General features: G+C 37.8%; 1 protein-coding gene, 1 long non-coding RNA gene and 1 other non-coding gene across 6 annotated transcripts; 1 reads left to right on the top strand and 2 right to left on the bottom strand.

Moving 5' to 3' along the window:
• Positions 1–21,105: 21,105 nt before the first annotated feature.
• LOC122118928 lies at positions 21,106–28,491 on the bottom strand. Its single transcript, XR_006149474.1, has 4 exons — positions 28,450–28,491; positions 24,940–25,051; positions 22,364–22,434; positions 21,106–21,222 (listed from the first exon to the last, which is right to left on the bottom strand). It is a non-coding gene; the product is annotated as an uncharacterized LOC122118928 (long non-coding RNA).
• A 93-nt stretch (positions 28,492–28,584) lies between these two features.
• On the top strand, positions 28,585–455,716 carry Bnc2 (basonuclin 2). 4 transcript variants are annotated; one of them, XM_042692903.1, is made up of 9 exons: positions 28,585–28,683; positions 151,331–151,456; positions 160,049–160,249; positions 203,862–203,945; positions 304,377–304,479; positions 335,031–335,266; positions 433,805–435,774; positions 436,235–436,300; positions 452,482–455,716. In XM_042692903.1, exons 1-9 carry the CDS (start codon positions 28,681–28,683, stop codon positions 453,140–453,142), a joined length of 3,450 nt encoding a protein of 1,149 aa, XP_042548837.1. In that variant the 5' UTR covers positions 28,585–28,680; the 3' UTR covers positions 453,143–455,716. The 4 variants fall into 4 exon arrangements, with proteins under 4 accessions (XP_042548837.1, XP_042548840.1, XP_042548838.1 ...); XM_042692906.1 differs by lacking the exons at positions 28,585–28,683; positions 436,235–436,300 and adding exons at positions 97,470–97,516; positions 450,923–450,956 and having other exon boundaries at positions 452,482–452,548; XM_042692904.1 differs by lacking the exons at positions 28,585–28,683; positions 436,235–436,300 and adding an exon at positions 97,470–97,516.
• A 110,327-nt stretch (positions 455,717–566,043) lies between these two features.
• LOC122118996 lies at positions 566,044–566,147 on the bottom strand. The gene has a single exon (XR_006149489.1). It is a non-coding gene; the product is annotated as a U6 spliceosomal RNA (small nuclear RNA).
• Positions 566,148–576,716: the final 10,569 nt, after the last annotated feature.

Here is a 576,716-nt window from a genome sequence, read left to right on the forward strand (position 1 = left end):
GTTATATATTCATTTTTGTGTGCTTATGCATTTATGTATTTATACATTCATATATGTATTTCTTACTTGATGCATTAAAATCTAAGAAGATTATATCTAGTAATTTTGTTGTAATTTTTATTTTTATTGGAGTTATCAAACCTAGGGCTTTTTGCATGACAAGCAATACTCATACCACCGATGACAGGGCCAGCCTTTTAGTTTCTAATTAATGTTTCACTTGCCAATTGGTAGGAGTGTGTATTGTCATCTAAAATGTTTGTTCTTACATTTTCCCAAAACAGACCCTCACTTTCTCTACCTCTTTGTCATAATATTTATATTATCTTCCTTTGTTCTTCTCCTTTGATCACCCCTCTGCAAAAAAAATACTATCTAGTAAAATTGAAGGACAATACTTTATTTTCACTTTGCTAAAACAATTTAATTGGATATCCATTTAAGTTGAGTTGATGTGGCCAGTTTTCTAAGTTCCTACATAAGCAAACAAGCTCAATCAGATTAATTGACCTAGTCAAAAACAACTAAATCAACTGGAGACTTTACCAGTGAAAAGTGGCTAAGTAACTTCTATTAGAGATTGAAGGATACTGGTCCATGTTAACTGAACAAATATTTTCTGTCTTGTTTTCTATGTGTACCTTATAGAAGTTTTCCCCCCAGTGGAACCTGAACCATTTGTAGTGGGTAAGACCACACCTCTATCTGCTCAAATAAACTCTAAATTTTAATGTGCTTAAGTTAATCTAACAATCTATAGATCCTCACTCAGTACAATAACTTTTGCATATAATGGTGCTAAAAATTTTTATAAATTAAAATTAATTATTTTCTGGGCTGAACTGCTAAGAGTCCTTGTTCTTTGAAGTTACAAAATTAATCTTTAATGTTCTTTTACTCTTGCTTAACCAGAGATCATTCTTAAACAAAAGAACTCTGTAAAGACTGAAGATGTAGTTCAGTGGTAGAACACTTGACTACCATGTGTAAATCTCAGAATTCTAACCTGGTCACTGTGAAAGAAAATAATGTTTTTAATAAATACTTAATTTTCTCTCCTTTTTAAAATATGAACTATGAAGGCTCCTTTCTTCCTCTTTCCCTTCTTCCTTTTATTTGTCCTTTTTACATTCTTTGCTTATAACATAAATTGAAAGTTTTTAATCTGGCAGTTATATGGCCTGAAGAACAATAAGAAATCTGGATCAAAGTTTAGAATTTAACAGTTCTAAAAAGGCCATAAATCATATCCTCAATGAGGAAAAGCTTATTGGATATATTTATTTTAGCAAAAAAGATATTTTGAGACTTTATTAAAAAAAAGCTAAGGAATCAAAATTTAAATTAATCATGTCTTAAATCAGTTCTTCAAGGCAGCGATTTTTAGAAGAGAAAATATAGCCCTTCATAATGTGACAGTCACTAAAACTATAAATTTTAGAAAACAGTTTGGGTGAGAGGTGAGTTTTTTGTATATCCTCACCCATATCCCACTGCCAGAGTCCCAAGCTTTAACAAGCAAATCCACCTAAACACTCCAAAGTCCTCAGATTCTAAAGGGGAGCCCCTACTCAGTGATTTCAAATACTCTTTGAGTACCAACTACAAGATGGGCTATGTTCTCAGTGTTAAATATAATAAAAGAAAAAAGCAATTCAATCCAAAAATGAATATATCTTGTTCTTGAGACTAAATTCACCTTAGTGGGGAAATTGGGTTGCCAGATAAAAGCTAGCCCAGTTAAAGGTGACTCTTTGATTCGTGTGCCACCACATTGGCCAGTGTTTAAAACAAAGACTTTTTTTGTTGGTTGTGGGCTTGAACTCTGGGCTTGGGCACTGTCCCTGCGCTCTTCAGCACAAGGCGAGCAAGCTACCTTGAGCCACAGTGCCACTTGTGGTTTTCTAGTGGTTTATTGGAGATAAGAGTCTCACGGACTTTCCTGTCCGGGCTGGCTTTGAACCAAGATCCTCAGATCTCAGCCTCCTGAGTAGCTAGGATTACAGGTGTGAGCCACCAGAGCCCAGCAAACAAAGACTTTTTTTTTTTAAGAATAGTTGAGACTCATATAGAAAAACTAAGAGGAAAACTACAGAGAGTTCCTGCATATTCCCTGCCCCACACATGCTTAGCCTCCTTTCTCTCCACCCATTATGTATCCACATTTCCCCTCAGAGTGGTGGTGCCATAGTTAGAACTCCCATTAACACTCCACTATCAGCTAGAACCCATATTTTGCACTAAATTTCACACTTGGTATTTTACTTCTTTTGGTTTAGGCAAATACATAATAACGTGCATTCTCTCTCCTTCCTTCCTTCCTTCCTTCCTTTCTTCCTGTCTTTCTGTATTGGAATTTGAACCCATAGCCTTGCCCACACTAAGCAACAGCTCTACCACTGAGCTACACCCCCAGCTCCAGCTGCTGACTATTTTCAACACTTCAAAACTCCACATAGAGCTCCCCTATGACCCAGCAATCCCACTTTTGGGCATTTACCCAAATGATCACAAACAAGACCATACTAAAGCTCCCAGCACAACTATGTTTATTGCAGCATTATTTACTATAGCTAAGATACGGAACCAACCCAGATGTGCCTCAGTAGATGAATGGATCAAGAAAATGTGGTATATGTACACATTGGAATTTTATGCCTCTATCAGAAAGAATGACATTGCCCCATTTGTTAGGAAATGGAAAGACTTGGAAAAAATTGTATTAAGTGAAGTAAGCCAGGCCCAAAGAACCATAGGCCCATGGTTTCCCCTATTTGCAATAACCAGTATATGTCTGAGACAAGCAGAAACGGTCAGATAAGTTGATGTTAGGAGAAATGAACCCCAAGATAAGGACTCAAATGGTTTTTCTTTCTAACATATTTATGATTTCTTTGTTGCTTTGTATGTCCCGCCCCCATGGTATAACTCCTGTTTTCACTGTATTTGATGTTGGTATAATTTGGGGAGGGGAAGGGAAAACATTGGTTAAATAGGGATACAGGTGGACCCATTGCAACAATGATGTACAAGATGTCATGTCAAAAAATGAACTTTACAACTTTGGTGTGGGGGGAGCATAGTTAGCAAGATAAATAGAAACCCCATAAGTTGGGAGCTGATCTTCACTAGTACACAAACAAGGGCCTTATATAAAAATATACCTAGAACTCAAAAAATTAACACCCCCCAAAAAATCCCAAAGAAACAACCATACTATTATTAAGTGGGCTAAAGAATTAAAAATAGACTTCTATGGAGAAGAAATAAGAATGGCTAATAGACAAATGAACAAATGTTCAAAATCTGTGGCCACTAAATAAATACAAATCAAAACCACATTGAGATTCCACCTCATCCCAGTTAGAATGACCATTATAAGAAAACAAATAATGACAGATGCCGGAAGGGATATTGTCAAAAGGGAAGCTACTACACTGTTGGTGGGAATGTAAACTGGTTCAACCACTCTGGAAAGCAGTATGGAGGTTCCTCAAAAGACTAAAGCAACCAGCACATGTTCATTGCAGCATTAGTTATCATAGCTAAAACATAGAATTAACCCAGATATCCCTGTGTAGATGAATGGATCAAGAAAATGCAGATATACACAATGGGATTCTATACTTCCATTAGAAAGAATGACATCACCTCATTCGTAAGGAAACGGAAAAGACTTGGAAAAAATCATATTAAGTAACATAAGCCATACTCATGGTTTCCCTCATTTGTAATAATTAGTTTATGTTTAGGATAGTGCTAGCAGAGGTTCACAAAAGCCCAATAGCTATGTACATTTGACCATATAAAAACATGTTAATAGAACTGATCTCCACGATATGGAAACAAGAGGGTTTTTTTTTTTTTTTTTGGTGTGGTTGTTTTGTTTTTGTTTTTAGTGTACTTTTGCAGTTATTTCTTTTGTCTTTTTTTCCCCCTCCGGTTTATTCCCCATGGTCACTGTTTCTGATTTCAGTACTCTTTGTCTTGTATATAAGTTTATATCTGATTTGGGGTAGGAAAGAGGAATCACAGAAACAGTGGGACAAAAGATAAACCAAAGCAACTAGATACTGTGTTGGAAATGAACTTTACAACTTGGGATAGGGAGGAGAAGGAGGGAAGGAAAGTGGGAAAAAAAAAAGGAGGGAGGGTGTAACACTTGGAAAAGAAATGTACTTATTACCTTATTTATGTAACTGCAACCCCTCTGTACATCACCTTTACAATAAAATTAAAATTTAAAAGTTTATTAAGTAGTTATGCTGTTTAAAATTCCATTAAGTAGGCTTATGAATACAATGCATCTTGATAATTTTCCCCTCCCATCCTTACCCTCAAGATACTCAGTTCAATATTAAAAAAAAGATACACAGATCAATTTTTACATAATGTATATTGAATATGTCTGCACTTGATCACCCTTTCTCCCTTTATTTGTGTACTCCCTCCTCAGTGTCCTCCCCCTATAAAATATATTTCCATTTCCAGGTCCTCATTTTGTTAAACAGTGCTTTGGTTCAACAGAAGGGTTTTGTGGGGTGTTTTTTTGTTTATTTTTTTGGTAATTATTTATCTGGTAAGTATTTAAGTGTCAGTTGTGTAAAACAAGTTAGTATCTCTGAAAATTAAAACGAGTGATAGAACGCAAAAACTTAATAGAAGAAATAGAAGCTACAGCTGAGATTTTAAGTAAATAGAGAAGAAAATACACTTCCAGTTAGTTAACATGCATCAGAATGAATATGGTACTTATTTAATTGGTTGAGAATTTTCCTCTTCCTGAGGGACTTGAGAAGCCACACACAAGGTATTTATTATTGAATGTGGTTTGTGTTTGTTAGCATACACATGCATGCATACACATGCATATTCCTGAGGGTTGAACTCAGGGCCTTGTGTCTCCATTTTTTTCATTCACAGTTGGTGTTCTACCACTTAAGCCACTTTCACTTCCAGATTTTTGCTGGCCAATTAGAGATAAATCTCTCTGATTTAACCTCCAGTGTCATATCTCAGCCTCTTGAGTAGTTAGGATTACAAATGTAAGTCACCAGCACCTAGCTGAATATGTTTTTTTAATCCAGATCTCTTTTCTGCTAGTCAACTCTGAAAGCACATGTAAATGGTCCTATACCCTCTTGCTCAAAGCTTCGATCTAGATCCAATCAGGTATGTTCATCTTACTGTCTGGGGTTCCAAAGTTAGCAATGTACATCAAAATATTATCTGGACATAGAATGGAGCGAGACGAAAGTGACTTATGTTCTATATTTCGCAATTTAATGATATTTTCACTTGAATATCTGGAGTGTATTTGCTATTTAACTTTTAAAAGAAGTTTAAAGATTAAAGGACTGAAAAAAAAACCCAAAACACCCTTCCCAAGTCTTAGCATTCAAAATAAGACATGTAAAAACATTGCAGGGAGGGAAGAGTTTTTATAAATTAGAATTTCTTCACTCACTCCCAACTTCTCTCTGCTAAGGTGGCCCTTTCTCTCAACATTTGTTTCTTGAATCTATGTCCAGTGTCTCTCCTTGTCAAGATAGTAGGAGAGGCTGGATATGGTCAAAGATCTTAACCAGGGTTGTAGTTGGAGTAAGGAAGGAGAAGTTTTAAGATATAGGGGGATAGTTAAAAAAATATTATGTAGAAATCTGACTCAGGAGGGTTTAGCCAGTGTTATAGCTCATATTACACAAACACCTGAAGAGGAAGTCAGAGTTTTGACTGAACTCCCGGTGTCTTCACACAGCTGACTTGGAGGGATGTGATGGTTTAGTTCATTCCAGTCTTGCATGATAAAGATGGTCATAAAGGATGACTAGACACAGAGTTTTCTGAGGTCAACTTCACCTGACAGATGGTGGAAGGTTCTTCTAGCCCAAGGGACCCTGCTTACATTCTTCAGATAACCATTTTTGACACACTAATCCAATTTTTTATTATCATTCTGTATTCTTTATTCACATGCCTGTGACTTTACACCTGGAAATTGAGATTTTCTTGGGCTGAATGAGCTAGCTGAGGCTGCAACCCTGAAATGAAGGGAAATCACCTGGAATGGTGACTTTTTTTCATCTCATGCTGTGCTCTATGGAAGTCCTCTGCCTAGACGTATCTTGCAGTGTGTCTAGAATGTAAATGTTTCTTTTTGAGTTTCTGTTTCAATATTGACATACACAATCACATAGGCCTATTGAAACCCTAGTATATGGTTTACCTTAGATTTTGAGCATAAAAAGGAGAAATACTTTGCAATAAACATATGTATATACAGTTTATAATTCAGATTATTATGTTTTCAGTATCACTTTATATTCTGATGGTCAAACACATTAGTGTTCCTTTATTAGATAAATACTCGGTGACATTCCAAATGTCTTCTGATTTGACAGCAAAGTGGGAATGATAACCCACTTGCAACAGTAAAACTAGCATCTATGAAGTTCCTCATCACAGAGATAATTGATTTTATATTGGTATTTTCCAATCTCCTCATTTGTTTAGCTTTTTTTCTTGAACAGCATATTTATTATTATTTTGGATCAGATTTTGTGATCTTGATATTAAGTGAGACAGCTATGTAAACAAGCTGCAAGGCATTATTAGTTTATCAGCAGAAAGAATGTCTGGTCCATTGCCAAGACTCATTGATCTGTTTATTATGACCCTAGCCAGTATAATTTTAGTGGCAATTTAAAAAATTGTCTTAGGGTTTCACTTACAGAAGTCCAGTGGTTCATTTATTAAGCTACATTGGAGGGCTAGTTCGCTGTATAATCTTACCAGAATTATTATGACAGTTGCTATAATCTGCCGCAGCCAGGGAGCAATATTCCAATTATATGTTCTATTGTTTCACTTGTGATATGAGAGCAATACAAATTGTTGATGATAATTATGTTGATTTTCAGCAGTTTGTAAATTAGTACATTTAGAAATATAAATATACTCAAAAGCTAATATGTGTGCTGGGGCTAGTTAACGAGTATTTATTGAATGTCGATGGTGCATGTGGTAGACTGTAATAGGCACAGTGGTAGGGATACCATCGACAATATAAAGCAAACAAGGAACTTACATTGGCATAGGTTGTACTTTGTGCTAGATAAGGGTGACAGTATCTTACTAATCACGTTAGGTTTTTTTCTTCTGACAGCTGACAACCCCAAAACAATGGCATAAAACAATAATTTATTATTTCTCACAAGTCTGTGTGTTGGCTAGGCTGTTATGGGCTGGTTTTATTACTTAGACTCAGTAATGCCAGAGGAGCATCCTTTAGGAGAGTGCCTGGATAAAGGATAGCTATATAGGAATGACAGTTGATGCTGGCTATAGGCTAGGCCCCTTGCTTTTCTTCCAGGTGGCTTCTCATCCTCCAGAAAACTGAACAAGCTCTATGATATGTTCTCAGGGCAGTGATCCAAAAAGGGGAATGAGGAAGCTGCAAGGCCTATTGAGGTCTAGCCCCGGAAATTGCATAACCACATGTCTGCCACATTTTATTAATCAGACTTAACTAAGACTAGGCTGGATTTACAGGGAGGAGAAACAGACAACACTTCTTGAGGAAAGGAACAAGGACACCTGAAAAGGTATATACTTTCTAAGATGGGTTGGGATCAGTACAATATTTAATCATCTACCATGCTTACCTAAAAACTAGTCCTTAGCAGAAACTTTTTGCACTTCAAAATTCCTATTCTATCTAGACCCAGCTCTTGTCATACTTGAAATATATACCTATTTTAATTCAAGTTTGTTTATTTATTTATTTGTCGGTCATGGGGCTTGAACTCTGGGCCTAATAGTGCCCAGGCCCAGAACTCTTCAGCTCAAGGCTAGTGTTCTACCACTTGAGCTACAGCGCCACTTCCGGTTTTCTGGTGGGTTATTGGAGATAAGAGTTTCACGGACTTTCCTGCCCTGGCTGGCTTTGAACCTCCATCCTCAGATCTCAGCCTCCTGAGTAGCTAGGATTACAGGCGTGAGCCACTGGCGCCCAGCTTCAAGTTCCTTTAGTATCAAAGGAATTGTATATATGATTTTTGGTCAAATTGTTTGCATGAGTGTTCTGAAAACAGATCTGCTATTTGACTTAACAATACTAGACTGCTATTAATTACAGCTACTCAAGAGGATGAGATCTGAGGATTGGTTGGAAGCCAGCAGAAGGCTGTTATCTACAATTAACAATCAGAATAACTCTAAGTAGTGTTGTGGCTCAAAGTCAGAGTGCTAGCCTTGAGCAAAAGAGCTCAAGGACAGAGCCTAGGCCCTGAGTTCAAGCTCCTGGTGAGATGGGGTGGGGGGAAGGGAGAACTGCTCGAGGGAAGCCCTGGAAACAAAGGAACTAATTAAATTTTGCATTTCACAGTGTTCATTTGTTTTTAGTTGCTTTTAATTTTTTGAGCCTAAAGGCACAATCTTTTTAAACATTTAGAGAATATATCCTAATAAAAAGTTCTAAGCCTGGTGCTGGTGGCTCACACCTGTAATTCTAATTACTCAGGAGGCTGAGATCTGAGGATCTTGGTTCAAAGCCAGTGAAAGCAGGAAAGTCCGTGAGACTCTTATCTCCAATTAACCACCAGAAAACTAGAAGTGGCACTGTGGCTCAAGAGGTAGAGCACTAGCCTTGAGCAGAAGAGCTCATGGACAGCACCCAGCCCCAGAGTTCAAGTCCCATCACCGACAAAACAAACAAACAAACAAAAAATAACAACAAAAAAACGGGCTTATCTCCAATTAACCACCAAAGAGCCAGAAGTGGAGCTGTGGTTCAAGTGGTAGAGTGCCAGTCTTGAGCATCAAAGCTAAGAGGCAGTACTTATGCCCTGATTTAAGGCCCTAGTACTGGCACGAAATAAAAATAAATAATCTTGTCTAAAATATTATACTATTCTAGGAAATAAGTTGTTACTTGTATGACAATTTAGATGTTTTGTATATAAAATGAATTTATGTTGTTTTCAATATGTGACCACTGCTCCCATTAAAATATTTGGATTTAGTCATTGGTCCTCTGGAAACAAGTCTTTTCAGAATTCCCTGTGTAATTTATTTATGATGTAAATCATTTTTGAAGTTGCTTATTCATTCCCATGATTCCAAACCCAAAAGATACAAAGGAATGAATCAGCCAACATTCTCATGTTCACTTATCTCCCTCTGATAGTGTTAGCAATTTCCTGCATGTTTTTCTAGATATTCTATACTCATATACTGCCAATACCTCATAGACAGCATACTCTACACCGTATTCTTTTTGTTTTATTTTATTGTAAAGACGCTGTACAGAGGGATTACAGTTACACGCGTAAGGCAATGAGTACATTCTTACCCCCTCCCTGTTGTTCTCCCACTATCCCTTCCCCACCTCCTTCACTCCTCCCCCACCTTTGAAGTTGAGAGTTCATTTTCAATATACTGTCCTGTGGGTATCATTGTTGCAATGGATCATCCTGTGTTCTTGTTTCAGCATTTTGTTGTCCCTTCCCCTCACCAAATTAGACAAATGTATATACAGGATGCAGGGTACCAAAATCAAGTACCGTGACAACAGGGGATATACCATAGGAAGAAGAACATACAAAGGAAACAACAACAAAAAAATCATACCAAGTGAAGTAAGCCAGGCCCAAAGAAATATAGGTCCCATGGTTTCCCTCATTTGCAATAATTAGTGTATGTTTAGGATAATTTTATCAGATGAGCAGAAAAATCTCAAAAGCTATGTACATATGACCATATAAGATGATGCTCAGTGAAATGAACCCCAAGATATGGACACAAGAGGTCTGTCTTTGTTGTTGTTTTTTTAATGTCCTACACCATATTCTTCACTTTGTTTTATCCACGAATTTCTTGGTTAGTGCCTTCCTGCCTAGTAGATGGCTGTGTTTTCCATGTTACAGGGTGGACACACATCAAAGTCTGGTTTCTTTTTCTCAAAAAGGGAACCAAGCCTATCTTACTGGTACCACTTCCAAGACCTTCATGACCATACCCACCCAGCTCTAATTATCTCCCAAAGATTCCCATCTCCAAACACTATCCCACTGGCAATCAAGGCTTTAACAATCGAAAGTGGGGATCAGTCTGTGATGAATTGATGAGGCCCTAGCTTCCTGTACTGTCCACATTCATATAAGACTTATTCTTCAATTTATACCCACTCAAGGTAAAGACTGGTAGTCTACTTTGTTTTCTCTTCTTATTTTATTCTGTATGCTCAACTGCAGAACACTTATTGTGGGCAAGGCAGTATTTTCTTTGAGCCAGTAAAAGCATTTAAAAGGCACTCAAATCCTACACACTGTTAGAACTTAACATCCTTCTGTGGAGAGCTAAATAAATAAACAAACATGAATTTCTGGGGTTGCAGGTGTTAACAGGAAGAGAAAGCAGGCCAGGGGGCCAGAAAGAATGTTACGTTGAAGAGCTTAGTTCACAAGCCACCTCTTCTTCTTTTACTTAGAAGAAACTTAAACTCACTTCCTTTCTCCTAATTTTCTGCCCTACAACTTCCTGATGCATACAGCATTGTCTTTAATATTTTGGACATTATTTAAAAGTCTTTAATAATATAAGCTAGTTATGATTTACTGAGTTCTTATTATGTATTATATATCACACTAAACTATTTCCTTGCTTTATGCACAAATTCTTACAACAACCCTATGAGGTAAGTAATATTGTCACCATATTCAGACGAGGAAACTATGCCACAGTGAAGCACAGGAATCTATCCAATAGCATACCACATACCCACACTATTTGAAAGTCATCAAGCTGATCAATTGAACCCCTGTAGTTCAATTTTCCATACATGGACTCTTGATCAATATGTTCAAATTTCCATCAGTTCTCTTTAGTTAGGATAAAATTTGTTGCGTTTTAAAACTGAGTTTGAATTCACATACATAAAACTCACTCCTTTAAAGTGAATAGCCCAGTAGTTTTTAGTATATCACAAAGTTCCTCAACCATTGACTACTTTCTAATTCCATAATATTTTCAGCATTCCTACAAAGAAATCTCATGCCCATGAGAAGTCATTCCCCTTCTCTCCCTGCAACTCCCGACAACTCTTAATCTATTTTCTGTCTCTATGAATTTACTTATTTTGAACATTTCATATAAATAGAAGCATATAAAATATGTGGGGATTTTTTTGTGTTTAGTTTCTATCAGCATGACAATTTTAACATTCCCCTATATGGTAGCATGTATCAGTACCTTGTTCCTTTCTATGGCAAAATAATATTCCATTATATGGTTATAGCACTTTGTATTTATCCATTCACCAGTTGATAAGCATACAGAGTTTTTTTTACCCTTTAGATACTATGACTAATGTTTCTATGAACATTCCTATACAAGCTTTTATGTGGGCAGATGTATTTAATATGCCTAAGAATGGACTTCGCCTTTTGAAAAACTAGTAACACTTTCAAAGTGATCTCACCATTCACCAGCAGTGTGTAAGGTTTCAGATTTCTCCACAGCTTTGCCAACATTTGTTAACAATGTATCTCTCGTGCATAAAAGGTGGTATCTCATGAAATTAATTTTTTTCATTGTGGTAAAACATACATTAAGTTCACTGTCCATGATACAATGATAAGAATTTCATTCACACCATGGTGCTATCATTACCATCTTTCACTCATCCACAGAATTTTCATGTGTGTGTGTGTGTGTGTGTGTGTGTGTGTTGGTAATAGGGCTTAAACTCCTCATGGTTCTGCTTGGCTTTTTCAGTCACAGCTACCACCTGAGCCACTTTGGGCTTTTTTGTTGTTTAATTGGATATAAAAATTTCAAAGTTTTGGCTGCCTGGCCTGTCTCTCCACCAAGATTCTGAAATGTCAGTCTCCTAAGTAGCTTGGATTACGGATATGAGGTATAAAGCTTTGCTCACAGAACTCTTTATCATCAAAAATATAAATTCTGCAATCAAACAACAACTCCCCTTTTTCTTATCTCTCTAACCTCTACAGCAACATTTTACACTTCTCTATGAGTTTATCTTGTATTGGTATCTCTTATGAGTAGAATAATACAGTGTTTGTCCTTTTATGATTAGCTTATTCCACTTAGCATGTCTTCAAGTTTTATTAGTATCACGTTCTATGTGTTTTTAAAATGTACAGTTCCCTGATGACTAACAATGTAAATGCGTTTATTGGCTATTCATACCTCATTATTTTGGAAAAATCTTTATCCAAGTACTTTTCTTGTATCTCATGATCTGAAGGGGCCCCATGTAATTTATATATTCAAGATCAGCCTGAGCAACACGGTAAGGTTCAACTGTGCTTACATCATTATTATTTTTTTACATAATAGTATTTTCTTGTTTTGTTAATTGCCTTTGTTTCATGCTAAAGTGGATTACTAATTTCAATCTGAATTAAAGCAGCCAGCAGAGTTAAGCAAACAAAAACATCCTTTATTTTTTTCATTTTCTTCTGGAAGCTTCCTTTCATTCCCACAGAGATAGGACAGAGCATTAGAATGATGAGTTGTATCTTTTCTTTTTAATGAAATTAGGTGTTACAGTGGCTTCTTCTGCTTTAGTCACCATGCTATTATCTCATAGTACCCATGTAAAAAATTAAAAATAAAACAAACCACAAAAATAAAGTTTAGTAAACTAGGCACCAGTAGCTGAAGTCTATAATCCTAGCTACCCTGAGGGCTGAGATCTGGGAGAACTGCAATACAAATCCTGCTCTGGCAGAAAAGGCCTTGAGTTGATAAAAAGCTAGCCTAAATGCTAAGCTCAAGTGGTAGAACACCATCTGAGCCAACTAAATCAAGGAAGCTTGAGGCTCTGAGTTCAAACCCCAGTATCACATACATACACACACACACACACACACACACACACACACACACACACACACACATACATACATACAATACATAAAACCTCACAGCCAATAAGATCATCTGAAGAGCAGGGTCTTTCACTTAGGAGGTGAGTCACTCTCTTCTGTTTCTCTGCCTTGTAAGGACTCAGTGCTTCTCCATTTTCTTTGCCTGTTCTATGATCTAAGGATTCCGAAAAAAGACTTTCACCAGACACTGAATTCCAAGGGTTTAGCCTTGGTTTCCCAGCCTTCAAAACTGTAAGAAAAAAAATTTCTGTTCTTTATAATTTGCCTAGTCCATCACATTTGGCTATGATAACACAAACAGAATAAGTCTCATCTACAACACTAATTATTCACCTTCTGTATTATCTACAACATGTCTCTAGGTATGCTCTTATTCCATATTTCCTCCTCCCCAACTAAAACAATGAAATATATATATATATATATATATCATTTGAATACAATCTATGAACTAGTAAAGGCTAGGTACCTGCTGTTCATAATAATGGAAAGTCATCTAGTCCTAAAGAAGAAAAATGTTAACTATGATAAACACTAATACAAATAATTTTAGAATTTGTGTATATTTTAATTAGCACAATTCTTAAAAATTGGTAATGGATACAGATGGCCATTGATTCTTCATTCCTCATTGTCCCTTATTTCAATCTACCCTATTTGTTACTGCCTTACTAATTTTCAACACTGTAAATCTGATCATGTCATATCCTAACTCAAGAGCTTCTATAGTTCCCCACTGCTATGCAAAGAAATATAATCTCCTGTTATGTAAAAATTTCAAAAAGTCAGTAAAAAATAAAAATTTATACTGTGGTCCAGAACAAAAATAATTACATAAGCAAACACATTCAAAGAGAAACAAGTTGTTCATAAAAAGTTTCCCTTGGGGCTGGGAAGATGGCTCAGTGGTAGAGCACTTGCCTTGCATGCCTGAGGCCCTGGGTTCGATTCCTCGGCACCACATAAGCAAAAAGAAAAAAGCCGGAGTGGCGCTGTGGCTCAAGTGGTAGAGTGCTAGCCTTGAGCTGAAGAGCTGAGGGACAGTGCCCAGGCCCAGAGTTCAGGCCCCACGACCGGACCCAAAAAAAATAAATAAATAAAATAAAAATAAAAAGTTTCCCTTATTATATACAATCATATTGTTATTATTATTACTTTTTAAGGCAATAATAATAATAGAGTCCAAGGCTTGTGCCTGCTTAGTCAGTGCTCAATCATGGAGAAACACTTCCAGCCAACAACTGCATTGTGATATTTTGAAATAAAAACAAATATATATGGGAGAGGACTCACTGAACTGATTTTCAAAATTTAAGTTTAGAAAACATGATTCGACAGTCTGGCCAAATGTGGCATGGTTTTTCAGGGTTTGGCAAATCCTACTCCAATGAACTAAAGCCTGTTTTCACATTAGAGTTAAAGAATTAAAATTATACATAAAGCAACATAATCTAGCTCACATCTGAAAAAAATTCTCATTCATAAAGTCTGGGAAGAAGCCTAGAAACCTGTTTTTATTAAACCTCCCCAGTTAATTCTGTAGTGCAGCCAGGTTTATACCCAATTGATCTAACCATGAACAACTTATGTTTCCATCAACAAATATTTCTTGCTTCCTGCCCCTTTTCTGTACTTTCATTTTCCTCTACCTGGAATCAGCTTCTCTACCTCTTAGAACCTTTTGGGCCCACTCAAAGTACCACTTGCTACCCTTTCCTCCAATCACAAGAACAGTCTCATTTCCTTGATCTGTTATAAAAAGTCTTTATTTGGGTTTTGTTGATGGTACCTCTCCTACCCCATCCACAATGCTTAACTTCCTAACATACAGTATACAACCACATTTTAATTGACCCTTAGTGAGGAGAATGACTCATTTTAGTTAGGATTTCTTTTTTAACTTTTAAAACTAAGATCTTTCTGTGCAGCCCAGACTAACCTGGAAATGTAGATTCTCCTGCCTGCACCATCATACCTGTCTCTGAAGTTGGCACCTGGTAAACTTTTTTGAAACATAATCTTTCATCCTGGGATCAAGCTAGTTGCAGCTAAGCAACATGAGACTGACATGTTTTTAATATTATTACCGATGTGAGATAGTTTTATGATACCATGTATTCACCTGCCATGGGCATGGAACGTTCATGCATTCTAGCCATTGATTAGCTCTTTCTTAGTATTCTTTTCATCACAGCCCTCCAAAGGAAGAGATCTAAATATTAATACCCAAAATAACCCAAGATTTAAATTCTATCTAGCCTATTTGATGATAGGCTGCCTTAAGAGTTGCTAGTGTCTGTTACCAGAAGTTTCCAGGTCATGTCTATGAGCTTGAAGCAACTCAAATACGGTAAACATTCTGTTCCCATCTTATTTGGCTGCGTGTTCAGTGCACTGTTACAGTATTATGTTTTCCATTTTACATGGGTATAAATTAAAACACAGAGAGGATTTGATTAGCTCAAGATCCAGAGTGACTGGCAGTGATGGGAATAAAGGCTGGCTCTCCAGATTCCTGGCCCAGTTCACTCTCTACCAAACCACAGGTATGTTGCCTTTTTGCTGATGAGGCCACACAGCATTCCTTGGAGGGGATACCCATTAGCTCTGGGAAGATGAAGGCACATGGGAGAAGCTTCCAGAGGGCCATTCAGAGAGGCAGAGTAAAGGCCAGTGATGTCCTGGAAGTTCGAGTGAGCTTTTCTGGATAAGGTTTAGAAAACATGTGGTTAGCAAATACTTAACTGGGTTTGGGGTTATTTATTTTAAATGTGAAGCCACTTCGGGTAATATCTAGTCCTGCATGTCCATCTCTTACTCTGAGTGCAACGCAAACAGAATGATAAGCAAATATAAAGCCTTTAAGCAGACATCATCATTGGAATGGTTAGGAAATACTTTTAGAATGAAACCAGTAACAAATAAATGAAGGTGGTGACCAAACTGCAGAACATGGTATCAGAACTATCAGTAACTGGAAATCTGGCCTCCAGGTATACCATAGAAGAATGAAAATCACCGTGGGTTCGCATTATGCACTTAAGGCTCGAGTGTCACCCAACAGAGTACTTTCTAGATGGTAAATCTGACATCATCTGGAATGACAGGTGTCTGCACATTTCTCAGAACATGTCCCATCATTAAACACATGACTGAACAATGTTTTACTCCACAGTTATCTGACGCCTACAAGTCATCCTGGTCAGTATAGATCATGCCCTATTTTATTACCATTACAGCATTCATTACCATTTGTTAACTCATTCAACTCTGTCTTCCGCACTAGATACCACGTCCAGGAAAAGAAGGGGCCTGTTCTACTTTAGTCAAGTTGTGCGTATGTGTGTGTGTGTGTGTGTGTGTGTGTGTGCGCGCACACGCACACGTGTATACTAGGGTTGGAACTCAGGGCTTTGAACTTACTAGGCAGGCATTCTATCACCTATCACTTCAGTCACATTCTTTTTGCTTTAGTTTATTTTCCAGGTAAGGTCTCACTTTTGGGGATCAAAATCCTCCTATTTATGCCTCCCACCTGAAATCACAAGTGCACACCAAGCTGGGCCTAGGTGGTAGATTGAGACATAGAGGATCTATGGTTCAAATTCGGCCTAGGCAGAAATGTCTGTAAGACTCCATCTCCAATTCAATAGCAAAATGCTGGAGGCATGGCTCAAGTGGTAGAGCATCAACCATGATCAATAAAGCTGAGCTACAGCGTGAGGCCCTGAGTTCAAGTCCTGGTTCAACCTTTGCCCAGGCTGGCCTTGAACTATGGTCCTTCTGATCTCAACCTCTTGATCATCTGTGATTACAGTGTGAGCCGTCAAGTATAACCCTGTCAGGTTTTTGTCGACAGATCTTAGTCTAGCAAGTGCTAAGTGTGTATGTATTGCATAAATTGTCATCAATGATATTACCAAGGAAATGCTTCCTTCAACCCATGGATAGCTTTAAGAAATTGCCTAACAATGATTTTTGGAATGACTTCAACATTAGGTAATACCCTCAAAATGTCCACTGGCTGCATAGTACATGTTAGCCAGGCTTCATAGTTCACTTAGGAAGATGAGCTTAGTGTTTGCATAATCAGTGGGGCAAGCTTCCTATTGGACGGTCTTTTAAATATTGTGTATTAAAGGATGAAGGGCAGGTGTCTGAGGTGTCAAGGAGCAGCTGTACCCTAGCATGAGATGCCTGCTGCCCGCAGCAGAAGAGCTCTGATGAAAAGCAGAGGAAATTACAGTTGTTGGTCCTTGTGGTCACAAGGGCATGTGTTGCATTTGCAAGGTCATCATGGGATAATTCAGGGTGTAGCTTGAACACATTCTGCTGCTGAAAGGGAGATTCTTTTTCTTACCACATCCGACACATGGTTTGCCAGAGGAAGGGCACGAGATCAGCAGCACTGATGAGCTGGCTTGGTGTTTTTAGGCCACATCTCTAGTAAACCATAACTTCTTCTGACTCCTCCAAAAAAGCCAACAGAATTTACTCATTACCAAGTGTGAACAGCAGTCACACAAAGCCTCCAGATTGCTTTTGCCTGCCATGCCAAAAGCCACTTTTCAAAAACAAAAAAAAAAACCAAAAAACAAAAAACAAGCAACCAACCAACCACAAAAAAAAAAATCTTAATAATAACACTGTCAGTACTTACTGCACTAAAACTTTAGGAGGGAAAAGTTTAACCTCTGTCTTAGCAGCAGATGAATGCAAGATTTATTTCTCTAGGTTAAATCTAGAAATTAAAAGAGAATAGGATATCATTATAAAGGCTACATGTAGGGAATCACACAGTGCACTTCCTATGCATAAAGTAGATGAAGAGCCAAACAAATGCTAAGGCCTATTTGCTGGCTGAGGGTGCATATTAATGCTCACTGCTCTACAAGCGCCTTGTGCTTCCCCAACACCTTTGGTGATGAGTCAAAGGGCATAAGACCATATGGCTGACTTGTTTGTTTGCCTGTTAGTGGGCAAATCACTTACATAGGAATTGGTAGCTTGGGTTACAATCTTAGGTTGTCTATTTTCATGCTTTGTGGTCTCTGTTAAATTACTTAATCTCTCTGAGCTCTAATTTCTTCATCTTTAAAGTGGAAACAATTATTTCATGGGGCTAAGAAAATAAAATAATTTAGATTAAATGTTTTGTGAACATCCAGTTAATTTTAGCACTTAGTTTTTGATCCCGCAAAGGTCTAGTAGTTCAAAGTCAGGTAACTGGGATCATCCCTAAGCAAACTGTGTATTACACACAGCTTTTAACCTTTTTATAGCTTGTTTAAAGCCCTAGAGCATTCTTTATCAACCTTATCAAAATGGCTATCAGTGTCATACTTCTTGACTGATAGACTTGTGTAGATTATTTCCTATGATGAGTATTTTTACACTGCTAATGTAACCTGTTTTGTTTTATAATATTACTCTGTTGGCTATAGCCATCTAATCTTCGATAAGGGAGCTAAAACAATAGAATGGAAGACAGACAGCCTCTTCAGTAAACGGTGCTGGCAAAACTGGTTAACTACATGTAGAAAACTAAAGCTAGATCCTTATATATCACCCTGCACCAGAATCAACTCCAAATGGATCAAAGACCTTGAACTCAAAGCAGACACTCTGAAAACATTACAGGATGGAATAGGAGAAACCCTGGGTCTCCTTGGCACAGGCCGAAATTTTCTGAATAAAGACCCGGAAACACAACAAATCAAAGAAAGGCTGGACAAATGGGATTGTATAAGGTTGCAGAGCTTCTGCAGGGCAAATGACATAGCTAGCAAGATCAATAGAAAGCCCACGGACTGGGAGAAGATCTTTACTAGCCATACAACGGACAAGGGTCTCATATCTAAAATATACTTGGAACTCAAAAAATTAAACCACCCAACAACAAATCCTCAAAGAAACAACTGCCCAATAAGTAAGTGGGCGAAAGACTTAAAGAGAAGCTTCTCTGAAGAAGAAAGAAGGATGGCCAATAGACACATGAAGAAATGTTCAACATCCCTAGCCATAAAAGAAATGCAAATCAAAACAACATTGAGATATCACCTCACTCCAGTTAGAACAGCAAAAATCAAGAACTCTAACAACAACAGATGCTGGAGGGGATGTGGACAGAAAGGAACCTTACTTCATTGTTGGTGGGAATGTAAACTTGTTCAACCACTTTGGAAAGCAGTATGGAGGTTCCTCAAAAGACTCCACATAGAGCTCCCCAATGACCCAGCAATCCCACTTTTGGGCATTTACCCAAATGATCACAAACAAGGCCACACTAAAGCTACCAGCACAACTATGTTTATTGCAGCATTATTTACCATAGCTAAGACATGGAACCAACCCAGATGCCCCTCAGTAGATGAATGGATCAAGAAAATGTGGTATATATACACAATGGAATTCTATGCCTCCATCAGAAAGAATGACATTTCCCCATTTGTTAGGAAATGGAAAGGCTTGGAAAAAATTATATTAAGTGAAGTAAGCCAGGCCCAAAGAAACATAGGTCCCATGGTTTCCCTTATTTGCAATATCTAGTATAGGTATGAGTCAAGCGGAAAAAGTCAAATAATGTGATGTTAGGAAAACGAAACCTCAAATATGTATTTTAATGTTTTTGTTTCTTTCATGCATGTGTTTCTAACGCATTTATAATATTATCTCTTTGTTGCTTTGTATGTCCCTCCCCCACAGTGTAACCCCCGCTTTCACTATATTTGATGTCAGTATAACATGTGGAGGAGATGGGGACAAACAAGTCGTTTAAGGATTCAGGTGGACCTGTTGCAACAATGAGAAGTACAAAATGTCATGTCAAAACCAGCTTTACAATGTCGGGGGGGGGGGGGGAGGGGGGGGTATGATTGGGTGGGAGGGAGGGGGGAGGCTGGGAAGGGAGGTGAAGGGTAAACAAAGGAGGAGGCTGCAATGCTTGGTAAGAAATGTATGCATTATCCTGCCCATGTAATTGTAACCCCTCTGTACAGTATGTTCTCAAATAAAATAAAATTAAATTAAAAAAAAAAAATATTACTCTGTTGGGGGACCGGTGGGGCATGACAATCCTGAGGCTTATACTTAGGGACTAGGCAATATTCCTAAGGTTAGCTTTTTTAATACTGTTTTTCAGTTTATTTGCTCAAGGGTTAGGGCTCTACCACTAGCCAAGTTCTACTCCTGTTCTCTGGTGGAAAACTGGAGCTAAAAGTCTCAGAGACTTGCCTGCCCAAGCTGAGCAGGAAACTGATTCTCAGATCTGAGCCTAATTTTTTATTGTAAAGATACTATACAGAGGGTTACAGTTACATGAATAAGAGCATTGTTACCCCCTCCATTGTTTTCCCCCTACCATCCCTTCCCTCCCTACCTTCCTCGAGGTTCTTTTTTTTTAAATTGTGATTAAGTGATTACATAATTTCCCAAATTTCACAGTATTGTGGAATAATGATGCTCATTTAAAGTCACAAGTTCATTCTAACTTTCCTGGAGCAAATTGTCTATCACAGTCTATAACATATAAAGGTGTACACATATACACAGCAGCATGGGAATATTCAGTAGTGGTTCGACCAGATGAGTGGGAGTTCTTTGTTTCTTAAGTCCTGTTAATTTTGTCATGTCACCTAACATTTTGGATTTAGCATCCACTTATCAGGGAGACCATGTACCCTTTGTCTCTTTGCTCTTGGCTTACCTCGCTCAACATGATTCCTTCTAGCTCCATCCACTTCCCTGCTAATGCCATTATTTTGTTATTCTAATGGCTGCATAATATTCCATTGTGTATAGATACCACAATTTTTGGATCCATTCATCTGTGGTGGGGCATCTGGGTTGTTTCCATATTCTAGCTATTGTGAACAGTGCTGCAATAAACATGGAGGTGCACGTGTCCTTGTATATTAGTATCCAGCATCTTAAAGTGTGTGACTTTGGTTGGTAATTTGGAAACAGAAAAAAAAAATTACATTATAGTTCCAGAGAACTATGTAGTATCAGTCCAGGAAATAATAAATATCTTTGTTTATATAAGCAAATTAGAAGGTAGGGTGATTATGGATTTCAGTTACAAGTTAAGGAGAAGGATGAAAATAAGGTCCTAGAATTTAACTTACCGAACTTTCTCAGGGCATAGTCAAACACTTATGTATAGAAAGAGTGTGAAGTAAGTGGTATATAAGGAAAACTTATTTTTTATTTGTAGGACAGAGATGACTTATCCAGACATCATATAGGAGATGAAAAAACACAAAAATGGGATTTTTTGACAGCATTACATCGCAATCAGATAACTCTGAAAAAAAAAAAAAAAAAACCAGGCTGTAATAAAATCCCTTTCTGTTTGATGACTGGACACAACTCTATGACTTAGAAGTAAGTTAGTTCATCACAATACCCAGCAACTGAAATAAAGCAAAGAAGCTTGATATATATATATATATGTAAGTATAATTGAAATAAAAATTTATCATCATCATGAATAACTTTAGAACTGTGATGAGGGGACTTTAATTCCTATAGAAATCTGTTTTTCATATGGAAGTATTTCATACTCAAGAACTAAAGTTTGTTCCCATTAACTTTTACACTGCCTCTTTCTTTGTTTATATGTGTTTTACAGAGACAGTGGAAGTTTAGAAAACGGTAATCGGCATTTTATTATTTTATTTTATTGAGACAGGATCTCATCATATAGACCAGGCTAGTCTGGTCTCAGCATCTCCATTGCTGGGATTTTAAGCTGATGCCATCACACCCAACTTTCATCTTGATTTCTAATAAAGGCCACATATGTCAAATTTTTGTTTTGCATTTTGTGTTGACTTTGGCTGAATTGTTGAGAGTGAATCTGAAACCATTTTAAAGTTGAGCATTGGTATGTGTGTTGTTCCATATAAATTAGTTTTCTTTCTTTCTTTTTTTGTTTTAATCGGTCCTGGGGCTTGAATTCTAGGCCTGGGCACTGTCCCTCAGCTCTTCAGCTCAAGGATAGCACAGTCTACCACTTAAGCCACAACACCACTTCCAGTGGTTTATTGGTGATAAGACTCTCATGGACTTTCTTGACCCTGCTGGCTTTGAACTGTGATCCTCAGATCTCAGCCTCCTGAGTAGCTAGGATTACAGGCGTGAGCCCCTGGTGCCTGGCTTAGTCTTCTTTTTTAATAATGAAAATACTGTCTGCCCTGAGTTTGGATTTGACACTTAAAATAAATTACACTTTTAACTCAGATTTTCCTTATAACGTTTATGTTTCCTTTTCTTTGTATTAAAAAAACAGCCTTAGTAAATATAGTGAGTAGTATATGAATAATAATGAACATTCAGATATTCTATAAGGTTAACAGCACTACACAAAATCTTATGTTTGAAACTGTCACTTTTTGGGTTTCCAAACACAATTTCTAAGGAATACATTGTGCAAATGAACTTACATTTAATTATTCTGCAGAACTGACTCACCAATAGCAGTAAACAGGGACAGGAACACAAATTTATAATGTGGCTACAAATACAAACAAAATTAACTGGTCAGATGATATACTTCTGGAAATGTCACCCTTTAAATTTTAAGATTCCCTGGGTCAGTACTAAGTTCATTCTAACGAGTAATGTCTCCAAGTTGATAAGTTTTCATTCACATAGGAGAATTACAATGATTTCCTCGGTTGGTTGGTTGGTTGGTTGGTTGGTTGATTCCTTCCTTCTTTTGTTTCTTCCTGTACTGAAGCTTGAACACAGGGCCTCCCTCTTTCTCTCTTGGCTTGATTGCACATAGTAGGTGCTCTACCATTTGAGCAAATTCTCTAGCCTAGCATTTTGCTCATTATTTTGGAGATGGAATCTCACAGACTTTTCTTCAGAGGCTGGCTTTTAACTGGGTCCTCTGAATTTTTTTTTTTTGTTAGACATAGGGCTTGAACTCTGGGCCTGGGCGCTGTCCCTCAGCTCTTCAGTTTAAGGCTAGCACTCTACCACTTGAGCCACAGCGACACTTCCGTTTTCTGGTGGTTTATTGTAGATAAGAGTTTCACAGACTTTCCTGCCCAGGCTGTCTTTGAACCCTGATCCTCAGATCTCAGCCTCCTGAGTAGTTAGGATTACAGATGTGAGCCACCAACACCCAGCTATGAACTTTTTGAGTAGAATTAGAATTAGAATTAGAATTACAGGCGTGATTCATTGGTGCCTAATCAGTTTATTTACTGATCTGAACAGATTTTTTCTTAGAACTTTGCAATAAACTAAACTAAATTTCATGGGAAATGACAAAAGTGAATACCTACATGGAAACTAAACACACAGCATTTTCCCCATTTCTAATATTTAGGAAGCTTTAAGCAGCAAGTAATAAAAATGCATGTTCAACATACAGAGATTAATCATATTATGCAAAAGAAATTTTTAGCAGACTAGGATGTAATTCATTAAGTCAGTAACGACCATGAGCTCAGGTTCAGGACTGAGGAAAAAGCCCAGATGTAGGAGCATACACAAGGCCCTGAGTTCAAGCCAGCATAAAAAAAAAGAATAAATAAGTAAATAAACAAATGTTGCTCAGGTGTTTTATACTTTCCCACACCATTATCCCTAGTGTATGGGCTCCTTTGGTTGGAAGACAAATGTACCTGTTTCTGGTACCACATCACTGTATGTTAATATCTAGAACAAAGAAGGGACTGTTTATTTATTGTCAAACCTTTATGTGTAATTATTTTTCATTATCTTGAAATAGTTGTAGAAAAGGGTTTCATTTCAACCTCTCAGTTTATTAGTATATTGCATCTTGATCACTGTTAATTTTAATGAGTAAAATAATCTTTCCCAGAAGTCTCTTCAATGACTTCCTCATCCTTCATTTTCTAAAGTCAAGTAACATGCTCATTCTTAAGCCAATCACAGCAAAAGTGAAAATGGCTACCACAACCAGCAGCATGGGTGAAGGAAGAGTAGCTCTTGTGTAGGCCAGCCATCCACAAACTCTTTGATTTGATGTACCTTAAGATGGTCCTTGTTTTTAAACTAATTGAACAAAATTTTTGAAGATAATAAAGAGATTTTTTATGGGCAATAGATATTAATATTTATTAGAAATTAAATTCTGAAATAAAAAGCTAAGAATCCATTTAAAATAACACTAAACTCACTAGTTGTTAATATTCTGTGGTTGAGAGAATAATAGCCCCTACTAATAATAGTCCACATGCTAATCCTTAAATTAAGGTTGGTGAGGTGGCTAGATTATCTTGGATTATCTAGAGAGTACCAATATAATTACAAGGGCAGTTATAATGCAAAAACAGGAGCAGATAGATGAGTATCACAGTGATGAAGTTTGAGGAAGATGTGTCTGGCTAGTGCAGGTTCAAAGATGTAAAGGGGTGATGAGTCAAATAGTGGCCTGAAGAAATTAGATTTTCTTCAAGGATACAGAAAGGAACAAAAGCCTGAAAATAACCTTGAGTTGAGCTGAGTGAAGCCTGTTTCTGATTTCAGACCTCATTAAAACTAGAATTACAAAATTTTGTGATTTAATCTACTGGTGTGTGTGTGTGTGTGTGTGTGTGTGTGTGTGTGTGTGTGTGTGTGTGTGTGTGTGTGTGTGTGTTGGTTCTGGTTTGCACATGGCTGGAAGTTTCGTGTGTGTGTGTGTGTGTGTGTGTGTGTGTGTGTGTGTGTGTGTGTGTGTGTGTGTGTGTGTTGGTTCTGGTTTGCACATGGCTGGAAGTTTACCACTTCAGCTACCTGGTATTTTTATTGGTTAACTGGAGATAGAGTTTTCTGGGTTTTTCTGTGTGGGCTAAGTTTTGAGCTAAGCAACTCCAGGTCTTAGCCTCCAGGATTCCAGGTATGAGCCACCAGAGTGCAGCTTGAGCCACTAGCTTCTAGCTCTGAGTTTGTAGTAATGTGCCACAGAAGCAAAGAGAAATAAGAAACACACATTTTCAAACTAACAGTAATTGTTTTCCAAAACAAAAAAAAAATAGTGAGAATAGAGGCAAAGACTTACAATTTTGTGGCACCGCTCTTAAATTCTGATGGAGGAAAAGAGAGGTGGATCATCTTGTCTCTAACATTAAGACTGTTGTGATAATCACGTATCACATTTTCTTTGAAAGCAGCTATAAACAGATGAAAGAAAAGAGTGAGTAAAAGCAAATAGCTTCTTGTTATCGCAACAAAAAATACTTTTGACTTCCCAGACTTCTTAAAATGGCTTCGGGGATTCCTGAAATCCCCATCCCACACTTTGAGGATCACTGGTTTACCATATCCTACAAAAGAACAGACTCTTTTTTCTCTCCTTACAGTTCTAGAGCAAACTTGCCTGGTGATACGGTTATCAGATCAATGTAATGTACCATTTTGACATTTCTTCATTAAGTCAAGCAATATTTACAATATTATACTTGGCGCTACACAGGCTGAACAAGTTAGATCCAGTCCTTGCCCTGGTAGAGCTTACATTTTAGTTGAAGAAAAATAATACACATATAAAGTAAAAAAAATTGCACATAATTATAAGGGATACAAAAATATGTAATGGGAGAAAGTGATGAGTATTCTGGATGGTGGGTAAAAAGCTACTTGAGTCTGCTGAAGTGAAATTAGAGCTGATATATGAATAATAAAGAAAACATGAGAGAACATTTCAAGCAAAGGGAAGAGCAGTAGCAAAAAGTAGAAAGGAGGTTGACAAGTTAGAGGAACAAAAGGAAAGTCAATGTGGCTTGACTGTGGTCCACCAGGGAAATGAACAAATTGGAATAGGAGAGTTGAAAGAGTGAGGCCGGTATATATAGATCATTAAGGTCTTGCTGAGCACAAAAAGGACTTAAGCCTTTATTCCAATTGCCATAGAAGCCCACTGGAGGAAGTAAGAGACTAAAATTCTCTTTGTTTTTTTTTTTTCCCCCTGTAAATTCTACCACCTTCTCTAAGGGCTGCTTTTAAACCCAACACATTCTCCATCTTGCTAATGATTGTCCAGAAAAGCAGAGGGATCTCAAATGGACACATCTTGTGGCACATAAATTGTTTGTATGTTAACATCAAAAACAGACAGCTCTGGAACCAATCAGGGGAATGTAAATTGCAGGTTGCTTGATAGAGAGTTAACTTCTACATGTTGGCCAGGGTAGGTGTACAGCCAAATTTGCACTGTGTGAATAAAATTGTTTGGCAGCTGCTGGTCTGTCACTTGTCCAAAGTAGTAAGTGTGTGAATGAATTCATATGGTAATGACTCTGAAATTAGCAACTACCTTTTGTCATCTTTCTATGACACAGGAAAACACACCAAAACTTGGCTTGTTTCTGGACAATTCTTGGGATGCTTCTCAGTTGCTCAGAATGCACATTTGGTCATCATTATCCCTTGTGTAATCAATTTCTACAAACTGCAGGATGATGTTACAGTTATGTTTAGAGAATAAGGGAACATGCTCCACACCTTAATCAAATCATCTAAAGATGAGTCTTCTTAGATAACATGCATTTAAGAAGATGCGGATAGTGGTGGTTAGATACTACTCTATATTTTATGCCACCATGAGAGAAGTAATCTTGTCTTCCACGGGAAACTTGGGAGATGAACCATGTGCCTAAAACTCTAAGGTACTTACTATAATATGGGAGAAATGTTTACTAGACAAGTTGTTCCACAATAAATTGATGCATAGAATCCACAAATACAGAAGTGGCTTGAACCTTGTTTTGAAAGAGTACAAGAATGGAAACAATCAAATATTTGGAGTTGAGTACCCACAACTCCAGGTGTAGTGCCCCCACCCCCGCATTTTTTTTTTTTTAAGGCTGGATCCATGTGAAGGAGCTTAATCACATTTTCAGGCCAGCTGTGGTTACTTTGGGACCTTGTCAGGAATGGCTTCCGAAAGATTTTTTTTCTTTCTTAAAGAATTCATTATTGTGAAAAATTACAGTAAACTTCAGAACAGACTGCATCAAAGAAAATTCTGTAATTCCAAGCCTACCTATTTTCAAAAGAATCTAATTGTGATCTCTGAATGCAATTATGCAGACTCTCTCTCCCTCTACTTGGGGAAGAGAGAAAGGAAGGATGATTTTGTTTCTTCAGTAAGAAGGAGTAATCAAACCTGTTGTTGGGGCCAAGCAAATCTTCGCGATTCTCTTGATTTCTTAGTGCTTAGGGAGTATGCTTGAAACCTGTGCTTTCCTCCCTAAATCAGATGAGCAGAAAAGTTTGCTCTAGCTATGATAAATCTGCACCACGCAGAGATGTTTTTGGCATGCGGTGTGTATTAGGAAGATGATAAAGATTCAGCTCTCCCCTGCACCCCCAATCTCGCAGCCCAGGAGTGGGTTTCGCCTGCGTGTAGGAAATGTCCTTCAGCTGCAGGCGTGTGTGCGCACAGAGCAGAGCCGGGGCAGGGCGACTCGGGTCGGCTGAGTGTCACCCACAGATGTGACCGGTCTTCCCCACCAGAGGCGGCCTCCTCCTTCCTCTCCCCTGCCCAGCTCCAACCCAAGGCCCGCGGCCCAGACCCGGGGGGGGGGGGGGGGGGAAGGGGAAGGAAGCTCTCGCCGCAAGCCGGCGTCTGGCCCGGCACAAATCTCGCCAACACCAGAAACTTTTTTTTAATTCCCCCCACACCACCTCCCCTAGCTGTGCGCAACTTTTGGCCTCTTCTCCCAGCACGCTGTCCCGAGCTTCTGTCCCCTGGGTCTGCTCTCCGCGCCTCCCTAGCGGCACGCGGGGACCCGGGCTGAGAGGGGGCGCAGACGGCGGGCGGCGGGGACGCGCGGAGGAGCCGGGGACCCGGCGGAGAGGGCGCGGCGCGGCGAGGCGCGAGGAACCGGTCGCAGGCGACGAGGACCGGCGGCGAGTGCCCGGGAAGGCAAGCGCCACCGCGGGCGGCTTGCGGGAGTCGGAATAAAGTTCGCGCCCTTTCCCCGGCGCTCCGCAGCCCTAGCCTCCACGTCCTCCCCCCCCCCTTCCTACACCCCCACTTTTTCTTTCTTTCTTTCCTTGACAGCTGGGCGCCGAGCGGCCACCTCCACCTCCACGCCCGCGCGGGGCTCCCCGGGGGGCTCCAAAGTTGTTTTTCTAGCCCCGGAAAGAGCCACACGGACACACAGAAAGGAGGGCGAGAGAAAGAAATAAAACAAACAGCCAGCCCCTAAACTAACAGGCTGTGTTGGTGGGGAGAGTGGTGAAATACACATCCCCTCCCCAGCCCTCCGAGCCCCCGGAAAGCCGGGGACAAACAACAGCCACAACCCCCAGGCGGGCTCCGCCGACGCCGCGCCGGGGACGCAGCCTGGCCGGCGGGACAGACTGGAAGAGAGGGGGTGCAAGAGAAACTTGTGGGGTTGGCACGGCCTCCCCGGCCCCGGCTCTCCTTGAGCAGCACCCCCCACCCCCCCTCCCGGGACAGTCCGTTCCTTTTTTGTTTTTGGCCCGAGGAGGAGCGAGGGGAAGCGCCGGGCCGGGCCGCGGGGAGCGAGCGCGACCCTGGGCGCGGGTGTAAATCAGTCACCTGAGCGCCGAGGGGCCGCGGCGAGGGCGCGCGCGGGCGGGCGGGCGGGCGGGCGGGCGGGCGGGGAGTGGCGGAGGCGGCGAGCGCCGAGCGGCCCGGAGGAAATCGGGAGGGGGGAGGGAAAGAAAGGCCGAGTCTGCGGGAGCCCCGGCGGCCGAGGGGCTGGTCCAGGCGCGGCCGCTAAGAGGAGACCAAGAGGCGGGGGCTGCACTTGACAACCAGCATGCCGAGATGGTAAGAAGTTTCCACCCTCCTTTTCCTTTTCCTTTAAAAAAAAATTCTGGACTTTGGAAGAAATGACCCCGACGCCGGAGCGTCCCCGGGGCCGGCCGGGAGCGGGGGGCGGTGGGGTGGGAATGGAGGGGTGTGTGTGCGGGGGGTGTGGGGGGGTCGTGTCGGCCTCCCCGGGGCCGGCGGCGTGAGGTGGAAGCGGCTTGTGTGTGGGGTCGCTTTGAGGGCGGGCAGGGGAGAGGAAACCCGGTCCAACCTGGTCCCAGCTGTGCTCCCGAAATCCTTCCCTAAACTTGGCCCCAAGTTTCCGAGGCGAGCTCCAGGTGGGAGGGCGCGCGAGTGAGCGAGTGCGTGTGCGAGCGGGGTGGCTCCCGCTCGGCCCTCCGGCCAAGGTGAGGAGCGGAGGCTCTTAGGGAGTTGGGGACCGGCGGGGGAGGGGGAGAGGATGAGGGGTGTGTGTTGGGGGGGGGACGCGGAGGATGAATGGAGCGCTGCTGTGAGGAGCTGGGGGCGCAGAGGAAAAAGCGCTTGGGATCCACGGTAACTTTTATCAACTTGCGAGCGAGTGAGGGACGGGTGGCCGGGCGTGGGGTGCCCAGGGCGCGCCGGGGGTGCCCGTGCCGACCAGCCCGGGGTACGGCCACCGGCCCAGGACACGTTTGGCTCATCCTCCCCCTCCCTTCGTAAAGTGAGGATGGTAAGAAACCTTCCTTCAGGTTTTTTCTTTGCTTTCTTTTTCTTTCTTTCTTTCTTTTTTTCTTTTTGGAAGAATGCGCAAAAACGCAGGGCCAGAGAAGCCACCTTGGCTATGCACGTGTGTGTTATTTCCCAAGTGCGGTTCTAAGACGTGTTGTATTTAACACATTTGATTGGAAGGGGGGGGGGGATCTGGGGCCAGAAGATGGAGCAAAACAAATATTTATTTATTTTTTGATCCAAAACAAAACTACATAAGATCTACAGGGAAAGTAGGGTAAGATTTTTTTTTTCTTTTAAGTTCCCTGTTGGAGGAAATGGGACTGACATTGCGAAGCAGCGAGAAGCCCGCAACAGCCCCTCTCTCTGCGAGCCGCTTCTCTGCAGCGAGGACTCCTGGGGCAGGGAGTCTGCCTGTGATGAGCCTCTCTGTCCATCTGCTCTCGGGGAGTGATTTGTTAGAAAAGGGCCCGACCACTCCCTTTTAGTTACCGTCCACCCCAGCGTGGCTCTTGTTACCTCCTCCCTAAGCATCTTGATCTACATACGGGAAGTATGTAGATAAAATATAAAAGAAAAAGGGTGATAACGGGTTGGTTCCCTCCCTCCTTTCTCTCTTCCCCTAATGTGACATCTCTTGTTGCAGTGATCAAAGTCACAAGTGAGGTGTAGGAGATGCTACTGTCAAAATGCAGGCACAGACACACACGCGCACACACACTCATACACCAATGCGCCCAGGACTGTGGTTACAGTGAACGCTGACAGAAATTAAAGTGGTTTTGAAAACAGCATGCGATTTATGATGGTTCCCATTTACCCCAGAGTCAAGCTGTTGTAAAACTGATGTACAAAAGACATCATACAATAACCTTGGGCGCGTAGGATTCAAGTGGCAGAAAGTGGCCTGTTGCATTTTTTAAAATTGTACTCCATGGACAGTTGTAGTTGTTGGAACCCGTGTTTAAGCAAGGCATTAAAAATATTAAATATGTCCATTGAGAGCTGGAGAGATTTTCATCTGATGGCATTTTACTGAAGAAAATTGTGCAAGCCAGTGTAGGTATTATCTTTCTTCTCTTTTTCCCTTAGCCATTATGAGCGTTTGTCTACACATCTATCCCTGTATATTACTCACTTTCAACAGTGGCAAAGATGATTTGTCATTCACTATTTTGTATTCTGCAGTTTTAAATATTACTGTGCATACATATACATGCTTTAATTGCGGTTTACTTTTGGCATTAGTACTTAGTGTGTCTGATCTGAAGAAGCACTCTAGTAGTGAGACCTTGTACAAGTTAATAGAACTTCCTTTTACCCTTTGGAATCACACACGCAGAAATCCCTTGTGAACCTTTAGAGAGGCTCTGTATTTTATATCATACTTGTAGCTGTTTCATTTAAGCTGTTCAGTCTTAATGAAGTTCTTAGTTGTAGCTACTCATTGTGTTCCCAGAGAGCAGTGTATTTGAAATCCATATTGCTAATCACTTTACCAAAGTATGGGAGTATCTTCACCTCAGGGAAGTAATACTGAGCATGAATGTGAACTTTATTTAGAGGATCTTGTGAGATAGGTCTGAAATGCCACCCACATCCATTGAGAATATTAAGGGGGTTATGTTTGTGTGTAAAATTTTGACTATGAATTGACCCCATGTGATTTTTAAGATAAATATTTAGAGACTATTAATAGCAGTAGTACATTCTTAATACCTGTTGTTTTTTTTTTTCCTCCTACCTGAGATGTAAGTTATCTGTCAGGCAGGGATATGTGATTGCAAAAAGAAGCAGACAAAAGCAGAGCTGACTATTGCTGTATTAAAATGTAAGTGTTACAGTTTGAATTTTCAAGTGAGAGTTTTTGAGTTCAGTGCTTTACATAACATTTTGTCCTAATCTTGCTTGCTGTCAGGGATGTTTCATGGTTGTGCAATTGCTGCAGTCAAGAATGCCAATTTGCATTCCAGGAGTGTCATTTGATTACTTTTATCTGCGCAGCTCCAAGACCGGCCCAGACCTCTCGTTTCATCTTGCCATGTCACGAGTCAATGCTGTGTCGTCTTTTCAAAAATCTGCCTGATTTAGACAAGAAAGAAAAGTACTTTCATGTTGCAGCCGCAGTCCCCTGCTAACTTGTCAGCAGCAGGATATGATTCACTTGGGCCCAGAAGAATGGAATAGAGAGGCGGGTTAGGCCGTTCAATAAAGCCCACGGACAGGTAGTGTGTGACATCCCCAGAGAGCCACAGTTAATGAAGAACAGGTCTGCTTAGTTCTCCACACGCTGACCTGGTGCTGTCCCCACAGTTTTCTCATTTGATCTTTCCCAGCAAATTGATCTTTTCTTGTATTTTTTTTTTTTTTTTTGCCTTCCAAGTTAGTCCTTGTGGGACTGAAATTAGCAGAGCAACTTAAGTTGGATAATACAGCTGTTCAGAAAAGAAGAAATTGGACACTGGCGCAGAAGAAGGATGGGGGTGGGAGGGTAGATGGAGCTATTCTTTTTGTTGTTTCTGGGAATATTTCTTACATGAAGGGAGTCCAAAATAGGTGATGACTTGGAGCCAGTGGTTTCCTTTACTTGTAATTTTAGAGTTAAGGTTCAGCACTGTTTTAAATATCCTGTAAGTATTTGCAAGATGGCCTTAGTAGTGGGTGTGAAGAGTTTGATGTAGTGTTGTCCGTACTCTCACTTATTTGGAGTGATTTGCCAGTGGACTTTGGCTTTTATGGCTATTGTAAGATGGACTAAATATCAATGGCATAATTCAACTATATTATTTATGGTCTTTTAAATAACTACAATACCGAAATAACCAATACTGATTTACAGAAAAGATTAAACAATAAAAAAGTCATTACCAGTGTTGTATATAAATATTACGGTACATGAAAATGTTTTCTGCAGAGTACTACAAGCATCTTTGTTTCACGTAAACTCTGCAGATACACTGTTAAATAGTTTCTCTCTGCAAGATTTTGTGTTTAAATGTAATCTTTTAGAATTCAGACAAATTCGCAGGTTTGGAATGTGGATGTTCACACACTGTTTTTTTTAGATTTAAATTTTATACACTGTGCAAATCTAAGTTAGAAATGTGTATATAGTTTATACAGGTTAGAGTTTCACTACAGAAAATTGTGTACACACAGCTTTAGTTGGAAGCAATTAATAGATTCTTTGCTTGATGCATAAATGAAGAGCAATGCTTTTTTAATTCCTCTGCAGATGGTCTCATTTACCATCTACATCCTGACAAGAAACAGAGTTGAAAACAATATTTCTTGTGGAAGGGGAGGCAGTCGTCTCAAATCTTTCCTTGTTGGATAAGAATTACATACAATCATTGGTTGGTAAACTCCTCTCTAAAGAGCTAGAGGGAGCCTCATGATTTTATTAGATATACTTAAGGCATTATATAAAAAAAGAAAGCACTCTGGCAATCAGAATGCTGCACAAAGTAGCTAATGAATACTGGCTTGGGGTTTAGGACTGTAGGTGCTGTTTCATATATATTTTTAAATTTTCCATTTTTTTTAAAGAAGGACAGAACTTTCAACAAGAACAGTTAATCAGCTAAGCTTTCTAGGATTGCATCTTTTAGGTGATTTGAGGATCAGTGAAACTGCAACCAAATACATTTTAAGTGTTTTGGTTTGCCTAAGTACTGTTTTGTCATTTTGTCACCTGATGAGTGACTTTCATCTTGTGGGAGGGGCATTGCCCACCTTCCAAGTTTCTATTAAAAGTACCTTCTACCCTATCACTGACAGTGGGATATCTCAGTTTAGTTTACAGGGGCTGCCCCCTTCCCATATATGATGATTTTGAAGTCGTTTTATGTTCAGTTGCTATATTCTAGGAAGAATATTTCTCCAAAATATATTTCATGTTATAAGCTTACATAAATGGTGAACATTGATAATGCTATTATATTAGGAATCAATCTAAATTTAAAGTGTAGGACTTAAATGATTTCAAATGTAATATTTGTCATTTAATTTCACATTTGTTTATCAGTCTTTTCACTAAAATTTGTGATATGTTTATATTAAAGAGCCTTTGATCATAATTACTCCTTAATATTTATATACTAGTTTTTAGGAGCATTATTTTGAACAAATTTTTTTATCATTTAAGTAAATAATATAATCCAGTGAGATAAATTGCCCAGATTTGTCTTTTTTAAAAAAAATCTCTTGCACAGTAGCTCTCATTATGTTGCTAGCCAATAAAAGTCTTTATTTGTGGCTTATTAGAACCCTCAGTACACTCAAAAGTTCAGCTATAATTTAATTTGGCTGTTCAAAGAGCCTTCCTTGTTTTAAAACATGTTCTCAGTATTCCTTTGCCATTTGTTGTGAACCTATGTTCTAACTCATCCATATGCATAAAGATGATATTATGCTACACATCAGTTTAAAAGTTTTTGCCATAGCAGAGATGTATTTTTTTTTCTTTTAAGAAAATACATACATAACATTCTTATTTTTTTCTTGTAATTTTCCCTGGACTTCTTGCAGCTTTTTATGATTTAAATTATTTTGCTATAATAATTTAAGTTAATTCCTTGAAGAATACAACCTTCTCTTAAGGTGTAGTGAAAAGGACACTAAAAGAAAAAAATAAGTTCAGTATTGAAGAATTCTAGTTAAGGTCATTTCACAGTTATAAGCCCCCTGGAATTACAGTTTTTCTTGTTCTTTACAAATTGCCAGCATGATAAATTCAGCTTCCTGAGCGTAACTGTTGGGAAGTTTTGCAGAGCAGAAGATGGCTTGAGAATTTTGGTGGTATTTGTAACAAATCACACCCACTAAAGACTAGAACTCTGTCAGGAAGTCTTCCCCAAAGAAGTCAGTGGAACTGCTGAATGAGTCAGAGCATATATGTATTGTACCAGTGGAAATCACATCAAGCCAGCCTTCTAGATATAATATTTAATAGTTGTCAAAATGTACAGTATTGTCTTGGTACAGGAGGTGCAGAGTTCCTTCTTTTTGTGTTTAGTACAAAGATGTAACAACCCACACAAAACATTTTTCTCCTATTATGACCTTACATTTGCCAAAGTGCCCCATGCTGAAATTCCTTTTCAGTATCTTTTTTTTTTTTTCAGTCCAAAGCCAGACATGTACCCAGACACAAAAGCCTCTGTGTATAGCAAGCTGTTTTAAATATTGTGACTCGATGATGTGCTGTCCTTTCTCTGCTTGAGCCAAGGATCTCTGCTCAGTGTCTGTGGATTACCAAGCTCCTTCTTTATTGTACCTCTTGTCAGCTATTCCTATTCATTTAACCTTTCATTAGTGTCTGTGCAGCTTCACTGTCTGGAAAGGCAAGGAAAAACCAAAAGGCCCCACTGTCACAGTTATTAGATTTCTCCGTTACATCCCAGCAACCATAAAGAAGTAAGAGTCGACACTATTGTCGTGCATGCTGCTGTCCTGGGGTGCAGCTCTTCTGTGCATGTCAAGGACATGTGCCACATGTTGATATGCATCCCAGGAATAAATGCACGACACGGGGAATAGGCCGACACTGGCAGTAATGAGCTTTGTAGGAGTTATTGCAAAGACCAACAGTTTGTGAAGGAATTTTGCTTAACAGGCCAAGGAGATAGACAGGGTTGAGGGTTGCCAAGATCTGCCTGTGTGGAGCTTGTCAGTCACATTGTTTTCATCTAAACTTTATTTGAGGGGAAAATTGAATACATTTGACAGGACTGAAAAGTCTTATTTTCTTTTTTAATCTCTTAGGATAAAGGTGATCTTTCTGGTGACTATTTAGTGTATTACAACTTTTTGGTCTATGAATGTTAGTGATTTCTCTTAGTTTTTATATGACTAAGAAACAAGATATTTCATAGGGTTGTATGTGTATTTAAAAATCTGTGCACAAAATAATGTGGCCCATTAGTTTTCTTATAATACTGTGACCTTCTTTCCGACCTCCCTCTAGGAGAGCCATGTATCATCACTTGGTTTTGTGTTAGCATGTGTTTGTTTGTTTTTTAATTTTTAAAATATTTATCCTGTTACCAGGGCTTGAACTCCAAAGTGTGTAGTGTTTTCCGTGGGCTTGCTTGCTCAAAGGCTGATAGCCACTATGTGAGCCATAACTCCAGCCCATCTTTTTGTTGGTTAGGTGGAGATGTGGTCAAGTAGACTTTTCTGCCCAGGCTAGCTTCAAACCACAAACCTCCAGAGAGGAGTAGCGAGGATTACATCAGCTCCACATGCACTGGAACATACTTTTAATTCCAGCACTTGGGAGACTGAGGCTGGGAGATCCTGAGTTTGAGGCCAATCCAGTCTACATAGCATGATTCTTTCTTACATAAAACAAAAAAGTTGAGAACACAGACCAACAGTGAATATTTGCCTTATTGCTGTGGGGTAAAGGAGAAAAGATATGCTCATAGGGTCATTTTTCAGAATGTGGTAACTACTAATATTTGCAGATTTTGGATTGGGCAATATATCAACATCTTAGAAGACTAATTAGAAGTTTTAGGAATCTTCCAAACCATGAAGGTGTGATGGTGCATGCCTGTAATCCCAGATGAATAAGAGATTGAAGCAGGAGATTATGTGTTTGAGGCCAACTGAAGCAACATTTTGGGTCACACCTCAATCTCCAAAGTAAAATTTAAAAAAAAACACCAAAAATTTCTTGAATAGAAAATGTAAATGATAATTCCTCCCTTCTTTTTTTTTTTTTACATAACAGTTTATTTGACCAGGAAAATATTTGTGAACAAGGATGAGTAAAGTATTTTTGTTTGGTCTTAGCCAAGTGCAATGGCTCCTTATTCCTATAATTCTATTTCTTCAGGAGGCTGAGATCTGAGAGTTGCAGTTCTTACACAATGTTTACAGGAAAGTCCCTGAGACTCTTATTCATAATTAATGAGCAAAAAACTAGAAGTAGGGCTGTGGCTCAAGTAGTAGAACGCTAGCCTTGAGTAGTAGAACACTTAAGAGACAGAGCCCAGGCCCTGAGTTCAAGCCCCAGTACTGGCGCACACAATTTGTTTTGTTTTATTAATTAAAATAATTTGTCAGTTCATCATACTCTTTAGAGACTCTCTTTTCTTTCCAAATATATTAATAAAGCCATAAGTGTTAGTATACACCAATAGCACCTTACTAGAGAACCTGGGTTATGAGGGTCCCTTGGGACTAGGAGTTTAGGTAACATAGCAGTACCCTGTGAAAGAGAGACGGGGGAGAGGGACAGGGAGAGGAAGAAATAGACACACAGAGACATATCAGTAGAGATACACACATGTGTGATTAAGTTAATCACATAAAAATCTCTACAAAGTTGTTTGTAATTGTGATTGGACTCTACTTTCCTTAGCCAAGGCTGACTTTTTCTCCCTTTCTTTTCTTTCCTCCTTCCTTCTCTCCCTCTCTCCCTCCTTCCATCCTTCTGTTCTCTTCTTCCTTTCCTTGGTGATGGGCTGGAGAGTGGACCCAGGATCTCACCTATGTTGGACAATTAGTTCCTACCCAAGACTTAACTTTTTCATACTCATAGTTTAAGATTTTTTGGGGGAGAAGCTATCATTGTGTCTTATAAAAGTATTCATGGGCTAAGTTTACTTTAATTCAAGATAGAGAGAGGAGCTATCTTTCACATTTATTTTCCCCCATCCCACACCTAAAAGGCAGGATGTTTCTGTCCTGGTAAGCTAACATTCTGTAATTACTAGTTAAGTACCCAGCTAGCCCATGGCCATGCTCCAGGCTCTTAGCAAGTAGGTAGAAGTACTGTGCAATTGACCAGGATTGTGTAGATGAACAAATTTGCCTTAATCATTTAAGGTAACCTATTACCCTTCTCACAAGAAAGGAAGAGTACTTTAACCTTCCTTCGTCTGCTAGCTCAGTTTCTATCCATTATAACTTGTGTTAAGATAGTAGGGATAGAGGAAAGAGGGACTTGTGAAAATGAAAGTTACAATTTTAACCTCTCAAAACTAGAACAAACTAGACCAGCGCTGTACGGTAATTAAAAAGAAGGGTATGTGTTAGTAGCTACTCTGCTGGTTTCTGTACCTGTTTGTCCCATCAGTATCCCTTGATAGATGTAAACAGCCTAGTACAAGGTGTCCAAGGCAGGACCCATTCTACTGCCCCTGAGGTTGAGAGTCTTAATTCCCTTGTGGGCAAAATAAGTGAGTTTAGTCATTTCTAAGTTTCTTTCCAACTAAGACATTGTACATTTTATCTCATAATACTATATAATCATAGCAGTTAAATATTTTATTATTCATTTTAATGTCTTTATTAACGATAAAATGATAATGGCTTTATTAAAGATGTCTTTGAGTAGAATTCACATATATACTTACTTAAATGCATATTAATAATATTCCGTTTTATTGATTTGTTACTTCCTACTGTATTTTTGACTGTTATGGGTAATGCTCTGAGCATTTATGAACAAGGTTTTGGTTTTTGGATATAATGTCTGTATTGTTTAAAAAATGCCTTTAAATAGTTACACATATATTTGTACCAGAAGTGTAATTGATGGGTCATACAACAAACTCTTTTAACTTTTTGAGGGACTTCCTTATTGTTTTACCAGACAACACCAACCTTGTAGATATCTAACCATAATCTTCCTTTTAGTCTTCCTCATCCTCTGACACTTGTTATTGTCCCTTTTTAAAAAAAACTGATATAGGGTCTCAGTATGTAGTCTACAGTGGCCTGTATCTCACAGTCCTCCTGCTCCTCCCTCGTAGGCCTGAGATTACAGGCCTGTGAAGCACCATGACTGACTGGTCTGTCTTTTTATTTTAACCATTGTAATAGCTATGAAGCAGTGTGGTTTTAGGTTTTAGGTTTTGGGTTTGAGGTTTAATTTTTAGGTTTTAGGTTTTAATTTTCATTTCCCTGATCAGTAGTAACATTAAATACTTTTTTTCCATGTACTTATTGACCATTTGCATATCTCTTTAAAATAGAGAAATACTTTTTTGCCCATTTTTTTCATTTGGGGTTTTTAATAGTTGTACGAGCTCTTAGTAAATTCTGGATATAAATCTTTCATTGCAAGTGTTTTCTCTGATCTTGTGGGTTTTCTTTTTACTTTTTGAATGGTGGCCTTTGAAACACATTTGAAATGTTGATGAAGTCCAGATTGTTTTATTTTTATTTTGTTGTTCTTGCTTTGTGGTATGCTAAGAAACCATTGTTTAACCCACGATCATAAAGCTTTATACCCGCATTTGATTCTAAATGTCTTATAGTTTGAACTCCTGCAAGACAGATTCATGATCTCTGATCCATTTGGGTAGTGCTTATATTTGATGTGAGGTAGGATTTAGATATCTGTTCTGAGTGACATTAGTTGAAAAAAATAGTTCTCCATTTAATTGCCATTTAACTTGTTGAAAGTTAACTGCCTAGTAGGTGTGACAGTTTATTTAAAACCATGGTTTCCCTTTATCTGTATGTCTGTCCTTGCTTTCCATACCACATTGTCTTGACTGCACTAAGATTTGTGATGAAGAAGTTGAGTCTTGCAACATTGTTGCTCTTTTTGAGATTAGTACAATATCATTAAAGTCCATCCATATGATCAGATTTTATTTTTTTATTTTTATTTTTTTTCTTAAGCCAGAATAACATTTCATTGTGCACAGAGACATTTTCTTTATTTGGCTGGAGATGAACCTTTAAGTTACTTTTAGTTATATCTGTTATGAATGATAACTGCTATGAATTTGGGCATAGAAACAAATATACTATCAATGATAGCTTTAGATGAGCAGTCTAAAGTAAGATTGCTGGACCACATGGTGGTCCATTTTTAAATATGTTGAGGAATCTCCATACTGCTGTCCATAATAGCCGCATCATATGTTCCTACCAACAGTTTACAAGCAGTTTTGTATATTCTGGATATTCATGTCTTATCATAAATGAAGTTCACAAAACTTTCTGCCTATTCTGTAAGTTGTTTTCATCCTGTTGATTGATTCCTTTGCTTTTACGATGAGGGAGTTTTCAAATAGGATGTAGCTCCATTTGTCTGTTCTTGCTTTTGTTGCTGTTAGCGGTTTACACTTAAAGCTCAGATTCATCTGATCCTCAAAAGAGTGAGGACTACATTAAGAAAGTACATTCCATTGTTTAGGTTAAGAAAAAACTCTGGTGGTACTCCAGGGGACAAGAAATATGTCATTCAATAGCCAAAAGATGATAGCTACTACTTTCCTGTGAACAACCTGGTTTTACTTTGATGTTTCTTAATTATCATTGGGTTTAAAAGCATTCTAGGTGTTCTGCCTGATAACAGACACACTTCATGCCCTGAAGGGTGGAATTAAGTACCTAGAAATAATTGTTTTTGGTTTTATAAATACCTCAAAAGGAAAGGGAAAAAGAAACATTATTGATAAAATTTGTCTTACTAGACATCTCGTCATAACTAGAAAAACAGCATCATAACTAGAAAAACAGCAACAGAGATGAAACTAAAAATTACTATAGGATCTTCATACCCAAAATATCTGATCCAGTTAAGTTTTAAGATCTGGCATAGTATGTTTGGAAAAACAATAGCTTGTTTTATAATCTACCTGGTGAATTTGTAAAGGAAGTAGAGAATCTTGAGAGCAAGTAAAAGGTAACTTAATATGGAGGCTGTTATGTTGTATCATTTTTGAATTAAAAGGAATATTTGTTCTAGTAAAGTTCTTGCTATTTGTTTATGCTAACAAAGGTATATTTCCATCTAAGAATTTTTTCCTGTTCTACTGTTCTGATAGGCCAGTCATGTCTTAGCTGAATTGTTGGTTTTTGTTCTTCTGTTAGTTACTTGGGACAAAGATTTCATCATTATTTGGCATCAACTATTAGCTACAAGGGTAACTGGTCAAATTTATATTTGGAGAGTATTTTTCTCTTTATAAGTGTTTGTATATGTAAGCAATGATTAGCCAATTTAAGATGCACATCATGACAGAGTTTGAGGATTTACTTCTTTCCCTTTGAATATTTAGGTAGAATTTAAGTTATATAGTTTTTGGTTATATATAAATTTCTCTTTTTTTCTGTGGTAATGGGAAATAATACCAGGTAAGCCACACCTCTACCTCCTATATATATTTATCATTATATTATATATTTATGTCAAATATATAAATGTTATTCAATATAATTATATATGTTGTTCATGTTAGTAAAAAATGTTTCTGAGCCAGGCACTGTGGCTCATGTCTGTAATCCTTACTACCCAAGAGGCTGAGATCTGAGGATCACTGTTCAAAGACAGCTGGAGCAGGAAAGTCCATGAGACTATCTCCTAATTAACCACAAAAACTGAAGTGGATCTGTGGCTCAAATGGTAGATCACTAGGCTTGACACAAAAGCTCAGGGACAGTGCCCAGGCCCAGAGTTGAAGCCCCACAACTGGCAAAGAAAAAAAAGAAAACACATCTATGAGAAACTAGTTTGTTTACACCTTCCACATAGGGTTGGGTTAGAAGGCAGAATTACAATATATATTACAATTACAATACATGCCCAAACCTTTCCCCATATATATGTACACACACACACACACACACACACACACACACACACACACACATATGGCATTAGGCATTAATGTATTTTGATATTGCAATAAGTATTGCTTGGCACTTTTGTAGTATTAGGTTAGTATGGCATAGATGAACAATAGTATGTTGAATGTTGTGTTGGTATTATTACTTTTTTGGAGTTAATAAATTTTTATTTAATCATTTTCACATTTTGTGATTCCTCACTGCCCATCAATGTGAAGTTTAAGATTTCTCTTAAAATCTACGATAGCCTTTTTTGAAAGAAACAATTTAAGCCACACCACTGCTCAGAAGGCTGAGATCTGGGGATTGATTGCTATGTCCAATTCACCAACAAAAAGTTGGAACTCAGGTGGCAAAGCACCAGGTCCAGAGTTCAGTCTCTAGTACTAGCAGTGTGTTAGTATTATTATCAACTTGTATTTCCAGATACCATAAATCTTTAACGATACTTGTTAGGTTTTAATTATTTTTTTTCAGTACAGGAGATTGGGCCTTGTAAACAAGTGCATACCTCTTGAGTCAGGTAGTATGTCCTCCTACCTACAATTCTAGTGTAGTCCTCTGACCTATTCCTCCTCAGTAGCTGGTATTACTGATGTGAACTACCATACCCAGCTAGTTTGTTGAGATGAGGTCTTGGTAACTTTTTTCCATGGCTGGCCTCAAACCATGATCCCACCAATGTCTGCCTTTGGAATATCTGGGATTACAGGCCTGAAACATTACTTCTGGATCCCTAGATTATTCTTTTAGATAGAGCATAGGTAACTTTTTTGCCCTTGTTATTCTCAAACAGTTTTTTATCTTCATTTCCTAAACAGATAGGGTTACAGGTGTGAATTATCATGTCTAGCTCTTTAGTTAGGTTTTGATGTTCATGTTGTATGTTTGTGTAAGTGTACATTTTCCAAAGTATAACACAATTTTCATTAGTTTTTATGACATATAGGATATTATATGTTATAGGTATAATAGATGAAGTAGAAGCAATAACCCTAATATTAAGCAGCACTTGTGATGTTCCTATTGATACTTTCTGTTGTAGCTGGAATGACAGGTACATGTCACTACATCCAGTTTTGTTGTTGTTGTTGAGGTGTGAAATCTTGTGAACTTTTGGACCGATGCTGGCCTGGAACTGGGATCCTCTCACTCTCAGCCTCCTACCTAGCTGGGATGACAGGCCCATATGCCAAAGTGACCAGCAGTGGATTGGGATGCCATCCCTTTCTTCAAACTGCCATCTTCCCAATCTCTCTTTCTCCAGTTGGTATTACAGCTATGAGCCATTGTGCCTGATTCATTATCTTAGTAGAATAACTGTAATCTGAGATCTGACACTGGCCTTCATAGTCCTAGGAACATAATTTTATAAAACATTTTTGAAAGAGACCAGTACTTCAGAGCTTTTTCATTTTGTGAGGATTACAGGTTCACAAATGCACACCTGTGACTGTGCTTCATGATAATGTGTATGTATCTGCTTGTATTACATAGATAGTACATTCTTTCCTTTGTGGTCAAATTTAAGTGGGTGTCAAATTATCGTGGAAATATTGTTCAGTATGAGTTTGGAACCTGAGCCCAGAACATTAGGATGGGGATGGGGGTCTTGAGGCACCTCATCCTATCAGACACCTCAGATGTTTCCAGTGCACACTCCTCTCCAGGACTGTGCTTGGAAGAGCACCAACATTTACCACTCTTCCTTTTTAGTTTTCTGTTTCTCATTCCCCTTTGTGGTTGACAAACTCACAGATATTAGTCTGCTGTCCTGGGAGCTACTTGTTAAGGTGACTTTGGATTATTTTAAGGATGGGATACAGATGATAGTCTCCATTTCACTCACTTTTAAATCTCTTAAAGGATACCTCATGCTATTACTAATATGTAACATGGTTTGTGTGTGAGTAGTAAAAATGGTGGGAGGCCATAGGAAAAATGTTCTGGGGGAGAGAAGGTTGTTCATTGTTTAAGCAAAAAGAAAAACCAGACTTTACCTCTAGTTGTTAAATACTACGTATAGCAAGTTTCCATCGTTCAGTACATTGTAAGACAATATCTTAATATTTGACCCCAGAAATAGGTGGAATAAACTGCTTTAGAAGTCATGGGGCAGGGTGTTGTGAAACCCTTACCTGGTACAATTTGATACACACTAATAATGGAGAATAAAGTGGGATGTTTAATCTGTGCCTGCCTTTTGATGTGACAGACAAGTTTTCAGGGGCATTCGGCTTCTCTTTTTCTCTTTTTAAATATTTTTTATTATCTTTAGTTGTTCAAAGGAGTTGTCATTCAATAAAGCAGTTTATGAAGACAGTGAATCTTGATCAATGTCATCTCTTTCAACCTTCTTATCCACCCCTCCCACTTACCTCACTTTTCTTAATTTTATAGGATATGTATTGAATTATTTTACCATTTAACAAAGCAGTTTATGTATACAGTGCATCTTAATCTTTGTTACCCCTATCAACATTTTTACCCCCCTTTGACCCATCCCATCCCTTATTTTTCTTAATATTGTAGTATACACAAGAATTCTTGACTGTATTCCTCCTCCTTCCCTTCATTTGTCTACTCCTCAGCCTTGGCCTCATGCCTCTCCCTGCTTTAAAGTGTCCATTTCCTGGTACTTAATTTTGTTGGGCTTTGACATAATCTTTCTCAAGAATTATATTATTTGAGCGTTCCATAGAGTTAGTTAATTCATTTGTTATCACTTGCATACAACCCAGTGTATTTACTTACTAATATATGGGCACATTCTAATTACCACAAATGAGGGAAACCATGTAGCCTTTATTCTTCAGAGTCTAGCTTACTTCACTTAATATTTTTCCAAGTCTTCCCATTTCCTTATGAATGGTATATCATTCTTTCTAATGGATGAGTAAAATTCATACACACACACACACATAAATTTCCTTATCTATTCATCCATGGAGGGGCACCTGGACTGATTCCATATCTTGGCTATGGTAAATAGTGCTGCAATGAACATGATTACAACCATGCTCATGTAGCCTTGTTTGTGCTCTATTGGATAAATACTCAGGAGTAGAATTGTAGGGTCATAGGTCAGTTCTATGTTTAGTTTTTTTGAAGACCCTCCATACTGCTTCCCAGAGTAGTTGAACCCAACAGTTTAATACTGTTCCCTTTTGGCCACATCAATATTTATTATTATTAGTTTTCTTGATAATGGTCATTCTAATTGGGGTGAAGTAGAATCTCAGTGTTGTTTGATTTGTATTTCCTTTATGGCCAGAACTGCTGAGCATTTCTTCATGTGTCTGTTGGCCATTTTTACTTCTTTCAAGTGCACTCAGATTTTCTTTGCTATTGTATAGTTAGGGTTAAGACTGGATATTAAAGATTCTTACTAATATTTCACATCAAGTAATGTTCTTATGTAATATATTATTTTGTGATTGCCAGAAAGGTAAAAAAGCCAAAGCTACACTTTAAAGTTGTTGATCCTGTCAACAATTACTTTTAAAATTAGTTAATTTTAATTAATAATTACCTTTTTAACTTTCAAAATTTTGTACCTTATAAAACACTTTACTATCAAGAAAAACTATGCAAAGGTAAATGTATAAAGCATTGAACATACACTTCGCACTAACCAGAAATGTAGACGTTGGTGGAGCCACCATTTCTGTGGTTTATTTTCCTTAGAGCTAGTCTTAACTTCTCATCCACATCCATGTTTGCAGATCACATGTCAGTTTCAGAGTAGTAATAGTACAAGGCCATAATGTGAAAATTATTTAAGCCTACAGACTTCAACTTAACTCCAAAATATTTCATTTGAAGGGTGCCTGAACAGAAAAAGAGGTGATATTAGAGAGAATGAGGAAATTGTACAGAAAATATGAAACTCCAAAAGAACAAAATCAAAAAGGTACATTAAGGGGTTGAGGTGTAGCTCAGTGGTTGATCTGGTTGCTTGACATGCACGAGGACTTAGATTCAATTCCTGTCATGAAAAAAAAGCAAAAACACCCCAATAACAATGGGAAAAATAATAAAATGTGTGTGTGTTTTTTTTAATATGCTTTTCTAACATTTTAGCTTTTCCTGTCTGTTTCTTTTTGTTGTTCATTTACTGTAGAACAAGTCATACCACTCACTTACTACTCTTACTGCCAGGGTTTCACTACTGGCAAATACCACTGGCCTAGTCTTCCATTCTTGCCTCTCTGCTGGTCCATACACCCAAGCTCATCACTTTTTCTAAGCACCATCCCGTGACTATAGTGTGTGTGTGTGTGTGTGTGTGTGTGTGTGTGTGTGTGTGTGTGTGTGTGTGTGTGTGTTGGTACTAAGGCTTGAACTTGGGACCAGGGTACTGTTCCTCACTGAGTGAAGGGTGAATGAATTAGTGTACTTACATATGATTGTCCTTGTGACCCTAAACTGATTATTCTGTTTCTGTTTATGAGGTCTTAGTTATTTCATAGAGGGAAATTCATGGCATCTGTTGCAGTTTTCTGTTTTGCTTATATTTGGCCCACTTGAAACAGTAGGTTCCAAGATAATTTTATATAAAAAGCTTAATTGGTTGATTTAAGTCAACTTTGTTGAAATATAATTCACATACCATATCATCAAATGCTGTGACCAAGTTTTATCATTTTGTAATTACAGCTACAGTTTTGAAGACACAGAGAAATTGAGATGCTATGTGTAGAATTTGGAAGGAAGTCTATTTATGTACTAATTTGTTGTATAATATTTGAAGAACTTAATAAGATATTGGCAGGTTTCATAAACTTGAAAAAACCATTAATTAATATACTAATAAATACAGTAATGAAGCTTGAAGACCACAAGTAAGCAGATACAAGCATTATTATTAATAGTCCACTCGTTCATACAGTTATGGTGATATTCTATAAAGTACTTTTTGGATTTTTTTTCTGTTTAAAATTGGCTTCCAACAATCTCTGTCTAATTCTTTTCAGTCTCTTCATGGTAGCAAATTTTCCATGACATAAATATTGGTTTTTGAATCATGCAAAAGCCTGGTGAACTTGGTGAGTGATAAACCAGAGGTACTCCTGATTAAATATGCAGAAAAAACAAAATAGATTTGACTCTACAAACAGTTACAAATGATGGATTCTAGAAATGTTTTGATCGGTGGTAGTGGTTTTGGAAAAAGTGTAGTGTCCTGAGTGACCACTTTAACATTTGATTTTTTTCCTTCTACTAAGAGATTTAAATCCATAAAAATTAATTTAGCTGTGTAAGAACTGGTGTGAAATTTTATGCACATATAGATTCACACATACACACTCATACACACACATATACACATACATATACACACACACACACACACACACACACACACACACACACACACACACACAAGCAAACCGACATTTTCCCATTGACCAGTTATCATTTTACAGTCTTATAGCCAGCTCCATGTAGTAAGTACCTAACAAATGCTGCTTTAGGGTAGATTTTTGTGGATTCTGGGAAAAATTATCAGTCATAGTCTGGGAAGGTTTCTGAAGGCAAAGGACATCAAGAAAAGTTTTAACCAAAATGACATTAAACTATTTTGTGCAGTTGGGCTAGAAATAAGAGAGGTTGACACGTAACCTATATTATATATTTTCTCACCGTTTAGCAAATCTGTTGGGTAGAGACAAATGCTAGTGACATTAGATAATGAACACTAATGAAGTACAAATTTCTCAAATAACTATTTCTGAGGTAGCCTTATTCTTATTGGTATTTGACAAAAGTTGAAGGAAAAAATAGTTGTTGGTGTGGCATATGAGTTTTATTATTTGTGTTTTAAGAATTTGTATTGGACTGTGGTTATAAGTTGGGGTTCAAAGTGACAATTGCTTTCAGTGATTTCTTGTACATTAAGAAAAGCCCTATTAGTACCATCTTGGTAAAATATATGATGTTGAATTTCATCCTAGTTCATTTTGCAACTTTTTCCCAGAGTATAAAAATTTTACTTTTACATGAAATCTCTGGGTCTTGGAATAATTTTATTGGTAAAAGTGTAAGAAATAAATTTGAAAATTTGATCTGATTTTTTGAAGTCACACCCTTTGTAGAAAGTTTGTATATGGAGCCAGGCGCCAGTGGCTCATGCCTGTAAGCCTAGCTACTCAGGAGGCTAAAATCTGAGGATTGTGGTTCAAAGCCAGCCCGGGCAGGGAGACTCTATCTCCAATTAACCACCAGAAAGCCAGAAGTGACCCAGTGGCTTTACTGGTAGAGCACTAGCTGAAAAGCTGAGGGACAGCACCCAGGCCCAGAGTTCAAGCCCCATGACTGACAAAAAAAAGAAAGAAAGAAAGAAAGAAAGAAAGAAAGAAAGAAAGAAAGAAAGAAATTTTGTATATGGTTTTTGAGTTCAAGAGATTAAAAAGGAGTAAAATACATTTAACTCTAGAAAACTTAATTTTAGATTAACTCCTTCATTCCTCCCAGGGTTCTCAGAAACTTTTGAATTTTCTGACTTGAAAAGTCTTAAAACACCTGTGGTAGGAGTAGGATCAACTTTTCTTATGTTACTTGCAATCTGTGGCATGTTTTCTTTTAGCCAAATCTAAAAGCCTTTACATAGCATGATTCTAAGCTTTCTACAGAATTCTGTGAAAGAAGAGAGGACTCTTAGCAGCTCTGTTATAACTGTGTAGGCTCTACTGGACCAAAACTCTTGGGCATAATTAACAATGTCTTTGGAGGGACCACGTGTGCTGTTTTCATGGACCATTTGGCCTATAAGATAGGATTTGGTTCATAATTCATTGCCATGTGCTGTAACTCCTGTGGGAGTATAAGGTCTAACTGCTTTATGTTGAATAAGTTCTGAATGTTTTATCTTGTTCCAGGGTGGATTATTGTACTGGAGAATGCACTTAATTACAAGCTTTATGTTTCCAACACCCATTCACAATACCTCCTTTTCACTACACTTGATATCATCCTGGAATTTCATTTGTAGATTGAGAACAATATTATAATTTTTTGGAGACAGAGACTTGTTAGATTGGAAATCTTCCTTTTTAGGGTGCCATTTCTTCACCTTAATGTTTTGGATCTTTATATTAAAAAAACAAGTTTTTGGTCTTCACTTTCTCAGAAAAAGAAATTTATATTTCCTAAGATAGTAAGAAAAAAGTCAACCCTTTTGTATATTAGGGTGTGTTAGGATGTCTTTAAGACATAGTTTTATTGTATTTTTTAAATTTTTTATTTTTTTATTGTTATAAAGGTGATGTACTGAAAGGTGTTATTGTTATTTAAGTCAGATAATGAATACATTTCTTTTTGGACAAGTCATCCCTTTCTACTTGTATTTTTATAAGCTAATGTATCATGCATTTCACTTAAGTATTCTGACCGAACCAAGACTTGTCTAAAAGGGAAATGTTTGAAATATTTCTTGTTTCAGTCTTTGGAAATTGAACACAGAAGTTTCTTAGGAAATTTCTATTTTCTTGTGGATATGTGTAATTTGTCTCTTCAGTAGCTGAATGTGCCCCTTATATGAGCTGACTCATACTAATCAACTATTGACATACCTGTTCATTATATTCTAGACTTTCAGATATATTTTGATATTTTTCATCTTTCTGATTTTATCAATGAATAAATTATTCTAATAAACATGCATGAAACAGTAGTTTCATGTTTTAGTGTTTATGTAGTTATAGTTTTGGAGTTCTTTGATATATCCAGATTGAATGTCAGAATTATATTGTCTTATGTATTTTAGTTTTAGGATTTAATATTTTAGTCTTGATTAAAAAATCCCTATGACTAGAACTATCAAAATGTGTTTGGACAGAGTGCAGTTTCTTTGGAAGGTGATTTTATTTTTTAACTAAATGGATTCTATAAAGACAGCTTCCTTTATACATAATGTAGGCTCAATGAGAGTAAGTTCTCCCTGAAAAAATCTTTAAAGAGATGTTTAAACAAATCAAAATATTCACATAAGTTAAAAGAAATATTTTGATGTGGCAAATTTAAAAAAGGACATATACATATACTCTGTAACCCTTCTTTGAATCTTTGGTTTAAGGACTCTGTCATATAATGCCAAAAACTTTGTTCTAAACTCCGTATGTGTTGAAACACGTATGCTTGTCCTAGTGTCATAACTAATTATATCTCTTGTATGCTTACTTCTAGTAATTGGAAAGTAGACCTACCGCAGCATGCATTTTTAGCATTTAGTTTTATCTGAAGGACCTATTATAGAAATCAAGCATCTTGAAACTGTGAACAGATATTAGTATTTAAAATATATCACCTTTAAAATATATCACCTTCTTTATATTTTGCACATAGTGTACTTTCAGAGCAGAAGAGTTGTAGTTGTCCTTCAGAGTGCATGTATTTTAATTTGTAATTTGACATAAATACTGACATTGCAGTTGTGACTGAGATATTTCATCTGTGAATTGGAACTTGTGATGTGATGTAATAGCAAACTTGTATAGGATTGTTTTTACTCAGAGCTTTTCAAAAGACTGGCTAGTAGATCTTCTGGTTCTTTGGTCACTTAATCTTCAGGATTGTTCTTAAAACACTGGAGCTTATTCTGTGAAAACACATTGAGTAGAATTTTTACAGACATTTAGAAATTGTGCCTTGGACATGCTTGTGACTAGGGTAGCAAACAATTTGTTATATGCACCAGCATGTATGAAAATATGTGGTCCTTGTCCATGCGTGCTAAAAGAAAACTTTAGCAGTCTTCAGTCTTGAGCTGCAGCCTTGTGGAAATTAAAGTCTTAGGACTGGGAGCAGTTAATGCTGGTGAAAGATTGTGGTATTTAGCGTTGTACTGTGTTTCATGATTGTGTTCTGGGAACTTAAGAGAGTCTAGTCAGAACTTGGGGAAGAATAGGCCACAGAATTAGTGGCAATTAAATATTATTAAAGTGAGAAACACAATGACATTAATAAATAGGCTTTTGGGGGCTTTGCTTAAAAAAGTAATGAAAAGATACTATTATTGATAATTGTTTAAAATTTAATACTGAAAATCTTGGATTTCTTTTCTTTCATTCTTTTGCTGTAATTAAAACTCTTTAATATTGGTTCAAACATAACTGTACCTTTATAAACTTGATATTGTATTTCCTTTTATTTATTTTTATTAAAAATTTTTCCTTTAAAATGTGCATTGTCTCTGTCATAAGGCAACTCAAGTATACAAAGCATTGAACTTGATTTTTTCATGTTTGGAATCTGGGATTTAGACTTTTGATGCGATTTCTGTCTTTTGAAAGCTGAACTCTGAGTGGTTTCTTTCTAATCTTATGACTTGTTACATTAAAAATTACATATCTCCGGGTGCTGGTGGCTTATGCTTGTAATCCTAGCTACTCAGGAGGCTGAGATCTGAGGATTGCAGTTCAAAGCCAGCCCCAGCAGGAAAGTCCATGAAACTCTTATCTCCAATAAAACGCCAGAAAACTGGAAGTGGCATTGTAGTTCAAGTGGTAGAGTACTAGCCTTGAGCTGAAGAACTCAGGAACAGTGTCCAGGCCCAGAGTTCAAGCCCCACAACCGACCAAAAAAAAAAAAAGTTACATATCAAAGCTGTCTAACTTGAAGACTTGATATTCAAAGCAGGTGTTAAATAATGAAAAAGATCTTTCCTATTTTAAAATGACCATTTCTCTTAGTGGCATTAGTCAAATGGTGCAGGTGTACCTGGTTTTATGAATAAGCCATGGTAGAAATCAGAAATTTGCATCATAAGAGAAAGGGTTATTTCAAAATATGGGGCATTCTGGCAGTACATGACAAAGTTGGCTCCCAGCCTGCTTGATAGGAGCAGCTTCCCACTTGTTAGTAGACTGAAATCTGTAGGTGCAGGAGGTGTTAAGTTTTGTTTGGATTCTAAATCAGGGGGGCTACTACCTCCATGGGATATTTGTAAATCTTAGGAAGTGTTTGTTTTTTTTTTCACAAATGAATGAATTGGGGGAAGTCTGCTATTTAGCAGGTCCATGATACTACCATGTCCAGATTGCTTTACATTCAGCAGTGTGGGTTTGTCTATCAATATGATTGATATGATATGCCTATCAATATGATTACTACTAGGAATCATTGAATAATTACTGAAATACCAAAAAAACAAAAAAGATGCGGTAGTATAAAATTAGGACTCTCTTGTCCCTCAGAACTCCCACCTTACAACACTTTTTTTAAAAGAATCTCTCTCTCTATATGTATTATATATGTGATTGTAACTTAACAAGTGGAATTCTAAACTTCTTAGTTTTGTTAATTGCTTTTCCCTATCATTGATATAGAAAGTATCAAATTTGCATCTGTATGAACAAATTTGGAAGCAGTGGTGCCAGTTTGTAAGAGAGAGTTCCCTCATTAGTTTAGTCTACTCACATTGTACAAGATATAAAAGCACAATATAGGCTCATATGTTAAGGTAAGTAAAGTAAGGCAAAACAGACTTCAATCTTTAAAACATGTGTATTGAGTAATGTTTTGCAGATGAAAGTTTGGGAGGTACATCTTTGGCAATGGGTAGCCATCATGCATGAGTATCTTTTTGTTGACCTTTTATTTTGAAGTATTTTATCGCTTTGACACATTTTATGTTTTCTTTTAAACATTTTCAAATTTTGTATTTTTGATTTCAGAACAGATACAATAAACACTGCAGTGAGGTAAACTAGTTAGGGATCATAAGTGTTTCATTGTTATTTTAAATGACAGATACATACCTTATGATGGACTTAATTAGCTTTTGATGTCTTGATTTGAAATGTGAGGAATATGCTGTTTGGGCAGAATAAATATGTGTTTTGAGGAAATCAGTTGCAATTGCGATTTCTTTGCCATTTTTGCAGATGTTTTAAAATATTTATAGTGTACCAGGAAGCAGCATAAGTAGTATAGGACAGAAAGCATCTGAGTCACAAAGTTCTGAGTTTTAATCTTGTGGGAAATTTGATAAGGTCCAGAATTTTCACTTTTCAGTTTTCAGTGTGATGGTAGTAACTGCCATTGTTTAAGATTGGATCAAGAATCAATTAAGATGTAGCTTGGGTAAGGACCAGTACAGTATCTGAAATGAAATAAACTCAATTAGAATGTCTTTAAGGTTTATTTCTGTGTTTTAAAAAAGGACTTTAGGACTGGGAATGTGGCTCAGTGGTAGAGCGCTTGCCTTGCATGCCTGAGGCCCTGGGTTAGATTCCTCAGCACCACATAAGCAAAAAGAAAAAAGCCGGAAGTGGCGCTGTGGCTCAAGTGGTAGAGTGCTAGCCTTGAGCTGAAGGGCTCAGGGACAGCGTCCAGGCCCAGAGTTCAGGCCCCACGACCGGACCCCCCCCAAAAAAAAAAGAATTTAAAAAAGGACTTTATAATCCTGAGATGCCCACTAACTTATGTCACCTGTTCTTATATGCCAAGAATATGGTTCGTTGAGTTGTTTCTGCTTGCTAAGTAGAGTGTTTAAATGAATTGGAAGAACAACAGAAATACGAATTTTCCTAGTTGTGGCTACAGTGGTGGAACTTGTGGAGTTTCAATTTTTAAAAAGCTGATTTTTTAAAATAGTAAAGTTACTGTGTACAGTTAGAACCGCCTACTGTGTAGAAGCTGCAATGTTTTATGGTATTTAAAAAGTAATAAGGAAATTGCTCAATGGGAGAATATACATGTTTGTGGTAACACTTCTCTGATGAGCAATCTCAGCTCATTTAAAAATAGAACTGAATTAAATGTGATTTAAGTATTCATTTGGTGTCAGATTCATAAACATTATTGCATGTAGTTTTGTGGCTGGAGATAAGCCTAGTAATGCCAGCTTTCTTTAGTCATTTGACCTGGTCATTCTTTTCAGCTTTTGTTATGTCTCATTATCTAAATTCTTTCATCTTAGTGTTTGCCACAAATGTTACTCTTAGAAAAAAACATGACCATTGCAATATTTTTCCATCATGACTTTAAAGATTTATCTTTTTTGTTTCTTTGCCAGTACCAGAGCTTGAGCTCTGCATCTTTCCCTGGGCTTCCACACTCATAGCTGGCACTCTACTACTTGAGCCATACCTCCAGTCCTTTTTTTGTTTTTGCTAGTCTTGGGGGATTTTTTTTGCTCAGGCTGGCTTCAAACCATATCTTCAGATCTTAGCCTCCAAAGTAGGAAGGGTTACAGTCTTGAACCACTGGCTCTTGGCTGAGAATTACTATTATTCTTTTAAAATAATGTGAATACTTCTAAATAGAAACAACATCAAGTTGTAGAATGGACTTTTGAATGACAGCTCATGGTGTAAGAAGGAAATGCCAGGTTCACTGGGCATTCATTGACTGCATAGATACTAAACAACAGTGAGTACTTTTTTGTGCTAGGGACATTGAAATTCCCTAAAAGAAAAATGAAGAGGAGTTTATTTGGCTGCCAAAATGAGGTTTCAAAGAGGATTAATGATTAAAACACAGAAGCTTTGAAGAATGGTAAGAATTAAGGTGTATGTGATAAACATTTCAGATAGGCTTTGTGTGTTGTGGACCAGAAGGCAAAAGTCTGGCTTTTTTCGACCTCAGACTGTCACTGATTAGCTCTTTGTAACTTGTGTAACACTTTCTGTCTGAAGAGTAGACTAACTTAAAGATGGAAAACTTTTCATCTTTCAGGCAGTGTTGATGGATTGGGTAATGGTTACTTGAGAAGGGAATGCATAGACTGCTTTGGGACATTGAGAAAGAGTTCTGGTGAACAGCACAGCAATTTTTATACCTATATTGGTGGTGCATGTATGTTTTCAGGCATGCATCACATCTTTTACTAGTCAATTTATAAATCCTTTCTAATTCAAGTTGTATATTAGAGATTACATTTTTCTTTGCTGTAGAGTCTGGTGAATCTTACCAGCCTTTGTATTTTTGAGAGAAACAGGCTAGATGCTTAACAGAGAGGTATATCTTGGAAGCATATAGGAAGGAACAAGATGGTAACTGGCAGAGCTCAAGGCTCACAGCATGGTGTAAGCAGACTCATGTAAGGTTCCTTTGTAACCTTTAGATCTGTGTGAATCAGACTGGATGAATCCCTTCATCTAATGAACCACAGCTAATTAAATGTTTCTTATTGCTTAATATTTGCTGTAGGGAATTTATTTCTATTCTTGGGTACCATTCAAAATGTAGTCATATATTGGGCCGTGTTTTAGTATCACATGGAAGATAGGTTTGAAAAAGGGTTATGTCATATGCCTTTCACTGTATCAATACCTAATATAACTAGAAGAGCCTTAGTAATTATTGCTAGTTATGATTGTCTCAGCAATGAAAACAAATAAAATTGCTTTCATGTATATATTATACTTACAGACTTTTGGGGAATTATTGCTTAACTTTAAGGAAAAGGATCCTTAAGTTTCCAGATTTAATCTACAGTGTTAGAAAATCCCCATTTTAGTGACTTATATATCAGTGTTTTGTACTAGAAGGACTAACAAAAAGCTAACATGTTAGCGCAACTCTACTGACTAGTGAAATTACTAGCTTTCCTTCATGTGTGTTTCTTAGAAATTATGGGTAGCAACCACATTTTTAATGCATAGTTTAGTACAATAGTCTTTTTGTGTTCAAATTATTTGAATTTGTCTCAGTCACATTAATATTGTCCCATAGTCAAGACTCATTGATATATTAGAATCACAAAGCTTAGCATCATCTTGGTATAGGATATGTATTCCATAAATATTGAATTTATAGTTGAGATACTACTTTACCTAAGAGCAACATTGAACTACCCTGCTGAGGAAGATCAGGTGAAGGGCATATACCTACTTTGAAGTCTTAAGTTGGAGAATCAGAAATAAAGTTGGATTTTCTATCTTTTAATTCATACAGGCAACCATAATATGTTCTGTGGTGATGAGGATTTTTGTTTTGATAGCACTGGGATTTGGAGTCAGGGGTTTATGCTTGCTCACTGTACTACTCGAGCCATGACTCCAATCTTCCTTTTTGCAGGTTAATTATAGATGAAGTTTTGCAGATTTTTCTGGCTTTGTACAGTGATTCTGCAGATCTCAGCCTGTTGGAGCAATTAGGATTGAAGGCATGAGCCTCTAGTGGTGGGATTTATTGGTTATTTTTAATTATCTACACTAAAATAGATAGAGCATAATTGGTTGTTTTTTAATGTCTACATTGAAAAATAGAGCAATTGAGTTTCACTATTCTCAAGCTGACCTGAACTGCCATTTTTCCACTTGTGCATGCTGTGGGTGGAAGATGTTTACCACTGCATCCTGGTTGTGAAAGAGTCTCACAAAATTTTATGCCCAGGCTGACCTCGTAGATTTCTGTCTCTTTGTGTGGTGATTTCTTTGCATTCGTTTGGCTCTAAAAGTCTATCTAGAATCATACTGTCAGAGTTCTGGGCATGAAAAAAATCCCAATTTTGGTTAAAAATATTTAGTAGGTTGACACTTGTGAATAGTGTAAATATAGTATTATGTGGGCCTAGTTTAAGTGGACCAAACCATCTGGTGTTTTAACTCTCCAACTTGTGTAGCCACAAAGGTCTGTAGGGGATCTTGTTAGGGTTTGGCATCTGAATAATCTGGTATCTTCTACTATTGGTGTTTTTACTCTATGAACTGTAAAATAGAGAAAAGTAACAAAAGTAGAAGATTTGTGCCTCTGAGTGTTTTCAATGTTGAGACAGAGGTGATGGTAGTAGAGTACATTGCCTAACCTAAGATCAGGCTACTTAGGCTAGTTGAGGCTCTGATGTTCTGATTCTTCGTCTTTGCAGTGACATAACTAAACTTGTCTTGAACACCTCAAAACTAAGAAGTACAATCTGTTACCTTTTGGGAAGATCAGTGTGATAATCAGTGTGATACTTGTTGAAAGACTACAATTCTGAAGGTTAATTTATCTCTTGCTGCAAGTGTCACTCAATGACCTCTTTTATGCCAAGCATTGCCTTTGGGGCTGCCAAAGGGAAGAAGTCCGTAGTGCCATAAGGACATTCTGAGAGTCTGGTGGAATTACAGCTACTAAGATGATATTTTATAATATTTCAATTTTCACAACTATGAGGAAAAAAGAAAGCAAAATTTGAAAACGTTTTATTACTTGTCTTTACTTAAAAATATTTATTAAGAATTCATCTATTGCTTTGTATGTCCTCCACGGTATAACTCCTGTTTTCACTATATAATTTGGTATAATTTGTGGAGGGGAAGGAAAAAAACAAATTGTTTAAATAGGGATACAGGTGGACCCATTGCAACAATGAGATGTACAAGACGTTATGTTGAAAAATGAATTTTACAACTTTGGCTGGGGAGAGGGGGTGAAATGGGGGGGATGGGAAGGGATGGGAAGGGGACACAAAGGAGGAGACAACAATGCTTGATAAGAAATGTACTCATTTCCTTGCCCATGTAATTGTAATCCTCTGTATGGTATTTTCACAATTAAAAAAAAAAGAATTTATAGCTGGGCACTGGTGGCTCATACCTGTAATCTTGGCTACTCAGGAGCTAGTTAGGATCTGAGGATCATGGTTCAAAGCCAGCCCTGGCAGGAAAGTCAGTGAGACTCTTACCTCCAATAAACGACTAGGAAACCAGAAGTGGTGCTGTGACTCAAGTGGTAGAGCACGCGCCTTGAGCTGAAGTGCCCAGGGACAGTGCCCAAGCCCAGAGTTCAAGCCCCACTACTGACAAAAAAAAAATCTATAATATCTTCCACTTTATACACTAATACAATGGGAGGACATTTATAGTATGTAAAGATTTTTTTTGCAGAGCCCAAATCTTTTTAATGCATATAAGCTGAATAGTTCTTAGACATGTAGTTGTCATTGTTAGCGTGTTATTTTCTTTCTTTTTTCTTTGAAGTTGGCTTTAATAACAGAGTATAAGAAAAATGATTAGACAGATTACTTTCTGGGATTTTTTTTAGTCTTAATTTTAAAAGTGACCACTCAACATTTGACTAACAAAATATCCTTTTTCCTCCTCCTCTCCTCCTTCTCTTCTTGATTCTTCTTCCTCCTCTTCCTTATCTTCTTCTTTATCATCATCATTTTCATCATTATCATCATTATCATTGTCATCATCATCGTCTTCAGCAGCAGCAGCAGCAGCAGAAGAAGAAGCAGAAGCACTGGAGTTTGAATGTATTACCACGTGCTTCCTGTATAGCTGAAATTTTTATTGGTTGAGATGATGGTCTCAAACTTTTTGTCCAGATTAGCCTCAAACTTCAATTCTCATCTAAGCCTCCAAGTAGCTAGAATTGCAGGCTTTTTTTTTAATTCTTGAGGGCTTTGGTGAGGGCTTATTAGTTGTTATGTTCTTGAATTAGTTCTTGAGACATTTTTTTCTGGAAGGAAAAGCTAGGCAAAAGTTGAAGAAAATCAAGGTTAAATGAGAGTTTACTTCATATTGATGGCCATATCATGATTTTTAAAGAATATGTTACTGATGGTCTATTTTACACACACACACACACACACACACACACTCATTTAACTCCAGCAAATAGTACTTGCTAACTATAACTTTTAAATAATAAGGCCTCTATTTCTTTGTGCAGATCAGAAGAAATTGCTTTTGAAAGCAGGGCCATGAGGATACTGTGAACGACCACGTTCTCAGCCCACAAAAGAACGGAAATTATGTAGAGGAGGGAGCCATGCCTTTGGTCCCCTCAAATCCTAATCTGGGAACCATTATCAGGACCATCTTGCTGTGAGGTGCATTTATAACTGAGAGGCAATTTCTAAAACTGCTAAGAACAATCCCTGTAGGGTTTTAGAGATTAAACTCACCACCTTGTGTTATAACCAGATGAAAATAATTATGTACTGCAGCCTGCCGAGTGGAGTGAAATAGCTTTCCAGGGCCAGGATTCATAACTGGGAAGGATGGGTGCTGAGGTCTCCCTACAATTGAAAGCTTTATTCTATTAGGGTAAGTCTCAAAACTGTAAGTCTAGGAAGATAACAATACAATTTCACCACACCAAGTCTTCCTAAACCTCTTCTAATTTAAATGTGGACTTTTGGCAAGAGACTTGAGTCTCATATTTAGATTGTGATACCAGAAATGGCTTACTCATATTAATTTCCTGCTAAGTAGATGGTAGGTAAAAGAATTTTTGTGGCCTGGTGCTAGTGGCTCACACTGTAATCTTAGCAACTCAGGAGGCTGAGATATGAGGATTGCAGTTCAAAGCCAGCTCGGGCAGGAAAGGCCATGAGACTTATCTCCAATTAAGTACCAGCAAGCCAGAAGTGGCACTGTGGCTCAAGTGGTAGAGTGCTAGCCTTGAGCTGAAGAGCTCAGGGACAGCGCCCAGGCCCATAGTTCAAGACCCACGACCAACAACTCAAAAACAAAAAAGAGAATTTTTGTAAGTAAAAATGCAGTGCGGACTTCCTTTCCTTTTCTGTGAATCAAAGATAAGAATACAGTAGATCTTTAGCATCCATGGGGATATGCTTTCAAAGAGACCCCATTTGAGGAAAAGCTGTGAATATTCGGGATGCGGAGTTCAGTGCTGTACTGCTGACACTTGACTCGTTTTTCTTGTACTATTTACTACTTGCCACCTTTCAAAAGATCAAAAATGTTCACTTTATCACTTCAATTAGACACATTCATTTTCCCTTTGCCTTTTGGGCCCCGTAGATTTTCACAATATTAAAAGAAATAACTCAGTAGATCACATCATAATTTAGACACAACTGAAGAGAACATGGAACTGAAGGAAACCTTTTCCACATTGAGTGAGCTGAGCAGTATGTGTGGTGTGCAGGAATTTTTAAAAATGTTTTAGAATTTCTTTTGACTTTTAAAAATGCATTCTTATTTTTGGCCATGCGTGGTCAGAAACCACATGTCATAAATCCATGAAGAAGGCAGCTTACTGAAGTACTTAACTCAGGGTTATAAGAGTGAGGATCAAATGAATTGTTACATGTAGCGTTTACAAACAATGCTTACCAGAGAAATCAAACATTTGGTGATATATTTAAAATCAGTCTGACTGAAGTATCAAACAATTTGACAACACAGAAAAAGCAGGCACTGTTTGCTGATATATGAAGTTGCTGTTACTGACATCTCATCCATATGCATTGTTTTTCCATCTGTGCAGGGCTGTTGATGATACATACTCAGTAATTTAGTTCTTTTGAACAATGGCATGAAGGTTTTGGTAGTAGTGTAATGAAGCCAAAATAAATGAAAGAGATTTACTGACTAGACTGTTTTTTTTTCTAGTTTGGGGTGGTGGTGATAGTGGTCTTAGAGTTTGAACTCAGGGCTTAGCACTTTGCACTTTCTTTGCAACTTGAGCTGCATCCCCAGCCAGGTTATTTTTTTTCTTTATTTTCTTCTTCAGATAGAGGGTTGCTTTTGCCTGGAGCTGGTCTCTGATCAGGGTCTGTGGGCCTGTGCCTCTTATGTTACTGGGATTATATGTATGCAGCACCACTCCCAGCTGGACTTCAATTTTCTTAAGTCACTCAATGGGAATCTGCGAAGACTTCTATCAAGGAACACTAAATTTTGTGCAAGAACAGTAACTAGATACACAAAAACGAGAATTGTAGGATTACCAGTATCTCCTTTGAAACAAAACTGACAGTGGAAATGGGGAGACCTATTCTATGAAGCACTGCCTTTGTTTTTTAAATCCATTCATTTAAAAACTTCTTAAAAATTTTTTGTAAAGATGCTATCCAGGGGGTTACAATTATATGAATAAGGCAATGAGTACATTTTTTTTTTTTTGGGTTGGTTGTGGGGCCTGAAATGGGCCTGGGCACTGTCCCTCAGCTCTTCAGCTCTTCACTCTACCACTTGAGCCACAGCACCACTTCTGGCTTTTTCTGCTTATGAGGTGCTGAGGAATTGAACCCAGGGCCTCATGCATGCTAGGCAAGCAATGAGTGTTTATTTTCTATAGGACAGATATTAACATCTCTGGTGTTTAGTGATAGGGAATTAGTATTATTTTTATTTATTTATTTATTTTTGGTCGGTCCTGGGGCTTGAACTGTGGGCCTGGGCGCTGTCCCTCAGCTCTTCAGCTCAAGGCGAGCGCTCTACCACTTGAGCTACAGCGCCACTTCTGGTTTTCTGGTGGTTTATTGGAGATAGGAGTCTCACGGTCTCTCCTGTCCGGGCTGGCTTTGAACCGCGATCCTCAGATCTCAGCCTCCTGAGTAGCTAGGATTATAGGCGTGAGCCACCAGGGCCTGGCGTGATAGGGAATTAGAATCAAAACAAAACAGAAAGGGCTGGGAAGTTGGCTCAGTGGTAGAGCGCTTGCCTTGCATGCCTGAGGCCCTGGGTTCGATTCCTCAGCACCACATAAGCAAAAAGAAAAAAAAAAGCCGGAAGTGGTGCTGTGGCTCAAGTGGTAGAGCACTAGCCTTGAGCTGAAGAGCTGAGGGACAGCGCTCAGGCCCAGAATTCAGGCCCCACGACCGGCCCCCCCAAAAAAACAAAAACAAAAAGCCTTCTAAAATTCTTTTTTTTTTTTTTTTTTTGTCGGTAGCAGGGTTTTTAACTCTGGGCCTGGGTGCTTCCCTGAGCTCTTCAGCAAAAGGCTAGTGCACTACCACTTGAGCCACAGCACCACTTCCAGTTTTCTGAGTGGCTTATTGGAGATAAGAGTCTCACAGACTTTTCCTGCCTGGGCTGTCTTTGATCCATGATCCTCGGATCTCAGCCTCCTGAGTCGCTAGGATTAGGCCTGGCCTATCTAAAGTTCTTCTACTTTTAGGGAGTTTAGAAACACATGAGGAGAGATATCATTTAGGTGGTAAGGGCAAGTGGTAAAATGGTGATTGTAATAGTTAAGAGTATACACATTGGCCTCCAGACTTGTCTTCTGAATTCTCTAAGGAAAATGCTATTTTTCTACAAAATAATGAAAGCAGGAGAAAATGAGGGAGGGGGCAACACTGTTCAAAAACAAATGAACTCATTACCTTACTTATGTAACTGTAATTCCTCTGTACATCACCTTTATAATTAAAAAAAAAAAAGAGTGGAAAAGAACCAACCCAACAGTAAAAAAGATAAAAGGAATGAATGGGCTGTGAGAATATAGAGTTGTCCAAGTTCAGGCAGCTAGTAAGTACCTGACTTAGTCTAACACAAAGCTTTGTTTTTTTGTTTCTTCATTTTTCTGCAGCTTCCACTCCTTGTAAATAATTTGAGGAAAAGAATAAAGTGGCCACACAGTTTTTAGCAATATTGATTGGTTTTTGAAGTGTTTGTAATAAATGAATATTGGCCCTAACAAGTGAAGATGGAGAGATCTATACATTTATGCCATCAAACTCTTCCTTTGTGTAGTGGAAGTTAAATACTACAAATAGCAATGTTATTTTGCTTTAAAGGATTTTCGAAACTAGTGACAAACTTTGGTGCTTTTTCTTTCTCTTTTTTCTTTTTCTTCCTCCCTCTCTCCCTCCCTCCCCTTCTTTCTCTCCCTCCTTCTCTCTGTCTCTGTCTTTCTGTCTCTCTGTCTGTGTCTCTCTTATTTCTTTTTGGTGGAGTGTTCTACCAACTGAACTATATCCCTAGCTCCAGTCAAACTTCTTTTGAACTTCCCAATTTGCTAAATTGTGTTTTACTCAGAATCTCAAAATACAAGTAATGGATCATCAAATGTAGTTTGTGGGGTCAGGGAAGACTTCTTTGAAAGGCTATTGAGCTGTAAAAGGATGAGGAGAAATCAGTGTTGCTTCAAGGTAATGCACTGGGTATTACAAAAGCAGGTAAGCTCTGAGATGGAAGGGAGCATGGGACGTTGTATGGATTGAAGCCATTGTAGGTGATACAGAGAGAATACAATGAGGTAAGGCTAATAAGCTAGAGTTAGACCATGGATAGGGATGAGCTTGTACCTCTTGTTAAATGGGAGTTGATTGAAAGTTTTAAGCAGGATTTAGACCTTTTAGAGCCAGAGGATATTATCACTTGTCCCATGTACAGTAATAATGATTCCTTATGGTAAGAAGCTAAGCAATCAGCTAATTCTAGCATGTTAGGATCCCATGATGGGCCTGGAGGCACAACAACATTGAACAAAACCATAATGCAAAAGATTGCCCTTTGTGTTTAGTGAAATAAAGATACAGGGACAATAAAGGAATATTGTCAACAGCCATTACTACTCTGAGGCTAATGACTCCAGAGTGATTAGCTTCTTAATCTTAATCTTTATTTCCCACCCCCCCCCCCCCCGCCCCTTTCTTCTTGGCATTTCACTGCTTGGGAGTGAATGAAGTTCAAATTCAGGTGGGTATTTTCTTCACTTTTTAACAGTCTTGGTAAAAGTGCTTATAGAGACAGAATGTTGAAATTGTCCAGGAGAATGTGTTTAGCTTTCTTTGTTAATCTTGGCCCTCTTCTTTTAGGCAGAGAGCTTCTGAGAGAGAATTTATCACCTGATGAATAGATCAGTTGTCATTTTAAAGTTGGGGAGAGAAGTTGTCTGTAGCGAGAGAAGGGTAGATTTGTAGGAAGTGACTCACTGTCAGGAGGGTTTTTATTTGAGTTGTTTAGATACATAGCTGGGAGATGTTGGTCAAGTCAATGAACTTCTATAAGATGGATTTTTTGCTTATATAAAGGAATTCATATTAAAGGACTTTCCTCAGGTTTGATCTGTTCTTTCTCTACATCTTGATCCCCTGTAAATATTGTGTGGAAAATACTTATTTTAGAAATTAATGTGTGTTGTTATGTTTTGTCATGAGAATTTCACAGGCCCCTTGAGAAAATTGTAAAAGCTGGAGTTAAGATTCATTGACTAACTTGTTTTATAGTCAGGATATGAATGGAAGGAAGGCTTCAGGAATTCTTGCCTAAATTGATGACATTATAGTAAACAGATCAAATTGTAAAGCTGTGTTCTTGACAGGGAATCTTTTAGGCCTCTAAAATTGGGCAGAACATAATTTGTTCTGTTTCATGGATTGCCTTTTCTTTGGGATTCTTTGCTGCTTCACGGCTCCTTTTCCCTTGATAGCATGACACATGACAATGACCTAAAAGGACCTTCTGGATTTTATTCTTTCCTTTTGGCATTTAAGTACATGTAATAGCTCCATATTTCACCTTTAAAGACTTCCTTATAGTTTTAATAAAGGATCAGGATGGAGTTCTCATTAATATCATTTCAAATACTATTTTCAAGAGTCCATGTTGTTTTCGTCAATATGTTCAGAAAAATCACATTTTAAATCTAGATTTTGATTTCATTCATCCCTGTAATTTTCTTTTGTTTCTGCTCATGAAGTAGTATCAGGTGAATGACACCTACTTACATAGACACTTAAAATGTACAGCCAGGAAACAGCATTACACGCATTTACTCATAGCCAGCTGGAATTTGAATAGATTAGCTTACTGGTTGTCCTCTTTCTTTTTGTTGTGTTTTCTTAACTATTAAACTTTTTGTTTTTTTGGTTGTTCGTGGGGCTTGAACTCTGGGCTTGGATCCCTCAGCTCTTCAGTTCAAGGTGAGCACTCTACTGCTTGAATCACAATGCCACTTCTGGTTTTCTAGTGGTTTATTAGAGATAACAGTCTCATGGACTTTCCTGCCCCGGCTGGCTGGCTGGCTTTGAACCCTGATCCTCAGATCTCAGCCTCCTGAGTAGCTAGGATTACAGGTGTGAGCCACCGGTGCTTGACTTAACTATTAAACTTTTCTAGCTTCCTTGTTATTATTAATGCTATAGAGAATGATAAAGAACTGCTGGCATACTCTCTAAAGTTTATTAGATGTTGCTTGATGAGTTAACATAGGCAGTAGTCTGCATGTTATAACCATTGCCATTGTTTGTCTTGTGACATAAAATAGAAGCATTATGGAGAATCTGTATGGAGGTTGGTACAGCTTGTGTGATACTGTTTAAGAGAAGTGATGGCTTGAGAAACAGTCCATCAGCAGAACATTGAGTTTTAACAAACACAGTGGACGTAGGCAGAATACATGTATGAAATTTGATTTCAGCCACAAGTTGAGTTTATAAATTGTGAGAATTTCAACCTCCAAATCTGTTCCTAAAACTATCATAATTTTAGAACATATTTCTGACATTAAGGCTAAGTTTCTTTCCTTTCTAATCTTTTGATCTTTAATAGCAAAACAAACAAAAATAGCAACAAAACAAAAATCTCTCAACAAAAATTATTATTCTGAATTTGTTGTAATACCCAGTTTTTTTATTTGCCATTTTCTTTTTTTTAAACAAAAATTAGCTGTATTAGAAATATGAGCTGGATAAGAAATGGCCACACAAATAAATACAAATATATTGGCAGTTTGAATACACAAAAGGGTTTTTTTCTTAATGATTGAAAATGCTCATTGAAGCTCACCATCTTTAGATTTTTGGTGTACTTCATTGTATGAATATGCACATTTACAATTTTGGCTTATAAAAGCTATTAAATATTTGTCTTTTTATTTGGAAATCTTGTCAGCCCTTTTTGAAGTCTTTTAATTTGGTAGGGAAGCTAGATTAGACTGGAATAATAATAAAATATGCTCTACAAATAATTGCAAAAACTCAGATTATTTCTCTTTAAGAGGTTGCCAACAAATTTTATAAATTCGATCTTGGCAATGATTATTTTAGGTTGTCTAACTTGTCAAGAAGTACAGTTTCTCTTACAAGGAAATAACAATGTTTTCATTTTGAGGATGAAACATTTTCCACAACCATGAATCTGTTATTGGCTTCATTCAGCCAGCTGCTAGTGGAATCCAATTTCTAGAAGGCAGTGCTATTCAGTCTGTGTTTCACCCATTTCTTCATATTTTAAGTCTGCTAGCCTCTAAACATCTTGAGGGTCTTCCTTTGCCAGTTTAAATGTGTGAATTACAGGGTAAAGAGTGAATTGAAGATCTTTTTCATTTCCTGCTCTCAAATAATAATTTCTTGTGGTTTACCCCGCTTATCCTCTCTCCCTTTGGTGATCTACTCTAAGATTCCGAGTCACTAAATGAGTTTTACCAAAGGAGAAAGATGGATTTAGATGCTTAGAAATCAAATTATTTCCTAAGTTGGCAGTCACCTTGAATGATAGTACCAGGTGAATGCCGCCTTACCTTTAACTGTGGTAGTATAATTTATTAGTTCTAACAAATGCTAAGCCTAAATGATTTAAAGAACTTTAAATACTAATGTTGTAACTTATAATTGTCCTCCAGAGCAGTTTTGTCCTTTGTTTAGACCATGTTGGAAATCCATTGATATTTTTATTGAAATAAAATTGTACAGATTTTTTAAAAAAGAAAATCTGGAATATATTGCTTGAAAAACATTTGACATAGAGTTTAAATTTCTGCACAAACCTTTGTAGCCTTTTCTCACAAATGTAAGCATTTATGGGAAGATTATACTGAATATTTTTATATATATTCTCCAACACGTGTCTCATGATACAACCTATTGCGACAGAATTAGGCATTAAAATAGGGATTCACAAGTAAGTAGGTGATTTGTGTACTATATAGTGTTGATATGGCATTTCCTGTTTTCTTTAGGGAGGCATTTTTTGTTCTCCTGGGGAAATAAACTTCCCATTTATTTTTCTTAAGTCTTTTTAAACCTGGTTACTTACTTTTTTTTTAAAAAGTAATCACTGCCACTATTTATATGTGTTCTACATACAAACAAAGTACCATTTAGTCTTACGCATTAAAAATTAATTTGATTCAGCATATAGTCAACTGCTACCTACTGTGTGCTAGATGTTTACAGAATTTCTGTTTAGTTTGTGAAACATTAACACTAGGCACAGATATAAATCCTTCTCTTTGCAAACACTCCTGAGAATAGGAAATAAAGTGAAAATGTGTTTTGGCTTATATCATGTTTTCTAGTCGTTTGTATGTATTTCATTAAGAAAATACTTTAAAAAAATATTTTGAGTTAGGGAACCAACCCACTTGCCCAACTTGTGAAAGTCTGTAGAACAACACAACCATCAAAAAAAGACAACATCGATATTGAGAATGTAATCACTCAGTCACCTAATAAAAAGTCTTCAACCTATGCATACTGGGCAAAAAAAAAAAAACCCAAACCAAACAAAAACAAAAACAAAAACCACCCCCAATCATTTGGTACGGGGAGTGTGGGGGCTGGGGCAGCTTGCCCCTGGAGAGAGAATGCTTCAGAAACGTGCTGCCAATAATATTTAAGACAGAAAGCATCCTGAGCCCAGTCCTCTCCTTTCCCCCTTCCTCTCAGCATTCATGTTTTAGTTTGCTCCCAAGTGCTCACAAGTCTGTGCCAGACGGAAATTCGCAGAGGCCGCTCTGGGGAGGGACGCGGGAGGAACAGTGGTGCTCAGTCCTCCGCAGCCTCAGGCCAGGTTCTGGGTCCTCCTGTAGCTAGGGACTGGAAGGGCTCCTGCTGACTTGACCTGGCCCACCCTGGTCCGGGCACACCCAGCCCTCCCCCTCCAGCCCAGAGTCGCTGCGCGGCCATCTAGTCATACGCTGTCCATCAGATGTGTTTACTTTTTTCCTGACAGCCGACACATCTGGAGCACATATTCAGGTTATTCCAGTGCCACTAGACACATTCCACAAGATCATTTCAGCGGTTGTTATGGCGATCTTCCTCCCTCCAGTGATTTTCAAGTTGCATGACAGAAATAGCTGGAGCTAACCAGGGGGACAAAAGTCAACGGGATCAGGAAGGGCTTCTTTCACAGAATGAACTAATTAGTGACCCTGCTTTCTTCACAGGGCAATGAGCATATGGTTTAATAAAGTGAGTCTATGACACTTTTTTTTGCTCTGTAGTCAAAGCTGTCACTGGCTGAAAACTTTCCTGTTTTTACTGGTGGGATGTAGTCTGCTGTCTTTCAACAGAGTTTACTTCACAAGGAGAAAATGTTTGCTCCTGAGAGTTAAAACTTCAGAACTTTTTCTTGGCTTCATACTACCTAACTATAGCAGGTCCTTCAACTTAAAGAGACAGTATTCATTTTATTTACATGTCAGTGGAAGGATTTATGCTTACTCAAAGATAAGAATTCGTCAATTAGATTTTTGTAAATATTAATAGTTCCTGGAAATTCAGAAAAATAGAATTTGTTGCTCATTGTGGGTTTTCTATAAAATGTGATCAATATGTTCTGTTGGATTATAGATTACTCAGGCTATGGCTTTGGTTGGGTGTAATTATAGAATATTTACTATTTGATTAATTAAATGCTAATTTTTAAAAATCATATTTTAAGTAACATGCACACTTTGGGTTATGATTCAGTTTTTCACCCCGAGGCTTAGGTTTTTATATTTTTATAGGTTTTTTTTTTTTTTATAGCTTGAACATATACTTGCTGATGTGGGAATTTAGACTTGAGATTATTTTGTATTAAGAAGTAGAAATACTACTTGACATTTATAATAGATAATTCTAGAAAGTATTAACGTCTTAGATTCTAAATGAAAAATACAAGCATGCCTTAATACAAGTTTTTGTATGAATAGACTTAGAATGTAGAATTAAGCCAAATGAACATCTCCTTAATCATAACTCTGAAGTTTACAGATCAGAGGAGGCCATTTTCTTCATTTTTTGTTAGGGTATTTCCATACGAATTCAGTCTTTAAAAATATGAACTGTATGTTTTTTTCACGTGTCCCTTCAGTGGTATCACAGAATGTTCTTCTAAATGCTTGTGCACATAGTTGTCTTTTAACTCCTTTCCTTTTAATTTTCCTTCTTTTACATGGCTTCTCTTGCACACACACAGCCATTCTAATATATTTTAGATTTACTTTCCAGGCATTAGAGTCACTGTGAATAACAGTGTTTATGTTTTTACCTTTCATTTGAATTGCTCACATGTTGGCTGTGTTACCTTGATTCTGGAAATTGGATGGCAGATGACAAGAAAGTTAGCTGGACACTTTGATTCATGTTGGATACTTTCTTCATTGGTACAGTGTCCTCTTTCCCATCCCTAGCCAAATTCCTGTTGCATAGGTCTTACTGGGGCTGTTAATTAGAATGCTTTGGAGAGTCTGTTCTCAGACAGGGTAGGAGGACACAGAGAGGTCACATAATGAGTTGTGACTTTTAATTCAGGGAGACCTGCTTGTCACGTCTCCTTGTTTCTTCTAGTTACACATTATTAACTGTAGTGCCTTTCAAGGCCTCAATTACTTGGGCGAGTATGTATCATGCAGGGACAGAGCTCAAGTTAGAATGCTGAGAGTGGTTATAAAATTATGCTTCCCTCTCCAGATGTAACTTTGCAGTAATTAAACCTAATGCAATTTAAGTGTTGTAGGCAGTGTTGTGGTAGCTATCTCCAAGTCTAATTGGTAATATCACTTAAATCATAGCACTTACTGCCATTTATCTGAGAACTAGAATAAATCCCCCAAAGTCATATGTCTTAACCCTTGGTTTCTCTGCATCAGATGAAGAGGCTAACTTGTCCCCATCTCAATGTTGTCTGTATTGCACAACATTATTATATAGGTTATGTTTTTTTCTTAATGTGAGTATTGTACCATTTTAATTCAGATATCCTTCCATTAATCTTGAGGTTAGTTTGTTCTCATAATTGGTTACCTATTTTCCTTCTTCAAGATTTCACTTAGAACGTAACTATTGTCCCATTTTGATCACTCTGTTTCCTTTTCTAAATGGATCCTCAAAAATCTATGGTAAAATTTATACCAATAAAAGAGTACTTGTTTACTATGTTTCAGTTGAGTTTTTGCCAAAAGTAAAAAAAAAAATTGAAGGGGTCCAACATATACATGTTCACACACAGGCACGTATATTCTCAAGTCTTAAATTCTCTTATGTTTTTTTTTTTAATGTCTCAGAAGATGGCATCCAGCTTAATTCAGTCAAGAAGCCAGAAGGCCAGAATAGTTTGCTTGCATGTGATAGCTAAATAAATAGTGGATTCAGTATGGTAGTGATAATCTCAACTTATAGGGTTTTCTCAGTTGTGAAATGTTTGTGTTAAGGATGACATTTTTGTTGTTTTTGTTATAGTCTGACAGCTGAGGATGCTTTTAAAACCTTCTAGTCACTTAGAGCAAGCTATATGGCACAGGGTTGGTGGTTCTAAAAGGCAGGTCCTATCCATCACAGAAACAGCAAGTCTCTGGGTTATGGGGGAAGATTGAGGGGTGAGGGAGTAAGGCAGGGAGAAGGGGGAGCTGCTCTGTCCAGTTTACATTTGTCACCAGTGACTAGCTTTTAAAAAATGTATTAGCTGTGCATGGTGGTAAGTAAGATCCAGCTGCAGGGGATTATGGCTCTGAGTGGGTCGGGGAGCTTGGAATGCATTCAGTTCCATCAGGGGATTTGTGTCCCTCGTCATCTGCCTTAACATGGCTACAACAGTAAAGATTAAGAACAGACCAGTGTCACCTGCCCTGAACTTTGAAAAACCCTGGGGCCACCAAATAAAGAGGGGTGGGAGTTTCAAAAGTGTCCCTTTTCTCTGTCTTAAGGTGTTTTTACAAGTGACACAAATGAAATAAAAGGGAATACACACACACACACACACACACACACACACACACACACACACACACTCACTCAAGTGAAAGGCTGTCAGGGGTTGAATTATTTCTACAAATTACTGAATGTGTCATAATCATGATTTCCAATGAGAAACACTTTTCACCTATAACTTTCTGATAATAAATGTTTTTGTGAGGTGGTCTCCAAATCAAAATGCATGTTTAGTAGTTAGAAAGGGACAGTTCCTGAGAGATTCAGCCTTATCCCCTTTTCCTCTGGGAGTGGTGGGGGGGAAACCAGGTTTTGCTTGGTTTGGTTTAGGTGACCCTCCCCTCCCCTGAAGGAAAGTTAAGAGAACACCACAAAGGTTCACTTTTTTCAGGGATTTTGAAATTCAGCATACATGCCAGCGAGCAGTTTAGAGGCAGGAAGTCTTTTCTAGTAGTGCAGTCATGAACTGGTAAACTAGAAGCATCTGTAAAAATTTAGAGGGAATATCAGCTTTCTCAAAGCTCCAGCCCAGTGTAATGAGGTGCAAATGATAGCACTGCATAACCCTTCCCCACCCCAATTGTGGAATGAGATACAGAGACAGAAATACAGACCAGGGTAGGGATTGTGGAACTCTCCTCCACTGAAACATTTCATTTTTTAGATGAAACTGCTTTCAGATGACTAAGGATAACCTCTTAGGGTTGATGCGTGGAGTAAACAAATGATTTTCTGCTCAGCATCTCTAGATACCACTTTTGAAAAGTGGTTGTTTTGGGGCGTATGTGTGTGTGTGTGTGTGTGTGTGTGTGTGAAATGACACACTCATCTGGCTGAGTAAATTAGCATGAGATTTTAGTTTAAAATAAACTTCAGCTGATTTGTATCTTTGGCAAGCACTTTTCTCTACAGAAAAGAAAAAGAAGGGGAGGGGAGGAGAGAAAAAAGATGTGATTTGTTTGAAGAAACACATCTGGGGTGTGATCTGCTATATCTTAACACCAGATGGCAGGTTTAGGCTGACAACTAAACCCATTTTAGCCTGGTCAGACTGTATCTTAATATGTCATTCTCCAGCCCTTACCCATAAACGGGAAGTAGAACAATTATTTGTGCTCAGGGCTAACAGTCATCTTGTATCTGTGGCTTTGGGCTCTCTTTCATGGTCTCTGTGCTGTTTATAGACAAGGCTGGCTTCCCTTGGCAACTCCTAAAACTGCTTCCTGCTATGCTCATACCTTTTCAAAGGTATGTTTTGTAGAGGCAAAGGTGTGGTGCCTTAAGGTGGCTGGTGCTTGTCATGACAGGTATGGCATTAGCTGGGCTGAGCAGTGACTAGAAGTGACAGTGTTGGTTTGAGGTGCCTGGGGGCCTCTCAGTCACCACTCCTGCCTGAACATTGAGAATATGAAAGTGCCTCAGAGCAGAATTGTTCATCAAGGAGTAACAGGCAGAACTGAGACCAAGAGGTAACTGGGACAGGCAAACACATTTGTACCCCTTTATTTTCTTGTAACAGATTTTTACCAGAGTCAGATGAATGAGTAGTCTTTAAATGGGTAGAATGCAAGCAAGCAAGCTATATAAAACGGTACAGAAGTGCCTATAAGTTTCAAGTCTTTTAGTCTTGCCATTAGATTTAGTTTCTTTGTGTATTATAAATAAAATGACCCAATGTTTATTAAAAGCAAAAACCAACTGATAACTACCACCAACAAATTCTTTCAATTAATCACTTTAGGGAAAGGAGACAATAACTTATGTGTTCTCCCTCACTGTTGTTTGATACATTGTCTCCCTGATAATAACAATAGCTTAGAGAGCCTATATTTGTTATTGATTCCCAGAGGACTGTGTCAGAAGTTTCTTATTACTCCTAACCACTGGATTTCTTCGTAGGTTTTCCAGAAATTATTCATGGAGTCTCATTACTGATTAGTGGACATATGTATAATCTATGCAAAGAGCTACAAAATGCATCCATTAATCCATTCTGCAAACTAACATTAATTAGAGTTGTCTGTAGGCATCTTATAAGGTCACAATTTTAATATAATTCGATAGAACATGTTAGAGATTGAAATGAAATTTAAAAGTCATCTTCAAGAGAAGGAAAAGAACCATTGGAGGAAGTCAGTGAATGTTCAGTGAATTTTCCTGAATGACTAAATTATTTGCTTGTTTTAAGTAAAAATTTCATGTGTAATTTTTGTCAGTGCTTTTTTGGTTTTTTTCCTTATTTGTTTTTGAGATGAGGGTCTCTGTATGTTGTTCAAGATGTTCTTAAACTTCCATACTTAAGCAGTTCTGTATGTATAACCATAGTACTATTTTCTATTATCTTAGAAAGCAAATATATTAGGGAAATGACCTAGTAGAATTTAAGAATACTAAGTAAGAGCTTGCTTGTTAGTAAACTATATAATGTGTTTCTTATAAACAAAACAACTCTTTTAAGAAACTGCTCAGTTTCCTAATAATGAAGAAAATTCACTTGACAACTCTGAGTTGAGAGCTGGCAGATTTTAGTCATTGTGTAGAGGAAGACATTACATTGATGAAAAAATCATTTTCAAATTTCATGAAACTACTTGTCAAGTTACAGCAATTTGGGGTGGAACTTTCTGTTTATATTATATTAAATTCATGATCCTGTTTAGGACTTCTGCATTTTTCCTTGGAGATTCTCTCTTTCTCTCTCTCTCTCTCTTTCTCTCCCTCTCTCTAATCCATCTATTTATGCTATGCTTGGGGGAAAAGCTCAGTGGTAGTATACTTAGTATGTTTGAGGGACTGGGTGTAATACCCTGCACCAAAACCAACAAAAATACACCTATTTAAATTTATAGGACAGTAATAATACTAGCATGCTTAGTTTTTAATATTCTGTATAGTTGAACACAGTTTCACCTTGAATATTTCCATTTACTCAATACCATCTTAATCCTTTTTACCTGCCTGTCATATAGTATTTTTTAATTGATGTACATTTGCCTTATTGCATTTCACATGTTCTGGTAAATGACAACAACTTTGGTGGTTTTAAAATGTTCCCTGATTTCAGAAGACAACTTTCAAATAAGCTGCAGGCAGTTTCCCAGTAAGGTCCTGATAAATTGTTACCTTTCTGCCTGTCTTTCCTTTTAATTTTTTCCTTAAAGGATATATAACAGAAAACTACCTGGTTTTCTCTGAATTGCCCTTACTAGCCCTACTTTAAATACTGTTGGGAGTTAAAAAGAAAGAGCTTTTGCATCTAGACTCAGTTGGGTTTGAATAACTGCTACCACTGTGAACAAGTTTCCTAACTTCTGCACCTTTTTTTAAAAACATTTTAAAGTTAGGTTTACTTTATGTTTATCATGATGATAAAATAAGCTAATGGTGGAATATAGCTAGAATAATGACTAGTTAGATGGACGTGTAATATTTGGTAATTGTCATTATTATAATTTCAGTAGGAAGTTGGCATGAAATTGAAGTGGACTATGAATATTGGAGGAGTGGTCAGATTCTGAGTCATAACTTTGTAAAATATGCAATTTGGAAATTATATTCTTAATGCCTCATTGAGTTTGTATCTGAAGTGTAAGTTCCCAGTACATTTTCCTTAGTTTACTTTAGCCACCACAAATACTCTTCTGAGAATTGGAAAGAAGATAGAGGAAAATTACTCTGGTTTAAGTTGAATTTAGTGCATTTTAATACTCTTTTTTTCTCCTTTCCTGATTTTTTTTGGGAAGGGGGGGATGGACAATACTTCAACTCACTGCTGTGTTATTTGCATGGCTTTTTTTCTATCTATATAGTCTATAAATATCTTCTGCCTCCTATTTGGAGTAAAATATTCATAAATCACAGTTGGAAAATTCTACTGGTTATTTAGGCTTCCTCTGATACCATAGTAATACTTGTGTTTTGAGAAGCATGACTTAGTTTTTGGTCAAGCACTCAGCCTATTAGTATGTAGCTAACTTGGAGAAGTTGCCAAATTTTTCTTTAATTGTAGAGCACGTATATATATATGTGTGTGTGTGTGTGTGTGTGGAGAGCACATACATATAAATGTACATATGTATATATATATGGAGAGAAAATATATGTACCATATATATTATATAAATATGATTTTATTCTACTGGAAGCTGACTTTGTAGGAAGAATATAGATGATAAATCAATAAAGGAATAATAAATACCGTGAATAGCTTTAGTGAGATATATTGATTTATTTTCAAATTCATGATAATAGCTACAAACAAACATGAAAATACTCCACAGGTGGTTTTGCTTGTTGGGTTTTGTGTTTGTGTACATGTGTGTTTAGAAATTTAGAACATTTATATAATGTAGTGATAGTGTCAAATGTTTTATAGTGTGACTTACGTTCCCATTTTGAAAGAAGGAAAATAAGAGAAAAAGGTAGATTAAGAAATGGTTTCAGGGGCTGGGAAGGTGGCTCAGTGGTAGAGTGCTTGCTTGCATGCCAGAGGCCATGGGTTCAATTCCTCAGCACCACATAAGCAAAAAGAAAAAAGCTGGAAGTGGCTCTGTGGCTCAAGTGGTAGAGTGCTAGCCTTGAGCTGAAGAGCTGAGGGACAGCGCCCAGGCCCAGAGTTTAGGCCCCATGACCGGACCACCTCCCCCAAAAAAAGAAATGGTTTCAACCACCTTTCCATTCAATAGCCAGTTGTAGAGCTGTAGATATGTGTGTACCTTGCCTTAAGATTTAGGGGTACTTCTTGGTCACAGTGCTATTTTTTTAGATGCCTTACAACTTGTGCAGTTTAGTTTATGTCATATTATAAGACCTTGCAACTCACATTCTCTATTCTTAAATGTAGATGGTTAGACACAGACTGTTGGAGCACCTTAATGTACATTGTACAAAAGAGAGAGGAAGTTTCATTTCAAGAGCATAGCTTCTCTATCATTGCCTGGCATTGGAGAAAAAGAACTTTTTTCCTCTGGTAGGTAAAATGCAAGCATTGCAGCTTACTAAGGCATATTTCTGTAGCCAGCTAGCCTACTTCTACTTCCACAAAAGGATCTAGAATATCAGAGTAAAACTGGTATTTCTGGGGTTTATATGTCCTGCTTTCATGTAATACTCATTTTTATCATTTTTAACTGGAATTATTCTTGGTGCTTGCTGTTTGATTTTGGCTTTATCAATTGAGGACCTCCCCACTAGATTTCTAGCATTTTTCTCCTTTTCCCTTTATGTACTTGACCCATTTTCCTTTAATGTTGAGTAGTTGCTTGCTTCGAAACAGATAGGGTAGATACATAAAATTATCTGTATTTGTGAGAAATATGTCTCCTCCAGGACCACATTAATAGTGACCTCACTGAGCTGAATATACAGACATCATCAATATGGAACAAAATGTGACATCCTCTAAAAGTAATAAGCTTCCCACCAGGAAAGGATCATTTTTTGGGTGTCATTTAATGAGAGTAGAGGCATGGTTAAAAAGCTTGCCTCTATAGAGCTAGATGAACTTAGCATTTGAATCTTAGTTCTTCTAATTTGTCATTGTCATTTTAGGGATTAAAGTGCACACCTCAGACTTGTGGAAATTAATGAAATAACATTTGCAGAGTTCTTAGTATGAATACCCACTGATAGGTAACATGGAGATAATTTTAGCAGTATGTATAACCCTAGAGGGTATTGATTTGTACCACATATCTTACATTAATGATTCTTTTAATGCATACTATAATTAGGGCATCATTTTTGCTGCTATGATGGAGTTCATTAAAAACATTTCCAACTAGTATATTTTAAGTAGAAGTAAATGAACTAGTCTTACTATGAAATCTGTTGTGACTTCTCTATTATTTTCATTTTCCTCTTCCTACTTTTTCCCACTTATTTATTTAAATCAGCATTCAAAAAGTATACACATTTACAGGGTACCATGTGATATTAATACAGATATACAGTATGTAATGTTCAAATCAGAGTAAGTTATTTTTCTTACCTATTTCTTGAACCATAGGCACAGAGGGTTACGTAAATAGTACAAAAATCATTGCCCACTTTTATTGGTCCATGAAATGGAACTTCTTTTGTTACATTTTGGTAAGATTTTTGTTTGATTTTCTGCTGGGGGCAAGTGATTAAGGGGCTTTGTTCTTCTGTTGCTAAAGGTCAGAGGTCAAGAGAAGCCATATAGTATTTTAGGAATGGAAGCAGTATGCAATATCCTCCAACCATTAATTCTTAACCTTTAAAAAACAGTAGCCTTTTTTAGGAGTCCATATTCATTTTCTTTAAAAATTGTGTAACTAGTCTGAATTTCTCTAATGGTAAAGGAGAGAGTAGCCCAGAGAAGTAAAGTTACAGTAGTGATAGTCATCACTTTGTGATCACTTGCTTGAGCTCTTTACTGGTGATTTAAGTTATTATCAAAGTAGATTTACTATTTCTGCAGGTGATTCACTTTGCATTAATTTTGGTCCTTCTCCAGCACCCTCCCCAATCTTCCCTTGTCTGTGACATTTAAGGTTGGTAACAGGCTAACATCACCAATGAATGTGAATCACCTTTGTATTGAAACAGTAAGGCAAGAAAAGTGTCATTGGAATCCTAAAAATGGGTGTTTTTCATATTGCTGTCTTTCTTTTTTTGGTGCTGCTACCAGAGCTTGAACTCAGAACCTTGTGCTTTCTCTTGGCTTTTCTTGCTCACAGCTGGCATTCTATCCTGGAGTTCCAGCCACAGTCTGGCAGTTAGCTGTTTAATTGGAGATGGACTATCACAGACTGCCTGGACTGGTTTTGAACAACAGTCCTTTAGGTCTCAGCCTCTTGAGTAATCAGGATTACAGATATAAGTCACAGGTGTCAGGCCTACTTTTTCTTTATTTTTTTTCTTTTATTTTCTCTTCCTCCTCCTCCTTTTTGGTGCAGTTCCTAGTACTTGAACTCAAGGCTTGGGCATGCTCTCTGAACTTTTGTGCTCAAGCTAATGCTCTACCACTTTGAACCACAGCTCCATTTCTGGCTTTTTGGTAATTAATTGGAGGTAAGGGTCTCATAGACTTTCTGGCTGATCCTCAGATCTCAGCCTCCTGAGTATGTGAACCATTGGCAGTTTGGCTTCTACTTTTTCTTTTGACCTTGCAAAGTAAAACCAAATTAAATTCTGTGATGGCACTAATTACAATATATGCCAAATGCCCCAAGCAACGCTTACCCTACTGTGAGCACTCAATATAAGGCTTGTCAAGTGCACATTGGGTACCTGTCTCATGCAGAAGGAAGAGGGTGTGCCATTTCTCTTTCTTATTTAAAGCACAATAGACTGCAGTCTTGGAAAAAGAGTTCAGGGAATGAGTATTCGCAAAACATCTTGTACTAGGTGTTCTCATCAACATGTCTCAGTTTATCTTCCCATCATCTCTCTAGGTCTGTGCTTCTTTACTCGAGATTTTTTTCAGATGAAGAAATGAAAATTCCCAGTTTCAGTGATTTCTTCTCAGTGTTTGAATTTTAATTGAGATCATTCTGACTTCAATCCTTATACTTTTCTAGACATCCCTAACTTACAAGAAATGGCCATTCTATTGTTTACTTTTTTTCTGCCATTACTTTTTTTTTGTCAGTTGTGGAGCCTGGGCCTGGGCACTGTCCCTCAGCTCTTCAGCTCAAGGCTAGTGCTCTACCACCTGAGCCACAGTGCCACTTCTGGTTTTCTAGTGGTTTATTGGAGAAAAGAGTCTCACGGACTTTCCTGCCCGGCCTGGCTTTGAACCATGATCATCAGATCTCAGCCTCCTGAGGCATGAGCCACCAGTGCCTGGCTGCCATTATGGTTTTTTTTTTTTTTTTTTTGCCAGTTCTGGGGCTTGAACTCAGGGCCTGAGCACTGTCTCTGAGATTCTTTTGCTCAAGGCTAGCACTCTGCTACTTGAGCCACAGCACCACTTCTGGCTTTTTTTTTTTTTTTTTTCTGTTTATATGGTGCTGAGGAATAGAACCTAGGGCTTTGTGCATGCTAGGTAAGCACTCTACCACTAAGCCACATTCCCAGCTCATACTTTTTAATCATTGTTACAATTACCCTACTGCCTTTAGATTTTGTGAAGTTCTCAGATGGAGGCAGTTGTTTCTAAAGAGTTTTGGAGATTATTTTTTTCACAGAGAGAAAAGCATTAATGGTTTAGGTAGTACGGTCTCTCTCTCCTTTTATTTCTTTTAGCACAAGTCCACCCTGGTCTACTTGGGGTATATATGTACGGTTGCCTAAGTAGTAGATGGTTACCTGAAATTCCTTCTAGCTACCTGTGTCAAAGATAGATGTTCAAGTTTGGATCAGGGTGTTCTGCCTGTGTGTATTTTATATCTTAGGTGGTATAGTGATGTAGACTGCAGGAAGATTTCCCTAGATGGGAAGATAGCGCTTACCCACTGTCTTCACTTCTGTCAGTTGCTGGAGAGGATGGCCAGTCATACAAGAGCACTTCCAAACTTTGGGGAGTCCTGGATGGTTAGCAGATGAGATCATTTGATTCTAGTGAAACTTAGCAGCTGCCCTAAATTCACTTTTCCAGAGCACCATACTTTTATTACTAGATTGAATTATAGGATAAGAAAAGTGCTTTGAGCATCTTCAGACCACACATGTAAGACTACACACTTGAGCCTGAGGATTTGGAAAACAGCAAAATAAATAAATAAATAAAATAAAAGGAAAAAAAGCAGCAAACTCAACATGTTATATTGTGTAACAACTTGTGTGTGTATGTATGTGTGTGTATCTTGTTATGTTTGGCCTTGAGATTCATTTGTTTTATGTTTTAAGTGCCATTAATTTCTAATTTTTTTCTTAGTTTAAGCTTGTAATAGCTTAATACTTTTATTTTGGCCTTTTTTCTTCATGCATTTATTTTCCTTTGACTTTTTTTTAACCTGCTCTTACCATTAATTTGGTTAGCTTTTTTTTTTTTTTAATGGAAAGCAGAAGATCTAAGGTTTGCCTACAACAGTCAATTGAATCAAAGGAAGGCTGCTCAGGTTGATATTTAACGGTGTAGGAATAACATATGTGTTCCTGTTCTCTACTGCAGACAATGCACATTTGAACTCCTCTGTATTAAGGTTTATTTCCTTAATCTTGAGGTGGAAATGTGAAGAATACTCAGATTTCCCACATAAATCAGGAAACGGGTATTAATCAGAATAAACACTGGGAAAAAGGAGGTTGTAATGGAAGTGCTTAAGTATTGTTCAAACACTTGGGATAAATGTGTTCTGCCTTACTTGGCCAGAACAATGTCTCAAGCTAGTGATTCGGCTCTACTCCAGCTTTAACCTCTGGCAAAATTTATACAGCTCTGCTACTGTTAGGGTAATTTAAAGGGGAAAAGAGAAATATTAGCTTAAAGTAGCAGTGTTTTTTAATTAAACATGAAAATAATAACGGCAAAACACAAGAAGGCAATGGGGAAATTTTTAGCTTTTTCTTTAAAACATTAAAAATGTAAAACAGAAGGTTATGATTATTTATTAATTCTTTTCCAAACATTTAACTGCTAAAAATGTCAATTTTGAGACTTTCACTTCTGTCTTTGGTCTGATCTATAAGGTATAGAGTTACACTAACTTGAAAATTGTTGCTAATTACTAAGAATTCACTTGATAGGAAGTGAGTTCTTTAAAATAAGCTAGAAATAAAGGCTACCAGTAGTAGTACAAAGCTTGATGTTGGGCAGGGAATGTGGCTTAGTAGTAGAGTGCTTGCCTAGCATGCATGAGGCCCTGGGTTCAATTCCTCAGTACCATATAATCAAAATAATAATATATTTTTTTAATCCTTAAAAAAAGCTTGATGTTGGAAGCACGGAAGTATGAAATTTAGCCTTAAGAAAAGGGGGAAAACCAACCTGCTTACTATGGTTAACCAGAGTACTGGTTAGAGTTTGTAATATCCAATGGTCCTTTTAATGGTTCCATTATTCTATGCATCATCAAATTCTTCACATGCGAAAGGATTTTGCACCTACATAACTTCATATTTAGTGCCTTGACTCAGAAGTGTCTTTCTGACTTTGCATATATCTAATTATTCTTTACTTCTCTCCATTGATCACAATTATGGTTCTAGTTTTCTCAAATGGAATTTGGATTTTTCCGTGCCAGACCTTTGATTACTTCATTACCACATCCAATCTCTGCTTACCTGTTCTTCACTTGCAGCAATTTATAATCTCATCTAGCTTCTCCTTCAACAGAGTGCAGGGCTGTTTTCCTTTCTCTTCGTCTTTTTACATAGAGCCTTTCATCATTGGCCTCTTATGTCTACTTAAATGTTACATCTTTTGTAAATGCCTTGTTAGTTCTTTTAATAGATTGAAACTTTCCCTTCTATATTACCATAATATTTTTTCTTAGTTTATTATAACTTATAGTGTTGTTTTCCATAATAATGGTTTTATGTTCTCTTATTAGACAATATATTCCTTTAGCATGGAATTTGGGATTACTTCTACTAATGATGCAGCTATGTGAAGTATGGGCATATTAATACTTATCATCTATGGTTGGAGGAGCACAGAGTTTATTTAGGCATGAATTTCATTGTCATACACTCAGTAGGCTCCTAATATAATAGCATAGTAGTTTTGCTAGATGGCCAAGCATTTTGGCTTGATACTTACCATCCTATGATTTTTTTGTTTCTCCTTTTATTTGTTTCAGGTTTTCACCTGTAAAATAAGAATAATCACCTGGGAAGTTAGTAGGTTGCACCATAAACCAACTCAAGAGCCACTAAACTCATGTACATTTTTAGTATTTCAAATGTGGCTGATCCAAGCTGAAATATAAGCATAAATGACCAATTATAGAGTTCAGAGATGCAATGTGAAAGAAATGTTAACTAATTCAATCTTTATATTGATTTCATGTTTAATTAATATTTTAGATAAAATATATGAGTATCTTGTCATTTAAACAGATTTTTTAAATTTGGCTAGTAGAAAATTTTAAATTACCCCATGACTGACATTATGTGTCTATTATATAGTACTGTAGTAAATTCTTTTTAAATTTTATTGTAAAGATGCTGTACAAAGGGGTTACAGTTATATAAGTAATGTAATGAGTACATTTCTTTTTCTTTTTGTTTTGGGGGGGGTCCGGTCGTGGGGCCTGAACTCGGCCTGGGCGCTGTCCCTCAGCTCTTCAGCTCAAGGCTAGTGTTCTACCACTTGAGCCACAGCGCCACTTCCGGCTTTTTTCTTTTTGCTTATGTGGTGCTGAGGAATCGAACCCAGGGCCTCATGTATGCAAGGCAAGCACTCTACCACTGAGCCACCTTCCCAGCCCCTACATTTCTTTTCTAGCATTGTTACCCCATCCTTTGTTGTTCTCCCATTATCCCTTTAACTTTTATTAACATATCATTATTACTATATTTGTATTAGTTGTATGGTGGCCAAGCTCTATCCCTTCCCACTTTCTCTTCTTTTTTTTTCTGTCATGGGGTTTGAACTCTGGGCTTGGGCGTGTCCCTGTGCCCTTCAGCTTAAGGCGAGCACTCTACCTCTTGAGCCACAGTGCCTTTTCTGGTTTTCTAGTGGTTTATTGGAGATAAGAGTCTCACGGACTTTCCTGCCTAGGCTGGCTTTGAACCATGATCCTCAGATCTCAGCCTCCTGAGTAGCTAGGATTACAGGCATGAGCCACCAGCACCCAGCCCCACTTTCTCTTTTTTTTATCTTTTAGCTACTTTAGTGATTCTGGGTAAAGAAAATTAGGAAAGAATGGAAAAATGTACGAAGTAAAGCCCTGTTTAAATGTTGGGGGCCAAGAAGGGTACAGTTTCAAGGAAAACTGGACTAGTTGTACCTTAGAGCCAGGTACCTCCAGTTGATGACTTCATCTCCCTGGCTTCTTGGAAATTGAGAATGACCCCTCCATTGTACTTAATGCTTTCCCTTTTAAGGAAAGAACTGGATTTGGTTGTCAAAATCAGATAACCATTTATAGTGAAAATGTATATGTGTGAAATGCACACACACACACACATACACAGCAGTTTTTAAAAAGAGCATTACAACTTTAAAACATTTAAAAATACTTAATTCTAGGTACTGTTCATTCCCAGTACTTCTGCTCTGACATAACCAGATACCAGGATTTTGTTGGTTATAGTTGAAACACTCAAACTTTCTTGTGTATCATTCACTTCAAATAAATTTATAAAAGCCCATCATATGATCTGAAAGTTGGTTTATATGCATTTTATGTTTTAGTGTGATCTTGTCTTTTGACATTGAATGTACTGGTGACTTCAGCTCCTGCTGGCTTATAACTAGACTGATACTCAAAGAGTAATTTAAGAATTTGATTTGGGCAGCCTCTTTTTAGAGGTTGGTCAGCTGAGTATGTGATTATATGTTTAGTGATTTCCTGAGGTCTTCCCCATAATTGTTTTCATAGTAGCTTGCTCCTTCGAAAGGGAATTTAGATTTCAGGGGGTGGAGTTGTGTAAGCTCCAGAGAGATCATCATCTGATGTGTTGGTTTCCTTAGAGATCATAAGGTACAGTGAATAACATTATCTCTCTGAGTGCCTTAGAACTAATAGGAAACAAAAAAGCACTTGCCAATCCCAGTGGACATATGTGGTTTATTTATACTGGTAAGTCTTTGAGACAGTAGAATCTCTATAATGTGGAGGGACCCCCCTAGATATTCTGTGGGTGGGGCAGTTGGCACACTATGATGTTCCCTTGATTCTGTTCCAATAAAAAAATCATGGAACTATTTTTCTTGTTTTAACAATATCTAGCTAGCATTTGTTATTGCCTTTTAGTGGTGTTACCTGTTAATAGGAGGTACAGTGTTAGAAAAGGACATCTCCAGATATAGTTCAGTATGTTTGAGTATGCATGGTAATGTTAAATAACATTATTCCTAACTTCAGCTATTTGAGAGTGATTATGTTTCCAAATATTGATTTATTAAAAGAAGTCATAATAAGTTTCTTTTAAATATGATACCTCTAGGCTTTGAATATTTGAGTTGCAAAATACTGATCACAACTTGGAGGAAAATGCCTATTATACTGGATATTATCTCTTTCTCTCTCTATAAGCTCTAGAATAAAGACATATTTAAATGCCTAAATATGGGTGGAGTGAGACATAAACAGTAAGAGCAAGCATATACGTATGTGTCTTCACTTTAGCCACTGAGTATGTACTATTCTGATTACCCCTTAGAGAGGCAAAAGCTTTTCTCATAGCTGATGCCTGGAGTTATGTCCACCTTCACCTCACTTTGAGTGTCAGGGCAACACACCAAGTAGGAACTGAGAAGCCTGAAACTAGTTGGACCAGAAAACATTGTCCACAGCCCAGTGGTCCGTGTCACCGTTCTCCTGCTTCTAGCATATATTGCATAATCATTAGAGGCAAGACAAGACAAATGCTTTTAGTACACTGTGTCTGGGGATGTTATGGAATCCCAGAGGTTTGTTTCTTGTTGTCATTGTAACAATCTGGATTGTGACAAGGAGATCTTGGAAGCCACCTGAGAGTGTCATGAAAACCACGTTCCTATTACTGTTGTTTCTGCTGGACACTTATTGGATAGGGAATACATTCGATTTATAGATATATAAACAAAAGCAAAAATCTTAAGTGAAAGAACCTACATTCACATATAAGAGTACCTCCCCTTTCACAGTTTAATCAATGCTTTTGAAAGAAGAGCCTTTATTTGTGTTTAGAAAGAATCATTGTAATAGCAATTAGAAGCTTTATATCTCTTAGTCCTTAGAGAAATGCCAAGTTGAGGATTGATTTTTAAGAATCTGAAAATAAAAGTTTTCCAACTTCTGTGATGGTAATTATGTGGGAGGAAAGAGCTCTAAGAATTTTCCCTGTTTTGAAATTATTTTTCTTAAAAAACACCAGGTTATAATTTGGTAGTGTTGTCTCTGAAAATTCTCTTTATAAAACTTATTCTTAACTTCTGAAATTATAGTTCAACATATATTTTAAGTGATTCCAACTAGAATGTTTTAAAAAAATAAATTTTTCTTCATTCTGTGCAGCTGTAGTTTACTTTTCAGGCATGTGAAATTTCTGTTTTATTAAGTCCTGTGAGGAATATGTGTCACATACATTTAAAAAAAAACTATTTAAGATGAAAAATTCCAAAAATGACTTGCCCCTGGTGTGAAGTAAAACAAAAGCCCCAACACATCTCTGCCTGTGGTAATGACATTGAAGTGACAAACTGCAGGCAGGTGAGGTTCATGGAGATGATCCCACACCTGCACTGGGAGGTTGGGGAACAGCTGGGTTTGGAGCTGGCGCCTGGCCTTGCTATCTGTTTGATGCAAGACCAGCTCTCAGGTTGGGGCCTTTACATGTGCACAAAAGACTGAGAATGTTTGAAAATAGACAGATGGACTATGGGTGAATAGTATTCCTTGGTTTTAAGAATCTTGTTCCTGGGAAGGAGAAGGGAAGAAGCCCAAATGAGGTCCCCACAAAGCTCTAATCCCTTCACATCCATCTAGAGCCTTGGGTCACATGCTTAGGAAGCCATAGACTAACCCTGTCTGCCTCAGTTCTAGATGGGTGACTCACCAGATAACAGAGCACAGACCCTGCTGAGCTTAGGGCTCTTCCCCTCCTAGCCCTGCCTGTCCCTCATTCCTTGGCACTAAGCAGCAGAGAGAGTGATCACAGTCCTTTCTACCATAACCCTCAGAGACAACTTCTGATGAAATTCTCGGGTTTACTTGTTATCATACCTCTGAAAGAAAAGAGTCATATGTACTTATGAAGGGAAAGGACATAGATTTCTGTTTGAGAGGTTTCTTTTTCCATCATCTAATCTGACTTAGGGAAGGTTTACAGAAACCAACGGGCCTACCAATGTTTTATTTCTTTGTTACACCAGAGCTATATGCTTACTTACCTGTTCATTTGGGGCTTTTTTTCCCCCTGCTTATTTCCTTGGCAAGTCAAGTGCCTTTTTAAGGGGAGTACCTCCCTACATAAAAATTTCCCAGGGACTTTAAATAGAAATGCTATGCCCCTTGCTTGCCCAAGAGTGGCCACCATGTTTCTATTACACTATACCTAATTTCTTCCTTTGAATCCAGGTTCCCAGAATAGTCAGTCCAAATCAGGCCTTCAAGTAGGGACAAACTAGTTTGAGGGGCTGGGGATGAATGCTTGCCTAGTATGAGTAAGAAGCCCTTGGCTCAGTCTTCAGCACTGGAAAAACACAACAACAAAAACCAACAACAACAAAAAGCAAATAACTAAAAATGAGCCTTTAAACTTGGGGAATATTTCGCATGACAACTCCTGGCTCCGTTAACTCTTTGTTTGACTTAGAAAAATGGTGTAATAGCTATACCGTGTAATAGCTATAGTATATACATATACTTGAATAAGTATTCTAAGGATATGTAATGATTTACTAAAACACAACTGGTTGAAATCCTATAAAATAGCTCTGCAGGTCTGTTAAGTGTACTTTGATCTTTAACTGCTGGCCTGAAGCACCATCAGATGCTTCATCAAATTTGGTCTTTGTCATTCCCTTTAAGGAAGTGAACAAACCCCCTCTGCAGCCCCTATTGAGCCTATGCATAGTAAGGGGAGGAGCTGAAGATAAAGACCCAAGTAAGTAGTGCTGCCACTGTTCTCCTCCACCTTAATTTTCAAGCCCCATCCCAACGGAGAAATGAATACAAGGAAATCATGCTGCCCTGTGGAAGACAGCTTTCAAGCCTGTCTTACAGATTGAACAGTGAACCCTGACAGAGTCAGGGACAATTCATATTATGGCCATCAAAACATCAATTGGAAGAGATAGAGCATCTTTTGTGTGTGTGTGTGACAATCCTGGGCCTTGAACTAAGTGCCTAGGGGCTGTCCTTGAGCTTCAGTGTTCAGAGGTAGTGCTCTACCACTTAAACCACAGCTCCACTTTTGGCTTTTTTCTGGTTATTTGGAGATAAGAGTTTCATGACTTTCCTGCCCAGGCTGACTATGAACTGTGGTCCTCAGCTTCAGCCTCCTAAGTTGCTAGGATTACTGGAGTGAGCCACTGGCACCTAGCTAAGATAATGTATGTTTAGTTGATCAGATTACATTTCTTAGACATACTAATAGAGTAGAAAAACTCAGATTTTAGACTCAAATATACATGACTTTTTAAAAATTGTATGAACTTGAACACATAATAAGCCTTAATTTTACCATCAATAAAATAAATATGGTAGAAATAACCCACATGCACTGCTTCATTGAGTTCTGAGGTACTAAGTACGTGTATATATGTATACATGTAGAAGAGTAAATGACCCTATCTTTTTCAGATGTGAGCAGTTTTTTATGAGGAAGTAGTGAAATATATCCCAACTGCTTAAAGTCTTTCAGGTATTTTACCTGTGTAAAATAGGTGCTTCTTTCCCTTTGGATCTTTTAGGGGAGAATACAGGGTTTCTTTTGATAACTCTTTCCATCTTGGATTTTGTTTTTCAGTATCAGGATTTAAACTCAGTGTCTCATGCTTTCTAGGCTGGTATTCTTGAGACATACCTTCAACCCTACTTTTTGCTAGTTATTTTGGAGTGGAGTGTACACAGAATTTTTCAGGCTGGCCTCCAACCCAGGTCCTTCAAATCTGTCTCCTGAATATATAGGATTACAGGTGTGGAGCCTGGTTTAGAGATGTAGTTGAAGCTAATATCCATATATTATAATGTATTGAATTTTGGTTGTGGAAGCTCCTAAATTATCATGCACTGAGTTGTTAAGAAAGAAATTCATCAGGGTCTCTGAATTAATCTACTGAAAGCTGGTGCTGAAATAGAAGTATGTTTATATATGCTTAGGTAAATAGTAGGATCAAAACTGAGCCAAGAATGTTCTTGTTCTTCCCTCATAAACTAACATCTTTAGATTTTTGTATTGGAAAATTTTTAATAAAAAAAGAATTTCTTGCTGATGTTTTCATATCTACTATAGCCCTAATGTGTTGAAAGATGACAAACTGAAGACTACTCAAAAGGTCAGTAAAGAGGGTTCCAACAAAGGATTTGCTTTTGGTTCTTATCTCATTGTCAACAACCTTTATTCTATCAGGCAGGCCACTACCACAAGCAGCTTGGATGTGATGTAATTGTTCTGACAAAGAGCACATCGGCCTAGACCATTTAAACCTCAACCAGAATAACTGATCCTTTAGAATTTGATATGAACAATGTCTGGTTTCTAAGTAGTCCTATGGGAATCAATGTTATGTTTTGATTCTGAGACTGAGAAAAGGCTTTGGGAGGTGGCAGAGCTGAGCCTCTCCCTATTGTGTGACTGGTGGAAGAAAGGATAGGAGAGACTCTCGGGTTTGAGGAATAGTAAAGTGCACTAGCATCTGTTTTTGAATTAGGAAGGCAAGAGATTTCTTTTTTGTCTTAGTCACCAACTTGGTTGCCTTGGGCAAGTTGCATTGAATGCCTCTGGGCCCCTTGGCTATTAGCAAACCTTACAGTGTTTATTTTGCTGCCCTGAGTTTGGACTTTTATTGCAACTATTCTTATTTTCTTATGTTTTATGAAAGAGAAAATTGAGGATGGAAAGAAAAATAACTTGCCTAAAATCACCCAGCTAAGAAATTAATGGTCTCAGGGCTGGAACTCACATTGGCATGATTCTAACTCCTGACAGCTGTTAGCCCCTGTACCTTTTAATTTGAAGCAAACCTCTCATGGTAATACTGCGGGATTCTGGGCTATGCTGTTTGTCAAATAAATTGTAACTAAAGAAATCAAAAGTATAGTAATGAAAATGATGGCTAATAAGCATTACTTTGTACTCTATTTCTTGTTAATGTATCTAATTCTACCTGTGTAAAACTTTTAAAGATTGAATATCAAAGTATGCCTCAACATTCGCAGCTGTCAAGAAACATTCTGAAACTTTTGTCATTCTAGATAGAGGGGAGTTATTCTTATTTAATACTCATATAGTTAATATATATGGCTTACTTCATTTTTGCTTTATTCTGTGCTACATATTCTTATCCCTATTTTTTCAGAATAAAAGCAAGGAAAGTGGAGCAAGGGAAGTTCACTGTCTTACAGACATATATATAGCTGTTGTTTGGATTTGGCTGTGTTTTTCTTCTGATCCACAGAATAAGATAGTAACATTCTGTTATTGGTAATTATTGGTAATAATTCTGTTAGCAAATTTCCATGCCCATTTCTCACTCCAGAGAAGAATAACAGAGAAACCATGTTAAGCAGAAATATTCTAAGGAGGATGATTTCTCTTTCTCTAATCCCTTCCTCCCTTCCCTTATCCAGGGCCTCAGCACTTGCTAGGCTACATACTCAGTCCCTAAATGGAGTTTTTATATTTTAGATAACAGTAACTTAATGTTAGTCAATTACCTCACTGCTATTCTTTATTCTTAGTTGGCTCAGGTAAATTATATAGAAATATTAAGAATTTTTTTTTTCTGTCTCTTCACCTCCTCTCCCCTCCCCTCCTCTCCCACAAATAGTGTGTTTATAATTTTGTAGGTCTTCCTCTTTAGGGAGTTTCTCCTCTTGGCCTTTCCTACCTCCTCCTCCTCCTCCTCGTTTCCTTTCTTCATTCCACTATATCTTCCTTCTCAATAAAACTTCCATCATCATTAATTATATGCAAAAGAATCAGTGTATATTATAAAACTGGATTTATTTTGTAGACAGAAGTAATATGGTATGTATGTTGCATATATGGTCCAAATTAGGTATCTGTTCTCTTGGTGATGATGAGAAGATGTAGCAGAAGATTTTGATAAAAATTAATAGTTTCTGTCTTATAAAACTCTGTTTTCATGGAAAATGATGGCATCTTGTGTTCTGTAATTTAAAAATAGCTGTGTAGATAAGATTTAATGCTTTTACCATTATTCTGAGAATCCACTCCTGTCATAGAGAGATCTGTGGTCTTGATACAGTCTTTTTAATGTCCCAGAAATGGTCATTTGTCAGGTGGTTTTATATAAGAAGGATACTAAAACTTGAAAACATGTGTATAGGAAGGAAGCATATAATTTTGGCTAATGGAAATCGTTGGTAATAGATAAAGATCACAATATTAGTAAATTCAAGGCAATGTAAGCTGTTTAACATTACTTGGAGTTCACCTACATAAAAAGGGAAAACTATTTCTTACCAAAATTAATTTTATGGCAGATCTACAACACAAAGCCTGGTGAGGTCTAGGCTAAGAAGAGGTTAGGGTTGATTGCTGTCTGGTCAGCATGCAGAGCCAACAATCTAGGAAAGAGTTTCTATTCTTAATTTAATTCATGGATAGTTTCTGGCACTGTTCACTTCCTTGAGATATGCCAAACCTGGTTCTCAGTCTGAATGAAGGGATAATTTTAAAATCATAGAATATGGTTTGAACACTTAGCAAGACTGCTGAGTTTTATGGAGAACTGCAAGGTGGGAGGAAGTTATGTACAAAAGTTATACTAAGAACATTAAATAAGCGGAAATCATACTTTCTAGATAGTTTATATTTTAACCTCATGTTACTAAAGAATTTCCCATTTTTCTCACCACCCTTCCCCATTTCCTCTTCATACGTGCAACTCAGCTTTTCCTGATAAGTAAAAACTTACATTTTTATGGCATAAATTTTCAGGATTACTAGGTGCTGCTAGGAATTGTTAATCACTAAAAATGCTCAAATTCCTTGTTTTTATGTTGTAGGCATACTTTTAAAATAACACTCATTTTCTCTGCGTTTTCCCTATAAGTATTTAAGTATTTTCACATCATCCCTTGTTAAAGCTTTAGCCAAAGCACTTTAAAAAAGATTGGTTTAGTATTATATATATATATATATATATATATATATATATATCAGTATTTTCCCTCTTTAAAATAATTGTGGTTCTTGTCTGAGACTTTCCCCTTAGTTGGATCACACCACTGTTTATTAGCGGTTACTTTTTCTGCTTGATCTGGGAAACATACCCCATTTGTTCTGTTAGCTTTACAAACGATTTAAAGTTCAAGTAAAAATCTACTATTATGAAGTTTGTAATTGGGCATTGGTATAGGTGAAACATATCTTAGTGTACCATTAATAGACTGTTTGCATTCCCACTTGTTCTGAAGATTTTAATTAAATTTTTATTTTTAAGCCATTGAGTTTCTTTGCTTCTTCTCATCCCCTTCCAAAGAAGAAATGAGAAGTGTCATTGTGTTTGTGTGGGTATGTGTATACAGCCTAAGTGACACCTAAGCATACAAATCTATCCCTATTCAATTTCCATGTTACTGCACTTATGAATTCTCTTTAAATGCAAAAACAGCCAGAGAACTCATATATTTGCTTATATTCACATAGAAATTTAATTATGTTCACCTAACCCTTGCAGACCTTTGTACAAAGTTTTGGTAGTTTTGAAGACGGCCTGTGTTCTCTGTCAAAAACTAATATGTCCATGGATTATTTAGTAATGCTCATTTGAAGATTTAAAGAGTTTTATATTGATCTAGTAATGTTGTGTACCAAATAGATCCCCACACCACTTTTAAACCACATCAGATAGCCACCAAGGAATAAAAATCTGTTTTCTGACATGTGAAATAAATCCTTTGCTTGCAAATACTAATATTTAAGAGGCTGTTCTTTCTTTGTATTTTATACTCCCATTTTATATTCCAGTTGCAGTTTAGTAATTGGAGATATACTATAAAAGCAGACTTTCTTCAGGACATGTATAAAATTTTATGACATTGGGAGAAGATAACCTCTGTTTTCATGGGAAATCAATGTTCTTGACCACATACCTCACATGAAGCATTTGTGTACATACGTGCAAGTGAACATCTGATATATGGACATACATAAAATGCGTTAGTTAAGATAATGGAATCTAGATGTGGATTTCATACAGCAGCATAGTAACTGACCATTGGTAAGATGGGTAACATACTATCCTGTGTTTCAATACCTTTGTCTTTAATTTGGGGACAAAAATAGTGCCTGTCTCAAAATGTGACAGTAATTATTTACATATAAAGAACATGTACCCTGTATTTAATCACTGTGCATCAATGTTGAGAGCAAAATTATTTTATGATGCTTTTTTCTTTTTTTAATATATATTTTTATTGTAAATATACTGTACAGAGGGGTTACAATGATGCTTTTTTGATAAAGAATAGCCACTAGGATCCAGACTTTACTTCAAAGATTCACATTTATAGTAGTAGGAGACCACTTTGACATTTCATTCTATTTCATGTACAATTGTTTTCTTCAGTATGGAGGGGGCAGATGTCTGAAAGAGTTAAAAATATTTCCTTGTTTTTCAGGCTTTAATTTAGGCTCATTGTTATACAAAAACTGTTAGCCTGGGTAAAGCTGCACCTTGAGCACTGATGTAAACTGAGTTTTTCAAAGTACATTAAAATTTGCCATAGTCTTCCCTTGACGATTGAGAGATTTGCATCTGGTAGCGATTCACTCAGCCGAATGGAAGATCGCGCTCCTTAGAGTGCTGATAAGCGGACACATGACATTTGCAAAGAGCAGTTTGCCCACTCGAGTGCCAGGGCAAACTCGAGAAAATTCTGTGCTTCCAATTTCATCAGAAACGTAGGGAATATTGCAAATGACACTACCAAATCAACTGTAAATAGATGATAATTTGATTGACATCTGGAAAGCTGTCACCGGCTGAGCAGCCCATAACAGGAACATTTACTGAGTGCAAAGGCAGCTTTCAAGTAAATCACTTTTTGTCCAGTGGGGCCCAGCCAGATTATAATTGCATGTCCTTCCCTTCATTGCAAATTCCCCATTACCGTTACCAGCAGTGTCTCATTTAAAGGAAGGTTGTCTTCCAAATATTCACAGTGTCTTGTGTTAACTCGTCACCTCCCTCCTTGAAGGCTTTCTGTGGGCTAGGTAATCCAGACCTTGCTTCCCTTCATTGTAATAAAACTCATTAACTTTAGTCTCCTTTGTGTAGAAGTATATATTATATATAAATTAACTGCTAGGAAAAATACGGCAAGTAGAAAGTTGGGGCTAAGACATTTCCGGCAAGATTTCAGCACAATCCTCAGAATTGTCTCTACTGTTATTTTTGAATAAACATTTGGCTCTGATGATTTTTGAAATGGCAGTATTTCAAAATTGAACCAGAGAGTGGTGTCTTTCCACTTTGTCAGAAACATCCAAGATACATATCTAGACCTAATGTTAGTTCAGGCCCTTGTGTTCTACAATTCCAAATGCTTAGGAATATAGGAAATGTTCCATAACTAAAACACATAGCCAACCTATAGGTCCAGTAGCAAATAGTTTATGAAATAGTGAACACTTGTGGAGAGAATTAATTATTGTTCATGAGATCATCCAGTCTCTTCTCTATTAAAACCCAGCCAGGCATTTGATATCTGGTTAACAAGTAGTACACAGTTATCTGTCTTTATTCCCAAAGTTCCTGTGTCACTGTTTGGTTAAGAAAATGAAGGGAAAATAGCATACATGCTTGATCTAGTTCTGCTGTACTTCCAGATCTGAAGAGTATCATCTGGCCTCAGTAGAATATGTAGATGTGGAGGGCAGAACCCACCATGATCTCAGTCTTGGAATTTGAAAATAGTGTGTTCTGCAAAAAGCCCTTGGTTCCCTACCTATGGGCTTTAAAATGTCTTGCTAGAAAGGGGGAAAATGTAGTTTTCTCTATTCTAAGTTTTCTCTTTTCTACAAACTTGATGGGATCTGAAGCTTATGTGACTGGAACAAGACCAGTAGGCATTTACCTTGCAGAAAAGGCTTTAGATCTCAGTGTCACATGCAATCAAGAAATCATTTCTGGCTGTACAGTGTAACTGCTTAGTGTAGCCCCAGTGAAAGGGCATGGGAGTAGAGGATCTTGCTAATTGTACTGAGCCTGCCTGCATTGCAAGTGTCAGATGATTTGATAGGACTGACATGCAGCTAAATGGAATAGGAAAAGACTGCAGTGGACTGTTGGTCCATTAGTTTGCCTGGGCATCTTGTTTTACTAAGGAGCCCTCTAATGGTTTCTCGGCAATAATTACTATCTCTCTTCTTCACGGTATTCAAAATGACAGGCACTGGCTGAAGTCGCAGCTAATATATTTGCACTCTAACTGGCCCCAATGCTGTGTCTCCTTGAGTATGTTTGGCTAAGAAATGAATGATGGCTATGTTTTTTTTCTTGGAGAAAATGTCTCTAATGTAGAAGACAGTCATTTTATTTCAGATACTAAGCAGGCGTGTGGTGTAACATGAGTGCTTGTGAAAAAATTTGATGCATTAGCTGTGGACTGCTCATTGCATGTCTCATGTATTAGTAGTTGATGATACTGAAGTAGGGGAAAAACTTTTATGGGCTGTTTTACTTATGTAATGATAACTTCAGTCTTGAGCCAGAACCACAGATGAGGAAGAGTTTATATCGAAATGAACCTCCGCAATGTCTTGAAACTATAGAATAAGAGACTATTCCTTTGTTAAAAAATATATAACTAGGAAGCAGGTTCATTATTTATTTATCTAGCACAGAAGGGGTCTTAGAAGGAAACAGTTTAAATTTTTTGTTGTTGCATTTTCAGTCACTTCCTTGGGAAATGTGGTCGGTTTTGCTTATAGCTATATTTAGTTTTTAAATCATTTGGAACTTCTTTGAAATTGAATGAATGAGCTTTGATTCTTTTGAGAATTTTCAATAAGGTTTATTTACTAAAGTACAACAGTTAAAAGTGATGAGTATCTTAATTATTGAGAGTAGCACCATTATTGTTTTGGTTAACATCTTTGTGGGATTTGAACATCATAAAAAAGCCTTACATGAGAAAATACAGAAGGAAGGACAACAATTATAAAACTAGACAAAGGATAGAAGACATGTTTGGAATTTTGAAGTTTGTTTCCTTCTTTTTATAAGTACATATGTGTGTGGGTCCATCACTACAATCATTTAGGAGACCTATTTTTATAAACTCTTTACAAAAGATGAGAAAACATTAACAGTAACTCCGTTTTAGGGGATTTCCCCCCTTTTGCTTTTAAAACATAGGTGCCTAATAAGAGTAGATGCTTACTTTTTGGTTCTATCAGAAAGAAGAGAAAGAGAACTATCTTAGAACTGTATTTAAAACACATGAAGAAAATGAAAGGTTTTTTTTTTTTTCAAGAAGGAAAAAAAACCTTTTAGGATCTATTTTCTTTGTGCAGGTACCAGATGTTGATGTTGGCAGTGGTTAAGAGGGTCACAGGGCATTTAAAATCACTAGGCTGTGGGGAATAGAATTCCAGGTCTGTTGCACTGAAAATTATTTAAAACTTGTGTTTACTCAGCGGTAAGTAGTACAAAAAGTACCTTTCCTATATGAGCTCCTCTTCTATAAGTACCTTAGAAATACATTATCATTGAAGTTGCTACCAACTATATTTCTGTTCCAGTGACAATTCTTAACATTGCAGAGGTCACTGGTTCCATTTAAGAATCTATTTTTCAATATGAAAAGCAGATCACTCTCCAATTGGCCTTACTTAGGAGCTATCCATTTCAAATTACAGAGGACTGAGGCTGTGCCACTTGGCTGTGTATTTGTGCAGAAAGGACATATATTACCGTACTTAGATAATATTTCCTTTGTATCCTCTAGCAGAGTAATTTTGAGAAGGAAATAGAACCTTTTACTTCCTTCACTCCCTATACCTGGTTTCTTCTCCGGGTGAGCCAAAGTTCCTTTCTCACTGATAGAGTAATTAGGGTTAATAGTTTCGATGTATAAATAGCATAAATAAAATTTCAGAAAGTAAAAATTTCTGGAAAACAAATCAGCTTCTTTCTGACAGTGTACCTCTTTGTGTTCAGTGCAGATTTAGAGGGTGGCCATTATTGCTTTTCCCAAGAATTTTTATGTATTTCTGCTGCATTTAGCGTCAATATTTTACTCAGGAAATTTGAATTAAGTACTTAATTTTGTAAATACAATAGGCTTAATTTCTTCCAGTCTATATTGCCCTTCTTATTACTGCCTGTCACAAGTAATACTTCCTTATCCTGTTTTTTTAAAAAAGGAAGTATTTCAAATAGTCTTATGCATGGATGGGAGGATAAGAAGGGAGATTGAAAGGAAAAAAAGGCTATTAGCATCAGTCTCTGTCTGAAATTATAACTAATTTCTGCGTCTTGATGTTTTATTAGGCTTTTCAGAATAAAGCAAAGTATATGTGTTTTATAGTTGGTTTTGATATGTTTAAGGATCTGGTTCTAATAGACTCTGGAATCTTCGTTCTAATCAGTGAAAAATATACTTGTTGATGCCTGCATAGCCTTGTTTTGATGTGTTGATACAATAGAAGGACTAGGAGATATAGTTGTGTTTGTCGTTAAATAGTACAACAGAAGGTGTATAGCTTGCTATTTATTAAGGGTTATATTGCTTCCTAGGCTAAAATATTGAGTACTGTAGATGATTGTGACACAGCATTTGTATTTTAAATATATCTAAATGAAGTAAAGGTAGGGTAAAAATTTCTTGTAAAAGATTAAGATTGGGTGCAATGGTTCATACCTGTAATTTCAGCTACCGGAGAGACAGATCATGAAATCAACATGATTTGATTCCAGGCAAACTGTAAGTGATATGCCATCTCAACAAACAATTCTGGCATGGTAGGGCACCACTGTAATCTCAGTTACATGGAGGTATAGTTAAGAGACTTTCAGTAGTAGTAGGGTGAAAATACTAGGTCCTGTCTGAAAAATAACTAAAGCAAGGTGAAGGGGTAGGGGTGTGGCTCTGGTGATATTGTCCTTAGTCTGGGAATGATGGAACAAACATACAAATACCATAACATGGAAAATACGTTAAATTTATTTAAAAAATCTTTCAATAATAAATCAACTTTTTGTTTACCATAATATTTTTACTTCATAAGCTTTATTGTTTTATGTTTATTTATTTTGTTTGACAGTACTAGAAATTAAACCTATAGCCCCATGTTTGCTAGTCAGGCGCTCTACCATTTGAGTCGCTCCTTTATCCCCTTTTTACAATTTATTGTCATGTTAGCCTGGACTGCTGTCACCTGCTTGTGCTAGCTTCTGGTATTGCTGGACACAAGCCACTGTGTCCAGCCCATTGTGCTTCCCTGTGAGATAGCAAGTTCCCACAACCTGCCTCGTCCTTGGTTGAGATGGAATCTCTTGAACTTCTGTTTGCCTGGGGTGGCCTTGAAATTTGTACTTCCTGATCTCTGCCTTCCAAATAGGATTATAGGCTTGAGTCACTGCACTTGGCTCATTTTAAGTTTTTGACTGGTAATAACACTTGGCTTAAAGCATAATCACACTGTACAGCTATTCAAAAATATTATTTTCATTTTAAAAATGTTTTATTTCTTTCAAAAGTTTTTGCTAAAAATGAACATGTAAACATACATATTAGCCTAGCCATCTATGGAGTCAAGTTCTTGTTAACACTGTCCTCCACGCTTCCATACCTCACCCACTGGAAGATCTTCAGTAACCCAGGAGAGCTGTCACCTCCTTCTAGCTCCTTCTTGATGGCCTGCTCTTGGCTCTTCTTGGAGAAGTATCCCTCCTTTCAGAAGGATGCAACTGAAGAAAATCTGTGTGTGTATGGTGGTGGGGGGGTTGTTTTGTGTTTTTTTCTTTCTGTTTGTTTTGTGCATTAAAAGATTTGATCCAAGCAGACAACCTTGTGATGTTGGGAGCCATGTTTTTAACATTCTAAGGACTTTTTTTGAGATCTGTAAAAAACAGGTACCAAGTTCTTTTTCTTCTGCAGTTTTCTTTTCTCTTGCCTCTGCAGCTAGTGTTCACTGGATGTTAATTTTTTTTTCAGCTCCATGATAATCTGTAAGTCCATAAGTCAGACGCACAGTGTGTTGTTATATGGCCCAGGCTGGGCCACCTGACATGGGGTTATGGGTCCATGCAGTGAGGGATCCACCACCCATAGAATTTACTGAATGGTAAAGGCAACAGCTGTGTTTCCAGCTTATGTGACATAAAGGACTCACCATTGTTGCCATTACTGCCATGTGATTCTTTACCTTGTACCTGCCATGTATGCATTCTGTGGTCATAACGTTCTTACATTTATATTGCTTGTCAGCGTAACTGGGCAAGGGAAATGGCCTCACAGTGTGGTAGAGAACATCGAGGGGAAACTTGAGGGATCCTTCTGTCATCTCTATGTCATTTAGTGGAAAATTTCTGCCTGTTGTACAGTTTACACTTACCATGGCTTTCTAACTCAGCAAGTTCTTGACACCGTTTTGAGCATTACTTCCGGTTGGGAGTAATTCCTGTATACCATAACATGATACAGTCATTTGGAAAAAATGTCATAGTAGTCTAGTGTTTGGACTCAGGAGACTTCTTTGTCACAATTTAAGTGTCATCATGGGTAGTATTTTAACCTCTGGACTTTGTTATCCCTGTCTGTAAAATGGGGAATGTATTACTTTCCTTTAAGGTAGTTGGGAGAATATAAGGGCATATTTTGTAAAAGAGTATACGTTTCATTTATTGACTAAGGTATTCTTGCCAAACTACCTAAATTAGAATGGAGGTGATTTGGATCAAGTCCCTGAGTTCATTGCCTAGAGCCAAATTACATTTGTCCATTCTACTTGGAAGGAGGGACGTCAAAGATGTATGATTTTAATCTTATTTTTCTAAGAGTCTAACCCCCATAGCTTGCATTAAAAAAACAACTTGAAAATATCATTTTCTGTTCCTAATTACTTGGCAGAAATTTTGAATAGAAGGAGAGAAACTAGTAACAACCAACCTTTCCTTTGCACTTACAGATCAACAAAAGGGATTCTTGGGTCCTAGAGACCAAAGAAAGAATCAGCAGGAATGCCCAGGGTGAATTGATGGATTGCAGAGCCTGGCTGGTAATTACTTTCACTGAGCTGAAACATTAACTTGATACATGGGAGCAGAGCCAGATGAAAATCAGGAATTGGGCCATCCCTCCTCCCCTCCCCCACAAACCATGGTATATCCACACTTTCCTTTTGGAGGCAGTCTTCCCTTTGATGGGATAGCCCTGGTTGCTTTCCTGAGCGTTGGCATCAATTTTCATGCCTCACCTGGGCAAACTAGAATGGTACTTTTAGCTTTGATTGGTGTGGGGATCTATGAGGTAAGCACCCACAGTTTCTGAAGAATTTTCAGCTATGTACCAGATGCTAACAGAATTTTCACATCTTGTGGATTCTACTTTGTAACTGGCATTGTTTTTTGTAGTGCTGGGATTTGAACCCAGGTTCTTAGAGGTGTAAGGCAAATACTGCACCACTGAGCTACCTCCCTAGCCCTCAAGTTTTCTCTTTTGGACTTCTATGGTACTTTTACCAGATATATATCTAGTCTCAAGCTAGGTATGATACATGTATATGAACATGTTATTAGGTATGAAAGTAAATATGTGAGTATATATATATATATATATATATATATATATGAACATATTATTAGGTATATTATTAGTGCCAACAATGGACTGGAACCCAAGCTTACTGAATTCAAGTTGCTCCTTACTTTATGGGGATACTATTTACCTTAAGACACTAAGAAATCCAAAACTGTACAATAAAGATTAGATACAATGTCTGACACTGAGAAAGAATTATTGTCATCATCACCATTTTAGTTTTATTATTCCTAATACACTTCATTAATACACTCACTATATTTAGTAAGGTCATCAAACAGTTCTTCATTATGTGCCATGTACTCTATATAAGGAGATTTGACAGTGTTGGACACTTCTTACTTCCATAAAGTCCCATGAAAGTCATTGATTGAAAGGCAATTAGCAATCCTAATTTTGGATTTTGTCTATTTTTTCCTATGAGTTGATATTTCTTTCTGTTTTTTGGAGGGGAGGGGTCAGTTGTGGGTCTTGAATAGCCTGGGAGCTGTTCCTCAGCTCTTCAGCTCAAGGCAAGCACTCTACCACTTGAGCTACAGTGCCACTTCTGGTTTTCTGGTAGTTTATTGGAGATACGAGTCTCATGGCAGGCTGGGAAGTTGGCTCAGTGGTAGAGTGCTTGTCTTGCATGCATGAGGCCCTGGGTTTGATTCCTCAGCACCACATAAGCAGAAAAAAAAAGCTGGAAGTGGCACTGTGGCTCAAGTGGTAGAGTGCTAGCCTTGAGCTGAAGAGCTGAGGGACAGCGCCCAGGCCCAGAGTTCAGGCCCCACGACTGGACCAAAAAACAAAATAAAAAAGAGTCTCATGGCCTTTCCTGCCTGGGCTGGCTTTGAACTGCTATCCTCAGATCTCAGCCTCCTGAGTAGCTAGGATTACAGGTGTGACCCACCAATGCCCAGCTTGATTATATTTCTTCAATTTAAAGGTTTGTCAAATTTGATTCTATTCATATACATTCTCTTGAAGCATCAGGCATTCCATAGAATTGTGATTTATTGTTAAGTAGTCTCCTGTACTTCCTTTTTTTGTTGGTTGGTTTGCTTTGTTTTCAGGCCTCTACATTGAAGATATATGATATCAATTTTTGGTTGGTCTTGGGCCTTGAACTCTGGGCCTGGGCCCTGTCCCTCAGCTCTTCAGCTCAAGACGAGTGTTCTACCTCTTGAGCCACAGTGCCATTTCTGGTTTTCTGAGTGGTTTATTGGATATAAGAATCTCACAGACTTACCTGCCTAGGCTGGCTTTGAACTGCTATCCTCCGATCTCAGTCTCCTGAGTAGCTAGGATTATAGGCATGAGCCACCGGCACTTGGCTGATATCAAATTTTTAAGGTATCTCAGGCCTTTGAACATGGGGGCTTTATGCTAAAAGTCTACAGTTATAAAATGTACTCAAATGGGAAAATTTAGTGATAGAAGCATATAATATATAGTTGAAATGAACTGGACATAGATTATGTAAAGTATTTAAGAAAGAAGAAAGTGTCAGTGGTGCTTTGGTAGGCAGTGTTAATGCTGCTTGTGTCACTCTGGTTCCGTTCCTGTTTGATGTACTTGCTAACCCTTTGCTAGTGTGGCTTAATAGAAGGAACATGGTCAGATTGTTTTGGGACTTCACCCCATTGTCTTTATTTAAGAGCTTTGGGATTAGATAAATTGTTCCACTGAGCTTTAGTTGTCATAAATTTGGGTGCCTTATCTCCCTTGCAATGTTTCCTGTGTTCAGTAAATGTGAGTTCCTTTTCTCCTGCTAACCTCAACCTTTACCTTCCCACCTCTTTCCCTGCATTTCACAAGGATCAATTCAAGGAACACAGGAACGTGGAAAGTTTTAGTTTTGTGCTAACATTTTCAGTGGTTTGCCTTTTAAATCATCTCTTTACTGTGAAAGTACTGGCTCCTATAAATCTCACACCCTTGGGAACCACACTCATGACAATCATGAAGTGTCTGACTTCAAAGGATGAGAAAACCAGTGAAACCAAAATAGCTATGTTCTCTTTGGAGCAATGTGTGCATGCCTGTCCTTAGGATCCGCCTGGGAATGTGGAGAACAGCATCACCACCTCTCTCTGGCAGTGATGTGGAGGGTGTGGAGAAGACTCTGGGGTTTATAATTGCATGGACGTCTGGCCTTCTCTGAGCATTCTTTCCCCTTCTAGGATTCCTGTAATTGTCATCAGATGGCTCCATATCCAAAATGTTTCCGGTATTACAGTGACTTTGGGAGTCTCTCCCTCTCTCTCTCTTTCTCTCTCTCTCCCTGTGTCTTTCTTTCTCTCTTTCTTTTTCTTTCTCCATCTCTCCCTCCCTCCTTCCCTCCCTCCCTCCCTCCCTCCCTCCTTTCCTTTCTTTCCTTTTCTCTTTCCTTCTTTCCTTCCTTTCCTTTTCTTCCTCCCTCCTTCCCTTCCTTCCTCCCTCCCTGCCTCTCTCCCTCCCTTCCTTCATTTCCCTTCCTCTGTTCTTTCACTTCCTTCATTTCTTGTTTCCTTGAATTAATAGTCATTATTTGCTAGTATAGATGTGTGCCATTTGAGTACCTCCAGAGAATAGAAAAGCCAGTCAAAGGCTGGATGTGGTGGTGCCTTATATCTGGATCTGAGGTTACAAAGGAGCCAGGGGCATGACTTAATTGGTAGAGCACCTGCTTAGCAAGCATGAGGCCCTGACTTCAACTCTAAATACTAGGGAAACAACCAATGAACCAAACCCAATTAATTATGGAATCTCCTTAGTATTTTCTTATCACTTTTCCTTCTTTTTTTGGGAGGGGGGGGTGGATCTGGTCGTGGGGCCTGAACTCTGGGCCTGGGCACTGTCCCTCAGCTCTTCAGCTCAAGGCTAGTGCTCTTCCTTAGTATTTTCTTAAGCCTTCTCATTTTCTTTGCTAAAAGTTCTTTTCCACTGCATTGCTTTAAAGGATCCTCTTTTTCACCCCCCAAAAGATGAAAATGATGATGATAATGATAGCAACACTCTTATTTTTCAACTATAATCAGTCTTTTCATCTAATTATTTCTGGGGCTGATGTAGAGCACTGTATCTTTCTTGGGCTAAAGAAAATGAGAGTTGAGAGTTGGACTGACAAGTGAATGAACTCTGAGATAAATGATTCAGTCTTGAGTGATCCCTGTGTATGGAAGAATAGGGGACATCTGAGATGGATCTAATAATATATAAATGGCAAATTATAGCATTAATTGGCAAAGCAAGTGTTTCAATGTCAAGAACACGCTAAAACCAAAGCATCTAAGTAGCAAAAATTGATGTTTTCAGAATTTGCGATGCATACTTCAATTTAGCTTAAAAATAAAAAACAGTGGTCTTTTTAAAATTCATGCTTTAAAAGGGATCAACCTAATATTTTCAATGTTAGGATGAATTTTGTTTATAAAGTAGAGATATAGAAGGAATGGCCATGTTCTCCAGTAGACTGTGCATTCTGTAACCATTCAGGTATTTGAAGTTTCCTTCATCATAAGCCTGTAACTGAAAGCTCAAACATAGGAAAATGTCTTGTGATGTCCGTGTGTGTGTGTGTGTGTGTGTGTGTGTGTGTGTGTGTGTGTTCCTTTCTATCAGATAAATTGGCCTCTACACTGCTTTACAAAGAAGGAAAATTGCTTAAATGAAAAAGGACAGCTAATTAAAAAAGAAAAATAGAATGATTGACAGGTTTAAACTCCTGTGTCCTTCCCCTTTCCTCTAGTTCCCCCAAAGCAGAGAATAACTCAGGAGGTGAGAGTGAGGTTGGATTAAGATTGCTCAGCCAGATCACGTTGGAAAGTATAAAATTGAAGAGAACTTACACTGTTTCTTCTAATTCCTGCTATTGACTGAGAAATTGTGCTTTTTTTAAAAGCTTGCTTTGATTTACTAGCTTTTACTCACCTAAGTAAGTGAAATAGTTGATTGCCTCCTAGTGTCCCTGTTTGTCTAATGGTAGAGTGTTCTTTTAGCCAGCTCTAGATAGTGATATTAACTGTGGTGCTTTTTAATAAAAAGAAGCCCTTTTATACTTGCCATATAGATTTTTAAAAAATTGAGGTAAATATTTATGCCTACCCTAAAAATATTGTTATCAACCTCCTCTCTGATCAACATTTTTTTAAAATGACTACTGCTTCTCCTTAGCAATGATTGGTCTTATGAATAGGCAGGGTGACTAAGTCCTGTCATTGATAAGAGGAACTCTCCTGGGAGAGGATGGTAAGAGTTTTCCATCTGGAATGAAAAACAAATGATGAAGTATGACTCTGATCCTCAGGGAGACAATGGGCCAGAGTGGCAGCAGATGACATCGGTAGTAAGAAGGGCATCTCAATGGGTGTCATTAGTACCTAGCAAGGGTGCCACCTCTAACTTGCTTCATAATCTGTGAGTCACACAATCCATTGCATATCAGTTAAAAAAATTTTGTTTCAAGACATGAATGACAAGTACCTCTTTTGGGTGGAATAAAAAACTAGAACTGACATTCTTCAAACAGTTGCTTACTGGCTCTCCATCATCTTTTTTTCATTACTGGGTATTGGTAAAAGTTGTGGTGGAGGGGCTGGGAAGGTTGCTCAGTGGTAGAGCGCTTGCCTTGCATGCATGAGGCCCTGGGTTCGATTCCTCAGCACCACATCAGCAGAAAAAGCTGGAAGTGGCGCTGTGGCTCAAATGGTAGAGCACCAGCCTTGAGCTGAAGAGCTGAGGGACAGCACCCAGGCCCAGAGTTCAAGCCCCACAACTGCCAAAAAAAAAATTGTGATGGGGTAAATGTATTCCCATTTTTTTTTTGTTTTTTTTGTTGGGTGGGGCTTGAGCGCTGTCCCTCAGCTCTTCAGCTTAAGGCGAGCGCTCTACTGCTTGAGCCACAGCAGTAAAACACTAGTGTTTTATTGGAGATAAGAGTCTCATGGACTTTCCTGTATGGGCTGGCATTGAACTGCAATCCTCAGAGCTCAGCCTCCTGAGTAGCTAGGATTACAGGCATGAGCCATGGGCGCCCGGCTCGCATTCCCATTTGATTTATCTAAACCTTCCTCCCTCCATCCTTCCCTTCTTCTTTTCCTCCCCCTGTACCAGAACTGGGGCTTGCACTGAGTGAGTACCTCACGTGGCTTCTTTCACTTAAGGCTGGAGCTTACCACTTTAGCTACACTTCCACTGCTTGTTTTTTGGTGATTAATTGGAAATGAGTATCTTTGACATTTTTATTCCCCTTGGACAAACCATGATCTTCAAATCTCAGCCTCCTGAGTAGCTAGGGTTACAGACTTGCACCACTAACGCCTAGCTTGCTTAATTTCTTCTGTTTATAAATTGAGTACTCTTTGCTTGGGAACTTTTGTTTCATATTGCTAGGATTGATAAAGAGAAAGGAGAATATTAAATATTGAGAAATTTTCTGGAAAAATATGGTATTGTTAGAGCATTTATTCACTTTGGACATTTAGTATTCCTTTGGGCTATTAGGTTTTTTTGACTTGGTTGACAGTTCTATCATTATATTAAAGCTGTTTCTTGCCATATACTTTCTGTTTTAGTTAAGAAAACTCACTTTATTTCTTAAGATGAATTATAATTAGGACTATTTGGTGTTGTGGATCTTTTCCCACTTAATACCCCTAATGAGATACAAATGTTCTAAATGTCCTTATGAGCAGATTATATTTAGAGAGGAATCTATTATTTTAGTGAACTAATCCCTTTGCTTTTGTATCATACATCCTTATTAGGCTTTCACGTTCCTGTTCCATATGGAATTCTTCGTGAAATCAGACCTCAGCAAGCAGTGTTATTAACTTTCAGGGTCAATGGTACTGAAAATGTCAATGAAGTTTGTTGGCTCAACATATCTTTGTTTATTTACAGACTCATGATAAATACAAGTCTTTCCCTGTTCTTACAAAGAGAATTTTTTTATTTGTTGGTTGTCTCCTGATAATTAATTTCTGTTTTCTAGAATAAAATAACATATTTATAAGATGATTTCTTTGTTGCTTTGTATGTCCCTCCCCCACAGTATAACCCCTGCTTTCAAAAAAGAAAGAATAAAATAATTGATCTATTTGAACGTTTCCATTCTACTCTTTTGTCTACATTTGCACAGCAAAATGGTTTTTCTAGCTACATTGTTCGTGGATATAGGCTGATTGGTCCTTTTGCTAGAGATACAGGAAAATATTCCAGCAGTACTACTGGTTATGATGTTCAAAAGCCATAGTGAGTTAGATTTGTGCAGCAATCTAGTAGTTTTATATCTTCTGAATGACTGTTTTCTTTCTGAGGAAAACAGATTCTGAAGAACCTGATCTACGGGGTTATTCTCAGAGTTCAAATGTTGGCTTCATGTAACTTACAGCATAAGTATGATGGGTGAGGGGGGCAAAAGGACAGCCTGGAGGAGTTAATTCAGAAAGTGTTAAAAGTAGGAATCATCGAGATAAAATTGTACATGAAGAACATAGGACATTCAATAAGTGAGTATGGAATGTCTAGTGAGACAATGCAGAGAGTCTTTTAAGATTTTTCACTAACATTTTAAACTAAGGCATAATATATGTACAGTAAAATGGATATTTTAAAAAAATTCTTATTGTTATTATTAAAGGTGGCATACAGACGGGTTATAGCTGTGTACGCCAGGTGAAGAGTATATTTCTTTTTGGACAGTGTTGCCTCCTCCCTGGCTATCTCAGTTTTTCCTTCCTATCCACACCCACAAGTTGTATAGCTCATGTTCAACATAGTGTCCAGAGAAAATGCTGCATTACTTCATCTTTGTCCCTCCATTTCTGTGAAAATGGACACTTTTTAACTGTATAGTTTGATGCACATGATGCACATCTAGGTCTTCTAACCACCCCAACCAAGACAAAGAATGTTTATTTCACCCCCTAAAATACCCCCATGCTTCAGAATAACTGACTAGCCCTCCTCTCATGGCACCTGAAACCACGGATACTGTTTCTACCCCCATGCTTTTCTAGTCATATAAATTGAATCCTATGGGACATAACTTTTAAATCTGGCTGTCTCTCATGCAGTATTTTGAGATTTTTCTGTGGTGTTTCAGATAAGAAACAGAGTTTTGTGTATGGTTTTTAAAGAATTATTTGTGTGATTTCACTGGAAGAGGATTTGAGAGGGTTTTATTGTAATTTAGCCAGGTGCTAATGGAACACAGGGAGTAGAATTGTAAAGGGAGGGGCTTGGTTTAAGAATTGTGTAGAAGGTAAACTTACTCTCAACGGAGGTAGGGCATATAAGAGTCACAACAGGTGGGAAGGAGGATGCCGTGCATGCTGGACATGTTGATGCTAAGGGAGTTATCATAAGGTGAAGTCTAGCAGGGTGTGGGGTATATGAAGGAGTTATATTTCTCTCTTATTCTCTGATCTTTGCCTCAATGAGATGAATTGGGCATAGATCTTGCTTAATTAGAGGGTCCCTTTTTCTCTTCATCCTACCCCATCACTATCAAAAATTTTCTCCTCATACTTTGCTTTGGATTTAGGAGTATTATAGATTCAATTTGTGATATTTTCTTCATATAATATTAGCTACCTCAGCTACCTCTATGTCATCAGTGGTTTGCTTGACCCATGCAATTACGTTAGTGTTCAGTAGTCTGAAACAACTACAATCTGGGGGATCCTGGGTCCTCTTTTGTAAAGATCTTGATAATTCTCTTTACCAGGAGGCATTCCATGGAACATTTTTTAATGGTGACCTTGTACATGCTTGCCAAGTACTCCACTATTGAGCCATACCCCTGTTTTTTGAGGGTACAACATTTGAACTAGATTTAATTTTATGGAACAGATGTAGTAGAGAAGGAACACAATATTATCCATATATTGACTATGGTGGCCTCATCTTTTGTGCAAACCTAGTTTGAATAGGGTCCTGAAACTGAATGAGGTGTTACCTTGAATGAAGAATTTTGCAGAAGGGAGATTTTTTTTTCTTCTTTGATATTATCTCTCTGGTCTAGGAGGGGATGCTTTCTGGGAAGTGATACATAGAATAGTTGTTCCTACCAGGAAGAACTCTTCAGAGAAGGGTGATTTACCATGCAAATGTCTGAGTGTAAAAGATTCTGGATAAGAAATAAACTCATGATTATAATTCCAACTAGCATAACATTTTATCCACAGGATAGCTCCATGAGATGTGGAGTTTTATTCTCTTTCTCTATAGGTGTAGGGACACTCAGGCATAGCAAAGTCCAAAGTCAGAAATTACTCCTTACAGACCTGCCTCTAGAGTCCATACTCCTTTGTGTACCCTGTGCATTCTTTAGTGCTTTAGAATATGGGTGCCAGAAGGACTCCAGAAAGTTATATGGTTCCCTGTTCTTCATTTTACAGGGAAGAGGAGTGAAGTCTTGAGAGGATGTTGAGATGCCCTGCTCAAGATCAGAGATGATAATTTAGGTAGCAGTAGTTCCCTAGTGCTCAGGGCTAGAACCATTCTGGGAGTTTTCGTAACTTTGTCTTAGTTGCTTGTAAGTTTTATGTATCAGTGATGTTGCTGAAATAGCCAAAGTGGCAACATCGATATTTTTAATCTTTTCAGTTGGCCTCAGCCTTCTCTCGCCTGGGAATGTAATTTGCTCTCTTTCTGTCCCCTCTTGCCACTTACTATTCTCTAGGAGCCTGGATCGCCATTACTTTCTCTAAGTTGTTCACTTTAATCATCAGTCAATTATTTGCTCTTTCCAGATTCTTCTCAATAGCTTTCAGGGAAGAGAAGCTCCCCAACTAGCTGGTTGGGAGTTGAGTTTAGGGAATGAGAAAGGAGAAGGGCACCATTTCAGGATTGGGGGGTTCATGCACTGCAGATAAAAGACCTTGGAAATCTCTGTAGTTTTGATCCTGTTGACACCCTCATATCCCCTTCTACCTGTCTCCTAGATTCCAACCTGTGCTCAGTCTCCCACATGTACTACAGAATTCATCCTTTTCTCTATAGTTGGGGTTCAGAGATTAGGAAGAAGTTGCAATGAATTTGCCTACCCCAAGCATTCATTCTAATGGAGTCTTGATGATAAGGATAGAAAAGGGAGCTCTGGCCTTTCCAGTTTACAGTTCATATATGTTGTAATTTTAAGAAGCCACTGTTTGGGAAATAAATTAAGTTTTTAAAATATTTGTCAGTCTCTCTTTAAAAATCCTCTGTTGTGTGTAAGTTTATTTTGGTGGAAAGACTGATAAAAGTTTTTTTCTCCCTTTTCTCCCTTCATTCTATAGTGCATCTTTGTAAAATTTAAGTCCGGTTGTAGTTGCTTCTAGCAAGCTAGGAATGAAGTCGAATATTAATACATCATGGTCACCATTCTCTAGTGACTTACTCTTTCTCCACATTTTCTATAATTAAGAATGTCCATCTCAATTTCAGCTCAAAATACCTGAAAAGACTCCTTGTTTAGTTAAGGGAAAGCAAATTTCCCCAGGTAAGTTCCCATATGTTTTCTGTAAAAACTGGCACGCACTTTCTTTGTATTTTACCCCTGTCAAATGAGATCCTTGGAAGAGTAATCAGCCAGTCTAAGCCAGTCAACTCTTGTTGCCTGCATTTTCTTGGGCAATTTTAACTCATTTGGTGCTAGGCAGGAAAGCTTGCTTCTTCCTCCATCACAAGGGAGGGTGTCCCTGATCCTGTGATTACCACTCTTCTTTCAATTTCCTGAGATGGCCTTGAGTCTGCTTATCTGAGTAGGTTCATATGCCCATAGGGAAGTTTCTTTTCAAGGCTCTGAGACGGACAGTGTGTATATTTATTTACTGATTGCTTTTGTAAAGTCTGCATTAGTTGTGACCAGTTATCCCCTCCTCCCTTGCACACCAGCACAGTCCTTTCCTAACCTCAACTTAACATTGTTTTCTCTTCTATTTCCTGGGCCTCAGCTTGTTAAAATGCCTTGTGCCACTGAGCTTATAGTCCTAGTCCTTCAATACTTTTTCTTAAAGAAAATCCCTCATAATGTACAGGTTTAGGCCTTACCAAGTCTCTCAATTTTGCTGGATATTGAACCCCAAGGTCTTACAAAACATTTCAGTCAGGCCTCTAGCACAGTTATATCTCCAGTCCCTGTATCTGCTTTTGAAGAACCTCATTTAGAAATAACGCAACAGGAAACTCTATTTAAGTAAATACCTGACCCACTTTTTTCTTTGTGGCCTAAATCCTTCCACTTGTGTTGTAAGTTTTTGTAATTCTGCTCAACCACTGTCAAGCTGGAGTTGAAGGCCTTGACAGAATTCTTGCCACTGGGGTACATTTGAAAGCTTGGGCAGTCTAGGCTTGCACTGCAATGAAAATATGTGTTCTGATACAAATTAACCTTATCTAGTAGATGGGTTCAGCACAGTAAGGTCAAGGTTCTAGCTCTTTTCCTAAAGTGAATGATATTCATTCATATATATATATATATATATATATATATATATATATACACACACACACATACATAGTGAAAAATATTCTTATATATGGGACATATAAATATGTACATAATTATATATACATATACATATGTGTGTATATATATATCTATATCTATATATCTATATCTATAGATATATAGATATATAGATATATCCCTGTCTCACAGCTCACAGGCATAAGCATTTCTTTTTCCACCCCTTTATTTGGCAAGACCTGTTAATTAGATAGAAGGCTTGGTTATAAGTGAATTTGTATTACTCTTACTCCTTTTCATTTTCATTGCCCTGCTATATGCTTGCTGCAGTAACTGGCCACACCATCTTTAAGGGTTTTTTCCCCCCATGACATTCTACCTGTTGGGATTAAAGGCTTTTAAAAATTACCTCATCCACTGTTAATTTCCAAAATTGTATCCATTGCAGACTCGGTGGTTAGAAGTAACCCCTTACCTGTGTTCTCAAAGCCCTCTTTGAACATAGGACAGCTGGCCTTCCCTCTCTGTCTCTAGTCATATTGTTCTCTAGGTATACCTAATATTTAGAAATCTTTTTTCTTAAGGCATGTATCTCTTTATCCCTTATGAAACAGCCATACATTTATGGTTTATGTAGTGTTCCAAACTAAATTTAAGAATTCTTGCTTGGAAATACTTTTTCTTACTTATTCTTAGAGGAGTAGGTGTCCAAGTACGCTGAGAAAAGAAACACCAAACTAGTTTAAAGATCTTAGGGTAAGTATTCTACTAAACCTACTTATTTACCCAAAGAACAACTCCCTGTCTAAGACTGGCTCTGTGCTCATAGTCTCTAGTTCTAGAACAATGTGGCAGTGTAGTCTCCTGGACTGAAAAGATAGTAATAGGGCTTTCTTCATTATGTGATGCTTCATTCCGTTTGTTGAATCAGATTTTCTTTTTATTCTTTTGACCTAAAGATTTTATTTTTTCCTAGCTTATTGAAAAAAATGAAAATTATGTACCATTCTTCAAAATAGGCAATTTTAATCCTTTAAGTAAATCTTCTAGTGTTTTTATGTATGTATTTTAAAAACACCTATTTGCAAACTGGGCACTAGTGGTTCATGCCTCTAATCATAACTATTTAAGAGGCTGAGATCTGGGGATTAGAGTATGAAAAGTTCCCAAGACTCCATCACCAAAAATGATCTGCAAAGAGCTGGATTCAAATGATAGTGCACCAGCCAAGCAAGCAAACCTAGCCAAATGTGAAGCTCTGAGTTCAAATCTTAGCATTGGCCAAGAAAAATGTAAATAATGTAAGTAAATTCTATAAGTATAAATAAATTTTAAATTTCCATTTGGAAAACATGCCAAGTATGCTTTTTCCTAATTGGGTTGTCATGTAAGATCATAAAGATTGAGGCAATTTAAAGTGAATTTTGGTATTTCATTTGAATTATTTAAAATTTTGAGAGAACATGGAAGGAAGGTGAATAGAGCAGTAATTTAAAAGAAAGAGTGGCTTAATTTGGAAATTAATTTTTAATTTGAGGCTATTGTACAGATATGATAAACAATATGAAGCAGTGCATATTGTTTAAAGCTTTTATTAGATATTCCAAAATCTTAAATCTTAATATTAAAACTATTCTAAATAGTAAAATTATTCCATGAGACAACTTGCGCTTTGGATAAAATTGTAGACTCCTATTCTTGTAGTATGAAGTAAACATAAGATGTGATACAAGCATAAACCATTATGATTTGCATAATTTATCTCTTCAACATAAATATTGTATTTGTAAAACTGCTCTCCTGGGAATCAGATTCTGGTTGTCTTGAGTATTTGTGGGCCTGGAGTAGGTTTTAGGGTTATGTTTGTGTTTGGACTAAATTTGAATGGTAAGTTAAGATTTATGGTAAGCAATGTGTAGAATGTTTTATTTACTTTTTGAAAGCTTATGAATAAAAGAAACATCTGAATTTAATCTTTAGGAACCAACAAAGTTCAGGAAATATGGTATAATTCTGTTTTAATTGTTGCCCTTAATTATACCTTATTTGTGTTTATTTACAAGTTCTGTATTTAAGACATTAGTATATTTAATACTGTTACTGAACATATTTCCACTAGAGTCATATTTTTAAATCCTTGAACTCTAAAAACAGGAGCTACCCAGACCTGCATTTGCTTAAAGTATTTTGAATAATTTCACTCTGATTCTTTTCATTACATGAAACACACACCTCTGCTTTGCTTCACAGTAAATCCTTCTTTTTTTGTGGTTGTTTCTTTTCTTTTTAAATTTTTATTTATTTTTTATTGTGAAAATACTGTATAGAGGGGTTACAATTACATGGGCAAGATAATGAGTACATTTCTTTTTTTTTTTTTATAGCAATGTATTTTTCCTGGGCAAACATAATAGTAAGTGCAACTAATAAAATATGTGAAAAGTGTAGGCACCATATCCATATTTAACTCTTCTGATTCTTCAGTATAGAAGACAGATGCCTCCTGAAAAAAAAATTTTTTTTTTTTTGGTCGGTCATGGGGCTCTGGGCTTGGGTGCTGTCCATCTGGTCTTCAGCTCAAGGTGAGCGCTCTACCTCTTGAACCACAGTGCCACTTCCGGTTTTCTAGTGGTTTATTGAAGATAGAGTCTCACGGACTTTCCTGCTCGGGCTAGCTTTGAACCTCGATCCTCAGATCTCAGCCTCCTGAGTAGCTAGGATTATAAACGTGAGCCATTGGTGCCTCGCTTTTCTTGAAAAATTTATAGTGGGGATATGTAAGGCATCCCTTGGTATGAAGATATCCATCGACTAAATATTCTTTTCTCTATTTTTTTATTTTTTATTGTGAACATACTGTACAGAGGGGTTACAATTACATGGGCAAGATAATGAGTACATGTATTATCAAGCATTGTAGCCTCCTCCTTTGTTTCCCCTTCCCATCCCTTCCCATCCTCCCCCCACCCGCCCACCCAATCCTCCCTGACCCCCTCCCCCCCACCAAAGTTGTAAAGTTCGTTTTGGACATAACGACTTGTACTTCTCATTGTTACAACAGGTCTACCTGTATCCTTATTTAAACGACTTGTTTTTCCCCTTCCCCTCCACAGTCCTTCTAAGATTCTCAGGCATGTTTGGTTTCTGAGGTGGACTATTTACTTATTCATTCAACAATTAATATACAATTTATTTTTTCAAAATATTTGATAGGAACTGGTGACGGAGCTCAGTGGTAGAACACTGAGTTCAATCCCTAGTACTAGAGAAAAAAATCTAGTCCATACAGCAGACCTGTGTTTGATGAGTAGATGGTTCCAAGACTCCGGTTCAGGAAAAAGATTGTTCCAGATGCATAAAGTTCAGTACTAAATTTCAGGTGTTTGATTCAATTTTCTATAATACTACCCAACTTCTATTTAAGACATGTTGCCTTTCAGCAAATTTAGTGCCCACTTTATCTCTTGAGTTAAGCATGTTCACTTATACTTTGCTTTTTTGAGAGTCATATTTTCACAAAATTAAGGGCAGGGAATTCAGATTTCTAACTGGTAATAACAGGGAACTGGTTGAAAGCTTCTCCACATGGACTTTAATGTGGATGGGAAGTTAACCTTTCTTGTATTGGAATTTTTGTTTGGCTTTTTTAAAGCTTTATTCTTATTGTGAATTTTGACCTCTAATAAGGTGTGCTTAACAGTATTTTGTATTAGGAACTAAGATTAATATAGTGATGAATTAACGAGAAACAAGTAACTTACTGTGGATCTGGTAGAAGAGAAAAATATAAAATGAGGCAACTATAGTTCCATGTACTATGATAATGTTACACAACCTTAGGGCCAGTTGTGTCAACTGTGACAGAAGAGATGTCAAAAGACTTCTTGGAGGAATCAACACCTCTGGTTCCATATTCTTTAGAGGTAGCCAGAAGAAGGGTCATGAAGAATGGCTAAGAATGTTCCTGGCATAAGGAACAGTACTGGCAAAGCCCAGAGTAAATGGAGAACTTGGCATATTCGTAGACTACTGTGTTAAAACTTCCGTCAGCTGGAACTGAGATCATTAGAACTCATTCATTTGGGATCAGAAAAAACTGCCTCTGCATTATACTTGATGAAAATATGAGAAATATCAACAAGTATGCTTGATTTTTCTTTACCTCCACTACAGGAATAATTATTTTAGAGAATTTGAGTTTACTATTTTAGATAGCAGTAGGCTCTAAGATACCTGCTTATAAAGCAAAATTGAAAGCAAATACCCATTACATCTAGATAAGTTAAAACCCATAACAGTGTTCAGGTGGCTAGATGAAACCAAACTTCAATGTTGTTAGGTGGTGTTAAAAACAAAATGAGACTGTTATATCTAGTTATTTTTAAAGTGTCATATATCTCTGCAAGCACTTTTTTCAGGGCTTTTTAAAACAAGAACTATATCTCTTATAAGAAATGTTTTTAAATACATGATTAAGTAAACTTTTAGTTAGTGACTTGAAATATATGTGGGTAATAGAGTTCTACAGAGTTAAGATCAAAAGAATTCTGGAAATGTTTTCTTTGGTAAGTATGGTTTTTCCTCAACCCTTTTGTTCATTTGTTTAGATAAGTGTCTTGCTATATTTCCCAGGCAGGCCTTGAACTCCTCAGGAAAGGACTTTTTGCATTTTGTTGGGTTAGCCTCAGACATCATTTTCTTACCTATACATCCTGTATAGCTGGGACTTATAAGTCTTAATTGCCAGTCCTGGCTCTTTATTTGAGATGAATGTATGCATATTTTTCCCCCCAGGACTGGCATTGAACTATAAATCCTTCAACTCTGTTTCCCAAGTAACTGGGATTATAGACATGAGCCACTGCCCACATGCTCAAAAGGAATATTTCTAAGAATGTGATTTGTCCTTAGGGGTATCAGAGTCCTAAATACACTCTTTTGGGGGGGGGGATCTGGTCATGGGGCCTGTACTCTGGGCCTGGGCGCTGTCCCTCAGCTCTTCGGCTCAAGGCTAGCGCTCTACCACTTGAGCCACAGCGCTGCTTCTGGCTTTTTTCTTTTTGCTTATATGGTGCTGAGGAATTGAACCCAGAGCCTCAGGCATGCAAGGCAAGCGCTCTACCACTGAGCCACCTTCCCAGCCCCTAAATACACTCTTGATGATTGACTCCCACCAGACCTCTGCTGTTTTGCTCTCTCTCTTTCCTGTTGTGTAATATTTATTTATGTTTAAAAAGGGAAGTCCATTCTGAAGTTACTTGGGCATCCCTAACTTCAACATTTATCATTTAAAGAATTATATGACAGGGACCCCTTTTAAGAGCTTAATAGAGTGCAAAGAATTTAGGCCTGGAATTCTGGTGGTAACTTAGTTATGAACTCTGGAGTTTTTCATGTACTGATTTTGCTGTTACCCTAGTACTTCTGCCTAGGTGGAATACTCTCCAAGGTCCTCACTAATTGAGAAATTTCTTGCCTTTAAAATAGTTTTTATGCTGGGCACTGGTAGCTCATGCCTATAATCTTAGCTACTCAGGAGTCTGAGATCGAGGATAGCGATTCCAAGCCATGTTGGGGAAGAAAGCCCATATAGTTACTTATCATTAATTACAAAAAAGGCTGCAAGTGGAGCTGTGGCTCAAGTGGATAAAGCATTAACCTTGAGTTTAAGCCTCAGGACCACCAAAAAAAAAAAAGAGTATTTATGGACTGTGTGTGTAGCTCAGTGATCGAATACTTGCTTACTATGCTTGAGGCCCAGGGTTCTATTCAGCACTGAAAAACAAATAAAACTTATGCATAAGCATCTTTATGATTTCTTCACTATGAAAGAAATTGTTCTTTATTTGTAAGACAGTAACTTTTGGTAAATAAGAGAAATATGAAGAAGAAAATAAAAATGTGTTATAACCCCAACACCCGCAGTAGCCATCATAACATTTTTATTTTTATTTTTTGCATTTAATTCTGTATGTGTTTACAGCTGCTTGTGTTGTGGCTTTTGAAATAGAGGTTGGATCATATTGTGTTTTGTCTATCTTCTTTTTCTACTTGCCAGTGGAAATGGTTTTTCAATGACAAATATTGTAGAAATATGAATTTTTTTCTGGCCTCAGAATTCCATTGTGTGCTACTCACAGTGCCATAATTATTTCCACCAATCCTCCTTGAATGTATGCTTAGAATGCTTAAACATTTTAGGCATTATCAATTGTCATGTTCTTGTTGGTGTTATGTGTATATGCCCATGTTTGTGCTGGGTATGGAGCCCAGGGCTGAGTGCATGCTGTGCAGATATTCTGCCATGGAGCTATGCCCCACCACCAAATCCTGCTTGCTTTAACTTTGCAGTCGTGAGTGATTCTGACATGCTTGTACCTCCTGAGTAACAGTTCTCATGAGATAATTTCCTTGAGCTTTAATGGCAGGTCCAGTTCAAACTTGTTTCTCATCCCCTCCTCCAAGTGTTTTGTAATATTACTAATCAAGGGGCAGAGTGTTCCGCTTTGCCCTCTTGCACTTCCTGAGATTGTTTCTGCACAGGTGCTAGTTTCCCAGTCTCATTCCCTCACCTCCATTTCCCTTGGCCACCACTTCACCTGGATATTGTCTGTTATGGTTGTATGCCCCGTACTGCCATCCTATCTGAGCTCTTAATTTTAAATAATCCTTCATGTTGATTAAAGTCTTCTTTCCACTGATCATTATGATTAATTAACTTCATTAATTTGTTTCCATTATGTTTTCCATCACATCTCAAATTTTGAATTAATTGGTTAATTTTATTAACTATTGGAGAGTGCTTATTTTCAAAACAATTAGTGGAAGTGGGTTGTGTAGTACAGTAGTTGGGATATTTCTGAAAGTTATTTTAAATTCAGCACTTAAAAAAAATCTTTTCATGTCTGTTACCCCATTACTGGCCAGTTGATTATATCCTTAAGGACTATTATCCATTTTAAATAGTATGAACTTAAGTAAATCCTGGAATATACTTTAAAGCTGTGGTTATTAAACTTCCCTTTCTATTTTTCTCCCTTTCCTTCAAAATATTTCCCTTCCTTTTTCCTCTTTACTTCCCTGCTCTCTATCTTCATGCTGGGTCTTGAACCTAGGGCTTTGTATGTTCTAGGCAAGTGCTATAGTACTGAGTTACATCCCTTGCCCTTTTGTGTCTTATTTAATTACAGCTTGTCGGGCCCTACTCCCAGACCTCTTGATTCTGTGTATCTCTATTATAGCCTAAGAATTCGCATTTCTTACTAGCTTCTAGGTGTTATTGATCTGTTGGTGATCTTGAGACTAATATCTTGTTTGTATATGAGGTGTTGGCGATTTAATCCAGTGCCTTGGCATGCCATGCAAGCACTCTACCACTGACCTACAACTCAGCTACAAGACCATACTTTCAGAATAACTGTTACAAAGGAACATAGAAAAAACATTTTCTACGTGTTTTGTAATGTGTGTGTGCATACATATATGTTTCTATGTGTGCTTGTGTATCTATCTAGATAGCAAGACAGAGATAGAGGTAGAGGTAGCTATATATTGTTCCTCGTACTGAGGCTTTAACTCAGGGCTTCTTGCTCCCACTCAGCTTTTTTTTTTTTTGCTTATGCTGGCACTCTTCATTTTGCTTGCTAATTGGAGATATACTCTCCGGTACTTAGCTTCCCTGGCTGGCTTTGAATTGTGATCCTCTGCTTCCTGAGTTGCTAAGATTGTAATTGTGGGCCATTGGCTTCTGCTAAAACATAGAAATAATTTTATAACTATATTTAACCTTTATTATCTATACCACTTTTCTCTTTACCGAAGTTTATATGACAGATATGACTGATCATCTATCAGTAGATCTGGCACTTAAAAATAGAAATTCCTTTTGGCAAAATAGAGGAGTGTCACTGGTTACAGTCTGCCAGGGGGAAAATGGCAGAGTCCTGGTTTGCCAGACCCAAGACAAGCTTCCTTAAATTTCTTTTTTTCTTTCTTTCTTTCTTTTTTTCAGTCATGGGGCTTGAACTCTGGGCCTACGCATTGCCCCTCAGCTCTTCAGCTTAAACCTAGCGGTCTACCATTTGAGCCACAGTGCCACTTCTGGTTTTCTGGTGGTTTATTAGAGATTAGAATCTCACAGACTTTCCTGCCCGGACTGGCTTTGAACTGCGATCTTCAGATCTCAGCCTCCTGGTGGTATGAGCCACTAGCACCCAGATAAAATTTCTTATGCTCCAGTTTCTTACAGAAAAACAGTATTTAGCAGTATTACCTGTTTGTATGTATCCCTTCAACTTCTGAATATGTGGGCAGATATTCAGCATGTTTTAAACAGGTCGAAAATTTTATGAATATCTCTATTAAGAAAGCCTTGTATATTTTAATAAACATTTAAAATAGTTTTGACAAATACATTATTTTAAGGCTTAAGCATGATGGGGATTTAAAACTTGGATGAGTAAATAAATGTTGAAACTATAGATAGTACAGATATTATGAGAAGTCAGAGCTGTATTGTAATCATCAAGATGCAAACTCGGCTAGCATATAAAGTTGAGCACAGGAAGAGAATCCAGTTGCCACTCACTGGATGTATTTGGTTCATCAGATCCAGGTTCAGTTCAGTATGCAATTCTCTAGATGTCAATTGGATGTATTTAGCAATAGCAGTAGTAATTAATGGCATACTGGCCATTTGGACTTCTAGGTTTGAAGTTCTTCTGTTTGAAAGTGGGGAAAGTGGAATACAAAGCCTACAGGTGGCTAGCAGTCCAATTATTTGTGTTTGAACAGAAAGGTTATACTCTTACAAAAAGCATAAGAGGAATGATCTTTTGTAGAGAAGTAGTTAGGTGTGTAGGCATGTGAAAGGTGAGATAAAACCAGGCAGCTGCTGATAAGAACATAAGCAGAGTAAGATGAGCCAGAGGTTTCCTCCAGCCATCTCTGACTCTCGTGTTTAGACTTGGTGAAAGGCCATTGACTTAGCAGAGATGTTTCAGTAACTGTAGAGACGTCTCTTCTTTCCAGTGGCTGTCACTGAGTTGTGATTTGAAATATGTTTAGGAAGTCTTTTGAATATTATTATTTGGATTTATTATTATTATTATTATTATTATAGGTGATTGTTGGGTCTGAACATTTTGGGCATCATGATGCTAGGCAGGTACTCTACCACTTGAGCTAAATACCCAGCTTTCTTTTGTCATTATTATTATTGTAGTGTCCCTTGTTCTGGTTTTGATGGATGATATGACATGCATAGCCTTTCGTTGTCAGTAATTGTGAATGAGATCTCAGCAGAATAAGAAAGCCTTACGACATGAAAAACATTTGCCTAAAATGTTCCCATGTGAGCAGTGGGCATAGGTATTTTCTGAGGGGGAGAAAAGGTTTTTTTCTGTTGTTGTTGAGAGTGACAGGCAGGCAGGATGAGCAGATTTTAACCTAAATCCTTTCATTGATATTGGAGAATCATAAGCCTTCATATGACACTGCCACATTGAACTCGCTGTATGAGTCAGAGCTCAGTAGCTTAGTACCAGTGTGTGTGTGTGTGTGTGTGTGTGTGTGTGTGTGTGTGTGTGTGTGTGTGTGTGTTTGTGTGTGTGTGTGTGTGTGTGTGTGTGTGTGTGTATAACAGTGTAAACATTTTATGAACTGCAGTGTCTGATCCATCCGTCTGTCTGGGCAAGAATGTCCCTTGATAGTAAAAAGAACAGCAATCAGGACAGAATTGGTCAATGCGGCATGTCTAATGGTGGGAAGATATTTGAAGGACTCGCTATAGACACAATAGTCTCTCTAAATAGCCTCTTTGCACCCGGAGTCTTATTGCAAACAGGTTCATTAAGGAGAGACATTCTGACACACAGCATCACAGTAATGAAAGTAGCTCTGTTTTTCTAATATTGTATCTTGCCACTTCAGTTATGCTGCTAGTACAAGATTTCCCTTGTGTTGTTGTGTATTTCTCCAGAAAAAGAATCAGTCTTCATAGAATATACAATTATTTTGTACAGGAATGTATAACTCATACCTAAGATCCAGTCTTCCCTGTTTATGTGCACTAGTGCAAAAATAATTGGCAAACACATCTTCCAGACCAAAAGATTCCAGCACCTTCAATTTGTTGGGCTGGAAGATGTTGAATCAGAGTTATAATAAACTTTAAAAAATGTGTAATGTTCAAAATGGATTTGTGATCAATCATAAAAGAAAAAAGTATTAGTAGATTCCCAAGAGGTGTAATCTTTTCTCCCCTAGGGTCTTAGCCAACTCCTTATAGTATCTGTTCAAATAGAGAAAATGCAAAAGGTTTTTAGCCACTAAACTTTACATATAACTACTATATGATGACTTAAGCTATTGGATTTTCTGCCCGTTAATGTACAGCATGAACATTATGAACAAGGAAAAAAAGGTTATATTGGTTTAAAAGTGGATATGGAAAATTTAATGTGCTCAAGTGGGAACAATGGCATATTAAAAAAAACACTCATGACACAGATCTAATAATTCACTTGCCCCTGTAGGAGAAGGGTATCAGCTCTGATACTGGCTCATAGTTTATTTTTATATACACCCTTGGTCCCTGCAGTATAGCCCTGTGTGTGGGTTCCAGAGAAAAGAAAGAAAATAACCTGTAGGGAAATCAGCCTGGAAACCTTTCATTAAATACATTGTACTTCGCATTGTGTCGTTCACAGAATCTTCAAGAAATAAAAGAAAGGAAAAACCTGTTATCAGCCTGCATGTGTGAAATATTATATTTGAATACTATCATTTGTTTTAAGATTAAGGCCGAGGCTTCAGACATATTAGTTATTATTCACTTACATCTGGTAGATAATACAACAGGGATTTAAATTTTCTTTTTCCATTTCTAGTCCCTGCCATCTTCCTACCCCTATTCCCAGTGGCAAAGATATTACTTTAACCTAAAATTGTGCTGGCTAAAATATTTTTAAGCTGGAAATGTTGTCTCTTTACAGTGGACTGGGGTAGTGAGGTTAATAGATCAGTCTTTAAATTCTTGGTGGAGTTTATCTGTCATTTAGCAAAAGACGTATTTCTAGGGAAAATTGAAGGAAGTGTTAAATACATTCTTTCAGAAGAAAAATATCCACGGTAGGAGTGTAACTGCAAATAGTGACACCTTTATCAAGTTGAATGTCCTTTGGAGTGGGCCTTTGTCTTGTCATTATAGTTCCTATATTGCTGTTGGTGGGCTTTTAAAGTCTGTAAACGTCTTCTCTTTTTTGCTGACTATTCATGCAGGATATGCTAGGCAAGCCAACTGTGACACATATTCTGCCTATACATGTAACTGTCTCTTGGACAAAATGAACACACATTTTAAAACTAAACCTTGGGTTGCTGTATAGCAGTATTTAATGAACTTCTGGAGTAGCAGACATTAAGAGTTCAGTCTTGATCTCTCATACCTGGGAGCACATTGTCTTACAGTCTGTTGAAAGATATATTGTTTCTGAAGTAGCTTGTTTTGCAAACCTTGTTTTAAGTATAGAGTTACAAGCCTGTTAATTCACCAAATTGATACCTTTTTCACACCTGTTAGAATCAGTGCCACTTCTTGGCCCACAGCAGATAGATAGAACACATTAAATTACAGATTAAGTCACCTTGTTAAGAGAAAGAAATTAAATGAATTAGGATAAGATCTTGGAAAAGCAGGATGTACTCCTAAATGCAGCACTTCTGAGATGAGCAGCCCCTGGGATATTGGTTATTATGGTCATTATGGGTAAGGTGCTCATTTTGAGGTAGTTGTCTTAGTATTCAAATGGATTATTTTTATTTTGGTTCCTTTCTTGCTTTATGTAACCATCAGTTGTGTGTGTGTGTGTGTGTGTGTGTGTGTGTGTGTGTATGTATGTGTATGCTTGCGTGCTCGTGTGCGCACGCTAGAATGGAGGCTTGAACTCAGGGCCTGGGCACTGTCCCTTAGCTTTTGTGTCCAAGCCTGGCACTCTACTACTTGAGCCACAGTTCTACTTCCAGTTTTTTGGGGTGAGAGGGTGTGGTGGTGGTAAATTGGAAATGAGTCCCATAGAAGTTCCCTGCCTGTACTAGCTTCAGACCACAATCCTCAGATCTTAGCTTCCTGAGTACTAGAATCAGAGTCATGAGCCACCAGCACCAAGTCCATTAGTTGACTCCTTTATAAAGCCACAGACAGCATTGGAGATGTTGATGTATTCAATAGTTACAATTTTTAAAAGCCGGGCGCTGGTGGCTCACGCCTGTAATCCTAGCTATTCAGGAGGCTGAGATCTGAGGATCACGGTTCAAAGCCAGCCCGAGCAAGAGAGACCATGAGACTCCTATCTCCAATAAACCACCAGAAAACCGGAAGTGGCACTGTAGCTCAAGTGGTAGAGCGCTCGCCTTGAGCTGAAGAGCTGAGTGACAGCGCCCAGGCCCAGAGTTCAAGCCCCATGACCAACCAAAAAAAAAACAACAACAAAACAAAACAATTTTTAAAAATACATTTGATTGTCAGTGTTCTTTTTTTAAGTATGCTATTTTCAGAAGGTGGATAAGCTTTGGAGAAAGGTGTTTTAGAACTACTATGTTTGGTACCTAAACTGAAGAATACAGCCAATCCATTTCTGTGTATGCACAGGTGGCCCTGATCTCCAGATCGCATCCACTATCAGCTCTTCAGTATCTTTGGATGATCAGTCTCTCTTCCCCTACACATTTGGACCACATCTTCAGATTAGCACTGGTTAGGTTCTAATGGTTTAGGTGCCTCTACTTTTAAGATGCTTTCTGTTTCTAGCTATGACTGCTGGGCCTAATATTCTTTTGGGGTCAAATAATTCATTGAATGAATCTTTGGGCTGCAAATATAAATCCCCTGCTGCTTCTCCTTCCAGATTCTAAGATAGCGTCTTTTTCCTGTGTTCTCTTGAGGCTTTGCTTATCCCAGAACTTAATTTACAGTATGAATACTCAGTGGGTTGTTCTGTATGTCACAGATTTTCCTCAGGACTATAGGCAAATTTTAATGATGATAAAGCTCCATCTACATTAATTTCCTAAGAGTGGCAGATGTTATCAAGTACTTATTGTATGTTGGGCATTCTGCTATATGTTTTACATGTGTCATAATTTTTTTTTAATTTAATTTTATTTGTGAACATACTGTACAGAGGGGTTACAATTACATGGGCAGGATAATGCGTACATTTCTTATGTGTCATAATTTTATCTTCCCATTAAGGTGATGAATTGGAAGTTAAATTTCTTCTATTCTGTAGATGGAAAACTTGGACTCTGGGAGGGGTAGGTGGTACTGATTTTCAGATTTCAAGCCAGATCTCATCCTGAAGGCTGTATTCCTTACTATTGTTCAACATCATACTCTATAAACTATACTGCCTCAGTAAGTTTCACTCTTTTTTTCTGTGACTTTTATTCTTTTTTTTAACCAGTACTGGGGCTTGAACTCTGGGGCTAGGCACTGTCCCTGAGCTTCTTTTGCTCAAGGGAAGCACTCTACCATACCACTTAAGCCACAGCACCACTTCTGACTTCTTTGACTAGTTTATAGGAGATAAGGGTCTCACAGAGTTTCCTGCCCTGTTGACTTCAAACCACAATCCTCAGATCTCAGCCTCCTAAGTAGTTAGGATTATAGGTGCCCAGCTTGACCTTATTCTTTTTTAAATATATTTTTTATTGTAAAGATATTGTACAGATGGGTTATGCAATGATTAATTTCCAGATTTGGGGCCTGTCACCTGACCCCACCTATTAGCCTTTCTTGGAGAAGTGGCACTTACTCTGTCAGTGAAATATGGGGAGAATGTTTCCTCTTCCTTAACATGATGTAAAAAGTAAGTGAGATAATGTCTCTGAAAGCATGTTACTTACTGGACCTTATACCAAGCTTCATATAAGGCCTTGTGTTATCTTTGCCCTCGTGAAGCTTGAAAACCGGTAGGCATGTCAAGACAACCCAAAGAACAATTACTTAGTTTTGTGTTTCCAGTCTAAACTGTATATAGGTGTTAAGTCCCAGTTAAGTTTGACTTCAGATTTATGTTTCAGCCCTACTAGGCACTGTTTCCCTAAAGTCCTATTGGACATACTTAAAGAAAGCTCTTTACAGCCAGGAATGGTGGCACGTGTTGTAATTTAGATACTTGAGAAGCAGAGATAGAAGGATCATGATTTGAGAACAACCTCGGCAAAGTTAGCTGGAGTCTGTATCTGAAAAGCGAAAGTACAGGGTGCCTGGCTTTCCAAGTGTCTAGAAGTCAGAAACCAGCTACCTTGCCCCCTTGCATTCACTCTTGTCATTGTCTGTATTGTGTCCATGTTTTGTTCACTTTTCTACTCATTCTCTGATTTTTAAACCTAGTTTATATTGAACTCTTCCTTTAGATCTTACCTTGGTTTTCAATACTTTTAACTCTTATACTTCTGTGATAAATTTTCTTCTGAAATACTTATTTGAATACTATTACAATTGTTTATGTAGGAAATTTGTTCTTCAGCTAGACTGAAAATTCTTTGTGGTTCAGGATCTCTAATTCTTTAGTCTTTATCCCAGGCACATATCTGTTTTCAAATATTTAATGAGTTTATATTGAGTTAAATTGATCGTCTTTTCTGGATAAGCTCATTCTCTTTCATGTCTTTGCTTAGCATTTTCATTTATTCTACCTACATGTTCAAGTGGCTTTGCCTATTAAACTAGACACATTTAAAATTAAACACATCTCTTCCACTTTGAATTTCTTTCTTCTTTCCATTTCTTTGGGGAGGGGCTAGTAGGGATTGAACTCAGGGCCTCAAGCTTGCTAGGCATCTGTTACTTGAGCTGTATCTCTAGGCTTTTTTCCTTGTGTATCTTGGGGAGATGGGATCGGGGCTCACCTTGCTAGATTTGCTCCATTGCTGAGGATTATCTAACTGAGAAGATATCCAATAACCTCCCAAGTTTTCAGTTCAGCTAAGATTTGTGGTTCTTGAAGAATGCTTGAGATTTTAATGGAGTAATTACTTCTGATGGAGAGTTCACCATCTACCTTTTTGTGTTGACTTTGGAGGTGCATTCCCTGCCTTCCTCTCTCAGGAATATCTCAGGGGTTGGAATGTCTGGTTCAAAGCAAGAAAATAAACGAACAACATCTCAGAATTTCCTTTGGGAGTAAGGCATATATTGTGCAGAGATGACTAAGTAAGCTGTACAGAATAAATATGAGATAGCCTGATAGTTTTTATTATTCCAAAATAGCTACCTAACTTTTATCTCTTTATAACTGTCACTTAAATTATTAGGCTCTACATTTCCACTTGCCGTCTCTTTTTCCCTACCTGAGTCTACCTTTACTCCCTAGAATAGTCCTCCATGAGTCTTCTGCTCCCACATTAGACTCTGAATGCAAGTAAAGTAAACATCTCAAGCTATATAGCATATCTTACTTATTTCTAGCTAGTTGATGATAGTGAATTCCTAATAGGATTCAGAAGCACAGTGGTAAAAGGAGAAAATATTTAAGAAGTTTTGAGAAATGAACTGATTTATTTTTGTTTTCTTGTGGCCTGGAGAAGCATAGACCAAGGTATGAGTTAATCACTATTTCCAAACACACAAAATAATTTTACATGGAAGGTGGTGCCAGCTGTTAGCCATTTGAGTGAAAATAAACAAAAGGACTTGGGTTGCAGCTGGAGGGATTTTAGTTAGATAGAAATTTTTCATTAAATGGTTCTGTGTGGGAACTGGGTTCTCATCCCAGTAGATTGTTGACTTAGGTCCAGATTGGAGGGCAATGGGGTGCATTTGAAGAATTTAAGCATCCTGAAAATCAGGCTTCATGATTAAAAAGGATATCAGCAGCTGTGAATGCCCTCTGTGCTCAAAGCTGCAGATTGAGGATTCCCCTCATCCCTTCCACCTTCCCCTGAGTTGAAAGAAATTAACCTCAATTAAAGGAAATAGTGATGGATAGCTACAGAGATAAATATGATCTATCACGCAGGAAAAACTACATTAAAAGAACATTAAAGTTGGGACAGAAAGCACTAAAAGTGAAGAAATTTGCAGTTAAGGTTGAAAAGTGATATCGTTTATATTTTTGCTAATCTGTACACCTAACAGGACACATTAAGAAATTAAGAGTGTGCTCTTGTGCTAAGAAGTAAGCTTTTTTGACTTACCACACTAAGTTTAATACTCAGTTTCATTGCCTGGCTTTAATTAAGGCAGCGGTCTCTGAATGATTATAGCCCATGGAAAAAAACCTGTTACTTTCCCTGAATGAGTTTGGTGTTTGTTCTAATGGGATTAGTTATGGAGGAGGGGGCCAGGTGGTGATTTCTATATTTCAATACCTGACATATTTCAAGTCATTTAAACTTATGGGTTTCTTTTGAGGGTCATTTTTCGGGATAGGACACAAAATTTATTTTTTAAATTCCCATTAGAGGTGGATTTTTTGCTGTTCAATGATAGATATAAAATTCCATTTGTATATTTTAAACAAATTATGATTACATTCTAGAGCTCTTACTCAGAATCTAATGTATTCACATTTCGCATTTGTGAAGCCACACTGCAGCACCAAGCACTTGTTCTGGCCACTTTTAAGTTTTACTTAATAGTATTTCTTCACTTTTTGTTTGTTTTGTGTGTATGTGTATGCACTATACCAGGGGCAAAACTCACCCAAAAGATGATTTTGAATGCTGTGCTTTCAATTAGCATATGATTAAATATTTGTGTAGGATAGATCTTCAAAAGCTAGTCCATAGCTTCTTTGTCCTCTATCTCCAAAGAATTGTTATCTCTCCTTAAACCAAGAAGATATTACAATGGAAGATATTAGCTTCTGAAAATCCATGTTGTCAGTGTAGATTTTCCCGAAAACTGCCAGCCTTCCTCCCTCTGTCATCCTTTGCTCCTCCCTTCTTACCTCCCCACAAAATCATTTGTGGTACTCTATATTTCATATGCTTAACTAAGACAGACCTCTGTCCTCCCCTCTATCCTTCCTTTCTTTTTTCCCTTTCTCTGTGTCTTCCTTTCCCTTACATTCCATGTTCTTCTCTTCCTCCCATTCATCTCTATTGGGGAGAATCTTGTCCCTTCATTGGTAATAAGATTTTCTGGGAAAAAGAGACAAAATTCTGAAATCATTGAGCTATGGAAAGCAATAAATTTAGCAAATTCACATACTATAGTCAGCTTTCCATGACTGTTATCAACCTCCAAAATAATCATCTTATAGGAAAGGTTTATTTTGGCTTATATTCACTTGGCCCCTGTTGCTTTAGGCCTATGGCAGCACAGTAGACATTACATAGTGGAATAGACCTGTTGACCTCATAGTAGCCAGAAACAGAAACTGGAAAAGGCCAGGATTCCACTGTTCCTTCAAGAGTACAATCCCAATGACCTATGACCTAACATAAAACCCATATACTAAAGGTTCCATCCCCTTTTGATACCACCACAGGTTGGCTAGTGAGTCTTTCTCACATGAGTGTTTGGGGACATTTCAAATTCAAACTGTAATAGATATCAAATCTTAAAAACTGGCTTTTTAAAAGTCAGAATTGGTTTAAAATACTTTTCAAGGCTATTAAATGCAGATAAATAAAATCCCAGTACACACAACTCCATATCAATTAAAATGTTGCATTTTTTATTTTAAAGGGGGAAAATGAGTTGCAATTATTGTATGAGTTGTCTATTTTTGCTGTGGTTAAGGAGTCTTACAGAAGGACCAATGAAATTGCCCTAAATGATTATTAGCCAGTGCAATTTATGGCATACTACCCTGGGTAATATTAATTTGTGTATATGACAGGATACACACACATACACCATACACCCATAGTCTATAGTCACCAATTTTTACATTGAGTTACTTTCCAGATGAATGAGTTTAGGTTTCCAATTATTTTTTTTTAATTTAGGAAACCAGAGTTGAAGGGGGAAGAGAGAGTGAGGGAGAAAGAGACAATATGAATAAATATAATAAAATGAACTGAAGCTACTATTTTTTGTGGCTACTTTAGTATATTGTACATAGGCTCTGTTTCTTAATACAGAAAATGAAATCGGAATGCCTGTTTGGAGTTTGGAATGTAATATAAATGTCATGCAGTATCATAAATAAGTATGCAAACATGTTTGAAAACACAGTACTGTATGGAAGCAATTACTGGCAGTGACTGAACTACACACCCCTAGAATGGGATGAGGCCAAAAAGTAAAGATTTCTAAACAGAAAGTAGGTGGGAAAGAGCAGTGTTCACTTTTATTAGGGACCATTCCCACTGTTATTTTAATTCTAATCACATATTTGGTAACTCAAATAAGTGATAAAGTGACTTCATGTTAGGGTTACTTCTTCTCCTTTGTTGTAGTCTTCCAGTTGGGGAATGCTTAGATTTTATGGTACAAGGGCACAATAGACACAAATCTAGCATGACTAGTGCTTGTATAGCTCTACAATTTTCAAATGTTGGGCCTTAATTAAAGATGATCTTGTCCTTTGTGACACGGTACTTGAGCATTCTTTCTCTGGGTGTGGCACGTTCATCTTTAACAGATGTACTAGGATGTGGGAAGGTTAAATTTTATCGTGTGGAAGTAACAAGAGTCTGTCACCACTCTCTCCCTACTCACTATTATCCAAAAGAGACTAATGACAGATCCTCTTTTCTGTCCCTTCTGCTCTGTGTTTTGTTTACACAGTGGCTATTATCACAATTTTGTGTTGTGTTATTTGGGATGTATGGATCTTAAAAATGGAGAGTAGCAGATATTTATTTATTTATTTTTGTCGGTCGTGGGGCTTGAAATCTGGGCTTGGGAGCTGTCCCTCAGCTGTCCCTTCAGCTCAAGGCTAGGGCTCTACCACTGAGCCACAGCGCCACTTCCGGTTTTCTGGTGGTTTACTGGAGATAAGAGTTTCAGGGACTTTCCTGCCCAGGCTGGCTTTGAACCACAATCCTCAGACCTCAGCCTCCTGAGTAGCTAGGATTACAGGCTTGACCAGCAGATTTTTATAAAAAGATCAGTTTGTCTTTAGAGATTCTGAGGGATCCTTTTGTCTTTCACTGATAACAAGTTTAAGTGGATCTTTTCTAAAGCCAGTGTCATTCCCATAAGCCCTTCAATGAGAGCGCTTTGGGTTAGACTGTAGATTGAAAGGAGCAGCCATCTAGGCAGCACAGGGACTTCCAGCCTCTTTAGAGTTATCAGAGCATCACTGTATTGACGAGTGAGACTTGGTCAAGTCACTTAACCTTTCTTCCTTGATTTTCTATTATGTAGACTGGAAATGATAATATCTGCCTTTGATCTCATAGGGATGTTTCAATCCATTAGAGTCATTAAAGCACTTTAAGTAAGGTATAAGATGCAAGGCATCTTCATTATTGTTATCATTACAGTGCCATATAAAGAGGCACTTTTTAATCCTAAATAGTTAAGTCTCAAAATATGTTCTGTGGACTTAATGATTTGGCAGGGGACTCTTAGAGGCCAGGTTTTCTATCTCTTGCCTATTGAGGTCAAACTCAGTTCCTTCTTGCAGCTAAAGGTGTACAAAACAAAACAAAAACAAGAACACAAAAATGAAAAGTAGAAAGACAAATGGAATATAGCTGTGGCTTATTTATAGTTCTTTTCCTGGGAGGTGCTGTTCATGTGGTGTCTGGGCGCATGCCTGATTGTTCATTCTTCTCTGTGAAGTACTTACTCAGGGGATTTAGAAGTATAATGTGGGTTTTGATTCATCCCTATCTACAACAAATATATATATATATATATATATATATATATATATATATATCACATATATCACAGGTAAAAATCTCTGAATGTCTTTGGATTATGTTCAAAGGCATTTTGTACAAGCTGATTGTATTTCCTATATCAGCCCCTTTTGGCATTTTGTCTTGAATATTTCTGCCCTCACACCTCATGTAATATTCCCAAAGGCAGTATACATCCACATAGATGTTAGATGGCACCAACTACATTATGTCCATGAAAAGATACATCAGCTTTCTCAAGGTAGAGTTAGTTTCCTGTAATCACAGCTCCTTTTGATCTCACAGGTGTCACTGCTCTCAAGTAACCCACCCTGTCTTTCATGTCAACTTTCTGAAACTGAGGAGGGTGACTTATATTGGTTCTTCTTGAAGAGATTTGCTACTTTCTACATTCATTCTTGTTGATCTTTGATGTTCCAATTATCATGATGAATTTTACTTTGTTACCTTATTTCTGGACTGACTATTCTCATTCACCATCTACATGCTTTGAAAGCTTGTCTAGTTTTGCCAGCTACTTGCAAACTACTAATTCCTTAAGGGGCTTTTGTAGTTAGATAGAATTAAGACATTTCAGGACCATAGTCTAGAATGAAAGATACTTCATTGAAAGTGTCATGCAAGGACACTTACAGAATCAGTTATAAGTACTGAAGAATTAAGAAGCTCTAGATGTGGAACAGTAAAAGCAACTGAAGTTATAATTAATTAATTAATTTTTCTTCAGTAAGGAACCTAAAGTTTTAACAAGTATGTTGCTTTCAAATGGAGTGATTGGTTTTTTTTTGACTCCTCTATTAAAAGCATGAGGTGTATTGTTTTTGTTCATTAAAATCTTAGATTAGGTTATAGTTTTATATTTAAAGATCTTTTTTAAGGGAGAATATAGTTACATGTAATTGAGATTATTTTGGAAAATCAATGACATCTGGTTGCTATAGGTATACCATTAGTTTTTTCAGAATAAAGAGTAAGAATGATGAATTTGCCTCTTAAATTGCACCTGGCCATTGCTACTTCTATACCTGAAGTGTTTGGTCTTATTTTTATATCCACGTGAAAATTCTTAAGGGTTGACTCAAGATTAACCACTTTTTTTCTTTTTCTTGGCAGATTTGCTAGAGCACTATTATCTTTCCCCCATTTCCCTTCCCTTTTTTTTTTTCTCCAAATTCCATTTCAAAGATGTCATTTCTGTTATAATTCAAACGAAATTCTAGGTCACCTTCTCATCTCTGGGTTAGATGTACCCCTTTGAAGGTCACAAAGGACGTAGGATAAGTTAGGAGTTTTTATATATATAGCTAGCTAGATATATATCTATATACTAGCTAGCTATAGATATATAGCTATAGTTTTTATATATAGTTTTATATATATAGCTAGCTAGATATATATCTATATACTAGCTAGTATATAGATATATATCTAGATATATATCTAGCTAGCGATAGATAGATAGATAGATAGATAGATAGATAGATAGATAGATAGATAGATAGATATCTAGCTAGATAGTTAGCTAGATAGTAAAAATGTTGTACAGAGGGGTTACAGTTACATAAGTAGTGTGATGAGTACATTTCTTAGTGAGCATTTTTACTTCCTCCTTTGTTTTCCCCCTACCATCACTTCCCTCCCCACCTCCACAACTCCTCCTCCCACATCCCCCACCTGGACATTGTAAAGTTAGTTTTCAACACAGTGTCTGTACATCTCATTGTCACAGTGGGTCAGCCTGCATCCCCATTTAAGCGTTCTGCAATATCCCTTCCCCTCCCCAAATTACAAAATGCAGAACATTGGCATCAAACCCAGTGAAAACAGGGATTATACCTTGGGGGAAGAACATACAAAAGGAACAAAAGAATCACATAGTGCATTGTAAGTACATTAAAAACACTAGCAAGAAAGAAAAAACCACTGTGTCCCTGTCTTGGGATACATTTTGCTTAATATTATATCATGTGGTCATATGTACATAGCCTTTGACCTTCTCTGCTTATCCTAGACATGTACTAGTCATTGCAAACAAGGGAAACCATGGGACCTATGTTTTTTTGGGCCTGGCTTACTTCACTTAATATAATTTTTTCCAAATCTTTCCATTTCCTAACAAATGAGACAATGTCATTCTTTCTGACGGAGTCATAGAATTCCATTGTGTGTGTGTGTGTGTGTGTGTGTGTGTGTCACATTTTCTTGATCCATTGATCCATTCATCTACTGAGGGGCATCTGGGTTAATTCCATATCTTAGCTATGGTAAATAATGCTGCGATAAACATGGTTGTTCTGGTAGATTAAAATGGTATCTTAGAAATGATCCTTAACATTCCTTGAGCCAGAGCTCCACTTTATGCTTTTTGGTGATTAATTGGAGATAAAAAAAAAAATCACATGGACTTTCCTGCCTGTGTGGCTTCAAACCATGATCCTCAGATCTCAGCCTTCTGTGTCATTAGGATTATAGGCCTTGAGCCTCCAGTGCAAAGATTTACATGGTCTGTTAATACTCTTTTTCTCCTATCTTCCTTTTCTGGAAGTATTATTGTAGGTTTCTGTTACTGTAAAAGTAATATGTTCTCATTGCAAATGAAATTCAGAAAATACTTAACTCAAAAGAGTTTCTGTCTCCAAAAATTGAGCTGTTCTGTGATATTTATGTTACTTCTAGCTTTAAATGTGATTGTAGAATACCTTCACAGATTTAAAATATATAACAATAAAACTGAGTTATATATAAAAGTTGTGGTTAAGAAGGATCATCTCTTGATAGTTTGTTTTTAAGCTAGTATTCCTTTTCTCTTTCTATTTATTGTGAGGGACATTAACACTGATTCATATTGATACTGGTAATTTCCTTTCCAGTGTGAAAACTTATATTCTAAGAAATAAGATTTCAGAGCAAAATCTACTAGGTAGTTTTACTGTCCCTGAAGTCTTAAAAATAACTAAACTTTCCACTAAAGTCTTTTCAAATATCCATACAGGAAACATATAGTGTCTCTGGATAAAACAAGATTCAAATGTGGTCCTTGATTTCTCTGTGGACCAAAACAATCCTTTCATAACAAAATACAGGAATATTAAAAGCAATTAATGTGATATCTTAATTCTGGTTGCTAAGATTTTTGCATTAAAGTCACATCTTCCTTATTATTGAAGTATAAGATTATAGTCAGCTGCTGAGGTGGTAGTGTGTAATCTATTTGCCTACTCTGCTTTTTTATGTGAATTGAGCACTATTGCCACACAGTTAAATGTTAAAACCCAGTTAAGATGAATTAGGTTCCTGAAATTTATCCCTGGTAAAATAAAAACAGACTGCATCAGGAATCTGTTTATAGCAAACAAACTTTGATGATGGAATACTTTTCCCATTACAGTGAAAGATATATAATGCATATTTTTAAATAGGTTTATTTAATGGTGTATCTGTGTCAATAGAACAAATTGATCTTTAAAGATTTTTATTGTGACAGTAAGATACATCATGCTTTAGCTACACACTGGACAATCAGAAGTGCTATTAATTCTCAGTAAGTATGAGAATGCTAACCTGAAAACTGTGTATGCCTTATGTGGTCAGTAGAATAATAGTTCCTCATCATGCTATTTGGTTTGGTTTTTCTTTAGTACTAGAGTTTGAGTGGGTAGCCTTGTGCTTGCTAGGTGTGTACTCTTATCATGTGGACCATGCCTCTAGCCTTGTTTTTTGCTGGATATTTTAGAAGTGGAGTCCATATTGTCCTTTAACTGTGGGCTCTAGAACTCAAACTCCTGAGTAGTTAGAATTACAAGAATGAGCCACTTGGCCAAGTAAAAGTTTTTTAATTATCATTAAGTAGCTGTCCAAAGGCGTTGCCATTTAAGTAAGCAGTTTATGAATAAATACATCCTGATCATCCCTGTGAGCATTCGCACCTATCCCTCCCACACCCATTCCTTTCCTCCCTCCGTTTGACTGCATTTCCCCCCTTCTCCTCTTTATTTGTCTACACTCTTCCCTGAGCTCTACCCTACCTCTTTCAAGTATTTGCTTCCTGGAGTTTATTTTGTTGAACTTTGACTTGCCTATTACACTATTTGAGTTCTCCCTTGAATCTACTATATTTCTGTTACTATATTTGTATCTACTTGCATACCATCCAACCTATTTCCTTATAAGTTTATAAGATAAATGTAGTTTCCACACGTAAGGGAAAATCTGCATTCTTTGTTTCCAGGTTTTCAGAACCTGTGAATGTAAAGTCTTTGAGGGATGTTAGATATGATTAAGATTTTTACTTGACATTGAGGGAGATAATCCCAGGTCCTTGGGTATCCAGCATAATCATATAAATCTTTAAGAGTTAAGAATATTTTCTAGCTATGGTAAGAGAGGTATACATGATTATGGATGAATACTCATACTGCAATGATAGCTTTAAGATAGAGCATATATTCTGCATATCTGAATTTATCTTGTCTTGATTATAGTCATAGCCAAAAATCAGTAGAGATAGAGAATTTGAATCCTTCAGATCATGAGAACCAATAGTTTCATAGTTTCCTATTTAGTTATAATTGCAAAATGATAGGATTCAAGTTATACCATACAGGAGATCTAAGATTACAGAAAAGATACATAATAAAATAGGTAAACTCCCATGGTTTTTAAGTTGCTTCTCTACTTGACTTGGCTAGTACATTGGGACATTTGGCCAGTATTTATTGAATGTCTCTGTACTAGGTACTCAGTATATGGATTCAAAGATCCATTTTATTACAGGGTTTATTAACCCATGGGAGGTAGAAATTAAACAAGTAATTGCAAGTGTCAAGAAAATTGTACAGGGTACTGTTATAGCAATGCATAGTAACATTCTCTAGTCCAGGTAAAGAAACCATTTCTGAAGAACCAAAATGAGGAAAAGGGCTTTGAAATAGAAAAAAACTGAAGTCACTCCTGAGTAGTCAAGTGACAAAGCTGATTAGGCTGGCAGAGACCATGTCTTATAGGGGCCTCATAGGATTTTGGAAACTGGGCTATGGTTTGGAGAATGGACTGAAAGGGAGAAAAAGTTAATAGAACAAACTTAGGTAATTGGCTATTTCAACTGTCAAAAAGTGCTAATTGGTACTGGTATGGCAGCCAGAGGAATGGAAAGTAGATGGACTTAAGAGATACTTAGCAGAAAGAGTTCAAGGATTTAGATTGGTTGTGGGAGGTGGGTATCAAGGGCAGAAAGTTGGTAGGTTATAATAATCCTGACAACAAAAGTAGGCATTCTCATCTGCATGGAGGAAGAAGATAGAATACTATTTATTACTGAGTAGGCACTGAAAGATTTTATATATATGTAAGAGGGTTCAAAAATGAGTTCAGAGCTAGGGACAAAATCTTCTACTCTTTATAAAGAAAATCAGTAGAAAGTACATAAATTTCTCATCACCTTCTCATAAGTCTTATGAGAAATGTTCAAGCTAATACCAGAGTTTACATTATATATATATATGTATATATATATGAATACACACACATATACATATATATATATATATATATATATATATATATATATATATATATATATATATGTTTGCTTTTCTTTATGACCTTGGAGATAACCCTACATTAGGAAAACTGGAGATTGTGCTTAATCCCTAGCGAGATTTTTATCTCTGTTCCAAAGGTTAGAGTAAGGACTAAAATTCACTGTGTCTCCAAGGAAACACTGTTAAGAAAAAAGTGAGGATGAATAAAATGGTCTTTTATAAACGAGAAAATAATTTGTAAGCCCTCAGTAGTGGATGGTACCATTTACTCAGATGGGCTTTTCTGGAGGAGGAGTAAATTTGTGGAGATGCCAGGTTTGAAGTTGACTTGGAGATGCCTGGAATGTGTTTGTAGTATAGAAGAGTGATAGTGACGAAAGATAGAGATGTGGTATCCACCACCATACATTTGGTAGTTGGTAGCCTGGGAATAGACTGGATTGTGTAGGAGGTAGAAAGTGGGATTGGACAAAAGAAGGTTGCATCTTTTTTGTGTAATCATAGTATTAACACTAAATTATCCTAACTGGTTGATCCTGAAGTCATAAAAGTACAACAGTGGCCAAGATTTTCATCCTTTGATATCTTTTTCTGGGTAATGTAGCTGAAAATTTAGGTCATTGACTCTTGTAATCTAGACCATTCCATTTTGTGTTAGTAAGCATATATGCTTAGATGGTTTCTCTCTATGACTTTTTTTCCCTTCATGTTCACTGAATTGCAAATTCTGTTCAGTCTCTTGGGTATGTTCTTGATGGTTGTCCTGCACCAGTGTGTGCTTGATCTTCCCTTTTGGAGACAGTATGTCCTCTCATGCTGTTTTGCTCTCTCTTTTTGAACTTTTGCTTATTTGGAGATATTTTCAGTTGTTTCCACATTTAACTTGTAGATGTTTATCCCTCCCCCCACCCAACAGAGTTAGGTATCCTTTTAATGGCTTATTTATTTGGTCAGGAATATGCGGGGTTTTGAAGCCATAGCACTGAAGCTTTATACTCCCATGAGAGCACGCAGTACATAGAATAGCTTAGTGTGGACTGGAAGTGGAGGTGAAGGTGGAAATATCTTGTTGGGAAGAAATACCCAACTGTGGGGCCCAAATGCCCCTAGGGTAGGTCAGTTTAGGGATAATTTTAGGAGCTGCATATTGAGAAAGGGGTAAATTTTTGTACTTAACAACAAATTGGAAAGCAAAGAGAGAAATGATCCTTCCATTTGTATTTGCAAAGAAATAATTTTAATCCAGACTAAAATCAATACTGTATTTTTCTTTCTGTATATTTAACAGGTTAGTTTGCAGTTTTGTTGGGATGTGGGGAGCTTTCCTGAATTAGCATATTATCCTGTTAAATCCTGCACAGGTTGCAAGAGGCAGAGGTTCTTACTGAAATATACTTTAGCTTACGGAGGTTTGGCAAATAGGAAAACGAGTAGAGATGGTATTCAGAGACATCTTTTCATTTTATGAAGACTAGTGACTGTGAGCTGAGGTATAAATACAAACAAAAGCAGGCAATGATGGGCCTAAGCAGAGGTTTTACCAACTGGCAGTATGAAATATTCGGTAGACTAACAGTTCTAATGGGTTTATCTTAGACAGTTCTTATGTTGTGAAAGTGCCGGTTAATAATTTACCTTTCCCGAGAGGCAGAAGCAGCAATCACACACTGTGAGCAGGCACTCTGGGGTCTGTCACTTTGCCGCTTTGCTGGAACTCATCTTGCTTGCTGGAGCCATGAGTCCTGTTGGTTGCGACAAGAGTACCAAGTGTCTGCACTTTGACAAATGGAAGCTTGGGATAGCAAAATAAGGCTGGGATGTTTGGAGTGATTCACTTCAAGTGGTATCTAAAGTAATGGATTACTGTAGCTTCCCATCTGCTCCACATAAAAAGAATGAATGTAGCTATATATTTGGAAAAGTTTATTTAGAAGCAGGGTGGAGTTTTATATAGACTAGAAGGGGCTAGTAAGGAAATAAATTATTTTAAGGAATATGCAAGAAGCTTTAGAGAAAGGACAACCTAGTCTTTCTGATTGATACCTGGAATGTGGTGGGTTTTTGTTTTTTTTTACTTTTTCAAACTTTTATCTATTTATTTTGTATTGTTACTGTAGAATTGTTACACTGAGGGGTTACAGTTACATGAATAATAATGAGTACAATTCTTTTTTTAATCATGTCTCCCTTTCTCTCTCTCCTAGTTTTTCTCTCCCATCCCCACCTGTAAGATGTACAGTTCATTTTCTACATAGTATCTAGTGAGTGTCACTGTTGTATTTATGTACACTTTGTTCCACCTTTTCTGTGCCCTGCTTCACCCTCCCAAGTACAAACAAATAAGACAAAAAGAAAAGAAAACAAAAACAACAACCAAAACCAAAAGTATCTCTCATTTCTTGTTCTTGGAGTTCGTTTCATAAAATACTATTTTATATGATCTTATGCACATTGCTATTGAGCCTTTGTCAACCACTATGCATATCCTCCTTTGGCCTCAGTGTGTGAATGTCTAGTCCTATATAATTTATCATGTCCCTGTGTGTGTGTGTGTGTGTGTGTGTGTGTGTGTGTGTGTGTGTGTGTGTATTTTTAACATTGTGTGTTTACTTGTAGATTTATAGACACATTATTGTCTAACAAAATATTGGATGCCAGCTATGTGTAAGACTTAAACATTGTGTGATTGTTACTGTCAAAAACCAGAGTGTCTTACCTTTTTGCTATGTACTTTGTCTTGATGCAATAGTGAACACAACTCTGCTGTAGATTTAAGTACTATTTATGTGAGGTTTATTTTCCCGTTTAGCCACTGAATCATATTGTAGTGTTGGCATGGTAAGTTTCATAATTTGTTTTCCTGGGTGAAGAGCTTTTTTCTTCTACTGAATGTTCGGTTCTACACACTTTTTTTGTTAGGCATTATGTCATTACAAAGATTTACAGTTATTTAATAATGATTTATTGTAGTAATTTATTCTGCCAGCTGTGGCACATTTTCAGAGGAATTTGTAAATCAAATTTATATAGAAATTTACCAGGACATGCATTTCAGGATTTAATAAAATATACTCTAAAATCTTTTTGAAGTGGGTAGTTTTATGCTAACACATTTGGGATTAAGCTTTACCTTAACAACCGTTGTTAATGTTCAAACTCTCCCATGTCTTTCCCACAACCACTGCAGAGAAGAGTCTTTGAGATCTATGAAAGTAAAATACAGTTTCTGGTTATCCACTTTGCTTCCATACTATTAGTGTCAAGTTACATTTGACCTGAGATAGTCACATGATACAAAGGTACATGGAAACATCCTGACTTTAGTCTCCGTTCAGGCTATAGATTTTAATCACTACTAAAATATGTATCGAGGATCAAAATCAAGACTACATTTGATAGGTTTGTAATCATTTTGAAGCCCCAAATGTCAGATTTTTCTCCCTGATTCCAGAACTGGTAGATTGTTAACCATGTGGAATACATTTCACTTTGGCTGGCTTGCCCATTTACACACCTCCTGTAATTTCTTTGTTATATACAAACATGGCAAGCTATTGTATTTTCTGTTTCTCTTTTTAAAACAGATTGTTGAGAGCCAGGCACCAGTGGCTCATACCTGTAATCCTAGCTACTCAAGAGACTGAGATCTGAGGATTGTGGTTCAAAGCCAGCCTGGGCAGGAAAGTCTGTTAGACTCTTCTCTACAATAAATCACTAGAAAACCAGAAGTGGTGCTGTGGCTCAAGCAGTAAAGCGCTCTCAACTTGCCCTCAAACATACTCACTTCATTGATCAGTTGTTTTAATGTGGTAAAGACACTCTAAATGTCTCTTGAAGACTGAAGTTTTAGGTACTATTTAGTTGTATTTAAAATAATGCACTTTGAATATAAGATGGAAGAGGCAGTTTTTGAAAATATTACAACCTCTAACTTTTCCTAGTAGTTTGTACTTATCATAGTAAAACAAAATGGAGCAAAACAAAATGCCAAAACAAAGTACATCTGAAATGTAAATTTTCCTCATTCAGCTTTTCTTGTGGCCACAAAAATATATCAAGGTGAACACTTTTTTATATAATTTCATTTTTCTTTCTTTTTCCTTTTTTTCCTGTGGTTTGTAGATCTTGCACTCAGGGTCTGGGTGCTGTCCCTGAACTTTTCTCCTCAAGATTAATGCTCTGCCACTTTGAAAAACTGCTCCACTTCTGATTTTCTGGTGGTTAATTGGAGATCAGAGTCTTATGGACTTTCCAGCCCAGGCTGGCTTTGAACCATGATCCTCAGATCTCAACCTCCTGAGTAGCTAGAATTACAGGCATGAGCCATTAGCACCTGGCTAATTTTATTTCTTAAAAGATATAATGTCTAAAAATATTCTTAGGGGGCTGGGAAGGTGGCTCAGTAGTAGAATGCTTGCCTTGCATGCACGAGGCCCTGGGTTTGATTCCTCAGCAACACATAAGCAAAACACAAAAAAGCCGGAAGTGGCACTGTGGCTCATGTGGTAGAGCGCTAGCCTTGAGCTGAAGAGCTGAGGGACAGCTCTCAGGCCCAGAGTTCAGGCCCCATGACCGGACCAAAAAAAAAATTCTTAGGAACATCACATAACAATTGATCTTGTTTTCAGATGAAAAATACGTCACAATATGCTAATCTTATTAAAATGGAAATAATTTAAAAGTAAAATGATAAAAAAATATGTGTATCATAGTGTTTCATGCTTGTGAATATACCTTGAGCCAGGTGCCAGTGGCTCATGCCTATAATCCTAGCTACTCAGGAGGCTGAGTTTTGAGGATCATGGTTCAAAGCCAGCCCAGGTAGGAATATCCGTTAGACTCTGATCTCCAATTAACCACCAGAAAACAGAAGTGGCACTGTAGCTCAAGTGGTAGAGCACTCTCCTTGAGCTGAAGAACTCAGGGACAGTGCCCCGGCCCAGAATCCAAGCCCCATGACAAAAAAAAAAAAAAAGAAGAAGAATATACCTTGATTGAGTTACATTTCTAGAAGAATTTTTATATGATTTTTATTCTTCATGTACTTAATACTTAATAATTTTTGTTTTGAGAAAACTAAATCAGCAAAGTAAGGTAGGGAGATTTCTTGAAAGGGAACAGAGAGGTACTGGGTGTGTTGGGGTGTATGTGTGTCAAACCCAGAGCCTTGTGCATGCTAGGAAAACACTTCCACTGAGTTATGTCCCCTGTAGACTTCCTTCAAAGGTTTCATTGCTGGTCTCTTCAATGTGGCATCTTGTTTTCCTTGAAAGCATTTGGCACTTTTGTGCTGAAGATGTCATAGAAAGTGGGCTTTATATTTTGCATTTTTTCATCTATTACTCAAGTGCTTATAGTGCACCAAGTATCTTGTCCAAGTTTAAGTGAAATGGAAAGGATATTTTTGAAGTACTTTCACACAGTTGTGGACTTAGTATGAATATTAGCAGTGCTCTAAGTTTTTCTTGTAGGCTTATCTGGAAACTGTCAATGACACCAAATTAGAATTTGAAAATTAAAAGACACATTTCGGGAATAACAAGTATGTTTAATCTAGAGGAGAGACTAGTGGTGAGTGGCTGAGGTAGGCCAGATGAAAAAGAGTTCTGTGCTCAATTAGCAATGCCTTCCTTCACACGGAGGAAGTCAGAGGAAGCACATTTTGTATTTATCTCCCCAATATGGAACCCCCTAAGCTTCTCTAAATATTTATTCCACCTATTTTCATTCAACTAAACTTCCTGTATACTCTTGACTACAAGGTAGCATGCCCAACAAGGTAAGAAACAGTGTGAAATAGACATGAATTTAAGCCTTGAAGAGTATGAGGCCTAATTGAAATGAGGCAGGTAACAGTTGTGGCAAGAATGGTTGTGGTGAAATTTAGAAACACTGAGTTTGGGGTCTAAGTAAGCATTTTCAGTGGCTGAAATATTGGGACTTCTAGTGCTTGTGTGAGAGAGCACTTATATTTAAATATGCCTTGCAGTTTGGAGGGCTATCCATTCCAATTTGACATACATTAAATGATCCCCGTGTCACAGGTACTGGCTATGCATAACATCTCTATATTACAAGGCCAAAGTAGTAGAATCTGTAAAGGAAATGGCTTGATCTGCCTAGAGGTGAATGCTGAGGCTACATGCTATCATGTGAGATGTCAGTCAAAAGTAGTTACAATAAATGATACTTTTTTAAATCTCAGAAAATACTGTTCATGTAGAAATACTATATATATATACATATATATACATATATGTATATATATATGCATGTAGTAATTCTTTTCTTTCAATCTCAGGTTTATTTTATGGGTCATAGTGGTTCATGGCTACAATCTCAGCATTCTGGAGGTTGAGTTCTAGGCTAGCTATCTAGACCTGCATAATGAGACCTAATCTCACACAACTGAAGTTGATTTAGGCATCTGCTCTTAGAGACTCTTACTTAAAAGAGAGTTAAAAAACTCTCCAAATTTTAATTTGTTGTTTCTAATTATATAGTTTAGGCCCTTGGGTTCTATGATGTCCATTTTCTTTAGTGTTTACTATCATTACCAGTGTTTAAATACAGATGTCTTATAAACAGATGCAAGCTCCACAAGTTCCCTTGTTCTTAGATATTATTAATATCCACGTTTCAAGGCCTTTATGCATTCTCTTTCTATGCATTCTTTCTTTTTTTGTTGTTGTGAGATTTTCTCTTTTTTTTTTATTGTGAAAATACCATACAGAGGGGTTACAGTTACATGGTCAAGGTGATGAGTACATTTCTTATCAAGCATTGTTGCCTCCTCCTTTGTTTCCTCTTCCCATCCCTTCCCATTCCCCCCACTGCCCCCCCCCCCCCGCACCCCCGGCTCTGCACCAAAGTTGTAAATTTTGTTTTTCGACATAATGTCTTGTATATCTCATTGTTTCAATGGGTCCACCTTCCCCTCCACAAATTATACCTACATCAAATACAGTGGTAACAGGGGTTATACCATGGGGGAGGGACATACAAAGCAACAAAGAAATATCTTATAAATATGGTAGAAACAATAGCAAGAAAGAAAAACCATTTGAGTCCTTATCCTGGGTTCATTTTGCCTAACATCAACTTAGCTGACCTTTTCTGCTTGACTCAGACATATACCAGTTATTGCAAATAAGGGAAACCATAAGACCTATGTTTCTTTGGACCTGGCTTACTTCACTCAATATAATTTGTTCCTAGTCTTTCCATTTCCCAGTAAATGGGGCAATGTCATTCTTTCTGATGGAGGCATAGAATTCCATTGTGTATATATACCACATTTTCTTGATCCATTCATCTACTGAGAGGCATCTGGGTTGTTCCATATCTTAGCTATGGTAAATAATGTTGCAATAAACATAGTTGTGCTGGTAGCTTTAGTATGGTCTTGTTTGTGATCATTTGGGTAAATGCCCAAAAGTGGGATTGCTGGGTCATAGGGGAGCTCTATGTGGAGTCTTTTGAGGAACCTCCATACCACTTTCCAAAGTGGTTGAACAAGTTTACTCTCCCACCAACAATGCAATAGTGTTCCCTTCTGTCCACATCCCCTCCAGCATCTGTTGTTATTAGAGTTCTTGATTATAGTCATTCTAACTGGGGTGAGGTGGTATCTCAATTTTGTTTTGATTTGCATTTCTTTTATGGTTGGGTTGGTTGAGCATTTCTTCATGTGTCTATTGGCCATCTTCTTTTCTCTTCAGATAAGTTTCTCTTTAAATCTTTAGCCCACTTATTTTTTGGGCAGTTGTTTCTTTGAGGATTTGTTGTTGGGGATTTAATTTTTTGAGTTCCAGGTATATTTTAGGATAAGAGACCCTTATCCGTTGTATGGCTAGCGAAGATCTTCTCCCAATCCGTGGGCTTTCTATTGATCTTGCTAGCTATGTCTTTTGCCATGCAGAAGCTCTGCAATTTCATGCAATCCTATTTGTCCAACCTTGCTTTGATTTGTTGTGTTTCTGGGTCTCTATTAAGAAAATTTCGGCCTGTGCCAAGGAGACGTAGGGTTTCTCCTGTTCCATCCTGTAATGTTTTCAGAGTGTCTGCTTTGACTCCAAGGTCTTTGATCCATTTGGAGTTGATTCTGGTGCAGGGTGATATATAAGGATCTATCTATAGTTTTCTACAAGTGATTAACCAATTTTATGCATTCTCTTTCTAATCTCTTATCTTACTGTTTAATATTCTTCATCTACTCAAGGAATAGTGCTTCTTTTTCCTTGCACTTATTCATGCTGTCTCGTCCATTTGCAATGCTCTCCTCTGTCGCCTATTTAAATTTTCCTTAGCCTAAGCATGTGAGCTTTCCTCCTTGTAAGGACCAAATTGCTATGTTCCTGAAAGTGCTGTAGTTCTTAACACATGTATTCACTTGTAGCACTTCTTAGTAAGAGAGCATTTATTTACATGTTTTACTTTTACTTGTAAGTTTATATGTAGTCTTTCCAACTATACTGTAACTTAGATAAAGTTAGAAGGTCTTGTCTTAATTATTGCACTATGCTGATATGAGCATAGTTGAGAACTAGGCAGAAGCACTGCTTGACAATCCTGGAGAGATGAAACACTTCCAAGCTTTGGTCTCAAACTGCTAAGTTGGTCTTCCTCTACTTTGTGCTTAGGACCTCAAAAGAGCTGCTCAGGGCCAGGGCCATTATTATACCATATATTAGTTCTCTTTTTGTTAATTTCTAATGTATGCATGCAATGAAAAGTAAAATACAGACAGAAGATTTGATAGACAAAACAAATTCTCTCTCTATCCTGAGAGTATTTCTATAAATAGCCTTAAATATAGAATAATTTAGTACCTCATGCCTTCCCTTACCCATACTTTGTCTCTTAGATCTGGTCATATTCTGTGATACTATTCTGTACTTTTTACTCATGACTTATTTGGAGATGTTTCTTACCAGTACTTAGAGTTTTAAAAATTCTTCTTAATGACCACTTAATATTCTATAGGGAACTTCACTGTGAAATAATACAAAAAAAGTCTAGAAGTGGGAAGAAGGCTGACCCTAGCTATACTATAAACACTTACAACTTACTACAAAAGGATAAAATCATATCTTGTTGATTTTTTAAAAAAAATACAGCATATATTCAAATTTGTTCCCTTTCTATACCTCTGGGCAAATAGATCCTAGGTATCACTAGAAGCAGTAAAGATAGTGCTCGATATTGATTTTAAAGTGAAAAAAAGAATATTTATCAAGAAAGATAAGACCTCTTTAAGGGCATAGCAGAACTTGTAACACTTTTTAAGAAAATTTCTGTCTGAAATCATAAAACCTAGAGAGTCAATGCAGGATGTCAGGATGAGCACATATTTTGAAATCAGACCAACTTGGTCTTTAATTCCCACTTGGACACTTAGTAAAAAAATTTGGCCAAGTGACTTAATTCTCCGACCTTCAGTTTCCTTATTGGTAAAATGAGAATAATAATACCTATCTCTCAAGACCTGTGAAGAACAAATGAAAACATATTTTACTTTGCATAGGTACCTGGCACACAGTAGTTGTTTGCCAAATATATGGTTAGCACCTCCTAGATTGTTTGCCTACTAAAAATGATTAATTTCCTAAGCGCTTTGGATGCTGTATTTCTATAGACGTATCTTAGGTAACTTATCACAATGATTTTTACATAGTAAATACTTCAAACTCATGTATAGATTTATTTTGATCTGTACCTCTGAAAAGTGTTAGTTTTATTTTAAGAATGCTACAAAGTAATAGTAACCACATACTTGAGCATATGTGCCATGTGAAGATACCTAACATGGAATATCTGAATTTCAGCTAGAGATTGGAGTTGTAAAAGTTTGACAGCTGGTTCATGGAGTTCTAGATGGGATCCTCAGATTGGTAGCATATGCTGATTACTGTGGGCATGTACTCTCAACCTGGGCAATTTCAAGTTACCAATGTGAAGGTTACTTGCGTGTAAACTCCCAGAAAATTTAATGGTCATTTCTTACAAGTCAGAACAATTCTGGTATATTACTGGAATCTCAACACTTGGGATCACTGCTTCAAACATAAAAGCAGTTTAGGAGACTGGAGTCCTTTGGACTCAATGTCTTATTTTGTAACTTGGTCTTATTTTCCTGGATTGTTTAGTAAAGCAAGAAGATTAGTTCTGTTTCCTCCCCTCCGCCCCTTCCTCTTGGTACTTCTTTACAATTCTGCAAAGATATCTCAGGCCTTGGAGGCCAAGATGACCAGGTTTCCACTGGTTAAAAAGAAATGTTACTTTAACTGATGTTTAGCTATCACAAAGCCTGTATCTGCATTTGTAGCAGAGGCTAGGTATCATAGGAAGCATTTTTGATACTTGGCATTTCAATATGAATTTCATTTGTGCGTGAGTAAATTCTCCATATCTACTAGATTAATGCAGAGTAATTTAGAGGGCTTGCGTCACAAACTCAGATGGCTACTGTGGCCAGTGGATAATGGAACAAGGAAAGCAGGTGGTGTATAACACATTGGGAAGTAGTAGACGTGGAGTGCCCTTTGGGAGAGCATGCCAAAAGGAAGTGGCTTTCATTCTACTCCAGCCTACTGTTGTTATGATGGAACGTGTATTGCTAGTTGCCACATCTTTAGTTCCCCGACTCCTCACCTTTTTCTAGTCCCTACCATACTACCTGCCTCAGCAGCAGGTAATGCATATTTTAATTTAAAGTTTCTTGAATTTTACATGTTGGCTGCTAATTAAACACACATGCAAACTCAGATACTTTCACTTAAGGAGCCAATCAAAACATATCTGAGACCAAACCTAGCCTGTGGGCTTTTAGTTTGAAATCTGTTTTAACATACAAATATATGCAGCAACTCATATTTATCGAGTGCTTTTGTTTAGGCATTTGGATAAATTTTTTGTGCTAATCAAAATGCTTAATCTTTACAATTCTGTGAACAGTACTACTATTTCTACGTATACAATTAAGAGTTTTGGTTACGCTACTTGACAAGATCATGTAAATAGTAAAAGGTTCTATGCTGGGAGCTGGTGGCTCACACATATTCCTAGATACACTCAGGAGACTGAGATCTGAGGATCACAGTTTGAAGCCAGCCCAGACAGGAAAGTCCTTGAAACTCTTATCTTCAATTAAGCACCCAAAAAACCTGGAGGTGGAATTTTCATTCAAGTAGTAGAGTGCTAGCTTTGAGTAAAAAAGCTCAGGAACAGTATCCTGAGTTCAAGGCCCAGGAACAGCACACACACTTAAAAAAATTCTATAGATAGTAAAATACATATAATTTCAATTATACTACAGATTTGGTGTAACTACTAAGCACAGTTTATACGCGCGCGCGCGCTCACACACACACACACACACACACACATTCTACCTATGCAATTAAGTGAATGTAAGGCTTGGTAGAGACTGCTGTCTGATATCAGTGTTCATTCATGTATAGTACTTGGTTTGTGCATACATATGCTTGATTTGATAATGTCCTGGATTACTATGTGTTTTCACACTTTATAAGATTTTTTTTTCTTGATAAAGCTCAGTGAGTGAGACCAGGATAAAAATATCACAGGGATTTTTTATTTCTCTTTGCCACAAACTAGACACTCTGTGCTTTGGGGCCAATATCCTCTGTGTCCAAGGGCAAAAGTTCTTTCTTGTTTCCATATTTAAACCCCACCCATGGAAGTGGTCCAAGTCCTGAGTGATGATCACTTCCTTTGGGCTAGGGTATGAAGAATACAAGTAAATCTAGCAAGAGGAGTAAATCCCAAAAGGCAGAGATAAGTACTTGAGGTCAGAGACTGCATCTTTTATAGTTTGTCTACATACCAAACTCATTAATATGAAGAATTATCTTAGCAGTAGTGCTTGTAGTAGAAAAAGTATTACAGAGAAGCTAATCTTGTCTTCTGTTTTCACATTAGCTTTTGTGATTTCTAGCATTTGGGGATGTCTTTTTGAAAAAGAAATGTAAAATCAAGGCCGTGTCATGTTTCTTCTTCATTTCCACTTTTTTTTCTTACTGTATAAAGTTTTTTTTTTCAACTTAAAAACTCTATGCTATCTGGGTAAAGCTATAAGATACTAGGATAAAAAGGAAAACAGTATGAAAAAATCTACATATTTATCCATTTAGGTTCCCCCTATCTCTGGGAAGTTTTTATAGAACACCCTTTGGCACCATAAACCTCTTTCTGGTTTTATTCACTTGATGGGGAATAGGGGAGAAGAAAAGTGCTGGCCCTCTGGTGGTACTCTTCTCAATAGTCCATACCCATCATGTGAATGGAAAGAACCCCAAACGTTCATTTTCAGAACTGTATCTCAGCTTCTGGCTCCTCAAGAAAACCAGTGTGGTTCCGATGTGGGATGGGAAGAGTGGTTTGCATTGGCATCAGCCTTGCGGGTGATTTGGGGCTGGAGCACACACAGCTGTGGGTTACAGATGCTTGCTCTCCAGTATTAATGTGGCCAGCATGTGAAACCATGGCACCCACAATACTACACAAAGGTCCACGCCTCTGATAGTTTGAGAAATAACTCCCAGCTGAAGAAAGTAGTCCTTGAAGGCCTGGAATACATTCCAGAACAGAAGGTCCTCTTTTAGAGGGGTAGAACGAGGAATAAGATGCCTTGATGATGTTGGACTGGACACCAGGGACTATCTCATAGGTTGTACACAAGTTCAGGAGCTTTAACAAAAAACAGCAACAGCAACAAAAAAATAATTCTCCAAACCTTATGTTCATGCATATTAAAAATTCCATGTTGGGCATGTAGCAGAGAGCTTATACATTCAAGCCATTCTGTATTTTCTTTGAAGACATTGAATATAAAGCATTAGTGGTAGTTGTCATCTGGCTTGAGTCAGAGTGTGTTAGAAATATTCCTACCAAATTTCATTTCTTTATGCTGTCTCTTGGTGGAATCAGAGGATATTATACCCAGGAGAAATGAAATTAATGTAGGGTTGGATGGTGCTTTCTTTCTTTCTTTTCTTTTCTTTTCTTTTTTTTTGGTTGGTCATGGGGCTTGAACTCTGGGCTTGGGCACTCTGTACTCTTCAGCTCAAGGTGAGCGCTCTAGCACTTGAGATATAGCGCCACTTCCAGTTTTCTAGTGGTTAATTGAAAATAAGAGTCTCACAGACTTTTCTGCCCAGGCTAGCTTTGAATTGTGATCCTCAGATCTCAGCCTCCTGAGTAGCTAGGATTACAGGTGTAAGCCACCGGCGCCTGGCTGGATGGTGCTTTCTTTGTAAATTCAGTAAGCAGGACTGTTTGTGGGACACAAGGATTTTTGTACTTCTCCCTTATGAGGTGTGTACTTCTTTCTAAAAGTGTATTTGAGAAAGTATGTTTCCACACATCCCCCACCCAGTTAGTGAGATAGTTTTCTCATTCAGGTGCAATTTCCTAGTGAAATACTAGCTTCTAAGTATCCTGAAGTTAGTTTATTGACTCTTATTGCACTTTTGAGTACCTAATAAATAATTTATTAGTCTGATGGATATGTGGCTACCTAACTATGGAGCATGAAATATGCACTGTTTTTCTAATACACTGTAGGGAGACCTGTTTATAAAGTATTTAGTATTGGTTTTATAATGCACTGTTGACAACACTAGACCACGGAGCTCAAAGATCAATCTCATTTTGGCCCACAGTATTAATGCTACTTTATAAAGCAGTGTGACAGGTCACTTAGGCAGTGGCTCTCACAGAAGGACTCTGTTAGGAAGGCAAGCTGTAGTGGTTGCCAGTGCAGTGGATGAATGTCTTTGTTTATATCCTATCCCTGACGTGACTCTGTGGCAGCTGCTGATGTTGACCAGGTGATGAAACCCCATTTCCCTGTTCTCTAGAGGAATTCTGGAATAAAAGTACTGAATTCTACTAATGCGGCATTCACAAACTGGGCAGGGAGCTGGTATGACTGGGTTACAGTTACATTCTTGGAGAAAGGAGTCAGCAGTAAGAAGAGGAACTTAAATTTCCTCAATTTTGTCTCATATTGTTAATGAAGTGATATTCTTCCTCATACTCCTTCATTGAAGCCACATATGTGACATAGTATAAAGTATTTCCTTTTTTTTGCTTTCAGGAATTTTCCTTAGGAATGGTTCACAAGCATTTAAAAATCTGCCTAATAAGCACTACATTTGGAGTATGATTAAATAAAAATCAGATAATGTTAAATCAATTCTCAGTGTTAAAATTTTCCTCTAAGGATGCTTTCTTATGGAGATGTTGTATAAATTACAATGGTTTTATAATGTATCATTGCCTTTTAGGGTGTATGTTTTGGAGCAAGTGCATTAAGAACTCTTTGCTGGTTCTAAGTATTCCAATTCCCAAACTGGAAACTCTGAAAATACAATGCATTGAATCTAATTGACTTGCTTGTGACTTCTTATGTGGTTTTAGACACCAATGCTGTGTCCATTCTGGTATTTGCCATTTCTTTTATTCATTCCTCATTGTTTCTGAGCTTTATTTAGACCTGTTCAATTGGACTTGTGCTGTTGTTGTTGTTTTTTCTCCTCTGTAATAGTCTTTGATTTTGTTCTATGGTGTCTTCCTTAGCAGGTAGCCATATCTTTTACCTTTTGGAATGATAGTCTCTTTTCTAAAGCTGTTATTTATTGAGCACTTACTAGGTGGTAAGCATTTGTTAGGCCCTAAGTTACCAAGGATAGTAAACTTGATCCATTTTTAACCAGAGTATACCTTAGGAAGAGAGGTAGGAAGTTAACTTGGCTTTCTTATGTAAGCACTCTTAATATGTGTATTTTTAACCCACAGCTTTTTTCTAATCTCTCTCTTTGTTTTGTGAAGGAAAAAAAAAAATAACCTTTTCTCCCTTTAGGGCCACTTTTCATTTGTGTTCATGATCATAGTCTCTCTTAGGACCTTTTTATACCATTTTCCCTCTGGCTTACATCTTCAATATCTTTTTCTCTGCTGATTTCATCCCTTTTGCTTATGATAGAGTATGTTTTCTTTCTTTTTTTTTTGTAGGGAGAAACAAACTGTCAACTCACTTAAAATTTTTTCTAGGCCCTGCTAACTTTTTTACAGCACATTCTTTGTTCTCTTTATGGAATTTCTCAAAAGTATTCACCTTTTTTCCCCTCCTTTTTGTCTTAGTTCTTGTGTAATATAGATTCTATATATCCATCTATCTACCAAGACAATTCTAACCCAAAATTCATTATAAAATAGATCATCCACAACTCTCTCTCTCCATTTCTCTCTCTCCCTCTCTCCTTCTCTGTCTGTCTGTCTCTCTCTCCTGAATACCTATTTACCTAAACTTAAGAATTATTGCTATCCAAACACATCTGAACTATACTATGTTACTTCTCAAATTATATTGTACCAGCCTCTGCCAAGTCCCCTATTACTTCTCAAGCACTGTTTGAGTTTGGTGTTTATCATCTCTGTGAATTTTCGTTTGTTCTTATTGTATGTATGCTACTACCACTACACTTTATTACATGCCAATTATAATATTATATATTAGAACATTTTAAACTCTCAGCCATCCTACCTCCTGTAAAATCTGTCTTGTCATTCAGAACATTAGTCAGTCGGCCTCTTAACACCACAGATGTCTCCTGTCTGTCTCTCAGTACCATAGTTGTTTCCTCTAAGGTGTTCACTTTGGCCATGTTTTCTCACCTCTTAAGTCATATCTGTACAGATGGATAAAAATCTGATAACTCCAGTATTGATCTGTTTTCTGAGCATTTCTAATTACCTAATTAGCTGCATGATCTAAAGTTATACCAAAGTGAGCTTGTTGTATAATCCCCAAACTTGTTTTTATTTCTGTTGATTGTGCTATTTTCTGTTGCTCTGTCAGAGATCCAGTGTCACATTTGCTCTTCTCACTTGTTATCTACATCTTATTAGTCCTACTGTTTCCTTAATTTTATTCTCAGAGTATCTTTGTGTCTTGTGTTTTTTAGCCAGCCCATTTGCCAGTAGTCATGATACTCAGTTTTTTAGGAGCTTCTTAATTGATTTCTTCACATCTTTGTTTTCACACTTCAGTCTGTCATAGCATGACAGATAAATCATTTTTTTGTCTTTTTAAAAAAATTTTTTATTGTGAAAACACCTTACAGAGGGGTTACAATTACATGAGCAAGGTAATGAGTACATTTCTTTTTTTACATTTTTTATTGTGAAACATTTTAGAGAATAAAAAATAATCATGCCGTTGAGAATCTCTTAAACTTTTGACTGCTAGTGAGTAAAAGGAAAAACTCCAACTCTTTCCAATGAACTATGAGATTCTTGACATTATAGTAATTACTATTGACGATGCATCCTTTCATTTATTATTATTCTACATATAACATACTATTTTATAGTCAAACTGGATCACTTTTCTAGGAATATTAACAGTTCTTCTGTGCCCAGAACAAATATTAATTCTGCAAAGAAGTTTCCTATTACTAAGCTAGAAGGAAATTTTTTTAAGTCATATAGAATTCTACTGTTACTCTTATCACATTTGTTAAGTTTATTTATTTTTATTATTATCATTAAGTAGTGTACAAAGTTCAACAAAACAGTTTCTCTCCCATCTTTCCCAACCCTGTTCATACCCTCAACTTATGTGTTTCCATTTAAAATTTTAATTAGAGATAATATCACACTATTGTAGCTCAGCCTGGCCTCAAACTTATGATCCTTGTGCTTTAACTTCTCAAGTGCTGGGAGTCCAGGTTACACGTCACCCCATGTCGTTCATGTTATGTTTTCATAGGTGTGTATGTGTCTGTGCGCGTGTGTGTGCAGTGCTCAGCTTCTCTATATTAGAATATAAATTTCTTATGATCATGGACTGTATCTTAATTTTTGTGTTCCAATATTTTGTGTAATATTGACTAAAAATGTTTAATTTTTAAGGTGACTATAATAATTGGAAGAAAAGGAAATAAGTTGAGCAAACAGCTGGGGGTATAGCACATGTAAAGCATGTGTTTGGCATGTGTGAGGCCTGTGTTCAAATATTACAACACCCTCCCCCACCCAACACACCAAAAAAAAAAAAAGAACTTGAATGGGCTAGAGGTATTGCTGGATGATAAACTGCTTGGCTAGCATGCATGAGGTCCATGACTCAAACCCAGCGTTGGGGGTCGGGGGAGAGAAAGGAAAAGAAAAAGAAATTGAGTTAATTAGGGCATAAGTATTACCATATCCATTTTCAATCAGTAAATGATTCAGTTATTCCCACTTTGTTACTTCTATTTTCTCTGGGGTTTATTTATTTAACTATTAGTTGCTGTCAGACTCAGGAATTATTAACTCTTTTTTAAAAAAAGTGTTTGGGTGGTCAGAGAAGTATGTCATATTTGCACTTAAAAATGTGTTTTGATGTATTTGGTGCTTCTAAGTCATGTTGTCTGCAGAATATATGTAATTTCCTTTCTCAATCTCTCAACAGGCACGCTTTGTGCCCACCCCACCTCCAAATCGGCTTAATTACAAATCAGAGGGCAGGCTTAGTGAACAAGACTGGCAAGCACATTTCAAAGTCCCATGTTATGGGGTTGATCCGTCTCAACTTGAGGTATGTTATTCTTTTCTATTTAAGTCATTTGGCTATGCTCACATTCTTTGGCAGCCTAGATGAGGTCTTTCTCTACTAATTATTCTTTCTTCTACTCTTGGACTATCTTTCATGTTCATCCTCACTCTCTGAAACTCAGATATGTATTGCTTCCTACTGCTTTTTGCCTATGAAGAAATTGTTTTAAGCTGTAGTTTTTAGTAACATTTATTTGGATGCCTTTGTGATAAACTTTATTCTTTTGTCCATTCCATTAATTTGTTTGTTTATTTATTGGTGCTGAGGATCAAATCTAGGGCCTTATGCATGTCTCTTCCTTTATCATCTTTATTTTTTTGGTCATGTGGTAGGAGGGCTGAGTGATTACTATTAATATTTTTGGTAGTATTGTTAATCTTAGTAGTAAACTTTTAGAACTGGAGTGTAACATACATATAAATTGTAAGCATATTGACTGATGAATTCTGAAAAGGTGGATGTAATCCAGGATCACCAGCTAAATAGAGATAAGAAGCACTGCCTACATATCACATGCTTTCCTTACATACTTTCTCAGCCATTCTTCTGCACCAGAGGTAGTGACTACTCAAATACTCTTACCCATTTGTCCCCATTTTTAACTTATTGTCAGTGGATTTCTCCCATTTTCTAGATATCTTAAGTTTAGAAGCAATCTTCAAGTAGAATCAAATTTGCTTTGTTTCAACATTTTTCTCTTTAAATACAGACATATATAAATAAATGTATATATGTATTTTTTACAAAGCCTTTTTATAAAGACTTAAATTTTTATACTGGCATTTCATTTCTCTTTTTATGTACTTTTTTTTTTTTTTTTTTTTTTTTTTTTTGGGTCCAGTCATGGGGCCTGAACTCTGGGCCTGGGCGCTGTCCTTCAGCTCTTCAGCTCAAGGCTAGCGCTCTACCACTTGAGCTACAGCGCCACTTCTGGCTTTTTTCTTTTTTTTTTTTTGCATATGTGGTGCTGAGGAATCGAACCCAGGGCCTCATGCATGCAAGGCAAGTGCTCTACCACTGAGCCACCTTCCCAGACCTCTTTTTATGTACTTTTTAGGCTTGAAATCGCATATAAGAGAATATTATCTTTGTGTTGCTTTTCTTTTTTTTTTTCCCCCTGTGATAACTCTAAAGGCAGAGTTGCATTTTCAGATAATTGTGTAAGGTATTGAGCACTACCCTACAACATGATTTCCTTGGGTGTCTGAATCTCAATCTTCCTTTCTGACAGTAATCTAAACTATTATTATGATATTTTTACTGGGGCTGCCAGCTTCTCATTCCACAGTCTTTAGAAGGGACTAAATAAAAAATTAATATTATCTTTACAATCCTACAACTTTCGTGGCCACATGAAAGTAATTCCCCAGTGCATCTCCACACCCCTGCCTGTTTTTCTCATATTCATTTAAGGAGAGACATCACTGATTCTTTTCTTCTAGGTTACACACACACACACACACACACACACACACACACACACACACACACACACACACACACACACACACACACACACACACACACACACACACACACACACACACACACACACACACACACACACACACACACACACACACACACACACACACACACACACACACCAGTGACCATAGGTTATAAAGAAGCCATTGTCACTGTTTGCACCTGGGAAAAGATTAAAGTCATTTTTTATTTTCACACTAAAACAGGGTAGGTAGAATGTTTGAGCTCTTGTACACAAGATTCATGCTGACCTCAGATGCTTTTCTATCTGTGAATCTTTATTCCCAGGCATTCATCCTTTCCCTAACAGTTTGTAAACTACCTTGTCTACTATACCCTACAAAATCTTTTCATTTTCTTATTTGTGTAGTATATCAAATGATTATGGCATTTGGATATTTCTTTGAAGTGTTTCTACGAAACTGAGCCCCTTATTAGGCTGTCAGCAGATGGTGCATCACACTGATTATTCTAGCTTGTGTAGAGACAAGTGTCATTTGAAGCAGTTTTTCCTTTTGCTATAGAAAAGTGAAGTTTTAGGTAATATTTACTTCTGGGGGAGGTCTCCGCCACTGATTCAATACTGTGCCCTATCTAACTCTTAAATTTCCGGGCTTGTGTGTGTTACTCTGTTGGTCACATAAAATGATGTTTTTAGTGTATTGTGCTTCTCACTTGGTGCTAGTCTCTAATATTATTTTTTGTAGAACAGTTGTTGTTATTTATACTGATGGGTTGTTCCTGTAACTATTTAGGCTCCACAATAGTTTGGAAGAAAACTGACTAAAAACTGATGGCATGTATGTATATCTTATTTACAATTTGGACTGTGATCTTGTCCTCTGCACTCTTTGAGTTCTTCTGGCTGAGGCTTCTATATGTTGAAATGCCCAACACAGGCTGCCAGAGATAGCTGGCAAGTCGTTGTAAATAGAAACATGTGCAATTCTAAGTCTCATAGAGGAGAGAAAGGCCTGTGATTGAGACTGGCAGTCTTAGATGACAGCACATTTTTTTCTTTCCTTCTTTGGTCCCATAAAGATTCTTAAATGCATTTTGAATTAGTCAATGCATGAACTGCTAACCCAAATTCATGTCCTATGTTTTCAGGAAATGTAGACAAAGAGGAAGGCTTTATAGTAAAATATAGGTTCAAAGTTTAGTACATCTACACATGAAGGTGGTAGGTTCAATAGTGGCATGCATGCATCATTTTTAAAAATCTGAGTCATATTTGCATCATTTAGGTTTGGCTAGATCATCTAGTAAATTGAAACACAAAGAAGTTGTTAAATAAGCAAGTTAAGTTTTCCAATTTCCTTAAAATTTGAATAGAGAGTTCCAACTTGCACTCCAGAAGTTTTCACAATCATGAGATGTGATTGTTTGGGAACATTTGCCTATTAAAAGATGAGAGTTTGTCCCTAACAAAGATAGTAATGGAAAGAAATAAGGATCCAATTGGGAAGCAAGGATGTAGATATAAATGTTAAGTGAATCTTAAATGTGAAGATTACTACCTTCATGAGTAAAGATGATAATTCTTATCAGAACTATAACTTAAAACTACTTTTTAATCTCTCTTTATTCCTTTCCCGCAAAACATGCAGGAATAGTAGAATAATCTGTGTGTGTTGTGTGTGTGTGTGATTTTTAAGAGAGATGAATGTCTTACTGTCCTCTCATCAAATTATATTTGTGAGTCAAGGAAAAACAAGCAGGTTAGATTATGATATAATTAGTCACAAAGGGAACTTCTGAATTTTAAATTATTGTTAGTTTTACTTTTTCTATTTTTATAGTGATTCAATCACTTTTTCCCCTTAAGTTCACATAGACAGTGAAACTTTATACAATAATGTGGGGATGGTAGTTTTCACAAGGGAAAAAAGTCAGCTCTCAACTTATTTTCCTGAGGAATATGGAAATTTGGGATGGATTATCTGTTCAGAGGAGGTTTCCTTTATTAATTCTTTTTTTTTTAACTTAAGACATCTGTTAACATTTCATACAGCCCAACAGATGTTGCAAAGCAAGTCCTATACTTAGTTCTCAAGAAAAATGACATTTCCTCAATTTCTTGCCCCACCTCTGTGACTGGTTCTAGTCTCCTGCTTCTGCATAATTTCTATATATTAAGTTATATACCTTAATGCATTAGGAATTTGAGCTTCAACATTATTTTCATATTGTAAAGTTTGTCTAGATTAGAAACTAGTTTATATGTTGCTCAGAGTAGGAAAAACATTATTGAAATTTTCCTGATTCAACATATAAGACTAGATAGTCTGACAACATTTAAGACTGGGTAGCCATTCAACATTTTTTTTTTCTGTAAAATAAGTGAGTTACAAAAGCTTGAGTTGTTTCACCATACGGAAGTGCTGATTGTCATGCGGTGTGGAGCGTCATTTTTATTATTTTGGCAAGAACAGGGACAGTTTTGTCTTGACAAGCCATTAAATGAATACCAGTGTGTGTCACATGAAAAACCACTGATCTTTAACCCAGCTCTGTACTTAACCAAGCCGTGAAAATGAATAGTGAATAAAAGAAGAGCAAAGGCCAGTTTACTGTCATTACAGATTACAGAATCTGTTAACAGCTGCTGAACTGAACCCAGGGAATTACAGGTATTGTTCTGTAAACCAGCAGAGTCCTAGAGATGCTTCTTTAATTATGTATACAAACTATACACGTATTTTATATTTGCTCAGGATTTATAGTGCTAGAAACACAGAAAAAAATCTAAAACCTTCAAGTACATACTTTCTCAGTATAGTACATGTATGCCTCTACCACAAAGCCCTGTGTATTTATATAACAGTATCTCAGTGAAGCTTTTCCACTCCTAGGTACAGAACTTATTTTACAATAGCAATGAGTTTGTAAAGAAATGAAGTATTAAAAAAAGATATGCAAAATTTTCTCCTATGAAAAAACAAACATCCCATAAAACATAAGCAAAGCAAAATTCTTTCATTCCCTTCTTCTGGCACTGTGGCCAATTTTTGTTTCATTATGTGAGTTTGTTTTAATATTTTTAGAAAATAGCAGACTAGAACTCAAACCCACCTCTATATCAAAATGTTGAAAAGAGTAAGTAACACTTTAAGCAGTCAGTTGTGGGAGTTATTGCTTATTGAGCTAACAAGAAAGAACATACTTTCTTACTCTGCTGGTGGGATTGCACTGCCTCCCTATAGTCTTGTTATCCCACACTAACTGAAATGCAAATTCTTTGTAACTAATTGGATCTCATTGAGGGTACACGCAGTGTGTAGTTATAGTTATATGCAAAAATGGTTTAAAAAGTAAAAGTTTTCTGTAATTACAACTTTTAATTACTATCTAAAACGTTAACATACAGTGCAGGTTTAGAATGTGTACATCTGACTTTTTAAGATGGCTGAACGCATAACATTAACATTAGATAGGTGCAGCTCAAAAATTGCAGGAAAAAATGTTCTAATTACAGTGGTCTTATAAGTTGGATTTTATTAAAGTCTTGTTAAAATAAAAGTGTTTTTCTTTTTAAAGTTTAATATTTAGTGTCTTAAATCCAGTACATTGTAGTGAAGTCATTTTAAGTAGTGCAATCCTTTTCTTGGAACATTTTAAACATGAAAACATAAGCATCAGAAATCATTTCCAAAAGCTGTTGCTGTTTGTCCCCTTCAGTCCTCCAGTCTATCTTACCATTGTAAAATGCATTTGAGATTCTTACTTTGTGTTTTGGCTGTGTGTTGCAATGGTTGGGAGGTATTTTTTTACATTCCTATAATGTCTTTAAAAACTTGGATGCCATCAGACCCAGTTGGTTGCTCCTTAATTTACATGGTCCTTCTCTCATATCAGGAAATGTGCGGAAGAGCAATTACTGCGAAAGTGACGTTCTTCCTAGTCATCTTAGTTTTAAATAACTTTATTACAGATTTTTCTAGAGTCCATATAGAGACAAAGGGAAAACTCTCAAAAGGAAGGCCTTGTAGTTTTTTGAAGGGGAGATTTATGTCCTTAATACAAGTCTCTTGCTTATTAGAGAATTATCCTATGTTCTGGCAATCCATACTTCACAGTCTACATGGAAATGAGTGTCAAATTCAGTTTGTGTATATTTTTGGAATATACAAATTTGCATTTAAAAGTTATTAAAGATGAGTCAGGAAATTAAAATCTGCAAAGTATAGTATGTAATACTTTGAGTTGTTTCTTATTGTAACAAAGCTTGTCTTTCCTGTAAAATATTGTTAAGGGACTAGCTAAGATTTTGTTTGACCAAATCCATTTATCAGGTGCACTATAGTGTATTTGTTGTGAGAAATTTTTTAACTCATATTTTTAAGGTGTGGCTGTGGCAATAAAATCTAGGTAATAGTTGCATTGTAGACCTGTTAGGCTAGACCTTGCTATCTGAGAACTCAGTTTGCCTATTCTGGGTAGCATTTTGTCAGAAGACTGCTGGCTGGGCAGACCAGATTTGGATGTATTAGCTAGTCAGCCTAATAACCCTGTACAGACTGTATTGATTTTCTAGGAGAGAGTTTATGAACTAAATAAACTTGGGGTTGGTGTCTTAATAAACTGCTTCTCTCAGTCTGTCACATTTAGTTATGGAGCTGTGCAGTTTAGGGGGAAAAAAGGCTAATTCTGTTACAGATTGTTCACAGCAGGGTCTCCAAATTAGCCCTTTGTTTTGTAATGCCACCTTGCTTGGGCTCGCTTTGAGCACATTTCTCAGTTTTGCCCTAATGAGTTGCAACACTGATAATGTGGCTGATGATCTTTCATTGATTTCACTATCACTTGCTTGTCTGGTAATTGATCCGTTGCTGAGCCTCTAGTTAATTATATCGGCTTTGACATGGCCCGGTCCACAGGGAATTTCAAGTCTTGCAGAATAACAGTTTTAATAAAAGAGTCTATTACTGCAGGTGCTTGCTGCTGCATGCCAGTTGATTTTTGTGTTGTTAGTGTGTGTGTTGAGGAGAGAGGGTAGAATACCTGGGAAAGAAGAGAGGACTGTAGGACTGAAAGAAAAAAAAGGGGGGGAGCAGTGTGTGTGTGTGTGTGTGTGTGTGTGTGTGTGTGTGTGTGTGTGTTGTGTAAAAAGCGGAAGAGGGAGTAAAAGAGAAGAGGGAGAAAGGTGGGGAAGAGATGGGGGAAGGGGGGGCGAGAGAATACGCAGGCAAAAGGGATACAACAGAGCTTGAGTGGAGCTAGGAGGAAGCTTGCTATTGACAGTGTCCTTAAGCCTCCCACAAATAACAGCCATTAGTGGGAAGGTCAGGAGCTGAGCAGGCAGCTTGACTGAGGCACTGAGTGCCACTTCAGAAATCAAGAGGCTAGCAAATTTTAGAGGGAGTTTAAGTGGGTAATAGCTAGCAGTAAAGGTACAGTCACAGTTGACAATTGACTCATAGGGGTTTTTCCTGCCCTCCCCCCCCAAGAATATTTTTATTGACCACAGGTGGACTTAATATATTTTAAGGCAACAATTCTTTGGGTTCTTGTTTGTTTCCTCTTAGATATTGAATTTGCTTCTTTTGAGACTTTTTTGTGCTTAATGGTGGTGAACTAGAGGGAAGTTTAACAGAAAAGCTTTCAGGAGATGTCGGTTCTAGAGGGGAAGGCACATTTGTGTCAACATAGCGTACGTTTTCTCATCTTTTCTCATTGTCCACTAATGACACAGAGCTGCCATTGAAGCTCTTTTCTGTTTCTTTTGTTGTTTCTGAGAGTAAGGTTTATTGTTATTCTTTAGTTAAGAAGGAGTAAGGAGAGTGGTACATTTGTCCTCAATATTTGTAGGTGGTTGAAGATTAATGTATCTTACATTTTAAGTTTAGGAAGGATGGCTTTTTCCTGCTGACTACTTTTATGAGATGGCATGAATTTAGCTTTCCCTTTTGAAGTTTCAGTGTTTATGTACAGTGCATTTTGTTCAGTTCTGCTTTGCCATAAATAAGGTAGATAAATACTATCTAATAAATAGATGCTTTGTTTTTAACCTGGTTTAATTAAAAATATCACCTGCTATTAAGGCCGTATTTCATCAAACAGAAGAATGTTGTAGAATTTTCTATAGAGATCTTAAATGAAAAAAATGGTGCTTATGTATTTATTTTTGACTGAAATAGGATAGGCATTTTTCTTCATCTTTTTCTTTTTTATGATCTGAAAGGATATTGTAGATGTTTTATCTAAGAACTTTAACAAAGGATGTTGTTCTATTGCGCTTTAAAAGGTCTTTTCCCCCCTTTGCTATTCAGTTTATCATTACTTAACCTCTAGTTCGGTAATTAATGGCCTGAGGTACTAGATATTAAGTAGTATATATTTATTTTGCAAATGTTTATTGTACATCTTCTATGTTCAACTGCTAGGTCAAGCCTATGTATATTGTTTTTTTTTCTGTGAGTTTATGTGTGGTTATAAATAGTCCAGCACATGCTATATGACTTTTAGCAGCTAACATTTAGACAACTGAACCAACTTTACATTCTCTTCCAGCTGAATATTTTGTTTTCTTCCGGCACAGTTTTTTAAAATTAAATGTTACAGTTTTATAAACATTAAAAACTGGAGTCAGATATTGTATACTATACGCTCTGGTTGGGTCACATTTCCAGGGAAGGAAGGACACTAGCTTTCCCTTGCCCTATGGACTCTGGTGATTGTTGCACTATTTGAAGTGTGCATAAGTGTCTTTCTGTCTGTATCTGGAGAGGGGTTAGGCAGGGTGTCATTTGGTGCCTGACAGTGGAACAGTGCAGTTGACTCTTAGCTCTGCTGTCCAATGACATGCAGTGGTGAGGGTTTGAAGCTGATGGTTGGGTCTCCAGTGCTGCCTGCACACCTGACAGGCAGCTGTTAAACTGAGCAAAGGCAAGCTTGGGGAGTCACAATCTATGCATAAATGATAGGGATATCTGTGCAGAAGGTGCAAAGGAAGCTCTGACCCCCCTCCTTCCCCCAAATCTCTTCCCTTCCCAAATGAAATGCACAGTTCAGCCAGCTTCTTAACTACACTACACTCCTGCTACTGGCTGCCAAGAGGCTCAAAAATCCACCTTCACTTTTCAGTCAGAAGAGGCAGAAGTGGATGTGAGAGAAAGAGAGACACAGAGAGACAGAGAGCCAAAGAGGGCAAGAGACTTGACTTTAAGAGACTCGTGTACTGACAACTCCATGCAGTTCGGAACCAGAACGACTACGGCTGAACCAGGGTTCATGGGGACATGGCAAAACGCTGACACTAACCTCTTATTCAGAATGTCCCAACAGGTAAGTTTCTTTCTTTCTTTTTTTTTTTCCTGAAAAAAGAAACCTCGAATTGTTATGTGTACTTTTGTTTCTCGTATTTTGCTTTCTAAATTTTTTTTTTCTAATGTGGTCATTTCACAGTTTGGCTCGATTTTTGTTATAACTGTGTTTCTGGAATGCGTAGGGTTACTTCATGGTTCCCCTAAGGGCTCCTAAGAAGAACAAGGGGGAAAGGATACTTAAGTAAGAGGAAGGCAAAGGTATTTGTTGCAAAGTTTCGTTGCCTGGATCATGCGAAGACTTAATTTTGTTTCTTTTGTTTTCTGTTAAAAAAAAGAAAGTCATTACCCAGAGAATACATCTTTATCTCTTTATAAAACACTTAATCAAAGTGTCTGTTGTCTCGGAGAAGGTTCAGCAACCAAACAGTCATAAAATCTGGGTGCCCTTCTGCAGCCCGACTGACTTCTTGTGGCTGGAAACTGCTTGGTTTCAAGACCAGATGGGGAAAAGAGGAGGCTGTGTAGGCTTCTTTGCCGGCGCGTCCTGGTCACCGCGGAGGGTCGCGGAGGAGATGGAGCGCGTGGCGGGCGAATGGGGCGGCACGGCGCAGTCCAGGCTCTGTGTCCAGCTCGGCCCTGCCTGGCCCAGCGCCCCAGCGCTCTCCGCACTGTGCAGCGCCACGCCGCGCTGCGCATCTCCGGACCCGGCTGCTTACCGGACCGCCCGCCGCTGCCCGCCCGCCAGCCCGCCCGCCAGCGCACTCACACTCCGGCACAGCCGCGGTGTCCTCCAGGGCCGCTCCTCTATCCAGGCTGGGCTGAAGGCAGCTCGGCGTGCAGCTCTGCCTGAGAGCCGACATGTGAGAGTGAGGCCAGCGGGAACTGATAATTAATCACCAGGCCAGCAGCTTGTACCATGCGCTCCTTGATACGCACCCTGCGCTCCCGGCTCCTCTTGCACAATTGCTGGCTCTGCGGCTCCGCGGGGGAGCGAGGGTAAGAGGAAGCGAAGGGGAAACAACCCAGAAACTTTTGTCTTGGACTGTGCTCAAGTAAGGGAGGGAAGTTCCCCCGGTGCCTCCCTCCTAGACAAGTCTTGCTTTTCAAAAAGCCTGCACCAAACCCACACAAAGCAAGAGTTTATCATCCACGCAGCCCTGACAAATACACTTGATTTTAAGTAGATGGTGATGGCTAAGAAATTGATACCGTTCCACTTATTTAAAAAAAAAAATCGCTGCAAGTGCTTAAATGTTTTTCTTTGTATGTAGAAGGTAACAGATATTACATACTTTGAGCCAAAATATTTTAAATTGTTGATAATGAAGGAAAGAAACAATTTGCCAGGCTATGAACGGCCATAAGTTTAAAAATATATTTGCCAAAGATAGTGCATACAGTCAGGGTTTTGTAGCATTTAGCTGGCAAACAGTTTAACCACACAGTTCTAGCTGGGGTAAGTGTATCTGAATAAGGTGTATGTTGACATCCTGTAGAGGGACCCTGATTACTGCTGATACAGTAAGCTGGGATTTAAATGCAATCAACATACACCCAATAAGCAACTCTCTACAATTTCCATTCTTGCAAGTGAAAAGTTCATTTCCTTACAGAGATGCCCCTTGTCATTGCAGAATGCTTTGGGCGATATTTTTATGCATCACATCCCTGCCTGGGTGGCTCTCTTGTGGTTGGAACACAGAGTATGTTTTCACTAACCTTAGAACCAAATAACTTGGTGCTACACTTTTAAAATTAGGTGTCACCTTAAGGTTTACCTTGAGTTTGTGGAGATCCTGTGTGTGTGTGTGTGTGTGTGTGTGTGTGTGTGTGTGTGTGTGTGTGTTTTGGGAGGGAAGATTGGTTTAGGTCTCCCTCTAGCTAGAAAAGAGTTAATAAAACCAGATAGAGATAATGATCAATTGATAAATGGCTATTGAACCACATAGATGGTGTTAGATTGCTTCTTTGGCACCAGCCCATTTCCAAGTAGATTTGAATGTAAGGCGTCTTTAAGTCATGGAAAGCATTTTAGCTAAAAAAATAAAAACTAAATTATATAAATGATGGGTCTGAATTTAAAAAATGATTTTAGATTTCTCATAGAAAAACTTGTGCAACTAAGCTAACACAATGTCTTAGAAACATCCTGTTCTCCTGTGGAGGAATAAAGATCTATTTTGTATGTACCTGTATGAATGAATGTTTAATCAGTAACTTTATGTTGCAAAGTAATTTGTGCTAAGGATTCCCTATAAAACTACATAATATTAATTATACTATTTACTAAGTATGGTACTACAAAAAAGGGAGAGAAACCAAAATTTAAAGAAGTATTGTGATTGAAGTATATTATTAATGTGGTTTCTTTTTGGAGGGTTTTTGATGTAGTTAACAATCCTTTTTTTCCTCTCATACTTACTAAATATTTACCTTCTGTGCATTTTTGGAAAGCACATAAAAGAGAGTGAGTTTGTATGTGTATGTGTTTTCCTTCAATAGTTTGTATAAATATTGTGTAAACATAAATTCAAACTGTGTTTAACTCTAAGCCTATATAGTATACATGTTTAATATTTTTGTTTTCCTTGCAAATTATTATCAATGCTGTTGAGACAGAGAGTGAGGGCGAGAAAATGTGTTGTGAGAAAGATGCCTTAAAATGATCTCTCAGTCATTAATTTTGACAATTATTAGGTTCAATACCCATATTGAGACAGCTTTTTAAATGTAAAAGTTTGTTAAGTTTAATCAAGCATGCAGAATTCTGTGTGTCTCATTTCTAAGGCATAGAAATTTTTCTAGATGGATAGTTTAATTTGTAAGTAAAAATGCATTTAGCTTATGAAATGAATGGAATTTATTGGGCACATTTTTTCCAAATTTTTATTTTATAGTATAAATATTAGTAATTCTATGATCATTTCTTTAAACATTAGAAAAGACTGATTAGTAGAGCTACTATAAAATGTTTAAGGACTCAATCCTAGAGAATTTACTAGCAGTAAACAGAAAAATTTTTGGTGGGGAATTTGTTGTGAATTCTAAAATTTAATAATCTAGTCTTATGTCTTCTATAGGTAAACTAGGAAGTGGGAGATAAAAATCTTTTATCTTTTATTTCATTTGAGCAAAGTTGGATTTCCTTAAATGTAAATCTTGTGTTCTAATACTAGCAAAAAAAGCTCAGAATCCAAAGTCAATTTTGAGTTGGAAGGATTAATTATGTTCCTCTAAAGTTTGAGGATACAACTATTTGACGTTATTTTCCTGTCTACTTAGCATTTGTTTCCTTCCACATTAAAGTATGATTTTTCTCAAAAAGGATCATGAAAAGCTTAACAATTGACTTCTGTGAAGGAAGTTCTGGGGACAGTTTGATCAGTGATCTCAAGAATGACCAAAAACCTTTCCCTCTTTTCTGCTCATCCTATAGCCCAGACACAACCTTATTTTAGGCTCAATATTGTTAAAAGCAAAAATAAGGTCTGTTTTTGCAAGTTAAAAAAATTAGACTTTTAAAAGGTAGGTTTTCTATTTTTGTACCTGTTTTGTATATTTGAGAGGCTACCGGATCAAATTCTTACAGCTACCTCGAGGGATGGTATAGTCTTATCTACTTTAAAATCTTTCCAGAAATGAAACTGTACAGGTACATTTCACATATTACTACAGGCATTTATCTTTTATTATTGGTAGATGTATAGCATGTTTCAAATAAAATGCAGATCCCTTAATAAGGTCTCTTTCAGACTGAGTGAAATACTAAGTTAGAATTGTAAATGACTGAGTATCATTATGTAGTAATTTAGGATTCACCCAATGATGTAACAAAATTAACAACATAATTTCATTGTGAAACTATGTCTTATTAAAGAACAACTGTCTGACATTCTCTTACAGTTGCTTTATTTAACTTCATACAAATATTATTAATAGTGACATTTTTCTATTGTGCATTAGATTCTCTCATTAGCATGATGTGTTAGTTATCACCAGAGAAATCATTTCCTAGATAGGTGAGGGGCAAACCAGGAAACTAAAAATTAAACTAGTGATTTACATTAATACTAGAGCATCTGCTCACCAGAGATAGGACAAGAGTATAAACTTTCTTATTAATATAAAATCTAGTACTATTCAGAGAAATGATAAATAAAATGTAAGAAATATGTTATTGTAATCCATTTAAAAGACTTCTAAGATAAGTCTTTTAGATGAATATTTCTTCTAATAGTCTTTTAGTTCTTTCAATTCATAAAGAAAGGCACAGTCTCAGTTTGTGAGATCTATATTTTCAAATGAAAATGATGGTTTTGTCTGACTTCTTGAATATTTATTCATTTGAATATTTATTATTAACAATTTAAAAGCCACGTATACAGAATTTCTTTTAAATCAGATGTCTAATTGTGATTTGATTCTGTACAGCTCATTTGTACCATACATTTTCCTGCAAAGCTTTATCCCACAAAAATAGACATCCCCTTTTAACATAGGATGAATTTTCTTTTTTAATCAGAGCCCGAGTAAAGCAGAGGATAGTTAATGATCTTTGAAAATGACTTTCATTGCCAAGCATCGACCATCTCTAGGTGTCCTTCTGTACTTTTTCCTCTCCCCGTCCCCCTTTTTTTTTAAAAAAAACTTTCTTCCTCCTTATATTTGGTATATTTGACTAAAAAGAGAAGGATTAAATTGACCAAACTTGGGCTCTTGATTCTTAGGTAAATATTTGTATTAGCAGGCATGTAATTTTAGCCTGTTGAATATTAGGCTATTTCCCAAACTTAGTTTTTTGTCAAGTGATAATACATTGTATTTTGAAATCTTAACAATAGACATAGCTTGCAGTATAATTCTCAATGTCCATTCTGATACCATAACATTAAAATAGGAATATTTGGGTAATTGTTAAAATATAAATTGTAGTATAGAGTCAGGTGCTTATGTTTCAGCTTCTACTTTACAAGTATATGGCTAGCACGCAGCTTTCATTTAACAGATACTGCTTAATTTGTGATTTAATAGGAAAGTAATAGGTAATATGCATATAGTATTCCATGTACCTGTTAAAATGAAAAAGTATGAATTCATATGTTCTTGGATGTATGTACAGTATTGAAAACCTATCCAGAAATTTCAAATTTAGTTTCAACATGGTGCATTTTACCAAATTTGAACATAGTAGGTGGTCATTTTGAAATTATTTAATTTTCTCACCTTTGTGTCATCTTCAAACAGGTCCCTTGTGTTTACAGAGTTTTGAAAGCTCTTTGCTAAGTGAGTCAAGTAACACAATTGAGAACTCAGTTTCTAAAGGTATAGATATCTATAATTGTAGGCATTTAAAAATAATTATAAATATATATAAATGTATCTTCACATCACTGATAAATCCACTTATTCATGCATAGCTTTATGGAAATTGATTAATGCAGCAACAGGACAGATTTGGGCTTCCACAGCAGCCTAGCCTCCCACTCCTATGTCAGGGTTAAGAGCCGAGGCAAATCCTCCCTAACTAATTAGATGCTGAGTAAGGCATCTCTGAGAAGTTGGGGCAGAAGTGAATGGGTCACAGCAAGGCAGGATTGCAAGGACTCCAATGATAGTGAAAGCATTCAAGTTTTGCCAGGTCATTGTGACACAGGGAGCTGATTCCAAAGGAACAGTCCGTTACAGATAGTGAGCTGGCGTCATCACTTCAATGAAAAACAAAATCCTAATGCTTCTTCCACTCCACCTTATATGCATGACACACTCACTTTAAGCAAGTTACAGTGGGGCTCCCTGTTAACGATCTGTAGAACTTCTGAGAGGATAGAATCATAAATAGGTACTGATTCTGTGAAGCCAAAGAGTTAGTCCTCTGTTTTAGAATATATATCAAGAGGAATGAGGGAAGAAATTGGTAAAAACCTTGTGTCCATGACTTGAACCACAGTGTTTAAGTTATTCCACAAGTTAACTCCTTCCCCCCATAGATGACTGTTACAGAACCTTGTGCTAGTAGAGAAAATAGAGTGAATCATGAGATGACTTTTTTCAGGAAAGAAATTTTCTTTGGAACTCCTTATTTGTACCGTTGAAAAAAGGTGAGATATAATGGTTCTAAGATTTTCTCTCATATAAAGTTTGAAGCCTGGTTTTTTATGTGTGTATGAATGAATTCTGCACTCCATACAAATCCTCTTGTACCTCTCATGGTATTCTTTTTTTTTTTTTTTTTTGTTCCATAGTCACCCTTCTCTAGTCCTTAGCCAGAAAATTGTTTGAGGATCTTAGAAAAAGATAAATCTCACCCCTGTCTGCCAAAGCTGAAGCCATTTTTATTTCCAGAAAAGCAACTGACTTCCATGTCCTCATCTACTGAAGGACCTGGGATAAAGGGAGTCAGAGACACTTTGAAAGAACTTTGATATGTAGTGAACTTAAAAAATATAAAGGAGAAGGGATGTCATGCAGAAAGAACAGCTTCCTTGTAAGCAAAACAATAAACAACAGGGATTTCCCCCAGTAATATAAACTAGTAAATACATAGGAAAATAATAAGATGAAAAATTATTCTATACAGCTCAAGTCCAAAGGAGCCATAATATGCACAGATTATGTCACCTAAGTGATGCTCACTTCTGTAATATCCATAGAACTCACATGTCCTCATTGAGCATGACTGTACTGCCATCTCTTTTTCTAGGTTTAAAAGAAAGTTTAGAGAATAGGAAAAATAAAAGTATTGATTCTTTTTTTTAATTTGTACATTCCCTATAGGAATCCCTGAAAATTTCATAGTGTACATTCATACCCTCAGGTGAAAAATTTATGACTGGTGTTCATTTGGGTGAGGACAGTGTGCAGTGTCATTCTGCTCAAACAAGGCATGCTGCATTTTATGCCACAGAGTGCAGTGATGAGAAGAGGGTGGCTCCGTATCTTTTTTTTTTTTTTCTCCTTCATTCATAGAGCTTTTCTTGATGGAAATGCTCCTGTAAAAACAACGCATTATTCAAACTGGCAAGTTTGGAAATCAAATTCTCTGCTTACTAATCATCATTCCAATTAAAAAAGGAATTGATCCTTTAACAACAAAATAATATCCTTTTGTTTTTCTTTAATTAAGCCCATCAGTTTTTCATTTCTCTTTGTAAAAAAAAAATTATCTTGAACTGCAGGAAGTTACTCATTGAAACAACTGATTCCCTTGAGCATAGCTGACATCTTACTTACTCAATACTTTGGAACTGTAATGTTATTTTGCTACTGTCTTTAGGGTTTATATGTCATGGAGAGGTGTTGATTTATAAATCTTATTCCTGTTTGGTTGATAGAAATTTACTTAATGACCTAAGTACAAGATTACTTGGTCCTCATTTCCTATTTCCTTTCTCATAGACCTAATTTATTTATATTTACCTATAATTTACTTTTTTCTTTCCTCTCATTTTTCTTACTCTGAGTTCCTTCTTTCACTGGCTTTTCTTCCTGTCCCCCTAATATAAAAAATTAAAATGCATCCCAAACTATCAGCAAATGAGTAAGGAACCCTGGTGCCAGTCTTTTATTCCTATAGAGGTCTGGAAAATAGGTGTCACTCACTCATGTGTGCAATGACAAAAAGACTGTCCTCACTTGGCTTTAAAAGGGGGTCAGTATTTTTTAAGTCATGTTGTGATTTGAAAAAATGAGTGTGATCAGAGGTGTATGACTTATCATTCAGGGTTTCTGAAAGGCAACTCAATTTGATCCTTGGTCTGTCTAAGAAAGGATTTAGCTGAAGAGAGATTTTTTTTTCTTTTTTCTTTTCCTTCTTCCCCTCTTTTTTGTAAAAAGTAATTCTTGAATTTCCCATTTTATACAGTTAGATTTACATCTACATAAGGGCATTTTTTTTTGATAGGAGAAAAGGTAGCTCAAAAGAAAGTGTAATTCTGATACAAACTGTGGCTACTGAGAGTTACCTGAGAAATTTTAAAAAGAAATTGAAATGATGTCAAGGATAATATGAATGGATGACTTCATGAAATGGAAATTTAAAATGTGTAGTATACATAATGTGAAGAAGATGCACTACTGTTTTGTGTTTAATAAATTTAAACTCATTGTCTCAGAAGGCACTGAGATTGTTAAAACTGACAAGATTAAAAACTTCTATATGGGAAAGATCTAGCTTCCAGTATTTACCTGCTGTGCTTTTGTGTGACTGTCATGAATTTTTCCACTTTATTAAGGTGCCTTTTAGTGGCTATTGGTTCTCTAGGCAGCTCTGTAGTTCCACATCTGATGATGAGAGTGCCTGAATGGGTGTCTGAAAAGAAAAAGTTCAGGATAATGAATATTTTACATGACAAAAAATAATTACTTTCAGCTGGCTTAACATAATAACAAAACTAATATTAAAATGAGAATCTCCATTAGCAGGATTTTAATAATATTTTTTTTTCTTCCATTAAAATTAAAGCAAGAAAGATTTCATTGACTTACATCATTAGGATGGCTATTTGGGGCACTTAATCAGGCATGGGTAAAGAAAGCTACTTGCCCACTGCTGTGCCCTCTACCAGTGCCAGAGGGCAGTGGCCATGAATGGGTTGCCACTTACAAGATCAGGGGGAGTAATTATGCGCTGAGCATATTCATGAGATTGGTCCTTCAGAAAAAATGCCTGCAAACATTGTATTTGTTGACCTCATGTCAGAACCTAAGGTGAAGTCAGCCAGGTTATCTGATATAAAATCTAATGTTGCTTTTCTTTTGAGTGTGTTGGGGGTGGGGGAGATTGTAAATACAAAGTGCTGCTTTACAATTTGAGGAGCACTGTCTTGCTAGGGACACTATTATAAATCCTATTTTGCCATACATTAGAGCATTTATATTTCATGCATAAAAATATAGATAGTGTATCTCTGTTAACTACAATTAAGTGATTTATTTCTGGGTTGAAGATTTGTTAATAGGTGTTTTAAATGCATGAAGCCAAAGAGGCCATTCTAGGAATTACACTGCAATGATACCATACATGATACAGTCTTGTTGCTCTTCAAGCTTCACTTTTGGTGAGGCTCTGTCATTCACTGGTAAAAGACATGACTTTGTTTTGCTTTTAAATTTTTGTGATTATAATTTTCAACAAGTGAAAAACCACAGTTTTCAAATGTGTTTCAGATTTTTAAGATTTAGACTATAAATTTTAAGTAAGAATTGAGAGATCAAGATGAGATGCTGACTCCAACTGCAGTGGGCTCATCTCTTCCCTTCCCAGCCACTTTCCTCCACTGTCCTGAATACCTAATTATGGGACTGAATTAATCTATTACCTATCTTATTAGCTACTAAATACTGTTTATTATGGAGAATAATTTTTCACTTTATTTGTGACACTTATTATGAATCAGGAAGGAACAGGAAAAGGTACAGTTAGAAGTCCAACATCTGGGAAAGCTTGTTTCAGTAGTCAGCTTGGAAACCAGAACCCAGGCTTCATACAGGTGAGATGTGTTATGGGAATAAAGGCCTTGTGCATTTAATGAACCCCGCCTGCCTGTCAGCTTGGTTCTTCATGCACCATTGTTGTTCAAATAAGAAAAAGAGAGTGTTCACAGCCTGTGGTGAGATTAGAGTAATGAAAATGAAGTGTTAATCTGTTGATAGGAAGCACATCCCATATCCTGCATCCCGGCCACATTCATGCATGTATAATATATTCCAGGTTCTCTCATGACCAGAGAAGCCTAGACGTTCATTGTATTAAAAACACCCTTTTGTTAAAAACTGAGAAGTTGGTTATTTTGACTTGTATAAATAATTATGTTAAATAATTTCTTAGTAAGCCAATTGCTGCCTGCCTGCCCACTGAGGATTTGATAACACACTGCCTCAGTGTGAGCCAGTGTAATCTTATTTCTTTACAAATGACAAATACTGAAATGACCCTCAACATAAACCTAAGCTGAGATGATTTTCTTTTCCTTTTCTTTTGTGGAAAGCAGTGATTAGTAGAAAGGAGTTAAGTAACAATACCTATCTCCCCATAGCACATAGATAAAATGCTGCCTTTTTTTTTTTTAAATTGTAAAACAATACAATGCAAAAATCAAAAGTGACAATATATGGAGTCTTTTTAGAACTGCTTTACCTATTTGCAGTCAGCTGCCATGCTGTGAATCTGAAGAGACTAGCTTCGGGCTTTGGTTCTCCTGGGAAGGAACTGAGTGTGTTTTTCATAAAACCTACTTTCTAGAATGGTAGAGAAGGTCAATCAAAATGAATACAATGAAGTTTTCTTTTCCTAGAATTCTTGTGTTAATGTTTTCCATTTTACTCAGTACTTACTTAAGAGGTAAGGTTCTTAAAAAAAAAGATAAAGCTGTATACCCTTAAATAAAATAAGCCTTGTCTTAGATTATAGCAATGTTGTAAAGAGAACAATGTAAACAGTAGTTCAGAGCTCTTTACCTACTTATCCTGTAAGATCACCAGTTCATCATAAGAAATGCTTTAGAAAGAAGGGTAAGAGGGAAGAGGAGAGAGTAAGTTAATAACTGAGTTCCAGGTGTCTGTTTCCAATTGCTTAAATTTCAAACATAATAGAAATTAAGGAAAAATGTTTCCCATAAGGAATGTATCACTGACTTTCAGATGCCAGACCTAAAATATCATTTATAGGGCTTATACTTAGGATATCTTTTCCTATTCATCTAAGAATAAAGGAATGCAAGGTGATCATTACAATTTTGTGAACTATTTACTTAAATTTGTTGTTAATAATCAGGAGAATTTAAGAATTACAGTCTGATTTGACATATGTTCAAGGATTATTGTCTTTAGATAAAAGTGGAGGAAAAATGTTTTGAAGGAAACATCTCACTTAAAAATAATCTTTAAAGTATGTGGCCCAATGATGAAACATAATTAAAAAGTGGTGTGCTATAGTTATCTACATTTTGCCCTAACATTTTGATATGTTACTGGTCATAACCTAGTTAGTACAATCTGCATGAATAAGCTTTCATTGACTGTAATAATGTATCAGAGATAACCTGTTTTTAATGTAGTGGGATGAAATGAGAAGGTACTTTTCTTTCCTCAAATAGAATACTTTTAATTTGTTTATAAAATCCACTAATAGGTAGAAATGCTGTGGTGTTTTGGTAGATTCAAATAATGAGATGTAAAAGATTTTTTCCTGTCCTTTTCAGTTAAGAGAAAAAGCAAAAGAAATAAACACATGGTGACTTCATCATAGACATCTGCTATTAAGTCAAAGTCATTTTTAAAGAAAGATGCCATGACTTTTTGGATCATTTGAACCCACAATAGTGATTACTTAATGTTAAACATAAATGTCATATGGTAGCATACATGTGGAGCCAGTAAAGATGAGTATTTATTATGATAATATTCATGAATCTTAAATGTTGATTTTTAAAAATGAACCTTGTAAACATATCCTATTTTCTCATTAGGGTCCATTTTCAATTAAGCATATGATAGCTCTAGCAAAGAAGTCCAGAAATATTAACATATAAGAGATCAGAATGGGTATAACTCTGAATAGCAACTTGACATAAGCATCCTTTTCTGAGTTTCATAGAAGAATGTGGTTGACAAGAAGCCAATATAAAGGTTTGCTGCACCATCATCATCAGTTCTTGATTTTCTATTTAAATGCTTTTTTAAAATTATAGAAGTGTGTTTCCTTTGGTTCATTCATTTTAGTGAACCATTTTCACTTTGAAATGAAAATTTCCTCCTATTCACTTTTGTGTTATAAACCCATGCAAAATGTTGTTTTCAGTTTCTAGAGCACTTTTGTCTTTTTCTTCCACCAACTGTAAACTCTCTTTGGAATAGTATGCTTAAAAATCATAAATTTCCTTAGAGGGTCATGTGGAATTAATGAAAGTTAAACCATTGGAGTGGGGTAGTGAGGACTGTGGTGGACCGGAACACTCAAGTCTCCACCGCAGTGAAGTAGGAGCATCTTGGATCCAGTCACTCATTTACCAGGTGAAGCTGTATGCCCTACATTGCAGAGCTCCGTCTTTTTCTATGTAACAAAAGGGCAGAAATACAATTTTTAGGCGAAATCTCCTGATTTGGAAATCTTGGCAACCTATCCAAATATTTTAAAAACTGTGTGGTCCAAACAAAACTCAAGTACAGACTATATTCAGACTACTGGCTGCCAGATATAAACCTCTGTTTTCGATAATATTTTAATAGATAAAGATAATAGCTTCCTTGTATGTGATCATTCATCTTGGGAATTCTCACTGGGATGAACTGAATTTTTCAACTTTAGTAATATATTTTTGGTTTTGATAGTTTTGATGTATAGCTTTTTTCCTTATGATCAATATTGAAAGAAAAATCAAATGTATGGACAGAATAAAAATAGCCATATGATATAAATAAAGGGAGAGATACAAGAATATTAGAATTACAGGTCAAGGAAAGGAGATTTCTAGATTCTGAAAAGAGTCCCATGACTTATGTCAGTAACTGATATAGGTGAAAAAGCTGAACTAACTACAAAAAGCTTTATGTCTCACTTTTATGCAGTGGATTCTTGGCCCTGAATCTTTGTGGGATTGCTATAATTTACCAGGCAATTGATTATGATGTCATGAGAAGTAGATGGACCACAAGGGGAAAACTTACCCATACTAATTTGTGCAAGGCCAATACTTTATCCCTGCTTCAAGAAAACATCATTTATATTGTATAAGGTGGGGTTTTCAATGTCTGTTCATATTTTTTGAAAGGGCTCTTTAAAAGAAATAATCTATTCATAATTGAAATTCTCTAGGCAAATCAGATACCAACATTTTCAAGAGAACAGGTAATTAATTGGTTTGAATCTCAAATTGAAGGTCATCGTGTTATTGATTTTCGTGGGAACAGGAAACAAGAACATCTTGTTAAAATGATCTGCCAGTGGTGCCTAGATGTGTCTAGGTTCTACCTAGGGTCTTGTTGATCAGTGTCACTGGACATTTAGAAACCATTCAGAAGGGAACCATCTCTGTCTTAAACTTAACAAGCTGTTGGTTTCCTTCCAACACTGCAGAGAAGAGCTGAACTAGAGAAAAGACAAGAGATTAACACTTACTAGACTGCTAGTAAGTTAGGTATTTCAAATCCAGAGTGAGTAGAGCTTATAATGAAGCATCTGTCAGTGTGTCAGACGGAGGGTGGTATGTCGTGTTCAAGAAGTTCAGCATCAACACAGCTGTGACTTAACACTTTCAGAAATCTTTCAACTGGGAATTACATAAAATATTTTTAACGCCAGGGGAGGGAAGGACTTTCATACAAGGGGAGGAAGGGAAAAGAGGTGGTGGCAAGTGGGGGATAAAAGCGAATACCCTTTTAGATGCTATTAATTTTTATAAAATAACATTTATTTCTTGATCTTGATAGATACTTTTATTGTTCCATGTGCCAGGCTATTTTAAAGAAGTTATTTCTCTCTCTGCTGTGTTTATACATTTTGAAGATGATAAAATTGCAGAGGTAATGTGGACGAAGTGGGTGGTGAAGCCTTTCTAAACTAGAGTATTAAAATTTCAGTTGTACTATCCAAATTGGCAGTATAATGCAATGTCACATTGTTCAAAGTAAAATTTGAAATAAAAAATACAATGTAGATGGAAAGTTTTCTTTTTGAAATACCCTGAAGTTGTTAGTACAGTTATTTCCAAGTTGACATACTTACAGATGACAGTGGTACTAGCCATCTAGATTAAGCTTTAACATTCCAGAACCATTTCAAGTTTATTACAGGCCTCAAAGCCATTATATCCCTAAAAGAACATCAAGTTTATGCATGTCATTTGTCATAATCATAGTTAACTTTCTTGAATCAAAGTATACTTTTCCATAAGCTGATTTCCTATATTTTTTCTTTAAAAAGTTCTCAATTCAGCCCCATGTCTATGGCTTACATCTAAAGTTATAGTTACGTTGAAGGATTGTGGTTCAAAGCAAGCTCAGGAAGAAAACTGGAGAGACTCCATCTCTAAAATAAACAGCAAAAATCTAGATTTGAGGTGTGGTTCAAGGGGTAAAGCATCAGTTGAATACAAGCAAGCCGAATGAGTGCAAGACCCTGAGTTCAAAATGCTGTACAGAAAAAAAATTTTTTTTCAGTGTAGCACAGCCATGTTTTGACCCACTGTGGCTACCATCTTGAATTCTACAAATTCATTCTGTTGGCAGTTGTGACAACTACCCCCAAATAAAAAAAAAATTAACATCTTTAATGTCAGCATCCTTTCTCAGTTCTGTTTCTAGAGCTTAAGCCAATGATCTTGATTTATCCATTGCCAGGGATTTTCTTTGTATTCATCAAAAATGTATCTGGGCAAAGATAGAAAATTACTAATTCTTGTCTGATACCTGAGTGTTTCTTACCACAGAAGGTTAATGATTTGGGGAAGATCATGGGACTTATTCAGTCCTATCTTATGGTATCTTCTTCTCTTCTAAAGGGAGGTAAATCTGTATTTCCTGAATATGAAACACCTGCCCTTTTGTAGCCTCCTGGATTTTAGTTCCTATCTCGATTAATAAACTGTCTCTGTCTATATCTTGTATCTCAGAGATGGAACTTGACGCACTAGTCAGCATTTCAAAGGTCACCCTTAAAGCTATTGGCAGAATACACTGCCCTTTGTTGCTCAGTGATAATAATGCTACTGTAGCAGTTAACTGAATGTATTAGACTGAATGGCTTTTCCAGAATACCAAATTATCTAGTTAGTTCTCTTCAACACCTGATGGAATGCCCATTCACAAGCTGTCTCAAGTGTATTTTCGAAGAGGATTTTAATGATACTTGAAATGCCAATGCTTTGGACCACAGGAATGGATAATCTGCAGAGTGTATGTTCTGTTGTATTGTTTTGCTACTGTGAAGATACTTTTAAATTATCTCTAGCTTTTAGAGTTCATCTGTTTGTCTGAAAATACTGATGTTCTAACCAGCTTGAAAACTCAAGGTGTTTGAACTTTTACTTATAGTTTGCTTCTGATAGTGTCACAATACTTTAAAAGCATACTTTTGCCTTTTTTTAAAAAAGAAAAAAGTACTATTTATAAAAGTATCATTTGTCTTTACATTATATATACCTTAAATATAAAGTATGAAAATAGCATTTTTGGTATCAGATTATAACTTTATAGTACAACAGTGGGTCTCATCATTCTTTTAATATCTTAAAATTTAGCAGTTTGATTTCTAAAATACTAATTATACTCAGATTTATAGAAAAACAAGTTAACTGATCATGTATTTACTTGAGATAGGGAACAGTATTTGAATTAGTTTTTGAATTTACGTGTCTAAATTGATTTTGGTGGCACCAGCCCACACCCAGGTAGCATATTTATTTTGACTCGCACCTAAATATAAATGTACTAAAATCTAAAGTGCTAAGGAGTTTGTAACATCTATTAATTATTTTCATGTATGCATGTAGTTTAGACTAATTACTTTTCTAAAATGTTTGATTTTACCATATACTATTCCATCCTCTAGTTCTATTTGTCCTAATTAGCTCAGGCAAGCCTTGAAGACTCAGGGAAATCTTTCTCATTAACTTTTTAGAATCTTGGGAGAAAAGCAGATTCTAGTCTTTCTTCCTAAAACCCATCTACTTGTTTCTTACATAGCTAGATAAGCATATCTCCAGTGGAGTATTTTTTTTCTTTCTCCCAAATGATGGAATGAATTCAAAGATACAATAATTTTGTGGTAATAATTCATCAAACAAAGGGAACTAAGAAAAATATTTTAAAATAGAATAGCTAGCTGGATGCTCATTGTTCATGTCTGTAATCCCATCTGCTCAGGAGGCTGAGGGAAAATAAAAACATGGCTCAAGTGGTAGATTGCTAGCTTTGAAAAAAAAAGCTCAGGGACAGGGGCCAGGCCCAGAGTTCAAGCCCCAGGACTGGCACAAAACAAACAAAAATAGAATAGCAGACACTTAACACTATTTGAAAATAAGACATAGTGTTAGATTTCTGTGCTGTAGGTTCTTGATGACCTAAATCTTGGTTGTAGGACTTTAACTTAGAAGTGATTTGTCTTAGAACTGTAATAGCTTCATGCTGTTCATTCTGTTTCTAGTTGACCCATTCTCCAGACCTTTAAAAAAAACTTTTAAGTGGATGTAAATTCCATTTTAATTAGACCAGTGCAATCTAATATTGCAACTAGCAAGGAATGGAAGAAACATGCTGGATGTTAATACAACCCAAATCAACCATAGCCAGATAATTCCCCTGATCTTTGTAACAACCCCCTTTCCCCACCTCCACAATTAAATGACCCTTTTGTTCTGGAGTTTCAACAAGACATTTAAGGTTCATTTAAAAGAAAATAATCATCTTTTACGGGATTCTTTCCTCTTGCATTTCTCTTTCTTTCTTCCCCTTGCCACACAGCTGTCACTGGTATTGGAGAAAGATTGGGGGGAAGGGAGGAGGTGGAAACCCTGTTCAAATCGTGTCACGTAGCACTAATTCATCTGCTCTCATTAGAGGGAGCAAGGGACAGCAGTGATGGCCAAGAGCTGCACTCCACACATGACACGCGAACAGTTTGGGGAATAGAAAATTGCTTTCTCAGGAAGCCCAGCCAATTAAGGACTTGACCATATTGAATGTCAAGTGTTAATTTAGGTTTTTCTTCATTTTCCCAGTAGTAATGTGGGTCCTGTGATGAGCAAATACATGTCAAGTAAAAGTTGATTGCATGAAGGACCCGGGTATTATATGTCACTGACAAGTCACAAATATACTGAAATCTTTTAACCCCTTAGGTGAATGTGGTAAGGGAGGGGGGATAGAAAGGGGGATTAATGGTACCATAATGGTAAGAATAGATAGAATATGTGTGAGTAGCTTAGATAGGACAGATAGGAATGGTTAATTCATGCAAACAAACAACAACAACAAAAACTGGGGTTAGGACAAATCCTACTCAGACAGCATAGACAGTGGCCTTTGGAAAGCATACATGTATGTAATTCTTTCCCACTGCAAATGCATTGTCCAGAATATGTATTCTGTCTCCTAAGATTATATGAAAAAGAAAAGTGGTATACTCTATGGTCTTGAACCAGGAAATTCCTCATAAAATATCCTTTATGAAAGGAAAAAAAAAATCAAATAACTATACTATTTTGGATGTTTTGACCTCTCAGCTCTGTGTAGCTGTAAACTTTCAGGCTATTATAATTTTACTTTCTAACCATTATCTGTTAAAAAAAATCGTTATCCTATATAATAGGAAAGATGTAAAACATATGATTGAAAGAATGTTTTTTTTTTCTGTCATGAGTGTCTGTGTAAGTATTTAGCTAATAGAAGCTAGTAAGAAGGTCCATCATTGTCTTTCATTTCTTTTTGTGCCCAGTTGTAGAAGGAATGAGATAGCAGCTTCAGTAAGAGAGGTAACTTTGCTTTTTTCAACTAAATGTTGAACGAACATGAATATTGCCCATCATGTATAGCATCTCATTTCCATTCATCAGCATTCATTTACATATGAATGCCCTCAAATAAGAGAATGTCTGTTTCTGTTGGGATTGTACACATAGCAAATGAAAATACTCCACAGTTTAAAATACCCCTGCTTGTAAAATAGCAGTTACTTAAGGTAAAATAGAGCAGTTAATCACATCTGGTCATTTTTTTAAACATATAAGTAGAACCACTTTCTACTTTTATATCTTTGAGAATCTGATCTTAAAACAATTTTTAAAACTAAGTTGCTTCTATTTATTCCAAAAATTTAGTATTCACCTTTGTGTTGACATTATTTATACCTGTGAAGCCTGACTTTTAATGTATGAATTTTGACAGCAAAAAACAGTCTTTCACTGTCTCTTCCACAGATCAGAAATTGTGCTGTCATAAATTTGTTAAGGAATAATTAAATAATTCCAATAATTTAATGTTTTACAAAATAGGGTGGGACTTTTTGTTTTGTTAAAAGAAAAATGTGGCTCTTCTATATTAGGCTGTTGAATGTTGGGACAGATTATCAGTTTTAGAACATCTCTCCTTTCTCAAAGCAAACCAAACCAAATGAAATGAGCTCAGTTTCCCTGTCCATCCCATTTTGATAAACTGTGTCTGTGGAAGTCAGATGGCATTGAGAGAGCACTGTTTAATTACAATCCCGATTGTCAGCAGCTTCTCTTCCGCTGGGTATACTGAGAGACTTAAGTAAGTTTCTGCAAAGTAAATTCTGATGATGGCAGCTCAGGTTGCTGATTCAAGTTATTCTGTCTTTTGTGTCACTTTTGACGGATGGTACCTAATGCAATCAACCACAGGCCTGGAGAGCCTGTTCTCTTTTTGCGTTAGTAACTGGACTCAGGGTTCCATCCCCTCCTCCCTTGAGCTCTCCCTTCTGGCACTCACTCCTCCTTGACACCCCTACTAAGCAAGACTTCAGCCTAAACTGGGAAGGAAAAGAATCGGAATGCTACCAGAATGGGCTTTTCCTAAAACTCCATTTTCCAATGTTGTAGCCGAAGCTGCCTCCCTTTGCGTGTGTTTTTGATAAATTTAAGAAGTCAAATAGCTGACACAGATAGATAATCCAAGTGTATAGGGTGAAGAGTTATAAATTAACACATTATTCCCTCTTAATGTGAAATACTTGAGAATGCATTTTCGCAGTCCCCTGACATCCACCCAGTGAGGGCTCGCATTGTACTTTTCAAGTGGCATTGATTTGTTAAAGCGCTGAATTAGCATCTCCGGCCAGCTGCCTGATCCACTGTTGTGTTGTGGGGCTCCAATTCCTCCTGTCTCCGAGCCTTGCCATCTTTTTTGTTAAGTTCCCCCCCCCCCCTCTTTTCTAAACTCTCTGCTTCCTTCCATTTTGCTCCTCCCCATCTCTTTCTGGCCCCTCCCTTCCTGGAACTTGTTTTTCTTTTAGTCTGGTTTTATCCTGTAATCCCACCTCTTTGCTTTTCTTTCCTTCTCTCTTTGTCCATATTTCCTCATCTCTGAGGTTTCCCCTCACTTGGTTATATAGCCAATTAACTGCTTAGAGAGAGAGAGAGAGAGAGAGAGAGAGAGAGAGAGAGAGAGAGATTAGCCAATCCCTTTTCTCCAAGTCTTGTAGGAAAAAAGGAAATTAGCATGCTTGTTTCCACATTAACCTCTGTTTCCACATGCTTGTCCTCCTTTGTAAAGGTAACAAGAAAATCTCTCCTATTTTGTTTTGTAGAAATGAAATGGTAATTTACAATTATTTTTTCTTTTCTTTTTGATGCCAGTCCTGGGCTTGCAACTCAGGACCCAGGCACTGTCCCTAAGCTTTTGTCCTCAAGGCTAACACTCTACCAGTTGAGCATTTTGGTAGTTGATTGGAGATAAAAGTCTCCTGGATTTTGTCACTGGGCTGGCTTTTTGAACTTCAGATACTAGCCTTCTGAGCATCGAGGAGTATAACAGTAAGCCACAGGCTCCCATCAATTTACAGAACTTTTAAACTTACGTTTCCGAGAGTCATTTAATATAGTAGACTTTTTCTGGTTCAAGGAAAATGCAAATCACTATTGGTTATTACAGATTTAATCATCTTTCATTTCTTCAAAACTAGTTGAATTTTACAACTTTTTTCACTAGACTTGTTGATAGGATTTTATATCTTTAGCTTTATATAGGTAACTTCATTTAGAATATTTTTTCATTGTGCTACTTGTGTAAGTTGCTGATATGTGATGCTGTGAATGCTGAGTATAAAATTGGCTGGCAATTTATTTAGAAATAAAATGAGATTGCTTGTCTCTCCTTTTAGTGCTACATTCCCAAATCCCAGAAGTCCTCAGAGGATAGAGAGGACACAAATGCGGCATGTACGAGTTTATAGACCCGCACTTTCTTCCTTCTGGAGATATGAGTCTCAGACACTTGGGATCACTGTCTTTTTTTGGTTTTTGTTTTTGGGTCCGGTTGTGGGACCTGGACTCTGGACCTGAGCGCTGCCCCTCAGCTCTTCAGTTCAAGGCTAGCCTTCTATCACTTGAGCCACAGTGCCACTTCTGGCTTTTTTCTTTTTGCTTATGTGGTGCTGAGGAATCGAACGCAGGGCCTCATGCATGCAAGGCAGGCGCTCTACCACTGAGCCACCTTCCCAGCGGGATCACTGTCTTGATTAGCTTAGTACAAGCAGAAAAATGTACTTGCATGGGCTTAGACAGAAATTATCCTTTGTGATTTTTTTTTTTTTTTAGTCTTGTGGCTTCTTGTGATTCTGTCTTCAATTTTAGTAGATTTCCCATGAATAACATCCCAGTTGGAATTGGATTCAGAATCCTTTGACCCCCTTCCCCCAAAATTTCAATTGCTGTTTTATACAGATGGGTGTTTGACTTCAATATTTACATTTTGAAATGGAAATATTTTACATATCTTTTGATAACCTTTGCATCTGTGTTATATTGATTTTCTCCTAATCAATTGTATTTTCTTTTCTTTTTTTTAATGAAGTAATGGCTGTCCTCTCTAACATTAGCTTGGCCTGGCTAAGGTGAGGGGATTAGAATGACTTTGAAGTATAATAATGTCTGTTTAAAAGAAAGAAAAAGAAAAAAAAGTCTTTTATCTAGGGCTTAAGACTAATTCCAGCTACTAAGGAGACAAAAATTACTCTAAAGAAGACAATTTTGTTTTATTTTATATGTGCATGTTAACTAGCTTTGAGATTATTTTGTATTTTAGGCTATCCAATCTTAGACCAAGTAAGATGTTACTTGGAAGGGGCATTGCCTCCTCCCGGGTCTGAAAGCTTCAACACCTGCCTTCTTCAGGATGATTGTGGCTCACCTGTCTGCAGCCCAGAGCCAGATCAAGAACAACTGCATGTGACTGCCATAGAAAGGAGGAGTAAGACAACAAAGTTGAAAGGACAAGTGTAAACAAACAAAAAGCTAACAGAGAAAGAAACAAAACACAATTCTAGAAGTCATATTTTAGTAGTAGGAGAGAAGTTGAGAATAGTAGAAAAATGGAATGTGTTAAAGGTGCAAAATTACTGCTTCTGGTAGCTTTCCAAAATTTATACTGTTGGGATTGGTTATAAAGGGCCACATCAGAGCAGATTTAAAAATCTGGGGCTATGAACTGGTTTAGTACTAAGCTAGGCAGTTACCAGTAAATAAATAACATTTATAAACTTAACGTGATTTTTTTTTTTTTACCATGGTGAGAATCAAACCTAGGGCTTTGCACATGCTAAGTGAACACTGCAACTGAGCACATTCCCAGCCAAATTAATCTGATTAAAATTTCTCATTGCTTACACATTTATCTTTTTCCTTCATTTTTCATTTGTATTACTTGGAAGACAGAACTCTGCACAAATAATCAGTAAACTCAGTTTTTAAAAACCCTCTCATTGTTGTTTGTTCAGTGGTAATTTAGCCACATGAAAGGGTTAAGTGTACATGTTTTCAAATTCATCACCTTTGAATTTTTCTGTAAAACTCTCAAGAGAAATCAGAATTATTTCTGTTTTTGTATTTTGTAAGTCTAAATTAAATGTCACTTAAATGTGAAAGAACTGGCACCTTTGATAAGTAGTCCCCAAAGCAAACCAGCTTGTCAGTAATCATAACCTAATTATGAATGCAAATGTAAAGTTTGTTTTTATAAAAATCCAAAACAAACAAAGGCAAAACAACCCCACACCAAACCTAGCACTATGCAGCTCAAGAAGAAAACATCTCCCCACTTAACCATAGGACTTTCAATAGTAGCAGTAATAATAAGAAAGAACGTTGGCATCTGCCCAAGTGCTTGTTGAGAGGGAGCAGCAAATGGCCTGCTCAGTGTGTGTCTGTGCAGAAGTTCCAGGGTGACACATGCCTCACAAGCTGGTCACAATGCAAGGGGCCAGGGGTCATGTTCAAGAGCAGGCTGTTGCTGGATAAGGCTAAGGAAGCAGAGGTGGCCCCTCTGTACTCAGTGTGTGGGTCTGTGTACTCCTTTCCCGTCAAAGCTGGCCCAGTGCAGCCAAAAAGCGGTTCCTTGGCAGGGTTTAATGGCAGGATGATGTAGTCTGTTGTGACTAGTGCATTCCTTTCAGGTTAAACTAGGGAAATGGCATTGTGTTAAAATTCCAAGTCGCATGAATGTTTTATTGCCACAGTGCATTTAGCCTTCCAGGGGAGTGTGTGTGGTGGTGGTGGGGTGGGGGTGGGGGTGACTTAGAGACTCAGGAACTATCAGTAGAACACTTCCCTTGGAAATTTTTACCCACCAGCATGAAGCTGATTTGCTGTGATGGTCACTTAGAAGGGTTTTGCTTCTTTCTAAACTGTTGCTGTTTAAAGTCTTTTCAGTCTGGACAATTAACAGCTGAAGAAAATATGACAAGACACACGCAAAGAGGTTGGGAGATAGAGAGGAGGAGTGTGCCAGAAAGGAGCTGAGCTGCCTTCTTGTGTAAACTGCCCAGAGCAGGCCCTCTCCCGGCCTCCGTCCCTTGTCCCCCCGCCCCCCCCTTCCCCAGGCTGTTTTGCTGTCTGCTGAAGGCCAGGACTGATCTGTTAACCTTGCCCTACTGACTGGGAGGCTGCTGCAGCTCATGGTACTGTATGTTACCATTACTACTCCCTCATTCCTTTTCCCTAGCTGGTTTTTTTTTTTTCTTTTTCATTTTCCTCCTTAACCATTTCTGTATAATAACGGTTTATATTAGTCAGAGGGATACAGTTTTGGAATGCAGGAGGTCTGAGTTTAAAACAAAACAAAATTATCGTACTTTTTTTTTTCTTCTTCTTCTGGGCCTTTAGAAAGGCTTAACTGAAGAATTTTAATTCAATTGCATCCAGAGATTTCTAGTATGAGTTAAAAATCAGGAATTCTGGAAATGGGGCATTTTAAAGATAGCAAGTTACCTGGGTTGTAGGTCTTATAAAGGGACTTTGTTGTGAAACCATACAAGCATCCTCAGGTTTTGGGGATGTTTTCAAGCTTTGCATTTGTCTCAGATATATTCACCTTTTAGATTGCCCTCGCCCTCATTCATCCCTCTCCAGGGGAAACTAGCCATCTCATTCGCTGTCTTAGTTCTAAGTGTACAGTTACTGTGGGTGTATGCTATTTGAGTTTACTTGTAATTGTGCATGGTATGTAGAAACTTCTGCATTGTTTCTTGGTCTGATCTGACTCATGTTAATTTGTAGCAGATTAAAATTTGGATATGTGCAATAAACAGCTTTCTGATTTTTGTGACATACTCATGTGTCTGATTATTTCCCTGGAATGGGAGAAATAAGTTTATTTTAGGCTTATTTAGGAAACTATATAATAATTTAGTTTTGAACTACATATTACTTTATATTTTCAAACTTTAAAAATATTTTATTTTCCTGTTCATGTGAAGTGTCATTTTCTCTTCCTTAATAATGCATTGTGTGTATGTGTATTTGTGCCTGGGGTATGTGTACACTCTTTGGTAACTGGCATAGAATTACAAGGAAAAATTTGTAGAACTGCTAAACTAAGCATGTTGTGGTAAATTATCACTTATAAAAGAGACGATATATAACAGAAACAGCTCAAAAATATTGTACAGAAACATAAACTGTGAGTGGGCCTGTGTGCCCTATTTATGTAGAATCTTAAGTACATGATTTATGTATTTCTATAAAATGATGATTTTGTCAAGATAGACCTCCTGAGTTTAATCTGATTAGTGGTGTTTGGATGATGGTTTGTTCTTTTTAAACAGATACATTGACATTGTTTATGAGAAGTCTTAAACCAACAAGCAATCAACTTTACAGCAAAGTCAAGATTTATACATGGACTTGGCTTTTCAGATTTTAGGAGAATTCATTAAAAATATTTTTTAACATTCTAGAGAATACTCAAAGAATAATTTTTTACTTTGTTGGGCTTTGGTACTGTGATGATAGTCTTGATGATTTTTATTTTCAGCTGAAATTTTAAAATGTGATTTTACAAGAGGATGTTACTTTATGCTATATTTTTTAAACTTCTTGCCTTTTTTTTTTAAAGCGTGTAACCAGTATCAAAGTTTTTAAGTAGTAGAAAACCTAAAGTACATAACTTTAGGCAAAAATCAATCATGTATATTTAGATTATCTTAAAATACAGCTATTTAAACATGGAAGCAAGTTTTAAAAGTTACAAAAATGCTTTTGTAGTTGTGTTCAAGTGTTTCCAATCTGATTTATTAGAAATTTCCTTTCATAATTCAAAATGGAAAGAGTAGAATTACTCCAGCATCATGTCACCCTCATGAGAAAACTTTAGCTGAATCAGGACTTTTCCCTAAAAGTCATATTTTCTTAACAAATATCAACACTTGTGGGGTAGATTTGTTAGTTTATTTATTTATTTTTATAGCATTTTGCTGAACGTCTTGTGTCAAGAGCTATTGTTTGGAGGCTGTGCTGGTTAAAACTGGTCCTAAGGTTCACGTGCTTCTGCTGCCATGCATTAGTCATTTCATCTCTGTCTTCTCTGTATTTGACAATCTTCCCTCCCTCCCTCCCTCCCTCCCTCTCTCCCTCCCTCCCTCCCTCTCTTCCTTCTTCCTCTCCCTCCCTCCCTCCCTTCTTCCTTTCCCTCCCTCCCTCCCTCCCTCTCTTCCTTCTTCCTCTCCCTCCCTCCCTCCCTTCTTCCTTTCCCTCCCTCCCTCCCTCCCTCCCTCCTTCCCTCCCTCCTTCCCTCCCTCCCTCCCTTCCTTCCTTCCTTCCTTCCTTCCTTCCTTCCTTCCTTCCTTCCTTCCTTCCTTCCTTCCTTCCTTCCTTCCTTCCTCCCTTCCTCCCTCCCTCCCTCCCTCCCTTCTTTCCTTCTTTGTATTTTTGTTTTTATTTTTGGTGCTGATCCTGGGTTTGAATTCAGGGTCCAAGCACTATCCCTGAGCTTTTGTGTTCAAAGCTAGCACTCTACTACTCAAATCACATCTCTACTTCCAGCTTTTTTGGTAGTTAATTGGGAATAAGAGGTTTTTTTTTGTTGTTGTTTGTTTCTTTGTATGTTCTTCCCCCATAGTACAACGCCTGTTGTCACTGTATTTGATTCTGGTGACCTGCATCTTGTACTTATATTTTTCTAATTTGGGGAGGGGAAGGGAAATAACAAAATGCTGAAATAGGATACAGGATGACCTATTGCAACAATGAGATGTACAAAACAGTATGTTGAAAACAAACTTTACAACTTTGTGGGGGTGGGGAAGTAGGGGGTGGGAGATGGGAGGGAGGAGTTGGGGAGGGGAGGAGGAAGGAGATGGTAGAGGAAAAATAAAGGAGGCTGTAACAATGCTCCATTGGAAATGGACTCATTACCTTGCACATGTAACTGTAACCCCTCTGTACAGTATCTTTACAATAAAAAATATATATTAAAAAAAGTTGGAGGGACTTTTCTGTTCAGGCTGGCTTGAACTGTGATCTTCAGATCTCAGCCTCCTGAATAGCTAGCATTACAGGCATGAGCCAACAGAGCCCAGCTTTCCCAGTCTCTGTCTCTCTTCCCTTTCTCCTTTTTTCTGTGTGTGTGTGTGTGTGTGTGTGTGTGTGTACACGCACACCTGCCTGTCTGCCTGCCTGCCTGTCTTGAGCCCAGCTTTCCCAGTCTCTGTCTCTCTTCCCTTTCTCCTTTTTTCTGTGTGTGTGTGTGTGTGTGTGTGTGTGTGTGTGTGTGTGTGTGTGTGTGTGTGTGTGTGTGTGTGTGTGTGTGTGTGTGTGTGTGTGTGTGTGTGTGTGTGTGTGTGTGTATACACGCACACCTGCCTGTCTGCCTGCCTGCCTGTCTTGGGGCTTGGAGTCAGAGCCTGGGTGCTGTTTCAGCCTCCCCAGTGGTCAAGTAGTTAGGATTACAGGTATGAAGCACCAGCATCTGGCTTTTTTTTTTTAGACAAGGTCTTGCTATGAAGCCTAGGCTGACCTCAAAATCAAGATTTTCCTGCTTAGCCTCCTTTATAAGTGCTAGGATTACAGTTATGGGTCACTTGGTGACCTTTCTTTTCTCTTTATTTTTTAGTGTGTTTATGTGTGCTGGTTCTGGGGCTTGAAGTCAGGGCATACATTGCCCCTGAGTTTTTTTTTTTTTTTTTTTGTCGGTCGTGGGGCTTGAACTCTGGGCCTGGGCGCTGTCCCTCAGCTCTTCAGCTCAAGGCGAGCGCTCTACCACTTGAGCTACAGCGCCACTTCCGGTTTTCTGGTGGTTTATTGGAGATAGGAGTCTCACGGTCTTTCCTGCCCGGGCTGGCTTTGAACCGCGATCCTCAGATATCAGCCTCCTGAGTAGCTAGGATTACAGGCGTGAGCCACCAGCGCCCGGCATTGCCCCTGAGTTTTTGTGCTCAAGACTAGTGCTCTAACTCTTGTGCCACAGCTCCACTTCTGGCTTTTTGGTGATTAATTGCAAATAAGTGTCTCATGGACTTTCCTGACTACATTGGCTTTGAACAGTGATCCTTATATCTCAGCCTCCTGAACAGTTACGATTACAGGTATGGAGGGACTGCCACCCAGCCTACTTTCTTCAATTTAGAAATGGAAAAACAACATTAACTTGAAAATGTTGGCGTGACCTAATAGTTCTTCAGAAATGTGCTCCTTACTTTGAGCTGTGCAGTGGTTTACCCTTAGGAAGCTTGAGTTTTGATAAACAATGGGAAGAAGGGTAAGCTGAAATATTTAAATTTCTTCATTTCATCTATGGAAAAGGAGGTCTTAGGCTACCAGCAGACATATTTTTCTTTTTCCTTTTTAAAGAAATTGTTATATTTTATTCATCGTTCTTTGTTCTTCCTATTCTGCAAAAATCTCACCATATAGACCTTTATGTATACCAGAGTGTGGCTTTTGTTTCTTTGATACCTGTTAGGTCTAATAATGGACTACAGGCAAAGTTGATAGGTTCTGTTGAGTCCTGTTTATTTTTGTATATCATGTGTTCTAATCATTTGGTTGAATTAAAGTTTCCTGCCTTATTATACTCATTAATATTTAATAGTAGAATTTGAAGTTGAATTTTCTAAGACGCCTGCTTCTCCTTTGTTTTGTGAAAATGTTTGTGGAAATTTTATTCCTATTTATAGTCTTATACAAATGTTGTGAAAAATGTTGTACTCTTTTTTTGAGCCCTGAAGTATATTTTTATTTTTAAAATTATATTCTCATGTAGTACATTAATACACTGGAGGAGGGTCTTTGATTAGTGTTCTTACTTTGTGTGACATCTAGTTTCTTTTAGCTAGTCTAAGTTTGAACAAAAACTGCATCTTAAGATCTAAATTAAATATTTGGCTTAGCATTATTTTGGCCTGTTAATGAAAATTACAAACTGAGGATTGATAACTAATACTTCTACAGATACTTTTTAGTATACCTTTAATTAATATCTTAATTCCAAGATTGTTACCTCATGGTGTGGTAAGTGTGGTACCTTTAGTACCTCATTATCTGTATTTATAAAAGCATCAAGGAAGATTGACTGCAAATCTCTTGCTTTTCTTCTGCCACATTATTCATCTATAACTTGTGCTAGATGTTTTTTTAAAAAAATTATTTTACTTTATTGTAAGGGTGATGTCAGAGGGGTTACAGATAAATAAGTAAGATAATGAGTACATTTCTTGTCAAACATTGTTACCCTCTCCCTTTTTTCCTCCCACTTTCCTTCCCCCCTCCATTTCCCTCCAGACACACACCAAAAAAAAATTGTACAGTTCATTTTCAACAGTGTCTTGTGAGTACGCTGTGGCTGCATTGGTTCACCCTTTGTCCTTTGTCTCACCATTTTGTTATTTATCTTCCTTTCCCCAAATCAGATAAATGTATATACATGCTAGATTTTGTTGTTGTTGTTTTATTTTTCTAAAAAAATGGGATGAAAGTTAGTTGTAGAATTCTCTGTTTCTCTCTTAATTTTGGGGAAAGCTAGGGTTACTTCTGTCTCTTATGCTTCTATCTTGGATCCAAGGAATACTTGGTTAGAAGAAAATACTATCTTACAACCCTTATAGCCCAGGAAATGTGACCAGCAAAGCCTCTATTTATCTGGGAATTGAATGTTTTGTTTATCTTTTGCTTAGAGGTGTTACTATATGTAATTTGCAAGAGAAGCCAATTTGTATTATTTTAAAATAATGTATCTTAAGAAGTAGTGTAAGATTGATTACATTGTAAAATTTTGTTTTTAATCCTACAACTTTTCACATATTAGTTATGAAGGAATATAGATATTATTTATTCCAGAGTAAGGAACTAATTGTACTAGGATATTAAAAAAATCCATGTCACAGTTCTGTGTTTAATTGTAATCTTTGTCTACAAATATATATATATATTCTACTCTTAAGTTTTGGTACTTTCTAAAATGGTATGGCATATCTGTAAAAGATTTACACATATCATATATGCATGTACGGATAAAGGTAGGAAGAAAATGGATCAGTAGAACTGGGGAAATAATGTACAAAAGCAGTGTTTTAAACAAATTGTCTCTAAAACAAATTGTTGTAATATTTGTAGAATTGTTTTATAAACAAGGAATTTCAAAATTTCTCACCTGATGAATTTATATTGAGATCTTAGGTAAATACTTTATTATTAGAAATACAATTGGTCTTTCATGAGCAAAGTGAGAAGAATCCAGACTATCAACTGGCTGTTGATCTCTGCATTTGAACTGCTCTCTTTTTCTATGACTTCAGATAAGTTTAAAAAACTCCTTGAACCTCAGTTACTTTGCTCATCAGATGGAGCTTAGAAATGGTACCTGGGAAGTTAGGGTGAGCTGTGCCATGACTACGGTTTTCTTCTTTTGTTGATTAGTATTGTAGTTTTCAAGCCCTATGCACTATACTGTCAGCATCTGTTTATCAACCATGGCACAGGGTTCTTATTCCTGGCATAATATTCACACTTGGCTTTTTCAATTACTAGTTAAATGCTGCTTGTGCCAATCTTGCAGAAGCTTTCTTTTGCTGAATAAAGTGGGGGTGGAGAGAAATCTTGTCTTTCTTACTCTTCACTGAGAATCAGTCACTGAGCAGCATAATTCTAAAATCTTATGTGGCTTTTGGGTACTTTATGAACCTTTTTATGGTAACCCAGAGCAATGAGTTGATTGAATTAACACATTCCATGAAGGGACCATTCTGCTAACCTTTCCCCCTCCATTTAACCCGTGCATGCTTTTTTAAGACAGGAGTTTTGCTATCCATTATTTACATTGCCTCATCTAGTGGCATGCCAGTTTCTAGATGTTTAGGATTTTAGTAACCCTTAGATCCTTCCAGTTTTTAAAACAAAGAAAAAGAATCTCTAGTAGTAACCAAAAAATTTCATCTTCTACCTAAACTTTACCCCAGTAATTCTAAAAAAAGATTCTTGGCTTTCTGAAAATTCAGAGCTTTCTAAGATGCACAATTTAAACTTTGCCCACTTATTTCAATAATATTAATATATTCAACTCTTAATAATTTTAAACTTTATTGCTCAGTGTAGAGGTTTGAACTCAGAGTTTTGTGCTTGCTCGGGAGGCATTCTACTGCTTGAGCCACATACCTTCAGCTCTTTCTTGCCCTGGTTATTTTTGAGATAGAATTTTGTGTTTTATGCTATTGACCTGATCTCATAGACCTTTTATGCTTCCTGCTGTAGCTAGGATGACTTCTGAATGTCATGCTCAGCTTTTCTCTTGAACTAGGCTCTTGAGAACTTCTTTGCCCAGCTACCCTTTCACCATGCTCCTCCTAATCTCCTTCTGTATAGCTTAGATTATAGCATGAGCTATCGTGCCTAGCTTTCTACAACTTCTATAGGAAGTATATGCATGCATTATACAGATCTGGATAGGGATAAAGAAAAGTAAAAACTATTTTAAAGGTGACTCTAAGGAATCTTTTCATTGATGTCTGTTTTTGGGTACTTATGTATGCAAATGGGTAGTGATTTATGCTTTATTATGTGGCTTATTGTTTTTTAATTCAACCACATCATAGATATATTTTCCATGGGTGTAGATATTCATCATTGGTGTTGAGCCATGAAGCTTGGTTGTAGAGGGTGGTTAATAGCCACAAAAACCTAGGTTTAATCCCCAGTATTATTAGAGAGTAAAAGCGAGAGGGAGAGGAAGAGAGAAGATTCTATCGTAATTTTTTTTGACATATTGTAGTTTGAATTCATTTTGTACTTGCCAAGCTCTCTACCTACTTGAGCCATACTTCAAACACTTTTGCCTTTCTTATTTTTCAGCTTGCCTAGACCATGATCTCCTATTTAGACTTTCCATGTATCTGGGATGACAGGCATATACTAGCATGCCCAGCTTGTATTTGTTGCAATGGTAGCTTACGAACTTTCAGTGTGAGCCACCATAAGCAGCTTTATAGTAATTTGCTGGAATCTTAGTTTGACATATTTAGTTTTGTGGTTGTAAACTTTTAATTTTTTCACTATAAAGATTAGTGCGGTAATATGAATGTTTTTACTTGTGATTTTTTTGAAATTTCCTACAGGTAAACTTTTTGAAGTGATATTGCTGAGGAAAGAGGCTTAGATTCAAGGAGAAAGGTTGATAAGGCTCTTCTGTGAAGGGTTAGGTGGCTAACATGGTAGGTAGAGGTCTGATTTATTTAGTAGTTATTCTGTTTTGTGTTTGTAGGTTCATGCAGTTATAATGGAATCTTTGTAGGCATGGTCATGTTTCAATAAAACTTTATTTATAAAAATAGGCCACAGGGCTGGGAAGGTAGCTCAATGGTAGAGTGTTTGCCTTGCATACATGAGACCCTGGGTTCAATTCCTCAGCATCACATAAACAGAAAAAGCCAGAAGTGGTGCTGTGGCTCAAGTGGTAGAGCACTAGCCTTGAGCTGAAGAACTCAAGGACAGCACCCAGGCCCAGAGTTCAAGACCCACGACCAAAAAAAAAAAAAAAAAAAAAAATAGGCCACAGGGTCACATTTTGCCCAAGGGCAATATTTACTCTGATTGGAGACAAAATTAGAAACTGATTGGGGGTGGAGATTTATACCCAGCAAAGCTGTAAGCTGCCTGCCTCATAGTATATTAGAAATGTGTTCCCAACTCCAGGCATACATACAAACATACATACATACATATATACATATATATATATATATATATATATATATATATATGGAAGGAATGTAAAAAAATATATGCACACATACAATCAATATTTATTTTAAAGAATTTATTAAAGGAGGTTTTTATACCTGCTCCTATTCCAGACTCCTAGTATATTTTAAATTAGAATGCTATAGGTGCCAGTGTATATGTTATTACTCTATACTTTAGCTTTCAGCACATGTTTACAATTTGTGGGGCAAGGGAAGACCTCTTCAACTTTGATTATAAGGGAGATGTGCATTTTCCTACCTCTAGAAAGTTGTTTCATGGAGTCAGGTTCTAGAGACCTCATGAAGTAACACAAAGTCTAGTAAAAGGATTGATTGTCTAGTCAGAAAAATCCAACAAGTCCATTTCAAGGGAGATTCATCTCAGCACAAATATACCACAGACCAACAGAGATGACATTGAATTTGTTACTGAAACTTTGCAGGCTAAATTATACTTAAAAGATTGCTCTGTGCATAAAAAGTAACCATTTGTACCTTGAATTTCTATAAATTAGGAGTTACTGGCCCCTACCTGCTCATGGAATGTTTGTTGAGGATCAGGTAGAATAATGAAATGGTTAAAATCACTCTACTTTTAAGAGATTTATATATTACTTAATTACCATATATTGATGGACTCTTGGATGTGCATAAAGCAGTTTGGTAGGTCATACGGGGAATACAAAGAATGGTATTTTATTTAGTTCTTGGTGTTAAGGAGGGAAAATATGTATTTAATATCCATGATTGCAGAGTACTAATTCACTATGGTGAAGAATTCTGTCCAAGCTGGGCTCCTGTGGCTCATGCCTGTAATCCTAGCTACTCAGAAGTCTGAGATCTGAGGATTGAGATTCAAAGACAGCTTGGGCAGGAAAGTCCGTGAGACTCTTATCTCCAGTAAACTACTAGAAAACTGGAAGTGGCGTTGTGGCTCAAGCGGTAGAGCACTCGCCTTGAGCTGAAGAGCGCTGAAGAGCTTGAGCTGACAGTGCCCAACCCCAGAGTTCAAGCCCCACAACCCACCAAAAAAAAAAAATCTGTCCAGGTGTATGTCAGGCAATTTCATGGAAGAAATATCAAGGCAAAGGGATATTTGCAAAAGTATAATGTATATGATGGTATGCAAAAATAGCAGCAGGAAAACTGTGTCAAAGGAGGAAAGCCCAAGTCAGTGAACATGAGACATCAAATAATGAGACTGTCAGTGAAGTCTTTTTTTATGAAGGAAGAGGGGAGGACAAAGCTGGAGAGACAGATGAGAGCTGGATTGTACATACCCCTGAAAAGTCCTTAATTGTTAATTTGGAGGTAACTGTAAACATAGGAGAATTTGACAATTCATTAGCAAGAATGGAAGGATAAATTTGAGATGATCATTTCAGGATTAGTGCAAAGATCCAAACACACACTTGTGAGGAATTATCTAGAAGACATGGGTGTTAGATAGCTGAGGGATCTGAAAATCAAAATTAGAGACTTTGAGAACTTACTGAGTTTGTGAAGTGAGTGTTTTAATAATGATACAATAACATGGCTCTGAATCCTTGTTAATGAGAATAATGTTTTTTTTTTAATTGTGAAAATACTGTACAGAGGGGTTACAATTACATGGGCAAGATAATGAGTACATTTCTTATCAAGCATTGTAACCTCCTTTGTTTCCCCTTCCCATCCTCCCTCCGCCCCACCCAATCCTCCCCCCCCCCCCAATCCTCCCTGGGCCCCCTCCCGGCCCCCACACCAAAGTTGTAAAGTTCGTTTTTGACATAACGACTTGTACATCTCATTGTTGCAAAACAAATCATTTAAATAGGGATACAGGTGGACTCATTGCAATAATGAGAATAATGTTAGCAAAAGGAGGGTAGAACTATGGTAAAGAAAGAACAGTATGCCTATTTTGCTTTCCTTGTTTAGAGAGAAGTTAACAGGACACATTGAAAATTTAGTAGGAGCTTTGTCAGTGCAGGACTAAAATTTACATGAGACATAAAGGGTAAGTTCTTGTTCACCTAGAGGTGACAGATGAAACCTAGGAAGAGCTGGGCATCACTGGAAGGAAAGGGTATAGAGAGAAAATGGTGTTTTCTAACATTACCCATCATTGAGTCAGTGTCGTGAGTCATTTTATTTTTCCATGACAGAAGTAATACCAAAATATATATAAATAAAGTATCTTGTTGTCTACTATACTGTCTGTTTAAATTTCTAAAGCTACCAGATTTCAGAAGTATACCCTGCTTGGAATAATATACCTTATTTTATAAGATTCTCAAGGAAAAAATGAGAAACTTCCGTTTATCTCACTTTCTGAGAACTTCTGTAGCAAAGATGTTTTTGGTGAGAGAGGTTTACATTAGTTGGTTTGTGTGTGTGTGTGTGTGTGTGTGTGTGTGTGTGTGTGTGTGTGTGTGTGTGTGTTTAACTTGTTTTCTGCAGAATAAATGTATCTTGGCATTTCATCTCAATCTCACCCTGATTGAGATCCATGCATCTGGGACTGGGGTACAGCATATTCTCCAGAAATCAACTTGGTATGCATTTGTGTATTTTATTTTTAGTCTAGGGTCTTCAGCAGGCTCTAGGAGGAATTATGTAGTACACATTATGACCTATGTTTAAGTTGGGAAAGTTTTCAGTGTATGGAACAATGGGACTGAATATGCTCGGTGGTGTTTTGTTTGTTTGGTTTGGTCTTGTGTTTTTAGGTAACAGTCTTAGGGCTTGAACTGAGGATCTGGGTGCTGTCCTAAGTTTGTTTATTCAGGCTACTTAATGCTCGCTTATAGAATCACAGCTCTGCTTCTGGCTTTTTGATGGTTAATTGGAGATAAGTGTCTTTTGGACTTTTCTGCTGGGGTTGGGTTTCAACTGTGATCCTCAGATCTCAGCTTCCTGAGTAGCTAGGATTACATGCGTGAGCCACTGGTGCCAGCTTTCTTTCTTTTCTTAACATTCCTGTTCTCAGGCTTATCTGCAAAGAAAACCATGTTGCTTCATTGATCTGAGCACGCCACATTATGAGCTTTGGCAGTGTGGTTAAGTTTCCTCTGGCTCTCTTGTTCATAGCAGCTGGTATTCCTCCAGCCAGTTGGTAAGATTTGTGGCCTTCCTTCAGGCTGTTTTCATAGTAAGTTTAACTCATGTCATATGAAACACAGAGTTACCCTAAAGGACTTCAGTATCTAGCAAACTACTAAATAGAGTATTCTATGTCCTTTGTATTTATCTTGGTTAGACCATAATTGGCTACTTAACCTTTATTTTTAAATGTTTTAATTGGTTCAATGTGAATGATACAGTGGTAATCTGTGATGCTGAGGCTTTTTGGTAGTACTTTTGTCATTTTGTTGTTGAAAACATGACTATATATCCAGGTGCTCATGGTTTATGCCTGTAATCCTAGCTACTCAGGAGCCTGAGATCTGAGATTTGCAGTTCAATGCCAGCCAGGGGTGCAGTCCAAAAAGCAGAGCTTTGGCTCAAGTGGTAGCACTTGAGCAAAAAGAAGCTCAGGCTCTGAGTTCAAGCCTCAGGACTGGCAACAAAAACAAACAAAAATCCCAAACATGATATATTCTATTGCAATTCATTTCTCAAAGTCTGCATTCAGCTTTTCACATACATTTTTCAGTCACCCTGAAATTAGTATTACTAATTTAAAGGAAGAAACAAAAGAACCCATTTGAATTGTTCCATATTTGTGTCTCTTACAAAGTAAAAACAACTTAAATGGATATGTATTCTTTTATTAAAGTGAACTGCTTTCTTCTAATTGTCATCCTCCAAGATAAAATAGTAGCTTTTTCATCATTTCTTAAGAGTAGATTCTTTCCTCTTATTAGAGACACTAGTTCATCTGATTCTTGACCACAATGGAGAACCAAATTGGCAAAACCTATGGCTCAGTTCAAGTTTTTCTTTTGTTATTTGTTTTTGAAATATGTATGGAGCAATATGAATGTATGTAGCAATATGTATGTAGCACAAGCTGGTCTTGAACTCAACTGTGTAGGCCAAGTTGGCCTCACACTTTGAGTCCACCTTCCTCTGCCTCTTTAGTCCTGGCATTACAGGCTAGAGCTGCCACCTCACTGGTCTGGATTGTGTTAAAGGGTTTTTTATTTAAATGCTGAAGTTAATGTCTATCCCTAAGTCATTTGCTTCTAATGCTTATAGCATGTGTGGAGTTGGCCATACCATAGATGATCAAGCTGTTTGTTGATTTTTCTCTTAAGTTTTTGCTTTTCTGGCTTTACTCTTCCCTCTTACAGAGTGAGATTTTGGGGAGATCTGGATTCTATGCCATTTGTTTTAATTCTATGCTTTTTGTTTTAATTGTCAAAGGACTACGTGGTGTAAGAGGGACAAGTGAATGGAATGTGCCACTTGCTGCTGCTGCTTCCCCTATTGAAGACTTTTCAGTCACAGACAGCCTTTCTATTATCTTCCTTAAAAGTTTTTTGGGGTGGTCCTGAGCTCTGGTTTACTAATCAGGTGCTTCACAACTTGCACCAGCCATATCCCAGCCCAACAGACAGCCTTTCTGGGCTGATCCTGATTTGTGCAGGCCTCAACACAACATACCAGAAACCCTTCTAAAAGCTGAATAATTAGGAACTGAAGTTAGACTAATTGAATGAGATGGGTTTTGTTTTTTTGTTTTTTGAAGTTTCCCCAATTGATAGTTGGGTTTTTCTTCTATTCTCTCCAACTTTCTTCCCTTGGATCCCTTACTGTGTGATGTGCTGGGTTCTGGGGTGTCTTTGTGGACTGGCAAGCGAAGGGGGTACAGTAACATTTACTGACACCCTGTGTATCTATTGAGTGCTTAGTTAGCTATTTCACAAATATCTTCTCATTCAATCTTATCCCTGCACAATAAATACAGCTACTCATGAGCTGTACAAGGTACTGCATCTGGGACTTAAACAGTTACCTGTGAGTAATGGTAATTTAAATGATCGAAGTTGAGTCTTAAGGACAGTTAATCTGGATATAAATAGATATACTTGAGATTTCAGTTAAGGTCAGTTTTCAAACTTGACAATGTCTATGCCAATAAGCAACAATTGTTTTGTTTTGTTTTTTAAAGAATGAAATGGGAAACAAAGAGGAGGTAACAATGCTTGATAAGAAATGTTTGTTTTGTTTTTTCAAGTATGATTGAAATCACCTAAATATTTCTTTCTTAAATATAAAACTTATATATGATTCAGGTAAAAAAGACTTCCTTTTTGTTTTCTTCCTTGACAAAATCTTGTTAAAACAAAAATGATAGGAAACCAGTTGAATTCTCTCAAATGGTAGGAAGTTTTCTACTAAAATTATACTGTTAGTTGAGAATGTGTCCTTATTTTACCTATCAATTTTATCAAATAAGGAAGAAAACTGAAAGTTATAGGCCTCAGATTTTTTTTTTTCTGTCAGTCATAGGGCTTGAATTCTGGGCCTGGGCCTGTCCCTCAGCTCTTTAGCTCAAGGCTGGCGCTCTACCACTAGAGCTACAGTGCCACTTCCGGTTTTCTGGTGGTTTATTGGAGATAAGAGTTTCACAGACTTTCCTGCCTGGGCTGGCTTTGAACCGTGATCCTTGGATCTCAAACTCCTGGGTAGCTAGGATTACAGGTGTGAGCTACCAGTGCCCAGCTTCAGTTTTGTTTTGTTTTGTTTTGTTTTAAAGAATGAAATGGGAAACAAAGAGGAAGCAACAATGCTTGATAAGAAATGTACTCGTTATCTTGCCCATGTAATTGTAACTCCTCTGTACGGTATTCTCACAATACCAAAAAAATAAAAAATAAAAAAAGAATGAAATGGAATTCCTCTGCCCCTTGTCTCATGCGGGAATTAGTAAGTATTATATGTAAAGTCCTTTGTACACACTGGAATAAAGATGCTATATAATTTTATCATTCTTCATGGTCTATTAGGCTCCTCAGTGTGTCACCAAATACAATATTTTTTACCTTTTATTCCATAAAAACAATTTTTTGTTGTGTTTCTGACTGTGAAAAGGTCCTGTATTTGTACCTGCAGAGGTTGCTATTGTCACATAGCCCTGTTCTTTAGTAGCTCAGCCAGGAAAATTGAGGGAGGATATAATTGTGAACCTCTATTAAACAGCTCCTAGCTCCTGGGAAGAGGACATTTTACCTGCTTATATCCCATTGCAAATCATCTGATTACATCAGCCTGTTGAGTAGCAGAATCTTATACTGATCTATCTTTTTCGTGTGTGTGTGTGTGTGTGTGTGTGTGTGTGTGTGTGTGTGTGTGTGTGTGTGTGTGTGTGTGTGTGTGTGTGTGTGTGTGTGTGTGTGTGTGGTATGCCTGTCCTGGGGGCAGAGCCTGGGTCCTTTTTTGCTCCTCTCAAGGCTAATGCTCTACCCCTTGAGCTACAGCTTCAGTTCCAACTTTTTTGGCGCTTAATTTAAGTCTTGCAGACTTACTTACCCAGGCTGGCTTTGAATCTTGATCCTCAGATCTCAGCCTTCTAAGTATCTAAGATTGTAGCATGAGCCACTGGCACCTGGCTTTCCTTTTCTCTTTGTTCTCTTCTTGTCCTGATCTTGAGCTCACTGTTTTGGAATAACCCCAGAGAGAGGGAGGTGTATTCTCGGATCCTGTCTCCATTCCACTCACTTCTTTTGTACTTGTCATGTTCCAGTTTGTACAACTCTGTTTCATGTATGGCTCCTGTAAGAATAATTGTATTTTTGTCTATTCTTAAAATGTATAAGCATTTTATGACCACTAATTATTTTCTGATCAGAGAGCAGGGCATTTATTCTTTAGCTTTAGATTCTGACTAGTTGGCTTTTCACAGTTTTAGCCTGTGGATCCATGGTAGAGAATATTTTAGTTGTGGAATGTTGTTTCTATTCAAATGGTATGACAAGCAGGGCACAGTGGCTCATGCCTATAACTATTCAGGAGGCTGAGAGCTGAGGATTATGGTTCAAAGCCATTCTGAGTAGAAAAGTCCCTGTGAGACTCATATCTCCAAATAGCCACTCAAAAACCAGAAGTGATGTTGTGGTCCAAAGTGGTAGAGGACTAGCTTTTGAGCACAAAGAGGCTCAGGGACAGCAACCAGGACCTGAGTTCGAGCCCTACAACTGACCAAAAAAGAAAAGAAAAGAAAAGAAACCCCAAAACACAAATGGTATGACAAGATGTAAGTTAGATGTACTCCAGTCACTTAGCTCACTTACTCTTTTTTTTTTTTTTTTTTGTATTTATTTGGCAGTAGTGGACATCATGAGTGTCTTCATTTTGTTCAGTGTTGTGTGGTCTATTTCTTATCTGCACTTTTTCACAAGAGCTCCTGGCTAGCTTGTTGTTTAGTCCATTATACTTAATGGCCTTCCTGAATTCTTTGTTTTTATCAGAGTGTCTCTTCCTCTTGTTGCTAGGTATTGTGTAGCCTCTGAAATTACTCTGAAGTTCTCTTAGTACTTCCCTCTGACTTAGGATGTGACAGTTCTTATGCCCAGCTATATTCCTGAGTCTCCTTATAGCATATCCTTCAACCCCACTCTCCATTCTCTCTTCTTTCTGTTTTTCAAAGGCAGTTTTACATATTTATTGTTCTCCAAGTTCTTCAGATCATTTTCCTTGTCCCTTCAACATTACTACATGAGAAATCACTGAAACACATATAGTATATGGTATACTTCAGAACTGATCCTGGCATGTGGCCAGCTTAACTGAAGAGAAATTAGTTTGTTTATTTGGGCTATAACTTTCATACTGTCTACTAGGCAGAACCCTTTTTGAATGTTTAATATGTAAAAAGTAAAATTAAATTTCTGATGGACACCAATTATACAAGAAGTATCCCTGGCTTTCTAAGCCCCCTTTTTGGGTAATGTTGTTCCTCTTGTCAAGCTATCATTTTTATGCCTCTGTGTTCTTCCTTTGTTCTCTGCCTTCTACCCACTTACCACACCCATTCGCTTCTGGTATTTGAACTATAGCTCCTTTTTGCAATTTGGGGCTTTTTCAGTCTTTTCAGAGGTCTAGTGCTTAACTGTATTTATCTGTGATCTTGGTAAACAGAACAAGTGTGTGTGTGTGTGTGTGTGTGGTGTGTGCGTGCACGTGCGTGTGTACTCAAGTGCATGTGAATAGGAAGCTTGCCACATTTCCTCCCTATCCCATAGAAAATGTGTTTTCTGGAAGCCCTTTTGACACTGAAGTGAATGCCCGCTAGCCCGCCCTTGCTGAATTCTCCTGAGAGGAGAGAGAGAGAGAGGCCTTTATTCTCGTTGTCATATCTTTTGTTTCTGCTGATTATACACAAAGTAAGTTGTAAATAGCTCTCTCACACACCATGATTCCTCTGAGGTATGTACAGGAGAGGAGATAGGCACTCAGCTTCAGCTCACCCTGGGGATTCCTCAGGGTCCCTTGCAAGGCTTGTCTGCTTCCTGTTACACCACTAGCAGGATGAAATCTGTCAGTTCTAGACAGTTATCATCCCATCATGAAACCTGTGGCATAATGTTTAGAAACATTAGCTAATCAGTTCACCATTTTTTTCTTTAACTGAAGTATTTATGTCTCTAAAAGCAAAACATACAATGATGCAAAAAGAATAAAAATGACAAGGCCACACAATCATAAATCACTCAACATTTTGTGAAAACCATTAGCTTTGTCTTTGAATATAGCATTGAAACAGACAGTGATTGCCATTTTGAAGGTAGGTGGATAAAGTAGAATCCTCCCAATCAGCTTAAAATCTTTATTTCATACACTGGTAAGGTTTGCAACCATATTTTATTATCTTAATTTTTTAGTGAAGTAATTATAAGGAAGTAGACAATTTATGTCTTCTGTTTATGTCTTTTTTGTTTTTTTGCCAGTTCTGGGGCTTGAACTCAGGGCCTGGGCACTGTCCCTGTGCTTTTTTTGCTCAAGGCCAGCATTCTACCACTTGAGCCACAGTGCCACTTCTGGCTTTTTCTGTTTATGTGGCACTGTGGAATCAAACCATCAAATGAATGCTTGGCAAGCATCCTACCACTAAGCCACATTTCCAGTCCTCAGTCAATTTTTTTAACTGCTTATAAGTAGCTAGCTAACTTCTTGATATTTTTAAACCAAAAGGCAGAATAAGATGTACCAAATCACAACTAATTTGAATTTTAATTTTTATGTCCTAGATATAGCTTGCTTTTTTAAATAATCATTTGACAGAATTGAAAACACTGATTCTAGTGTTTGTGCTAGGGGTGTTGGATAGTGTTAGACTATAATTTATTAGTGAGCTATGCAGATTGTGTTGATTCTCAATTTGCTCATCTATAAAATATGAATCTATTTTCATGAATCCTTGCTTATTGTTTTTTTCTGCTTAGAAATTCTGGGATTCTAAGCTTGAAAGTGCCACCCACTTCCGTACTAGTTTCTTTTTTGTGATTAGAATTGTTGTAACAAACTGGTAGCTTGCCACTGTTTTCCTCTCCAATGTACTCACAGACCTTTTATTTTTCCCTCAGAAACTGTATTATTTCTAAGTGTCTGAAGTTGTAATTGAATGTAATTGTAGTTGTTTAACTTTCTCTTTTCCTCTTGAGAGTGTTTATAAAGTGCATTTTGTGACTACAAGGATAAAAGGAGCTAGGAACATAGTATTTATGACATAGTCAAATAATATTAAGGTAAGTAGGAATTTGTTTTGTGTATACAAAATAAGGTATTGTTTATGTACAATTTGCCATATGTACATTCCAGCTCATGGAATCTGCTTTAGTTAGTTAAATACTCACACTTGCTGAAATTGTATAAAAAGCTTCATTTCAATATGGAATATTCTAAGAATGGTTCCCTTTTCCTTTATCACCCCTTATAGGAATTACTGTTACAGAGCTCATTAGTGGCCCTCTATATGTCAATTGAGAAATAGATTCAATGTTATCTACATGTGTGATTCAAGACATTTGTAATATCTCTTGTTATTCCTCAATGTAGCTAATTTTCATTTATATTGTTTGTACAGTACTAAACTAAATCTCAAATAATAGGTTCTGCTTTCTCTGTTTTTTTTTTTTTTTTTTTTTGCTGGTCGTGGGACTTGAACTCTGGGCCTGGGCACTAAACCTCAGCTCTTCAGCTCAAGGCTAGCGCCCTACCACCTGAGCCACAGTACCACTTCTGGCTTTTTCAGCTTATGTGGTGCTGAGGAATCAAACCCAGAGCCTCATGCATGCAAGGCAAGCTCTCTACCCTTGAGCCACCTTCCCAGCCTTCTCTTGTTTTAAAAATACTTTTCATATGTAATATCAACAAATGTCTTTAGAGTTGTATGCCACTAAATATAGTTAGAATTGAAAAAAAAATTAGTTTCTTAGACTGGGTGCCAGTGCCTTATGCCTATAATCCTAGCTACTCAGGAGGCTGAGATCTGAACCATTATTATTTAAAACCACCCTGAGCAGGAAAGTCCTTGAGGCTCTTTTATCTCGTATAAGGAAAAAAGGAAAGAAGCCAGAAGTAGAACTGTGCCTCAAGTGGTAAAGTGCCAGCCTTGAGAGAAAAAGCCAAGAGATAGAGCCCAGATACTGAGTTCAAGCCCTAGTACCAGCACAAAAGTAAAAATGAAATAAAATTACTTTATTCCTCTCAATCTTTCTTTTCTCATTTCTTAAATTTGAATATTGGCTTTATAACTTAATAGCGTATAAGTCTGAGCTGCTTATCTATTCTATTCTAAGCCTTAGGTATTGCACAAGAAATGGGGATATTTTAAGACCATGAGGGGGAAAAAGATGGGTTAAATCTGTATATAAGATGTCTACATGCTTACTGTCACATGGAACTTTATTGATGAAATTCATAGGGAAGGAGCAGTTATTAACTAGAAGGTCTGATGATATATTCTACCTATTTCACCTTGAGGGTGTAGGCTGGATGGAAGAATGAGAGATTTAAAGAGCAGTCTGTGATCTGAAAATGTTTGGGAACTTGACTGAGTACCTTTTTTCAGTTAGTGATATTCACTAGTGTCCAGCTTAATTTACTGAAAATTGTTTAAATATTGGATAGTGAATTTTGAGTCAAAAGAAAGAGCAAAACAATTAACGCAGTAGATTTGGGTAAAAATTCATCTGAACAAAGGGAATTGATTAGTACAGATGATCTTAACTGGAATAAAAAAAAATCAAAACACCAAAGGAATGCTTTGGTAAAGAAAGAGATATAGGTAAGATGTCACATAGTTGATGGATTGAGATTTAGGAGCATCTAGGGAGACAATATGATTGGCAGGATAGTATATGTTTGCAAATAAGGAATAACAATTAGAGAAATTAATTTATTAACTAATTTATTCATGGTGCTATAAACTGAATCCAGAGCCTTCCACATGCGATCCAAGCACTCCCTACAGATCTACATCCACAGCGCCCTAATGAAAACATTGAAAAGTTTAAATAGATTTAAATAAATATAGGTAACTTATACTTTTTATGTTGATAAGGTATCCTTCTAGAAAAAGATCTTTCAGTAGACTTCCAGTGTAGTAGAATTTTAGTTATAGAAAAATGGCCACTAAATTATAACTTTTGTTTTTACTATCCAAACATGTATACAAAACATAAAAACTTTATACTTTAAGCATAGTAAGCATGGGGAACTGGTGGATTTATTTAGTGGCAGAACACATGCCTATACCTAGCATGTGCCAGGCCCTAGGTTTGGTCTCTGGCACCAAAAACAAAAACAAACACAGGGAAAAAACACAAAGAAACAAAAACCATGTATATAAGTAAATAAATATTGATAAAGCCTGCTTATACTATCCTACATATATCAATAACAAGAAAAATTAATTTCAACAGTTATTTTAAAGGATGAAAAGATCTTTAGCTATCAAAAAATTCAATTTGTGTAATTCTCATCTAAGGCATTTGAACAACAGAGGGAAAAGGATGTGTCATCAATATCCACTAAGGATTGTGTATTGTAAACGAGGTGTGGTTTTTACACTCGTAATTCCAAAACTAGGAGGAGGAGGATCACAAGTTTGATGCCCACTGGGCTACGTAGTGAGTTTCTGCCTCCAAAGAGAAAGGTGAGCATATGAGAGGAGAGGGAGAGGGACATTCAGAGTATTACATTCCAATTATTTTCTCTTACCTTATTTCTGTCCTTTATAACTTTCTTTGTAGAGATTTAATGTATTTTTTGTGTTGCATGATATGAATGTAATAGTGAAGATCACATAGATCTTTTCTTGCACTTCTTCTTATAATTAATAAATTAGGTTGTATGATATCCATAATGTATTTGTTGACAGACCAAGAGTCAAATACATGTCAGGTTATCAGACCTGTTTCAGACCTATAGTCTGGGATGTCCCTGCTTCCTACCTGGTTCAAGTATGACTGCATACAGTTCTCAGTGGCCTCCATACCCAGCGTCTAACCCAGCCATATTCCCTCAGGTACCACTGGCATGTGCTGGCAGAGTGCTGGGTGCAGACTTTTGCCCAAACCTGGAGGAACCAGACCAGAGGCTGGAAGTCCAGGTTGGAGTCTTACTGTTTTATCAGCTGGGGGTGGTATGGCAGAAACAGTGGTCCTAGAAGTACATATTGGTGTTATTGTACTATCAGGACAAGGCAACCATTAAGACAGGTGTAAAGAAAAACAAATATACCACATATGCAGCTAAACTCCCTTTTTAGTATATGTAGTCTGTACCTAGAGGTCATTCATGGCTTATTAATTCTGAAGATATATTCTATATGGGAAAAATGAAGATTTGCTGTCTAGGTTTACAGAAGTTGCCATGACACTTGACAAATAAATCAACCTAACTTACTCTTAATTTTCTCATCTGTATAATGGAGATTTATCACAAAAGGTGGCATGAGGATTAAATGAACTAACATATCTAATAGCGTGGGGCCTGGAACATAAAAAGCATTCAATAGCTATTAGCCCTCGCATCTCTTCCAATTGTCATGGTTATGTACTGAGCACTGTGCTAGGCACATGGGCAGTATGACAGTTAGCCATGTTTCTCACATTATGATCTTTCAAATCAGTAAAAATGCAGCTGTTCAGTAGGCACTTCATAAGAAAACTAGTGCCTAATGAGAAGTTTTTTGTTTTATTGTTTTTTGTTTTGTTTTTTTCAGTGCATTGGGAGATGTGTGCAGAATACTTTCTTCCTGAAAATGTTGACTTGGGTTTCAGAAAGAGGCTCGTATGTTGCAAATTGGAAATATAACATGACAATATTGGAGGCATGTCTCCTCTTCTGTGTAATCTTTAATTTTTGAGGAATGTGTATGCCATTGCAAAGATAACAGGCTGAACATTCATCTTCAACATAAAATGATTAAACTCATTTTTTTCTAGCTCCTCCATTTGGCATCATTTTTAAAATTTTTAGGCATATGGGTTGAGCACAGTGAACTCAATCTTAAAACATTTTATTGATTTAGGTATGCCACATGAGAAGAGAGAGAACAGTTTTTAAAATTGACTTCTTCACTGTGTGAATGAGGGTGGAAGGTGGTTGCAGGGGGAGATTTCAGTTTTTATGGTACTGAAGGGTGCATCATCCTTTGCACACCTGCTCTTGGCCTAGGAAAGACCACCTGAGCTCTACTGTGTCCCAAGCTGGTACTGTCTGGGGGGTGTATGGCTATGATACAATAGAAAAGCAGGTGTGACACATATGACACATGATCATGTATTTCCTGGTTCTAGAAAGCTAACAGCTTGTGTGTGACACGTAAATACAGGGTGATTGAGGAGTTTTCCTGGGGAGGAGCCTGATCCTTGACCTCTTTAGGAAGGCGAGTAATGTTCTTCAAACACATCACCTGGAATGGTTTGCTATGGGTGATTGTTGGATAATCTGGTTTTTTGAACTTGAGTCTTGGTGTAAAGAGAATGGATTTTGCAGATGTGAGTATGTGTGAGATAAAACTGAAAAAGAAAAAAATACTAAAAAAGATCTAATGAGCACATTATCCTGAAATAAAGGAGAAAGATACAAGTTTTAAGTAGGATTCTGGTTGTAGATAACTAGATAGTGTAGTTAACAAATCAGCATGGGCCTTGTAAAGAAGAGCAAGGTAATGAAAATGGTATAAATATATTTTTGGGTTTCTCCTTTTTTTCCCCTTTCAGGGCCTGGGGCTTGAACTCTGGGCCTGTACACTATCCTTGAGCTCCTTTTGCTCAAGGTTAGCACTCTACCACTTGAGCCACAGTGCCACTTTGGGCCTTTGCTGTGATGAATTGGAGGTAAGAGCCTAATGGATTTTGCTGCCCTGGCTGCTTGGAATTGGATCTTCAGATCTCAGCCTCCTGAGTAGCTAGGATTACAGGTGTGAGCCACAGGTGCCTAGCTTTGGGTTTCTCCTTTTATTAAATCTATTTTGGTAGACTGAGGGGAAAGATTCAGTCAGTTAAAAAAAATCGTCTACTAAGGTGAATAGGTGAATCAACTAGAATCCATTGCAATCTTTTCTTCCTCTTTTCTTCCTGTTTTTCCTATTCTTCCTTAAACATGTTTCCATTTAAAAACTTGTAGTACATACCTATTTTATCAGTCCTAGTAAACTTAGAACTTTATATTCTTTACTATCAGTTCCAAAAGTCTTTTTTAGCTTGATCTCTTATTATTCTTGCCGTGTGTGTGTGTGTGTGTGTGTGTGTGTGTGTGTGTGTGTGTGTGTGTGTGTGTGTGTGTGTGTGTGTGTGTGTGTGTGTGTGTGTGTGTGTGTGTGTGTCCACATGAGGAAACAAACCCATTTCTTATTTCTTAATCTAACTCTACACTCCAGGAAACTCACTGTAAAGTTATCTACTTTTCTTACTTAGATGTCAGACTTCTCTCCAGGGCCAGACATTGTTACCACTAGTGGATTTACTGTTTGGCCTCTTGATTCTGAGAATAACCTCCATACTACTCAATTTAGGAGCAATGATTTTATTTATATTTACTTCCTTACCAAGCATTCTCATTCAGACACACCCTCCTATATGTATGGTTCAGTTTAATACTTCAGTTTACATGAGTTCTTATTACTGGTGAAGTCTTTTCCTGCTCTTTCCTTCTTTTGAAATCTTTGCCTCTTTATCCCTATAAAATTTCAATTAATGAGTAGCTTTGTGATCTAATAATCCCAAGGTTACCAACACTGTACTCAGTATATACTTTTGGTTTTGAATTACTGTCATCCTTATGTCTGTGACTGGCTTGATTTTTGCAAGAGTATCTCCTGTGTTTTTGGATTAATATGTTTCATTTTTGAACAGGTATAATCAAGATTTCAAGTCACCATCTAGTTTTGTTCATTTTCCTCAGTGGCTTTTGAAGTAGATATGCAACTGGGTGCCCCCTAGCTTTGGAGGTTAACTGATGTATATTGGCACTGAATTGTGCTCTTACACAATTACCTTTTAGGAAATGGTTATTCTAATTTGGGCTTCCCTTAATTGCTGATAAATATTTTATTTTTAATCAAAGAAAAGTTAATTTGCTTAATCTAACTGTGCCTCACCATGTATTAAGTTGTTAGGATTGCACGGTTCTATCCTTGCTTGGGAATTCAAGATGTGTGTGAGGTTTGACTTGATGTGTGTGTGTGTGTGTGTATGTGTGCATACACACACACACACACACACACACACACATACATATATATATTACCACTGAAGTGCTTAGAAAATTAGAGTAAATAATGAACCAATATTTCAATACCAGATTAGACCCCATTTACTGTGATGTTTCATAAACCACAGACTCCTTTCTTCTGTGAATGCATGAAGGATCACTTTTTTTTCCAGACATACCGGGGTGCAAGTGTAAATTTCCATAAAATTTAAATGAGGTGCTTCCTGTAATTAATGAACAATTGTGGCTGCTCTCTGGTCTGCATTGTAATTAACCGTGATCAGGCTTGTTTAGTGATGACACTGTTCCTGTAATAATTTGACAAGCTACTGTGAATTTGCCAGGTTATTAAACAACCTGCAGCATTCGCTTATGGAATCGCAGGGATGAGCTCCATGGCTGCTGCTGCTAGTTAAATGCAGCATAAGGTTGAACTGAAAGCTACCCCTTGAAGTCTATCGATCACCACAAGCAGATTTAAATCCTTGTGTTTTAAAGAAGTTAATTAATTTTGTATGGGGTGTCTTGAAAACTTTTTATTACATGATAAACCTACTGGGGCAAAGCTGATCATTTTTATGAACTCATAATAAAGCCAGCAAATTCTCTATATTGTTAACACCAGTTTGGAATAAACAGAATCAGAGGTTTCCCTTACCACCTTATTAAAAGGGTAAAATTATTTATTTATGTTTAAACCTGTTCCCTCCCCCACGTTCATTCACAACGTGCCCACAAATGTTAGTTTTTTCTGTTTTTCTCTTCTTTTTTTGTTGTTAGAAATAATGGATGACCTGTGCTAAACAGAGTCATATTGCAGGTAGAGAGCTCTAAGTGGATGGTAGCCTTATGTCCTTGGTCACTAGTGTACCCTCCCCCCCCTGCACCCCTCCCCATAGCCCTTTCAGGTTAAGAACTGTTCAAAACATTACTGTCTAGTTACTGTGGTGTCTTTCATTCAGATTCTGTTTATTGACTAAACCACAAGGATTCCTGCCCAAAGTACCAGGCGGTCTATGCTTGACTGATTTTGATTTTCTAACATCAGCCCTGGGGTTTATTTGAAAAATGTACATACACTGCAGCTTTAGCAAGTCAAGTGACTGCATGCTTTTGACCATGGAGTAGAGTATATCTGAGGATCATTAAATTTTGGGGGGTGGGGTAGAGTGGAGAATAAATGTAGTAGTCATTGTACTATTGCAGACACACTGAGAGAGAGGAAGAGGAAGAGAGAAAGCGAGAGAGAGAGAGAGAGAGAGAGAGAGAGAGAGAGAGAGAGAGAGAGTCTGTGTGTGTGACACATGGTTTTTGTCTTTTCATCTTCTCCAAGAGCCAGAAAGTTTCCTGCCGTTCTCTTTCCAGCTATTGACAAATGATTGCCAGATGTGAGATCTTTGCAGTGTTCTTTCCCTCAGCAAACCTGCAGCGAAGGGATATTTGATTCTCCCTTGCCCATTTCATCTCCTTTCCACATCTGCCAGAGACACACAAGCAATACATCCCTACATGAGAGTTTAAAGTTTATTCAGCTCCTTTTCCCCCTCCAATAAAGTGTTTGGAGACAACAGAATGAGGTCCATATGATGCTCTCCCAACTTCACTATATGAAATTAGTTGTTTATTTTACTTATCTACCTCTGAGTAATTGAACGAATCCATTTTAGTTTCAGTCTATGGAAAATTTGATGTAAGTCTAGGAGTGCTAAGACTTTCCTATCGTCTTTCTGCAATCATGCCACCAGCACAATTTCCTCCAAGCCCCTCAGTTCTGATAAAACTTGACTGCCATTCCATAGGACTTACTAGTTAAGTTATTTTGATACAGACCTATCAAAATATTAAGTATGGAGTGTTTGGTAGAATTCAGTAATTATTTAGGATCTTAAAAAGCCATCTGGCTGGGGAGGGAAGCTACATCTTCTTTGGTTGGAATATTCTACCCTGCATTTGTATCTCTTGTCAAAGCTGATATGTATGAGACCCTAGTTTTACTCATAAGTTGATTGTAAAAGAGAAAGTACACTGAGTTTTGGAGGCATGTGAAATTAGCCTGGGTAGGCCACAGACATAATTACTAACATGCACAGAAGCCTTTTGCATCTGCTTAGAATCTATTGATACTGATTTTTTCATCTCAGTTTGAAAATATTTTTCAAAGTGCCCTTATAGCTCATGTTCCTACTATAGGGTGGGCTGACACAGGTGGCCTTTCTGTTTTCCTATTACACTTTTTGGCAAACGAAAAGGCCCCTTATTCCCTGAATAAGATCAACTTAAAAAAATAAAAAATAATCCATAAAATGTCTGCCACATGTTCTCTAGCTTTATGGAAATGTTTTCCAAATTAAAGTCATAGTATTGAATTCTAAAAGTGCTAGTGTATTTATTTCACCTATCTTTTAGTTACCTGTGATTAAGTGCATTTGTATTTTATGTGAATTTTAAATGAGATTTTTTAATGGCTTATTTTTGGAGCTTTAACACAGAAAAAAATTGTTATTAAAGACAGAAAGGTAAAATAGCTCTGCCCATATCAGAATCAGAGCAGGAAGCTCTTTCATATGATTTTAAAAGAAAATTAATGAATTAACAGTAAGGGAGAGAGAAGAAAAGAACAACAAAAACCTTGGTATCCCCTGAAAAGAATAAGTTTTCCTAAGCTTAAGTAAATGGGATAAACCTATTTGCCACAAGTTGCTGAAATGTCTGTTGCTATTCAAAGTGTCTTTTGAATATCATAGAGATAATCATGGTTAAAATGAAAATGTTCAGTCTTAAAAAGATGGAGGGGGTTAAATATTTGCAGTATCTATCGCTTCAAAATAAACTGTTCCAAAGCTCCAAAGGTCTCTATGGAAAAGTTTATATTATTATTGTTCTTCACATTCCCTATGACTGATGCCACTCTAGACTCTCAGTGGATGCCAGTGGTTGGGAAGGTGGAAGCAAGAGCTCTTTCAGAAAACAACAAGGTTAGGAACTCCTGTGGCAGGAGCCAAGTTCTTCCGAGTTTAGATCTCTTCACAGAATTTGCCCTCGCTAATGCATTTGCTAGTTTCTCATGCCTTCCTGCCTTTTCCTCAGCATTGTTACTCTGGGAGGCAGAGAGGTGCTAAGCAATGGAAGTGTCATCCAGCTTGTGCACCTAGGGAATGTCCTTCAGAGGACGACTTGTCACCAGCCGTCAAAGAAGAGAGTGGCTTTGTGGTCTCTGAACATCTGGCAGTGCTGCACAGGAAGCTGAGGGGGTGTCATTAATTGTGATGAAATAATTTAAACCATCAGGAATAAATGAGGCTGTTAAGCTAAGTTCAGATTCCATTTGCCATGCACATGTGTCTAGCAGCCTGTGTGCAGTTAAAAAAAATTGAATTATATTAGCTCATGAGTAGAAGTGAAACAGATACTGTAAATGAAACAAGTTGCTTTGCAGTGATGACATCGTGTTGAACCACTTCACAGAGTTGCAGTTTGTAGGATCAATATATCGGAAGTGGTATATTATTTAATGAGTTTTTATATAAAAGCAATCCTTACTGCAAGCACATAGAAAGGTTCAGTGGGTTAGGGGCACACACGCGGCAAGGATAGGTAAGTAGATAGAAAAAACAAGTACACACCTGATAAAGGTGGGGTGAGTGGGAGTTCTTTGCCTGTGTGAGTAAATACACAGCTTACACTTCTGTGTAGTCTGACTGAGTAGATCAGGTCCCTTTCTGTGCATATAAATTGCAGATTTCTCTCCAGTGACCAATGGGGTTGAGTCTTAGAGAATGTCTTATACTTTGGGCACATTCATGTTATTTCCTTGTGAGTAAAAACAACTGTCTTGGGTGATGGATTACTCCTCAAGCAAATGAACTTAATTTGGAGGCCTTGCACAATCAGTGAATACTGATTTCAAATGTAATTTTCAAGCACGATGGAAGGAGGCAGTCTCCGTTTATTTAGAAAGGAAAGACTTTAGGGTTTGGAATGTTGGAACAACTGAGGTTTTCTGCACTAAGTTGGGAATGGTGTATATGTTCCAAAGTATATTTCTAAAATAAAAATCATTCTTTTTACGTATTTAGCAAAGTTTTCAAAGTTGAACTTGTATTTAAAAATAAACATGGAGATTTGAAAAGTAAAGTGAGATTGCTTAGGTACAGAAATCATTTCTGAGAAAAATCAGAGATCCCCTTGTCAGAAAACAGAGAACACGGCAATGGGTGGGATCACTGGTAAGCTTTGCACATGAATTATTTTGCTGCGAGTATTGTATCTCCCTTTATTCCTATTGTGCCTTGGTTATCTTATTGCTTTCCCCCTTTCCTAGACATGTCTCCCTTTTTCCTTCTTTTCTTTCTCAATAGTCTCTTTTTCTTTCCTGCCATTTTTTACTTTGTATTTCTTTCTGTATTTCTTCTCTTTAGAACTTGTTCTCATTTTCCACCTTTCATAGATACAAGTGATCTGCAATTCTGTTTTCATTCATAGTTGTCCTATCACTGGTTAAAAAAAAGAAGTATATTCTCAGTTACTTAATTCATAAAATAATACATTTAGGTTACATTTTTACATAAAATTCTGTGACCACTAGTGGAATTTTTTTGAAGTGAATTACCTTCAGTAAACTTAAAAAAACAAAGAATGTAGAATAATCATAGAGTTATTTCTTTCTCTTACTCCTCAATAAATTTACTGTTAGTGTTAAGTCTAACCGAAATTTGGGGCTTAAGGTGCTCATTATCTTCTGTTTTCTGTCATAGGAAGACATTCAAATTGAAACACTTGAGTTTCCTAGCTTCACACTTACATGAAATCTTAACAGAATAACCAGTAGTTAGGATAGTATACATGTGTGTGCTTTTTCTGAATTTTATTTAAATTGATGAAATAGGATATAAAAGTCTTGAGAATCTGCAGTGTTAGTTGCACTGTTGGAAGGCTTAGAAACAGTGTCTGTGTATATAGCTCTCTGCCTAGCTCATGGTTAACAATGAATGTATTGTTATTTACTAGCTTCTGATGGCCAAGCCGATAAAAATTAGGAAAATATTTCCAGAAAAAAATCAATATTATTCACCTTAAAATGGTCAAAAAAGGCTGCTAGAATAAAGTACCCAAGATCAACAGAAAATTTTGATCAAGATAACTTATGTGTTTCTTTCCTTTGTATTTTGTATACATTTGTGTTTCAGCAACAAATTATAAAATGATGGTACATTGAGCAGTTGCTTGAAGTTTTGTTTTGGAATTGTGTTAATAAATATAGAAAAATGTTTCATGAATACAAGATTTCTTTTCCTTTTAAAAAATGGTGGAGTGTGAACTGGATACCTCCACATATTTTCATGGCCTTTTCATTTTCCCACTGTTGTTATACATACTCGCCACTTAAGTATCATTAAATTGGTGGATTTCAGGAATATTATGGATTGAATAAACTTTAGTTGGAGTAGCCTGGGAACCTAACTACATTCTGCATTATTTTTCAATTTTTCATCTGTGTTTCTTTGAGAGAATGTTATCTAGATTTAAGAGTAACAACTTAATTAACATAAGCTATTCATGTTGGAAACTGTCAGTATTGATAAATAAAATACTGAATAATATGCTTACGTGTTCTTTTTTTTTTTTTTAACCCATTGCCATAGCAGTTTCAGAGAAGGAAAAAAGGAAGAAAGGAAAGTTCTTAACTTGAATAGAAAGGTGTGTTTCTGTAGGGGTGTGTGTACTTGTGTTGCATGGGTATGAATGCACATCTCCTAAGCAGCCATATTTTCATAGGTTTGTTAAGAATAACTAGCGATGTTATATTTGAATGTTTTGTTGGAGTTAGTCATAATGAATACTGTCTACTTAGAATACAAAGTCCCTCTACTTTGCACAAAATGAAATAAACCTTTTTGAGTAGAAACTGGAACCTCAACTTGTATGTTATATATTTTAACTTTCAGTATTTTTTACATGATTTCAAACTTTAAAAGTGAACATTATCCAAATTATGGAATTTAGTATCTTTCTTTTACAGATTTGGCAATTGAGACCAAGAATTTTAAGATTCAGCCCAATTAAGTAGAAAAATGCTATGCTTTTTTAATGTGTTAGAGCCGTTAAGATATTGCTTGTTAATTTTTATTTTTCTTTATATTTTGGGAAACACTACTTATTAGTGTTATAATTTTTAATCCAGGAAAATTATCAATTTCTCAAGTATTCAGTGATCTAAATGAACATGAAGAATACAAGTAGAAGTCATGCCTTAGTAAAACTGGGTGGGGGGAAAATTTATGGAGGCTACATGTTTAGGTATTATAGTAGCAGTATTAGCAGGTTCCCCTTAGAAAATGGATCTTTTTGCATTGTGTGTGAACTGTGCTGCATTGATGCTGAGAAATGGGATATTTGGTTCTGCCTTTTGTTTGATATTTATTTTTTTCTTTATATCTTAATGGTGTCAGTGCAGAATGTAGGTAATGTTCAAAAGCTAAGTCTTGAATATTATAAAGTAGAAATAGTCTCATCTAAATAATCTCTGTTCCAAAAGAAAAGTGTCATTGCATACATGTGAAAAACAGGATTGCCTAAAGAGATCAGTTTTACTTTTTAACGTTTGGTGAGTAGTAGTACAGTTTCATGTAACAAAGAATCTTAAGTCTCATTGAAATCATTGTTGTTATGTGAGCCATCTTTTAAGTGCTTTTTTGGGTATGATACTATGTATCGTATAAAAAAGGGAGCCTATCAGATAGGGTCTCTGGACTCTAGGAGTTTATAATCAAAAACAGATAATATGGCTGACATCTTTTATTGTAGTAAGGTCTTACAAATAAACATTGGTCATATTCATAAATAAAAAATTATGTCAAAGACCAAAACCTTTTTGCTTGCCTGGCATTCTCATCTCCACACTGAAACTATGGTTGTAAAATAACTAAAGTAATCCTGATGCCAGGATAATCTCTTACATTGTTTTTTTTTTTCTTTTTAATGTTCTTAAGATTGTTGGAATTGCTATGATGTCACTGATAGCTTCTTTTTAATGGATCCAGATTCAGAGATGTCATTTTAGCTTTCTGGCTTTAGAAAATGAGATGAATTGAGTTTTCTTCCATCTCTGGAATTTCCCCATTTAAATTCTGACAGGTGTGGTACTTGCTTTATAAATCAGCATCCTAGGATACAGTTTAAAATTTTATTCAAGCCCTTAATTTAGTAAAAAAAAAATCATACTTAAAAATTTTAGCTACCTTTTCTGTAGCCACTAGAAACAGTATTAAAGAAAATACAGTGGTTTAAAATTGATGCTGTGATATGAGATAAATGTATGTATCTAGAAGGTTTTGAGAGGTGTTGGTAAGAAGAGGTAGCATCAGAACTTTTGGATGAACAGTTTAAGTGCAATTGAGCTAAAACTATGCCAACTGGAATTAAATATGTACATGTTAACAAGGAGAAATAAATACTGCATTTGATAAAGATTTTCTTTCTGTATGTTTCAATATCAATGCAATATTTGAACAGTCACTTCAGTTTTGATGTGTGGGAGTTAATGCTAGCAACACTGAGAAGACTAAACATGAACTCAGCTCAGAGTTCAAGACATTAAAAAATGGCTATCTATATGCCAGTGTAGGTGTCTGTCTGTGTAAATTAAAGCATGTGGGTGCATAAATTAATTAGAGAACAGACAATGATATAAATCAAACTTATTTGGTACACTGATGAAATGAGCATTGTTTATAAGATTATCTTGTTATTTAATCTCTTCTGTATAAACCTGGCTGGTTGGCATTATGAAGTAATAATACAATTAATGTGATGATGGTATACTTTTTCTTGGTACAGGTCTGATCCTGCAGGGCTTTCTTGACTTGGATTTGTGTATATACAAGAGCCTAAGAACTGGAAATTTTAATTAACAAGAATCTGCCCTCCTCTTTAGTTATGAATGGGGGTTATTTTGTTTGGTTTTGTTTTTGAATCTCAGGCTGTCCTCTGAGATTTTTTTATTCTGTTTTGAATTAGTTATCTATTGACCCCAGAAAAAAGAATTGTGTTCAGATACAATTTTTTAAAAACTTCCAAAGTTCATTATAAGAGCTCCCTGCAGTCTTCAAGCTATACTTTGTTGTGCTAGTAGATCTCAAATAAAGAATTTTACTTAAAAATAAAACCTTAGGGTTTTTTTGAATAAACGAAGGTATTTTCCTCTCATGTACAAAGGTATTTTGTTTAACTATTAATTATGCAAGTCTATGTCTAGTATATACAGGGACACGACCATTATTTATCTTTTGTATGAAATTGAATACATAATACATAAGCAAGGACTTTAGTGCAGAGGAATTATTGGGGTTGTTTTGTATTTGAGTCAGAACTTTTTCTTAGTGATTTTGCTTTGTCTACTTCCCATTTCAATCTCTCTAACTCTGTGAATTTAGTTTCTTCATATCCCCAAAAGAAGACTTTGCTTTTGGGAAATTAAACATGTATGAATTATTGACCTTGCTCTCAAATTGCTTTAACTGTTGCCTGACATTCTCTTATGCTTGAGCAGAACTTGACAATGGTATCCAATACTTCAATTTATAAATTACAGGGGTAAATGTCATAAGTAGGTACATTACCCTTTATGAAAACTTCTATGAATGGAGCCTGATGACTGAAATTGGTTCTTGCTTCTACTAAATCTCATAGAGAGAATGTATTTAGGAAGAGTATATCCTTTTGGATCAGCCATGGGGAGTAAGTATGAATGTGATTTTATAAAAATCATAATTGTGATTTCATTTTTCATTGAAAATATTTTGCTTCTTTATCAGTCAACATTGATATGAAACATCTTAGTTTTACAAGTTAAACATTTAGATGATGTATCATTTAAAAAAAAATTTTGGTTTCATCTTCACAGGAGTGTCACAGATCTTACAGTTTCAATAGTGATTATATTTGGTGCCATAGTAACATCCTAGCTTGTTAGCAGTGTATATGTTAGTTCTGTGGTTTTGCAAATCAGAAGATTTCAGACCAATCACCCATGAATGATTTGTCCAATTTGCTTAATGAGAGAAATAGTGGCGTAAGACAATCTTATATGTACGGATACATTTTTCACTATTACACTTGGCTCTCTTCTAGATTATGCAACCTGAATTTTCAATCATTGTTAAGCTACGCAGGTATATTTACGGAGTTTGTGTCTGTTTCCTGGAATCCTTTCAAGACAGTACTTGTCAAACAAATATTAAAGTAAGTGTTATCTGCTAACTGGAGCCCAGGCATATGGGCTAACTAACAACACAGTCTAGATTGAAGAGGTGACCAACTACTTACCCTCTCTCTTTTTTTTAAATTGTGAAAATACCATACAGAGGGATTACAATTACATGAGCAAGGTAATGAGTACATTTCTTACCAAGCATTGTTGCCTCCTCCTTTGTTTCCCCTTCCTGTCCCTTCCCATCTCCCCCTTCTATCCCCCCGCCAAAGTTGTAAAGTTTGTTTTTCGACATAAGGTTTTGTCCATCTCATTGTTGCAATGAGTCCACCTGTATCCCTATTTATACACTTTGTTTTTTCCCTTCTCCTCCACAAATACATCAAATACAGTGAAAACAGGGGTTATACCATGGCGGGGGAGGAACAGACAAAGCAACAAAAAAAAAAGTCTTATAAATATGTTAGAAACAATAGCAAGAAAGAAAAACCATTTGCGTCCTTATCTTGGAGTTCATTTTGCCTAACATCAACTTATCTGACTGTTTCTGCATACTTACTGATGTGAGCAAGGAACTTGTGTCTCCTATCTGATGGGAAGTAGGTTTCAAAGAGTTTTGAGACAACACTGTGAGGCTATGTAGCTGGGAGTAATACATACTCAATATGTACTGGGATAGAGTCTAAATCTGTCAAATAGAAGTCTTGATGATAAAGACTGACCTGGGAATTAAGCTACACATGGTTCTCTTCAAAGTTTTACTGATGTGTTTAACTTCTTCGTAGGTGTCTCCTTATCTTTTGGATGGGAAAATCTAGTATCACTGGTTTCATTGATAGTACTAGTTTCTTTGTCTTAGTTTTTTGTTGTTGTTGTTTAAATCTTGATCTTTTTTATTATGGATTACATTGCTACCTCATTTCTTTCTCTATTTTAATGCAATAAGATGTTATTTTATGTGTTCATTTTACGATTTCTTTTGGGCACTGATTTAATCTGAGTCCTATAGACAGAACAAGACAGTGAATAGCTTCCATGAAAGTATTTCATTCAGGGAATATCTGAGAGGAAGTTGGAAGGACCAGGGACAGTATTGAGTTTGGGTGCTTCATAAATATACTTTCATAAAGATCTTTACCCCTTGGCTTTCATTCTCTGTTCAATAGTGTGGCCCTCTGAACAACCAACCACTCCCCATACTTCTTGTTGTACATGTATATCTTAATCCAGTTATTCTGGAAGCACAAGGCATTAAGGTCAAGCCCAGAGCAAGGAACTAGGAAGCTTTCAGTGGACAAGTTGGTTAATATGGCTAGAACAAGAAATGAGAGAGAAATTTTAGTAGTGCATAGGAACCCATATATTTATTGTTTTCTGTTTTTTTCTTTCAAGAGTGTAAGGAGCTCTGGAATATATGCCATGTTAGTACCTTATCTGTTGTGAATTCAGCTGTGCTATTTATTTTTGTTGTTTTGAAGAAATATCTCTCAATTTGGATTAGCAAACATTAATTGTACAAGGGAGATTTCCACTGTAAAATCTCTGCACACCTATATACTATGTCAAGCATTCTTCTTCCATTTCATCATTTGAAAGGACTGTCTGCATTTCCTATAATCCTTTTAGTGTACTTCTTGAAACAGAGTGATTTGGAATAGGTAAGATATTGTCTGCGTATCAACATAAGGCCATTGCTTTATCCATACAGAAGCATAAGATTGTATTACCAGGTATTTGTATTACAAAGTGTTTGATTTGGGATGGAGAAATGTGGCTAAGTATTCAGCTATTCTTAATATTTTTCTTAAAACTAGTTTTTTTAAGAAAATTCTGCTATGAGGTAATTTGGCTCTGAAACTTTCACCAGTACACCTAAATCTCCACTATAGTTTTCTAATTGGCCTTAAGAACCCCAATAGTATAATTAATGCTTCTATTGAACCATGGCATATGATAGATTAGTGAAGATTTAGAGAAGGATGTAAAGAGAAATTCAAAAGAAGTCCCCAGGGGGATTGAAATATTATGCATGCTTTTAGTACTTACTTGACACAAGAATCCATTTTACCAACCAGCTTGTAACAGAAGCAGTTGAATCACACAATTATTATATGTGTTCACTTTATTATAGTTACATATTTTTATTGGAGTCATGGTCCAGAGCGAAAAGGTTAACTATTTTCATGGATCATACAGAGGAGATAAAACAACATCAAAGTTCCTATCATCCACAGATGTACTTAAAATATCTAATGGTTTTTACTTCTTACAATGGGTGAACTAGTCTTGATTGCTCTCTCTCTCTCTCTCTCTCTCTCTCTCTCACACACACACACACACACACACACACACACACACACTCTCCTTCTCCTGTATAACATGTTTTCTTCCTGTCTTTGTTTTTTAAAAGCACATACTGCTTAAAGAACTAACAGTTTAACAAAGTAGAGGAGAAGTAGTTCTCTGTTTGGACAGGTAGACAAAAGGACACATTGCAAATGCAATGAATAGCTTAGTATTAAACATGCTATCATTTCCTAATACATTGTTATATTTTAAATGTAAATGTCATGGTTAGAGGAACACTAGAGAGACAGATTTTAATATGATTTTATAGCTGTTATAGTATCTTAAACCAGTTGGCAGCTGATATCTAGTGAGATGTCCTTCTGCATTGCTCTTTTGCTCTGATTTGAAGCAACACTACTTTTTGTTTCCTCTTACTCTGTAGAAACTTTCTCTTATCCTGAGGGACATGGACAGTTGGTTGATTTGGAGTCAAGATACTTTAACACCTTTAGGGCAAAATGCATCCTTTAAGGGTATGTTAGAACATACCATCTAGAGGGTAAGGAGTTGTACATTGTAAGGAAAATGATTCCCTTTGTGGGCTCTTCAGGAACAATTTTCTGTTTTGTGGTTGGTCACTTTCAATGTATGGCAATTGCTTTCCATTAGAATCCCAAGGTCCAATCAATATGTACATTATTATGCAACTTATAGTTACATTATAACCAAAATATGTCAAATGTGGTTTCTGAGTGGCTGATTTACAGTAAGTCTTTCTCAGTCCCCAAAGTGGGCATTATGACTAATCTGAACTCTCATAGACAGGCATTTTTCTCCATGTGAAAATTGTGTGTATATTTGGGAGAGGATGTGGAGAGGGAAGGGCAGTTAACCTATTGTGTCAATGTACTCACACACAGATTGATCTATTGTCATCTCCTTTGCATCTACATAGATTGTTGTGAATTATTTGCTTACCCTGGGAGAGATGTGCTCTGAATTCTAATAATTTAAAAATCTGTGAATCTATTAAAACCATATTTGTAGCTCTAAAAAAATTGATATTCACTGGGCAGTTTGCCCAACAAGAGAAAGTCAAAGAGATTACACACTTATCCTAAGTAACAGCAACTACCCTGCCAATTCTTCCTTTGAAGGAATACAGCAGACCCAAATTATACATCTATGGGTATAAAGAGACAGAAAAGAGCTCAATATATACAATCAGAAAGTAAATTCCACAATAATGGTTATAGTAATGTTTCAAGATGTGATTTCAGCCTGGTCCTAGTCATTGAACTACTCACAGCTTACATAGATTTAAAGTGGTTTAAAGCACATTCTAGATTGTTAAATATGTTGTTCCCCTTCTCCCCCACTTTGGAATCAGACTGTTCATGTATGTACCAGTAAACATTGAGATCATATGAGGCCAGTACCACCGTACCTCATTGTTAGAGAAAGTGAGGCCTATAGTTTTATAAGGACAAAATATGGTCACAACCTGGCCTTTTAAAAAAATGCTAAGAATGTAAATTTCATTATCCTTTGAGAAAACATATATTAAAATAAAGACTCCAAGGGGTCAGCGATATAAAGATGTGTACAGATAAGCTGGTATTCTTCCAAGGGAATTCTGCTATATTCAGTGAGTGGTAAGGAACTAGTTACAGTGATACTCTGATCTTCTCAAGGGACAGATTCAGTCCTTTTCATTAGTGTCTCAGTTCCAGCCACAGTATCTAACACTTGCCAAGAAGGTACATAATAATCACGTGATGAGAACTGAATGAGATAAATGCTAATTTTGCAAAGAATCACAAAGGATATGCACAAAGTTTTTGTCAAGTATTTGAAAATATTTTATTTTGGGTTTTTTGTGGCAAACAGAGCAAAGTTCAACTAAAAGCTGGTCTCCTTGAAGACAAATGTCCAGTGAGCATATTCTGCTGTCCAGCATGATACTCTGCTCAATTTCTCAAATGAAAACAAACAAGTCATATTGCTTTTTCTTTGTATTAACTTGACATATTCCTTTTCATAGCTGTTCTCCCATACTAAGAATCTGGTAAATTTGGTCTCAAAGTATTTCTTGTTGAGTTATATATAAATAATAATATATGCTGGAGATAAAATAAAATGTTATAAATACTATCTCATTTTATATGATTATGTCTTTAAAAAGTTGAAAGTATTGTTTGCTCAGATAATTGTCACATTCTGGAGGAATTATTGGGAAGTAACTCTTGGGCTGTTGAGGGTGACTGCATCAAATGACTACATTTGACTACATTTGGCATGAAATAGAGAGTCCTGTTGTTAATTCTCAGTTAACCACAGTGTTGATTATCTTGTCCAGCAACAATACTTCAGTTGTTTGTTTTGCATATCGCAGTTGAGTAGAGCATGAAACTAACAAGAGCCTGATTGTGGATTTTATTCTTGTATGGGCCCGTTAGGTTTGCGAAGGGAAAAACTTCTTGAATAAACATAGACACCACTCCAAATGTTGGTTAGCTGTTAAATAAATGGATGCTATTATTACAAAGGAGAACTTGGCTGATCATCACATCTCATTACCATTGCTGTATAAACAACCAAAGCATGTATTCTGGTGACAGCAGTTTCATAACATTAATGCATGTGCATTATATATGTATGTTGTGTATGAAATATGTGTCTCTATGAAATTAGTATTTAGTTCCTTTTTTTGTTGTTTGTTTGCATTTTACATTTAAGGTAGGGTCTTGCTGTATAGCCTGTGGTAGCCTCAAAGTTATGATTCTCTCTGGGTGCTGGTAGCTCACGCCTGTAATCCTAGCTACTCAGGAGGCTGAGATCTGAGGATCGCAGTTCAAAGCCAGCCGGGGCAGAAAACTCCGTGAGACTCTCATCTCTAATAAACCACTCAGAAAACTGGAAGTGACACCGTGACTCAAGTGCTAGAGCGCTTGCCTTGAGCTGAAGAGCTGAGGGATAGTGCCCAGGCCCAAAGTTCAAGCCCCACGACCGACCCCCCCCCCAAAAAAAAGCAGTATGATTCTCTTGCCTTAGCCTCCTAAATTTCTGGGATTATAGGCATGCACCCCCACACCTAACTAACATTTAGTTATTTAGTAGAAATAGGAAATCTACAGAGTTTCTGGCTGACTTAAAAGCTTTTCAAAGTAAAACATTGTCCTAGTACTAGTTCATAAATATTTGAACTTATATATATATATATATAATTCATATATATATATGAAATTTCATATATATATGTGTGTGAATTTTATACCTGTAAGCTGAAGCAGAAAAAAAAAGTCAAAAGAAAAAATATCAAGCAGGTAAATGTCCAGATTGAATAATGCTGATTACATTTAAGTAAAATACTTTAGCACTTGCTGAAAATGTTAGACATTTTTTGGAGAGTATATTACCTTAATAATATGTGTAACTGTATCTTTGAGATTGGTGTAGGTTATATTTTATACCACAAGCAATACAGATAAACTTGTTATTAAGTCACATGTTTGGATATCAAGAAAGCATACTAGATCAGTTGGATGTGTATTGAGGTGTTTATCTGCAGAATCATCCAGTAAGTCCAGTAATAAGCTGACCTACAGTTGTTTTGAAAGATGCTTTTTCTGAATTATCAAGCTAGTTTAAATATTCTTTATTGTTGTCAGTTGCATTGTTACATTCAGATAATTTATTGGTTAGTAATCTTGCACATGTGTTTTAAGGAGTTGCTTTTCTCAAATGAATCATTAAATTTCTTTAATATCATTGCCTGTTTTAGTAAAGGATTCATAATACTGAGAAAAATAAAAAAAACATGGAGTTATAGAGGAGAACATTTACAACAAAGATGGGATAGATCAAGGGAATGTCAAAATTGCTGGAGTGAAGAAAACAGAATTGAAGATGAGACCAAAAACAGATAGATAGAGATGCCCTCTGGCAAAGTATAGCTCTGGAGGAAAGTATGTTAGAAGGTAGAACTTCATAGGAAAAAATTATTTTACAGGAAAATATACTAAAAACCACATGACTTCCTATTTATTGAAATAGAAATTCAGATTTCATATAAGAAATAACATGTTCAAACCAATTGCCAGTATAGTAGCTATATAAATTAGTTTCTTTTGCAAATGAATACAGATATGCTTTGAAATAGCAAAAATGACACACTGATAAATGTTCAAATACAATGTTAATTAAAGACATTTCCTTTGGTAGTTTAAACTCTGGAAGTCTTTGTTGTAATGTGACCTAAAACTAATCACAGTGATATATATTTTGTCAATTGTGAAGATTTTCTTAGGAGAGATCAACAGGTAGGAATTACATTTGTGTACAGATGTTTTTAGATTGGATTAAACAAATCAAATCACTGTTAAAAAGAAAATTCTTATAAAGAATTTAGAGGGCATTGGATAGCAGTGTCATACCATCTGAGGTTTTATATCTCTAAATTATTCTTAAACTAATGATTTCAGGCAAGTATTAAACATTGTCCTGCATTGTAACAAAATAGTTTCAGACAGTAAGATGATAGGAATGCTTAGCTTCAAGATGCTATAAGTCCATTTTGTATTAGTTTTTAACATTTTTGTTTCTGTTACTGCTGTGATATACAAAGATTTTATCACACGAGCATTTCATGGACACAAGTGAAACATTGCATTGTGTATATTTCACTTTACATGTTCATAAAATGTGACACTGACATAGAATTATTAGTTAAATATAGGATTTATACTGAAGTTTGTACAAACCACTTCCAGGATGACCTGCATGTGTATACTTTGCTCACCGCTCAGCTCAGTTACTTCTCTGTAGGAGATCCCTCTCAACCTTGTTCACCTGGCCTATGTTTCTTGACCCTCGCATTCACAGAGCCTTGGTGTATCCCTGTATGCATCTTCCAACCACACTATTACACTTGTTTTCTTTCTTTATTCCTATACCTTGTGATTAGTCTGTCATTGTGCTTTGATTCATGGCCCTTTGTCATTTATGTCCTTCTAGCACATAATACAGTGTCTGCACATGTTCTGAGTAGCTATCTGAGGAGGGAACAGGAAAATGCATGTTGGATTGGGGTGTAGCTCAGCAGTATAGTGCTTGTTTGATGTTTAGGACTCTACAAACAATACATATACACACTAGCCTTGGCTATGTACTTTACCTTACAGATGGACGGAGAAAAGGCAAATGATTTGAGCAGAGTTGACCTAAGTTAAGCCAGTTCCCAAGTGCATACTTGCGTCGTTTTCGTCATTGTGAATTGCTGATTTTTTAAAATTACATGAGGTTGTTAAGAAGGCTTTGAAAGAGTTTAAGTTTGAAATGAAAGCATTTCTAGAGCAAAAGAGCATGTTCAAGTTTGGTTGTGGTGGAGCATGCCTGCAATTCCACCTTCCTTAGGAAATTAAAGATCATGAGTTTGAGGCCAGCCTGGGAAAATTTAGTGAGACTCCACCTTTTCAGAGACAAAAGTAAAAAAAAAAAAAAAAGCCAGAGATTAGGCTCAAGTGGTATAGCAAACAAACAAACATACATACAAGCCTTCAACAAAATGCCCGTCTTCACCGGACAATTTTTCAATACATCTTTTTTCTGAATGCCGCTCTTTATCCTGCAATCCTTTTTCTGTCATTTTCATGAATTGCTTGTTGATAAGTTCTGTACCTAATACCAGACTAGATCAGGCTTCAAGCTATTACTGGAAATTTTTACCGTCTAGCAGACCTCAAGATGCAAGTACTTCCTACAAAGCCAAATTCTTTTTATTGTCCCTCCTAGTCAGGACAGAAGCCCTAAAACTTAGGTTTAGTTGTGAGCTGAAAAGACTCTCATTTGGAGTAAGTGTAATAGAACTTTACTGTACACAATGTTCTATTTGAATGAAGTTTAACATGGAAATACTGTTAAAGACTCACGGACATTGTGGGCAAAGTACAGCATTGGGGAAGAATTAGCATGCTAATGATCAACAGCAGGGGCAAATGCCAGCGGAGAGAGGTCTGGAATGACAGAGTAGTAATCCTTGGGAACTCTGCAGTACATACAAGTCAATGACATGGAGCACTCCACATTGAACTCAGTGTCTGCAATAAAGACTAACTTCAGGAGTCCTGTTTGTGATTTTCTTTTAATGATATTTCCAATTTCTTTGGGCTAGAGGAAGAATGAAGGTTTACTTATTAGAAGTAGGAATTGACTGTCAGTGGAATGTTCACTGGAGACTTAAGATCTTTTTTTTGGTACGTTTTTAATTGTAAAAATGCTGTACAGAGGAGTTACAGTTACATGAGCAAGGTAATGAGTACATTTCCTATTGAGCACTGTTGCCTCCTCCTTTGTTTTCCCCCTACATCCCTTCCCCCTCCTCCCCCCCCCCCCCACAAGTTGTAAAGTTCATTTTCAACATAGTGTTTTGTACATCTCATTGTTACAATAGGTCAACAAGCACTAGCTAGACCTTTCTTACATGTGATTGCCTTCTTCCCTAACTTTGGACTATACACTATAGGAACTTCTAATAAGTAAACCTTCATAGGAACTTGCCTAGAGTTTAGATAAAGTCCAGGTGTATTTATAGCTAAACTCTAGGCAAGTTCCTGTAGTTTTAATGGGACATTTACTGAAACCGTAAATTGCTTATTAAAACAAAGGCATTAGAAGGGTAGCTGTGGATCAAGTAAATGCTGCGCTTTACTCTGTTGTCCTTTTTCTGTCATTTTCATGAATTGCTTGCTGTTAAGTTCTATACCCAATACCAGACTAGATCAGGCTACAAGCAACTTATGGGAATTTCATTATGTAGAATCTCACCCAAATTTCCCCAGGCTGATCTCAAACTCATGATGAACTTTTACTTCCCAGGTAGTCGTCTGGGATTATATGCATGTTCCACCACAACATGGCTTAAACTTGCTCTTTCGTTCTAGGAATAAACTCTCCCAGGTAGACTTGAGCAAAAAAAAAAAATGCTCAGGGACAGTGCTCAAACACTGAGTTCAAGGCCCAGAATGGACACAAAAAACTAAAAGAAAACTAAAAACTTATTTGGAAATTCTGGTTCTATAACTGTCCTCTTTCATATTTACTTTCTTACAAAGTAAAGAAATGATACCCATACTACTCTATACTTAAAATTTTTGTTCAATAGATTAGTTATTCCAGTAAGAATATTGACTTGAGAATATTAAAGACAGGATCATTCTCTTTGACATTATTGAAATACTATAAAAAATAACCAACTGTATATACTCAACCTAGTACAAGTAATTGAAAGACAATTTTAAGCAGATGTGCTATGAACATTAATAGCAAGAACATCAGAATAATAGAAATCATGCAGTCATATTATGGTATGGTCTAGAGAGATAACTGGAATGGGTAATAACTCTATTGGTGACTTAGAACCTATGTTAACAATAGTTCAGAATTATGTGTTGTCTGTGGATAACCAGGATTCCTCCCACCCCCAGGGAGTGAGGTGTGTGTGTGTGTGTGTGTGTGTGTGTGCGCACGCGTGTGTGTGTGTGTGTGCATGTGTTATAGATGTGTTTGAATAATTTGCTGGATGTGTTTGACAATTTTGTCCCATTTATAATGAAACATGGTTAGGAAGGATATTACTAGAGTAGGTTATGACTTCGAGGGTAGATCATGAGTTTTTCTCATATCCCTACTGTTAGGGGACATTGACTGAAAATAGTAGTGACTTTAGAAGTTATTTAATGTAAGAATAATTGTCATTGATTCATTAATCTTCTTACAATAGTATATCTAGGGAAGGTAGCAGTTCTCCTTGATGTTAAGCCAATCAATATTCTTTTTTTAAAAAAATGGGTGTTTTCTATACTGTGATAAAGAGAAATCTGGTCAGTTATCTCTATCCCTAGCCTAATATTTCTTTAAAGGTGTGCCTTCAAGAATTTAAGTAAAATATTAGAGATGTGATCTAATTAGTGTAAGATAAAATTGTTATTGTACACTTTGAAGGTTTCTTGTATGTTCTGCTCTGAGCCATATACTCTAAAATGTATCACAAATCTACAATGTAGTAGACCAAAACAATCTATTTTAATATATAAAATATACACATGAACTAATGTGTTCTTCCCCAAGGAAAACTACTGAGAGATTAATAGTTTGAAGAGAAAGTTACTTTTGTATGGTTAACTAAATCTCTGTCACTTTGTAAGAGCCTAATCCCAGTTTACTTTTCTAGGGAATTGTATTTGTAACTGTTACAAATAATTAGTTTTTTTTGTGTGTGTGTTTTTTTGTTGGTCTTGGAGCCTGAACTCTGAGCCTGGGCGCTGTCCCTCAGCTCTTCAGCTCAACACTAGTGCTCTACCACTTGAGCCACAGCACCGCTTCCGGCTTTTTCTGCTTATGTGGTGCTGAGGTATCGAACCCAGGGCATCATGCATGCAAGGCAAGCGCTCTACCACTGAGTCACCCTTCTAGCACCAAGTAATTAGTTGTTGTTGTTGTTGTTGTTTTAAAGATGATTGTTAGTGTGGTTCTTCTGCAACTCAAAACTTAGACACTGCTATCTTATCTTTGAAACTAAGGAGTTGAGTTAGATAATTTCTGGTTAGTATTCTTATTTTAGCTTCAAGAATTATGTTAATATTGAATTCTGAGCTACACATTTATAAAATAATGTTTCTTAAATATTTGCATAGGCATTTGAGGCACTTTAAATTCAATAGAATCTATCACAACAAATCTCTTTCTCTCTCTCTCTCTCTCTCTCACACACACACACATACACATACACACACACACACACACACACGAGTCTTTAAAAATAGACAAGATGAGAATTTCCTGTTTGCTTTGTAGGTATTCAAAGCAATCGGAATACATTGTGACTTTGGCTGAGGGAATCTCCAAGTATAGAGAAGGAACTGGTAACACTAAATCTAAGTAACCTCTGAAACTGTGTGGCAAAGGAATTGTCTCACTTTCAACTTTTGTGGGGGGAGTAGGAGAGATAAGGGACGTAAGGGATAGTAGGAAAAAATAAAGGAGGGGGTAACAATGCTTGACAAGAAATGTACTCATTATCTTACCCATGTAACTGTAACCCCTCTTTACAGCATCTTTACAACAAAATTAAAAAAACTGTTACGTTAAAAAAAAAAAGAACTTTAGTCTCAGATGGACCCACACACTGCTAGGGAGCTAATATAGAGTCATATAATTTAACTGAGAAATAACCTATACCCTGTGGAAGTTAGTCTCCGAATAAACTTGTGACTTTGGCAGGACAGGTGGTACCTACTGTTTATGTGAAGAAATGGGTTGAGAATGGTTCTGTGGTTTATTCAAGGAAGACTAAAACCTAGATGTTCTTGGTGAAATTGAAGGTATTATCTAATTATTGCCTTAGTCTCTTCTGGTGACATTTGCCATTCCCTTCTCTCTAGGAATGAGGGAAAAAACAGATTCAGTTGTGGCCTTGGGAAGATTAACTGCATTTCCTGAGCCTCAGTTTTCTCACCTTTAAATGAGAATAATGGTGGTTTCCTTTTACAGTATTTAATATTACAAGAGATCATATATCACAAACATAGTACCTGTCACATTCTATGGATTCCCAAACTCTATCCAATTTCCCCATCCTTTTTCTTTTGCCCTGTCCAAAGAAATTGCTATCTGTAGTTTATGCTAATACATATACTAAGCTAAATATGTCTGCTAGGTGGTAGGAGGTTTGCACATGAACAGAGAACTTATAGAGTACTAAGTAAAATAGTGCCCTGTATTAAGAATTAGGGGTCTACAGAAAAGAAAGTTTTGACAAAAGATAAGAAATGTTTGCAGGCAATAAGGTTAGAAAGGAAGTGTTATTTGAACTGGTCCTAGATAGTTAGAAAATGTTTGTTTTTTCTAAGAGAACAAGGGATTTCAAGCATGGGAAGCATCATCAGTAGACTGCTGTGTTCACTGTTCTCTTGAGAATAGCTAATCAGGAGGTCCTCAGTGTGAAGATAATAGACAACATAATAGATTCATAAGGTTATTGGTAGGAAATGATTTGGTTGTATTCATTTAACTAATATAAATTGGACATATAATTGATACAGCGTATAATTTGTAAAGCTTTCTTTGGTTGCTAAGGGTAGAGTGGTAAATATGACAGTTTGTTCTTCCTGGAGATTATAGTCTAGTGAAGAAAATAAATAAACTTTGATAGGAAAAGTAGATATAGAATCTATGAAAAAAAAGAAGAGCAAGAAAGTAATAGGAAGTGAGGGTGAAAAGGGATCTTTTGTGAAGGCTGAATGATCAAAAGAGATAACTCTCACAGGGTGACACTTGGAGAGATACTTGAATAAAAATGAGTAAGAAAGTGGGAATAATAGCTACAAAGACCATGATGTATGAACAAACTGTTTTGTTTGTCCTTGGTGTTGGTCCTGGGGTTGAATTCAAGACCTGGGTGTGGTCCCCAAATTTATGTATTTATTTCTCAAGTCTAGCATTCTACCATTTTAGCTACAACTCCACTTTTAACTTTTTGCTGGTTAATTGGAGATCAGAGTCTCACAGGCTTTCCTACCTGGGCTGACTTGGAACTGCAATCCTCAGATATTAGCCTCTTTAGTACCTACGAGTACAGCCATGAACCTCCAGTGCTCAGCCAAACTTGTTGATTTGGAAGAGCAGCATAGTTGTCTGTGATCATAGTTCTGAAATCTTAAAAGAGGGCTTTAAAAAGTACAGTCTTTTGGCATGGTAGTATAGTGGAACCTGACTAGAATACAGTTAGGTCTGCCTGAAATAAATGTGCCATCCATTCTTACCTTCTACCTTCCATCCCACCATTAAACCAGTAATGGTTGAATATCTTCTGTAACAGTCTGCATCTACCCCAGCTCTTAATTGTACCTGAGCTCAAGTTTAATCACATTTTAATAAAGAGACAACTGAAATAAACAATAGTTGATTAAGACAATACAAATGGCTGCCAAAATGCTGCCAAGTTAATAAGTTATGTGTCCCTCATTAACTGTCAAATTCTTTGAAGGAAAAAATGTTTAAGACATGAGGGTTGGGTCAGTAGGTAAATACAAAAAAGAAAGTATCTTTGACATCTGAGTGAAAAGACTATGGGTGCTGGCTACTTGTTATTTGAATTGTCTGTTCTAAATAACTAGTGAATCACTTGTGGCAAAATACAGCCTTTCCCTAAGAGACAGACCAAGTTGTTTGTTGGTGCTGGGGAGGAAAAGGGTTGGGCACATACTTGCAAGACCTGTGATCTTTCCCAGAATTAGGGAGGATAAAGGAATTGCTAAGAATTTGACATTGGAATTGTTCCCTCTAATTGTGGCTTAGCTCATTTGAAGAGGGAGAGAGACCAAGAGAAGAGAGGGGAAAGGTGAGAGGAGAAAGAATAGAGGGGGGAAAATAAAACCCACAAAATGCAGAAGATGATATCCCGAGCAATATGGGAGCAGTTCATGGTAAGAACAAGCATTGAGCCAAGCTAAGTTTTGTTTTAGTTTTAGTCAGTATAAGCTGAGGTACCCCAGTTTCATGGTAGCATTTACAAAAATTAACCAATATACACTGGGTGGCTCAATTTTTATTCTTTGCTTTTCTCTCCTGCCTGCTTCTTGCCTTATAGCTGCTTTCCTTTTTAATACTTGGAAATTATTGCTAACACAACAATTAAGAACACAAATACTTAACATTTTGTTTTATGTAGTTGAACATCCAACATGACTGATCCTCTAAGTGTTGTCTTTATTCTTGCTGTGGGAATACTGATTTGTCATTGGACTCTGTTTTTCCTTCCTAGGAAGTTGTTACATAGGTAACACACATAAAATTTGGAAAATTATACATTTACAAAATCCTCTGTAGCCACAACTATCCTAAAATAAGTATACCCACATACCCCTATCCATTGTAGCTCCCAAGTTTATGTTTTATGTGATAAGGGTCATAAATATACCTATGAAAGCACTGATATACCACAATATAGCCCTGATATTTGTATTTATGTATATAAAGTGTTATAAATAGACTTCTGACATCTTAAGAGTTTGTATATTGTATTTTCTATAGTTTTATATATAGCAATTTCCCATGATAAATGTAAGCTAAACAAGCCTCTTTTTGGTTTAAGTACATTCCTTTCAACCTATATATGGCCAGTTCACACCTGTCTTACCACCTGACAACCCCTTCCTCTTACAGTCATTCTTTCTAAATGTTTCTCCATCTTTAGAAAGAACGGATTATAATGTCTGCTTCCTTTCATCCTATGTTGCCTTAGCCTCCTGCAGTCTAGCTTCTGCTCTTGCCACAGGCTCTAGAGAGTTGACATCATCTAACACATCTTGTAGAAACAGTTCTCTGTGCTCTAGGATTCCCCACCCCCATGACATCTGATGTTGCTGGTCACTTGTATTTCTCTTTCAAGGCTTTTTTTAAAAAAAATATTTTAAGGTAGTTTTTACTTGAAGATCTATATGCGTTATTCTCACTTGGAGATCAGATTTTTTTAAATAAATTTTATATTATGAAAATACTGTACAGAGGGATTACAGTTATATGAGCAAGGTAATGAGTACATTTCTTATCAAGCATTGTTGCTTCCTCCTTTGTTTTTCCCCTACCATCCCTTCCCTCCCACTATACTCTCCCTCCTCTCCCCTTCCCCCTGCCTAAATTGTAAAGTTCGTTTTTCGACATAGCATCTTGTACATCTCATTGTTACAATGGGCCAACCTGTATCCCTGTTTAAATATTTTGTTTTTTCCCTTCCCCTCCCCAAATTATACCAACATCAAATATACTGAAAATGGGTTATAGCATGGGGGAGGGACGTACAAAGCAACAAAATCACATGGTACCTTAAAGAGACATTAGAAACAATAGCAAGAAAGAAAAAACCACTTGTGTCCTTATCTTAGGGTTCATTTCGCTTAACATCTTATCTGACCTTTTCTGCTTGTCCCAGGCATATACTAATTATAGCAAATAAGACAAACCATTACATTTTCTGGCATTTCATTCTTCCAATTCTATACATCTTTTTACATTTCTTGTTTGGTAATTTATTTTTTATGTGCCCTTCTAAACATAACTCTTTCCCAGATATTCCATACTTGTATTTATTTCCTTCATGTGTTGGGCAATTATATGCATTCCTATTACCTTAACTTTCTGCTTATTTTCTGATAATTAACAAATACTTATTCAGACCCAGACTTTTCTACATGTTAATGGCATCCTTGCCTGTCTGATACTTTATTCAGACTGGGAATTCTGGAAATGAAAGCTCCTCCTATGTTCTTTCCTTTCCCCAAACTCATACCATCATCCCCAATTTAAAATGGCAGCTGAATTCTGCCATTTCTTGTTTCTTTTTTCTGTATTCCCACTGCTTCCCATCTTGTAAATAATGACTGTTATTATATGAGGAGATTGTTCATTTGTATAAAATGGCCCAGTATCTTCTCTTGTCTAATAGTGCCTGTAGTTAACAGTAAGTACACTTAAAATTTGGTTAAGAGGCTGGTTCTTGTGGTAAGTGTTCTCATCACAAAACAAAACAAATAAAGTAAAAAAATCCACAGACAGGGAAATATAAACATGTAGCAGTGGTGGGTATATTTATTACTTTCACTGTGGTGATAGTAATATGAATGAATGGATGAATATATATATACATATATACATATATACACACACATATATATCCCCAACTCATCAAATTGTAAACATTTATGCTTTTTTTTCTTTTTATCATGCCAATTAAACCTTAATAAACTTGGGTGAACAGAATGGGGGAGACTCCATTATGTTCTTGATTTTTTTTAATCTCCATTTTCAGTATTGTTTAGGCTATCTCTACCATTGCTTCCAATGTAATATAACATGCAAATATAAATATTGTGACTTGAAAACACATTGAGCTACACCCCTAATCCTTGAAACATTTTTAGGTGGGCAGAGTCTTCCCTGAGTTTCCTCCTTCCTTAGTCTCCCAAGTAGCTGGCATTACAAAGATGTATCATTGCGCATTACTGCCTTATTATTTCTGACCTCCCTACTCCCAATCTGGTAATTGGATGAGATACATAGCTCCTCATCTTGATCTGGCCCAGTAACTTTTCTTTTCCCACTTTTTGTGTCTGTTATTTTGATAGTTGTGTTTCCCTTTCCTTCATTGTGGTCCTTTTTCTGTTAATCTTTGGGTAGAGTTAGCCATTCCCTCTTGTTCTTGAACAGTCTTTACCAGATTTTTTTCAACTTTGGATCTGTTGGCATTTTGTGTTGGCTAATTCTTTTGTTCTTGGGCACTGTAGGATATTTAGCAGCTGCTTTGGCCTCTACCCATAGCTACCAACATTTGACTCACCTCACATGACAATGAAAAAAAACGTGCCCAAACATTCCCAAGTCTTTCCTGGATACCAAGTGTGCCTTTAAATATTCTGTCCTATATGATCTTTTTCTAAATATTTTCTAATTATATATGGTGGTCATGTTTTCACATGTTCATGGTTATCAGAGGTCAGTGCATCCAGAACTTCTAGAACAGATAGGAGGAAATGACCCCTTCCATCACTGGTCAGCATATGCTCCATTCATTGTCTGATTATATTTCAGGGAGGATTCCTCATCACTATTCCATGCAGATACAAAATGACAGGATAGTGATGAGGATTCCTCTTCTCAAAGAGATAGAATTAGTTTAATTTGATAATTTGTAGTACTTTTTTCTTACAAGTAATTCAAGGTAATAATCTGTAATAGGTACATGAGAGAAGTTACATAATGACTTTTAAAAAGAGATTAGGTTTCGTTTGAAGTTAGATTTGTTAATTTGTCAATAGTATTTAGCATCTATGTTATGCCAAGAATTTTGTTTATTCATGGACAAAAAACAATCTTCTTTTCAAGGTCTTTTAGAGTTTTCGTATAAATGGTAAAGAAGGAATTTTAATATAGTTAGATAAAAGACATTCTGGGAAACAGAAATTTCTAAGCTAGTATGCTGTTTTATATTCAAGGAGATAGGGGTGTGTGTGTGTGTGTGTGTGTGTGTGTGTGTGTGTGTGTGTGTGTGTGTGTGTGTGTGTGTGTGTGTGTGTGAATTCGAAGTGATATTAATATAATAAGCAGTGCCCTTATCCTTTTTAACATTTATTCAACTTCATTGTGATGAAGTTGAAGAATTAGTGTCTTAAGGTAATAGTGGCTGAAAATTGCCATGATCATGAAAGACCAAAAATACTTCTTTTTTGTTGCTTCTTAATAATTTTCCCTTTCCTGATTTTCTCCTTTTTTTTACCTGAACTTCTGTAATATGAAGCATAATGTAGCAAATATTCTGATCCCATGGCCTCCTCTGTCTGCAGAGGTGTGTGTGTGAGTGAGACCCCTTTTAATCATTCGTATAATGATTGGTGGCTCCCTGTTGTTAAACCACAGTTATTGATCCATCATCGCTGAAGTACATGGCTGAAGGAACTGGTGCTGTCAGGCATTGATTGACTAGGAAGGAAGTGTAGAGCTATTCTAACTCACTTTTATTTTCATCACCAACAGTTACAGTAGAGACTTGCATGAGACCTCCATGATGGAACATCATTTTTCCTGCATTAAGAGGTGTCTGATGTGACTGAAATTGCTGGGATAACTCAAATGCCTGCATTTAAAATATTTAGAACAGGGAAAAAACTGTCCAAAACCTTATCTGACTTGACTAATGGTTCAGGCTCTGGAAAATAAATTTGAGGGTAGGAAAAATGAGATTAGTATGAAATTACTCTGAAAGAAATTCATCAGCATATAATAAATAGTAATACTTTACTAAAAAGATACTTTTACACAAATTAAGTCAGAAAAAACAGGCATGTTTTTGTGTACGTTTAATTTTTGCATGGATGTTCAAACGATAAAGTTCAGAACATAATTATCTCTTGGTACTACTTTTACATTTGGGTGGTTTCAGGATTGTGCCTATGCAGCGGATATTTTACATACAGATATAAAATAAAGATACTAATGATACTTATTGAAAGATACATATTTCTTGCCTTTAGTTAAGTTGGCACTCATTTTAAACATCTGAGGTGAGCATTGCTTGTTTTCATGGACTTTTACAAAATGATCATGCTATGCCTTGGATTGTACTCAGAACAAATTGAACAAAACATACATAAAATTAATGGGGGGGGGGGGGCGACGGCACGGGAAGGGCAGGGTAAGTAGGAGAGTTAATTTAAGGAGTGAAACCAAAAAGGAGAGGACAGAAACTGCAATTCCTAGTGACATTTTCCCATGCCTCAGAGCCCGTGCTTTTGTCCCTCAGCCTGAATGTTTTATTTTTGTTATAATTACAGTATCTTGCCTGTACTTTGTCCCTCTGATCCTTTGTTAAAGCCCAGATCACTCTGTGCGGACTGTGCTCCAAGGTGTGATTTATTGAGTGACAAGTAGCTGTAGGGTAGAACACCAGCCTCTGTACCTGAGTAAAGTATTAGACATCACAGAGCTGGGGCAGGCAGGAGGGGGCCGCAGAAGGGGGTGGGGAGGCGAAAAACACAGAGCAGTAACACAGCAGCTCCTGGATACAGATCAGACGAGAGGTTCTGCCACAAATCACCTAGAAACATGTCAGACGCTGCATGTTTGTTGTTTTACACTGAGGGCACAGCCGTAGTCCAAAAGTATTGATTCTTTTCTTTGTACTGAGACAGAGACTGTCAGCCCTAGCAGGCTGACCTTGGTATGGTGCAGACAACTATTCTCCACCCTGCCGACCAGATGAACCCCACAGGAAAAGCTGAGGCAAGAGATGCCAATGTCCACTTCACAGGCACAGAGAGAAACATTCCTACTGAAACACTCCTATATCCCAAACACTTCCCCCTTGTGGGCCCTCAGGGTGCTCCTTGTGACAGAACTTGAGAGGCAGGAGCCTTGGAGTGAGTCTATGTGTGTATTTGTTTGTGTGTGTCTCAAAATGCATGGAAAGCAGCCCTTTTTATTGTATTCATCTGTGAGATAACCTTAAAGATACTTGATCCGTGTGTGTGTGTGTGTGTGTGTGTGTGTGTGTGTGTGTACATGTGCATGCTTGAGCGTGCATTTCATATTTGAGAAAGCAAGAAAAGATAGTCTTCTATTTGTGCACATCAAAGGAGATAATCACTGTGTGTGGGCACTTAAATGTGTATTCTAGTTATTTCCCTCTTCTCTGTTTCAAAGGCTTCATAACTGGTGAGATAGGGAGAAAGTAACCAACTCCCACACTTAATTGATCTGTGATTATTTAAAAAGTTATTTAGTTATAAAACTGCATAGGCCCATTAACCTATATGAAACCACAGTTCTTTCTCATCTTATATTCTGCAGAACTAGTAAGTCATTTTGCCACATTGAGAAAGAAAGTATTTACTTTTTTTTTTTTTTTTTTTTTGTCCATCACAGGGCTTGAACTCTGAGCCTGGGCTCTTCAGCTCAAGGCAAGCACTCTACCACTTGAGCTACAGAACCACTTCTGGTTTTCTGAGTGGTTTATTGGAGATAAGAGTCTCATGGCCTGGCCTTTCCATCCCGGGCTAACTTTGAACCGCGATCCTCAGAGCTCAGCCTCCTGAATAGCTAGGATTACAGGTGTGAGCCACCATGCCCGGCTTGTATTTACTTTGACAAATGATTTTTTAGTTGAAAAATCCAGTTTGTAATTTAGAATATACTTTTTCTTTGGCCAAATATAAACAGAGAGAGCCCCTCTCATTTTGGACTTGTAAACAACTAGGAAGAAGTCCCCAAGGTGATCTTCAGAAAGCATTTTGGCTCTTCTCTAGGGCTTAGTGCATCCGTTTTTAAAAAGTACTTGCTTGAGTGACATGAAAAGTGTTTCAGTTACATTCTATCATAGCTGAGTGTTTTAAGTAAAAACAAAAAACAAGGAAGTTGTCTTTTTACCTTCCACTTTTGGGCTATTGTTCCACGCCCAACTCTTGTCCGTATGATTGAGCTATTCGGGAGGAAAACGCTGGGTGCCTTTGCAGTTTTGCCCAAAGGATAAGGAGACACAGTGAATGCTGAAGAAAGTGGTGATGGTTCCTCTGTTCTCCTTCAAAAATAAAGTTCCTTTTTGCCAAGTAGAATAATGGAGACTGTATGTGAGTTTATTTTAGTATAGTGAGTTTGTGTGACTCACCTAAATCTTTTATTAAAATGAATTTTTAAAAAAGTGGATGATTTAAGAAAAAAAATGTCAAGTCCATGTGAGGCATCTTGAAATCCTTATTCATTTGGGTGGGTGATCTTTTCATTGTCTACTGTACATTAATACTGTTTAAGTTACTCTGGTATCCTCACAGAAAGCAACCTATTGTTTTTGTTAAACATCATTTATTTCATAATCAGTTTTTTTAACTTGTTTTTAAGGTATGATATTACTGTCTAGTACTGGTGTTACCACTCTCATGACATAAAAAAAAATGATTATAAAAAGTGCTATTGTCCAAGAACAGTATCATAATAGCCAAGTAATTATTTTAGCTTCTAATACTCATCCTAAATGTTTTATCATTCTCTGTGTTAGGTCTTGTTTCTCATACAAAACAGCCTTAAATTTTGAAGGTAAGTGTAGCACAATTGAATAAATCTTTTAATCAAATTTAAAAAATTAAAGGCAAATGGTTTAAGATAATTTGTGTCTTTATAAAGGCATATTCAAGTTATAAAATAGGAGATGAGAAATATATATATATATATATATATACATATATATGTATATATACTGTCTGTGAAATGCTATGTAAGAAAAATTGTGCAAAGAATAGATTGGGAAGATTTAACATCTTAATATTTGGTTTAACATCTGAATACTATTTTTAAACACCTGGCTTTTCTTTTATCATATACATGCTAATCATCTGTCTGTCTTTTTTTCCCTGTATATGTTATAACCACTTGATTTACTACAGAAATTATATTGCTTTTGAAAGTGTCAGTTGAGTTATCCCTTGCCTTGTTAGTATCATGTTTGATTTCTTGGACAGAGACATAAATCACTATCTAATATGCAGGTCTTTTGAAGACGCACCCAAGGTTTATTGCCAGTAACAGACTAGTGGCCTTATGTGGACTTTCCATGAATAAAACAGATTGATGAGCCATTTTATAGCATCGCAAGCTGTATTATAAATACATCACCCTTTTCAGTAATTTAACGTGAGGAACAGCCTAATGAGCTCCCAACCAGGATCAAACCAGAGAGCTGGGAGTTCTGTTTAGCTTATAGAACAAGTGACTGGTAGGGAGTAAGAAACCCAAACTGTAATGTTTTCTCTAGTTCAGCGACAGAATCTTTGTAATGTGAATCATTTGAAATAACAGTAAAGTCAGGCTGCATTTAGAATCTGTCAAAGTAATGAAGGGAATCATAAAGTAGGTCTGATTTTGCCTGTAACTGGAAATCTAAGGCAATTGGCTTGTGAAGTCATTCATTTTTCTTTTAATGATTGACATCAACAACATTTGATCAACTAATTATTATAGCATAACATTTTTCTGATATGATGGAAGAGGAATTGGCGGATATGGTCACCATACCATAGGAATCTCTGTTGAAAGTACAACTTACAAGAAGCATTGTTTCTGTATGTGTGCTTTCCATTTTACACAGCTTGTAACGTTTTACCTTCAGTTTCTAATTAATTCATATAATGCGGATGATATAGTAGGATGAATGGGTGGCATCTGAGGGCAAACAATATTAGCTTCTTTCTGTATATGGAGGTGGTTATTTTAATATTTAATTATATTTTATTTTTGTGGTCAAAACCCAGGGCCTGTCTATCCTGCACAAGTGTCTTAGTATTGAGCTACATGTAGAAAGATAAAAGGATAAGATAGGTGAATTTTTAAACTGCAAAATATTTTGTATGTAGTTGATATCACCATTTAGAGAAACTATACAAGTATATCTTTCTGGGCCTTTAACCTCCTAATAGTTTGGAAGGCAGATGACACTCTGTATTGCTAAAGGCGTAGTTTTGTGAATGATTTTTTTTTTTTTTTTTTTGCCACCTGGAACCTGCAATCTTTATTTTGAGCTGGAGGATATTTTTCTTTTCTGAATACAATTGATTACAGCACACTGAATAACACTGTCCTTGCTTATCTATGCACTAGCTGAATTTATATTATGCAATTTTAGAACTTAGATTTTTGTGGCATTATTTTTAGTAGAAATTGGTGAGTAGCCTATTGTAAAAAATGTAAAATATATATTCATATAAATATATGTATATAAATAGGGGTGTGTATTTTATTTTTTACTCAAATAAGACTTTCTATTATGAAAGCAGCTTGGCAGTTAGCAAACTCAGTTATTTATACTCCAGGCATGAACTATCTTGAGTGTACAAGGGATGAATGAAGAACTGAAAAATGCTTTCATTAGTCTTTACAGAATAGGTTAAAACAAAGTATGTTACCACAGAGGTATCAACATAGCAGTGAGGGCCTAACCTTTCTCGTCCGGTCACGCCTACACTCAGATACGGTGCATCTCCATTTGAAAAAAAAAAAAGGAAACCAGCCCCACTTAAACCCTCTGTTCCTTATTAAAAATGTTTGGCAAGTTCTCCTTAAAAAAGAAAAAAAAAATATATATATATGCATACAGACAATATTGTTTTGAATTTGTTGTGCCTTATGAATGGTATTATGTATTTAATATTCTATACTCAAGGCAAAGTACTTTTTAAAGCACTTTTTATGCATTTATCTCCAGTTTTGCTTTGTCCTCTCTGCTCTTTTTACATTCTCTCTTATACATCTGGGGTTGAGTACAGACTGCCGATCTAAACTTACCTGACTGAAAACACTTCAGTCCTTATTGTCTCCATTTCTAAATCCATGGACTCTTAAGTGAACTTTCCTGCAGAGGAGTATATGAAAACAGACTAGACTTATAAATATCTCTATGTTGCTATAGAAATTAGTATAGACATGTAGTTGTGTTCTCTGAGGTAGCCCAGAAGTTTATCATTGAATGAGTGATCTTGACTTTTTAGAGTAGGCTGCACAAAGGTTGCGGCCATATAATTTATGATTGTATAGCACTGGCTTCTCAAATAAATGAAGTTATGACAGTGTACTATCTGAAAAACAAATGTTGACTAATTCATCATTTGTACATCTGAAACAGATGCCTGAGTGGTTGCCACTTTAACATCATAAAGATTTTAAGCATGCAAGTTAGAAACAGAGGATGATAGAAACGGCTCTTAAAGCATGTTGTCATTGATTTATTTTTGAAAATTAATCCCCTTCCTTCATTTAAAGGCAGAATAGTGTATGTTTCTCTTCTCCTTCATTCCCTCTCTTCCCCTTCTTCCTTTTTTTCTGTCTCCTAGTGTAAGCCATGGTACCAGTATTGTTAACTTTCTCTTGAGTTTAGGGATTATTTTCTCTAAGGTAAGTTCTGGGCTTTTGGAAAGAAAGAATTTACTATTGGACTCCAGTCTTCCTTTATTTATGGAGGTTCTAGAAAGCAGTTCTTCCTGGAGTCTCTGGGAAAGTTATATCGAACCTAGTGGTTCTTAAAGAGTTAGACAGCTCAACTTGCCTCTCAAAACACTGGATGGTTCAATGGCATTGCATATATAGCTTTTCAGCTCTAAGACTTAACCATGAACTCAGCTGATGCCATTGGCCCTGGAATACCTTTGTAAGTTCTATGTTAGTCATGTTCATTTTTCTATTGTTGAATCTCATCATTTAACATTTCTATAGATTTGTACATATATACATATGTATATAGACATACTGTTTATGGAAGTTTGCTTCTATGTTTTTAATGTTACATTTTAATCTTTCATTTCAAAGTATAAGGGTCCTAAGTTGTAATGCTATTTTGGTAAGCCGTCTGTGACTTTAACTTAAAGTGGCTGATTCTTATAGGTTGATTACCTAGTTACATTAACTGCCTTTATGTGCCTGGTCACCTTTAGAAGGCATAATTCTGCTGTATAAATATTCCTAATGAATTGCAAATGGAGATCAGTTAAGCAAGTTGTGTTAATTATGTCATTTGCAAGATTGCCTAATGTGGAATTGGTCAAGAGACTAGAAACTGCTTGTCAAATGTTTCCCATAACTAGTATGATATTTTGTGGTTTGCAAATGACACAATTCACATAACTTACTTGATGGAACCTCATTAACCACCCCTTAGTTTGCCTTAGCAAAATTATGTTATTAAACATGCTATGATAGGTTCTGTCCTCATTACTTTGCACTCAGCCCAATGAATGGTATTTGCTTTGTGACACTTCTCCCCAGTTCCTCGTCATCAGGGAAGTCAAGGGAGTTCCATGTTCTGAATAGTGTTTCTAGTCTGCTTTCCAGCATTACACACACTTAATCAGGTATGCTGTGCACTTATCACTACTGTCACTGTGCAGTCCTGATTTGCCCTCTTTTGGCTAACTCTGCCATTTCCCCACCATTTATGTTCCATCATCTTAAATAGAAACCCAGAAAACCTTTTAATGTTAAAGTTTCACTTAAAGCTAGGTGTATGGCAATAGGAATTCTGACAGTAATTGAAATTATGGACTAATTTTTTTGGTCATGTTTGCCTCTTTTAGAAAATCTTCCCAGTAGAAGAAAGCATTTGTATCTTTAATATGAAATTTATTTTGTCCCCTGTTTTCCTATGCCTGTTGATGAGAAATATAAGGACCAAGTGACTCCATATCCTTTTGAAAATAACATTTTAGGGGTTATCTTGGCACCTGCTATTACTCTATCTTCAAAGAAACTGTCACAGGGACACTATGTGGTGAGTACCATGTGGCATTTAGTTCCTGCCATTTAATTTTTCTTCCACTCATGTGAGCAAATTTCTGCTAATTATTTGCTAATTCTTTCATAAATTGAGGAGAGATTGGGTAGAGCTGAAAGATAATCCTTACAAAAAAAAAGAAAGAATGCTGTAGGTGTGACATAGTCCTAAAAGAAATGAACTCTTTTTCCTGACCTTAAGTAACTGTAACACCCTCTGTATATCACCTTTATAATTACAATAAAAATTAAAAAATAATCCTTGCAATAGAACAGATGAGTTTATTGACAGTGAATTTGACAGTGTATTGGTCTTAATATTAAAATATTTTAGGTCGGCCTAAGAAGATTATAGATTTAGTTGCTTTCCAGTGAGTAGGCTCACTCAAACCATGAGATTTTACATATATAATGAATCAATTATAGCTTCTTTGAATAATTTTATCATAGGCTATTTTATCTGTTAGCATAATAGCATTCCTTTCTCCCATTACCAAAAACTCATTATGGCTGTGGATGATCATGCCTCTTTATAAAGTCATTGTCATCTTAGACTTTTCCCAGAAGTGTTATCCCAGGGGAAACATTCTTGTGTAATAAATAGTATGATTCAGCGTGTATCCTATACATTGACACTTTATTATCTCCAATTTGGTTACCCTTTAACCTTTTTTTCTCTTAGCCAAATAGCTGACCAAGCTTGTCTCTGACAAAGTCTGTCTAAAGGATGTTACCTTGTTGTGGTCTCCTCTTTCTTCCCACCTTCTATCAACTCCCACTATACCACACACATTCCACCAACTCTTTGCAGACTTGGCAGAAGATTCTACTCCAATCCTTGTTATGTAACCCACCACCTACCCCTTTTTGGCAGGGGACACCCAACTTTGCAAGTTGCAACAAAGAGTGGAGTTAATTGGAACATGTGCTGTGCTCAAATCTGCAACAAAGAAGGGCTGATAGACATCAGGAAAACATAATCATATGTAGATGTTTGCTTGAGTAGATGAGTATACATGGGAAATGTCATCTAAAACCAAATTGCATTTAAATAAATCAACCACTATTCCTTTTCCTGTCTTCCTGTACCATCTCCACTCATAAGTAACACTTTTAACTTGCTCTCTCATGCCTGCTCTTGGGTGGCTTGGCCTGTTGAAACTGACAAGTGAAAGAACTGTCTATGGTCCTTCATATGAGGAACCTTGTATTTCTTTTTTTTCCCAAGTGGTAGAGTTCAGATTTATTTTTTTTTTATTTATTTTTTTTTATCCCTTCCCCCAGTGTCCTCCCTTGCTACATGGTTAGACAGTAAGAAAATATGTTCTGGGTTTACATTATTCACTGTACCTCTTTCCTGAGAAAAGACATTATACTTGCTATGCAAACATAGTACCACTTGAGCCACATCCTCAATTCCTTTTGCTTTTATGAGGAAGCTTATATTTCTTATACCTGGGACCCTGCAATGGATGACACATGCTGGGTCCCCCATTGATTTCCAGTTGTTGGAATAGCTTTTGTTGACTTCCAACCCTGTTTTTCATTTCCGATAGAACTTTTTGAATATCATTTCTGTTTAACCTCTAACTTTTAAAACTTAGGTACAACTTATATACAATAAAAGCCATAGACTTAAGTGTACAGTTTCATGAATTGTGACATTATATATATCCGTGGTAAGTTTATCATTGAAATAAAAACATACCTTTTTCTTTATCCCATTTGCTTCTCATATGCTCCTTTCTGGTTATTCCTCCACCCTCCAGAGTCAGCCACTATTTCATTTGTCATAGAAGATTAATTTTCTCCATTTTAGAATTATCTATCTATCTATCTATCTAATACGTTGAATCACACGAAGTTATTGTTCGAAATTCTGTTTTGAGGGCTTCTCCATATCGCTGTTGGTATCAACAGTTTTTTTTTTCTTTTTGCTGAGTAATACATCATGATGAACAACACCATTTCCAAAAAAAATATTTGGACATATTTCAAGTTGTTCCCCATTTTAATTCCAGCTACTATAAGAGTTCTACAAATAGATAACCGCCATTATATATCTGATACAATTATAAGATTTTTCCATTTACTTCTTTCTCTTCCAAAGGTTCTAGAATTCTCTGGCTTTGGGCTGACTTCCCATCTTGAAATCTTAAGCTTCTGCTAGGGTTTGCATTAGATGTTTTGATGTAATTGTCAAACTATTGAATTTTATGGAAGTATGAAAATGTAATCCAAATTAAAGTCTACACTGGATTCTTTCATGTAAAAGTCTCATATCATGTGAAAAATACCAGTGATGTTTAGTGCAGAACAACTAGTAAGAACTGTTTTGAATATTTTGAAGATGAAAAAAAATTAAGATAAATCCTTAACTTTCCCAGAATGATAGAAGAAACCTAGATTGTCTATCCATGTTTCTTAACCTACTCTTCCAAATCTTGTTTCCCTTTATCTAGGCAAAGGTTTAAGGAAGATCATTAATTGTTGTCTTTATTTTCCTCTAACCTATGAAACATAGGCAGGGACTAGAGAAATTCTGCTATCATATGTAGAGAATGTACAATCAGCACTAACTTTAACATGATACTGCTTAAGTTTGCAATCTTGATGTTTTGTGAAGTTTAGGATGTGGAGAAGTTGGGTGTTACTTTACCAAAAGTCTTCTGAGAATGTTCTTTCTTTCAAACTTTTTAAGGGAATGTGAGCAAACAAAACAAAATATCAATATCAACACTAATCAAAAGAAAGGTGAATTTTATGTTTCACTCAAACTTTTGTTAAAAGTAGCAGTTGCCCTTCATTGGAGAGTGTATTACCTGTTTGACAGTTGGGAGGTTGCTGGCATTTATTTCCTATCTCAGTTTCCCTTTTGTGTTTTGTTAGGTTGAGTGTGTATATTAACTGTCTTATGCCACTAATTATACCTCTCCTTTAATGTTTGCTATTATTATAGGATAAATTGTGATTTTTTTTCTATAAATACAATTAAAAGGTTTCAACAAAGAGAGATACATTTTAGAGAAACTGGGATTATCATAACCCTAATGACCATAAACAGTTTAGCATATCTCGACTGCATATCTAGCATATCTAGTGTATTTAGCATATTTATTCAGCTTTCTTTTTTGTTAAAAAATTAAACCATAATGCTTAAAAGGGCTAAGAAATTTCAGCTGTAATTTTTCTTCTTTTGGTTTATATTCATCTCTTAAGACTACCATAAAGAGTGCTTTTGTTTAAAGATACATAGCAGTCACTACTTCAGCCTTCAATTTCTCTGTATTACAGTAACTTGAGAGGCCATCTCAGGTTATTCCAGAGATCTAGATTCTCATCCTACTCTGTTTGGCAAGTTGAGAATGAAAATACTTCTTTGGATTATCTTTTGATTTGGTATGCATAGGTAACTTTGATATATTTGAAGAAAGGAAGAATAAAAATAAAAGGTAGTAAGTTCCCATTTATAAATCTGTGAAATTTTGCTTTGACTTCCCTAAAGTTCATCAGAAAGCTCTTGTAAGGTCATTTTAGAGTACATTGTAGAGGCACATATATGTACCTTGACCTCATTCTACCCTTCTCAACTGCATCTCTGAATTAAGTTTATTGTCAAGAGAATTTAAGGTTTAAAATATTGCCTACTTGTTGCCATTGTTCTTGAGGAAACTATATTAAAGAATGTTATTTTAAGATTCTTTCCTTATATCTCTCCCTCCCCTGTCCTCATCTCTTGGAAACTTATCTACTCTACCACTTGTCTCACACTTCACAGCCCCCTTTTGCATTGGTTACTTTTGAGGCAGGGTCCTGCTTTTTATGTCTGGGTTGGACTGAGTTTTGATCCTCCTACTTGTGCCTCACCATGTAGCAAGGGATCGAAGGAACATGGCATTGTGCTAGCTATTGTGCTTTCCCTGTAACTGGGATGACTAGTGTGCATTACAAGATTTGGCCACTGGTTGTAATGGAATCTCTCAAACTTGTTTTTGCTGGGACTGCCTTCAACACAAAATTCTCTAGTCTCTGACTCCTAATCACCTAGGATTACAGTGTTGACCCACCAAGTCTGGCTGAAGATTTTGTAAATAGAAAAAAAAATTCATCTTAAACCATGCTAGGACAAATTAATTTAGGAGCAGAAGAAGATCTGTATGTTTATGCCAGTTACAACCAGAAAGGCAAAAATGGTATTTGAATACTTGGTATTTTCATCGCTAGTAAGAAATATGTGATTACTGCTGTTAACATGCTTAGAATATTAGCTCTCCATCCTTTTCCCTACAAGAAATGGTAGATGAAACTAAGAATTCTAGAATTAAAAAATGAGAAAGATTTAAGATCCTACTGTACACAAAAACTAGTATATAAAGTTGAGTCTCTGGTGAAAATGCTATATATTGTCTTCAGTTTTCATGTGTGTATAAACTATAAAACCAGGATTAAAAGGAACTAACAGATTCTAGGCTAGCCTTTCTTATTACATATGAGGTCTGTGAGACTTATAGCAGGAAAAATTAATCTCAGACATTTGATAACTAAGTTGTTTGAGCCCTTGTTCCAGATTTTTGTTACTTAGATTTGGACCTGAGTTTTTCTTAATCCCTCATAGGTGTTAATCCCTATGCTATCTAGAAAAGACAGATCTATGATTTGTATTTGTTTCTTAAGTTGTCCTACTATGGTAATGGGGATTTCATGGGCACTTATTGAGAGTCAGGTACTGTGTTGGAGTCATACAAAGTTACACCCTTATGTAGGAATAACAATATTTACATTTCACAAAGGAAGAAATGCACAAAAACAAATGAAATAACTTATTTTTTAGCAAGAATAAGTGGAGATTGATGGGAGTAGATCTTTGTAGTTTGGTTTCAGAAACATATCCCTATAACTACTTAGCCATAGCTTCAGCTAGAAGTATTTGATTACAGTTCTCATTTAAAACAAAAATTTCAGGTTGACCCTTTTAACTGTGGAAACTCTAGATTGAATTTTGAAATCCAAAATAAAGAGAATAAAATAAGTCGTACTGTTTTACCTCCTACTTCTTAAAATCTTAAGAGAGTTTGGGATAGTAGTAATTATTGGACACTTGGCCAATTGTAGCAGGCTTGCCTCAGATATTTGTGTAAAAGTAAATTAGTAGTGAGATAGATGCTGTGGATTTTATGTCTGTACCAAAAATAAAGGAAAGTATGTAGTAAGGATACCTGTTAATATACGTGCTCTACTTTTAAAAGAAGGTATAGGTAACAGTCTTTAGTAGTGCCACATACAGAACCCCAGAGGTGTCAGCATCATAAAAGACTGTAGTACTGTTCAAAACAATACTTCAAAACAGACCTCTATTCAGATTTGTTAATGCATAGGCGTACACACACACACACACACACACACACACACACACACACACACACACACACACACACACACACACACACACACACACACACACACACACACACTTTCCTTTTTTGGTTATTAACCAGAGCAACAAAAACCTTTAGTGCTTATTCGTACCAAAGCAAATAACAATGTTTAGATTAGATATAATTTCAGGTTCAGGGTACGGAGGTGGCAAGTTTTTGTTGGCAAGTTAATACTCTGTTCTATGAAATGAATAGCTTAGAAGTAAAATCATTATTTATTTTTACTTATGGTTCATTTTACCATGGAATATGGTAAGTTTTACCTAACAGTAGTGAGACTCAGATGACAAATATTGCTTAGTAACTTGCCATATTAAATGTTTACTTATTGATGAGAACAAATCTTTAACTAGATTATTATTTGGTAATTTTCAATTAAACGTCACCCTTAAGCAGGGATATAGTTGTTTCACAAAAAATAATACTACCTTACACTAGAGAAGGTATTTCCTATACACCTTCTCATTTATTTCCCTCATGATGTTAGATCTCCCGTTTTCTCACTAACTTATACAGTATTCCCACTAATTTATACAATAACTTATTTCTTTCCCTTTCTTTGTTTTAAGAAAAGGATGTAAGGTAACCATATCTTTATTTATATTTTATTTGTCCATTGTAATCCCCTTCTCATGGAAATGTAAGTTATTTAGAATAGAATTCCTTCTTTGCTTCCTTCCTTCCTTCCTTCCTTCCTTCCTTCCCTCCCTCCCTCCCTCCCTCCCTCCCTCCCTCCTTCCTTCCTTCCTTCCTTCCTTCCATCCTTCCTTCCTTCCTTCCATCCTTCCTTCCTTCCTTCTTTCCTTCTTTCCTCTTGCCCTCCCTCCCTCCCTCTCTCCCTCTCTCCCTCTTTCTCCCTCCCTTTCTAAAACATCTTACTATTATTTGTACAAAAATGTTACAATTCCTTAAGTCAGATTATGAGTACAATGCATCTTGATCAATGTTATTCCTTCTATTATTTTCCCTCATTTTTCCTCCTCTCTCCTCTCCCTACCCTCAAATATACTAGTATACATTGAGTATAATGACTGCATTTGCCTGCCTGCCTTTTTTCTTTTTTCTTTAGTGCCTGGGTCTTGAACTTAAGCCCAGAGTTCTTAGGCTTACTTGCTCATGGCTGATGATCTGTCACTTGAGTCAGACCTCCCTTCAGCATTTTATTGGTTTATTGGAGATGGTGTCTCACATACTTCTTTGCCTGGGTGGATGTGAACTGATTCTCCAGGTCTCAAGCTTCCTGAGTAGGTAGAATTACTAGCGTGAGCCATGGTGTCCGACATCCCATTGATAACTTTCTGAAGGGCATATTGGTTGTTAAAATAAATGGCTCACTTTCATGTTTACCTTACAGCATGCCAGACTTCTTCACACTTCACAAATTTACCTAGTCTAGTAGAATGACTTACTGATGATGTTGTATAATTTGAAATATTAAACACAGGAGGATTTTCCTTTTTCTGAGGAAACTATTAACCAGTATGTGAAAATTTGGTTGAAAACTAGTAGTTAATAATTGTCGGTTTTTAACATGAAAGGATTCTGTCCCTTGTGTTTTGTTAAACATTGTAAAGGTATCAGAATTAGATGAACTCTTATATATTAATGTTTAGTACAATTTGTTTATATGAACTATATTTTAAACATGGAAGGAATAATTGTTATCGTGTAGTATGTGTGTGCATGTGTGTGTTTCCATATTTGGCTTTCTATTTGGATCAAACATAACCAATGTACTTATTTTACAGTAACCATTATGCTTGGCTTTTGTAGTCTGGTGACTTAGTGATGAAGTTCCTTATCCTGAAATGGGCCCTAGCAGGATAAAAGAAAGAGGTGTTTAAGTTCTTTAATGGTTCTCATCATTTGTGAATGATATATGTAATGCTATTTTTAATCTATAAATGGTAAAAATGATTTTATGTATGTGTAACAAAATTCTCTTTCACAAATTATTGATTAAATTGTTTCTGATTTGAATCTACTTTGAGGATTTTTTTTATCCTTATCATTTAACAGGTTTATTTATTTTTTGTTGTTAATAAGGAAATAAAAAATGGATGTAAGGACTAAAGAAAAACCTCTGAATAAACACATAAAAAACAATAAAGACCACGGGGCTGGGAAGGTGACTCAGTGGTAGAATGCTTGCCTTGCATGCATGAGGCCCTAGGTTTGATTCCCCAGCACCACATAAGCAAAAAGAAAAAAAGCCGGAAGTGACGCTGTGGCTCAAGTGGTAGAGCACTAGCCTTGAGCTGAAGAACTGAGGGACAGCGCCCAGGCCCAGAGTTCAGGCCCAACGACCGGACCCCCCCCCCCAAAAAAAAAAATAAATAAAGACCAGTATATAGTAATAACATTCAACAGTTCTACACTGAGTTTGTAGTTGTTTCTTACAACTTGAAATCATTATTAATATATATATATTAGACTTTGGTTTACAAAAATAAATAAGCTAAACAATGAAATTTAGTTCTTCATGGATCTTAGCAATGTTATTAAGAGAAGGGGTAAAATCAAATGATTTGCTTCAGTACTTAACAGAGACCAGTGATATATCATTACTCAGAATGTGACTATTTATTATTTCTGTTATTTGAGCTAAACCTTTTTAAGATAAAATGTGTTCTACAGTATCACCCAAGACTGCCATATTAATTTACCATGTGAAAACAAATACAATTTTATGACTTTAAAACTTTTATAATTAGCAATGAAGAAAAAATTCTTTTAAGGGAAAACAGATTTGTTATATATAACATAATTTTTTTCTGCATATGAGAGTTTCCTAAACTACAGAATTTGTAATAGTTTATATTTTAAATAAAAAATAACTGAATAATTTCTCTGAAGTTGCATTTTTATTTTAGATGTCATTTCTTTCTAATTATCACTTTTTGCTTTTGATATTTATTATTATTGTGTTAAATCCTTACTGAGAATCATGTATCTTATCAAGTGGTTTTTAAATGATGCAACTTACATGCATTTAAAAGTCACTGTTTTATTTAAAATAGATGAAAAGAAGCAATTATTACACATTGTATTATTTTATTCTCTTTGGAACATACTACTTTCTGCTTAGTATATTTATATATAAAAAAGTTTGATGATTTTTGTTTTATTATTTTCTCAGACTATGATCTGTGGTGGAATATAGCATAATGTATAATAGTATACCATATATGTATATAAATGTTTAACATGGAATTAGTGATAAGCTATTGAGGGGTACAGGTTGAGAACTTGAGTCTAAAAAAGCATAAATTGGAAAAGTTCTTGTGTTCTTAAGACATTTTTAAGTGTCTAGTTTATTAAGATGTCTATGTAAGTCTTAAACATTCTCAGTGCTGGCATGGTTATGAGAATAACTTGCTTTTCAAAAAATGTATTTCTTTTGTTTTCTTCTAAGTTTTCGATATTTATCCAATATACAGTATAACATGAGCTAACTTGATTCTCCAAATTACTATTAATTTCATCTGACTTGATTTATAAGAAGCAACTTTGATGATGAAGAGTTTGCATATGGGTGTATTTTTTTTTAACATTTTTTTATCCCAGTGCACTTGGTTGAAGCAGAGATAGGAAATGGAAATAAGACACACTCTTAGAAAAATCTTGTTTCTGTAGACGGCTCAACCTTGCCAGAAACCACGAGGCAGTGGAAATATCACGAGAAAGCTTGTTGCTACAAGACTCTCAGACTGCTTACCAGACCAAAGAAGTTCCCAGAAATTTAGCTTGAAGCAATCATTTAAAATTTAGGAGGCAGATCCAGTCCTGCTTAGAGTCACCAGTGCTAATTATAGTTACCTGTGATGTCCCAATGATTTTGTTATCAGCCAACTACAAGGTTATCTTTTGGTTTTTGCAAATTCCTTCCAAAATATATTTTTTCTGGGTACTTAACATCAGTTTATTTCAGTACATATAAATCAGGTCACAATATTCTTAATATTTTGAATCTGTGTAGTTTTTCCTCTTTGACTGAAATATGTTATTCACACTCCATGCAACAAATGGTCTTTTCTTTTTAATCTAGTTTTATTTATGTCTTAAAAGTTGCTGGTGGCTGGCAACCTCCCCTCACAAAGATGAGACATGCTTCTCTTTGCAGGTGTGTAGGATGCTTAATTATGTGTACATGTCTTCAAATTTGATGATGTATTCTTTTTAAAAGTTACTATTTTTATTTTTAAAAAGTATTTGGGGAAACCACAGAAATTTAGTTATGGCTTTGAACTCTTGGAATTAGTGTGATAAAGCCAATGTTTATTATGTGTTGTTGTGATATAAATCACATTCTGGATTGTTTGGGGAGGCAGAGCAATCCATCTGATTCAGGCAGGTCTTCCCTGGAGGAGGCTTGCCCCTGCATGTCCTGGATAGATGGCTTTGATGTCCGGGGAACATCACAAACCTGGACTGCTATGTTTACTGCATGTCAGAATGAATGCCGAATCTCTTCACTGCTTCTCTCACATAATTCTAGCTTCACTCTAGGTCTGGATACACAGATACCGGAGGGATATTTTCCTTTAAATGCTTGCATGTCAGGTTCCTGAAAGCTTATTATTTGCAGAGAACTCTGTGAGAACAATATAGTCATGGGTTGGTATTGGGTGATTTTGAACGCAAAATTAGTTCTCTAGAATTTCCTGTGGCTAATGAAACTCATACAAGTATGGTAAAAAATAAAGTTGGGAGGAAATTAATTTGCCATTTTCTAGACAGGTGGGAAGGGGATATAAAAATCAGAGCACCTGTCTTTGAGCCACAGAAGAATTTATTCTTAAAGATTCTGAAATTTGTTTTTTTTGCATTGAATGCGAAGAAAGCAATGCTTGGGTTTGCTTTTTTAAAATCATCAAATAATTATAGAAAAGTGATTTAAAATTATATCTGTATTTTATATCAATAGTCTTCTGGTTTACTAGTTAAAGGCTATAGCTTCAAATAACATCTTACCTGTGTATAAGTGATTACAGAATTCTAATAAGTAGGCTAAAAGAAAGAAAATCAAAATTATTCAGAAATTCATCCCTTTCTTACAAATATTTTCTTGGAATCTGTTTCTGCATTTCCTTCTAGACATGCTTCTGTAGATATCTAGACATTAAATACAAGTCTACATGTAAGTTTTGTTTTCCCAAATAGTAAATTAGGTGTGCAAACATTCTTATATTTGTATTAGTTGCTTTTTCCCTTGTAGATGTTTCTGTAGCTTTATGATTTTATGATTAACATACCAGTATAATTTAAAATTTAAGATGATTTACTCTCAACTGTCTATACGCTCAAATTCTAGACTACTTCAAGACACATTGCTAAGATATTTTTCCCAGTCGTTTTGTGCAATTTATGAGAATCATTACATCTTAACTTTCAGTTTTTCCCTATCTCTGAATTCTGAGAAAACAAATTAGACCTAACTCTAATAATGTATCCTTGGTTCTACTCTTCTTTTCATCTTTTTATCATTTACTTCCAATCTTCTTATCCTGTGGAGTATATGCAGTCTTCTTTTAAAATAAGGAAACTTACCTTTTCTTTACATTGAAAAGTGACTATATTTTCAAAAAAGTGATTATGACATTTAGGTTTGTAACTTTGAAAAACATCCTATTATTTATCTGTTGAGTTTGTAAGTGTGTGTCTAGAAATATTTTTAGCTTATTTGGGTCTCTAAGACTTGGAAGTCTATGCAAGAGAATCGTCCTAAATGTAAAATATGTGACATCAAATTTTATCTTAGGCCTATGCACAAAAACCTAAAGTACTAATTCAGATTCTGTTTGTATCACTTTTTTATTACTTTAAAGCAAAACTGTGCATCTTTGTAAAAGTTTGACAGAATAATCACGCTTATAAAAATAGAAAAATGCTTGTTATTACCAGAGTACCCAGAGGTATTATAAAATATGAAATGAAACTACTTAGGGCTTTTGGTGCATTAACTAATGAGTTTTATATATGAGAATCCAAGGAAAAAATGCCGTAAAAATTTAAAAAGCAAATAAACAAAATTAATTACTAACTTCCATAAAAGGTATGCTTACGCAAGAACATTGTTCTTTACCAATATCTAAGACATTTTCTGGATTAAAGTAATTCATGATGGTGCCTTTTAAAGAGCCCAATTATCTATTAAGTAATACAAAATGAGGTAAAATTGATGCCTTTCCAAGTACAGTTAGAAAGTTCCAAAGTCTTGGCTTCATAGACAAAATACTTGTACACATTGATGAAATAGCGAAGCAAAAGAAATCACAAGAGAAAATTTTAGCTAGTGCAAGGTACAGTGCTTGCTATGAAACATCAGTTATTGTGAAAATATGGTTTCCATATGGAATGTGCTATATGCAATTTATACAAACCATGTTAGTAGTAGAGTCTATCAAGCAGCACTAAACAATCTAGAACTTCCATAATAGAATATGTAAGGACATTGCTGGTGTTAGTAGGTTGAATTTTTTATAAAAGAATATTTTTGGATATATGCCTTTCTTTCTCTCTTTGCAGTATGTTTTTCTGCTTAGGTCCAGACTTTAGTGTTTAAGAATGAGACAAGTGAGATAAAATTGGTGACTGTGTAGCAGTAATTTATTTTGAGGTTAGAATTTTAGACCTACTACCTTTAGTAGTAATTATATTCAGTTTTCCTGTTTATCACTACACAGATTATATATGACTAATTATGGCAACTGTATTTAGAGAAATTTGGAAAACAATATGAAAACAATACCCTCTGATCAAAGTGAGAGTAGCTAAAGAGACATCAGGACCTAATAAGAGAGGAATAAATATACTGGGGGGAAATGTATTGACAGTTGCAAAAAAACCCTTGTTATTTATATTGCATACTTGATCCCACAGTTTGTACAGTGGATGGTTAGACTAAAGATTACTATCAGACTATAAAACAAATCAAGTTCTGCTGTGATACAAAGTCTAGTTAGGAAAGAAACACTACTTAAAAACCACAGTGTTAGTAACAAAACAGCCCAAAGTAGAGCTGAGACTCAAGTAGTAGAGCACTAGCCCGGAGCAAAAAAGCTCAGGGACAGTGCCCAGGCCCTGACTGCAAGCCCCAGGACCAGCATGCCTGAGGCTACATACACACAAAGCACAACACCCCACTGTATTACCAGTTAAACCTAAAGAGAAAATCATAGGGACATCTGATTAATAGCTTCCGCATTTTAACATAGATTGTGATATTTTAATCCTTACTAACCAACAGTTGGTTTATTTTTAGCATACAATCAAAACTGCTTTTTTATATTTGATACCTATGAAATTCCAACTCCAATTATTGATATTGGGATATGTAGTTGATAATTTAGATAATATTAAATGAATAATGTTCATTCAGTATTGGCTTTTAGGTGTTTTCTTTGTTGGGAGATTCTCACAAACATCACAAAAGTAAATATACCTAATGTGTAAATTGAGAATATAGAGAATATTGGTATAACAATATGACACACTACCTTTTAGGCAGATAGAAACAATGAATATAGAAACACATATGACTGCATAGTTACATAAAGCTTTTGAATGGTTTTAATTGATACAAAATTGTGGATATAAGGTGCATAAATAATAGGGAAGGTCACAATATAACTGGAAAAATAAGTTGACATAATTGCTGGCAGCAGAACTTCCATATTTAAAGTACTTTTTAAAATAGTATAGGAAAGAGAATTTTTTGCTAATAAAACACTAACCTTCTGAGTAGCCATATGAAGTTTAGTTTGAGCAAAAAGAACAGTGTTATTTTGATGTTTTTCTAAATAGCATACTTGTATATGTTGATTCTTGTCTATACGTGCATGAGACAGAGCAAGAATATTAGTCTCGATTTTTGTTCTTTGGTACAAGACCATCATTTTTCAGAAGAGACTTTGGCCTTTACTTCTTAGATGTCTACACAATGGCAGTAATCTATAACCAACTGCTATTAGCTATGTTGCAGAGGCAAATTGTGCAGAAAATTATAGATAATTTTTAAAAGATGAAATACAGGTGGCTCATCGAAAACAGACTCCAATTAAAACCACATTGTATTAAATAGAGCCTGTTTTAGAGGGGCTCTTCTTCATGCTAAATATGAATGAAGCAACAATTTTAGGTATAATAGCTGGTATCTGGATTTTAATGTGATCAGTTCTCATGCTTCAGGGCCCTGATATTACCAGCTGGTATTAAGCAACCTACCCTCCTATAAAACTCGATTATAGTGTTTTCCTAAGAGTATTGCATGAGGAATGATTGAGAAAGTGTTTTTATGGGGTATAGATTGTGTGTAAATTTTGATGTTAAAATTTGACCATTGCCAAAATTTGTATCACTCCTTTGTGTTAGGAATCTTATCATATACTTTAAATTAGACCCTAGGATGGTGTCTCATTTTAAAGATGGGGATGTCCCCAATGTAATAGAAGAAGAAAAAGCATAGCCAAGAACTAAGAATACACAATCTGTTGTGGTTTGCCTGAAATGGCCCTACCTGTTAACTTATCAAGATAATAATTGAAGTTTTGGTTAATCTATAATTATCATTTTTTTATAATTATCATTTTTAAATCAATTTGACGTAATCAAATAATTTGGGAACACTGTGCCTTTACAGCACAGACTCATTTTTATTTCATCTTTCTGTTTGCAAGCTCCAAAACAAAACCATGCAATGATATACCATTTGTAGGTTTGTGCTTAAAAAGTTATTATATAATATGAAGAATCTATACCAGACCTCTTTGAAGGGTCAAGGGAGCAAGACTAGTTTTTTTATTAGTTCTCATTCCTAAAACAGAACATATTCAACTTTTTTTTTGCCAGTCCTGGGGCTTGAACTAAGGGCCTGAACGCTGTCCTTGAACTTCTTACTTGAGCCACAGCACCACTTTTGACCTTTTCTGTTTATGTGGTGCTGAGGAATTGAACCCAGGACTTCATGCATGCCAGGCAAGTACTCTACCTCTGAGCCACATTCCCAGCCCTCAACAAATACTTTTTTTGAAATAAATGAGAAGAGGGAAGTCCAGACTGGCAGAGAGTGGCACTGTGGTGGTTGAGCAGTTCTTACTGTTGAGGAACATGCAAAGAGAGATACTGTTTAATTATATGCAAGGAGAGAGATACTTCTTAAAGGGACAGAAAAACCCTCTGTAATTGAGCACTACTTCCTTTCTTCTCTCCCCAGCTCAGATTAGTTGGTTGTTCCCCACTAATCCTGTGCTGTTTCTCATGATGGAGTTTTACTTAGTGTTATTTCCTCTTATTTCTGGTCCCATCCTCACCTGGTTGGCTGCTAACCATATCTTAATTTTCTTTAAGCCATACATTTTTCTTTTCTTTTCTTTTTTTGGTGGGGGATGGGGGATCCAGTTGTGGGGCCTGAACTCTGGGCCTGGGCGCTGTCCCTCAGTTCTTCAGCTCAAGGCTAGCGCTCTACCACTTGAGCCACAGCGCCACTTCCAGCTTTTTTCTTTTTGCTTATGTGGTGCTGAGGAATAAACCCATGCATGCCTCATGCATGCAAGGCAAGCGCTCTACCACTGAGCCACCTTCCCAGCCCAGTGAGCCACCTTCCCAGCCCTGTACCTTTTTCTTAAGGTTCAACCCACATTTTCCTAGGATAATGCTCTCTATGCATTTCTCTTCATCTACTCAGTATGTTAGCATACTTCCTATTTTTTTCTGCAGTAGAGTTCTCTTTCCACAGCTGAGGGCTGTAAGTAGATACTTTTTTCTTTTTTACTTTCTGTGTGTATGTGTGTGTGTGTTACAGTACTGGTTTTTAAATTCAGTAAGGTTGATACTTTACTTCTTGAGACACAACCTTTTCTTTGCTTGTTTTGCTGCATATTTTGAATATAGGAGTCTAGCAAACTAGCCTTTCCAGGTTGGCCTTGAACCATGGTTCTTCAGATCTCATTCTTCTGAGGGGTTACAATTACAGGTGTGAGTCACTGGTATCCCACTAAAAAAAAGATTTTTTTTTTTTGATGTCAAGAAGCTCGCTAGCCTAGCTTAGTGTTTATTCAACCTTCTGTAATAGGTTATTAAGCATTTGCCAGATGAGTGTCCACACACTCTCAGAAGTTATCCAATAAAAAAATTTGAATACTTTTTTTAACAGCAAATCCCCTCAATTACTGGGTGTGACTGTAAGTCCTAATTATAAGAGTACAATTATTAATTTAGTTATTTCTGCCATGTTTCAACCTGGGTATGCATATTTAACAGATTTGCTCCATTGCATTTATCTTATTATAGTATCCAAGACCCTTGGGTGTATTCTCCAGGCCAAGTGCTGTGTTATGTGGTGAAGGAACGGTGATTCTAATGTGGATATGGGTCTTTATTTTATGGAGTGTTTTGGCAATTAGAAGCACTATTTAAAGATATTATTTTTATTAGTAAGTTAAAGATTTAGATCTATAGCTCATTATGTAAACTGAGTTAACAAAGGAAAGTTTGTAGTCCAAATTATAAAACTATATTCTTAGGAAACTGAAGGTAGAGTGGGTCAGAGGATAAGTAACTTTAGGACTTGCCTTCAGATGTTTACAAAGAAAACATGTAAACTCTAACCTACATTTTGCTACAGTTACATGGAGTTATATATATTTTTTACAGTACATGGGATTTCAATTGTATCTGCTAGTGAGGAACAGAAATTTGATATCCTAGTGATCACATATGTCACATTGTAAGAAGAGGAAAATTGCTCTTATTTTTTCCTTTCAGTAATTTATACAAGTTAAATATGGTTTATAAATACAGTTTACCAACACTAAAGCCATTGCCAGTAGTTCTTTCAACACAGGTGTTAATAATTTTGATGTTTGTGACTTTTTTCCTCCTTTTTCCAATGTTCATTTCAAAACTAAAAAGGGTTCAAAATGTATATTCTGTTTGGCAAGCAGCATGCAGCAGCATGTTTGTCCATACATTGGGACTGCCTTTTCTCTCATTTAATTACTCTGAGTTCTATGGATTTCTTCATCATTTATCATAATCTTAGTTTAACTATATTAGTGTGTTTTTTAACTAGATTTATCATGTAATTTCATAATCTAGTTTTGGAATTTCCATCCTTAAATAAGAATTCCCTATTAGATTTAACATCAAGAGTGCTACAAACTAGTCAGTGCTTTAAAATCTTTTACCTACCTCTTCATCCACATACCCTTGGTCATAGCTGTGTCCTAAATGGATGTTTGAAGCTTAGTTCTTATACTAGAATAAATATCCATCATTTGCCATCCCTCCCATTTATATTATATCAATCTGTCCTTTGAAAAAATTATCTGTAAGTAGTTGTATAAAGGAGTTGCCATTTAACAAAGCCGTTTATGAATACAATGTATTTTGATCAATGTCACCCCCTCTTGACTATCTTGATCTAACTGTATGGATGGATGTGACAAAAACTTGCCTTTGACCAGCTTAGTCCTGACCTGCCTTAATCACAAACATGAAAACTTACTTAGGAAGAATTTAAACCTCAGGGGCTAAGTATTTTTTGCTAATTAGTGTAGTCTGACTATCCTTTGAGTGTTGTTGTTAGCTTTATTCAAAACAAAAATTATTCATAAAACTGTGATATAAACAGAAAGAAAAGATGTGGTGTTATGATTTTTGGATTAGATTTACTGCTGAATGAAGCATCTTTTCTACATAAGTTTAAAATAATGTGTTGGCTAATTAGGTGATAAAGGTAAACATCAAAGGCAGTCCTTTCTTGTGCTTTCATTTGACTCCCTGTATTTATACCACTTCCAGACATTCATTTTACTCTGTGTGTGTGTGTGTGTGTGTGTGTGTGTGTGTGTGTTTGAGACTTAAAAGTGAAAACATTCCTAGATACTTGATTTCTCAGAGCAAGCCTGAAAAGGTGCTTAGTAGCATAAAAACTACCAATCACCTAATGACATTAGGACAATTTTATTAGTTATCCTCTTCACATACTTCAGACTTAAGAAAATTCCATTTACACACACACACACACACACACACACACACACACACACACACACGTAAAATGCTGCTGGACTTTCGTCTTCATAGTAATATTTTTTCATTGGGATGTTGCTACACAGAATGGAAAAGTACATTTGTGTAAAAATATCTGGATCTTGCCAGGGAATTTTTTCAGAATGCTCTGTGGTTAAAAATGAAGCTTATTGTTATATAAATTGCAAGTTTAAGTCATAGCCATATTTGTAGTAGCTCATGGCATGAGTTGATAATCTGCGAATTATTCTGTATGTGTCTGAGTTCATGTATTCTGTATGTGTGCCTGGGTTCATGTGTATATGTGTCAGCCTGCCTGTTGTAAGAAAGGTCTAGTGCTGTTCCTCTCTGTTCCTTTCCCTTACTTGTTTAGCTATTCACCCTTTTAGATCATGATAGTTCCCCCTAGGTACACATGGAGGATGAGTGTGGGAGAGGAGATATGGGAAAGAGATATGCTCCTTTTCTTGTCCTTATGCATTCTACTTGACAAAGTGACATTTTTTTAAATACTGAGAATTCTTACTGTATCTGTAATTTTTGAAACTTTCTCTAAACAAGATGGCTGGCATGTTCTGGGGACAGAACAGAGACATAGAACAGAGACAAAGCCTCCCTAAGAAGGCAGACACACTTATATTGCTTGTGGTTTTTCAATACAGCTGCTTTCAAATGGGCCGGCTTGTTTGGCACTGCTTCTCTTGCCAAAGCAAGACTGTCACACAGCTGGTAGTACTTACTGTACTTGCGGGAAAGTATGTGATTCATTAGTTGGAACCGTATGTTTTTTACCAGTTCTGGTCATGTTTTTGTTAGGATGTGGTAAAAACATAAGCAGGGGGTGAAGGGACAATGGAGGCATGTGACTTGTTAAGGATCGGCCCCAACCCATTATTAGCTAAATTGTACACCATAAAATGTCCTCTGTACTTCATAAGACAAATGACTTAATTTTTTATTCTTCACTTGAGGTCATTTAGACATAAGTAGTAAAAATTATCAACACTGAGCTCTTTTTGTCTTTTTTCCTTTCTGTAAAGTATTATGATCCGTTTAAACCTCAAATTATAATATGCAGAGAAGTCATGCAAGTAAAAGACATTAATTTGCTGAAAAATGCCCATGACGGGTGAAGAACTTTTAACTGGAGTGAACTCTTGCTACTGATAAAATATGAGTGTGGTATTACAGCTAATAAGAAACACTTCTAATACTGCATGGCATGCAAAGAACCGTAAATGGGAGTTTCTTTGTCTACACATGATCAAGTAGACTGAAGTTGTGTGGCTGGCCCAGTGATAGGAGTCTTTCAAGTATATTTGGTGCCATTAATGGGCTTACATCAGAGTATCCTAAATGGTCAATCCTGAAATTGTATGTAGCTGCTAGTGTGCACTGTTGTCACGTAGTTTTTGAGCCTGTGAATATCACATTGGCACAAGTTTATGTCACATTCTTTGGAGAATGAATGTTACTGCAACCCCTTCTGTTGTTCTTTACACAGGTATTTGCTTTAATGTTTGTTTTCCTCTGCTTCATTAAGGCATTGTGGCTGCTCTTTCTTTGTCCCCATTCTTAAACCTTACTATGGAGATAGGTGACATTTTCAAAATCTTTTAGGGTGGAATACAGGCAGATTATGCCCCTGCCCTCTGACTTTGTTCTTTAACTGTTTCCTTTTGGAGTTCTGCACATTCATGCCTCACCACATATGCTCCTGCAGTTGCTGCACTCTGCAGAATTAGAACCAGGTCTGTCTCTGACAATTAGCTCAACTGGCTGCAGCATAAATAAAGGAATGCGCTCAGGGGCTGTAGTCTGTGACACGGTTTAACAGAGCGTAAAAAGGTGCATCTGTTCTCTGCCCGGATTCAGTCGCCTCACTGTCACCGGGAAGTTATCGACATGGAGACATGCCTGTGCTGTTTGGTAAACAAGCGGCAGGTATTAAATTAACTGTGAGCATGCAAAAGTGCTGCTTTATTAAAAGCTCTGCTCTCTCTGCTCATTGCTGGGTCACAAGCAGCCAGTAGTGTATCTATTAAGATGACTCATGGCACCAAACATTTCAGCGTTCTGTCCCCTCTTATACAAGGGACCGTTGACCTCTAGAGTGTGACTAGGGAGGTGGAGAAAGGAGAAAGGAAACAGAAGGATAGTAGCAGTGCAAGAATTTGCCTCTTGGAGTTCGTAGGCACTGCAAGAAAGGAGGGAACACACGAATGCTCAGGACCCAGGTTGAAGTGTAAATTGGGCTTTGTAGTAAAGTAACAAATTGCAGAAGGGTTTTTCCCCTAGCCTTTCTGCCTCCTGGTAGCTACCTGCCTTCCTTCTGGTAGCTACCTGATTTTTGCAATCTCTGATAATGAAGGAATAACTGTGGTCAAAATTTTCTTTATGTCTTCTACCTTCATGAAGTAGGCAACAAATATCCTGTAATCTATTTGCAGGTAATATAATTAGACTTTAGTTGCATTTTTAAAGCATTTATTTCCCTTTTCCATTCAATATTTTTAATGAACAAAGCATATTTTAAGGACTTTTTACTTTGATTTAGAAATGTAGTGTGTGTGTGTGTGTGTGTGTGTGTTTGCATGCATGCATGCCTGTGTGCACACCAGGGCCTGTGCACTGTCCCTCAGCTTTTTTCTCAAGGCTAGTGCTCTTCCACTTGGGTCATAGCTCCACATCTGCTTTTTTTTTTTAAGGTAGTTAATTGGAGGTAAGAGCCTCAAGGACTTTCCTGCCCAGGCTGGCTGTGAACTTCCATCCTCAAATCTCAGCCTCCTGAGCAGCTAGTGTTACAGGCGTGAGCCACCAGCACCTGGAAATTAAAATTTGTTTTTTTTCCTCCAGCCACAGAAATGCCTTATGCTAAGAGGTTATGTATGCTTGTATATATTGACATACTGACCTGTTTTTTGTTTTTATTAACTTATCCTCTTTGAGAAATCCACTTAAGATATAAATACCAAGATCTATAGGCAAATGTAACTAGATAATTTTCAGTATACACATTTGTGCTGAAGACACTGAAATCTTTTCTGTGCGTGCGTGCGTGCGTGCGTGCGTGCGTGTGTGTGTGTGTGTGTGTGTGTGTGTGTGTGTGTGTATTTAGGGGCCTAACTAGGTCCTTATCCATTAGAAGGTGATATAATGCTTGTAGTATCTCCCCTATGAAGTTTTAAGCAAAAATGATTCCAGTTGGCTGGACTTGAATGTGAATGATCAGAAGGCCCTATGTGTTCTTCATTATATTGAAGATCTCACCTTTGTGATCTCTCCCTGGCTGCTGAGGCCCTTTGGTCCTCATATTGGAGATCTTACAGCTGCACCTGCATTCCTGCTGTCCAGACTCATTGTTTATTGAAGCTATCTTCATATAGTGATGGCTGGTTGGAGATATGGGATGCATGAGGGTTAGGGAGGATGGAGAGGAAGCATCCTTTCTCATTTTTTTTTTCCTCAGGAAGAGAGGCTCACTATCTGAAGGGCTAGTGATGCCTACGACTCTTTATCTTTGCAACATCTTTGCTGTATGAAGTTTAATAAGCCAGCTGTGCGGTTTTTTAAAAGCCAGTGAATTCCATTTTTCATTTGTGTGCCCCTCCTTTCTCTCTGAGCTTTCACTCCCTATTTCCTTATTTCCCCCTTTCTCTTTTCCTTTATCTCAGGGGAGTTCCCAGAGTAGCAAGACTGAAAAAAGAGCTGAGGTTTATGTTAGAAGAAATTAAGGTTAATGATCATTGGCTCATTTTCATATTCTGTGGGTGTGGATGGAGGAGTAATCAGTGCAGGTGGCCCTGCCAGTTGGGAGTTTTTCTTTGTCATCAAGACTATAAGGAGAGTACAGGGATTGAATTACCACAACTATTTCAGGACTAAACATATTTCATTTCCCGATCGGGTCTGGTTTAAGGACACAAAGCTGACATTAATTTTATCCAAAGAAAGCACAACGATTTTTTTTTTTTTTATAATATGACTGAATGCATAGGGTAGATGCATGTTCAGATTTAATTCTAGTATAATCTTACAAATAATTCTCCAAAAAGCAAAAGGGTTTTGATTCAATTTGACAGTTTATGTTTCTGTGCCCAATTACCACTTAGTTATTGAATGTTAAAGAGCCGCTTTCTAAAATGTGATCTCTGACTGTGCCAATTGGCTTCCCAGCTGCCTGCTATTACATGTGAGGCGCCCCCTTCTAACTTTTTAAAGGATGTACACATTTGAAGTAGTTATGTTTAGCTAGCAAAGGAAGTGGGGGATTTGGTTAGGAAGTGCTTGCTGGCCTTGAAAAACTATCTTGTGTGCATTCTAATTTCAGACACATAAAGAACATTCTTTAAAGAAATATTTGTTGGATTAAAAAAAAAACTTAAAATGCCCAGATAAACTAGAAAAATAACCTTGACTAAAAAAATGACTTCCCTTTGGAATTACTTCATAACATTCTTGTGCATTTTTAATACCATTGATATAACTTTCTACAAATGAGATATTCTGATTCAAAACATGGCAGAGGAAGATTTAAAAGTTGACTAGGGACAATAAAAGTCATCGAGAAAGAGTGTCAACACTTGCCATGCATGACAAGTTTTGCTTTTTTAGCAGAATGCAGCCGACTGTTCAAGTGACCTGATCTGTTTATAAAGCACAAGGTTTATTTGGCTGTTATAGTGTGAGTATAATATTAATGATACCGATGTAAAATTAACTTTTATGTTGTGTGAGCACTATTTCTTTGCCACATCTTTAAAATTAGAGATATCGCTTTGAGTATCTAGTGTGTTCTTTTGTCATAGTGAATGAACATTTATGTAACTTTGTTTAGGTCAAACATTTGGTTTGATAAGTTAGTGAGGCATGCACCAAGGTTTTGCTTTTCATTGCCCTATGGAAGAAGTTCTCCTGCAGTTGAATATTCACTATACAATCGTTAATATACCTTTCCAGGCTTATTAATAACACATGAAGAGACCATTCCCAACCATTCAGAGGGCAAGAATGTTTTAGTGGTTTCTGGAAGCTCCTTGTGAAGAAATAAGTTTTCTTTTTTAAATGGACAGTTTAAAAGTATTTCAAACACTAAAATATTTTAAAAAGAAATGTGTTATATTTTAAGAAACTCCTGACTAAGCCTAAAACTTAGTTTTCAAAAACTCATTTCATTTAACAATCTGATTTCCACACATCATTTGAGCATATCATATTTTCACAGAAAAAATAAGCAAGGGGACAAAATTACTCAGTTGCCCTTTTTTTTCCTAACACATAAACTGTTTTTGCTTTGTTTTCTTGAATCCTTTTCACCTTGTGTACTATTGAAAGACCTCATACTAGCCTCACTGGGTTTTCTCAAAGGTTTTTGGTAAGATCCAGTTACACTGTGACATCTGTACATCTGGTATTAGCCAAGAAATGAGCAACCATGAATTACTTTAGCCTTCATTTAGTTATTATCAGTTATACATTAGGAATATTTATAAAAAATAGATCATTTAAACTAATGTTTTAACTTGCATGTAAGTTAGATCCTTAAAATCAGCTATAGATTTGGGCCATTAAGGTGAAATTTTAATATAGATAGTTAATTGTGAGATTAAGTCATTTGCATGGCTTTCTTTGCAGACTTCCTAGTATTGACAAGACTGTTCTATCCCCTACTTTCTCCTATCTATAAACAACCTTTACTTTTTGAAGATTTTTGGTGGTACTGGGTTTTGTACTCTGGACCTTCTGCTTACTAGGAAGGCAGCTTGTGCTCCACCAGTGGCCCTTTCAATGTAGTTTTTGTTTGTTTGTTTGCTTGTTTTTTTCAGATAGAGTCTGGCATTTTGGCATAAAGCTGACCTCTGACCAGGATCCTCTTACAACCTTCTGCATAGCTCAGGAGCCTGCCACCATGTCTCATTTATTGATTGTGTTGCAGTCTTGCTAACTTTTTGCTTGGGCTGGCATCAAACCACAATTCTCATCTCTGCCTCCCCCATGGCTAGTATTATAGCACAAGCTACTTCATGCAGCCTGTGGTCTTTATTTTGTCCTTGCTTTCTTAAATAAGCTTCTCTTTGTAAATACATAGACTATCACAGAATTTATTGATTCCTTTTTATCTTCTAACTATAAATGATAATTTTAAACTCAGAATGCCAAGAAAAAAATCCAGTCTGGTTCCATATCCTCTCCCTCTCCCAAGTTTCTAAAACCGAGGTCTTGTAAATATTAGGTCTTGAACATCTTTTCCTGTAAAATATCCATAAGTGAAGGAAATCTGCATTGTCCACTTACAAAAACACACTCAAACAAGGTTTTCACTGAGACCCACTGATGTATGGTTTAGTTTTATCATCCTTTGGGTAAGGAGATATATATATATATATATAAAACAGATACTGAATTTCTGTATATATATAAATATATAGCAGATATATATATACACACACACACACACACATATATATAAAGCAGATACTGAATTTCTGTTCTGCATTTAATCTCTTCCTGTCTTCCATTTCCCTTTCCTGTTTTCAGGCAGCAAACAGAATCAAATCATCAATATAATCTATAAAATAAAATGCTCATTCTTTTTTTTTTTTTGTCGGTCGTGGGGCTTGAACTCTGGGCCTGGGCGCTGTCCCTCAGCTCTTCAGCTCAAGGCGAGCGCTCTACCACTTGAGCTACAGCGCCACTTCCAGTTTTCTGGTGGTTTATTGGAGATAGGAGTCTCATGGTCTCTCCTGCCCGGGCTGGCTTTGAACCGCAATCCTCAGATCTCAGCCTCCTGAGTAGCTAGGATTACAGGCGTGAGCCACCAGCGCCGGGCAAAATGCTTATTCTTATATAGTATATGTATATATATTGTAAAGATACTGTACAGAGGGGTTACAGTTACATGAATAAGGTAATGAGAATATTTCCTATTGAGCATTGTTACCTCCTCCTTTGTTTTTCCCCTACCATCCCTTCCCTCCCTACCTCCCCAATTCCTCCCCACCCCGCTCCCAACAAGTTGCAAAGTTCATTTTCAACATAGTGTCTTATACATCTCATTGTTACAATGGGTCAACCTGTGTCCTTGTTTCAGCATTTTGTTATTTCCATTCCCCTCCCAAAATTAGAAAAATGTATATACAAAATTCTTTGAAAATGCAGTTGTTAATTATTCCTTAATAGCAAAGTAATGATAATGTACAATTAAGAATTGAAATTACTGACTGAGAGTCTTCATCCTCAGCCCTTTTAAAATCATATAACTTTGCAAGATAATGTGGGTTGAGCAACAACTCCTAAAAGTATTCTTCTCTGGGACTGGCCACTCAAAACCTATATAAAAAGGTGATTTATGAACTGTCACAAATTTAAGATAACTAATGCAATCTATGCAGTGATTGCTGTCAAAATTTGTGTCCCTAACCACCTGCCTTGTGTCTTATAAGGTAAGATGTGCTTCCTTAGATTCAATGATGGAACCACCAAAACTTTGCTGAGGTTTGTTAGATTGCATCTGCTTTAGAAACTTCCTTACAAAACTACAAAACGGACTACAAACTCACTTGCAATAATGAGTTTGAATTTACATAAAAAAGCAACTTGACTTACTGCTTAATCGCATGTCTATTAACAATGTGGATTTTCTTTACTTTTATATAATCGTGAGTTATTTATCACTGATGGGACTTGTGATTACTACAGCTATGTTAAAAACATTGTACAAATCCCTTTGAAAATTTTAATCATAAAGAGTCATCAGAGGGAGCTGTAGATTCTTAAATTGGTAAATAAAACCAGCCTTCTTATTGCTTGTATTTTTACTGCTTCTGAAGAGAAGCCCAAAGAAAAAAGTGGATCCTGTGTTTTTTTTTATAAAAAACTATTTTTATCAGTATTAAAATGTGGGGGCTATGAAATTTGGAGTCAAAAGTTTTTATTATTTTTAATCCCTTTTTGGAAGTGAAGATGCTTAGAAAGCTAAGAAAGAAGACTAGTCACAAAACCAACAAGTTGGACAGCAGTCTCAACTATAGACCAGCACAGTACTAGAGAAACAATAATGTGAAGCACACAGGAAAATAAACAGAAATAGATGCTATTTATTATCATGTATTGTATTTAATTTGGTTTATAGAAATCTTCATTTGTGTTTTAATTAATACAAACAGTACAATAGTCTACATGTCTTTAGTGAGGCTTTTTGCATTCTTCTTTTATACCAAGTCTTAAGAATTCAGTGTATATTTACACTCATAGCACATCTCAATTTAGATTAGCCACATTTCACAATACTCCATATCCACATTTGGCTAGATATTACAGGTCTAGTTACCAATCCAGTTTTCTTTACAGGACAGTGGTGCAATAGTTTTAAGGATCAACTTGGAGTTTTAAGTTCTTATTTTGACTAATTTAAGAGACCTGGTGACTTTGCTATACAAGTGAAAAAGTTACTAAAATTTTGGGATTAAAATCTTTGATAAAGGAACATTTCTCTAGTTGTTATCTTTCTCATCGGCATTTTGATTCTTGCAAAGTGCTTAGTAATAGCTCAAACAAGTAAATACTTTCAAGCTATTGGTTGACTTTCTCTCTCTCTCTCTTTCTTTCTTTCTTTCTTTTCCCTCCCTCCCTCCCTCCCTCCCTCCCTCCCTCCCTCCCTCCCTCCCTCCTTCCCTCCCTCCCTCCCTCCCTCCCTCCCTTCCTTCCTTCTTTCCTTCCTTCCTTCCTCTTTTCTTTCTCTTTCTCTTTCTCTTTTTCTTTCTCTCTCTCTTTCTCTCTCTCCCTCTCTCTCTCCCTCTCTCTCTCTCTCTCTCTCTCTCTCTTATTTTATCCTTGGAAAGCCATACTGTCTCAGTTTTGCTAACCACAGACACATCACAAGCAGTGTTGTAGGAGAAGATAATGTCTCCCTCTGTTTTTCCTTTTGGAGGTTGAAGGCAATATACCCTGGCTCTGCCCTGGGCTGAGGCTGTCCACCATCTGTGTTAGGAATTCACAATCCCAGACAAAAGAAATTGGCAAAGTCTTCTCTCTGTCTGCTCTCCAGATCCTCAAGATAGCCATAAAACACCTGGACAAAATCAGCAGGTGATGGCAAGGGAAAGAGAATGATCAGTCACAGGCGTTGTTGAATCCTTTGAACATTACTTATGGCCTGGACATTGCTGTCACCAGGCACAGTTTGATCTTGGGTGAGTTTTCTGGAAGAGCTTTATTCTCTGGCTCTGTGACAACAGTGGAACCAGATAACATTGTGGATAGGAGAGAAAAAAAGGAAACCTGAGGCTTCTCTGTCTTAAGGTATAGCAGTTCCAGGTGGTGTTACCTCTGTGTGTGTAAGAACATCCTACAGAAATAAGTCATATCACCAGATGTATAAAGTGTGCTGTTTAGATCAGCATTCTTAGTGTAAACCTGTAAAGGAGTTACAATACTCTCATCTACTTATAACTCATAAATTGTTTTCAGAATATAGGTACTTGATTGGTATTCTTCATAAGCTAATACTTTAAAATGCAGATTAAAGTCTTACTTTCTGAACTAAAGCTGGAAGAGTTTGCATTATCATTCTCATAGGCTTTTCAAATTCTTCTGTTGTGATGGTCCTCCATATTCATGCATACACACATGGTACCTCCACACCCCTTATTTCTCCAGGACTTCTCTGTACACGTTTGTTAGAGAATAAATCTGACACTAAAACCCTCCAAAAAGTTATGTATATACACATAGTCCCAACATTTTCATTTTGTGTAACATACAGCTTGCTTCTTTATTTTTCATTTTTATGCTGACTCCAGTTTTAAGCAGATATGATGATATCATTTGGATTTTCTGAAACTTCTATGATTCTGTCAGGTGATTGCATATCCCTGAGTATAATATAGAAATGACTATTTTTCATGAACAGGAATTTAGCTGTAACAAAGTAGCATTTTTGCCAGTAGATACTCTGAGCAAAGTCCTTTAGTTGTTACCTCTTCTTCAGTCAGTAAGTTAGAGTTTAATATAGTGGTATTTAGTGTTGTTTACTATCAATTTAATGATAATATTTTAGCTGTGATACTTATTTCCAGTGAGAGGACTAAGCAGAGCAGAAGCTGCACTATTTAATTCAGAATTATCCTCTTTCCTTTGGCTTTGTCTACAAATGTATGCCTTTTTCATATAACTGGCGTCAAGCTTCATTGAATTTAGCTCTGTCTTGTTAAGTACATTAATGCTGTGTTCTGTCATTCATTACATGAGAATTAGTTGTCTATTACAAAGTGGGGGGTTTGTTGGAGACTGATCTTCATGGGAAGAAGGCCACATGTAGCGTAATTTTCTGCAAGCATTGAAGATTGTACTTGTTTATCTGTGACTTGTTGTGTACTACTGAATATGTCAGGAAAATGCTAATTCTACTGTTGGGAGGCCAACCTTATTTCAACAAGGAAACCTACAAAAAGAATACTTACCATCTTCCTTTCGAAAAATTCCCTTTTCCTCCATGTATTTTGTTATCTTTTTCCTTTTCTGTCTTTTTTTTTTAGTGATGTATATAGTGTCCTTAGAGTGTGTTATAGAAAGTGTTAATATCTTAGAGCAGCAGTGATAATAATCCTTTTTCTCAGGGTAATCATGTGCTAATCCTCTGGTAAGTCAAAAGTATTAGATCATTTGAAAATCGTTGTGTCAGCTCAGTTGAAATAACTGGTATGGTGCTATAAACATTTAGAGAAAGGGAGTCTTTGAACCCAAATAATAATGTCAAATAGTTTGTTAGTGTTAGATGTTCATGTTTAAGGGTTTCATAAGCTCAACCATGGACAAGAGCATTTCAGTTTACATGAATGTGTAATATATTATTTTAATGGAAGGTTTATTTTTATTTTGTTTTTTTGGGGAAAGTTTCTTTTCCTTTGGCACTTAGGGACTTGAATTTTATGGTACACTTTTCACTTTGCAATGTCTAGTATGCCAAAGGGTGGGATTTCTCTCTGTGTGTGTGTGTGTGTGTGTGTGTGTGTGTTTGCCTGTTTGCCTTGTTCTCTCTCCTCCCTCACCCCCCTCTCTCTCACCCTTCTCCTCCTCTTCTTGTAGCATTAAGTTAGATTTATATTTTCTTCTTGCTTTCTTTTCCATATACGTGGGGGAAAACACTGGTGATATACACATTTCTCCTCACTCTAACCACATCCTCCTTGGAATTTTTGTAATTCATATGGGTTATTCTTTTCCTCGCTCATTCTGAGCCTCCAGTTGATCAGGATTCACTTAGATAAGGTGTTCATTACAGTGATCTTGGCACTCAGTACATAATAGATCTTCAATGAAAAGTATTTTGAGTTGTTTTACATAGATAGAGATGAGATAGATAGAGAGAGAGAGTGACTTTTTAAAAACAAAGTAAACATCATGGCAGTAGAAGAAGGCTTTTAGATGGACCCATTGCAACAGTGAGATGTACAAGTCGTTATGTCGAAAATGCGGGGGGGGGGGGCAGGGGGAAGCGGGGAAGATTGGGTGGGGGGGTGGGGGAGGATGAGAAGGGATGGGAAGGGTAAACAAAGGAGGAGGCTACAATGCTTGATAAGAAATGTACTCATTATCTTGCCCATGTAATTGTAACCCCTCTGTACAGTATTTTCACAATAAAAAAAAAAAAGAAGAAGGCTTTTAGAGATGAACCATGCTTGTTTCTTCTTTCCTGAAAGTCAGTTGAATTTAGTGGGTTGTTTTTCTTCTTCAGAGCTTCAGGATTACTTGAAGCTGCTGATTGTGCTCCACATGTATGACACCACTCAACATTTGACTAGCTGTTGGCAAAGCATTTTGTTAGAGCTTCAGAAATGTCATTCCAATTAATGGTTTTTTTCTGAGGACACATAACTTTACATAAACATCTAGGCAATAAAGGCTCATGTAGAAAAGAATAGCTGATCTTTCTAGGCCTCATGTGTACTAACTTCCATTTGCAGATGGAAGAATTTGTAGATTTTCTAAGATTATGGTTCATTAAATATTGAAATATGAAATTCCACAATATGAGATTGATGTTAACAGAAATTGTCTTTGCTAGATATAAGAATAGACATTGAGTCTGAATGCTCTGTCTCAAGTGTGCTGCCATGTTCCACATGGCTTTCCTTCGCTTGGCCTTTCCCCTTGAACAGATTTTGGTAATGGAAAACTTTGTCTTAAAGCACCATGGGGTAGCTTTCTCTATGCTATTACAGTTATTTGCCTCCTGAGAGAATTGCATCAGGGATTATCTTTAGTAGTCTAGATGACATTCTTACAAGCCTATTTTGAAGGGAATATATCTCAGAATGGGTAGCCATGGAAAGTTACTTTTGTAGAGATTAGCCCAGGAAGGAGTTTTACTAGCCTGAATGGGAAGGGGAATTATGGTACAGTATGAGTTGTCTGATCTTGGACAGGTCACTGAACTACCTTTATGCCTGATTTCCTTGTCTGTGAAATAGAGATAACAGTATTATATCCCCTGTAATTACATAATGAAGATTGAATGTATTTATAGCACCTAGTGTATTGCCTGAAGCAAAATAAGCACTATGCACATGTTTGAGTAATAAAATAACAAAATAACATTTGATGCTGAGAAGTGCCAGTCATTCAGAAAGCCACTAATGAAAACTAGCCACTGGTTTCTTACTTTTCATTAAGACTAAATGATAGTAGTCTTCTTTGTGCCTGCCACAAAGACCATATTTAAGGTCCTTTCATTCAGAAGCTTTTATATATTCTCTCTCTCTCTCCTCCTCCCACCCCCCATACTACAAGTAAAAGTTTGGAGAAAATGGTTCTGTGGGGCTTTGTGCTGTTTCCCTAGGGTGAGAATATGTGCTGGGTGAACTCTACTTTCATCTAGTAATTTTCATAATCCTTTTTATATTTTTCTGCTTTGCTTTCTTTGGGTTATATGTTTTTTCTCAAGTATAATATAAATTATCATAGAATGGTGCTTTCAGTTGCATTTTTAAAACCAATAGGATTGCTTTTCAGTTTATACCTTGCTAAGAAAATATATCTCATCATCATTTTTAGTTCAAAAGCAGGCACTTTTAATCTGTCGATGCATTCTTCTTCTTTCCAGTGAAGGAGGTAACAGAATAAGTACTACATTTTCATTGCAGTGCTAAGACTAAGGTGAACTTAGACTGCAATTTACATTTGTTAATGATTATTATAACCTCATATCAAATCTCATATTCTCAAATTTACTATATGGCTATCTGAATAGGACTTCAGACTTGCCAACATTATTATTTAAACCTTTTACCTGTGTTATTGTTTAAAAACTGGACTCACATTATGTGGCAAGCATATAAGTAGCAATACTTGCACAGTGGCAATGAAGAAAGAATAGTTTTAAGTCAAGAAAAAAGGAATATTGCAGAATGCTAGAGAGTTCCATTTGAGACAATTCTCCACATGTACAAGGAGGATTTTTTTTAGTATGATTATAGAACATTATGAACTATTCATGGTTGCCATATTTTCCAACTTAATTACAATAACCTTAATGTAATGAAATTAGACTATTGAGCTGTAAAACTTGGTTTTGAACCAGTTTTTATATTGACCCATTATGAGTTATTAATCAATCCCTCAATCTCTTTTAACTCTTAATTGCTCTTGTTTGTAAAGTAGAAACAGTAATAATACCTATCTTGCTCCGTAGTCAGAAAAGTTAATCAATTATACATTAATTCATGTACATTTATATTGTAAGGGAGAACAAATCTCTCTGCCCCCCCTCACATTTTAGCTAGGGTCCCTGTAAGAAGAGACAGATTAATAAGAATAAAGCATGGGAATTTATGTATATGTTTTATCTGATACAGCACTCCCAGATGTGCCTCCATTTTCAGAGGTATGTATGCTCCTTTACTCTGGGTAAAGGAAGAGACATCTCAGTTCAGGATCTTATAACCTACTTCTTGGAAGGACAAGGTGGAAGGTCAAAGGTCTTGAACCTGACATTTCTCAAATTCTTTCACCTTCAAATATTCAATTTAAAATAATATGTCCTAAATGTTATCAGAATCCATGCAAACTATGTAGCCTAGTGCCTGATACACAGCAAGAACTTGAGAAATGATAAAGATTATGAAATCAAGATAAAGATTGTGGAGATATGATTCAAATGGCAGAGCTCCAACGTTGAGCAAAAAAAGCTAAGCAATAGCATAAGGCACTGATTCAAAGCTTAATACCGGTGTGTCTGTGCTTGCGCACACATGCCCCCCCCCCAGATTATGAAATTTAGAAATATGTCAGATAGAACTGTTAATATACCCATTATATTACTGATTGCCTCTTCTAACATTCATTAATTGTGGCAGTCATATGGATTTATCATGTTGCCTCTTTACTCTCCTAAGCAGTCTTTCTTGTTACCAATTCTCAGCAGTAAATGTTGCATAGCTAGAGGCTATCTGATGTGATATAATCATATATATATATATATATACATATATATATATATATATGTGTATACACACATACACACACACACACAAACACACACATTTAATTTTGTTGTATGCTGAGGACCCAGGACCTCCCCCTTGCTAGACAAACACTGAGTTCTGCCTTGAGCCAATAGTGTGGTATTTTTTATGATATATATTTTTATTGTAAAGATACTGTACAGAGATGTTACAGTTACATGAATAAGGTAAAGAGTACATTTCCTATCTAGAATTGTTACCCCCTCCTTTGTTTTTCCCCTACCATCCCTTCCCTCCTCATCTCCCCAACTCCTCCTTCCCCCCCTCCCCAGTTGTAAAGTTCGTGTTCAGCATAGTGTCTTGTACATCTCATTGTTACAATGGCTCAGCCTATATTCTTGTTTCAGCATTTTGTTATTTTCCTTCCCCTCCCCAAATTAGAAAAATGTATATACAAGATGCAGGGCAGCGGAATCAAATACAGTGAAAACAAGGGTTATACCATGGGGGAAGAACATACAAAATAGTGTGGTATTTTTTAGCTCTATAAATTTTGACATTTTTAAATCACCATAAAACAGAGATATCACATCCCAAGATACATTGTTTTTAAATGGTAACCTGGAAATTCTTCCCAGAACATGTTTCTAAGTAGTTTTGTTTTTTAGAAATCTGAGATGAGAAAGACAATATCTATTTTGACCAACTATTTCTGCAGAAATTTATCCATTAATTGGGATTAATGGATAAATGGTTTTGCATTTTTTCATTGAAGTTTATGTCCATTTAAGCTTGGCTAAATTTAAATTTTCTATAGTTTAATTTAGAGCCTTGTTTTATTAGGTTTGGATCTAAGGACATATGAACTAAACAACTGAACTGTTCAATTTTGTTTTGGATGACTATTGTTGGTAAAATACTACATACTATTCTGTTTCTTATGATTTGCTCCCCTCCCCAATTTTCTTTCTTTTTTCTTTTTGTTCGTCGTAGGGCTTGAACTCTCAGCTCTTCAGCTCAAGGCTAGCATTCTATTGCTTGAGCCACAGTGCCACTTCTGGTTTTCTGGTAGTTAATTGGGGATAGGAGGCTTGTGGACTTTACTGCCTAGGCTAGCTTTGGACCTTGATCCTCATATCTCAGCCTCCTGAGTGTCTAGAATTACAGGCATGAACCACCAGCATTCAGCCCCCAGACAGTCAATCAATCAGTCAATCTATCTGTCTGTCTGTCTGTCTGTCTATTTATATTGGTTGGTTGTAGGGTTTGAACTCTAGGCCTGGGCACTGGCCCTGAGCTCTTCTGCTCAAGGCAAGCACTCTACCACTTGAGCACCACTTCCAGTTTTCTGGTGGTTTACTAGAGATAAGAGTCTCATGGACTTTACTTCCCCAGGCTGGCTTTGAACTGTGGTCCTCAGATCTCAGCCTTGTGAGTAGCTAGGATTACAGGCATGAGCCACCTGTGCCAGGCTTGCTTGATATTTTGTTGTTTTTTTGTTTGTTTGTTTTTGTTAAGCTAAATGTCCTGTGGACAATTACTTTAAAATACTCTGTTTGGAATCTGACATAGCTCATAAAATTTTACAATACCATATGACCTTTTCTGATGATGAGTATTCTAGTCACCATTTCTTCTGAGAACTCTCAGGGAATTGGCACAGTTTACTAAATAAAAGTTGAATTTGTAGTTGTATATTTTGGGGGAACTAGGGAGCCCAAACTAGCAAAAGGTGTAAGAACCATTTCCTTACATTTATTTACTGTTACTTACATAATAGTTATAAAAAATCAAGGACACAGGATGACCCATTGCAACAATGATACTCACAAGACACTATGTAGAAAATGTAATTTACAACTTCGGGGAAGGCGAGGAAAAAAAGAAAGGAGGGGCTAACAATGCTTGACAGAAATGTACTCATTACCTTACAGATATAACTGTAACTCTCTCCTTACATCATCTTTAAAAGAAAACAAAAGTTAAAAAAATTCTAAAACAGTATCCAAGCATAAGAAAAATGGCCCATTAGCTTAAGAGATGATCTGTTGGAGTTACATTTGTTATAAATACCTATTCCAACTTCAATAATGGTTAGTGGAATTCCTTACATTTAGCGGTCACTACCGATTTGAACATCATAGCCTGTGAAGTCTCCTTTTCTTTGATTTTTTTGTTTTTACTTTTAAAATGTGAAATTAGTTAAAACATTTTTTCTGAGTTGTAAGCATGTAGTAGAATGTTTAAGTGTGTGTGTGTGTGTGTGTGTGTGTGTGTGTGTGTGTGTGTGTGTAGTAGAATGTTTAAGTGTGTGTGTGTGTGTGTGTGTGTGTGTGTGTGTGTGTGTGTGTGTGTGTGCGTGCTGGTCTTGGGGCTTGAACTCAGGATTTGGGCACTGTCCCTGAGCTTCTTTTGGCTTTACCATTTGAGCCCCAGTTCCACTTTCGGCCTTTTGGGAGTTAATAAGCAATAACTGTCTGATGGGCTTTCCTTCCCCATGCTGGCTTTGAACTGTGATCCTCAGATCTCAGCCTCCTGAGTAGGTAGGATTACTGTCCACAGGTACTGGGTGAATGCTTTAGTCTTAAAGATACAATGTCACTTAATCATCAGTAGTTGAAGATTTCTAATTATTTGCTTTACATCATACACCTTTTCTTTCTGTATGTTATGAAATTTTGTATTGGAAAAGTACACTGGAAGCATTTGTGCATAAACTAGCAACATAGGCTTTTCTCATGCATAAACTGGCAGCATAGGCTTTTCTCATTTTGGTCATATATTTGAATATTTGTGATGTTCACTATGGTTTAGAAATTTGAAATAAAACTTACTGGCTATCTTCTATTTTGTTTCAACTTATTTTTTTGCCATCTTTTTTGGGTGTGTGTGTGAAAGAACATTCTCTTTCCCTTCATGTGATTTGATAATTGAGTCTGCTAAAATAAACTGACAGTAAAGATGAGTAGGAGAAAAGGCATGTTTGAGTTTATTACATGCATGAAGGCACCCAATAACTTAATGAGAGCTAGAAGCTTGCACATGCTTTCATAAGGAAGAATGAAATAGAGGCTATAATAACTTTTTGGAAAAAAGGTACATGGTTTTTGTAGGAGATGGCTGGGTCCAAATATCAAATGGTGGTACTCTGGGACAATGTTTTTTCAGGCTTTGAATGTGGTTTAGCTCAGCTCTTCTTTTCTGTAGTGCCTCTTTTTTTTTTTTTTTTGGAGATGAGTCTTTTTTTTTTTTTTTTGGGGGTCCAGTTGTGGGGCCTGAACTCTGGGCCTGGGTGCTGTCCCTCAGCTCTTCAGCTCAAGGCTAGCGCTCTACCACTTGAGCCACAGCACCACTTCCGGCTTTTTTCTTTTTCCTTATGTGGTGCTGGGGAATCGAACCCAGGGCCTCATGCATTGCAAGGCAAGCGCTCTACCACTGAGCCACCTTCCCAGCCCTGTAGTGCCTCTTGTAAGGCAATCTGTCTTTCAACCCACTCCTTCAGTAAGCATCCCCTCAAACTGGCAACAGGTATATGGCTTTTCTAGTTATACTAGTCATATGTTGGGATATTTGCAAAGAAGAGGCTCTCCCTGGAGCCCTTCAGCATTTTGTTAATGCCTCGCTCATCACAATTATCACCTTTCACTTTATACTATAGTTTATTTTTGTGGTCTGGTTTACCCTACCTACAGTGTTATAAGTTCATGCAGATGATAGATAGATAGATAGATAGATAGATAGATAGATAGATAGATAGATAGATAGATAGATAGATAGATAGATAGATAAGGGTTTCATAGCCTGCTTCCTACCTACTAAGTGCTAGTAAGTATTTAATAAATATCAATTGAATCAATGGGGCTTCAAGAATAAAATTTCTTGCTAAAGAGATCTTGACATTTTAATATTGTGGACTTATTACTTATAGTTCATGGAATTTGATTTTCAAATCCTAGTGTATTATAAAGCAAGAAAATAGGAATAAAATCAAGAAATGTGTCTGTTGAAGGGACAAGGAGTGAGATTGTTTAATGTGTACAGTATTATATCACAAGACAGACACTTAATTTCAGGAAACAGCTTAATGAATATGAACACTTGGAAAATTAGTTGCCCATTCCATTAATTGTTTATTTGTGAATGAAAGGAGCTAGTCAGTCTGGACAATTGCTTGGTTTCTGGAAATTGGTATGCTAAACTACCTCCAGATGTAGGGATTGGGAACAACGTGCACATTTTATTGCATGTAACACTTTGCCACACAATTCATAATTTGAGCTTGGATTATTTTTTGCTTCTGTTTTTTAGCACTTCATTTTATTTTAATGTTAGATCTCTGTTCTCTTTTCTACCTCATGCAAACTCACTATAAAAGAATTAAAAGAAGACATTTAGTTATGTGCCTATATTTGAAGTTATGTGTTCTAGGTTGGGGAAAAAAACTAAATTCTTTTTACTATAGAGAAACAATTTTCTTTAGCTATTTGTTTCATCAAGAAATGTAAAGAATTCATGCACATTTGACTTTTGAAAGCAAAGTTAACTTCTGACAGTAAGTTCATTTATAGGTACTTCAAAATCAAATTTAATTGCTATTTCAGAGAATTTGATAAGCATGCTTAGTAAAAATTGGATGACACAGTTTTATAATGCTTCTTTTACATGTGAAAAGCTTGTGGGTGTCTTGTCTTACCAGAGTAGGGATACAACTTTTTCTTAACCTTGAATTGTTTTTAGTTTTTATGCAACTTTTTAAACAATAGCCCTGGTATCATTTCATTGTTCCACTACATTCACTTTCCCAGCAACAGGTATCCCAAATCCCCTTCCTGAGTCCATTTGAGAACCTGGAGTTTGACTGATAACCAGTCAAAAATAACATCAGATTCATGTTCAGACTTAGATTTTTCACTTGTTGTTTAAAAATAGTATTTATGCCACAGTGTATGTTACAGCTGTTTTGCAGATAATTCACAATATTAGGGGGAAAAGTCTTTCTAATCCCTTAGGAAAACTGTCCTATGAGTCTTTTGTTCCATCTGAAGGTTACAGAAGCAACTCTGGTTAGATGCCTTGGGTGACTAATTTAAAGTATCTGGCAAGACAATTGATAGCGCCTTCCCTTTGTGTTGTGACAAATATATTTCGGCTGCAGTTTATTAACATAATTCAGCACAACCACAGACATATTGTACAGATTAGAGCATAGAATTAGAACCATTTTTTGCACATCAGAGTCTCCTCTTGCTTGTACTTTTTTTTTTGACAAGGATCTGGATAATTGCTTCAACAAATGAACTGCTGTGTTCGGTCTGTTTCTATAATTTCATAAATTGTTTTCATGCTAAAACCAAGCAAGCTTTCACTGAGTTAATACAATGAACCACAGTGTAATTACAGGAGCTGTATTATTAAAAAGTATGACAGAAATGGCAATCTAACTGACAGCTACTTTCTCCTTGTTCTATCATAACAAATTGAAAGTCTCTTTTTAGTGCCAGTGATTAAGAATGTGTAGTACATACCTCATCGTGAAAATGGGTATATATTCATGACTAATTATTCTAAGTATATGTATGATGGCATGTCCTGGGAAAGACTCTGTGTATGTTGTTTTTCTTGAAAGCTGCAGGATGGAAAGGTAGGCTACTTTGCACTTTTGTGAGTGTTACGTTTTTCAGAGTAGATGACTGTTTAAAAGCAAGTAAAATGTCCTTTGCCTCCATCACACTCATTTATTCTCTTCATTGATGCTCTTTGTTAATTCTGTTGGATAAACTAATCAAGAATATAGCTAGCTCTGCTTTAATTCTGTTACATAATAATCATTTGACTATTTTGCCATTTTTTCAGAATAGTCTTCTCCCTTCATTTTCATATCTATTGTCTGTTCTTTTTGCACACATAAATTATTGGGAACCTCACATTCCTTCTGGGGGTGTTTAGGAAAGATGTTACTCATCGGCCATTCTTTTCAAGTTTTAGTGAGTCTAATTATAGTGGTGCATCTGGCAGACATGAAATCCATTAGATGAGCAGAGAGGGCTCCCAGTTGCCACTCCATGAGTGTAATTTAAAATGTTTTAGATTCAGCATATCCTTCAATTGCATTATCAGGTATCTTCTCTTGCATTGCTATCTTTCTGGTTGTGGTTATGGGTATATTCAGACCTTTGTAACCTTATTTTTCCCTCTCAACGCAGTTCCATGTGATGCCTGTATTATGTTGCTAGGTCTTTATTGAAGAAGTAATAGAAATCAAAGTTTCAGTTACAATATGTATGAGATACAAATTGGTAGTAAAGGATAAAGTACAGGTGATTTGCCATTTTAGGGACTTCTTTTGACAAAAGGCAGCACAGGACCACAAAACCAAAAAGATGCCACAAAACCAAACCTAATTTTTTTAACCTCTCAAGAGGAGGAAAGACCAGAGGCCTAAGGACCAAGGGAAAGATCCAATTAGGGAAGAATTCTGTAAGAGATTCACAATATCATGGAGAGATAGAGAGGGAGAGGGAATCCTTCTGTGACTTTAATGGAAGACTTTTCTCTAGGTTAGTTTGAACCAGGAATTAGGATAAAAATGTGCTCTCTGAATGATTTCAACGAGGCATATTCCTGGCTAGGGCTCTGCAGCCCGTATGACAGTTTGCAGCCAGAGACTATGGCTGTAGTACAGAAAAGAGGAAACACCTCATATGTCCCTAAAGACAAAATGATGTAGAATGGTTTCCTTGACATAGCAGACATAATTGGGCTGTTTAGTGTGTTCATATTTAACTTGTTTTCTAGTTGATCCAAACTTTTTTTCCTGGAGCAGCTTAAGATAACTTTCAACTTTATGCCTTTGGATTCCTACCTCAACTCAATTTGTCTGTGAAACAAGTCTAGGTCAGGGGTAATTTCTGTGTGTATAATACCACCCTGTGTTTACCTGCTTTCCACTGTAAGTTGCTTATTTACTTGTCTCACAGGCTAAGATTCAGACTAATACTGTCTGTTTCATGTCACCTTTATTTTTAATTCCTGGTACAGAATATATACAGTCAAATTTTTTGGTTGAAATGATCATTCCATGTGTCCTACTTTAACTATAAAAACCTCTGAGCTCATGAATAGTGGCTCTGAAGGAAGCCTGTGGTGCTCTTTTCCACTCAGGAATTAATCACACCTGGTCTCTACTGTCTCATTCAAACAGCCTGGGTTGAACTACCTTTTCTCTTCCACTTATGCCTCCCATCCCGTCCTGTCTTTTCTCCTTCTCTTCTTCCCTTCTCATTTCTTCTCCCTCTTTTCTTCTTTTTCTTTCCTCTTCTTCATACCAGGGTTTGAGCTCACTCAGTGCCTAACACTTGCTAGACAAGCAGTGTACTTCACCCAGTCTTGAACTGCTTCTTTTCACAAGGCTTTGTTCTAGGCATTAATGAAAGAAACAAATAAACAAAAACTTTTCTCCTGTAACAAGACAAACTTAGGTTGGCAAAGAAAGAATATTATTACAAATTACATAAACTTAGCGCTTTGAGAAAATTCAGAGCATGTGACAACAGGAGTATATTGAAAGAGGAAGTTGAAGTATGGTTTGGTTATCAGGTTCACATGCTAGTGAATAACAGATTTGGAGGTAAAACTTGGGTTTTTATTTCTCTTGACTCCTTGTTGAGTTTTGTTACCATACTAACTTATATATGCGATAGTGTAAAGCATAGGAAATGTAGTAATTTGTGTGTAAATCGATTTTGCTTCAAAGCTTATTTTATATAAAATAAAGATTGATAATTGTATAAAGTAAGGATTAATAAGTAATATTAATAATAACTAATTTAGCATTTACTATGTTTGACACTGCTTTTGACTCCTTAAACCAAGTATATGTCATGTACATAAAATTCTAAGCAGTAGTATTGCTTTGTTTTTATAAGTGAGGAAAGGAAAACTCAGAGAATACAAAAAATTATGGAATAACCCAATGAATAGGGAATACCCTTAAATTAGATGCTAAGTATGGATTTAATTGCAGGTTTCTCACTCTTTTCTAGCCTGCTCTCTCCTGGTATAATTAGTCGTCTCAAAATTTCCAGTGGTTTGCTCACTATAAAACATCAGCTTCTGGTCTCTACTGGATGAGTGGGCATTTTGTGCCATGGCAGTTTTGACACTAGGAAGTAGACAATGTCATCAAAATAAGTAGAGCATCCCAGGAACTCTGTGTTACTGCCCCCAAACAGTTTTCACACATTAACCTTTCATGGGAGCCAAATGTCTTTTGTTGTGCATTTTTAATAAAGATTTTGCTAATTTATAAATATGTCACTAGAGTTTGTGAGTAGAACATTAAGGAGCTTTCTGACTGACAGTCTTAACCACCTAGACAGGGTAGGAAAACTACTTCAGATTACTAGAAGACTTAAAGAGGTGCTTATCTGATAATGAAAGTATCAGTATAATATCAGCTCTGTGGTATGTTCAAGTAGAGTTAGATTTCCCCGTATATTTTTAACAAGATTGCTAAGGTAGGATAACAAAAAAGCACCACAAAGTGATCAGTAGATGACTGGATCAAGAAAATGTGGCGTGCACACATGCGCGCGCACACACGTACACACACAAAATGGAATTCTATGCTTCCATCAGAAAGAATGACACCACCCCATTTGCAAGGAAATGGAAAGGCTTGGAGAAAATCATATTAAGTGAAATAAGCCAGACCCAAGAAAACATAGGTCCCATGGTTTCTTTTATTTGCAATAATCTTAGCAGATAAGCAGAATAGCTCCATAGTTATGTACATATGACCATATAAGATGATGCTAAGTGAAATGAACTCCAAGACATGGAAACAAGAAGTTTTTCTTTGTTCTTGTTTTTTAAATATACCAAGTGATTTCTTGTTTCGTTGGTATGTTTTTATCCCACCCCCCCTATAGTTTATCCCCTGTTGTCACTGTATTTGATTTTGGTATTCTGGATATTGTATATACGTTTATGTGGATTAGGGAAGGGAAGGGGAACAACAAAATGATGAGACAAAGGACAAGGGGGGCAGACCAATAGAACAGTGATACTCACTAGACAATATGTTGGAAATGATCTGTACAACTTGGGGGAGGGGATTGGGGAAGACAAAGTGGGAGAAAAATGAAGGAGGGGGTAACAAGTTTGACAAGAAATGTACTTACTAATTTACTTTTATAACTGTACCCTTCTGTATATCATCTTGATAATAAAAGAATAAATAAATGATCAAAAATACAAATTCTTGATATAGATGATTTCTCTATTCTCCTTTCTATTTTATTTTGGATGAATTAGGAACATGTTTCCTTGACACAGCCTATTTAATTGTGTTCTAAAGAAAGAAATTACAGGTTGTTTAAAATAATGTGATTGTTCTTTTGACATGTGTGATAACAGACTGTATATGAAGTTATTGTGAAAGAGACGTGTCCACTAAGAAAAGTTCACAGAGAGACTTCTCTAAAGAGGAAAGGATGGCCAATAGACACATGAAGAAATGCTCAACCAACCCAACCATAAAAGAAATGCAAATCAAAACAACATTGAAATTCTACCTCACCCCAGTTAGAATGGCTATAATCATGAACTCTAATATCAACAGATGCTGGAGGGGATGTGGACAGAAGGGAACCCTACTGCATTGTTGGTGGGAGTGTAAACTTGTTCAACCACTTTGAAAAGTAGTATGGAGGTTCCTCAAAAGACTCCACATAGAGCTTCCCTATGACCCAGCAATCCCACTTTTGGGCATTTACCCAAATGATCACAAACAAGACCATACTAAACCTACCAGCACAACTATGTTTATTGCAGCATTATTTACCATAGCTAAGATATGGAACCAACACAGTAGATGAATAGATCAAGAAAATGTGGTATATATACACAATGGAATTCTATGCCTCCATCAGAAAGAATGACATTTCCCCATTTGTTAGGAAATGGAAAGACTTGGAACAAATTATATTAAATGAAGTAAACCAAGCCCAAAGAAATATAGGTCCCATGGTTTCTCTTATTTGCAATAACTAGTATATGTGTGAGACAAGTTGAAATGTTCAGATAAGTTGATGTTAGGTGAAACGAACCCCAAGATAAGGACTCAAATGGTTTTTCTTTCTTTAGATTGTTTCTAACATATTTATAAGATATTTCTTTGTTGCTTTGTATGTCTCTTCCCCATGATATAACCCCTGTTTTCACTGTGTTTGATGTTGGCATAATTTGTGGAGGGGAAGGGAAAAAAACAAATTGTTTAAATAGGGATACAGGTGGACCCATTGCAGCAATGAGATGTACAAGACGGTATGTCGAAAAACAAACTTTACAACTTTTGGGCGGAGTGGGGGGGGGGGAAGATGGTAAGGAGAAACAAAGGAGGAGGCAACAATGCTCGATGAGAAATGTACTCATTATCTTTCTCATGTAATTGTAAGCCCTCCCTACGGTATTTTCACAATAAAAAAAAAAGTGTGAATTAAAAAAAAAGAAAGAAAAGTTCATACTGTATTTTTGGTTATTCCCAAGAATGAAGGTGTTTATTTGGTTTATTAGCTTTATTAGTTTTACCAAACATGTAAAAAAATACTGACAAAGTCTGTTTTCTTTAGGTAAAAGTAATTTAACATCAAATACATCAATGGCGTTCAGTACAATTACAGAGTTCTAAGTCATCACCAATATCTTGTAAGGTATTTTTAACTGAAAGGGACTTATATTTTTGTTAATTTTGTTTTGAATTCAACCTATATTATGCAGCTTAAAAAATGAAGTGTTGCATGGTGCTCAGGCCTGTGGTAATCCTGGCTACTAAGGAGGCTGAGATCTGAGGATCAAAGTTTGAAGCCAGCCTGTCAGGAGAGTCAGTGAGACTTTTATCTCAGTTAACACTGAAAGAGCCAGAAGTAGAATTGTGGCTCATGTGGTAGAGCAATAATCTTAAGCAAAATAACTCAGAGACAGCTTCCAGACCCTGAGTTCAAGCTCCAGAACTGCTACACACAAAAAAAATAGTGTTTCACAAAATTATGAAGTATTTAGAATATAGTAAATGTAAATGAAGCAGTGCTATTCTCCCATAGCATTTTAAAGTGTACCTTTCTTGATGTATGTTTCACAAAATTATGAAGTATTTAGAGTATAGTAAACGTAAATGAAACAGTGCTATTCTCCCATAGCATTTAAAGTGTTAAATAAAACTATTCCTTACATTTCTTGATGCAAAAGATTTAGTTTTAAATGGTAGCATGTCTCCTTGTGTAACATTAACATTCTGGGTGACACTGTGAATGTAAATTTTCTTTACATTCTGTAATAGTCTATGCTTGCAGATAGAATGCTGGCTGAAATCCTGGCCTACCTTTACAGCAGGGGCGTGTACATGCCTGTATGCAATGCTTGATTTTATTCCTTCCTGGACTAAAGAATAGGATTACTTCTTGCTTCTTGATAAAAGTTCCCAATCTAATACTGATTTGAAAATTATAGACAAAAAATGGTAACTGTCAACATCTTCTCTAACCATGGTATTCTGCTTCAGATCAGTATTCTAGTAATGAGGTTTCTTTGTAGGGGTTTCCAAAAGTTTCTGTGCAGGATCTATGGAATACTCTTAACATATGCAGTGAGGTAGCACCTTCTGTTTCCAAAGTATTTAGTTTGTTATTCATTAGGTAATATTATATATCAGAATATCAGTATATCAGTGAGTCAAGGGATAACAGAGGAGAGAAGCAGATGAAATGAGGAAGCATTAAATGATAAAAAAAAATCATCTTTCTGGAGGCAGTTAATACAGAAATGTAAAAATGTTCCCATCTGTCTAAGCCATCAGTTTCTGATGTAGTCCCTGGAGGAAGTGGCTGGAAAGTCATTTCCATCTAATGGGTTGTTAGGTTGCCTCTGTTTAGTAAGTTAGTGGTTGCAGCCCACTTCCGCTAAGACAAAGGTCCATGTCGCTAAAACCCCATCACAACTGACACTAATTGGCATTCCTGCCAGCGTGGAGCTTTGAAAGCAGGCCTGAGTGGGCAGAGAGTGAGGCATTGTTGGGGTGGATGGCACCAACCGGAGGACTTGTTAGATTTTGCTAGTAGGTGCATGTGTTTTGATTTTCCTTCTCTGATCAGTACATGCAGTTTATATGACATCATCTTTAACATTATTAGTTGATTTGAGAAATTTTTGTTGAGTCCCTTTTCTGAGTACAGATTCGTCAGAAAGTATACTCACCTTCCATAATGTTGGGACTTGCAATCCTGACACCAGTGAAAGTTTCCACTGAGTAAATAAGATTATTAGGAAATATAGTAAATAAGTTTTAATTCATCTAATAAATTAATACTTTTTGTATTTTCTTAAGTTAGAACCAAGAAGAGGGCATATGTTAGTCTTCAAAAATCAATGTGGATATTAGTTGGCCCAGTTCAGTTACAATGGCAAATTAGGTGAAGAATCTATTTTATATTCGTAAAGGTTAAGAATAAAGGATTTTACTTGCTACAAGGGGTTTAGAATGACCAGAAATATGAAAGCAAATTAACTCTTTCCTTAGAAATTTTTAGCTGTGTCAAAACTTGATTTCAGTGTGAGACTTCCATACTTTAATTATTATGTAGATGAGAGAGAAGAGAAACATTACTGAACATTTATTCTTTTTGAGTTGTGCTGGCACTGACCAAAGATTATCTTGTAGCATTTGCAGAATTTATCTGATATCCTGAAATAAGAAATTCTTATGGTATTTATTGCCTTTTGCAGGCAAACTCTACTCTCTTAGAGGCATATTGAAAAATTGGTGAGTGGTAGTAGGGAGGGAGGGACTTACTATGGGAATTGGTTATTCATATTAATATTTATATCTTTTTATTGCATCCATTTAAAATGAAAATTGGTAGCCATTTGAGTTCCTAGACCCTCTCCTTCCTAGTTTCCTCCTTCTTCTCCATCAGTTTCAGCCTTAGGAGTGTAGAGTAGGATCTTGGTTCAGCCGTTGGCTTAACCCTCAGCTCCCTGTAAGAGTTTCTTTCTCTTCTTTGAAAATCTCATGGATCTTCCTCAGGAGACTGCTTACTTCCCTCACAATATCCAAGGGACTGCATAAATCCTTTAAACACAATTTCTTACATTTATATCAGTTTGTTTCATTTCAGCAGTGTCCTCTGTCTCTTTTGATAATAACAACTACAGGACTAGGGTGGATGAGGTAGGTGAGCTGCCTAGAGTGCAAAATCTGAGGGGGAAAGTGTTTTTTTTTTTTTTTTTTAGAGTTGTACAAGTGATCTTGAAGTTCCAGTTAATTGATTGTGGAATACCTCTATAGATGACCTTGACTTATACCTGTTCTCCTTATATTGAATAGATGATGGTTTTATTTTGCTCTGGAGAACATTTGGCCCACAGCTAAGGAAGATGAAATGGTGTAGTGCAACCTTAGTTTTTCAGCATTTAGATAAATTGATAGACTTTCAATTGATAGAGACTTCTCTTACTCCAAAAGATGTCTATATAACAAAAGATACACCATCACTATTTTTATTATCTTAAGTTAAAGTAAGACACAGTTTCACAATGGAGGCATTACTTTACATTTTATATTTCTTTTCAACTTTGTGTTTTGTTTTCTCAGGAAAAATACCTGATCTTTGTATGCAAAACTTTGATCTTGACTCAGGTACAGTAGCCTCATTCCCAAACTAATTTTATTAGTTGATAACACCACCATTTTCTACTACTTCTAACACTAGAGAATTTTCTGCCCCCATCATTTTTTAACTTTTAAAAAATTAAATTGACTAGGGGAAACTTAGTACTTTAATTACTTTAGACACAGAATCAAAATTACTTTTCAATGAAATAATAACTTGAGCAGCTAAAATATGGCTAGATGAGTATTGTGAGCTTTCACTCTAAAATTTTCTGATCAGTTTTCTGAAAGAAAATAATACTGAGCAAATGCATACTCGTTGAAAATTCTACCATTTTCACTTTATTTTTGAAGCAGACCATCTGGCAGCTTTGTGTCAGTGTTAAACAATTTGAACACAGGTAATATACTTTACAATAAAAATAATGGCTTCACATTTACTGCATATGATCACACATAAAATATTAAAGCATGTTCACTGCCAGCTATATGGATATTCAGATAATGTTTCAGCAAAAATCATATTGAAGTGTGCTTTTCCTGATCTATAGTTCATTCAAGAGGAACATACTAATTATGCCAATAGAATAGAAACCATGAGGTACTTTGCACAAATCCGGCTCATGTCTGGTTTCATGAACAGTATCTGTGGGTATCTATTTAGGGACCTTATTGGATTATATAACAGAGAATACATACAATTTTCTTAGATATGTCATAGTTCTAAATTTGATTGATAAATGCAACAAATGTTGGTTTCATTTATAATTGTTCATAGAGCAGCAAATCTTGAGTATATGCATTTATTTGCTCATTCAATATTATATGAACATGTCCTTCTATACTAACAGTGAAACAAGTCCATATGATCTTGCAAGGTACTGGTAGTTCATGCCTGTAATCCTAGCTACTTAGGAGGCTCCAATCTGAGGATCCCAGTTTGAAGCCAACCTAAACATGGAAGTCTAAACAGTTATCTCCATTTAACCACCACAATGCTGGAAGTGGAGCTGGAGCTCAAGTGAAGAAGTGATAGTGTCCAGAACCTGACTTCAAGCCCCTAGTTCAAGCCCTGATACAAAAAGAAAATTAATACTGAGTTTATCTTAGTGTATTACTTGTTTTTCATGTCTCACCATCCACTAGCCAAGATTCTTTAAACATTTGATTGTTCTTAAATTTTAATTTTATTGTCAAGGCGATATAGAGAGGTTACAGTTATACACATAAGGTAGTGAGTACATTTCTTGTCCAACTTGTTATCCTCTCCCTCATTTTTCTTCCATTTTCCCTCCCTCAGCACCTCCTTCCCCAGTTGTACAGTTCATTTCTAACATATTATCTTGTGAGTATCATTGTTGCTTGGTTCCCACTTTATCCTTTGTCTCACCATTTTGTTGTTCCCCCTTCCCTTCCCTAATTCAGATAAACGTATACACAATACCCAGGGGATAAACCATAGCGGGAAGAACACATGAAAGAAACAAGAAATCACAAAAACAACAAAGAAAAACATCTTTAAATTATGTATTTAACAATTTGTTCTATTCTGTGTTAAGTAAGAAAATCAGGAGGATTTCTCCAGGCTGTGCAAAGAATTTAAATTAACTCTCAAAGTATTCTTTACTTTTTCAGAAAGATAAGTTGAGGGAGAAGGTATTAGAAGGGATGTCTTCTGTCACATAAGGCTATATATTTTTGCTCATAGCCATCTCAATGTCTGGCAACAGTGGAAAGAGAATATTAAATGTCTATTTCTTTTGATCTGAAGAAGGTTAAGAATCTATAGCATGAGTTATGACTTAATCCTTACAATTTTTTGAATATTGTTGACAGTCTCATATCTCTGCTCTCTGCCTTTAAAATTCAGTAAAGGAGTGAAAGTACGGACTTTCTGTGAGGTAGTAGATGAATGATTTATTCATGATAGACCACATATTCCATGTTTATAGTGTGAATAGCATGAAAGCATGAATAGCATGTTGCAGAGATTAAATTTGTTTTATTTTGTTTGTACTGGTCCTGGGGCTTGAACTTAGGGCCTGGGCACTGTCCCTGAGCTTTTTTCATTCAAGGCGAGTGTTATATCAAACACTTGAGCCACAGGTCCACTTCCAGCGTTTTTTTTTTGTTTTTTTGTTTTTTTTTTTTTGGTCATGGCGCTTGAACTCTGGTCCTGAGTGCAACTTCCAGCTTTTTTTGGAATTGGAGTTAAGAATCTCACAGATTTTCCTGCCTAGACTGGCTTTAAAACACCATCCTCAGTTCTCAGCCTCCTGAGGATTATAGGCATGAACCTGGCAAGAGACTAAATTTTATGTGTTTCTGTTCTTAAGGTGGACTCGTGTCGTTTATATGTTTATATTTATGCCCAACTTCTGTGATAGTCAGGAAGGAGAAGGAGAAGTAAAAATTGATGTAAAGAAATTTGGCTTTTCACAGAATGGGAAGTGTATCATTTCAATTTTAGATAGAAGTAGTTGATGTTGCCTAGGGAAATAGATATAGATACATATATATAGACATACATAGATGTATATGTTTATATTTATTATATATAATATGTATTACATAATATATAATATATATTACCTATGATGTTAATGTCTGACTTTTGAGCTGGAATAAGTCTTTTTGTTTTTATTTTAGTTTTAAAATTCAGGCACACAAAGATAAAAGGGACTTTCAGGAGTAGGGAGAGGGTAATGTTTAGAAGGTTTACTTTTCTGTACTGACAGAAAGATCCGCAGTTGGAATTGCATAGAACAGTTGTACTTGTTGCCTGAGAGAGAGGTAGCTCCTTTCAGTGTCTCTAAAAATTCCTCTTCCTTGTGTATCCATTATGCCAGAGCTGAGCCTTTTATTTTCACCTGAATTAGGAGGAACTGGCAGTGATTTTTACACAACAGTTGTGTAATATGGTGAAGAAAACATGCTAGATATTTCATATGAATGTTATAGATTTTATCTTCAGAAAGTTATCTTTGGAATTTGTAGTTAATGCCCAGTCATAAATAGATACTTTAGGAGCATTATCTATTTTTTTGGAATTCATAGAATTTTGCAAAGTTATGTCCACATGAAAGTTTTATCTGCTGCTTTCTACCGCCATGTGATAATATTTAGAAATGTGAAGTTAGCATAAATTATATAGTTTCTTAGCAGTCTCGATGCCTTAGATTTTACTTGACTTGTTTTTAAAGTTTTCTGTTCTAGTAATTTCACTTTCCAGTATTTAGGACTTATCCTCTGCAGATGGGCAAATAGACTCTCTTTCTGTAGAGGCACTTATTCCTGCCTTGAGACAAATTGTTGGATTGTAGTCCTTCATTATTTAATGAAGGAATTCAATGATATTTTGAAATAAAGACTTAAATCCTCAAAAGTGCAGATTATAAAGTTGGAAATCTAGCCGGGCGCTGGTGGCTCACGCCTGTAATCCTAGCTACTCAGGAGGCTGAGATCTGAGGATCGCGGTTCAAAGCCAGCCCGGGCAGGAGAGACCGTGAGACTCCTATCTCCAATAAACCACCAGAAAACCAGAAGTGGCGCTGTAGCTCAAGTGGTAGAGCGCTCGCCTTGAGCTGAAGAGCTGAGGGACAGCGCCCAGGCCCAGAGTTCAAGCCCCACGACTGACAAAAAAAAAAAAAAAAAAAAAAAAAAAAAAAAAAATAAAGTTGGAAATCTAAGCACAAATGAAAGAATATCACCTTTATGTGATAAGTAAATTATGATATTTAAAGCTACAACTGACTCTACAGTAGTAGCAGATTTATCCTATATGCTAAGATTATAAGGGTAAATGATACAAAAGCGATACAGATAAAACTCTCAACTTCTGCTGTATAAAACACACAGTTAAGTATGTGTATTTGTGCGCATATTCAGAGTTAAAGGACTCTTTTCCATGAAATAATGCATTCCTTTAGCATTATTATAGATTTTTATAATTTTAAAAATATTTCTATTGTAACTTACATCAAAAGGGCAGCCAGGGTGTGTGTGTGTGTGTGTGTGTGTGTGTGTGTGTGTGTGTGTGTGTGTGTGTGTGTGTGTGTGTGTGTGTGTGTGTGTGTGTGTGACTATACATATGCATTATAAAAAAGTGAGTCTACTGTAATTACCAGTTTGCAGAGCGAATTCCTGCAGGGTTTGTACTCTCCCCATTAGTAAAAGAGATAAGTTGAAATGTATTAAAATTTCACTGTACAACTGGGAGTTTTTGTTCACAGTAAATGTGTTAATGTTTCTTCATTGCTTGACTGTTTGTGTTTAAATTTAGGCAGCGTGCCCAACAGGGACAAAATTATAGGATAAAGCAATGTATAAAAGAAAATCCTTCAGAGAGCACCAATAAGGCTCTTTTTAAAAATAAGCAGTTATACATAATAGTACATGGCTATAGCCACAGAGAAAAGTTTTATCTATTTCAGAATTATCGGAATTTTTCTTCCCCTTGTGTAAAAGTTAAGAGGACTGAGCTTATGTCAATAGCTAATGTATCTAGATGTGAAAACATCTATTATTTTATTCAGTATTACCCCCGTATAAAGAAAAAGAAATGATTCTTTCTTGTCTTTATGATGAAGGGAGGCTAATAGCATTTTGAGAGAGAAGTGATAGATCACATTTTCTTCCCTGGTAAAGGCATTCTTTCTTAAGAGTTTAATTACGGGGTTATTCTTTGAAGCATTTCTCCTCTGTTCTTTGTTGCCATAAACTATAGTAAATGCAATGATTCATATAGATAGGCTTGCTTTAAAGAAAAAAAAAAAACATCTACTGCCACTATCAGCTAGTATGAATATGTAATGAAATCCACAAACAGAATAAAGGCTTCTGTTTTCATAGTCTAGAGTGGGCAAAAGCAGTTACCTGTAAACCCTGGCCTTGTGTTTTGAGTGCTGAGAACATATTCTAGGATACAACTATTTTTACTGCTTATCTTTTGTAGTTTATGCTGTTTATCTGTTGTATGTTCTTCTTGCTTTTAAAATGAAAATTTGCAGATATCCATAGTCTATCCCCAATATCTCTCCAGGTCTCTCATAGCAGACCTGTGATACAAATGCAGCAAAGAAGCAAAAATAAAATACCTATCTTTGTTTTGGAGATATAGTAGATATAGAAATAGTATTTTTATATTTACTTAATGCATATAGATATGTAAGGGGAGAAAGGCTATCAATATACAGGATGTATGTATTTCAATTGTTAGCAATCTTAACATGACTGCACCTTGAATGAACTTTGTGAAATGCTCTTTAGATAGTTCATCTTGTATATTAGCTTTCCTTAAGAAAATGTATTTTGGTCTTAGAGACCAGGATTCACCCACCTCCCCCTACTCGGAAAAGACATTTTAAATTTTCCATCCTTCTCTACACTGTTCTTTAAAACATGAATTTTTAACTGATAGACCTTGAAGTCCTTCAGAGTCATTACTTTCTTTTGACTAATTTGTAGGAAGACACCATATGAAAATTGGATTTTTGATCTGACGGAGTGATTCTTGAGTTCTTATGAACCATTTATAGTCTATCAAGTAAATCCTTCTTAGTTCACGGATTATTGACCCAATGGACCATATTAGCTGCTTCGAAGCTGTTATAGCCCATTATGTTGATTCAGCTGACACATATGTGAACTCGGTCCACATGCCCAAGATGACATTAACATTGTTCTGGAAGGCTCCCCTCCCTTCTTTTTTTTTTTTTTTTAATACCAGGCTTTCTATTTATTTCTTCATTTTTCAAGAGTTAGCTCAAAGTTCCTGACCACCAATTTCATAGGTCTCTCAATTTGTTCAGTGATGTAGAAGCATTTGTTAGTAGCTAGATGACTGTTCGTTCCTGTCTTCTTCTATAAACTATAAGAAAAAAGAGAATAATGTTTTTTCAAAACTCTAGGGCACATTTTACCCTCAGATACTTACAGATTCCATAGAAATTTGTGGGATTTCTCTGAGCATCTGAATTTAGTCCTTTGAATTTGAGAAAACTATGTTTTAGAAGAAATGAGAACATTGTATTTGTGTTTTTAAAAAATGTATTACCTGAGAGGTTTCACTGGGAAAATCCTAGTGACTCTTAGCCACTGGTAAAATGGAGATGTGCTTTCATTGATTTATATGAAGCTCTAATGAAGCCAGCATGGGTCTCAGCTCAGACCCCTGGGGAACCAACGACCTAACATAAATAACGTATAAGGGGCACACAGACTGTTCATCATATAATTATCATTATTTGTAATAGTATGATTCCTGTGGTGATACCTGCTTTCAGGCAAAGAAGAATATTCTCATCTTATCAGAGACAATTACATTGTACTAGTATATATACAATAGAAAATGTTAGAATGCTTGTTGATACATGTTACTAATGGGCATTCCCAAGGCAGGTAGGCAAGATGCTATATAATAAGCCAAGACTTCTTAGGAATATCTTGTCTTACTTATTTTTGATTTGACATTTGGAATTTCTTAATTCCATTTAAAGACACCATAAAATACTGTTCTGAGTCACTTTCTTTATCCATAATAAACCAACCACTGTTTGTAGAAAATCCTAGTGTAAATTGTTAATTGCTGGCTTAGCAGTTGTCCTCACTTTAAATTGCATAAACCCTTACTTTTCCCATTTCCTTTCTTTGTAGTTCTGTTCACATTGCTTATTGGAATTGAAAAAAGTCTGAGGAAATCTCATTGTGTATGGGGTAGCAAGGAGGATTATCTCTGCTTTCTTTTCATATGCAGACAGAGTGGAAAGTGGCCAACTCAATAGCTGTGGCCATTTAGGGACATTTCAGAGCATCTTTTCTGCTGTTTGAAAATCTCTAATTTCAGGGATTTTGGTGATTAAGTATGAGAATGTATTTGAAATATTACACAAGCTTCATAGCACTATACAAACATGGGTTATTATTAGTCTTACAAAGACTGCCTTCATTGGCTTGGGTAATCAGTTGTCATTTGAAATGATGAATTCTAAAACGCAACAACTTTTCTCCCTTGTTACTACACTGGGGTGAATTTTTCACAAACCTACAGGAGTAAATTTAGTTAAAAGGTCATCTACCTTATGCTCTTGCTTGGTATATGGATTGATTACAGTGCTTTGGCATTTGAAATAATGTGGTCAGCTTTTTTATACTGAAGCTGAAGAGTTTAGCCTGCCTGCCTGCCTGCCTGCCTGCCTACTCTGTCTCTCTCTTTTTTGAAACAGTGCTGGAAATTAAACCCAGGGGCTTGTGTAGGCCAGGGCAAACATTCTACCACTCAGCTGTCCTCCCACCCTAGGAACTTCTTTCTTAAAGAAGTCCTCCACGTAGCATCTAAGAAGGGTTTATACCATTGACTTAAAATGAAGTCTTAACATCTCATTTGGGACAAGTTTTGAGTTACTATTCTACCTATGTATTTGGTCACCAAAGTATGTGAGGATCACAAAAATCAAACATACTTCTCATGATTTTGAGATGCTTCTGAAGTATTAGAATTTAGGCTTTATCTTGTCTGGCTTAATGAGGAGTAGGGGTGTGTGTGTGTGTGTGTGTGTGTGTGTGTGTGTGTGTGTGTGTGTGTGTGTGTGTGTGTGTGTGTGTGTGTGTGTGTGTGTGTGTGTGTGTGTGTGTGTGTGTGTGTGTGTGTGTGTGTGTGTGTGTGTGTGTGTGTGTGTGTGGTGAAGTGTTTAAAGGTTTATAAATCTTTTTTATCTCATTATAAGTCCTTTCCTTATTAATGTCTTTCCTATCATATTAGTAATTATTTTCATGAATGCCGCAGAGAAATGTAATCACATTACAACCTTTCAAATTGCATTAGTGAAAATGAATAAAATGTATATCAATGGGAGTGCTGATTTAACATTAAGGTAAAATGAGCTGATTATTATTTACTGTTCAGATGATATCAGATGTACAGAATGTAGTTAGACATTCTGTAAGTGTGTTGAGAATAGTTAGAATAATGCAGTTACTTTTTCTGTGATGAGTTAACCCTTTATTTTCAATTAGACAATAGGTATATACACAGAAAGAATGTTTTGTTCCTAGTTATGTTAGAGTTTCCTAAGTAGTTTGTAAAAATTGTACATATACAGCAATAAATAGAACATCTTAATTGAAATGTCTTTCATTTCCTGTTTCTCTAATATAACTAATTGCCTAACAGAATAGTTTGTATTACCATAGGCCTGATTTAATTGGAGGAAAACACATCCATACTCCAAAGCTTGCATATGCTTTGATGCAATGAAAGTATGAGTATTTTCTTTATGTAATTGGCTATATCCCGCTGTTGATTTGTACTCTGAACTCCTAAATTATTTAAATGGGGTCTTCCTCATGTCAATTGATAGTGGGCTGTGATCGTGAGGTAATGACTACAGATGCTCATTTGATCTATGTCTGAAGATTTATGTGCTTCTGTCTGTCCCTTTCTTCCTGTTTGTGTTTCTGTGTTCAGGGACTCACAGGAACATTCACAGTCATAAAAAGATACAACCACAAGTTTATTCCTTTCCTTCTTTCCCTCCCCCCCAAGAAAAACTAAATTTATTCTGACTGAACTAATTTTTTTCTATCACAGTGAACTGAGGAATGTTGGGGTTATAGATATATATTTAATATATATTTATATGTATGGTCTCATATAGATATATATGAGACAGAATTTGCAATTATCATTGAAGTAAAAGTAAGTAAATTCTCTTAGAGGATTTTAGAACCTTTTGTATTAGTATTGCTGAATATTGTTATAGAGAGGGTTTTAACTCCCAAATTTTTGAAGGATGTCTTGATAGAAAAAATGGACATTGTGATACTTATTAAAAATGTCAGTTTTTAAATGAGCATGTAAAGTTTTAATAGTTTATAAAAAAAGAAATGTTTTGAAATGTTTTCTAAACTTATAAGCAGTAGTGAAATTCCCATGGTTAGATCCCATTTATTAATTCCTTCAAAATTTATTGAATACCTACTAGGCAAAAGATAGATATCATGATGTACTATGTTTCCTGAGGAAGACTATTTTATAAAAAATGGTTTAGCATCATGGAACGAAAGTAGCTCTATAGAATTTCCCTCCCTTTCTAAATAACTTTAAGCTGTCTTTCACATACCATTCATTCTACCTATTAAAAGCACACTATTTTTAATGTCACCACAGTTAGTTTTGGAAGTTTTTCATCACTTCAAAAACAAAAAAAACAGCAACCCAAACTATACCCTTTAACTGTGACTTCCTCTAACCCCTTTCAATCCTTATGCAACCACTAATATGCTTCCTAAAATTTAAATTTCCTGGTGTATACATTTCATATGAATGATATTATATAGCATTTTTAATGACTTCCTTTATTTTTAACCTTGTAAAATGATTCAAGAGATTTTTTTAAATGTTTCGTCATGTATCATTATGGCCAAATGATAGATCATTATGTAAAATATATTCACTATTTTACATATTAATAACTAAATACATTTAGTTATATGAAATACTATTTATATAACTGTTAATTGCTATATATTATGTTATGTTTTGTTTATTGATTGGCTATGTGAAGGAGACAGTACTTTTTTAAAAGGAGAAATTCAAAGTGATTTTTAACATGAATTGTGTTTGAGGACCAACTTTCCCTAGTTAATCTCCCAAAATCTCACAATTATTTTGGATATGTTTATTGTTAAAATGTCCATTATTGTTTTATTTTTTTCTACAATACACGTGTGTGTGTGTGTGTATGTGCGCACTGTGTTTCCGTTTCCTTGTCCACATGTGTGCATGAATGTTAGGACTTGAACTCAGGGCCTCACACTTTGGCTTGACATTTTCATTCATGTTTGCTTTCTGCCACTTGAGTCGCAATTCTGCCTCAGGCCTTCTGCTGGTTAATTGGAGATAAAAGTCTCAAGGAGAGGCTGGGAGGGTGGCTCAGTGGTAGAGCGCTTGCCTTGCATGCCTGAGGCCCTGGGTTCGATTCCTCAGCACTACATAAGAAAAAAATGCCAGAAGTGGTGCTGTGGCTCAAGTGGTAGAGTGCTAGCCTTGAGCTGAAGAGCTGAGGGACAGCGCCTAGTCCCAGAGTTCAGGCCCCACGACCGGACCCCCCCTCAAAAAACAAAAAACAAAAAAAAACAAGTCTCAAGGATTTGTCTCTTCCAACTGACTTCAAACCTTGATCCTTAGATCTCAGCCTCCAGAGTAGATCCTGGTTTGAAATTTAATCATTTTTTAATTATGCATCCTGTTGTGCTTACCACATTGTCTGCTGTTTAAACCAATACCTCTGATATTGGTGATGGATTTAGGAAGGCTTCTAATTCATTCGCAAAATTGAATTAAATACTTGTAATGGAAAGATACCAAGAAATTTCAAAGCGTGTAGAATAAAGAAATGATTTTCATGTTAGCTATTTCTTCATGAACATTGAAAACAATTAGACAATTATTAGGATCTTTTTGTGAGAAGTTAATTTATTTGTAAATTTTCCAGTCTGTTTCTATCATACAAGATTAGTGTTTCTGGCTTGTAAGTTTTTATAATCACATTTATAAACTCTGTGTTCCTTACCTATTCAAGCAGTTTTGCATACATACAGAAAACATATTATCTTACTGATTAATACTCTCTCATAGTTAGAGGTAGATAGACTTTTTAGGTTGTTAAGGAAAGGTTTTTGGGGGGATGGTTTTTGGTTTTGGAAGGCCTTTTCTAACCTTATCCATACTCTATGTTTGTCCAGATCATATCTTTTCTAAATTTTAATCTTGATTGCAAAATCTCATAATGCTGTAGGTGAGTATTCTTTTATTTTCATGAGATAAGAGTTTTGTAACTAATATGAGTAAATTCTTAGGCAGTTGTTTAATTCATATCATAAATAAACTCAATAGTTGTAGGATATCTTTTTGCATTCTAGAAGATGTGGAATTTTTCCTTGCTCAAGTTACATGATAGCCTAGCAAAGTTTGAACGCTAATTTCTCCTACAAAGATAATAAAGATTTTTTTCAAGTTTTAGTTGCAACTCAGAGTAGTTGTTTTGGAAGTTGTTTCTTTTCAGTTAGCTTTATGTATCAGTCATATTAAAACAGAAGGAAAACAAAGTCCCCAAACGGACAGAGAATTATTTGCTGGCTTAATCATTATTTCTGGGATACAGATGCTTGAGAGTCCTTGTGTGTAGACTCTCATGCATAGGGTGTGCAAACATGCTTGTCCCATCTCTTTGATGATGTACAAGAAAGCCTTCTCTATCCATATGTCTTACCCACTGATACTTTGCAATTACTGCATGTATTTTTGAAAATCCTAAAATAATTTGCTTCTAGATTCATGAGAGATAATTTTCTATTCCATATTACCCTTTTAAAACAGAAGTATTTGAAAAAGCATTTTTCTATCTTATGTAAAGATTATTTTGACCATACATACATTCCTTCTGGGACATATGTATGTTCAAAGGTGAATATGTGCAGTGATTGATTAGTGAATGCTAATTATACCATAAATTTATCTTTTGTATATTCATAGACTTCGTCAGTTTTACATATTTATGGTACCTGTCTATGACCTTCAAAGTAGACTACTCAGTTCAGTTAAAAAAAAAAAAGTGAAGTTCATAGGCTAGGGATATATAGCTCAGTAGTATAGTACTTGCCAAGCATTCTTGAGATTCTAGGCCCTGTTGCCAACATCACAAACAAGCAATAATTGTCTATGCTATAAATGAAAAAGATGCATCATGTTACTAGTAATCATTACAGTCAGCTAGTTTATACACCTAAATTGGATCACCATTACAGAAGCAAGTATGTATAAAGACACTGTTTAATAATTAGCTTTTTCTATGACTTTAATTTTAATTTTAGCAACATTTTAAATGTTAAATATCTTTAAATGGTTCAAGTAAAATTTTATAATCCAAGTTATACAATCATCCAATTGTCCTTTGAAGTGAGAAAGTGGATTTAAGAAGTGCTTTAGTTAATTGATAGGAGATTGGTCAGAATTAATGAACAATTGAAGAGAGTGCCCAGTAAATTAATGGAATGCATTTTTTGTATATTTTGAAAGACAACAGAACAAAAAGAACTCCAAATCCAGAACTGCAGTGAATTTCATTTTAAAAGCCATCCCCTTTACTCAGTCTGTATCTTCAGAGTTTGTAATTTCTGTGTTTTTTAAAAATTCCTTTCTTTTTTATTTTTGTTATTTTGTATTACATAACTTGGATAAGAGTTCACAAATCAAAAATAGCTAAAAGATTTATTAATCTTGTGTTTGTGAGTGATAATAGATATTAACTGAAACAACAACTTATGCATTGTTGGAAAGTGCCATTTTTAAGTTTAAGTCAGTTGTGAATGTAAAAAAGTTAGAGATTTCCATTTTAATTACCTATCACTATTTGAATAGAGATTTAAAACACATCCAGCAATAATTCCAAATATACTTATTTACTATGCAAGTAGAAGAGTATTACTGAAAATCTTTGATTTTTCTAAAGTAAGTTAACCTACTGTGTGTAAGTTCGATTTCCTTTTTTTCTTCTTTTGAGATAGGTTTCCTTGCTATGTTGCTCATGCTGCTCTGGAACTCTTGAACTCAAATAATACCCTTTTGCCTCAATCTTCCCAGTAGATGGGTCTACAAGTATATATTTCATGCTTCATTTTTATATACTCTTGAATGTTAATGTTTATGACATATTAATTGTATGCTACTTTCATTTTCCGAAAGGTGATAGAAATAAACTGAGTAGTAACAGAGAGACTTGTCTTCCTCTCTATTATATCATTTAAGAGCATTAAAATAAAAATAGTAATCTTTCTGATCATCTTAGAGGATTATAACATGAATAATATGGCATTATGTATGTCAAAGTGGTTACTTATTCATTAAGACTAAATAGACATTAAGCATTTTACAAGGTATGAGTGAAACTTAAAACACTGGGAAGGATCATAAGGAAAAATTATTATTCAAATATAATCCATGGAAAGTTTCTCAAGGCTCTAAATCTGATTTTATACTGTTTCCAGGCAGAGTACCACATGCTTCACATTCATCATTCCTTGTCTTTTTGACATAGTTGCAGTGTCATTGCTACTGTCATTTTCATTTCCTGCCACTAAACACACACAGTGTCTGGCTCCAAAGTGATGAGTTTTGCTTTGTGATGATATTGGAAGCTGTAGGAGAGGATGAAAGTAACAAATTAAGAATGAAGAGCTTGGCTTTGGGAAACACCTATATTTATTTACAGTGGAGAGAGAGTGAGAAGTTGTTGCCAGAAAGACTAGGATAGTCAGTCACTCCCATTCAGGAATGAAGGTAACTCTGCTTGTGGCACTAACTTGTGATGAGAGGATGAGAAGACTAGCAAAAAGGGATCCAGATATGATGAAAACTTTGCCTCTTAAAGAAGCACAGTTTGAGGAATGTATGGAGTAGAGTCAGATTACAGAAATGAAATGTAGGTGGTAATGAGGAAGTGGAGGGATTGTTGCTGAGTGCATGGGAAAAATGCATGGTAAAGGTAAGAGGAAAGAATAGTTATTTTTATTTTTTAATATATTTTATTCCCTTTAAGTATGTATACAAAAGTTGTACTTTTGCTTTTAATAAACTTCAGATTAAGAACATTTGTTCTCATTCTTAAGGAGTTGGGAGAGTGATCAAGAAAGAATTGAGGGAGAGTTCCCTGGCAGGCTTGATGACATAGGGTCATGGATCTCTGCATTAGCTAGCCAGAATGCTGCTTTCTGCAAAGAAAGGTGGGAGCAATTGACTGAATTATCTGCTTTTTTCCTCATCTCCAAAATTCCAGAGCTTGTAGTTCAGACAGGGAAATAAATAGACCTTGGTCTTGTTCAGAATGCCTCTCTGTGAATAGAAAGTACTCAGACTTTAGCTGAAGGGCAGGGTGAATTGAAATCCTCACAAGAATAAAACTCTTCTCTTTATGCTCTTTTCAGCTGTCTCCTTGACACACATGTATGTCTTTGAGGCTTAACGAGCTTTGATAGTTTTATGATAATTTATGTTTTTAAAATGTGGGTGAGTTGGCAAGTGATCACTTTGGTTCTGTTTTGTTGTGAATAAATAGTGTGTCATTTCCAAAATGCTATTTAAAATAAAACTTTCTTTGATGCCACAATAGTTTTTTTACTCAAAATGTTTACTTAGAGAATATTGTTTAAATATATATGTATATATATATATGTATATATATATATACATATATATACACACACACACACACACACACACACACATATATTTTCCTTAAGGAACAACCATATCCTTTATAAATCTTAAAACATAGACTTTCTGGAATTTATAGAGGTACAAATTGGCTATTCTAGTGCTTGTGTGTTTATATATAGAAGGATTTGAGGTGTTCCAGTGTCTGTATGTTTAGGTACAAAAGGAGCAGAATTTATAAAAAAGGAATAATAATCTGAAAAGTTTAACTCCCATATGTACCAGATGATATATTTAGGAAAATACATGAATCATAAACTAATTTAGAGTAATTAGTGATTTAGCCAATAACAAAAATGTATTTTATATGTATTTATATATATATATATATATATAAATACAGTAAACATATATATAATATACACATCAGGTACATATGAAATCTCTAGTCTTAATTTGTACTAGTCTTGAATATAGCTAACATTAAAGCTGAAGGTGTGCTATACACATAATACAAAATTAGAACTTTTATAGTATAATTAATAACACCAAATTAATGGTTTGAAATGACTTATTATACTAGAACTAAAGGTAATATATGAAAATTTAAATTACATCTTCTTTTATTTTTGTAAAACATTGAAAAAATCCTTTATGAAAGTTTCTGTAACTAGTCTTTAAATGTTTTAATATTAATATAGTTCCCAAATCTGAATACATCATTGGATAGTTTACAAAGCATCTTGTTTTTAGTGGAAATATTGTATAATAAACTCCTTATTCATTTGCATCATCATAAAGTCAGATGAGTTAGTTTTAATAATCACGGTGTGTAAAGAAACTATTTCTAAACCAGTATGTTCTGATGGATTGTTCAGTCAATAAGTTATGGAAATTGAAATAAGTTTCAGAAGAAAAATCTCCTTATAACTCCTTATAACTCATGTATTCCTATTTTAAAATTTTATTTTATTGTAAAGAGTGGTTACAGTTATGAGTACATTTCTTATCAAGCACTGTTACCCCCCCCCCCTTTGTTTTTCTCCTACTATCCCTTCCTTCCCCTCCCCTTCTCATTCCTCCCCCCAAGTTGTAAAGTTCATACTCCTTTAATAACTAAAACACAAAACAAAAATGTTGCAATTTAGCTGATATATAATTGAACAGTTGACAATGGAAGAGAGGTCCCAGAAATAGCGAGCATATTATACAGTTGAGGGTCTCCCTAGAGGTGAACAGACAGGCAAATGAGGGGTAGGAGGGAGTACCACAGGAATTTATAGTGAGGACTCCAACACACAAAACCAAACAGACACCCAGTAGAATTAATTAGTGAAAGAAAACTACTTTAAATTTGTGATCAAGAACACGGAGAACAGTAGAAGCTCATTAAGTCTCAGTCTCTGTAAATTGAGTCTGTCCCAACCATGTTAACAATACCTAAACTATTTCCTGTGAGATGATTTATATAAAACTCGAGAGTCCCAGGTATGTGGGCTTCTGGAGCATGTAAGTGTAGTGCAGAACTTCAGTTTCCCCACTCAACTAAGCCATCCCTCACCTCCAGATCAGTAATATCTAGAGCGATGTTTTTCTGGCAGTTCAGGTAGTTGGAGTAGATTATTAATCTATGAATCATCAGATAGAATATCTTCTGTCTTCAGAATTTCCATACAAAGTAGAACTTAAATGTGTGAGACAATTTTATTAACTGTACTTCAGGAGCACAGGCCAGCTGTAGAACAAAGCTTAAGCATAGATATTTTTTTTTAATCCATGAAAAGTTATATTCAACTTATGTTAATTTTCTATGGGTTCATAAACTAGTGAGGTGATCTTTTAAAGTAATTGTGAGGAAATGAAAGATTTTTTTCGAGTGTATATATCGGTTTTCTAAGATATACTATTTCAGGTATAAAATATTCATATAAATGTCACGTATTATATCTGGTCTAAAAGCATTTAAGTTATTTCCTTACATCACTATTAAAATAAAAGGAGGGCTGGGAAGGTGGCTCAGTGGTAGAGTGCTTGCCTTGCCTTGTATGAGGTCCTGGGTTTGATTCCTCAGCACCACATAAGCAGAAAAAGCTGGAAGTGGTGATGTGGCTCAGGTGGCAGAGTGCTAGCCTTGAGCTGAAAATCAGCTCACTGTCAGCGCCCAGGCCCAGAGTTCAGACCCCATAACCAACAAAAAAACAAAAACAAAATAAAAGGATTGCTTCATTTTTTTCAAAATTGTAAAGAAAATAAAATCAGGGGCTGGGAAGGTGGCTCAGTGGTAGAGCGCTTGCCTTGCATGCCTGAGGCCCTGGGTTCGATTCCTCAGCACCACATAAGCAAAAAGAAAAAAGCCAGAAGTGGCGCTGTGGCTCAAGTGGTAGAGCGCTAGCCTTGAGCTGAAGAGCTGAGGGACAGCGCCCAGCCCAGAGTTCAGGCCCCAAGACCGGACCCAAAAAAAAAAAAAAGAAAGAAAAGAGAATCAGTAAGTAAAAGAGAAAAAAACTCAAGGATTTAGGAAGTGACAGATGATTACAGAAATTGGCTATTTTGTATTGTATACACAGGAGTATATTTTAAAATCCATCAGAAAGATTAGCAAAGTATGTACACAGCAAATGGGATTATTCTAATAATATTTGCCATGTTTTTCTTTCACATTTTACTTGAAAATTATCTTCTTAGGATGTATTTTTGTTGTTGTTTGTGTTCCTTTGAAAGAGAAACAAATGAAAATATCAGTAGCAATATTGTTTTTCACCTTTTAATTTCTGCTGTTACAAACCCATTATTACTTGTAGAATATGTAATCATCCATTTAATGTTATTATGAATGATTTAAAATCTTATGTCAATGAATAAGCTTTGTTTTCTTTTTTAAAAGAGTTTTTGTTAAATTTTATTTTATTTATTTATTTTTGCTTATGTGGTTCCTAGGAATCTGATCCAGGGCCTCAATGCATGCTAGCCAAGCACCCTACCATTAAGCCACATTCCTAGACCTGTAAGAGATTTTCATGATATCAAAATTTGTTTTCAAAATTATGTAGCCTCTACCAATATAAAAAGCCTTGCAAAATTAAATGGGCATTATTTATTTTAAATGGTTAAAAAGCAGAATACCTCTGAACAGATGCTGATCTTTCCTCCTTCTTTATTTTTCAGGCCATCCGTTGCACACTGGTAAACTGCACGTGTGAATGTTTTCAGCCAGGGAAGATTAACCTGAGGACTTGCGATCAGTGTAAACATGGCTGGGTGGCACATGGTGAGGAAAATCTGGGCTCCTCTTCCTGTTCTTGTTATGTTCCTGTGAATGTGTGTTTTTTTAAGAGCAGTCACTGGCCTGGAGAAGAGAGCGGTCAGCTGTACTCCAAGTGTTAGTTAACATTGAGCCTGCGGCTCTCAAACAGCATATTCTCAGCTCCAAAAAGGAAGGCTAGGCAGGCCGCTCTCAGCAGAAGGGCTAGATGTTTATAGGACAGTTGGTCTGTGGGGTTCTTACTGAGCAAGCAGCAGCCAGCAAGCACCAGGCCTGATGGAAACTCAAACATACCACTGTTGGCCTTTCAGGGCCAGGCCCTCAGAAGGAAGCTGGCAAATTCTCCTTGCTGAGAGCTCCTCGATGACTGCACACCCTTGTCATATGTGCTAGGGGCTGAGTTTATCCTTCCAGATGTTAAAAATTTTGTATGGTCTAAGCAGGGGGGGCGGGTTAGAGAGTGAACAGGAACATTGTTTGCTGGTATCTGAAAAAGTAATCTGTAAATACTCCCTTTCAGTATGCCCTAAATTAGAGGCGGTCAGTGTTGGTGGAGTGTGCTCTCTTTGTAGATGTTGTGGGGCTAAGGGGGGCTTAAGTGAAGGATGTAACTGTCGAGATTCTTTGCCAGGTGCACAGGGCTTTGCTACCAACATGCTTTGCCTGAACATACTATGTATTACTGTGTATGGTTTGTGTTTATTGTGTTCAGGCAAAAGGAGACTTGGAAATAAGCAGATTTTTCTTTACCTCCTAGACTGTAAAATTTTAAACGATAGAAAATGTTTATAAAAGAAACCCTGGCTTGAGATTTTTTTGACAGCCTGGGGTATTGGCTCTTAAGTGGACATATTCTTCATTCCCAAGTAGTGCCAAACATCCAGTGGGTTGTATTTTTTATAAATGTCATGTTATTCTAGCAAGATCTGAGGTAATAACACTGGGCCATGTCTTGAAATTCTTTCAATTTATCATGTACCTTGCTTGTTAGGGCATGTGTGTTAAGAGTTGTGAGGAACTTCCAGCCATGTTTTTCTGAGAGAAAGTATAAAAAGAAATACTGGAAGGAGTGTGCTTGGGTGACACAGAATCCCATATCCTTCAAGTATAGAATTATGTTCTGCTTCATTAACAAGACTAGAGTCTGTAAGAACTTTTTCACCCACTCCTGTACAGCAAATAAGCTGCTGTTACATTTACAGTCTACATGGGTTGCTAGATTAGATGATTTCTGTGTTTCTCTTATGCTAATTTGCTTCCATGTCAAAATACTATATACTCTGTGACATAAACAACAGAATTTCATTTTCACACTGTTTGGTGATATAGAAGTCCAAGGTCCTGTTGTCAGCAGGGCTGATTTTATCCTGAGAGCTGACTTTCTGGTTTTCAGATGCCCACCTTGACATAATTTTTCTTCTCTGGGCACATACTCAAGCAATCTTCCTGTGCCCTTTTATTTTTTTGTTGCTACCTGGACTGAAACCCATCCTGGAGGTCTTATTTTTTAAATTTTTTATTTTATTTTATTTTATTTATTTATTTTGGGTCTGGTCGTGGGGCCTGAACTCTGGGCCAGGGCACTGTCCCTCAGCTCTTCAGCTCAAGGCTAGCGCTCTACCACTTGAGCCACAGTGCCACTTCTGGCTTTTTTCTTTTTGCTTATGTGGTTCTGAGGAATCGAACCCAGGGCCTCAGGCATGTAAGGCAAGTGCTCTACCACGGAGCCACCTTCCCAGCCCCTTTATTTTTTTAATTTTTTAATATTATTATAAAGGTGATATACAGAGGGATTACAGTTATATCAGTCAGGTAAACAATACATTTCTTCTTGGACAATGTCACCTCTTCCCTCCTGATGAAGTTTTCATATAAAACACACAGAAATGTTGTATGGGTAGACAGCAGTTTGCATATCAACATAGGTTAAGGATCTAGAGAAAGACCTACCCACAAGGAACAGCACAAGGGATCAGGTCTGGGCAGGGGGAATTAGTAGAATCTACCTTAATCTTGTCTCTTATTGCTTGAAGAAGCATACCTCCATCAAGTTAACAAATGAGACTCTCTCTCTCTCACTCCAAACAAATAAGCTCAGCCATTAGCCTTTGTTTCTGACTTGGTTATATAGTTTGATTGGAGGGTAAAATATAGTTTGATTGGAGGTTATATAGTTTGATTGGAGATTCCAGTGGTGTTTGGAAAGAACTTCCACCTGCCTTTTTGGGGGGTATCTTATTTTAACTTCCATCGACTGTAAAGATCCTGACATGAAAGATAGTTACATTCGGAGATAGGAGGAATATGGCTTTAGTATTTAAATTTGAGGGCACAAAATCTAGCCCATTACATTTCCCAGATATTTTTCATTTCCCTGAGGGAGTATATGTGTGTGTGTGTGGTATATGTGTGTGTGTGGTCATGGTATATGTATATGGTATGAAAGTAAAGCCTCACTTGTGTACCCAAGGCTACATTCCTTAGCATCTTCAGTGCTAGGCTGATAGGCATATGCCATTGTATGTGGTCTGAAGTATTGGTTTTGTTTAGATAATAGGTACAGAGCTTATGTTCTCAACCCAGCAAGAATCATGAATTGCTTGGAGGTAGGATGGACATAGACAGTTCTGAGGTAAAACCCTGGCTCTGGGGCTAGGAAGGTGGCTCAGTGGTAGAGTGTTTAGCTCACATGTATGAAGCCCTGGATTTAATTCCTCAGTACCACATAAGCAGAAAAAGCCAGAAGTGGTGCTAGAGCACTAGCCTTGAGCTAAAGAGCTGAGGGACAGTACCAAGGTCCCCCAACTGACAAACAACAACAACAACAAAAACACAAAACCCTGGTTCTGCCACCTCAGTGCCATATCATTCAACATGACCCTAACTTTCTTATGTATAAAATATGATTAATAATAATAATCTGCTTAAAGCCTGGAGGGGAGAGCTCAATTGTAGTATGTGGGTTTGAGCAAATACAAGACAGTAGGTTTGATCCTTCAGCATCCCCACTTCAAATAATTCTGCTTTATTGTGAAAACTAAAGATAAAATAAATGAAACCTGTAATAAATATTACATGTTAAAATAGAAAAATGGATAGTAGTTGAAGTAAAGAGGTATTAATTATTAAATGAAGGGCTTTTCATTTATCCATTCATTTTTTCCTAAAGCCTTCTTTCATTAGCATCATCTATTTACTATGAGAGCTTTGTGAGGACAAAAGTTGACTGTACACCTAGAGTTGTTTCATCTTTGTAACTTCCACATGCAGATTGTGTTAGTAGTAAAACAAAATATATAGTATCTCTTCATTTCTGAATGACATAACTTCGTCTTGGCCAGTAATCATTTTAAAGATTTTTTTCTAAACAATATGATTTTTCACTCATCTTCAATAAGATGTTTCTGTTATGGCAGACTCTTCTTTGCCTACTGCTCTTTTATTAGAAATTATGTTTCTGGGATAATAATTTAGGTTTTTCCAGGATCTAAGCAAAATTAATTCTAATTTTACCCTCACAATCATTACTTTTTCTCCTTTACAATAGGGCCACTTAAAATGTATATATGTTGGTATGCAGAACCCACATTTTCCTCTTCATTAGGGCGAGTATGACAACAAGTGGTTGGCTCCTAGCCTTTGAGTTGGCATTAGGATGAGGGCACCCACTCATTTTGCCCCTAGCATTCCAACTAATTGCTTCATTCCCTCCCTTTGTACAGAAATCCTGAAATCATGTCTGCAGTTATTTTTGCTCAGAGGTAAAACACAACAGTCTTACTGACTGCCTCATACAATTTGTGTGGAGCAAGGAGGAAGTGACTTTGACTTGATCTTTGTCATATATGATTTTTTTTTCTCTGAACTCTCATGAGATTGCAGTATGACTAGGATATGTTTCATGGAACTGTTTTATGATAACACTATAGACATTCTATTATTCTGTTATTCTGCGATTGTATGATTAAAAAATTAATACTGGCCCCCAAAGAAAAACAAATGCTCAGTGTTCATATTCTTTTGAATAACTGTCTTTGTACATCTCCTTTATTATCAGCATGAATTCATTACTAAAATGTTAGATTCCATGGTCATTATATAATATGTACATGCACTACAGACACTTACTTCATAGCCTTACAGATTATTTCTCAAGCCTGCTTGAGATGTTGACATTAATTGCTTTACAAAAGCCTCAGGAAAAATGTAATTTTAAAAATTAAAGAGTGATTAATTATGATACTTCAAAACGTAGGTCTTGAAATTACTTAGTAGGTGGTTTTACTCTTCACAAATTTCTTCATTGAATTCTTGAGAACTATTGAGTTGGAATGGAGGTGGGTTTAAAACAGGTCTTGAAGATCAGTAGGTCTTTCCCACTGAACTAATAAAGATTTCCTACCTGTCCCTCTTTTAAATAAATCCTAGCTCTTTGTTTTTGATAACGGAAAGCAAGGTTTATTGAATCTATCTTTAATTAAAATGTATTTTGGTATAGAGTATCTATACCTCTTCTATAGTAACTTAATTGACCAAATATAGGTCAGAATTTCTAATTTTGTTTCTTTTCTGTTCAAAGACTTTAAAGCATATGTAGCATACTGCCACATACCACTGCTATATTTTTCCTTCCTATTTACATTGTCTTCTTGTGTTTTTACTTCATCTGCTTAAAATTATCTGAGTGAGCCTTAGGATTAGAAGTTCTACAAACAATATTTTTGTGTGTTCGTGTGGGTATGTGTGTGGTACTGGGGTTGAACTCAGGTCAGTGTACTTGCTAAGCAAGCTTTCTACCACTTGAAGAACACCTCCAGCCGTTTTGCTGTAGTTTCTCCATTAGTATCTCACATTTTTATTCCTACCCTCCTGAATTGTGATCCTTGTTGTTATTGTTATATTAGCTTCAAATAGTTGTACTAGGGGTTTAAATTCAACATGTAAATTTTTGAGCACAATGCTTCTTAATCAGTGTCCTCTTCCATTGTATTCTTCTCTCCCCATCTATCCCATTCACATAGCTGAGACTATACCCATACATCACCACACCCACTTCTTTTTATAGGATGAGATGAGAGATCTTACGAACTTTTTGTCCAGACCAGTCTGGAACGGTGATCTTCCCCAACTTTAGACTATCAAGTAATTAGGATTTCATGCATGAGCCATCATTCAACTTTTCTTGCTTCACAAATGCAAATTACACTATCAGGATATGAGCATTAATACCACTTTTTTCATAGTACCACCTTTATTGCTGGTATGCTTTGTTAATAGCAATTCATTTGTGCTTTGATTCTAGAATTTAGTTTGACCACTTAAAGTTGAGTCTTCAGTCAAGGATTTTTATATAGTTTTTTTTTTTTTTGTTTTGTTTTGTTTTTTCTGGTCTGGTCGTGGGGCCTGAACTCTGGGCCTGGGCACTGTCCCTCAGCTCTTCAGCTCAAGGCTAGCTCTCTACCACTTGAGCCACAGCACCATTTCCGGCTTTTTTCCTTTTGCTTATGTGGTGCTGAGGAATCGAACCCAGGGCCTCATGCATGCAAGGCAAGTGCTTTACCACTGAGCCACCTTCCCAGCCCAGATTTTTATGTAGTTTTGAAAATAGGAAATATTACTAGATTATACCTATTTGTTGGGGTGACATTTGGGGTGAATGGGAGAAAGTACACTCTCTTCTAGTTATTCTCTCTTGAGGGATCTCTGCTTAACCAGAAGTGTTGCCAGTAGGAAAACTATAACTGATCCTTCTAAACCATTTATATTGTTTATCATTTGTAAACTAACTTATAGTCTATAGTCTAAAAGAAGACTTTCTAAACCATTAAAATGAAGTTAAATAGAAATATACACAATAATCAGTTTTAGGAAATACTTAATTGATAAGTCAATGCAAATTGGAAAATTAGATTTTATAAGATGGATTTATGTATTTGATAAAAGAGATGGGCAGATTTTAGGAAGGTAATTTATTTAGAGATTTTCCCTCTACTAAATCAGTAATCTTTACTCCAAATGACAGTTTGTTAAAAACTACTCTTTCTCTTTTTGAATCCATCTCCAATTAAAAACAGAAAAAAAAAAGAAACAATTTCACTGTTTCTAGGAATGATAGGTATGTCCACTGAACATTTGGCAAGAATGGGAACAAATGGTTAATTTAAAAATATATTGCTTAATGTAAATGAATCCCCCAGCAGTGTTCTCAGTGCAAACTTACTGTCTTTATAGAATATTTTCACATTAAAAGGATGTGTTCTTCTAACATGTGTCATGCTAAAATTTTCATGCACTTCCAGATAATCTGAATTAATACTAGCATTCCTTCTTTTGTCCGATGTCTGCCTTTAAGAGTGCTTATTGCCCTCGAATTCTTGAGATCTTTTCTTTATTATGTTCTAAAATATGATTTCATTTTACTACTAGCAATTCATATGGGAAAAAGATAGTCCTACATTATTACTTTTTATTTGTGCATCAAGCTAGCTTCTTTCTATGTTTTTTTCAAAACTCTCCAGATTTTTTAATGTAAATTTTTCAGGTTTAGCCTACATCATCTATATCATCAGTAAATAGTATTTATTTTTAAAATATTCATAAAATAGCATGCCAGGATGTGCCAAATAACCTTTGGTTCCCTGCCACAGGAAATGGTGAGGAGCATAAAGTTAATTTGGAGTCATGTAACAACCAGTTTTACGGTTTAATGTGCTGTAAGACTTAATATTCATATAATCCATTAATTTCAAACTTTTTTATAATTTGGCAGTAGTTTTCATTTTTGTCAGCATTTTGGACAGGGTGAATAACATTACTAAAACAAAGACCCTTTACAAAGACCCTTCCTCAAATAGAAAATAATAGAATGTCCTAATAGGTTTGAGTTTCAGATAAATGCAGATAATTCTTTTTCTTAATTGAAGTATGTGCCAAGTATATTTAGCTGGCTAGCTTATGTTTTTATTTGCTAAATCTGACAAGCCTACATTCAGAAGATTATCTTGGGGAGATCAGTCCTATACATCCTATAATCAAAAAAAGAAAGTAATAAAAAAAAAACCTATTTTATCAGCCCTTCACTTAGAATCATGAGATCCTGGCATTCTGTTTGCTATTCTATATTTAAGTGGTAGACATAGAGATAGAACCCAGGAAAAGCAGATTAATTGAGTATTTACTCTATGAGAAATCATATGTCTTTGATTGTCCCAATCTGTGTTATGCTAATGGATTTTCTAAACATCTATGAAAGTTGTTTGTTCCTAGTTATCTCCCTAATACTCTCCTTGACTTAAGTCCAAAATGCATTAAGCTTTCCTTTCCATCTTTCTTCCCTCATCATTTCTCTTCTCACCCCACTAGAAATACCTTTATCCTTAACAATGGAGCTGGCTGTTTTTGTGACATCATGTTCCAGCTCCAGCATCTATAGGATGATTCATAGATTTGTCAAGATAAAAAAAAAGTGAAAAAAATCTGATGTTAACCTACAATAGAACTCATGCTTTCTTTTCCTTGACCTAAAGATATGGTTCCATCAAGAATGAGAGACATCGTTTCTACCAAGTGTTCAGGATTTGAGCCATGCAGCAAAAGGGCTAGTTTCTGTACTTCTTTTCTCAATGCATTAAATACAAGCTTAGTGGTGGCAAAAGAAAGAACTTGATTTTTGGTCAGAAACACATGGAGAGAAACATCACAGTTCTCTTCCCTTGGTGTGCTAGACTGGAAGAAGGAACCAACAACATATGAGTAAAAGAATTTATCTTTCTAGTAAATTGATTCTCTTATATTGAAACTTAGTCATATCTAGCTTCAAAATTTTCTGAGAAATCAGCTTTTAGCCTCCTTCTCCTCTGATGAGATAGTTGGGTCCTGGTCTCTCCATGGGCAAATTCCTTGAACATGTCTCCGGTTATTTTCATTTGAGAAACAAGACCATTTCCTGCCTTGCATAGGAACCTTTGTGGCTTGACCTGACCATGTGGTGCCCTCTTCGGCTTCTTTACTCCTTGATCATGATGATATACGGAAAAGGGAGGGCATCCTCAAAATATGGAAGTTTGTGCTTGACTGATGACATTAACTGGATTTTTATTGAGTCCCTGAGCTGCTTTTTTAAGTATTTCTCATCCAGCTTACCTTTGAGATGGTTCTTTGAACTCTCTAAATTTACTTTAAGCATAGCATAAACAGTGCCTCCTCTTCAGAGTCTTGGGCTCTCTCCCATATTTTTGTTTGGTTTTGTTTTTCTAGTGCCAGTTGATTCAAAGAATATAAAGTGACTGTGGCAGACTTGGCTTCTAATGTTATAATCAGTGTTGGTCTGATGGTATGGAGTTTCTTGGGAATATCTTAAAGTTCAAACATACAGCTCTATTCCTGGGGTATAAAAAAGCTTCAGGAAAGTGGAGAGAAGGCAACATAGAGTATAGGTAAGGGTGCAGCTCTTGAATGAAATTCTTTAGGTTCATAATTGGTCAACAACCTACTATCAGTAGAACCCTTGCCAGATTATATAATGTCTGTTTTCTCATCTGTGAAATCTGAAAATGAAAACTCCTAGCTCATGGGGTTCTTCTAAGATTAAATGAGCTAATGCATATGCTATGTACATAATAAACACTTAGTAAAGTGATAGTTGTTATTACTTAATTCTGTGAAAGCAAAACTTCAACCTTAAGGACATACTGTAGCTACAACTATAGCAAAGGTGAATGGTTAAAAATTAGGCATAGCAGACTAATGCCTTCTTCTTTAAGCCCCTCTACCTTTAGATTATAATAGGAATGAACAGATGATTTGAGGGAGGAATAATGAAAGAGGGAGTCAGCCAAATGTTTGGACATAAACATTTTAGTTGCTGATACTATTATTATGAAGTCAGTGACATAAGTTTATACATTAACATTTATGATCATTTCTAAAGGCTCATTTAAGGAACAGATATTGAAAGGGATGACATGAATATTTTCCTTCTTCTAAGGAAAGTTTACTTTAGGCCTGGTAGCAGAGTTCTGGCCAGTAGGCAAAACTGCTTTCCCTAAGCAAATCCATACCTCTCATATCCCTTACATCTCATTTGAGATATTTGAAAAGAAAGAAAACTTTACCTCAATCAATAGTGCAGACTAGTGAAATGTAGAAGTATTTACACACTGATAATCCAAAAATCACAAGTTGGTAAATATGAAATTGAGTTAAAAGCTACTTTTTCCTATTTCCACACCTGTCCTTTTGAATGTGAAGTGCTTTGAAGGGCTCACTACTTTATCATTTTATTGCATTTTATTACATCATAAATTTTTATATCTTGCTAACGATCCTACAGGAAGCTTAATTGTTTATAGGAACATCTTAATTAACTGGAGTTCACCAGGTTAAGCAGAACACAAATTGAAGGGGTGATAAATGAAACACCCTCAGCATCGCTCGTTTTACTCGGGATGCATTGTTCAGATTAACTAGGAGTTTCAGCTGGATCCTAAGGGTTCAATATGCCTAAGGAGTACTGTGTTCTTTTCTCACCCATTCTTCTTTCTCTTTTTGACATAAATGGTGACTTCTTTGAACCTCCCCTATCACTTTAGTGAATTATGAAATCACTGGATGCTATACAGATACTATTTCAGAGAGGACTCTGGCTTGTATTCTGAGAGCCCTAAAATGTTGCTCGTGCATTCCATTCCTTACTAAATTTTGCTGTTGCCTTCATCAATGTTTGTACCTCTTCAAATATTTTCAAATTAATCTGTTGGTTTGTGAGCATATAGTCTAAGCATTACTGTTAGAGCCGGATTGCTTTCTGTAGAGCATGCTAAGGGTCCCAGAGTAATGCTCTCTCCTTTCAATTGCCTTCTTCTATTATCCAAAGAAATCTTCTCACTGGTTTCTATGTTTCTCAGCCTATTGTATAGTCCAGTGACATTGTGCATGTAGGTGCAAACCAATCAAATTGAAAGAATTATGTAGTTGAGCCTTAGATGTAACTAACTAAAGAGTATAAACATAACTCTAGATCTGTGTCTGGCTGTCCCAATAAGGACATGTTTGTTTGTAGCTTTTGAGAGCCCTTAAAATGGGTCTACTCCAAACTGAAATCTCCTATAAGTAGAAAAGATACATAAGCTTTGGGAAAAAATCTTTTAAAAAGAGAAGAGTATAAGTCAGATGCTAATGGCTCATGTTTGTCATCCTAGCTATGCAGGAGTCTGAGCTCTAAGGATTATGGTTCAAAGCCAACCCAGGCAGGAAAGTCCTTAAGTCCAATTAAGCACCAAAAAAGCTGGAAGTGAAATTATGGCTCAAGTAGTAGGGCACTAGCCTTGAGAAAAAAAAAAAAAAACAAAAAAAAAACACCTCAGGGATAGCACCCAGGCCCTGAGGTCAAGCCCCAGTCTGTCACCAAAAAATAAAACCAAAGAGAGAAGTATAAAATTGCCAACTCTTATTATATCTGCATATTGATAAAATCTTTGGTGCATTGTATGAAATAAAATATACTTTAGAAACTAGTGTTATTGTTCTTTGAAAGTAGAAAAACATAAAGAACAAAAATTCAGATTGTGTCTTGAATTCTATTTCTGTTAGCCATGGATGTGGCAGGCTGTAGATGGGAAGTTAAAAATGTGGAGGTAAATCTTATGCTAAAATGGCAGAGTAGTTAAGTGGTTAGTGTTGATGTGAGAATTCTACACTGTACTTTAAGGCTTTTGTCCCTTCTTCATGACTGTTAATGCTTGCTCATTGTGTCTTGCTGTTCATTGCTGCAGGACTGATCTCATCCAGTCTTCTGTTCACCAGAGAGGAGGAATCTCACCTCTCACCCCAGAGCAATTAAGTACTATTTTCTGAAGGTCCCAATTGCATTTTGTTGAGACCAGAAGGGTAATTTCTGGATGATCCTTCTCCTTACCCAGGAATCTCTGGAAGGGCACTTCATGTTTGTGATGCTGCCAGTACCTAATGTAGCATATCCCATGTAGTATGTAGGACAGAGGCTTATGGAAACTCTTAACAGTCTCCGATTCCTAATTGCCCATTTCTTTTCCAGTATCCTCTTCCTATTATAAGGTTATAAGCACAGCATGCATGCACCTTGTCTTTAGTCCCATTTCTCCACTCTTCTTTGAGTCCTCAATTTATTTTTGCTTTGGCTATCCCCTGCTGAGTCTTCATACAACAAAATAAACAATAGGTATGTGGGAGGTTTTGTAGCCTACCTAATGGGAAGTAAATTTTACAGAAGTTAAATTTGTTGTATGATTAACAGATGTTGGCATTTTTTGCTTTATTCACAAGATTTGGACCAAACTGAATTGCCTTCCTGTTTCATTTGGTAATTCTTCCAGATACTTCTTTGGCCTGTAAAAATCAGAGTGTAAAAAAATTCTCTCCTCCTTACATTTTTTGGCTGATCATGTTTTCCCCTATCAGTAAAAATTAAAAAACAAATCAACTCTTAACATAAAAGAAAACACCTGTTTGGCTTGGAAATCTTGGCTTAGGGAAGTCTTTTTTCTGACATGCCAAAAGCGACCATCACAGGGCCCCTTAAAAAAAGTCATTTTTTTCCCTTTATTTCATGTGAGCATTGGCAGAAACTCTGACAAGCAGTTCTTCATATTTTATTATGTTCTTGTCTGCAGAATCTCTGTCAGGCAAAAACCTTGTCAGCGGAAAACCTGTCGTAGGATCAGAAGAGACAAAAACAGGTGTCACACAGGCAGTCAAAACTGAAGGGAAAAAAAGATTAGGCTAAAGAGAGAGAGGCAGACAATTACATTAATGCCATTGCTTTTATCTTATAGATGTGTGTTATTATCTCTGGTGCTGAGTGCGCAATTGCCTCACAGAAAAGTAGACAGGAGACAAGGGGAAACTTGATAGTTATTAACTGAGGAGGCAGTGTGTCAAAGCTGGATGGGGTTCAAAGTTTTGCAGAGGGGAAAAAAAACCTACAGGCAGCAAGCAACGGCTGTGTGGTTCTGCTCTCGGCTACATAAACCTAGTAGCAATCTAACATCTTCTACTTGGAAACAGATCATAGAGAGAAAAAAGATTAATGAAAGATTTCATTTGGAGACTTTGGGGGTAACATTTATCCTCTACCCGTGTGACTGAATCACATAACCTTTTCTCTTATAAAAAAATCTCGCCACACCATGAGACAGGGTGAGGCATGAAGACAGGCATTTGTCAGTTCAGCTGTGTTGTTTGGGTATGTTTAAAACACCTATTATCAACACACTTTTAATTAAAAAAAGCTATTAAGAAGCCCTTTTACTAAGTGTGAACATCTGTACGTGCAAGCTGTAAATTAGGAGATCACATATGTGTGCCTCAGTCAGAGACTAAATGAATTTGGCAACTGTTTTCTATTACTGGTTTTTAAATACATTCAAATATTTAAAGGAAAAAATGCTATATTTAACAATTTGCATTGATTTTTAAATTGTGCCTTTTGATATCAAATAATAGAACTTTTGTTAGTCAGAAATTAAGGTCATTAGAATGATAAGATTAGCAAACAATTCAGAGCACAAGCAAACATATCCCCTCTGTTCTTCATTTGTATCTTTTCAGGAGACTCTTGTTTTCTCAAAGTTGAGGATCTGTGAAATATATTTGGTGGTAAAAATAGTTTCATTTTGCTGGAGACCTAAACTTCAAATTATTTTTACCTTCATTGATAACTCATGCATGTCAGGAAGCCAACAGAAAACGTTAGTTGGTGGCAACTTTTAGTTCCCTTCCTAGTCAATCATAGGTTGATCACATTAGTGGAACATAGAAAGTCAGTACTCTGGCTCTTTAATGGTCAGGCATAATTTGGGTAGGTTAAACTTCTTATCCCTTAGACTGTTCTCTTAAATTTACCTTTTGTAATGAGGAGATCTTTATACAGGGTCTTCCATTCCACTCATCAGCAATGCAAAGCGGTTTGATTTTTGATATGTGCATTAAGCAAATCCAGCAACCCAGAAGAAAACATACGTCGATGTCAGAGTGTGTGTGATAGCCAGAGTGTTAAGGAATAACATGTCATAGAGGAAAAAAATTTGATTATAGATTTAGAAGGAGCTTTCAGGCTGACTTGTTGCTGGAAAAAGGCAAAAAAAAAAAATGCTGGCGATGCAAAGGTGATATTCATTTAAATAAAAAAGTGTAACAATTTCTTTCATTCAGAAAGAATACTCTGATTCAGTCTTGAAATATTTCCTTAATGTACCTGATAGGTTGAAGTACATATTGTATTTTTAGTGCTTTCTTAGTGAAAATGTTATGCAGATAAATATTGCCCCTAGAGACTTAAATCTGGAAAGCTCATAATTTGAGGTTAAAGTGATTACTTTTTTCTATAAGAATTTGTTTATTTAACCTAAAGGACATATACAGTTTGCTTAAGGAGCAAATTTTAAAAATTTAATACTTTTTAAATAGGTCATATTTTGTAGTTAATATATATCTAAACTCACTGATAGAAAAATTAAATAAAACAGGATTTCTCTAGCCAATATTCTACTAAAGATTGTATTGAACAAGAGCTGTAATGACAATGACCCCAAAACTGGGTTTAGCATGGAGACTCGATTATCAAATCTCCTCCTACATCCACTTTCAAGCTTGCAGATAAAGTTTTCTCTTTTTTATTTACCACATTTGGGTGTTGCGCCCCCAAATGTGGGCCAGGAAGGAAAGAGGAAAAAGGAGAATGGGAAACCCAAGGCCCTGTTTTATCTGCTTGCCAGGAGCGTATGCTTCTGAACCTTCATGCATTGACAGTCTACTTTTATGGGTGCCGCAGTCAGACATTAATGATTTCCAAAGTCAGCTCTGAAGACTTTATTATGCATAAGGCCACAGGGGGGAAATGCCAATCAGTTTGAAATATTAGCTATATGTTCTCAAGTGCATCTCTGATTCTCTTGTGGACTAATTGTGGGTGTTTCTATGTGTCTATCCATGTATTCTGAAAGCTACCTTCCAACTGGGGCTGATTAAAATCCAGAGTACAGTGGCATTTGTTGGCACTACATTTGTCCCCTTGCTCTCCCTACCATTTAGAATTTCATTTATAAAATCACAAACATATCCCTTCATGCACTAAGATATATGCAACAAACAAAATAATCAAGAGCCATTCACAAAAGGTTTTATAAGGTAGGCTTTGTGGAGGCCCCGTAGTTTGTTTGCTTGTTTTAATCTAGAAATATTGATATACTACTGTTCAAAAACAATACCTTAACACATAAGAGCTGGTTTTACTACCAGGCTTGAGACTACCTTTTCAGCTGTGTATCATTTCTTTTTTCTTACAAAATATTTGACAAGTAAGCCTCTCTGTCCTTATTATTATTTTTGTCCTATTTTAATTTTGTCAGGGATAGTTAGAAGGTTGTGGCTTACGTGGAACATGAGTTATTTTGTACGTAGTTTGTTCATAATCACATAATTCTTAACCCCCAAATTAATGAATCTGCAGATCTAACTAATACTAAAGTTATAGGACATTTTCTCTTTTTTTCTAGAGGATTCTATTCTTTATTATGTCCAACACATCATATCTGGGAGATAAGACAATGTTGAAGTGGATTGTGGACGTAGAAAAGGCTTTGAGAAGCCTAAGAACTAAGTGAACATCTCCAATGTCTTATATAGCTAGCTCAAAAACATAAAACAGAGCAACGTATTCCCAATACAGAAATGCTTGGGATATAATCTGAATTTTTTTCTAATTCTTTTTTTTACTAATGTTTTTTTTTTATTGTGAAAATACCATACAAAGGGGTTACAATTACATGAGCAAGGTAATAAGTACATTTTTTTAAATTGTGGAAATTACCATACGAGGAGTTACGATTACATGGGCAAGGTAATGAGTACATTTCTTATCAAGCATTGTTGCCTCCTCCTTTGTTTCCCCTTCCCACCCCCTCCCATCTCACCCACCCCATCTCCTTCAACCCCCCCCCCACCAAAGTTGTAAAGTTCATTTTTCGACATAAAGTCTTGTATATCTCATTGTTGCAATGAGTCCATCTGTCTCTTAATTGTAATTACTGTCCTTTTCCAAGATCTCCTGGTTGACTAAATTTTTTAAAAATGTGTTTTCCCTGTTACTTAGGTTCTGCCTAGTATGTGCCTTATGATACATGAATAGGTCAAGTCTTTGCCTTGAGACATGACAGTCTTGCCTAGTAAGAGAGCTGAGTCTTATAATGGGAAGGAATTTATGTTATAATGATTTCAAAGGGCCCCTTTTGATAAAATTCTTAATACACATAATCCCATTAAGCCCATAGAAGTTCATGGGCTAGCTGCATTGAAATGACTTATCATTATATTGGGTATAGTATACTTACGATAAAGTATGGTATAATTGGAAATTATTGTCCATATTAGCACTTACCCTCGTAAATTCAGAAGACATGGCCTAAACATTTGAAGTAAGAGGAATAAGACTATTGTATTTATAAATAATTAAAACGCAAAAGTCTGACCCAATAAAGTGCTCTAATAAATACTGTCAATAACAACTTTATTTTAGAACTTTTAATCATATAAACATTCTCTAAGGACATGCATTAAATGTTAACCTATTGGAAATTAAATAAAGAGTATTCTAGTATCCAGAGTACCTAAAAACTGACCACTCAATGCTTTTATAATTTGGAATTCTAAAGGGAATGGAAACAGGAGAAATGGAGGTCTCCAATTAGTCTTGCAATGTAAGGTTTACTTGGCTTCCTCCCAAAATGAAAGAATGAGTTTTCAGTAATGTTTTTATTTTTATTTTTCACTTGTAGAATTATTTCAAATTGGCATTAAAACATTTAAAATATTCAGGGCAGGCTAGAAATTAGTAAAATACCATATCCTTTTTTGTTGGTGGTGGTTGTGGGGCTCGAACTCTGGGCCTGGGCGCTGTCCCTCAGCTCTTCAACTCAAGGCTTGTACGCTACCACTTGAGCCACAGTACCATTTTTGGTTTTTCTGGTGGCTTATTGGAGACAAGAGTCTCATGGACTTTCCTGCTCGGTCTGTCTTTGAACCGTGATCCTCAGATCTCAGCCTCCTTAGTAGCTAGGATTACAGAGTGAGCCACAGGCACCTGGCTACATATTTCTTTTAGAGCTTTTTCATACAAACTTTAATTGTTCTATGAAGACCCATTGCATCTTGTACACTTCCTTAATGAACTGCTTACCCGAAGAACTGTTAGCTGGAATCCTCTAGACATTAAAGCCTGTAGTGAGTGTATTCCAGTGGAAACCATCTAAATTAGCTCAATTTGACTTTTAAAGAAAGTTACATTTCCCTTATTTGCAATATCTAGTATATGTATGAGTCAAGCAGAAAAGGTCAGATAAGGTGATGTTAGGAAAATGAACCCTAAGATATGTATTTTAAATGTTTTTTTTCTTTCATGCATTTGTTTCTAACGCAATTATAAGAATATTTCTTTGTTGCTTTGTATGTCCCTCCCCCATACTATAACCCCTGCTTTCACTGTATTTGATGTTGGTATAATTTGTGGAGGGGAAGGGGAAAAACACGTCGTTTAAATAAGGATACAGGTGGACCTGTTGCAACAATGAGAAGTACAAGTTGTCATGTTGAAAACGAACTTTACAACTTGGGTGGGGGGGAAGGTGGGGGAGGAGGATTGGAAGGGATGGGAAGGGTAAACAAAGGAGGAGGTTACAATGCTTGATAAAAAATGTACTCACAATTTTCCCCATGTAATTGTAACCCCTCTGTACAATATTTTCACAATAAAAAAAAAAGAAAGTTACATTTTTAAAAAGTTGTAGAAAACTAAGAAATATAAACTACCACTGAGGAACAATTTTCTATGATCAGTGAAAAGCACTTTTATACTCTTACAGTAAGAAAAAAATTATATCTGAATGTGTTCTTATTTCCCTAGCCTTCACAGAAAATACTGGATGTCAGTAGTCTGTAGAATTACAGATTTATAGTTGCTTTAATTTATTTGAAGGCTTAGATAATAATTCCTCTTATTTAAAATGGAAATGAAAATAGTTATGCACATTTTATTTATCTGATTAAATAGAAGTCCTTTTATAATCACAACCAATATCATTGTATTCATTTGGAAAGTGAGTTTGGAAAGGATACCACTTAGTTTTTAAATTCGCTATTCAGACAAAAGTGTATATTACTATACATTTAATACATATTTTGCATTATGTTTTGTACTCATGTACATTTATGCTACACACATTAATTGTTTTTATGGTGATTCTGATCTTCATGTCAATATATTCTTCATCCAGGCTTAGAATGCCACTTATGTGTCATTTTGAGTGTCTTGTGAGTGAGCTATCACTCTTCTCTGAAAAACTATCAACATAATTATTAAAATTGTATTCAGGGCTCAATTTATGCTTTGTTTTATAGTTAGGAAATTGCTAGTGTGAAGTTCTATATCTGGTATTTAAAAAAATCCAGTTAAATTATGAAATATGATTCCTTAATAACTTAATTCTCAGTTCAAAATGCTGTATTAAAGGAATATTTTCTTCTTCGTTTTCTATTTTTCTGTTTCATTCTTCCTTTTTCTTTTTCTTTTTGACAATACTGGGTGTAAACTCAGAGCATCATACTCACTTGGCATTTGGTTAATGTTCTACCACTTGAGTCTTTCCTCCAGCTTTATTTTTTGCTGCTTATTTTGAAAATCGAGTCTAGCAAGCCTTTCTGCCTGGACTGACTACAAACTGTGGCTTTCTAGACCTCAGCTTCCTGAGTAACTAGGATTATACGCATGAGCCAATGGTGCCCAAGTATACATAGTGTGTGTGTGTGTGTGTGTGTGTGTGTGTGTGTGTGTGTGTGTGTTTGTGCATGTGTGTGTGTATGCGCGCGCGCCTGTCCAGGGGCTTCACCTCAAGGCTTGGGCTCTGTTTCTGAGCTTCTCTTCTAAAGGCTAGTGCTCTACCACTTAAGCCACATCTCCACTTTCAGCTTTTTTGGTAGTTAATTGAAGATAAGAGTGTCACAGGCTTTCCTGCTCAGACTGGCTCTAAATTGCTATCCTCAGATCTGAGCCTCCTGAGTAGCTAGGAATTGAAGATGTGAGCCACAATACCCAGCTGTACATAGATAGTATTCTTATTGTGAACTTTTGCTTTTCCCATATGAAATTCTGAATACTAAAGATAAAAGACTAGGTGTTTGATTCAATGGTTGAACATTTGCCTAGCATGTGTGGAGCCCTGGATTTGTTCCCCAGCAACACACACACACGCGCACACACACACACTTAATTTATGTATTTGCTTTGTTGTCTCTCTCCAAACCTTCTATAAAAGAAAAGTGATATATTCTTTGTAGAAGCTATTCCTGTGGTCTAATTATATGACAATTCTTCGACCTTTTTCTCAGATTTACACTATATCTTTTTATATATATCTATGACACCATAAACCTACCACATCACAGATGTAGTGATCTGTGCTACTGTTGTGGTTGATTTCCATAATGTAGACACATTATGATCCAGTCTGTGCACTTTGACATTAAGATCGTTTTCACCTAACATTCGCTTCCATCCTGTTTTTATCTAGAAAATGTTTGAAGCAGTAGGAACATACATTATACATTGCAGTATTTAGACACAATTTCTACTCAACAACCATCCTAACATTACTCTCCACATTATAATCATTTTCCACTCTAACTGTTCCCTAGCGGCCTCAAGACCAAAGGAGAGGTTTGAACAAGGGATCTGGGTAAATTCCAGAATTTGGTGGCAGGATCGGATCATGATCCATTTTTCCATTTCAGTGAAAGCTATCACCTCTTCCTGTACAAACTTCAACTCTAGCATATGAGTGCTGAACGTCCATGAGTGTCAGTGATATGTCAGATGTTATAGTTGCTTAAAGCTAAGATTTTTAGGTTTAAAAGTAAGTTTTTCTGATCCTAATAAAAGGCAGTATATTGCTGATGCTTGCATGATTGGTGTCCCATCAGTACCAATGCACTAATAAATGTGTACCTTCACAGTTGACAGCTTGCTCCTAGATAAGAAGACCTCCAAGATTCTGAAAATCTTAGTTGTGCATGTGGATCCTACTTGTCTTTCAGTCCTATCTTCTGCTGCTTTTTCCTTCATGTTCTTGCCAGATTGGATTTGCCTCTATACAAATTATACCTGTAGGACACATAAGCGGTGTTACTCAGTGTTTCATGAATGTTTCTGATTTTTTCACTGTTCTATTAACCTCAAGTGAGCCTGAACTGTATCTGTTTTGTTTTCAAAATTAGAAGAAGGCCTGGAAATAATCACTTAGTAACTATATATTAAAGTGCTAGGAATGTTTGAAAGTCAGTAGGTAGCACTCTGGGTTTACAGTAGAGAGTTGTACTGGGAAGTAAATCAGGCTGTTCAAGGTCTTCTCCACACTGTGTGTGTGTGTGTGTGTGTGTGTGTGTGTGTGTGTGTGTGTGTGTGTGTGGTGTGATGGGAGTGGAGGGCTAGGATAGGCTGTGCAAAAAGGCTGAGGATGACATTAGAAACTTTTGAGTTTAAAAGAAGATAGATGTTAAGTATAGTTTTAGAAGAATGGTTTGGTTTTATTTGGATGTACTAGGCCAATGAGAATGGGAAGGAAAAAAGTTGGTAAAACCTGTTGTTCTACAGTGGAAGAAATTAAGTGAAAAGTGAGATGAATAGATGATTTTCTTTTTCTTCAATTTATAACATTTTTTTCCCAGCGAACACCTATGAAGAAATAAGAGACAAAAATGTCTGATTTCAAGCATTTTGGCCTAGTTCCCTAGATGTACTTTTCTCAGAAATAGATGTAAGTATGTATTCGGAATTGAACATCTGGACCCTTGGTTACAGCTGAACCTGTAAGTTAGAGCTCACCTACAGTGTAGAAGTAGATTCCTAGTGTCTGGTTGTCATGAGGGAAGCTGGAGAGGCATCTTGTCTGGTACATCCTCTGCCTCTCAGTTGATTTTCCCCTCTAAATCAGGATATCAGCATCATTTTGTAGCCCTGCCTTAGCTTATTCCAAGAATATGTTGCTCCCTCCTTCTTAACTTGGTCTTGAAGCTATGTCCTCTTGTCCATTCTCTTTTGATCAAGGCAGTGCCTTTCATGCCACTTGTTTGCCTTGTACTTAAAAATGCTTGCACATCTGGGTGCCCGTGGCTCACACCTGTAATCCTAGCTACCCAGGAGGCTGAGATCTGAGGATCCTGGTTCAGAGTCAGCCTAGCAGGAAAGTCTATGAGACTCTTATCTCTACTTAACTACCAGAAAATCAGAAGTGATTCTGTGGTTCAAGTGGTAGAGTACTCACCTTGAGCTAAAAAGAGCTCAGGAGCAGCACCCAGGCCCAGAGTTCAAGCCCCACCACGAACCAAAAAATAAAAAAAATAATAATACTTGCACAATGAGAGCTATCCTTACATTGTATATGTCAAGTAATGTACCTGTGTTGTAAAGTAGTGGTAGACAGAGCTAGGATTGGAACATTTGGAAACAGATCCAGGGACTCTATCAATATGGAATATAGCAAACAGCTTTTATTATTATTTTTTATTTTTGTGTGTGTATGAGTAGTCATTCTTTCTGAAATATATGCCTTTAGTGATTTTGAAATTCTACAACTTTTTAACATTTTTTATAATAATTAATTGGTTTTCCAAGAATTACCTGATGTGTAAAATTTGAGCCAATTGAATTGGAAACTAATACTTGCTTCCAATTTTTATCTAGTTTCGGTTTTTTCTTTTTTGTCCGTGCAATTTGTTTAGAATCTCCTTCCCCTGAGCAAACAGCTTTTAAATACTGGAAATGTTAAAAACTGTTGCTTTAACTCCTGTTTCCCTTTCTCAATTTAATGTTACCAGATACAGTCACTGCAAAGTTGTTTATCTTTCAACCTATAATACGTAAGAATAAAGTCTAAGAAAGTAATCACTCTATAAGTGAAAAAATTTAAATTTCATTCAACTTGATGAATGAAATAAAAGCAGTATATATATAAAGTTTGCTACTTCATTAAACGGAAGACTAATTTTTGCTGGAGTGTATTTGTCAGTGAGACAGATGTATCCATGGATGAATAGACAAAAGGCACACAGCCATTACTATGCTATGTACCATTTTCATAATTGTACCTGTTAGGAAACCTTGTTATAACATCACCTGTCAGTTCTTTAATCTCATTTCCCATCATATGACCAATACTATCTACTGGTCTGACAAAAGCAAGGAAATGAAAGTCACACTACCTATAATGTGGGTATTGTTATAGGCATACATTTTTTCATGTTGCTGGCTCAAGACATATCAAGTAATTAATTTTTATAATATGCTTTGATCATTTAACCCCTCTTATTTTTTATTTTCTCTTTTCACCAATTTTCATGGGTTTTGTTATTCTATTTTTATGCATGTATTTAGTGTACTTTAATGATATTCATTCCTTTTTCACCCTCTCTTTTTTCCCTCTAATGGGCTCTTTCTAATAGGGTCCCTCATTTTCCTTCATTTCTCCTTTCGTATGTATGTATGTATGTATGTATGTATGTATCTATCTATCTATCTATCTATCTATCTGTGGCACCTAGGCTGATTCTATAATTTGACTGTTATAAAAAGTGCTGTTAGAGACCTGGGTGCGAAAATAATTGTTGTATTAAATGACTTTATAAAACTAACTTTAGTCTTTCATTTACATGAATCTTTTTATTCTAGCATACACAGAAAAGACATAAATACTATATTCATTACTATTCAAATTACTTTGGTAACTTTTCAAACAAAATACTTTTGCCTTATTTCCGTAGATGTAGCTATTTTAAATTGATAAGACTATTCATCATGTAACCAAATTCTCATGGAAATCAGAGCTCATATGACTTGATTTTCACTTAAAAAAAAAAAGATGACGTCAAGGGGAGCCAGGTACAAGTGGCTCATGCCTGTAATCCTACCTACTCAGAAAGCTGAGATTTGAGGATTGCAGTTCAAAGCCAACCTGGGTAAGAAAGTTTGTAAATCTTTTACTTCCCAATTAGGCACCAAAAAAAAAAAGCCAGTGGGGGGGACTTTGTCTGTAGTGGTAGAGTGCTAGCATTGAGTGAAAACTCAGAGATAGCACCCAGGCTCTGAGTTCAAGCCCCAGGACTGGCACATACACACAAAAGCTGGATTCTAATTTCACTTCAAATAAACCTACAAAAAGTCACTTTTGAAGACAAATTACAAAAAAAATCACTATGTTATGGAGTCTGTTGCATGGGATAAATTCCTAAAAGAATGCAGAATAAAATATGGTACAAGTAAGATTAATTTATATTATTTTTATTTAATCAGTACTATATTACAATATGTAACTTTGGTATGTTTTTTATTAAATAAATATATTAGAAATACTGTTACTATCTTGACCTATATATACCAGGTTATTAAAGTAATAACAAAATTTACATAATAATAATACATTTATTAAAATAATAACAAGATAATAACAAGTATTGGAATTTATATGTCGAAAAATTAGACAATATCCATGTATAAAGAGATTTATTACTTTTGCTAGATCTCTTGTACAAGCAGTACATACTTAAGAAAAGTAGAAAACACTGCTAAAAATTAACATTGGGGCATTTTTTGTTTTAGTTTATTGATAGGGTTTTGACTATCTTATTAAATAGTAAACATAGTTTCCGAAAAAAAAATATGAAATTTCTATTCACAGGTTTTACTTACCCAGTGTATTTTATAAATTTTGGAGGTCCACACAGTGAGACCAAAGGAAGATATTCTTAGGAGAGGAACACAAAGGTGCAATGCCTATGTGCATCAGATAATATTAAATAATATTTGTAGAAATGAATTTCAGGAAATGATAACGAGGTTTTTTTCAGTTATCTGCATTTTTTATTTTATTGTACAGATGCTGCACAGAGGGGTTACACTTAACATGAGTAAGGCAATGAGTACATTACTTGTCAATCATTGTTACCCCTTCCCTCCTTCTTGTTGTCCCACTATCTTTTCCTTCCCTCACCTCCCATACTCCTCTGCACGCCTCCCAGCCCCTCCCCCAAAATTGTAAAGTTGTTTCCAGTATACTGTCGTGTGGGTATCCTTGTTGCAGTGGGTCATCCTGTGTCCTTGTTTCAGCATTTTGTTATTCCCCTTCCCCTCCCCAGATTAGACATATGTATATATACAAGATGCAGGGTACCAAAATCAAGTACAATGACAACAGAGGATATGCCATAGGAGAAAGAACATACAAAGTAGGAAACAAACAACAACAACAAAAAATAAAATGACATTGTGCATTTAAAACAATAACAATACAGACAGACCTCTTGTGTCCATATTTTGTTTTTTTTTCCCTTCATTTCTGTTTTTGTTTTCATTTTCTCTTGTTTGTTCATTTATCTGTCTTTGGGAAGATAAAGGGGGAGGGACACAGATGGAGGGACAAAGGGTGAACACATGCAGCAGTGGTGCTCATTAAACATTATGTTGAAAGTGAACTATATAACTTGTGAGTGGGACAAGAGGTAAAAACTGGAAGACATCTAGGGAAATGGCAACATTGTTCAAAAAGAAATGTACTCATTACCTGTAACTGCTCTATATATAATCTTTAAAATAACAATTTTAAAGATTTCTTTTTAAATTTAGAGGCCCAGAAAACATATCCAAACTGAATTTAAAGAGTGAGCTTGGATTTTTCTGACTCCCCTTAGTGCAGAGTGAGTACTGAGATCTTCCCTGTGAGTAGATACAGGAAAGGAGCCTGTTTTCTCTACTGGGCACTTCGCTTTATTCCATAACACTCTATGAAGAATGAAACATTATTAAAATGGACAATAGATAAAAGTAGCATTCACTCCCAATGCCCCATTTTATGTTGGTTCTAAACTCAGAGCATTCCAACATAGGATCCAATATTTGTTTCTAGATACCCTTAACCTAGCTATGTCACCAGAGGATAAAAAGACTCTATAATCAACAGAAGGCTTTCTCAAAGCAATTCGGATTTGGGTTGACACCCCAGGGTATTTTATATCCTAGGACAGTAAACCATATTTTTTTTTTGTAAGGAGGAAGGTATGATTTTTATATGAGAAACAAGACAATTTGAATATATATACAGACCTGTATGATTTTAGCGTACATATGGCATTGCAGAATCTGGAAATTGAGTCTCTATATCTGCACAGCACACCTTTTACATGTGAGACAACCCTAGTTTAGGGGTGTCATAGTTAGAAATCCCCTTAAGGCATTTCCCAGTTCTGTAGAAATGCAAATATCTCCTAATCCTTTCACTTGGCTCTAAGACATCCTGGTCGTTGGTGATTATCAGTGTGGTCTGTGACTAGGGACACAGGTGTCAGACTTAACTGTGGAAACTTACCAAACTCAACCTTACCTGTCTAGATACTTTTACCATACAGGGAGAGGTAAGTTTTGTCCGGTCCTTTTTGTTACCTGCTGGTATTACTAGATATGTACTGTGTGTCCCAAGCTGACAGCTATTACTTAACTGAAGTTCTGGACGCTTGTCAAGTGTTCTAGGTGCAAATTGAAACTCCCCATCTTAAAAAAAAAAAAAAGGTGGATATTTTCTATATCCTGATAGCAAAAAGTAAAACTTATAAGTTGATGTGGTGGCTCAAGCCTCAATCCTAGCTATTCCAGAGGCTGAGATCAGAAGGATCAGGATCCCAGGGAAATCTGAGCCAAAAGTTTGTCAGACCTTAGTGTCAACCAGCAGCTGGATATAATGTTACATAATTGCTATCCCAGCCCAGTGGAAGGCCAAGACCCAAAGGACAGACATTTCAGTTAAGCCTAGTCAAAAACACGAGGTTCCCATCTCAACAGATACAGCTGAGTTAGTGGTATGAACCTATTAAACCTAGATATGTTGGGAAGAGTAAATAGGATTGTTGTCCATGTTGACCCAGGCAAAATGCAAGACAAAAAGAGAACCCAAATAAAGATTTCAGGAGGAGTAGCTCCAGTAGTAGAACCCCTGCTTAGCAAGCATAAAATTCTCTGAGTTCAAACCTCAGACAAAAATAAATAAATAAAATAAAATAAAATTATAAGTTTTTCACAGGCTTTTGCTTTTAGGATTAAAGCTCATCATAATTCACCCATTTGACCTTTCTGGACTTGTCTCTCAACTGTGTTGGCCCAGGTGTGACACATTTTTTATATACAGTTCTCTTATGCTTATTACTTTAGTGAGGTGGTCCTTGGGCAACAGCATCAGCATCTTTTGAAAAGAGTCACTGAAGCAGAAACTTGGGGCAGTAGCTCAGCATTCTAAGTTTTAACAGGCTTTTATTTTATCTCATTATACATAACAACAGAAAACCACTATCTTAGCTTTATCTCCCATTTTGCTTCACTCTGCTCATCTGCTGACTTCCTAGTTGTCTTTTTTTTTTTGATCGGTTGTGGGACTTGAACTCTGGGCCTAGGCGCTGTCCCTCAGCTCTTCAACTCAAGGCTAGCGCTCTACCACCTGAACTACAGCGCCACTTTCTGTTTTCTGGTGGTTTATTGGAGATAAGAATCTCATGGACTTTCCTGCCTGGGCTGGCTTTGAACCACGATCCTCAGATCTCAGCCTCCTGAGTAGATAGGATTACAGGCGTGAGCCACCAGTGCCCGGCTTCCTCGTTGTCTTTTGAGACTGCCTTCCATGCAGACTTCCCTCTCTTCTTTGTGCCATGATATTCTCACCACAGCATCTGTCTGTCCTTAACAGTGGAGGCCATAACATCAATTACTTTTGCATCTGCATACAGCACCCACCTCAGTGATTTTTTCTTTGAAAACAGAGAAAGAATGCATAAACAAAGTTGGAGAGCAATTTGGGAGGAGTATGATCAATAATAAGGTCAGCTTCTGTGGAGCCATCACCAAGAATAATGAAGGGAAGAATCTATTGGATTTCACAGTAAGGCAGGTGTTGGTGACCTTTGAAATGCTTGCTTCAGCACTGTGATGGGTTAGCAAGCCCAGATTGCTGGGAGTTAGGGACTTCTAACATGATGAGGACTTGCAAGTTTCTTATTGACTGTTTGCCTAAACATGTGGTAGAAACAAAATTTTCCTGGGAATAGTTTTAAATAGCTTGAAGCTATTACCTAACCCATTGAGCCAGTGATCTTATTTGATAATGGTAATTTTGTGTGTTTCTTTATTGAGCTAATGCTCTTGGACATGATTTTTTTAATTCATTTTTATAAGGCATGTAACTGTTTAGGATATTTTTCATCTAGCCATTGCAGAATTTATAAATTTCATTTGTATATAACTATAAAGAGCACATCTTTACTGACAGCAATTTTAAAATTGAATGGGATGTAGCTGAAAAAGTTCCCCAACAGGTATTACTTTGGGCTTTCTTGTTTTTTGTTTTTTGTTTTTTTTTGTTTTGTTTTTGGGTCCGGTTGTGGGGCCTGAACTCTGGGCCTAGGTGCTGTCCCTCAGCTCTTCAGCTCAAGGCTAGTGCTCTACCACTTGAGCCACAGCGCCACTTCCAGCTTTTTTCTTTTTTCTTATGTGGTGCTGAGGAATCAAACCCAGGGCCTCAGGCATGCAAGGCAAGCGCTCTACTACTGAGCCATCTGCCCAGCTCTGGGCTTTCTTGTTTTTGAGAGAGAGAAAATCAGAAAGGAGGGAAGAGAGTAAAGAGAAAGAAGAAGGAGATTACTTTAGATCAAATAGTATTATCAATACTTTTTTTTTCTAGATACTCTTGTAGAACAGTTCTATAATTCATGGATTCAAGTATTTTTATTAGCTACAAATTTAAAGAAAATTGTAGATTTACTCTCACTGTTCAAGTCACTTGCCCTAGTCATGGTGGTCAAAGGACTAGGATATACAAGTACATTTCCTCATTCCCTCTGACCTACCTTATCTCCCTAAGCCTACAGGCTGCAGACCTGAGTCCTCCACGGGCGTAGGAAGACCATGAAATTGGGCAGAAGTCACTTCTCACTTTGCAGATATGTCGCTTAAATCACCACTTATCTTTGAAGAAATACCATCCAAAAGATATCTATGCAAAAATTGGCACAACTTGGTGACTTAGTATGATCTGACATATATAAAGCAAACATTGATACACTGATGAGATTCAACATGAAATGCTCATGCTGATAGTTATGGCTAATATCTGCCAGGTAGGCTGGGTGCTTTACTATTTAAAATCAGCGGTGCCCTAGACATTTTTTACTTTAGTTTTTATTTTTATGAAGAGTCTCATCCTTTTGGCCTGGCCAATCTTGGACAATGGTTTTTTTCCTATGCTTCCCATGGTATATACCACCACAGAGATGGGGACCTCAGGATTCCCACATTCTGTCCCAGCTGCCCTCAAGTGGCAACCCTCCTCATCTCAAGTAGCTGCCACCATGCTGACCCTACAAATGTTTTTTTTTAGGGAATTATTATTTTGCCTTAACTGCTTTATCTGTACCCTGTTTTACCCTGTACCTGTACCTCTACCCTCAGAGGTATTGTTCTCTTCATTGCCTCTCATGGTAACAATGACACTATGTTGAAAACGAACTTTATAATTTCGGGGGAGAGGAGGGAGGAGCTGGGGTGGTGAGGAGGGAAGGGATGGTAGGGGAAAAACAAAGGAGGAGGTATTGTTCTCTTCACTGCCTCTCATGGTAACAATGACACTATGTTGAAAACGAACTTTATAATTTCGGGGGAGAGGAGGGAGGAGCTGGGGTGGTGAGGAGGGAAGGGATGGTAGGGGAAAAACAAAGGAGGAGGTTACAGTGCTTGATAGGAAATGTACTCATTACCTTACTCATGTATCTATAACCCCTCTGTACAGTATTCTTACAATAAAAACATGCATGGGAAAAAATTAATTGGGTGATAGGGGTTACAGTTTTCCTTTGAGCACTTGAACACACTTAAATACACTTGAATCCAAGAGATGCAGAGTTCTCTGCATAAAAGTCAGGGTGGTGTCATATCACCCTTTCTGGAATCCTTTCAGTATTTGCTGTGGGCAGAGCAGTGAGTTATGAAGAAGCTTGTGATGGAGTTCTGGAGGGCTGATAAGAGCATACAAGGAGGAACTGATTTCCCCAAGTCTGTCACTAAATTCTGCAGGCAGATCAGTCACTCATTGGAAGGCTGCATAGTTAAGCTGTATAGAAGAACAAGAATGATAATACCCTTTTTCTGCTTTTTCTGCAGCCTAAATGCCCTGTGGAGTGAGAGAAGACTTCAATCTCTAGGCTTGTGAATCCCTTATCTTTCCCAAATGTTAAATTAATTTTTAAAGCTATTTATTCAAAGTTGACTTAACCACTAGAATAGGAAAGATCAGACAAATAAGCTGCAAGAAATGAAGTATGAGGAAACCCGAACTCTTTGACAAAGTATTCCTGGGAGTAAATGTGTTGAATGAAGCCAGCGGGTAAATGATAAGGGCCTTTACACTGTGGATGTAAGAAAGCAATTTATCAAGAGTACATGAACTCTCTGGTGACCACAAGTCAGGAGCAAATGAGAGTGGAGGAGGAGCCCTTAAAAAATACATTAGAAATACTAAAAAACCTGTAAGCTTGCATTTTGAATCCCTCCATTATTATGCAGAAATTCTGGTATGTTAAAATAGGAATTGCTAAGATTACATATGTAGCCTGTACTGTTGGGAGGAAAAGTGTTAGAGAAAGCACTTGAGAGAGGCTATAAAGTAGCTTAGAATTTTCAGCAATCTTGGGTACTTTCATGTGTGATTTAAACCAGGATGTTATCCAGTATTCATTTGCTTGACCCATGAGGTTAGATGACCATCTTTCAGGCTTATTTGTTTATCTTCTTAATCTCTACAATGGCATATGGATATAATTCTAATAGTTATTGAAAATGCCTTTGGTGTTGTCTTAAGTTGTTGTACATGTTTCTCATTCATCAGCTTAATAATCTCACATCATCTCTTGAACCCAGTAGCTAAGACTGTATAAACTTAATTATTAACTTTGGAGAAACTGAGGCCAAATGAATTGTATTATTAAAAGTTAGATTCCCAATTATAGAAGATCCCATCCTATAAAATTGAGATAGAATTTAAGACCTTAGCATAGTAAGGATTTCAGTTCCCAGAAGAGATGTTATTTCTCAAGTGTTGAGAAATAGCTCAGTTATTGAGATACTAGTTAGTTTCATTGAATGTTTTTACTCCCAAGAATGGCCAACGTGTTTCTTCTTTGTGGTAGTACAATTAGTTGAAACACCTAGAAATTCCCAGAATTTCATTTTAGTCATTTGTTTCCATTTTCATCTGAGAGCTTTGCCAGACCTGTTAACAAAGTGACTTGAATTTTGACCTGAATTACTCCTCCAGAGTAATTTCCAGAGAACATGCTAGTAATGACAAAATTACCACACAGGAAAAAAGAGAAAATCAGAGCAAACTGAATTTTCAGTTTACACCCCCCCCCCAACACACACACTAGCTAATTTAAATTGAATGAAATTTCTACTGTCCTCCACAGAAGTGTCAGCTTTCCATGTTCCCTCTGTTAGGCTTTATCGCTTTATGTAACCCAGGCTGGCTTGGAACTCTCCATCCTCCTGCTTACTGGGAATCAACTACCCAGACCAGAAGGTCACTCTAAGGGGCTCTTATTGCTTTATATGGTGGTAGCTGCTCCAGAGACGTGCCATCCCAAGGTAAAGGGGGCTGGAGGCTGATTATTTACTGCCTTTACTACATGGGCCTAGTGTTGCCTAGGAAGGGAGCATGCTAAGCTGTGGAGAGGGGAAGGAGTTGAACTAAGCTACAGGAAGGGAGCTCATTTTGCTAACAGTAAGTGGGTGCTGTTTTGCCAAGTCCAAGTTAGGCTGGTTACATTGATGGTCTAAAGGAGCTCCTCCTCTTTAAAACTTGTGTGTTATAAGTGGTTATAATTTTTTTTTTGAAGTAAGGGTCTCACCATGCATGCAAACTGTCCTCAAACTTGTGATACTGCTGCCTCAGACTTCCGCATGTTAGCATTACAGGCCTGTGCCGCCATACCCAGTTTGAGGGTTGAATCTTAATCAAATCAATGGTAATGGTTGAGCTTCAGCAAAGCAGCTGAAGAAAGCAAGAGTATTGGTTGAGCAAGAGTACGAATATTTGGTGTTGAGAGAAATGAAGAACACCATGGTAACTTGAGCCATAGTCCAATTAGTAAATGGATTAGGTTTTTAGAGATAGTGATGGTTATTCAAAAACATCCTCAATGACTTGTTTTCTGGATTTCTGTAAGTTGAATTTGTCTTATATTTGTTGTGTCTGCACTTTGTAAACCCTAGATTAAAGATAAAGAGCCCAAAACAGAGAGGAGAGGGGATCGTGCTTTACCATACATGGGTAGGAACCTTTTTAGAAATGGGTCTCTGATCCTATCCAGTAAGGTTTCTAATTTCTCTTATTTCTCTCCTTTTTATCCCTTTATTCCCACCCATCCCTGGGACATTGGTGGCATGCCCACAGCCTTGGATAAGCTCAGCACGCAGCACCTGTATCACCCCACCCAAGTTGAGATTGTGCAGTCCAATGTGGTGTTCGACATCAGCAGCCTGATGCTCTACGGGACACAGGCTGTGCCTGTGCGGCTGAAGATCCTGCTGGACCGGCTCTTCAGTGTCCTGAAGCAAGAGGAAGTGCTGCACATACTGCATGGCCTGGGCTGGACTCTGCGGGACTATGTCCGAGGATACATCCTTCAGGTAGGAGAGGATTTGGAGGCCTACCTCTAGGCCAGCATGTGGAGGGTTGGCTGAGAGCCCTGAGCACACCTGATCTTTAGCCTGCCAGTCACACCCACAGTCTGGTCAGGAAATTGGAAAGGAGACCTATCCCAGCAGGTGGCCCTCATGCCTTAGTGGTGTATATTAGAAGGAAAAAGGTGGTTTTGCTGACTGCTGTTAATTGTTTGCACATTTTGAATACAGCGCTTTCTTTCTACAATGTGGGCTTTCTCGCTTTCCCTGTGAAGTTTAGTGTTGCCTTATTAGTATAGGGGGCTCTTTTGAGGTAGGTGATGGGGATATGAAATCTGAGGTTATACTCCATGTGGTCCTTTTAAGGCTTTTGTTCACCTTCAGCTAGAAGATGTGTTGGTAGTTTTTTTTTCTTGGTTTTTAGTATGTCCACACTATTTACTGTTTATCCAAATCAAAGAAAGAGCTGCCACATATGTGCACTCTGCTGTTAGAACCACAGTATAACCCTTAAAGTTACTGCATGGTGAACATACAGACATGATTATAGATTTGGGCACCTGTTCTATCCCAGAGCCCGTGTGTGTGTGTGTGTGTGTGTGTGTGTGTGTGTGTGTGTGTGTGTGTGTGTGTGTGTGTGTGTGTGTGTGTGTGTGTGTGTCTCATTGACACTTGTGATCTGGTAAGGCCCACAGCCTCTATCCTACTCTACTCCCAACCCATTTTTCTTTGTTTTTATGCAGTATGAGTAATTTTGCAATGCATACTTTGCTGTTTTCTTTCCGGCTTATACCCTGGCTTGAACTCACAGCCTTCCATTCTCATTGACTTTTTTGTTTGATGGTCAGACCTGGTGCTCTACCGCTTGAGCTATGCCTCACGTTCAGTATTTTGCTGGTTAATTGGAGATAAGAATCTCACATACTTTTCTGCTCAGGCTGGCTTCAAACCACAAAATTTGGATTTTAGTCTCCTGAGTAGCTAAGATTATAGGCATGAGCCCTTGGCTTTTGAAAATGTTATGGCCACCTGCCTTCCCATAATCCTTGGGGGGAAAGTGTTAAGAACATTTTTGAAGACCCTAGGATCTGAAAACATTACATGGGATGATAAACTAACACCTTCTGTTGAAGGAGGACTCACTTGAGAAAGCAGAATCCAAAGTGTTTTTTTTTTTATTTTTCATAGGGTAAAAACCAGGAGAATTGACTCTTCTCTCTTAGAATAAATTTTTGCTGTGCCAGCCTTGTACAGTTCTGGAGATAATTCCCAGTGTTTATCACTCGAGCCACTCTGTATTACATGCAAGTTTTTGGCTGCCAGCTTGGTATGTGATGAACAGCGAGTCTCAAGTCTCCCCTTGCTTTAAACCTGGCATTGGATCACAGAAATTTTTGTCATTCTTCTATGCTGAACCTCCAGGTGCTCTCCAGGACGAGAGTAGTGGTAGAATGGTGAGCAGAAATAGAAAAAGAAAGATTTCTACCTTAATGTTTTAGTATCATAGACATATGCTGTAATGATATTGTAGAAAATGTTTGCAATTTAAGAAATAATTTGTGTAACTAATTTGTATAACCCATACCGGTGCAAGAGAATATAACCATCACAATCCACCACCCCCAAGGAAACCAAATAACCTATTGGCTCCCAGAATAAAATTAGTTCTTAGTTTAATGAGCACCTCATCTTGGAAGGCACAAAAATGTTGGCCCTTAGAAGATGAGATGATGGTGATAATAATCTTATTAGAGTTTATAGAATTTGTTTACAGGGTTAACTCATTTGCCTGAAAGGGCATGTTAGTAGGGTATGTGGGCAGATAAGAAGTGGGTGGTCAAGGGACATGAGGTGGGGGGACCAGGAGTAAAGGGCCAGAAAAACAAAATCCTGGAACAATTTTCACAATCCCTGGCACTGAGATCCATGCAATGCCACATCCTTCTGCAGTGAGTTCCACAACATGATTATTAATGTCTGCTTTGATTGAATTTTTTCCTACATAAGGGAAGAAACCTCTTATAGATGTTTAACTGGAACTTTTAGTTTGGTTAATAGTTGGTCTTTCCTTTATTCGAAACCTACAATATGTTGTTCTAAGCAGGAACTGTCTTACTTCACTGTGATTCTTGTTTCTGTCATCAGTGCTGTATTTCAGTTCTACTTTTTTTTTTAACTAAGGTAATGAGAACATATATACTATTTTTACCTAAGATAATAGGAGCATATGTCTTTCTGTTCAAACAAATAGATATGTGCATGGCTATGCTGATTTGTCTTACCAGCTGCTAGCAGCTTACTATCGCATTTTGATAACAATGTACAACCTGCTCTTTCTCTGTGACATGGTTTCTCCTGTTGTGCCTTGATTAGAGCTTTGGGATTTTTTTCCCTTAAAATAAGTAGATATTAATTTTCTCCATATTTCAACATATCTCTAAGGAAGATAGAGAAAATATACTAATTTAAAATATACTATATAATTCTTTTTTGTATGAAAGATACAAAGAGTTATTAAGATACAAGAGAAAATAAGTATGATAGAAAAAATTCAGACAAACCTACAAGTTTCTTATTTGGAGATAAGATACTTCATAGAAAGAGCATCAATACTGTTGTGAAATTAAATTATAGTCACTTTCCATTTAGTTATATATGAATTTTGACAAATTTCAATTTTAGTGTCTCTCCACTCAGAATATAGAATTGACATTTTCAGAAATGATATGAAAGTAACTGTAGGTTTAGTTTGTCTTGTTTTATTGATAGAATTGATGCAATATAGATTTATTTTAAATGGTGGTTTTTGTCACTTGGTATTTATAATATACTTGCTCCTTGTAAAAATAGTTCTTAGATTAGGGGAATAAACATGATCTCAATATACAAAACCATTTTCAATTGTTTAGTAAAAAAACACTTATTTTGTAAAAGAAGAAAGCTGGACTATAAACATAAACCTGTATTTATGTTTCTTCTAAAGCTGTGCTACTAAATTATTGGCCAATATTTTTAAATTATACACACTAATGATAAGGTATGAACAAATGACTTTGGATATAATTATATACAGCATTTTTGTACAGGTAGACTATAAAATGTACATCTGAAGGCTAAAGGACCATATAAAGCAGTATTAGTGTACAAGTCATTTTATCTGGCTAAAACTCAATTGTCTTGTAGCCCTCAAGGCATCAATTTTAGCATTATTGCACTCAACAACAGTATATTGAATATTATGTCAGTTAAAGGAGAATAATTATCAAGGCAAGTTAGGGTGGCTGTTAGTCTTACCACATATTGACTTGGTTAGTAGTTGGCTATAGATTGTATTACTGGGCAAATGAAGATATACGGTAAGTTGAACTGGTCAAGCCAGGATATTAATTTAATTCTCTCTGGGCTCAAACTGCATCCCTCAGCTATGATGCCTTCAAAAATACCTTTGAATATGGAAGGGTTGCAAGCATGTAATATCATTTTGAATTTTGAGATGATGTTGGAAGGTAAGCAAGTCATTCAAAACTATTTGAAAACTATTGTTTGTATATAAAGATAAGAAAAGAAAACAATGACAGGAAGATCATAAATGCATCTAAAAGATTGGCATATCTGTTAAGAATCATGAGCTTTTTTGATAAAATATCTTTTACTTTTGTGATTATATATGTTATTCTTAATTTAGCCAGCTGTGTATAAAATGCATAGCACAACTTGGACTACAGTAATTTAAAAAACCATAAGAAATATTGTGAAGGTAAAAATCCAATATTCTCCGGTGTATTTATTAAAGCATTCATTCAGAAAGTATAAAGAAAGTAAGGATTTAAAGCATTTTCCCATGAAACAATAAGATGGGAATAAGCAATTAAATGATAAATTTTAAGTATAAGGGAAACTATGATGTTTGCTACTATTATTTCAGGTGTATGTCTGTTGATATATCAATTGACAATAAAAGGAATATCCTGATCTTCTGTCCTTTGCCCATTTTCTCTCTGTCTTGACCTAGAAATAAGAATATAGGCAATTTTCATTGTTGAGTGTACTCATTTAAAAATGAAATTTTCACACATTCCTTTTTCAGTTTGAACATTTAGTTAACTTTCCTGGGCTCATATACTACCCTGTATGTTGAAATCTTCCATTTGCACATGGGGCCTGCCAGGATTCAGAGTGGCACTTCAGACCTTCTGAATAATTAGTTGAGGTGTCAGCAGCCTTGTGGGAAAAGCAGTAGTGATGCACAGCTGGGCCTTAATAGAGCAGTTGCGATGGTAGAAGAGTATTTCTCAAAGATTAATGGGGATACTAGCCTTTGAGAAATCCAGTTTTTTAGATTTGGGAAGAACTGTACACTGGCTCCTTCTCTTAGATATACATTGGTACATTCACGATGTGCATTGGTATAGTAAAGGCTTTGAGAAGTTTTGGGGAAAGTAGCCTTTGACAATAGGTAAGTAGCATTTCCCAATCTTCTCTACTTCATAATCTTTTTCTGTCAAGCTCTTCTGAAGTAAGCAGTAACTGAACAACACTCACCTCTTCCTCAGCATTGGCTATTTGTCAAGTTTCTTATGCCTGGACAGTTTTCCTCTTCTGTCTGCATAGGTAATTTCTTGACCTTTTGATATCAGGCAAAGTCCTACTTTGTTACAGAGACCCAACTAAACTAATGAGGTCTTCTCTGGTGTGGTTCTGTTTCGAGACTCTTTTCTTCAAACTACTACCACAATTTAAAATCACACTCATGGAACTCATGGAATACCCAACAACTTCAGTTGGCCCAAGACTTCTTAGGAATTGCTATAGCTTCAGGTGGGCTGCTGAGGGCAGTAAGAAACAAAGGCCTCATGTCTCCTACCCAGTGGTCTGTGCAGAATAAATGTGTTGTGGTATTTGTGTGGTAGAAAAATGTCAATATTAAGCAAATGCTTTTATTTAAATAGCTCTTTGTGGGGTAAGTTCATGTAAGTGTTCCCTTTGAGTCCCCTTATGCCATCCTCTTATAGTCACTGCCAATAGATTAACATTTGGGGTAACCAAGGCTCAAAGAAGTTAAATGACTTCATGTGAGCCCAGAAACTGCTAATAGACAAAGTTAAAATGTATGGTAATCTTCATAAAGAACCACCTGGTGTGTAACAGGGCACATTAAATATTAGAAAAAGGAAATTTTGAAATCTGACTTGAATTTGGATCTCTGACTCTTAAGGGCAGAGTTCAGATGTTTGCTTGTTCCTTTCCCCCTTCCCCTTTCCCCTTCCCCCTTCTCCCTTCCCCCTTTCCTTCTCATCCTCCTTCCCCCTTTCCCCTTTCCCCTTCCCCTTTTTCCCTTCCCCTTTTCCCTTCCCCTTTCTACCTTCTCCTTTCCCTTCCTCCTCCCTTTCCTTTTCCCCATCCTACCCTTCCCTCCCCTCCTCTCCCCCTCCCTTTCCTTCTTTCTTGACTACTAAGATACCATTTGAGGATGTAATTTTTAAACTCTTATGGTTCCGATGACATAGTTTTAGGAAGACAGAAGGCTGGAGAATCCTGAACAAATGATCAATCTTAGAGTTCTTTTATTTAGTGAAAGGTAACATATGTCTGAACTTAAGTAAAATTAAGACTCTGTTCCTTTTCTTGGCTATTTCTAGATATTCCAGTTTGTTTCAGATTAATTTTGCTCAGACTCTTTATCATTTTTGTGGCTAAAATATGTTCCTCTAGTCTGTAACTTATTAACATTTCATTGTAAATTCTGTGTTTTTTTTTTTAATTCTCTAGGGATGATTCTTTTCCTGATGAGTGTGAAATATAAAGCCTTTGTACCTAATTAATAAGATTCCAATGATATCACATGCAACAGTAGAAAAGAGATGAAGTAGGTCTTGATAGGTTATGTTATAAAAGCAGATAAAATCAGATGGCAAAAGAGAACTAGATACTACTTTAGAAATTTGTGTTAGGTTCCAGTGTTTCCTTAACATGCTTATTGTTCTAATACTGCCATTGGCTGTTTATGCAATTATGAACAGTCCTGTCACTAATTTCTTTAAATAACCTCTTATACCTCTTTTGCCTTCAATGGCTTACAAAACATGATCTAATGCAGATGCAAGGAATGTTGTGAACTCTTTTTCAATAAATTGGGGTTTTTTCACATATATTTATGTATAAAAGTTAATTCAGATTAATTATAGCAAGGAAATATTAGAAACCAAACAAGTTTCTCTGTAGCTGTCAAATGCTTAGAGAAAAATAGTTAATATATTTTAGACATTATTAGTTAATATCATTAAAAATATAAGCATTTTACGATTAAGTTCTGAAATACCAGTGACAGAACACAATTGTTGTGTCTTCCTCTCAACTAGAGAAGTCAACATTCCTGATTGAAGAAAAGCTTTCTTACCAGCTATGATTTGAGAGATGATTTAAGGCACTGCCATTTTATGGCTCTGCCTTCACTGGAGTCTGAAATTCCTTATCAAAGGGGTAGCTCTAAGAGAAAGTGAGGTTTCTGGGGATAGTTTCATGGTCCATGATTAGAAATGAAGTGGGGTACTACTCCTCTTCCTGCACTTAAGAGAACTTATTTCTTTTTATTTAAAAAATATATTTTGTTGTAAGAGTGATGTCAGAGGGGTTACAGTTCCATAAGTAAGGTACCGAATACATGTTTTGTTGAACATTGTTACCCCTCCCTTATTTTTTCCCACTTTCCCTCCCCCCACCTCCACTCCCCTCCTCCTATGAGTTGTAAAGTTCATGAGAACGTATTTCTAACTGGGGCCATAGGAACATGTAGGCTGGGCAGCCACTCCCAACTTTACCTTTGCACTGTGGAAAATGAGCTCAGTCACACTTAGGTGTGGTGGGATAGTCATAATTATACCTTATTTTTATATAGTCGGACCAGGAAAGCTTAATGCAGCAGTGTCATGTGGGAAGCTCATGGGTTTGAGTTCTGGCTCCAGTTCTTACCAGATGTGTGAAATTAGGCCTGTGTCTTTAACTCTATTCCCTCCCCTGTAAAACGGTATAATAGTACCTCATAGCTTTGTTGTAAGAATAAAATAACATGATGCATGTAAAGCATTTAGTAGTACTACTTGCTAAGTATCCAGCCAGTATTAACAATTAATGAGATGATAAAAAGATGATATAACCTATTATAGCCTACAGCCAACCTCTCATTTTAAAATTTTATTTATAAAGTAACCTTAAAGTTCACTGTGCCTCTGAAAGCAGAATTTCTTTCCAGTCAAACAAAAGGAGTACTAACTAGTCAATGTATACTCACTAATAAACACACATATTCACAAACATGTAAATGTGTGTACATATGGCGTACTTGAATGCAGATGAGAGAAGAGTACAATAATAAAGGCATCGGGCTCTAGAGTTGGATAAACTTGAGTGTGAATCTTGGATTTAACCATTTGATTGAACATCGATTTCTTCATGTGTGAAAGTATATAAAATTATTCTTATGAAGTATTTAGTGCAGTAAATAGTCCATAGAGCTCTTCATTAATAATTATTACATATGTGCATTTTTAAGTAATGAGTTACCCTATGTTTCATCATTTTTATTCTTTTTTTTTTTGATTGGTCGTGGGGCTTGAACTCTGGGCCTGGGCGCTGTCCCTCAGCTCTTCAGCTCAAGGCGAGTGCTCTACCATTTGAGCTACAGCGCCACTTCCGGTTTTCTGGTGGTTTATTGGAGATAGGAGTCTCACAGTCGCTCCTGCCCGGGTTGGCTTTGAACCGCGATCCTCAGATCTCAGCCTCTTGAGTAGCTAGGATTACAGGCGTGAGCCACCAGCGCCCGGCCATTTTTTATTACCTTTCTATGTTTCTATTTTATGAATTCTTAAGATAACATTCTAAATCCTTAGTGTGGAATGAATACTATTGAATTGGTCTCTTAAAATGATTAGATAATGTAGTGGTACAGGCTTTTATCCCACTGAATAAAATAGAACTTACTTAGCCCAAGATAGGACACTTACTTAGCATGCCCAAGGCCTTGGATTCAATCTCTAGCAAAACAAGCAAAATAGGCAGTCTTTCAGAGGGCATTATGGCCTTAGAGGTTTTTACGAGATTCCTGAAGTAGAAAGAACACAAGACTATATCTAATGTACTAAGCATCCACAAGACACTCAGGAAGCCCACATTCTAATGAGGGAGTCAGTCATGAAGACAACAATGGGAAATGTCTGATGTAAACTACATGAATGTGCAGATAACTCAGAGCATGGACAGAAAGTGGGATTATTTGACTCTAGGTAAAAATCGGATTATCACAATGGTGACCTAAGAAAGATATCTTTGTATATGTCAGAAGTTTGTGATTTCTTAAGAGGGAAAATCACTTGTGTGAATGGTCAAGATCCCCGTCTTTGGCAGGGATATAGAGAAGATGGTTTGGGGCAGTGTGCTGGATTTACAGTGTGTGTTTTCCAGAGTGTTTGGACCACTCTACAAACATTATCTTGGCAATCCTCCTAACGTCCTTATTAAAGGGATAGCTCCAGAGACCATTATCTGTAGTTTTAAAGTTATCATGGCTAAAAGCCTTAGGCAGACTCAAAGTTGGAAGTAGAATACAGGGATTTTGAATCCTTTGCCAAAGCTGTATTTGAACAGCAACAAAAATAAACACCTTAGATCCAAGGACATAGCTTGGTGTTTTGTGCTCAAAGTTAAAATGAAAATATTCCTCCCTTTACCCTTGCAAAACAGAAACATATAGCTTGCCAGTCTCCTATATAGAACACAGTGACTGCTAGAGAAGGTTTGTTATGCATGACACATGCTTTTGCATTTCCCAGAAGGAACAGAAATGAGTCTAGTTGCTATCTGATACCTGTTCAGATTTACCTGAAATCGATAGTTTATGTGATGGCATTGATTAAACTGGATAAGCTCCAGTGCAGCACCTATACATGTTTTTTGCTGAATTTAAGTGGACAGATCCTGAACTTTGGGTTCAAAACTAAAGACTACTACCAGTTAGCTCTCTAGCCATGCAAGAAGAACAAAATTTCAGTGAGCCTCATTTTCCTGGTTGTGCCCTCTTACTAGTGTTGTCAGATGAAGAAACATATCATCTATTAAATTCATTCTGAAGCTCATTAAATTTGACCCTTTAAGTAGCTCAGTTTCCCCTTCCCTCCCCCTATCCCTACCTCCAAACCCCTTAATTTTGTAGAGCTCCAGAAGTTTCCTGATTCTTTTATTGGCTTATATATTTTATTTGAATTTCAGAGTTGTTTTCTAACTTTACAGAAAGGACAGGTAGAAGAGAGAAACTTTTTAGGAAATAGAATCTATTATAACTAGCAGAGTCATTTCAAGGTGTCAAGTCAGGTCCTACCCTCTGATTCTATGGGGACAATCTGCATTTCAAGTACTAGTATATATAATCACAGTGGGCTCTGAAAATGAGATAAGCCTATATCTGAGTATCTGGAAGCTTTTTCTCAGTCCATACAGATGAGACAGACATAAATAAAGATACAGTGTTGGAATCATTGTCGATAGTCATGTAATATAATGCTGACCACAATTGGAAAATAGGATCTGGGCCAAAACATTTTCTAGTGGAGGGAAACTGACTCTTGCCAAATTGAATTAGTCCATGAAGACCTGTTGAAAGAGGAGAATCATAAGGAAGTTGAAAGGACATTGCTACTTAGTATAAAGGATGGAAGAAGTATTTTTCTATATAGAATGAACAGTAGGTTGGAAAGAAATGTGTACTAGCCTGTGGAAGAAGTTGAATTTCAATTGGTTGAGTAGCTATGAGTGTTATATTAGAGATTATGCATAGGCCAGGTTTGGGCCTATTGACCAGAAGTTCATTTTGATTCATTTTGCATATCACCACTCCTTTCTCAGGAAAGTGACTAGTGATTCCAGTGGTTCATGATCCTAGCATTTGATGTCAATGATCCAGACTTAATTTTTTTAAAGGTAAATTAACTGGCTAGTGAGATCATGAACGGCTATCCCACTATTGGTATTTAGGGAATATTATCATTTGTTGCAACTGAGACCTGTTTGTGTACCCTCCCACCTTCTTTCTCTCACCTCTTTCTAACTTTGTTCAGTAAAGGAGACTTGATATGAGGGAGTAGGACTGTATTAAGTCTGCAGTTCTATTGAGCACTGTCTTACCTGACTATAGCATATCATAATGCATATGGTTTAAAAATATGAGAATGAAATACCAGCTAGAAAGCATTTTCTTTCCAGAAGTTATCTTCTGTGCACTGTGAATAAGTTACCCCAAAGCCCCCCAAAAAATATTTTTCAGAGACTTTGAGAACCAAAAGTTCTTTTTGTGAGGAAGCCCATTTGCCTCATTTCCTTATTCTCTTGTAATTTTCTGTCTTTACAAAGCCATAATAATAGTGTTAGGGGTAGCTTTCTAGTTAGTATGAGTAATGTGGTTTCTGTATTTTCTATTTTTATTTTAATATGCTTTTCCTGCTGCGACTTTTTTTTCATTTTAAAAATAGTTTGAGCAAATGTGGTAATTCGAAGTCTGGTGTGTGCTGTGTCCTCTCTGGAATATGATTTTGACAATTCTTTCCAATCCTTTGAAGCATAAATAGGAGAAAGGGGACACAGACCATTGACAATACTGGCTCATAGCACTGTTAGACCAGGCTTCAGATGAAGTGATATTTAAACAATAGGTTTTTGTCTCTAGAGTACCATAAAGATTATGTCTGTTTATTTTTATAATGTGTTGATAAGACAAGATTTGGAAGTTAGGGAAGCACCTTAAATTGCTTCATTTACTTGCTTCTTTTTAAGTATGCAGACATGTATAGAAATTTTAAATTAGCAACAACAGAATATACTTAAATTCCTCTTGAAAGAATAATTAAGAGCTTCTTGTCTTTGTGCTGTATCTCTGCCAGAACTTGAGTTCATGCTGAGTGTGTTCCATTGAGTCAGCCATCATTCCATCACCAGGGGGATTGCCGGTCCACGTATTGACATGTGAGGGAATGTCTGTCTGCAGTAGCAATGAGTATGTGCCAGATTTTAAGATCCATAGGGGCAGTGCTGGGAACTTTTCAGTTCTAAATCAGGGTTCCAATTCATAATAACTGAGCCAGCAAAGCCCAGTTGATTCTTTGGCCAAAACCACATTTTAAAAAAACAACAACAAAAACTTTCCCCCCATTTTCCTTCTTGTAGAGCTTTACTGCTTTAAAATACAGTGTCTATTCATTGATCATCTCGAGATAAGGTCAGTGTGTTATTCATTGAACTGCATGGTGATGGGGATTAAGAGCTATATGAGACATTTGGATCTTGCCAGACCCAGGGCACCTGAAGGAAGTTTCTTTCTTTCTCCCTAGTCTTCTTTGCTCTGCCTGCTACAGAAGAGGATGGCCCTGTCATCTGGGAGTGGGGGAGGGTTCTCATTGGCTGTGTGTTAACTGCCTCAAATCCATGGACATAGGGTGAATAAGAACCCTTGGGAATCAAACATGTCATCTTTGTAGCATCATCTGATTTAGTGCTTTTCCTCAAGTCTGAAATGTCTCAAGGGACCTTTTTCTCTTGCTGCACTGATCTTTCAACGAGGTGCTAGTGTCTGTCCTGAGCAATAACAAGGAAAAACCATGAAGTGTGAACAGCTCTTATTAGGAGGGGTAAATGTCATTAACGCTTTTGTAGCCTCCTCTACAGTCTGAATGCCCTTTGTCAAGAGAGTGACTCATGAAACCTCCCTTGATAACGTATAAATGGAGCTTAAGATGCTGAAGTTTTACATTTTAATTAAGCAAAACCATTAGCCCCCTTTGCTTAGATACTTAAGTTTGTATGTCATGTAAGGACAGGTCTCTAAAATAAGAAGATTGAAAAACTATTTATGGAAATTATTTTAAAGATTTGAGAAATACTTGATTTACTCTAAAATCAGAATTGTAGATAATTTTTGGTGGTAGCAGGGAACAAATACTTCTCACAGTTTTAGTTTATGAATAAAAAGACTCATAAACTCATATATCCATTGACTGTTATCATATGAGAAAACACAGCATTTCAAGCTAATGAGTAGGTTAGTATAGATTAATCAGAAGTTTGAGACATAGTATATTTAGACAGTGATTTTATTATTTTGATTTACATATAGAAATAGTTCTTTAGTTGTAAATTTCCTATATGTAAATTTTTAGTGTTTCCCTGAAGCAAAATTTTCATGCAAAAATTCGCTTGACCTCTTCTGCAAGTTTGGGAATTTCAGAGTAATTTCTAGTTACTCTGGGCTATGTCTTTGAGTAAACATAACTGCAAAGTAAAAGTATCATAAATATAAATATGATAGAAGAATGAGATACAGAAAGAAAATTTATTTCTTTTGCTTTGAGAATTTTTAATAAAAACATAGAGACATTTAAAACTTGGGAGGTAAATCTGGGTTACAGGTAAATTAGAAGTGTTAACTAGAAATAGTGACTGGAAATTAATCACACAGTACTTATTACTGCTAATTTAAGATAATATAATTGAATATACTTGGCTTATTTAGTATTAGACTGTTTTGAATTTGTTTTTTTTATCCCTTCTTAAAAACCCCATCAGGTCACAGACTTTCTTTTGTGCTTCTCCATAAATTTCCTCTTTGTTTTTGATTTTTGCTTCCTGTTTGGAAGATTTAGGAAAGAATATTTCATTCAACACATATTTACTTATTTGACTACTAGCTACAAGTAGTAAACAGACACCATGCTCTGTGTTATAGCTTTCCGTGAAGTATAAGTTGGTAGCTGAGTCTAATCTGAATCAGAGATGAGATTGCTACATATATTTTTTAATTAGTGTATTAATGAGATATATGTAAATATGCTTTTCATTTCACATGGCTTAAAACATTAATGCTTTAAAGAATTTTGAACATTCCTCAGATATCTCCATTCTATTAAATTCTGCCATTAAATGACTGAATCAAGGGAAGTACTTTTCATCCCAGCCCCCACATTTTGAATTAAAAAGTTTTAGTTTAAAGTACTTAAATTTTTCTGCTAGGGCAAACCTATCTAGATGGCAGAAGTTAAATAGCAAAGTTCCTTTCCTACTCTTTGCCTCATAAATGTTTTGACAAGTTAATGAAAACTTCCTTTGCAATGCTCTTCTAGTGAGATTCTGAAGATGATCATTTTTAGCCCCATCAGGATCATTTCACAAAAGCTACCTGTGAAGTCACTCATTTAGAATAAGAATGATCTCCATGGAATTGCTATTGCCAGTGCCACTTAGGGAGTAATTGGACCAATTAAAATGTAGATATTTTATATTAAATTGTGATGCTCATCAAGATAAAGAACGTCAAATTTGGAATTAGTCTGTGTTCCTTTTCTTAGCTTCCTGTAGTAAGTGCATAGAAATTTAGTTCATCTGATAACTTACTTGATGGGGATGTAATGCTGCGTGTGTGTGTGTGTGTGTGTGTGTGTGTGTGTGTGTGTGTAAAATTAAGGTGACAGTTTAGTGACAGTAGGAGGCATGCTGCGTGTGTGTGTGTGTGTGTGTGTGTGTGTGTAAAACTAAGAAGGTGACAGTTTGGTGGCAGTAGGAGGCTCAGTCTTCCGTTGGGGGAAGGGGGTGGCATAAGACGGCACCATATGGTTTCCCTGCTCTTTTTTTCCTCTGTTCTGCCTTACACCTGGATACAGTCTGTTAATAGAAATTGTAATTTCTAAGGTTCATATTTTAGGATACCTTTGATAAAAAAAACAATGCCTGGAGTATCAAAATTATCAAAGATACACAGTAAAACTTCTTCATAAATGCTTTTTGAGGCACCAGATGGAAGGAAGCTTTACTGTATTATATTTGCCATCTGGAAAAGTATCTGGGACCAGAAAGGGGCACACCCTTAGAAGGAGCACTTCTTGAAACTATAAAAAAAAAAATGCTACAGAATAGAGTTTTCTTGTGTGATTTATAAATTTGACCATATTGCTCTGAAAGCCCAAACAGCATTCTGAGTATAAGTTGTGGTTTCCCAGACCTAAGGAGTGTCTGATAGTTTAAATTTCACAAACTTTTTAGATTTGCTTATGTCACAGGCCAAATATGTCTTACTATGAATCTGGTTGCCATTTCTTTTAGCCAAGGCTTGGCTTTTGTTAAGACTGTTAGATTGAGTTTCATCATGAAAGGTAAGTGTTCCTTTTCTTACATGCATTATTTTATATTAATAGGAAGTCAAGATGGTAGAATTTTAGCACCAGTGTTATATGGCGACAAAGAATTAGGAGTTGTTTCTCTACAGTTCCCTTTGATTTTATAGAACATGTGTATATTCATTTTATGTATAATAATTTTCATTTAGCAAATTTATAAGTATCAAGAAGGGCTTGTGCTCTTTCATTGTTGTCTACTCATTTATATCAGTAATATGTGGCTGTTATATATAACATTTGTCTAAGTTATTCTTTCGAATATCACTGTGGTATTTTGATTGAAATACAAAAGAACTAAATGTATTTTTGCATCAAATAATTTTTATAGTATATGCCTAAAAGATAACCCCTTTAATCACTACATATGTATTTGTTTTGGAATGATGTTCACAAAACTAAAGCAGTTTCCATGCAGAATAACTATATGAATGGTATAGATATATTGTCTTGTCTAATGTAGCTAAGAAACATAATTTATCATGTTAGCTCTGAAACCTTAAACATATTAGGAAATACTTTTCTGCTTTGGATAAGATCTATAAGATGCCTCTTTATAGGGTTTATTACCATGATGGAAAGCAGTGAACTTGATGTACTCTAACATGTTAGTAACATGGTTTAAATTTTTTTTAATTTTTTGTCTTCATAAAAATACTAAACAAGGAATTTCTCCTATATAATAGAACGAAACTTCAGGAACCTATAACTCAATGAGTTAAACAGTAATAAAAATGATTTTGTGCTGGGCGCTAGTGATACAAACCTGTATTCCTAACTACTCAGGAATCTGAATTCTTTCGGATCATGGTTTGAAGTTAGCCTGGACAGGGAAGTCCTTGAGATTCTTCTCTCCATTAAACTACAAGAAATGGAGCTGTGGTAGAACACTATCCTCGATCCTCTGGGGGGTGGGGTAGAAGAAAAAAATGAGGGAAGGGGTAACAAGTTTTGACAAGAAATGCACTTATTACCTTACTTATGTAACTGTAACCCTTCTGTACATCATCTTGACAATAAAAAGTACATTGTTCAACCACTTTGGAAAGTAGTATGGAGGTTCCTCAGAAGACTCCACATATAGCTCCCCTGTGACCCAGCAATCCCACTTTTGGGCATTTACCCGAATGATCACAAACAAGACCACACTAAAGCTACCAGCACTACTATGTTTATTGCAGCATTATTTACCATCACTAAGATATGGAACCAACCCAGATGCCCCTCAGTAGATGAATGGATCAAGAAAATGTGGTACATATACACAATGGAACTCTATGCCTCCATCAGCAAGAATGACATTGCTCCATTTGTTAGGAAATAGAAAGACTTGGAAAAAATTATATGAAGTAAAGTAAGCCAGGCCCAAAGAAACATAGGTCCCATGGTTTCTCTTATTTGCAATAACTAGTATATGTCTGAGACAATCAGAAATGGTCAGATAAGTTGATGTTAGGAAAATGAACCCCAAGATAAGGACTCAAATGGTTTTTCTTTCTTGCTATCGTTTCTACCATATTTATAAGATATTTCTTTGTTGCTTTGTATGTCCCTCCCCCATGGTATAACCCCTGTTTTCACTGTTTTTGATGTTGGTATAATTTGTGGAGAGGAAGGGAAAAACCAAATTGTTTAAATAGGGATACAGGTGGACCCATTGCAACAATGAGATGTGCAAGACATTATGTCGAAAAACGAACTTTACAACTTTGGACGGGGGTGGGGGTAGGTGGAGGGGGAAGGGGAAGGGGTGTGGGGGTGGGGGGAGATAGGAAGGGATGGGAAGGGGAAACAAAGGAGGAGGCAACAATGCTTGATAAGAAATGTACTCATCACCTTGCCCATGTAATTGTAACCCCTCTGTACGGTATTTTCACAATTTAAACAAAATGGGGAAAAAATGCTTGTAGACAGTGCCCAGGCCCTGAGTTCAAGCTCTACGACTGGCGCGCGCGCGCGCGCACAGCGCGCGCACACACACACACACACACACACATACACACACACACACACACACACACACACACACAAAGGTTTTGTTCATCAAAATTTTGATTGAGAACAGAAATTAAAATTTGGCTTTAAAGATATTCCCTGTATTTTTGTTTTCTTTCTTTCTTTGGAAGAAAAAATGAAAATACAAAGATTGACCTAAAAGATGATTATATTTTCTTTAAACTAGAATATGAGCTTTACTTAGAATTCTGTGCAATGTTTATGGAGTATATACAGTTTTATTTAACATTACAGTTACTCTGGACTGGGCTTAAATGCAAGACTGAGAGGAATAACTTTTCCACTATACAGATGCTTATGAAAGGAAAGGAAAACAAATGAGCATAAAAACAAAAAGCAATGTTTTGTGACTTTTAAGTGCTGAGACTATGAACACGGATTTTGATACAATGGAAAACTCATATACCTCAGCTTCTTAGTTATTTTCTTTCTAAGACACGTGGAGAAAAATTTTGCTGAACTTTACAACAAGAACATTCACATTGGATATGTTAGATAGTTCTTATTAAATTTCATCACAATTTAAAAACTTTTCTACAATGTTACATGCTATGAAGAAAGTCTGTAAATAAACAGATTTATCTGTGAGAACAGTAGGAGGTTAGAAAGGTGTCCAGAAAACAGAGTGCTAAATGGCAATCACTGACAAATTCTAGTTTTACTTCATAGATATGTACACATTTCAGATGAGTAATGAGGGTATTAATTACCCACAACCATGTGACAAACCATCCAAAATTTAATGACTGAAAATACTAGCATTCACTTTATCTATATGTCAGCTGGGCACATTTACAGTAAACTGGCATTAACCAGCAATTGTTCTGAATGGCTTTATTCACACATCTTTCTGTTGGGTTGGTTTCAGTCATTAGTTGAAGCAGTGGAGTTGACTGCCTTATCCTTTATGGTTCAGTAGGTGTACGTGGGCTATTTCACATGCACATCGTTGTAGAGTTCAGAACAGTAGAAGAAGATCAAAGCCAAATGCAAGCCCTTCTACAATGTCTACCTGCTTCATATTTCCTAGTACCTATTGGCCAAAGAAAGTCAAATTGTAAAGCTCAGTGCCAGAGTGGAAGAATGGGAAAAAATAAGAGTTTTTCAGGACAAAGATTTGAGGAACTATAAGTAGTGTGAAACCAATACTGCAATAATTGACCACTCCACTCATGCCTTAGGAAGTGTTCCTTGGTAGTGGTGTCTGTGTAGAACTGAGCTAGGCAGCCAAGTTTTCTGGTCACTGTAGGTTTCTTGTCGGCTTTAGTTCAAGCAGAAGTAGGTCTGGGCACTGGGTGTTGGTGCCTCATAACTGTAATCCTAGCTACTCAGGAAACTGAGATCAAGCTTAGGCAGGAAAATCCGTGAGACTCTTATTTCCAGTTAAAGAAAAGAAAAAGCCAGAAGTGGAGCTGTGGCTCCAAGTAGTAGAATGCTAGTCTTGAACACAAAAGTTCAGGGATAGCACCCAGGTCTACAGTTCTAGCCTTTGGACCACTCCTACCACACACACCAGGAGAATAGACAGTTTGCTGACTAGATGTAATAGCTAAGGGACAAAGCTACTCACAGATTGACTCCAGGCTTCAAAGGCAAATACCCAAGAATCTAGACAACTGTAGACATAACTATGTATTCAGTGAACAGAGGACATCCATATAAACTTCATAAACAATACCTACTCCTTTAATAGGAAGATTTAATATTCTTTTCAGCCCATTACTCAAAATTCATGTCCTCATCCCAGTACATTGTACCATCAGCTTGCAAGGAAGATTGATGAACATAAGTGTTTCATCTCATTGTTGAGTAATACATGGGCAACTTCATCATAAACAAAGGGTTCTAAAATTTGCATTTCCTAGTTTCATTCTCAGAACTGAGCCACAAACTTGAGAACTTAATGTTTACAGATACTTATTTAAGATTATTTTTATACGTGGAAAAATGTGACCAAAGTTAAAAATTGAGAAATCCATCTTCCTATTAAGTGAAAATTAGTTTGATCAGTTTGTACCTATTTTGTACCTATTTACGGGGATAAAGAAGCATTTCTTGTTTGTTAAGAATATGTGACTTTAGGGGCTGGGAAGGTGGCTCAGTGGTAGAGCGCTTGCCTTGCATGCCTGAGGCCCTGGATTCGATTCCTCAGCACCACATAAGCAAAAAGAAAAAAAGCTGGAAGTGGCGCTGTGGCTCAAGTGGTAGAGCGCTAGCCTTGAGCTGAAGAGCTGAGGGACAGTGCTCAGGCCCAGAGTTCAGGCCTCACGACCGGACCCCCCCCCCAAGAAAAAATATGTGACTTTAAATAAAGGATATGTGATTTTACTAACGAAAGAAAGACACCTGCGAGGAAAAGCAGCCTACTATTATTGGCTTCTACGAGGAGAACACAGTTTATCATCATTAAGATGTGGATACACAAACTAGTGCATATAACAAATGATTCAATGTATTTCAAGTTTTCATCTCTTAAAACCAAAGGAAAGGAAAATGAAAAGAGACACAAGCAGATATGTAGAAATTATCTTCTTAAAATTTAAACAATGTGATTTTGCAACTGTGGATACAAATCTAGTGCAAAGAGGATTTACACTTAGAGATTCCATCCCTGCTTTCTTACTTGTATGACTCTGCTTCATGCTTAGTCCCAATTACCTTAAAATTTAAACAGGAAGTTTTCTACAATGGTAGATCTAGAAAGAAAGTGTATACTTAGTAACAGCAAAATACATAGAGTTTTCTACCTTAAGTAATGTTTCTCTTTGAATAAAAATAATTAATTCAGCTTAAGAATACTTTTATACAATAATTGGTTCAATGGATGTTCTGAAAGTTTACATGTGTTAAGTAAACTTGGATGTTTAAAAAAATAAAATTTAAAAGTCAGGCTTATTTTTCATAGTTACATTGAAACTTCTGTGTTACTAGTAGGAAAGGCTGTCTTATGACAGCCTTTTGATTGAGTTTTAGATGTTCTTTTCTAATAAAGTTTATTTCTATAAATTTTTCCAGCAACTATAAGAAAACCTATAAAAACATACATTTTTGACTCTAATAATACTTCTTCTGCCTTTTATCCCCTGTTGCATTTGTGAGGTTTCTAAGTGGTTAGGTATTCAGTCTCAATGTATTTCCTTTTCACACATGATTTGCAAATAGCAGCAATGTTGAAAAATGTAATGTTTGTTTTAAGTTTATAAACCCAAAATTGAGAGAATAGATTGTGAATGTACTATATAATAGAAGTTGGCAGATTTTTCTTCTACCCAGATTAAAGAACATGGTAAAAGCTCAGGAAAATAAAAACTCAGGACAGCACCCAAACTGAGTGATTGATTCATACTGATTTTCACCTTAACATATGTTGTTACACATTTAACTGAAAATAATTTATCTGAAATTTTTCTTAAATTTTAACAGCTATGAGCTGTCTTTTTCCCTTTGGCTTCGATTCAGAAGTATTTCATTCTTTTATGCACTATTTCTTATGTTTCTTTTTTAAAAATCATAGATCAATTAATAGATTTTAAGAACAAAGGAGTTGAAATGGCTAGAATCTCATTTTCTAATTTATTATAAAACTGAATAATCGAGGCATTTAAAAACATTTTTTTAATTTAAAAACATTTTAAAAAACTCTGTCTATGACTTAAATCTATGTACTTGTTTCCAAAGGCAGTACAGGGTGTTTCCTGTCCAAGACACAAAACATATATTTCATTTGTCATATCTAATGTTTTTCATATCCAGAAATCATGCTCCATGTTATGTTTTACAAGATTTCATAAAAATAAGTGATCCAAATAAAATTTATAGTTATTAAAAAAATCTGTCACAGCAAAATTATCTCCCCTTTTTTTTCCTCTTTGCTAAATGGGTACAGAAGGGATTATAAAGCTTGAATGACTTATTATATGTGTTGGTAAGATACTTTATAGCAGCTCTCTAAATAAGAGGACTGGTTTGCAGTGTTTGTTGCCTAAAGGGGTGAAAGTAGCCCACTGTGCTTGATATTAGTTTATCATCCTTAGTTTCTCATCACGGAGATGGGAAGTGTGTGTGTGTGTGTGTGTGTGTGTGTGTGTGTGTGTGTGTGTGTGTGTGTGTGTGTGTGTGTTTTAGGAGTTGAAGTCGGGGCCTGGGTACTGTCGTGAGCTTTTATTTTTTTCTCAAAACTAGCAGTCTACCACTTGAGCCATACTTCTACTTCCTGCTTTTTGGTGGTTATTTGGAGATGAGTCATATTTTTCTGCCCAGGTTAGCTTTGAACCATGATTCTCATGTCTCAGCCTCCTGAGTAGCTAGGGTTATAGGCATGAGCCACTGGCTCTTGCTCTTTAGTATATACTTTTACACAGTATTGCCACCATACCAAATATAAATAGAAGTAAATAATCTTAAGAACACAGGTAAATACCCATCAGTTAAATACTTAAGGCAAAAGTTCTATCTTGATTTCCTATTTAGCACATCCTTGTACTTCCAAATGTTATTCCAGTAAGAAGGATAAGCTGTTATTATTTAATATAAAGCTAAAGCTAAAAAATTAGAGATAAGAGGTTTTAAGCATTCATTTAATTTTGTTTTTAATATTTTATTATACATTTACATGATTAAAATTTTAATATTGTCTATGTTTGAACATCTTGCTTACAAAATTCCTGAAAATATATTTAAAAGTCAGCTTTTCCAGTGCACTATAGTAAGAAACCACTTCTGGTGACCTAGGTTGTAGTCATAGTCCACTTAGAAGTGAGGTATCTTGTGTCTATATGCTCCATATAAAGGGAAGGAAATCTTTTTTCTCTTTCATTTCCAATTACTTAGAACCACTGACCCCATAAATTTTGGTATTTATATCAATATAAGGCCTTGACTAGAAACTAAGTATTAGTCTTTTATTAAAAGGGTAAAAAATATTTAATATTTTATTCACAAGATTGTCACTAGGCCAGCCTCAAACTCATGATTTCTCAGATTCTGAGCAGGTATCTCTAGTTCATCCAGCACTTAATTGTTTGTTTCTATTTCTCTTGACTATTTGACATCCCTCGGTGAAATACTTAAAGGAAAAAGTTGTGGTTTGATTTTCTATTGAGCATATTCCTAATGTTACTCCAACAACAAGGATAAGCTATTAAGTAGTTTTTCTCAGTAGGTATACATCAATGAAGTATGGGTAGCATAAAATATTCCCATGTTGTTACAAAGGAAAATATTAAAGCTTCAAAATTGTTTATACATTTGCAACTGAGAAAGTGAAATAAATAACATGTAACTAAAAAATGTCATTCAGGGCTGGGAAGGTTGCTCAGTGGTAGAGTGCTTGCCTTGCATGCATGAGGCATCACATAAGCCGAAAAAACCGGAAGTGATGCTGTGACTCAAGTGATAGGAACTAGCCTGGAACTGAAGAGCTGAGGGACAGTGTCCAGGTCCAGAGTTCAGGCCCCACAACTGACCCAAAAAAATGTCATGCAGATAATGACATTTTAAAATGTTTTAAGTGTTCAATGAGTTTGAAATAATTTTTGTCAAAATTTCCTGTTATTTAAGAAAAGAGAAGCCAGGCACTGATAGCTTACACCTGTAATGCTAGCTGCACAAGAGGCTGAGATCTGAGGATCAAAGTTTGAAGACAGTTAAGTTAGTTTTTCTCTCCTGACTGCCCCCTCACACACTGTATAATTCATTTTCAACAGCATGTCTAGTCATCACTGCTCTATTTGTTCCCTCTTTGTTCCATCATTTCTGCGCTCCCCCATACCCTCTCCCAAACAGATAAACTTACTTACAAGACAAAAGGTACCGAAAACTAAAACAGCAATAAAAGAGATTTTAAAAAGCAAAATCACAAAAACCTCTTGTTTCCATTTCTTAGAGTTCATTTCTATAAATGCCATTTCATATGCACATACCTATTGAGCCTTTGAGATATTCTTCTAAGAATAATCACCTTGGTTTCACTGTGTGAATGTCTAAAGCCCAGTATGATTTATCAAGTCCAAATGTATTTTTTCTTTTACCATCAAGTGTGTTTACCTGTAGATTTATAGGCACATTCTAATTATAAGGCTTCACTAAAGCCACCAGCACAACTGTGTTCATTGCAATATTGTTTACCATAGCTAATATATAGACTCTACCCAGATGCCCCTCAGCAGACAAATGGATCAAGAAAAATGTGTATATATACACAATGGAATTCTATGCTTCCATAAGAAAGGATGATACTGTACCATTCATAAGAAAATGGAAAGACTTGAAAAAATTTATATTAAGCGAAGTAAGCCAGACCTAAAGGAACATGTTTTCCCTCACTTGTTGTAGTGATAATGTTCCTATAAATTTACAAGTAAACACACTAGATGGTAAAAGACAAAAAAAATGCATGGGAGACCCTTATCTCCAATTTATTAATCACCAAAAAGCCAAAAGTAGAGGTGTGACTCAAGTAGTAGATTGTTAGGTATGAAGCAAAAAGCTTAGGGACAGAGTCCAGGCCCTGAGTTCGACCACAGGCACCAAAGGAAGGAAGGGGGAGAGGAAAGAAGGGAGGTAAGGAAAAATGAGCAAGCTTCCAGCACTATTGCTATTGTCAGCTTATTAGTTATACTATTCAAACATTTTGAATTAAAGTATAGTTAGGAATATAATTGATTGGGAGGGGGTAGATGTCAAAGATCTCTAAACCGATTCATATAGATGGATTGACAAAACTGTTGGTGTATGTCATTATGAAGAAAAATGGGGCATATTTTGTGCATAACCCTTTGAGTATTAATTCCGACCAGATCATACGGTAGATAATGTTAACTGTGATAACATGTTTAACATATCTGGGACTCATACCATATATTTCATAATTATTGTACAGCATCTTTTTGTTTGTTTATTTTGACTGAATTTGAGCCTACTGATAGTTCTGTGGTTATGTTTATATGAAAGTAAATTACATTTGTACTTCAACAAACTTAGCTTCACAAACCAGTGTCGAGGCAGTTTTTGTTTTTAAAAATGTAACTGAAGGAAAAGTTTCCCAAACTTTTCTCTCTCTATAGCTATTCCCTCAGAAATGCAATCTCAAACTGGCACCCTGTGGTGCCAGTTTCTTGGTTTTGCCCCCATGAGGCACATGTCCTTGGAATGTCACCAGTGGAGGGAATTGCCTGACCACTGACCTCATCGAGGGTATTTGGCTTAAGTAGCCCTGGAGTGGCCCTTCAGAACTGAGGCTACTGTGGTCTCCTGGTTTGTTTTTGTTTCTTGCCTTCCTGCTTCCAAATATTTTAACACTGTCAAAAATAAAGGCTCCTTTAAAACATTTAGGCAATTTTAAAAACTGTTATTATTTTCATAAACATCATCTCTCTTGATCTCAGGGGAGTCTGGGCACCTTGATTATCTTTAATAGAGCATATGAAACTGATAGTGCCAATAGGAGGTGGGTGGCAAGTTTCATAATAGTCTGTCCTCTTCTGCTCCCTCCCTGCGTATTGCTAAATACGTCTCTTGGCAGATCTGACAATATCTGTAATTATCAGGTACCATGAGCCCTACTGCAAAGCTGCTTCTTCATGACACCTGTCCAACTCTTGCTCTTTTCCTGTATCTTCTCATGCCTCGGCTTGCTGGCTTGCCTCATGTCAGAGCAACAGTCTGGCATTTCTGAACTCATTTCTCTTCCTGTCAGATTCTCAGACACCTGCAGCCTACCCACTCATTTACAACATACTCCATGCTTCGAGGTGCAGCTTCCACACAGTAGGCGGTTTACAAACTTGAGTAAATGAAATAGAAAAGGGAAGGCACCCGTACAATTCCATCTTGATCATTGTCTTCTCTTCTAGACCAAAAAAGTCTGTTCAATTTTGATAGCCAACCCAGAAAAGCACTCTTCATAGTGCTTACCAGTTCTTATGAACAGAGAATAAAGTACAGCCATGTACAATGATTTCTAGAACTTGTGTTCCAGAATGCATTAGTAGGAGAGTTTGTTACTGTAATTTTCAGGTGAAAGGAAATTTGAAGATGAAACTCTTATTTAGTGACAAAATTTACAATGAAGAATTTTGTAAAGACCAAGATAAACAGTAAATGCCACTTTAGGTAGTGGAAGTTTTTGTAGAAGATTGTATTAAGAAAAATCCTATTTTTAAAAGAAACTTTGGGAGTCTAGCTTAATAATACACTCAGAAATAATGGATGTTTGTATATGTATATAGGTATATATATCCATATATAAATACCTTAAAAGATGATACTGTAGATATACATTGTTGTAATATATTATGAAAGCTGTCTCTAGCCCCCTCCTGTATAGAATACCTTTATTTGTTTGATGTGTACACCAGACAATTGAATCTTATAACACTAATTTTTATTATTGCTTTTAATAAATGAATTATTACCATATATTTTCTTATGCTTTACTGTTTAAAATTTTAATGATTTATTTAAGACCTTCTATTGGACCAATGAATGATCTTTCTTCCTGTATATTCATATAGGTCCTGGAACTTCTGAAAGTTCCCTTATTGGAAAAGAGGACTTTTGTTGTTATGATTAAGTAAGGATCTCAGGATGAAATAATCCACAATATATAGCCTTAAAATTAGAGGAAAACTAGGGACACATACACAGAGGAGACATCTGGAGAGATGATGTTTTCAAGGCAGGGGCTAGAGTGTTATGCCTAAAGGGTGAACTAATTCAGTGGTGATACCTACTTGATACTATGTTGGAAGTGAAGTATACAACTTGTGGGGGAGGGGGTTGGAAGACAAAACAGAGAGAAAACAAGGGAAGAGGTAAAACTGTTCAAACATAACTGTACTCATTACCAGACTTATTTAATTATAACCCCTCTGTACATCACCTTTACAATAAAAAATAAAAAAAAAGAAGCTAGCAGAGAGGCAGAGAAGGGAGCAGGTTTTTGCCAAGATCCCCCAAAAGGTACACAGCCCTACTAGCACTTTGACTTTGGACATCAGGCCTCAAATCTATGAGAAAATAAAAAAATTAAGTTACTGACATTTGGGTGATTTGGTACAGCAGATTTATTGCTTAAATATTTTATTGTTATTAAAAAAGGTGATTGAGCTAGGCTCTAGTGGCTCAAGCCTGTAATCCTAGCTACTCAGGAGGCTGAGATCTGAGGATTATGGTTCAAAGCCAGCCCCGGCAGGAAAGTCCATGAGACTCTTATCTCCAATAAACCACTAGAAAACCAGAGTGGCACTGTGGCTCAAGCAGTAGAGCACTCTCTTTGAGCTGAAGATCTGAGATAGCGCTCCAGCCCAGATTTCAAGCCCCATGACCGACCAAAAAAACAAAAAACAAAAACGTCTTGTTTTGTGGTGATACTGAATACATAGAGCCATGGAAATAATCATTTTATAGAGAAATGATAATAAAAAAAATTTTGGGGAATGTTCTCTCAGATTTCCAACTCATGGTAAATTGAGTTTCTAGGCTTTTCAAACATGGAATTGAGAATGATTTTCACTGTTGGCTTTCCTAATGTTAATATGAGTTAGTTCCTATAGCATCTACTTAGTTTATGGTCCAGAGTTGTCATCGACTACCATGCATTTTATTTCATTTCAAGCAAACATATTTAGTTGTCTATAAAATATAGTAAAATTGTCTTAAGTAATAATTGTTCCAATATATTTAAAGCAGGTTTTATAGTTTCTTCCTTGTAGCATGTTTCTCTTCTCATTTTGCCATTCCAAATGACTACTCTTCAGTATCTCCAAATCCAGTTCACTGTTGATAATACAAGATGCATCCAGCATCTGTTCTGTTGTTGAAACCCCCAGGAAAATTTATAAAGCTGTTCTTGCACATTCATCATTATTATTAGGAAGCATAATTCACTGCATGGTTATCTCAGCTTTTCTCCATCTTATATCTGAGCTTTGGGATGACACTGACTTCCTTAGTGAGGCCGCATTACGGCATCTCATCTCTCTCACCTTAATTTGTAGTGATGCGTTGCATTTGGGTGACAGGCAGTTGTTCGTGCTTGAATAACTCAGGATTTGAATTCTACAGTTTGTGGCATCCATGTAATGCTTAGCAGTAAGTACAGCTGTTAACTATTCACTTATAAATAATCTTTTTCCTCCTCTCAACCTGTCTCCTAGGTAGTGTACCTGTCACCTTTAATAACTCTTCCCCTGCTCCTTGGTGATTTGACCCATCAGTTGTCATTCATGTAGGAGCAGTGCTATGGCCCTGCTATTGAAGCTTATACAAGTTCCTTCAGCTATTCAGTCACCTCAGCAGACATGTACTTGTGGGTATTGATGAGTATCACAAGCAGGCACTGAACACCTTCTCCTATAGTTGAGAAAGGTAGCTTTGTATTTTGGCCATAGGTAATAAGACCTCCCATTTAGATCCCACAGTTGAGGCCACAGGGGTAGATTGGGGGAGGGGTGAATATAACCAACAGCAGGTACAGCTTTCTTGGCTTTTTGATGCTAAATACACCTAATTATTATGGCATATCTTTGTCCTCTGATGTTTAGAAACTTGGGATGGGTGCATTTGATCTGGTTAGTGGGTCTATCAGGAGCGGCATTTTGCCTGTATTTAATGCTTAAAATGAGAGGCTAGGAACTGTAATTCAGAAGGCCTTCATGTTCTTTGACAGTCCTGTGGTTCTTCCATTTGGACATGTGCTTACTTGCTTCCACAGTCTTTACCTAAGTTGTGCTGATCTCAGTACTTCTCCAAGTTAATTCCTACCTGCCTTTCAGTCTCCACTTAGTTATTACTTTTCCAGAAAAATCTAGTCATTTGACATTGTCTGTACCACCTAAAGTACCCACGTGGCATTTTTTTATTTATCCTTTATTATGCTATACAGTAATTGCCTGTTTACTTGTCTTTTACGCCTACTGGATTTTGATTATTTTTGATGGATAGAACTTAGTGTTGTTTGCTACATACAATCACATCATAAGACCTCAATAGATTTATGCAAAGAGAATGTGTTTTTACAAGTATGTGTTTTTTACAAACTCACTTTCTATTGATAGAGTATGGTCACTCCAGTGAGGAGTTCTGGAAGTAAATTATAGGCACAATGTGCAACTACCATCAGCAAAAAGAGGGAAATATTCTCATGTTTATTATCTTTTAACTGAGTAGGGAACATTTATTTCTTTGAGGCTATATTTTGACAATATGGCATTTCTTTGGACTGGGCTGATTAATGGAGAGAGTAGACTCTCATAAGACCAAAAGAAGAAAGAAGCACTAAACTATTTTGAAAATAGCTCCAGTGTTTGTGAATACAGACTGTTTTTTTAAAATAAACTTTCTTAAGAGGTAAATCAGTTAGGTACTATATTGGTTAGGTTTTCCTTTGGAATTAGAATTATTCTTAAAATGACCTTTACTGTTTTTATCTCTGGGTACAATGCATTAGCAAATTGTCTAATTCCTAATACCTAGATAAATACTATAGTTCCCTGCTACACATGTGAATAGATATACCATATACAAATGTATATGTTCATTTATTTGTAACTGAAGATAATAACAATCTGGAAAAGCAAAATATTTAAAACTTTGGGGAGTTACAACAACAAAAACTCAACAAGAAAGAATTTATTAGTTTCTTTTTGTAAGGGCAAGAACACCTATGCCTATTGTAACTTATATGTACTCACTTGTAGAGTGACTTGTAGAGTCAAAGAAAAATAAAACATTTTAGTCATAAGTTTAAGCATAGATGGACCCTGATTTAAAAAATAGAATACAGTTTTAAAGCAATATTTTTAATTGAATGAATGTCTTTAATAAAAAATTAGTTGAAAAAGTTAGTTGAAAGTAAGTCTGTGATACTGGGATATAATTCTGGAAATTGCTTATGCATATGAAGTACAACATATCCTGATTATGTGATAAAAAAAATGGTGAAATTAGGCATACTCTGTATTTTGCAGTACATTATTCTGTATTTTTCATATGTCACACAGTAAGATCTCGTCTAAACAACTTCATATGAGCACATAAACAGCTACTCTATTTTTTTCAGACCTGGAGCTTGAACTCAGGGCAGGAGCACTGTCCTTGAGCTTCTTTTGCTCAAGGTTAGCACTCCACCACTTGAGCCACAGTACCACTTCTGGCTTTTTCTGTGTATATGGTACTGAGGAATTGAACCAAGGGCTTTGTGCATCCTAGGCAAGCATTCTACCACTAAGCCACCTTCCCGGCCCCTACTTCATTCTTTTAAGACAACTGTGTTTCGATTAGCATCTAATCGAAATGAACTTCAAGATATGAAAACAAGAGGGATCTTTTTTTTGTTATTTTTAATTCAGTGTGTGAAGTTATTTTTTCTTTCCTTCTCCTCCAGCCCTGTTGTTGCTGTATTTGGTTTTGGTACCTTATGTCTGTATGTACTTTTATCTGATTTGGGAAAGGAAAAGGGAACAACAAAATGGTGAGACAAAGGACAAAGGGCGAACCAATGCAACTCACAAGACAATATTTTGCAAATGAACTTTACAACTTGGGGATGGGGAGGTGGAGGGCAAGGAAAGTCAGAGAAAAATGAGTGAGGGGTAACAATGTTCAAAAGAAGTGTGCTCATTACCTTATTATGCAACTGTTAACCCCTCTGTACCTCACCTTGACAATAAAACTAAATTAAAAAATAACTGCATTGTATAGATATTATTAGCCTATTTACCCATACTCTAACAGTCTAGGTATTGAGACAAATCTTTAGATCTTTAATATTCTGGTTGGTGAAATGATAGTACATTCTTTCATCTAAGTTTCTCCATCTTTTTGTGAGTTTTACATTTTTAACCATGATGCGAGTCCTTTTCTGTTTATTTTTAGCAACTATTTATGTCTTACAAAAATTAGCACAGTCTTAGAGATAATTGCTCTTCATTGTTTTAGTTTGTTTTAGCTTTTGCTTTTTATTTGGTTTTGCTTTGAAGTTCTCCTCCCAACACACACACACACACACACACACACACACACACACACACACACACACACACACACTGTAGCTTTATTAACTTTTTACTAACTTCTGATTCTTGAGTTTGGCTAATGAAGACATTCAGGTGTCTAAGACAACTGGAAGAGTTCGTGTTATCTGCTAGCACTTATTTTCTGAGGTACGTGATATTGAACTGAGGTTCTTGAGTATGCCATGAATGTGCTCAACCACTGAGGTACTCTTTCAACTCTATGCCAGTATTTTTATATTTACATTTGTAGTCAGTGAGTTTTGTTCTTCAGATAAAATTTTAGGTATGATTTTTATGTTTGTTAAAGTATGTGATATGGAATTAATTTTAATGACATTTGATTGTTTAAAATATAGAAAGCATCTCCAACGTGTTTTTATATGTATAGAAATAGCAGAATCTTAATTAGCAAGCATATTATTTAGTGTAAACTTTTAATAATTTCCATGTATAATAGTGAATGCAAATTTAGAATAAGAAATTAGTTATAAAGCAAAACATGGCCAGAATAATGGAAATGCAAGACTTTTTCTTTGGAAATCTCCTTGGGGAATTTATCAAAACTATTTAAATAGAAATCCTCTGTGTGTGCATCCTCTATTAGGGTCTAGGATATTCCACAACTCTGAAACTCTGTGAAAGACCTAGACAAATGAGGGACCAGAGCTTAAGTCTTATTAGCTATCTGGATAATTTTACTCGGATGGCTATCAGTAGTTCATGGTCTGACCCTCGTTACAACTTTGGTCATTCACATACCTAGTGATTGGTTTCAGGACTGACAGCCTCAGAAGCATCATCACTCTGTGCTACTGCCTTCCCTAACATTTTAAATATTCTTCTTCTTACTACTGTTCACTTACCTTACCATGCATGGTATTCTGTTTTCAACTGCTTGCTAAGAGGAAAGATAGACAACAAACAAGTAGCCTATTTCACAGTATAATGCCATATAGTGTCCTTCCTTAATTTAGGCAAAGCTAAAATATATTCAGGTTGTAAAATAGAATAGTGTAAAACAGTTCTTTTTAGTAATTTTTGTATTCTCCTCCTCAAAAGCATGTGCATTGCTTTTATTCTGTCATTTTAAAGGGAGTTTAATAGGATTCATCTTCGTAAATGTTTCCTAGTGTAACAATAACAAGCCCTCTATTCTTTTTCTTTAAAAAAACTTTTCCATATTATATTTGTGAATGGATCTGTTCTTGTTGTTATTGCTTTGAAAACATGCAAATAAACACTGAAGAAAAGACTGTCCACGTACATGTTCTTATATACTATTCCACTTTTATATTTCTTTTTCTCTTTCGTCAGTCTCCTGGTCAAGAGAATAATTAAATGATAATCTGAGAAGGAGGTAAGAATACATTTTGGGGCTTCTAGTTTTTTTTGTTGTTGTTGTTTTGTTTTGTTCTTTGTGGGACATAGATGTGCTTTAACTTCCCTTTATGGTTGTAGTTTTGATAGATGACTATATCTTTCTGGGCAGCTGGGAGTTAAAAAAGAGCTGGTGGTTTTGAGTTTTGGCATTTTCCAGCATCTCCTCAGGAGACTATAAAGTGCCTATGGAGCAGATCCAAACCAGTGGATGTTTAAGAGAAGAGGGAAAAATTAGCTGAAGAACATACTTATGTGACTTAGTTACCTTCTGTTGTATTAAATGGATAGAAAGAAGAATAAATGTTGGGCTTTATAGTTTTTTAACATTAAAACTCTTTTTAAAAAATCTCCAAAGCCTTAAAAAAATGAATTGACCTCCAGGCCTATTGGCTTCCCGGTTTAGTTTATCAGGTCTCTGTTATACCCTCCCCCATCTCGGTAAAAACTCCAGAGTGAAGTGTGAAAAGCATCAGAAAGTCTCCTTTATGCCAGTTCAGCCTTTTAGTCGCTTGCCAAGCACCTTCATCTCTTCATATGTTTCTAGCTAAGGTCTAACATGGAACAAAAACCCGACAGCAATGGAGACCAGATGCCGGTATTTCTTCTCTGTCACTTGGCTGCTGAGCAGATGGAATTTATATCAATCGGGCATGCTAGGAGGAAGAGGCCGTGGCAGCCAACATGTGGAACTGGGGCTGAGTGACATTTCTGCTAATGTTTTGTCCTTGTAGAACATTATGCTTCCTCTTTGCTTATGAGCTGTGGTTTTCCTGACTCAGACAAGGTTCCAGCTCCAGCTGGAATGGCTGTCCCTCTTCCCCTCTCCTCCAACTCTCCCCCCCCCCATTTTTTTGGGAGTGCTAGGAGCTATGGAGGGGTAGTGGGGGCTGCACAATGGAGCTCTTTATTAAAATACCTGACATCTGCATGCAATGCACCAAAATCATCTTAGCTGGACTAGGGCCTTACTAGTCTTTTTGTCCATTACTGTGTGCTTGTTTGATTTATATAATGAGTGAGTGCCTATGGCAAAAGAGGACATTGAACATATTATCAGAAGAAGGAAACTGGTAAATTTTTTCCAAGAACATTGTCAAAGACAAGCCCAATATTCATACAAAAATACAAGTATGTAAAAGCAATTGTAGCCATCATGTAAGTTTCTCACTATTGTTTAAAAGAAGTCACACCCTTTCTTCAAGGTAAAAACTAGAAAGTAAAAAATTCAATTTATATAATAAGGACTTTTGTTTGTTGATTTTTTTCCCTCCTAGTACCAGAGTTTGAGCTTAAGGTCTCACACTTGCTAAGTAGGTGTTCTACAACTTAAACCATTCCCCCTTTTTTATGTTGGTCATTTTCAGAATAGGGCCTCAATGCCAAGACTGGCCTGAACTTCGGTCCTCTTATTCATGTTTTTTTTTTATTGTTGGCATAACAGGTGCATGCCACTTCACTCAGCTTTTGTGCTCTGTCTCCCATAGTGTGGGATAACATGGACACACTACTCTTCCCAGCTATTTAGTTGAGATAGTCTCATGAAGGTTTACATCCATGTTTACTTCAAACTGCCATCCCCTAATCTCCATTTCCCAAATAGCCAGATTACAGGTATAGACCACCAACTTGGCCATTGTATGAAGTTTGATGATGATAATTGCTGTTAGTAGAAAGTAACACACTTAAAAATTCTCATATAAGCCGGGTGCTGGTGGCTCATGCCTGTAATCCTAGCTACTTAGGAAGCTGAGATCAGAGGATCAGAGTTCAAGCCAGCCTGGACAGGAAAGTCCACAAGACTCTTATCTCCAATAAACCACTAGAAAACTGGAAGTGGCGCTGTGGCTCAAGTGGTAGAGTGCTCGCCTTGAGCTGAGGAGCACAGGGACAGCCCACCCAACACCAGAGTTCAAGCTTCATGACCAACAAAAAAATAAAATACAAATAAAATACAAATTCCCATGTCACAAAGAATCTCTAGAAGAAAAACATAAAATGTATGTTAAAGGAAACATAAATATATAGAAAAGTGAATTGTTGGCCAGTTTACAAGTTTAATTCTCTCTCTTATAAAAGGATATTATCCTTTACATAGTACCAGAAATAAGTACACATGCACCATTGTACTTTCTAATTTGATGATGTAAACTATTCATATTTTACTTGCTTATGGTAAATACGTAAGAAAAGCCATTATGTTAGCACGTTCTGGAGTGATCATAAAGTTACATTGCAGAATCAGTAGCAACTATATCCCATTTTCACCTGGATCTTTATTTCTGGTGGAAATTTGACCTAAGGTTTTAGTTGGGTTTTAGAGAAATTCAGAAGACACTAGACAAATGTGAGGGAAAGAGCTATAGCCTCTCCTGCTTTTGTTCCTTTAGTTGGAAAACAGCTTTGGACAGACCTCTTTCATTGTCTCTTCCAAGTATATTGGCTGGACATACTGTGAATCTTCTAGAAAATTTTCAGGGCAACCTGACCATTTCTTTATCTTCAGGAAATAGGAATTGTGTTTCATTCGTGTTTTGTTTATAGAGATTAACCAGTGCAACAATTTCCTCCTGGTTTCATTCACAGTTTACTTCGGACTGAAGTGTAAACTCTTGCTTTTGGGAATGGCTACAGCAATACTATGTCCAGAAAAAATACTAAGTCAGTCTTACTTGAAAAAATTCCTTGAAATTGCCTTGGACTTCTTTCTCTTTGCTACTTTCTTTCCTGTACTTTTACCATATACTGAACATAGGATTTCTTGTTTGTAACACCACTTAAATAGTCTAATATAAAACAACAGCACATCATGTGTGCCTATATCATATGCATATATAGTCGAATTTAGTCACAAAGTATAGTTATTCCTTAGTATGTGAACTTTATCTATCTGTTCTTAGAAATTAATTAGGTTTACATAAATTATTTAGACTAGGCGGTCTAATGAAAGAAATCTCTCTTTGCCTACACTTTCTTACGTGCTATTCAGATACTCCCCTTCTTTTTGTTCTCCAGCTCTTGCCATCTAGATGACTCTTGACATTGTCCAAACACAGAAATAATATAGATTTAGATAGAGATAGATCATCACATCAGCTACCTGAATTATTTCCAGAAGGAAGGAATCTTTTGTTCTTTTTCTATTTGTTTTGATCTTACACCAAATCCTTTCTTGCTTAATTTTGGATTCAACCCTTTGTACTTTTCTTTTGGAATCTTCAGCTTCCTTGTTCAAGATTTTCTTCGCTACTCTTCTCTCAAAATCATTCCCTTGGCAAAACATAGACATTCCAGGTTTCCTTTCCTGTGACCTTACGTCAAGAATATTTCATCCTGGAAAAGCAGCATGTCCCAATAAATAGAGAGACATTTTAGAGGTGGTGTTAAAATAATATGGGATAATTACTTTATTCTTGGATGAAATTCTCACCATGAAACATGGGAAGTCCTTCACTGTAAGCTTCCTAGAAGAAGCCCTATACATGATCCTATTTCACTCTAGAGGAAAGAAGCAGGCATTATACTGCAGATTATGGTGGCTTAATATATTGTATCTGTTTATTAGACCTCCCGAGAAAGGATTTTTGAAGTTTGTTTGTCTTGCTCCTTGGATTCTAGGCCTTGCCATGTTTGGTACCAGTCTCTTAATGGTACAGCTCCATGACCATGATACCTGTTTACTGTCTTATGGGTATGGCCATCTGTCCTCCACTGAGATGAGGCTCTTTTAGTTCTACCTGGAAGGATGCCAGGAACAGTGTCTTGCCAGCTGTATAACTTTGAGCAAATTACTTAACCTTGGTGAATCTCTTACTTCAGTTCTGTGAGAAATGATACTATCTACCTTACAAGGCTGCCAAAAAAAAGTGCCAATATTTTAGCATGGCTACACTGATAATAGTGCCTGCTACAATGGTAAGAACTCAAAAAATGATAGTTACTGTGTTGTCAGCATGGCAGCCTTCTGATCTAATCTCTGTGTTAGCTTGGTCAGTAATCATTCTGGATCTGTCCTCAATGAGTCACTGTAAAACCAAATGTTCTCCCAGAAGGAACATTTATCCAAAGGAGTATAGCCTTCTCTTTGAATATTTGCATCTGAAGAGGAAATTACTGTCTAGATTGATCTACTAAGGATGAGGGGAAAAACTTTAATCCACTAAAAAGGGCAACCGCATACCTTTTGAGAATTTTTTTTTCATTTTCAGCATTCTTGTTTTTGGGCCTTGATCTCTTCAACTACGGGTGTACCTCTTCTGAGCTCTAGATGAAATTCCTTCGAGAAGTATGCTTCCAGCACCAATCCCTCCCTTCGTTGGTGACAAGGCACTGTGATTTATTATGCAGATGAAGATTGTATCTAGACAGGTCCTGAGTCCCTAGTCACTGTTACTTTTCATTACACTTAAGAATGGAGGTCAGGGAAAGGGGAACATTTATCCTTATTTAAAAGATGTGTGGAGCAAAACTTTTACTTGTATCTTAAAATTAGTCCGGTAATTCTGTCACACACGTATGCCTTCTCTTTTCAATATAAGGACATTCTGAAAGCTTTTATTTAACTTGTTTGTAACTTGTCTTGTTTAACTCACCAAACTATGTGAAAGACATTTGGTTTTTGGATTTATTAAGATACAACTTCTGTACTTTTACTTGCAAAATCTCAGAGAGCAGTGATTTTAAAGAGAGTAAGATGAATAGTATTAAAGTGAGTTATTGCTTACATATATAAAAGCTGTGTTTTCTAGCCATGCATGATGGTATATAGCTGTAATCCCAGTACTTTGGTTGGGAGGTGAAGGGAAGATCATGAGTTTAAGGATGGTATGAGTGCACAGTGAGACCCTATCTCAGTAAATCCATAGCCATTTTTTTCTGTTTTTGAAAATGTCTTTTTGTTTCTAAACTTCCACTATTATTTTTTAACAATAAACTCAGTGTTCACATTTTTATAAAGAACTCCATTTCAGGAAGTCCTGCCTGGGGATGTGAGCAGTGACTTTTCCCTGGAGGCCTCCACCCTGATGCTCCCAGGGGAGGTGCCTGGAGCAGCGGCCTCTGAGAAAGTGTATCTGGGCCTGACTGTGCTCACCTGCCAGCACAGGTCATTAAGCTTGAGAAAGTAGGGGGGAAAGGTAGCTTACAAAAGTCTTCACACATTAATGTCCACCTGTCAAGACAGGAGGAGAACAAGACCTTGGAGATGTCCAGTCTAGGCAGTGTGTTGGGATGATGTTGCCTTTCCTGGGAGAGGGTGGGGGCAGAATTGCCCAGCTTCCTAGTTCATGTCTGACTATTCCTTCGAAAACCTGTGCCACATCCTGGACTGTATGCAGGAGAAGCACAAACCTTCCACTTGTATGCAAAAAAGGTATAGAAACAACTAGAAGATAAAAGTTTTGGTAATGTAAGGCCATCTGTTCAAGCTCACTTGGGAACTTGTAACATATTAAATACTACAGTGAAAACGCAACTTAATATACTTTTAACCAAAACATCTTATGTAATCTGTTAAGCTTAAATGTCTGAAAAAATCTTTTCCAAGGCCCCTTAAAAACAAAACCTAACAAAAACAAAAAAACACACAAAAAACAATTTATGTATATCTAGGTCTTGCCGTGAGTGAAGTAGCTATGGTTCTTTGTTTCATTTTGGGTTTTTGTAGAGAATGAGATGGTGCTCTAATCAAAAATAAAGTTTTGTAATGGGACCAGAAATTACTTGCCCGATATCTCACCTACCCACTTGTGCTGGGTTGGAGTTCCTACTCTGCTTGTTGTCTGTAGAGGCCCCTGTTTTCAGACCACCTGGTGTCCTGTGAACATAAAGCCCCGAGCTGAAGCAGTTGAGCCTGGGTCGTCCGGGCCTGGACCACCACCACTAGCCTCAGAAAAGCAGCAAGTGTGCCAGTGGCACACTTACACCTGGTAAGACCAGGTGTACACATCGAATGTGACAGCAAGAGGCGGTGGCTTCCTCCTTGATCACTAGGGACCAATTCTCTTTCTGCTTGCCTTCAGGGTAGGAAGCAGGAGCAGGAGCCTGGAGGCTCCCACCTGCCCTGCTCCCAGATAAAAGTAAATGGACCACAGGTGTGAGAAATGGCTCTTACCCTCCCTCCCCCACCCTGGACCTTATCACATGCTACCTAAGAAGGTCTTCCCCACAATCTGACCTGCTAGCCTGGTCAGCAGTCATCAGACTGGAGGAGGATCTGACCCCATTTGTGGTTTAGCTTTGTATTTAAGCAAATAGCAAAGGAAATAAAACTTGAAAACTATTTTTCATCATAAAAATTAAAATGTTTATTACCAGGCAAGGCCAAAAAGAAAGAAAAAAAGAGCAAAAAAAAAAAAAAAAGAAATAGAGCCATGTTACATGCCTAGTACCCTAGCATTTGGGGAGGTAAGAGGATTAAAATTCCAGGACAGATCTTGAAATCCACATAGGAAGGTTCTGCCTTGACAAAATAATGGACAAGTATGCTGGGTATGATGGCTTTGACCTGTGATTCTAGCTTCCCCAAAGGTAGGATGTGAGACTAGCATAAGCAAAAAAATTTGTGAGACACTGTCTCACAAATAAGTTGGGCTTGATGTCTAGTTACACTGGAGGTAGTGGTAGACCAAAACCACCTCAGGCTGTGAGAAAGTAACTAGTGGTTTAGGGTTCTAGGGGTACAGTACCTGAATGGCAAACACAGTGCCCTGAATTCAAATTCAAGTACTACCTCATACAGAAAAGAGAAAAAAAATCCAAAAAAGGTTTGTTTTCTATTTTTATTTTTTTTTGCCATACATGATATGTATTACAGAGATGAATATATCCTTTCATTATTAACTCTGCTAAGATTCACTCTCCAGAAGTAAGCAGCAGACACTTTTCACAAGTTTGTTGGTGTTCTTTCTAGAACAGAGAGCTTTTTAAAGATTTGGTAGCAACCTTGGCATGAGTTACTTGTGCCAATCGTCATTTCCTATTGGCCTACAAATTTGAGGTGTGGTTAAGAATTATGCAGTTATCTAGTATTTCTTTTCAGTTTAGAAAACTCAGTATAACTGATCTGTTTCCCAATTTATATGGTTTCTTCAAGCCTGTACTATTTATATAAACTCCCCCATTTTCCTCAAAAAATGAAATAAATGACTTGAAAAAATTCTTCTCTGAGCTTTGGAGAAAGAAAGCAAACTAATGAACTTCATACTAATATAAAAGAGATACCAGATTAGGTGTATATGTTTTCTTTCCTCCTTCTTCCTGAATTTGGTGAGATTGAAATTAATTTGTCAGTGTAAATCTTTGCATATAGGAATTATTTCCCTCTTTCCCTGTCCTTTCTTTCTGATAAGCATTACAATTTATAGTCTAACTGGGTTAAAAATTTTGTCAGAGCTTTACTAATATGAGATATCACAAAAATCTTAATGTAATAGGTAAATATTGTAGTAAATGTCAGTATTTTGTATATATTAGCATATCTTTGCTTTTCTTTTGCTGATTGACTAATATTTAATTGCATGCCTATGCTGAAAAAAAATGAAAAGAGTGAAAGGCATTGCCTTATAGGGATGTGCAAACTCATGTGCAAAACTCTTAGCTGTGAACCCAGCCAAGTTGCTCCAACCAGCTGCTTGACTCCATAACACAGGAACCTTACACACAACAGTAAATAGTCCTCAATAAATTTGTATCTTATCTGACTCTAACGACACTGCCATCCTTATGGGGGAATGTTGTTAGTCTGCAAAACCTCAGTTCATTCATTATAGCATTTAGATACATACAGCAGTATTCAAACTTTTTATCTTCATCTGGATATTGTTATTGCATGTGTTGCTGCTGCAATCCTGGGTGCCATTTATAGAGAGATTACTTAAACATTGCCTAAGTGACACTGCAACTGACCAGTTTGAAGCTATTTTGCTATTTTTCTTTCCTCCCACAGAACCAAAGAAGCATCTAATTATCACTTACCTTATTTGGAAATAGAGCCATCTGATTATTTTATACTACATTGGAATAAGATTTGTAAACATGCAGTTACAAGTGACAAATTTAGCATTTTAAAACTGTTAGTACATGTTTTCATTTCCTTTCTTAAGGTAAAGCTGTAAATTAGTAAATAGCTCCTTATGAGATTTCTTCTTGCAAATTACTTCAGATTTTAATATTAGAAGGCAAAAAAAAGCACATTCACGTAACTGAGCTTGATGTTTGGACTTCTTTGTATAAGAAGACTGAGTATATTAGAAAGAACCATCTTTTGGATAGAAATAAAGAAGTAGAGGTCTCACACTGGATATTTAGACACCCAGGTATGTAGTTTAGACATTAGTGATACTCAAATAATACTTTGCTCAGTTTGGATCAGAAGAGCTAGTGACTTATATGGTTAACTCACTTTTGTAGAAGACAGAGTGAGTATGTTTAGATTTTTTTTTTAAGATTTTCCAAAGTTGTTGGGGTATCTTAGCATCTAACATATGTAAAAGTATTTTACAGTACAGATACCAGAGTAGACAAAACAGAAGCCTTCCAGCCCTGCCTTGGTAGAGTTTGTGTGTGTGTGTGTATGTGTGTGTGTACATGTTTGTTTTTTAGTGGACACACAAAATAACCCACCAAGAACAACACAAAGAAATGCATGTTAATGTGGCTGAATATTCATTAGAAGCCTGTGGCCTGAGGCTAGAAGCCCAGTGTGGCTGTGTGTTTACCAGGCCACCCGAAAGTCAAGAGGGCATGAGGCACTTAGAAGCAATGGCACAGCACAAGATTGCTGTCTTTGAAAAGTTTCATTTTCCCTTGAATCAGCTACAGTCTGTTACTTAAGGTCACTGCAGTTTGCAATCTTTGGCAGAAGGCTTCTTCCTTTTTTGGTAGTGGCAGGCTGACTTTTTTTCCCCTTCCCTTTTGGAAGTGTTTTCCTCTCAAACTACCATTATCTTCCAAACCTGTTTTATGTTATCATTGTCAGATGCCTCTTCTCTGAGTTTCTTAGAATAAAAAGTTTCATATACATACATACACACACATATACACACATACACATCATGCACACACTTTAAAAGTATGGAATTGAAAGTCATATGGTTATGATTTGAAAATGTCAAGCTTGATTTTTTTTTCAGTGTGTGTGTTTTTTTTTTAATCCATACCTTTTTCTCTGGGCAGTGAACTCACTCTGGAGACATCAAAGAGAATGTGTACTGGATCAAGGTGGGGTTTTTTTTTTGACCACATCATTGCCAGCTGTGGTGTTTATGATTAGAGGCAGGCGTTCCAGACACCTCCGAGTCCTCACTAAGCGTCAGATCTTTAACGGGATCCATCCCAACTGAGTGACACTAAACAGACAGCCAGAGGGGAGTTGGTGGGATAGAACTGGAGAGAAGGGGGTATGAGTGAGGGCCGCTTTGGTGCTTGGTGTACTTTCCAGTCAAGCTGCATAACAAATTCTGCTAATGCCAGGCTGCCGGCTGCCCAGAGGCCCTGTAGCATGCCTTTCAACGCAGCTTTCACTAGCCAAGGGGATGACTAGAGCCCAGCAAACACAGCCATTGATCCTCTCACACCAGGCACAGGATGTGCAGCGTTCAGGTCACAGTCCATTCGGCTTTGATGCAGCTCCGCTGCACATTGCTGACAGCCACAGACTGCCACAGACTGCTGGCTTCCAGAGCTGATGTGATTTCCTCTCAGATCTTTACTCTCTGCTTTATGCAGCTAAGGACATTCATTCTCTCTGGATGTTGCCTCCATTTGCAATATTCACACTTAGGTTATTGTCCTGTTGACACAAGAATTCTGGAAGCAGCCAACAGTACTGATAACAGTGTGTAATAGGGAGTTTTCTTCCTGCCTTCTGTTCCTTTCTGGGTCACTGTAACTTCCAAATAGTTTTGCCAGTTCCAAAAACTAAAATATACTCCTGGAAGCATAAATCAGTACAGCAGGATTCAGAATTAACTATTTGCCAATTAATAAAATCAAGAAGATAGGCATATCCAGTGATTGGCATTGGCAATGAAAAACAAATGGTTTGGTTGACAAAGGTGGATCATTTGCTAATAGAGAAATTAATGATCTTTAGAAAAATTCAAATAAGAAACAGACTTGAGCATCTGTTTTTGTGGGAAGACACAAGATATTTACAGGTTATCTCAAAACATCTCAAAGAAAGGAAGTATATAAACTTGCTTTTAGAGAAAGATACAAGTAACAGATTACAAGGACAAAGCTTCTTTTAAGAATGTTTCCTGTAGTACCAGTAGTTTCTTCCTCTTTTTAAAAATAAGTATCAGGGCTGAGTGAAAATCTGGTGATAGAAATGTGTATGATTGGGCTGGGAAGGTGGCTCAATGGTAGAGTGCTTGCCTTGCGTGCATGAGGTCCTGGGTTCAATTCCTCAGCACCATATAAGCAGAAAAAGCCAATGTGGCGCTATGGCTCCAGTGGTAGAGCGCTAGGCTTGAGCTGAAATGCTGAGGGACAACGCCCAGGCTCAGAGTTTAGGCCCCATGACCGACAAAAAAAGAAAGAAAGAAAAACAAAAAGAAAAATGTGTAAGATTCTGACTGTCTTTCGTTATTTATTCTTCCTGTTCTGCATGTCCATACCTTCTTTACTTCTTGTGATCTTCCAACTGACTTTTCACAACTCAACCACAACCAGAGGTGTTTTGCACCACTGGTACCACTTTCTTCCACTTTTGTGGTAGAAGTATATTGATCCTTTGCACCAAAGGAGCATGAAAATGAGTTTGAAACATAGTCATTCTCAGGCTGCGTGGCAAAAGCAATATTAGTAACTCATCTTCTGGCTCTTGAGTGCTCAGTGTACTTCCCTTGCTGGCGGATGGTACTTAAGCACATTCAAGATTTTTAGTTTCTTCCTGGCCCCATACCTTGATCTATCTATGTCATTTACTACCATATATCCTATCTCATAATTCAATTTATATTTTAGAATTTATCATACATGAAGAAAGTTATTTTTGCTTTATGTCAGTGTTATCCTTTCCCAGGCAAATGGTACTCATCAAATGATGCTTGGGATAATTTTTGTTATTAGTAAAAATACAATAATATGTTTGCATCTGTAACTATTCTTAATAGTTTTTTTTATAGAAACCCTTAAAACATCAAAGTTTTATTAAATTATGCTAGTTCCCCATAGTAATGCTGCAAATAAATATATAAAGTAGAACAACAAAGTAGTTTTATTGGTTGTGCCTTTGTCATCATGCAGAAAGTTAGTTCAGCTAGTTGTTTACTTAATTATATCATTAACTAAGTTCTATTTGATTGTTGTTTTGACCTTTATTAGACTTCAGTACTTCTCTGTGTCAGCATTATTCCATTTTACAGGTATGCAACTGAGTCAGAAAAATGATCTTACTAGTTTGATTATGACTTGTTAGCTTGAGAATTATTATTCCTGATGTTTTAGTAATCTAAGTGACATCAATTTACAGAATTACTCAGAGTTCAATTTACTACATGTTGAAGAAGCAGAGGTTTAAAAAGGTCTCTGATCTTCATTTGAGAGCATGAAGGTTACATCAGCAGTATGATAATCCAAACAGCCTTTTAAGTATTTCATTCACTCAAGGAAAGAGAAAATACCTAAATATAGAGATGGATACAGTAATGTTATTGTTTAAAGAAATATCTGTATTTGTGCACATACACAAATCACACACATATATATTTAAGTAGAACAGTAGGTTGATTAATAGATTAATCTTTGATTGTGTTATGAATATTTGCATTAGCACCATAAATATCACAATGAGAATTTTACAGGTATTACTTTTGATAGAATTGTAAGTGACTGTTTTAGAACGTTATTAGCTGCCACACGTAAGAACTCCAAGACTTTAATGTGGTGCCTGTGCTTATGTCAAAGAAACAGTAGTACTTGTACAGTGCAGGAAGAAACACCTTACTAGAGCAGTAAAAGAACTTGAGTTTTAAGCTGCTATAGTTCAGAGTAAGAATAATGTAGTGATCTCTATTAACTTTACTTACATTAAATGAAGTCAAGTGGCTGTTGGTTCCTACTTTTGCCCTTTCTTATGTTCCCTTTGGTGGAACAAATGAGTGTTTTCTTACAGCCTGTAGGTATAGGTTCAAAAAAGTATTTTAATGAGAACTGCACATTGGGATCATATTGAAAGAAAGTGATACGTTTTTTTGCCTTGGTAAAATCAAATTGACACTGAGTAACCAGTGAAATTTATAATTCCCTCACTTTAGCCCGAAATACTACCTCTGGCAATGAATCCCATACAAATTCCATCCATCACTCATTGATAAAATTTGATAATATTTGTAGGTCAGTTTATTTCCCTGAAATTTCCTCTCCACCTTCCCTAATCTGTGATGTGTTATACTTTAAGGAGAAGGAAATGATTCAGAAATCTGTGAAGTCTTAACACCTATTGATTTCCAACCTAGGAAAAATAAATTAACAAGATTCAGACCTCGTATTTGAAGCATTAGTGCAAGCATACAATCAGAGCTCTTCTCTGGCAGAGCACAGTGATTTTTTTTTCCTAGCTTAGTGGATGATACGCTGAATGCAAGAGTAAGTGAAAGAAGAGAGAGTACATGTAAAAAGGTCAGATACCTCTGCTTCCTGCCTTTTATTTCCTAACTTTAATTTCCTAACAGTGGTGCTACGTAGATCTCTTTGCTCTCCTTTCCTTACCAAAAGGAAAGTTTCTTTTTGGGTAGTTATTTTACACCACTAGGCAAATCACCAACTAGGCAGAAAAGAAACCAGGATGAAGGCCTAGCAGGAGGCTCTCCATCCAGTAAGGAAGTTGGATATTTTTTCTTGTAAAGATGATTGATGATCTGTGGAAAAAGAAAAGTGGGCACTGAGGCCAGCTTCTCTTAAGGGAGCTTGTGTGAATGTGTGACTAGCTTTTCCTTGACTAACAGAGGTCTTCTTGACCTTGGCAGTGCGTTGTGACTCATAGTCTTGCAGGGATGAATTGTTCCTGAACTGTTCCTCCAATATCTTAGGCATAAACAGGTCTTTTGAACCATTTGTTAGACACCAATGGAAAAATAGTTTCAAAGCCTGAAAACAGACTAGCGTGTTGAATTTTACAAAAAACAAAAACTAAAGCTCTATTCAAAGTCTACTCAAGTTTCTCTAATTGAGTAAAATATTAGCTAATAATGAAAAACTCATTCAGGTCACCTCTGTTTCTTAGAAGTATATAAGGGAGTTTTTACATATTTCTCCTCTAATAAGTAAATGATTTGAGAACTTTTGAGCTCCATTTAAAATACCAATACTAGTGATTTTTCAGGTCAGATTACATTTTTCCTGCTTTCCTGAATAGATATTTGACAGGTTTTAGCACCTCATGCTTTAGTAAAGAACTCAAAAGATGTATGAATTCTAAAGAATGCCTTTTACCCAGGCTAGTAGCTTGGACTTGTTCTTATATTAAATTTAGAGTAAAACTGCTCCTTTCGCTGTCGTGCTCTTGTTTTGTAAGTGAGATAGATACGCACAAAGGAGTCTACTTCAATTTTTTAAAGTAGAAAATGGAGATGGTATGTATTTCAAATGTTGTCATTGAAGTTTACTGAGTACCTATTTAAACAACACCCTTATTACTTACTGATAATTAGAGACACTGCTACTTTCAAACTACTATCCATTCTGTTTTTATTTTTCTGTCCATGTATGTGTTGGCCTGGATTTCTGAGAAGAGTCTCCTAATTTCTTCAGAGACATTGTTTCCAGATCAATTCTCTAGCCATAGAGTTTTCATTTTATCATTACACACGACTACAGATACTGATCGGTGCTTTATGCCCAAGGGCCTAAATCCAAACTCCACATTCAGAAATACTCTTCTGAACAATTTCTAAACTATTTGTTTCTCAACTATTTGTTTTTGGGTAGAGGAGATACACCCAAGATATTCTGCTCCTTCCCTCCCCCGCCCCAGTCTACTTCTCAGCTCTGTGTGTATTTATCTCAATTTTAATCTCACTTCAAATGGATTTAAATCTCCCCATGTCATCTTCATACCTCTGGTGCCAGCACACAAGTCTCATTGCTTTGAAATTTTCTTTCAAGGGAAGTCACCTGTCTTGACTGTATTCTGTTCTAGGTTACCGCTACACTGAAGTCATCAAATTGTAACATACGAATTTCTACTTATTAGAATGTAAATGTTGGTAAATGTGTTCTACTTATTTCATCCATGACAGCTGTTTTACAGAAAATGAAGGGCTGGGGGAAGGCTCAGTGTTACCGTGGCTACTGAACAAGTGTGAGGCCCAGTAATACTACACCTTTAAAAAATGATAAGGAAAATTCTTGAAAGGGAGAAGTGTTCCATACCAATAAGTCAGGAAAGCTTTATCAAGAATTCCATTATTTCTTTCTTTTTTTTTTTTTTTTTTTTGGTCGGTTGTGGGGCTTGAATTCTGGGCTTGGGTGCTATCCCTCAGCTCTTCAGCTCAAGGCCGGTGCTCTACCGCTTCAGCCACAGTGCCACTTCCGGTTTTCAAGTAGTTTATTGGAGATAAGAGTCTCATGGACTTTCCTGCCCCGGCTGGCTTTGAACCTCGATCCTCAGATCTCAGCCTCCTGAGTAGCTAGGATTACAGGCATGAGCCACCAGCTCCCGGCTAAGAATTCCATTATTTCTTTAAGTTTAATTTCTACAAATGGTACAGGAGCAGAAAATCATGAGTTGTGCATAGGAAATAGCAGAATACTTTTTTTTTTAAGTGCGGGATTAAGAACAGTCATAGAAATAAAGCTAGTTATAACCAGGACTTCCCTTGATAAATGATGATTGTCCTGAAAGTCTTTGGAGGTCTATCCAGAGCCCACTGGGTGGCCTCAATCCACTTGTGCATTAATATTTCTGGAATTTTGCTAATAAAACAAAAAAAAACTTCTTATGCTCAGAGGAAGTTTGTGAACTTGGGAGTGTGATTTTTTAAATCTATATTTTGCCACGCCAACTCCAGTGGAGTCTGCTTAGCATGGGAAACCATCTATCAGACCAAGATAGGGGCTTCAGAGACCTATCTCTGAGTTCTGGGACTTCACTGAAGTCTACCTCAGAGAATGGGGCTTTACAGAAACCTATCTCCAAGTTTTGGGACTTCACTGAAGTCTACCTCGGAGAATAGGGCTTCTAAGAGGCCTACTCCTGGAAAAAGGCTGGCAAGCCCCTGGGAAAGATGTGTTTCTGCCTTTCTTTTCCTCACTGTATAAGAGTGCCTATTAATCTTTTACTGTTTCTGCTGCTCATTGTGCTTACTCATTGTCAACGTTCCCTTATTCAAAGCTCTTTCTTAAGAGTGTTGACGACTCCAATATCTGATGAATGTCTCAAAAATATGACTAACTCACCAGAGTTAAGTGCTACCCTACAACCCCTCTTATGAAGGCTAGTAGACAAGTTATAAGCAAATATAAAAGTATTGGGGGTTTCACAAAGTCACTCCAGCAGAAGGAATTGTAAGAAATTTACAAGAAGCTGTAGGCGCGGCTAGAACAGAAGGAATGTATGGCAATTGCTGAGATAACTACTTAGGAGAAAGAACTTCCTGGTACTCTCATTTACTGAGACTTGCTAGATCTAGGCCTCCGTGACCTTACTATTAAAGAAGGAACAGGAAAAATCTTATGGGATAATTAAGGCCTCTATAGAAATAAGGTAATGGTTAGTTGGTGACAAACGTCGAAACCCATTATATTTCTTAGAGATAAGCCGGAAACAAGTGCCTTTCAGGCGACCAGCTCGTGACCATCCAAGAATGAAGCCCTGCAGCAAGATTGTGTAAACTTTTGCCCTTTCAGGCGACCAGCTGGTGACCATCCAAGAACAAAGCCTTGCAGCAAGATTATGTAACCTTTTGCCCTTTCTTATGGAGACTTTTTGCTATAAAAGTTTGTTATCCTCTGCATTAAATCGCACTCAGCACTCGGCACTCAGCATCCACTCCTAATGTGTGTGAGTTGTCTGTTTGCCATCTCCCCATCCTATTCCAGGTTCCTCCCCTAGGTATCCTCCGTCGTCCCGACAGAACCCGGTCCGCGGCCATATTTGACTGTTAAAAAGGTAAAACCTTTCCTACTTTCTTCCAACTTTTAATGGGGAAAGTTTGTGATAGATTTCTAAAAGCTTTTGTGGACCCAGTACCTGTGCCAGTTTCATAACTGCCTTTTCAGAGTCCATTTCTTACTGAGTTGTTGAAATAAAGGTGAAAAGAGCTACCAGAAAGCTACAATTACAGTGTTTATTTGGGAAGCATTTCTGCTGCAGTCCTCCAGAGTTTTTGAAAGAGATTGTAAACGTGGTTAATGAGACTGTGTACCTGTGACCATCCTACAAATGTGCTAAAATGAGGCTGTACTGGGTGAAATGAATATAGTGCATTTCATAGTCCAGACACAGCTGAAGAAATGAAGTTGTTCAGCTTGGAGCATTAATACTATTGTGAATGCTTAAATGCAATTCAAGTTAGCTAATTCAAGTTTTTGGTGCTTTGATTAAGGAGTGTATTTATGAGAAGAATATAAAACCTTTTTGTCTATAATGTACCTGTTACTAGTTTCTCTCTTAAAATTTTATTTCCTTTCAGAACAATTTTAGTGTTTTCAAGCCTAAGGACCTCTCCCCCCCCCCCCCTTCTCTAAATCCTGGCTGCATATTCTGTTCCCCTCTCCTCCAGGCACAGTTGTCTCTAGATGCTAGTTGGCTCTGAATGCCAAGAATTAAGACAGCTTTGCTTCTATAAATCAGGAGACAGCTTCATTATCAAAGTTATGTGTTTTCACCTTAATAGATAGCCAGTCCCTGTGATGGTGCCAGGCCCTGCTTTATCATGGAACCATCAACACAGCATACTGGAATGTTCTTTGTTTGGATTATTTACTTCTTCTATAAACAAAGATTAGGGTAAAAAATGTCAGTGTTGGGGCCTAAGCAGTGCTGTTACTAGAAAATCTCAGTAGCATGACATGGGGTATAATTTGTCCTGTAAAGGTAGAATAGCACTGACTGGGTATTTATAATTGTATCTGAATTCTGTGTTTGGGTTTTGCCCACTTTATTTCATGTAATTTTTCCAAGTGGGCCTAGAAGATAAGTTCAGTTCATTACATTTTATTGTTGAAAACAAGGTGGAAAAAGGTTAACAGTATTTGTTGCAACTTACAGGAAAGTGACATCGAATTGGATTTCAAATCTAGGACTTTGATTCTAGAGTCCTCTCTTTTACCCACTAAAAAAGTTTCAAAGATGATACTTTAAAAAAAAAGTTACCTTGTATTTGAGCTTCCTATAACCATGAGATGGTTGTCATGTTTTAACTGTTTGGAAAGCATCTGTAGTGTTAAAATCTTATTTTTTCTTCATTTATATGAGTATCTAGAAGTCTCTAAAACTTATCAGATCTTGATTGATCTCCAGCATTTTAAAGATGATAATTTTCTTGTCACTTGGGAAGCTTTAAGATTTAAATTTTAACCTGAATTCAGAAAGAAGCAAAATTATCATTGATAAACCCATCTTGAGAGTAAGTGTATCACTGAAGCACACTAAGCATTTTATACAATTTGAAATAGTTATAATTGTGAAAGACAAAAGCAATTCTTTCTGGACTTTTGGACTTTACCTGTAGTCCAAAATTAAAAGTTATTTCTAGAACCTCTAAGATGTTTGAATCTCAGAGACATGAATAACTGATTTTCTTTTGGAATCATGTTTTATCATTTATCTTCATATGCATTTCCACATATAGTGTAAGCAAATAGTCCTCATTTTGTAGATGGAGAAACTATAATTTAGAGAAATGAAAGATAATGAATAGGGGCAGGTGATTGATGCTGCTAATACCAGGCAAATTTTCCATATGGATTTTAACTTGCCTGTAGGTGCCAAGTATGTTTACAAGATTAGGGCACACTCATTTCTTGACTAGAATAAATATATTTTCTGATTCACACAAGGTTATTTTTCTTATTGAGCTATATTTCCTGGATGGAACCTCTTGAACTTAATAACTATCACTATAAATATGTTTAATGGTTTATTGGCAGGTTAAAAATTGTATGGTGTTGGCATATGAAGAGGCTCACCTAATTGCTAAATAATAGTACTTCAGGTATTTATAAAAGTGCTCTCAATTTATAGTTGTATAGCCATATACATTTATAGAATTGTAGTCACCAATAAAAACTAAAATAATGTCATGTCTATAGATACCAGTGATAGTAAAACTTGCCATAATTTGCTATACATTATGTAAGACAACTCTACCAGATTATCACTAATGAAGGGATTTGCTGTTGTTTTCTAATAGAGATAGTTTGGTCCCACTGCTGTTTCTTAAACTTATAATTTTATCATAGGACTAGAGACCCAATTCCCATCCAGTTACGGTATTTTCATGTTGACTGGGACATGATCTACTTTTTCCCCTTCCTCAATGCTTTGTGCTCATGTTTTAAAAATATTTCCTTAGGAAAAAAATGAGCAAAAATGTTTATTACATTAATTGTTAGAGCATTATTTAGAGTAACCACAGAGTCATTTATTTGTATTGAATTTTATTGGATACAATCATGGAGTATCATAAGCATTTGATATAATCACGGAGCTGACCTTAGGGAGAAAAATACTTTGTTTTCAGTGTGACCCTTAAAGTGTCTTCATGCCTAACTACACCTAGTACTGCTTAGAAATGGTTGTTGTAATATTTAGGCAAAAATGTGGTAGCACTCTTATATTTCAAGAATTCTTGCCTCTTGCTTTCTTTCCTATTTTTTCTTCATATGCTCTCTATTGCAAACTGGAAAATTGAAGTTCTTCCTACAAAAATTTATCTTGAGGCAACAGATACTCATTTAACTTTTATGAAAATTCTCAACTGTGCTTTCTTGGTAAGGTTTCATTAATTGAGTCTCAATTCCATAAATCTAAAGTGTGTTAAAATATGCATGCTATAAGTACTAGATCATTGCATGAAGCCACGTGAAACCACCTTCTGATATTTATGACTACATTTTGCCCTTTGTGGGATTAACCCCATCTCATCATCAGGGAGGAGCCTGGAAACCAATTTATAGACCCTCCTTTCAGAATAAGACTTTCCTTTAAAAATAAATCTTCCCGTTGATTAAAAAAAAATCTTGGAAAATGGAACAGCACTATGTTTTTAGGTAAAGCATAGATTTCCTGCAATTTTGACTTAGACTTTGGTCTAGTTTTTGTTCTTGATTCTATGTCCTGTGGTAGGGCTTGACTAAATCTCAGCAGAAAACTAAGTATTACAATGGTGATCTTCAAGTTGATATTTCACTTCAAAGTAAAAAAAAAAAAAAAAAAGAGGAAGGAAAGATTGCAAAGTAAAATAAATGTGAAAATTGTCTAAAATGGTGCTCCCAAAAATTTTATTCTGTGGTGTGTTTTAGAAAATATAGGAGTCAAGTGAGCTAAGGAAAACTTGAGTTAAAGAAGTGTCAACTCAATATCTTACTCAAAAATTTTCAGAATCTTTTATTATGCTGATTGTTAAGTTAAAGTCCCCCACCCCCCTAAAAAGAACCCATAGGGTATGCAACATTTTTCAGGGAGATCTTTCATTTTTTTGGAGACTGGTAATTTATAAAATAAAATGTTTTAGAAAATGTAGTCAATGGGGCTGGGAAGGTAGCTCAGTGGTAGAGCGCTTGCCTTGCATGCATGAGGCCCTGGGTTCGATTCCTCAGCACTACATAAGCAAAAAGAAAAAAGCTGGAAGTGGCGCTGTGGCTCAAGTGGTAGAGTGCTAGCCTTGAGCTGAAGAGCTAAGGGACAGTGCCCAGGCCCAGAGTTCAAGACCCACGACCGGACCCAAAAAAAAAAAAAGAAAAAGAAAATGTAGTCAAACCAGTTCCATTGCAAATAAATACATTTTAAAATGCTGTAAAATTACATACTTGAGAGGTACTTTTGCTTTTCCCTTAACAATTCAATTAATGCATCAAAGGTTACAGTTTTGTGTGAATATCTAAAACAGTCCACAACCCAACCAGTGGTTAGGGCAACATAGACCTTAGCTTCCTGACCTTCCTTTGAAGGTGATTACACTCAGCACAGGGGAAGAGGAAAAAAAAATGTACTTAGCCATTCACCCTATTTCTAATAGGATCAGCCAGCTGTGCAAAGAAGGGCTCCATTCATGCCTCCTAGATTTTGAATGTACCCAGGATAAGTGAGCTCTGCTTGCAGTATAAGTGAGTTCTGCTTGTGCAGTGTGTAAGAATTTGGGATTTTGGATCTACTAGAGCCTTTGCTATTTAATGTTAAGCCATTTAACATCTCCGAACCTCAGGTTTTATTAACCTTTCATCCACTGTATGTACACTTAACCATCTATGCACCCATCGCACTGAGTGCCTGTGAGGGTAAAATGTGTGAAAACTGCTGACAAGTTAGAAACTTCAAGAAGGTTCTATATTTTAAAAAGCAATGTGAAATCATTATCATTGGTCAAGAGATGTGTTGAGGAATAGTTTTCATCATGGACTCGTGAGGTTATTTCTCTTATTCCTCAAGATTTTTGAGGAAAAGAATAAGGCTTACTTAAGTAATTAGATTTCTTTTTTGTATACAGCACTTTCCTCTCTTCTCTTCTTTTCCTCTTTGTCTCCTCCCTCTCTTTTTTCCTTCTGTCCACTTCCTCCTCATCCTTTCCCCACTCTGAGTGTATACACACTTATCACAGTGGCAAACTTTGGAAAATACTTGTAGACAGTGTTCTACTTCTTTACTTACTTACATTTATTCATTCTGTCCACACAACACTATGTAATGTAATTACTATAGTTTTTACGCGTATAAGGATATTGAGGCACTGATCATTTATGGAAGTAGTTCAATGTCGCACAGCTGGTAAATAACAGAGCTGGGATTTGAACTAACAGTGTAGTTCTGTAGTTCAAGATGTTAACCACTATCTTTCAGGGATAGAGAACATCTGGCCCATACATCATATAGAAAAAGAAAGCCCTCAAAGTTATTTGATACATGATAAGACAGTCTCATAGATGCTTTTCATTGGCTGCTTGAGGCCATCTGTCTACATTGATGAGTATGTATAGCCATGAATAATATTGCAAATATCCAAATGGCCTTGACAAAAAAAATTTGCCCACTTTTGTCCTGCCTTAATGATTTATAGCAAAATACTTGGCAGAGGCATAACTTTGTAGATAGAGGTTAAACTACTGGTAGTTAGTTATTAGATGTGGGACATTAGACAACCCAGCAAATGCGTATCTCATTCCTGTGAAAATCTGTTTTGGGGTTGGACCCCTGAAAGAATCAAGGAAAATAATTCTTGCTTCCATCATCTCTGAGCTTTCACATGATTGCAGAGAGAAGTATATCCATTCAGAAAATTAGATATGTAGGTATTTCATAAGAATGAAAGAAGTAATGAAAAGTCATGCCAATTGGATACTTATTAAATTTGCTTGGTATCAGGCAAAGTTAATGAGGATGGGAAAAGGCTGAATGAGGCACATCAAGCCTGTGTTGAGGGGGTTTTGGTTTAGGACTAGGGTTTTATTTTAATTTTTGTACATTTTTTATTGTAAAAGTGCTGTACAGAAGGGGTTACAATTATATGAGCAAGGTAATGAGTACATTTCCTATTAAGCATTGTTGCCTCCTCCTTTTTTCCCCCCACCATCTCTTCCCTCCCACATCCACAACTCCCCTCCCCCAAGTTGTAAAGTTTTTTTTCAACATAGTGTCTTGTACATCTCGTTGTTACAATGGGTCAACCTGTATCCTTATTTAAGCATTTTGTTTTTTCCCTTCCCCTCCCCAATTAGAGAAGTATATATACAAGATGCAGGGCACCAGAATCAAATACACTGAAAAGAGGGGTTATACCGTTGGGGAGGAACATAGAAAGAAACAAAAAGTCACATGGTACATTATAAATATGTTCGAAACAATAGCAAGAAAGAAAAAAGATATTTGTGTCCCTATCTTGGGGTTCATTTTACTTATTAGCATCATCTTATATGGTCATATGTACATAGCTTTTGTCCTTTCTGCTTGTCCTATACAAATAAGGGAAACCATGGGACCTGTGTTTCTGGGCCTGGCTTACTAGGGTTTAAAATTCTAGTGAAGGTAATGTCCTTTTTAAGGGGAAGAGTAGTGTTTGAAAAGTATTAAAAACAGAAATTCCAAGATGGCACTTTGGGCTAGACTAGAGTTGGGAACAGGAGTTGGTCCTAGAAAGAGGTAGAAGAAGCTGGCTGATGGGCCTCAGACTCTAGTTTGACAATGCTCAGCTTCATGTTTTATTCATCTTTTCTCTTTCTTTTTTTTCTTAAGCTTTTCTTCTTACTTCACTTTAATATTTTATTCTCTTTCTTTCATTTTTTCTTTTCTTTTTGTTTTGATATCCAGGAGCCCAAGAAAGGTGCTTTGACAACAGGCTCACTCATTTTCTCCAGGAGAACAGGTTTGGGAATCAGTGGTAGGGCTGGAACTGGATCGAGATTCGATTTCTTTATCATCAGAAGTATGCTCTTTCACAATGCTAAATATCATAGCTCAAGATAAAATACAGAGAAGAAAACAAAATGTTGTCTAATGTTTCCTTCATGTTTACAGATATAACTGATCTTTTTTTTCTGTATAACTGCTGTTTTTGGAATATACCATAGGTCTTGTGTCGTGGTAGGTGTTTTCAGCCCAGCCTCTTCACCTGCATAATTCCTACTTAGTTACCAACTTAAGTAACGACAAGTCTAAGTAACTTCTGAATTTTTCTCTTTCTGACATTCTTATGTTTTGTTTTCATATATTTGTTTCCCCCTTTAGTTAATACCCATCACAATTCCAGCTCTATGAGAACAGAGAACATATCTCTTATGTTATTTTGTATATTTTATTTCTATATTAAGCAGCCAACAGATTTAAATTTCAAAAGAAATTGATGAAATTAGAGCATTTGCAATATTTGCATATGTGTCAAGAGGTACTGTACCTTCTTTTGCTGATAAAGCTGACTGATTAACATCATTAAAAGTCTCAGTGCCATACTTTAATCATCTAAAATGCACAGAAATGTTTTTTGAATAAATAAGATATTGAATGCCTTTCTAATATTTAAAAGTAGGTTTGGAATCACACTGGTGACTCATGCCTAGCTGCTCAGGAGACTGAGATCTGAGAATTACAATTCAAAGCAGCTGTGGCAAGACAGTCTCTGAGACTCTTTTGTTTTAATTTTTTTATTGTGAAGATACTATACAGAGGGGTTACAATTACATGGGCAAGATAATGAGAACATTTCTTATCAAGCATTGTAGCCTCCTCCTTTGTTTCCCCTTCCCATCCCTTCCCATCCTCCCCCTGCCCCCCACCCAGTCCTCCCTGCCCCCCCCCACCAAAGTTGTACAGTTCATTTTTGACATAACGACTTGTACATCTCATTGTTCCACGTAACACCAAGAAGCTGGAATTGCGCGCGCGCGCACACACACAGAGAGAGAGAGAGAGAGAGAGAGAGAGAGAGAGAGAGAGAGAAACTCTTTCGTGGCCCAGTGCCTGCATCAGGTCAGGGCAGCTGTGTAATGGCTGTGTATGAGATATAGCACCCAGTGTCTAGCCAGGGTTCACAGGCTTCCTGATCACTGTGCTCTGTTGCCAGATTGATTAGTGAATTATTTCCTTTTCACAAACAGAATGTCATGCACATTACATGCAATATTACTCAGAGTGGCATTACTTCTGAGAGATTGCCAGGATGATGATAGAACTAACGTCCTTGTGGAGGGAATTAATACGTCAAAAGAAAACCCCCTCTAAGTATTAGCACTGCAAGCTACCATTCATAGCAGTGACTTTGCAGGTATTTGGTGACTTATAGCTATGTTAGAATATGGTTTTCTTATCAGTGTTTAGTGTTCTAAAAGCTTGCTAGAATTTTTCAGTCACTGAGGCAAACAACTCCCCACCCTTGGGAAAGGATAAGGATCTCCTATTCCTTATAAACTGGAGAAAAAAATATACCTGATTGTGCTGGTGCCATAAATAGTTAGATGATGAAAACTCTCTTAAATATTTAAAGAAACTGCTGAGCATAGCTTAATCATCTTTTGGAGAGGCCTGGACTTAAAACTTGAATGTCTATTCTTAGGAATGCAGCAGGTATGTTAAACTGCCTTAAAATTAAACTACCTCACAGTTGCATCGTAAAATCTCAACTGGCATTAAGGTAATTGTGCTTAAGCACAATTTAGGGATCTTTTGAATGTTTGTTGTAGACACAATAATGATGCTATTTTAATGGTCCCATCCTAGATCTAAAGAAATACACCTACTATTCACTATGTATCCTAAGCAGAATCATTATGGAGGGGAGAGATGCAGACTGAACACTTTACCTTAACAAAAAAAGAGCAATTGATGGGTTTCTGTTGCCATTATGTTTTAAAAGAAAGCAATTAATCAGTCTTTGTAGTAGCCTCAATAGTATACTGTAGTATAATACCCTTATGAATCTCTGACTCTTCTCACAGGCCTTGCCCACTGTGCCCCAGTCTGTGTTGAGCCTTTGTGGAAATTATCCAGTACCCTTTCTAGGAAGATGCAGGCAAAGCCAGAGTATATGTCTTTAGCCCCCATAGCTTGAGCTAAATTTATGTAGCCCGATCTGCCACTATGGTTGAACATTTTTTGCAGTATACAGGTTGACCACTGTACTGATCCTTCAGGTGTATCAGATCCAAGTCCCTTGAAAGAGCATAAGCAGGGCCCCTGGGAACCAAGTTGGTAGTTAGATTGATATTCACAACACTATGCTGGTGTTATTTTTTTTTTAATTGTGAAAATACCATACAGAGGGGTTACAATTACATAGGCAAGGTAATGAGTACATTTCTTTTTTTTTTTAATTGTGAAAATACTGTACAGAGGGGTTATAATTACATGGGCAAGATAGTGAGTACATTTCTTATCAAGGATTGTAGCCTCCTCCTTTGTTTACCCTTCCCATCCCTTCCCCTCCTCCCCCCCCCCTCCCCACCCATTCCCCCCCCCCCCCAAGTTGTAAAGTTCGTTTTTGACATGACGACTTGTACTTCTCATTGTTGCAACAGGTCCACCTGTATCCTTATTTAAACAACTTGTTTTTCCCCTTCCCCTCCACAAATTATACCGACATCAAATACAGTGAAAGCAGGGGTTATCTGTGGGGGAGGGACATACAAAGCAACAAAGAAATAATCTTATAATCGCGTTAGAAACAAATGCATGAAAGAAAAACAAACATTTAAAATACATATCTTAGGGTTCATTTTCCTAACATCACCTTATCTGACCTTTTCTGCTTGACTCATACATATACTAGATATTGCAAATAAGGGAAATCATGGGACCTATGTTTCTTTGGGCTTGGCTTACTTCACTTAACATAATTTTTTCCAAGTCTTTCCATTTCCTAACAAATGGGGCAATGTCATTCTTTCTGATGGAGGCATAGAATTCCATTGTGTATATACACCACATTTTCTTGATCCATTCATCTACTGAGGGGCATCTGCGTATGAGTACATTTCTTATTATTTTTTGGGGGGGGGGGGTCCGGTCGTGGGGCCTGAACTCTGGGCCTGGGCGCTGTCCCTCAGCTCTTCAGCTCAAGGCTAGCGCTCTACCACTTGAGCCACAGCGCCACTTCCGGCTTTTTTTCTTTTTGCTTATGTGGTGCTGAGGAATTAAACCCAGGGCCTCAGGCATACAAGGCAAGCGCTCTACCACTGAGCCACCTTCCCAGCCCAGTACATTTCTTATCAAGCATTGTTGCTTCCTCCTTTGTTTCCCCTTCCTATCTGCCCACCTTGCACCCCGCCCTCCCACATGCCTCCGCCCCCCCCCCCCCCACCAAAGTTGTAAAGTTCATTTTGGACATAACATCTTGTACATCTCATTGTTGTAATGGATCCACCTGTATCCCTATTTATTTATTTATTTATTTATTTATTGGGTCCAGTCCTGGGGCCTGAACTCTTGGCCTGGGCACTGTCCCTCAGCTCTTCAGCTCAAGGCTAGCGCTCTACCACTTGAGCCACAGCGCTACTTCCGGCTTTTTTCTTTTTGCTTATGTGGTGCTGAGGAATCGAACCCAGGGCCTCATGCATACAAGGCAAACTCTCTACCACTGAGCCACCTTCCCAGCCCCCTATATCCCTATTTAAACAATTTGCTTTTTCCCTTTCCCTCCACAAATTATACCAACATCAAATACAGTGAAAACAGGGGTTATACCATGGGGGACAGACATACAAAGCAACGAAGAAATACCTTATAAATATGCTAGACACAGTTATGCTAGTGTTCTTGAATACAAGATCTGAGTAAGTTCCCAATAGTCTCTTGGCCTTCTAAACTAAATAAATCCTCTGAGCTGATGATATAATCTCTGGGGTAGGAGTGGGTCTACCATATGGAACACAAAAAGTGATGTTATTTTACCTTGAATATAAACAATAATTAGGAACATAACTGTGGATTTTTTTCTTGCTTCTACCATAGAAAGTAAAGTAGGATAAACCTACAGATGCACTATTTTAATATTGCATAATAATTTAGATGGAAGTTTTTTGTCACCACCTTATTGAGGCCTTCCTAAGCCTCCCTTTTCCCCACATTTGGAGTTTGCAGCATTCTCTTCTCTCCTTTTCTCCATTTTAGGAAAGGTTATGTTAACAAATGATCCTTCAGTGGGAAGGTTTTAACTCTACTGTGGGCATGCCAGGTTTTGACCAGAACTGCAGCCATTACTTGGATGGCTCATGCCTCTTCGATATGTCCAGGAGTCAACTCTGCTGGAAAGTCAGGGGGTGGGGGGAGGTGTTTGGAGAATCCAAATACCCTTGGTTATCTTGGCTCTTCCATTAGACCAGATATGCTCCTTGAGTCTTTCATGATTTGTATTCTTAGTTTGTAATACAGGGTAGGCATGCATGTCTCTAATGTTTATTAACTGAGGAAGGGAGGGAAAGAAATCACTATAGAGCAAAGGAATCTCAGCATTCCATTCATTGTTATAGTTTACCTGGTGTGTTTCCATGTTTATAGCAGATAGAACAGGAAAGCTCTGAATGAGCAAGGGATTTGTTCCACTCCTAATTAGAAATTCAAAGTATATTTTAGTACTGAGCTTTAATGTGGGCTCCTGAATTTATGACTTTTAACTTCTTGTATCTAGATATGGTCAAATGAGGCAGACAAACCTTGTTCTAATGCCAAAATACATCAGATTATCCTGGCTATGGAAGGATATTTACTTGTACAGGATACTTACCTGTATCAGAGTAATTGGTAATGAGGGCTTTCTCTGTGTGCATACTTTGTCTTCAAAATAGGACTTAGATGAAAACAAAGGAGCTTAATCATTCACAATTCCCCTTATGAAATTTTTGAATAAAAGTGAAATAAAAGAAGAGTGAGGGAGCTTTAAATCTGCCTTGTATTCTGTAGAATAGATGATCATGTTTTTCATAATAGCATTGTAATATTATTTATATTAATGATAAAGAATATATCTCCTTAGCAATGCCTGTGAAAAATTTATCTAAATATTAAGCTGACTTAAGATACACCATTTCAGATTACTCATAAAAGATTTTTAACAGCAATTTCATACAACTAACTTTATACAATGATCCTTACTACCTGTGGTAATTGAGAGACTGGATAGATATAGGAGATAAAAATTGGACTGCTTTTGGTCAGGAACCCCCAAAGGGTGGAGCTTTAGCTAGTTACTGATGCACATTATAGGATGTGCGTGCCTAATGTGAATAGTGAAATATCGTGGCTCTTAGTAGTCCACGCATCTCAGGAACACCTTTATAATTTGCCAGATAAATACATATTCAAGTTAACTCTCAGATTGTGCTTGCAATGCTTTTAGAAAATTATATTTAGTAGATAATCTCTGTTATTCTCAAACAGAAGCAATGGTTACCCAGTTATCAGCCACAGTGGTGAATTTTTACTAAATCAAACCACATATTTCAAATGGTTTACACTTAAAACATATACATGAGTACTTCTTCATATGTTTAAGGTTAGCCAGTCCTTTCATTTTTTTTTAAAGTATGGGTGATTGTATTCAATAGAGTGCTAAGTTGATTTCTGACATAAACCATAATTGTAATGTGCCACTGAGGTTGCCACCTTTAGTTGCTATAAACAGAATACAGAACTTAGACATCAATAAATAGTGTAAAATACTAGAATTCTCCAATCTTGTGCAGTTTCCTTGTCAACACCAATATGAGAAGAATTTTTTTTTGTTTGGTTGGTTTTTTCCTTTTTTTTTGGTCAGTTGTGGGGCTTGAACTCTGGGCCTGGGCGCAGTCCCTCGGCTCTTCAGCTTAAGGCTAGTTCTCTGCCACTTGAGCCACAGTACCGCTTCCAGTTTTCTGAATGGTTTATTGGAGCTAAGAGTCTCACATACTTTCCTGCCTGGGCTGCCTTTGAACCATGATCCTCAGATCTCAGTTTCCTGAGTAGCTAGGATTACAGGTTTGAGCCACTGGTGCCAGGCAAAAACAATTTTTTAAGTGACCTATTATTGTTAATACTTCCCAAAACATTCAACTCAGCTTTTTTTAATGATAATATTTCGCTAGTTTAAAAATAGTATTTTTGTCTTGGTATTGTACTCACCTGTAACCAAAACTGATTGGGAAGATAGTGCACCTAGGCCAGCTCAGGAAAAAAGGTAGTGAGAACCAAAATCAACAAACAAGCCAGACATGGTAGTTCCTGCCTATAATCCCACTACATAAGAGGTCTCTAGAGGTCAAAGGTTGGCACTAGCCAAAAACACAAGATCCTTGTCTGAAAAATACCTAAAGCAAAAGGGAACAATTTACCTATATATCATGTTGACTTAAGACATACCATTTGAGATTACCCAGGGGATTTTTAAGCAGTTTTTTTTATGACTAGTTTATAATGCTACTTATTACCTATTATTTAGTGGACTTCATAGGAAGGAACCAGCTGACACATACACACATAGAATTGACAACCTTCCTGCCCATTGAGTGTAGCTTCAAATTCACGTGCTGTGAAGTTGAAGTATTTTTCTCATGAACTCTTTTGTTTCCACCCCTGTCTATCCTTGAAGCTATGTTCTGACCCTTTTCCTGTTAATCCTATTTTCAGAAGTCATTTCACTCTCAAAGTTCTCAATAGCTTTACATTAACTGCAACATGGAATTTTATGAAAGAAACAAGAATACTTGCTTTGGTCTCATTCACATTTTAGAGATTATGGCATAACAGGGTGACTGCCTATTTCTCTTTCCTCTAAACCCAGTATCATCTCCAAACTGCTGCTCATTTTGAGCCACCATAAGTTGCTATGCTGCTGTTCCAGCAATGAAAGACCTTGCCTGGACTCTGTCTTCATGCACCTCACTGTATCTAGAGATTCAAGACAGGTAATTCTGTCTCTGCACCCAGTGAACTGCATTATATTGGGTGCTATTAGTTGTTTTTATCTCCTCAGCTAGAGAGTAAGCTTCTTTAGAGTTGGGGCACTCTCTTATATGTTTCTTTGTATTTTCTCTTCCTCAGTAAGCATAGAGAATTTCAAATTTAGTTCAGTTGTACTGAGCACCTGCTTAGAGAGAGTTATGATAGCCTCAATCCTGCTTTCTTGTACTTATGGTCTAAGGGAAAAGAGAGGCATTCTTACGCACAGACACACACACACACACACACACACATCAAATGTAAAGTGAGCTGACTCTAAAATTGATACTATTAAACATACATTTAGATGACAGTTTGAGGTAAGGTGAGATTCTATTTTTACAGTAGGGAGTTTGGAAGAGCTGATGTTTAAATTAAATATTAAATTAGATATTTGCCTTTTGGTGTTATTGAATGAAGTAAAATGCTTATTGTCTCACAAAGCAGTTTTTCAGGGAGAGAAACAGTATTGTTAGTCAAATAGGCAACAGGATGCTTGTTCACATACTTCATCACTACAGGCACCGATGGGCCCCTGTTCCACAGCAGGAGGGTCAGCAGCAAGTGTTTCTGCCTCTTCAGGTTTTGTGAGCATTCCTTTGAGTAGCCTGAATATAAGCAATGTCTGTCTGAGTTTTCTGAGGAGTAAGAAACTGTTCAGGCTCTATGTAATACCCAAGTCACTCAAGAGTATTTCCTTTTGGAAGTACTTCAAACTGGCCATAGAGTTATCGTTTGAGGAAGAGCAAGGCAGGCAACATAAAATATCAACTAAGAGCCTTTGAAGATGAGTGATATAATTTCTCCTTAGGATGCTAAGTCACATATACCATGTATATGGAAAATGTCATAAATACGTTTATATAAGCAATGGGTCAGATTTGCATATATAGCACTGAAATTTTGCCCTCCTAAGACCAGCAACAACTGATGCCTCATGTTCTGTGTTTTTAAAAATTTCTCTCACCACCAAATTTACCTGTGTTAAAGCTATTATTGCAAGGTAAATTATTATTAAAAGATAGACTTATATTGTCTAATATAGTTGCCAGACTTATTTAAATTTAAGTTAAGAATTGATTTCTTGGTTGCATGCCTACATATCAGGTAAGGAAAACATTAGATCTTAAAAATTCAGAACAAAAATGTAAAATGTTAAGAAAAGTTTCTATTGTTTTTATGTTAAAATGACAGCATTTGTATTATTGGGTTAAATAAAATTAAATTATTTTGTTATTCAAGTTAAATTTACTTTTACTTCTTTTTTTATTGTTGCTACTCAGAAACTTAAACTTTATATTTCTGGTTTATAGATTGGCGTAGAAAACTCCTATGTTATTTTTTGAATTGATTGTTTTGATATTAAGGTTTATACATGAAATGCCTTGTTAAACATTTTTGGAAAATAGAGTAACTAATAATGAGTAAACAGGATGTAGATGATCTTATGATTCCTCAAATTTTCTCCCTGTAATTTGAACTAGATCTATTGAATAGTATTTTATTTTCTTGCCTAAAAGGTTTCATCCCTGTTCAGGCCATTACCTTTATACTTTTCTTGCTTTTGATCTAATTTAAACTTTAATCTTTGCTTCTTCATTGGCTACTGATTAAGGCTGTTCGAATGACCAGGACTGAGATTCAAATATTTCAAAAATGCTTCCACTATAACATTTTTTTCCTGCAGAACAATATTGAAAGCAGTATTTAATCTGAGGTATTTGCAGTGAATGAAAAGATTTATAGATTAAACTGTATCAATGAGAAAAAATTATTTCCCACTGAAGCATTTGACATAGAAAAACTGAATGTTCCTTGAAGCTGCCTTATTTATGTGAGATCAAACTTCACTTAGTGTAAATTTTCAGTTTAGCTTTAATGATTGTCCTCTTCCTAGTTCTGTTGTTAGTTTTTAAAGATATCTAGAGTGGAAAACAGACTTCTTATGGCTTGTTAATATTTTATTTTATCTATGTTATTTGGAACACTGAAATATAGAGTAGATTATGGAGAAAAATACTTTGTGAATGTGACAGATAATTAGAAAGACCAATGCTGTGGTTTTGAGCTAACTTACTGAAATGATTTGTATTAATGTATATTTACATATAAGAGTTACATTGCCTTTTGGTATACAATGTGAGACAGGCAGTTTGATAATACAAGAATAAAGCAGAGCTCTGAAGACAGGACTGAAAATAGGAACACTGAGAATTTTACTGAGTTGAACTGGAATTTCTGAATATTTTCTAGTATTTTTACCTTTCTTCTAAACTTAAATCTCATCCTGTTTCTCCATGTATGGTAACATATCTATGGAAACAAAGTGATTTTCTTGTAGTTTGCTTACTGATCCTGCTTTAGGAAAGACCAAATAAACATAGGAAAATGAGAAAGAGTAGTTCATATAGCTACTTTCCCTATTAAGGGGGACCTAGAGAAATATTTATTTCTGAAGAGCTGCCTTAACTCTAGGTAAATCGACTTCAGGGCTCATGCAGCTATAGAAATGTTACCAGAAATGGTTGTTTCTGAAGATAGCTTGTCACTTACTTCTCAGAGGACTTGGTTGGGGCTCAGTGCTCTCTTTGGTCTTATTTGAATGGTATTTTATCAGGTAGACAAAATAATATTCAACTATTAATATGGTTCTGGTAAAACAGTTTAGAATAAAGATTTAATGTTCTCTTTCCAGTGAAGAGCTTGTGCCCACCGTGTAGGACTGTAATAAAAGAGAAACAAATGAGGCAGCTCAAAGTTACGGCTCTCCATGGCTTTTAGGTCTCTCATACATTTTTATAAAACATATATCAGAACTTCTGAATTGTTAAATTGGGTTATTTTTTAATGCAATTGTATTCAAATATGGATCTGAGAGTAGCACTGCTTGATGTTCAGAACTGGCTGACCCCCAGCTAACAGTCCTACTACTGCTCTTATGTCCTCTACTAAAAAAAAAAAAAAAATAAGAGACCCAGCACTGAGCTTCCAGTTGATCTTTGAGTAGGGTAGTTCAGCCCCAGGCTTACGTTTCTGCCCTTAGGCAAACAGGTGACTAAGTCACCTATTTCTTTTCTCATCTGTAAAAGGGGAGTATAGGAGTTGTCACTTCTGGATTCCCCACTAGACTTAACAGGCCAAAAATGATATTAAAGATGTCATGTGAATCTCCCACATTGCTACTGTTCAGTAATTTGCACTCCCTCTAAAAGCCCTGGAGAGCTTTAAAGAAGAGAGAATAAACTCTAGCTCAAAATTTCCAGCCATTGATGTTTTTTTAGGGATGTATTTTGCCAAAAATCTGGTAAGTAAGGTTAGATTAAATAAGCTTCATTCATAATAATTAAACGACCCAGATGACTGGTCCAGCCACAGTGCTGAGAGAGTAATAAAATGGGCATATATTGATTCTGGGGGTATGAACAGATATTGAAACAAAGTACAAGGTGTGCTTCCACAGCAATTCTCCCTGCCCCAAACTAAAACTCCAGCCATGCCTCAAGTGAAAGGAAAACACTAAGTTCCCAACCAGATACAGTGCTTCCATTCTTACCTCAGGAAGTATTAACTGCTGTCCCAACACTTAGAAAATGACCACAGTCTAACACTCAGTTCTTCCTCCTGCAGTGACCTCTTCCTCTTTTGCTAAAATAGGAGTGAAAGAGGCCAGGATAATCTGAGTAGATGCACTGCTGTGGCAGGTTGTTGACTCCACTGAGTTCCTTGCATTAGAACAGACATCTCTAAAGCACATTAGTCTCCTAGCACAGGAGTGAGAACACACAACACAGGAAGCCTGTGGAGGTCTTTAGGGAATCTTGAGTGCTTTGGGGGTGATTTATTTTCAGAGGGTTTGAACTAGATCAACTCAAGAGAAGATAGGAACATTGAGGATTGTGGGAAAGCAAAGTAAGTGACTCCTTTTTCCTCTCAATAAATGGTCTCCCTGGAAAGCCATCACAAGCAAATGTTTATTCTATGTCTTGGGAGTGGGGGAAGCAGAAAGAAGTGCTTGGAACATGCTCCAGTGATATGAGAGGAGTCCAGCAAGGTATAGGACCAGCACTGACAGACCAATGTGTTAACTGAACTGGGTTAATGTCGAGTTGATCTCTTGTCAAATTAAACAGAATATCCAGAAGGCTGTGGCTATGCAATAGATTTAGTCTCTGAAACCAGAATGACCCACAAAACAAGCTTTCTAGTTAAAAGATGCTCAATGAGCATGTTTGACCCAATGATGCATTCCAGGTTGTACAAAGTTCAGCAGAGCGGGAAGAACGCCCAAGTAGAGTTCTCAACTGCCCAACTGTTACTCAACTTCTTTTTCCAATTCAGAACAATTGTTATTAGGAATAGCCATTGAAATTCTCTCAGTACAAACTAAGTTGTTATGTACATTCAGAGAAAATGAAAATGGAAAACACTGCGTGTGTCTGTATGTATGTGTGTCTATGTGTGTGTGTGTGTGTGTGTGCATATGTGCATGCAAGTATGGCTGTATGTAGTTGAGGAAATACAGGAGCATTGAGTTCTTTGTTAAGGGATGTTATGAGACCACTACAGTCCTTTTTTGTATAGTGGTTGTAATTATAACCACAGGGACATTGTGTTCTCAAACAAACATTCAAGCTCCCTGATACCAAGTTGCCTGAAGCCATGCTTCACATGTGGATGTGGTAACAATGCCTCTTAGTAATTCCCCTTACCTCTTGTCATTGGGCTTCCCCTCTGACAGTGGAAATATCTTTATAGTCTGAGCCTGGCATATTGCTTTTGCTCCTTTTAGGTTCTTTGTGTCTATCTTAAACAATGAGGTCCTTGCACAGTGAAAAGTAGCACCTGAGACTTAACAGCATGACAGGACGTACAGCTGTAGTAATAACTGTACTCCTTCAGAAATTTCCTCATGATGCTGTTGTATGCCACGAGAACAGTTGGCAAAAAGAAAATTAGATCCACTTGTATGCCAGCAGCTCAGTTTTTAACACATGATTATTTTATTGGGGTGTACATTAATTAATTCTGAAATAGGATCCTGTGTGACATTCAAAGTCGTGTTGAGTAGCTCAGAGTTTAAATATTTTAGTTTTACAACTCTGTTATGCTGGCAGCCAACAATGGTGTCTTAGTGAAGTCAGCATATGAGCCCTGCTTGCGATGACATCTGGAAAGCTTGTTTTATCTATAAGCACAGTTGTAGACAAATGAAAGCAGACAGATGTAAGGCTGGGGTGGCATCTTCGCCTCGAGCACTCTCTGGCTGTACATTTTCCAGTGTGTCAAAAACAGGGAGCTTTTTTTTTCCAGAGTGGAATAAAAACATTCTGTCACATCCGTACACCAGCTACTGTGCTGCCTTTTCTAAGCCCTGTGGTGTAAAGCAGCGTAGACTGTTCAAGTTTTAACAGGAGGAAGAGTTATGAGTAGGTAGGAAGTGTCTGACTATAAAGGGGATTTGACATCAAGACAATGGAAGAATTGGCTCATTTTGAGATTTTAGTCACAACCACTTTCTCCAGGGAGACCCAGGAGAAATGAAAGAGTTATCAGAAGGTGACTGTGATTCTGAGTTGGTTTTTCTTTAGACATTATCTTTATGGAGAAGGATTTCTTAAGCACCCACTGGGTACAGGGAAAACCTACATAGTAGTTTGTGAGGAACAAGCTTTAGGATAGGGTCATGTTTGAAGATGACTACTAGATGTCTGAAAACAGTGATAACCTTTCATGGGCTGCTCTCAAATCTCTTTTGCTCCTAGCAACAGTGTGCACAAAATTTTATACAAGGCAGCTTACCTTTTATCCACTCTTCTGTTTGTTTATTATCACTATCCCTCAAAATAATAGGCATGCATGTGTGTGTTGGTGGGGATTTAGGTTAAAATAAATATTTAACAAAGTTCTTGGTCTTATAAATAGCAATGGAATAAGCAATATTTGCCACTGAGTGTAAAATTAGTATTTTCATCTCTAGGGATTTATAGTTCTTTTGTAGAATATACTATATATAACCATGTAAACATTACTAATTTTTATGAAATAGTTTTATTGAAAATGTTGGGAAGCCTGGGTTTAGTCTTGTTTAACATCTGTTTATGGACTGGATTGCCCACTTGAAGCTAAAATCACATAGTTTTATATTATTGGCATCTTCTATTTGAGGAAACCATGCAGATACATATGATATAGAGCAATGCAATGATGGAAATGAAGGAAAGAAAATAGTGTGTAAGAAAATATCCATTCCTATGTCAATAAAAATTTTAGTTTCAGCAGCAAGTGTCTTTTCAGTGTTTCAAGGTGGTTGAGAACAGATGCTTTAAAAAAAAAAAAAAGGGAATAAAGTTGCAATATGCTACTAACAGGGGACAAGACCATTGTCTGTTTCCCATCCCATTCCCAATGCATCATCTTGAATCCTTTCAGAGTGCATGGTGTTGAGATCTGCTCAGCCCTAGTAAGTGCCTTTGTGTGTTTAAAATGGCACTTTTTGTCTTACATGCTGTTAGGCACAGTGGAGAAAATATACATGTAATCAGAAATGTACAGCAAATTGCCATTTGTACCCACAAAGACTAAAAGATCCAGTCAGATGGATTCTCCAGTGTTAGTGACACCTGGATGAACTGATGGGCTGGCCTGGGAAGGCCCCTGGACCTTTGCATGTCTTTTCACTTATAGCAATCTCAGGGGCTCGTCCATCACCACTTTCTGAAGCTCTGTCTGGCCTGAGAGTGGTAGGATAAGAAGATTTTTATGCAGTTGTGGTTGAATACTTGGTTTCCTTATTTCAGTTTGAAACAGAAGAAAGCTCTTTTTTAAATCCTTGTGATTGGAGTTAGAATTAACTTATTTTATAAATTATCCACAGGTCATGGCATTCAAGGGCAGAGAGATTCATGTCTTATCATCCTTCATACTGATTTTAATAAGTGATTTTAGAGAACTGAGTCATTGAGTTCGTTTTTACAGTCCCTTTCATCAATGCTAACTTCCAGTTTAAACTGCTAAAACAGAGGACCATCATTCTTTCTTGTGTTGCTAAGTACTTTTTCCCAACTTTTTAGTTTGAGTTTTGATAGCTGACTATTTAGAGCACTTTAAAAATGTTTGCCAACATTGATTGGCACAGCGGAATGTTAATAGCTAACAGAGACTTTGTTTTGATACCCTTTTGTTTTATCTATAAGTTAAATGATACTGCTAAATCTACTGTATCAGTATTTGCTAATCTTGACTAAATGAAAAAAATCCTTTATGATATAATCTCTTAGAAGGCTGTGTTTGAAGGCTGATAAAGTTGTTACTTTACATTCAAAGTTATGTATATTAACTCAAGAATAGAAAGGAGAAAATTCCAAAATTTGGGGTCTATAATGCCACCATAATATCAGTAGATGTTAATCACTGATATTTATTAATATGATATTACTTAAAATAATATTATGCTGATTTTTAAGTATCTAGCCTGTGTCACATACATTGATGATTTTTTTTTCCTTAGTGCCAGTCCTGTAACTTAAACCCAGGGCCTGGGCAATGATCCTGAGCTTTTCTGCCCAAGGCTAGCACTCTACCACATGAGCTACAGCTCCACTTCTGGCTTTTTGGTGGTTAATTGGAAATAGGAGTCTCATGAACCTTCCTGTCCCAGCTGACTTTGAACCACAGTCCTCAGATATAAGCCTCTTAAGCAGCTGGGAATACATGTGTGAGCCACGAGTATCCAGCCATTGCTGAATATTTTACATGTGCCTGTATTTAAGATTTATTTTGTTCTTATGTATTATAGGCACTTTGCAACAGGTTACTATATGTCATTTTCATGATGATCTCAATACATCCCAACTTCATGGGATAAGTTGAGACATCAACTCATTTTTTCAGTGAGGAAATAAGTTCAGTTATAGGATATGTCTTCAATGCACTTGGAAGCTGTGAAGTCTGTGATGCTGGGCAACTAGGACTTGAATTTTATCTCTAGCATTTCAAACTCATGAATACCATGATTATGTTGAAGATGGAAGAGGTAATATTAACAGGATCTACTTCATGAAAATAGTGCATGTACTGAATGAGATTAAAAATATGCAAAACACAATGTACCTGCCATACATTAAACACTGTATGAATATTAGCTATTATCATATCTTATAAGCTGATATATGTGAGACTCAGCTTACAAATAATTTTCAAGGTCTTTAGAAACATTTGGAGACTGTCAAAGTTAACTTCTGTTCAAAAGGTTAAGCTATTACAGATAACATTTTCTTGTCTTTTTTACTGAGCTGTTAGAATAAACAGATAAACAGTGTAACAGTCCTTCTCCTCAAAGTATAATAAAATGATTTAAACATCAGAATGCAAGTAAGGTTATATTAGCCTAAATTAAGCACTTGAGATGTTTGTGTTTGTACTGTAAAATTGACTACTGACCCAGTCATATCCAGAACATTTCCCTGAAATTATATATTATGACTGTTGATGGTCATTTATGTCTGATGCTGATCAACGTTAATTGCAGAATTTAGATGGTAGCTATAACAGTGCTAGTTCTATGTAAACTTGAAATTTTTAACAGTAAAATATTGGGAAGAGAAGACTGCCAGAACTCTAGTTATGGAAGAGAGTATAAACCTCATTGAAGCTTGGAAACCTTTCCTATGTCCTCAACCGTGTCAGTGTAGAATACACACATGAACACAGCCTCTAAAATCCCATTTTAATCTGTCTTGGGGGTTTGCTTCCAACCACTAACTTCTGTTTTAGAGTTTTATTGGCTTTTATTAATTGAATTCTTGTTTTTATATTGGCTAACTTAAAAAAAAATCTGTGCCATTCCTCTTCTCTCCTTTAAGGGAGCCAAGAATGCAGGAAGCCACAGGATAGTTTTTCAGTGAATGGCTTCTTATACAATGCCATGCCCTTTGTGTTCATGAGGAGTTTGCAACTAGCCCTATGGTTAAAATCAAACCCTCATTTTCTGAAGATAGCACACATCTCCGTAGTAGAAGATTTATATATTACATGTGATACTCCTTCCATCTTTTAATTTGTGTTAGTTGATTTTTAGGTGACTATTCTGTTGCACTGACAGTGTTTACTGAAGAATAAAATCAGAAATTAGATTGATCCTAGGAATAACCAGGGTTCCACAAGGCCTGCAGACCAGCCATTAGGTAATCATTTGAAGACACTAACAGAGTTTGGTATGAAGGACAAGCTACCATCTGGGATCTTCTCCCCGTCACTAAGGGTTTCCATGTAGACCAGAAAGCGGACTGATTCTTTAAATGACTCAGAGGACCAAAATTTATAGTAAGGCAGATTTTTAGCTCAGCAGAAGGAAAGGCACACAGCAGTGAGAACCATGAAACAAACTACCCCATAATGTAAATGAGCCAGATGCAGCTGGGAGTTTTCTGCCTGACTACTCCTGTCATCTGTCTGCAAGGTAGGGAAGGAGGTAGGGGCCCACCCACATCTTTTTCTAAGGAGAATTGGTTGTTCCTAAGCCCCAAAAGACATGTTGAAAAGTTCAAATAGGAACCCGGTACTCTTACCTCCAAGACCAGAGAATTTATCCTTTTTGTTCTGGGAGTTATAAAATAGGAACAAGTTTTTCCAAGCTACTTCAGGATTATCTGTATTTTGAGGGGGGTCATTCAAGAGAAATCACTTTTTAATTTATCACACAAAGAAATAGCTATATTAGACTTGGATTAGAATGGGGAAATAGCCTATAATGTTGATACTGAGATCTAAATGTACATTTTTATATTTTTTTAACATTTTTACAGTTATTTTTTAATTTTGTTGTTATTACTGAAAAGGTGATGTACAGAGGGGTTGCAGTTGTGTAAGTCAGGTATTGAGTACATTTCTTCTTGAACAGTGTCACCTCTTCCCTCATTTTCTCCCAGTTTTTCCCTCTAACCTTCCCCCCAAGTGTCAACATAGTGTCTAGTGAGTATCACTGCTCATTTATTCACCCTTTGTCCCATCATTTCTGCGCCCCCCCTTATCCTTCCCCAAACAGATAGATTTACATACAAGACAAAGGTACAGAAAACAAAAACGACAATAGGCAAAATAACAAAAAACCTCCTTTCAGTATCTTGGAGTTTATTTCAATAAACATCATTTTATATGATCATATACACATAGTTATTGGGCCTTTGTGATTCTCTCCGGAGAATATCCTCCTTTGGTCTCACTGTGTGAATGTAAAGGAGTCATTTTATATTTATATTTATATATATACACACTTTTTTTAACTAGCTAGGGAAATAAGGAAATAGTCTAGATATATCAAATGTCTCCTTTCAGTATGTTTAGAACTACAAGCAAATCATGCATTTTTATTGTTTCATTTAGGGAAGATAAGCACAAATAGTTAAAATTTTACATGCAGATAAAGAAAATAATATAAAACTTTTTGGAAAAGTGTATAAATTTGACATTAGGAAGTAATAGTTTTAACGAAATGACCTTGACTATTACACATTTTAAGATTGGTTTGTTAAGAAAACTAAGGACAAGCATTGAGTTTTTTCTTTCCTTTTTCTCTTTCTTTCTTTCCTTTTTCTCTTTCTCTTTCTCTTTCTCTTTCTTTCCCTCCCTCCCTCCTTCCTTCCTTCCTTCCTTCCTTCCTTCCTTCCTTCCCTCTCCCTCTCCCTCTCCCTCTCCCTTTCCTTTTTCCTTGCTTCCTTCCTTGCTTCCTTGCTTCCTTCCTTCCTTCCTTCTTTCCTTCCTTCCTTCCCTCTCCCTCTCCCTCTCCCTTTCCTCTTTCTTTGCTTCCTTCCTTGCTTCCTTGCTTCCTTCCTTCCTTCCTTCCTTCTTTCCTTCCTTCCTTCCTCTCTTTCTTTCTCTCTTTCTCTTTCTTTCTTTCTTTCTCTCTTTCTATCTTTCTCTTTCTCTCTCTCTCTTTCTCTCTCTCTCTTTCTCTCTCTCTTTCTTTCTCTCTCCCTCTCTTTCTCCCTCTTTTCTTTCTTTCTTTCTTTCTTTCTTTCTTTCTTTCTTTCTTTCTTTCTTTCTTTCTTTCTTTCTTTCTTTCTTTCTTTCTTTCTTTTCTTTCTTTCTTTCTTTGTCTGTCTGTCTGTCTGTCTGTCTGTCCTGGGACTTGAACTCTAGGTCTGGGTGCCGTCCTTGAGCTTTTGTGCACAAAGCTAGTGTTCTACAACTTGAGCCATAGCTCTAATTCTGGTTTTTGGGGTAGTTAATTGGAGATGAGTCTCATAGACTTTTCCTGACCAGGCTTGCTTTCAACTATGATCCCAGCCTCCTGAATAGCTAAGATTACAGGCATGAGCCTCAGCACCTAGCTTTTTACTTCTTCTTAGTTAAAAAACAAAACAAATTGCTATCAAGGAAAGTTCCTTTAATAGCAAATATTGAACACTAAGGATTCCAATAAAACTTGCCAAAGCTGTAATAATATTCTAACTGTTCTTCAGGAAAAGATCTTTCTTAGGCTTATACCTTTTCCCCCTGCCTATCCTTTTTCAACATAGTTTTTGAGCATTCTTATTTATTTGAATTATCAGGAATCCTCTTAAGAACTTATGCCACCTGACCTTCTTTAGATCCACATTGCTTCCAACTGACACCATGGTTCTTTTCCCATTATAGACATACATAAGTCCCATAAATTGGAAAGATATGTCTATCTCAAAACATTTGCTTCATTATATACATGTATAAATTTTACACATCATTTTAGAAATGATCATCTTACAATTCTAGATAACCATATACAATGGCAGAGTATCAGACAGTGGTATATTAACATGTTTATTATGTATCTACTATGTGCAGGACAGAACATTCTAGACTGTAGAAGTTATAATGGTAAGCAAGAAAGGCCTAACGTACTGCCCTCTTGGAGCTTACTAGTGAGGCAGTTTCAAATCTACCTAAATAAATTCCTTAAAAAAGCAATTTTATGAACAGTAAGTATTCTGTGGAACTGCTGAAGTTGCTTCCGTGATGAAAAGTAAGGTTTGGGCTAAGATCCGAGGGAGAAGTTTACAAAAATGGGTGTGTTAGGCTTGGAGCAACATGGCATGCTGGGAGGACTGGTGGAAGAGACCTCACAGCTGCTTCCCAAGTATACAGAGGTGAAACTCAAGGCCAGCATAAGCCTATGTTTGGATATGTATTTGTTTACTGTGCTCTGCTGTTGTGTTTCATAGTCCTTCCAGAACTTGCCTTGGATTATCACACATAGGAGGAGATACATATTTTCTATTGTAATGATTCCTAATCTGCTATTACTTCAAGTGATGAAGGCTTCCAGTAGCAGTAGAACTAGGAGTTGTGTCAGTGTCTGAGCTCAATGGCAGAGCTTTCAGATGAAGTTCTTTCTGTGTGCATGGGGGATAAGGCAAACCTACTGTTCATCAGCTTCCCCTCCAGGCTGCCCTGGGTAGGGAGTTGATAGGAGATCTTTTGGACATGGGAATTGCTTTACTGTTGACAGAAAGACATGGTGCATTTGATTAAATTAAATTAGGAGCATGTGTATGCTTGACAAAGTGAGCTAATGAAGGAAAATGCATCAAAAGGATTTATGGTGAATTGATTAAAATTTTTCTTCACAGAAAGCCCTTCCGGCTTAACGCTTGGAATTATAAGGCTATCAGTGCAGCAAGGCCCTCCATATTCTCACTTCCCTTTATAGTCTGCAGTTTGGGGACTTTTCATTCCTTTGAGCATCCTCTCCTTCTGTAGCATACTCAGTTGCAGGCAAAAGTATTCCCAATCTGCAATCTGAATTGCATTGAGGAAAGAGGATAAAAGACACTATTTGATTTATTAATTTCTAGTGGATTAGAACTACAAATGTTTGCTATGTTTTTAATTTGAGAAGGAGAGAGAATCACAGCAGCTTTTAATTATGCATTTTGTGTAATGCAGCTCTGAATAGAGCAGAACAAAATTAAAATTGTGGATCAAATACTAAATCTGAGTGGATACTAAAGTGAGCTGTAGCATAATACTAATGGTTTTGCGTCTTCCTGGCATTATGTCAATAATGGCTCTAATCACATAAAGTGGAGAGCCCATTAGCTTTTCCTTTGCAGTAACATGCACAATAGCAACATATTGTGAGTTCTGAAACAACTTTTGACAGTTTTTTAATTACCATGTTTAGGCCAAGAGGCCAGTACATAATATGTACAAGTGTGAAAACAGGTGCACCCATAATGCTGTATTATATGCACAATATTGCTCTTTTACTATTACAGGCTGAAAAACTGAACCAAAATTATGCCTTGAAAAAATGTGATTTAAAGCAACTCATCTTCATAAATTTAATAGATTTTTTTTGCCATTTTTCATGTGACTAGAGCTTTTCTGGAATTCACCATGGTATAAAATCAGATGTACTTGTATTATACCTAGAAGAATAAAAAGCCTTTTAATCTTTATTTGATTCTCACATGGCATCTTCTTACTGTCTTGCTTTCTGTAGTTCTGTTTCTATGTCTCTATAACAGAGAATTGTAGCTGATGCTCTTTTGCTTAAATTATGTTTTCGGTTCATTTTGGTAGAGGGCTCCCAAGATGAGTTTACCATCTGGCAGTCATCATAGGATTTAATAGTGATTGGGTGATGAGAATAAATACAGCATGTGAATATTTCTTTGCTTGGGAGAAATACTTTAAACTTTCTACCCATTTGAATTTTTCAAAGAAAGCTTCAAGTGTAAATAAATGTCTTTTTTCTATTGCTACACTGTATGAAGATATATTAGGAGTCATCAGGCAATTTTAAAAACAGTGGTGATGAAAAATGGATTGTTTTATTACCTTTCTCTCCAAGCCTTTCCCCTACCAACACATATGTTAGAGGACACCCAGATTTCAATACTGAGGACTCATCTTTGCTGTTAACCTCTTCTTTACTTTCTTTATCCAATTGCAATGAAGAAAATGAAATGGTGCTACTTTAACCATCTAAATAGCCCTCAACTCCATCTCTTCTAGTCCACTACATACATCAATACAAGTCCTCATTGTCTCTTGTTCATTTTGTGTCCGATATTGCTAAAAGTTCTCTTTCATTATGAATAATTTGGTAAAGAAAGCAATGCATAATAAGTATGTGAAGTTAATTTCTTTTTTCCTCAAAAATATTCTTAAGTTAGGATGTATAGTGCTAACTTTTATGCACTATTCAAAGATAAGACTTTTATTGTGTATTCTGTGAGTGTAGTTACAAATTATACTTTTCTTAGAACATGAAAATAACTGGTACTTCAATCAAAAGTTGGGTGTCTTGTCACCTAGCTATGGAAACAAAGACCTAGAGTGTTTGAAGAAATATCATACTGGACTGGCCTTAACATTATACTGACAGACTATCTCAGATAGGTGCCCTCACTGTGGTGAGACACTACTTAGTAGATCCTAAAACATTTTAAATACTCCATCATCATTGTCATATCGTAAATTGGACAAATTCATTTGAATTGGGTGTCAGAAGAATGAAGTGATAGTTTCCTTCAACAGTAGTTGAACTATGGAACCAACCTTATACTTTCTTGCACTTTTACTCTTCTATTTTAAAATTGTTCCCACTTAGTCTTTTAATTTAGAAGAATTAAGGATATTAACTTATGCTCCCATATGTGTGTGTATGTGTATGTGTGTATGTGTATAATAGTCAACTTTTCAGAACATTTACTTTTTATTTGTCATCAAAGTGTCTCATAAGGGGGAAAAGGTGGGATTCTCTTTTGAAGATGAACCTTTTTAAATATGGTATGTTATGATAGAATCCAAAGTCTCTTGACTTTTTTTCATATCACATTGCCAGAAAAGCTTCTCTCTTCTACAAAGAGCCGATATTTCACCATGGGAAGTGTCATTCTTTTCTTCCTGAACTCTGGAGAACACCTCCATGGATAGAAGGAAGAGCAGTCTAATTGCCCATATGGCTAGAAGGAAGAGCAGTTTAATTGCCCATTTAGAATCCTAGCCCAAAGCAATCTCCTGGATGTGTGTTCACCACCATTGTTGTGTAGAGGCCAGTATTGTAGACTAGAGACCGGTATAGGACTAAGGGAATAGAAGAGTCCTCTGGGAGAAGGTGAAAGATGACTAAGCCATGTGACATAGTGTGAAACTTTGCCCTCAATGAATGCTCACTTCAAAGAGGACTATGTATACAAGAATCGAGAAGGCAGATCTATTAGAAAAGCTTATTTTAAAAGCTTAGATGTCAAGTTTTCCTCCTTTAAATCATTCTCTCTTTGTCAAACAAATATAAGGTAGCATCTTCTATGAGTAGATTGGCATCTTTTCTATCCCTCGCAAATTACTTCTACACTTTCCTTATCTGTTTTCTTTCTTTCCTCTTCCTTCTTCCAAGAATTAGAGGGAGTTGGGGAGAGAATATGGGAAAGAGGTGATGTCATTTACCTGTGCTGTCCTAGAGTCCTTTTTATCATGTATAGCATGTTCTTTGTGGTGAATTTAGAATGCATCTTTTCAGCCCCTGAAAGAATTATTAGAACTCTTGGGACAGTATTTTTTAGAGTTCCTTCTTGCTGTAAGGTGAAAACAAGAATTTCTTCTAACAGACTAAAATTTAGTCATTTACCTTACCTGATTTGTCAAACTGTTACAAATATAAAAAACACAGATAGATAGAAGGTTACAATTTGTTATAGGTATAGATACAATATTCTACTCTGTTCAGTATTCAATTTGTATATTCTAAAATACACAATAAAATATACAAATATATTTTAGTTTGAAATGCAAGATTTTAAAGTATATATATATTAATATATTAATTCAGCAAGCATTGTCCTCAGTTCAAGATACACCAAGTACTTTAAACATAAAGATGAAAGTTTGTATTTCTGGTGTCATGGAAAGCAACAATTACATTATGCTGTGATAGTTGGAATTTTAGAGGCATAGACAAAGCGCAGTAGAATATATATACATTTTGCTGTTAGAGATACATGCCTGTTCTACTTTCTGTTAGCTGTGTCACCTTGAATAAGATTTTTCAGCTTTCTAAGACTGTAGTACCTACTTCCTGGTGGATATTGGAGAATCATTCAAGATATTACATATAAAATAAGCAATGGAATACATACTGGAAAGCGAGTGTAAAAAATGTTGACTAGTGTACTGTAACAAGAGTAACAGCAAACTTCTGTGTATCCTTGGGCCATCAGGGAAGACTTCACAGAAGAGACAGGTAGTATTTGAAGTGATAGTCAATAGGTAGGAGTTTGAACTTCTTAGGATAGAGTTTCCCATTCAGGCTAACAGAACAGCATCTAATATCTTGGAATCTTGTGAAGGAGTATTGCTAGATCATAAGAAGGTAGGAGGTAAACCAGACAGGTAGCCAGCACGAGCTCACTGAGTCCTTGTTATACACTCTGTGCCATTCATCTTTTATGTGGAAAAAATGTAAAGTTTCTCTTTTTCTTTATTTTAATTTTGTTTGACATTATATGACACTATATAGTACTAGATTAGTACATGTACTCAATCATATAACCAACTCAGTCACCAAGTATAGCCACAGTAATTATTCTATGGCTGCTGTTTATTCTGATAGGCATCTGTTTAGATAGCTTGCTACCTTGTTCTACATATTTTTAAAGTTTTATTATCATTTCTATAAAGAAAAATAGCACAGCACAGTGGTGCTATGACCTCAGATCACCGTTCATGATTTTCTTGACCACTGTTGGTGCAATGAAGAATTCTGGGTAAGGGAATACAATAATTGAAATGTCATGTTAGAATGACTGCCACATCATCCTGAGGGCTAAGTAAGCCTTGACAAGGTTATAGATAAGAGACACCTGGCCTATTTAGGTCTCACACTTGAGGACCAAATATTACCTGTTTGTATGGAAGACTTGTAGAAAAGGGACAGCCCGATTGGCTTGCTTTGTAAGGATCAATTATTATTTGAAAGAAACTTAATTGATGACATTTTAACATACAATTATATGCAGAAACAAAGATAAAAATTTAAAGATGTTTCCTTCAAAATCTTGTAAAAAAGGAAATAGATACATTCAGGAAAATATAGGAGGAATGCTTAAGTAATTTTAATAATACAAATGGCATAGGTATTCCACAATTAGAGCTGATGCTCTGACAGAAGCCTGCCAGCCTGCCATTCTAGTTAGTCCTTACCACCTCGTTATGGGACTAGGAGAAGTTAATAAATAAGATTCAAAAATTGTTATTTATTAAAGGATCTTAAAGAGTTACTGTTATTAGCCTCTACTATATGCCCCTTTCTTGTTTTCAGCCATTTATCTTTAAGTTGTTATAAATTATGAACTCAGAAGAGGAATTAGAAAATAATCTCCTGCCATTGCTGATATGTAACCTTCATTTGTGACAAATGGAGATCTAATCCTAATTTTTGTCGGTGCAGTGATATATGATGGAGAACATCTATATAGAAAGATCACAAGTCAAGGGATTTGTCTGTACTTGTAGGCTCACAGTGGCAAATTTTCAATGAAGTAGTTTTACTTTCCAAGCTGATGTCAGAGTATCTTCTCATTCACCTCATTCACTCTCCTGAACATTGGCTTATTTCATTTTCCATGAGATTAGCAATGCTTCCTGTTACACACACACAGTGAGTTCCCTCTTATTATACCAACCTGACGGCACACCTCCCAGAACAACCTTCCATTCTCTAATATAAAATGGAATGAGGAATAAAGGAAAGTTGCTTTTGGGAATTAAATTTGAGACAGACAGACATGCAGCATGTGAGGAAAGAAATGATTGGCTCTAAGTTGGGAAAACAGTGCAGTAGAAGGAATATGAGTCTAAAAAGTTTCCTAGTAAGGAAATCATAGCAATAGTGGACAGGAAGAAACTTCACGATGGATGTAGTATTTCAGGTTCTGAAACACCAAAGGGAGATAACATTAAATAACCAGCACATCATGCATGAAAACAAAAAACAAGGAGAAGGGACATTTTTTTTTTTCTGGCAGGGGAGGAGGTTGTGAAGATTGGGATGAAGAAGTAATAAAGCAACTTGCAGATTGATGAGCTGTTCTCCCTTCCTCCTTTCCCATTGTGAAAGAGAAAAGATGTGGCTGAAGACAACTTGGCTCTTAATTATTCTACAACCAAAGCCCTCTGTGTTGTGTTTTCCACTGTCCATTACATAGGGGTTTTTATTTGTTTTATTTTTCTGTCATAACGTAGGCTTTTCTCCCTAAACTTTTCTCTAAACTGGTCTTTTTGATTCTTGATTCCCAGTTTATATAATTTTATACTGTAAGACAAAATTTTTAATTCAAACTTTGGAAAATAGAACGAAAATTTTGGTAGGGTAGGTGCCCCTATTCCAGTATAAAAGTTAGGGCAGAAATTGTAGGAGGTTGTTCCTGAGCTGTTCTTAACATGGATTATTTTTTTTAAATTCCTATTATAAAGCCAAATTGAATTGACATCAGCCCATTGTGTTCTAGCTGGCATGAATAACTTTTTTCTTTGGCTAGGGTGAGTACAGATAGTTTTCAGTTACTAAAAGAAAAAAAGAATCTGAGTGAAGAAATCCTGTGTTAGCTCAGAGATAGCAGGAGGATTTTTGAAGAGTAGGAGTGGAAAAAGCAATCCATAGACTGCCGATGGACACTCATTAAATGTTAATAGGAACTTCATGTGATGAAAGGCAGAAGACTCTGAGTTTGTCTTGCTAACTGTGTCTACAACTGGAGGTATGCAAATGAAATCTAGGGAAGGCATTAAAGAAATTATTTGTTGAGAAGCAAAAGTAAGATCCTCCCCCTTCTTTCATACTTTGAACAGAATACCAAAGTATATTTGATCTGCAAGTACACGAAGGCACTCACAGCTCAATGGACAGTAAAGATGTTAAAAAGGAAATTTCTTATAACTGAAAAAAATTCACATAAATATATATATATATGTATATATATATATATATGTATATATATATATATACTGAAAAAAGGTCAAGAGCCCCTGACACAGTAGGTATATGAAACCTTCTACTGACTTCAGGTTGCTTTCACTTTTGTAACACAAAGGACTGGAGCAAGCCATGGTGAGGGATTGTGACTAGCCCTGTGTCTTGACAGAAAGTGCAGTGGTATTCCTGGGGACCTCCTTACCCACACCAGGTAGCCTCAAATCATTGGCATAGAGATGCTGGTTGAACATTTATTTGTAGCAGAATCAAGTATCTGTGAGGACTCATTTAGGAAGCTTTTAGAGGATTAATAAGATATTTACAAAATAACCCATATGATGTCTTCACTTTTGAGATGTTTGGCTCTAATCGCATCATAAATCCTCAATCAAGTGGCTTTCCTAGTCTCAGAGGGAAGTTCCCTCTTGTCTCCTAGAGAAGAAGAAGCAGATTCTTGGCATACTTATATTGAAAATACAGAAATGCCTGTTTTCTCCACACACATGTTCTCATTCTTTTTACACACACACCACACACCAATGTACATACAGAAGGCTAACATAATTTTTTAAAGGCCTATCACTGACTCAGATGAGTGTCATTTACATGTAAAATATTCAGAAAACATATCCTATAATTTATGATAAAGAATCCTTTCTCTGCAAGTTTGACATATAAGCAAGAGAATCTTAAGCTGATCAGAGGAGCTTATCAGAAGACTATATTGATATACTTTAAAACAAAAAACAACAACTTTTTTCACTTTTGTCCTTAAAATCTCTTATGCCATTTATCAGCTTGCTATGTTGTGCTATCTTAGCTAACTGCATTATATGATTGGGTTTCTAGATACATATGTAAGATTTTAGTTAACCCTTGGCTATTATATGGAGGCCACAACCATTTATATGAGCAGTCATTTACTGATTGCCTGCCATGTGTGTAACTGCCATGTGCCAGACTTCTGCAAGATCCTTGGTAAACGTGTGCCGTTTAATCCAATCCTAATAATAACTCTGAAAATAAAGGATTGCTATCCTTGGTTTGCAGTTGTGAGACTGAAGCTGAGGGGTCACACAAATAGTAAAAGATGCAATGTCGAGGTTCAAGCCAGAGATTCCGTACCCTGTGCTGTATTGTATTGTGCTATGTTTTTCCACCTCATTCTGCCTCCACTTAACTTCCCCACAAAGGACTTGCAAAAGTGTTAGAAGCACAGTTTATCCTTTCTCCCTGCGGTCAGTGCCTGATGATAACACTGCTCTTTTCTTTGTTTTCTTCAGTTGTGTGCTGTCATTCTTGCACTACTGCCTTTTTTAACAATGACTTTTCTGTGTTACATCTTGGAGTTTATTTTTTGATACGTTATCAACTTCAATAACATATTTATAGGATGACTTAAAATTTGCCAAAAACTCTGTATTGTAATATTCTTCCAGGCAATCATTTACCTGACAACAGTCTAAGGCTTATGCATATGTAAAATATATGGAAATAAATACGTTTACCTCACTTTCTTCTATTTTCTTCTTCATTGCCCTTTCAGAAAGGGAGAATGAAGCTGGCAGTTGTGGCCATAGGAAGTCTGTGCAATCTGCGGTTTATATATATGAAAAATATATGTCAAAATGTATGTACTAGCCTTGTTCTTTTTTCTTTATCTTTGTTGGTAAGGTGCACAAGCCCCAGCTTTCCACTTGACTGATAATCAGAATGTCTTTGTTGTCTTTGGTGCAAGGTGGGAACACCAGCCCTGTCTTCGCTGTGTGTCAGCACAGCTGCTGTTTGCATGCTGTTTGTCTTTGTTGCTATGTGTGTGGGTGCCTCAGGCCCAGGGCCCAGGCCCCTGTTCTCCTGCGGTGCATTGCTTGTGTTTCTGTGGAGAATTGTAATGTTCTTGGATCAGGGACTTTTACAAATAGGTGTGTTCTTCCTACTTGGCTTGGAATGATCAAAGACCACCATGTTTCATTTTGCCCAGAGCCCTCAAACCTAGCCCTCCCTCCCCCAGTAAAATCCATTTCAGAGTGCTTTACCCTAAAGACACAGAAAACAAATGCAACACCTGTGGTCTGAGAGCTTTACTTTCAAAGGCTTGGAAACTCCCTGAATGCTGTTTATAAAGTACACCTCAGTAGAGATGCATGGGCATTACTCTGTCTCTAGTTTCTTTCCTAACTACATAAGAATATGAGACTCTTATAGAAAGAGGAAAGTCATGTTATAGGAAACTCATGTTAGGACACATTCTAATTCATGACACTGAGATCTGACTGGAATCCTAAGAGAGAGAGGAAATGCATATATAAGGCTACTAAACTCTCTTAATTGTTTTTTGTTTTGTTTTGTTTTCTACTTAAATAAGGATTTCTGTCTTGATTAGTGGTGTTATTCACAAGAGAATGTAGGGTTTCTGAAGTGAAAGGAATGTGTTTCCTTTGCTGTGTTCCTCCTCAACAGGGTTGCTCTGAAGCCAAGAATAAACCGAAGAATTGTGTGCACATTTGTTAAGCGCCATTCCCTTGCTCCATACTGGAGATGAAATGCAGTTTCCAGCCATCATGTGTGAATTAAATGGTGGCTTAATTTAATGAAGTACTGTAGGAGAAGTATCTTTTCCCTTGGTGAGTGGCACATAAACAGTAATGATTACATTTTACTGAAACCAAATCCTTCCATTTTTTGCTATGAAAGTTGACTTCTACCTCCTAATGCCATATGGCTTTTGGAAATGTTGACTTAAAATAAGAATTTTGTTTTATATACTTGTACATGTAATTGCTAGATTGACTTTTAAACAAAATGCTATGCTGATTTCTTCTTTCTGAAAAACCTTATGGTTCTAGCAGATTGCCACATATAAGTGTAAATGTCACATTTGTAGCCCAAGAATCAACAGTCCAGTTTCAGACACCTAGGAAGGTTTTTTTTTTTCTCCCTCCATTTAACTACAGAACCAAAGCAAGAGTTTCGTGAACATCCCAGTATTGGTTTTTGTTATTATTAAGTGAACATTTGAAGGAACCACAAAAGCTGCTTTCCTATCCTCTTCTGGACCAGAGGCCTCTTTTGGAGAATCATTAGTTGCATCTTATAATAAATTACATTTGATCTATTAAATACTCATTTGATGGGATGTTCTCTAAAGGAAATGAAGCTGCAATGGTCCCTGGGCTTCTAAGATTCTTAATCTCACTTATCTGTTATTGTGCAGTTTACAGTGGTAGTGTTTGTTTCCCCTTAGGTGCAGAGTAAGGTTTAATTTTTATTTTCACTCAACCTAACTTGACACTGCAGAGGGCACTGTAAATCACATCTCCCTATGCTCACAAATATTCCCTTTTGATCCGCACCATCTATCCATCCCTTCATAGATTCAGTAATGAAGCTAAACTTGGGACCTTCTAGAACTATCATTACAATACCTAGTTTTGTGCCGTATGTCTTTGAGGGTGCAGCTCTGAAACAGCAGTGGATATAAAATAATAATGGGTAGGTATAGCCTGAGACTACCTTCTTTAGAGGCTAGTTTGCAAGATTGGCCCTTGGCTAACATCTAATAGCTTGGATTTAGGCAGTGTTCCCCTAGTAAAAGATTAAGCAAGCAAACCCGTTTATGTTGAACATCTCACCACTTTCCTTCCGGTAACTTAGAATTTTTATCTGATAGCACCAATGAGAAACATAGGTACTGAGTTGCTATTGAGCCTCCTGTGTGGCCAGAGCCTCATGCATGTTGTCACAGTCACAGGTCAGAGGGATTTGTGTATCCTGTGCGACTACACAGGAGACTCAGGAATATGCAACCAGCTTCTTCCTGGACTTGGCCCATGTATGTTTTACAGATTTTTGCTTTGTGTCTTTCTGCTGTAGTAAATCTTAACTACTGAGTATCAGACTACATACTGATTCATGCAAGTCTTGCCCATACTAAGACTGGTTTTCCTTCTTATCCAGCAATAGTGAAAAACCTAACTTAGGTAAGATTCTATACAAAGGGGAAAAAAAATCACAAGTCGGAAGATATAACTGAGAATTTTCCTGATGGATACTCTAATTCTATATTATTTTCTTCCCAAGCACTTTTAGGTATTCAATTTAGTAAATAATGTTTAAAACATAACAAAATTAACTAGAAACTTCTTCTACATCCAGTTACCAACGTGAATCTACTCCTTGTTCGTAACTACAGTCAGAACTAAGGAGACTTTGCAGTCTGTCTCCCTGGTGCTACTCTCATCTCCTCCACCCCAGTCCACACACAGCCATAAATATACATTCACTGCTTTCTACTGTTCTAATAATCAGAAATCAGAACTAAACAGAAATCTCTCCATCAATGGAGTACTGTGACAGTTGATACCAATTGACTCTCATTTGGAAATTATGAATTAGTCAATTAAAGATGACCTGAAATTAGCATGAAGATTTTTGTTTTTTATCCTGCCACATTTCTTGAATGTTTGTCTAGAATATGCTTTTTCTTACTTTACGAACAGAATTTGCTAAAAGTTTAAGCAACATAATCATTCAAAAGATCCTATTTCCCTCCTTATTGGGAAAGGAATGAGAAGTACAAGTACAGATGAGAAATTACATATAAGAAAACATTTAAGGGAAAGAGCAAGAAAAAATTGGATTCGGTAGTAGACACTGTTGGCCATGATTGACTGCCTGCTGCTCTTGGCCCAACAATACTCATCTCTGCAAGAGTTCACCTCACATACACTTGGCCTTTATGTTCTGGAAGATGACCTTCATACCTGACTTCTCAGAAGATGAACATAGAACAGACCTGCTTCCAGGGTGGGGAGAAGTGGGGATTAAATTTAAATACATATATAGTTTATTCAAACTGTCATTCTTCACTTTCCACTACCCATAGCCAAACAGATGAGCACACATGAGGTTGCTTCCATACCAGCGGGAAGCAACATTATAATTCTGCTGGAGGCCTTTTGAACAGCCAGAGGAGAGTTTAGTTTAGGAGAAATGCTTTCCTGGTAGAGCAGGTGTGAAGTTGAAGAGAGTCCCACCTGACCAGACTCTATTCATAGTCTGATTGCGGCAGTGGGATCGAATGAATACTGTCTTTTTTGAGTCAAGATCCACTGTGCTAGGAGAAAACCATAGTATTATGGGAACAGCACAAGAGCAGTTAAGAACTAAACCGTTGTCCCAAGTCATCTATTTATACTATAGCCTTGTAATAGTAGGCACAGTACTTGTAAACTTCCTCTTCTGTAAAAAGATGGCACCAGATGGCACTCTAGGTGCTTCCCAACTATCTATTGACAGTGTTTATAAATTCAACAGTCTGGGTGAGGTAGTGCAAGCCTGAAATCTGAAGATCATAGTTCAAGGCCAGCCTAGATATAAAAGTTCAGGAAGCCCTAACCCCCTCCCCGATCTCAACCAGTGGCTGTTCCAAGTGGCACACATCTATCATGGCAGCAATGGAGGAAGCAGAATGTGTGGACATGGTGATGTATTCCTATCATCCCTAGCTTCGGCAGGCACATGAGGAAGCACAAACAGGAGAATCACAGCCAGACCCAAGTATAAAGCAAGACTCTACCTCAAAAATAAGGAATACAATAAGGGGCTGAAGACATGGATTAAATGGTAGAGTAACTGCTTAATAAGTACAAGGCCTTAGTTCAAGCCCCAGTACCACCAAAAAATTAATTCAGTCAGCCAGCCATGATTCACATTGGCAATAGAATATAAAGGATAGTAAATCTGTTACAAACAGACTTTCATAACATGAAAAGTATGTCACTGATGGACGAATAATTCTTTCTGGAAGTTGGAAGGAGGATAAAAGAAGGGAGCATTAGAAACATTTTATAAGTTATTTCTGTTGGGCCTTGAAAATGTTGGTGGAAAGGGATTCAGAAGCAGATAAAATTTTGTAATTTTCATATTCATCTATAGAGTTACAGAAGCTTTACCAAGCAATGATATTGAAAGGGTAGCTCAGGACTATATTAAAAGGATTCTAAATAAGGAAATTGATTATTTATTCTATCTACAATAGGGTGCCGCTAAAGTTCTGCTTGGAAAAATGAACTATTTCTAACCTTCATTTATGGAAACATGAGGAAATATGTATGGAATGGATTAAGCTGTTCTCTCAATGACCATCTTCATCTGTTATCTTATACCTAGGTACCTTTTGACATTCCCACTGATCCTTCTAGGAGTCTCTCCCTTTCTGTGATTGGTACTGATTTTTACAAAGGCAATTAAATACTCAGTACTCACCTTTGAAGTGACCCAATAATTTACCTTTTTTTATGTTCCTTAAACATAGAGGAAAGTAGAAAAAAAAGACCACAAATCCAGCTTCAAAGAAAAAGAATATTAATGATTTTAGAAATGTATTTTCCAAAGTCTTATCTCCAAATAAACTACTAAATAGTTTTTGAAAATCAGGAAAGACATTCCTATGGTGGTTGTCTTAACTGGAATCTCATTGCCTTTTAGAGACCTTGAAAAGGTAGGTGTAAAGAATGGTGCTTCCATTTCAGCCTGCAGCGCGTACTTGGCGAAAGCTGTGTTGCCGGAACACAGGACAGATAATAAGATTAGTCTTTGGAGATCAGATACCCTAGGAGTTGTGCTTAGAATCTGCCAGGCCCCTGAGCTAGTCCTGTCAACTCTGCCTTTCATGTTTTCCTTTCCTTTTGCTACAGCTTTTTCTTCCAGTCTGTTCAATACCAAGAGATATTAAATGTATGTGTATGCATGCTTCCAACAGACAGCTTTATCATCCATGCTGGGAGCCTGTCCTGTCCTTACTTACCCAGAGCTGTCATGAAGTGATTTCATGCAAGTCTTCTATATGCCTAACTAATTGAGAGTTGAGAGCCATCCTTCAAATTGGGTTGGTCCTGTTTCTCATGCTTGCCAGTTATCAACCATGTTGGTGGCACTAAATGGAGACATTTCGAATACTTCACATTTCAAAATGTTTTGAAGGTTTAAAATGTTTATTAAGTGCAGTTGTGTCAGGAAACCAGATGACTTTTCCAAGTCTTATACATTTACTTATCCAATAATCTGCAGATGGATTTCAGACAAAACAAATCCTTCTACATTATTTGTTGTTCAATCTCTCTCTCTCTCTCTCTTTCTCTCTCTCTCTCTCTCTCTCTCTCTCTCTCTCTCTCTCTCTCTCTCTCTTTCTCTTTTATAGAATATCATACTGTCCTATAAATTTTATCAGAGAAAGTACAGTCACTATGATGCACCAATGGACTCAACTGATTTCATTGGTGTAAACAATGTTAAACAATCTCAAATGCAACTTTGGAAACTGTGCTCCTGAACCTGTTTAATAATGTTCAAAAATGCATCAATGAAATTGGCTTAGCCTGTAGCCTTTATTACATTATCTATTCTCAATTACATAGATTCTGTGTTTTGTGTCTGGCCTAGTTATAAGTAACTGAAAAAAATGATCCCAACTGAAGAGTGGCCTTATCTCAAACCATTTAATTAGATTTAAAATTGATAACCCTTAGAAAATACTTCCACAGTGCCCTATCAACTACTAAGGTATTAGGAAATACATTCAAGAGTTCAGGCTGACATTACAATTTTATTTTCCCTTGCCCCCTACCTTTATTTTTTTTCTGTTATTATCCCCTCTGTAGCCTTTTACTTTTCTCTCACCCTAGTTCCATTGTTGTGACTCCACTACTGAAATCCACGTTACTAACCTTGAAACATAACATAAAACATTAAATATGTTTGTATGTTTTCCTAATTGTGATCTCCTAAAATGTAAGCTCTGGGCTGAAGCTTTTTTTAAATTTTAATTTCTGAAGTGGTATTTAAGTGATGATATGCAGTAATTTGTTCATTCTTCTGTCAGTATAATTTACAAGGCAGTGGCAGATAAACATAGCAATACAAGATTCATTTACAGTGACACAATGGCAGATACACAGAGCAGAACCCTGTCTATGAGATAAAGTGGACTGAGTGACTTATGCAGTAATTAGGGGATAATTGTCATTAACCTCACAAACAGTAGTTTACCCATATTGTTTAAAAGGCTCCAGGATGCATAATGACAAGGTAATCTGTCAAAGCGCTAGGGGGAAATATTAATAAGATTTGTGCAAGCCTGGATAGAAAATATGCAGAAAGCGGCCACATTAAGCTAATTGGTGGATGAATATACACTTGTAAAAGTGCTTCTAATGGCACGTTTGCTGCTCTCCAAATGACTGCCGTTAATGTGGAGAAGTGGGCTGCTTAGAAAGTCAGGACTGCTGGGACAAGAGGGTATTAAGGCTGCAGACATGGTTATTGCCTTGTGCTCTATAATGCACGCTTCCTCCTCTTATCTTTTATTTTGAATTTCTGAGTTTTTGTTGTAGTAACATATATTGATTATTTACTCTGATTGTTCCATTTTTATCTATATTTGTTTAGTCAGCTACCAATCCCAAATCACTTCTCTTTTGTAGCCAAATAAATTACATACTGTCTGTACTGATAGCTTGCTTATAAATATACAAACTAGTAATGCATATGTAGATTTATAATTATACACACATATGTATGTGTGGGTGCCTTTTATAGGAACACATCTAATCTGAACAATCAAAGGAAAGTATATCCATCAACAGCCTTGTGTATGTGTTACAAGTAATAATGTGTTGTTCCCCGGTGAATGCTAAAGCAGGAAATTAATCTTTGTGTTCTACTGCTATTCTTATACCCAGAGAAGAGCAAAGTTAAATCTCCCAATTCATCTTTCTGTTCAATCACACCCATAGTCCTCAGTGTGTTTTATGGAATACTCAATCCTCACTGTTTTATGGAATGCTGCTTAGTGAGTACTTCATCCCTTCTTTTCCCTGCTCTCTTATATCCCAATGAATACGTTAAAGTTCCTTTGGGCTATTCAGTCAGTATCACTTGCAAAGTAATTCCAAATACAATACATGAATTAGAATCATCCATTCATGCTTCAGAAGCTCTATAACAGTATTAAGAATTGTAGTAGAACTGATAAAACCTGAAAGAACTGTTGAATTGTTCCAAGGGTTTGACCCTTGTCTGATATATAAAAATCACCATATTATGAAAAACATCTTTTGACACCCACTTCCTGCTGTTCATCAGACATAGAAATATGTATTAGGAAACACAGGACCCCATGGATACTTAAAGACTTTCTGTAAGCACAGAGGAAAGACTTTGGGTATAGAAGGGGAGCTAAGCTAGAAACTGTAGAACCCAAAGTAAAAGTGTTAGGAGTTCTGGTGAGTTTTGTTTATTGCAAAGAAAGCAGACTAATTGCAGTTTTAGGACTCAGGCCTTTTCATTTTGTCTTAAGGGAGAAGAAAATGAGACCATTTGCATGAGCCATTTCTCTCTTTCCTCCTGTTGCCAATGTTTCTCTGACAATTTCAAAGTGTCCCTTTGCTGTCCTAAACTATAAAATCATATCATTTCTACAAATCTACTAGTGATCTCCAAGTAAATAACCCATATCTATTTAAAGAGTTTAAGTGAAGGAAAGGTCTCTTGAATATTACAGATACTTGCTAACATAACATTAATGATACATGTTCAAAACTTCTATGAACAGTTGAATCTCCAAGTTTTAGAATTTCCCAAACTCTGCTAAGTTTGATTTGAGCGGTTACCAGCACCTCATAGGAACTTCTTGGACAGTTTCCCCAATTTCATTGGGTTGACCAGAAATCAAAATTAATCCAGAACACTCAGTATCTCTAACCATATCATGAGTAAACAGCCGAGAAAGAAGCTTCAACGTACATCCAGAATATAGTATACTACAGGTACTCGCAGAAAAAGGCTTGCTTTCACTCATGAATACTTGTATTCATACAAGTTGGTTAAATGCAAAAATGCCAGTGTGTAAACATTTTAATTTAAGTGATTGTTGTGTTTAGAGTCTAGTCATAGAAAATAGAATAGTGAACTTTTAAAGATATTTTAGTAATACTTAGAATTGAGGAAATTAAAGATGCATGTTTATGGGCTGGGAACATAGCTCAGTGGAAGAGCACTTGCCTTGCATGTATGAGGCCCTTGGTTCAATTCCTCAGCACTACATAAGCAGAAAAAGCTGAAAGTGGCACTATGGCTCAAGTGGTAGAGCACTAGCCTTGAGCTGAAGAGCAGAGGGATAGTGCCCAGGCCCAGAGTTTGGGCCGCATGACCGACCAAAAAAAAAAAAAGATACATGTTGGTGATTTAGCAGTCACATAGCTGGACTTGGGCAGAATCAAAACAAGAATTTTTAGGTTCCCTTCATTTATATTCTTCATTTTATTTATTTTTAAGATTGAGTATATGTAAGTTATATTAAACAGAATCAAATTTGCAGCTGTAAAATATAAAGTGTGTTTTAGCCTAGAGGTATTAGAGCTAGTCTGTCATTAAAGTTAAAGACTCAGGAATAATTTTATAGTAAAAGTTTGTATGCTAAGAGTATCAACTTAAGATTTAGGATTTTCAATTTTAAATGACTCCTACAATACTTACATTAAATGGTAAAATGTATTTCCTGTAGACAGTAATTTGAAAAGTACACTTGAATCTTTGGAGTGCAATTCTAGACATTATAGAAAATAATTTACTCCTCTGAATTTTTTTATATGACAAAGTGAGGTACTTGCTTTATTTGTATTTAATCAAAAGCCCATGAAGAAAGTGCATCAGGCTGGTTTTAATCTAGACAGGCTAAATGACATGATACAAAAGGAATCCTAGCAAGCTCAGAACTTCTGTGATCAAATGTATTATAGTACTAGAGGATCTATCATAATCATAGTTTTTAAAACAAAAACTACATAGACTATTGCCAAGGGAAAAAAGAGAGATAGTGCTCTGCAAACTACATTCTTATTGGGTCTGTAATCAAAGATATTCTGAAATAAGTGATTTGCTTGCTTTTTTGTTTATGCTAAGGATCAAATCTAAGGCTTCCAGCAGGCCATTGGTGGCTCACGCCTGTAATCCTAGCTACTCAGGAGGTTAGGTTCTGAGGATCACAGTTCAAAGCCAGACCAGGCACAAAAGTCTATGAGACTCCCATCTCCAATAAGCCACCAGAAAACTGGAAGTGGCGCTGTGGCTCAACTGGTACAGAGCTAGCCTTGAGCTGAAGAGCTGAGGGTCAACCCCTAGGCCCAAAGTTCAAGTCACATGATCAACAACAACAAAAAAATCTAAGGCCTCCAACAGTATATGCAAGTATTTGATCACTTAGTTATACCCTCAGCTTAAACTGATGTTTTAAAATCCAAAATCAAATAATATGTCTTAAAAATCACCAGAACCATTTAAAACTAATTTCTCTGTCATAATAATGTTACTTGGGGTAGAAGGCTACTTACTTGGGGGAACTTATATTGTTAAATTAATTATTTTTTCTTAAGAAATCTTTTCACTGTGAAAATTCTTTTCTGTATGAGTCACAAAAGAAGTTATTGATAGCGTATGTTGGAAAATATATAACCAGTTCCTTAGAGCTGTAAAAATTAGCATGTTGCTTCTTCCACGTACTATTAACTATATTCAAGGGCTTCTTCCCTAATACTTCCAGTTTTACCCAAAGAGAGACCTTCTTAGAGTTTGTACTTTATCAAGTAATTAGTGTGCCTTACCTCATCTTATTTAAAAAATTCTTTATAAAGTCAAGCATTTTGAATGCTTTGTTAAGCTTATTTGTAATGAGGTTGATGTCTAAAGTGAGCCAAGAATAATCACATTCTGTGTTCATGTACACATTTGTGTACATGAACATGTATATGACAATCATCTCTTTGAAAATTTCAGTCCTTATTTACAAACAGTATTTATAAAGAGAAGACTGAGGCATTAGCATGTCAGCTAGCAAGGACTATAAGACAGAAAAGGTTTCTAGAACTCCATCATTCTAACCAATGGTGAACACAATTTCCCTCTATTCTCCATGGAGGATATTGGTTTAAAAAAAAGGAATAGTAAAGATGCTTCAAATTTAACTCTTTTATAATCTAGACATACTGACTTTAATTAGCACCAGCGTTGGTAATCACTGCATACTGACCTACCTAACCCCGATGTTGACATAATCACATCATAGCAAACTGTCTTGAGTTAATGGAGAAAGGGTTATTATTTTCCAAAAGAGTCACATAGATAAACGTTGACAAGTAAAGTCTAGTCTTGATTTTTATTTGGAAGTCTTTCTTTTCTGTGTGCTACACCCTTATCTGCTTCCTCAGGGGTCATTTGTTCTAGCCAAGAGAGGAAGGAACAGGGATATGATTGGTCAACACTGTATTTTGAAGGTAAAATATGCTGCTAAGAAATTCTTCAAAACACCAATTTCCAAATCATGAAAACTGAGTAGCTTTCATTACCCAAAACAAATGTCAATTTTCTTAAAAAATTATTTAAAACATTTGGTGAAATCATGATATGAATGAGAGTGTTTCATTCTACCTACAGATACTATAGTTGTTTCAGCTGGCCTTCTAGAAACATTACCCTCAAATCTTGGAAAGGCAAAGTAGCATAAAAGTGCTTTGTGTGTCTACATAATAGTATAATTTGGTTTAGTTACACACAGAAACTGCTCTGATACACACACACACACACACACACACACACACACACACACACACACACACACATTGTATATACTAGTGGTATATCTTTCTTAGGCAGTACCCAGAAAGAAATATGTTTCAATGTAAATTGACTAAAACAAATAAGCATGCCAAGATATTTTCCCATATAATTTCAAGTGTTTCTCAGAAATTATCACAACATTGCTTGAAAAATTTCCCTAAGTACTTCCCAGAATCTTATTTTCAACAAAGTATTTTGTCACCATTTTTTACATTTAACTCCTTTTTTTGCATGACTATACACACATACATGCAAAAACAGGTAGACACAAACACTAACCCATCAACACTTAGTAATACCAAATCAAACAAATAGAGATAAACATAATCTAACAAAAAATGTAGCAGGGTGGCTCTGAAGTACCTAGAACAGTTAAACTTTTTTGGTTAAAAGGAAAGTTTGAAAAGCTGGCTTGATCTTAGAAGGACAGTTTGAAATTGAACTATTTGGTTGTTATATATGAACTCATTTTAGTTTTAAAAGAGGTAATTGGAAGGAGAATGGAAAAGAAGAATAGTAAAAGTTTAATAGATTTGTTTTTTCTTCAAAGCTACTGTAGTACTCAAAGACATCTCTTTCACTGAAGAGGTACTACGTCTAGTAACTAAAGCTAGCTCTATACAGCCCACACGCGGTACGAACGGTCTACTTGCTAAGCTTCATCTGTTACTTTGATGGAGTATTCATGTTTACATCATTTGAGATAGTGATCAGAGCCCATCTCATGCTCCTTCAGTAACCCAGAATAATATATTTCCTAATTTCTGGGTCACATCCTGGTACATGTCCATCTGAAGAAGAGGCCATTTCCTTATGATTGGTACAATATTATGCTTCCATTTTCTTGATCGTGTCATCCAATGATGGGCACCTGGGATAATTCTATATCTTGGCTATGGTGAATAGTGCTGCAATCAGTGAGCATGGTTGTACTGCTGGCTTTACTGCAATCTTGTTTGTGTTCTATTGGATAAATGCCCAGGAGTGGAATTGCTGAACCATAGAGTAAATCTATGTTTAGTTTTATAAGGAACCTCCATACTGCTTTCCAGAGTGGTTGAACAAGCTTACATTCCCACCAATGGTGTATTAGAGTTTCCTTTTGGCCACATCCCCACCAGCATCTGTTATTATTAATGTGTTCTTGATAATGACCATTCTAATTGGAGTGAGGTAGAATCTCAGTGTTGTTTTGATTTGCATTTCCTTTATGGCCAGAGATGTTAAGTATTTCAGTTAGTCAGTCCTAGAGAAACAAAGGCTGCATGGTTTACATCATTTGTAGCAGATAGAATGTACATATAAATCTATAAATAAACACATTGATTGGTATGCAGGTGGATATAAATGAATTAACTGACATATAAGAGACTGTTGAAAGCTCAAGTAGTATAATTGTTTAGAGAAAGACTTGGTCAAAGTCCAACAAAAGGAGTACCAGAAAAGGGGTATATGCAAGAGGATGAGTGGGGCCAAGGGGTAAAAGAATTATGAGGGAAAAGGAGGAAAGAATGCTGTCAAAAATTCATTAAGAAAAAGTAGAGAGGTGGGTCAAAGAGGGGTGAGTATGTTAAAGGGGTGGCATTGATCACGATACATTGTATTTGTTGTATGCAACCATCATTGTATTCATAAACGGCTTTGTTACATGGCATCTCCTTTGTATAACTACTTTAACATAATTTTTTTATTGTGAAAACATTGTTCAGAGGGGTTACAATTACATGGGCAAGAAAGTGAGTACATTTCTTATCAAGCATTGTAGCCTTCTCCTTTGTTTCCCCTTCCCATCACTTCCCAGCCTCCCCCCCCCCCCCCACAATCCTCCCCATCCCCCACCAAAGTTGTAAAGTCCATTTTCAACATGACAACTTGTACTTCTCATTGTTGCAACAGGTCCACCTGTATCCTTATTTAAACAACTTGTTTTTCCCCTTCCCCTCCACAAATTATTCCAACATCAAATACAGTGAAAGCAAGGGTTATAGTGTGGGGGAAGGACATACAAAGCAACAAAGAAATAATCTTATAAATGCTTTAGAAACAAATGCATGAAAGAAAAAAAAACACTTAAATACATATCTTAGGGTTCATTTTCCTAACATCACCTTATCTGACCTTTTCTGCTTGACTCATATATATACTAGATATTGCAAATAAGGGAAACCATGGGACCTATGTTTCTTTGGGCTTTAACATAATTTTTTAAAAATTTAAATAATACTTCTTAAGCATCCTTAAAAAAGAAAAAAAAAAAGAAGAGGCTAACACAAAAGCCAAAGAAGATAGGTGTTTGTGAAGATTGTGCATATGGTACATGCCTACCACATACTAGTATTAGCTCTCTGAGAATAAGTCTCCACAAAGTATTTTATATCCCACTAGTAAAAATAATGGATGAGTAGAAGTATCCTGACATATGTAAAACTTTCTAAATTTGTAATACACTACCATAAGCCCACATATAAAATATTAGTAAAAAAATCTTTCTGAGTAAAAACTAAATTGAATCTTTTGTGTTTATTTTTCATGTCATAATGGGTATCACATGCAAATTACACAATTCAACTTCAGTTTATACTTGGGGAAGGGCCTTCCTAGGATTTGAATTCAGGGCTTTGCACTTGCTAGGCAGGTACTCTACCACTTGAGCCCGGCCTCCACATCCTTTGCTCTGATAGTTTTTCAGATAAGGTCTCTGTTTTTGCTGAAATAAGCTTGGTTTGCAATCTTTCTTAACTCAGCCTCACAGAATGCTGGGAAGACAGGCATAAACCAACATGCTCAGCAATTGGTTGAGATACGGTTCTCTGAAACTTGTTCAGGCTAGCCTCAACCTTGATCCTTCTAATCCCTACCTCCTAAGTCACCACCAATGACCAGCTGTTTCTTTGTATATTTATTTTATTTTTAATGCAGCCTTTTTATTGTAAAAATACTGTATAGAGGGGTTACAGTTACTTGAGCAAGGTAATGAGTACATTTCCTATCAAGCATTGTTGCCTCCTCCTTTTTCCCCTACCATCCCTTCCCACCCACCGCCACATGTTTATTTATTTTTAGATAAAGGCTCACTATTTGGACCAGGCTAGCCTAGAACTTACTCTTTACCTCAGGCAAGTCTCAGACTCTCAATTATTCTACCTCACCCTCCAGGTACTAGGATTATAGGCCTAGCAAAACTCATTCACCATGTCTAATGAGCAAAACTCATTCATCTTTTGTGTTTGTATGTTTGAACCCAGGGCCTTGCCCATGTTAGACAAGCACCCTAACACTGAGCTACATCCTGATCTCTAAAGTATACTTCACATACAATAAAATCCACTAGTTTTAAGCATAAAGTCTACATAGTCACATAAACATCAACAAAGTCATGAAACCAAAACATTACCATCATTCCAAGAAGTTCCCTAATTCTCCCACACGCTACCCTAGCAAACACTGATAGGCTTTCTGGCCTTACAACCCTACTTTAACCCAGATTTTCATATGATTGGAATGGAGGCTATCTAGTCTTTTGGAGTCAGCCCCATAATGTTTTGTGATGCCAGGAGAAAAAAGAAATCAGATGGAACTGCTGTGTACTATAGGGAGGGAGGAGATAAGAAGATGAGGGAAATGAGATTACCTACAATGCATCTGATTAGTTCATGTTGTTTCTAAGGTACATTTTAATACCGGAGAAGAGGTTGCCAGCTGTACATACTGATCTTCAGGCTTACAGGTTACCTAGGAAGAACTTGGGGGAGATGCTGCTCAGACTGGGTGTCAGTCTCAGAAGCAATCATAGTAAAAGGCTCCAGAAAAGAATGATTGAGAGAGTAGGTTTGGAAGTAAGAGAGAAATTTCTGGAAGAGAAAACTCCAGTGTTCTATCAAAAGCCTTGTTGAGGAACAGTTGCAGTTATTCCTGGCTTCCATAAATCCAGTGTGCTCACCTGGGAAATGGTATCACAAAACAACATTCACTAAACATAGTAGACACTCTGTGAAGTTAGCATATCTATGTTCAAGTCCTGGACACCTGAGCTGCATCTTGGTAACATTCAAAAGCCATCTTACATTTCTTCACCTCTGATTTATTATTTGTTACACATTTGCTGAACTCTGGAAATAATAAGCAGTTCAAATGAGATAATCTATATAGAATCACAATTTATTTTTCTGTGTACCAGCAATAACTGCATTCCCCATCGTTCCTACATTCCAAAACAAGAATGTTAGTGTAATGTATTACTGGCTGTAATTTTTAAATGGCCATTTCAGATCCACAAGATTATCTGGAGTCACAACCATAACATTATATGATTATTTGGAGCAAAGATTTGTGTGAGAATATTTCACTTGAAAGCCAATTTTACCTATTTGATAAGGGAGGGGCCAGGGTATCTGCCAATCTTCACAGGAATGGATATCCATATGCATGCACCTTCACATTTATATAAAGTAATAGAATGCTAGGAAGGAACCTTATAAAGGTTGTTGAGAAGCAATGCAGACAAATGACAAATATATGTACTCATATTAGCTCTGATGATTCAAGGGGAATTTTATATTCAAAAGTTGAACACATACTGTACAGTTGAAAAAATAGTACATGTTGTTTATATCTTTTATCTTTTTCAATTTAATATCTTACAATGGAGTTGTTGAAATGAGCATATTGATAAAAAAAAAATACTGTTAATTAACCTTCACATCTTGCTAGTGTTCCCACTAATGTCCTTTCACTGGTCTAGGCTACCTAGGGTCTACACAATTTATTTATGTATTTATGTATTTATTTATATCAGTTAGTCATGGAGCTTGAATTCTAGGCCTGGGAGCTGTCCCTCAGTTCTTCAGTTCTTCAGCTCTTCAGCTAAAGGCCAGTGCTCTGCCACTTCAGCCACAGCACCACTTCTGGTTTTCTGGTGGTTTATTGGAGATAAGAGTCTCACTAACTTTCCTGCCTGGGCTGACTTTGAACCGTGATCCTCAGATCTTAGCCTCCTTAGTAGGTAGGATTACAGTCATGAGCCATCATTGGCGTCCAGCTTAGGGTCACACAATTATGCCTTCTTAGTACCATATCTTATAACCCTTCTTTATCTTTTTTTATATTATTTATTTATTTATATTTATTTATTTTTAGTGCTACTAGTGTTTGAACTTAGGGCCTTGTACTTCTAGGCAAGCACTGAGCCATACCTCCAGCCTGATTGATTAAAACATAATTTCCTGACTTTCACATCTGGAAAGTATTCTCTTCTGTTTTTTAGAGTTGGCCTCAATTTTGGTTTGTCTGATGTTTTCTTACACTTGGCTTAAGGTAAGACAATGCCACAGAAATCATAGTATGTTTTTCTCAACATGGTACCAGTGTGACTTCAACTAGTGGTGTTAACTTTGATTATTCTTTTAAGGTGGTATGTTAGATTTCTTCAGTGCAAGATTATTATTTTTCACTTTTTAATAAGTAAATATCATGTCATTTTTGTTTACTTTGGTGTTGGGGATTGAACCCATGGCTTTATGCATGCTAACTGTATCTACACTTGAAGCTTTATTCTGTTTTTCAAGAAGGTTTTGTGCTTCTTTAAATTGATGGTCAGGGTTAAATCAAACGTCAATCTCAGAGTGTTGAAAAGAGCCCTGTCTTATGGATATAAGAAATGATGCCCCAGAAAATAATGAAGCCATAATTTACGTGTTTAAATATATTTCTTTTAATCCATGCTGAAATGGATTGTCTGACATTACATGGCAGGATTTTAAGTCCTACCTCCAGGCAAATCTCACAGTTACTAGCAAAAATGAAAGTGTGAAATGCTTTTTAATGTATATTTAACAACACATAGTCTGATGATTGCTGATGTGTATAGTCTCCGTGGACTCCCTTTACTATCAGAAGAGGATGCTAAGAGACAACTTTTTACACATTTAGTCTATCTAAAACCATCACATGTTTACTTTTCAAATATCCAACAGTCATTTATAACAAAATCATAAAAAGTGAAATACTTTAAGTCTAATTCAAACTTTAAATCTCATGATCACAAACAACTTCCAGGAAAAGTACAATTACCTTTCACAAGTGATAGCTCCGTTATTCTACCTTATGAAAATTGTCTTCCTTTAGCTGATACTAACTACCCATTTAAAAAAGAAGAGATACAGTATGGTAGTTGGGGGTTTGAGGGGTAATCCTACTTCATTCATCTTTTTGATTCAGAGATTTACATAACTTCCATTTAAAGGAATTTCCATCATTGAATCCAGTGTCATGTCTGCTTGTGTCGAAGAAGTAAATTTCGCAAACTATACTTAATTCCTTCCTATGGTGTCACTATTTAATAAGGATTAAGGTACCATTTTTTTGCATTTATACCGGGTTGCACAGCAAGAGTTCACGTCTTATACTAATATATGCTAAATAGTTGCATAGTATATAGATCATTGTTGTTAAAATAGCAATACTGAAGGCATTTTAGATCACAGAGCCCCAGTGGTCTACATTTGTTTGCTTTGACATTATTAAATACAATCTGTTTCTCTAACTGTGACTCTAATTGCTAGATTTGCATGACAGAAAAGTTTGCTTTGTGGGTTGACTTTTTATTAACAGTGCTTGCATGTTGTTTTCTGCTCTTGCTCTCTGTGTTTCATGAGCAGACAGAACACCTTCAGTTACATTGAGTAATTATGCACAATCAATAAGTTTTTATCTTTGTTTTTGTTGTTTCTTTGATATGGCCTACAGGATGCTGCTGGCAAGGTTCTGGACCGCTGGGCTATCATGTCACGAGAAGAAGAAATCATAACCCTTCAGCAGTTTCTGCGGTTTGGAGAAACCAAATCCATTGTGGAGCTAATGGCAATTCAGGAGAAAGAAGGGCAGGCCGTAGCTGTACCATCTTCAAAGACAGACTCAGATATAAGGACTTTCATTGAGAGCAATAATCGCACCAGAAGTCCCAGTCTCCTCGCTCACTTAGAGAACAGCAATCCTTCAAGCATACATCACTTCGAAAACATCCCCAACAGCCTTGCATTTTTGCTTCCATTCCAATATATAAATCCTGTCTCAGCCCCACTGCTAGGGTTGCCTCCAAATGGGCTACTTTTAGAGCAACCAGGACTGAGGCTGCGAGAACCAAGCCTTTCAACACAGAATGAATATAATGAGAGCAGTGAATCTGAAGTATCTCCCACACCTTATAAGAATGATCAGACACCCAACAGAAATGCCCTGACCAGCATTACTAATGTGGAACCCAAAACAGAACCAGCTTGTGTCTCCCCCATTCAGAATTCTGCCCCTGTCAGTGATCTAACCAAAACTGAACACCCAAAAAGCTCATTCCGGATTCACCGGATGAGAAGGATGGGGTCAGCCTCTAGGAAAGGAAGAGTGTTCTGTAATGCATGTGGGAAGACATTCTATGACAAGGGTACTCTCAAAATTCATTATAATGCGGTTCACCTGAAGATCAAACACCGATGCACCATTGAAGGTTGCAATATGGTCTTCAGCTCCCTCCGAAGCCGTAATCGACACAGTGCAAACCCTAACCCTCGTCTTCACATGCCTATGCTAAGAAACAACCGAGACAAAGATTTAATTCGGGCTACATCAGGAGCTGCCACTCCTGTCATAGCAAGTACAAAATCAAATCTCACACTTACAAGTCCTGGCCGGCCCCCAATGGGTTTTACCACTCCCCCACTAGACCCTGTCTTACAGAATCCTCTCCCTAGCCAGTTGGTATTTCCTGGGCTAAAGACTGTACAACCAGTTCCTCCATTTTATAGAAGTTTACTCACTCCAGGGGAAATGGTGAGCCCTCCAACTTCCCTCCCAACTAGTCCCATCATTCCAACCAGTGGTACCATAGAGCAGCACCCCCCACCACCCTCTGAGCCAGTAGTGCCAGCAGTGATGATGGCAACCCATGAGCCCAGTGTCGACCTGGCACCTAAGAAAAAGCCCAGGAAGTCAAGCATGCCTGTAAAGATTGAGAAGGAAATTATTGATACCGCTGATGAGTTTGATGATGAAGATGATGACCCCAATGATGGCGGAGCTGTAGTAAATGACATGAGCCATGACAATCACTGCCACTCCCAAGAGGAGATGAGCCCAGGCATGTCTGTGAAGGACTTTTCTAAGCATAACAGGACCCTGTGCATTTCAAGGACTGAAATAAGAAGGGCAGATAGCATGACCTCTGAGGACCAGGAGCCTGAGCGGGACTATGAGAATGAGTCTGAATCTTCAGAGCCCAAGCTTGGTGAGGAATCAATGGAAGGGGATGAGCACATGCATGGTGAGGTGAGCGAAAAGGTCCTGCTGAACAGCGAGAGGCCAGATGAGAACCACAGTGAGCCCTCTCACCAGGATGTTATCAAGGTGAAGGAGGAATTTACAGATCCCACTTACGACATGTTTTACATGAGCCAGTATGGACTGTACAATGGTGGGGGGGCCAGTATGGCTGCCCTGCATGAGAGTTTTGCATCGTCTCTGAATTATGGCAGCCCTCAAAAATTCTCCCCAGAAGGTGACCTGTGTTCTAGCCCAGACCCTAAAATCTGTTACGTGTGCAAGAAGAGTTTCAAAAGCTCCTACAGTGTGAAGCTTCACTACCGGAATGTTCACTTAAAAGAGATGCATGTCTGCACAGTGGCTGGTTGCAATGCTGCCTTCCCCTCTCGCCGAAGCAGAGACAGGTCAGTAAATCTCCATTGGCTGCTCTTGCTGAGGGTGGAGGGTGCCAGTTTCAGTCACGTTGGACTTACTATTAAATGATGCAACTTAGATGTTTCTGATGCGACTGTAAAAATTGTCCACGGTGACCTGGTTATAACTAAGCTGCAATGCTCTTGAGGATTGTTGCTCTTGGTGCTTGTTATGATTAAGCATGCAGAATCATATGCCATCTTACCCAGTAATGCACGTCATTTTTCTCTGTGGATTGTGTGTTTGTGTGTGCATACGTGTTTCCATGCATCTAGGTATGAATTAAGTTATCTGTACACAGTTCCCTGCCTCCCCATTAACCTTTACTTAGAAGCCGCAGCTTCTGTCATTATATATATATATATCTATATATATAATTTCTGCTTTGCCTTGTGGCTTTTTAATTAAATCAATATATTATCTTCATACACACATATTTATCCAATATAGAAACAGAAATTTACGGATGGAAAGAACCATAGGTCCAGGACATCGAGACAGCCTGCATCTCCGTAGGTATAACCAGAAATGTTATCATTCCTTACATGAGTATTTAGTGTGTCCTTGAATTCTTTACAAGTCATAAAAATATTCGAAGAAAACAAAACCAATCATTGTTGTATGGGAAAAGGTGTGGTGGCATGGGTTTCTTTATTTTAACTTCATAGTGTCTTTCATTGTAGCTCTAAAATGTAATTTCCCATGAGAATTAGGCACAGAAAGGGAGACATGCATGTGCTTTAGAGATCAGTTAGAATACTTTATGTCCAGCCTTCAGATGACATCACACTCTAGCTATGTAGCTGAAGCACTGAAATAGTAGGACTTAAACAGAAGCAGCTGGCCCTAAACCTACCATGTTCTTTATTAATCCTAAAGAAAATGGCAATGTATGTGGAATGTGTGTAGGTGATCAGTAGTAGGGTAACAAGGTTATCCTTTACATATGGAGTTAAGCTGATTATTCACATTAAGACACCAGCCCAGCTTAACTCACACAATAGATAGATCTTCCTATTGTATTTGTTGTGGGTTTGGTTCTCCAAGTTTTTCAAAAATAATTTCAGAGAAAATTTTACTACATGGCAAAAATCAATATGCACAAAAGGAAGAAATTTAGTAAGGGAGTTTCCAGATAGCTACCACTGGAATTTTAGTATTTATCATTGGATAGAGTTATGTGACAAAGTAACATAATGAAAGTACCACCCCAAAGTAGTGACTCATCTAGTATATTCTATTTGATTTTTATATTTGAGCGATCAATCTTCTTAAAAATAAAAAATAGTAAAAATAATGTTTTTCTTCTACTGACATAAAAAAACTTTTGAAAAGTGGAATCTCTAAGAAAAATAAGTGGCTTCCTTTTTTTAAAAAAGTTTTTTTTGGGGGGTCCGGTTGTGGGGCCTGAACTCTGGGCCTGGGTGCTGTCCCTCAGCTCTTCAGCTCAAGGCTAGCACTCTACCACTTGAGCCACAGCGCCACTTCCAGCTTTTTTTTTTTTCTGCTTATGTGGTGCTGAGGAATCAAACCCAGGGCCTCAAGCATGCAAGGCAAGCACTCTACCTGAGCCACCTTCCCAGCCCAATAAGTGGCTTTCTTAAACAGCTCAAAACATGCTTTGAGGAGAAACTTACTTCCTTAAATGATTTCTCTACCTCCATATACCATTTTCTGTTATTTTCATTTTCAATCCTTGACAGTCCCAGAATATGTCAGATAAGGTAGTTTATACTTTGAATACTAACATCTAATACTATACCCAGTCTCCCCCAAGTCCGTGAATAATATTCACTTTTTCAAATTTAAAATGGAGTACTAGTGATAATGAGGTTAATGCATTGGATTTTATTTAACAAAAATAAAACTCTCATGAAAAGCTGCATAAATATTTATGGAAATGGAGTATTTGAAGATAAGCCAAAATTTAAGCTTATTTGCATGAATTCCTGTCATAGTTTTAGATGGTTTGCTGAAAATATTGTAGGTCATAACACTGGAATAAACAGCTGCGGATCCAAAAGGCTACATGTCTTTAATTTATGTCCAATCACCAGAAAACTCAGTGCTGCTGGTGTTTTGTTCCTGGTGTTATACACCAGGTACTATTAAAGAGGTACTATTAAGTTGCTTTTTGTCTAAGGAAGACATTATTATTTTAGTCTAAGATTAGAAGCTTGAACCAGTCAGTAGGATAACCAGGATATTCTGAATGGGAAGAATAATAAAAAGGTTCTCCCAGCTGTGTTCAGTCTCCCAGAAGACAGCAAGCTTCAGAAGATAGTTCATACATTGCATTTGCATGAAATAGTATACCATACCTAGTCTTTGTCATTTCAGGGTTTTGTCACACATGATAAATGAAGAAACACATGATGAAAATGTAGAATGAAGTTTTTGCTTCTCACTTAAAATTTTGCTATCTCAAAACACATATTTTGATCCCACTTTTAAAACATGTTAAGAGGGATACTTTAATCTTGACATAACTGTTTCTTGAAGGAAAATATTCACCTTTGTTAAGACAATCTCTTCTATTACTAGTATAATTATGTACGGCTAGCTACTACCACATAACCTTAGAAACAGCAATGCCATTGGGATCGCAGCTGGTTTCTGTGTCTCAGCAAAGTAGACTCTGGAACATAATTACACTCCTGTTTCAGACTTTTAAGGCTGTTCCATTAACTAATGTCAGCCTGTGATTCAGCCTTTTGGATCCCGTCTCTGTTCTATCCCATCTCTGCTATGTCCCTTATACTTACCTTTTTCTCTGTTTACTTTGTCGGAGTCAGGAACACCCCAAGATATTTGCGATCTTAGTTTTTCCCTCTCCGATTCACTGTTGAAACTAAGTTTTCTTACCTTTCTTTTGAGCCAGCTATGCTTTTCAAAGAACTCTTCCTTTAATCCTATCATTATCAACCCTCTGTTTTCCCTTTCTCCTGAGTTTCAGCTTCATCCATCATGATAACACAGTTACTTCCTTGTGCAAAGAAAGCATGAAAGAAAATTTTGAGTGGAGGATGAAGTATGCAGGGCTTCTAGAATGCCTTGGATAAAGCTAACAGAATCTCTCTCTTCTTCCTGTCGACAAAGGCAGCCTTCTCTTCTTTAGGCTTAGCAGATTGTATGGAAACTCTATACACACAGGTGTGCTAGGTTGCTTGCAAGACAGTGGACATGAGCGAATTGGGTTTGGGGCCTTCAGATAGGCATGTTAATAAGAAGAAAGCAGAAAGTTGTTAAATAGTATGTTTAAGGTTTTGCAGTTGGTTAAAAAGGATGCCAAGGTCTTTGCTTATGGTCTAGAAGGGCCATAAGATTTTTATAAGATCAGAGTAAAGGCTTTTTAAACACAAAGAATGTTCTGTGATTAAAGTGATGGAAAGGGAGGAGAAAAACACACAAGGTTTGTTGCTAATGAGTATATGTTTAATAAATTCAAAAGAGTTACCTAGTATACACAAGAGTCAAATTCATCCTAGACACTAAATAGCTGTTAGAATAAAATATAGATAATAGAAGTAAAATGTAAATAATCTTCTCTATAAAGAAATTTGATTCTGTAAGGTGATTGCTAAAGTATTCAAGTATATGTTGAGAACACTGTGAAATAACAGATATTTAAATTCACTCTTTGTTTATGCCTTGAATTTTTTTTCCTGCTAAGATGCTGTTCTGCCTGGAAATGAGGCTGGTCCTTAATTTTGAATTACACATAAGAGATATTCCATGTGAAGAAGAAATTCTAACTCTGTGGCATAGATTTAGGATTTTCATAAAGGAAGTTTTCTTAAAAGACAGCACCATAGAATCAGCAGAGCTTAGTTTACCTTAGATCATTTGTTCTCTTCTCAGTTGTCTGATGCTCATAGAGCCTCACTGGCCATAGGTCACCTGTATTGGAGAGAAGTACATGTGTAAATCTCATTTTTTTTTTTTTACTCAGGATCTAAAACCAATAAATACCCATTGGCCCTATTTTCCAACATTCTGGACCCTTTGCTAATTTGTCAAATTTTGCTAATATCTGCTTTAGTGATTGGCAATTTTAAAACTCTTTCACCTAAATATGTGGAAACTAGATGATCTGTATGGAAGGAAGTATTTCTCCTTTGGTTTTCATCCTCCATAATTTCTACCGTCTTTATTCTTCTCTTCTAATAGTGGCCACTGGTAGCTAAAGTTTCTCTTAAATTTTATCAGAAAAGTAAGCTTATCTGCTTCATCTTTAAGGTGCACAAAAGGTGATTCAGCCACGTGAATAAATTTAAAAACAAAATATTGTTTGCCTAAGGTGATTTATAAATAAAAATGAGGCAACCCTTGGTACCAAGTGTGAACCTTCCCTGTGATTGCTAGTTAAATCAGTCTAGATTTACACATGCAAACATCTTGATTTGCATGGAGGAAGGCATCTGTGTTTGCTTTATTAAAACATGCTGATGTCTCCAGAACTAAATTTGTTCCTCTATGGGCCTCTGGGTAGCTGTAGGTAAAAAGTAAAGATGTATAGTTTGTGCTTGTCTTATTACCTGATTTCCAGCCCTGTACAGGTGTGTAGGAATAAATTAACATGAGGTACCTCTGATAAGCCACTGCATACATTAACAACAGAGGTGAAGATGTGAAAACATGCTACCTGCCTCCTGTTATCACCTTAGCATAGCAACATCCATTTTTTCCATCAGTCTCTATGTTTGAAAACTTTAGCAAACTTTTCTAGTGAGAGATTTTCAATAAATATACAAGTTCACCAGGCAATAACCTCCAAGAAGTAAGCCACTTAGCACTAAGGAAATAACTAATAGTATATTTGTCCTAATTAATTAGTTGTTAAATATGGTGTGTTAAACCTCTCCAAGAACAAGAGGAGAACATTTTAAGGGATCAACTGTTTCCTGTCCTATGTTTTTCCCAAAGTACAATGCTCCATTTCAAAAATTCTTTTCTAAAGTGAAGTTGTGCAGGTCTTCTGACTTTTAAATGTTTTAAAGAAGATATTTTTTCCCCTCACTGCTACTCTATTTGGCTTTACAATAGAGCTAGTGGATCAATAGGCCTTTTGTACTTACCTCCATTACTTTCCATCAAAAGCAAACAAACAAAATAAATCCCCCTCCTGAGTAATTGCTAGTTGTGCCCTCCTCCAGCAAAACTTTGGTAGTAAGATAAACTTCTGTGTCATTCCTGTCCCTGGGGTTCTTTTTATACACTGGGAGAAGAGCAATGAGCAAAACGGTCTCCTCGTATCATGGGGAGAGACTCTGTCAAGCCTAAAGTGAGCCTCCGAGCTTCCTAATGACCGCCTGCTGGCCCAGCTGGATGCAAGACAAGCTCATTTAAGCCTCTGCTGACCTTTCACTCCTCTACTACAAGAACTACACCAGCCACTTCCACTGTCTCCAAAACTGTGTACCAAATAGACAGCCAAGTATCATGGCCAGCAAATGATTTCTCTTGCATGGTGCCAAGATACTTTTTTTAAAAAAATAATTCTATTGGTAGAGGTAATATAAATCTCTTGTGACTGTTGTCACTCCCAACACACCAACATATTGTTTCCAAATAGTCCTTATTCATCTTTCTTAGAAACGGTCTCCTCTTCTCACTAATATTATTGCAGAAAGTATAGGTAGAGAAGTAGATATATAATTAGTGCATAGGCAGTCCATTTTATGATGGTTCTACTTAGAAAGGATCATTTTCCATATTTCCACTTCCTTCTGCTCCACAAAAACCTGTTGGGCCCTCTGATAAACTTTATTAGTTTGAGTATTTCTCATATTTCATTTGAGGTACTCATCTTCGTAGACAGTCTTTCCTTTTTTTAAAAAGCAGGCCATTTTCTACCAGGAAAAAGGCATAAGACTAGACACTAACATCCATTTATGTAACCCTGGTCAGATCCCTTCTCTGTTAGGTAAAAGACTTCTGCCAACTCTCTTCTCTTTTTTTTTTTTTTTTTTTTTTGGTCGGTCGTGGGGCTTGAACTGTGGGCCTGGGCGCTGTCCCTGCACTCTTCAGCTCAAGGCTAGCACTCTACCACTTGAGCCACAGGACCATTTCCAGTTTTCTAGTGGTTTATTGGAGATAAGAGTCTCACGGACTTTCCTTGCCCGGCTGGCTTTGAACCTCCATCCTCAGATCTCAGCCTCCTGAGTTGCTAGGATTATAGGCATGAGCCAGCAGCGCCTGGCTCTAACTCTCTTCTTTACTAAGAGGAGGGGAGACTTTTCTGTTTAAATTTTATACTGAAAATAGAGCTGTAAAGCATTCCCTTTTTTCTGCTTTCAAAGGCATACTCAAATAATTTCATGTTTTTGCCATTAGACTCCCATGAGCTTCAAATAAATGAATATGGCAGAATATGAAAGGCGTTTACACTCACCAAAAATTACAATATCATAAAAAAGGGATTCAGTCACTTTTATTCTTGAGTGCCCTGTGTATTGTGTGTGTGTGTGTGTGTGTGTGTGTGTGTGTGTGTGTGTGTGTGTGTGTGTGTTTGTACGTACATGCACGGGCACGCTCAGGCACACATGCGTATGCACGTGAAAGAAGCAAGCTAATCAGAGGAAGAAAATACTTCTTAAGGAAAGAACAATTTTTCTTCAGTGCACATAAAACCACACTTTAAAGAAAAAAAAGTACCTAGGTTTTATGTCCTCATGCAAGCTGCCTGAATTAAAACAGAAGTTGTAAATTCCTGGTAAAGAAGCTGTTATGCCTGAAGTGTTAGTGATCTTAACTCTAGTACTTTATGGAGTTTATTACTTCTTTTATTAACTAGGGGGAAAAAATGTTACCCTCTTTCAGTTTAATTCTTCTTGCTTGTGCTAATTTTGACTTTCCTTTGGGGGGAAAAGTGATTCTAGTGTATAGGTGATGCCTCAGTTTCACTCTGGAATATATCATGTGGGATTATAACGAGCCACTCAAAGATTATGCTAACATTCTCATCTAAATGAACCAAAGTATACATATGTTTTAATAGACACCCACATAAATAAAATATCAAAAGACAGTTCATCCTTAATTGCCAGGAGAGAGATCCCATCTTGGAAAGTGATGTATGAAGCTACTTTATCATGTTGGTGAGAAATAGGAAGATTTGGTAAGTAAAATGATTCAGATGTGAGCAATAGGAACAACAGGCTTTCTGAAGGAAGCTTCTAGGACCTGGTTGCCAGCTGAAGAGACCTCTCACTCTGCTGCCTTTTTAGTCCACTCTGTCACTGAAGGGGCACTGGTGGGTCACTTAGCTCACTAGTAATTGTGTTTTACAGACTTCTAAAGCAATTGGCTCAGTCAGTCCCAATTCAATAAAAGTGGAGAGTGAGAGAGAGAGAGAAAGAGAGAGAGAGAGAGCACTTTTGTTCTATTTTTTACTTGAAATTATTTCATTCAGCAGTCTGTCTTTTTTATTACCAGGACTTGACATTAGCACTCCAAGCTATATTAGCATCCATTTCAGCAGTTCAGTAATGGTATTAAAAAAACACTTAACTTCAACGGTGAATGGTTGTATGACAGTACCATAAAAAATCCACATTATATTAAAAAAAAACTTAAGTATTTGTCCCAGCAAATTATTTTTCACTTGTTTAACCACTTAAAAACTATGTTCCATGAGCACTCTCTTGTTCTCAGAAACAGCAATGGTGGTGCTATGTGGGTTAGGGAATTGGGGAAGGAGAAATCTATTGGTGAGAAGTAGATGCTGTTTACCCTGTAGTTAGATTACCTTCCATTCATCAGCAGAGATGGAATTGGCAACCTCAGTGCACCCAAGGTAAAATTCTTGGATCCTTGTGCCTGACTGGGATTTGATTTTGAACCCAACACTCTCCAAACTTGGGAGCAGAGCCTAACTACTTTGGCACTGTGGTGTGCTCATAAATGACTACATTAGGTTCTAAATTTTGATTAAACATTCAGTAATTAATCAATGGTAGACACGAAGCAGTTGGCAAGGTCCAGAGCTGCAAAATGTTTAAGACATAAAACATTACAAAGTAATTAGAATATGCTCCTTCAAGAGAAGGATTGCCTTCAATAAAGAGGTAAATGATAGCATCCTGTTTATTGTGGACGTAGGCAGCCAGAGCAATATGATAAACTGCTGGAAATACACATATCAGTAATCATCCACATTATTAGTACCATTAATCATAATTCCAAAAATATGACAGCAGCAGCCAACTTTTTGACCAATTTTGCTTCTGCCTGTTGGCCATTATAACTTCACTAATAGACTGCAGTGTTCCTGTGCGTGGCAGTTTGCATTGAGAATGGAAGGTTAATTATATTTGAGCTGCTGATTTCTTCTCTCCTTGGAAAAGGCTTAGCACTTTGACAATCCCAGGAGCTCACCGTTGTTAAACCAGTAAAAGTACTTTATTGAAATTTTCTTTGTTGGTCAGGAATGAGGAGATGTTTCAAATGAGATATAAGCGCCAGGCTGGGACAGCCTCTAATGTTTCTTGCTCCAAAGTGATCCTTGGGCAGTAAGATGAACTCATTGGTTCTTTAGACCACTTTGCTCTCTCATTTCTCTTCTGCAGATGGGTAGAAAAGTTCTGTTCGTGTTGATATACTACAAAGTCCCTTAAGACTAGTCTCAATATGTATATATAGGACCAGGATATTGAGAATGGCTGACAACATTAGGAGAGATAGCAAGAATAATTGCTTATAATGAGAAATATCAAGTTGTTAATACACTTCTGACCATGCCAATGGGATTTGAAAGGAAAATGAACTATACAGAATCATCTGGATGTTTCTAAAATCGAATATGAATAGTAGCATTAATGCATGTTGCCAATTGTTGAACTGCACACTTTATATTTTAGATGGTAGTTTTGATATCAATGAAGCAAAATGAAACTAGGTTATGCTTATTCTTTTTATTCAAATCTGCTTAGTACTTTCATTTTCCACATTGAACTACAGATAAGGCCATAGCTAAATAATACTATTTTATTAAATAATTTCTTCTTCCTTGGGAAACTCATTTGTCTTTGTTTTTTTTTTGTCAGTCATGGAGGCTGAACTCTGGGCATGGGCACTGTCCCTCAGCTCTTCAGCTCAAGACTAGCGTTCTACCACTTGAGCCACAATGCCACTTCCAGCTTTTTCTGATTATGTGGTACTAAGGAATTGAACCCAGGGCCTCATGCATGCAAGGCAAGCACTCTACCACTGAGCCACCTTCCCAGCCCCGAACTCATTTATCTTTTTTTTCAAGAAGGAATAAATATGAATTCAGTTATTTTACAGAATTATCTAGGATAAGATCTTCCAAGTCCTAGTAGCTAGTATGGATTTATTTGATCAAACACAATTTCTTATCCAACCTTGGGATGGACCCTTAACTCATGAGATGGCTGGATTCATTTATCTTTAATGTTACCTTTTTATTGATTTATTTATTTTTTGCTGGTCCTGGGACTTGAACTCAGGGCCTGAGTGCTGTCCCTGAGCTCTGGTATTCAAGGCTAGCACTTTTCCAATTGAGTGATAGCACCATTTCCAGCTTTTTCTGAGTAGTTTATTGGAGGTAAAAGTCTCATGGCCTTTCCTGCCTGGGCTAGGTTCGAACTGTGATCCTCAGATCTCAAGCTCTTGAGTAGCTAAGATTATGGATATGAGCCACTAGTGCTCAGCTTCTGGTGTCATCTTTTAAGAAGTTGTATCATAAAACTTCAATAATATGAAATATTTTGAATAATTTTTCTTAGGAAGCATTTCCTTTAAAAACTGGAAGAAATTGATGTGCCATACTATATACATAAAGATGAGGCAAATTTGAATACAAAAGAAAAACCCATCCCTATTTGGAAGTAAATCTTCTGAAACTTTTATATAAATTAGAATGTAAAATAAGATGAGAGGTTTGAGCATTTAATTGGTCAGGGTATGTATGTAGCTCAGATTTCTCAGTAAACCTGTAAAAGACGCTAGGGCTCACATGACTCCACTTTTTCTTACCCAGTAAGAAAGCAGTAGAAATAAACTGAGCACCATAAGAGCTGCCTGATCGAGAAAATTTTCAAATGCTTCGAAGACATCATTCTGTTCACAGTGTAGCACTTGTCTCACATTACAATGCAACAGGTAGCTACTGAATAATCAGTACCGTGGAGAAGCCTGTGTGTCAGATATAACTCCAAAGTAAACACTTAGGGAACAGGGCTGTTGGATATGAATTCTACACTTAACCTGAGCATCCAGCATACACATTTTGTATCTACCAATCTGCTTTCCCAAATGCCATCCCTACATTAACATTTTTTATGCATTCCACAGCAATGACAAATTGTTTTCTAACTGTAGTGCCAGATTTAGTATGCGAAAGACACGTTTGCCTCTGCCAACAAACCAATAATTCTTACTAACATCTTCAGAGTTACAACATTTATAAAGTTGCAAAGTGGAGTAAACAAACCATCTGTTTGGCTTTTCCATATATGTCATGCTTTCTTATTAGCATATTACGATTCATTTAGTAAACAAATTTGGTGATTTCGTTCACGTCAAAGTTAGATCGGAAGCTTGAAGATGATTAACATTCCCGGGACAAGCACATTAATACATTGCTTCCTCTGCAAAGTTAAATGGCTTCTCAGGAGAATCGCCCCTTGTTGACAAGATGAGACTGTCAATTTTGTTTTCCTGCCACATTAGGGGCCATAAGGGGATGGCAGGCTCTGAGAGAGGGGAGTCGTGTAGGCAGCATAATTCACTCTGAATTGAGAAGAGAAGTCTAATTCTGATAAATGGTCGACCCCAATACATCCTACCTGTTATTACAACAGACATGCCATATCTGCACAGTAAATTAGCTAACCCCCTAGAGTTTGGTAAGAGCTTATCTTCAAGTGAATAATTTGAATGTAGGGGAACTGTCTGCGTGACCAGTGTAGATGATTTGTTTTATATTGAAAGGGATTGAAATGATGGAATTTTATATTTTTAATTTGTAAGAATTTGCTTGGCTTTTATTTCATGTATTTAATATGTATTTCTCTACCTTTGGGAGCGTTGGGGGAACTACCCAGGAGAATTTTACAATGAGGTTTCTTCCTCACCTAGGGGATGGTATTCAGACCTTCTAGAAAGAATCTTTAAATAATAATCTTTTGAACTACTGTCTATATTGCAGAAATGGTCAGTGTCCAGAATGTCATTTAATTCACAAAGCTATGAATGCACACTACATTACCATTAATAAATAGTAATACAGAAATTGTGAGGAAGGATTAGACAAGATTATCGTAGTTTAGATAAAAAGAGAACTTAGAAGGGGTAGAAGTTTCAATTTTCCTTTTCTGTGGATTTAGATAACTGTTTTGCATTTCCCTCTCCCCATGTATATATACAGATGTCCCTTTATATCCACAGGTTCCATACTCATTCTTGTATTCAACCAATATTTGAAAAACATCTGTTTATACTTTTCCTTTGTTATTTCTTGTTCAGTACAGTTCAACAATTTGCACAGCTTTTAAGTTCATTGTTATTGTAAGTAATCTAGAGATGTTGTAGAGAGTATAGGAGGATGTGTAGGTCTTACTCAAATTCTGTGTCATTTTATTAAGGGCCTTGATTGTCCCCTCACTATGGTTTGTGAGAGGTACTGGAATCAATCCCGGAAGAATATCAGTGAATTATTGAAAATTCATACAGATGTATACATGTACACACACACAAACACACACACACACACACACACACAGAGAAACACACACTTACCTACTATGATCACTCTAGACAATATTTCTTGAACATTTTAGATATCCGTATTGTGTTAAATAACCTAGTCAAGCATGAATATAAAAGAAAAATAGTCCATTTTTTCCAAGGCATTGTAATTAATTATCAAGTGTTCAATTTATTGAATTCAGAATGGTTCAAACCTGATTAAGAATTAAGAGTTAGGGCTGGGAAGGTGGCTCAGTAGTAGAGTGCTTGCAGCACTTGCATGCATGAGGCCCTGGGTTCGATTCCTCAGTACCCCATAAGCAGAAAAAGCAAGAAATGGGGTTTGGCTCAAGTGGTAGTGCATTAGCCTTGAGCTGAAGAGCTGTGGGACAGTGCCCAGGCCCAGAGTTCAGGCCCCATGACCGACAAAGAAAAAAAAAGAAAAAGAAAATGAATTAAGAGTTAAGTGATGGACATTTCCTGTCATATGTAGCTTAATTTACTGTTCATTTCTGACTGAGACTGGTTTTCTAACTTAGTAATGAGACTTTATTTTTAAAAAATAAGTGAAAAATAGTTTTTAAAAAAATAAACAATGTTTTTGCCTGATCTCAAAGTTAAATATAAAAACTGGAAACTCCTTTCTTTTAAACAAATCCTGTTTTTTTTATTTTTTATGAAACATTATATTCATGTAAATGGAACATTTGGACGAGTAAGAAAAGAGGCATGAGGATAAAATGTGCAAATCAGGATGCAGATGCCTCCCCTCTCTAAGGATGAATTCCATGTCTTCTGTAACTGCGTAGTGAAGTTTTGTTAAGGAAACAGAACTAGACTCACTAGTTGTTCCACAGGACTTACACTCAGCATTCCAAATGAAGAAGTAGTAGTTAAGGTTTTGACACCATCCCCCCAATCCAAAACTTTATTACTTTTTTCTTTTTATTGCTTTTTTCCTCTTTGTGATCGTAGTCCTTAAGAGGCTTTTGATAAATTCACAGTGTAGAAAGAGTACAAAACTTCAGAGAAAATAAACATTCGTAATTCCAAGCATAGCTCAAGTTAAAGGCCTTTTTTGTGCCCTAATTTTGTAGCTTTCCCTTGCAACACATTGTGGGTATTTTACCAGTGTCTTTTCTCAAATACACTGTTACATGTTTCTACATCAGGATTATTTTATTTCTTTCTGCAGTACATTTTGGGAAAAGCTTCTTTTAAGACTCACATATTTTTCCTGATTGAAGGCAAATAAATGTACTTTCAAATATCTCCTGTGTGCGAAGTAATTCTGCTGGGTCTGAAGGACACAGCTTAAATTAGATGTGGCCTGTATTCTTGAAAGTATCCCTCTTAGGGCCAAGTTTTGGACCACTGTGTTCATCCTTACTCTTTTCCCATGAAAACTTATTTTCTTACTCCATCCTCTCCATCTGCATCTTCTACCCAGTCAGATCAAATATAAACAGTTTTATGCTATGTATGTTCCTATAAAATGTAGTTTTTAATTCAGTGTAGATTTCATTAATCATTATTCTTTCTTTCCTGAAGATAAATGTTCAGAACACTAAATGTCCTAGAACAAATTTTAGAGAACTCAAAATTGTTGCTTCATGGAATCTTTTTTCCGTTTGTTCTGTACAACAGCTTCCTGTCTCGGGCTGTCCAATTTTCCAGCACTGTCTGGCATTTCCTTTTCAGGATTCTCTTCTCTATATATAATTGTCAAGATAGGAGATTTCTTCCTGTGTCTCTTTTATCTTACTGTTCACCTCTTCAGTTTTGCTGATCCAAATAAACGTATAATATTCTTCAAATTGCTATTAACCCCAGGTCTTTATACCTCTTGAGGACAGTATTTTATAACAGTTAATGGTTTGCATTGACTGACTTGAGAGTCCAACAATAGGTCTTTGTGAAATCCAAGTGCTGCCTTTTGTCCATTCTGGGGAGGCTCTTGAGGACCAGCATCAGTAACCAGTGCCCTCCAAAGAATTTTGTGCTGTCTCCTTCCTTCTTTTTCTTCCTTCTCACCCCAGGAACTTTGTATGTGAAAGAATCTCCAAGTTCACTGTCAGGAGAATGAACCAGCCAGTTTTCCACAACCCATTCTTCTCATCCCCATTTCAGCTGTTTTGCATATGGCATTTAGGAAGATTATTAAACAAAAATGAAATAGATTAAGAAATGAACATAAAAGAATCAATTCTCTTGAACTGTGGTTGCATAATGGAAATCGACTACCATGAATGAACCCGTGCACTGAAGTTATGAACAGCAGAACTAATGCACTGCCATGAGTTCATCTTTATTATTGCATTACACCTGAATCAATTGATAAAGTAGCTTTTTTTTCAAAGAGAGGGATGGCACTTAATTGAATAAAAGTCAATGTAATTATATTAGCAGAGGCCAGCAGTACTGCTGACAGCGGAAAAGGGACACTGTTGAGCAGAGTGCCAGAGCTGGTCTACACATTTCTGCACATCGTTTGGTTGACAGATATTGAGGGCTGGTACATCATCTAATTAGATTACAGATCTCGACTTCTGTAAGTGAGAAGTGAAGAGAAAAAAATCTCTTCCTGGTAACATAGCAGTAGAGATGTGTAAATTCACAAGTCATCTTAGGGGAGAGGTGTCCATCTGGGTGATCAGTATGTCCTTTTGTCAATGTTAATTTATTCTTCCTTATTCAGTGTGTCTTGATGCAACTGCTGTGTGTCTGGCTGCTGTTTTCTCAGCAGTGAATCTAGGAAGTGGTGACTACAGATGTGTGAGAAACAACATTGAGTTCTAGATTGCAGTCAAGGCAAAAATGAAGAAAAGTGGGGAGGGTGTTAAAGATTGTAAAATGGGGAGGGTTAAGCTGCTTATAGTAGGCAGATGGTTTTATTAATGGAGTACTAGTACAGAGTGTAACTCTATTTCCACACTCTTGTTATAACTCGATGGTGCTGTCCCTACATGTCATAGCATAGACTTCTTAGTAAGCATTTCCTGCACTCTGCTTAGCAACCTGCACTTGGAATTATCTGCCATCTGACACCAAGGAAAGGGGGAATGACTGTCAGAGCAGGGACTGACCGTGGGGACCACCTCAGTTTATCATTCACATATCCACACACTGCATGAATCTGTTTGGAGTTCATTTTTGTTTGATGTTGGTGATGATGCTGTGATTTGGTTTATTGTAATTTGCTATATGATTTTTGGATTATGCAGCTGATCTGAAAATCAAGACAGTGAATGGGATGATCGCTTATGACAGAAAGTAATTTTGTGATCAGAACATTTAAATCCCTATTTTATTGTTTAAGTTTTTTAAAAACCAGATGTCTAGAATGTGAATTTGTTTTCTCTCTCTTTTTCTCTCTCTCTTTCTCTCTCTGTCTCTCATTCTTGCCCTCTTTTGTGATCGATTTAGCAAAAGATTAGAAAGCTGATCTTATTGTCACAAGGTAAGCTCAGCCTTCCCAAGTGCAGTGTGGAGAGGGCTGCTACCCTCTGCCCCTTCCACCCAGAGTGCTATCTATTGTCTTGTGTGGAAAGGTGGAGAAGTATCTCTCACCTTTCTTGTCTCTGAGGCACATACCTCTCACCCATCTCTAGGAGATACTGGTTATGCTTGTCACCAAATGGAGTGACTTATTCTGGTCTTCTATACTTTTTGATTAAAATCAAGAGGTCTGTTGAACTTTATACCAGCCATTTAGGTCAATTCTGTTATCACAATTACTTCTTCAAGATGTAGAGCTTCCACCAGAATTGAGAAGCTTTATTTCTGTTTATGTATGAGTTTATTTTTGGAAGGGTAGTGTTCAATTTAGATACTTGTCAAACATCTGAGCCTTTGCAGGTGGAGAGAGGTATATGCCCAAGGGCACTTTAAAAATCAATGGGGGATGTAAATACAAAGGCAATGTTTTCAGATAAATAATAACATATCAGGCTTTGTAAATCATGACATCCCTAAAGATGCTCTGGGACAAATCCTATCTTTTTTTTTTAATACAAGCAAAGCACTCTGAATAGAGTGAAAGTTTTGCTTGTCTAAGAAATGTGGGTTTCAGTTGTTAAAATAGAGGGTCCAAATGTCATTGTTGTGCTTGATAAAATTTTGTACTTATTGTGTTTAAATTTGTCCTTTGGGGTTTTTCTGTTGTTTAATGTGCTTAAGAAAAAGACTTGGTGGGTTATATTTTTAAAATAATCAGTCTTTAGCTTTTGTTTTAGAAAATTAAATTTTAAATAGAAATATTTGATGAAAACATTTCAATACTAAAATGCAGCAACTTCTGAAAAATAAATATATTTTGCTGTTAAATTTAACTGGGATCCCTGATCACTCTAAGGAGAGAGATTGATGTTAGTAAAGACAGTATTTTAGATCTATTTGAAATTGCTAATCTATTAAGCCTACTTTTTCTTACTCCAAACTTGCAATGTACAAGAAAGAAGTTATCATAACCCAAATTTTCTAAACCATGTATTCATTTTAAAGTAGATCTTTTTTATATCTTAAATGCAGTGTTTACTGTATTTTATAAAGGTATGGTTTTTTATTTGATTTTAGGTAGGTAAATTTAGACAAACAGAAATTTAGACACAGAAAGTTTTTGTTCTTTGATCCTATTATTGTATATCTGCTATAAGGTCCTCTGTGGCTGAAGGTGGCTGCATAGCAACCTTAAGGTAACAGTCATTGAGAAAAGGGTGCATGGGTTTGCTTTTGTCCTACCACTGAAGAATTTTGATCTTAAAAGAATTATTTTAATGGGAAGTTTCCCTACCTGCACCCTTACCACCAGCACCTACTCCCAGATCCTGATGATGTCGGGAAATGCTTGCTTTTAGAAGGGCATAATTAGGAATGAATATGCTTATTGGATGCCTACTGAAAGCTGAATCCATTTTAAAATGCTCTCCTTTTTCTCACCCTCCCCACTCCCTGTACACCTACCCCCTTCCCTCTTATTTTCCTAGACACAGTGCCAACATAAATCTGCATCGTAAACTGTTGACCAAAGAACTCGATGACATGGGCCTGGACTCATCGCAGCCCTCCCTTAGCAAGGACCTCCGGGATGAATTTTTGGTGAAGATCTATGGGGCTCAGCACCCCCTGGGGCTCGATGTCAGGGAAGATGCCTCCTCTCCCGCAGGCACAGAAGACTCCCACCTGAATGGGTATGGAAGAGGCATGGCAGAGGACTACATGGTCCTTGACCTGAGCACCACCTCCAGCCTCCAGTCCAGCAGCAGCATCCATTCCTCCAGAGAATCTGATGCAGGCAGTGACGAGGGGATTCTTCTTGATGACATTGATGGGGCCAGTGACAGTGGGGAGTCGGCACACAAGGCTGAGGCCCCAGCCCTCCCTGGCAGCCTCGGGGCTGAAGTTTCAGGATCTCTCATGTTCAGCACCCTGTCTGGGAGCAATGGTGGGATCATGTGCAACATTTGCCACAAAATGTACAGCAACAAGGGGACTCTGAGGGTGCACTACAAAACTGTGCATCTGCGAGAAATGCACAAGTGCAAAGTCCCGGGTTGCAATATGATGTTTTCCTCTGTGCGAAGCCGAAATCGGCACAGTCAGAACCCTAATCTCCACAAAAACATTCCCTTCACTTCAATAGATTAGTCCCAGAATGGACACTACAAATGCCAGCTCTCACCAGATGGCCTACATGTTTGAACTGCCTAGTCAGTGTGCTTCCGTACATGGCCAGGGTGTGTATGTATGTGCATATGTATGCCTGTGTCCACACACATGCACACACACACACACACACACACACACGTTTTCTTTAGATAAAAATGATAAACACTAGGTGCTTTTGAATTTTTTTCCTTTATAGGTATTGGAAGGGGGAGTCTTTAATTTGGGGTTGAAAACAAAGGACCCCTTTAAACACACATACACATGCAAAGCATTCAACCAGCCCCAATTTTGATAGAGTAATTCTTGGTCTTCTCCAAAGAGACAATTTGTTGTGCCCATGACTGTTGCCTGCAAAACAAACAAACAAAACAAAAACAAAAGGGAGAAAAAGAAATGAAAAAAGAAACAAAAAGGAACTTCTTACCATTGTCTTTTGTGAACTTTAAGATTTTGAGAGAATCTTCAATTAAAGCATGGCAGATTCACTGTAAATATTTAGCCTTGAGAGGCAAATGATGTAAAACAATTGTATTGATGGTTGTTTAACTCTTTTGTTTAATTTTGACAGTTACATCCAGCTGTTAGATATGCAGGAAAAAACTAGTTTGCTGGCTAGCTCTATTCATTTATGTTAGCATTAATGCACATTTTTTTAAAAAAGAAGAACATGGTCTTGTTTTTACTACCTGTTAGATGTAGTGATAAAGAGGTGCTGGCATGCTTTACAGCACAGATCTGATTTTTTAAAATGTCCTGTACTAGTACATAAATCCAGTCAAGCACTTTTTTCATACACTACGAGGGGATGTGTAATATCCATGCTTCTTTTTTATCCTTAAACTGTTGCCATACTTCAGTAAGTGTCTTTAAAAAAAAATCCACTTGTATAAAAACGGTCTGGTCAGTATAGGGCACAAATGCCAAACAAAAGTATTAGTGTTAACACAAAACTGCCAACTTTGCACAAGTTTCCAGAAAAGAAAATACAATTAGTCACTCAACATAACCACAGGCCAATTTGTTGGCCACCAGAAAACCGCTTTTTTGAAGGAGAAAAAAAAGAAAAAGAGAAAAAAACCTTGGTGATTCTTTCAAGTGCTGAATGTTATTAGAATCAGCACTACATCCTTCTTGCATATATGTTAAGTTACATAAAAGGAAAGCAAAATTATGTCATGTGAAACAGCCAAGGCGTTTCTTCTTTAGAGGCAGGATAATATTTCAGGATACAAAAAGCCCAAGTTATTCACTATGGAACAATGCTGAATACAGTAAAGGCGTTGAACACGCATTTCCAAGGCCCTCACCCTTCTCCTTTGAAGAGAAAGACAAAAGCCTGAGCTGGGTTGATCTGTTGTATGGCCATCTCATTTGTCACGATTTTGCAGTGGCAAATGACGCAGGCCTGTTTGACAGACAAAATCAAAAGCCCTGCTTCACAGCAGCAGTACTTGGAAGCTCAGAACACACGTGCTGAACTTGAGTTGAGCAACACTCCTTCCAAAAGGCAGGGGAAGGGGGGGTTACGATAGAATCTCACTGTGTAGTGTTTTGTGTTTCCCCACAGAGAGAAATGAAAGCAAGCCTGAAACCAAGCAATTGAGAGTGAGAATGAGGGGGGAGGCTCTGCTCCAAACCTTTTTTGTTTTGTTTTGTTTTGTTTTGTTTCCGATGTTTACACATGTTGCCTGAGCTGGTTAACCACATCGGCAGCCTCAGCTACCACAACATACTGACTAAATGATGATATTTACTCAAGTTCAGGCTGCAGCCAAAACCGTTAGGGTGTGCACTGCAGACTGGGTTTTGTCTTTTTTTTTTTTTTCCTTTTTTTAAGGGGGAGGGAACAAACAATGTTTTATCAAACAGTACCTAATATAAAGAGAATGTATTTCTTTTCTGCATTTAATGGCCTCAGACATTTCTCTCATCAGTCTAAAAGTTAGATAAATTCCTTTGTTTCAACTTCTCCTGTCATTTCCATTTCTCATGTTTTTATTTTTTTTCTATGTTCACATCAGCATCCACTTCCGTTAAATTTGCCAAAGGAAACTGTTGATATGTTTCTGTTGTTATTATTCTTGTAGGAGTTATTGTACCTCACAGTATTTATTGTTCCCAAAAATAAGCATCATCCTTGGGGATCCAGTATTTTTTATTTGTGAAGATTTCAGAAACAGTAGGTTCTTAAAGATAAGCTAGATATATCTAGGGGCTTTATCTTCACCTCCTTGTGAACATGCGTTGGGATTCCTTTGATTCTTCATTTGTTTTACAGTGAGGAAAGACCAAAAGTATTTGCAGTACTAAGAAACTATATCAAACACTATTTCTGTTAAATGACAAATGTTTACGGTAAAAAGCTGAGGAATTAGTAATAACCGTTTTTGTTTTCTTGTACCTTTGAATTCCCCAAAATCTTAATTGCTTTATTTTGGTGTTATGTTAAATTGAATAGACAGAGATGTTTTCCTTTGTTTTATACCATATAAGACTCTGTACAGTATGTTTGTGAAAAATTGAACTAGAAAAATGAACATTTGTTTGCAAACATTTTGGTCCTCACAGCGTTCTCTGTATTGCGCTATTGCCCATAACCAAATGACTAGATTGAAAAAGAATGCAAAAATATTTTGACTATCTCAACAGAAATTATGGAAACTAGCTTTTAGAGTGGGTAGATTTAAGGAAAGTAATATGCATTTTTATTTCAGTAACTCTTACAAGATACACTCCTAGTTGAGATATGAGAATTCATCTACAAGATCACTGTTTGGTCTGCTTGATTTAATGCCAAGTACAAAATTCAGATGGCCCCAGTGAGTGAATTAAATAGATGCCAGGAGGTCACATCAGCAAATGAGCCAGGCTTAGTCAGAGCAAGTGTTTTGTTTCTTGCCCAGAGCCAGGCTAATGTCTATAGTCAGTTAGCAAAGTCCAGAAGGAGATAGATTCTAGAAACAGAATTTCCCTTGCTTGCAAACATGAATACAAGACCCTGGTTTTTGTCAGCAAGATGGCACTAAGTCCTGGGCAGCTGACACTTCTTAAGTGTGTCCCTTACTTGCTACTATTTTGTGCCTCAAGTTCCCAATTGTTATGGTGACCTTCTCAACTGAATAGCATTTTTCAATACAAAGCCTCTTAAAAGGGACTAGGGAGGTGGACAGATGTGGTGTATAAAATTTAAACTCATAAAATGTACAAATGTTACGGTCCCGAAGTGTTGCCTGTTCTTGGGTATGTCAGAATGCCATGTTTTGACTTAACTGCACTTCTCCTGGAGATGGTGGCTTTTGTGCAAATGGAAGGATAAGGAGATCAACGTTCTGATCACAGAGCTCTTCAACCTGGCCTGTTCTTTCTCATTTACTTCTTCCTAGAAGTTTCCTGTTTCTCTTCAGTTTCTGTCTAGCTGCCTCCCATTTCATGCTAGCTGCAAATTACTAGGGATATAGACTTTCATCCATGTATGTAGCCTTTTCCCATTTGATTGATTTTAACCAGACTTTTGTCACAGGTTCAAAATTAGGTAATATTATTGTGCATGCACTCTAGCTGATGTTGACGTTTACTGTTTTGATCATTTTAAGCTACATTTTTGTAAATATCAGAAAGGCTCACTCTGCCTTCAGGAATATCTGCATGCTATGGAGGTGGAAGAAAGGGAGCAAGAGAAAGGATAGATCATAAGTAAGTTGGTTTGGAAAATGTGATTTTAAAGCTTGATGTTCTGCTAGTAATTGTATTTAAAGAAACCAACCCAGTGTAACTCATTCAAGGTCTTAATTGCAGCTGCCCTGTTCAGCCTGCTGCTTTTGTAAGATTTAAAAGTGTGAACACTTTCTTTCCCAATATTGACTTTGTTTTTTAAGTGTTTTTAGTACAAGGGTGCCACTGTCCTTGTAGTGATTTATTTGGCTATTTGATTTCTAGACTTCCAGTAAGAGGAGGAAGACACTGAAATAGTTAACAGCCTATTAGTATATGCCTTTCTTTTTGAAAGGAAAGGAAATATATATGTATATGTGAATGGACTGGTCCAAAGGCATTTTCCTCATTCAGGAGAAACTATGCGCTAGGTTCCCACCCAATCAAATGGAACCTTTTCTCACACACCAGAAGTACACCAAGAAAATGAAAAAGGAGCCTTTAATAAATACCACTTAACAGCTTCACCTGACTACTCCTGATTTGCTTCTGGTCTTCTAACATTGGGTTAGGTTGAGTAACACAGTAAATAGAATCCAATTGTCCTAAGATGCACTGCTCTTGCTATCAGAAAGAACTAGATGGTCCAGGAGAGAAGCTTTCATCCTGGGGACACACCCTATTTTTAAGAGTTGCTTTTTAAAAGTATGACAACTTTTAGTTTAGAAAGAATCTCTTAACCTTTCCCCAAACTGGAAATAGCTAAATTTGGGGGAACGGGTTTCTTTGCCTCTTATTCTTTGTTTTTTAACAGGATGGTTCCAATGGAGTAAGGAGGATAGTAAAAGCCCAAAAGACTAGTTCTTCTCCTGAAAGACTAGTTCTCCTAAAGGGTTGGCTCCCGCTCTGGTTTGAGGATAGCTTGAAAAGAAAAGTTAATGCACACAGAGTATATGTCCAAGAGTAGAGTCTGGTATAGCTCTCTCTGGCAGTGGGTGATGATATATTCATGTTGTGTCCTACAGAGTTCCAGTGACCAGGTGAGTTGAACATGAGCAAGTTAGAACAACCATGTGGTAGCAGAAGTGTGAGGTGTGAGGTAATTTATTTTTGCATTGGTTTTGAGTTAGAAGGGATGCTGAAGTCCCTTTAGAGCAAAAAGATAAAAGAGGTCACTTAGGTTTTAAAAATGGCCAGTGGTGAAACCTACTTCAAATCATGAGTGGATTGTAGCTATGAGTGGAAAGTACCAGCATGGAGCTGTCCCATCGCCCATCATTGCCTTCATTTGTTGCTGTAGCAACACACAGAGGCATGATTATGATAGCACTTGGCTGTTGATCTCTTGACCAAAGCTGGAGCTCAATACACTGAACTATGAGGCATAGAAGTAACTTCTGTTTCTGTATTTTCCCTCGGAGCCAAAACAGGCGTGCTCCTATTACTACTAGGACCATATTTGATCTGTCCCAGAATCATTTCTGGGCTTCTTGTAATTGCAGAATTTCTCACCATAAAGATGATTGTCCAGTAGTGTCACGGCTACAGCTGTAATGCTGCCCACTGCATCATCTGCCGCTGCTCTTGCCCACACGCCCTTCCAAGCCAGTGTCCATTCATTGTCATCCTTCTCACACCTTGCACAAAATTATTTTTATAGTTATTCTGCAATAACTGGACGTCAAATACTGTCTTTGGGCATTTGTTGGAAAATTCAAATGCCCGATAACAGAGGGTTTAAAACAACTTCTCATTTTTACAAGTACACTGAATTGGATCAGCATTATTGCTCATTATAATGCTATATATATTTTTGATGAAACACACTATAGTTGTCATAAAACTATACTTACTCTTCTCCTCTAAAATGTTGTTATAAATTCATTTGACCTTTACTGCAGGGGGAAAAGTGTCTTTTATATATGGTATTGGAACAAGGCTCCATTCATAACAAACAGTGGAACATTACAAGAGAGGAAAGGAAAAAGCTAAGTCTGAGCAGTGCAAAGCTTCAGTTCAATTTCACCTCATATCTTTCTAATAACTTACTCGTCACTTTATCACCTTCCAGTAATGTGAACGCTGCTGACAAGACTGTCACACTAACAGCAGACAACACCCTCTTTGCGTCACCCCCCAGCTCTCCTGGCTACTTATTGCACTGGCCCTGAAGGGACACAAACTAATAGTGTGCTTTCCAGTTCAGCACTTGGCCATCAAATATAAAAGGATGCGTAATTGCCTGTTTATCCCTTGTGAAGAGGAAATTGAGTACAAGGGCTAGGTTTTCTCACTGAGTTCCCTGATGTATATACACATTCACAACTCTCCCCCCCTTCTCTCCCTCCTTCCCCTTCTCTCCCTTCGCTCCCTCCCTCCTGGCTCCCCCCACCCCCCACACACCATTTTCTCCTCTTTTTCCTCTCATATCTTTTTTCCCCTCTATGTCTTTGAGGGGCCCTAAGTGGCTTCTACTTGCCCTCTCCCTTTATTAAGTGCACAGTAACAAGATGGCTTCTTACATCAAGGGTCACAGAGAGGTGTTGTCAGCTTTGGAAACTTACATTTCACAGTTAATGTCCATCCATTTGGGAAGTGTTGGGTGTGGCTCTAAGGAGAGCAAAGTCAGTAGCATAAGTACGATTAGATGTCCTATAATCTATAAGGAAACAATATTTTCTTCTCCTTCAAAAGGTGCCATGTGTTGTAAACAAACTGGTTAAATACAGTGGTTTAAGAAAAACACATTGGGGTGTTTCTAAGTCTGCTATCAAACCTCTGTTCTAAACATACACTGTATCTTTTGGTAATGTATTCCAAATCCATTTTGAAGGATGACAGATTATCTTCACCTTGACAAACTGGACTAATAACAATCTAAAAAGGCACCAAGCTTTTAACTTTAATATTAAAACAATGACTGTCCTCATACGAAAGGTAATTTCTCCACATGGGAGAATTAGAAAAAAAATAGCTTTACAAAGTTGAGAGAGAGGAAGATCAAAAGATACAAAGGAAATATACAAAGAATTATTAATAAATTCCAAAATACCTTGAACCTAAGTAAGGTGTCAGAATCAGCTGCTATTTCTGTATAGTAATGTAATTAAGTGATGGTTGAGAAAGTGGCCCATTAGTGACTAAATGAAGTGGCAAGATCTATTTGTGCACCAACCCTAGGGGGTTGGGGGACACTAGGCTTCCTCCCAACTCTCTTGCAGCAGTTCCAACAAAATAGTTTATTCCTGCTGTGGACAATTACATTTAAGTCAACCAGATAAAACACGTGGAGATGTAACTTTTGATATGGGCTTTAACAAGGAAAGAAAAGCAGCAGGTTTAGAGATAACATAATAGAACTATGTTGACAAACCTGTGCTAAATAATCTCAAAGCAGTCTGAGGACTGGAAAGAAAAGCACTTTGATCAAGAACTTTGGGTTAGAGAAAAAGGCAGTTTGTTGGTCTGATTTAAGTTCCTTGGTATGTATATATTAGCAATCATTTATCAGGAATCTTCATAGAATCTTAATTTAAAACTCAGTTGCCAAAACTGCACAAATTCTTCTAGAGTTGACATTAGCCTTCTCCCCCTAACTCTTAACGAAGATGCTTAAGAACATTTCCTAGAGTCTTGATGCTTTATTTAGCTTTCTTTAAAGGAATCTTAGGGGGAAAAAAGAGCAGAAAGGGTTATTTTAACAAAAATGGAGAAAGGTAGATAGTATAATACTATATTTCTTGAAGAGAGAGACAGAAGAGAATCTAAGTGCTATACCTAGATTTTATAAGGCTTCCTGTTGCCAAATGTGATGTTGGGATAATGTATGGCTAAGATGGCAAATCCATCTATTATTAACTGGCTCTGCCCACCTCTATTACTGAATGCAAGGATTGAGAGGTGACTCTGGGGAGACCCTGAATGTGTAAGAGAGCTCCACTCATCTGGCCCTGAAAATGTTTTCAAAAAGAAGGTGAAAACTCCAGCCCTCTTGGTAATTGTTCCCCCAACCTCCATCCCACAAGGGAGCCAACGCGACAGTTTGGGTGGGCCCTTGCTGCCCGCCTCTTTCCTACTAGGAGACAGCATCTCTCACCCATGCCTGAACTGATGTCCTAGCCTGTGAGAAGCATTGATTCATGAGGTATGATGCTCTTGATCTCCCAGACAATGTGCTGTTAATAGCTTCACTTGAGACGTATCAGCCGTGGCTAACTTTTTTTTGTTTAACCTAGTACTCAAATTGGGAGGTTTTTTGCATGTCTTTGTACAGAGTAGCCCATTCTTCTCATTGGCCATCCTAATCTCCTCTGATTTTCCCATTGTCTGTCTCACTCCTGCCCTTTTATTCAGCAGGAAGTTCTGAGCTCACCCACTCCCCTCTAGACACAAACAAGTCATTTCTGAAGTAAGAAGTTAGAACACACCCCTTCTGTCCTACTTTTGACTGATTGGGAAACGTGTTGTACCCTGCCCAGGGTTTACATAATGCAAATTAAGTTAATAAGTTAATAAGCTGTTCTGTTATGTATTCACCTGGATATGACTATCTAAGATTTATAATACATGGTGCACTGACTTTCCTGTGCAAACTTTGCTTCTGCCAACCTGCAGAGTCTTAACCATTTTCCTACTAGTGCCAGTATGAAGCATGCAGAAGAGCTCATTGTGCATACTTGAGGGCAGAGTGAGAAGGCAGATGGAACAGCGAGGAGACGTTGGTCTGAGGCCCCCTAGCCTTCCAATGTGCAGCTCTCTGAGTGGGGGTGACTGAGACACTAGTGTTAGCTCCATGGGAGCCAATATCCCTTCCCATTGCTTCCCTCCACCCTGCCCAACTTGTTCTATGAAGCCGCCTGCTTTTCTGCTTCCTCCAAGGATGGGAGGGATCAATCTGGGGATCTGGGAAGGATGGTATCTGTTCTCTGGTGCTGATGGCAGACACATCCTGTGAGACCCCTCACAGGGCCCAGAGAACAAGTAGCTTTCTTACCCTATACCCCAGTGGTGCTTCTCTCATCACAAAAACATGTTATTCAACCTGCATATTTGACAATGAAAATGGCCAAGGGGAATTAAAATACCTTTGAGGAAAAGGAATTTTTACTCTGATAGGCTCTCTCCCTCCCCCAGAGTTTAGGGGTTTGGCCTTTTTGTTTTGTTTTTTGAAAAATTATTTTCATCTGCATCAGACCAGCCTCCTCCACTAAGCCTGAGGCAGAGTTAAAGTCTGTAGTACAAAAGGTAACTGCACCAAGGGACAGGGACAGCTTGAATCACCCTAATCTAATCATCGTGATGTCAGTAGCTTCATAAATACTGTATGTACTTTAAGTGAGGGTTTTGTTTGTTTTGTTTTGTTTTTGCTGTTTTTGGTTTGTTTTTACTAGTAGTCTAAGGTAATTAAAAGTTTTTCTTTGCTATTACCTTTGTTGTATTTTCTGTACTATAACTGTCGACAGTATGTCTTTTGCATAAAATGCATAAGGGTTTTGGGGATGTAAATGGAATTTTATTCATATTTTGTCCAAATACCTCTTGTAATTTGTATCAAAATTCTTGTACAATTTTTATATTAAAGATTTATCAGTCACTGATCTTTTCTTATCGTTTTGATTTGGAAAAAACCTCAATAGACTCCAATAAGTTTGCAAGCACACCAGCCCTGGGGCTCACAGAGCGACTCATCCTATCTATTTAAGTGGACTCATTGGCTAACTCAGAATAGGTCTCCTATTTGAGCTACATTTGCTTTTATTAAATAGACACCTAAGCAAGGCTATGTTATCTTTTGTTTAAGTGGAAAAGCTGGACTCAAGCTAGAGTTCCAACAAAGTCCACCCAACATTGTCTAGTGTCTGTCCTTACCAAAGTTAGTCTTTATCTGTACTTATTTGAGGAGAGGAAGAGTAGAAGAACTTAGTGTTTTGCATCTTAAGCTTCCTGCAAAACCCTCAGCCTTTCAAATGTGTGGGCAGCAGCCACCAGGTTAATGACTATATATGTTTTTCAGATTAAACTCTTGCCTTTCAGTTCACATTCCCCTGGTATTGGTTTTCTGCTTATTGTAGTCTTGTTATAATCTAGAAGTAAAATGAGCAGATGGAAAGATGTCGTATTTGGCAACATTTCTTCCTCTTAATATACTGCTTGATGACGGGGGAGAGAGGAGGAGGGACACAGGAAGAAAGATACACAGGTGAATCAACAGTGTTTAACACTACCCTGACCTCTTAAATGAATCCTAGTTAAAACTTAGACTGCCTCAGGCTGTAACTTGTGCTCATGTCTCCCTTCCAAAACAGTATTTTCTGTCTCCATCCCTGAAGTGGGATTTGCCCCCAAATTCCCCTAGCTTGTACCTCCTACTCCATCAGTTGCCTTTAGGCTGTAAACCAAGCCTGAGCTATTCATACTGTACAGAACCTGCTGGCCCTGGCCCCTGGACAGGCTAGGCTGCTTCTACTCCTTAGGCCCAGGAAGGAGCTGCCCAGTCAATCACAGATATTGCCCAGTGAGGGCCCCTCCCGTGGTAACAGATGTGAGCCACCAAGACTTGATGGGATCTTGCTCACCCCTTGATCTCTCTGACTACCCAGAGAGCAAAGCAATGTAAGGTTAAGCAACTTTGGGGATGTCAGCATCCATTGAGGCATGTGGTTATTAAATGTCACGGATGTGTTAATGCACTCCTGCAGGGAATCCAAGTGTAATTATGATCTTTTCATCTGTCATAACACGTCTGTAATTGGCAAGAATTCTCTCTTAAACAGCTCCTTCTTTTTTAAAAAAAAAGTTGTTTTAAGTGTTATTAAATGATGGAAATCCTCCTGTTTAGCAAAGAGGCACCCATGAAGACAGCTCCTGGCACAAAGCTAATCAAGACTGCCTGAGTTGTGGCCAGTTGCTCTCCTGAGCCACTGAAAGACTTGCTGCCTGCTCATTTGCTCTGTGTCAGTTGACAATATGACAGTAGATTAAGTGCTGCTAATTTAATAAAGCTGCTCTGAGGACGAAGCTGAGCTATCAATGGATTGCACTGGTGGGGGTGGGGAGGGGTGCCTGAGAATATTGAATTGCCTGAAGTAATACTGGGGGGTGGGGAATCTATCGATTTTCAGTAAGGCGTAGTTATTTTTAGTCACCTGACTCTTGGACACCCCATCATTACCCATATTCATCAGAGGTGTGTAATGAACAGAGGTATTGATTACAAGGGATAGCTGACGAGATTTCCCAACAGTGCTAGTTCACATTGATAGGTCTCCAATGGGAATACAGGCCCCTCAGTCCATGGAACATAACTTATCGTGTTCTAGGTCCTTTCATTGATTTTATTTGTGTGGGAGGGCAGGGGCAAGGACATCAGCCTTGTACGCAGTGGTGCTCCCTGACCTTTCTCTGATGCCTTCCTTGGAAGAGAAGGAAAGGAGAAGATAAACAAGCACAAGCCAACAACAACAAGTACACAGCCCTGCTCTGCTTCTGTATCTATCCAGGCTGCCTGCATCACTCTGTCTTTGATTCCCTGGATTATCTTGATTTATAGAAATGTGCTCAAAGCTGGGACATGCCAGTCAGAGCGCAGAGCCATCAGGCTCATAAAGCCTTTCCTCCCCTAAAGATCAACATATGGCTTCAGGAAATTATCGTTGTTAGGCTAATTGCACCAAGTTGGCATGGCAGGAATATAATGAGTCCCAGTTTCAGCAGGCTGACCCCCAACCCCAGTGATGCCAGCATAGAGTATTTTTGCCCATGGCAGGAATCCTCATCAAGTTGCTGTTTGCAAAAGCCATTCAGTTGGACATCTAGCATGGGCACCAAACCCATGCTGAACCCTTCCAGCCCCAAGAAGGTATTTGCTCTGCTATTTACTAGAGCAATTGCACTTCCGGAGATCTAGTGGTGACCAAATGCTATATAACCTTCAGAAGCCATGTATTGCCTACTTAAAATGCTGAAATACATAACTAGGAATCATTCAACCCCAGGGAGAAAAAGAAAAGAAAAGGATTAAGACAAGGACAGCTGTAAAAAAAAAATAAAGCTCAAATGCATCATTAGAAAGCAGAAATTCACAAAGTAAAACTGTCTGTCATCCCCACCGGCTCTTAGCAGCACTGGACTTGTATATTAATGAAATGCTTTGGGAACTCCCAAGTAATCCCTCAACCAGTGGGACAAGCGACACGCTTCTGTCTTCTCCAGTCCCTCCTTAACTTGAGCCAGGCTGGTGACAATGCATTGTTTTACCTTAGACTATCTTCACCCGCCTGCGCTAATGTGTCTTACCTTGGCCAGCAGTCTTCAGATTCGGGACTCTCAGATATCTGCCACCTTCAGCATCCGCTTTGCCCTTCTTTATTCTTTTCTTATTTTCTTAGCCAATACTGTCTTTTTATTTAAAAGAAAAATCAATATATTTGGATCCTCTGAGGTTAGTCTGTGCCTTGATTGTTTTTTCCAAATGTGAAAATTTATAGGAAAAGAAAACTACCAAGGGCTTCAATAATTTTAAATCCACAGTTTGCTTCATTATGCCGCAACTTCAAGTTTTTGGATGCTCCCCCCCAAAAAATGACTATAAGCAACTGAATTTAGAGGTTATCAGGTTTTGGGTCATGTGCTGTATGAGGCAATTTAAAATTATTAGGCCACTTGCAGGATTTTAGAGAGATCCATTTTTACAAATATAAATTCTATTAACAATTCAAAGCACTCTCATAATTTCCCATCTATGTTCTGCCCCATAATCTGCACTTCAACTTTTCTTTATTTTTTTTTCTTAAGTGGAGAATTTCCTTACAAACTTTCACAAAGTCATTTGCGGGCTGAAAACAAGACACTTATTTGATTATTTTCAGATGTCGCATCAATTGGTCTTCGGCAGAAAGTAATCCTGCAAGATGTTATGCTTTTATGCTCTCTGTTCTTTCAAAAACCACAAACGTGTATTTGAAAATATGACTCTTTCCAAAGTCCTCAGCCTCACCCCAAATGTTAAGAAGTAAAGACAGTCTCTAACTCACAAGCAGATTTGCCTTTTCAAGGACAAAATAAGCACATGCACATTTCATGCATCTACTGTGAGCAATAAGCATAGAGTGGGAAAAACCTAGAGTACAGGTGAAATTTAGGAATTGAGCCTCACAAAGGAATTACGTTCTAAATACTTTAAAGGTTTTTCTCTCTCCTTGCAGGAGACATGAAAAGCCCATCCCTTGGGGAAAGTACCCCGTAAAGTTACAAGTTCCCAAGCTTACCCCAACGTGCACATGCTTCCCCAGCATAGAGACTGAAAAGTCCAGCAGGGGTTGACAACCAACCAAGGCCTAAACTGACTACTAAGTAGTGCACAGTGGGATACAGATCCAAACAGTGCTAAAAACATTTCAAAAACTGATCCAACACTGGAACTATAATGCACAGAAGGCTGTTTGGAACTTGATGCCTAAAACCATTTAGATCAGATGCTTTGGGGAAAAAAAAATTAGTATTTACCATAGCATGTAAACAAGACTCAGAATTAACCACACATGTGGTTGACAGATCAGGCAGATTCCCCTCCAGCTCCTCCTCTTTCTTTTTTTTCTTCAAAAATTATAATTAAAGGGTTGGACGTGTGGCTCAGCTGGTAGAATGTCAGCCAATGAGTGAAAGTGTCAGAGAGAGAGAGAGAGAGAGAATTATAATTAAACATACATAATATAAACTTTACCATGTTAACTGTTTTAAGTATACAGTTGCATGGCACTTAGTAGATTCACATTGTTATACAACTCTTGCCTCCATCCAGCTCCAGAGCTTCTTCATTCTCCCTAGCGGAAACACTTTATATTAAACATTTAACTCCCCCTTCCCCTCTCCCACCTACCATGCTGCTTTCCGTCCCTATGACTACTCTAGTTGCTGCATAAAGTAAAATAGTACTGTATTTATCCCTCTGTGTCTGGTCATTTCACTTTCATGATTGGCTTAAAAGCACTGTGACTTGTCTTGCTAATGCATTCTTCCTCTATAATATACATGATGGCTTTATGCTATGTTTTCTACCTTGTTATCCTTTACATTTATTACAGTCACATGCTGCCTTCTTAGTGTACACATTTTTATGGAGCAGGCTGCCATCTGGAAGAAGCTCACATCACAATGAACAGAAGGTAGCCACCAGCCATCAACTAGAGAAGAACTGAGGCCCCTGTTCCATAGCCAGCAAGGAAGTAAATGTCAAGGACCATTGAAGGAGCTTGAACTCAAATTTGTTTCTCCATTGGGCCTACAGATAAGGCCACAGACCCTTGGCCAAGATCTTGATCACAACCTTTGAGGGACTCTAAAGCATAGGATTCAACTTAGTCTAAACTAAAGAAAAAAAAATCTATGAGATAGCAAAGCTTTAAGCAATTAAGCTTTGAAGTAATTTAGCTTTGGAACAATATAGAAATAGATAACTAATACAGAATAATACTCAAAATATCCAGGATATGCCTATAATCCTAGCTATTCAAGAGGTTGAGATCTAAGCATCACAGTTCCAAGCCAATGGAGGCAGGAAAGTCCATGAGACTCTAATTTCCAATTATTCACCAAAAACACAGAAGTGTGGCTCAAGTGGTAGAAGACTAACATGAACAAAAAGGCTCAGGGATAGTGGCCAAGAAAGCACTGGAAGCAGTATGTGCGCGCACACACACACACACACACACACACACACACACACACACACACACACACACACACACACACACACACACACACACACACACACCAGGATACAACTCAAAAGTTTTCAGCCCAAGAGGAACAAGAAAATCTCCTTTTACATGGGAGAAGACAGTCAGCAGAGACCCATACTGGGGTGACAAAGATGTTGGAGTTATTTTGGCACAAGGCTGAAAAGAAGTAATATTTGAATGCTCCAACAATAAGGGAAAATACTGTTAAAATAGACAGAAACATAGAAAATCTCAGCAAAGAAATAGACATTAAAAAAAGAACAAAAAAATTTAGACCTGGAAAACAAGATAATAATTTTTTTTAATTTACCAGGTCAAGTCAATAGTAAAATGGAGATGACAGAGGATTCAGCAAAGTTGGAGATAAGTCATTAGAAATTACACAAGCCAAACAATATAAGGAAAAAAGTCTTAAGGACCATGGGACAATGACAAAATACATAAATATATATTATTAGTTTTAAAATTAGAAGAGAAAAAAATTTAATGAATAAAATGTATTTGAAAAAAATAGCTGAAATGTTTTTAAATCTAGCAAAGACACAAACCTACAGATCCAAGAGACTCAATAAATCCAAACAAGATAAATATGCAACCAGACACAGCAAATTTGGAAAATGCTGTGAATTCAACAGATAAATTACAAAATCTCTTCAAGAAAAGAATCTGAAAAAATAATGGCTTACTTATAGGAACATTGGAGTGATTGTATTTTTACATCAGAAACCAATAAAGCCAGAAGGAAGTGGAACATTTTGAAAGTGCTGAACGAAAAGAACTGTCAACTCAGAATTCTAAATCCAGGAAAAATATTCCTCAGGAATGGAGGTGAATTAAAGACCTCAGATGAAAGAATTCTACCACCACCACCACCACCCCCCCATATACCCAGTCCCAGCATATGCCAAGAGAGCTGCTAAAGAAAAAATCTCCAAAAAGGAAAGGAAATGATACTGGGAGGAAAGTTGGAACCCCAAGAAAGAAAGAAGAGCAGAAATGAAGAACATATGGACAAATATAATAAATATGTTTTCTTTCATTAACTTTTTTTGTAATTTAAAAGTGAAAAGAAAAACATTGTCTGATGGTGTTACCAATGTATGTAGATGTAATGCATAAGACAACAATGACATGAAGTTAAACTCTTTATGGTTCTGTTAATATAATATTCTCTAGAACAAACAACCAAATGGTAAAACAAAACAAAATAGGTAAGTAGTTACCATGGCTGGGAATGTGGGGGTCAGGTATGGCAGATAGAAGGTGAGCATTTTGCTGTGATAAAATATTCCAAAATGGCATAGCATGTCTTTATTCATATGCAATTTAAAAAAAACAGTAGTAACATAAATCTATATATGTACAAAACTTCATATACCTGTTCATGCAAAAAGTCAATTTTACTGGATGCCAGTGGCTCACACCTAGCTAATCATAGCTACTCATGTGGCCAAGACCTGGAGGCTCAAGGTTGTAAGCCATACAAGGTAGAAACTTCATAAGACTCTATCTCTAAAACAACCAGCAAAAAAAAATCCAGGCTAGGCTAGAGGCATAGCTCAAGTAGTAGAGTACCAGTATGGCTGTGAGCACACACACAGCATACACATACTCACAGGTTCTTAATAATGACTCTTCTCTCATGAGATGCTCATTGTAGCACATAGCAGTTATAACAGTAGGGCAATTTTTAGAAGCCTTGACTTTCTATGTCCTGAGAAATTCTTCAGGTCAATGATTTTCAAGAATGTGTATATGTGTGTGTTGCTTATCATAAAAGCACTTTTCAAAATAAAGTGTTAAGTATACTCCAAGGCATGAAACAAATACAAGCAGAGGTTCCTTAGGACTTATTTTGCCTCTTTCTTCCTTGCAGGAGAAAAACTATGAAATATCTCCTGCCAAATCAGAACACAGCTTGTCAACTACTGATCTAAATTAAACAAATGTCAATTCATTTTTTAGGTAGAGAAAATAAGGTACGTAAAGCTTATTAGATTAGCCTAAAGTCACTCCACACGTCAATGTTAATGTTGTGATGAAAATACAAATGGTCACTTCCAATACAGTTGGGTGACCATAAAAAACTTATTTTCTAAGCCACAAACACATTTTGGTGTGAAGAAACCCACTAAACAGATTGAAAGTTATTAGCAAGGGAGGCAAATAGTGAGGTGTGGCTACCAATAAAATTCACTCAGTCTTTACAAATTTCCTAATGCAAGAGTACCCAGGCCTTGACCTGCTAATAAAGCTCTGTGTGGGTTTGTGTGTGTGAGTGTGTGTGTGAGTGTGTGTGTATCCAATGCCTCTCAGTATAATGAGTGCAGAGAACCCAAGACTCAAATGGACACCACTTACATGTCATATCCAATATCTTTTAGTGTAAATAGTGTTGATGCTTTCCTAGACTTAGTGTAGAAGTAGCAAGGCCTCAGGCAATACTTGCTTAGTGATCAGGAATTGAGTTGTACAAATGTTTAGGTTGGTGGAGCCTTTCTGTACCAGTCAAATTCTTAGCTTAAAATGACAGAGAACGGCTCTGGTTTACACAGACAACACACAACAGATAGCTCTGGGTAACTCACAGACTGGGTCAGAAGAATGGGTTACAAGCCTAAGCAGCAGACAGGAACATGAGAGACTAAAAGCTAGCCAAACAACTGCCAAATTCTTATCACAGAACTAGTCTAGTGAAGGCCCAGCTAATGTCCTAGGTTTTAAGCATTGCATTTCACCACTTGCACTGCTGACCTACAGGTCTTATCTGCTTTTCTTGAGAGCTGGCTTTCAATCCCAAGGTCCAAGTGGGTGAATCTGAATGGCCAGTCCCATGTTATCATTACCGGTGCAAGTCTTTGCAAGCTCACAGTAGAAAGGAGTGTTTTGCTTATAGAAACTATACTTTTGTAACCCAATTTTCCACTGCTCTTTTCTAGAGGAAGGATTATGCTCCTCTGGCTTCCTGGCATCAATATAAACCATATTGTTTCCTTTGGCCAATGAACTATGAACAGAAATGATGTAGAATGCTTCTGAGTGAAAGCACGAAGCTCTGGTCTGTGCCCCACCATCTATCCTCCCTCAGCTTCAACAACAGCAATGTTCTAGAACAAACTACTGCATCCATCAGGATCCTGGAAGTGGAGATGGTGTGGAGCAGAGTCACAGTCCATGTAGCATGGACATAGAGCATTAGTCAGAATCAGCATTTGGAAATTATTAAGATTGCATCTTGTTGTCGGTATAATTTGTGGAGGGGAAGGGGAAAAACAAGTCGTTTAAATAAGGATACAGGTGGACCCGTTGCAACAATGAGAAGTACAAGTTGTCATGTCGAAAACAAACTTTACAACTTTGGTGGGGGGGAGGATCAGGTGGGGGGAGCAGGGGGAGGCTGGGAAGGGATGGGAAGGGGAAACAAAGGAGGAGGCTACAATGCTTGATAAGAAATGTACTCATTATCTTGCCCATGTGATTGTAACCCCTCTGTACAGTATTTTCACAATTAAAAATATAAAAAAAAGATTGCATCTTGTTTGTTACCAAGGGTTAACTTTATCTGACTCATACCCCAATCTCACCAATATTCATATGGCAGAAAATTCCCCAAAGTAGTCTGGTGAAAAGGGTTCAGATGCCTAGCAAAACAAAAAGGCATTGACTCTAAAAATTCATTTTCATATATAAAATACATCCAGATACATACGTTTTAAGGAAATACTTCCTTTCTTTAAGGCCTTCCATGGGCTGCTCTACCTACTCACTATAAGGGTACAAAGTTTGCTTGGTTATAAGAATCCTGGGGCCAAATCAGCAAATTCTACACAATCTCTGCTGTGTGTTTGTTAAGGAGATTATTTATATTGATCTTACTTTTTAAAAAATCACTCAATGTTAAAATTGATCAGAGAAGTTTTCCTCTGAGAGAAAATGGTTTTGAAAAACACTCAAGCAGGTTTAGACAATAAAAAGTTGTCAAGCACGTGCACGCGTGTGTGTGGTTTTAGGTGGTTTTATTTCTTTAAAAATTAGTTACATATTTTATTTTAAAGTCTTTTCAAAAACAAGGAATCTATTATTTTTGAGTCATATAATCAAAATAAAATAGTTTATAGCTGTTCACTATAGAATTATTTTTCCTCTCTGAAGGAAATTAAGCTCAGCACAATTTCCTGGCTTCCTCAAAAGTTTTAAGGTTCCACAATTTTATTCACATCTGCTCATGATGTTCAGTCCTTCAGACCTGTTTCACAGGCTGAAAATCTTCTATTAAAAATCAGGTCAACCAACAAAGTCCACTGAGAATTCACCTTTGAGTCTTTTCAGGAGAGACTGGACAGAACTTGCCAATGGTGCCAGGTGTTGGCTGACCGAAGGTATGGAGAAAATTCTGGGATCCAGCCTCTCACTACTCCAGACCAAGTGAAGCATTTCATATTTGAAGAAGTAATCTGGGGTGTCTTTATCTTTTAAAATCATTTTGCTTTGCTTTTTAGGAAAGACCATGCTCATGAAATGCTGTGCCTTTGCTCCTCTCTCATATCAGTCCATCAGTCCAGTTGCTTCAATAGTACTGCCACTTGTGTACCACCTGCACAAGCAACAGGTATTTTCAGAGTGTGACTCAGAGTCTGGGCCATCCTGGGTATCATGGGAGAATATAGTTAACTTTTTGAGAGGTGAAAAAGCATCAGCTTTATCACTAGCATTAGCTCTTGTCTGAAAGATGGAAGTCCTCCAAAGTACTTTCCCAAGTCTTTTCTGTGGCAAAAGGATGCACTAGATAGTATTCCTGAACAGCACACACAGCACAAAATGCACAAGTTACTATACAGAAAGAGGCAGAAGGAGAGGAAAAGGCAGGAGGGAGAGGGTACTGGGCAACAGGTTGGGAGACAGATGGCCAGTGGGAAATTCCCAGGGGCAACAGTGGACATGGATGCTCACTATTGATTAGTACTAAAACACAAGATAATGTTAGCATGGGATCCTTCTAATGAGTCTCATCAAGAGTCTCTGTGTGAACAGTGAAGTAGAAAGCAGAGACATGATCCAAAAGGACCAGTGTAATCAAAGTAGGGTCTTGAGTCAGAGGCCCACAGATTAAGAGGAACTTCCCAAAGTATCTCCAAAGAGACTGGGTCAGACAACTACTGATATGTCAGGAATGCCACCATGTTGTTTTGGAAATCTCCAAGAGCGTGATGGCCCTGTAGGCATCGCTGGCTCTATTTTCTGACCTGAAGTTTAGAGAAGGGCACCTTCTCCTAGAGATGCATACAACTGTATTGGTTGACTTAGACCAAAGGAGAGCTTTCTCCAGAGCAGCTCTCAAAGTACAAGGTGGAGAAAGAGTTACTACTACAATATGTGCAGCATTTTAGTAAAAGTACAAGACAGCATTTCCTTCATTCCAGAGGGAGTTAAATGGACCATGCTTCAGAAGGTGGCATGCATCTCAATTATATTAAAATAATTTTGTTACCTGAAGAAGGAAATTAAAGCAGAACTTAGGAAGTGGAAAAACCTCCCAAGCTCCTGGATTGGGAGGATTAACGTCTTGAAAATGGCAATACTTCCAAAGGCTATCTACAAATACAATCCAATACCTATCAATATCTGAATCTCATTATTCAATGAAATAAAAGAAGCAACCCAAAAATTCATATGGAACAATAAGAGACCCGAATAGCAAAAACAATGCATAACAGAAAGAACAGTGCTGGAGGAATATCAATACCAAATTTCAAACTCTACTACAAAGCCATAGTAATCAAAACAGCTTTGTACTGGCACAAGAACAGACCTGAGGACCAATGGAATAGAACTGAAGACCCAGAAATGAACCCACAGACCTATAGCCATCTAATCTTCGATAAGGTAGCTAAAAAAAAAAAAAAAAAAAAAGAATGGAAGACATCCTCTTCAGTAAATGGTACTGACAAAATTGGTTAAATACCTAAATCCTTACATATCACCCTGCACCAGAATCAAATCCAAATGGATCCAAGTCAAAGCAGACACCTGAAAACATTATAGGAAGGAATAAGAGAAACTCTAGGGCTCCTTGGCAGAGGCCAAAATTTTCTTAATAAAGACCCAGAAACAACAAATCAAAGAAAGGTTGGACAAATGGGATTGCATGAAACTGCTGAGCTTCTGCATGTCAAAGACATGCCAAGCGAGATCAATAGAAAGCCCACGAATTGGAAGATCTTTACTAGCCATACAAAGGACAAGGGTCTCATATCTAAAATATACTTAGAATTCAAAAAATTAAATCCCCCAACAATAGATAAATCCTCAAAGAAACAACTGCCCAATAAATAAGTTGGCTAAAGAGTTAAAGAGAAACTTCTCTGAAGAGGAAATAAGAATGAAAAGACTACACGTTGAGCTCCCCTATGACCCAGCAGTCCCACTTTTGGGCATTTACCCAAATGATCACAAACAATGCTGTACTAAAGCTACCAACACAACTATGTTTATTGCAGAATTATTCACCATAGCTAAGATACCCAGATGCCCTTCAGTAGATGAATGGATCAAGGAAATGTGATATATATATATACATATATATATATATATGTGGTATATATACATATATATATGTGGAATTCTATGCCTCCATCAGAAAGATAGAAATGGAAAGATTTGGAAAAAAATTATATTAAGTGAAGTAAGCCAGGCCCAAAGAAACATGGGTCCCATGGTTTCCCTTATTTGCAATAACTAGTATATGTCTAGGACAAGCAGAAAAAGTCAAAAGCTATGTACATGTATGACCATATAAGATGATGTTATGTGAACCCCAAGATAAGGACACATATATTTTTTCTTTCTTGCTATTGTTTCTAAAGTATTTATAATGTACCATATGATTTTTGTTATTGTTGTTGTTTCTTTAGTATATTCTTCCCCCACAGTATAACCCTTTTTTTCACTGTATTTGATTCCGGTGCCCTGCATCTTGTATATACATTTTTCTAATTTGGGGAGGGAAAGGGAAATAACAAAATGCTTAAATAAGGATACAGGTTGACCTATTGTAACAATGAGATGTACAAGACACTATCTTGAAAACTAAAGTTGGCAGGGGGAGGCGGAGGAGGGGAAAAACAAAGGAGGAGATAACAATGATGGTTAGGAAATGCACTCATTACCTTATTCATGTAACTGTAACTGCTCTGTACAGTATTTTTACAATAAAAAATAAAAAAGTACTTTTGTTGGATTTGAGTGTACTGATATAGAAAAGATTTCTAAGATCTCCAGCTGAATTTAAAAAGCAAAATAAAGAATAATATCTAAAATTTTAATTTAAAAAAGTCACAAAAATTACATTCTCAAATATGTATGTACATTTCTCTTGAGTAGAGAAAGGGTTAGTTAGGGACTTGGGTACAAAACCTATTTTGTTTGAAAAATGTTAACCCTGGACATTAAAATTAAATTTAAAAAAGATTGATTAAAAAGTTTAAAGTACATAAAAATATAAAAAGAAGTACACGTTAGAGCTTCTCTTTTTAAATTGGCTTAGATCAGTTATAGGGACTGGATTTCATTGTTACATCTGCACCCCATTATCTTTTTTAATCTTCCTTAATATTGAGCCTGCAGGGGTTCTTCAATAAATTAGTGATAAAATAGATGTATAGAATTGTCCTGTTGTCTCTAGTTTTTCCCACTTAGGGGTTGTATTTCTTCATCTCACTCAAAGAGTTGTCATCGTCCTTCTGTATCGCTGGGCCACCCCAGATGGGTGGTTCCGGGTGGTGGATGATCTCCTAGCTGAGCCAGATCACATGGGTGGGATCACTGTCTTCGTTCTCAGGGATGGCTGCTGTTGAGGAGTGTAGTGTGTTTTCATGAATCTTTGGTCATCTGAGCCAGAATCCACTTCTCTTATTTGTTACCGGGAATTTCCTGCTATGAAGTATTTCCAAATGACCCTTAGGCCTGGCCCATCCCATGGCTCCATTCTAAGTATGGCCCCTGGAGAGGAGCAGAAGGAACAGAACCAGAGTAAACTTAGGAAATCAGTCAAAAATGCTTCAAGATGTGTAAAGGATTCTAAAGCAGCACCATGATGTTCCAAATTTACCCCGTCACAGAGCGCCTGCACATTTCAGTTTTACTGGATCCACTTCCTTCCTCCCTGAAGTGATTCTCTGAATCCACAAACACAGATCATTTTGAGTCATTACTCACTCACAATTTTAAAATTCTCTCTGCAGTGTCATTCGACTGCTATTGGCTGCTCCTGAGCTGCGCTCAGCTGCACCCTACCTCTTATAAACCTATGGGGAAGTAGAAGCGCCTTCGCACATGCCACATCTTCCTTTTGCTTAGCTTTCACAAGTAGGGACACCCCGTGGCAGCACTTCATATTGTTGGGAGGATTTACTCACTCATGTTTACAACCACTTAGCACAACACCCAATCTATGGTAGGAACTCAGACCTTTATTTCCTAACTAGACGTGTTTCGCTTTTTTAACCAGTGAACACTGTGCCAAGGTACCTTCTTTGTTATTCATTATTTATTCTTTCAGTATTTATTGCTGATGTGTCAGGCATTGTTTTAGGTTCCAGAGATGCCTCCCTGAGCTGTGTGCATGAGGCCCATGGTTTCATCAAGGACTGTGGTTTTCACAGGGTTGAAGTGATAATCTCCTCCAGCTATGATTGAGTTAGCCTCTCTGCAGTATGTCTTCCCAGCTGGCAGAGCCTAGTTTCAATTCCTCTTTTCTCTTTTACTTGAGTTCTGGTGCTTTATGCCAACACTTGTAGCTCGTGGCAGTATAGGATTTTTGGAAGAAAATAACTTGGGAAAACAAAGTAGTTAAGGTTGCATGAAGGGTTACAAAAGTACTCCCATGGTGCTTGAAAATTATCAACACACACACACAAAAAAGCTAAGAAATAGTCCTAAATAGTATTCCTTGCCATAAGAGCTATTCTATGCATATAGCAAGAGATCTATAGATGGTCACATGACATCACTGTTAGTCAACAGGAATACTGACCTAACTTCATCTAGCTCTTAGCCAAGCTAGAGTCATTCAACTTACAGAGAAATTTGTTTTGACTAAATCCCCCTTGTATTTCTGGCTTACCACTCTGTGCCTGGTACTTGATAGATACTCAGCAAATTCTAGGGTTCTCATACCTGTAATCCTAGCTATTCAGGAGACTAAAATCTGAGGATCAAGGAAGGAAAAGGCATGAGATTCTTATCTCAAATTAACTACCAAAAATGCCAGAATTGAAGCTTTGGCTCAAATGGTAGAGCACCAGCCTTGAGCAAAAAGCTAAGGGATGATGCCCAGGCCTTGGCTCAAGCTAGTACTGGCGCGCGCGCACACACACACACACACACACACACACACACACTTTTACATTCTTATTCTGAGCATAGGGCCTGTTACATGGTAGGTTCTTAGTGTTCAGTAAATGGACAAAGGAAGAAACAGGTGTGAGTGGAGAGATTTTTGGAACTCATTCTTGCACAAAAGTTCTATCAGAGCCAGAAGGGAGAGGCTGGGCTTGGCAGGAGTCAAGACTGTAACCCATGGGCTATAGCTCTCAGAGGATAAGGACTCAGTCTCAGTGTCCCTTCCCCATAGTGACACAGGGTCATGTCTGTTCAAGGCCACTGCCTCTCCCTCTCCATATAACAGGAGTCCTTCTCTGATCCGCCTGCTTTGGAAAACTGCTTGCACCTGGCCTGGAAGAACACAATTAAAAGATGCCGTAAAAATTGACAGATCCCAGTGCGGAGGGCTGAAAATACATTACAATTCCGATCGAACTATAAATAAAGCCCCTAAATTAAATAAATCTCGCACAATTATGGATTAAAACATGTTTAGTGTTAATGGCCTTGCACATGGACCCTGACTCCCGAAATTGTTGCTGAGCCTGCATGGCTGGGGGATTGCATCATAATTAACACCAGGCCATCCCAGGAGGGGCTGCCTGAGGTTCAACTCTGGGCCTTAAGGAAGAGAGGAGGAGACCCATGAGGCCCCTCCATCTGCATGCTCTCTAGCTCCTTCTTGGAGGTCACTGGCTTTTCCTTGAAAGAATCTGGCCTGGACATGGCTGCCACTGCTCAGGACTGAGCTTAGACATAGAGGCCTCTTGGTTCTTGCTCCTCTGCATGCTACATCTCATAAATGTCTGTGTACACCAAATAAATAGTCCACTACCAAATAGGATTGTTGAAGTATATTTGCATGGTTCTGTTACTTGCTCACTCCTTGCCTGTAGCTTTGATGTCCTTAACATTTTCATATAAACCACCAACATTAGTATTGTACATTAGAAAGCACCAACTCTCCTGTAGATTCCCTCAAACTTCAATGAAGTCGGTACTGTCTGAACAACAACTGGAGGTATAATTGGAGCTATACCAAAACAAGGAAGAAGTACTAACATTTAATAAATCTTAGAAGAGAAATGCAAGGAGTCTGTGGCTTTCAATCAAGACAATTTCTTCCTTTCAGCTGAGACTCAACAGATAGAAAGAGGCATTGAGCCCTGCAGTGTGCTCCCCGGGAGCAGGAGAGCAAAGCAGTAGCTAAATGCCAGGGCCTTGGGGTCCACTCCCAACTCTACATGTCCTCAGTCCACATTCCTATCTGTGTTTGTTCAAAGCCAAAAGTGTGCTGGGAATAGTGCAGGTGACCCTTTGGCTCCCTGATTCAACCAACCACAGATGAAAATACTTGAAAATACTTTCCACTGCTTCTGTATAAAGTCTATTTAGACCTCTTTCATCTTTATTCTCTACAACTGTTTACATAGTATTTACATTGTTGTAGGCATCATAAATAATCTAGAGATGATTTAAAGAAGTATGCAGAGCATAAAGCTCTGTATACTCTCTGACATTTTATATAAGAGGCTTCACTTTGGAATCTTTTGGGGGTCTTAAAACCAATTTTCTGCTGATACTGGGAAACATTGACACTTGCCTTTTGGCAATGGGACTCTGTCACACCCTCAGCTTTTTTGAATGCTGTCCCCTATTGTGATTGTAGAATAGCAAGTAGCACTCCAGCTCCCAGTTCTCACTGAGAGCCCTTTCTTCGTCCTCTGGAATAATGACGCAGAGCAGCAGCAGAGCTGGTTGGTGTGGCCTGAGGGAGGGAGCAGACTCTTCAAGGCAGACACTGCTTGGAAGGCATTGTCACTTGAGCAGGCTGCCGGCAGCTGGAGAGAGGGGTAACAAAGATTCACTGAGAGGGTGGGGGATTCAGTGGAGGGAAGACAGGAAAAGAACTTAATCCTGACACCTGCAACATAGCAACTGCTTTCAGTAAGTGTTGACTCTCTACCTCCCCTCTTATCCCTTCTCTCCTCCTTCCCTTCCATTCAGGCATCTCCCAGTTGGCCTAACAAACCCCACCAAGCTCTTCTATCTGACTCCCCAGGGGACAATGTATGCTCTAGCTGGAAGGGCTGCTTGAGAGATGCTGAGCCCCACTGAGCCTTCCACATCTAATAGTCACTGTCAAAGGTCCCTCAGCTGCCTTGGGGTAGAGAAAGCCCTTAGCTAGAAATGGTCAATCCTGTGTCAGTCCCCCCTCCCTTTCTCAGTCCCAATTTGGCCTCTGACCACATTGTTGTCAGGTTGATATTTTTAAAATGCAGATCTTTCCTTGTCGCTCTATTGCTTTAAAAAAAAAAGTCAATGGGTCCCACTTAGGATAAAGTGTAAAGCTCCTTAACAGTGTTTACTAAAGAGGGTAATCGATCTATTGTAATCTCTACACTTTGCTCTTGTCTGCCTTTCAGTCATATTGACCTTCTTTAGGTCCTCTGACTCACCATGCCCATTTCTGCTCCTCACGGGCAGAGTACACTCTTCCCTGGTCTTCAGTTTCCTCTCTGCTCTCTTGATGAGCTTCACCTTGCCAAACTTAAGGACCTGAGGCTGCATCCTGGTAAGGCCTTCCCTAACCCCACCTTTTGGAGTTAATACTCCTCCTATGGGCTTCCTTAGTAGCTTGCTTTGCCCCAACCATAGTACCAGGTAGTCCAGTGGCTCACCCTTTTACATGACTGCCTGCTTACATGACTTACATCACCCATTTACGTGACTTGTTCCTTTGACAAATTTCCTAAGGGCAAGGAGTCTTCTTCATTTACTGCACTTCCTTCATTTACTCCACATAGCACAGCATCTAACTCAGAGTAACACATAGGAAATACTGGCTGAATGAATGAATGAGTGAGTGAGTGAATTGTTCATTCTGTGTTCCCTGATCATCTGTGCTTATTTCCTAGCATTATGATGACATAATTATGAGAGAAGTTTATGTAACTTCCAATCAAGAACCAGATCTAAAGGTCTCACAAGTCTAAAGTTTCCCTGGAATGTACAGGCTTTCTGTCTTGTCCATCATATTACAGATACATTGTACACAGATAGCCAGATAGATGTTGATAGAGATAGACATAGATCAAGATTGGTTACAAGGATTGGCTTACTGATTGAGGGGGGTGGCTAGACGTGTCTGAAGTTCCATGGCAATAGGGGCGGAAGAATGGGTTTCATGAAAGAACCAAAGCTGCAGTCCACAAGGGGAACTTCTTTAGGGAAATATGGCTGTGCTCCTAAAACCTTCTAATTGATTGGATCAGGGCTATCGAAATGGATCTAAGATCCTCACTTAAAGTACACTGACGATCACAGCTACAACATTCTTTCAGAAAAACACATATATGGACACGTATGTGACTGAATAAATGAAGACTGTAGATTAGCCAAATCAACATCTAAGACTGAGCCTCAAACCTGAAGACTAAGAGCTAGCGCTACAGTGAAAGCTCCAGGCTCTGCCTCCTGCCCCAGCTAGTCTCTTTAGGCCATGGGTCTTTTTCTCCTTGGTGCCTCTTCCAGCTGTCAACTAGAGAGAGCTGACACATACTGTTTTGAGGCCTTCTCCCAAATCTCCTCAGAATGGGACCACAGGACACATCCAGATACCATATACTCCCAAAGGACAGCTTGTCTCTTAATGAATTGCAGAGTATAGAAAATGGTAGTTTCCTACTGTGAGGAACATTATTCATTTTCCACAAAGTATCCAGAAGCCCTTCCCCAGGGGGCCAGAGGGAGCCAGAGGCAGGCTCATCTTCAGCGCAGGTACATGAGTGTGGCCATGTGCTTGTATGGGACTGATTTCCATTCAGTCAGTCAGTCTTAGAGCATATGGTTGTTAAATATTTTGACTATCAACATTGAAGAGAGGTTAGACTCCCTTGGGCCAGTGTGGTTTAAGCAGAGTAGCCATTTAAAATATACTCAACAGCTTAGATAGTCAAAGGTGTCTAAGACAAAATCCATTCCATCAATCCAACATGGAAGTGGAGAAATAGTCACACCCTGGTGTGGCAAAGGTTGTTTCATTAGGTTAATGCTGCAGAAATCCTTCTGGAAGGATGCCTGGTGGGAGGGAGTTTCCTCATAATTGATCAAACTTACAGAGAAGTGGTAAAAATCCATGGAGACTGTTACTTGCAGAAGTGGGAACTTGAATTGGAAACATATTAGAAAACTCTGCATGCTGAAGCTAGAAGAACACTCCCCATTACTAAATCCTGTTTGGAGTAGCTCTGGCTAACCAGTGCTTTCCTAGTAAAAGGGATGATCCTCGATAGCTCACTGTGAATAAAAGGGGATAATAGGGAGGAATAACACACACACACACACACACACACACACACACACACACACACACACACACACACACACACACACACACACACACAGAAAGGATGAAATTGGATATCCACCATTGTTGTTCCTGAAATACATTGGTCAAATGCAGTCACAGGGATGAATTTATGCTTACCTTGATCTTTTGTCTTTTAGCTCTTGGTGATAACCAGGTTGCTGCTGCCCAGAATTCTGAAGATATCTCCATAAGATGATTTTTACTTAATCAAACACTAATCTAGTTGGTGCTCTGAAGGGATTTTACAAATGTAACTAAGTTTATCAACCAGTTTATCTAAAACTAGAGAGCATGGAGTATTCCCCGGGTGGGCCTGATCTGATCACATGAGCCTGAACAGAGAGATTTTGAAGTATATGTAGAGCTTAGTCATTACTGGTTTTGAAGATGGGAGAAGAGAGACAGATCCGACCAATTCAGCGTCTCTAAAAGCTGACTTTAGTCCTACAACTTGACGGCACTGAATGAGCCTGGAAGAAGATTTCCTGGTAAATAAAATATCCCTACCACGATTTTGATTTTAGCTTGATGAGACCTTGTTAGACTTCTATGATTGAAGTCATAGATTTGTGTTGCTTTAGTTGCCAAATATGTGAAGCTCTGTTATAGTAGAGCAACAGGAAATAAATATATCATCTCTTCCAATGTTTGCAGTCCAGGCTAATGGCTTCATGCTCCTTTGCCCTGATCAGAATACTCTGCCCACCTAAAGATGAACAGCTTTTGTCGACTGCACAGCACAGCCTGTCGCCTCTTGTGTCAGCTTAATCCTGAAGGAACGCATCAGAGTCTGGAAGAATACTTCACTTTGGCTCTCCATAAAGACCTCTTTTATGATGAGTTTTCTTACCACCTAGATGCAGAAGTAGTAGCAACAAAAATATTTCACCCCTTGTCCACTTTCATTTTTTTAATCTCTCCAAAACAAGGGGCTCCTAGAAGGCTAAGAGCCCTTTCTTTTGTCATCAGGTGGAAAGGATTCAAAGATCCAGGAGGATGCTGGAGTTAAGCCTTCTGCCGCCAAGATTCTGTTCCTTCTGCTAATGTTGGGAAAGTTTGCAGTGCCAATGTGAGTCTGTGCTGAATGGCTGGGATTCCTCTATGGATACAAGGAGACAGAAGCAGAAGCAGCCAATAACCCATTCAGTATTCACATGTGTTTCTTCTCTGAACAGAAAAACAAGTCAACATGTCTCCAGTTTTGACCTTCAGATCCATTTGAGTTTAGCTGACTGCAATCAGCAATTACCAAATGACCACTGTTTTTCTCTCTTGGTTAATTGAGTACTAGATGTGGATGGTGAACTTAAAACTCCAAACAAATGCCATATGAACTTGATTTAAGTTCTAAAAGCCAGACCAGAGTGAGTAAATATCTATTAGCTCTATCTGGTGGCTCTCTGGTCTTTGGTCCCAGTTTTAAGCTGTTTAAGCCATTCTAACAGGAGATGCTTCTTGATGTATGTGCCTTGGATTGAATACATAGGTAGCAAGAGCTTTGTGCTTATCTCCCAGCTTCTGTTACAGGGGAGTGATTTTTCTAGAGCCACAGTTCCTATATTCTGTAGAGATTGAATAGAAAATTCATGTGATTTCTCTTTCTCTCCAGTCCAGTTTTCCTTGAAGAGTGAAGGTGATATTTTGGGTTATGAGCAGAGATGAGTAATTCATCTGTACAGTGTGTGTGTGTGTGTGTGTGTGTGTGTGTGTGTAGTTGAGGGGATGAGGGAATTATCAAATAAATGATACTCAGGACTCAGGGAAATCTCCGAAATCCTGATGGCACTGTGGCCTGCCGGCACTACCTTGAACTGTTGCTTTTTTCCCACAAATACAACTTATTACTACAATCCCATCTTTAAAAGAGAGTTTAAAACATTCTTTTTTATTTTGCAGTTACCTATTGCTCCACAGTATGGATGTGTCATAATATTTTAGCCATTTCCTTTTTTATTGTTATCATAAAGGTAATGTGCAGATGGGTTATAGTTACATAAGTCAAGCAATGAGTACATTTCTTTTTGAACAATAACACCTCTTCCCTAGTTTTTCCCCAGTTTTTCCCTTCCCAACCCTACTCCCCCACAAGTGGAATAGTGCATTTTCAACATAGTGTCTAGTGAGTGTCACTGCTGCATTTGTTCTCCCTTTGTCCCACCATTTGTTTGCTCCCTGTTACCATCCCCAAAACATATAAACTTATATATAAAACAACAGATACAGAAATCAACAACATCAACAAAGGAGAAAAAAATCCCAAAATAACAACAAAAAAACCCCTCTTGTTTCCATTTCTTGGAGTTCAGAAATCCACAAGCAAACCTATTGGGTGTTAAAAGACAAAAAAATACACTTGGAGATGATAAATTATACAGGACTCTAGATATTTATACAGTGAGACCAAAGGAGGCTATTCTTAGGAGAGGACCACAAAGGCTCAATTATGATATATCTGATCATATAAAATGATGTTTAGCCATGTCTTGATCAGACACTTCAGTTTTGTATATTTTTTGCATGTAATGATGAAGATCCTTATACATGAAAAAAAATCACATGTGTTTTATCTGTTTCACTAGGATTGATTCCTAGGCTAAGACCCTGGATTGTTAATGTCCTAAAAAAATTATATTTCTGTATGGTCTTCTGGACAAATAAACCATCTAGCCATCTCACTACAGAATGTGTAGTCTGCTACATGCAACATTTTCCAGTGCTAAATGCTATTCCGTCTAAATCTTTGCTAATATAATAACAGAAAGGGGCAGAGAAGTTTCTCCTTATTGTGGTTGTCTCTTGCCTATAAATCAATGATGAGGAGGAATTTTATAAACGTACTTATTAGCTGCTAGTATTGTTTTCTTTATAATTTGTATGTGTTCTCTGGCTGTTTTTGAGTTAATATTGTTCCTGATAATGATGATACTGTTATCTGCTATCAGTGAGGAAAATTTGTCCTCATTTTTACTCAGGATGATTTTTAGTGTACAGAAAATAATGTTCAATTTTAAATTTAAGTAAAGATATCTTGTTTTGTAATTTCTTGCTGTGCTATGTTTAGACAGTCTTTCCTCTCCAGAGATTCTTAGTTATTTACTTTTCCTAATTATTTTCAGCTAGGCTCAGGTGGCTCATGCCTATGAATCTAGTTTCTCAGGAGGCTGAGATCTGAGGCTCACAGTTCAAAGCCAGCCTGGGCAGGAAACCCCAAGACAATTTTCAATTAACCACCAAAAAAAATCAGAAGTGGAGCTGTGTTTCAAAGTAGTAAAATACTAACCTTATGTGAAAAAGCTCAGGGACAGTGCCCAGGCCCTGAGTTCAAGGCCCAGGACTAAACAAACAACTGCAACAAAAAATAAAATCCCTAATTATTTTCATATGCCTAACTTTAATCCTACTAGAATTTACTTCAGTTAGTAAGTTAACTTGAAATTCTTCCCTCAAAAGTCTCTTTATTTTTCATTTTGAAGCCATTTCTTTTTCAGAAGGGCATTATCTTTTTTTTTTTTGCATGGTACCAAAAGTCATATTTGCTTAATGTGGCATCCAGTAATTGATAAACAAGTATAATAGAAATAGAAGGTGCTTATGATTACCACTGCATTTCTAACATTGCTCACTCATAACAAGTTGATATAGAACCATGTAGAGTTTTCTTTTTCCTGCTTAAAGAAAGAAAGAGTTTAGTTTTACCTAGCCACCTTGATAATGTGTTCTGCTATGTTGATACACAGAAATTTATTTTACAAAAGCAGTTACATGTATTCTTCGCGTAATCTCAATCCTCCAAGGGGAACCCACCCAACATGCAAGGCAGGGTGAAGGAGAGTGAATCCAGGGGACAAGAAGAGTAGCTACATTGATGTTACTTAGAACCTCTTCTTGCAGAATTGACCCGTGTGAAGGCAGTGCTCTGAACTTGGGGGCTCTGTGTAAAAGGCACCTTCACACTACTGGTATCACGGAGGTGTCATTACCATAAAAGTTCCTGGCACATGGAGTTTATGTGACTCATTCTAACAGAAGCTAAGTTGTCTGAGGATTTTCTGACTCAAAGGAAGTAGTCTGGACAATTGTAATCTGAACACATACAAAGTCTGTGTGGGTCATTGTCAGCTCTGTTTTGAGTCCAGTTCTGCTTGGGGTTTATGTGGAGCCTGTACTCTGCACACTCTTTGTTGAGGAACAGCAACCATGTTCTATGTCATGGTTTAGTGAAGTGTCATCATCCATGGCCCTCCAGTCCCTATAGTCCACCCAATAGTGTTCCCTTTGACCCACCACTTCTGTGGGAAACCAGAAGGTAATGGTGAAGGTTTAGAGCAGACAGTCCATTGCTAGGTTTCTGCATTCTTTTCTAAAGCTACACTTCCAAGGCCAAGAACTCAACCTTTGTGAGCCTTTTCTCTTAAGTAGAACGTAAATAACATTGTTCTTGGGTTAATTTTTTTTTTCTGTACTTAACAGGATTCCTAACTAGAATTAGCACTCAGCAATGATCTTACCATTACAGCCACATTTCCTTTTTCTACACGCTGATACTTTTGATTTTTTTAATATATATTTTTATTGTAAAGATGCTGTGCAGAGGGGTTACAGTTACATGAATCAGGTAATGAGTACATTTTCTATTAAGCATTGTTACCTCCTCCTTTGTTTTTCCTCTACCATCTCTTCCCTCCCCATCTCCCCAACTCCTCCCCCACCCCAAGTTGTAAAGTTCATTTTCAACATAGTATCTTGTACATACCATTGTTACAATGGGTCAATCTGTATCCTTATTTCAGCATTTTGTTATTTCCCTTCCCCTCCCCAAATTAGAAAAATGTATACACAACATGCAGGGCACTGGAATCAAATACAGTAAAAACAGGGGTTATAGCATGGGGGAAGAACATACAACAGAAACAAAAAAAAAATCACATGGTACATTATAAATACATTAAAAACAACAGCAAGAAAGAAGAAACCTCTTGTGTTCCTATCTTGGGGTTCATTTCACTTAGCATCATCTTATATGGTCATATGTACATAGCTTTTGACCTTTTCTGCTTAGCCTAGACGTATACTAGTTATTGCAAAGAAGGGAAACCATGGGACCTATGTTTCTTTGGGCCTGGCTTACTTCACTTAATGTAATTTTCCAAGTCTTTCCATTTCCTAACAAATGGGGCAATGTCATTCTTTCTGATGGAGGCATAGAATTCCATTATATATATATATGTATATATATATATATACATATATATATATATATATATACACATATATATATATATATATCACATTTTTTGATCCATTTATTTACTGAAGGCCATCTGAGTTGGTTCTATAGCTTAGCTATGGTGAATAATGCTGCAATAAACATAACTGTGCTGGGGAGCTTTGTTATGACCTTTTTTTGTGAACATTTAGGTAAATTCCCAAAAGTGGGATTGAGGAACCTCCATACTGCTTTCCGGAGTGGTTGAACAAGCTTACACTCCCACCAACAATGCAGTAGAGTTCCCTTTTGGCCACATCCCCTCCAACATCTGTTGTTATTAGATTTCTTGATTATAGTCATTCTAGCTGGGATGAGGTAGAATCTCAATGTTCCTCTAAATTCAGGAACAAGACAAAGATGTCCACTTTCTCCACTTCAATTTAGTATTAGAATGCTTAGCTAGGGCAATAAGATAAAGATTCAAACATAAAGGAGACCTAAATAGAGAAAGATGAAGTAAAATCCTCCCTCTTTGTAGATGAAATGATCTTGTACTTAAAGAACCCCATGGACTCTACTCCCAAGTTACTGAGCTGATCCAAAACTTTGGCAAAATAGCCCAGTATAAAATTAACCCTCAAAAATCAATGGCCTTTCTGTATGACAATAACGAGACGATTGTGGCTGAAATCAAGAAAGCAACTCCTTTTGTAAGAGCCCCACAAAAAAAAAATACTAGGAGTTAACTAAAGAAGTGAAGGACCTCTATGATGAAAACTTTAAAAACCTGAAAAATGAAATTAAAGAAGAACTAAGGAAGTGGAGAAACCTCCCATGCACTTGGATAGGGAGGATTAACATGGTGAAAATGGCAATACTTCCAAAAGCTATTTACAAATTCAATGCGATACCTATCAATATCCCAACCTCATTCTTCAATGAAGTAGAAGTAACACAAAAATTCATATGGAACAATAAAAGGCCCCAAATAGCAAAACAATCCTTAGCAGAAAGAACAGTGCTGGAGGAATATCAATACCGAATTTCAAATTCTACTACAAAGCCATAGTAATCAAAAGAGTAATCAAGAACAGACCTGAGGACCAATGGAATAGAACTGAAGACCCAGAAATGAACCAACAGACCTATAGTCACCTAATCTTTGATAAGGGAGCTAAAAAATAGAATGGAAGAAAGACAGCCTCTTCAGTAAATGGCTGGCAAAATTGGCTAAACATCTATAGAAAACTAAAGCTAGATCTTTATATATCACCCTGCACCAGAATCAACTCCAAATGGATCAAAGACCTCAAAGTAAAAGCAGATACCCTGAAAACATTACAGGAAGGAATAGGAGAAACTCTAGGGATCCTTGGCATAGGCTGAAAATTTCTTAATAAAGATCCAGAAACACAACAAATCAAAGAAAGGTTGGACAAATGGGATTGCATGAAACTGTAGAGCTTCTGCATGGCAAAGGACATGCCAAGCGAGATCAATAGAAAACCTACGGATTGGGAGAAGATTTTCACTAGCTATACAAGGGACAAAATATACTTAGAACTCAAAAAATTAAATCCCCCAACAACAAATCCTCAAAGAAACAACCGCCTGATTAATAAGTGGGCTAAAGACTTAAAGAGAGACTTCTCTGAAGAGGAAATAAGAATGGCCAATAGACACATGAAGAAATGCTCTGCTTCTCTAGCCATAAAAGAAATGCAAATCAAAACAACATTGAGATATTTTTGATTTTTAATTTCCCCATAGACACTGTTCCATGAGCCTTCCTTTTCCTCAAAGGAAGAAGGAAGGTCTCTTCGAGGGTCAATACATGATTGCTTTTGGCCAAAGCTGCTATATTGCTGACAACCACTGGGTCTTCAAAACATAGCATAACACGAATGTACAAGATCAATGAAGATATTGGAGGGAAAAGGAAAAAAACACAATATGCTCGTGTTTATTTCATCAGGTACATCATTGGCAAATGGAACAGATTTGTTGAAGAGACTCTCCCTTTATCTTATTGTAGAGACACGTGCAGATAGAGAAATTGAAGTTGTTCTGTGTAGTTGGCAGTTTAATTTTTTCCTGCTTTTCAGAGCTTAGACTAATGCTCTCCACTGGGGACCAGGTGTTAATCACTGAACTGGGGAATGCTGGAGTGTCCCTGGCCTGGGATGGCTGATGAATTCACTTGGATGGAACTTGCGGCCATCTCCCCCTCCACATTTGATCATTCATAGTTACCCAGGATCTGGCTCCAAATTGTTCTTCGAGATTCTTCTCTTGTTCTCTGTTCTCCCTCCCCACACCTCCTCTGATCCTTCATCCTTGTCTGCCCTGAAAATCTTCCCTTCTCACAAGTGGGTATAGCTGTTGCAATTGCCTCATCCTAAAAGGTTTACAGGCAACTCTTAGACCTTTGAGTGGAATGAATTGCCTTCAAAATTGACTTCAAAACCCTTCTTTCAAGTCCTTGCTATTTGCTGACACCCTACCTGTTTCCTCTGCAGGACCCTCCTTATCTTTCTGGTTACTCTGCTGGTAGTAGTCATTCCCTTCTCTGTGCTTTCTGCTCTCTCCCTAACTGATCACATTTAGGCACATGATTATTCAACATCATCACCATCAACCTGAAGATGACTTCCAAATTTGTCTCTTCAGCCTACACTCTCCCTGGCCCTAGACTTGAATTAAGAGCATCTCCTCTAGTGGTCACTGAGATACCAGCTGCAACTCCACCTGAAGTTGTTCCCAGTGACCGACGTACCTGTCCAACCTGCTCCCCATCTCAGAAGCGTGGTCCATGGGTATTCAGGTGTTCAAGTCAAAAGCTGTCACCACATCACTGCGCCTCTTTCACATGCCTCACACTCTACAGACAAAGCTCACACTCTGCTTTCAAATAGTCCCAGCTTCTACTCCTAAACCCATCATTCCTTACCCACCTTGTCTTCCTACTTCCACTCTTCCAGACGATTCTCCACTTTTCGCCCTGCCATATAGACTCTGGTTCTTGTGCCCTTCAGTTCTCTCTCTGGCCCATCTCTCCATCTCTCTGGCTCAGTCACCTTAGCCCCTGGCTCTTCACTGAACATGCCAAGTATGAGGCACATACTTATCACAGGCGTTATAAGGACTTTGTACTTGGTTTCTATGTTTGCTCAATTTTGACACCTCAATGAGGTCTTTCATGATTATTCCTATCCAAAGAAGCTTCCTATCCTTCACTTGCTTTATTTTTCTTCATAGCATTTTCCTGAAATTATGTATTCACTTGCTTCATTGCTGCTGCCCATTCTCCCAGATGGATGCCAGTGCTCCGTGGGCAGGGCTTGGTCTATTGGAGTCATGACTATACTCCAGCACTTCAGGCACTGTCAGGCACATAGTAGGTCCTTAGTTTATTTGACAGGCATATGACTTCCTGAATGAATGAATTTCTCACCCTGCTGATGCAATTGCTTTAGGGAACTTGTTTTCATCTACTTCCTTCACCAAGTATTTGTGATCAGATGCATTACTTATTATTTTGAATTTCCCCTACCAACTGAAAGGCTTGTCTGAGTTCATGAGAGGTAAGATTTTCGAGGCAAATCCTTTCCAATGTCTTCTTGGATTCTCTTGAAGGCTTTGTAACTTTGGACTGTTGCTTTAGGAGGAAGATGGTATATCTGTAGAGAAACAATCTGGCACAAGTGTTGTCTCAGAAATGGCAAATGCTACCTCTCCAGTGTCCCAGAGCTGCCTTCCAATAATGACACCAATAAGAAGCCATAGCAACTCAGTTAACACAGGGGAGACCTGCTGAATCTTCTCTATTTCCCAGCCAAAGTAGAGGCACCAGCAAAGTCACTAGGAAGGAGCTGTGGTAGCCCCCAAGTGCTAAGCAGCCTTCTAGAAGGAAGAATTTCCATCCAGAATCCAGCAGGGCCCTCCCTTTGGGATAGGTCAGGAGTGACCAGGATCAAGAAGAACTTGCGTTTGGGGAAGATGGTCACACCAAACCTTTCCCAGCCTAGCACCTCACTGGCTACCAGGAGAGTGGCCCAGATCTCTCATTTATTTTGCAGTTAACCCCAGTTACCATTTCACTTCTCCATGCCGACCTTGCTCTACCAGCTAAACACCAAGCTATAAATCTTAGTCAGGACGTCTGGGCATGGGGCACCTAAGCAATCCTGACGCTGATTCCTTAAGAAAACTCATTTCTTGTAATGTGAGCCCTGCCGAGGACGGCCATGTCAACTTATTAGACTTTTTACTTGGCTGTATTGATTCTGCTTACCCAGATGCAGCCCGTAATGCTGCCTAATGTTATTGACGAGCCATCAGTCTTGCGCAGAAGTGTGGGGCTTGCAGCTCTCTCGGAACCACAAAAACCTGGTGGTGGACAGTGATGGAGAGCAGGTGGGGGGTGAAGGGGAGCTCTTGGGCCAGCCCTGTGCAGGCCCAGGGTGCATTAATGAAAGACATACGCTCAGTGGCGGGAGACAAATGTGCCTCTCCCAGAAGCCATTTATTTATGAAATAATTATGAATGCATAGTTGAATCATGGATTTTCATTACCGTGTGTGTCCAACACTCTTTCTTGGTTCATATTTTGATGGAAATGAAGTGCTGTTGGTTTCAGGATGGGGTGATGAGGGGAGGCAGGGCCAAGGGAGAGCGGCAGGCAGGAATCCTGAGATGCTTCCTGTCCATCCACCCTACCCCTGACAAGCCCCCACCCGGCTCATAGCTCCATTTGTTGAGGAAATGCATCCAAGCTGCACCCAGCCCCTTTTGAGATGGAGTTCAAGGCTGATTTATTCTCAGAAGGGCCCAAGTGCTCAGCCTCAAAGTCTGCAGCTCAGAGGCCCCTTGAAAAGAGGGCAGCCCTCAAGAGCTGAGGTGTACTGGGATGGGAGGGGCTTATATAAACAGCCCGCAGCAATAGAATGCAGGCCTCTCCATGTCTTCAGAGGGAAGGAACCTTGGACTCTGGCCCCTCATCTTCCAACAAAGCCAGGAGAGGAGGGATGGCCTTGATCCCCAACTCCAGCCATTGCTCTGTCAGCAGGGGAGCCCCAGGGACCATCTAGTGTGTCTTGTATTGTGCATGTCTGTAGTTCTGAATCCACTACAAATTCCATTGTGGGGATGGGGGAACAAATGTAAATAAAAGGCTGATGTCAGGCTTTATCTCTGCATTTACATTGGGATGCAGAGCAGACTCAGGTCAGTCCTCCGAAAGCTTAAGGGATAACTTCTAGAAGTAGACTGTGGTGGTGTTTCCAGCAGGGCTGCTGGAGAAGCACGTGATCACACAGGCATTCTTGTGGTTTGAGGACTGCTTTACACGGCTGACATACCAGCATCCCATATCCTTTTTGTCTTGCCATCAGCTACTTTAACTCTCTTACCTACATCACATCATGTTTGTCCTCCCCTGGGCTGACGCCCCCCAGGGAACTGGGACAGCCCATGGCAACTTCTAATCTTAGCACACAGTCAGCACTTCCTAAGTGTCTGCTGAATAAATGAAGCTATCTGTTCTCATATCTGCTACCTCCAACTAGTTGCTGTCCTAACTTTTAAAAGTTTTCTTGTGCTGCATTCCGTGGCTCAAGTTTTTAATCCTAGCTACTTAGAAGACAAAGATTGGGAGGATCATGGTTCAAGATCAGCACCAACCAAAAGTGAGATTCTCCCCTCCCCCATCTCAATCAAGGACGTGAGTGTGGTGGTGCACACTTGTCATTCCAGTTACGTAGGAGGCCATAGATAGGATGATCAAGGTCATCCTTGGTGAAACTCAAGATCTTAACTGGGGAAAAAAAATAATAAAGCTAAAACAGAACTAAGGATGTGGCTCAAGTGGTAGAACTCCTACCTAGAAAGCGTAAGACTCAGTTCAAACCTAAGTACTTAAAAAAATGCATGAGTGGTTGGTTAAGTCTGATGGGTTAAAATTATCCTTTTGATAGATAATATAGAATCACCTTCATCCTCAGACAATAAAGTTTTTATAAAGCACTGGAATTCTTTCACCCACAAGATCTAACCAGAGCCTTCAAAGTACAAAACAGAGCCAATGGAGCTAGTTTACAATAAATGAGATGGTAGTGAACTGAGGGAATAGGGGATAAACAAACTTGTCTAGGGTTCGGGGTCTATGTGAAGGCAGGCGGGCAGGCATGATGGAACAGGGACCACTCAACTCCAGAGGGTCCAACATGCCAGGTCTAGCTGCTTAACCTAATATTCTGATTAAAGATATGAATGTGAAGAGCAGAGAACAGGGGATTTTATTAAGACACCAGTCTGTGGGAGGGAAGAGGTAGAGGATGCATTCAGTCCATTCACTGGGTACCAACATAAGCTTTAGGGTTAAATGGAAGAGAAATTGAGACAGAGGTGAGAAATTTGCATAATTCATTCCTGGTCAAAGCTGTGGCCCTGTTGATCATTATCTCAGACATGGTCAGGCCAGGTCTTGTCATGCAAAACTACCTGGGTGGTCGTTTCTACTGTTGTCACAAGATGTTTCTCCTTCAGTCCTGTCCTTCCTGGAATTCAAGATGAGAATGGCTCAGAGCAAAGATGATACATGCAAAGTAGAAGCAGAGATGCTGAGTTTTTCTCTTCTTCTTGTTACCCTTAGCACATTTTCTGGCGCAGATCAGTGCTTTTAGCAAAAGCAGCTTCTAAGTCCTTGTTGTACTTGTTTTTGTCATACACACACTCACAGAAACATTCACACGTTCAAAACATGGACTAACAAACACTAAAACATGCACTCATATAAACGTACATAAAACGCATGTAAACACACACACACACACACACACACACACACACACACACACACACACACAGCTGTATTAAGGGAAAGAAGGAAAATACAGAGTGTGACTTATCCATTCAGAGGGGGACCTTTGGCTGATTTCCAGTGGTAATGCCCCAGTTGTACTGCCTTTGCTTTTCCTCCATGCTGGTCTCATCTTTTGACTCAAATCATTAGGAGGAATGGCTTCAGGGATCAATTGCTAGTGGTCCTTTGTTTCTTGATTCCTTCACATGTGAAATAAAGATGATATATAATTTGTCTCAGAGGTTTGTTAAAAAGATTAAATGATTTAATGGATGTAAATACTTGGAACTGTGCCTGACACAAAATAAGCACTCAGATTTGACAATGGTTCATCCTTACAACAGCCATGAAAGGAAAATAATTCTTAGATGAAGAAATTAAGACACACAGACAAATAATTTAGCTCAAGTCCCTCACCTGTCAACCCTTCTCTCAAAGCAGGAGTTCCTTTTAGCCATGCTACCTCTGATTTGCTGGCTTTTCTATTTCCTCTCAGTTTACTGGAACCTAGGGCACCTACTAGAGCCCTACCTAAGGCAAGTGGTCTTGTTCCAAGTCATTCACACCCCTGTTTTCACCTTCTGTAAATGGTTGTTCTCTACAGGTTCACCCACACTCTGAGGTCAAGGTTGACCATGGTTTCAAGCATTCTGTGCACCCCAGAGATGATGACTTTGCCCATCAAGGTTGGGTGAGAAGTACAGAGCTTGGTAGCCTTGGGGAGCCAGCCATGTCCTTAAGGGAAGGGATTGGGAAAACAGATACAGTCAATAGGAGCCATTAATAGGAGCTGTGAGTCTGCCCCATTCTTCAAGGTAATGACCCCCCTGAGGACAAGGAGCGTGACTGCTTAATCACCTCCAGGGACTCATGGGCACATTTGTCTTTAATGGATTTTTCTTTTCTTTTAGCTAATGGCAGAAAAACTAAGAACTTTCTAACTCTAATTTTCTTCCTTATGATATTCATTTTTTTTCCAATTGAAGAAAAGAAATATTTAAAAAGATACAACTGTTTTAAACTTTGCATTAGAGGATGGCTAGTGGAATACAAACATATGCCACGAATGTTGACTCACTTGGCCAGTGGATGATTTATTATTATTATTCTTTGTACCAGTCCTGGGGCTTGAACTCTGGTCTCAGGCTCTGGCTTGGCTTTTTCCACTCAAAGCTGGCAATCTACCACTTGAGCCACGTCTCCATTTCCTACATTTTAGTGGTTAACTGGAGATAAGTGTCTCATAGACTTTCCTACCCCAGCTGACTTCCAACCTCAATCCGCAGATCTCAGCCTGCTGAGTAGCCAGCACCTGGCTTGATACCCAGCTTTCACATACACTTCTCCATTCACCCTGCAGAATTAGCATAGGTTTTTGGTTTTTTCTTTTTTGCCTTTAGAAAGGACCAAGTCAGCACTAGAAAACACTTGGATGGAGGGTGAGACTGTGAGAAGAGAAACTAGGGAACACAAAGACTGAGCAGAGTCGTGAGCTTGGAGGTGGATGGGAAGTGAAGGAACTACTTCCTCCAGGGATGGGGAGGATGATTCACATGGGTGGGTGTACCATTCTTGTACTTATCAGGAAACAACCACTACTAGAGAGCTCCTGCTAAGGTTAGCTCACTCGTAACAGGCAGTTCCAGAGTATTTGTTGTGCCTGTTGTTGATATGATTCAGTGCTTGAATGGCTGCAGATGGTTCTGTCCCTTACTCTAAGTGTTGACAATTTGGGTGAAGTGAGACTGAAATGCCTGAAATCATTCCTTAGCCACCAAAGGCAGAATTCATGTCTAAATGGAGCCCATTTGGGATAGTCTGAGGAAAGCAAAGTCAGTTTGTGATCATCCAGGCATAAATGCAGAGCCCTTGGATGGATGGCAGTGATGACAGAGGGAAAGGAAAGGAAGCCCATAGGGGACAAATCCATAAATCTTAAGGCCCTGGAAATCAGAGCAAGCACTGGTGAGTCTGCACTATGGGCCAGAGTTACTCAAATCTCTGCTAGTACTGAGAGAAATACAGATGTTAGGAGGGAAAGTTGACTGGGCTAGTGCCAAGTCAGAAGAATGAACCTTCTTGGTTTGACTGGGTTATCAGACACCAAGAGGAACTTTCCTGGAGGCAGCTCTCCACTGGCGTTTCACTGGCCTAGGGAAGATCATTGAGCTGTGACAGGGATTACGGGAAAAGCCCAAGAGTAACAGACAGAGAGCAAGTAGAACAGTAGTAGATCTATAGAAGGGAAGCAAGGGGAAGAAAAGGGAGGTGAGGTTTCAGGGAAATTTTATGTGCTCAGTGAAGGACTTGCTCTAGAAGCTGTGGAAGGTTAGGAATTAGGAAGTGGCTGTGTGGTTTGGAGGTCAGGCTTTTTCTGTGGACTTTGAGAGAACATTTCCATTAGAGTTCTTTGGTAGAAACCAGTAAGAGAAGACTTTAAAGACACAGTGGAATGTAACAAAGTGGAAGCAAGGGATGACCACTTCTAGACCAAAAGGTTTACTCTTGAAAAGGAAGTGATGTGTGAGAGTCACTGGGGTCAAGGAAGGCCTTTCGAATTGTGCACAAATATTTCCTGTTTGCATCAAATGGAAGTGAACCAGAACATGAGGGAGAGAAGACTGAGACTAAACAATGACAAAAAGGGAGGGAGGGAGGAAGGGAGGAAAAGAAGGAAGGAAGGAAGGAAGGAAGGAAGGAAGGAAGGAAGGAAGGAAGGAAGGAAGGAAGGAAGGAAGGAAGGAAGGAAGGAAGGAAAGGAAGGAAGGAAAGGAAGGAAGGAAGACCTCTATAGGGTATATTGCCAATAGAGGGGAGGTAGAAAGGACTCAGTAGACAGAGGGTAAGAGATCAGAGGATGAAACTTCTTGAACAATGTGGCCATGACTTGCTCAAAACTGGAAGATCAAGCTAAGTTTAGGCAGGAAATTCAAAAAAAGAGAAAGGCTGATTAACAATGGTCAGGAGAGAAACTTGGAACTTCCTCTTCTCCCTACAGTTAGGAAGTAGGGATGCTGGTAAAAAGCTCACTGAAGAGACTGTCTTGGCAGAGACCTCCCTGGTTGGATGGAGGAAGTAGTGCAATGTATTGACTTGAGGAAGATGGAATTAATGTTAGAAGGCTCAGGAGAGGAAGGATCACTGAGGAGAACTTCCAGGATTACTCCACCCCCTGACACAAATGTCAGAGTTACCAAATTACCTTATTGCCTTTGCAGGGAGTCTGAATACTTTCTTGAAGCATCTCTAGGCTGACATGGCCAGAGGAGTTGGAAATAGAAGCCACTATAGCATTTCTCAACACAACCTATGGGAGCAAATCAGAGGTCTGTGAGAGTCCCTTAGGAGGAAGGAGCTGTCTTCATAGCTATGGCCTCTAGAGACCAACTCAGACTTGGTATGAGCACAGAGACAAATTACATCATAGGAAGCACTAAAAAGATGGGAAAGAAGCAGCTTTGGCGAACTTTGTGCATAATTATTCCAATCAATGAGATTAGGCTTCTACCTAGCAAAACTCTAGGTCTGACAACCCAGGCATCCCTGCCTGCCAATTCTGGGGGCTGAGACAAGGCAGCATTTTCTAATGGGAAAAGGAGCTCAGTACTGATAATGATATTAGCAGCATTGATGGCGCATACTGATTTAGGTCTTCTGCATATAATTCATTGATCTTACAACTCAGTAAAATGCATGCCATTATTATCCTTGTCCTTCAGATAAATAATTGGAGGCACCAAGATGGAAAGGACTTGCTTGAGGTCGCAAATCTCATACATGGACCAGAGTCTGGAGCCAGGCAATCAATGTTTCTGAGATGACTAATGTCAGGGCACTCTCCTAAGTGTCAACACTCAAAAGGAGTGGATGAACTGGGCCTCTCTTTGGGTGATTAGTCTGAGGTTATTTTTAGGATAGTGCTATTACACTAAAATAACAATGCATGATTTCTCCAGGATTTCTTGTTTCCTTGTTCTGCCACCCACCCTCCCCACCTCTACTTCCTGAATGGCTGAGTGCACAAATGTAGAAATGAGTTTAAATAAATGGAGCAAATGGATGATTATATTTTGTTCCCCGCCTATCAGATGCGTACATTTCATCAGCTGACTAGAGCAAAGCAAAACAATGAAGTTACCACTAGGAAAGCTGCCTTCCTCCTTGGACAACGCCTTCCATCATCATTCACTTTTCAGCTCCAGGACAAATACAGTTAAATGCCTGCTGCAGGTTAGACAGGAAGACTCAGAAATACCCCAGGGCCATCTGTCCCTCCTTCAGGTCTGCACAGAAGCCCTTCCCTTCCTCCTCCGACACAGATCTTCTGTCTACTGTTTTCTTTACTGTGTTTGCCTCCGTGCCCTGGCTGTGCCTTTCATTATCTCTTATCTGTGCAATTGTAATAGCCTCTGAACAGATAGAAGCAGGGGATTTAGAGTCAGACGGATCTGAATTTGATCTTGACTCTACTACTTATTTGCAGTTTAACCCTTGGGCAAATGTCTGGATCTCTTGGACTTCAATTTCCTTATCTTCACAGTTCGGAAATAATACCTAACTGCACAGATATGTGAGGAATGGAATGGGAGAGTCCACATCAAGTACCTAGCACAGGGTCATCCTGATGCTATTAGGATTCAAGGAATTTACTATTATTATTATTAGATCACCCACCTAGATATTGTTGCCAGTTTAATATTCCCCAAAACAATTCTGATTATGCAGATGGGTGTCACCTCTTCTCCTTCTTCAAAACCAGTTACCAGTAAAGTCTGTTTGTAAGGAGAGCTACTTAACTCACTTTTTCCCAGTTTGAATGCCAGAATCTTGACTCAAAGTCAGCGAGCTCCTGCTCAGCCCACTCAGTCTCTCTATAAATGTACCTGTGGAAATCATCGAACTTACAAAACAATACAAGTGTTTGTTAACTATGGTTGAACCCACCCAATGGAATGAGACCAATGTATGTTTCATTGCTTGGTTAACTTATGCATACCTATGTGATGGAATAAGAATTTTTGGATAGATCGACAGTCCTCCCCCCCACTATATTTCTGGCCCTTTGCCACCTTCAATTAGGCAGATCATCTATATTCATTGCCTTGGGGAAATGATGTGCTAGGAAAAAGAGGAACCTTTCATTGGCAGTTGAGTTCACTGAGTCCCTTTGTTGAAAGAAAGAACTGGTTGACAAGTGATAAAGGAGAAATTTGGGATGATGAGCACACTGTGGGGTCGAGATTTGCTTGTGGAAGCTGCTTCTCACCCTCTACCCCACACAATCTTCCCACCCTCTGATCTATGTCAGCTGTACTCCCAGTGATCTGCTAGCTCTTCTCCCTCCCTTCCCTCTCCAGAGATTTCCCTTCCCAGATGTAAGAATGTTCTTGACCAACCCACAGGAAAGATGCTTTTCTGCACTCCAAGATGCCCCCAAACATTGACTTAACTCCTTGTGAACTGCCCTCAAGACCTCCGTAAGACCAGTAAAGGTTTGTATATGTGCAGCCTTCACCAAGGCAAGAATGATTCCCCTCTAAAGAATGAAGTTGTGCTGAGAACATGGCAGTTAAAGACAGGAGAACTGTCTGGTGCCTCTGGAAATTAATGTCAATATGTAATAACATAGAAGTAAATCTATTATTTGATTAAAGGAGACACTTCCCTTTTTGACTCGGGACCTCTCTCCCATGGCTTCCTATTGGGTAAGCTTCTGTTGGGGTGGGTGCCAGGAACAGAGCTAATTCAGTCAGTTGGGAATATAGTGAGAGGGTCAGACATCGTAGAAAAATTCTGAGGTAGACTGTTTGACAACATGTGTTCTCCAACACTTCCTGCCTCATAATATACCTAGTGAAGACCCCTTCTATGTAAACCCTTGGCTTGGCCAATGTGGGATTTGCTTGTCCAATGAGAGTTAGCAACTAGAGACAAGCTTTTTTAATAGACTTCTTCTTAGGACATTCTTTGAAAGCCAGTGTAGACTACGGGAGAAAGAGAGGTCATGTGATGGAAACTCAGGATACACCAGCTCTTAGCTGGCACCCATGTGTGAGCCAGCCCTTTGCAGACAATTCTCCAGCTGAGTATCCAGCTGGATTCAGCTGCCTAAGAGATCACAGCATGAACACACAAAGCAAAATGGAACTTTCCCCACTTCTGCCATGTAGCACAACCATACACAAATGTCACTGCAAACTTTTTTTAAGTTTAAGATTCTAATGGGTGCTCTTCCATCTAGTTGCAGGGATTTCCCATGGGGTAGAGACCTTGAGCTTGTTCAGCTTGAGCACTATCTGCTCAGCCCTGACAGCTCATATGATAGATGTCCAATAAATATTTGTGGAATTCCTGACATAAATTGGCATACATTATCATGGTCGATTTTCTGGCCATTCTTCTCCCTTCTAAACCATGAGCCCTCTAGCCTTAAAGCTTCCATTTATTGCTGATGAATGGCTGACAATGTTCTATGAGATTTATATATGTAACTTAAGCTATTGTGTGTGGAATTTCAGCTGACAGAAAGCTGAGATTACAATGAGCATTCACTGCCATAACATTCTAAAAATTGGTGGCATACATACTTGAATCACATGCTAAGAGATGACTAAAATCAGTTCTGAAATTTTTAGTCCATTCTTCGTCTCCAGTCTATATAAGACAAAGAGATACTCCAGGAGTTTGTTCAGAAACTAGAGCCAGTTTCAGATCTCAACTGGTATCCACACACCTGTGGATGTACAGTACTATACTGTGGATTCTTTATTCATTTTCCTCATAAAAATCATCCAATTTCCTTAAGACAAGCTGCTCCTTACATTTATACCTTATCATTTAACTTCCAACTTGCTTTTTGGCACCATTTGAATTCTTGGGAGGTATATTTTCATAAAGTTTAGGGCAGTGAAATACTCAGCAGATCATACAACCCTCTTTGACCACAGTTCTAAGCTCTTCAATGCTTTTAAGGAAGGATGCTTCTTTTTGCACATTTTCATTCCTGATGTGTAGCCCTGTCCTGAGCACACAGGAAGTGTTCCATCCCTGCCAGAAAATGATTACATTTTTCCACCTATATCCTCACTACAGTTAAATTCCCCCACCCTCCCCCGCCCCACAGTGGGCAAAACAAGCTTTATTAGAACCAAATAAATTGCACTCCAGTCCAAACTAGAGCTTTATTGCCTAGGCAAACCAAAATGGACAACTGCTCTGTTCTTTGGCTGGTCCTAAGTTCTTCTGACCCCTACCCCATCCCTATCCCATCCTCAATGTGAGTACCTGACAGATGGACACCCCAGCTTTACTCATTTTCCCTGAAGTTCTTTGGTATCAGGAAATATCGCTGATGTCCTAAAAGACTTGAAAATAAAAGTAGCTAATATGCCTGTCTGTTTCTTTTCTTTCTCTCTCCAACAGAAGCCATTAAATGGAATAAGGGAGTGTCCGAGGTGGTTGCTTTGGGGGCCTGCAACGTGGTGTTAGTGATTTACTTTCTTTACATACAGTTGATTGCACAGGTAAAAGGAAGGAAGGAGGAAAGGAGGAGGGAGGGAGGGAGGGAAAGAAGGCAGAAGGCAGAGTAAGTGGCCCTGATAGAGAGGGGCCTGGATTCCCAGCACCCTAGGCTTGGGTGTGTTCTGTACTTACATTTGACCGTGGGTGTGCCTAATGTTCTGGGAATTCACTTCATTTCAAACAAAAGCTCAAAGCCACACACTGAGAAGATGGTCTCAGGAGGTTTGTGTAAACTGCTCAATTTCCCTGAGCTGCCCCCAAAGCAGACCCACCTCAATTCAGTTGCTGTTTGCAAAGTATTTTTACAGATATCCTTTCATTAGACCCTTCCCTCCAAGCAGTCGGAAAATGGTCATTATCTTTATTTTACAGAGTTCTCAGAGGCTCATCATGATTAATGTACTTGCCTGGGGTCAAGGAGACATAGGTGATGGAATTCTGGCCCAGTTCTTCTCGCTCTTCTCTAATGGGGTGGCCAGGCTTGGCCACTCCTAAGGTCACCTCTAATTCGCCATTACAGCCTGGGCTGGATCGGAGCCTCATTTTCTCTAGAAGGGTGGTCAGGTCCCTCTGAATATTGTAGGTGAGGATGGATTGCACAATTCCATTATTTTCATCTCATGTTCTAGTGGATTTCAGAATTTAACCCAGCAATATGGCTTACAGAATTTTAGTTTTAGAGAAAAATCAGATCTAGAGATGTATGTCTGTAGTATTATTCACAAAAGTAACACATATCCTAAATATACTAATTTACTCTTTGTTGTTATTGTTTTTTTGGTTGGTCCTGGGGCTTGAACTCAGGGTCTGGATGCTGTCCTTGAGCTCTTTTGTTCAAGGCCAGTACTCTACCACTTGATCCACAGAGCCACTCTAATTTACTCTTTGAAGTAAACTAGGAATTTAAAAAATTTTAGTTCAGTTCTTAAAAACTCAGAGTAGAAAGTCACTGAATGACATGCAAAGATCACCATGATCCATTGTTAAATACACAAAATAGGTCACATAAAAAGTAGTTTAGGATGGTCCCATTTTGTATTAACTAATATTTATATTTACATACATAATTGACAAATACCCATGAGCCTATATATCAGAATGGTAATGGTAACTATTTGTAGCTGGGAAGAGTCTGGTTGACTTTTATTTCCTTCTTTGATTACGTATGAGTTTTAAAGTACTCTCTATACTGAAAACAAGTTATTTTTTTTTAATTTTATTTTATTTTATTTGAGAACATATTGTACAGAGGGGTTACAATTACATGGACAGGATAATGCATACATTTCTTACCAAGCATTGCAGCCTCCTCCTTTGTTTACCCTTCACCTCCCTTCCCAGCCTCCCCCCTCCCCCCCACCCAATCATACCCCCCCTCCCCCTCCTACACCGACATTGTAAAGCTGGTTTTGACATGACATTTTGTACTTCTCATTGTTACAACAGGTCCACCTGAATCCTTAAACGACTTGTTTGTCCCCGTCTCCTCCACATGTTATACTGACATCAAATATAGTGAAAGCGGGGGTTACACTGTGGGGGAGGGACATACAAAGCAACAAAGAAATAATCTTATAAATGCGTTAGAAACACATGCATGAAAGAAACAAAAACATTAAAATACATATTTGAGGGCTCGTTTTCCTAACATCACATTCTCTGACTTTTTCCGCTTGACTCATACCTATACTAGATATTGCAAATAAGGGAAACCATGGGACCTATGTTTCTTTGGGCCTGGCTTACTTCACTTAATATAATTTTTTCCAAGCCTTTCCATTTCCTAACAAATGGGGAAATGTCATTCTTTCTGATGGAGGCATAGAATTCCATTGTGTATATATACCACATTTTCTTGATCCAGTCATCTACTGAGGGGCATCTGGATTGGTTCCATATCTTAGCTATGGTAAATAATGCTGCAATAAACATAGTTGTGCTGGTAGCTTTAGTGTGGTCTTTTTTGTAAACATTAGGGTAAATGCCCAAAAGTGGGATTGCTGGGTCATAGGGGAGTTCTATGTGAAGTCTTTTGAGGAACCTCCATACTGCTTTCCAAAGTGGTTGAACAAGTTTACATTCCCACCAACAATGAAGTAAGGTTCCTTTCTGTCCACATCCTCTCCAGCATCTGTTGTTGTTAGAGTTCTTGATTTTTGCTGTTCTAACTGGAGTGAGGTGATATCTCAATGTTGTTTTGATTTGCATTTCTTTTATGGCTAGGGATGTTGAACATTTCTTCATGTGTCTATTGGCCATCCTTCTTTCTTCTTCAGAGAAGTTTCTCTTTAAGTCTTTTGCCCACTTACTTATTGGGCAGTTGTTTCTTTGAGGATTTGTTGTTGGGTGGTTTAATTTTTTTGAGTTCCAAGTATATTTTAGATAGGAGACCCTTGTCCGTTGTATGGCTAGTAAAGATCTTCTCCCAATCTGTGGGCTTTCTATTGATCATGCTAGCTATGTCATTTGCCCTGCAGAAGCTCTGCAACCTTATGCAATCCCATTTGTCCAACCTTTCTTTGATTTGTTGTGTTTCCGGGTCTCTATTCAGAAAATTTCGGCCTGAGCCAAGGAGACCCAGGGTTTCTCCTATTCCATCCTGTAATGTTTTCAGAGTGTCTGCTTTGAGTTCAAGGTCTTTGATCCATTTGGAGTTGATTCTGGTGCAGGGTGATATATAAGGATCTAGCTTTAGTTTTCTACATGTAGTTAACCAGTTTTGCCAGTACCATTTACTGAAGAGGCTGTCTATCTTCCATTCTATTGTTGTAGCTCCCTTATCGAAGATTAGATGGCTATAGGTCTGTGGGTTCATTTCTGGGTTTTCAATTCTATTCCATAAAACAAGTTATTTTTGTAACATGAAAAAGTTAGAACAAATTTGACTGGATCTTTCTGATCAGTTGTTAATTCAGTCACTCAGTTATTTTTGTGATGTGTTAAGTACTACAGAATCAGAAATGAATTTAGAATTCTGCCATTGTCTGTTTTCACATTCTCAGGGCTGTCCCTTTAGAAGCAAGCCAACATTAAATGAGGGTTTACTCTGTGCTACCCATTATTTTTGTACAGGCTTTATTCATTTAATTTTCAATGTCACACAAGGGAGGTAATATCATTTCTACTTCAAAGATGGGGAACTGAGGTTTAAGAGGTTGTTCATTGACTAAAACTGTGCAAATAGGTAGTTGTGGGATTTGGGTCTGGACACAGGTGTGTCTGATTCCACTGCCCCTGCTTTAAGCCTTGACTCTCTTTCTCTAGGATGTTATTCCCCAGTGGAATAAAAGTCCCATGCCTGCAGAACTTGAGGAGGTGACAGAATTATCAAGAGTAGCACTGATGAGCCGGTTTCCCCAACTCTCTGTCTCTCGGGGAACCCAAACCAAGAAGCCACAGTGCCTCACACTGTACCTGCTGCCAGCAGCCTGCTTCCCCCACCTGCTTCACCTGCACAGTGTTCAGACCCCATGCTGCTACAGATGATGACTAAGCAGTCAGGTTTGCCACAGTAGAACAGCAACCATGGACTGGAGAAGAAAATTTCAAGTTGGCATTTGAAATTTTGAAATCCAAAGGCGGGGGGGACCCTCTAAAACAAAATGAGAATCCAGCAATGCATAGAACTCTGGTGAGCCACATATTCTCTTTGTACTGTGCAAAGGGAGGCTTCCTACAGCCTGAGCTAGACTTTTCAGTTGGCCGTGCAGAAAATGCTCCTGGGCACTCCCTTGAAAAACTAAATCAACATTATTTTAATTTGTGTTCCCAGCTTCCTCGATCATCATGGAGGAGAGGGTGCAAAGCTGAGAGGGAGCATATTTCTCTTACAAGTTAAGTTAACATGCAGTATGCAGGGGATGACTGCGCTCACTCAATACCACAGCCCAGAGCTTTATAGAACTCTATTGATCTTAGCTAAAGCTGTTTAATTTTTTTAGCTTTAATTTTCTTTCCTTATTTGCTCATTAAGTTGAGATGAGGAAGGGGAGGGGGACTGATGGCAGGCAATACTCCTTGGATTTAAGGTTGGATTAGGGAACCAAAGAAGCCTGTCTACCTTAGCCACCATCTCTGTGCATTTGGTATCATTTTATTGCCAGAGGCCTGGAAGGGGATGGGATGATCACAGGGAAAGGGGAAATAGAGTATTCAGCCAGACTTGCCATGTTCTCTGTTGTGAACACTCAGAATAGGGACCCTGAGTGTAGATCCCTGAGGCAGTGCTGAGATGGATCTGATGTATATACAACCCACAAAGAGCTTACCGTCTAGTGGCAGAGAGAGAAACACATGAATCTAAACTGTAACAGACATGTGCCAGGGTATCATTTGAGATTCATTTCTTCTGGTGTAGGAGTGGCAAAAGAATAAAAGCATAATGTCCCCTACTAAAGGCTTGACCCTGTAGGGTCAGCAGGGACTTAGGTGGGACTTACTCAGAAGGAGAAATCATGGCTGGCACATGGGCTGAAATACATGACAAGTGGCCAAAAGGCAAAGTTTGGGCTGATGATCAGTAAGTTTGTTCTATTTCTGTGCTGTCCTTCCTGGGCCAGGTAAGAAGAATTCTGAAAGAGTGACCCATGTGCATGTGTATTGGTGATCAAGTTCCCATGTTTGGGGCCTGGGGAGGAAGATGGGCTCCAGCTTCACTGTGGTAGGTTATGGCTAAAAAAAAAAGGTTTGTAGTGATGAAGACTGCCAGAGATAGTGGACTGGGTTCACTTCTTATTTTCTTGCTACTATAGAAGTCTTTGGTACTGTGTAAGATCCAAACTAGAGCAGAAGGGAAGCCCAATAATCATAAGTGACATCAGTTGATCTTATGACTGGGAAAGCACTGTAGTGAGTTCTTCTCATGTGTTATTTTCTTGAATCCTTCCAAGGTTGGCATCATTATCATCCCCTTTTCATAGATGATAGTAATGAAGCAGATAAAAGTTAGGGATCTTATCCAAGGTCTGACATGGGTAGAAAGTAGCAGAGGCAGCATTTGAATCCTGTCATACTGGCTCCAAGACTCTTTGTCTTCAAGCATTTTGCCCATGCCTACTACAGAGCCTCTGGTCCAGGAGTACCTCCCCTAATAACCCCCAAAAGTTATTAGCATAATTATATTTAGGAGGAAACAAATAATTAAATATCATATTATTTATACTCTAGTGTTAGAGAACAAATTTATATCTGGTGCAAAAGTAGAATTGAGAAAACATTGTAAGAATTTGGAGACAAACAGTTTATTTCTGATGGAGAAAAGTTGTGTTGTTAGTGAGGCTATGAGTGGAATGTAAAAGAGAAAAGTAACGTTGGGGTTCGTTGGTTTTTACGGACAGGATGACAAAAATTAGGCATATTCTAAAGGACAATGAGTAGCTATTATGGCATGGGATATGAAATAGGAAAGTATGTTGAGTTCAGAGCATAAATGATAAAGGAACTAGGCTATGCTGAAGGAGTCGCCCAAGTATTTTGCTTCATGGACTGTGTGGGTTTGCTGTGGCTGTCAGAAGTAGTTTTTGGCTGAAGGATACACATGATCAATGAGAAAGAGCTCCAAGTACTTGTTTCATATGTAGCCTGAGATTCACCAATCTCATTGCTTTTACTAGGCTTAACAAAGGGACTCTAAAAGATGACAGCAAGGTTCAACCCTGATAGAAGAGGCATATTCCAGCTGCTTACCAAATTCTTGATTGACCCTTTCATGTTTTCCATTATTCCTTCTCCCTCTCTCTCAACATCAGTCTTTTTTAGATTTGCCTGAAAGTAGTGAGGGCAACTATATATGTGTGGTGGCTAGGGCTCTGGTTATTTATGCTCCTGATCCAGAATTGCTCAGAGTCTAATGTATTCTTCCAAACCCTGGATGGCATTATAGAATGCCTTATCCTGGCCCTTAGCCCCTGGGATATGAATGCCTATTCCCAAACTTCAGAAGTCTTTCTATATCAGTTTTTATGATGTGGACAAAAGGAAGTAACCCTTTTGAAAATACCATGACAACTAAAACATGCTTTCCAGATTTAATACAATATTATATCAAATCAAAAGTACTATGACGTTCTATCATTTTACATATGACCAGGAAAGCAAGCATGCTGCCAATTACAATAGCTCATCCACTGTCAATCACATTCTATTACCAGAGGTGTTTCATTGGGAAAGCAGAAACTTAGAATCAATGAAGTTTAACAGATGACAAAGATCTAGGTCCCATTTATCAACTGTTATTTACGTAAGTTAAAAATGCATTTGCTTGGATTACAGCTCATATTCTTAAAGCATGCATCCCCATATTTTAAAGTAAGTCAAGTAATGAAACCCAAAAAATATGGTCTCTTATTTTCACTTTATAGCTCAAAGTTGGAGACATACAGTGGTTAAGGAGAGTTTGTCCCAGTTTACAATGATTATAAAAACACTAGGTTGACTGGTTCAGATATAAGTGTTCTGCCAAACAGTCCTTGATTAAACACTTGTTAGAAAATTTCAAGGTCAAGGAGCTCTGTGATTCTATTGTGTGGCACAGTAAAGCTGTGCTACATGTCAGATAGGAGCTAGAAATGGTAGACTGTGAGGCCAAAGCTGACACTTGGGCCAGGGGGAATTTGTTCCTCTTCTCCATTCTATTATTTGTACACTTCTTGAGAATAAACTATCCCATCAAACTACCTGCCAACCAAACATGCCCTCTTTGGGGAATGCATATGAAGTACTCCCAGAGGAAACTCAAAAGTGTTGGCTTACTTGAGTTTGCCAGCTTTTGGGGAATGATTTTTGGGAAGAGTAGAAGAATTCACTCACTAGTCAAGACTTTAGTTTGAAAGTCACAGAAATTGATATTTATCTGGCAATGTGGGGGTTATGAAAATTCCAAGAGATTCTTTAGATAGAAGGAAGGATAGGGAAACTTTTGTTCTGCCCAGGGTCATTTGGATATTTATAACATTATTTAGGGAACATACAAAATTATCAATATGGGGAGACAGCCCCAGACAACTCATCTAAAGTATGTTAATAATATAGGTGGGTTTCCCATTATGTACCAAATGATTTCATAGGTCTTACACAGCCCGTGGGCCAGAAGTTTCCCACCCCTCACAGAATCTAGGGCCATGATGTTTCCAGGCAAACATTTTTGTAGAAGTTGACTCCTGCATATAGGCGGCCTAATTATAGATAGCTGAGAACATAGCTACCAACAACTCCCCAGGTGCCCATATATTATCGTGAAGGAAAAAGAGAGTCTCTCTCTCTCTCTCTCTCTCTCTCTCTCTCTCTCTCTCTCCCACCCCCCCCCCCCCGCCTCTACCTCCAGCTTGAAAATCTCAAATCCAAGTGGCTCAGTTTGAATCACATGCTACCCCTTGGCCAATCAATTGTGGTCAAAGGGATGTAGTACTATGGTTTTTACATCTCAACTACAAATAGAGTATTTGTGATAGAGGGAAGCACAACTTTCTAAAAGGTGTGGGCCAGTATTCCAGAAGAAGGGAAGTGTTTTGGTAACGAATACTGATGCATTTCAATCACTATTTTAGAAAAGACCATTCATAATATGTAAAGGCAAAGACCTTAGAGGTATAGCTGATAACAAGATAATCTTACCAGTCTAAGAGTCAGGCTAATGTAACCTCTTAACCAAGAGTAGGGTGTCAAGGTTTCCATAAAACCAGGGCAATGTTTTTAATGAGGGCTAACACGCTTTGCTATAGAGGACATATTCTAAACGGAAGTTTGTCCACTCTACAGAAGGAATTTCTAGCTTCAAGTGACTGTTACTTGAAAACTTAGTCAAATTCTGTGTGCCCAGTACTTGCACTTTGTAGAAGAATGATGTGTGTACAGGCTATATTTCTCAGAAGGGTATCTGATTTCACCACCCTCACCTGAAAACAGACCTTGAAAGCTTTTTACAAAACCCAGTGACTTGTGTGTTCTTGGCCAAAGACTGTGTTAGGTAAACTAATAGGTTGCTGTTCAGGCAGAGAGAAAAGTTTATTTTCCAACCTGCTGGCTGGCCTCGGGTCAAGTTCAAAGCCCACGAGGCCAGAAAAAAGGTTGAACCACCCCTAGCCCAGGACTTATTAAGGCTGGGGTGGCGAGAAGGTGTGTCCACACCAGATGTGGATGTGACCTCAGGTAAGGGGGGAAGTGACTGCCTCCAGGTGTGCCAGTTACTTAGGTGACGCAGGTACTGGGCAGAGACTTAACCAAGGGGAGGGAAAAGTCTGCTGGGCCTTCCCAGGGCAGGCCTTACAGACTGGGACTCCGCTGCTTATAAGAAATCGTTATGAAACACATCACTCTGAACAAGGTACTGCCAAAAGCGGAGCTTATTATTTATGAGGACTATCAGGAGAAATGTGTCCTAGCACCAAGAATGCCTGTGTTTTTTTTCTCTAAATAACTGGCTTAATTTTACCTTAGATTTACAGAAACTAAATTTTATGATATTTAATATTTCCCTTTTCTTGGTTGCTGCCAGGAACTGAAAGGACCCAACTGATGACCCACATGTAATCTAGCTTAATCCTTAAGGGCAGGCATTTTGTGAATGAATCCATCTCTACCTATCCTATTTCCTTGGAATTATCTTTCCATTATCTTAAATTTTAAAATGTATGCCAGAACTACTTAATGGTAAGGCAATTAGAAAAGTGAAAGACAGGCAATTAATTGAACTTGGGTTCAGAAGTTTTGATGTCTCTTTCAGGCAGAAATTATTTTCATTGGGTTGAAGAAGTAGTCCTGTATTCCTCTGGGAACCCAAACAGTATCTCAGGGATTTCTTTCACAGGTTGTCCTTTTGCAAGGACTCTAGAATGCATCTGCCTATCTTTTAGTTACAAACTACATTGCAAATATGATTTCTTCCTTCTATTTTTGGCCATGGAAACAGTAAGTTATATTACACTACTTTCCAAGGCCTGGGAAGTACATACACTTCCTCCTGATGATGAAATCCAAAAGACAATTCAATTTCATCCACTAAAATATTATTCTATGTTCAAAAATGTCTCTAAGCTTTCACAAATCTGTTATTGCTGGGAGATTTTCAGCTAATGACAAATCTCAGATATTTAGCCTCAGGCAGCTAAAATTTCAGTAATAATGATAACAAGGATAAAGCATTACTTACAATACGATCCATAGCAATGACTTTTATAAGATGTATAATGAGTGATTCTCCCCCCACTCCTGCTATGATGAGGGTTAGACTGAGACCTTGCTCAAGTCAGCCAGACTTAAACATGGAAAATCAAATAATCTAAATGAGCTGCTCATTTCTCAACTGGAGGATGTAGCCAATAATCCTCTGGGAGATTGGCTGGTCTTTGCAATCATTTGTTGCCATTCTTCAAGTCTCTTCTGGGAATATTTTTGAGTGTATGTGGTGTTGTACATACACACATACCCTGTTTTCTCAGAAGTTTCTCCAAAGACTCAGTAAGCAGGCAAACTTCTCCATTGTAATCTGTATCATGTTCTCTTCGTGCAAGTCCATATTTTGGTTGAAATGATGACTATAAATATTTAACATCCTAAAAGCTGTGGCTTTCCAGCCTCAACCATCCGATGGGAGACAATGATGCACGCATTAATTTATAACCCACTTTGAGTTCAAGCCGATCGATGATATTTCATAAGGTAGGAAACCAGACGGTACAATTTTGGTGGGGAGAGGAAAAGAGCAGAGGATGGATTAAAGACCTGAAGACCAGATTCTGAGAGAGGGGGAATGGAAAGTGCATTGTGGCTCAGTGTGTGTGTGTGTGTGTGTGTGTGTGTGTGTGTGTGTGTGTGTGTGTGTGTGTGTGTGTGTGTGTGTGTGTGTGTGTGTGCTGGCATTGAGGCTTGTACTTGGCCTGGGAGCTGTCACTTAGCTTTTTTGCTCAAGGCTGGCACTCTGGGACCACAGCTCCACTTCCAGCTTTTTGCTGGTTAATTGGAGTTTAGAGGCTCATGAACTTTCCCACCCAGGTTAGGTTCAAACTGAAATCTTCAGCTCTCAGTCTTCTAAGTAGCTAAGTAGCTAGGATTAAGAAGCAAACTGATGGTGCCCAGCTGTTCTGTTTTTTTTTCTTAATCTTGGCAAAAAATTCTTTTTCCTAAAGTGAAGAAATGCATGATAACATTTTGAGAAGATGACATGAAAGGATCTTTAGATTCACTCCACAATCCAGCTCTTTTTCTCTTTCTCTTACACACACACACACACACACACACACACACACACACACACACACACACATACACACACACCATATAGTATCGTTCCAATTTTAGTATATGTGCTGCCGAAGCGAACACACACCATATAGTAGAGGATGCCTAGATAAGAGGTGTTGCTGCATAACGGTTACCAGCAAGTTATAGAGAAGGCTTTGTCCACCAAAGCTGAACACAGCATCTAGGTGGATTTGACCCAGTCAAGCAAAGGTGATGCTTTGAAAAATGACCCCCCACTTGACATTTACATGACACTAAATGATCTGTTTAAATGTCATTATTTAAGTGATTGCTTTTCCAGCTTGCCAACAGTCTAATTCTCATCAATTTCACCTTTAATCTTGAAGAGAAATGATAACCAATAAAGGGAAGCAAAAGAAGGAAAACAACCCACAGCCACCCTGTGTGCTTGTGTTCCAGGGTGATTTTCCATTCAGAGTATTTTCTTCCAATGTGATTTTGACAAGCTCAGTGTTAGGGAGAAATATTTTTTTTTCTTTTTTAGTTAGGACTATAGAAAAAATGCTCACTAATAAAATATTTTAATTAAGAAAATAGTACAATAAGATCTGTTAAAATACCTAAATATAAATTCAATCACATGAAAGCAATTGTGTATCTAGACACTCATGTATGAACCAAACACTCATAGTCTAGATAATTCAGTGACTATTGATTTTTTTTATTTTGTATGTGTAATAACATGCTCCTAAGTTCAAAAGAATCAAAACTCTGATGTTCAGCAATTTTCACCTTCAAAGACCTTTATCAGTGTAGCTAATTAAAGCCCCGGTGTCATTGCCTAGTTCCCCTGGTGAGGTCCAGATGCTGAATGCTGAACCCAAGGTGAGCAGCCCAGACCCACCCTCTTGTGGGATGGATTCCTTTCTACTCTCCTTCCTCCCTGAAGGAAATTTTTAACTGGAGGGAAATGACAATAGAGGCACAGACCTAAGTAATATGTCAGAGTTAGGGCAGGTAAAAAAAAATCCAGGTTTGGAGATTCACAGGAATCTCCATTTTCCATGAGCAGAGTTGAGAGTTAGGACTTGTTTGAAGAAAGATGACTAAAACAGTGGGGGGAAAGTCTAGTAGAAGGACAGTTATTAGGTTAGCTTTGATCTAATGGCCCGATGATGTCTTAAGACCTGGCTTTTCTCCATTTCACTGGTTTGCCTTCAGGAGCTAAGGGGTTGATATCATCTTCGGACTTCTCAGGGGGTTCCTTTCAGCAGCCACAATTTCTCCTCTGGTAATAATGGATCTGTGGCATTACACCTTAATGCCTTCCCTCTACATTTGAAGCTAGTGTCTTCTGGATCTCTCTTCTTCTTATTTCTGGTACTGGGGAGATAGGATAATCTTTTTGACCTAAATCCACATGACTCACCTCTGGAATTGGGGGATACAGTTATTGCTATCCACATGGGATAAGGATAGAAGAGAATATAAATAATTCTCTTAAAGGAAAATCAAGGTACCACTGAGGAGGGAAATGGAGGCTATGGATGAAGACAGCAAATGCTCACTACACCAGTATTTCTTTTGTAAGTCATGTCTTTTACTAGACATCTTGATTTTATTTTCCTTTTTTACAAAAGTCACCTGAGGAAGTCCATGGTGAAGTTCACTGTGGTTGTGGGCTGGATTAAGTCTCATACGATCCTTTGATCTTCATCTCTAAGTACTGGTTCTGTGTCTTCAGAATAAGAGGCTGGCCCTGCTGGCAGACACCTGGCACACAGACTGCCACTCTCTCCTAGGTCCTGTGGCAGACATCATCAATCAATCAGAGGACTTTTTCCTGTGCATGCCAGATGTGGCCCCAAAGACCTCCTTAAAACAGTCCTCTGGATAGCCTCTACCAATGTATTGGTGTTGACAAGGGAGATAAAAAGTATTTGCCATCCCTGGAAAGGAATGCACACCAGCGACCCAATCTCATGCATCTCACTTATATTAGTGCTCTTAGTAGAGCACTAACAAACACATACACATTCATGTACCTCATGGTTTCTCAAATGTGGCCTGCAGATCTCTTGCACTGCAGTCTCCATGTTTGTATTAAGATGTGGATTCCTGACACCCGCTCAGGAGCTATCGAATCAGAGCAAGAATTGTATAAACACCTTAGGCATGGTTTTTAAAACATTTTTTTCAAAATAACATTTTTAAACATATTGTTTCTGAATTAGACAAGAACGGTGCAGCTAAAGAGTTCCTGGACTTAGTAAAGCTAAAGAAATGCTCCCAGGAAGGGGCTAGCTGCCAGAGAATGAACTGGGACTGGGCAAGATCATATCTACATGAGGGGCTGCAGCAAGAGTGTCAGGGATGCCTTGGCCCTGGGGCATTCCCAGGTTAGGAATAATTGGGACTTTTGATGAGGGGCGCAGAGCCTTCTGGGAGAAAAGCCTGACAGTAGCTAGAGGTGAGAATGTATAGCAAGGCTCATGAACAGAGAGTCACTGAATTCAGTTCAAGCTGAAAATAAGGACCTAAGAAAAAGTGTTAGAAAGATGGGTTTCATGTTTCATCATGGAAGATTTGTGTCTGGCTTCTGAGTTTAGACTTCATTTTGAGGCACCAGAGAACTAGTCTAAGCCAGGGAAAAACATGATACTGAAGTATTCTTGAGAATGGAGAATCTGGAAATGCCATGAGAGAAACATCAGAGTGAGAAAGCTGGTGGGCGGAAGGTGACAGAATGTTTCTGTAATCACACAGGTGAGCTGTGGAGATGAAACTTTGACATGAAGGGAAACAGATGCAAGAGACTGAGTCGTTGCCGGTTTGACAGTCTGGCTTGTCAAAGGTGTATTAGGATGTTCGGGGCTATGCTGAAATAATAAATTAATATTGAACATCAGTATTTAACATAACAGAATTCTTCTAGCTGATATTTTATACATAAGATTGATTGGCAGGAGGCTCTTTTCCCACTCAATCACTCAGGAACCCAAGCTGAAATAGGCTTGGTAATTTTTTTGGCTGAATCTTTCAAAATATGTGACCAAAGGAAGCTAAAGAAGAAAGAAAGAGAGACAGAGGTAGTACAAAGACTTTGGTTACTAGTATAATCAAAAGGTGATCAACATCATTCATCAACTGACTAGTTAGTATGAATTAACCACATAGTCCTAAGAACTGAAGAATGTAGAGACACATTTGGATTATTTAGTCAAGTCTCATTTTTCTCAACTATACTAGTGTAATTTCAAGCTTTCACTTAGAATCAGAAGTGAAGGAAGGCATATATCTGAGTTGCTTTTAAGAATAAGAAAACTAAAATGGAAAATAATTTTCACCATCCACCCAATCATTCTTGGGTGTGATATTATCATTTCTTGGACATGGGTTTTAATCTTCTAGAGTTAGTCAAGTGGGTGTCTGATAAACACAGAAGTCAGACAAAAATCAGTGTTCATACACACCTGAATTTCAAGGTGTACAAAAACATAGACTCCAAATCTGAACCTATTTATCTCCTCAGCAGCTTTTAAAGAACACAAACATTTTCATGGAATAAAAACTCTTCAGAAAAATTGCAATTCCTATTTTCTCTGAAAACACGTTTAAACAAAGGCCTCTTCTGTGCGTGGGATACCTTTCCCTCTAAAACATACTCCTGCTGTTAAATATACCCAAGCATACAGGCAACAGATAGTAACCACAGGCTCTGTTAGTCCCTGGCACTCTTGTAAGCACTGGGAATGTGACGATGGAGATACTGGCTTTACAGTGGACTGGAGAGAAATAGAGTTACAGTGTTCATACATAGCTGGACTTTAACTTGGACTTGATACTCCAAATCCTTTGTATGAAAGTGTCATCCAAAAAGCGAACTTACTTTGCCCATGTATCTTCCCACTTTCTGTCATTGGCCCCTTTTACAATAACATTTTTTCAAAATTACTAATTGACTAAAATTATATTAACTGGCATGATGTCAGACCGGGGTGCCTGGGCGGGGGGGGGGGGGGGGGGGGGGGGGGGGGGGCGGTATATAAAGATAAATAAGGCTCTCCTCTTGCTTTGGAAGGGGCTTCTGGTCTCATTCTTGGAGTCAGTCTGTCTTCTTCTGATGGGCCCCCTAATGCCCATCTCTGATTTTTATTCTAACAAAATTTCAGTGTACTGCAAAAGCCACTGGGAAACCATGCTTGAAGTATGTGCAGAAAGGCGGTTTCTTTTTGCCCAGGTGAGGCAGGTAGGGACATGTTTGGGAATGAGGTGGGGGGTGCCTCCCAGCCCCTCACTCCCACTAGAGCTATTCTGTTCATTTAATAGTTGTGCTTCCAGGGCAAATCCAAAGCCGTCTTCATTTTTGCTCCTGGGGACAGCGGCTCCAACAGAAAATACTTGGAGTCATCGGGGGCAGAAAATAGAAGGCTCTCTGGGAACAGTGTGCCTCTGATCCTGTTCCTTTTATGCCCCAGGAAAAGAAAAGAAGCCCAATGCAAAAACCCCTCCTGGGGCTTCCCAACCAGTTAAACATGAGGAAGAGAGAAAGGGTAAAAAAAAAATCTAAATAAAAGCAAAGTCTTTGAAAAACTTCAAAGAAACATTTCTCCTGTTCAGAAGTCAGGAGCACATGTGGCTGGCGGCGAAAAGAGAAGCGGTGTCATCTGGGCAGAAACGTTCTCTTCAAATATGTCCTTTAAGGAAGTAAGAAAGGAGAGCGCGAGCGCAGGAGATAGTGAGGGGGGAACACCGCAAGGAGGGAAGGCAAGCGAAAGGCAAAAGAGAAAAGAGGAAAAAACACCCTGAATCTTATAATGTTTTAGGAGGGCTTATTAGAGTGAAAATTAAGTGTCATACAGAGCTCTGCTACAGTATTGATGGCTTTTATTCAAAGAGCCATCACCCTGTAAACTCACTTTAACAACTCCCCTCAGACGAAATATAAAAATTAAAGACATTTACAACACAGCTTAGTAGCAGATGTAGTCGTCCTGTTGGGGCTCAGATCAAATAGTGATGTAAACCCCAGAAGGATAACGGGTCTTATGAAAGAGTCCTTAACAACAGCCCCCCAAAGTCCTGGAGATCTTACAAAACATGTTTCCCATTCTTTTCCATTCTCAAGGGTCCCCTTCCTTCCTCAGCTCCCCGCCCCCACCCCAACCTGTTAGACTCCTTTCCATCCTCATTCTCTTCTGAACTTCCTATGAGTCCCTCTACACTTAGCACTGTGCACTTCCCCTCCCTCCCCTCCATCCCCCCCCCAAAAAAAAACCCACTTGGGCTTCTGGTTATCTTCTAGTCATCTTCTCTATTACCTGGGGGAGTGCCAAGGTGAGAGTGGGCTGAGCAGCCTGGGAAAAGGACTGAAATGTCTAGAGACATTACATTAACTGAGGATTGAGGTGTTACCTTCGTTATTTCTTATCAACTCGTCTGTTTTCCTTTCTGTGACCCCCATTATCATCCACCCAGGGGAACCTGAAAGGAGCTCCCAGTTGGAAGGCTGAGTTGCCCAATAGGAATGGGTAACAGATGCATGTCCCAAATGCAGGTAAAGGGCTTCTCCCCATTCTATCCTGTCTGAAGAAGATAGTCTTGAGAATTTACTTTGTGAACTATCTTCACCCACCTATCACTTTTACTCTTCATTATTTAAAAAAAAAAATACATTCTATGTCTCTGACATGTCAGAGACTAGGCAAAGTGTTGGAGACTTGGGCATAATGATCTTACTGGCTATGGTTATGATTCTCTTTGCTCTTGAGTTTGAGACATCTAAGGGCTGGCTTTGGAAAGAGAAAAGGGTTGGGGGATGAAAATGTAGCTTTATCTAAAACTTTCTGATTATGAAGCCATTCTTCATTACCTTGGTTCTTAAAAATGAAGCCAGTGTCTGACTTGCCTGTAATCCTAGCTACTTAGGAGGCTGAGATCTGAGGATCACCATTCAAAGCCAGCCTGGGTAGTAAAGTCCATGAGACTCATACCTCCAATTAACCATTGCAAAGCTGGAAGTAGAGCTGTGGCTCAAGTGGTCGAGCACTTGCCTTGAGCACTAAAGCTCAGGGAAAGCACCCGGGCCCTGAGTCAGTGACTTATCTTGCCCCATAGTGTATGAAATGACTCAAGTTGCCCTATAGGCCCCAGCGTTTATCCCCAGGCTCCTCTTTTATGGCAGGGGATCATTTAGCCAATGATTAGGGAGTGGTAGTGTTAGATGTTTGGCTGTAGCTTAGCCCTTGGACCAAGCAGAGGCTAAAAGGCTCAGAAATCAGAAAGAATCCAAAGGATCTTCTAGAACAAAGGAGAACTTTGTAACAAATTCTACTCTGTGGGTAGGTTGGTTCCTGATTCATTAGGGGAAAGATAAAGGAAAGAAGTTCTCACCCAAACCCTTACACTAAGGTCCATGAGGAAATTGTCCTAGAGAACTCCGCTACTAATAAATGAGAGGCGAGTTTAAGAAGGCTAGAAACATTCCAGTGATAAGCGGGGGCTTTCTAAGATCCTGCAGTCTCAATTTTTTCCCTACCACTCAAGCCAACACTCACAACTTGAACTCATGCCCTCCCTGATCTCATCTCTTTTGTTTTTGCCCAAGAGAGCTGAAACGACATTCATTTATGAATGCTGACCTGTCCATCCCTCCCAGGCTCGATTGGATTTTGTTTCACACATGTTCTAATCTGAAAGGCAACGCTGAACATCCACTGGTAAATTAGGAGGCCATATTGACAGGTCTAAAAATGAAGGATAGTTCTCCCTACTAAAGCCCTTCAAGAAATCATTTCAAAGGGAATTTCCTAGGTAGATCAGTGGTAGAACACTTATCTAGCATGTGAGAGGCTCTGAGTTTGATCCCTCAAGCACCACATCAAAAAATTCCTCCTATCTATCTATCTATCTATCTATCTATCTATCTATCTATCTATCTATCTATCTCTATCTATCTATGCACTTATGATACTTCCTAGCATACACAGGTGCACACAAACACGAGAAGACCTAGTAGATCACTTCAGCCATTTGGGGACAGAGGAGGTAGCATTTACCTGTACAAATGAAATTACAAGGTCTAATCTGTGGTGAAAATGTTTGCTTATGCAAAGAATCGAAGATAATAGTTACAGCCTATGTCACAGGCGTAGGCTAATCTTCGATTAAATAATGATATTCAGATGACATTTCTTGGCAACTGGCAGACCAGCTGGAAAAATAAGTCAGAATTTCCACAGAGAATTGACTGTTTTGCCATCCAAAACTGGCCAAGTACAAACAGCAAAGGATCTAAATACATAGGAATAAAAGGTCCCAGCCTTACAAAAGGGCTCCTTTTTCTCTACTCACAGATCATGTGCATACTAGTTTACAGATGTGTCTAAAGTGCAGATGTGAATTTAATATATCTGGGTGTACAATGGTCCATGCTCTTTCTCTGGGGATACCGGACCTTTGAAAACTTCTAGTTCAACACTTCATTTTTCAGTCAAGGAAACTGAATTCAAGAGAGCTGGTGGGACTTTCCCAAGGTCACTCAGCAAGACATCACAGTCATTTCAGTGTTCTTTCAAGTGCAATCTGACCCCACAGAGCTGACTGATAGAAGGTGGAAGTGACCATCGTGGGGTGCATGCATGTGCATGAGGGTAGGGTCTGGGATTGGGGGGTGCAAGATAGATATGGGTGTGCAACATGGGTGATGGGAAAATGCACACTTTGGCTCTATAGAAACCTAGTCTATTGTCAGAATTCCAACAGAAAAAAGATGAGAACCCTAAAACAGAGCTATTTACAAAGCTGTGAGTAAAGTGATGAGAAATCCAAGAAGGATGGCACAGGAGTATGTGGGATCAATAGCAAGGAGCTGTTTCTGTCCTTCAACTTAAAGAAAGTTATTATAGAAAAAGCTTTACAACCCACAAGGAGTAAGGTTTTCCTTTGGTAAAGATAGGCAACCAAATGAGCTGACCTGGAAATCAGTACTGTTTCCGTGTTCTTCTCCATCATCTTAGTTCTTGCTAGTATTTTCCATTGTGTGAATCCAATGGGAGCACCCAATGGGAGCTAGAGACAAGGGCCACATGGTCCCTAATGAGGTTTCTAGTGGAAGAATGGAGATTGGGTTGAGAGAAGAAAACCAAATATTAGCACATTTAAGCTCGAATCTCAAGAACCTTTGTTACATCCCACTACTGTGGCTTGGGGCAAATGGTCTAACTCATGGACTTTAGTTTTCTTATTTGTGAGGAGGTAAAATGGCGCCTTCTTGAGTGGTCCAGTGACTGTATGAAGTGTATAAAGCTCTAGGCTTTGTACCTAGTACTCTCCTCCAGGTCCTTCTCAGAGCACTGAGTCCTTTTGGCAATGGAACCAGAGACGCCCTGAGCTTCATACTTTTACAGACAGTATGATTTAGCAATCCTGCTACCCAGAATTAATGTCAAGGAACTATGTAGGCCGATTAACAAAATTATAATATGGCTTACCAATACCACTCTTAAACTGTGAAAATTGGGAATAACTTTCCTGTCTATATTCATCATGATTCTTAGTTGTGAACAACAAAAACTGATTCGGAACAAGTTAAATAGAAAAGGAATGTGTGGACTGAACTCTGGGTGATTCACAATTGCCAAAAGAGGCCAGAGAACCTTGCTCAGAAAAGGTCTAACAAGAAGAGATTGGTCAAGCAAATTATAACTCTTACCTTCCATGAACTATATTAAATTTCTGTTGAGGAAGATGTAATGATGTACAAAAGATTATAAAACATAGGCATGGTATAATTAGGAAAAAAAGAGTTTGTCACCATAAAAAGAGGTCTGAAAAAGATATATGCTAAAATATGAAGCGTGATTCTCCCTGCATTATAGAAAAATTACTTTTTGCCCTTATCATTGTAAATTATATTCAACCCAAACATATATATATATATATATATATATATAAGAATTTATATAAGAATGAGATAGTTAAAATAGACAATGATATTTTCTATTTTATCACTTTGGACTGTGATCCCCTTGTTTCTGGCCTTATTTTAAGGGCCAGTGACTTTCCTTTCCTTCCAGAATTCCAGTGTAGCCAGGGGCCTTGGCAGAGGCCCAGAAGTGGCATTGCAGAGAATGTTCTAAATACCACCTGCACCCTGAGGCCAGGAAGACGTGTGGTTGGAAAGAGAGATGGCGAAGAAACAAGGCTCTAGAAGTGGGTTTACACATCATTCCAAGAAGCTCTTCATATCAATTAGCCAAAACCACCCCAAACAAATCTGACCAATGTTTCATTTGAGGCTGGATAGAGGAGCATGGGTATGCTTTTGTAATTCTATCTCTTATTTCCCTGGTTTGTCACTTGAAGCTGTTTTCCTGAAATTAAACAAGTGTTGCTTCTGCCTGAAGTGGCTCTAGACTGCCAAGGGAAGGGGCATATACAGATTCGTTACCAGTCAAGGAGTTTCTACAGCTCCAAAGCCTTTCCACTTCTAACATCCAGCAGCTGTTTAGGAGCAAAATCCCTGCATCCCATTTGAATTCTTCTCTTATTCCTCCAGGCTGCCTGGATAGGTCCTCTCCTATAGAAGTGAACTGTGGCTAATGGGTAGATGGTATTGCATAAACCATGTTTCCAGATAGCTGGGGTAGTCATGCCAAATTGTTTTACCTTAGACACGTAGCTGGAACACAAACAGAACTCCAGAGGTTTGGCTCAGCAGCAACACGGGTAGAAGTCACATGAGGGGACTGGTCGTCCAGCGAGTATCACTCTCACGAGCCAGCAGGTCATGGGGAAGGTCATCACATACCTGTGGATTTTTTCAGATTGAATTTTTTTCAAACCTTCAGCTCACCCCTGTTTATTAGCATCCCTTTAAGGGTCACAAATAGGCCAAAGTGGTCTGAGGCAAAGTAAACCTGAGTCTGACATTTTTGACCCTAACCTGCCTGTATCTGTTTTATAGCAGTACACAGGACCTCTTAAAGAGGCTATAATTATTGGCTGCTGACAGTGCACGATTGCTAGCCTTCTAGGCTGAGCTGACTAAGGGAGCTGCCTTGTAGGGGAAACGTTTCTTCATCCCTCAACCCTGAGGACCTGGCAAAGATTCGATCTTTCTTGAGATCCTATCCTTGCTCTGCTCTTACTCATGCCTCACATTCTTTTCTTTCCTCCCTTCAAGATTTATCCCTTTGGGTCATTCCTAGGCATCCGCTTTAACCACCACCACCTGACTTATACCTGGCCTATTATTGTACATTATTTTGCACATGTGTCTGTGTCTGACTTCTGCTTCTGGCTTTGACTCTAGTGTTGATTTCAAGTCCAAGGTGATCATGAAAGAGAAAAGGCATACAGACTTAGGGATAGGATTAGCTTTCATTCAGGGTTGCTATTTATTTATTTTTCTTCTTGGTGGTAGCTGGAGTTTGAACTCAGAGCCCTATGTTCGCTACTTGAGCCACAACTCCACTCCTTTTTACTTTATTTTTTAAGATAGAGCCTTTCTTTTGCCTGGCCTTTGGGCTGCCATCTTCCATTTCCACCCCCACCTAGCTGGGATGCAAAGTGTGCACTACCATCCCTGGCTGTCATTTTGTTTGACTCCTATGGAAAAGTCAGGTCTGTGTGAGCATCCTAGGACTCTGCTTCCCATATGTCCCCAGTGCCCTGTGGTTACTTCTGTGATCCCACACCTCGTACTTTATTGCAATCTCTGCTACTTTCCTTTTCCTCCCTCATAGACTAGAGCTCCCCAGCTAGGCGGAGACTTGGTTCCTTTCAAGCTCAGGCTGGTGTATGGTCTCCAGAAAGGACAGGCAAGCAGATCATCTATGCCAGATGAATTTCAGATCTTCAGAGGCCAAATTTCCTCCTGCTCAGAGGGTCAGCACCGCCTTCTAGGGAGAGTGGATTTTTCCCAAGAGACAGGCTCAGTGAGCAGAGTAACCCATAGATCAGTTTAGACTGAGAAAAGACTCAGTGCAGATTCTCATTACCTGGAAGCCATTAAGTTGTGATTAGGAAAAAGGGAGAGGGAAGGGATGAGCATTTGTAAAGGGACACGACATCTGTATTCATCTGATACCACACTGGCCCACTGGGCCACCTTTAATGAACCACATCTGTTACAGTTTCTGCAGACCATATTGTGTACCTGCTCTGTGCTAGTCAACCAAAGACATTTTCAGCCAAGGCTTCTGTCCCCAAGGACCTCACAGTTTCATTGGGAAAACAGACAAATAGGTAGCTGTGATGATGCCTGATAGTTAGTGAGTGTTCACTAGGTGTCAGACATGGTTCTAGATAACTCACATTTATCACTTCACTCAATTGTCACAGCAACTGGCTGTGATAGTTTACAAATGCAAAAACTGAGGTGCAGAAAGCTTGATTAGCTTGCCCAAAGTGGCAAGCGGTGAAGTAGAAGAGCCAGGATTTGAACCTAGTTTTTTAACTTCAGAGCCCTCATCTCTCCACAGGGCAATGAGTGAGTACTACAAAGAGATGTGAATTATACAAGTGTCCCATTTTTTTTTCCTGTCAAAAAACGTGGCAGCACATAAGATCCTCGACCACTTCTCCTCCTGGCCAGCCTTGTTTGTATCAAGGACAATAGAATACAATTCTATTATTTCAAACTAGGAAACCCAGAATTGCATTTGCTGCTTTCTTCTCTTATTTGTTGCACCTTTGTGGTGGCTGAATCTGCTTGGGACTATGTCAGATATAACTCCACAATGCAGCCCCTTCTCTCTATGCTTTGAGCTTTACCCTCTTGCTAGGATTTCTGCAGTACCCTCTGATTGGCTTCCTGGCTCTCCTATTTCCCACTTTCCCATCACATGTTGCCCTTCTTCATTGAGTCCACCCCAGCCACATTGTAAACCCCCAAGAAGGGACCCAGACTCTTGTCAAATCCATGGTACTCTTGGACTCCACCTTTTTCAAGAATCGTTGTGGCTGGGATTAGGAAGTGACTCATATCCCCAGGGCAGTGCAAGAGAGGCCAGCTGTATGCATAAGAAATCATAGTGCATCTCAAATGTTAATGCCCATATGAATCACCTGGGACTCTTGCTAAAGTGTGGATTCAGATTCAGTGTGGGGTGTGCATTTCTAATAAGTTCCCAGGTGGGGTTGATCCTACTGAACCATGGTTTGGATAATGGGGTGTTAGACTCCAGCTTCAAGGACAAAGGCAGGGATTTCTCCAGGCACAATATTAGGTGACAACAAGGGAGCTGTAGAAGATAACTTAAATACAACAGTTTACTGAGCATTTGCTACAGGATGGATGCTTTGCTAAATGCTTGTTTTGCATAGTCTCACTTAATCCTTCCAACATCCCAAAAGCTTTCTACCATTATTATTCCTATCTGAGCAAATAGGCTAAGCATAAAGGAAGAATGCGACTGGACCTTATCCCAAAGACTGTGTTGCATTTAGGCCTTTTAACACACCTGGCTCAGAGGAAGGGCTGAGGGACAGTAAAGGACTTACTAGAGAGTAAATGGTTTATTTTATCAACCGAAACTATTCAGTGAAAAATCAGCATGGGCTAACACTCTGTTGGGCTGCTGACATATATTTTCTCTAATCCTTAGAGTATTGCTAAAAACAGGTACTATGAGCAGAGAACATTCAGAGAGCCAGAGTGGCAGAAATATTAGAACTGAGACTTCAATATGTTGCCTGAGTTCTCCCTGGTACTTATCTGCAGGCATATCAATACTCAACTCCAACCTGAGTTTTCTTTGCCCGTAGCACTTACAGAGGCTACTTAGAGCTGTTAAGGCAACAGAGTATAGGGTAATATGTCTCAGGAGGCCAGAATGCAAAGCTTTTGTCCTGAACAAAAACGAAGATCAGACATAGACTCATTGTGTGATAGAAACCATTGGATTGGGAGTTCTCAGCCACCAAGGGTGCACCGTAGCCTTTCTCCTACAGGATCTTCTTTAAATCTGTCATGCATGGGGCAGGACTGGTTACATAATTGGCAGTGCTCAGTGCACAATGAAATGTGGGCTTCTTGTAAAAAAAAGCAATTATAACCTATTTTTTTTTTTACTATATTCATTTTCTTATTTAAATGAGCATGGCCAAAAGTATTATGGGTACTCTATTTTTTATATTTTGGATTTTGGAATATTTACATAATGAGATACCCTTGGAGATGGGGCCCAAGTCTAAACATGAAATTCCTTTCTATTTCATATATCCTTATATACACATAGTATGTGGTAATTTCTACCAGGTGGTTAGTGAGCCTGCCTTCTGACTGCAGGTGTGATTAAGTGTGGAATTTGTCACTTGCAGCATCATGCCGTGCTCAAAAATTTTGGATTTTGTACTTAGCAATGTTCACGCTTTATATTATACAGCCCTGAGGAGTGCTATTGTTCAATAAAGTCAGCCTTCTTTCATGTTCTGCTGTTATTCCGCCCTTGTTTATCATTTACATGGCACCCAGTAGTCTCACCCAGATGAGACTACTTCTCTACCTGGCTATGCCTGTCTCTTCTTCCTGTCTGTCCTGCCACCCAGAGATTTTATAAAGACCACTAGAACCTGGATGTAAGCAATGGTGGAAAATCTGCTACCATCTTGGAGGGGAAGGGCAGCCTGGGTTGAGAAACAACAAATCCTTTACCTGTCCTGAAACTCATCCTTCTCAGAAAGCTCCTTCAATTTTCAGTGTTCTCTCCACGTCTTGAGAATGAGAACAGGGAAGCAGCGAGAAAGAATGAGTCAGCAAGCTCATGTCCTGTCCTTGCCTTTCCCCTCCACCCCAGGGAGTGAATACCTCAGTTCCCAAACGCTCTGAGTCAGGAAGGTCACTCTAAGGACATTGGCCTGTTTGTTTGAACCATGCCAAGCAAGAAACAGCTGCTGAGATGAGCCCAGGAGGCATCACTTCCTGTCAGCCTGGAGAACAGTCCAGGTGCACTCTGCCTTTCTTCCCAACTCTTGCTATACTTCCAGGTCGTTCTAGTATAGGGAAGGGCATTGTCTGCCCAGTCCCATTCCAGAGACATAGCCCAGGGTCCAGGAAAGTCTATGCTAGCATCTTTTCCTACAATGCTGCTGAGAATCAGGGGTATCTGAAAGGAGGCCGCCCCTGGGGCAATCCAAACTCACCAAATACACAGCACTGGCAGTATGTCCAGCGTCCTGAGATCTCAGGAAAATATTTTCACCTTGATAATGTTTTTGGCTTCAGTTCCCTCTTCTCCCCTCTCCCACCCAAGAGAACTTTTCTTGGGAGCACACAGTATCTCATTTAATGTGAGCACTTACATTGCTAATATGGTTGGCTAATTATATAGATAACCTTTCCCTGAAGGTTGCCAATGCCTTCATTCAGGGAACCAGTTTTAGCCCTATCCCTCCATCATTCCGTGTCTTAGATGCTTAGACTGTACTGAGAATGCTAGTATACTGGAAGTGGCTGAATGCTACTTATCTACTAAGATGACATCCATTTCTCAGTGTCACAGATATATTTAAACAAAGACAAATCCCTACTCTCTACCTCTAAGCAAAACCAAAGAATAGTCATTAGAAACATATCCCCTGACATTGCTCTCGTCCCAAGCCTCTCATACACAGTCACTGGAATTTTGTTTTCTGTTATCTCCCTCCAATGGCCTTGTATTCTTACAAAGCCCAGAGAGCACGGAACACTTCTGAGTAGAGCAGTCAAAGTCTTGTTCTGACTGATGATGTGATGCCTAGTGCTGGGCTCTGGGGAAGAAGGGTGTGAACTGCTGCCGACTGTACCTTGAGGAAAAGTCCGAGGAGTAAAAAGGAGGTGAGGAAATTCCTGGAAACAGCCCCGAGGACTGAAGGGAGGCCTGGGAATTCTTAGAGGATGTGCCAACTGCCTCTCAAGGTCAGTCTTAATGGCTGTTCATGATGCCATGTTCTTGTGTACTCTGTTAGTGAGTAAGGAATACTCTTTGGGAGTTATAGCCATAGGAGCCAAGTATGCACTGAATCGAGGTCCCGCAAATAGACATGTTTTAGTCAGATCCCAAGGTGACTGTACTTGGAGACAGACATTTAAGGAAGTAACTAAAATCAACTGAGGTCGCAAAGGCAGAGGCCCCAATCTTATAGATCTTGTGTAGTAGAAGTAGTAGTAGTAGTAGTAATAATAATAATAATAGTAACAAGAAGAAGAAAAGGATACAGTGACCTCTTTCCTACTGTGCACATGCACTGAGAAGAGACCATGTGAGGGTACAGTGAGGAGGCAGCCATCTGTGAGTCAGGAGGGAAGCCTCACCAGAAACCAACCCTTCTGCTGCCTTGATCTTTAGACTCCCAGACTTCAGCACTGTGAGAAAGGAAATGGTGGTATTCTTGCTCTGGCAGCCAATTTGACTAATTCCATTGGGCAATTTGTGGGCACTGCCTATCATGCACGAGGGTGGGTCACAAGTGACAGTGCACGGACACAGGCTTGACTGGGGAAGGGAAGCCTGAGTAAAGGTAGCATCCTGTTCTACTGTGCTGTGTGGAGAGGTGTGGGCTGCTGAGGGTTTGCATCACCATATAGACATTCTGTCCTTTCTGAGGGCAAGCAAGAGAAAACTTGGTCTTTGGGTGCAATAATCAAACCATTTAGAATATGGTAAGTTGGCCTTAGTTAGGGGCCAGCACTTAACAGAATGGACTGTGAACACCAGTTCCCGGCACCTGGGAACCACCTGCAGTGTGTGTGTGTGTGTGTGTGTGTGTGTGTGTGTGTGTGTGTGTGTGTGTGTGAAGGCTGTGATACCAAATAGGAAGGAGACAGAGGAGGCTTTGAGATACATCTTAAATCTCTACCTGTGGTCCTAGTTCAGAGGCACCTTGCATCTGAGCCAGATGCCAAGTCCAGGCTGGCTGCAAGGAGGTTCACCCTTAGAACTTGAGTTGGCTGCAGATATTCATTTGCTCACATGTAGCCCGTCAGGGCTCCTTGTGACCTACCGTGCTATGGAGACGTGGCTCTGGGCGCAGCAATGAGCTTTTCTCCTCTGTGCCCTTCTTTAGCGCACTCAGCCTTCTATTTTCTAAAGCTTGCCTCCGAGGTCCTAGACCAATCATCTCTCCTTTCAAAACTTTTATAGCAAGTGGCACCAAACTCCTGGAGCAATCACAGATGGGCCCTTGTGGATTATAGCACTGTAAATTTATAGTTTTGTCCCCTGCCACACTGGGGTAACATTGGCAGAAACATTTTGGGCTCTGCCTCGTGGCTATCCCTGTGCACCGTTGAGTAAATGTGTGATTCTACATCACTGATCTCCTTCTCCACCTACATCATTGTCTTCTCTTCATGACATCTGCCTGCCCTATGCATTTGGCCTCCACCACCCAAGGAGATTTGTCTCAATTAGGTCCTTCTATGGAACTGGTAGGCTTTGATTGCTCCCTGCAGTTTTATAACATGGGTTGTTTCCTCAAACTTAGGCTCAGGTTTGGTAGGCTTGCTCATCACTATCTTCGTCCATTAAGGCCACTGTAAAAGCATACCACCCTGGATAGCTTATAAATAACAGAAATTAATTTCCTACTGTTCTGGAGTCTAGAAATCCCAAGATCAAGGTACCTGCAGATTCATTGTCTGATGGGGGCCCATTTTCCAATACAGGAATTATCTCATTGTGTCCCCATGATGTAGAAGGGCTGAAGCTCTCCCACAATCCCTTTCAAAATGAGGGCTCTACTACTTCCTAAGAACCCATTTCTAAACACCATCACTCTAGAGGTGAGGAGTTCCACATTTGAACCATGGGGAAACACATGCAGTTTATAGAAGTCTTTCTAATACTATCCAGCAGTTTAAAAACTTGCATTAGAAAGCCCAGTCAGGGATACAGGTTGACCCATTGCAACAATGAGATGTAGAAGACACTATATTGAAAAGCGAACTTTGCGGGGGGGGGGGGGGCGCACGGGGGAGAGGGGAGTGTAGTTGAGGAGGTGGGAGGGAAGGGATGGCAGGGGAAAAATAAAGGAGGAGACAACAATGCTGGATAAGAAATGCACTCATTACCTTGCTCATGTAACTGTAACCAACTGTACAGGATTTTCACAATAAAAAACTTATTTTTAAAAAAGTCCAGTCCAGATGGGGTACAGTGAGTCATGCACATAATCCCACCCACTAGGGAGGCAGAGATCAGAACTTCAGTTTTAGGCCAGTCTAGGTTAGAAGTTAGTAAAATCCCCTTCTTAACCATGAAAGCTGGGTATAATGCGTTGCACCTATCCTCCCAGCTACCTGGGAGGTAGAAATAGGAGGATCATCATCTGAGGCCAGCCTGAGCAATAACTTGATACACTATACAAAATAAATAAATAAAATCCTAAAGCAAAAGGACATGTCTTTTTTTTTTTTTTTTGTCAGTCATGGGGCTTGAACTCTGGGCCTGGGCGCTGTCCCTCAGCTCTTCAGCTCAAGGCGAGCGCTCTACCACTTGAGCTACAGCGCCACTTCCGGTTTTCTGGTGGTTTATTGGAGATAGGAGTCTCACGGTCTTTCCTGCCCGGACTGGCTTTGAACCGCGATCCTCAGATCTCAGCCTCCTGAGTAGCTAGGATTACAGGCGTGAGCCACCAGCGCCCGGCAAGGACATGTCTTAATATGGTATAATCTGCCTAGCAAGGATGAGCCCATCAGTTCAACCACAGGATGATACAAAAACATAAAATAAAATAGAAGTTGCCCACTATAGTCTAATATTCAAAACCAAAGCTCTGCTTCCTCTCCTGTTTAATGTCTCCTGTTCCCAGCAGAGCCCTGGCCCAGTGGAAGAGGCTGTAGCACTGTGGTGAGCTGTATTCTTTCTCTGTCTTCTCTACGACCTTCAGCTTGGCTCCTCAAGGTAGGAGCAGGGGAAGGATGACAAACAGCAGAGAAGTTTCCCTAAGACACTTCAGTGTGGCCATGGGGACCACAGTACGCATGCTGGCTCTGTTGTGAGATGAGCTTTGGTGGATCCTCCCAGGGTCTCCTGCCACGCCTTTCCTTGGCATGAGCACACAATCTCCATTGCTGACAGTTGACACCTTCTACCCTCACCATCCTCATCAACCTCTGCACCACCTCCACCCTGTTTCTATTGAAGTATCCTTGCCATTGGCAGGAATTTTCTCGGCTGGAGACCTTGTCAAGACAAAATTGAACCCACTGGTTTCTGTTTGAAGTTCTCTCTGACCCAGGAATTAATTGCCTGTGTCCTTACTCTGCCTTTGTAGGAAGTACCACCGGTACTGATGGTACCAGGGCTCAGATTATGGCAATTGAAAAGCAGGCTAGAAATAGAGGTTACTTTTTGCCTACCTGTAGGAAACATACCCATTCTCACTCAAAACTAGTGTAGCCCTTATTCCTGGGTGGAAGAGCCAGAGGATTAGAACAGATCACTGACTGCGCTCCATTTCCCCCCCCCCCCCCCCCCCCCGCCCGCCTCTCAGAAGTCACCTCCACAAGTCCTCTCTTGTGCCTGAGAGAAAATGGAACAAAAGCACTTTTTTTTTGGTGTAGGTACTAGGGCTTAAACTGTGCTTCTTTTGATCAAGCACTTTACCACTTCTGGTTTTTCTCTTCTTTCTTTCTCTTCTTTCTTTCTTCCTTTCTTTCTTTCTTTCTTTCTTTCTTTCTTTCTTTCTTTCTTTCTTTCTTTCTTTCTTTCTTTCTTTCTTTCTTTCTTCCTTCCTTCCTTCCTTCCTTCCTTCCTTCCTTTCTCTCTCTTCTTTCTTTCTTTCTTTCTTTCTTTCTTTCTTTCTTTCTTTCTTTCTTTCTTTCTTTCTTTCTTTCTTTCTTTCCTTTCTTTCTTTCTTTCTTTCTTTCTTTCTGTAGTAGTTTATTGGATATAAGCATCTCACAGATGTTTCTACCTGGACTGGCTTCAAACTGTGATTCTCAGATCTCAGCCTCCTTAATAACTAGGATTATAGGCATGCAACTGAGCCACTGGTGCCTGGCAAAAACCACACTGTAAACTTTTTGTCTAAGGATCTCCTGAAAGGATTTTGAAAAATGATGCAGCCTCCCAAGCCTTTATTAACCTAACATCTAAAATGTTTCATCACAAGTTTAAATAGTTACAAAGAATATGATTTCTAGTCATTATTGATATAATTTATTGTATTTGTGTCTTAGATCATTTTCACCAATATCTTGAAGGCACAGATTTGGGTGATTTTAGTTTACAAAAAAACAAAAACAAAAAAACACACAAAATCCATCACATAATGTAATTGTAAAGACCTAATAGGTAAATCTGAATGTTTTATAAACAAATAAAATTGCTGATTTCTCGTGTTAGTTTGAATGGATATATTGTGTATGTGTGCAAGCTATCTGCATTCTGGCCTATGATAGGCAGGCAGCAGAGGTGTGGAATTTTGCGATGAGCTTGCCACTCACAGTAAATAGTCTTTGCCTGGATTTTTTTTTTTTAAGTAGACTCTTTCTTGGAATCCTGTGTTTAGTGCCCTGAGGACTTTACATCCCAGGGAAATGAAACCCAGCCAGATCAAAATGCACAAAACCTTTTTTCATTTTTGTGGGAAAGAAAAAAACTAGCAACCACAAGTATATGTTCAGTCAGACTGGTTTCAGGAAAGAATGTTAAGACAGAGCGTCTGGGAAGTGATGTCCTTAAAGTGATGTCTGTGCCAGGTATGAACCCTTCTGAGTCAGTGGTTGGCTGCTGCCCCTTTCTAGTTCCCTTTCACCAGATCTGCACAGATATAGATGGTCAGACACCTCTAGTTGAAGCCAGGTGCAATATCACCTGCCATCTCTCATGTAAAAGGGAGCGATCTTTGGAACATTCTGCTTGGGTCACCATTCATGTTCAGGGAGGCCTGTAGACCAAGTTCCCATGTCAGTGAGAGTCAGCTCTCACAATCCCCACTGTCATTGTCCCTGCCTCCTGTCCCTCCCTGTGTGGGAAGGGGTGTGACGGGGAATTCTAGACTGAGCTGCCTTCTCAGTGTGGTCAGGGCTTTGGTGTGGGCGGCATTGGGAGACACAGCTGGCCAGCAGGGCCTGGGGGATGCCTCTGGGGGATGAGGCCTGGGCCAGGGCAGAGTGTGTCAGCCAAGTGGAATCCCTGTGGCCCCATTTTCAAAGCCATTTGCAAGGCTGAGCTATTCCTTTGTCTGTGCCTGAGGACCCCCCACTTGTGGCCACAGCCTGGGAAAATGTATGCAGTCAGGGCCAATGTGGCCTCTAGAAGCAGCCAGAGCAGGGAGGCAGCTGTTCTGCATTGAGCCTCCAAGGAATCAGGCTGTCTGGCCCACCACCAACCTTATGCGAGAGTTGGCCTCTGCCTGGGTGGTGAGATTGGAGGACACAAAAATGTACTTGATCCAAATGTCTCCCACACTAGCCTGTCATGGTGGCTGACCGCCCACCATCAGACAGAGAGAAAAACAAAGACAGAGATAGAGGGGAAATACAGAGAGAAAGAGAGACAGAGATGGAGAGAGAGAGAGAGAGAGAGAGAAAGAGAGAGAGAGAGAGAGAGAGAGAGAGAGAGAGAGAGAGAGAAGCAGTCTTGGGTATCACTCCACTCCTTCACTTGCTCTAAGCACCTGGGTAAGCTTCTAAATCTTTTCTGCATAAAATGTGGCTAGAATTCAGAGATGACTGGGCAAAGTGAGCTCAAGAATGTTGAGTTCTCTGACTCATCTCCTGTGGCCTGCAAAGTCTTGTTTCTGCCTGTCATATCTTACCAGAGTGCTGATCTCTAAACCCCCTGACCAGAGCAGGGTGCTTGCAGCAGCCCGACCAAAGGTGCCGATCCACAGGCCACCATGAACCCAACATATTTACCTGCTTCCTTGGGATTTCGGATAAACAGAACAGATGAAGAGTGGGCGTTGAGGCAAGAGTGGAGGCCTGGAGGGACTGCTAGCTTTCAGTCCATACATACTGGTTACTGTCATGCTTAAGTAAGAATCTATACAAATGCGGATTCCTGATTCAGGAGCTTGTGCTCTGTGGATCTGGGGAAGGAGACGTCTGAGACCACTATGAAGCAGGGCCTGTCTTAGCGCCTCACTCAGTGCTAGTTTTTTCAGCTAGAACCTCATGGGGTGACTTAAACCTGGGCTGTCCTCCCAGAAGTGTTTGCCTAGAAGAGGCAATCTTGTCATAGGCCATAGTCCTGAAGGGACACAAGGGTTCTGGGACTCAAGATAATGACAGGAATAAGTGGGGGGTGAATTGAGGACTAAATATTGAAGGAGAGAGCAGGAGATGTAAGGCCATTTCATAAGAACACAGAGCTCATCCTGAGCTTGGTCACTGTCCTCTGGGGGGCCTAGCTGGCTAAGCTGACTCATTTCTTTTTTTTTGGGGGGGGGGTCTGATCATGGGGCCTGAACTCTGGGCCTAGGTGCTGTCCCTCAGCTCTTCAGCTCAAGGCTAGCGCTCTACCACTTGAGCGACAGCGCCACTTCTGGCTTTTTTCTTTTTGCTTATGTGGTGCTGAGGAATCAAACCCATGGCCTCAGGCATGCAAGGCAAGCGCTCTACCACTGAGCCACCTTCCCAGCTCTAAGCTGACTCATTTCTAAGGCTACTCACATCTGTCTGTGGTACTGTCCAGGCTCCTCTTGAGGCCACATTGAGGTCATCTCAGAAGCAGCCTCTTGACTCATCCTAAAATGAGTGTTCACATAGCTGATGGCCTCATTTTTTTTTTTTCTTTCCAGTTCCTTCCAGGGCTAGATGAAACACCTCCTTACAGGAGGCTTTCTGTAATTACTCTTCCTACCTCAGTTTACCAATCTGGTTATTTTGCCCTGAGTCATAGGTTGCGTCTCCCCTGGGTGTATCTCTCTAGAGATCCCAGTCTCCCTGTCCTGTCTGAGAATGAGATAAGTTCACTCTTGGGAGTGGGATGATGGTTAACACCTAACAACCGGGTTTTATGGATGTGTGAGACCACAATTAAACTCTATCTGTTAATGTGAAACTCTGGGAAGCTGAGTAGATTCATCAGTGGGTTTATCTTCACTAAACCTCAGTGTCCTGATCTGTACAAATAGAGCTAATGCTAGCTCTTACTACACATGATTTGTTATTAAATTGTTGTTTTTAGTGTACTGTATGAAGTTATTTTTTTCTTGCATTTTTCTTTTTTCCCCTATGATTTATCCCTTGTTGTCACTGTATTTTATTTTGGTACCCTGTGTATTATATATACACTTATCTGAATTGGGGAAGGGAAGGGGAACAACAAAATGATGAGACAAAGGACAAAGAGTGAACCAATACAAAAGTGATACGTACAAAGTGACATGTTAGAAATGAATTTTACAACTTGGGAGGCATTGGGGGGAGGGAAAGTGGGAAAAAAATAAGGGAGGGTGTAACAATATTTGATTTAAAAAGTGTATTCACTACCTTATGGATGTAATTATAATCCCTCTGTGTATCACCTTGACAATAGAATTAATTTTTTTTAAAAAGATGGAAAAGAGTATAGATGGTACTTGTAAAGTGTTAGGACTTTATTCTTAAAATCTAGAACAAACCTGGAGTTTGATAAATGCTACTTGTTATTAATAATTCTCTCCTTCAAGTTTACATGTCTACCATATAGTATGTCCTGGGCCAAATTCTGGGTAGGTTGGTTGAAGATGAGACCTGAGTACTATAGGACCACTCATGTGCAAGTGTTACCATGAAGACATGAACAGACACCCAGATAACTGGGGCTCTTCACTGACTGAGCTGAGAGGCAGGTGTGGCTTCTATCAAAGATGGTGGCAGGAGGCAGTGAACAGAGCGCCAGTCAAGCTGAGGAAGATAGAGGTGGGCACTCCAGGCATATCAAGCTGAGGAAGATAGAGGTGGGCACTCCAGGCATATCAAGCTGAGGAAGATAGAGGTGGGCACTCCAGGCATAAGGGAGAACACACAGCTCCCTCTGTGGAAGGGAGGAGCTGGTCCCATTAGGGGAGGCAGTGATTGGAGATTGGGAAAGTGCTGAACACTGTTTGGGGAGAGAAAACTCTTCCTGGTCCCTATTTAGAATATGAAAAATCAGTCTCTCAAATGTTAGTTGAGTTATAAGGTTGGCCTTGGGCAGGCTTGCATGAGGATCACACCAAAAGAGGTGAGGCTAGACCTCTAAATGCAAAAGACCCCATCTGTGGACCACCAGACAAATTGACAGCAGGCCCTCTATGAGTCTTAGAAGAATAGCAGTGACAGGGTCAGGTAAGACCTAAGGGGAAATGGCTTTCATTCCCACATTATATCCATGATCCTGTGAGCCAAGGCACCTTTGTCTAGAAGCAGGCTTCTGCCACAGACATGTCAGGCAGTGGAAGGAGATGTGCCTGCGCTATCCCCAAAGCGTGTCTTATTATTAAAACTCATATATCACACACTGAAGCAAATACCTGGCGTGGGGGAATTGAAATTCTTCAGTGTGGACTAGATCCATCACCTTCTAAATCAGGTACATCAGCCCGTGAATCAAACGCATCACCTTTGGATTCAATGGACTCCCAGTCGGATTAGATGCATCACCTATTGAATCAAACGCAGGTCTGATTGAATCAGAAACTGCGCCTCACCTAGTAAATCATCTAAATATTACCCACATTACAAGCTTGGAATGGCTGCCTCACCAATACGCTTTAACAGACGACATGTTAAAGCTGCTATCGCATTTAAACAATTACCTGCAGAAACGAACTCAATACATCTGTCACTGGAACAGAAATCACCACCCAGACACAAGGCCTTTCCAATCCCCCCCCATCAGCTGCCATCCCCACTGGAATTCTTTCTCCTCCTGAAGCATGCTGAGGTGAGGCAGGTGGGAGGCATGGGCACCCTGATTATAGCCCAGGAGAGGTTAGTGAGAAACTGTAGGTTGCAGACCAGATGTGGGTCCATCCACAGCACACATATTCTACTTCACCTGTACAGTGAATCTGGCAAGATTCAAAATTTTACAATAAAATGCAGGATTCATGGCTTCTTAACAAAATGAGAATTGCTAATCACAAGCCTTCATGCCCAGTATCAGATAAGCCTAGTAATAGTAACCATTGTGATATTATTTAATGCTCAAAACAACCTTAGTTTTGCATATGGTCACAGGCTATTGTTGTTATTTGAGGAAACTGAAGGTAGAGAGAGGGCTGGCCACTTGTGCAGATCACACTTCGTGGCAACGGTCGAAGCCGATACACAGCAGTCCCCCTGGGGTCATGTGCAGTAGTGGCTGCCTGGGTTCCCTGAAGTATTTATGGCCACTGACATCTCATCTTCAGGAGAGGAACTAAATTTGAACTATCCCCAAAGCTACCCTGGATTGTCTTCTCCACACTGAGGCCCAATCTCAGGTGAATGGGTTTAACCACCTGATTTCCTCTGGGATATTATCTAACAGACCATTATTGCCTTTTGTGTTGCTTGTGCCCTTCGCTTCAGACAACAGTTGGGGGCTTGTGCTTTATACAGGAAAGAATCACGCTTCTCACTGTCTGCCCCTGAGGTTTCTTGAACAATCCCAGAGGTACCTCAGCAACCTTGTGGATAAGTGTAGATCCTATATCCTGCATGAACGTGTAAAAAGAAAATCCCACCAAACTCTCTCTGTATCCTGTATCTGCTTTTCAATCGGGGAATCATGACTCATTAAATGTTGTGAAGTTGTTAGTAGGTTGAGACCAGTTCTTAAAGAAAAAAAAAAAGTAGAGGCATTTGAAGGTGTAGTTTAATTTGCTTGCCATGTTCAGAGCCTTGTGTTTGATACCTAGCACTTCCACCCCAAATCAGTAGATGAAAATAAAGTGCAGGCAATCAGAGTACATTAAAGATGGTAAAGAAATGAAACTTGTTTCATTTCTGATTGTGTCCAGTTTATTGTTCCTGAGGGTTGGGTCAGGATTGTTTGAAAGTGACTGACACATATCAAATGGGAGAACAAACAACACCATTATTCTCAAGGAGGCCAGAAGTATGGTAATCTGTTCTAAGGGAGGGTAGAGGAGCAGGAAGTTTTGAATGCGTGAAAAGATGATAGGCTTGAAATATCATCAAGGCTAGTGGGAGAATTCATCATGGATTCGAGAACTGTGGTAGGACAGTCTGCTTGAAGTCACAGGCAATGAATGTAAAGCGGGAACCCGTCAGAGCTGGAGTGTGGCTCAGTGCAGTACGCTCGCTTAGCAGATGATTGGGGATTGGAACCTGGGTTCTATGCTCAGCACCATAAAAAAATCAAATAAAATCCTGTAAGGCAGGAGTCCATGTAGGCCTAGAGCATGAGGAGACTTGCCCTTCACCAATTCTGTGTTTTTTGCCAATAAATCAATGGAAAAGGAAAAGCAGGAAGTGCATAGCACAGGAAAGATCGTCAGACAATCTGAATGCGTTGAGATTTGAGGATAGGAAAGGTACAGGTGAGGGGGTCAGGTCCCATGGACCCAAGCCCCTACCCATCCTACAGAGAATGGCAGTAGACGTGAGCTGGAAACGAGCAGTGGCCAGACAGAGAACAGGAAGCTGACGGTGGGGAATATCCAAGGCTGAACTTTGTGAGTCTAAGGTTGGAGTCACTATTGGAGGAGCTGGGCGAGGCAGGTAAAGAACAGAATGACAAGGAGAGGAGAGGGGCAGGAAAGAGAGGCCCAGTGTTGCATTCTTCATATGGATATCGAAAGGTGCCAGAAATCACAACAGAGGTGGGGTTGCAACCAGGCATATACTGAAATCTTCATGGAAAGAGGAAAGTGTCAGTCAGTCTAATTAGATACAGAGGGGACACCAGAGTGGATGAATAGTGAGTGGGTGGGCCAGTCTGTGCAATAGACTGCATGTCAGTACTCGTCAAAATACATTCACTGATATTCTAGCCCCCCGTGTGATGTAGTAAGTGGTAGTGCAATTGGAACATGATAATATCACAGGGTGAGAATTTCATGAATGTGTTCTTTTTATTTTTTATTTTAGTGCCAATACTAGGGTTTGAACACGGGGACTGGACACTATCTTTTAGCTTTCTTGCTCAAGGCTGGTGCTCTACAACTAGAGCCACAGTTCAACTTTGGCCTTTTCTTGTTAATTAGGGATAAGAGTCCATGCACAATCCCACCCCCAGGCTGGCTTTGAACAAAGATCCTCAGATCTCAACCACCTGAATAGGACTGCAGAATTGAGCTACAGGCACCAGCTAGTGTTCTTATAAAAGAGAACCCTTACTATGACCCATCAAGTGAGGACACAACGCTCATCAAACACTGAATCTGCTGGGTGCTTTGATCTTCAACTTCCCAGCCTCCAGAACAGTAAGAAGTAAATTCTGTTGTTTAAACCACCAGACTATGGCATCTTCCTTATAGTGAACAGAATGAATGAAGTCTAGTAATAAGAGACTCAAAGATAGAAACAATGGCATAGCGGCCATGAGGAGAAAGAGGGATACTTAAATGCCCAGGAAAAAGAGGCACGCAGGAGAAAAATCAGTTCTGCCGAAGGGGTAGTATTATCTGTAGGCACAGCTGGGTTTCTGTGTGGGCATGAGGGAGGGCTACAGAGGTAGCTGAGAATATAGAGGGACTGGTGGAACACAGTCATGATTTACAGTGGTCTAGAGATGGAGTGGTCTAGGAAGTAGAATCAGACTAGGGGAAGTGCAGAGCCACATGCGGAGAAAAAGAATCTCAAAGCTAGAGTAATCTGGCATCCTGGGCTCACCTAAGGGACAAAGGACACATGATAGACAGACCCTGCATGAGACTGTGCCTACTATGTCTTGACTTCAGATGTCACACACATCACATCTGCTACTGGCCAGTCTGTAGATGTGGCTTAGTCTAAAGCCTCTCTATGGACGCATTTGAGAACTGCTGTTCCTTGCACCTATAGTGATGGAGGGCACTACGGGACTGACACAGTGGAGTTCATGGGTTGTTTTTTTTTTGAAAATTCACTAAGAAGCTACATGGAAAATAGGCCAAAGAAATACAAAGTCTGAGTTTGGGGAGATTTTGAGGGAGCACAGAAGAGGAGGCTAATCCTACAGGTATTCTTCTTAGCTCATTAAACGCAACTCTGTTGTGTCTCAACTCCTCTCCATCAGCTGCTTTCTCCCCATGGTAGAAGAGCCTTGGCACCAACTCTAGTCCTATACAGTAACAGGGCTGTGTTGACAGAACTAGGGAAAGTGTTCATTATACTGCTTGAAAATTGCGTGCTATATTTCAATATCCTGATGCTATATTATAATATGAGACTGATCAGCCACTGTGGAATTTTTATTTATGATTGTTTATCATAAATAAACAATCACACTGCATTCTATTTGTGTGAATGTGTCAAAAGTGTTAATTTCTTTAAAGCAAACACTGAAAAACCTAGTTTTTGAAACATGGCTTTGCTTTATTTTGTTTTGTGTTTACTTTTTAAATATTCCAGATGCTCCAGAAACTTCTCTTCCCATAATCATCCTGCCCTGGACAGTGGAGTGGTCAGGGATGCTACCCTCGGCTTACACGAGTGTCCCCAGTGACTGACTCCTTTTGTGAGGAAACTTCTGTGTCCCCACTACTGGTCTCCTCTAACCTTTGGACTATGAACAAACCAAGTTAAAAAAAAAAAGGCAATCTCTCTGCATCACTTGATCTGTGCTGGTTCTGGAAAAGTTGAGTAGAGGTGACAGATGAGTTTTCAAAGGAGAACCTGCTAAGAGTCAATCTCAGGATCCATGGAAGCTCAGCAGCAAATTCTGTAATGCCCATCCCCTGAGAGATAAGGCCACCCTTGATGTCAACTGCAAGGCCATAAGAATGACTTGCTCTTCAGCAGGCTCTGCAAGCCAGTGTAGTTTGTGAGCTAGACTTAGATTAGTGCCTGGCAAGGTTAATGTCTACCTATGTTCGAGCTGCAGAGGTACGCTTCTCAGCAATGGCCAGCCAGAATAACCCAATAGCAAGCAGACAGGGGCCTTCTCTTCTCTTCTTCCAGTTTCCCGAAGCTACCTTTTTCTTACTCTCCATGTGTACTAGGCATGAAGGACTCATGTAAAGTTCATGTCCCTTTGCAAAAAAAATCTCTCTTTCCTTACCTAAGTGGGAGATTCATGTGAGGAACAAGAGATGCCTCAGCGTTTTTCATTGAAAGAATCATTGTATGCTTCAAAATTCATTCCTAGATCAAAAGCTTGATTTTCCTTGTGTATCAGTCACTTCCTGTGGCTGTGAAATAATACGTGAAGCAATTTGAAAGGGGGAAAGATTTATGTTGACTCACCATTGCAGAGATTTAAATAGAGATTGCTTTTAGACCTCTGGTAAGTCAGAATTATCATGGCAGAAGGGCATGACAGAAGAAAGCTGCTCCCTTTATGCAGCCAAAGAGCAGAGAGATATAGCTGAGAGACATGCCCCAGCCACAACAACCTTCTCATGTCATACCTTAACACAATAGGACTTATGCTTTCATTACTTATGATGACAAGGATAAAAGTGATCTAGAACTTCCATGGGTGAGAAATATGTAGCTTTATAACAGCATTCCTTAAACTCTCGCGAAGGCATCATTGTAAGAATGAGCAGGGCATGAATTAATGTGTCTGGATGCTACTGAGAATGTGGGCATAAATCAGGGACCCCAAATCTAGAAATTTACATGGGAATTAGGGGCAGCTTATTGTAGTACTTGTTTTGCTTTCTTTTTCTGTCATGCCTCCTAGCTAAAGGAAGTAGAAATGCTCTGATTCACTGTCTCACCATTCCAAAATGGCATATTCCCCTGCCACCACTGTGCATCAGGGTATGGGAATGAGCTGTGTTTATCCTCTTTCATAAGTGTGTGTGTGTGTGTGTGTGTGTGTGTGTGTGTGTGTGTGTGTGTGCACGCGTGTGTGCGCGTGTGTATCTGCACATGCGCATGCATGCACCAGTCCTGGGGCTTGAACTCAGGGCTTGGGCACTGTTTCTGAGCTCTTTTTACTCAAGGTTAGTGCTCTACCACTTGGCCCTCAGCTCTACTTTTGGCATTTTTGTGGTTAATTGGAAATAAGGGTGTCATAGACCTTGCTGCCTGGTCTGGCTTTGAACCATGATCCTTAGATCTCAGCTTCCTGAGTTGCTAGGAAAAGAGGTGTGAGCTGCCAGCTCAGCCTCTTCCATATTTTTGATGACTAGTGCCATCAAAAATGTAGTAGGTGTAGTAGGTATAGTAGGTTGTAGTAGATGTAATAGGCTGAGCCTTTCACAGACTTAGTCTTCCTGTTCTACTCTCGATGTTCCTTCAGAGAAATGCCATAGCTGCACTGGGCGCAGGGTCCAGAGCAAGTTTCTGGAAGCTTCGCTTTGAGTGAGGCCCTGACACTTGGGCCTCTCATATGTAGAAGCTCAGGTCTGGTTGTTCCCTGGAGATCTTCTGTTTCTGGAACGTGGCCTGGCTTTCACCAGGTGGTTGTTCACTGGGGTAACACTGGGTTTGGGCTGGGGTCTGGTCTTCTGATCCGAGAGTCCCCAGGAAGGCCTGTGCATGTGCAATGGGCTGCTGCTGCAAGTCTGAGAATGCACGCAGGAACACATCCGTGACTGGGCAATGGTAAATTACATGCAGGCCTGCAGGGAGAGCAGATAAAGGGAAGATGGAGACTTGGAAATAGTTAGCTTGGCAGAGACTCAGTGTTGGTTGAATGTGGGTGAGTTGACAGATCATCATTTTAAAAGCTGAGATTATTGGAGTCAGGTGTGCCTTAAGCTTATCTCGCATTATTTTATTCAGTCCTCTCAACCCTAGGAGATATATTAGTATTACTTCTATTTCTGCTTTCAGCCTTGGAATAACTAAAGCACAGACAGTTAAATAATTTGTCCCCATTTTGCAGGATAATCAATTAGGCATGTATCATACCTAACCAAGATCTGAATATTAGCTGAGGGAAGAATTATACTTTAAATTCACGTCCAACTTGCCATCTGTGCCCTTCAGGACCTGGTTCTGTGGCTGCTGCCAGGTGTGCCATGGAGCACAGCATCAGCATACTGTCACTAGCTCCCAGGAGGCAGAGCATTAGGCTCCACTTCCAGGAAGATGCTGGCTTTCTGCATCATCTACTCCACTCTGAGCATGTCCATTTTCTGCCTGGAAAAGGGGACTAATGTCTGTGAGTGCCTGCAAGTGACGCTGATCATTTCTGGGCATATAGGGTAGATCTGGCATCTTGATGCCAAAGCATGTGCCAAGTCCCTCTGACAATCCCCCTCCCTCAACACCCCTTGAGATTGTAGATCAGAGCAGGGTCTTCCTACAGTACTCTCAGTTCACCCTTCTTCCCCCCCTCTACAATTAGCAGACCACCAGCCCAGACACTCAACTGCTGACAGGCTGAACTTTTCCACCTAAAGCAGCCTTTCATACCTGAGGTCTCAGGAGATTCTCAAAGGTCACAAGGAGCCTATAAGGCTCCACCTTATAGGTCAGGAAAGTTCTCAGCTTCACAAATCTGTTTGTATTCAAGTACCCTTGCATTCTGAGGCCCAAACAGATGATTGGACAGATATCGAATGGTATTTTGGCTTTATCTGTAGTGCAGCCATTTGGTACTGTTGTAGGTTCAGTCATTTTCAAATTTTCTTTAGCTGTAGAATATATTGAAATAATATCTTATGCAGGAACTCAGTTGATAAAATTCATAACAGTAAAGCTGGGTGTTGGTGGCTCTTGCCTATAATCCTATCTACCCAGGAAGCTAGATCTGAGCATCCTGTTTTGAATCTATCCTGAGCAGGGAAGTCTGTTAGACTCCTCCAATTAATCACCAAAAAGCAGGAAGTGGCACTGTGACTCCACTTGAGTGAAAAAGCTAAGGGACAGTGCCTAGGCCCTGAGTTCAAGCCTCAAACACACACACACACACACACACACACACACACACACACACACACACACACACACACACCTATAACAGTAGACCACCTCTGACTAAAGAAAGATTGGTGTTGGGGAACCTGAAGTCCTTATCTCCTGGCCTCTGCCTTTTCCCAATGTAGGACCTAAAGTCCACAAACTAGGTTTTTTCAGTTTGGAAAATACTAATCCATTGATTTGGAAACCCAAAGCCATTGATTTGCCAGAATTGAGAGCAAGATGATGCTGAATTTGCAGAGCCAAATATATCTCACAGGGTATGATCGTATAGTTGGAATCCATGACTCTCTGCCCATATGCCATTTATCAGCTAGGGAAACCAGTTGGAATCGTATAGGCAGCTGATGGAAGGATAGCAGTTACTAATTGTAACCATGTGCAAAGCACTGTATAAAGGGCATCATTAGGGTCAGCTCAGTGGCCACCCTACAGTATGGAAAGAGAGCTCTGAGCAAGTCTTTTCAGTATTTTATGGGGTGCTAGAACACATACGTAAAACACTGTGAGAATGTAAGGCTCTCCTGCCCCTTGGTCCAGCCTGAACATTCAGGATGGACTAGCGTGGAGAGGTTACAGGAGACAATAGCCCTCAGCCTGGGAGGGTACTAGGCAAAGTGCTTCCAGGAGTTGCTAAGGCCAAGTGGAAAAGCTCATGAGGGATGTGTTATATGAAAGATGGATCAGGGTGAGGAAAGGCTGGAAAAGATGCTGGGCTTGTGGGGCCACACTAAGGATCTTAGGTTTCATCTCCAGGCAGTAAAGATAAGAGATAGGGTCTGTGTGATTTTAACATGGAGACCTTCTGGCTGATCTGTGATGATCTGAGAGGAAGCAATTGGAAGCCCAGTTAGGACATTAACACAATGATGAGTTTTGATGAGGAGTCTGTGGTGGTTTGTCCAGGTAGAAATTCTAGAAATGCAAGGTGTTTTAGGAAGGTAACTGTGTTTCTCAGCAGGAAGAAGAGAACCAAAGCCTCCGCAGTTGACCTAAAGGGGTTGGAGAGAACACTGGTGTCCTAGTCTTCTCAAGAGACAAAGTCTGTTGAGGAGGCCTGTGTTGGGCAAGGGGCCCCAGGAGAGACTCTGTAAGGTCAAATGATCATCAGGCCACCAGGATCCTCTGCTGCCCCACCCAGACTAGCTCACCCAAACAGCTGTGGAAGCCTTTCTGACTTAGGGGAACCTCTTCCTCCCTCACAGAAACCAATGCGAAGGTCCAGGCTCATCTCTGTGTTTCCTAAAGCTCTTTGTGACTCTCAGCCAGCACTAAACTGCATGTCTTCTGGAGTGACGTAGTCCATTCAAACCACTACAGCAAAATGTCATACACTGGTTGGCTTCTGCCCAGCAACATTGACTTCTCATAGTCAAGATACAAGTAGCATCTGGTAAAGGCCCACTCTCTGCTTCCCACATGAGGTCTTCTCACCATGTTCTCTCACGTGACCATGGAGGAAAGGGCAAGAAGTAGCAGAGGATGTCTCTTGTAAGAACCCTCAGATCAGATCCGTGGACTCTATGCTCATGCCTAATTGCCTCCAGAGGCCCCCACCTCCTAATTCCATCACACTAGGGACATACACACTAGACATACAAGTTTGACACAACTAGAATTGCGAGGTGACATACACCTTCAGCACAGAGCAAGCAGGGGAAAGGCAGGCAGGGACCAAGCGTCTAAACCAGCTTCAGTGCAGTTCCAAGCAGCTTAGCAAAGAATCTGCCAACTAAGGTCGTGTTGCCCCCGATTGCCCTCTCAAAGCAAGGGGTTAAATATTTCTTTAAAAACCCTACAGTGCCTTGGAAATCAGCAAAATGGTCTTTCTGTATAGCTCCTAATGTCCCGGGTGCACTACCTGGCTTTCTGACGAGATATAAACGGTGCATTTTATGGGCAGCGGCATGGGCCAGTGGGCTAAGGACAGGCCGGGGAGTCAGCAAGGATGCGGCCTCAGCGCCTGGTGACCGCTTGACTCAAGGTGTGACCTTGGGCTGGTTGCTTAACCTGTTTACACCTTAGTTTCCTTGGCTGAAGAATGGGAGTCCTGACACCACTGGGCCTCACAGGGGGGCCGTGAGCTGAGCTAATTGATGGCTCAAGTGCACCCTGGATGTCTGCAGGGCTAGTAAACGGCTAAGTAATTACACAGTGCCTCAGAGCTGGCAGCCAACATGCAGGGCACTCTTTCCAGGCCATGGAGGCTGGGGAGCCAGCCCCAGAAAGCCTGGCTCAGCTAAACTCCAGTGTCTCCCTAGTGAGCCCCCATGCAAGGTCATTCTTCATCTCCTGGAGAGCATTCACCTCAGGCATTGACATCTCTTCTCTCAAACCTGCTTTTACCCTTCTTTTCTGCAAGATTGGGGCTTTTTTCTTTCACTGGCAGTCTAGCTAGCACACAATGCCATTTGTGGAGAGGCCACCCCAAGCAGGACGCTGTGCCAGATGCTTCCTGTGTCTTCTTTGGTTGACTCCTGCCCATAGAGACGATAGAACCCTTCTGCTTCCATTTAATAGACGCAAGCACTGAGGACCGGGCAATAGTCACTCTATTCAATAGTCACCAGTCAGTGGTACCTGCCTACCACTTTGCCCACTTCATAGATAAGCTGGAGAAGAGTCAAGGCAGGGTTCATTCCCAGAGATATCTGGTTTCTAGGGCTTTCTGGCATTTTTGCCCTCCCAGTTAGCTCTTCATTTCATTTCATATGATGCTGTGGGATGAGACTGAAGCAGAAACATGGTGCAGGATGCATGGAACCCGGGAAATCTCTTCCCTGCTTCTATTGCAAACCTACTGTGAGGCTTAGGGAAAGCCACATTCCCATTGATAGTTCCTTTGGCTATACTGTATGATATCTCTCCAGCATGGCTGTCAATCACAGTCATGGATGGACCCACTTTTTGTTCATTCTCAGACATAACAGACATCAGGACATCCACAATGTTTGACTAGGCTTAAATGATCTGTGGACAGACTGTGCTTTATATCTGGTACTCTGCTATAACACACACACAGAGAATGTGCCAGATCCTGCATGAAGAGGGGGAGTGAGTCTGCTCCCAGGAGCAGAGTTGAGTGGATAAGATAGATGCATGAGCAGCAGATTCTAGGATAATGTGGTTCATACCCTGATAGATGGGGTGCACTGCTGGCATTGTCAGTAGGCAAGAGTTATTAAACTGGGCTCCAGGGATTATTTCATGTGATTCCCATCATCTTATCTAGGAGGTGGGCTGTGGGATAGAGAGCTAATTCTGATGCTGCATTAGCACCTATTTTGTTGGGAAATTTGTCCCTGGATATGTTGTCAAAGGCCTCCTTTACTGAGGACACTGGATTCTAGAGAAAGCCAGTGGCCTTTCCCTCCCCAGACTGGAAATGATTCTAAATCTCAGCTATACCAGAAGAACCCTGAAGAGTCTCAATAAATGATAAGCCTCACCATCAACATGAGCTGGCAAAGCGATATGGACACTGCTGACTTTTATGCTTCCCAAACTGGTTTTGCGTTGTTTGTTTATTTTAGGACAGGGTCTCCATAGGTAATTCAGAGTGTCAAACTCATGATCTTTCCTCCACCTCCCCTCCCAAGTGCTTGGATTACAGTTATGTGCCAACACCATACTCAGTCTTTAGTGCTTCATCTGTTAATGAAGTTGTGAAATGTATCATCATCCCAGGTATCCAATAGTCAAACTCAAGGCAGAATGACCACCCTGTCCCTCTTCAAGCATCCTCAGGAGGGAGACCATGTGTGTCACTCCTGGATCATCTCTGCGCCTTTGTGAGTGCCAGGCAGGCCAGACAGAACTTTGTGCCTTTTTATCCCCATTTATTCTTATGTAAAATTTAGATAAAAGACAACCTATTGCTTGTCGTGGGTGAGCTGCAGGGCCAGCAACCATCCTGTCACCCTTATGTCTCCGGTTTCCAAATCCTGAAGCCCTGTTGCATTGTAGCCCATACTTTTTACCCAGCTCCCAAGAGAAGGGCCATGGGAATGTGAACCCCCTTAAATCCTGCTTTCCTGGACCTCTCCAAGTAAATGGAATCAGCCATCACTTCCTATTAGCACAACTTGGCCTTTCCAGTGCTGATAGGCAGGCACAGGCTACTCCATGGATCACTTTGAGTCACTCTGGGGAACAGCAGGGAGAAAGGGTTGAGCAGCACAGAGACCTCAGAATCTTCAACTAAATGGCATCTGTGTCCATACTTCCCCAGGCCCCACCCTTCTCACTAGCTCTACTTTCCTTCACCAGATAAAGATTTAGACCACAGCTAGCAAGGTGAATGGCTACCGTCTCTGGGCCTGTGTGCAGAACAGTGTGGAGATCTCATTTAATCCTGCCTATCATCCATTTAAATGCAAAGCTCAAAGAAATTAAGTGACTTACTCAAGGTGGCAGAAGGGCAGATCTGGGCTGCCACAGGTCTTGCTCTTCTTCGTTCCCCAAGGATGGGATTCTGTTCTACCTGCCAGTGAGGACACTATAAAACAGCTCAGGTCAGTGAGCTATGCTTGTTTCTTCCAGAATGGTCATATCAGTACTGAACCAGTATTGTTAGTTGTGTGGAAGTCATGGGGAGCCACTCCGGCACTCAGCGGTTAACACTAAATATGTAGACTTTATCTGGATGTGTAGGGACATTGTCCCCCTCCATGTTCCCAAAAAACTCAGGGTTGAAATTTCAGCTTGGTGCTGCCCATTGCCTTAGAAGCTTGTCTGTCTCTTCCATATGGAACATGGAGTCTGGGTGATAACCCAAAGTTTTATCAAAGACAAAAGAATAGTCCACAAAAACCTGATGTATAACCATTGTGCATTGGCATGAAAGTAAGCACATGAGAGGCAGATCTGCAGACCAGTTCTTCTCGTGGCTCTGCAGCTCCTCCATCAGTGATATGACACAGAGTGGCTGGACCTGGCCCCTCAGCAGAATTGCTTTACTGGAGCAAAGTAGGCCCAGCTTGGCTTGCATCCATTATCCTTCCCAGAACGATCCCTCTCTTCATTCTTGAAGTTCAAGTTTCTGCTAAAGGAACATGGATGAAAGGAGAAAAATTATGGTTAAGTTTAGCTAAGAAAAGTACGCTCAAAACTTAACCAAAGAAGTGAAGGACCTCTATGATAAGAACTTTAAAAACTTGAAAAAGGAAATCAAAACAGAACTTAGAAAGTGGCAAAAACTTCCATGCTCCTGGATTGGAAGGATCAACATTGTGAAAATGGCAATACTTCCCAAGGCTATCTACAAATTCAATGTGATACCTATCAATATTCCAACCTCATTCTTCAAGGAAATAGAAGAGACAATCCAAAAATTCATAAAAGCCCCGAATAGCAAAAACGATCCTCAACAGAAAGAACAGTGCTGGAGGAATATCAATACCAAATTTCAAACTCTACTATAAAGCTATAGTAATCACAACAGCTTGGTACTGGCACAAGAACAGACCTCAGGACCAATGGAATAGAATTGAAAACCCAGAAATGAACCTACAGACCTATAGCCATCTAATCTTCGATAAGGGAGCTAAAAAAATAGAATGGAAGAAAGACAGCCTCTTCAGTAAATGGTGCTGGCAAAATAGAAAACTAAAGCTAGATCCTTATATATCACCCTGCACCAGAATTAACTCCAAATGGATCAAAGACCTCGGAGTCAAAGCAGACACTCTGAAAACATTACAGGACAGAATAGGAGAAACCCTAGGTCTCCTTGGCACAGGCCGAAATTTTCTTAATAGAGACCCAGAAACACAACAAATCAAAGAAAGGTTGGACAAATGGGATTGCATGAAATTGCAAGATCAATAGAAAGCCTACAGACTGGGAGAAGATCTTCACTAGCCATACAATGGACAAGGGTCTCATATCTAAAATATACCTGGAATTCAAAAAATTAAATCCCCCAACAACAAATCTTCAAAGAAACAACTGCCCAAAAAATAAGTGGGCTAAAGACTTAAAGAGAAACTTCTCTGAAGAGGAAGAAGGATGGCCAATAGACACATGAAGAAATGCTCAAACTCTCTAGACATAAAAGAAATGCAAATCAAAACAACATTGAGATACCACCCTACCCCAGTTAGAATGGCTATAATCAAGAACTCTAATAACAACAGATGCTGGAGGGGATGTGGACAGAAGGGAACCTTACTGCATTGTTGGTGGGCGTGTAAACTTGTTCAACCACTTTGGAAAGCAGTATGGAGGTTCCTCAAAAGACTCCACATAGAGCTCCCCTATGACCCAGCAATCCCACTTTTGGGCATTTACCCAAATGTTCACAAACAAGACCACACTAAAGCTACCAGCATGGTTATGTATATTGCAGCCTTATTTACCATAACTGAGATATGGAACCAACCCATATGCTCCTCAGTAGATGAATGGATCAAGAAAATGTGGTATATATACACAATGGAATTCTATGCCTCCATCAGAAAGAATGACATTGCCCCAGTTGTCAGGAAATGGAACAAATTGTATTAAGTGAAGTAAGCCAGGCCCAAAGAAACATAGGTTCCACAATTTCCCTTATTTGCAATAGGTAGTATATGTCTGAGTCAAGCAGAAAAGGTCAGATAAGGTGATGTTAGGGAAATGAACCCTAAGATATGTATTCAAATGGTTTTTTTCTTTCATGAGATTGTTTCTAACGCATTTATAAGATTATTTCTTTGTTGCTTTGTATGTCCCTCCCCCATGGTATAACCCTGCTTTCACTGTATTTGATGTTATAATTTGTGGAGGGGAAGGAAAAAAAAAATTGTTTAAATAGGGATACAGGTGGACCCATTGCAACAATGAGACGTACAAGTCATTATGTTGAAAACCAACTTTACAACTTTGTGGGGGGGAAGGGGGGAGGGAGGGGGGGTTGGGTGAGAGGGTGGGGAGAGGAAGGGATGGAAGGGGAAACAAAGGAGGAGGCTACAATGCTTGATAAGAAATGTACTCATTATCTTGCCCAGCCAATAAAAAAAAAAATTAAGGAAGAAGGCAAAAAAAGAAAAGTATGCTCAAAATTTCACTATATCCACCCTGAAGGGAAAACTTAAGTAATATTGAATTATTTTAGCATTTTGTACTCACACACATATACACACTCATACATATATAAGCATACAGAAAATGACAGTTTAAGTTTTGTCTTGTGCATCTATAACCTGTTACTGAAAATGTAGGGGCTCACTGAGAATATCACAGAGGTATAGAGCTGACTTGTGTGTTTTTCTTCATTTTGGTCCTGAGGGGACTTTCCTTAGACCTGTATTTTTGTGTCCTTCCTTTCTCCTGTAAACACTGCCTCTTCCTTTCTTCTCTGCCCAAGTCCTCAAGCTCTCCTCTACATCTCCTAACAAAGAATGAACTCTGCAGAGTCTCATCTGTTCATATGCTAGGGCAATGATGCTCATTTGCTCTCTTCCTGGAAGCTTCACATGCACAGGAATGAATGGCCCAGGAGGCTTGGGGGTCTCTTGATTCAGGGGCTGTTAAGGATAACTGGGTAGGGTAGAAGGCATCCCTGGCAAAGGTTACCCACCCAAGTGAGGGCTTCTGGCACCACTTCTCCCAAAAGCCAGCTTGGAAGATAAGGTCTCGTCAGCTGCTTCTTGCACTTCACAGATACCCCCAGGCTGGGCAGGTGCTTGGTGACTAGAAGTATTTGATGTTGCTTCCTTCGTCACATTCCAAACAACATTCCTCCCCCTTAAAAAAAAAAAAGGTATATTTGGATCTGGCTATAGCTAACTGGATTTGTAGGGAACCAGCCTGTTGACCTAGCAGGGGGCTGTCCAGCATGGATAGCCTGAGAGGTGCCCTGAGAGGTGACCTGAGCCCGGGTTGGGGGGTTTCCACCTGATAAACAACACTAGCAGCAGGGAAAGGGCAGAGGGAATGTGAGATGAGATGCTGATAGGAAATGACAGCAGGAACATGTCTTTGCCCTTTCTTTCCCTGTGTGACTGAGCCTGGAATTTAAATACCTTCAAATGTGACATGGCCTAACCTTTGGCATCTGGGTTATGGGAACCAGTGGAGTGACAAGAGAAAATGCTGTGGTCAAGGCTCACCTTAAAGTGGAGAGAATTTTTCATATAACAGTTCATTAGGAGCTCATGGAGAAGACAGGAGAATTCGCCCTTCTTTGAGCATCAGACTATTCTAGAAATTAAGGATGAGGGTCATGGCCAAGGTCACTAAGTATGTATGTGACAGAGCCAGGATGAGAGTTGAGGTGTTGTGACTCCCAAAGGTTCATCCCAGACTTTTCCGGAGATGTGGGAAATAATTGCGAAGGTCAAAATTAAATTCAACAATAAACAATGTACAGGCTCCAGAAATATGTTAAGTAACATTCACTCAACTTCATATATTCTTCATCTGTTAAATAGCACTGGCCCCCTCCCTTCCAAAGTATATTTGCCAATGCCCATGCTGTGGTGACTGACCCAGGCTGGAAGCTCACCTTCAGCACCCTCTTTCCCAGGGTGCCCCTTCTAGCACTCTGTTGCAGTGTTTTCTTGCTGAGTTTGTACTGTGACTCACACCAGGTGAATGGTGCCTACTAAGAGTCATAATATCTTGGTTCCCACACCTGTTTTACATCCTCTTTGTCTTTGCAACAGCCTTGTTACAATTAAATAATTTAATGAGAGGTTCTGCAAACATAATACAATGAGAGTAGGAAGAAAATGCGAGTTGTTACTCATTTAAATTTTGACTCTAAAATGTTTGAGAAGATCAAATCATCAAAGGTTGCTAGAAAACATTGAACTTGAGTAAAGTATGAAAAAGGTAGCATGAAAGATTAGGGGGCAAATGAACATATCTAAAGTGCTTCTTGATTTGACTTACTCGGCAAGGGTAAAACGTTGCAGCACTTTAAGGGAATGGAAACTGGAAGTGGTACGAGATGCAGAATCGGGTGTGGTTTGCTCAGAAAAGATGGCGGGACACGCCCATCCACAGCTCCATACTCAAAGGCATTGGATTCACATCAAAGGACAGTGAATGGATGTACACTTATATGTTTTAAGTTAAAATAAAATGTTGAAGGTGGATGGTATAATTTTCTCTGATTTCTCTTTTCAACCAACTTTTTCCATTAACTGACCAATACCAGTCCATATTGTGTCAGATAAAAGGGATCCTGATCTAATAGCTAACAGTTATTGAGCAATTATTTGGTGCCAGACACTATACTAAGTGCCTTTTATGTAACCTCTCTTTTAATCCTTACAATCTGCCCACAAGTTTGATACTAATAGTATCCTACAATGGTACTGGGGCTGGTTTTTACAGGTCTTAGCTTCTTCTGCCTCCCACCTACCTTCCTATCTTCTGCCAGCCAGTAGTCCATTACTAAATTGCACTTCTATTAGCCAGCACCTTGCCTTTCACAGCTTTCTAGAATGCCCTAGAGTCCTCAGTTGCTTTGGGAAGACTAATGGATCAATGGGGGAGACGTATATAGTTGTTTCAAAAGGGTCCAACCTAGGTGCCAGATTTCATGGATAGACACGAGGAAGCAGATAAGCAGGCCCAAAGATGAGAGCTATAAACAGAACAGCTTGTGAAAATTACTCAAGAAGAACAAAAGGGCCTGGCATTTGACCCTTTGCTGTAGAATGAAGGTAAGGCTGGAACTTTTAAGCACTAAGACGACTCTGTCCAAAGTCTACTTGAAGCCCCCAGGGTCAAATGAGGATGGGAAATGTTCTGGTAGCATGGGAACCAGAAAGAGCTTCCTAATTCAACCTGGAGTCTGTAAGCAGAGCCGGTTAGGAGCACCAGCAGTAACCATCATTGCAAGGAACAAAGAAGACAGTTTCCTTGAGTGAGGGACCCGTGGAACTCCTGACCTCAGTAGCTTGTGCTTCTGCAGTAGATATGCACTCAGTAGACCACTGGAGTCAAGCTAGAAATTCAGTGTCCACTAAGGTCAGTAAGAATTCACAGAATGACTGAGGAAGCAATTGTAAGCGGACACATGCAGGGGAGGAAGAAAAGATTAGCTATATACATATCTTACAAAATACTTAAACCAAGGTTACATAGGAACGTTTACAATGTGATAAGAGCACAAGTAGCCCAATTTTTTTAAGACAGCTATTTGAAGTAACACCTCAAAAAATAGATAAACCAGTGATGACTTTAATTTTGTCAGTTATCAGGGAAAGGCAAATTCAAACCACAAGATAAGACTACACAAAGTAACTAGTCAACTACCTTACAGACAGCTAAAAGATAAATCGGACCAGGCAGCAACCATTAGTCAGCAGTGGTGGGCTAAAGGTGTCCAAGGCAAGAAGTCCTTATAATGAGCAAGTTATTTGTGAAGAATTAAAACATAGCAGTAAAACCACTGAAAGACAACCTGCTTTTGATTACCATCATACACCCACAATCCTATACAATGTTGGAGATAAGATATTCTTCCCCAGTTGGGACTAGCCCCTGTCATAACCCTTAATTCACAACCCCCTCTCTTGGCTAGGATATAGAGTCATTATAACTGGTGTGGATGTCTTGTGGTATGACCCCACCCCAGGAGATTACTTGGCAGTTTCTTCTAAAATTAAAGAAATTATATTAATTCAAGAGAAATGAAAGCACATGGAATAAATGTGCTTAGCAGCTTTATTTATAATAACTCCGCGATGGAAATAATCCAAGTGTTCATCAATAGGTGAGCAAATAAGCATCATGTGGGTAGCCATACAATGTAACACTACTCAGTAATTGAAAAACAACAAAGAGCCCCCACTCGACAACAACATAATGAATCTTTAAAATGTCAGCTGAGGAAAGAAGATGGGCCCACAAGAATACACAGTGTTTAATTCCACTTATTTGAAGACCAAGAAGAGACAAATCTAATCCAATCTAAAGTTCCTTTAGCCCTAGTGCAAGTGTGTATTGACTGGGTAGCAATAGGAGAGAACTTTCTCAAGAGTTAATAATATACTACTTTGATACTCTTCTTGACTACATTGATTATTTTTGTCAAAATCCATCAAAGCCTTGTACCTAAAACGTGCATTTTATTGCATGTAAAATTTTACCTTAATGAGGATGATATATAAAACCAATGTTTGAGACAGAGAAAGAAGCCATAGGACCAAGATACAGACTGATTATGTCAGTGGTGTGTTCCAGGCTTTTTAAAGTCATTCCTGGTGAAGGTCCATCATCCTTCCAGAGACATTCCCCCAGATGACCCCTGCAATGGCCAATCTAGTTGTGTCTATACAGATAACAGTAATAGGAAGAGCTATGTGTGCCTTAATCTGCACATATAAAGCTACATGTGCCTTAATCTACACATACTTTTATTTATTTCCTCTCTCTCCCTAAAGAGTTTTTAATGTATCACTCAAGGTTTAATATTTTAATTCTTTTAAGAATAGGTGAAAACTGATATTTGAATTATAAGAATAGTAGTAATAACAACAACAAGAAGAAGAACAGCTAACATTTGTTGAATACATATTGAGTCAGATATACTAAGTGGCTTACCTGAATTTTTAAATTTAATGCTCTTATAACCTTGACCATAGAAGGTATTATCCACATTTTTCAGACAAAGAAGTTTAGAAAGTTGAAAGCTCTTGTAAAGGGCACATATTGGACAGATGTTTTGAATTTAGATGCTGTATTCTCTTTCAATTTAAAATGTTTTTATTGTCGATGTATGGTATTTTGCTTACTCACGACATACATTGCTGTTTTCATGCTGAGTAGTTAGGTGATCATCTCAGGACAATCCACATATTTATCACCTTAAACTTTTACTATTTCTTTATGGTGAGTACACTGAGTAAGATTGCTCTCAGAACTATTTTGAGATATATAACGTATTATGTTCACATTTCTGTGCCATAGAACATCAGACCTTATTCTTCCTATCAAACAATAATTCTTTACTGTGACTTCCTCCTTCCTCCTACTCTTTTCATCTCCATTGGTCTGCTCTCAACTTCTATGAAATCAACATTTTTAGATTCTACATCTGAATGAGATTATGTAAGGTCTTATGTCCCCAACATATTTCACTTAATATTATATCCTCTGGATCTAGCTATATTGTTGAAAACAACTGTACTTTATGCTTTTTATGGATAGGTAGTATTTCATTCTCTCTCTCTCTCTCTCTCTCTATATATATATGTATATATATCACTTTTAAAATCCATTTTCTGTTGATAAGTGTTCAGGTTGATGCCATATGCTGGCTGTTATGCATAGTGCTACAATAGACATGGAGAACAGGCATTTTGATGAATTCATTTTTCTTTGGGAATATATTCAGTAGATCATATAGTAGCTCTATGTTTAGTTTCTAAGGACCTCCATTGATCTCTACAATGGTAGTACTAATTTACACTCCACATCCTCACTGTAAGGGTTGCCAAAAGGAGACTGTCATGTGGTTCAGGCAGTAAAGAGTTTATTTGAGTGAGTCAAACTGTCAGGTCACTTTAGGGTGTCAGATTATATAGGGAAGGGTGAGAAGAAATCGTGACCACAGCAGATAAGGAAATGACCTCAGAGCCTAGGGAACCTCGCACTGCCCCCAGGTACACCAGTGGCCAGTTACCTGGGTTACAGGTGCTGGGCATGGACTTCTAGGGAAGGCCAGGTGCAGTCTTGCACAGAGAAAGAACAAAGGCAAAGGGGTCTATGTGCAGTTCACCTGGAGAGGAAACAAAGACAAGGGGCCATTTTTCCCCCTTGGACCTAATACTCAACAGTATTTATATGCTTTGTCTTTTTGATGCTATAGTCTTTGTTTGGACAAAGAGAGCTAGAGTTGTTCCCTGTCATTAATCCATCCTTTTGTCCCACCCTCTGATGCTGTAGTCTCCATACAGGACGACAGGGCCTTCAATGCAGAAATGTTGAAGAATCACATGGTTTTACAGAAGAAAGCACTAACCAGGCCCCTGCTTAGGGATCTCCTCTTCACTACCTGTTTCCCTTTTACATGAACCCTCTGTAACTTGGTTTACCTGTGGTCACCAGTGCCTGGCAGATAGATGAATTGTGTGATAAATACTTGTTATTATCTATTATGGATGCAACTGATAGTGCTGAATTGTCTTTCCTTGTGGATCTTAGAGGTGGAAAGGAATTCCTCTTCGACATTCCCATCCAAGCTTAAACTTGGCTCTTTCTGTCTTCTGCTCCCAGGACTCAGCAAAGTTTATTCTTTTGAACTGTAACGGTGATGGTCTATATATCTGGGCATATTCTAATAGGAATCTGTGTTCCTCCTACCACTAAAGAATTTATGCAGGACTCAAAGGAACCCTGGAAGAATTTGTTTGAGTCTGCTGGGGTCTGTATCCTGACACTCAAGCACCTAAGTGCAGGCTAGGCCTGTTTGACAATCAAAAACAGACCTGCCCAAAGGGATGGATGGGGTAAGGGGACTGGTTGAACCCCAAGCTGGGCCATTTTTGGGGTTTGTGTTTGAGGAGACCTGTTTGCAGGGACATGTCAGGGTGGAGGGGCCCCCAGCTGTGAAGCAGACACATCTGTAGAAGAAGAGAGAGAAGGTAATGGAATCCAATAGAGCTTCTGAAAACATGTCATCTTGCTGCTGCCGAAACCCTTTGAATACACTAAATCCTTAATCAGAGTAGCCTAAAACTGCAATGACTACATGGAGACACGTTAGTCCATATAAATCCTTGCAGGTTTCAAAGATCTAAAGGGCCCAGGCACTTCCCTGTGCAGCAGCTGCCCTCTGCCCTCTCCTCCATGATGTCATTATTGAAGTTTCGCTCTCACCAGCCTGGTGTAAGTTGACATTGACAGTTGTAGCGCTCTCACGCCGACTCTGGAGGATTATTCGCTTTGAAGCTATTTGGCCTTGAGCGGTGAATTCTTTTTTGAGCTCACACTGGCTTATAATATCTGAGAAGGCTTGCTCCATTCTGGCCCCAGCTTGAATTAGGAGAGGAAGCTGCTTTCCAACTTGGAACTGATACCAGCAAGAACAGAATGGGGAATATTACCCATTTCTGATGGGCAACCAAGTTAGTGTTCTCCAGTCCTCCTGAGGCCTTCACACTGAGTTTCCATTTTAACATCAGTGTTGGAGCTGAAGCCTGGGCCCGCCTTGGCCTATAATCACTGTGCAGCCTCACAGCTGGACACAGAGGAGGACTCGAGGAATACATGGTCCTCTGGCCTCTAATCTGTTTGTTATTAGGCTGTTGGAAAACCCTCAGTGGGGCTGGGAGCTGATGTCAGAAGAGTATAATTCAAGTGAATGAAAAAAAAAAAGGAACAGAAAGTGGGGGGGGGAGCTCCCTTCTGAGGTCATTTGCATGTGTTGAATGTGAGTGTCTGGAGGGATTAATTAGCTGAACAAAGCTGGGGAAGGGACTGCTTGTGAATTGGCAAAAATAGTGACCCAGAGAGCATCTGACCGGCTCTTAATTTCCTCTCAGGATTTATGCAAATGTTTTGCAAAGCTTGTTCTGGAGGAAAGGATCCCCCACCATTTCCACATCTCCATCACCAGGCTAAGGCTTGAATGCTTTTCTACAACCAAAGTGCATTCCTCACCATGCCAACATTCCCCACAGCAGCAAGGGAATCCTGGCATGGCAGTCTTAGATTCTGGAGGGACCACTCATTAGAGGAAAGGATTGGTAGGGATGGGTCTCCTCTTCCACAAAAGATTTTTTAGAAAGACTTCCAAGTTTTCATGTGGCTGATCTAAGAAGAAGAAAAGTTTTCTTGAGATTATCACTTATTTATCTACATGTTCTCATTTGTCTCACAGTTATCACTTATTTATCTCTCTGTGTGAAGGTCAATCTTCCCCAATACTATTGACGTCCATAATTCATAGGCTGCATCTCCCCTGATGAAACTGGTTTGCAGGATGTACCAGCCTTGGAGCTTAAAGAAGCCTAAATTAGACAGTGTCAGATTAGAGTTGGCCCTGGTGCTTCAGTTAGCACCACAGAGGATCATCAAAGCTGGAGACGTGAATGTGCAGGAGGAAGGCTTCTTCCTAACAGAGGGGAAAACCCAAGGTCCCCAGGTACAGAAGAGCAGGAGAGCAGCCAGAGGCAGTGGGTTAAGTTACAGAACACATACCAGACAAACCCAAACTCCTTTCTGTTAAAGATTCAGGGGGGTGGGGAATCTAGGCATGTTATTTACATGATACTTCCCAAAGTAAACATGGAATTTCCTAATTCTACTAGATGTTTTCTACACCTAACCATTTCTGCAATTGGGTCATCTTCTACTTGACATGCACATTAAGTATATCGATGCTTACAAAAGGTGTTATTTACATGACAGCATGTCTTATAATCAGTGTATTGCCATAAGGAAATACACCAGAAAAGAAATTAGTTAATATTTTAAAGATACCAAGGAGACCTGTAATCAGGTCTGTAATCAGATCCACTGTGCAATGCTTAGAGAAAGCCTGCAACAGCCTGAATCCTGTATGCAGATGATTGCTGTGACGTGGCTATATGTCTGCCCATATGACATCCACACAAAGCATGAGTGGTGTCGATGCTGACATTCCGTATTAACTTACTCAAGCAGTTGATGGGTGGCACCTCATCAAGGTTTACTCATTTTGGCAAAATGATAGATTGCACTCAGTTTTTTTTCTACCTCAAGGCAAACGGTGAGCTTTAAATAAAACCTAGTTTGAATCTGTTAATAATTTCCAAAGAACAGAGCAGCCAGTGATTGAACAAATAAACCATTCTTGATGACAATTTAAGGACTAGAGTAACAGTGTATGTGCGTGTAGGTGCACAATAGTATAATAGACTCCTGATTAAATCTCTTAATTTGGGGAGATATCATACTTTAAGCTGATTCTGTGCTCAAGTATATGATATACTTATAATATCAGAAAATATGACCTAATGTTAATAATTAAGTAATGTTGGGTGTTAGACGGATGACAGAATACAACAAAGTACAAAACATTTCCAAGAATAATTTAGTAATTTGTGCCCACAAATTTAGCAATGGAATGGGTTGCTCCAGCTACATTAGAAGGTAGTGAATCCCGGTCACCAGAACTTTTGGAGTAGCAAGTATGGAAGGACCACTTGATGGAAATGTTTAGGTTAGAATGTCTTTATTAAGTGAGGTGAGGCGATGTGGTGGATATTTCAGTCATTTCCAATCGGACAATCTATGGCTTTACAGAATATAATATGCAATATCATCTTAAGTGAGAACACATTGAAGGAAAAGATTGCATCTTAGCTAAGTGCACTGTTTTCAGTCAATGTGTATGGAAGCATACATGGGTAGGATTAGATTATTCCAATAGCCAGCTAGCATAGAGATGTGTAGATGAATTAATGTATGTTAGGCCATGACAATAAAAGAACAAAGACGGTATGGCTGAAGCAATAGAGTGCCTGCCTAGCAAGCCCCAAATCCTGAATTCAAACTCAAGAGTTCCACAGTTAATACATTAATAAATAAAATAGAAGGAGGAGGGAGAAGAGGAAGAAGAAGAGAAGAAAGTGTAGAAAGGTATGAAAAAAATGTTTTACTTAACTAGTGGTCTCTCCCTTTTGTAGTATAAGTTTCTTGAATTTGAAATTTTGGGTGGCACACCTGATGGAATTAAGTTATTCCCATAGTTATTTCACTATTTACTTGCTCACCCTTTAGTATCCAGCTTCCTTTGTATATAACAGCTGAGAATTATGATCACATGTTGATCTACAGTCCTGGCAAAGTTCTCTCATGTTCCAATTCACATTGCTTGGCCCTGGCCACTGGCATCTGGGTATGCCTTACTTTTTCCATTTTCTCCCAGGCAGATGGACCCCACTGGACACTTGTATGTTCATGAGTAGTTTATCTGAACAGACCATGTCTCTGTTTTGCTAAGAACAACATGTATGTACTCACTGAAATCTGGTGGTCTATATTAAGAGGCAGGAGAACCAGGTCTCTAAATGTGTCTGATGTTTAGCCATAAAGTAGATTGGACCAGACTTTAGTCTTCAGTGTACATGTCTGCTGATAACTTTTAGCTTCACCTCTCAGATGTTCTGAGTGTTTTGTAAGAAGTCAGCCTTCTCCTTGTACTAGGTATGATTTTCAGAAACTGCTGAAAATGAATGAGGTTGGTAAAGACAGGTGAGGGCAGCCTCTAAATATGAGTAGGTTGATCAGCATAGTTGATGATAATAAAACAAACATTCAACAACAGCTTAGTGTCTTGAAGCTACTGTATACCACTATTTTCTTGATTCTGTTCCTGAGATTCTACTTTATAATTAACGTTTAGCTTTAGCTTCCTGATGTCTTGGGAAGGTCTTGGGTTCTACCTAAGCCAAAGACATATTTGCATACAGTCACATAAGCAATGCCCTGAACAGCTCCAGGATGGAGCATAGATGTGGATGCCAATGGAACCCTGTTCTCCAGCTGTTACTAGCTACCTGTCACCAAAGCTCAGTCTTTCTTCTTGTGCAAACTTGAGTCTGCCGAGTTTGTTTCACTCCACCAGGGATCCAACAGAGACTTTATTAAGCAGATGGGATGTTGTGATTTTTCATTCCACATCCCCCATGTCCTCCAGATAGTTGGCAGCACACCCTTCCCCAAAGAACGCTGACCTCCCCTTTTACTTTATGCGAAGCACAATGGGGCTCAGTGAGTCTTTCCAGCCGCTTTGATTTTAATTCAAGGGATGCAAGTCTTGAGCACTTCTCAAGAGGATATCTTGCAAACTTCAAATTGCTCTTGCCTTTTTGGGACATTAAAGCAAGTTTCTTGTGCCCCAAGGCTTCCCGGAGGACACTTCCAAACACCAAATTTACTTTGACTTAAAGGAAGTTGACATGTGCACACTCAACAGAATGGTAAAGAGCAGAGAGGATAAAGCTGTAGCAGGTCATAGACACATACATACATCACTCACATGTGCAGTAGTGCAGTTACTGTATTTCTCATCTTCTTAATACCCACCCCCACTTGCCAATTAACACTATGAGTTGCAACTTAAATGTTCTCATTTTAATTTAGTTTAATCATTAGAACCACAATTACTTTCCAGGGCTTGTTTAGCTATTCCCTTCTAGAAGTCCTCCTTAGGTAAAAGCTCATTCTCTCAAGGTAGTTTGGGATGGTTAAGGATGCTTAGGTAGAGAGGAGGAAGGAGTCCACATGGGATCTCCTGGAACTTTGCTCCAATGTAAAATAGCAAGTCTTGCTTGCTCCCAGTACTCCCTGCAATAGGACCCACTTCAGGGCCATCCTTCCTGGTCTAAAGACTTTTAGGACCACCCCACCTGTCTTTCTAGCACAATCATATATAGAGCCCTGATGTAACATCTCTAGGACACTGAGGACCTGGGAATATCAATTGAGCCTCATGGACCAGGCTACCTTCTGCTTTTGCTGTTGCCCCATTGCTTTGTACTACATTGTCAGTGACTATACACAAGGCTTCCAAAAATGTGTGATCTCCCTCTAGAATCCTCAGAGAAGAGTGACAAGAACTCTCGTACTAGTTTCCCAGGGCTTTCAATCTTCCTCTCAGGCTAACACGACTCCTCTTTCCAGGACTTACAACAAAGGAGAGCTGGGGAACACATGACTTCCTTCAGCTCTCCTGCCTCTTCTGCCTTCTTGATCCAATCCCTCAGGCTAAAAGCAAGCAGCTTTGCCCTCCTTATATCCTACCCTGATGGCCCATGTTAAATCTTCAGGATCTATTCCACCAGGTATGGCCCTTGATATACTAATGGGAGCTAAAGGAATTTAGAAAATCCCTTTCCTTCTCAACAATGCCTGGCTTTGAAGACTATTTTCTTGCTTAAGAGGTCAAGAAAGTCAGCTTTGAGATTCAAACTGATCAATGGCCTCTTTGTTCTAGGCAGTATCCCCGGGGCCAGAAGCCTCATGCCTCAGCCTTGGAGGTGGAAGACGGCAGGGGAAGGTGATTTAAGATGAAACTAAAAAGTTAGATGTGTAATATTTGCAAAATATGCTCCTTGTTACAGAAATATGGTTCTTAGCTTTCATGAAGCCCAGTTAAACACTCTCCTTTTAGGAAATGTCCATTTATACACTTTTTCCTGTTGGAAACATCCATAATTTCGACTTCCTTCCTAAAACACTTTCCCCAGAGTCCCATGTACTTTGAAACTCTCTCTTTGAAGGATTTCATCCCATATTCTTTCTCTATTTTTCTGGTTAACAAACAACACTGAATCAGCAATACATGTTATTTCTACTTATTTGCTGTTTCTCTACAACATGATTCTCCCTTCACTCAGCAGCCCCATGGGTCCTGGGAATTCCTATGGCACAAGGGTATCATGCAGAACAGAATTGAAATTCTTGTGACTGAAAGGGAGCAAAATGGTTTGGTGGCAGCATGCTGGGTGATTGCTGTGATTATGACTCAGAAAAGACTGCCAGCTTGGTGTTTGGTAGGGGAATAAACTTTAGTTCTTTACATGCAATCTCCAAGGTAATAGCCATGACCCCAAAGAAATGGACGCAGCACAGAAAGGCATAGGTTTTTCTCATGCTTGTCAAAGCATGTCAATGTTCTCCTGTGGAATGTGGTGCAATTCTCCTAATGCAATTAAGCAGCGCCTTCTTTTTCCATGGAAATGCACTTACAAATGTCAGACTGGCTTGCGGTCACCAGTCTGGGAAGAACTTTTGTTATGGAACCTGAAACCTGTCCTGATTACATGTTTTGCAGCAAAACCCCAAATTTCATATGAACTTTTCAACTGGTAAGTTTGGCAAGGGGATTCATCACTGATTCACTTGAGGTCTTGAACACAGGTTTTTGACTCAGTAGTGCTAGGTTTAGTATCTGGTGTCTTATCATTTTTCTCAAATCTTCCTAACAGTTCTCTTACATATGAATCAATTTTCCTCTACAAAACTGTGTGGAAAGGATGTAATCTCTTTGACAGGCTTCAAATATAGAACACTTGGTCTCTGCTCACCAATAAACCACTCATCCCTGATGAGTATGCTCCTCCCTTGAGTTGGTCCAGCCTGGGATAGAAAGGTCAGACTTGTCCTTACAATGAAGGGGAGACAGATTACAAGTCAAGAGAACATGATGGCAGATTACAAGTGTCTACCCTATGGTTCCATGACGAGTAGAGTCAAATAGGGAAGGAGGGACTAGTGGAAGAAAGTTAGACTTATGCATCCTTTTCACTCTTCTGGTAATAATAAAATGCATGTTCAAGCTATGCAAGGCAAATTGTATAACTTTGATGATTAAATGCTTTTCATGCTTACATTTAAAAATAGTCTTCACAATGTCAAGTTAATAATAAGAGCCATGTTAATGACTTAATGTTTTAATTTCTTTATATGTAGAATGGCATTAAATAGCAAAGAAAAAAATGTGTCACAATAAGTCATGAAAAAGACCACGAAGGCAAGGCACAAGCTTTGTATGCTACATCGTTAATGGTACTTTTCCTGACTTCTGATCAAGAGACCCTGTATTTTCATTCTCTGCTGGGCCTCACTAATGAAGCTGTCCCTGGCAAGGAAGTTCAAGAGTTGGCACCACAGACAAGTCCCATTCTCAGAACTCTATGCACATTGGTGAGAAAGGCTGTGTGAGGCTCCATTGTGCTGTATTCTGCCTCTGCTACATTCTCTGAGCATGCCCCTGAGCATGTATTTCAAGCCCCTAATTTCTTCAGTACGTGGGTGGAAATACTGCTCCACTTCTTACTGAGTGAAAGAAAGGAAGAGGTAGAAGAAAAGCATGAGAAATAGGGAACAATCAGTTCTAAGCCCATCTCTGGTTCCTCAGAATGGAGAATGGAAGCAGATGTAATCATAAGGTAAGCCAGACAGCTCTTACAACCTTCCAGCAATTCTAGGCACATGATAAGCTCACACATTAGCACAACTCAAACCCAGTAAAGGCATTGGGTGAGATAGTGACTGCTCTGCTGTAGAAACCTAGTTCAACGAAGAAAGATAGTCTGTCACTTCCTTTATCATTGATAGCTAACAAAAGACATAATTTGTGAGAGGGCCATGTGTTTGAGATTGAGAGACACTGAGGTCTTGAAAATAAGGAACAATCATGAATCAGGGAGTCTTGGGACATCCTTCCACAATGACTGGGTCGGAAGATGACCACAGAGGTGGAAGTGAAGAGGGAGAGGGTCTGATGTGATCTTGCAGAAAAGTTCAAGGATTTCTAGCAAAGAAGGGAACAATGATCATAGGCCTCACCTTCCCTGGTGATAACAAATTCTTATTGCCTGAGGGGTTTGGCAAAAATAAAGCACTAAGCCTATGGCTGGAATAATATTCAGCTTTCAGGGTCTGCCTCCTTGGCTACACATGTTGGCTACAAGTTAAGTCTGAGAGTCCTGAGCCCAGGCCTTCTAAATCACATAATACTCATAGCTTCCTTCCTCTCATAGAAAGGCAAATTGTTGGACAGGGTCTGAAAACACTAAAACATACCTCTGGAAATAGCATCCTGGTGTGTGTTTGCTGCCAGGCAGGAATGAGAGCATCAAGTTCAGACCCTTTGAATCATAAGACTTCTGTAGCCACCGCCCCCTGCCCCCCATACCATGGAGGAAATCTCTAATGGAATCTATAAGCAGTCAAAGACCAACAGGCAGAGTGCCTAAATTCCTCAGTTTTCCCCCTGCCAGGGTTCAACTTAGTGCTCTGTTCCCCCACTTACTGATGCATGTGGGAGTTACAAGTCTTGGACTTTTCTGCCCCTGGGGATATGAACTCATGGGTTTATGGAATAAGTGGGAACCTGCCCAGACTACAGACTGTAAGTTCCCTGTGGCCAGCAGTAGCAACCAGCATACAAAGAAGAGAAACTTCAATATAAACAAAAGCCAAGAAGTGGAAAACTGATCCTTCTATAAGAGACTCTGACCAGTTTTCCTTGATCTAAGCAGTCCTGGGAATCAGGCTTAGTATATTGTGCTTGTGAGCTAATTCTTGGCTACTAAGCCATGCCCTCATTCCACTGGTGAGAAATAGAACCTCAACAGAGCCACTGTACTTTCTTACCTGAGAATACATCAGTGGACACCAGAGTGTTTCACCAATGACTTGGCCTCAGATGTGCAAATTTCCCATGCAGAAACACATTTATGGGGAAAAAAATCCAAGGCAACATGACTTCTTCAAATTCTTCAACTCTGCAGGAACAATCACTGATAAGAGTGAAATGTCTAAAATCTCAGATAGAAAATAAAATACTATTATAAGAATGATCAATGAAATTCAAGAATATATAAATAAGTAAATAAACGAATCCAAGAAAAGTAGACTAAAGGAGGATATTCTTAGGAGAGGATCACAAGGGCTCAATATCCATGTGCATGTGATCATATAAAAGGAGGCTTATTGAAATGAACTCCAAGAAATGGAAACAAGAGGGTTTTTATTGTACTGTTTGTGGTTCTTTAGGGTTTTTCCCCCTTTGTCTCTATTGTTTAATCACTGTACCCTTTGTCTTGTATATAAGTTTATCTGATTTGGGGAGGGGAAAGGGAAGTACAGAAACAGTGGGACAAAGGGTCAGCTAATTTGGCAGTGACACTCACTACACTCTGCGTTGGAAATGAAGCATACAACTTGGGAAGAAGAGGGGTAGGGAAGGAAAAATTAGGAGAAAATAAAGGGGGATGACACTGTTCAAAAAGAAATATACTCATTACCTGACTTATGTAACATAACCCCTCTGTACATCACATTACCTATACATTTTTTTTAAAGAAGGCAATGCAGGACATGAATAGAAGAGTACAAGATACAAATTGGCATTGGGTAGCATGGCTTGTTACTGGAAGCTATTCAGGATGCTGAAATCTGAGGATCACAGTTTCAGGCCAACCTCAGCAGAAAAGTCTAAAAGACTCTATCTCCAATGAGAAAGCAAAATGACAGACTAGAGTTGTGGTTCAAGTCATAGATTGTCAGCTGAAAGCAAAACCTAAGTGTGAATGCAAATTCTTGAGTTCACAACTCAAGTATTATCACCAAAAAAACCAGGTAATTTTTAAAATAAATAAAATTCAGATTTTGGAAATGAAAAGATCAATAAGAAAAATGTCAATTAAAATTTAGTTGAAGGTTTCTCCAGGAGAATGGTCCAAACTAAAGACAGAATATCACATGGTAGATTTATTACTACATGCAGGTGAAAAGAAATTTTTTAAAAAACTAAATAAGTACAAAGAGCACTAGCAAAATCTCTAAGGCATCATTAAAAGAGACACCTGCACCTGACGGTAGAAGATACGCAAGCTAGAGGTATAGGAAACATCCAATAAAATAACAGTAGAAAATTCAAATCTTAAGAAACATAGTTGTTCAGGGACAGGATGCTTTTAGGACTTTAATCAGAGAAGGCCACAAAAGGACCTCTCCAAAGTATATTAGGATTAACTCCACAGGCATACATAAAAAGTAAAGAATGTTAAAATCTATAAGAGAGAATTGCCAAGTCACCTATAAAGGCAAACCCATCAGATAAACAGCAAATTTCTCAACAGAAACTTTAAGAGAAGAAAGACCTGAAATGATGTATTTCAAGCTCTGAAAGAAAATAACATCCAACCTGGATTACTCAGCCTATCTATCCATCATAATTTTAGGAGAAATAAAAACAAAACCAAAAGCAATTCATGACCACGAAACCAGCACTTCAGGAGGTATTTAATAGAGTCTTATACACAGAAGAGGAAGATAAACACAACCATAAAAAAAGAAGAAAGAACGAATGTTACTTGGTAAGTGCATAAGCAAATGAGGAGTGAGAAAGAAGCCAATAAAATAGAAATAATTACTATCCAACTTTTAATAATAACTCTGAATATTAATCATCTTGGTTCTCTAATCAAAAGATACAGAGATTATATGCATGCGTAACATATGCTGATTAAGATAAAAACTACAACTCCCCAGTCTATTGGTTTGTTTTTGTTTTTGTTTTAATATGGAAAGCCTCACAAATTTGCATGTCATCCTTGTGCAGGGACCATGTTAATCTCTGTATCATTCCAATTTTAGTATATGTGCTTCTGAAGCTGAAACCAGTCTATTGTTTTTGTTTGTTGTTTTGTTTTTGTAGTGAGGTTTGAACTCCTGGCCTTGTGCTTGCTATGTAAGTGTTCTACCACCTGACCCATGTCTCCACCCCTTTATATTTTAGTTATTTTTTTTTTGTCCGGTTGTGGGGCCTGAACTCTGGGCCTGAGCGCTGTCCCTCAGCTCTTCAGCTCAAGGCTAGCACTCTACCACTTGAGCCACAGCGCCAGTTCTGGCTTTTTTTTTCTTTTTGCTTATATGGTGCTGAGGAATCGAACCCAGGGCCTCATGCATGCAAGGCAAGCGCTCTACCACTGAGCCAACTTCCCAGCCCTATATTTTAGTTATTTTTCAGATGTGATCTTGTATTTTTTTGCCCTTGGGTAGCCTGAGGACCCTGACTTATGCCTCTCAGGAAGCTGAGATAGCAGATGTCCATCATTGCTAACTGAAAAATCGCAATCCTTTATATGAATATAAAAAAATAACAATGACAACATGATCACATGTTTACTGCCATTTATTTCTTATAGACACTCAGTAAAAAGTGAAGCATTCTTTCCACCCACCTACTGAAGAACTGGGACTTAAAATTCATGCTCAGGGGCATGGTCAGATAATGTGGCAGAGGCAGGGTACAGCACAATGGAGTCTCACACAGCCTTTCTCACCAACGTGCATAGAGTTCTGAGAATGGGACTTGTCTGGGGGCATAACAAGGTGAAGCACCTAGTGGTTCCTACTCTTGAACTTCCTTGTCAGGAACAGCTGCATTTGTGAGGCCCAGCAGAAAATGAAAATACAGGGTCTCTTGATCAGAAGTCAGGAAAAATATCATTGATGGTGTAGCATATAAAGCTTGTGCTTTGCCTTCGCAGTCTTTTTCATGATTTATTGACACATTTTTTCTTTGCTATTTAATGCCATTCTACATATTAAGAAATCAAAACATTGCTATTAGCATGGCTTTTAAATTTAAATGTTATTGTAAAGGCAATGTATGGAGGGGTTACAGTTATGTAAGTCAGGTAATGAGTATATATCTTTTCAAACTGTGTTACCCCCTCCTTCATTTCCCCCCACATTTTCCCCTCCCAATTTTCCTCCCCCCACAAGTTGTAGCAAATTGACCTTGAAGGTCATCTTATGTTATTTTTTATTTATTTGTTTGTTTTATTTTATTTTATTTTTTTGTCAGTTGTGGGGCTTGAACTCTGGGCCTGGGCTCTGTCCTTCAGCTCTTCAGCTCAAGGCGAGCACTTGAACACTAGAAGGTCAGTTTTAAATGTAAGCATGAAAAGCTTTTAATCATGAAAGTTACACAATTTCCCTTGTATAGCCTGCACATGAGTTTCATTGTTATCAGAATAGCGAAAAGGACGCACAAAGCAAACGTGATCGTTTGATTTCCCTTTCTGTTCTGGGTATATTCTGTCAGCAATGCCTGTGGCTGACGCCTGAGGGAGGAAGGACTAAGGAGAGTTACACGGGCTGCCTCACCTCTCACATTTGCATCTCTCTGTGTCACCATTTTCAGTGTAAGTAGTTGCCTAATGAAGAGAGATGACAAGAGTAAGAAATGACAGGGTTCATTGGTTGTTTGTGTTTCTTAGAAAGCCATGGCCCTCTTTGTGTGTTTGAAGCAAGTTCTGGTTCAAATGGAAGTGACAGAGCCTCTCAGGGCTGTCAGCAACCCCTGTTTGCTTTAGTTTGGAGATGTAACACACCCCACACTTAGTTTAGATCTCACTGAACTCTCAGGTATTTTGAGTTCACTGAGTCTCACAAGGTGTCCTGAATGCTACATGTCAATGGATGGCAAGAACAGCCCATCGCCTCTGCTCATTTTTAGGCTAGATGTCCAATCAGACTTCACTTAAAAAGCCAAGGTTCAAAGATAAGAGTATTAAGAATCTCCAGAAAAGGTGATAAGATGGTGACCCTGCATGGTGCAGAAGTTTTACCTCATGAACCTGTTTTACCTGGCTTTGAGCCATACTTTTACCATACTTTGACCATAAACTTGGTATAAGACAAATGCAAAATTCACCTTAGCTCCTAGCTTTGGTATAAAGCATTTGTTTAGTGGCTATGATAAAATTGTCCAACAGAAAAACACTGTCTCAAGGTTCCCATATTTTTTAATTTATTTGTTTTTATAATTTGTATCTATTTTTCATTGACAAAATTGTGTGTAGTTTAGGGGTACAAGGTGATGTTATAAATACAGATAAACTGTGGAAGTGAAAACAGACCAATACTCATACACATTACCTCTTATGTTTATCTTTTTTTTGGTGGAGAGAACATCTAAAACTTACTCTCCTAAACAATTTTGAAATATGTGGCATACTATTATTAATTATAGCCAACAGGCTATGCAAAGGATCATTAGAATTTATCCTTCCTCTAACTGAAACTTTGTACCTTTCTTTGTGCTGGTCCTCGGGCTCAAACTCAAAACCTTCTGTTCTCCCTTTGCTTTTCACTCAAGGCTAGGGCTCCACTACTTAAGCCATACCCCTACTTCCAGCCTTTGGGTGCTTAATTGGATTTGTCTGCCAAGGCTGGCTTTGAATCTTGATCATCAGATCTCAGGCTACTAAGTGCCTAGGGTATCATGCGTAAGCCACTGGCACCCAGCTTAACTTTGTACTCTTGGACTAAGTAAAATCTCCCTTTTCCCTGCTCATTCCCTTATCCTGGTCTCCATTGAACACCAACTCTACTCTCTACCTCCAAGAGTTCTATGTTTTAGATTTCACATATAAGGGGTGTGTAGTTTTTTGTTTTGTCAAACCTGACTTATTTCATATAGTATAATATTATTGCAAATGACAGTGTTTTAACAATAGTAAAAAGGCAGGTGATAAAGTTTTCACTAACACATTTTATTTAAATCAAAAAACAATAATGTAACCAAATAATGAAATACTTTATGCTTTTTGGTGTATAAGGCTTCAAAATATGGTATGTTGTTTGAACTTACAGAAAAATCTCCATTCAGATTAGCCACATTTTCAGCTACTGTCAGTTCTAATGACTACCATATTGGATAGTGTACATCTAGACAGAGGAAATAAATGATAGTTCATTGAACCCTGGAAATTTGCATGCAAGTAGTTAGTTAGGAAATGCTCTGGGAACAACCCACATAGGGCATAAGGGATGCTGGTTTGAGCAAAGGCAGTGGTTGAACTGCAAAATACTTGTCAAGAAGACCTCAGTTAATCTCTCAGGGTGCTCTACAGCTCAAATAACCTTTCAAAGCTGTCTCAAATTGAAGCAAGGAACAAGGTTTTTGTTTTTTTTCCTCCTTGGCATTGACTGGTCTTGGATGTGAGCAAGCCCTGGGAAGGGAATGCAGCTCATCTTCCCGTGGCCTTGCATAGTCCCTGGTGAGACATGGCTGGCAGCTGGTAAATGAGACTTCCATGTTGAAGGGGTGGTGATCAGGATGGCACAATGGGCACAATGTGGACTGTAGACTGTAGCATACCTCTTGAGCTATTTCTGTATACCTGCTTCACAACATTGGGCATCACATCTCTTAGGGTGACTTTAAGGGGAAGATTGATAAATAGTCTACTAGTTCTGATGGCTGTAAATAGTCCTGGGCCTTCTGCGGATATCCCTTGTCCCTCTTCTACTTCCTACCTCCGGTCCCTTGACCCTCAGTTATAGCTTGACTGTTCTAGGTATCTGGGCTGATGGAGTGACCTGGGATGACTATACTCCTGGTCATCATGCCACGGTCAGAATGGTTCCCTTGTCAGAAAAATTGGATTGAGAAGAACCAAAAAAAAGCCCCAGGACACTGCCTGGAATAACTGGTTACAAGTATTTCCTCCCTGTACCTATATGTCAGAAGCCCTATCTCCTTTTTATTGTCAAGGTCTTTCTACCTTCTAGCATGGATTCTCTTCTGGTCTATAGGCCTTTTGTCTCTAGTAGCTTAAAGTGAAGAGGAGGTGCTAGTATCTCCAAGCTTTCCTTGAGATGCAATTCATCAATACTCCCAGTAACAGTCATCTGAATTCCATTATCTCTGTATTTCCTCAAAACCTCCCAGTTGTCTTAGATGTACCTAGCAATATGCCATCCCAATTCTCTCACAGATGCAAGTGTTGACAGCTGTATTCATGTTAACCCTTTCACAACAGTGCAGGGATAGCATCTTGGCAACCACAAGTGCCTCATCCAGAGCCTGGAAAATAGTGCTAAGAAGGGGATTCAGAATTGTTTCAGTGTACTATTCATGTAAGTGCTGTGATCTCAGCAGATTCACTTGTTGAAACCCAGTCCTCAAGGTGATGATAGGAGGAGGCAGAGCCTTCTGCTCCACTCCTTCTAAAAGAGACGTAACAAAGTTTAGTTGTCCTTCCCTCCACAGAGGACACATTAGAGGTTATCTACACTATGAAGAATAAGCCCTCACCAAATGCCAAACCTACTGCCAGCCTGATCTTCCCAGGCTGCAAAACTCTGAGCTATGTAGTTTATAAATAGATAGTTTGATGTAGTATTTTGTTTGTTGTATTTTGCTATAGTCCTGAATGGAATAAGTCAGTAAGGCACTAGTGATACTTGTAGGAAACTGAAGTGATGCTGCCCTCACAGGTTAAAATTTAGAAGCAGGCATAACTTAACTGAAGCAATTTTAAGGAGCTGTCCCTGGGTGTTGGGGGCATGCTGAAATTGGCTAGGGGACTGGTTGCCCATTTCCTTGGGGAGCTGGTGTCTTGGAGAAGAAATAAGAGACAATAACAAACACAGGTTCCTTTCTAGTGTATACACATGTGTGCGCGCACACACACACACACACACACACACACACACACACACACACACACACACACGCTGGTTACTAGCTACTGGATTAAAAGTTTTTTTCTGTCAAAGTAGAAAATAAAAATAAATGATGACTACCATCTCATTATAAGACTTATTATTACTCAAGTAATTTGAGACCTCACATATATTTATGATATGCCAGGACTAAATTGATATCCAAGGGAGAAAACATTATTTGCTCATCTGGACTTTCTAACAAGCTCATTTTATTGTATACGAGTTATTACATTCTCTGGTTTACTTGATCCTACAGCTATTAAGTTAATATTTATATTTAATTGAACATTTGTTCTGGTTCGTCTTGGGTATACCTGTTCTTTCGTGTCTCCTGAGGATGGTTGTGAGTTTGCCCACGTTTGGAAGCACTAGCACTGCTGGCACACCATGAGATAATTGGCAGTGGGCCACCCTGTCACTTCACCTGGGTGACAGAGCGGACTTTTATGTTTTTCTGTTGGGTTATAGCTACAATTCCAGCCAGCCAAGTGGACAACAAGGCTTATTGTGCTCAGTGGCTTTCTAGTGACATTTCCACCAATTTCCTAAGGCTATGTCAAGGGTGTGCAAGATACTGCAAATGAGAGAATGAGAATCAAGGAGACTGCTGTCATCAGAGAACTGAGAGAGCCATTCTGCCTTCTTCCCTTGTGATAGGAAAGGCATCCTCACTGTCCAGGCTGTTCAGGTTGCCATGAGCAATGCCATGACCTGAGGGTTCATTACCAACAGGAATGGATTTTTCTCAAAGGTGAAGTCAGGAAGTCTTAGGTCATGGTGTCCACACAGCTAGATTCTAGTGAGAGAACTCTTCAGGGTCACAGAAAGGAGGCCTGTCTTCTTGTATCCTCTCCAAGATGGACAGCAGGGAGCTCCTGGGGTCATTTTTCTAAGGGTCCCAGTCCCCATCTCAAGACCTCTTCACTCACTAAAGTTCCCATTTGCAAATGCTAAAACAGCCAATGTTAGAATTTCAACACAGGACTTTGGGAAGAGGATAGGAGTGCTGAGTCCATCATACACATTTCATGGTGCCCTTAAAGCACTGAGGGTTCTTATGAGAATTGCTTTATTTGAACCTGCAAGAAAATAAACCCCATTTATTTTATTCCCATGAGGATAACAGTTTGTAGAGGTTAAGTTAATTTATCAAGATCTCACAGCTAGTGAATAACAACACTAAGGTTCAGACATGAGTCTATCTGCAAAGCCTACATGTTGTCTAATCTCATCCTAACAGGTGAACACCAAGTCAAGCTGATACTAAGGCATCTTGCAACTTCCTCTAACTCCGCTCCTGGCAACTCAGGCCAGAGGTCTTGAAATCACCTGGCTTCTTTATATCTAATTCTTTACTAACAGATACAGAAATTTACCTCTATATCAATACTGTTCATTCATCAGTTCTCATGTGCCCAGGTACTGAGTTGAGTGCTTTGACGTATGATCTCATTTAATGCTTACACCTCCATTCCCTTCCCCTATGAGATAAGGGTGTGAGAAGTCTCATTTTTCAGATGAGCACACAGGAGTACAGAGACGCTAAATAATTCACTCAAGCTCTTCGGCTAATATGTGGCAGGATGAGAATTTGAATCCAGGAATTTGAATTCAAGGCCTATGATGTGAGATTATTACATCCTAAGTATGTCAAAGCCTCAAAAACAGTTCTACTTATTCCTTGCAATGACTGGCAAGGTTCTCCAGGGATGGTGGCCTGCCTTCCTCTCCAACTTTACATCTTATCATGAGTCTCCTCATTCACTAGCTTCCAACTTACTGTATTTCCAGTACTCCTTGAATGTACCAACTGTTGCTCTAGGGCTTTTGCACATGCTGGTATGTATTTGTCATAGGCCTTAATACAATTCAGTCCTGGATTTTTTTCAGGTCTTTGTTCAAATGTCATCTCCATTGGAAAAATTGTTTCTCATAACCATGTGTGACAGATGAAAATTCTAAGATGGTCTTCACAATCTTTCCACAGATGTAATGTTCTTGTGTGGATGGAACTTAAGATTCAGTGAAAGATAGCTCCCATCACTAGGTTATGAAGCCCTTGACTTTGAGTTCATAAAAAAAGTCGAACCTGGGTGGGCTGCCTTAATGAGTGAGCTCTTGGATGGGAAAGAAGCAGCAATGGCCATTCTCTGTGTCCTTTTAGTGACAAAGCCTTGAGTCCACAGATAAAAGGAAATGAATTCTGCCAATAAGCGCACAGCTTCGAAGAAGACCCTAAGTCTTGGCTGACTGCCTATCTGTGGCTGACTCTGAGACTATAGCCTAGGAGATTTAACTTAAAAACCAACTGAACTCTGTCTTGGTTCCTGGCTGGCAGACAGTGTGAGATAACAAATTTATTTTTGTTTTCAGCCACTATGTGTATAGTAATTTATATGCAGCAGTAGGAAAATAGTATACTATGCAAAATAAACTGCCACATTCTACTCTTCATCCTGCATTTTTCTTTATAGATCTCCTTTATAAAACCTATGAAATTATAAAATGCAGTCATTTACCTGCTGAGTCTGATTGTCCTGCTAGAATTTAATCTCCAAGTGGGTAGAGATCTCCACTAATTTACTGTTGAGTTCCCTGATCCCAGGAGCAGTAGTGCCTTGTGTGCACAAGATATTCAGTAAATATTTGTTGAATGGAGTAATAAATAAACAAATGAATGCCCATTCTATATTTACCTAATTTAAAAAATGGTCCTTAAAGGTAAACTTCAATCTCAGCAAACATGGTATGTGGAATCTCAATTTATCTATTAAAGAAAAAAAGTTAAGCTTGATTTTATTTTCTTAAAGGACATAAAATAGCAAACAATTTACCCCCAATTCCATTTCAGTGCAGCTCTGAAGGGTATATGCGTTGCATAAAGCAAGGTAAACCAGCTGTCCGACAGCCTTATTGCTGTTTCTCTTGACAAATGTTAGTGTATTTTAATGTCAAACATACAGAAGCAGACAGAAGACAGGCAAGCTTGACAACACACACTTGTGAAAGACATCTTACTTAAAAAAGCAGATTAATTCATAAAACAAGGACAAAGGTGCCACAAATTTGCTTTTAAAATTCGATAACAGTAAAAATTGGTATAATGTTGAATTGCTCAGCAAATTAATGATTCATAACCAAACAAAACTGGAAAAAATTAACTTGCTGACAATCAATATTCTCTCATATTTGTTGATTTGCTGGTAACTGATGTATTAAGATATGTCTTGACACATTTTTTGAGGGGGAATTTTAACATTTAAGAACACAAACAAGACTGCCTATATAGTTTTAACTACTCAGGAGGCTGAGATCTGAGGATGGAGGTTTGAAGCCAGTTCAGTATACAAATACATGAAACTTTTATCTCTAATCAACCAGCAAAATACCAAGCTACAGGTATTGCTCAAGTGGCAGAGTGACAGCCATAAATGCAAACCGCAAATGAGAGCACAAAGCCCTGAACTGAGTTCAAGCCTCAGTACTGGTACAATTTTTTTAAAAAATCCTTTTCCTTAGCCCATTTAACAAGGCATTGGGATTGGTCCTGACTCAAGTCAGACCAACTTTGCCTCTCCTTTCCAGCTATGTGTCTTTGCTTAAAAATCTGTGTGTTGACCCTAAGAATGATTTTACAGCTTCTAGAGTGCTAGGAAGATGAATTATGATCAAGGATGGAATATGCCTTGCAACAACAAATCTCATTCTTCTCTCCAAATCTACAACCTTAATTTTTCTCAAGACTTTAGAAAAACTGGAGATGAGCAGAGACAGTTAAAAAAATGAGCTTGGCCCATGTAATTGTAACCCCTCTGTACAGTATTTTCACAATAAAAAAAAAATGAGCTTGGTAAAGAATAGAGGTTGAAACCTTAGCCAGATCAAAATAGCCCAGGTGATGTGTTGAAAAGTACATTTGGCCTGGTGCCATTGCTACTCAGTCAGGAGGTTGAGATCTGAGGACTGAGCTTCAAAACCAGCCCAGGCAGACAAGTCCATACAACTCTCAACTCCAATTAACCAGCAAAAAGTGGGAAATGAAGCTGTGGTTCAAGTGGTAGAATACTGGCCTTGAGTAAAACAAACCTCAGAGACGGCACCTAGGCCCTAAATTCAAAGAACTTGCACAAAAAGTAAGTGTAAGTGAGACTGAGGTGGGTGGGGGTGGGGGTGGGGAATAGGGATTTCAAACAACGGCTATAGGAACCTAGTAATATGTCAGGGGACTAAAATAGGCCCCCAGATGCCTGGCAGCTGCACACAGCTTCTTAAAGCTTTTTTGAAGAATGTGCGTTTCACAGACAAGGAGATTCCCTACCCAGGTGCCACTGCTGCATCTTCAGGCTGCTGCATGGGAGTGTGGGGGCCTAGTGTCCGCTTTTTGCAACTTTCACATAGATCAGCTTTAGCTAAGCACGGGGTCTCCACCCATCTTCCCAATCTGTGCCTCGTACAAGTTCAGAGGCGGCAAATTTCCCCCAGCTCTGGGGCCCTCTGCTCAGTGAGCTATAAAACACTATTACTCTCAGCAAGCCCGGTCATCAGTAATAATGAGACGGCTTTGAAACTGCCACTATGAAACCCTAAACCAGGCACAGACCTGCATGCTGGGCCAAGCACTTGGGAAAGGTTGGCCAAGGTTCGCACACTCGAGCTGGGGTTTGAAGGGCACTTTCTCGGCCTGGGGTTCTTTGGGGGCTTGAGTCTACTTCAGCAGATGCTGGTCTGGGTGGTGTGGGAATGGACTGATTTACTAGGCTTGGGCAGAAAATAGGCAAAGTCTATGGGCTGGGAGGGGGTTTTCACTTTGAGGTTTGGGGAGAAATAATTGCAGCCGGTTTCACCTTTGGAGGGAATTTTTTTTTCCTCCTCAACCACATTCCCATAAACCTCATGTATTTCTCTCACCCACTCCTCTCAACTTTCCAGAATGCAGGGTGTGAGTAAAGGGAGCTATCTCCAACAGATTGGCTTTTCAATAATTTGGATGTGAAATATAGGAAGGGAAGGGTTTCATTTTAGAAGGTTCAGGCTCATGATAGCCCAGCCCAGTACTTTTTCCTTTGAATGAAATAGGACAAATCGTATTTGGACTGCCACAATCAGTTGGCATCAAGAAAAACCTTGTCCATTGCTTGCCTCTCATGTAAGCATTAGGATACAGAGTTTACGGTGTTGTTATAGGCAAAGTTTGGAAGCAAAGGACCGAGGCACCTCTTCATAGCACATCCACAGAATTTTTTTCCAATACTAGGGATTGAACTGAACTCAGGGTCTCATGTTTGCTAAGAAAGTGCTCAACTCCTTGAATTGTGGCTTCCTTTTGCATTTATTTTCAGATAGGATCTAGGGCCCAGGAGGGCCTCAGACCACCATGAAGCCTGAGTATCTGGGATTACAAGTATGAGACACCAAGGCTGGCCTACCATGGTCTCTTGAAGAACCTTACTTCCTAGATAAATTACCATTCAGGATTTCAGCAGGGAGTATACAACAATCCAAAAGAAGAGACTGAGAAGAGGTTCCTGAAGGGTTCAGAGAAATCTAGAAATGCAATTAAAGAGAGCATCTAGGCTAAGACAGCAAAACTGTAAGACCTGACAGGGGAAAGGAAGGAGCACTGACTGACCTGGGATTGATGGTGGTGGAAAGAAGGGATGTCAGAGGAGCCATGGACTTTCAGAGAAGAATCATGCCCCAGGGCATTAATGCCCCACTTCCGGC

Source organism: Dipodomys spectabilis, unplaced genomic scaffold (assembly GCF_019054845.1).
Source record: "Dipodomys spectabilis isolate Male_0828 unplaced genomic scaffold, ASM1905484v1 ptg000158l, whole genome shotgun sequence".
NCBI lineage: Eukaryota > Metazoa > Chordata > Mammalia > Rodentia > Heteromyidae > Dipodomys > Dipodomys spectabilis.

Excerpts from the sequence above, each read along its gene's own strand:
- Bnc2 (XM_042692903.1), top strand. Across the intron at positions 203,946-304,376 it reads ACCAGAGGCTGGAAGTCCAG|GCCATCCGTTGCACACTGGT; the intron begins GTTGGAGTCTTA and ends TTTATTTTTCAG. Across the intron at positions 304,480-335,030 it reads ACATGGCTGGGTGGCACATG|CCTTGGATAAGCTCAGCACG; the intron begins GTGAGGAAAATC and ends GCATGCCCACAG.